The sequence below is a fragment of the Dermochelys coriacea genome, chromosome 10, assembly GCF_009764565.3.
Source record: "Dermochelys coriacea isolate rDerCor1 chromosome 10, rDerCor1.pri.v4, whole genome shotgun sequence".
NCBI classification, from domain to species: Eukaryota; Metazoa; Chordata; order Testudines; family Dermochelyidae; genus Dermochelys; species Dermochelys coriacea.
The window spans coordinates 3,325,916-3,803,429 of NC_050077.1; the positions used below are offsets into that span (position 1 = coordinate 3,325,916).

The 477,514-nt window shown below is 51.1% G+C and overlaps 3 protein-coding genes, 3 long non-coding RNA genes and 2 other non-coding genes across 16 annotated transcripts; 5 read left to right on the forward strand and 3 right to left on the reverse strand.

Annotated features, from left to right (window-relative positions):
• Positions 1-1,385: 1,385 nt before the first annotated feature.
• On the forward strand, positions 1,386-163,436 carry CASKIN1 (CASK interacting protein 1). Of its 2 annotated transcripts, XM_043493694.1 has the most exons (21): positions 1,386-2,078; positions 103,004-103,055; positions 109,148-109,245; positions 110,135-110,280; positions 112,192-112,287; positions 113,173-113,303; positions 120,333-120,441; positions 121,555-121,663; positions 122,630-122,724; positions 123,748-123,865; positions 128,222-128,440; positions 138,090-138,197; positions 138,507-138,625; positions 139,714-139,801; positions 142,289-142,386; positions 145,013-145,123; positions 147,079-147,180; positions 148,143-148,281; positions 151,805-153,997; positions 155,531-155,924; positions 157,752-163,436. In XM_043493694.1, exons 1-21 carry the CDS (start codon positions 1,985-1,987, stop codon positions 157,846-157,848), a joined length of 4,716 nt encoding a protein of 1,571 aa, XP_043349629.1. In that variant the 5' UTR covers positions 1,386-1,984; the 3' UTR covers positions 157,849-163,436. The 2 variants fall into 2 exon arrangements, with proteins under 2 accessions (XP_043349629.1, XP_038276432.1); XM_038420504.2 differs by lacking the exon at positions 128,222-128,440 and having other exon boundaries at positions 1,390-2,078.
• A 6,094-nt stretch (positions 163,437-169,530) lies between these two features.
• TRAF7 (TNF receptor associated factor 7) lies at positions 169,531-215,860 on the reverse strand. Of its 7 annotated transcripts, none has more exons than XM_038417883.2 (21): positions 215,685-215,860; positions 195,520-195,638; positions 194,938-194,995; positions 193,277-193,368; positions 187,259-187,375; positions 185,241-185,333; positions 183,492-183,525; positions 181,981-182,164; positions 181,070-181,204; positions 179,762-179,979; positions 178,876-178,949; positions 177,528-177,576; positions 177,110-177,237; positions 175,353-175,435; positions 174,780-174,819; positions 173,918-174,034; positions 173,183-173,305; positions 172,234-172,353; positions 171,685-171,816; positions 170,756-170,875; positions 169,531-170,357 (listed from the first exon to the last, which is right to left on the reverse strand). In XM_038417883.2, the coding sequence occupies exons 2-21, from the start codon at positions 195,598-195,600 to the stop codon at positions 170,343-170,345; spliced, it is 2,013 nt and encodes a 670-aa protein (XP_038273811.1). In that variant the 5' UTR covers positions 195,601-195,638; positions 215,685-215,860; the 3' UTR covers positions 169,531-170,342. The 7 variants fall into 7 exon arrangements, with proteins under 7 accessions (XP_038273811.1, XP_043349144.1, XP_043349142.1 ...); XM_043493209.1 differs by lacking the exon at positions 215,685-215,860 and adding an exon at positions 210,480-210,551; XM_043493207.1 differs by lacking the exon at positions 215,685-215,860 and adding an exon at positions 208,208-210,419.
• A 415-nt stretch (positions 215,861-216,275) lies between these two features.
• On the forward strand, positions 216,276-217,633 carry LOC122455969. Its single transcript, XR_006274516.1, has 2 exons — positions 216,276-217,121; positions 217,439-217,633. It is a non-coding gene; the product is annotated as an uncharacterized LOC122455969 (long non-coding RNA).
• Positions 216,955-217,029, forward strand: LOC119863111. The gene has a single exon (XR_005295497.1). It is a non-coding gene; the product is annotated as a small nucleolar RNA SNORD60 (small nucleolar RNA).
• LOC119863110 lies at positions 217,203-217,288 on the forward strand. Its single transcript, XR_005295496.1, has one exon. It is a non-coding gene; the product is annotated as a small nucleolar RNA SNORD60 (small nucleolar RNA).
• Positions 217,634-219,677: 2,044 nt separating the features above from the next.
• On the reverse strand, positions 219,678-439,537 carry RAB26 (RAB26, member RAS oncogene family). 2 transcript variants are annotated; one of them, XM_038417887.2, is made up of 9 exons: positions 439,174-439,537; positions 433,042-433,152; positions 283,390-283,431; positions 278,970-279,036; positions 271,771-271,823; positions 228,748-228,813; positions 225,469-225,525; positions 224,792-224,868; positions 219,678-224,088 (listed from the first exon to the last, which is right to left on the reverse strand). In XM_038417887.2, the coding sequence occupies exons 1-9, from the start codon at positions 439,393-439,395 to the stop codon at positions 223,986-223,988; spliced, it is 798 nt and encodes a 265-aa protein (XP_038273815.1). In that variant the 5' UTR covers positions 439,396-439,537; the 3' UTR covers positions 219,678-223,985. The 2 variants fall into 2 exon arrangements, with proteins under 2 accessions (XP_038273815.1, XP_038273818.1); XM_038417890.2 differs by lacking the exon at positions 439,174-439,537 and adding an exon at positions 436,115-436,231.
• On the reverse strand, positions 352,216-362,925 carry LOC122455971. The gene is made up of 3 exons (XR_006274518.1): positions 362,912-362,925; positions 360,161-360,163; positions 352,216-352,383 (listed from the first exon to the last, which is right to left on the reverse strand). It is a non-coding gene; the product is annotated as an uncharacterized LOC122455971 (long non-coding RNA).
• Positions 391,870-410,829, forward strand: LOC122455970. The gene is made up of 3 exons (XR_006274517.1): positions 391,870-391,904; positions 393,822-393,834; positions 410,727-410,829. It is a non-coding gene; the product is annotated as an uncharacterized LOC122455970 (long non-coding RNA).
• Positions 439,538-477,514: the final 37,977 nt, after the last annotated feature.

A 477,514-nucleotide genomic window follows, 5' to 3' on the forward strand; every position in this document is an offset into this window, starting at 1 on the left:
CCTGACTTGTAGCCCCTGGTCTACCTGTCGCATTCCACCCCTGTGCTCCCCCCACACAGAGATCTGTTCATGCCCCTCAATCCTCAATAAAAACACGACACCCAGTACAGACCATGAGGAGGAAGGGCTACCAGAGAAGAACCTTGTTAATGGGGAGCAGAGCCTTTCCAGTACCTGTAGTGCCCTCACCCCCACGCCACCCCCATCTTTGCTGCTAATTCAGATGCAATTGCATCGGACCCTGTGCTGATTTGGTCATGTGGACAAATGAAGCCCCCAGTAAACACCAGAGAAATAGAGGAGTTGTTTAAGTCACAGGCCAGTGTTGGCACAAGCACAAATGGCTAGAAACTGGCCATCAACAAGTTTAGGCTTGAAATTAGGCGAAGGTTTCTGACCATCAGAGGAGTGAAGTTCTGGAACAGCCTTCCAAGGGGAGCAGTGGGGACAAAATCCTAACTGGCTTCAAGACTAAGCTTGATAAATTTATGGAGGGGATGGTGTGATGGGACTGCCTACAATGGCACGTGGCCCATCTGCGACTTCTATTAGCAAATATCTCCAAAGGCCGGAGACAGGACACTAGATGGGGAGGGCTTTGAGTTACGCCAGAGAATTCTTTCCCAGGTGTCTGACTGGTGGGTCTCACCCACATGCTCAGGATTGCCCTATTTGGGATGGAGAAGGGATTTCCCTCCAGGTGAGATTGGCAGAGACCCTGGGGTTTTTTCACTTTCCTCCGCAGCATGGGGCATGGGTCACTTGCTGGTTTGAACTAGAGTAAACGATGGATTCTCAGTAGCAAAGTCTTTAAATGAAGATTTGAGGACTTCAGTAACTCAGCCAGAGGTCGGGGTCTATTACAGGAGTGGGTGAGGTTCTGTGCCCTGCAATGTGCAGCAGGTCAGACTAGATGATCACAATGGTCCCTTCTGGCCTTAAAGCCTCTGAGTCTAGCCAGAGGCGGGGGGCTGCACCTGGGCTTCCATGGCCCGCTGAGCCAGGAGGAGCCGAGATTGCTCTGTGGGGTCTTCCCCAGGCTTAGCTTGAAACACCCTAGGTGAGGAGGCTCTTCCCCTACTCTGGGGACCCTGCCCGGCAGCCAGAGGGCACCCCCCGGCCGGCAGCCAGGCACTGCTCCTTGCCGAGCAGTAGCAGCCCTGCTGGGGCACACTCCGGGGGCCCAGCCAAGGACCGGGGCTGCAGGAACCTGTAAGGAACAGCCAGTCCCTGCCCCCGGCCCCCCACCCATGTATCCACGTCCCGTTTCCTAGGCTCACCCCACTCCAGGCGCCCCATTCAATAACCCCTCCCCCACCCCCCACGCAGCTACCGACCGACCCGCCCCTGTCACCAGCCCTTAGCCAGCCGCGGGGATTCAGGTGCCCTGCCAGGGATCGGTCCGTGCGCCCCAGGGGCTGCCCGGGGACTCGCCGGCGGAGCGCGCCCCGGGTCCGGGCCGGGAGAGCTCTGCCCTGCCCGGGGGCCGGCCCCGGCCTCCCCGCCCCCTGCCCGGCGCGCCGGGGAGGGGGGGAGCCGAGCAGCCCGTGCACCGGGGCTTCCCAGGCGGCTGCCCGGCTTGGCAGGGAGGAGCCGCCTTCCGGAGGCACCGGAGAGCCAGTGAGCGGCGCGCTTGCGGCGGCGAGCCCCAGCCATGGAGGAGCCGGCGCGGCGCAGGGGGGCAGCAGCCCTGCAAAGGCGGCGGCGCCGCTAGCGGGGAGCAGCCGCGCCCCCCCCCGCCGCCGCCGCCGCCGCCCCCCCTCCCGCCCGGGCTGCGGCCCCGGGCGCTCCTGCAGCGGATGCATCGCGGGCGCCGGCCCCCGTGCGCCCCCCGGCTCCCCCCTCGCCGCGCCCGGGCTCTGCGGCGCCAGGGCGTGTGAGCCGCCGCCGCCCCTCCCGGAGCAGGCTCGGGGCCCCGCGCCCCGGCCGGGGGATGCTCGGCCTCTGAGGGCGGCCCGCTGCCCGCCGCGCCCGGCCGCTCGCCATGGGCAAGGACCAGGAGCTGATGCAGGCGGTGAAGGCGGAGGACGTGGGCACGGTGCAGAAGCTGCTGCAGCGGCCCAAGCCCGGCAAAGCCAGTGAGTGGCCCCGCGCGGCACCCCCGGGGCGGGGAGGGAGGAGGATTGTGGGGCAGGCTGGGCCGGATGGGGGGGGCTGTGCACCCCCCCAGGGGAACTCAGAGGGCGGGGAGCACCCCCCTCCCCGGCCTGCCCGGTCTGGGGAGCAGCCCCCCGGGCTCGGGTGGCCCCTGGGTCTGTAGAGGCTCGTTGGAATTTGCTCCTCAATGAAGCGAGGTGCAGGGGGAGGGGGAGCCGGCGGGTATCTGTGCCCTGCTTCTTCCTGCCTGGGCGCCCAGCTGAGCTTGCAAGCCGGAGCTGTCAGGCTGGAGCGGGGTGCAGGGAGGGGAAAGCAGGCGCTCAGCTCTCCATCCGGCTGGGATGGGGGTGGTGGTGGTGGTGCTCCTTGCAACAGTGATTAAATCCCAGAGGCGCCCTCTCGCTCCGCGGCTGCCTGTTCCCTGGGGTCACTCTGTTGCCAGTGCAGTAGCGTGGCCGTGGGGTTGCATTCACCCCGGCCTTTTCCCGAGCCACTCGCCTGCCTTGCACACCCAGGATGATAGGATCCTTTATTTGATTGCAATTGGCTTCTGGGGCAGCTGGGCTTGGGGACTACTGCCCTGCAGGGCCCCCTCATCTGAGAAACCCAGCCCTGAGTGGCACTGCAGCTGGGTTTTGCCCAACATGGACTCGGGCATTCCTAAGCGCCTGGGAGCGGTGCTTAGAACTGTAGCCAAGTGCACAGGATACGCACCGTGGAAAATAATTCAGTGCTACTCGCCCAGTCACCCCCCTCCCCATCTATCCTCTGCCTCGTGTACACACACCCTTCGGCACGCCAGGCTCGCATCCAGCGGGTGGGAGCGAGATGCAGCAGGAGACGAGGGTGTTTCTTTCATGCTTTACCCCCTGAGCAAGCAGCCCCTTGGGCCCCCAGGTTCAAGCTGTAGCCCAGCCCAGTCCAGCAGAGCAATGGGGCGGCTCTAACGTTTCAGGCAGCAATGGTATCAATAATGTAACAGCAGTGGTTTAGTGTTGGAGTGGAATTAATTGAGGGTGGGGGGAGTTTGAAGTGAAAAGGGGAAAAATGAACCTTGAGCCTTTCTGCAAAGGAACAGATCTTTGAGAGGGGGCTGATTGCAATAGGCTCCAGGCCGAGCAGGGCCCAGAGTTTGGGGAATCTCTGAATTGGGTTAGTGTTTATGAAAGTGAGGGATGCAGCCCTGGCTGGGAGCCAGGCAGATGCTGTGTGGCCGTCACCCTGCACCAGTCCTGACCACAACAACCTGCTCTAGTCTGTAGCGCAGAGCTCTGGCAATGCCCCTCAGTCCTGAGCAGCAACCCCACTGATGTCTTCTTAATCCTGACATCCCCATCCCTAGCTATAGCTTTGCCAGTCCTGCCTTGCTGCTCCAGCCCTGCCCCCTGCAGCTCTGCCATCGCACCTCAGACCTGACCTGCGGTTTGCCCTGTCTAATCCAATCCGGCCCCTTGCGAGCAGCAGTTATTTATGCCATAGCTCTGTGGTGCAGACAAACACCCTCAGGGAGTTAAGCTGAGCCCCCCCCCTCCATTTGACTGGTGACCAAAGAAAACCCTCTTTTGATTGTTTCCCAAGATGGAGCTGCAGGAGGGTGGTGGGTCAGGAATGTTGGGTGCCTTTCCGAGTTGGACACCTGGGGCCAGGTTTTAAGAGGTGCAGATTCTCTGTTGCTCCCATGGTTTTCAGCACGAGCTCTGTGCATGTGAAAACCAGGCCCATGGTGCATGCTGAATGAGCATGTCCTTATTTTATGAGGAACAAGACCTCCCTAGTGGAATGGGGCGAGCGTCAGGTTTGCATTCGGCTTTAACTCCCTGAGCCGGCAGGTTCAAATCCCAACAGGTTCAGCTTGGAACTTCACTCTCAGCAGCTAACTATGTATGGGTCTTTCAGAAGCTTGAAATGATACCCCCCCCCCCAAAGAGCTCAATGCATTTCATTTAAAAAAAGAGAAGGTCAAGGGGTGGCTTGATCACAGTCTGTAAGTACCTACACTGGGAACAAATATTTAATACTAGGCTCTTCAGTCTAGTAGAGGAAAGCATAACACAGTCCAATCGCTGGAAGTCGAAGCTAGAGAGATTCAGATTGGAAATAACACGTAAATTTTGTGGATTCTCCATCACTGACAATTTTTAAATCAAGAGTGGATGATTTTCTAAAAGATCTGTCCTAGGAATTATTGTGGGGACATTCTCTGGCTTATGCTATACAGGGGGGGTCAGACTGGAGGATCGCAGTGTTCCCATTTGGCCTTGGAAGCCAGGACTCTCTAAACAGGGACTTGTCCCCAGTCTTCACTGAGTGGGACATGTCCTGGTGCCTGTCAGTGTTGGAGGTGGAGTCACGTGGCAGGGTGCGGTTCTGCCGGGCTGGCCAGGGAATGCACGATTTGCTTGGCTGGGCAGACTAAGCCATTGAACCTCACATGGTCGTAAGTTTGATGAACACTTGACACACTCTGAACTAGCGCTGAGGTGTCAGCCCACAGGTCCAACGGCTTTTGATTAGATTCGGTGACGGAATAAATGACTTCATGGAGCCTGGAGTGTAGAGGTGAATTTGGTCCTGGTGCATGTTACATAGCGGCCAGATGATGAGCGCTATGAACCTCTGCAGCTCATTCTGTCTCAGCACCGTCTACTGTATTCACCACCATGTATAGTGCAGCTATTTCTTCCCTTGAACTAAACTAGCTACCGTGACTCTCCATATAGGTGTAGTTATGAAATACTCAAACCTTATTGGTTCCTTCTCTGCTTCTTAATGGCAGAGAGCAGTTATCTTCTATAACTGCACTCCTGGCTGTGCCTTGTTTATAAAGTGCGCAGAGTAACTCTCCTTGGTTTGGTGGTTCTTTTTAATGCGTGTGTAGCCTAAAGATAACACCTGTTTAAACAATAAAAGAGTGTCATTGTGTTCTTACTGCTCCGTGAATCCATCTCCGCTGGGATTGTTAACTGGATCACCGAATTGATTGGAGCTGTTACTCAGTAAGAGGGTGTCACTGGGATTCCTTTTCAGTGTCATTAAATGTGCCCCCCAGGTGCCTTTTTGGACATAATATTACTCAACTCATTCCCTCGCAGGGGCGAGGGCCCAGGCATATTAACTTGGGTCCTCAAGGGTTAAATAGACACTCTCAGGTCAATCTTGGTGTCCAAATTTAGAAGGTTTCAGAGTAGCAGCCGTGTTAGTCTGTATTTGCAAAAAGAAAAGGAGTACTTGTGGCACCTTAGTGACTGACAAATTTATTCTCTAAGGTGCCACAAGTACTCCTTTTCTTTTTGCAAAATTTAGAAGGGTTGTTACAAAATCCAAGGCCAGCAGGAATGTTTTGGGATTGTTTGAAATTCCAATGGATAGCATGTTGTTCACAAATCGACCCTCCTGATGTTGTGTGTGCAATCCAGACATTGCAGAATTGATTGGAAACAAGAGTGAAACTAACCAGCCTGGTTTCGTTGCCCCGCCTGGGAGAACTGCAGAAAGTAAATAAATGAGACAGAATGAAAAGTACATTTGATTTTTTAAAAACAATTTTGTTGTGATCATCTGTGAGGTGGCGAGGGAGGTGGAAGAGGCAGTCATGTGTTTTTCAATATGCTTTCTCGCCTGAAAGGGTCTCTTGAAGTAGGAGCTGCCAAGACATGTGCCTGTGTTTGTTTACTATACTGTATAAACTCGCAGGATCTTGAAATTGTTCTGCCAAAATCTCAGCCTGAAGGGATGCTCTGATTTGCGGCGTAATGGTAAGAGTGAAATAGTTTTGATTGAGCCAGTAGCAGAGACCGATGCTTGTTCTTGTTTGGTTGAGATGATACCCTCCTGCGCTGGGGGGGGGGGAGAAGGTTTGACTTCACAGCACTGTTTGATGGGGAACGGGGGGGTCTCAATAGAGGGAGACTGTAACAAATGTGAGATATTACAGCATTGTCTCATGTCAAATACTCTACAGCTCCCATCACTCTAGGGGTCAAGCAAGATGGATCTTTTCCTATGGCAGTGTTTAATTTGGTTCACTCTTCGACCTGCACAAACTCTGTTTCAGTGCACGGGGAGGCAGATTGTGTAGACTGCATAGAGCCCCCGGCATACATTGTTATCTCCTAAAGTCTTTTCCCTTCTCTCTGTGCTGCTGTCCGTGTAGTTGATTGTGGCGAGCGGTCACCCGCAGATGTGCTGGAGCAGGAATAGCTTTTCCATTATGGGATCTCCTGATTTTTAGCACTGCAGATTGCTGGTGCAGCAGGCTGGCTTGGCAGAGCGAGCCACGCTGGAAATCGAGGCTCGAGACGCTTTTCAGGGAAACACATATGCAAATTGCAGATTTACTGTAAGCCACTAACATGCAGCTAGTATTCACCAGAGCCGGAGTGCAGGAAATTGATTCCCATTTCAGATGCTGAGATTTCGTGTGCTTTGCACAAGCAACAGGCATAGAGGGACAGATCCTAAAGCCCCTGATAATGGTCAGAGGCTTTTGGGGCTTTCCTCGTGAAAGCCGGGTGTGAGGAATGAGCCAGTGCTGGGACATGTATGATTGTTCCTGTTTCATATCTCGTTAGCAGCATTGAGACAGGGTGAGTTGGCTCTGCTATGCAACTGGCAACAGGGAGCTAACTCCTGCCTCAGGTCTGGGGCAGCCCCTGCCCACGCAGGTAGAAGAAACCGGGGTAATGAAGCATTGCTCCTCCTTGAGGCATCAGGAAGCCCTGGCCTTCTGTTAAACACAAGTGAGAATGAGTGCAGGGAGCAGCTAAGCCAGGAGCCTCATGCCAGGTTACAAGCTGCTATTGTGGTAGCACTAAGGAACACGGACCACAACCCCATTGTGCTAGGTGCTGTACAAACACAGAACAACAAAGACAGTCTCTCCCCATTGTACTCAGTTTCTTCTGTTGCACCCATCACTGTGCTATCATAGAATCATAGGGCTAGAAGGGACCACCAGGGTAATGTAGTCTAACCCCCTGCCAAGATACAGGATTTGTTGTGTCTAAACCATCCAGGACAGATGCTATCCAGCCTCCTTTGGAAAACCTCCAGTGAAGGAGCTTCCACGACCTCCTGAGGTGTCTGTTCTATTGGCCGACTGTTCTTACAGTTAGGGAGTTTTTCCTGAGATTTAATTTAAATTTGCTGTGCTGTAGTTTGAATCCATTGACTCTTGTCTTGCCCTCTGTGGCAAGAGAGAACAACTTTTCTCCATCCTTTTTATGGCAGCCTTTCAAGTATCTGAAGACCACTATCATATCCCCTCTTAATCTCCTCTTTTCAAACTAACCATACTCTGGCTGTGACACCAAAAGAACCTTTGCGTTTTCTGCTTGTGTGAAGCCGTGTGGGTTTTGTAAGAAATCTGTTTAACTCCCAGCCCTTACAGTCAGTGCCTGGGAGCAGAGCCCCGACTGTGTAATATTCTTGCTGTCAGACCATGCTGGCTGACTCTGCTCCTTTAATTGTCTTAAAGCTGCTAGCAATCTCTTTAAAGCTTCCCCAAGCAGCTTAAGCGTGATATCACTAACGGGAGCAGCCCAGGCTGTATCAGGAGCAAGTGAGATGGGCATTATTATTATTATCGTTGGTGCTTCAAATGTAGGCCCCATGTTGGCATTTCGGCAGTCCGCCCACTGAGCCCCGTGGAGAGCTATGAGCTGATAGGCAAGCGATCAGGTGAGTAAGGCCTTGCGTTTCTGCAAGCGATGGCATCTGGCAGAGAGCTGGTTGGGGTAAGAGCTGATGGGACGTCCCGAGGGGGAATTCATCATGCGACATGGGCATGCTGGAGTTGGGAGAAAGCTTTGCCGCTGGTCATGCCAAACAAGATTTGTCATACAAACAAATCCCAATAGGTGGGAACTCCCTTTTCTTCCTGCCCGCTCCCCTCCTGAGAGCGGGTTGCTAGTTGCGCCTAGTTTTCATGGAGTGGAGCAAGGTGTAGCTGCTGCATCAGGATGCAGCGGTGCATTGTGGGTTATGTAGTCTCCGCAGACCGCACTTTGTGCTAAAGAATTCCTCTGCTTGTATCCTCTTGCTCTGGCCACCGCTGGCTGCTGCTGCTAACTTTGTTGTCGCCCGTTCAATAACCGCTCTGACTTGTATGTGACTTTAAACTACATCCTGGGGAGGGAGGGCACCGCCCGTGAGCAGTCATGCTTGCCACGGAAAGCGGAGCGCAGAATTATCCCTCTGCGTGGGCGCTCGCCGGGTGAGTTTATATCTTGTAAGATGGAGACAGTATTTCCTAACTGCTCTGGTAAAAGGCATTTCATCCACCAAACGGAATAATTCATGAAGGCTTATAAATATACAAATTTACATCCAGCCCTCCCCTTCCCTGTGGGACCCAGATCACTGATAAATATGGCGCTTACATCCTGCAAGACTGCACTTCCCCAGCAGAACCCGTAGTAGGGAGGGGACAGGAGGGATGCTCCCCTTGCAGGGAGAGGAAAGCACATGCATTTGCCTTTTGGAGCTGGTAGCTGCTGGTGGATAGGGGAGGGAAATAGGCAATGGAATAGCAATATAGTAATGCTACTAGTGCCTGGGGTGCTTTTTTACTGTGTTTTGTGTGGCTTGGTTCTTTTACCTGCACCATTCCCGCTGCAACAGTGGTTTCTCTTCTGGAACCTAAACGCTTCTCCTGGGCCACGCGTGAGACAGCAGGAGAGACCCTCTCTTGGGAATCGGACCTATCCTTGCAGCCCTTCAGCTGGAAATGGGTTTCTTCTGGCAGGGCATCTCGACAGGTCTAAGGACTAGCAATGGCAGGGGATATGTAGCTTTCCACCTCCTGCGACACTGGCTCCGATCTGGACCAGGGCGAGAGGAGCAGAAAGTGACTCCCCCTCTGATGGCTGTTTGGCCCTATGTGAAATGAGTTACTGGGTCTCAGTCCAGGTGCGGCAGGTGTTCACTTGACAGGAGCCCCTCATGCAGTTGGCACTGATGATTGATGAGCTCTGGGGAGCAAGAAGCAGTTCACACCATTAGCCGGAGTCCTTCCAGGGGAGAGTAAAGCCGCCTTAGGCCCGATCCAAGGTCAGTGGGAGTCTCTCTGCTGGCAGGGGGCAGTGTGTGGGGAAGGGAGCCTGCCACAGTACCAGCTGGGCTTTGCCTGGTCCGTGCACGGAGACGCTCCTTCCGTTTAAAGTGAAACTCTGCAGAGGATGAGCCCCTAGTTTGCTCCAGAAAGTTCCCACGCTGTGAGAGGGGCTCAGTGCATGTACCTGACCAGGTAACACAGCATGAAAGACCATCCTGTGCCAGTTCATAAAAGCCGCTTCCTCTTAGCTGGGGGCACCTGTATGTCCTCAAACCTCCTAGCAGCAGCACCTCCAGGCCAGTCCTGAAGTGGGGATAGGTCTTGCATTGCAGCTCCCTTCCAAACTGAGGCAGATTCCAGAGCCCGGGTCCCTCCACTGTGACCTCCCTGTCCCTGGTTTGCTCAGGATTCGGTCCATGGACTGCATTTTGCCTGCTGTGATGCGCCACAGGGAGAGAGGGGGAGTGCTGCTAGCCAGGACCCAAGTCATCAAGTCTCTAGCCCAGCCCACCCCTTGTATCGCAGGTGGGGTACCAGTCTCTGCCTGTCTACCCAGCAGTCAGGAGGGGGGATTGCAGCACGTGTAGACAGAGCCGCTAGCTTTGCTCAAGCTGGCTCAGGTACCTAGAGCAATGAAGCTGCGGCAGTATGCGTGATCGCATCAGGTGGTGGCCCGAGCACATACCCAGGGTCCTGGGTGGGCTTGAATTCAGGGGCCCTGTGTCACCACCCATGTTGCTGTGGCTTCCCTGCCTGTTTTAGTGAGCTGGCTAGATCAGAGCTAGCTTGGGTGTGTGTACACGTGTTGCAATCACACCTGCGCAGTGCGGTGCAGACATGCCCTCGATGCTCACAGAGACAGTCCTGAGTGGTGATCGGAGAGCAGTGCTCTGTTCAGCCAATGAGGTGCTCCCAAAGGACCCTAGCAGCCCTCACCAGGTGGCCACCCCCAGCGTTCAAATCCTCTCCTGCGGGCAAACACGCACAGCTGGCGTTTCCATGGCAATGCCCAGCTGTGTGTTGGAGTAAGGCTCTGACCCCTCACTGATTCTTTCTCTTCCTGTATTTTTTTTAAATATGCCCAAATCCTCCTCTGCTAAAAACTCAGCCCTCCAGTTTCTCAGTCATGGAGTGTCCTGTATTTTTGAAGAGACCAGACCGGTCACCTGGTAGATATCCATGCCCCTGACTATGCATTTAATCAGGTCCACAGGCAAACAGCCAATTAGTGGATGGCTGATCCTATGTGCAGCTGGTACTTACCCAGTCCGAGACATGTGGCTTCCCACCAGACTTCCCGAGTTCTGAAGCTGGAGGTAAATTATATGCCGGTTCATGTTTTCCATAAGCCACTTGTGTGCTCAGCGAGGGGTTCTTTGAGTGAAGCAATCCTTGTATTGCAGCCCCAAGATAACTGGAGATACATACACATGCTTTCTCTTCAGTCTGTTGATCTCAGTGGTAAGCCCCGCCCTCACCAGTAGCATCTTTCTGCTGGAAGAATGGGGGTTTCCAGTTCTCTTGTGCAAAGTCAGGAGATAGCGATGGTCTTGCCACCCAAGCTTGTGAATGGATCTTGGCTTGTCTAGCTCCCTGCGGGATGCCTCTCACCCACCTCTGCTGGCCAGAGTCAGGGTAAGCCTTTGCTCGACTTCTGATGACTCATGTCAACAGGTTGCTGAGGATTCACTCTCCCGGGTTGACTTTCTGTTCAGTGTTGAAATGAGAGCCCTTTGGGCAGCCTGGAGCACAGGTGCATTTCTTATTTTTGTGGGGATAGCACCAAGGAGCCCCAGGCACGGGCCAGGGCCCTGATGCTAGGGGCCGTACAACCCCAGAACCAAGAGATGGTCTCTGCCACAGGGAATTGAGACTGGAGAAGAGTGGTGGGAGGGAGCCTGTCACTGGGTGTCCCCAGCGTGCTGCACTGCCTGGCCTGTTTGTTGGTCTCTTAGTCACAAATGCGCAATAGGTTGTTATCTTGTCACCATGTGGGTGTTTGTTCTTCATTTCCCAGCTACGTGAGAGTACACTGCAGGCTTAGAGCAGTCCTCACCCTGGCTGACCCTCGGAGCTTGTCCCGTTCCTCCCACTTACTGAACCACTTTCTCATTAGCCCAGCAATGGCCACCCAGAGTCAGGAATCCCCAGCAGAGACTGGGTTTGGCTTCAGTGAAGCCGGCACTCCTCCCAGTGCTTGCAGTGACCGCAGTGCTACTGACCCAGAACCGCATTGCTCCGGTTAGTCAAAGCCAAGCTGGCCAAAGCACTGGAGACCGCAGCTGTAGGGACCAGTCCTGCACTGGTCCCTGGGAGATGGGGTGAGATCACCGGAGAGGGCCGGGTGGCTTGCTACATGTGATTGTTACCACGAGCACCTTGCTGTCGTTAATGTGTTTATCCACCAATGCCTCTGTGGTAGGGCAGGACCATTGTCCCTCCAGGGGTCCCTGAAGCACAGGCCTGAGAAAGTGACTTGCCTGGTGCCACAGAGGGAGGGAGCGTACCCCTGAGCCAGAATTGAACCCAGATTCTGCTGAGTATCAGCCTAGTGCCCACCCTCCCTGCCCTAAGGTGACCACTCCTCTGTGCATTCGCCTGCTGAGGTTGCTCCATAAATAACCCGCTGGTAGGGTCTCTAAGTGGAAGAGAGGGGTGCACGGCAAGGAGCTGTGATGGGGGGAAGCAGCTTGGGGGCCTGTGCGAGAGTCAACTTTACCACGTGATCCCCTATTCCACAGCCCCCTCTCAGCTGGCCCCCGCTCCAGCTTCGGCAGGGCCTTGGCCTTGCGGCTCCCCTACTATTGCCGGAGAAAGGCCCTTTACTTCTGTGCTGCTCCTCCTCCCCAGGCCATGGAAGAGCTGTGCATGGGAGCTGTGATAAGTTGGTGGCCGAGGGAGATCTCTCTCCGTAAAGCAGTCCAGGGCCGGCTCAGTGTCCCGCATCCTCCGAGACTCGCAGGTAGTTGGACTTGGCAGTTGGAGCCGCGCACGGATCTTGAGCAAGCGAGCGAGTGAGGGCGGGCGGGCGGGCGGGCGGGGGAGGCGTTGTGCCACTGGAGGAAACGTAAATAGTGTAGTAGGTGCGAGCTAATGTTATTCCAAAGGAGGCTGCCAAGCATGAGCTGCCTGCACTGTGAACGTGCATCCTCGCTCTGTTTCCACTGGGTCCCAGCCCAGAGAAAACCAGCCCCATCCCTTCCCCTCGCTGCTCACCCCAACCCTTCACATTCTTCGGGGCTAATTTCCCATCTGCAGAGAGACCCTCTTCTGTTTTTACAGGGAAGATTTGATAGTTTTGTATCTGGATAATGTCCTTTTCGTAAGGGGTTTAATAAATCAGATTTTAAAAAATCCCTTCGTGAATGAACATGGGTTGCCATGGTGACCCGGGGCCCAGTTTAGCGTGCAGAGTGAAATACTTTAGTTCAGCGACGCGTCTGGGGCATGGCGAACGGCTGGTGAACGCAGGGCGTAATTCCCCAGCATCCAGAGTGAATTAGATTGTCTGAAAGGTACGCGGACGGAGACTCGAGCGCTTGGCAGCAAGTTGTTTTTCCTCCCCTCTAAATCAACTTATCAGATAATTGCAGTGACTTGGCAGTTTTACGTAAACACTCATCACTTCTGCTCCCTGTCTTTGCACCTCAGCATCAGGAGAAAAGAGAGAGGATTTCCGCTGCCCTGGCCAAGGGCTGTACGTGTGACAGGGATGTAGGCCACCCAGGAAGTGCCAGCTCGGGTTATTTTGCATGTCAGATGATGTTTAGCTAGAGTGTTGCTGCTGTTGTCTCTTTGCACCCCCTCCATATCCAGTTCCCAAAAGTCCTCGGCTCTTAGCTATTGTGAGGAACACAAGATTCTGCCTGGTTCTGCCCAAATAAGGAAAAGGGCTGAAGGGGTCAATGGAAAACTCCACTTACTGGAGTCTGTGGCTTTGCTAAGGAAACTTGTTGCTCACGGATAATTGGCACTATATTATCCAAATTGGCACTATATTGGCAAACAAACTGACTTCTGAGGGACAGCCTGGCTAGTTGGCCGGGCCGGCTGGTTGCCTGATTTGAAAACCCAAAGCCATTTCTGATGGTCACAGGCTTTTGGCTGGTGCCCAGCACATCCCGACTGCTTCAGGAGGAAGGAGTCTCCGCAGGGAACACACATATTCGAAGGGGTTGTACTTAAGTCCCTTGTACCTAATTTCTGTCTGCCCAGAGCTGCTGTGTCATGAACTGACTAGCTCCAGAGTTTGTGCTTTGTGTAACGAGCCAAGGGCAGTTCAAGCCAGCGTCTCTTTCCAAGACACGTTCATGTGTGTGTTATTTTTGTGGGGAAGCCTGTGCTCCTGACTGCTGAGAGCAGCCGTGCTGTTGTGTGCATGTCCAGGGCAGGTGCATGTCAGCCCCTCGTTAACTGTGCAGGCCCCAGGCCTTCAGTGCGTGCTGGGGGTGACTGGCACCTGTGCAGCCAAAATCTTAACAACCGATTCCCTATAAAAAGTTCTGATTTAAGGGATGTGCCCAAGTATGTATTTTTTGTACCAACAGGTTTACCATATGTCCGTATTTTGGCCTTCACAACATCCCCTGGCAACGAGTTCCCCAGTTGATTGTGCGTTATGTGAAGAAATACTTCCTTATGTTTGTTTTAAACCCGCTGCCTATTAATTTGATGAAGTGATCCCTAGTTCTTGTGTTATGTCAAAGGGTAAATATCACTTCCTGATTTATTTCCTCCACACCAGTCATGATTTTATAGACCTCTATCAGATCCCCCCTTTAGTCATCTCTTTTCCAAGCTGAACTGTTTTAGTCTTTTTAATCTCTCCTCAGATGGAAGCTGTTCCATACCCCTAATCATTTTGTTGCCCTTCTCTGTATCTTTTCCAATTCTAATATGTCTTTTTTGAGCTGGGGCAACCGTATCTGCACACAGTATTCAAGGTGCAGGCATACTATGGATTTATATAGTGGCATTATGATATTTTCTGTCTTATTATCCCTATCTCTATCTCTTTCCTAATGTGCATTATTCTGCATTTATCAACCTTGAATTTCATCTGCCATTTTGTTGCCCAATCGCCCAGTTTTGTGAGATCCTTTTATAACTCTTTGCAGTCTGCCTGGGGCTTAACTATCCTGAGTAATTTTGTACTGCCTGCAAAGTTTGCTACCTCACTGTTCACCCCTTTTCCCAGATCATTTGTGAGCATGTTGAACAGCACAGATCCCAGTACAGATCCTTGGGGAACCCCGCTATTTACCTCTCCATTGTGAAAACTTGGAAGGATGCGGAATCCTCCATGCTCATTGGTCGGCGGCAAGCACTTGTACGTGACAAGGAAAGATAGGCTAACTCTGCCCTGGTCTATGCATCTTTGTCTTCTGCAGTGGAGGTTAACGGGAAATATGACCTCAAAAGGAGCGAGCATAGTCCCGAGTATGGGACTTGGAGCCAGGATTCCTGGGTTCTTTTGTGGCTCTGTGGCTGATTGGTGTGACCTTGGACCAGGTCCCTGCCACAGCGTTCTCAGAGCAGGCCCCTTCCTCCATGTAGAGTGTTCAGAGATAGCATCTTCCTTGGAGGAAGGCTCTGTTTTGAAATATGTCATGTTCTATCTCTCTGGTGAGAGCTCCTCTCCTTTGTGGCTGGCAGTTAATTCTAGGTTTCTTGCCTGCATTTGATCACATTAATAATCTCCTCTGATAACAGTATTTAATAAAACCAGGCTAATGTGGCATAGATAAGAAATGTCAGATGTTTTATAGTTCAATTTTCATGCTGTAGAAGGCCGGGCACCAGCAAATCCAGCCGTGGCGTGGTACGCACAGAGCGTGCTGGGGTGAGAGGGTGCAGTAAAACCACTAGGGACCGTCCAAGGGTATTGTTCCTACGGATAAACTTTCTCTTATTTGCCCCGTAAAGCTGCTAGCACCCTGCAGGTGCTGGAAATGAATGATAGAAAGCACCTCTCTTAACTGCTGAGGGCACCCAGCAATAGGACACGCAGCAGATCTCATCTAAAAGGACGTTAATGAGGCTCCTCAACCCACCCTAGAGAGAGAAAATAAACCCCCACTCCCGTCTCAGTCACAGGGATTCCAGACTTCTCTCCAGCACGGCTGACCAGGAAAGCACAGCACCAATGCGCGGGCCCAAGGTGGGCTCCTGCTATCGTAGTGCCGAGGCTAGTGACTGTCTGCAGGGTTGGCAATAAAAAACGTCTGACCCACGAGAGGAACTAAGTGATGCATTCATGTTCTCGCCATGGCGGTATTGGGGAGCCATCATAGAACAGCGAGGTACCAGCCTGTCTCTAGGGACCTGATTCAAAATTGACAGAGGGGTCTTTCCAGGGGGATTGATTTCTATTTGAAAACCCTGCATCCACTCCTGGGCATTTCCGTGCTAGAAAGATGTCACGTCAACAAGCCACAGGGAATTTGGAGAAGAGTGACGAAAGTGAGGAACGAGCTGGTGGGATTGACTCCTGCGGAGAGAGTAGTAGACACTCACAAGGGTCCCTTTGGTTTTATAATCTGTGATAGTTTAGTGTCCCTAGCCTGGCCAGTTAATGTCTGGTGGGAGCCGATGATCATTGGGTTACAAAGATGCCTTCCCTCCCCTGGCAGGTGTTGTGTGATGACTGCAAACGGCAAACACTGAAAACAGGTAGAGATGCAGAACGGGGCTTCTAGATTTGATTGGCTATCTGCTTCCTAATCCGCTTCTAAGGGCTGGCTGGGATGAAGGGTGTAAACACCATGGGTGGGGGAAGGGATAAAACTGAACAGAGTGAATTTAGGAAATGTCTCCAGCAGTGCGATCGATCTCTGAGTACTAAATGCCCTTCCAGGGAGAGGCCAGGTGTGGCCATGTGCTGCGCTGAGCAGTCTTGCCCTGCCAGTCGACTAGCTCAGTAGATAACCCAGAAGCTCATTTCCATCTCTCCCGCCTGCGAGTGCGGTGGGCTGGCTGCGTCCAGGCTGCATGCTGTTTGTCAGAAGGATGCTGCTCAGCTCGCTGCTGTACTTAATGATGTGTCAACGTTTCGCTTATAAACCTCTTTGTGGGGTTTATAACCTGACTGTGAAGTCTTGTTCCAAGATGGAGCTTGGCAGGCTGGGAACACTCCTGCATGCCAAGTTCCATTCTGGCCAGGAATTATTGCTCAGCCTGGGGTGACATGTATTTATTTTACAGTTTTTGCTTCTCTATTTGGCTGTTCTGAAGTTGTAAACACAAACCCTCTGCTCCCCTCCAGCATTTTTCCCCGCTGCAGCCCCAGCCAGTGCTGGGAATCAGAATGTGGGCAAGGGCTGGCTAGCCTTTCCTGGTCCATCAGCACGAGTGGTTCGCCGTGAGTCTAGTGCTGGTGAAAGGCGCTTGAGTGCCAGCCCTTGACACTGGAGCCCTTTAGTTATTCCCAGAACCAAGGATGGGCCAGGACCAAAGCCCAGGGTCTGAGCAAAACTGACCTTTGGGGGATTCCCAATCCCAGCCACCTGCTAGTTCTGTAACAAACTGAACTAAAGAACTGGATCTTGCAAAATCTAGGTTCAAATATTGCAGATGGGCCCCATCTCTTCATCACACAGGTGCAGCAAGGACTGCCTCCCGAATTGCCCCTGCCAGGGTTTCTCTTGTTAGGGGCAGCAAGTTCAGTCTCCATGGGCCTTCAGATCTCGGCCTCTTTGCTGAGATTGCCAATGAGGGGTCCCACTAGCTAGGAACTTACATGACTCCCGTCACACGACCTGAGCATCTCCTGGTGGTGTCTCTGATGGCCACCGAGAAGAGGAGTGAGACTTCCCAGCTTGTTGCACATAGGTCTATCAAAGCGCCAGCTTTGTTCTTTCACTGCGGCTGGACCAGCAGCCTGCAGGTGATGGGCTTTGCTTGGCGTTACTGACTGTCTGAACAGACACTGTCCATGAGCATTTTAAGAATGAAATACATCTAGTTTGGATTAGCATTCTTGAAGCACGTTTCCTAATACCTTTGCTGCTGAGTCCAAAACTGGCAGTACCTGGTCTGCAGCAGCTATCCTTGCGCTCGGTAACAGCTCTCGTCCCACCCTGTGTTTGGATGCTGAGTCCAGTGTTATTCCTGCTGACCTGGGAAACCTGGGTTGTTATCCCCCAAGTCCTTCTGAGCAACCCTAGGGGATCTTTAAGTGGTGTTTGGAAACCGACAGGAGGGAGCACAGATTGCTGACGAGAGGTCAGAGTGCTTCCCAGTAACACTGCAACAGCGCTGGGTATGTGCTGGGATCCTGAGGCTTCATTTGAGCTGGTGCCCTTCTGGCCCAGAGGAGACCCTGCCACTAACCAAGCCTAGGCCTGTGCGTTCTGCGATCAGTCTGATCCTGCCAGGCAGATCGGAGTGATGGTCCGGGGCCGTTCTTGGGTAACTGGGCAGGTTCAGAAGGGTCTCTGCTGATGCAGGCCTGGTAGGTGAGCAGCAGGTGTTTGGAAAGTTGCTCAGGCAAACATTTAATAGGCCAGAGTGACTTTGGGGAATACAATTTGCCTGAATTGATATTAACCCGGAACAACTCCAGTTTCTACCCTAAAGATGCCTCCTGTGTACTGCTCGTTTTGAAAGGCTCCTGGAACCCCTTCAGCAGGAGCAATTGCTGCCTCTGCCGGAGGGGTGAACGTAGAGGGACTCTGCCATCTTAAGAATCCTGCACCTACAGACAAGTTTCCATTGTTGGTGTCCCAGGACCAGGGTGGAACGAAGAGGGAATTTCACTGGAGGCTCCGCTCTGAATGTCCAATCTCCACTTCTCGCTCAGGTTTTATTGCAGGGGTTCGGGATGAACCCAGTTCAACACCAGTTTGCCCAGAGTGTCTAGCGCCATATAGCAGCTGTGCTGCCCCTGGCTCCCTGCTGGTTTAGGAGGAGGATGGTGATTTTTAATATTTGGATTGTCGTAGCATCTCCAGGCCTCAGTCTGAGGCTGGGCTCTTCAGCGCTAGGTGCTGTACGCATGTACAACAGAAGGCACTTACAAGCCAGCTGTATGATGAGGAGACAGGTGGTTACAGAGTGGAGAGCACAACGGAACTGCAAGCAGTGGTCACCGCGGCCCAGCTGACTAGCTGCTGTTGAGTGTTCTGTAAGCGTGGCCGCAGGGGGAAATTTTAAGATACAGTGCCGGAACATTGTCTACACTAAGGCTTGCACCAATGCAGCCGGGCAGGTGGGATCTTTTTGGTGTAGTTCCGACCCAGGTACAGGCATGAGTAATGTCTGCTTTGCTAAGGGGTTGAGCCCAAATAGCCTCAGTGACACCTTGTTAGGTCCCAGGTGGGAGTGCCTCCCTGGGCTTCTGAACCCTGGCTGGGAATGAACTCCCCAAGCCCCAGACTGTTAGCTGGCTCAGCAGGGCCTCCTCTTCAGGACCCAGGACAGGTGCAGCAGGGTCTTGGGCTCATCTGCAGGGGCTCCATATGCCCCCTTGCACCTACTGGGTTGCTAAATCCACCTGAGAGGATGGAAAAAGAAATCCGATGCCGTTTGCCGTGAATGCAGCTGCTTGCTATTTGGTTCTCACTCCTCTTGGGAATGAGGACTGGTCAGTTTAATTTTCTCCTTGTGGCCAGCCTCTCTTCCTGCTTCCCTTGCATTAGCACAAGGCTGTTTTACTTGGGATTCATGTTTAACCCTTCCCTTTCCAGCTACAGGGGAAGCTTAAAATAGAAAACCTGGTTTGATTAACACTTGGGGTGGGGGTGGAAATCATGAGAACATTTTCAACCCTCTGGGCTGTGTAAAACCCTTCCTCTTTGTTTTCACCAAACCTAATCCTGACAATCTCCCTTTAAAGAGACTTGAACTTGGGCCTCCGAATTTAGATGTTGTGGAAAAACAAACTGAGCCCAGTAGAAAGAAAAGGAGGACTTGTGGCACCTTAGAGACTAACAAATTTATTTGAGCATAAGCTTTCGTGAGCTACAGCTCACTTCATCGGATGCATTTCCAGTAGAAATGTGTCCACCACAATTTTCTTTAAAATGCCCCCAACCAACTGCTGGGTTTGCAGTCCCAACGCTGCATCTGGCAAAAGCTGGATGTGAAAGTTGTCACAGGTCAAAGTGAAAGTGCCCAAGGAAATGGCTCAGACGCTCTGCTGGGCCGAGCACATGGGAATTCTCTCAGTCCAACTTGTGTGTTTCCTGCTCTGACTGAGTTGTCAGTGTCCTCCAAGTCAATGAACTGTCAATCCTTGAGCTTAAATGTCTTCCAGACTAAAGCCCTGGGTGGAGCAGCCAGTGGAAATGCCCATGGGGACTTTGGCCCTCAGTCCTGGGCTCCTCACCTCCTCGCCATCATTCCATCGTTCCAGTCCATATTCACACCTGCCTTGGGTGCCGTCTTGCCCCACTCGGCACATGGTTTAAACGCGGCCTGTCCCTTTCCGGAGCTCAGCTGGGTCGCTCCATGCTGAGCCAGCCAGGCTGTTAAGCGTTAGCCATGTTACCAAAGACAGCGGTGAAGTAAGCACTTCTCCCACATCCTTGGCTGAAAGCCCCCCCCTTCCTTGGCAGGTGTGGGGAGAGCACCCCCTCCTTGCCCCTCTGGCTAAACGTGCCCATAGAGATCTGGGGGCACAGTAGGCAGTGCGGGGGCAGGGGAAGAGATTCAATGACTCAGGAGTGAATGCCAGGGCTGCTGGAGGCTTCCCTGGGGTGGGGGTTCTGCATGGATCTGAAGTGGTAACTCCCAGGCCCCCCCCCACTGCCTCTTCCCTCTCGCCTGTGTCTCTTTCCCTTTGAGCACCTGAGAAACGGCCCAGAAGCTCGGCTTGCTGGCTGTCCTGTGTCCTGTGAGGGGCCCTCTGGGACACATGATGCAGGGGTTGCTCTGGCAGATCAAGGCCTTGGGTACCCAGTGAAGATGGTTTAGTCGCCGTAGACACGTGAACAGAGAGTGATGCCTGCAGCCATTTGAACACACTCATGGACGTGCAGCGTGTGCAAATTTTTCCTTGAGGCATCAGCTGGAGCGGGGGCGGGGGGCTGAGCTAATGGAGGGCAAATCCATTCGTATCGAAAGACGTGTGCCTTGGGGAGATGATGGTGTAATGGCTAGAGCCAGGGGCTAGGAACCGGGACTCCTGTCTCAGCTTCCCAAACACAGAAAGAACTCCAGCAATGTAAACCAGATACGCTTTGCATTTTCCAGAGCAGCCCTGGTGGTTTCTTGGACGGCTGAGCAGGGGCCTGGTTTGGATTTTTCCTGTCATGTGCGGAGCGAAGGGCCCCTGGGGACGTTTGGTTTGATTGACGTCCCTCCAAAAAGGCAGCAAGAATCACAGCCGACGAGGAGACCTCCCCCATCCTCAAGTTTGGTGATTGCTGGCCGTTTTATCTCCAGGCTGCCTGTTCCATGATCTCAGATGCCTTAGTCATCCAGAGGTCTGGCTGTGCTCTGTGCTAGGGTGGGCCCCGGGCCTTTACTCTCTCTGCATCCTTGTGGTGCTCTGTACGGATGTTGATCATCATCATCCCGATTCTGCTTGTGGTTTCTAACGATCCTGTGGCATTTTTGCAGGAGTAGGGAATAGTAACCTCGGAATGCTGGCTGAACTCAAAGTCATTTCTTTCCCTAAGTAACTCCCCCTGGTTAGTTTCAATTGAATACAGGATTCCTGGCATCCTGGCATAAGCAGCTGGGTGGTGCTGCTGTGGTTTGCCGAGTAGCCACTGCGTTTTTAGCGGTGGATGAAGGGATCCCTGCAGTGACAGTCTGCGCAGCTCTTTGGGGTCCCTTCGACTGCCATCGGTAGTAGTTGTATGCCACCACTGCCCTCTGCTGGACTAAATTAAAACTGCTCAGCCATGTGTCATAAGGCCTATACAGTTAGCTGCTGATGTGTAGCAACATAAGGATTGCCAGATGGGATCAGACCTGAGGTCCATCAGGCCATTCTGCAGCAGTGGCCGGCACCAGATGCTGCAGAAGAAAAAGGCTTAAGGACGCTGACGTGAGCTCTGAAGCACAAGGTTTAATATCCCTTCACACTGATTCACATTAACTGTAACGATTCTGCTTACTCCTGTTATCCACATCAGCGTCCCATCCCTCTTGAGACCTTGCGTCAGTCTCAGCCTCAGGGACCGAAATTCAGCCGGGTTCTCCTGCAGCTCAGGCAGGAGGACTGGACCTGTGCCCTGGCCATTGCTGTGGGGTTCCGCATGACTGCAACATCCATATGGTGATGCCTGTGAAGTCCCAGGTGGTTGTGTTGCCACAGCCTGTATTCATGATGGCAAAGACCTGCCAGGAGCAGCTCCATCCTGAGCTGGGCCCAGCGCACCTCCTGCCGACACAGCGTGGGGGAGAAGTGCTTCTGGCTTCCCCGGGCAGAAAGGCAGGGTGTCTTGACTGTTGAGCGAATTGGATGTCGTCACGGCATCTCTGTCTATGAAGTGGGTGCTGTGTGAGGGGAGGGGTCTCAGCTTAGTTAAGTTAAATCCATCTCTGTTAGAGGGTGCCTACCCCATACAGGTGGTGAAAGGGTTAATGTGGCTGGGCAAGGCCAATTCACACACCTGGCTGCACCTGGAGGGTGGGCCAGGCTTAAAGATGAAGCCCAGCTGGGAAAGACTGTGAGTGATGACGGGAAAGGGAGGAAGGGGGGCTGGCACAGACGGGGGCTTGGAAAGGAGCGATGGGGCTTGACTGTGGAGGGTCGAGGAGGATGCCCAGTGGGAGAATTGGCCCTGGAATCCTCTCCTGAGTGGGGAAGTCTGGCTGGAGGCCATGGAGCAGGCTCTGGTGGTGAGGAGCCCTGATAAAGGGCAGGATCTGGAGTTCCTAGGAGGTGTCAGTGGAGGGATGAAGCAAGGGGAGCCTCAGAGGGCAGAAATTGGTTTAAATCTGTACTTTTAGTTTAGGGTTCTGTTGGGGGATACCAGGGGGAGCCCTGTGAGTCTGGCCCTGGGAGAGGGTGAACCGGCAAAGGCTCTGGGAGAGCCCTGCTAACAGGCTGTACCAGGGAGAAATCCAGGAAGGCAACAGCAAGGAGTCTGCAGGCCCAGACTTTGGCTGCTGTTATGGGCTCCCTGGACTGGAATCCAGAGTAGCGGGAGGGCCTGGGTTCCCCGACCAGCCTCCCTCTGCTGAGGTGGCATGAGGCCCCTGAGAACGGGACATGGTCAATTGGGAGCCCTGAGAGACAGGTATGGAGACCAGAGTCAGAGCCAAAGACCTTTTGTGAGGACTCTTTCTGGTGGACTTTGTTCCTCCGAAAGCAGTGGAAATAAATGGTGAGCGGGCTGGAGGACCATCGGGGCCTGGAGTGACAGTCAGCAGAGAGTGCTAGGGAGGAGGAGAGCCTACTATGCCATAAGGGGATGTGTGAGTGACAGTCTCCTTAATCTGTTCTCTGTCTGCAGAACTTAGCGGTGGCACTGGGAGGGCCAAGCGTGGAGGGGAGGGGACAAAAGCCATTTCCACAACACCAGGGTTCTGCCCAGGGTGGTACTGCCCGTTTCCCTGCAATCACTCAAGTTTGTGTCTGTAGCTGTTGGAGGGTCTCTGCTGCAGGTCACTATGAAGGCAGCAGGTTCTGGTGTCTCATTCTCAGGCTGTTGGGGGCAGCACACTCAGTTCCTGGGCGTGGGGGCTGGCAGGCAGCCGCTTACATGGCTCGCTTGAGCCCTTTGGCCAACCTGGAAGGGGAACAGATGGCCTGGGGAGGCCTGGGTGAAGAGGAGATATCTGGTGCTGAAGGGAGCAGGTGAGTCTGGCCTTTTCAGGGTCTGGAATTCGGGGTTGGGGGGTGGGAAATGGGATCCTGCACAATAAAAAGCGGATTGTGGAAGCCAAGATTCACTTTAGTCAGCTGGACACTTGCTATGAATCATGGAGATGCAGGGCTGGAGGGGACCTCAATGCGTCATGCAGTCCCTCCCACGTACGGAGGCAGGATGAAGTGTAGACCTAGAGACCATCCCTGGGAATCTCCGGGTAGTGGGCGTGAGTGTGTCTTGTAAAGCTCTTCCTCCAGTTGCTAGTGTTACTGGATGGGTCAGTGTCAGTCTCTGATTCTGGTTGGTTTCACTTTCCCATTCCTGCCTGAGCTCATTGTTGCTGCATTGGTGTTCCCAGGGGAAAGGGTCAAATCAAGCCCCTGCCCCATCCTGTTTTTTTTTTTTTTATGGTGGCTTGAACCCTTTGAATCTACCTGGCAGTGCCCTGTGCAGTGAGCAAGGGGCTGTCTCCACCCGCCCTCTTCCTGAGCTCTCTGTTCAGCCCATCTCCCTGTTCTCTGCTCTCTGTTCAGAGGTGAGATTGATTTGCCTGTTGTTGAAGGTTCTTACAAACCCAGCTCTGCACCCACTTCCCCATGCCAGGAAACTAAAGGTGCCTTTCACAAGTGTTTTAAAAGCCATTGGGAGAGCATTAAGAGCTAATTTGCTAATATTTAATGGTTGATCTATATTACGGCTGGCTTGGATCCGGTGTGCAAAAAAGGATTACAAATCAAAGCTGCTCTTTCTCTCTGCGTAGGAAGTGTGCTGTGTATTTGGTCTGCTCACAAAGATACGATGCTGTTCAATCCAGCAGCATATGGAAGTGCTGCAGTCAGCGTAGTTCCGTTCACAATTGCATGCCCTGGGTGGATGAGAGGACCCATGGGACGCGGGGAGGTCAATGGAGTGTGTTAATTCTCTTCTACATACAGTGTGTTGCAATGTCTGCTAAATGCACACAAGAGGGGGGGAAGGATGGTCTTGTGGTTAAAACACTGGCTCAGGCGACGGGACTCCTAGGTTCTGTCCCCAGATTTTCCGTGTGACCTTGGGCAAGTCACTTACAGCCTGATCCTGTGGGGATTAAATACTGGGAGCTCTGGAGCCAGACTACCTGCCGGATCAGGCTTCAAACTCTTCAGGCTCCGTTCCTCAGTTTCTCCAGGACAATGATGCGCTCCTACCTCCTTCATTCTTTGATGTTTGTAAAGTGCTGTGAGATCCTATGACACAAAGTGTTCTCTGGGCAAAGCATTGCTATTGCTTATTGTATCCCAGAAAGGAAGGTCAGTAGTTCACACTGTGACAATCCTTAGGCACCTCTATTGCGGTCATCAAGTAGCATTCCTCTACCACCCAAGTCCCCTTTTACACTGAAATATCTCCTGGTTACCCCTCCTCCAGGCTCCAAATCCACTCTCGGGGGTTTATTCACTATCTCTTCATGGCAGAGGGAGACAGAATGGCCAGCGAGTCCCTCGCCCAATGCGGGAGTGATATGGGTATGGATTTTGCTGTACATCTCTGAATGAAAGGGATCTTTAAAGCAGTAATGAAATGTTAATAGTATTTTCAAACTCGGCTATGAAAGAGAAAATGATCTTTTTAAAGCCAGCCTCTGCATTGACAGAAGCAATCAGGCTGAAAAATTAGAGTCTACGGTCCCCAGAGCACCAGCCTCCTCGCTTCTGCACTGAAATGCCTCAATAATAAGGTCACATTCAGCCTGCCACCACATGCGTATCGCTAACCTCCCATGAATACCGTGGCATGAAAGCTTTCTGCTGCTGTTCCAGGGGAAGGAATAGGCTACGGAGTGTGTGTGCATCACTGCCCTCTTGTGGATGGAATGAGAGTCACAACTATGTGTCATATGCCCCATACCACCAACGCATATGAGAGATTTTCTGTTGCCTCCAGTGGTAGGAGCCTGTGCTTTGGGAGCAACAGGATTTGGATTCTATCCCTGTTAACACCAGGACCCCCCTGTGCTGGTTTGGAGATGCTGGGGGTGCTGGGTGACAGGCTTTGCAGCAGATAGGCTCAGAGCTGATGGGGGTGTCTACACTGGGCCTGCTGTCTGGGATTCACCTACAGAGTGGCCTGGCTGGGTGAATCCAGAGCTGCTTGCGGCAGGGCTGAGGAGTTTGGGTACCTGGAAAGGGGGTTGTAACCCTGTTGCTTAGATATCACCTGCCTACTGTCCTATGGTGACTGGCAACTTATAGTAACCTCAGCTAGACAGGGGGGTATCCTTCTCCCCCCCCCCCTCCACTCCCCAGTGGTGTGAAATCCAGAATAGCTCTTTGGGAACCTGTCCATCTGGGGCTTCAGGCCCAGCTTTCTCTTCCTTTCCCTAGCTCCAAGGAGCCCATCGTCTGTGGCCTATTTCCCTGTGTCCTTGCTCCTTCCTGGCAGGGCTGGGGCTCTGACACCTATCCCTAAATCCCTGACCACTGCTGCTGGCCAAGGGATGTTGGGTTTAGCCTTCGTTTACTGACTCATTGGGAGGGGGTGCTAGAGAGAGGTGGTGCGCAGCAGACCTGGTGTGTGAGACCTGAGTGGCTGGTTCTCAGAGCTGCCTCAGCAAAAAGCCAGAGGAAAATGTTTGCATAACATTTACATAGAGACATCTTCATGCATATTAAAGTCCATGCCCCTCTCCAGCACCCCCTGAATCCGCCAGGGCTTAGGTCCTGCGGTGGTGGGCCCTGGAGAAAACCCCGAGACTAAGAGAGTCCCCTGACCCCTCCCTCCCCTGCAGTCCATCAGTTCTCCCCATGGCCATTAACACACACTCTCCCGTCTCTTCAATCCCATTTCCCCACCTCTTCCCAGCCAGGTTCCCGTTCCCACCCACCCCTTTTCAAAACTTAGTCGCACTCCAGCCAGCTGCCTCGTGACCCCATCTCCTGAGCTGATCCGTCCCAGCTAAGGGAACTGTGTCTGGGCCATGTGGATGGGAGTTGCAGAGCGGGGCGGGCGCCCTGGTTGTGCACCCTGTGGCTGGTGTGGGAGCTCCTCGCTCCTAGCAGACGATTGCTGGATTTTTTTAAGGCTTCCCTTTCCCCCCCTTTTAAATTGCATTTTAATGTGATGGGTCATGAGCTGCTGCCAAGCGGCTGCTCGCTCTGCTGTGCCATGTGCTCCCAGCAACTGTTCCTCCTGCCTCTCCAGTACCGGGCCTGCCCTCGCAGCAGTAAGCTCGCTGAGCGGCCGCATGCCTGCCCGGGCAGAGGGGACACTGGACTGAGGACTGGGGGGATTTCAGCAGTGCAGACTGTGGGTGGCGCTCTGGGCCAGAGACCTACCCTTGCCCGCCCTCCCTCCCTAACTCCCTTGTGGCAGAGGCTCTGCAGCTGGAAGCCCCCTCCAGGCTTGTCTTCCATTTCCCCCCCGGCTTGGGGGGCTCAGGCTATCAGGCCTGCAAGTGGGGAGGGTCCCAGAGCCTGGGCTCCAGCCCGAGTCCCAGTGCCAACCACAATTAAAGAGCCCTGCAAGGGTGAGCCAGCTGACATGGGCCAGCCATGGGTGTTTACTGTGTAGACGTACCCTGCGGGGCCGGACGAGGGCTGCTCCAGGAGATGCCCCGGATGGAGGTGAAGTGGGATGGTTGCCCTGATGCATAGTAGCTGCGTCCCACCTGGAAGAACGGCTTGATTGTGTGCCCAGCCCCTTTGGCAGGTAAGTTCGGATCAGCCAGCAGTGAATTCCATCTGCAAATGACCCGGGGCTGATACTGCAGGGTGCCCAGGCATCGCCCACCATTGCTAAGCTGCAGTTGCCGGTTTGGCACCTGTAGGGGAAGCTGTCTGCGTCCCTTGCTGGCAGGGGCATCACAACAGCAGCAAGGGAATGGCCAGCCGGAGGCTGAGGCTGGCTGTCCCCCAGAGCTCGGCGCAAAGAGCGAGCGGCTGGTGCGTGCAGGCTTGCAGGGGGTGGGACGGGTGCTTTGCCAGCGCATTCTCCTTGTCACTCCTGAGCAAGGTTGCTGCTGGCATTCCTGGTGCCAGGCCAGATGATTTGAACAGATATTTCAGGTGGCTGCGTAGTTGGTGTGAGAGCCCTTGTGCATTGCGGGGCCACGGTGCAGGGAGGCGCTGGGGCTGTGTGACTTGGTGCGTGTTCGCTCTGCATCTCCCCTGGGGGGCCTCATGCACGCAGTATAGCAGGTACGAGGCCCGTTTCCTCTCCTCCACTCCCTTTGTCCCCCCACAGGCCCTGTGTCAGGGTGGCCCTCTGGGCGAGAAGGAGCGTGGGCATGGTTCCCTTCTGAGCGCGGCACCTCACCATGGGGTGGTACGTTCCCTCCTGGAGCCCTCCAGCGCCAAGGATGGCTAGAGATGGAGCATTGCATGCTGGGTTTTCTCATCTCTGGGCTCTTTGGCTGGGATGGAGTGTGCTGGGACCCGGGTGCCAGCACCGAATGCTCTAGGCCATGTGTGCTGGCTGCGTCTGCAGCAGTCTCGGCAAGGGGGCAGTCGCAGCCCATCACCCTGATTCCTGTCACCAGCCAGCATCCCTGTTATCTGGGTGGCTGTGTCCGGTACTCTGCTTTGTGTCCCTGTTTGTCTCCTCTTATCGCAGTATCAGACTAGTTAGTGTTCCCAGGACAGGCCCTTGATTAGGGGAGCAGGCGGGAAGCGGGGCTTAGGAAGAGTGTGGGCTGGTGTAGCTGTTATCTCCCCCAGGCAGCTAGAGGATGGGGGGCGGGAGGGAGGTGAGTTTTGTCTTTGCTTGTGTCCAATCAGGTTCAGAATTGTTCCTCAAGCCTTTGAGCCTGGAGACAGAGAGAATGGCTACTGTGGAGCAGTCTCCATTCTCAGCGTGCAGGGGAAGGGGAGGGATGTGAAGAAGGGCTGCCGAGAGGGAGCCCCTTTCCATGCCCCATTGCATGCAGAGGGCCACGTTGGGAGATCTCTCCCTGCATGGCTCTCTGGAGACTCCTCCAGGATCAAGGACCATGGGCCAGCGTATTGGGTGCTAGCTCCAGTCTAAAGCATGGGCTCTCTCATCTGGTATTCTAGTCTGACACTGGAACTCACTGGCTGTTTTTGGGTCAAGATGTCTCTTCGGTTCTGTTCTGTTCTCTGGAGGCTCTTATCCTACCCGTGTTGCTACCGTGTCTGAGCGCCTGCCAGTCGTGCGTTAGTGATGTGACTAACATCTGTCACGTGTGGTTTGTTCTCTCTCATCCTCTGACCAGGGGGCGAATTCTGTGTGCAGCAGAGTGATTTGCTTTGGTAGGAGTCTTCTGTGTGTACGCTGCTGTGTGTATATGCTGCCGAAGGCAGGGCCAAGATGTACAAGTGGCACTTGGAGGGGGAGGTGAAGGATGGTCTGGGGGAGTTCGTTCCACAGCCTGGGACCTGCCCCTGAGGAAATCTGGTCTCCCACACAAATGTAGCTGTCGACCAAAGTCTTCAGCCCAGAGCTTTAGGTTCTTTTAGATACCCTGGGCCCTGGTTGTGGAGCGCCTTGAAGATAACGCCTGAGACCTTGCACTGGATTCAGTTCTTTGGGAGAGAGCGGAGGAGAGGTGTGACGTATTGCAGTAGCCTGTGGTACTGAGGAGCTGCCCTGCAGGGTTCTGTACGGTATTCTCCATCTGTAATATTGTAATGAATTGGCCAGTGTGTCTTCCTCACCACTGCTGTCTACTGGATGGGGTCAGAACTACTCACCTGTGTGTGTTAGAGGCCCCATACTGCTAAACGCTAGTGGAGATTCTTCTTGAACCTGAGTGGTAGGAGTCCAGCCTTGTGGAGCAGGAGGAACCGTGCTCTGAGCCCCACTGTTGCTGTGATATCCCATGTAGCTACAGCGTGCAATATAGGGTGACACCTGTGAAGTTCCTAGTTAATCCAGCTTTTGCATTTATCCAGCACTACTTCTGTCCAAGTGCTTTGGAGACTGATACCTGCTGCGTGTAGGGAGAATGACTGACCCGGGGGGGGGTAGAACTTAGCAGCTGCTCAGTAACTTACCCAGTGATGCTGCCCCATGTTTCAAGGCATTCCCATGTGTCTCTGTGAGTCCAAAGACCTAACTAGCCTAGCAGTAGTTGATCTCGGCCTCTGTGCCTTTAAGAGAGGCTGCCTTCCCCAGTCCATGGCTCTGTGCAGCTGTGGCCTGGGGCCCGGTCTCCCATTTCAGTAGCAATGGGCATGGAGTGGAGCAGCTGATGAGTTCCAGATGAGGATGTTAGGAGCTTGGCTAGGAGCTGCCTTCCTCCTACTCCTAAATGATTCAGAAATAGATTTTGGTTTTTGTACTTTGGTGTTCGAGCTGTTTGACAAAATTAAGCAGCTGCCCTCTCTGCTCCTGCATTGCAGTTTCCTGTTTTCAGTGTGTATTCCTCAAAGGGTTCTGCACGATTCATCAGCAGCTATTCTCAGATCTGTCTCATTTCCAGGGATATCAAATCCTGGGATGGTTTCAGACAAAAATAATGTGGACTAAGCAATTACATGGACAGCTCTACAGCAGGAATTCAGGCAATCTGTTCTGCGGAACACCATGCAATCCTACTCTATTTTCCTGCAATTAATACTGAGCTGGAAACCAGTGAGGCTGCCTTACTGGAACCAGTAGTCAGAGCTTTGCTGTTCACAGAGAACCCTAATTAGCTCTTAAATGGACGAACGATACCCAGAGCTAATTAGGTGCTTATGATCCATCAGGCTCCCAGTGCTTTGAGCCTGTCCCATTGCATTGTCGTTATGTGTCACCGCTGCCTGGGAGTCATTTATTTCTAATGTCCTGGCCCAACTCCAACTCGAGTAATTACATCCTGTCAAATTTCCCCAGCAGTTTCTAGTAATTCTGAGATTCCTCTTCACTTCCTGTGGAGTTGTTGGGGGCTGTTAAACACCTGCTGTACTCTACCCAAGAGGCTGCTGCATTTCAGAGGTGGGTTTAGCAAGGTGATGAGCAAAAGGAGACAGGATGGAAGTGTATACGATAACTAATGATATAGAGAAGGCAAATTGGGTGCGTCTGTTTACCCTCTTTTTATTATACAATAAAAGGGGATATCTTGAGGAAATTGAAAGGTGACAAATTTAAAACTGATAATGGGGCCCTGGTCTGTGACCAGGGCTCCTAGGAGCCACAGCAATGCTTCCTTTTATAATTGGTATATTTATTTATTTTTATACAAATCATAATTAACCTGTGGAACTCACTGCCACAATATGTATTGGAGGCCAGGACCTCTGGAAAGACTGGACATGGATATGGATAATGAGAATGTCCACAACTACATTTTTTAGAAAGGATTGAGAGCCCTGAGTCAGGGGTGAGGGGCTGAATATCTCTCAAACTAGGGCCCAGAAGGGAGGTTTCAGTTGGGAACACTAAGTATGTGGTGTGTGTGATTACCCCTGAGGCGCGGAAGTAGGAGAAACTTGAGGCAGCTGAGTGTCTGACAAGGCATCAGACTTACCCCATCTTACCCCATCAGTAGTGGGGCTACTGCTCCTGCCAGCCTTTGCCAGTTTGCATGCAGCTTGCTGGAGCCACCCATTACTAGGGTTTCATCAGACTTCACGGCCTCTTCGAGTTGCCTCAGAACCCTTCTCATGGGCAGGAGCTGGGGTGTGTTTAACTGGACAGCTCCAGAATGGGCATCCCTCTGCTCAAGACGAGACCCAAAGGGAAGGCTCCATGCAGCCGAAGGTCCATTGCCGCTCCGGAGGGCTCGCCCCAGCTTCCGCGTCTCCCTGCTGCACGCACGATCTGGGCCTGCCTAGCGCAGCCTTGAGCCCTTGTCCTCAGAGCACGCGCCCCTGAGAAGACGGCGGCTACAGATGGGCTGGGCCTTGCCATGCTCTTTGACAAGCCCATGTCCTGAACACATGCAATTCATGCGTGTTGGGCTGGGGGGCAGAGAAAGCCCAGTTCTTAGTCTGGTCTCTCTGCCGGTGGGAGTCTGAGGCCCATGGGGCAGTTAACATTCTCGTTCTGGTTGCTTTTTGGCTGCCTTCAGTTGAGCTCCTGGGGCCAGCTGGGGGGCACAGATCTGGCTGGCTGTGATGCCCAGGGCATAGGCTGGGCATGAGGAGCCCTGGGGGTGCTCCCCCTCGACCCTGGGACCAAGTTGTTCACAGCTTCCCTGATGGGCTCGCTTGGGCTCTAAACTGCCGGTGACTGAGCTCTAGGCCAGACAGCCAGGACAGCGGGGCTATTTGCTGACTACATAGCATGGTCCGCTTGGACTTCGGGGGCTGAGGCTCTTCAAGGGACCACAGGGAGAATGCTGCAGGGTTGGGTGTGGCGTTCGTAGGGCAGGGAGGAGTAGAGCCTGTTTGCATTGCTAACCCGTAGTGCTGCTGAGGGTCAGGACCTGCTGTTGAGGCACCGGCCCCCGGTGCAGTACTGAGTTTGGCTGTCTTTCCCTGGGGTTTGTTTTAAATCTCGCAAGATGGAGCTCAGGCCAGAGATGCTAGTGCTGACCCCGTCTAGGCCTCACTCTTCCCGGTTACGCTGGGCCCAGGGATATCCTTTGTCCCTGGTGGGGGCAGATTTATCCACATGTCCCTCTGCATGCACCTTGCGATAATCCAGCCTGCCCAGTCTCTCACCCAGTCTCTTCCTGGCCCAGACCGCGTCACCCGACCCACGCAGCGACAGTGCCAGGTGCCCCTGCTGACGTACTGCTGCTGTATTGGCTGTAGTCATTGGGATTGGTGTACCTTGGTGGTTGCAGGCTGGATAATGATGGATCATTTGTGCTAGTTATATTCCAGCGGGCTGACACAATGCGGCGTGTAACAAGGGCTTGATCACAGGATCAGCAATGCAGAACTTGCCTGTTGCCATGGAGTTGGCTGCTAGTTTGGACACTACATTGTAATGTTCATCCCTCCTCTCGGCGGACACCGTTCACTCAAGGCAGATGAAGAACTGATTCCCCCCCCCCCCCGGCGCCATGTAGTTAGATGCTCTAACCTTGAAATATTTCATTTTTCCTGCCTTCCCCCCCCCCCAATAAGTGCAACTAGTGGAGCGTCTTCCGTGCTTTGGTTCTGCAAAGATGGGACTCACGCTGGTCACATATTCCTTCCGCCGGACTGCAGAGCTAAATGAGCAAAGACCTCTCATCCTGGGGGGAAATCAACCTGCAGTGAAACCTGTCCTGCCTGTTTTTTTAAATACTCTTGAAGCAGGTGTTTAGCTGTGCGTCCCTGGCTGTAGTGACTGGTGTGACCCAGAGGGCAGGATAACAGCCCCGTGCAGCCCCACAACATCCTGGGTATGGGAGCCAGTCATGCTGGCCACCCTGCTCTGAGCTGGGACCCGGGCTGGGCTGTGGTATGGATGAGAATCCTTCTCCAAGGAAAACCCAGGTGCAGGAGGAAGTGATGGGGGCAGCCCTGCCTCTGGGCCAGTGCCGAAGCCTGGTGCTAGGGGGCGCTTTTTTCAGGTCGGGGCCTTGACTTTACCAAGGACGATTCCATGACCCTTTTGGCACCAATCACGGGTGTTAACTCAGTCTTGTTCAAATTCCACTCTGATTAAATTGTCCCCGTGAAGCCACCCCCTTCCATCCAACCCCCCCAGCTCCGAGCTTTGATTGGATACATTATTCTTTTTCACTTCCTGCCTTACCTGTAGCATAATGTTGCTGTGTGCAACTAAACAACAACTATGTTCCAGCCCAAAGGTGGCTGCATTTCAGCAGTGGGTGAAGCAACTAACATATTGATATCAGTTAGTGAAATACTGTGGGACCTCTTGAGATGAAAGGTGCTATAGAAACTTAAGATCATGCTCCCTGTTCAGTCCCCGGTGCAATGTCCTGTGTAGCTGAATGCTGTTTGAAGTCGGATAAGGGCCTTTGGGTGCTATGGAGCCCGGGGAGATCTCTCGGGAGAGGAGAAGTGCATTTTTGCCCATGCACCGAAACGTTCTCCTGCAAATTCGAAAGAGACTCTTGTGAGCTTCCCCTGCCGTGGGGCGAGATCTGTGCCTCATGGCAGCACATCACAGGGCCCCTGTACACAATGAGGCTTCTGTTCCCAGTTCGGCAGGGAGATCCCCTTCATCTCTGGGCTTTGAATTACAAATAGGTTCTGTAATTGCTCGCTCTCTCTCGGTCCCTGGGAGCCGAGCCCTGCCCATGTTCCTCCCCTCCTGTGCATGGGGCTGCGACACTGGCATCTTGGCTGTTCTGTCTAGCCAGGCACCGAGCCGTGTGGTTTGCGCTGACTGCTGTGTGGAACGATGGCTGCTGTCCCGTAACTCGACAGGCACAGCTTGTCCTGGGATCGCTCAGCTAGGCGTCCAGGGCACTTGTAACTTTGTTTGGTAGCGTCTGAGCGCTGCTCCCTTCTCCTTGCTTGCTGCCGTCAATCCAAGTCAGATGTTTGCTGCTAGCAGGCCCGCTGTGCCGGAGGAATGGCTCAGCACAGGAGCCTGGAGTGGCGGCGGTGAACTCCAGCTGCTGGGAGTGGCTACCATCTTGGGTCAGTGCCAATCAGTGGGAAGCCAAGGCCCGAGTCTTCCTCCCGTTACTGGACCTCGCCCGTATGGAGCAGTGATGCGGGGTTGGTGGCTTCCCTGCTGATGGAGGCAATAGGAAAGGGAAGGTAGCTTAAATGGGGCTAAATTCTCCACCAGTGACTAAAGTGGCGTTACACCTGGAGACAGCTTAGCCCAGCTGAGTAGAGGACAGTGAAAGAGGCTCTGCGAACTGGCCGGAGAGGGTTGTTTTATGCGAGGGGGTGTAGCTATATGCCAGGCTGGGCTGGGGCAGGGAGAGAGGGTGCTCCAGGTCTGGGGATTGACCTGACTTCCCAGGGGAGGACGACGTCAACAACCCCGCTCCATCAGAGACCTGGGGGCTCTAACCCACCTGGGCTCTTGCACGTCCTTCTGGGGGGCCGCAGGACACTTCTCTGTTGCTGCCTACCAGTCAGGCTATTGGGACTAGCAGGGTGTAGAAAGGGGCAATTTCTCCTGGGTAGCTTTTATTGCCTTTAGCATCAACCTGGTGCAGCTAAAAAGAGAGAGAGTGTGTGTGTGTGTGTGTGTGTGTGTCTCTGAGGCAGGGACCTGAGTTCTCGGGTTTCTCTGTTCTGTAAAAGGCCACTAGATACTCATGACTTAATCTCACTGGAATTGGACGACGAAGGGTTTAGCAGGGAAGGCTCCTGGCTCATGCTCTCGAAGGAGGCTGAACTCAGGGGAAGCAGACGAAGGTGACCTTGGCAGCCCCTGGGTGGGGGAAGGGCAGGAGTGCTGTAGCACTGGGAAGGATGTGGGCTTCCCCCAGAGCAGTGCCTGCACAAGGGCCTGTGGGTATCCCAGCGGGGACTGGAGGGCTGCCTGGTGTGCGGGTGCTGGACGCAGTCACGTTGGTGATGAAGACGCACCCAACAGCCTGGATCCTCCAGGATCTGCAGAATTGGACTGGAGCTCTGTGGCGGCTCCTTGATACCGGCTTTCTCAGGGGTGGGGAGGGAGCTGGAGGCTCTGCTGAGTGTTTGCTAGTTTGAGTGATTTCCCCTCACCCCCGCAGTCAGCGTTGGGCTGAGTTGCCTCCAAGGACCAGCCGGGCGCTGCAGGATGCGATGCTGGTGACTCCCTCCCTGAGTACCCCAGCAGGGCAGCACATCCCTCGGGGCATCGGGACAGAACCGAGTGCCCCCGTGTGGCACTGGGTGGCAGGAGCTGGTGGTGGGCCCGTCTTTCAGAGGGAATGATAAACTGAAGCCCTGGCCACTTGTGGTCAGTAGGAAGCATGGTGCCCTGCTTACCTGCCAGTTTCCCCTCCCTGCCCTAGACTGTTGTGTAGCATTGCTGTGTGCTGTTAAAACAACTACAACTGCCACATCCCGGCCCAGAGGTGTCCGCACCTTGTGGCTGACAGAATCCTTTACCTACCTCATGGCGGCGCTGGGGGGCTTCCACAGGTAAATGTGGGTAATGAGCTCTGAAAGCTTCGGGCTGGTGCCGCTTCCCTGAGAGCGTCTCTAAAGAATGAGTTAAAGTGGGGAGTCAGAGAGAGAGAGACGCCCTCCCACCCCCATCTCTTTCCTTTCTGCTCTTTTCCCTTTTATGCTGCGCGACTCCTTTCCAGCTGCTGTGATTACTGGAAATTACCTGTTTAATTTAGCCCCAGAGCTGTGAACATAGAGTTTCAATTAAGACTCCGTGAAATGGCACCAGTGTGAATTTCCACCCAGACGAAGGTGGGTGTTTTGCTGATGAGAGGCCTGTTGAAGCTATGCTGGCTGTGTTGTGCCCTGGGCTGTGTGTGGACCAGCTCAGCCCTGCTGCTAGCTCAGGGAAGATCCGCAGGATGTAACTGGCAGCTCGGGGCGGAGCAGGTCAGCCCCAGATCTGCTGTCGCTCCAGTTGCACTAGGGGCCTAGCACGGGCGCTCCTCTCTCTCCTTCAATTACAGGTCCCCAGGGTCATGAAAGGGAGCTCAAAGAGCTTCCCCGTTCACACCCTCACGTCCTGGAAGGGCAAAGAGACAGCGGAGAGGGTCCAAGATCCTGGTGTATGTGTGCTAGCCCTTGTGCTGCATTGCTCCAGAGCAAGCAGCATGGGAACCCTGACCCTTTTAATGCTGCTAAACCAGGATATGCAGGAGTAGAAGTGGGGGTGGGGGAGTGGGTACCTAGTGGAATCTGCCCTGCCCCTGCAGCAAGGACTCTGGAAGTTGGGCCTGAGTTCTAGGAGACTTTCCACACACTCACCTTCATTACTGGCAAAAAGAAAAGGAGTACTTGTGGCACCTTAGAGACTAACAAATTACTGGCTTCCCCAGACCTCTGTTCTATTCAGGCCCTTATGCTGTGCCCATCACCATGGCACCTGGTGCCTTCACTGCCCCATCAGCGTGGGCACCCAGAGGCTGCAGTGGTCGGCAAGGTTCTGTGGCTGTCACGTGTGAGAGGGGCCCTGGCTTGCTCAGTGTCCTGGGCAGCGCCACAGGCATTCGCTGCCTCCTCCACAGTGACCTGTTTGGGAGGGTTCACATGGTTCCGCTCTCCCCGCCAGGAACCATGAACAAAGCCCTTAGCTCCTCTGGGAGTGATGTGCCCTCCCTCCCATAGCAGCTGTCCCGATCAGATCTGGGTCGGGCTGGTGGAGCCATGCCCTGACTTAGCTCTGCCTTTCCCCCTCCCCAGGCCCTGTACCCCCCTCCCCCCAATCCACAGCCTGCCCTGCCTTCTGCATCATCCACAAGCCTGCGGGAGGCCAGACTCTTTCCCTGCTACCCTCCCTCCTTCCCAGGGGGATGCACTGAGCACCTGGCCAGTCCTGAGTGTGCATCCTTTGGACGATACTGCCGAAGCCGAGGGCCTAGCTGCAGTGCCTTTGTTAATGATGCCATGGCTGTCTCCTGAAAGCAAGGGTTTGCCGCACCCCACCCCTCCTTATACTGTTCTGCAATGCTGTGCTTGGCTGTCATGCCTCACCCCAGAGGTGGCTGCATTTGGGGACTGGTGCCGTAGCAGTGAGCTGTGACTGGTCGTCTCCCTCTCTGGGTGTGATGGGTTTCTGGGCAGCTGGTAAAAACCTGGTCAGGAATTTTCTAAACAGCCTGAACTCATAATTCAGCCTCCTCATCTCTGTGCCCTTCCCATCCCAGCCAGCGATGCTGTGCTCGGTGTGGTGAATAACGCTTGTTCGTAAGGGAGGCTGCTCTGACCCCGATCTGCGTGGCAGTGCCGGTTTGGAGAGCTGTCTTTGTCCTGGGAGCCCTGGGGGGAGGCCCTGTGTTTGCTCTCTGTCCCCTCTGTTCAGAGGCACTGGGATCTGTACGGTGCAAAGGCAGATGTGTTGTAAACCCGATGCCCAGACCCTCCATACCATCCCATGGTGGAGAGTTCTTGCGGAGCGCAGAGAACCTTGACGATCCCTGTCTGGGCTGTGCGTCTTCCTGAGCCTGCCTGGACCCTGCTGATACCATGGTCTCCTCCACCTCTGCCTCTTCAGGAGCCAATGGGGGCAGGGGAGCGGGCGGGTGACCACCACAACCAGGCAGCTCTGGCCTGGAGGACTCGTAGCCAGGGAAACGGCTACTACGCAGGCCAAGATAGACGACCACCTGCCATAGCTGTGTGTGCAACAGGCAGAGTTGTGCTGGCTTACCTGGCTCCTGTCCTGTAGGTGTGCCCCGGAGAATGTTTTTGCTGCCACCTCTGTGGAGACGCTGGGTCTGAGTCACCCGGAGGGCTGTCCCGTTTTGGAGGAGTTTCCAGGGTGCAGGATATCCTGGGTGTGCTGCAGTGTTCAGCTGGCTTCTGTGCATTGTGCGTGGCGACGCTGCAATGGAAGTGGGTCTTGTGTGTTACTGCAGAGCCTGCTTTTCCCCATGCGGGCAGCACGCATGCTTGTCGGGTAGCAAGCTCTGTCTGCACCCATGTGGCTGGCTTTCCCTGATTCCGCTCATGCACACGAAGCTGCAGAGGGTTTTGGAGGAATTCTGTGCAGGCCAGGCACATAACTGGGCAAATAATTCAACCAGTTGTTTGGGGATTTTTGCAGCTACCTTCCTTCTCCAAAATCTACTCCTCCAGATCCACAGTGTGTCAAACTGCCCAGTCCAGCACCCTGAAACCAGCTGGTTCTCCAGCCACCTGGTGCTAACACATCTCAGCTCTGTAGATGGAAGGTGTAAAGCTGAGATGTGGTGTTCAATAACAAACAGGCTGGGAGCCCAGTGTCGTGGGGAGGGCAGGGAAAGGCGTGAGAAACCTCAGTCATTTATCCCTGTTTCACTGGGTTTGTGGCTGAGCCCTTTCCTGAGTAACAGCCTGTCTGAGCCAGCTGGGAACCTCCTGGGTACCGTGCTGGTGTTACTGGTATGGAGTGTCCCTTGCACCCACTGCCTGGAAACACATCGCCGTGAGAGTCCTGGGCCGGAAGCATGCGTCTGCCTAGAGTGCATGATGTGGGCTCAGGGCTCCTGGGTTGTGCTCCATGGACTTGGGGTGAGCCAGGTGCTGTAGCAGTGCCCTGTATTTGCAGGGTGCAGAGGGATGGGAGTAGGTGGGGTCTGCAGAGAGCAATCGCTATGTCTTCCTATCTGCTCCTCATCACACCTTTTGGACTCCATGGGCACTTCAGGTTTCAGAGTAGCAGCCGTGTTAGTCTGTATTCGCAAAAAGAAAAGGAGTACTTGTAGCACCTTAGAGACTAACAAATTTATTTGAGCATAAGCTTCATGAAAGCTTCTGCTCAAATAAATTTGTTAGTCTCTAAGGTGCCACAAGTACTCCTTTTCTTCATGGGCACTTCGGGGCTGCTGCACCAGGGGACAGTGAATGAGTGCCGGGTTTTGCTGGTTAACCCTGCTGTCTCAAAGAGCATGTATACGCTGCAATGAGACACCTGTGCCTGGCCTGTGCCAACTGCCTTGGGCTAAGGAGCTGTTTAATTGCAAGTTCTGGGACCCTCCCATCTCGCAGGGTCCAAGGCCAAACGTCTACACCACAATGAAACAGTCCCGTAGCATGTGCACCGCGAGCCCGAGTCAGTGGGCACGGGCCAGCCACAGGTTTTTAATTGCAGTGTAGACCGATCCAAAGGGGCAGAGCCATTTCCCAGGAGATGCCACGCTTCCAGATGAGTGCAATTAGGGGCACTGACAATATTGGTAACCCTAGCACTTAGGTCCTGCCGTTTCCACCTTGCTGGGGATTTCTCTGCAGGATGTGTGGCCCGGACCAGTTTGAAGTAGCTCAGCTGCCTGGGGGCAGGGATCTGAGGCTTGGATTCAAGGCCTACAGCAGGGGCAGCGCATGCTAAGCACTTGGGGTGGGCGGGGGAGAAGAAAGGTCATGGTCCTCTGGCTTCCTTCCATCCTGCCTAGAACTGAGTGTGAATCTGTCCAGCTGGGATCTTTGTGGGGGAGGTAATCCAGAGAATAACCTATACTGTAATAAGATGACTAGTGCTGTGTCACCACTGCCCTCTACGGGATTGAATCAGAGCAGCTAAGCTGTGTGTCATAGGCCCCACACTGCTAACAGCTCATGGAAATTCTCTTTCTAGCTCAGTGTTACCGGCCTGTGCTTTCTGGAGCAGGAGGATCTGAGTTCTAGCCCTGCAGTCACTGTGTAGACAAGCAGCATTAAGGAGCTGCTGCTGTCAGGCGTTGTGTTCCCCAAATATAGGTTTGGTGGAAGGAGTGTGGGGGAACAGAAAACCGATAATAAACAGGGAGTATACCTGGAAAGACTGGGAAGTTGACTTTGGATTCAAACCTTCCCCCTACAGTGCTGGAGTCCAGATACCACCCTGATGGGCTGGGGCAATGAGCACCAGGCAGCAAAACGTGTCAGGCCTAGAGTCGCTGTCTCAGCTGAGCTGTGTGCGAAAGCAAGAAACTACCTGCCTGGCAAAGCACAATGGATTTGTAAAAGCTCTTCCTGTTTGAATAGTGTGGAGTGTCGTTGTCGGTTATACCAGGCTGAGCCTTCGCGGGTTTGAGTCTCCTCTTTGCTCTGCATCTCCTCTGGTTTCAAACACAGACATTTCTTTTCTTTGAGTGCCCCTCTCACTGCTCTCTGTCTTTACAGCCTGTTCTTAGCAGCAGCGCTGTGCGGTTGATTGTATTAGGATGAGTCACGTAAAGATCTAAAAAAGCAAACCAGGCCTTGTGTTATTCAAGGGTCACTGGGTTTGCAAGGAGCCCAGGGCAGCAGGGATTCTCTTGCCTGCTGGAACTTCATCTCTTGTAACTTGAAACGAAGTCTCTAGCAGTGCCCATGAAAGGGCACTTCCAGTGACCTGGCTATGAGAGACACTCTGTGCTGTGACACCACTAGAGAAAGGGGAAACGAATCAGATTGTGGCTGGGGATTGGAGATACTCCAGTGCAGATGGGAAAGACACAGAAATCATGAGGGATACGTTGGGTGAGGTGGGGGGCATCATGAAGGTGCCATTTCTGGGGGCACCCTCTGCTGGTACAGATAGGGGGAGATTTGGTACAGAGAGGGCTGGCTGGGTCCAACACTGCTAATGCGGGAGAGAGCTCTTCACCTCCCTGCCAGCTTCATATCCTCCTTGCCTGGGGCACTTGTCAACTAGGCTGGGCAAAACGCTTGGGAACAGCCCCCCGCTGGTGCTGGAGAGAAGGGCTAAGTGCTTATGGGCTCTCCGAGCCCTCTCCCTGGGCTGGTGAGATCCAGTGGCGGGGACAGAGATTGCACGGAGCTGAGCTTTCTGTGGCATTGCTCTAAGTGACACTTAACTTCACTGCTTGACTGAGAACTCACGGACATGTTTTAATCTCCCAGAAATCACACAGGAAACAAGATGCCGGAGAAGAGCTGTGTGTTCCCCGGGGTCCTGCGGGGATAGAAAGAGGTCGGTGTTAGCACCCCGTGAAACCTTGATTAGATGGCTAAGATACTAGGCAACCCAGCCTCCCTGTCCCTGAGTGGCTGGTGGGGTGGCAGAGAGAGGAGGTGGGTGTTCAGCCTCATTTGGGAGCTGGCATCTCAGGCCAGTGCTCACTCTTCATGGAGACGCTGCCCCAGAGCCCACCCGTCTGTCTAGTCCCAGGATGAGAAGCCCAGGAGACACGATCTGTCACCAGTGAAGGAGGCAGCACATGTGGCACTGGGCCCCACAGGTTGCCCCAGAGTCATACTGGCTGTCTCAGTCCTGGCAGGGAGACCCAATAAAACAGCATGAGCAGCAGGAGAGAGACAGGAGCAGCAGGCAGAGTGGAGCGTGCCCTCGGGGTGCAGTGGGCCTCACCGGGGAAAAGGGGGCCATGGGGTACATCTTGGGGTTGTGTATGTGTGCACAGCCAGTTGCCACAGGATGTGTCCAGGGGATGCATGTGGCCAGTTGCCATATGGCATGTGCCCCAGCTGTGAGGCTCTGCGCCAAAAGCTGGGTATCTACGGTCCTGGGGGTGACTGGCCACACAGCGGGCAGGGGGTGGAGATCAGCAAGGGAAGGGCTGAGCTGTGTCTGTCTGAGAACCCTGCCTGGGGGCACTGCATCTCTGCGGCTCCGGCCCTGCCGGGGCTGGGTGCCCGCAGAGCAGGGTCCGGGCTCCACCCTTGCTCCTTGGGCCCTGGCAGAAGCTCAGTGGGGCTTGCTGTGTCTTGTGGCTGGTCTCCAGGCTGCTGTGGGACGCAGGAGCTGCTGCCTGGGGAAGCTGGCTTGGCTGTTCCCCTTCCTCTGGGTGGAGGTAGGCGCTGTGAGCCAGGCAGCCTGGCCATCTTCCCCTGGGCGCCAGATGCTGGTGGGAAGCAGTGGCGTCGTCAGAGCTGGTGACAGCCAGACTCCCCTCCCAGGGCTTTGGAGCCAGGGCTGGCAGCACGGTACATTCCCGAGATGGCTGATCATTTCCAACCCAGGGCAGGCCTGACGGCTGGGCACCTGGGCATCTCCCGGTCTCCAGCCAGAGCCCTGTGAGTCCACGGCTGGGGAGGGGAGGAACCTCATGCAGCCCGGAGGGGAAACGCATGAGGCTTGGAGCAGGTGGCTGGTGGCTTTGTGGTACGCGTCCCGGCCCCCGCCATGCCCAGCGCCCAGGATGCAACCTTCCTTCCGCGTCTCCAACGAGTTCTCCAGAAACGGCTGCCGAGTGGTCGTATGTGAATGGAAAGAGCTTTGTAGCAAAGCTGCTGAGCACTCCGGCTAATGCATAAGGCGGGAACGCATGCCTCCCCGGGAGCTGAAAGCGGGTGCTCGCAGGAGAAGCAGGCTGACTCCGGTGCTCTGAGACAGCCAGGGGTCAAACAGGTGACACAACATCTAGGACGCGGCCGCCCGGAGCGCTGCAGAGTCACACCCGAGGCTTGCTCATGCCCTTGGTCTCACTGAGCCGCCCAGCTGTACCCTGGGATAACAGCCCCGCCTAGCTCCTGGGGGCTGCGGGATCAACACCTTGTCATTGGGGACCTGCGCAGTCACTGGGGACCTGCTCCGACCTTGGCCGGAGCCCAGGCTCTGCTTGGCGGCTTGGTCCCACGTGAGCTACCAGTGCATCCAATCTGGACAGTGCCACAGCGATTGCAGAGAAGATGGTAATGGCTTAGCTGCCGCCTGCTATGCGGGCATGGGCCACCCTGCGGCCAGAGGTTCCCTCCTGCCAACCCACTGCCCTGCTGGGTGTCCCCAGCCACCTGCGTTCCCAAATGTCCCGCGGCTCAGGAGCGGACCTGCCAGGGCTGTCTCACCTCTTTTGTAGCCTTGCACCTCTGTCGATCTCTCCCTTCCAGTCAGACCAAGTTACCCTAGCTACCCCCCTCCCTTTTGGGGGAGGAATCAAAGTACTGTATCGATGAGCACCTCCTGTCCCAGTGAGTCTTGGAGGGCCCTGGGGCCAGTGGGGCAGATGGAAGCCCGGGGTACTCCAGGAAGGCTGCAGCGGCGATGTCTCTGTTCAGCTCCGGGATTTGCTTTTGCTGTTCTTTGTTTGTTGTATTGGTATGAGAAGAGATGCCCCCGGCCCCTCCCCCTGGGTCACTGGGCACAGCACCATCCCTCTCCGGGCCCTCGGGAGAGCTCTGGGGCAGTGGCTCTGAGCTAGCTGCTCCCCTTGCTGGGAGCAAATGCAGCCTGATGTGCTTTCTGCCCCTCCTGCCATCCTAGGCTGGCTGGTGGCTCTGCCCAGCCCTGCCCCGAGGGGTGTAGAGCCCAGCTCTGCAGCTGTGTGTCCTGTGGGGTGTGTTCTCCCTGCGACACTGCCTGGCACTGCTCACTCCAGAGTCATAAAACCTTCCTAATGAGCTTCTCCATGTGCCCGCCCATCCTCCTCTCTCAGTAACCCCCCTCCCCTGCAGAGCTCTGTCCAGTTGCTAATGCTGCTAGGGGCTCGTGTCCAGGACCCATGGGGTGGGTCACTGCCCGGTGGCACCCTTTGGCACTATGGCTAAGCCAGCATGGAGCTGACGCTCCCCTGGTTACCAGCTGTCACTAACTGTGGGCACCTGTGCCCAGTGGGCTGAGGGGAGGTGAGATCTAGGACTCCTGGGTCCCATTTCTGGCTCTTGGACTCTCTGTGGGACTCTGGGATGCTCGAAATGAGGCACAAAGTGTCTTGAGTTGGGCCCCCCAAAGCGGCGAATGCTTCTGTGGGTTCCGGGCCCCCGTGTCTGGCACTGAGATCCTTGTGTCCTGGCTGTGGGGTGAAGCAGAGGGAGGGGAGGGTGAGTGGCTCCTCAGATGGTGTCTGGGGAGGATGGCAGTTCACGTTGCAGGCTCAGCGGCTGCCCCTGGAGATGTTCGCAGAGCCAACCCCCCCCCACCTCAGGCAGCCTCCTGCCTGTGACCATGGGGCCTGGCCCCGAGAGGCACGCTCTTCAGTGGGCATTGTGGGCACTCGCTCGCCATCTCTCTGGATCCGGCCCTCGCATGCCACGGTGCAGCGCTCCTCTGGCTGATTTGGGCTGCCCCGTGGCAGAGGAAGGGCCTGGAAGGAGGCGTCATCCTGCTGCTCGGGGGCTGCGCAGTCGGGAGCTGGGTAAGAACTGAAACCAAGAATCAAACCTGTGGCAGGACTTGGCATGGGAGCCGAGCAGGTGACATGGCCTGTCCCAGGCCCTTGTTCTGCTTGGCTTCGGTGGAGCTGAGGCCTCGTCGGGAGGCTGTGTAAGGTGCAAGCCCCAGAGAGGGGTTGTGGTGGTGCCCAGGGACCCCAGTTGTGCGACACGAGCACCTGGGCAGACACAGCCCGTGGCTCGAAGCGCTCAAGGCCTAGATCGGAGACAAGCTGCCACGAGTGCAGGGAGCTCACGAGGTCGCTGAGTTCACCTGGCTAGCGCCGGGCTCTGATGGCAGCTCTAAACCCTTTGGTTAATGCTAACGCCATCCCTCCAGGAGCTGCCCGCCCGGCCGGCGCTAGCTGGCCTGTGTCCTGCAGGTGCTGCAGCAGGGAGTTGTGGACCGGGCCTGCCGGATCCGTGGTGTGGGGCTGGCTGTGAGAGAAGCAGGCACTATGGGGTGGATCCCCGACATAAGAGATGATGATGGCTAGTGAGGGGCCCCGTCGTGAAGGCACTGGGGGTGTATGATGTTATTGACTTGAACTGGGACTGTATAGAACATTGTTGCAACCAAGGTCCTGTAATGGCACCAAATCTTGTATAAAGGGAGTCAAATAAGGTGTCTAAGTCAAGGTTAGGGTTTGCTGGTTAGGATTATGTTGTCTGTATATGTGTATCATTTTTGTAGTTAAAGTTATGAATATTGGCTCTATACTGTCTGTAGTTCAAACTTATGCTATGCGTCTGGGTGACACCCCAGACAAGTTGGTGTCAGCTCTGCCTAGCCTGCTTGATGGCCCATTAAGGACCATCAGCTACACACCTGACCCATTGAGAGGGCAGATACACCTGGTGACTCAGCAAAGTAGGCAGGGACTTGCCCATGTGACTCCAAACTCCATTTTGCTATAATTTTCCTCAGTAAGAACAAAGAGGGGTTCTTATACCAGGAAAAGACAATAAAAGGCTGATGCCTCATCTCCATCCGTCTTCAATCCTGCTTCTGACCTCTGGAGGAACTTTGCTATAAACAGAAGCGCTAAACAAAGGACTGAATGACCCATCCCAGCTGTGGATGTTCTGCAGAGACTTAGAATCATAGAATATCAGGGTTGGAAGGGACCTCAGGAGATCATCTAGTCCAACCCCCTGCTCAAAGCAGGACCAATCCCCAATTTTTGCCCCAAATGGCCCCCTCAGGGATTGAACTCACAACCCTGGGCTTAGCAAGCTAATGCTCAAACCACTGAGCTATCCCTCCCCCTTGATTTGAACCTGCAGTTTATTCCATCACTGCTGCAAGCCTGAACCAAGAACTTTGCCATTCCTGTATGTCATTGATTCCATTTAACCAATTCTAGCTCTCATCTATATTTCTTTCCTTTTATGAATAAACCTTTAGACTTTAGATTCTAAAGGATTGGCAACCGCGTGATTTGTGGGTAAGATCTGATTTGTATATTGACCTGGGTCTGGGGCTTGGTCCTTTGGGATTGAGGGAACCTTTTTTCTTTTACTGGGGTATTGGTTTTCATAACCATTTGTCCCCATAACGAGTGGCACTGGTGGTGATACTGGGAAATTGGAGTGTCTAAGGGAATTGCTTGTGTGACTTGTGGTTAGCCAGTGGGGTAAAACTAAAGTCCTCTCAGTCTGGCTGGTTTGGTTTGCCTTGGTGTGCAAAGAAACCCCAGCCTTGGGCTGTAACTGCCCTGCTTGAAGCAATTTGTCCTGAATTGGCACTCACAGTTGGGTCCCGCCAGAACCAGCATCGTTACAGGGGGGCATGGAGGTGAGGCCCAGACGTTCACAGTAATGATGGTGGCTGTTTCTCGTGAAGCATGTTTGATCAGTAGCTCAGTGTGTCTGTACGTACTGACCCTCCCAGCACCCCGGGAGGCAGGGCAGCGCTGTTGTCCCCAGGGTACAGCTGGGGATCGGAGGCGCGAGGAGGCATAGTAACTTGCCTGGGATCACCCAGGAATTCCATGGCGGAGCAGGGAATTGAACCCTAGTCTCGGCTTCTGCACTAGCTTCTGGCCCAACCTTCCTCTCACGTGGGTTTGGGGTGGTAGGTGGGAGCCAGAGGGGAATTTCAAGGGGGGGGAGGAGGCCATCCCAGTGGTGGGTATGGTGCTTTAGTGCTTGCTGCCACGAAGCCGCCTGATGGTGCCACGTGTGGGGCAAAGGCAGTGGCTGTGATATGCAGGGAGCTGCGCTGGGCTGGGGAGAGCTGCTCCAAGTGCTGCTGAGACAGGGGAGCAGCTGATTCCCCAAGGGACATCACCTCCTCCTGTTCCCTGGGGGCCCCCTCTGTCCGAGGGAGGGAATAGGCTCCATGTGGGTAGGATCCCTGTTAGTGTGGACCTAGCCTGGGGGCGGAGAGGTGCAGTCCAGACAGCCTTTGGGCAGGTGAAGGGGGGTGTCCCTGCATCGTGCGTGAGGACGGTTTGGCTGGGTTAGTGGAGATGACTCTCCTAGGGTCTCGTTACCGCTGTGCTGCTCCAGCCCATGCTCTGCATGTGACCCTGGGCCCAGGAGGTGCCTGAGGCCACTGGCCTGGCCCCTGGCTGTTTTACTGACTCCAGCCACCCCTGCCCAGCTTCCGGCATCACTGTGTACGTTCCCTGGGCTTCTGAGATGAAGAGCCCTGCAAGAGTCCTGCCTCCGGGTGGGTGGAGGGGAGGGAGCCGTCCTGGCAGTCCCCACTGGCCCTGCCAGTTAGGGTTCTGTGTGCATGGCTCGGGTGGCTCGGCCATCTCCAAAGGGTCATGCGTGTACTCCACCGGCCCTGTGACCCAAGGCGCTGCATTCCCCCTGCCCCCCTTCCCCGGGGCCGTGTGGGGAGCTGCACACGGTGCCACAGCACTGGCCAGGCCCAAGCATGATGTAGCTGGGGCAAAGATACTGATCGGTTCAGACATGCTTCAGAGCCGCTGCAGCAGGCGAGTTCTGGGTTGGGGGAGGTCGAGTGAGGACAAGGCTCGGGGGGGGGGGGGGGCAGTGCCTGCAGCAGACATGTGAATCAGATGCTGTGGTGCCGAGGGACTGAGGGCAGAGCTGCCCTCTCGCCCCGTGTGGAACGTGCTTTGGGAGCCTGGCTGAGCTGCAGCCTCTGCAGGAGACCCGGGGGGTTGAGACTCTTCCTGAGCAGCGTGGTACCCAGTTCTGCTCCACTTCCAGCCGCCCCGAGTGCTGGGGCAGGCAGCTCCCGAGCTCATCCCGCAGGGCATTTGTGCATGCGGTGCCTGGAGCACTGGGTCTGCGTATTTACTGTAGACACCAGGGGCCAGAATCGAAAGGCAAACCCTGGCTCACTGGGCTACCCCAGCTCCTTTGAGCCCCGCAGCTCTTCCTTGGATGCAGTGCCGGGAGCTTGGCTGGGGAGGCCCCCCCTGGCAGCACGCAGGGACTGAAGGCTGCACCTTGCACGCCAGTGTGTGGACCACGGTCGCCCTTCCTTTCGTTTGAGGCAAAATGCAGAGACGCTACAAGTCCCAGCGTGCAAAGGGGCCAGCTGGCGGGATCAAGGGAAGCATTGCATGCTGGGACGTGTAGTCTGCATGTGCCACTTGGCCACCCCAGCTTTATAAGCCAATGAATGGACCTGTGTCCTGGTGTTTTTTTACAGTGGGTGGGGGTGGATTTAAAGCAACGCTGAGTTTAGCCTCCCCCCCCCATTGCACCTACCTTCACCAGGGACCTGGGGAGAAAGACTGGGGAACCCAGTACCCCGGTCACCTCCAGCATCTACATCGTGTGGTTGCTCTTACTCTTCTTGCCTTGAATTTTCATGACCTGTTGAGCAAGGGGGCCAATGCTGGTGCCCAAGTCAAGCAGTGCACGTGAGCCCTGGCTGGCACAGGGCCCTCCACGCTGTATCTGTGGGGAGGGAGCCCCACCACCAGATCCACCAGTGATGGGCACCTCAGTGGCTCTTTGGGAACCTCGGGAGAGAGGCCAGGAACTGAATGGGTCATGGGGCGTGAGCTGCCCTCCAGCCTGTGTTGGTGGGTTCCCTGCTGGGACGGGATTGAGACGCTGGCTGGAGGTAGCGGGGTTGCAGCCCTTCCAGGGACTGGGTCGAGGCTTTGGGTCCAGTCTCAGGGCATTGATCCAGCACCTTTTTGCTGGCGCTAAATTTAATCAGGAATAATCCAAATGCCCACTGGCCTTCAGCCAAACCTGTCCCTTGAGATGACCTCCTCCCACCCCCACGCGAGGCTCCCTGTGGGGAGGGGAGAGGCAGTGGTAGATGGCGGCTGCTTTTCTTGGGGCAGGCAGGGCTGCAGCTCTGGGGGCAGACGAACACGGTGACTAAGCGAAGGCAGCAGAAGAATTTGCAAGCGTGAGTCTGACGCTTGTTCGGCCCAGAGACAAGCTGCAAGCATCTGGTCCCTATCCTTATTCTGACCATCTGTCTCGCTCTCCTTTTGTATTAAACATATGACCATCTCAGCTGTGGCCCTGCAGCGTTTTTCTGTTGTGCACTAGGAGACGGCGTGGGCTGTCAGGAAGGCTGAAGCGTCTCTGTAGCGGGCAGGACATCACAAGACAGCTCCTCCACCTGCCGCATCTGTCTAGGCCATGCAGGATGAGCCCGGATTCTGGTAGCACTGCACCTTTTTAACGCTCCATTTCCCACCTCTGCAACCTGTCCTCTCCCCAACTGCTTGCCTGCAGCGCCTCCCTCTGGCAGGAGATGTAAACCGCATTGACAGCCATCTGAATCGGTGGCGAGTTTGGGGGTAAGGAATTTCCTCTTCCCTCCACCATCCCCCGGCTTCACACCTCCCCGAGTCAATATGCAGTGCTGAAGGGAAGCACTTTCCTTCTGTCTCTTGATTTTTAAAAGGTTTTTTTAAATACAAAGGAGTTCTCTGATTTCCTAAAGGCCCAGTTAAGATGCTTCATCTGATCCCCGGGGGCCAAGCTCGCTCTGCATATTGCTGCTACCAGGCGTGAGGGGAAGATTGATTTTGAAGTCGCTTGGAAAGACTCAAACAGAGGCTCAGAGGTCCAGATCAATCTGTGTTGGGGATGAAAGCAGCATTGCCAGGCACAGCTGGCTGCCTGCCCTCTCCTGCAGCTCTGCAGACGCTGAGCTGGGGGCGGGGTGGATAAAAATCAGTGGGATTTTTTAAAAAAAATCAGATTTTTAAAATTTTCATTATTTAAAAAGAAACTTATGATTTACAAATCAGCCTGCTTAAAATCAAACCTGAATTTAATACACAATATGTTAAGGCCTAAACGTCTTATAATTGCTTAAAACATTTAAAATTAGAAAATGAATATGCTGAATCCATGATCCTCTAGCAAGAATTTTAGTTCAAGGCTGCTCTTCTGTGTCCAGAAAGAAGTTTTCCCCCGATTATACGGCCTGACCTCAAAAGTTTGAATATGGCCCAATATCTAGTGTAAAGGCGCTAATGAGTTGTAACTCTGCATGTTTTAGTTGTAGCCACCAGTGGGAATGCACCTTTCTTGAGAAAAGAACCAAAGTACAAATAGAAAAGGTGGTTCAAATTGATTATTTTAATCGTGGCTTTCCACTGGGTGATTTAAATGAATCGACCCTGGCTGTGGGGCAGGTGCCTTGTCTATTTAGATGATTGGCCGTGTTTCTGCGTCGCTCTCAGCAGATGGGGAGGGAGGAGAAATGTCTCTGGGATGGGGACGTATATCCTGGGCTGAGCTGGAAGGGAAGTTGGGAATTCTCTCTGGGGGCTGCTGCTGTAAGCGTCTGATTCATGCTGCATGTGTCTGTGGGTTGTCAGAGCCAAGTGTCAGGGGAGGGAAGCGGGGCTGGCATCCCCTCACCTCACTTAGTTATTGTTCATGTTGCGTTTGAAGGGGGCAGTACCAGAATTAGATGAAAGAGACACCAGAGGGCCCTAACCCCAAACACAGCTCCTGCAGCAGTGAGACCCTGAGACGGTAAAGGGCATTCTCTGTGCTCTCCCCTGTCTGCTGCTGCTCCCATCTGGTGCCAGGGCAGCCCATACTAGTTGTCTCTGCCATGCTCGTAGCCTGTGGAGGGCCTGCTAGCTCCTGGCCAGTGTGCTGGTGACTTGCATTCTAGCCCCTCGCATTACCAGGTGCTTCTCAGGAATGCTGTATTCGTAGGGATCATTTCACCCATCACTGACTTTTATCCACCCAGTGTCTGCAGAGGGGAAGCGAGAGCTGGAGCGGGAGAGGGCAAGCAGCCAGCTGTGCCCAGCAATGCCACTCCCTTCCCAGCCATGGACTGAGCTGGATCTCTGGGCTTGCCACCTCTAGGGTGGAATTTGGCAGTTGGTTAGTAATGCACAACAGTTTAGGATGGGAAGGGAGGGATTTTTCTACATGTTACTGCAACTGCAGAGAGCCAAGCTGTAAATGTGCCTCTAATGTGCCTCTGTTGGAATTTCAGGAGGATGCTGGGGCTAATGTCCCCTCTCCCTGTGAAACGTGTCTTGGGATTGAATGATAAGTATCAGGATTTATGTCTTATCTGCAAGACAGCAAATCCCTCTGCCGTCACTGCTGGGAGAAGTGACTTTCTGCGGACATACACAGGATCCTCATGGAGCCGAGAGGGGGGGCTTCCTGACTTCTAATCCTAATTGTGCCACTTGGGGCCTTGGTGAAGTTTTTCCCCTTTGAGTTGCCTCAGTTTCCCCACCTGTGAGCAGTAGCCTCTCTCCAGGAGCATTAAGGGCTCATCGGTTAGTGCTTGTGCTGCCTTTTGAAGGCAGCGGGTACCGTAGAAGTGATAAGCATTAGTGTTTCTTCTGAGCCCTCCCCCAAGCCCGTTCACTGGACAGGCCAGCCCAGCCCAGCCCTTGCTTAGCTTGGGAGCTGCACTGGGAGAGGTGCCCTGGGGGCTGGGAGTTGCCTCCTCTGTGCTGGCAGCATCAGTGATGTGGTGTCTAGCTCTTTAACTGAAGCACACATGGGAGTTGGTCAGAGTTTTAGATGGCCCATGACCCATTCCCCACGGTGTGTCCTGGCCCGCCTGGCTCTGCCAGAGACATGCAGGGCTGCTGCAGCCCCTTTCCCGCCAGAGCATCTCAAGTGAGGCCATGAGGAGATGCAGCTGCCTCGAGCGCCAGTTGAAAGGGCAAACAGAACTGCCAGGCAGCCCACTCATTGTGCACAGCCTGGCCCGCGAGATGCCATCTGTCTGCTGTATAGCCAGGGGGAGGGACTCTGGCCCCAAAAGCCACAGTCCTGTCCCACCTGGGCTCACATTCCAGAGCTTCACCCCTGCAGAGACCCACAGAGAGCTGACTCCGTGCCCATAATGCAGCCACCTGCTCCCTGGCTGAGGGTCAGCTCGTGGGGAGGGTGGGTCTAGAGGATCTTCCATTTCCTCCACATAGCTCTCAGGGCCCTCCCTTCCACCAAGGGACTCCTGGCAGGCAGGACCCCAGGCGCTGCACATGGCGCTGTCACCCAGGGCAGGTCAGCAAAGCTCTGGGCCTCAGCTTCCCGTTCTTTTGTTCTCTGCACTCTCCTCACTGCTCCTGCTAGCAGGCTAGCTTCAGCCAAGCTACCATGGCTCTGGCTACTCACACTGGGAACAACCCCTCCAGCTGCAGCGTAGATGTCCCCTAAGTGATGTGCCCAAGGCCAGGCAGGATGTCTGTGGCAGAGCAGGGAACTGAACCCTAGTCTGCCGAGTCATAGGCCAGTGCCCGGACCACTGGGCCACGCTGCCTCTAGGGCTGTCCCACTGCCCTGCCTCCTGGGGAAGAGCAGCCAATTAGAGCACTTCTTAGAGGAGGGAGAGGGAGCAGAGCCTAGCAGCTCAGGACTCCCCCCTTCCCTTGGTGAGCCATGGATCAGTCTGCTCCCCCCAAAACCCGTTAGCAATAAGTCAGTTTGCTCCCTGATCCTCACCCCTCCCCTCCTTGCAACATCTGCTCTGGGAGGAGGCCCTGGAGCTGCAAGAGGAGCACAGGTATATGGGGACAGAATTTGTGGGGATTGCATCCTGTTAGTGGGCTGGGGGAGGGGCAGAATCAGTCTGGGGCTCAGGGGGGGGCACAATTAATTGCTGGGCCACGAGGTTGGGGGGCAGAGGACAAACATCGCATTGGGGGTTTGGGAAGAAGCTGGAAGTGTGGCGCCAAATCACAGAGTAGTGCAGTGAGCAGTGGCACTGCAAACCCTGGGGAAAACACACAGGAACCTTTGCATCTCTCCTCAGCGGGTATGGTGCCAGCGCGGTGACGCTCAGCTGCTGCTGTGCAGTCTGGTTGCCCTCTGTCGATTGTGACCAGAGTGAGACGACTGACCCGGGCAAGCCAGCTCGAGGACAAAGCCACTGCGGCTGATCTTCACTCTTACCAGTGCTGGAGCTTCAAAAGAAAAGAATTTAGCCAGGAAATAATTTAGAGTTAAAATGGCCTCTCTCTTTCCAGTCACCCTTAACTCTGCCCTGTCAGACAGCACGGCCTAGTGGAGAGGGAAGTATTGCACAAGGCCTTTTCTTAGGTTGGTTTCACTGCACACACTCGGTGCAGAGAGGCTTAGTGAGCAGGTTATGCTGTGATTTTTCTTTGTAGAGATTTAATGTTATTAGCCGAAAGCTGAAGCTCACTGGAACCAATGTTCCAGAACAACCTTCCTATAGCAAATGTCATTAATATTTTAGATTTGATTGTGATCCAGTAACCGTTGGTCCTGAGCATTAAGTAGAGACTGAGGACGACCTTGGGATTAACCCATTGGCTTGGGACTCAGGAGGTCTGGGTCGGTTCCCAGCTCTGCCTCAGAGTCCTTGGGGGTAACTGAGGCAAACAGCTGTGAAAGGGGGATCACAATTTCCTCTCTGCTGCCCTGTCTATCTTGTGTATTCAGTCTGCAAGCTCCTGGGCAGGAGCTGTCTCTTGCTGTGCGTGTGTGCGCACGTGTGTGTGTGTATGTGTACATTTGCAAACACCTAAAAGATAATAAGGTGATAAGTAACAGCATGGATTTGTCAAGAACAAATCATGTTAAACCAACATAATAGCTTTCTTTGACAGGGTAACAAGCCTTATACATATAAAATGATGGGGTCTAGATTAACTGTTACCACTCAAGAAAGGGATCTTGAAGTCATTGTGGAGAGTTCTCTGAAAACATCCACTCAGTGAGCAGCGGCCGTCAAAAAAGTGAACAGAATGCTGGGAATCATTAAGAAAGGGACAGATAATAGGACAGAAAATATCATGTTGCCTCTATATAAATCCATGGTATGCCCACATCTTGAATACTGCGTGCAGATGTGGTCGCCCCATCTCAAAAAAGATGTATTGGAATTGGAAAAGGTTCAGAAAGGGTCAACAAAAATGATTCGGGGTCTGGAACAGCTTCCGTATGAGGAGAGATTAGTAAGACTGGGACTTTTCAGCTTGGAAAAGAGACGGCTAAGGGGGGATACGACTGAGGTCTATAAAATCATGACTGGGGTGGAGAAAGTAGATAAGGAAGTGTTATTTACTCTTTCTCATAACACAAGAACTAGGGGTCACCAAATGAAATTAATGGGGAGCAAGTTTAAAATAAACAAAAGGAAGTATTTCTTCACACAACGCACAGTCAACCTGTGGAACTCTTTGCCAGAGGATGTTGTGAAGGCCAAGACCATAACAGGGTTCAAAAAAGAACAAGATAAGTTCATGGAGGATAGGTCCATCAATGGCTATCAGCCAGGATGGGCAGGGATGGTGTCCCTAGCCTCTGTTTGCCAGAAGCTGGGAATGAGCAACAGGGGATGGATCACATGATGATTCCCTGTTCTGTTCATTCGCTCTGCGGCACCTGACCCTGGCCACTGTCGGAAGACAGGATACTGGGCCAAGTGGACCCTTGGTCTGACCCAATAGGGCTGTTCTTATGTTCTTATAGATGGGGGAAGCGGTAGATGTGGTATAGCTTGGCTTTAGTAAGGCTTTTGATGCTGTCTTGCATGACCTTCTCATAAACAAACTAGGGAAATACAATCTAGATGGAGCTATTATAAGCGGGGTTGTGCATAATTGTTTGGAAAACTGTTCACAGAGTGTAGTTATCAGTGGTTCACAGTCGAGCTGGAAGGGCATATTGGGTGGGGTCCTGCAGGGATCAGTTCTGGTCTGGTTCTGTTCAATGTCTTCATCAGTGATTTAGATAATGCCATAGACAGTACATTTATAAAGTTTGCAGATGATACCAAACTGGGAGGGGTTGCAAATGCTTTGGAGGGTAGGATTAAAATTCAAAATGATCTGGACAAACTGGAGAAATGGTCTGAAGTAAGTAGGGTGACATACAATAAGGACAAATGCAAAGTACTCCACTTAGGAAGGAACAATCAGTTGCATACACGCACAATGGGAAACGACTGCCTAGGAAGGAATACTGTGGAAAGAGATCTGGGGGTCATAGTGGACCACAAGCTAAATTGCAAAAAGCTGTTGCAAAAAGCGAACATCATTCTGGGATGTATTAGCAGGAGTGTTGTAAGCAAGACACGAGAAGTAATTCTTCCGCTCTACTCTGTCTTGAATAGGCCTCAACTGGAGTATTGTGTTCAGTTCTGGGTGCCACATTTCAAGAAAGATGTGAACAAATTGGAGAAAGTCCAGAGAAGAGCAACAAAAATGATTAAAGGTCTAGAACACATGACCTGTGAGGGAAGATTGAAAAAACTGGATTTGTTTAGTCTGGAGAAGAGAAGACTGAGAGGGGACATGATAACAGTTTTCAAGTACATAAAAGGTTGTTACAAGGAGGAGAGAGAAAAATTATTCTCCTTAAGCTCTGAGGATAGGACAAGAAGCAAGGGGCTTAAATTGCAGTGAGGATGCTTTAGGTTGGACTATTAGGAAAAATTCCTAACTGTCAGGGTGGTTAAACTCTAGAATAAATTGTCAAGGGAGGTTGTGGAATCTCCCTCAGTGGAGATTTTTAAGAGTAGGTTAGACAAACACGTGTCGGGGTGATCTAGGTAATCCTTGGTCTTGCCATGAGTGCCATAACCTCTCGAGGTCCCTTCCAGTCATACGTTTCTATGTACCCAGTACCTGGTGTGATGTGGCCCCAATCTGGCTTGGCGCATCCACTGTAATACAAATTATAACATGGTCTTGGCTCGGGGAGTCCAGCAAAGTAGGTTCTCCAGCATTTTGTAAGTGTGTTGTTTTTTCATGGTGGTTTAAAGGCAAACTGGGCTTATGGTGGAAACTCTGTTTCAGCCTTAGCAATGGAGTAGCTGCTCCCTCTCCATAGCACAGGTGCAAAGTATCCTTTGTTGGGCTACCCAGGGCAGGGTGGAGCATCAACTGACAGGGGGGTCTTTGGGGCAAGGCTGGGTGCCCGGTTCCCCTATAGGAGAACTCAGGGGTTGCTCATTAGGCCTGTTCCTCTTTTCCTGTCTGGCAATGAGGGTCAGGCCTTGCAGAACAGAGGGAGAAACGTCCTTATGCGTGGGTAGCAACATGCCGGCCGATCTGTGCCTGCTGTCTGTGCTAGGGGAAGGCTGTGGGTTTATCCCCCTATGGGATCGAGCCCTTGGAGGTTTCTCCAGCCTTTTGCCGTCAGCAAATGTGAAGTTCCATTATTAATGTGCTTCTGCAGCATCTGACAAGCTTCCCAGTGCATTATTTATACAGGCTGAATTGATCATAAGATGATAATGGCTTTATTAGCATCTTAACGGAGTGTGGGGCTGGTTACTTGACATGACCTTGGCTGTAGAAATACAAGCGTTTCCCTGTTTTACAAGCGGTAGGAACTGCTCCCAGCCTTGGCAAGGCCTCTGCCTCCATGCGATATCTGCCGCCTGCCTCCCTACCCTGATCGAGTATCAGGCACATTCCCGCCCCCTGGCTCGGAAATCCATCTGCCCCCATGCGCGGGCTGACAAGCACTGTCTGTCTGTCTGTCTGTCTGAGGCCTCGTGGGGTTTGTCTGGAGTGTTGCTGGCACGAAGGATGCGGAACTGGCAGATGGAGCAGTAGCACCTGCAAAAGGATCTTTGCAAGGCAGAGTGATAAATGGGTCTGTTGTTTTCTAATCGTGTGCTGCAGGTTCTGACGCTCGGTTACTGGGCATTGTGGCCACCTTTTGGTTGTGGGGGCTTTGAATATTAAAGGAATTGGCACCTGAAATTGCAAGCCCATAAGCAAGAATTTTTAATGAATCTGTAAACTCAGGAGTTGTACCATATGATTGGAGAATTGCTAATATAGTTCCTATTTTTAAGAAAGGGAAAAAAAGTGATCCGGGTAACTAAAGGCCTGTTAGTTTGACATCTGTAGTATGCAAGGTCCTGGAAAAAATTTTGAAGGAGAAAATAGTTAAGGACATTGAAGTCAATGGTAAATGGGACAACATACAACATGGTTTTACAAAAGGTAGATCGTGCTTAACCAACCTGATCTCCTTTTTTGAAAAAGTAACAGATCTTTTAGACAAAGGAAACGCAGTGGATCTAATTTACCTAGATTTCAGTAAGGCATTTGATACCGTGCCACATGGGGAATTATTAGTTAAATTGGAAAAAATGGGGATCAATATGAACATCAAAAGGTGGATAAGGAATTGGTTAAAGGGGAGACTACAACGGGTCCTATGAAAGGCGAACTGTCAGGCTGGAGGGAGGTTACCAGTGGAGTTCCTCAGGGATCAGTTTTGGGACCAATCTTATTTAATCTTTTTATTCCGGACCTCGGCACAAAAAGTGGGAGTGTGCTAATAAAGTTTGCAGATGATACAAAGCTGGGAGTTATTGCTAATTCAGAGAAGGATCGGGATATTATACAGGAGGATCTGGATGACCTTGTAAACTGGAGTAAAAGTAATAGGGTGAAATTTAATAGTGAGAAGTGTAAGGTTATGCATTTAGGGATTAATAATAAGAATTTTAGTTATAAGCTGGGGACGCATCAATTAGAAGTAACGGAAGAGGATAAGGACCTTGGAGTATTGGTTGATCATAGGATGACTCTGAGCTGCCAATGTGATATGGCTGTGAAAAAAGCTAATGCCGTTTTGGGATGCATCAGGAGAGGCATTTCCAGTAGGGATAAGGAGGTTTTAGTACCATTATACAAGGCACTGGTGAGACCTCACCTAGAATACTGTGTGCAGTTCTGGTCTCCCATGTTTAAAAAGGATGAATTCAAACTGGAACAGGTACATAGAAGGGCTACTAGGATGATCCGAGGAATGGAAAACTTGTCTTATGAAAGGAGACTCAAGGAGCTTGGCTTGTTTAGCCTAACTAAAAGAAGGTTGAGGGGAGATATGATTGCTCTCTATAAATATATCAAAGGGATAAAAAACAGGAGAGGGAGATGAATTATTTCAGCTCAGCACCAATGTGGACCCAAGAACAAATGGGTATAAACTGGCCACCAGGAAGTTTAGACTTGAAATTAGACGAAGGTTGCTAACCATCAGAGGAGTGAAGTTTTGGAATAGCCTTCCAAGGGAAGCAGTGGGGGCAAAAGATCTATCTGGCTTTAAGATTAAACTCGATAAGTTTTATGGAGGAGACGGTATGATGGGATAATGTGATTTTGGTAATTAATTGATCTTTAAATATTCATGGTAAATAGGCCTAATCCCCTGAGATGGGATATTAGATGGGTGGGATCTGAGTTACTCAGGAAAGAATTTTCTGTAGTATCTGGCTGGTGAATCTTGCCCATATGCTCAGGATTTAGCTGATCGCCATATTTGGGGTTGGGAAGGAATTTTCCTCCAGGGCAGATTGGAGAGGCCCTGGAGGTTTTTCGCCTTCCTCTGTAGCATGGGGCACGGGTCACTTGAGGGAGGCTTCTCTGCTCCTTGAAGTCTTTAAACCATGATTTGAGGACTTTAATAGCTCAGACATGGGTGAGGTTTTTCGTAGGAGAGGGTGGGTGAGATTCTGTGGCCTGCGTTGTGCAGGAGGTCGAACTAGATGATCAGAATGGTCCCTTCTGACCTTAGTATCTATGAATCTATGAAAGGCCCCAGTTGTACGTTGTAACTTTGCGTTTGTATGGCTGCCAAAGTAGCTGTTCATGACTATTGACTAGACGTTGGTGCAGAGGATGGGGAGCTAGGACTCCTGGGTTCTTTTCCCAGCTGTCCTATGTATTCTGCCACTGGGCGATGCGGGGCCCATAGGCTGTGTACCCAACTGCCCACTGGCATACGCCACCTGATCTGGATGGGTGGTATCCATACTGGCCTGACCTGCTGCCAGAATCCAAGGAGCCCCCATGTCCTGCCCTGTTTGTTCTCTGGCACGCTGGCCCTGGGCTTTATAGTCGGTTTGTTTGCAAGTGAGTCACCTGCCAAGACAAAGGTTTGAGGGAACATCCCTCCCTGGATTGGAAGCCGGGTTTCTTGCTCTCCCTCTTCCTCAGATGAGATCAGCCAGTTGTTTGAACAAGCGAGCTGTGGCTTTTGGGCTTGGTATGCAGCTGGCTTACAGTGAGGGGAATGGGAGCCATGGCCGTGAGGCGGGAGAGTATATTGCAACCCTCCCATTTTTAACTGGGCTCAAAGTTGGCTGTGAGCTAAAACCTCCTCTGGCTTTTCCAGCTGAGATGGGGAAGCTGCTGCTCCCAGGAACAAGGGGACGAGGTAGCTGATTAGAGCCAAGCAGAAGCTGTGCAAACTCCTACACATGTCCCGCTAATGCACCATAGCCCTGATACACAGCACCCCCTGCCAGGCGCAGCCTGGCCTCCCCGCACGCTAAGCCTAATTGCAGCCCCTCTCCCCATGCCCGCTATTTGATCCAGCTCTCCCAGCCCCCACCCTCCATCCCTTCTCCTCTCTTCCGGGGGGACTGTGAACCTGGCTGACCGGCAGTGGGTTAATGTATTAAAATGAGCGCAGATTAATCCCCAGAGTGAGAGGTGACAGCACCTGAATGTTCCCCTTCAGTCTGCTTCAGGGGCTGCCGTCACCGTGGGACCTAGGAGCCAGCTCTCCCGGCCCCCAGGGGTGCAGAGACCAGGGATGGGGCGCCTGGTGTGGGGCCTGGCTTGGGGTGGGTGCTAAGGAGGCCTGTGTTTCTATTCCATCTCCTCAGTGCTGTGGCTGGCTAGAGGGGGTCTCTCTCTGCCCCACGAGCCACAGCCCGAGAGGGAGGTTGGGGAGGAAGAGGAAGGTTTCCTGGCTGCATGAGCCCAGCCTGGCCTGGGGCCCAGGGCCATGTGCTGCTGAGATCCCTGCTCTGGGAGCCCTGCAGCCCCATCTTGCTGCCAGCCCTGGTGGGGAAGGCTCTTCCCAGTTACTAATGACACCTAGGAAGACTGACAGGTCGGGGTAATAAGCTGAGCTGTTACATAAGCGCTTGGAGCCCAGCTGTCTCTGTGCAGCACCTTGTCTTTATCCATCAGCCTTCCGCGATGAAGTGTTAATACCAAGCCTGAATCCTATTCATTAAAGCCAGCCCCACATGTAAGGGTCTCTGCAGCTGCCGCTGGCGACGGTCTCTCTGCAGTCACTCCCCCCCCCCACACCCCCGCAGCCCATGTAAGGAAGAGGGAATCTGCTTGGGGCTGTCCCCTGTCCTTGGAACTCCTGGAGGGTCAGGGCCTCAAGGTCAGAGCACGAGACCCTTGTGCTGTAGTGCGGCACTGCAAGGTAAAGTTCCGACCTGGGCATGGCACCGTACCCCGGGGCTGCCAGGTCAGATCACACCTGACGTCCATCTGGCCCAGTGGCCTGTCTGATAGTGCCCAGCACCAGGGGCTTTGTTGGAAAGGTGCAAGAGCTCCACAGAAGGCTGATGTGGGATAATCTTCCCCCAGGGAGCCTCCTTCCAGCCCTAATAGATATTGGTGGAGCCCCAGAGCATGAGGGTTTCTATATTATCCAAACAAGTGTCCAATGTATCTTCTAACCTTGCTAAGTTCTTGGCTTCAACCACATCATGTGGCAGTGAGTTCCACTGACTGCTTATGTGTCGTGTGAAAATCTGTTTTCTTTGATCAGTTTTGAATTGGCCATCTCCCAGTTTCACTGAGTGTCCTTGTGTTGGGAGCCAGGCACAAAGGAAGTGCTTGGCCCATCTTCTCTGAACTGTTCACTCGTTGGTGTACGTTGGGGCTGACTTGTGAAGGGTGGGACCCCGCGCAAGGCTGGTAGGCCCTTTGCCCTCGGCTGCTGTGTCTCCCCTTCAGGAGCCTTCCTGCTGCGTTGGCAGCTCTCCTGCAGCATGTTTCTGGGAGCTGCCAGGCTCATGCTCTTCTTTTAACCTGCCTTTGATCAGCCCAGGAAGCTGGACTGGAAAATATCATTGTACTGTTAACGGCATTTGATAAGGCTCCGCTAATGCAACAAAAGCTTTCAGCGCTGGTTATTTGTGAGCTGCTCATCAGCCGGAATATAATTAAGAGCAGCTATTTCTGACACTTCCTTTATCTGCCAATTCACAGCATTTGCTGTTATGAAACCTCCCCTCATCCAATGAAATATGCACTTCATTTCCTTCATAAAAATATTCCTCGCTAACATCCCGTGGGCGTCGGGAACCAAAACACAGCGTGTGGCGGGAGGAAGGCAGGAGCTGCTGGCGTAATGGGATGTTTCAGATCCGTGCTCCCGTGCCAGCCTGCGGAGGTGGCGATGGTGGTTCTGCAAAATGCGCCTATGGCCGTTGCCTAATGAACGGGTATCCAAACACACCACTGCCCCCTGCTGGCAGTCTTGGCCAAGGCCTGCCAGGCTTAAGGTGACCAGGTGTCTGGTTTTCGACCGGAACACCTGGTCTAAAAGGGATCCTGGCAGCTCCGGTCAGCACTCTGGTCAGCTCCAGTTGGAGGTGCCACGCAGCAGGGCTGGCAGGCTCCCTGCTAGTTTCCGTGCTGTGCGACTCCTGGGAAGCAGCCAGCATGTCCCCCCTCCAGTTCCTACTTGTAGGGGCAGCCAGGGGGCTCTGCGTGCTGCCCCTGCCCTAAATGCTGGCCCCGCAGCTCCCGCAGGGGCGGTGCCTGTGGAGGGGGCAGCGCGCAGAGCTGCCTGGCTGTGCCTCTGTGTCGGAGCCAGAGGTGGGACATGCCACTGCTTCTGGGAGCTGCTTGAGGTGGGAGCTGGCTGGAGCCTGCACCTCTGCCCCCCTCCCAGGCCTCAACCCCATGCCCCAGCCCTGATTCCCCTCCTGCCCTCAAAAGCCTACACCCCCAGCCAGAGCCTGCACCCCTACCCTCTGCCTCAGCGCAGAGTCCCCTCCCACACTCTGAACTCCTAATTTCTGGCCCAACCCCGGAGCCTGCACCGCCAGCCAGATCCCTCACCCCTGCCCGCACCCCAGCCCCGTGAGCCAGCCCTGTGAAAATGAGCAAGTGAGGGTGGGGAGAGCGAGCGACGGAGGGAGTAGGGGATGGAGTGAGCGGGGACGAGGCCCTGGATAAGGGGCAGGGTCTCAGAGGAGGGGCGGGGCAGGGATGGGGCAAAGGGTGTTTGGTTTTGTGCCAGTAGAAAGTTGGCAACCCTAGGTGGGCTCTGTAGGCTCAGGGCCCTTCACACCTGCAAAGGATTTTCTTTCAACACCCCACAAAGCTCCCCCCCGTGACGAGCCCCAGGGAGTCAGTTCCCTGTGAGAACAGGCCTTTCTTGCGCCGGGAGCGGGCAGATGCCTTTGGGTTCCCCCGCCAGTGCTGGCTGCGCCCTAGAGCACCTGTGCCTCGTGCTTCGCACAGCCCAGCGTTAACAGGCCCAAAGGCTCCGCCTGTCCTGGTCTGGGGTCTGCGCTGCCACTGGGGCAGCTATCTGCGTAGCCCGGTCTTCCCAGCCCATTGCTCCCACTCACTGTGGCTTTACGGATGCCCTAGAAGGCGAAGGGACACAGCGTCGCCAGGGACAGGACCCAGGAGTCCTGGCTCCCGTTTCCCGGGCTCCCTCCTTTGTAACCGATTTGCATGAGCAGAGCTGGGGAAGGTGACAGCCACTGCTGCCAGTGAGGGGCTAGTTCCACGGAGATTTACGGGCAGCTCAGCTCAGGTGTCCGAGGGGGCCAAGCACTAGCCACACCTGGCTCCGAACGTGTCTCTCTGTGTGGGGGGCTCGATTCTCAACTGAGTCAATGGATGCTGGGGCGTGCTTCCCTGGCCTCCCTTGCCTGCTCGTCTTTCCCTGGCTGGGCTCCCTGGTGGGACGCACTGACATCCAGTCTATTCCAGAGGGGGTCCCCTCAGGTTTTGTTCCCCGGGGTGCTTGCAAATCTCTAAGCCCAGCATGGCTGGGAAATCCGCAGCTCCATAGGGAGAGCCCGTCTCTTCTCCCCCCCCCCCGCCCCCGACACCCACCCACCATCGGGCCTGGGGCTGGCGATCTCATGGCTTGAGCCTCTTTCAGAGCCCTAATACCAGCTCCCTGACTGTCCTGTTTGGCATTGCAGGAGCAGGGCTGCGTAGCGGGGGGAAGGGAGGGGACACGAGGCAGGCCCTGCACCAGATGAGGGGTGATTTGGCGTGGCGGTTCTGAGGGCATGTGCCCACACCGCTCGCCCCTTGCTGTGCGCTGGCTGATAGATGTTCTGAGCTAACCGGAGAGGGCTGAGTGCTGTTGACCCGTGGGGTAGCGTGGTATCGACTGGCTTCTCAGAGCAATGTAATTATGAAAGCAACTTAACAATCGTTAGCCTAGTCTTGACACGCTATTGGTGATTGCTGTTGACCCCACAAATGCAGCTTGAGCAGCAATCAGCTCCCGCCCCCCACAGCAGCTGGGGCTTAAAGAAGGCCCAGAGACCTTTCTCCTGGTGCTAGCTATAGCAATGGGGGAGGAGGGGTCTCTGCAGGGGGGCAGTTGTGTCCGTACGTCTGGCTTTCTCCACGCAAATCCAGGCCGCCAAGCCAGACTGGTCCCTGTTGGCCAGTCAGAGAGCTTCACGGCATTGATTAATGGGAGCACAGACTCACCAGCACAGATGGTCCTTGGGGGGCAGCGAGAGGGGGCCATTGCTCATCGGAGGGTTGGGAGAGCCGGTGAGGTATGGCTGGAGCAGGAAGTCAGGACTCCGGGGTTCTATTTCCCACTCTGCCAGGGCTGTGCTGGGTGCCTTGGGGTCCAGATTTTCCCAAGTGCCCAGTGCCTTTGGCAGGGGTTCGGGGCAGCAGGTTACGCTGTGCAGTGCAGGGTGAGCAGCCTGGCACCTCGCATTGCTCTGGAAATGTCCATGAACTCCCTCCAACTGGTAAAAGCGGCCAGGGGCTCAGCACCGAGGAGCCTTCTGATCCCCCTGGCTCTTCCCCGCTGAGCACACGCCGAGGGGAGCTAGCAGATGGAAGCTCAGCTGCTGGAGCGATCTCTGACTGGTTCATGCCCTTATAACAACCCAGCATTAAGGAGTAGGTCTAAGAGACCAGGTGAGGGCGGAATGCTTCGTTTAAAGACCTTGTTGAAGTGGAGCCCAGTGGCCCCCTCTGCACTGGATCCATAGAGGGTGTGGCCCTACTTCAGCCCTTAGCTACAGCGCCTGCCACGGGGACATGTGCTTTTAGCTCTGGAGGGCCCCCGCTCAGTTCTGTCCCCGGTAGCAGCCATCACCTGGCATCCTCCCTGATCCTATGTTTCTGGGGCGAAGTCTATCCTCTCTGGGCTGCTGGCAGAACAGCTGCTGCTGCTGTCCAAACACTGATGGCGGTTGGGGCTGAAGTCTGCACCCCTGCCAGAGCAGGGGGCCACTGGGGTCTCAGTAATGTGGCCCTGTTGCAGGGAAGGTTCCCTGCATCTTTAACAAGCCAGAGTGGAACTTCCCTCTCTCTCCATGTCGCTCGCTCCCACTCTCCATGACCCGCTGGTACAGCAAGACTGCCGTGAATGAGTCTGACGCCCAAGGGTGCAATCAAATGGACAGTCCTGGTGACGGAGTTTGGGGACCCACTTTGAGATCCCGCCAAGGGCCCTGATTTTCAGAAAATGCTGAATCGGGCCCTCTGATGTATTAGATGGGGAGCCCCAAAACAGGAGACATTCTAGTCGCCCTTGGAAACCTGGGCCCCTATATTTTAACCCTTCCCTCCCCCTCGCTCTTCCCCCATCTCATATCACCTGAACTAATGAGAACTGAAAAAGCCTTCAAACGTCTGTCGGTTTCACCCGTGACTCTCCTGCAGTGGTAGGTCCCAAATGTTGGAATGGGCACCAGCTGTCCAGGAGTCCAATCCTAGGAAGTGGTGAGGTTTGATAACACCTGCTGTTAGGTCCCTTAGGGGCCCTGCCTACCTGGGATTGTTCCTTTAAGAGTCTCCCTCTTATAAACAGCCAACAGCAAGCAAGATAAATAGATGGTTTAGTTGAGTGGGGGGCAGGGGGAGGAAGGGAATTGTTTTTCCCCAGATGAATGTTGATTTAGTTGAAGTTGAAACCATCTGCTGTGCTCTGCTCTGCTCAGAAGCTGGTTCCCTGACAATTAGCACTAGCGGCCCTCCCTCCCTGTGCGATGGACCGGGATCGGTAACTGTAACGTGCACGGGAAGCAAAATGCAATGCTGGGTGCAGAGTCTGAGGGCTCCAGCACTGCAGTGATGGGGACAGGGCTGCGGGTCAGCTCGGAGGCTGTCTCATCACTTTCAGCCCCATCTGCAGCACTTTCACAGACTCTCCCAGGCGTGGGTGGGATCAATAGCTGCTTCATCAGGATGAGCTTGGTAGATCAGTGGAGAGGGGCAGAAAATCCTCTGGAGACCCAGGGACTGGGATTGATCTCTGCTGGCTCTCACCTTCCCTGCAAATGCAAAACCCTTGATTAGTGGATTTTTCTCATAGACATTAATGGGCATTTCGTGGCCCGACAGCTGATTTATGAGAAGCAACCGTCCTTAGCGCTTCTTACACAAAGGCCTGTCTTTTGCTCTGCCTTTGCTATTGTTTGGGGCACCAGTCCTCACCGGGACTCAGTCGCTGGGCGCTTGGCTGGTGCCGGTGGCGTGAGAGGCGTGGTGGAGAGGAGCCCTGGGTGAAGTGGTGCTGGTGCTGGCTCCTGCGCTGAAGCTGACGCAAATGACCTGTGTTCAAGGGCAGATGCGCGGTGCCCATCATGGGGCTAGTGGTCGGCCATGGAGATGTGGCTTGGCTCCGGGGGGGCAGCATGATGCTCTGTGTGGCCTGCGCCTTCATTGCTCAGAATAAGGGGGAGTCTGAAGTACAGAGGGCAGAATGAGAACAACTGTGTACAAAGCTGCTCCCCACAGCAACTAACCCCAGGGTGCCAGGCGCGGCACCCGGCAGGGACAAACGTTGAACAGGTGTGTAACTCCTCCTCCGCAGGACGCTCTGATGGCAGGTGCTTGGAGCCCATGTGAGAGCAGCTCTCAGTAACCACAGTGATTGGGGTGGGATCGGTAGGGTCTGATTGTCAGGGGTGCTGAGCAGCTTTCTGACTGGGGAAGCAGGTGCTCAGCCCTCCTGAAAGTCAGGCCCTGGCTGTTTTTATTCAAGCTTTGGTGGTTTGCTCAGTGCTGTACGAGACAGAGGGTGAGACGGTCCCTGCCTTGAGGAGCTTCCAATCAAAGTGCCGGAGCTGCCTAGGCAGTGGCAAAGCGTGGTGACCCCATCTGGCGCTGCTGTGCCCATGCTTCCGTATGGTGGTGGGTCAGCCCCACGCTGGACCTTCCCATCCAGGCTTGTGTGTTGTGTTGAGTAGGAGCGCCCCCAGTCTCGCTCAGTGCACAGCACAATAAATGCAGCGTACAAAGGAATTGTTCCCCAATCCAGAGCAGCTGGCACATGCCCTCCTCCCCCTGCCCTGCACACAACTGTTACAGTTGTGCCCAGTGCAGCACAGCTGGCCCGAGCTGCTCCCTTTGGCTCCTTCCCGTGGTCATGAGATCTGTGCATAGAGAACGCTTCGCACAGCTGCAGAGGAGCTGGAAGGCTTAAAGCATGTAGTGTTTTCATGTCTGGCCCTCTGCTCGCAAGGCCCATGTTCTGGTCTAACTTGGACCCACCAGTTAGTGAATTACTCTGGCTTGCTGTGTCCTTCAGCTGGATCAAAGGTTCTGGGTAGAAGGAACTTGGACAACTAAGAGACTTTGTCCTTATTCAAGTACTGGCCATCTGGTGCTCTCCTGGGCTGTGAGGGGAACTGTTATTTTACTTTCCATCTGGTGCTTCAGTTGCACAAAATGAATTTGTAATTTTAATCTTTTACCCAGGCAATTTCATGCATCTACATCTCTTGCTTAATGTGCCCTCTTGCAAACCGTGGCCCCACTGATCCCAGCACCTTTAGAGATGATGCCCAGGGACTGGGTGCTTCTGCTTGGCCAGAGCTTCAGACACAAAACTCACATTCGGCTTGTCTCTGTGTTTAGTTTCCCTTCTCAATATAATCCCAACTGGCTGGAGTGAGGAGCATCTGCTGGGAGCGGGGGGGGGGGGTTGGGAATCCACCTGAGTGTGACATTATGTCGTGGGCTGACAGACGTCCGCTCTCATCTTGTTGGGAAGGCGCTGGGAGTTGCTCGTGGTGGCTGGATCCCCTGTTTGGGAGGATAGCGAAGGAAGCCAGTGTTGTCTGAGCTGTGTCTTGCAGGAGATGCCAGAGTTGCCCATTACCCTCCAGCCCAAGGGACACATTCTAGACTTAGTGGGAGTCCAGGGCCGTGCAGCTGTGTGTGAAGAACCTCCCTAGGTGACAACTGGGCAGAGTAGCCATTAGAAGAGCACGTTCCGGCCCCTGCAGTGAGATGTTCTGATTCAAATCTCCAATCTCGGGAGCCACCCGTAGGTTTGAATGTGAGCGAAGGCGTTTTTGACAGTAGTAATTGGGATTGGATCTCTCGGTAAGTGTTTATGCCCACCAGACTCTGTTTATCATTGCTGTCTCTAGCAGTTGTCTGTCTCTCTTGCACATGTACACTAATCTCAGAGTGGGGTGGGGAAGAGCGTTACCCAGAGCAGGGTGGGACTTTTTCCTTCCCTTCACTGGAGCTGTTCATTTCTCTCGCTTCCTATTTAACCCTGCCAGGCCTTTGGGACGATGGGTTGGGAAAGAAGCCCTAGTGAAGTCTAATAAAGCATTGTACTCTGTGTGTGCCTGCGCACATGTACAAGTGGCTATCCTGGGGCCGTGTGTGTGAGTGGCTATCCCAGCTCGGGGGTCGGTAGGTGGTTGAAAGTGGCCCTATCAGTGCATGTGCACAATATATTGGGACAGCCCAGGTGGGTTGCAGAGCAGTTTGTAGTGCCCCGTGCCTGGTGCTGGCCAGGGTGCGCATGGTGTGTTCAGCCTCCATTCTGGACGTAAAAGGTCCCTTCCCTGGTCTAAGGCAGTGTTGAGTCGTCAGGGTTGGCCACTAGGGGAGCCACGGAGCAGTGGGAAGTGTGCGCGCTGTGCCCCCCATCCCTGGGAGTCCTCGGGGGCTCTCGGGGTTCCCCTCGCTGGCCGGGAGTGGGTCTCGAGGCAGCTGTTGGGCAGTTTGGGACAGGAAGAGAGGATTGCCATGTCCTGCTGGAACGGAGGGCGTCCGTATGAGCCTTTGGCCAGGATCCCGGGCTCACACCTCTGTAGAGACCAGGGTGTCAGCATCTCTGGGTTTCAGAGTAGCAGCCAAGTTAGTCTGTATCCGCAAAAAGAACAGGAGGACTTGTGGCACCTTAGAGACTAACAAATTTATTTGAGCGTAAGCTTTCGTGGGCTACAGCTCACTGCATCAGATGCATTCTCTGGGGTCTCGTCTGTCCCAGCTCCAGGCTGGGCACGGACTGGTGTGGGGAGAACTGGTCCCATCGCTCTCTTGGGGATGGAGACTGAAAAGCGGCTCTAGTTGGTACAAAGGCTTCTTCCCTTGTAGGATGCCTAGGATTTGCATGGCTACCGTAGCTCTGTGGGGCCCTCGGTTACCTGGCGCTGGGCCCGGATGTGGTGATTTACCCCCTTCTCTTTTCGAATGGCCTCTGGGATCTCAAGGGAGTGACCCCGGTGGCCTGGGCCCTCCAGTGGCTGCATATGGCCGTGGGAATCTGGGGCCAGCAGCATCTGGGTTCCCCAGGGAACTCTCATGAAAGTTGGCAGTACGGTGCCTGTCTCTTTACCAATTAACAAGGCTCCATAAAAACAGGCTGGACCCGAGGCTGGACTCTGGCTTCCGAGAGGAGGTGGCACCCAGGCCTGATTCCCAGCCATGCACAGGCTGGTGCTGAAGTAACTGATCTCACCCTTGCTTGGTGCTCAGCGCAGGGCCTAGCATGTCGGGCAGCAGCTGGCAGAGTGGGCTGGAGGTCGCAGTGTGCGCTCTCCCTCTCCCTTCCTCTTCTGCTGTCTCTCTGAGCAGCAGGTGGGGGCATGAGGGGGACTGGGTGGCTCCAGGAGTCGGTCTCCTCTGGGTGCCCAGCTCCGGGGTGATGGAGTGATGGCCTGCGAGGAAGGAGTTGATTTCACTGATAGGCATTTCTGGGGTGCTCCTGGTGGGCGGTGACGCCCTGGAGAACTGGAGCCCTGGTCCGGGTCAAAGGAGATGGGTGCCCCACGATGGGCCCTGCTTGCTGGTAGTCACAATAGAGAGGCCAAGCAGGAGACTGATCTGTGCCCCAGCCCAGGCCCTTATTATTTGTGTTCTGGGAGCCTGAATCTCAGACCAGGCTCCCGCGGTGCTAGGCACTGTACAAACAGAACTGATAGATGGCCCCTGTCTCAGAGCGCTTATAGCGCTGCTTCTCTGGGCAGAGCTGCCAGCCTAGCCCCTCAGTGGGCCCCTGCATCGCAGGGGCGAATCCTGCTCACGTTCTCTCTCCCTGGCCTGCAGCTGGCTGAAAAAGGGGCCCTGCAGGGACAGGAGGAGGGCAGCGGCTGGGAAGGGAAGCCCTGCCTGCAGCAGAGTTTTGAGCTGAACTGCTGGGAAATGTCCCTGAGTGCTTTGGGCCCCATGCGCAGGTTGGGGAGCAGCTGGAGCTGGCCCGAACTGAGAAGCTGCCTGTCCCCAGCTGGGCTTTCAGCTGGGCTGCAAGGTATGAGGGTGTTGCGGCTCCTCCGTGGAGGTGAAGTGTGGCCTGGTGTTCGCAGGTCCCAGGGCTCCTACTGGGCAGGTTTTGAACCAGTGACCTTGCTGCAAAAGGCTGTGTGGCCAGTTATGTCCCGACTGAGCTAGCCAGAGGCCTGCTTTAGAAACCCAGCAAGCCATCTGGATCCTTGTGCACCACCAGCCTGATTGCACGCTGTGCCATAGCTGGGAAGAGGCCATCCCTGAGGGACAGGGTAGGAAGCCGGGCCTAGAACGTGCGGCTCCAGGGGTAGCAGGGCTGGCCGTCCCTTCCCACAGGGACGTTGTTGCATCCCAGCGTGTGAGCTGTGTCCAGGTCTGCTGAGACCCTGGGGCTTGCAGGCTGGGCTGGGTGCTGCAGGGCAGAGCTGTGCTCTTAGCCTCCGGCTGCTGGGCGGGAGGGGCAGTGCGGGCTGGTCAGGCGGCTGCAAGGCGCAGTGCTAGGGAACATGTCGTAACGCCTGGCTGGACAGAGCACTGGAGGATGTGCCTTACTGGGCGATGCGGGTGGACCTGAGAGTCTTCCTTCCCAGGGCGGGGGTGGGGGGGGCTGTGCTGCTGAGGGTGATACAGACAAAGGCGATAAAGCTGAGGTCTCACCACGCACGGGTCTAAGGCTCCCTGGCGTTTTATTTCACTTGGGACTTGAGGGGCGGGAGCCCTGGAATCCTGGCCACATCCCAACTGGAAATTAGGCGCCATCTCCCTAAAATGACTCCTGCAGTTTCAGTCTATGCATCAGGTCCTCTAAACTGGTGCCTATTGCTATTGGTTTTAAAAAACGCTGCTGAACGGTTGCTGTGCACTGTTAAGCAGCTACCATGTTCCACCCCAGCAGTGGCTGTATTTCAGTGATGGGTGAAAAGATCCCTTTACAGTGCTTATAACTCTGAGGCCTTTTGGTAGACTTGCAAGCTGTTCAAATTACACAGGGTCATCATGGAGGAATCTTTTTGCCACCTGGTTACAGCAGAAGTACAGACTTCCCCAGTCCCCTGCCAGCAGGGACATTTCTAGGGATCGGGTAACCTCCTCCTGGACAGTAGAGTCAGAGAAGGTAGGACAGACGCAAGGTGAAACAGGGAGAAAAAACTGCAGACTCTTAACAAGCTGTTCTGTGGTCAGCTGGCTCTAGCGTGGTTCTTGTGACCACACTCTTGGGAAGAACTCAGGGGCAGCTGCTGGATACGAAGCATCTGGGGCGAAGAGATGGTCTCCGGGTGAATAAAAGACTCTGTTCTGAAAATTAAAGGGGTGAAGCATCTGCACAGTGGATCTGCCCTGATCCAGGAGCGCTGGAACAAAGTGTATAGTGGGGGTGCTGAGTGCCATTGAACCAAACTATAAACTCTGTATATGATGGAAACCACTTCAGGCCAGGGGGTGCGGCAGCCCCCCTCACTCCAGCACCCATGCCCTGATCGTGCATCCCAGCATGGCTCCGGCCGGCCGGGACCCAGGGTTGTTTGGTTCATATTCTCATGCTCTCTTAACCTGCAGCTTTGCTAATGGAGTGTTTTTTCTGGGGGGGCTGAGCTGGGGGCTGCCCCTCTGGGCATTCCAGTCCCACCGCCTGTTGCCAGTGACCCAGCGCTGCTCCCAGCCCAGGGCTGTGAAAGGAGTTCAGTTCTCAGTCCTTCTCCTAGCAGGCCGGTGTCCACACGACACAAGCCACCAGCCCAGTGTTGCACTCTCCAGGGAGACCAAGGACTGCTGTCTGCAGCAGAAGAGAGCAGCACAAAATACGACCGGCAGCTCCTCTGCAGCCAGAGCTCCCCAAGCCAGGAGAACTACCCATGGCTGGGGAGCTGATATAGGTACCGTCATTAACGGGCAATTGCTGCGCAGCCCGGTGGCTCCTCCCAGCCATGTCGGGAGGCTCTGGCTGAGCGGGCAGCTCGGAGGCCTGTGAACTCGAAGGCGAGAGGAATCGGCCCCAGGTGAAGCTGTAGCAAAGGCCTGTGGATTTTCAAGCAGCAGCTTTTGGTCTTGGACCCCAGGAGCTCTCTTGCTGTACTAGGGCATTATTGCCTCTTTCCAGGCTTCCAGGCACCAGTGGGCAAGAGTTTTGCTCCGGCTGGACTCTCCCGTGGAGCGAGGCTGGGGACATGCATGCAACAGGTCTGGGCAACCAGCCCTGAGCTCTGGGGCTCTTTGCACGCATCAGCACCGCCCTGAGCAGGTGGCCTGCAGGTGCAAGGCACTCTGGCACACACTCTGCTGTGTGTAAGTAACCTGCCCTCCATGCTGCTGAGAGACAGTAAATCGCTTCAGCTTCCCGAACTCTCCCTCACCAGGTCTCACTTTCTGATGCCTGCCTGGGCTTTGGGCTGGATTTGGGTCTCAGCGCAAACGGGCCCCCACATGGGGACATGCAGAATACTCATCAGCTTGTACCTAGGCCAGAATCCAAAGCCCCACTCCTTTGCCCCCAAAACTGCCCTTCCTCTGGCTCCAGAGCATGTGAGCTCCAGCATGGCCCTGCCGGTGCTAAGGGGATGGCGCACGGGGGAGGTACAGTGCTGGGCAGATGTCTCTCATGCAGAGGGGCTGGGGAGCAGCAATAGCGTGGTCTGGGGAGTGGGGGGCCTATGCCTTTGGATACCAAGGAAGTGACCAAGAAAACAGAACTCCAGAATAAAGAGCTACATCAGTATGTGGAGGGAAGCTAGTTTGGCTAGCGGCCTTCCCGGCTCTGGTAGATACGGATGTTCAGGCCTGTGTTTGGATCCCTGCTGTTGTCATAGCGAAGCTCCCAGCACCGTCTGAGCAATGGGAAGGATCCCGCACCAGTCGCAGCTGGGTTAGCTGTAACCCCGCCAACGCTAGCGGCCGCCTGCCGTCCCCCTCGGAACAGCCACGGGACTGCTTGTGATGACTCCTGACTGTTCTGAGCGGTGGCATATGCTGCGTTGTCAGCATGTGGGCGCAGCAGAGGGCTCGGAGTGATCTCCTTCACATGTCTTTAATTAACAGCAGTAAGAAGAGGCAGGGTACACAGTGTCTCTGGGTAATTAGCCAGAGAGCAGCAGCAGGAGGCTGCTCGTTAGCGCCAGTCCCCCCTTCCAGAACAGTTAGCTGTGCTGCACTAGCCATGCTGTTAATTCCCTTTGCAGTGTGTATTCTTAATTAGTCCAGTGAGTAGCTCCCCTCATCTGACGGTCTCCTCATTAATCACAGGGAATTTTGTTCTCGTTTCAGTCCCGCTAATGAGCTCCTGTTTTCTTGGGAAGCGTGTGCATGTGGGGGAGCAACACCCCATGTCCAGTCTCTTGCTGCTGGCATGCAGGCGGAGATGGCCCGGTAGCTTGTGTAGTACAGTGATTGCATCTCCTTTGGGTGCCCTGAGAAGCAGTGAGAGCCACCAGCTCGCCTTGTATTGCAAGGTCTGCCAACGCTTGTCAGGTCCATGTGTATGTCTGGTTTAGTCCTGTTTCCTGCTGCTCAGAGCCCTGCCTCCACCAGTCATTGGCAATCTCCCTGGCCCCAGACGCGCTTCCAAAGTCCCACCCGGGGGCAGTGGCCCAGCTTTGGGGAGCAGTGGCCCCGGTTCTTAGGCGCTGCTGTGGTGTGTGGGGGAGCAGAATGGGGGCAGCTCTGGGGCGTCCGTGCCGTCGCGGGCTGGGATCACAGCAGCATGGGAGCTGGCTGCTGCTGCATCATTCCCTCCTGTGCGAAATCTGACCATGTTATAGGCTGTAAGGCCCCTCTTCCAGTCCCTGTTTTCACTGCAGAGTTACCCTGGTCTTTTATCCCGGCATTCCCCTAGCCCTGCTCCCGCGCACAGACACGCAACCCACCAATCGGCTGCCATTTTCACTGAGGTTGGTAACCTGCTTGCTTTGCTAGACCCTCCTGTGTTGATAGTCCTCCAACACCTTCCTTCCCACAATCCCTTCTCCCCTGGGACTCCATAGAACCCAGACAAATCCCTTGTGGCTGCAGAGAGTGGCTGGGTACGGTCACAGCATGGTGGTGCCATCGGGAGAGTGGCGGCATGCAGGGATCTTGCAGCGCATCCCTTGCTGGTGGTGGTTGGCAGACCCCTGCATTGCTCCTTGCCTCAGTCCCCAGGGTGGATCTGTGTTGTCCTCCTGGCTCAGAGGTTGGGGAGCCCATACACCGGAGCCGGGGAATTCGCTGGCGGCAGTTTGCTGGCAGGCACCTATACAGCCTTTTCCTCAAAGCGAGGATGGCTGGTTCAATGTCAGTGTTTCTCACTGCCTGGCATGCAGGTGTGATTCTGCTGGTTAGTGAAATGCCAAGGGCTGGTGTGAAGGGGAGGAGACTTGCATGGTAAAGAGCGTCAGATGCTGCTGTGTGCGAAGGATGGGCTGGCAAAACGGGGTCTCGCTGGAGATGGGGGCCAGGGATGCGTTGGAGAATCAGCTGCTGCGGTCCAGGAGGAGTTGCCCCCCCACATACACACACTGCGGGTGCGTGGGGCATGCCGGACACAGGGTGCTGCGCTGGACTAGCTGGGTGTGTTCTGTTCGGGCAGCGAGGGAAGGGTCACTCCAGCTGGAGGCCTCACGGGGGTTTAAGAACAAGCCAGGCGAGGTTACTGCGCTGGCCCTCTGCAGCTGCTGGCTGCTGTTTGTGCACATGGCAGGCAGGGCACTGCCTCTGCAGACCCCATCCCTGCCCTAGCTATGGTGTGACCTGGCTTGGATCTCCCTGCTGTCGGTGAGCCTGCAGTGCCCGAGGCCGCCAGCCTGGCTGGCCGGATCCCGAGAAGGCGTCATGCCTTCCACGTATTGCTCATTCTGATGAACCGACCCGCCGCCCATCGCCACGGTGCTGGCTTGGTGGCGTCTCGGACCTCCCGGCCCAGCCCCTCCTCCTGGGCGAGTGAAGGAGACACCGGGGCTTGCAAAGGGAGCAGCATTTTACTTGTTGTTGTTCCCCCTCCACCCCCCACACACACCTGGGGCTGCTTTAACAGGCCGGAGGCTCTTGGCTCGATGTAAATCTCCAGCTCCAGCCAGGGCACGGGGGGGTGGCATCTTCGGCCAAAATCAGCCGTTCCTCGCTCCTCTGATCTTCGTACAGCGAGCGTCAAGGGAGACCTCGCCGCCCCGGTGGAGCGGGCACCCCAGGCTGCCAGGGCTGTGCAGGGCTCAGCCTCGGCATGCTGCCCCAGCACTTGGTCCAGCCATGCTGGGGTGGGCGATAAATACCAGGGTGCAGTGCTGGGGGGAGGGATATGGAGAGTCCTGAATCCAGCAGCAGGCGTCTCCAGAATGCAGGAGCCGGTTCTCCTTGGAAACCCTGCGACAGACAATTGGCTCTGGGATTTCAGTGGAATCAGGTCACTCGAGTCTCTGCCAGAATCCAGCTGCGCTGCTGTCTCTGGCGGGCAAACCTGTCACACCGCAACACTGTGTTAACCCCTCTGCCGCCAGGCTGGCCCGAGCACTAGGAGCTCAGCTGGGAGAGGAGATGAGACCTGAGAGCTGGGGAGGGATGAGTGGATGGGAGTCAGGATGGTGTGAGGATGAATCTGGAGATGGCGGGTAGGTGCGGAGCATCTAACAACGCTGCTTTCAAGGTGCAGGGAACAGCTGGGGACACCCCTGGGCATTGGCAACAGGTCACCTCTAGGCTCGGGCCCCGATCGTGCAGCCTGATCCGTGTGGGGGGAGCCTTACGGCTCCATGCCAGCCCAGGGGCTCCCCCTTCCACTTCCCCTGGAGCAGAATCCAGTGCACTTCATCTGGCCAGCTCCGCCTTGCTTGCTGTAGGGAGCAGCGGGTGTGAGTCTGTTTGTGGGCTGGGGGACAGGGCCTGGGCTCTGTTTTCCTTCCAAACAACTCTTGATATGAGCCTTTGTTAAGCTCCATGAAGTGTGGCCCAGCAGCCCAGTGTAATAAGGGGGTTTGTTAACCACTGATGAGCTACCTGCTGCAGGCTCCCAGTGGAGCTCCCTCTCTGCCTTTCTTGTCCCCGCTCGCATATGTGGTGATATGGGGGATTCGCCGCAGCGGCTGTGCTCTCATAGGCCTCTTTATCCGCTGGGAGCAGGGCCAGGTGCCATGGTGTAGGATTTAAACACCGTTGAAGCCCACATTAGTCGTAACCCCAGAATTAGCGCTGCTTAGGAAAGGGAGACAGGAAATCAGCTTGTACCTCCAGCGGGGAGAGTGGAGGACCATGTCCCCCCAATCCCAGCCTCCTTTAAAGGCTTCATCAAAAGCCTTTTTATTCTTCAGCCCTCTTCCTTCCTTCCCCCCATCCAAATAAATACACAATTCAATCCCTTGTCATTGTGTGAGGTGTGTTCTGGTCGTGCCAGCCAGCTGAGATCATGGCTCGTTCCGCCAGCCACTGCACGTAGGGAGGGAGAGTCCCTGCCCCAGCGGCCTTACACTTCAGCTGGAGAAGCCAAAGGAAGGATGATAAGCCCTGCTGACTCTCCAAGAGGTGAAGTGACTTGCCCAAGGTCGCCCAGGAAGGCTGTGTCAGAGCTGTGGATTGAACCCACATGTGGGCCTGGTGGGGTATCCTCTGTTCCACAGCTATGCTACTGGTGTCAGCCATCATCCCCTTCCCTGGTGCCTTTCTCGGCACACAACTGCCTTTCCCCCACCCCTGAAAATGGCCATGGGAAATCCATCACGGCAGGTGTCTTTCTGTGCAGGCCATGGGTCCCTGTGATGGAAATGTTACAAGGTCTGCTCTGCTGCTAACGAGCTTTGCTCTCGGTCACTTTGGGAAGAGTGGGGGGCACATTACAAAGGCAAACAATGAATCCATTCTCTTCCATGGGTGATGGGTGTGTGTCTTCTGTCTGTCCAGAGGGCTCTGTGCTGCTTACCAATCACTCAGCTGGGAGTGCATGTGTTGTGTCTATATAGCATTTGTTTATTATGATCTATAGATAGGCCCTGTAATGCCCTGGTGTGACGCTTCCCTTAGTATTGGCTGCTTTGCTTGCTGGTGTTGAAGTGTGATGAGCGGATGATGCGGGGCGTTCCTCTCTGAGCCCTGGGAACGCCTCTCTCCCATCCTGTCTCTTAGCCGCTCTGCAGCTCCTTAGAGAGGTGTTTGGTTGTAGAAGTGAGTTTAGCATCATTTTCCTGGTGCTGTTTGTCTGTCTGTCTTGTGTCCCTCTGTCTGTAAGGCCAAGTCAACACCCTGTGATCCTGTCTTCTACTCACTGGTCGGGGAGTTCCACACTATAAAATTGTGGCCTCCCAACGCACCAGAAAGCTGTGCTGGCGGTTTCTGAAGGGTGTTTCGGACTCCTTAGTGGTGCAATGACCCAGCACCCAGCTCCCTGCGCTGTGGGGAAGTTCTGAGCTGTACCCGAACACGGCTGCGCTGCCCGTGCCATATGCCTGCTGCAGACTTGCTACGGCCGTGGCCCCCAGAGCCCTCACTCTGTCCTGGCAGGGAAGCACTCTGCAGCTCTGCTGGTTGCTAGAGCGCTGTGATCGTTTCCACCTGCTGCTGGGGGCTCTGAGCTGAGAGCCACGCTGCCTAAGCAGGCGAAGCTGGAGCGACTTCCAGGGGCCCTGGCCCAGAAGGCGACAGGCCCTTCAGTCAGTGACTGACGTTCCGTGCTGGCTTAAAGAGAACAAACCAACCTGCAGCCACTCATCTAGCCCCCGCCTTCGTCTGGCTGCAGAAACCTGAACTCAGGGCTCTGCATCTCCCCAGCTGTAAGCCACAGACACCTAAAGCAGAGCGGGGAAGCTGTGACTGCTTCGGCTCTGGCGTAGGGATCAGAGGACAGCAGGCAACACCCCCCCCACCATCCCCCAGACAAACCTATGGCCAACACTCACTATTCTGTATCAGTGTTATTAGGTTTCAGAGGCAACACCTCCAATGGAATAAAGACCAGTGCACGCCTCTCTGAGATGAATCCTTGCTGTGAGCCTGCTGGAGCAAACTAAGTGACAGCAAGTGTGACTGTGGCCCCTTGTTTCTGTGGGTCTGGCTGCAGTGTGGTTCCCAGTCCTGTTTGGAAGGTTTAGTTGTGGTTCTGTCTGGCCCCTGCTGAGAGCTGGCCTCCAGCCAGTGAGCTTCCCATCATAGAGCATGCATAGAGCAGGGTGCAAGGGAACTACAGATCCCCACCGTGCTGTGACCATCTGTGCACTTGGCCACATGGTAGTCAGGCTGTAGCGCTCCCAAGCCAGCCAGCCCTTCCACCTGTAACCTAGCTGTTGAGGCTGAAAGAAGCTTTCTTGAGGCAAGGTGATTAATGAGTGTGTGAGCTCTGTCCGAGATGGACACATGCTGCTGCCTAGCCGAGCACACACAGGATTTCAGCTAAAAACATGAGACCAGATATGTGGCTGTCAGAGGCCAGAAATGATCCTCTGCTGGTGTTCAAGTGACCGTATTGCCGTGCGATAATGGAGGAGGCTGAACAAACACTGTGGCCCCCCCAGCTTTAACGTGAGCAAGCCAATCAGCCAGTTACGTCATTTTAAAGCATTGAGCCTGGCTTTCCATTACACGCAGACAGCTGATCGTAGGGCAGGCGAGACGAGACCTCACCACGCTGCTAGCTTCATCAGGAACCTTCATGGGTGGTACTGGGTGGGGAGACATCCAGGCCACCAGCACCGGTCAAGGGGATTTTCAGACAGACCCATCAGCTCGGGTGAAAGGGGCCAGGTACTCTGCGCTGTGGGGAAATCTGTGAGGGCAGGCGATGGCCAGCTGCCAACGCAAGCTCCACGCATGACTCGGGGGAGATGGGGTACGCCGAGGAGATGTCAATCCTGGATGATGCTGTAGGGGATGGTGTTGCAGATACTGGGGAGGGCTGAGCAGTAATATCCAGGGAGCTGGACAGGTATGGAACGTGGTCAGGAACCAACAGACTCGCTCAGACTCAGTTTAGGACGTTGCAAGCTCTGTGCATTGGGGGCGGGGCAGGAGGAACTAACCGGGAACACAGATATTCCATGGGCTGGAGAAATCTGGGGAATTGCAACAGCTGGTGGAGACCGGGGGCAGCCAGTCCAAAGTCATTTTTGCAGCCAAGGTTGTCGCTGCGACTTGGGGCTGCGCTCCAGGTCCCACAGCTAGGGAGCAGCATGGAGGTCAAGGGGGTGCTGATCCCACTTCACTGGGGTTGAGTTTAACCCTGTGGTCCATTCAGATCTTGGGCTCTCTGCGGGGAGGGGGCTGGGGGTTAATGAACACCTGCTCCTGGGAACTAAACTGGCTGTGTCCCTCCGGCTACGTCTACGCAGGGATAAAAGTGTGCGGCTGGCCTGAGTGTGCTGACTCGAGTTCAGACTCCAGGGCTGAAAAACCGCTGTATAGGTTCTCGGACTTGGGCTGGAACCCAGGCTCTGGGACCCTGTGAGAGTGGAGGGTCCCAGAGCTCAGGCTCCAGCCCCAGCATGAGCATCTACACTGTGATTTTTAGCCCCACAGCCTGAGCCCGCTGTGGCTTTTATCCCTGTGTGAGCGAACCTTTAACGCCCAGCAGATGGTGTGCCATTATCGACATAATCTGGGACCATATAGATTATGGTTGCAAACAAGGTCTTGTAGTGGCACCAAATCTTGTATAAAGAGGGTCAAATGAGGTGTCTAAGACAAGGTTATGGTTTGCTGGTTAGGATTATGCTATCTGAATATGTGTATCATTTTTGTAGTTGAAGTTATGAATATTGGCTCTATACTGTCTGTAGTTCAAACTTATGCTATACTTCTGGGTGACACCCCAGACAAGTTGGTGTCAGCTCTGCCTAGCCTGCTTGATGGCCCATTAAGGACTGTCAGCTACACAACTGACCCATTGAGAGAAGGCAGACACGCCTTGGGACTCAGCCAGGTAGGCAGGGACATGCCTATGGACAGAACTCTGAGGTGTTTCCAGGCCATGGGATGGACAGCTCGTCTTTGGGACAAAGAAAGAAAGAGACCACATGGCAAGAGACTATAAAAAGCTGCTGCAGCTCCTCCTTCTTGTCTTCAATCCTGCTTCTTACCTCTGGAGGAAGCTTTGAACCAAGGACTGATGACCCATCCCAGCTGTGGATGTTCTCCAGAGACTTGATTTGAACTTGCAGTTTATTCTACCAATGCTGCAAGCCTGAACCAAGAACTTTGCCATTACTGACAGGTTTCAGAGTAGCAGCCGTGTTAGTCTGTATTCGCAAAAAGAAAAGGAGTACTTGTGGCACCTTAGAGACTAACAAATTTATTAGAGCATAAGCTTTCCTGAGCTACAGCTCACTTAAATGCATCCGATGAAGTGAGCTGTAGCTCAGGAAAGCTTATGCTCTAATAAATTTGTTAGTCTCTAAGGTGCCACATGTACTCCTTTTCTTTTTGCCATTACTGTATGTAATTCATTCCATTTAACCAATTCCAGCTCTCATATATATTTTTTCCTTTTATGAATAAACCTCTAGATTTTAGATTCTAAAGGATTGGCAACAGCGTGATTTGTGGGTAAGGTCTGATTTGTATATTGACCTGGGTCTGGGGCTTGGTCCTTTGGGATCGAGAAAACCTTTTTTCTTTTACGGGGGTATTGGTTTTCATAACCATTTGTCCCCATAACACGGGGCACTGGTGGTGATACTGGGAAACTGGAGTGTCTAAGGGAATTACTTGTGTGACTTGTGGTTAGCCAGTGGGGTAAAACCAAAGTCTTCTCTGTTTGGCTGGTTTGGTTTGCCTTGGTGTGCAAAGAAACCCCAGCCTTGGGCTGTAACTGCCCTGCTTGAAACAATTTGTCCTGAATTGGCACTCACAGTTGGGTCTTGCCAGAACCAGCATCGTTACAGACGGTGACAGCCTTGGGTCACTACGAAGCCGGTCTGGATTTGAACTGGTGACTTAGACTCTCCCCCCTCTCCCTGCATAGGAGCCAGCCTGGCCCTGAGTGAACAGTGACCATATCAAATGCATAGCATAGCAGGCCGGGGCAAAAACCTGCAGTGCACAAGAGCAGCATCCCAGTAAGCATAATGATGAGCCACCTTGCCAGTCATTAACGATCCTGAGAGGTGGGCAATGGCAGAGCCCCATTGGCTCCGCTCTACGCCCGTTTTCTGCCATCAAGCCCAGGCCAGTCAAAAGACCCCAGAAAGGGGCTGGAACACCCCCTTCCATGGGGAGAGGATCCTCCAGCTCGCTGCGGCACACTGTTCCTGATCATCAGCCAAAATGTTCCCTTCTCAATTTCAGACCATCACATCTGGAAATCCCGAAGTAATGCCCCTTAGAAGGGGGCCAGTGGGCCTTCTGCAGAAGCACCACCTGACACTTGAGCTGCGCTAGTGAAGTAATGAGACCCTCTGCTGCAGCCCTGTGCTTAGAACAAAGGCAGAATCAACTGTTGATTCTCCAGGGAACTGACATCCCTGATTTGGTTTGAAAAAAGCCACTTTGGGTTTTAAATGGGGGATAATTAGTAGCTGCTGGTTGGAAATTAAATCCAGTGCATAATAATCTATTACTCGCTGTCACCCTGGTGGGTTTTTTTTCTTTTAAAGCATTAATTGTTATTAGTCATTTTGTGTTTGATGAGATCAGGTAGCAGAGTGTGGCTCATTGTTCAGCCGCAGAAACATGGCTTCATTCATTCACCAGCAGCACATCAGAGGCAGGTCTGTCAGATTTGCAAAGTGCCCAATGAATAATTCCAGTGGCAATTGCTAAACAGGACTATTTTTAGGTGCTCTCCTAAATGCTGGCTGGTGGCAGCAGGGGAAAGACACTATATGTTTAGGCAGCATCTATCGCTCCTAAAGGACCATGCAATGACGTAGTTCAGCAGACCTCAGTGCCGTGTAGACAGCGCTAGGTGGACGGAAGAATCCTTCTGTTCAGTTACCGTCTCCCAGGGAGGTGGATTTCCTACCCCAGGGGTTCTCAAACTCTTTTTTGCTGGGGTCCACTTCGAAAATATTTCAGGTGTGACACCCCCTCCCCCCATACCATGCCACCCTTACTTCTGTTCTGCTCCCGGGAAAATACGGACATATGGTAACCCTGTTGGTACAAAAAATACATACTGGGGCACATCCCTTAAATCAGAACTTTTTATAGGGAACTGGTTGTTAAGATTTTGGCAGCTCATCACTGGGCTGAGGTGCTGCTCGTGGCGCTGAGTTCAAGCCCCGCAAGTGAGGGTCCCCATCGCTTTATAAAGGAGAATGGGAAATAATTCACCCGTATTCTGAAGGGTAGGAAATTGGTGGGGATTTCTCATTACTTCGCAGATAGTCCCAGCCCAGCATTGCAAACCTTCTGAGAGTCTCGTCTGATGCTGGTGTGGGCCGGTGCGGGTATAGCCTGGGCAGACAGCTCTGTCTCGGGCGATGCCAGTCCTCGGGCTGCCTCTCTCACTGTGAAGTCTGAGACAGTACTGTTTGGAAATCTAGGCACGGCCCTGATGCCAGCGTGGGCAGGGCTGGTGGTGAGCAGTCTGCACTGTTCGGGTGCTCACTCCTGGGCTGGGGAAGTAAAGGATGTTGCCCCAGAGGCAGTTGCTAGGGGAAAGGGGGGGCGTGGGGCTGCGCGACAGCACCCCCTGTTGTCAGAGGAAGGGGGATTGCTGGTGGGGCTTGCAGCTCGGTTTGGAAGAGGGGAAGCTGTGGTAGGAGACGGTAGCAGGGACCTGGAGGAGCCCCGGGGATGGGGGTGGGAGGGGCAAGGGAGAGGTAGCTGGACCAAACTCCTGTCCCTAGGTCAGAGTGGAAGACTAGAGAACTGTGCCCATGTTGGGTGCCAACGTTCAGGAATCGTTGCCAGCCTGGCTCTTTGCCAATCACATGCTGACGATGGCATTGTCGCAGGCAAGCTCTGCCCTTCTCATGGGACCAGCTAAATGGAGCCGGGGGGCGGCTTTGGGGGCATCTCTGTGGGTAGTGAAAGGCAGCATTATTCTCAGCCCTGAGCCATGGCCAGGGCCCCCAAAGGACCAGCGTGGCCCCATCACGTGGAGCTGGCCCCAACCAACGAGCAGCTTGCTGGCTGTCAGCAGCGGAGGTGACATCTCTTTAGGAGCCGGGGGAGTGGCTGGGGGGCTGCAGCAGGAACAGATCCCCCTTGCCCCATGGCCAGGCACAGCCCAGGGGGCTTAGCAAAGCACAGGGAAGCTGCTGTCTCGGGGCAGGGGCCATGGGAGGTGGGTTCGAGCCCAGGGCTGCTGGGGTAGCATTCCTGCTCTGTCTGTGACTCGGGGCTCTCTGCGCCTCTGCAGTGGGGATGACACCCCTGCCAGGGACGGCCTACAGGGAATTCATGGATATCTGTACGTGGCTCTGAGATCCTAGTGCTGTGTGGCCTCGATGCTCCAGCCCCATCCCTTGGGATGTTCAGTACTAGGCTGATAGCCTGCAGGCATGCTCCTGGCGCTGGGGAGAGGGGCAGGGCGATCTCTCAGAGATCATTCCTGGCCTGGCCCAGAGCTGGTTAGTCATTTGGTCAACTCCCTGGTGAGCCCATGGCACTGGGGCGAGGCAGGCTGTGCTCCATGTCCCTGGCTGCTTGGTCACCTTGTGCCCCGGGGGGATGGGGCAGTGAGCATGGCAGTTTATTGCAAGGCATCACAGGCCTTGATCCCGCTGTGATTCGCTGTCCTGTGAACGTCCCACAGAGCTACTGCCCACCCAACCCCTAGAGCTGGGGCTTTTCCTGCAGCTCCTATGTTTCAAATGCAAACCTAACCCAGCCAGTTCTTCTGCTGGCTTGTTGGTGGGGGGATCGGCTGTGGTGTCCCCAAAAGGAGAAGGATCCAGCAGCATCATCTGCTACCGCTCTGTGTCTAAGCAGATCGCAGTGCAGCGCTTGGGGCTTAGATCTCCAGGCTGCTGCTACGGGAACAAGAGATGCTAATGTGAATGCAGCAAAGCCCATTGACAGATTGTAGATAGCTCTGATCCCTGCAAATCACTAAATCCAGTTAGCCCCTTAAAGGAAAGGAGCCTTTTTCTTTTGAGCCACCTACTAGCAGGACGGTGCTGCTGGGAGCCGACTGCTCCAAAGGTGGCTGACCAGACCTGCTCCTTTTAGCCATGCAGAGTAGGGGGTACGTGGGGCTGGGCAGACCCCTGGGGGATCTTGGGTAACGGAGGACGCTGGGCAGGCCTCTGGGGGACTCTGGGTAATGGGATGTGGCATGGGGTTGGGCAGGGCCCTGGGGAGTTCTGGGTCTGTGAGCTGTGTGGAAGCTGTGAGTTCAGAGCTGTCCATCCTTCGGAGACCCACAGCACCGGCATGGTGGCAGTGCCGGTGGGTGATCCCTGAGGACCGAGTGGGAGTTCCCAGGGCCTGGGGGAGTGCTGCAGAACATGTGCCCCTGCCAAGGGACACCATGTTTGCATTGCACGCGGCCTGCCAGGTTCCTGAATCCAGACACCCTTGCTGAGCTGGACTCCTGGGGCAGACCGTGCTCCAGGGCCCTTGTTGCTGTACACAGGGTGCTGCTCTAACGAGCTCCCGCTGGGGCTGGGGCACCTGCAGCGTCTCTGTGTGTCCAGTGAAAACACACTCTGGGCTCTGGCAGGAGGCAGGTTTTGTTCCTGCTGGGAAGCAGCAGTTTTGTTGCAGATGCTGTGAAATGTCTGTCTGGCCGGAGCCTGTGGAAGGAACAGGAGCGAACGCTAAGGTTCCACCTGCCCGAGAGGGGGCAGAGTGGCCGCAGGCTCTGTGTGAATTCTCCTGTTCCCCGGCGTTTAATTACAGGGCCGTCCTTGGGCAAAGCCACATGCAGCAGGTTGTGCCTTGGTCACCGGCTGAGCTCCCGCAAGCACATGGATTAGGGACAGCTCCCCTGTTCTTGCCTGGCTAGCTGGCTGTGAGTTTATTATGAACCCAGAGCGCGGGGGACGTTCCCATGGGGTTGGCCTGTGCTGGCAGCTTGGATTTCTCTGCACGTGTGTGTTGTTCCCTTTAAACCTCTCGGCGGGACCGGCTGGCTCTGGAAATGGGAACAGAGTCTGGAGTGTCTCTGAATTCTCTACAGGCCAGTGGTGACCCCAAGTTCCCTGCCCTAATGGCCATCAGTCCTAGAGTGATGTGAGTTGGGCACGTCTCAGGACAGGCGCTTGGGAATGCTTGTCCACGTCACACCCATAAATCCCAGCATCACCAGGGCAATTAATTCTTGCTCTGGGTGTCACAGTCTCAGGAGAGAGGCTGAAGACTGACTGGGCCATGGAAACCTTATGTCCCTCTTGCTTCTGGAGTGTGTGAGGGGGTGTCCAGCTCAATACTGAGGTGCGCTGGCTGGGGATGGGTGACGGAAACCTGTGTTGGTCCTGTGGATACAGGCTTGCTGTAGCTCACGAAAGCTTATGCTCTAATAAATTTGTTAGTCTCTAAGGTGCCACAAGTACTCCTTTTCTTTTTAGGCTTCCTTCAGTGTGGGGCTGTCAGTCCAGCCCCTTTCACCATCCCTGCAGTGACTCCAGCTCTGGGCTGGCCCAGGGGGCATGCACTGATTGCGGGCAGGTTCGGGCAGACATTCCCTTCCAGGACTGTGCAATAGGAGAGGTTTCTGCCCCCTCCCTAGTATTTGGTTAGAAGTGGGGTGCTCAGTCCCGGGGCCATTGGTCTGCTCCTGTTTGGAGTTGGAATATTCCCACTTGGCCAACATGAGGGCATTGCCTGGGGGCATGGCTGCTGCGTCCGACTCAGATCTCCAGCACTCGCCTTCTCAGCTGTGCTGCTAATTTGTTGCTGACGTACTTTGTTAATATGTTAAACAAACAGAGGGCTCCATGTGGGCTCAGTTCAGAGGAAGGTTAATCTCCCCCGCCCCTACACCTTTGTGATACATTCTCTTCCTGCCCGATCTGATTCCATGGTGAAGAAGCAATTGTGTCTGATGTGCTCCAGGTACAGACCAAGGAGCAGGTACCTGGCAGAGCGCTGTGCCGTCGGGTGACAGGGGAGCTGTCCCACCATCCCCAGAGCTGGGGGTCCCAGCTCCCCATGAGTGTCGCTTTGCTGCTATTTCAGGCCTTTCCCAGTAATTACCCAGCTTGTGTCTCTAGACAGTGGTTCTCCACCAGAGGTATGTGTACCTCTGGGGGTAGGCAGAGGTCTTCCAGGGGGTACATCAACTCATCTAGATATTTGCCTAGTTTTACAGCAGGCTACATAAAAAGCACTAGTAAAGTCAGTACAAACTAAAATTTCATACAGACAAAGACTTGTTTATACGGCTCTATATAGTAAATACAGTGTTTATATTCCAGTTGATTTATTGTATAATTGCATGATAAAAATGAGAAAGTCAGCAATTTTTCAGTAAGAGTGTGCTGTGACACTTTTGTATTTTTATGTCTGATTGTGTAGGCAAGTAGTTTTTAAGTGACGTGAAATTTGGGGGTACACAAGATAAATCATAGAATAATTGAATATCAGGGTTGGAAGGGACCTCAGGAGGTCATCCAGTCCAACCCCCTGCTCAGAGCAGGACCAATCCCCAACTAAATCGTCCCAGCCAGGGCTTTGTCAAGCCTGACCTTAAAAATCCCTAAGGAAGGAGATTCCACCACCTCCCTAGGTAACCCATTCCAGTGCTTCACCACCACCCTCCTAGTGAAAAAGTTTTTCCTAATATCCAACCTAAACCTCCCCCACTGCAACTTGAGACCATTACTCCTCGTTCTGTCGTCTGCTACCACTGAGAACAGTCTAGATCCATCCTCTTTGGAACCCCCTTTCAGGTAGTTGAAAGCAGCTATCAAATCCCCCCTCATTCTTCTCTTCTGCAGACTAAACAATCCCAGTTCCCTCAGCCTCTCCTCATAAGTCATATGCTCCAGCCCCCAATAATTTTTGTTGCCCTCCGCTGGACTCTTTCCAATTTTTCCACATCCTTCTTGTAGTGTTGGGCCCAAAACTGGACACAGTACTCCAGAAGAGGCCACACTAATGCTGAATAGAGGGGAATGATCACGTCCCTCGATCTGCTGGCAATGCCCCTACTTATACAGCCCAAAATGCCATTAGCCTTCTTGGCAACAAGGGCACACTGTTGACTCATATCCAGCTTCTTGTCTACGGTAACCCCTAGGTCCTTTTCTGCAGAACTGCTGCTTAGCCATTCGGTCCCTAGTCTGTAGCGGTGCATGGGATTCTTCCATCCTAAGTGCAGGACTCTGCACTTGTCCTTGCTGAACCTCATCAGATTTCTTTTGGCCCAATCCTCTAATTTATTTAGGTCCCCCAGTATCCTATCTCTACCATCCAGCGTATCTGCCACTCCTCCCACTTTAGTGTCATCTGCAAATCAGACTCCTGAAAGGGGTACTGTAGTTTGGAAAGGTTGAGAGCCACTGAGCTAAACAGACAAGGCATGCTCCAGGTGTCGCTAGCAAGTATCCTTGTGCTCCTGCTGCCTGCATCTCCTAAGAGCAGAAAAACACCCGTCTCTAACTGTCTGGGATGCCCTCTGCTGTGACAGCGGGCGCTCTCTCTCGTGCATTCACGTCTCAGCAGGGGAAAGGAAGAGGGCTCCATCTCCCTGGTTTGGAATGAGACGTGTGTGTAATCTCTGGGCTTAACAGGGCAGGGCGCTGGCTTTGCCCCCTGATGGATCCCTGGCATTACGGGTCTCTTCAGCAGCACACCAAATGGCCTGTGATGTTAGCCTCTCTGCGGCTGCATGGCTGAGTGGGTCTGGGATGGACGGGAGCGAGTCTCGCTGAACGTGGCCCCCCCCATTCACCCAGCAACCAGGTCCCATTGACTCAGGTTGGCATACTGTGGGGAATATCCCCCATCCACTGCCACCCCGGCTCCCACCCAATCCTACTGCAGTGCCAGCCTGAAACAGCGCCGCGCAGAGCGCAGCTGTCCCTGCTGATTTCTAGGGAGGCGTTGGGCTGGTCACAACCCCCAGCCGGGAACATTCGGGCTTTAGAAGCGTCGGTCTCTGGGCCTGCCTGCTTGGACCTTCGCGGCTGACCTGTGAAGCTGTTTTGTATGCAGATGGTACTGTCACATGTGCCAGCTGTCCTTCCCTACCAGGGCCGGCTTTTGGCATTCCTCCAGGGTTCAGTGTGCACCGAGCAGCTCTAATTAAGCTCAAGCTTGTTTGGAGTATTTCAGACTCCAAGTTCGTTTGTTGGCGAGTCTCTGATGCCGTGGTGAGATGCCAGTAGAGGACAATGGGATCCCTGGGTCTGGTGAACATTCCCTTGGGAGGCAGTTGATTGCGTGCTGGTGCTAAAGCCTTGTTCAGCTCAGTGAGGCGAGGTCACGCATGCTGCGGGGAACGCCCTGGCTCTGTTTGCCAGGATCTGCTGGAGGCACTGGGACCGAGTCCATTGCTAGCCAGCGAGCGGCTCGGTGGTATGGAGGCACAGCTGTCCGGGCTTCCTCCCCACTGCTCCCACGAGGCCGTTGCAGCCTCTCCCTTGTGACTGCGATAGGTGCTGGTGCCAGTGACTGGGGCTGTGTTTACCTGTCCGCTGACCTGCACATAAACCTCCCAGCCCAGCGTGTTAGCCACCGGTGGCACACCGGGCTGCCATGCTTGTCAGTCCTTACTCACAGGGGCTGGTCAAAGGTACCAGAATCCTCTCGATTCTCCGGCCCTCTCCCAACATGAGCGGCTGCCCCAGTGCACAGGGCACTGAGCCACATCAGAAACCGGACACCTGGCAACCCTATGGCTAGCTAGAGTCATTAAAGGTCACATGGTCCTTGCAAGAGCCAGGGTGGTGATGCAGCTGTCCTGGCTGGGCTCCAGCCTGCCTGATGCTCTGCTTCCCCACAGACCTTCTCCCGTTTCAATGGGATGCTGGAACCTTCACAGCATTTCGGGGCAGGAAGCTATTTTGCTCTGCACGTCCCTTGCACCTCAGAGGTGGCTGTGTTTCAGGGGCCTGGGGGAAGTGACTCCTGGGTATGTGGTTTTACCCCAGATTTCTCTGGCTGAAAGGTGCTCTGGAAGGATGGGCGAGCAGCCTGCAGCCCTGCTGTACAATAAAAAGGAAGGGGATCCTCTGGAGGGGATATGATGGGGGCCGTTTGTGTTCTGGCAGCCCTCGCAGCATGCTGGGCTGGGTGCTGTTTGCACAGAGAGGGAGGCACGGCCAGCCCCAAGATGCTCGTGCTGTTGGAAGGCGAGCAGTGTGGAGGGTGTGGGGAGAAGGAGATCATCTGAATCTCCAGAGCTGTGATACACCCTGTGCACAGGACACGGGCTTTCTGTTGCGTTTTGGAAGTGAGCAGCTCTGCTGACCCCGATCCGCGAGGGACTAGCCCCTGCCGGCTGGCCTGAGACGTGATTGCATTAGCTGTTTGCTTCCTCCTTTGCTCTTGTTTAATGTCATCACAGTGACAAGCCGGTGGATCGAATTAAATCTGGCTGCTGCGCGGCTGCAAGGCTCGGTGGTGCATGCCGGGGAGGGACCGGGCAGGCTGGCAGGGGGACTCGCTCCCCTGACGAGGGCTGCGTGAGGCAGGCCGCATGGTGAGCTGCTGTGATGTATGCAGCAGAAGCTCCTTTCGACCACAGGCAGAGCGCAGCAGATCCCTGGAAGGGGAGTGTGTGTGGCAGGACATCGTGGGAACTGTGTCTTTCCGTGCTCCCATGCGCTGCTGGGAAAGGCAGGGAATCAGTGTCAGCCCCTCGCTCCCTGGCACTGGCATTTTCCATCCGCACTTTGTGCCAGCCATGGCTCTCAGATGGGTCCCCGAACGTATTCGTAGTGAAGCCCCAAGCCCCGCATCCTGCTGCCCCGCAGGGGAGGTCGGTCAGGGCTGCGGTCTCTGCCCAGCAGGGGAAGTGCGGGCACAGACAAGGTGAGCGCCATGGGCTCTGCGCCAGCAAAGCGCACCCAGATGTGGTTTGCGCTAAATTTGTGAGTGGCCCTGATGGCCTCAGTGAGCCTGCTAGCGAAGTGTGCGCTCAAGCGCGCTGCCGGATCAAGGGGTTCGCCCAGTGAGCCAGTGGCGAAGCAAGCATCAAACCTGCTCTAAGCAGAGACGCCCTTCCTCCTGGAGCGAAGCGACATTCTCTGCGCCTCGGGGCCTTCCTGTCGGTTTGGCCAGTGCAGCCCCGTGTGGCATATAACTGAATACTCCCCGCGGGTGTGGCGACGGAGGAACAGCTGGATTAGATGACACGCTCTCACGGCTTTGGACGTTTTTCCTTTCTTTTTGCCCATTTTCAGGTCTTCCCTTCTGCCGGGTCTGAAGTGAGCAGCTTCCAGGCCCCAAATCGCATTCTGCACCCAGCCTGTCAGGAAGATTGATCGCTGCTCTTCACGTCTAACTACGTTTTCTGGTCTTGATTAACTGATTTCTCATGTGGTCTTGGCAGATATTGCTCTGCTCACGGCTGGCGTGGGCACGTGCGAACAGCAAATGGCTTTGGAGAACGTCCCTTGCATGCAGGCCCTAGTGGCAGATGCACATGCAGGGGCCGAAGTCTTTTTAAACAACCAAAGATCCCCCCCAAGGGTTCAAGGCTAAGGCCCTGGGTGCTGCCAGTGGGCCTATGGACTGCTGGGCCCAGGACCGCCTGGGCATAGGATTGGAGGGTCTAGCTTTGCAGATCTCCTGGCAGGAGAGGGGTTGTACAGGCCCTGTGGAAGCGCATGGTCCGGTGGCTGGTGCACTGGCTTGGTATTCAGTGTTCTACTTCCTGCTCTGCCACTCATCTGCTGTACATCCTTGGGCAAGCCTTGGTTTGCCCCGCTCTGTGCCTCGGTTCCCCCTCCCACCCTTTGTTTCCATTGTGAGGTCTATGGAGCAGGGACTGCTTCTGACTGTGTGTGCGCGTAGTGGGGCCCAGATCTCAGCGGCTTGGTGCTGTGGTTGCAGGAGTAAGATATTGATTTTCTAGCACTGGGTTCAGATCCAGGAAGCTTCCCCCTTTCTCCAAGATCCATCCGTCTCCTCGGACGGTTTCCCAGCCACTGTTCTTTTCCCCAGCTAGGTATATTTTTTTCCTCGGAGGTTTAAAATAGATCTTTGAAGTGGAACGAAAATGCTTTATTTAGAGTTAGTCTGAGATCCCAGACTAGGCCTGCGAGTTCTAGGAACCCTCTGGATTGATTTCAGTGGGAGCAGGGCCAAGCCCGATAGGCAGAAAAGCCCTAGACCTCCTGTAGTCTCTGGGGTGGGTTGCTCTAGAGGGAGCCCTCTCCCCTCTTGGTCATGCATGCTCACTTGTTGCCCCAGCATGGTAGAAGGGGCTGTATGTTGTGGGGGTTGCTATGCGCTAGTTCAGGTGCCCTGGTCCCATCCCAGCTCTGTAACGCTGTGTTCTGCCTCCCTCACGTCACGGTCTGCAGCAGGACTGTATGCTCTTACCCAGCTGTTGCAGGCCACCCCAGAGGTGGCTGCATTTCAGCAATGGGTGAGGCAATCCCTCTGGGCACCTCATTCCAAGAGGGTGGGCTCTCTGTAAGCTCTCGGAGACCCTCTGTGGAAAGTCACTAGAGCCGTGCCCAGGACAATTCCCCTGTTTGCTGCCTTCGAGACCAGCCCTGAGCAGAGATGGCTGCCGAAAGGACGGCTTGCTGAGCAGTGACTAGAGCCCCAAGGGGGGCACAGAGTATTCAACAAAGAGAAGGGGGACAGGGTATGTCGGCAGCCTGGCTGGCCCTCAAGGGGAGGGGAGCTCTCACTGCAGAAAAGGCCAGCACCGCCCCAGGTGGGTGGAAGAGGCAGAAGGCCCAGCTATAGGCTGTGTCTGGCAGCCTTGCTGAGACTGTACTGTCTGCACCCTGGGGTCCCTCCTCAAAGGCTGCCCAGGGTTCTGTGTTGGGCACCGAGATGGGCCCTGGGGAGTAGTGAGGAGAGACAGCAGCAGGCTGGTGTGTGAAGGGGATTGCACAGCCTGGGCTGGAAGATACTGGGACCTGCTGCTGGAGCCTGGTGGGGATCGGGGGGGGTGGAGGGAGTGGGCTTCGCTTCCTGCAGAAACCAGTGTAGCTCCACTTGCTTCCTGTTACCGCTTGGGCTCCTGGCACAGTGCCAGCGTGGTGCTAGGCGTTGCCCAGTCTGGGTGCCCCTGGGTTATTTGTGGGTGGATGGGCTCCAGTTTCTGGTGGAATGAGAAGGAAATTAACTGAAAGAGGGAGGCAGTGCAGCCTACATGATAGAGCACTGGACTGAGACTCAGGAGACCTGGGTCTATTCAGTTCTGCCAGTGGCTGGCTGGGAGCACCATCCTGCTCTGTGCCTCAGTTTCCCCTGCTGTACAATGTGGGTAATGATACGACCCTGATGCTGGAACAGGCTAGATAAGAGCTGCCTACTCTTGTATGATTGCAGAGCGGAGGCCAGGGAACTGAGCTGAGGAACAGACAGCCTGCTGGGGGGGGTGCTCCGAGGTGCTTTAGAGCCAGTGCTGGGGAGGGGGCAGGCAGAAGGTCTCCCGCCTCCCAGAGATGTCCCCTCCCCAGCGCTGGGCTCTCTAACCATGGCGGCCCAGCCTTCGCTGTCTGGCGCGCAGTGACTCCTGGCTCTGTCTGCCCGTGGTGCCTTGTGCGGGGTGGGTCGTTAGCCTGGCAGCGCTGGTTGTTCCCTCTCTGCAGCCCCGTGTAGCGTTGTCTTGTCGATAGCCCCGAGACAGGCGGCTGAGCCGGAGCCCTCCCCCGGGTCTCCTCCCCGCTTGGGAACCTCTGCCTGGGCCCAGAGCCACAACGCCCTGGTCCTTGCCAGCAGCAGCAGCCTCTGCTTTGCCTCATCCCTGCAAGACAGCCCTGGCGTTGCCATGGTAATCGCCAGATGTGCGCGTGTAGCACTTCTGGCTCTGGGAAGATGCTCCTTGTAAAGAGCGGTTTCACCCGCCCTCCCCTTGCTCTGCCGGATGCCGTGAGTCACTGCCTGGCGGGGTGCTGGCTGGCGTCTGCTCTTAGGCAGGCAACCTGTGAGATTGCCGTGGGGCTGGGGGGGCCCAGTGCTGGGGTGTGGCCCCTTTGCCTTGGTGGCCGAGGTCACCCTGCTGGCCTGGCCCAGCTTCGTTACCAGTAATGATGATGAACACCAAGAGAGTGGGCACTCAGCTCAAGCGGATGTGGGGCAGGGCAGGGGTGTTATCCCTCTGTTACCGGTGGGGAGACTGGACAAGAGCCTGCTCCCAGCCGTGTGCCTTAGCCTCCTTTGAGAGCTAGGCGCAGAGACCCCAGCGGTGTCGGCTCAGGGGCTCCCTTCTTCCAAGGTGGTGGCTAATGTGAGTCACGGGGGGGTTGTTCAGGGAGGACTTTCAAAAACCGAGGTCCTGTCTTGTCCTCCAGGGCCAGTGAGCCCTGTGTCTCTGCCTAGCAATCAGGGTTTGCCCCGCCGTCCCGGCCAGCGTTTCCCCTCCATGTGCAGCCATTGAGCTGATGTCCGTGCCCCCCCCCAGGGGTGCTGTAGTCTGTGGGTGTGGTGGGGCCCTCCGGAAGGGAAGGCCCTAAGTACCTGTGAGATCTGGTTATCTGGCTGCTCTGGGGCACACGGCTCAACCCTGCGATAGCAGCCCAGATGTTCGGTCTTGCCAGACCAGCAGCTCGGTCGTTGCCAGGGGACTCTGGGGACACATCACAAATGAGCAAGGAGCCTGAGTCATGGAGGGATCCGGGGAGCCGACCCACCTCCCACAGCGCTAGGGGAGCAAGGTTCAGTGACGTGCCCAGAGGCACGCAGGCCATCTGAAGCAAAGCTGGTGGTTAGAGCAGGGTTGGACAAACATCCGGTCCCTACTCCAGCACCTCCTGCCCGTGCCGAAGGGCAAAGGTGTCAAAGAATGGGTTTGTAATTCAAACCCAGATGGCTCTGTTTGCGTTGGCCCTGCGCCTTTGTGCTGTGGCTTCCCCTGCTCCCATGCTGTGGCTGTGCCAGGGCTGGGATGAATATCCCTTTAATTGAAAGCCTTAGCTGTATTAGTGAGTAAATCTTATGTAAATCTTACAAAATCTGTCATAATTTTGGTAATTGGATTGATTCCCAGTGTTTTATTTTCTCTGCTGTTTAGCGGGAGGAAAGTCCCACCCTCTGCCAGGCACAATTTGGGTTTTGAGCACAGCCAGGCTCCACTTAGCATTCTGCTAACGCAGCAGGAATGGTAGTGACTCCGGGTGTGGGCCGCCCTGCCAAACCCAGTGGCCTCGGGGGAGCAAGGAGGCCTCTGCACAGCCAGAGTGAGAGCCAACCCCGAAGGAGAACAAGCCCTGCCTCAAAACCAACTGCGGTTCTGTCACTGGCTTGAAAACCACTTTGCCAATGTGTTGCTGTGTGCGGTTAAACAGCAGCCATGTTCCACTCCAGAGGTGGCTGCCATCCAGTGGTGGGCGTAGGGATTCTGTAGCTTGTAAAGCACACTGGGCTTTGTTGGGATCAAAGGTGCTATCAAAGCAGTGTGGTCCAGTGGCCATTCTACTCCTGGCTCTGCAAAACCTTCATTCTCAGTCTCTCTCTCTTTAAGGTTGGGATAATATTTACCTGTCTTCGAAAAGCCCTTTGGGAGGCTCAAAGCAGTTGGGTGCAGCATCTACAAATCAACTGGTTACTCATGTGCATTTCGACGTCAGACGGCGGTGGGTTGATCAGAGGCAGGGTGTGCTCTCTAGCAGAGAAGGGGGTGGGATTCTTAGAGGGACTTTATGGGTTCTCTGACACTGTGGTCAAGTGGCCCTGCCTGGAGCACCCTCCTGCATCTGGCCGCAGCGTGAAAGGCACACTTGCCTCAGCTTCCCCCCTTCTGAGTCCTCATGCTCCCTGGCCCTCTCGCTGTGCCCCTGGGTCCTGCTGTCCAGTCAGTGGGTGAGCTTCTCCGCTGGTCCTCTGCCTGCAGCCCTCTCTAGCTCTTGGTCCTGGCTTTCTGGCTTGGGGACTCCAGCCAGCAAACCCCTCTTGTTGCTCTCTTGTGTTCAGGCTTCTCTCCGGTCCCAAACATCTCCTAGCCAATGTTTCCCTATTCCCAGGGTGGGCCTGCGGCGAACGTCCTGTTCTCTACAGCTTTCCCCAGAGACAGCCTCCCCCAGTCTCCAGACTTTTCCTGACTGCCTGTCTCTCACTGCTGCTGCTGCTTTATGGCGAAGCAGACTCATCTACTGAGTCCGTAACCACCACTTACTAAATTCCTCATGCATTCATGGCACTACACTGCACTCCCTGCTCTAGCTCCTTAAAAAAAACATAGTCGAGCTTTTTTAATGATCCCCCCTCGTTCCCAGTCCTCTCAGTAACTCCCTCCTCGTACAGTCTGTCAGCCGAATGCATCTAACTGCTTCATAAAGGGCCTGTCTTTCCTGGGAATATTCCCTGCATTCTCATGCCAGGTGATCAGCTGTTTCTTTACCCTTACAGGTGTTCCCCACCCCAACTCTGTGTCTCTTCAATAAACACAAAGTATTATTCAAACCATGGTGACCAGTTATTCTAAATACAAGTACCTCATTACCCTCTAGTTTGGGGCACACTTCATAGAATGTTCTTCCGCGTTTCTCCATGGCCCACAATTCATGCCATTTCTCTTTCAATCCCTGTTAACTAAACTTTGAAATTCCTGCTTACTCAAAGGAATCTTTATCTCAGTTTCTCCATGTTTTAAAATGTTCGCTTCTCATCCGCCATTTCATTTCCAGGTGGCCCAGCCGGTGCTGGAATCCATGCTAGTGTTATGTTCGCACCTGCGCATGCTAACTCTGTTGCCAAAAACAATATTTGATTTATTAGATCACTCTGGCTTTCTGTTATACCCCTTTTACTTGCCAGCAGTATACCTGATGATGAATCCAAGACGAGAACAGCTGTGGTAGGCCATATGTCCCATATCCAGTTTAACACCAACGTGATTTCCACCCATTCACCAGTTAGCATGGCTGCAAAATTAGATATTCTTTTAGACTTCTTAACTCCAGTCTCAGGGGTGAAAAGGCTGATCCCACTCTACCTTTTTTTCCCCATCTTTAGATCTGTCAGAATATATGGTGCAATGATGACTCCATTTACCATATATAAACTCATAAACTTTATCTTAAATTGGTCCAATAAAAGATATGACCTCCTCCACCCGGTCTCTTTAACCCTTATCTGTCACATAGGATGACTCTGTCTTTCCCTTTACTTTATTCTACAGTTCTAAATCCACATCCAGAAAGAGGATGTGCCAGGTATAAATTACAGCCCAGAACTATTGATGTTAATATCTGAGATTTTCCTTTTCGCTTCAGTCTTTTACCCGCATTTTAACCCAAGGAGCATGAGGGAGTTTATTGTGTTGGCCTACATTCCTGCTGCACAATTCCCAACATTTCTCATATATTTGTCCACAGTTCGTGTCTGCCATGTTTCCCTTGAGTTTAACCCAAAATGCCAGACCGAACCGTGCCACTCTTAAGCTGATAGGCATTTCTCAGACAGCTACCTGAGTTACACCCAGCGGTATCATAACAATGTACCACATGCAATTTGTAATGCTCGGGTCTTGAATTGATTCAAACTTCTAAAGCCCTGATATGGATGCAGAATTAAAGGCTTGACGCTCGTAATCTACGCCTGATTTTATTAAGGCTCTATACAGCATCGTCAGTACTTTCTTATCTTCTCCCTGGTTAATCCCAGCAATGCTTGTAAATAGATTAAGCCTACCCTTACATTTGTGTGTAAAACTTTCCTGTGTGACCCTTCCAAGTAAGTTTATTATCAAACAGTGTGCCCAGAAATTTAAAACTGTTAATGACATGCACCTGTTCGCCATAAAGATCTGAATTACATTCATCTTTCATCTTGCTTCTAGTGAAGCTCATTCCCTTTGGTTAGCAGTTGAAAATTGAAATCCCCAAACATCTCCCCATTCCCACCCCACCTCTCACTGCGTCTCTTCCAGATCTTTTATGGTGTCCAGGTGCTGCCCTTCTGTCACGGAGTCCCCAGGCGATGCTCTGGAACTGCTCTCTACGAAGCCAGTCAGGACTCTGGGGAAGTCTCCTCTTTGGGAGCAGCCTGTCTTCAGGACACACAGCTCACACAACTTCCCCCTTCCTGGGTCTGACCTTGGAGCATTCAGCATCCTCTGCCCCTCCGTGCGCTTCCCACGTGACTTCACCCAGGCAGGATCCTCGGAAAACCAGAGGATCCTGCACCCCAACTTCGCAGTCAGACGTGACTCTCAGCCAGCAGGTTTATAAGACGACAGGAGGTTTATTAGATGACAGGAACATGGTCTAACACAGAGCTTGTAGGTGCAGAGAACAGGACCCCTCAGCTGGGTCCATTTTGGGGGCAGTGAGCCAGACAACCACATCTGCACTTCACTCCATGTCCCCAGTCAGCCCCAAACTGACTCTTTCCAGCCCCCCCCCCGGCCTTTGTCCCTTTCCAGGGCCAGGAGGTCATCTGATTCCTTTGTTCTCCAACCTTTTAGCTCTCATCTTGCAGGGGGGAAGGTCCAGGCCATCAGTTGCCAGGAAACAGGGTATCGGCCATTCTCTGTGTCCAGACCCCTGCACACACCTGCCTCTAGGGCTCTGCAATGATCATACACCCTTATCCCACCACCTAGATACTTAAGAACTGCTTAGGGGAAACTGAGGCACCCCCACACTATTCAGAGGAAACATTAAGAATAGTCCTGCTTTGTCACATCTTCCTTCTTAACTAACCCCACTGGGAGCCCCTGCTCTGGTGCAGGGGAGTTGGACCTGCTTTAACCACGGGCCAGGAACCCTGTGACGGCCATGCATCCATTACAGCCACTGGTTTTAACTTAATTGCTCTGAGGGTACCAAATTCTTCACTGTTGCTTCCATTTATCCTGTCTCCTGCCTCTCTGCCTGCTCAAGGAGTCTCTTAATTCTTCATTGTCAATTTCAGCTGCATTCTGGTATCTCCTGAAAAACAGACACAGCTGTTAGGAACATAAGAATTCCTGTACCGGAACAGAGCAATGGTCCGTACGCTCCAGCCTCTTTCCTCTCTGCCAGCACAGGCTGATGGGCTATCTACTCAGAAACCACTGTCAAATGAAAAAAGATAAGGAGTACTTTTTGTAGCTCACAAAAGCTTATGCTCAAATAAATTTGTTAGTCTCTAAGGTGCCACAAGTCCTCCTTTTCTTTTTGCGGATACAGACTAACACGGCTGCTACTCTGAAAATTCTCCAATGGTGGCCAATTCCTGATGCTTCCGAGGAAGGATAAAAATCCCCCAGTCCAGCTTATTGTGCAATCCTGCACTAGGCTGGAGATCGCTTCCTGTACTTAGCTGTTGATCATCTTCACCCTGTAGTATGAGGAGTGAGCTATTAAAATTTGTACCCTACTTAGTGTGTTACAGATGCTGATCTTATCAATATAAATATCTAAACCTACTTGCCTCAATAGTATTATGTAGCAGAGAGTTCTGCAGGCTAATCACAGATTTTGTTCAGTGATAATATGCTTTATCCAGCTTTGTACTTGTCACTTTTCAAGGCTGTTGTGTTCTCCCTGTTCTGCGTGTTAATGGATGTTGTAAATAAGAGCCCAGCTGGCTTCACTATTTACTGCATACACCACTTTGTCAGGAACCCACTTAGTTTGGAACTCTGTTTAACTGCAATGTCTCCCAGGGAACTGGTTTCAGCGTGATAGCCATGTTAGTCTGTATCAGCAGAAAGAACGAAGAGTATTTGTGGCACCTTAGAGACTAACATATTTATTTGGGCATAAGCTTTCGTGGGCTAAAACCCACAAATAAATTTGTTAGTCTCTAAGGTGCCCCAAGTACTCCTCGTTGTGTTTCCCAGGCAACTGTTAGCCCAACCACAGGGAACCCCACTGAACTCTGTTTGGACCGGACAGCATCAGCAGACATTCTCCTTAGGTAGTGCCACGGGACTAAGTGACTTATAACCGAGTGTGACGTAGGTGTGAAACTCTCCAAGTTTTTGTCTTTTAATACAGAATTTGCCAAAACCACACAAAAAGAAGAAGAAACGAAGATGAAGGAGAGCAAGCCGCCTTTGTGTTAATTTCCCTTGGCTCCAGACTCTCTTGTATGTGCTTTTTCAGCCTGAATTTAGTTTTTAAAGTCACTTCTTCTCCAAGTCAGAACAGACACTTTAGTGCAGATGCTGGGCTGCCTGCCAAGACATCCAGTTCAAAGGGTTCCTCTCTGCCCCTCTTTGATATTTCCTCCAGTGCTGGAGAGCCTTGAGATCTGGGGCCTCAGACCCTAGGAGACCCTCCGTCAGCAGCAGAGATGGTTGCCTGCACCCAGAACGGTGGAGATGCACCCTTGCCCTACAGGTGCAGGGTATGTGGGGGGTTGTCGCCAGTCATCTGCTGAGAGGTGCTCCAGTATCTGGGGCTGGGCAAAACATTAGTGGATTGAGGACCAGGAGAGACATGACCTCTCTTGCTGCTTGTCCCCTGGCTCCTGGGTGGGACGGTGCTGGCTGCAGGGAGCTCTCACAGCCATCTAGGCACATGATGGGCTTGTAGGGCCTAGGTGGGTACTGCGGGAGAGGGTGTCCCCAGGCGAGCCCCTTGCCTTGTGTGACATTATTGACATGAACTGGGACTGTATAGATCATTGTTGCAATCAAGGTCCTGTAGTGGCACCAAAGCTTGTATAAAGGGGGTCAAATAAGGTGTCTAAGACAAGGTTATGGTTTGCTGGTTATGATTATGCTGTCTGTATGCATGTATCATTTTTGTATTTAAAGTTATAAGTATTGGCTCTATACTGTCTGTGGTTCAAACTTATGCTATGCTTCTGGGTGACGCTCCAGACAAGTTGGTATCAGCTCTGCCTATCCTGCTTGATGGCCCATTAAGGACCATCAGCTATACAACTGACCCACTGAGAGAAGAAAAAAGAAAAGGAGTACTTGTGGCACCTTAGAGACTAACAAATTTATTAGAGCATAAGCTTTCATGAGCTACAGCTCACTTCATCGGATGCAGTTCACGAAAATCATTTTCCACTGAATGCATCCGATGAAGTGAGCTGTAGCTCACGAAAGCTTATGCTCAAATAAATTTGTTAGTCTCTAAGGTGCCGCAAGTACTCCTTTTCTTTTTGCAAATACAGACTAACTCGGCTACTACTCTAAAAAGCTCCTGCAGCTCCTCCATCTTGTTTTCAATCCTGCTTCATACCTCTGGAAAGACTTTACTACAAACTGAAGCGCTAAACAAAGGAATGAATGGCCCATCCCAGCTGTCGATGTTCTCCAGAGACTTGTTTTGAACCTGCAGTTTATTCTATCACTTCTGCAAGCCTGAACCAAGAACTTTGCCATTCCTGTATGTAGTTGATTCCATTTAACCAATTCCAGCTCTCATCTATAGCTTTTTCCTTTTATGAATAAACCTTTAGATTTTAGATTCTAAAGGATTGGCAACAGTGTGATTTGTGGGTAAGATCTGATTTGTATATTGACCTGGGTCTGGGGCTTGGTCCTTTGGGATCGAGAGAACCCTTTTTCTTTTATGGGGGTATTGGTTTTCATAACCATTTGTCCCCATAGCGCGTAGCACTGGTGGTGATACTGGGAAACTGGAGTGTCTAAGGGAATTGCTTGTGTGACTTTTGGTTAACCAGTTAATCTCTGTCTGGTGGGTTTAGTTTGCCTTGGTGTGCAAAGGAACCTCAGTCTTGGGCTGTAACTGCCCTGCTTTAAACAATTTGTCCTGAATTGGCACTCTCAGTTGGGTCCCACCAGAACCAGCATTGTTACACCTTGCTTAGCCTGTTGCCTTGCTCAGTGCTTGGCAGCTGGGATGCAGGGAGCCGCTCACCTTTGGGATGCAGCCAGCAGTGTGCTGCCAACTTTCCAGCCTGGTGTAAAAACAGCTCCACTTAGCGCCAGCCTCCCTGCGGCTGCCTTGTTTCCAGCTGGAATAAAGGGTGGCACTGGGGAGAGGTGCACCGCTACCTGCAGAAGGGGCCGTGTGTCTTCTCAGCCGGCAGGAGCAGGGGCTGGGTGCTGCTGAAGGGGGAGCAATCGCTGAGCGCCTGCAAAGGCTGTGGCTCTGGAGAAGCAGGAAGGAGCTGTCCCAGGCAGTCACTGTGTCCTGGGGAGAGCAGGGGGCTTGGCTTCGGCTCAGACACAGACAGGTTGGGCAGGGCATGCACTCTCGGGTCGGGCAGGACCCAGCTGTTGGCTGTGTTCTGTTCACAGGGGAGCGTTCGTCGCTAGAGCCGAATGATGCTGGACTGGAGAGAGTGCTGGGGGTACTCTGACGTAGGGAACTGTCCTGCCCTAGTGGGGGTGAGGCTTGCCCAGATGTGAGGCCCCCGGTGGCAGGAGGAGTGTGGCAGAAGCTGCAGTGATCTGTGTTGTTCGCACAGGGCTCTGGCTTGTGCCACAGTGGGAGAGGCTGGGGACTGCGGATGGTTGGGTGGCGGCAGTGTCATTGCTCCGGCTGAGCAGGTGGTTGCCTCACTGGATCCATTTAGCCCTTCCGGGATGAGTGCCTGGCCGGGGCAGGCCTCTTTAGCTCTCTGAGCACGTGGCCCAGTTTACTGTTGCTCCCTGATAGGTGACTCTCCCGCTCTGGGGTTCCAAGCTGCTGGGAATCTCTCTGTGGAGAAGGCTGGGTGTGTGTAGGGACATCTCCCCCCACTCGCCCCCCCCAGGTATAACAGTAATGTCCAAAAAGAAAAGGAGTACTTGTGGCACCTTAGAGACTAACAAATTTATTAGAGCATAAGCTTTCGTGAGCTACAGCTCACTTCATCGGAATGCATCCGATGAAGTGAGCTGTAGCTCACGAAAGCTTATGCTCTAATAAATTTGTTAGTCTCTAAGGTGCCACAAGTACTCCTTTTCTTTTTGCGAATACAGACTAACACGGCTGCTACTCTGAAACCAGTAATGTCCAGCTACATTTCCCCACCCCGATCTGTCACTGCTTCTTACCCTTGTTCTGGAGCTATAAACCTCGTGTCTAGCATCTCTCTGAAGTCCTTTGCAGGCGAGAGCCCTGGAGCCGGGCTGCTGGGGGCTCTGTCTCTCCTTGGAGAGATGATGCATTGTGTCCCCGTTGCACTTTGGTGATGTTTCAGACCATAAGCTGGATGGCCTGACATGGTACCTGGCCCACTGCGGGCTGCTATGGACCGCACATCCCCTGGCACTGGATCGCAGCGTGAAAGGTCTTACCACCACTGCCCTGGCATGGCTGCGTGTAGCCTTCCGTCCCGAGGAGCTGCTGCCAAGACTGCGTCCCCCAGTGGGAACGCATAAAGCAATACCTCTGTTACCAAACTGGAATCAGGGACAGTGCAGAGGGGAGGCCAGGGAGGTCAGCACTGGCTGAGAAGACCAGAAGGAGGCAGGATTTCAGGGCTCGGCAGTCGTTCTGATGCTTGGGAGTATTTCTCGCTCCTTTTCTGCCTGAGCTGCAGGCCTCAGGGCGGCTGTGGCTCTGTCCAAGGAGATGCTTTCTCAGACGTATGTGGATTTCCTGGGGATTTCATCTGTGCGACGGGCTCTGATACTGGGGAGATGAATGCGCGTGTCAGCCAGGACCCTTTATTTGTTGACGGCCCTCGGGAGGAGGTGGGTCGGGCCTCTGGGTATAGGAAATGAGAGAGGGTTAGCAGATGTGGCGCTCTAAAGCGAAGAGACGCAGATGCAGATCATGGGCTGGGAAAGGTTTGGTAATGGCGGGAAGCGAGTGTCCAATTGAGGCAGAAGAGGATTGCCAGGTCATTTGCCTGGCTAGGGCAGCATCACACCTACTGCTGAGCTGGGTCACAGACTTAGGTAGGGCTGCTTCCCAAGCCACTGCACCCAGTGTGTGTGAGGGGCAGCCGCCTTCCAGAGAATGGGTCAATCGTGGGCATTAAGCACATGTTCCCGAAAACATGTGATTTTAAAAAATACCAAGTTTGGGGTTCTTGTTTTTTCTGGGCATTGAGCCTTTAGGGCTCATGTTTTCTGGCTTCCTTGGTGACCATGCCAGAAACGTAACTTCTGTTGTTGTTAATAATTAAAGCTGAAATTCTGTCAAAATAACATGACTCCAGGAGCTGGGTTTGTAAGAAAGAAACACCGTATACCATGAGAGAATCCCAAGAGCTGGCAATGCTGTGTCTCACCCAGAGATAGTTGTATTTCAGGGGAGGATGAAGTTAGAAATTCCTGGTGGCATGTGGCAGGGAAGGTGCTTTGGTCTCCTCCCCAGAGATGTAAGGGGCTGTGATACACGTATCCCGGCCAGGCATGTGCCAAGGTGAGACCCTGAGCGACAATGGTGCCGGCAGAAACCCTCAGTGCAGATGCAGTTATGCCGGTGGAGCTGAGCTGTTACCAGTACAACTTATTTCTCCAGGGCAGGGAGGGGTGAGGAGGCTGAAATACACAATGCCAGCGAAAGCCCCGCTTTGCTGGTATAGCTGAGCCTGGCTAAGAGCGCTTTGCAGGTACCGTGCTGCCTGGCAGGACAGGTGGACCGGCAACACCTTCCAGGTGCAGCCTGCTATAAGTACCACTGCTCTTGGGCCGGCCTGTTCACAACAGACCTGATTGGAGAAGGAGCAAAGAGGTTCGCTGGAGACCCTTTCAAAGCAGGGCAGCTGCCCCCGCACGCTCGCACTAAGCAGCAGCCTGGGCAGGAGGAGGATTGAGGCCTCTATCTTCCATGTGCAGAGCAGCCTCGTCCGCCCGGGGGCCCCATCCCTGAGCTCACGGAGCTGATACGTTAGAGCTGGGATTCTCCACTGCGGCCTGGGGCAGTATGCTGCAGTGCAGGCAAGGGCTGGGCTCTTCGCCATCATGTCATCTGACCCTGGTTAAAACACCATTGCCATGTCGGGTGGAGAACCCTCAGCGTGTCTCGCTCCTCATCCCAGCACCGCTGGCAGCGTGGCCACCCCTGGCCCTGGAAACGGAGCCCCTGTGGCACCCATCACAGATTTGTGTGCCTCTTATTTTATGTGGGTTTAACCCCCTTTTCTAAACCCTAACTCTGCAAAGCATTTCTGGGTGGGACCCCATGCCATGCGATGGGATTATTCATGGGGGCCTGTGCTTTGCCGAGGCCTTGGTCTCCCTCTGCTCTTTCCTGGGCTGGAGGAGACGTGGCTGCAGTGGGAAAGGAAGGGTCTGACAGGATCTCTGCTTCCATTTGGTGGCCCAGCGCGAAATCCTGCCAGCTGTCAACTGCGTGGGCCCCGGCTTGCTGCCTGGGAACCGTGACGTTGTCGGAGCAGGGGGTGATGCCCAGCCAGCCCTCTGGGCGGTGATGTCTGTAACGTCCCCTCCTGTCCCCAGTTCCCTGTGCCCTGACGTGAAGGAAATGGACACTGTAGAATGTGCAGGCCTGAGCCAGAGCCCACAGAAGTCTGGCTGGCTTAGAGGCCTGAGCTATGGCGCTTCTCTCTGGTGAGGTGCTGATTCGAATCCTGCCCAGGCTGGTGGCACACGGCAGATGAACTGGGCGTCTCAGCCCAGTTCCTGGTGGCAAAGTGCCCACATCCCGAAATCCGTGTCCCTCCCTGTTCCCCCCACAGCTGGCCGTAGCTGGGCCCTTTGCTGGGATTCTCTGAATGGGCCATGAAGTGAATGAGCTCCTGTCCCATCCCAGAGTGGGGTACAAGGCAGGATCGAGTCTCTCCTGCTGCTTTCAGGGCTGTCCCCATTCCGTGGTTCTGCAGGGGCCCTTAAAGTAGCATAAAACAGCGTTTACAAGCAAGGAACAAAGTACCATTTATCAGAGCTTGGGTGAACGTCCCTGTTTGTCACTTGTTTAATGCTTGCTTTCTCTCTCCCCCCAGAGCTCCTCGGCTCGGCAAAGAGAGTCAATGTCAACTTCCAAGACACTGATGGGTAAGTATATGCAACCTGCATGCCTCGGTGACCAGCTGAGTGTGTGAATGGGGGTGCTTGCCACTTGGATACCAGTAGAAGAAGAGCATCTTGGGCATCTGAGAGCCCTCCAAGCTCCATGAGGACATTGGGCTGCCCTGTAAATGAATTGCTGTCTATGGTCCATTGGCACTTGCCTTTTCCCCCTGGTTTACGAGGGCCTCTTCTTCTTTTGGCCAGCCCAGCTCTGAGATGTCTCAGAGTTCGGGAGAAGGAAGAGACTCCGTCTGGTTCTGCAGCGTCCCCTCCCCACGCGCTGAGCACCCCCAGTGTTCTCTCTTCGGCGCTCTCTGCCCAGCTGCTTTGCTTTCATGAGCTGCTCTGGGAAGTGGGGTTGCTAATTGCTGCAATTGAGCAGCCAGGGGGAAAAACTAGTTTCTAAAACCTCTAGTTTCCATGTTACCCCCAGACAGACTCCTCTAGCTGGCACTGTGTCCCCTGAGTTTTCGGTGGACAGCAGAGGGGAGCGCTGCCTGCCCTGGGGAATGCAGGGTGCGGGGCCTTGTATCTAATGGGCCTCAGTGGAATGGCCACATCATTCGTGCCAAATCAGTTTTGCAGACACCAGTGGAATGGAAAGCCAGGCTTGGCTCCAGTCCCATGGGCTGGATTTAATGCTCTGCCAGGTTTCCCTCAGACCTGGCCTGCACAGGATGCCGAGAAGTCACTGGCTACAATTACATTCTCTCCCTTTGAAGCCAGCGCTGCCTAAACTGCTCTTGAAACCAGCCCCTGGACGCTGGCTGGCTCCAAAGCCCTGGGCTAGAACAAGCTGCAGTTCCACAAGTTAGGGCTGCCTCCCGTGGGGACCCCACCTGGGCTAGATGCTACCCTCACCTGGGAAGACGCAGCCTCCATCCCCAAAAGCTTAGTCTGAAAACAGACTAGAGCCCAGGTGTTCTGTCCCCACTCCTCCGCGCTCCCCTCTAGGCCGGGCTTCCTCCGAGGTAGGTTCCAGATTAAAGGGTCCCTGTAAATAATGGCGCAAACCCGCCTGGCCTTGCAGTCGGTCCGAGGCTTCCTAGACCACCTGCACAGTCACCAGTAACTCCATCAGAAAGGGACCGGGGATATTTTGTAGGCAGGGGTCTGTGTTCTACCCCCAGCCTTCAGTGACCCAGCTAGCAGGAGGATGCTTGGCCCCAGATGTTAGAGGCATCCAGCTGGAAAGGGGGAGTGCAGAGCTTGGGCCAGGCTGGGCCCCTGGGTGATTGCGCCAGGCTGGCTTGCAGGCGCTCTGGACCTGTGGGCGTGGGGAGGAGAGACTCTCCCTCGCGCTCCTGGCTCGGTCTCCTTACGCTGTAGAACAAACATGGCTCCTGTTGCTCTGGGCCCGGCTGTTCCCGCTCGGAGCAGTGGCTGAGTGGCTGCGGGGACAGAGAGACGCCTCCACAGGACACCGATTCCTTTCGATTAGCAGCTTCTGGCCTGGCTCTGTTTGAGCCCCGACTCACACTGGAGCTGGATCCTCAGCCACATCGCGCAGCGTAGACAGTGCCAGGCAGCATCACAGGCTGCAGTGTGCACACACATGGTCCTAGGCAGCGCTGCTGGGCAGGGGCATGTAAATCCAGAGGCTCAAAGGCCCGTGCTCAGGGCTGTCTGTTGCCCAGTTCTCTCCTCGCAGCAGAATCTTCCAGTCCCCTGCTCTCTGCAGCATCAGTAGCAGCCTGGACTCTGCTTCCTCCCCCATATACCTCTCCGAGATCACAGTGCTCTGTCGGGGCAGAGGACGCGGGGGGAGGTGGCACCAGGTGGCTCTCCAGGCCTGGGGCAGCAGCATGGGCTGGGGAACTGGAGCCCTGGGGGGTGGGCAGCCCTTTCCAAAATTACCTTTCAGAGCTTTTTCTTTTTCTTCCCTAGAAACAAAATCAGAGGCACACAGCCCCAGACAGCCCCACGGCACAGAGAGACACGCTCACCCCATCCCCAAAGCTCTACAGGCCGGCTCGAGCTGGGATCTCCCGCGTGCTTTAGGGAAATGCCCCAAGCCTTCCTGCAGTGAGCTCCCTGGGGACAAACGTTAGTTTCTGCATGAGTCTGGGCTTCATGCAGACAGCACAGAGCTCATGGCCATGGCTGTTGCCCATTTCCCCCAGCCCGGTGGGCCAGCCCCAGCCCTGAAAGATGGCCAGCACGTGGCTCAGGAAGGCAGGTGTGCCCTGACAGCAGCAGCAGAGAAGCTAGTACATCGGGTTTTTCTCTCATCCCTTGGAGCTGAACGGATGCAATCTGTTCTGCCTTTGCCAGGTAACTCCTAACCCTTTGAGAGCTGCGCACACAGGTTTGCCTGGAGCAGGCAGGGCCAACAAAGACACTGGGGAGCTGGAGATGAACAGAAAATGAATAGCTGCAAAAGCCTCCCGGCTTCTTTACTTCCCCCCACTCCCGCCTGTGACAGTGCGCTCTGCTGGCAGGAACGGCCATGGGCTGGCTCCCTGGGGGCTGCATGACCTAGCGGGGCTTTCCCACCCTGCCGTGCTCTGGATCAGAAGCCGACAGCAGAGAGGCAGGAGAGATGAGAGCCTTGCTGGGGAAGGAGCAGGCTGGCTGCAGCATCCAGCAGTGCAGACAAATGAGCCGGCTCTGTGTGGGGAGGTGCTGCAGCCTGCTGGAGGGGTGGCAGGGCAGGGAGGGCACTGAGGCAGACCTGAGCCCAGCTGCAGTGCTGGGGGGCGTGGGCAGGCACCGCCGGAGAACTAAATCAGGGAGCTGGGTAGGTTCCAGGCAGGGGTTCCCATTGAGTTGCTCACTTTGGTTCCTATTGATTCCCTTCGCCTCTTCCTAGTGATTGGCCCCCCTAGGGCAGTCTGCTGTGGCTGGGCAAAAGCTGGGCTGGCCATGGGGAGCACAGCGCCTGTCTCCCATGTAAATGACGCGGCCAGGGGTTGCTGTCTGGGTCTCTCGGGGCCTCTGGATTATTAGTACTACAGGCCCCTCGGTGGGTCGCCAGTAGCGGGGGATTGAACCCCTGAGCCTCTCTGTTCCAGCCCCCAGAGAAGCCAGAGCGCCCCACAGTGTTCATGTGGTCACGGATCCTGGCTGACTCCCACTCTCTGTGCCCTGCGCTGTGCTTTGCTCGCTGTCTGGTCAGAGGAGCCAGAAGCTCAGGTGCTGGGTAGCTCTCCAGAAGGATTCAGACAGAAGGGGCCCCCCATCGGGGCCATGGGATCCCCCAGGCACACCCAGACCCTGGGCTTGGCTGGGGTTGGAGGCAGATCTGAATGCCATCCTATGCTGCAGTGAATGGGCAGGGAGGTTTGGCCAGGCCCCTCAAGGCGGTTCTCCCGCAAGCAGCCCCGGGCATTCAGGGCAGCTGCTGTAGGGATACGTAGAGGCAGGCACCCAAGGAGAGCTCCGTCCCCAGGGCTCTCCCCCAGCGGCTGGTCTGCTGGGCTGGCAGCAGGAGGTGAATGGGAAACGTCACGTCCAGCTCGCTCATCGCACCATTGTCACTGCTGTGTCCGAGCGCCTGCCGCGCTCCCTGCTAACGGGCCGGTGCGCGGGTCAGTCTGCAGGCTGGGGCAGGGTCTGGCTTGCGATTCAGCCTGGAGGTTTGAGATCGCCCCTTTGCTGTAATGCACAGCAGAGAGGAGTGGGATTCTCCTAGAAAGGACCATTGTCCAGTGGTTAGAGCCAGGGCTGGGTGTCAGGACTCCTGGGTTCTTTCCCAGCTCTCCAGCACACTGGCTGTGTGACCCTAGGCAGATCACAACACCGGACGTCAGTTTTGCCAGCTGTGAAATGGAGGTGACGGTACTGCCCGGCTGCAGTTGAGTTCTTGTCTGCCAGCACTATCGGGCAGTACTGCCCTGCTCCTTCCTGTGGCGGGCCCGCCTCGCTCAAAGCTGCCCTGCTCTGCGACGCTCCCGAGCTCGCAGGATTAGCGCCCGCGCTCCTTGCAGAAGTTACAGGCATTTTCATTAAAAATGAACTCAAAAGCCAGCCAGGCTGGATTAGGTGGGATGCTCCGGGGGAGGAGGGAGAGACACCTCCAGAGGAGAATGGGAACGTCGGCCCTGCCCACTTGCTGGGGGCCCCCGGCTTTCCCCTGCATGGCATGAGCCCGTTAGCTCCCAGCAGACAGTAGCTTCCTGCTGCAGTGGGGCTGGGCTGCAGGAGAACGAAGGCCCCATGGTGGAGGTTTCCTAGGGAGCAGGGTGGGAGTGGCTGCCATCTCTGGGGGGGTGTATCTGGAATCATGCAGCTGAGCACGGTCACTGTTGGGACCCCGCTATTCCTGCCGTAGGGGCGCCCGTGTTGCTGGTTACAGCCCAGTTCTGTGGTGCCCGCACTCCCTGCTCCATAGCTCTGCAGGGGGACCGTAGGGAGAATAGACTCAGTAAGGGAAGGCTAGAGGGGGCCCGTATGTTCAGAACGGCTCTAGATCTCCCCCAGCGATTCCTGCTTTGAACTCAGAACTTCTGAGCGAGTAGATCCCACAGAGAGAGACCAACGTCCCGTCTTGATTGAGAGATGGAGCCGCCCCCTCTCCCCCCGAAGCGTTCCAGTGGCTAACCTCACTGTTAAAATTGTAAAAAGAAAAGGAGTACTTGTGGCACCTTAGAGACTAACAAATTTATTTGAGCATAAGCTTTCGTGAGCTACAGCTCACTTCGTCGGATGCATTTGGTGGAAAAAACGGGAGATTTTTTCCACCAAATGCATCCGATGAAGTGAGCTGTAGCTCACGAAAACTTATGTGCAAATAAATTTGTTAGTCTCTAAGGTGCCACAAGTACTGCTTTTCTTTTTGCAAATACAGACTAACACGGCTGCTACTCTGAAACCTGTTAAAATTGTGTGCCGTAGACAGTGGTAAGGAGAGAGCGAGCTGGAGGGGTTATTGCCCTCTGGGTGGTGATGGACAATGGTTCCCCCTGACACCCCGCTCCAGCGAGCAGCACCCCGGGGCAGGGGTGCAGCCGTCTACCCAGACCCCTCCTCCCGGGTAAGGGGCTTTGCGCGGTGGGACGCAGGCAGCCGGAGAACATTGTAGTGACGCAGAGGATTCTGGGTTGTTCACAGAAGCAAGTAGGTCAGCGCCTGTCCTGCTTTCTCCCGATGAGCCTGGAAGGGCAGGGCTGAGCAGCGCCTTGCCCGTGTTCCCTTGCAGCCTGGATTGCTCGGCTCAGTGTCCGGCTGCCCCACACACAACCCAGCACATCTGGTCTCGTAGCTGGAGAGCTGCAGGGCTAAGTGGCTGGAGCAAAAGGTCTGAGACCCAGGAAAGGTCCTGGCTGATTGGTTTCATTTCAGTAGCAGCTAGAGGCCAGGCAACATGGGTCCTCCATTGTGCTGGGTGCAGCATGCACACACAGCCCCTGCCCCGATGGTCCAAACAGGCAAAGGGTGAGAGGGAAACTGAGGCACTGAGTACTGAAGGGCTTTGCCCAAGGTCACCCAGCAGGCTGGTGCTTGGAAGAGAACCCAGGCCCCCTAGATCCCAGTCCAGTGCTCTGTGCACTAGGCTGCACTGCTTTTCAGTCCCATTGGGTTCTTGGTCCAAGACATATGGTCACATACAGGTCTGGCTGGAGAATTGGGTGCCGATCTGGAGGGGGGAGAGGGAAGAGTTTAGTTAAAAAGCAGATTCCCTGCCCTGTGGTGGCAGCGATTCCCTGGGTCACTGACTGCCTGGACCTGCCTGCCCCCAGGAAACCTGGACCCCCCAGGGTCTCCCCAGCAACCCAGCGCTGCCTTCCAGCTGACCTATGCTGTGGATGGTCTCCCCAGGCGGGGCCTTGCTTCTGTAACCCAGGGGGAAATCTCCATCAAGTCCAGCACCAAAGAGCGAACCCCACATCTCCCTCTCTGTGTATCCAGCCCTTGTTGTAGGCCTGGGCTGTGGGTGGTTCCTGCTGCGCCCTCTGCCATGTTCTCCTGCGATCCGTGGGGAAGGGGCTGACTGCGAGGGTGGTGGGGTCCCCAGACCCTCAGAAACATCCTCTTGGCGCTAATGAGCTACCTGTGCCCGAGGTGCTGGGCCCCTCCTGCCCTAGCTGGGACCCTGGGGTGGGGTCACGGCCTCACCCTGTGCCTTGTCTCCCCAGGTTCTCGGCCCTGCACCACGCCGCTCTCAATGGGAACACAGAGCTCATCTCACTGCTGCTGGAGGCTCAGGCTGCTGTGGACATCAAGGACAATAAAGGCAAGTGCCAGGGTCCCTGCCGGGGGCTGGGAGATCAGGGTGACCCCAGTGAGCTCCGTAACTGGCCAGGTCACAGCAGTGGTGCCTGGGCCGTGCCCATCCGGCTGCTCCCAGCAGGGGCTCTAGGCTCTCCATGCTGCCAGCCTGATGCCCCAGAACAGGGCAGCCCGCGGGCTGGAGGAACCCCACCGCTGGGGCTGGTAGGGAGCTCTGGGCTCGTCCGGTGCCAGCGCCCTCACCCCCAGCACATGGGTCGTATGCCGGGAAGCCTGACTCTGCCTTGGCTGTGAGCAGTTCCCGGGCTCCCCGCAGCAACTTTAGACACCCCCAGCCCTACAGGGGGTACTGCCTAGAACCTGTCTCTTCAGCCACCCCCATCCTGCCCCTCTTACCCTGCCCCCGGAGAGTAAGGGAGTGGGTGGGGGCTGGAGGCATTTGACCTGGCAGGTGCCCCCATGCAGCCTCTGTTATTATACGCACCCGTCACTGCATGAGGCCTCGCAGGATCAAGGCCAGAACCAGGGCGGGCATCGACACGCTGCAGGGGGCTGCGATGGGCAAGCAACTCCTGGAGCTGGGGGAGGTGAGATCCCACTGGGCCCCGGCCAGCTGCCCCTCCTGCGCTTGGCCCCCTCCTCTCCCTGCCGTATCAACCCCCCAGCGGGTCACTTCCACTCCTGGCCCTGGCCCGCTGCGGGTTGAACGGGAGCAGTGCAGATCCCGGGGCCACGCCACGCCTTCGGGGACAGCCGCTCTGTCGGCTCCACCCTGGATAGGGCTGCAGGTGGGAGGCACCCACTCAGCCAGGCCTTCTGTGCGGGCTGTGGCTGGCTTGATGGCTGGGGGGGCACCTCTTGCTCAGCCGGCCATTCCCCTTCCGCCCCTGCAGGGATGCGGCCCCTGCACTATGCTGCCTGGCAAGGCAAGAAGGAGCCCATGAAAATGGTGCTGAAAGCCGGGTCGTCCGTGAACGTCCAGTCGGACGAGGGGCAGATCCCCCTGCACCTGGCGGCGCAGCACGGGCACTATGACGTGGTAAGGGGGGCTGGGCTCGCTGACCACCCCTGCGGGCCTGGTCCTCTGCCTCCGCGAGGTGGGAGCTGTGCGCTGGGTCAGGACCGGGTGGGCTGGCACTGGCCGGGCGTGCTGATGGCGGGGTCAACCGGCAGCAGCTCCGCAGCATGGGGGAAGCTGAGGGTGTGGGAGGATGGGGAGCATCTTGGCAGGGGACCCTGCGCCTGGGGGCTGGCCAAGACCATGTGCTCAGCTGCCCGTCCCTGAGCCAACTTTCTTCCCTGGGGCATTCTGAGCGCTGGCCAGCGGGCCGGGCGGCCGCGTTGCTGGGCCCTGCCCAGGCTCCTGCTCACGTGGGCAGTAGGCGCTGGCTGGCTGGCGCTCTGTGTGTCCTTCCATACCAAGGGGCAGAAGGGGTGTGCCCCTGTCAGAGGGCAGGGGACTGAAGGGTGAGTTGGGATTGCTGCTGGGGCTGGAGGCCTGGCCACGTGTATCACAGCTGGTCACCCATCGGTGAGCTTGGTTGGTCTCATTCTCGTCCTGGCAGGACATTTCTCCCTATCACAGAATCACCCTTCAATTTGGCATAACTGGCATTCCAAGTCTGGGATAGCAGGGGGCTGTGGGGCAGAATTGAGGGCACGGGCAGAGCTGTGTGGGGGCCCAGGGCTGGGCTAGCAGGGGGCTGTGGGTCGGGAGTGAGGGGCACTGGCAGAGCTGTGTGGGGGCCCAGGGCTGGGCTAGCAGGGGGCTGTGGGTCGGGAGTGAGGGGCACTGGCAGAGCTGTGTGGGGGCCCAGGGCTGGGCTAGCAGGGGGCTGTCGGTCGGAAGTGAGGGGCACTGTCAGAGCTGTGTGGGGCCCAGGGCTGGGCTAGCAGGGGGCTGTGGGTTGGGAGTGAGGGGCACTGGGAGAGCCACGTGGGGGCCCAGGGCTGGGCTAGCAGGGGGCTGTGGGTCGGGAGTGAGGGGCACTGGCAGAGCTGTGTGGGGCCCAGGGCTGGGCTAGCAGGGGGCTGTGGGTTGGGAGTTAGGGGCACTGGCAGAGCCACGTGGGGGCCCAGGGCTGGGCTAGCAGGGGGCTGTGGGTCGGGAGTGAGGGGCACTGGCAGAGCTGTGTGGGGCCCAGGGCTGGGCTAGCAGGGGGCTGTGGGTTGGGAGTTAGGGGCACTGGCAGAGCCACGTGGGGGCCCAGGGCTGGGCTAGCAGGGGGCTGTGGGTCGGGAGTGAGAGGCACTGGCAGAGCTGTGTGGGGCCCAGGGCTGGGCTAGCAGGGGGCTGTGGGTCGGGAGTGAGGGGCACTGGCAGAGCTGTGTGGGGGCCCAGGGCTGGGCTAGCAGGGGGCTGTCGGTCGGAAGTGAGGGGCACTGTCAGAGCTGTGTGGGGCCCAGGGCTGGGCTAGCAGGGGGCTGTGGGTTGGGAGTGAGGGGCACTGGGAGAGCCACGTGGGGGCCCAGGGCTGGGCTAGCAGGGGGCTGTGGGTCGGGAGTGAGGGGCACTGGCAGAGCTGTGTGGGGCCCAGGGCTGGGCTAGCAGGGGGCTGTGGGTTGGGAGTTAGGGGCACTGGCAGAGCCACGTGGGGGCCCAGGGCTGGGCTAGCAGGGGGCTGTGGGTCGGGAGTGAGAGGCACTGGCAGAGCTGTGTGGGGCCCAGGGCTGGGCTAGCAGGGGGCTGTGGGTCGGGAGTGAGGGGCACTGGCAGAGCTGTTTGGGGGCCCAGGGCTGGGCTAGCAGGGGGCTGCGGGCAGGGATTGGGGGGCACCGGCCAAGCCAGTGTCAGAGTGCAGTCTCCAGCTGGCAGCCTGGGATGGACTGGTTTCTGCCCTGGCTGAAGCTGCCCTGATGCCCCTGTCCCCAGGGGTGGGCTGGGCTTTGTGTGCTGTGCCAGCTCTGCGGGGCGTCGTGCTGACCTCTGCCCTCTCTGTCGGCCCCGCAGTCGGAGATGCTGCTCCAGCACCAGTCCAATCCGTGCATCATGGACAATTGCGGGAAGACGCCCCTGGACTTGGCCTGCGAGTTTGGCCGAGTCGGGGTAAGTCCATCCAGATGCTTGAGCCCCCTTTCGACGACGCAGGCAGCAGCACCAGTGGAACCAGCTGCAGGGCTCAGCTGGTCTGGCAACCCCCTCCCTGGGCAGGGCTGGGGTTACGTGTGTGTGCGGAGCTTCGCCCTGCCCCTGCCCGGGATCCCACTCCACTCCCGGGATCCTGCTCTCACTTCCAGCAGGGGAAATCTGGATTCACTCCCCAACTGCCCTGGAGTCTCACTGGGGAGACGCAGGGCAGGATCCAGTGTCCCTCCTGCTCCACATGGGCTGAGACTGAGAAAATATTCCCTTGCATTCCCGCAGCCGGCATGTAGCGCCCGGGGCGGGGGGCACAGGGAGCTGGGGGCTGGGACGACCTCAGAGAGCCACGGGAGGTGAGTTGCTCTATTGCTGCTGGCTCCCAAAGGCAGGACGGAGCGCAGTGTGTCCCGGGAGCTGCAGGGCTGCTCCCCTGGCAGGAGCAGCATTCGGTTGGGGGCAGTGGGCCAGGCCGCCTGGCAAAAAGCCCCGGGGGCTCAGAAGAAACGGGGGGTAGTTTGATGCTTTACAAACCTTCCTGCCTGGGCTCTCCTGGCCAGTGCAGAACGTTCTCCGGCTCGCTGAAAAACTCCAGCCTGTCCGCGGTCAGCAGCCCACCCGTAAACGGCTGCCCTGTCCTGGTGGTCCGGCGCGGGCCCTGCCCCGGGGATCCGGTTCAAGGTGTCTCCGCGCCCCAAGGGTCTGTGGATGTGTCTGGTGCCGGGGTGGGTGGCCCAGCCCATGCTCTCTGCACCGTGCTCTCTGCACCGTCCCGCCCACGGGCTGGGATCTGCCTCTCCAGGGGAGCCGAGCCGTCCCTAAAACGTGTCTCTTCTGCCCCTGGCGCCCCAGGTGGTCCAGTTGCTGTTGAGCAGCAACATGTGCACAGCCCTGCTGGAGCCCAAGCCGGGAGACACGACCGACCCCAACGGCACCAGCCCCCTGCACCTGGCAGCCAAGAACGGGCACATTGACATCATCAGGTGAGCGCCAGCCCTGCCGGGCGGAGGGCCCTGCTGCCGCCCGGGGGCATGATGGGGGGAGGGGCTCCTGGAGAGAGATGCCCCCTTGGCAGCTGGCGACTTCAGGCTCTGGCCCTGGCTAGTTCCTGGTCTGATGGGGCTGGCGGTGTTTGGTTGTGGTGCCCTGTCCTCGCGTGCTCTGCGCTGAACCCAAGTGCCTGGTCGCTGCCCCCTCCTGTCCCTTTGGGCACACCCCTCCTCTGGCAGGATTCAGGCGCCTGGCGTGTGCGCAGGCAAATGGGGTACGAGTCGCCCATCCCAGCGGGCAGTGGCAGGCAAGAGCTCTGGGGGGCTGCGTGCATGGACGATGCTCACTTTGCCTTGGCTGCAGTGACAGGAGACAAGGTTCATGACAGGAGGACCCCCTAAGCTGGGCTCTTACGTGCAGCTGCGCCCCCAAGGCCAGGCCCTCCTAGTGCCAGGGGCTGGGTCACTGCATGTCCTCCCCTGCTGAGCTGAGTGCTCTGGTCCCAGGGGGTCTGCCACGCGCGGGCGTCTGAACCCAGGGCTGCAGCTCCCAGCACCCTGGCAGGTTGGTGGGAGGGCGCTGCCTGTCTGGGTCCTAGTCCGGGGATCCTGGCTGCCAGATGGCGTCTGCAGCCCCCCAGGCAAGAAGGACTGGGGAGGCTGCCCCTGGCTGCGAGGTGGGGCCATGCAGGTGGCAGGGCTGGCAGTGATGTACCACATGGGCCCAGTGGTGGTGGAGCGGCAGGGAGGGCCCAGAGCGATCCCGTGGCAGTTTCTGCAGATGAGGGGTTAGCCCCAGGCCCTGCCCAGACCTAGCTGGTTCAGTGGCAGTGGCAGGGTGAGGGTCCAAAGCCCAAGAACACACAGTCCTGGCCTCGGGGCTCGTGGATCGAGCTCGCTGGCAGCTCACCTTGAAGGTCCGTGCTAGCAGCTTGGTCGGCTTGGCCTCCTTACGCGCCGTGTGCACTTGGGGGCCGGGTGCAGGTTTCTCATTGAACCAGTGCCACCTGCTGGAGAAGCTGCGAGAGAGGTGCCTGGTAGTGTGACGAGGGGCTGGGGGATGCGTCCCTGATGCCCAGCACCCCCCAAAGTGCTGGTGCCATGCGCCAGCCTTGGGCTCTAGGTGCTTCCAGCTCATTGCAATCCCAGAGCACAGGCTGCTAGGTCACTGGCCCGCCGGAGCGCTCCCAGGGCTCATGGCAGGGCGTGTGGCAAACCAGCCCCAAGGGAGCCAGCTGTGAATGGGTGGGCCCCATGCCAAGGGTGCCAGGCAGCTAGCAGCTACCACCCCGCTAGCAGAGGAGATGCTTGGGCTGCGGGAGCGGCGTTTGGTCCCATGCCCAGGGCTGCGGTGGTGGGAGGAAGGCTCGCTGCCCGCCCCTGCTTTTGCCGCCGTGGCAGGGAGCAGAGCAGGAGCTGCGTGCCTGTGGGCACCAGGAGTGCCGCTGCTGCTCCCACGGCCCGTGGCCTGTTAGAGCAAGGCCAGGCCCCCAGCCAGGTCCCCGCCTCTCAGAGCCTCCCAGCCCCTGCAGCTCCCTGCCACCTGCACTCACAGGGTGTCCGAGAACAGCCTCTTAGCCCCAAAATCTGCCACTTGCAAATCCTCCGTGAGACTCATGGAGGCGGCTGCCCTGGGGGGTTCCCCCCTCCCCCAGTGCTACTCTCACTGCAGGGGCTGCTGGGCCCCTCCCCCAGGCCAGGCTGGGCATACAAGTGGGGAAACCTCTAACCACACCTGCATGCCAAGTGGGGTTTCCCCTCCCTGCTCCCCACTCCAGCATCCTGCTAGCCCAGAGGGGCTGGCCAGAGCTCTCTTTGGAGCCCGTTTCTACCCTGGCTTCGACAGGGTGCCAGAGAGTGACACCCAGGGCCTCCCCTTGTGGGGTCTCTCCAGGAGGGGGGACTGAGCAGGGGTCTGTGTCTCGGGCGCCCCCAGGTGGCCCAGCGTTCATGCTGCTGTTTCGCACTGAGATGCTAGAAAGGGAATATCTGCACGGGGAAGGTGACGGGCAGAGCTACTCCGGACTAGCTACTATGTGGAAACTCTATTCCAGAAGAGAAGTGGAGTAATTCTCGGAAGCGGAGTAATTCTTCCAGAATAAAAGTGATTGGGGAGTCACTCGGGGATGGATTTGCTGGTCAATTCCCTCATGTAGACGAGGCCTTAGGGATGGATTGTCCTCCCCCTTCCTCTGCTCTCTGCCCCTTGGGTTCTGAATCTGGACTTCTGGGTCCCTGGGCAAACGGCGGGGGCCTCTGGACCCCTCTCCCCACCCACCCTGCCCATCTCATGCTCTCAGGCTCCCGACAGGATTTTCTCCTTTGCTGAAAGCAAAATATTTTTCTTCTGAATTCTTTCTGGTTTTCATCAAAAACCTGGAACTGAAAACACCTGGGTGCACTTGCCAAACCCTGACCCTCGTTTCCATTTTTTTTAATTAAAACCTGAAAACATTTGACAGGTAGAGATTTTGCCCCCAAAGATGTCCAGTTTGCCAGGAATTTGCCACAACCCCAGGGCCTCTCCCATGGTCGCCAGCCAGCCAGGGGCAGAGCTGGGAGCTGGCTTCCCTTGTGCACGTCAGACACACGGGTGCAGGGGCTGGACCAAGAGCCTAGTGGGAGCCGAGAGAATCGGGCCAACGTTCTGCATGGCCTGGGAGCCAGGACAACTGGGCTCCGCGCCCAGCTCTGCCATTCACCTGCTGGTGCTCAGGTTGGATCTGAGCGGTCCGGCTGTGTCGCATGCTGGCAGCTGTTGTGTCTCTGGGCTGCAGCACCATCTCCAGCTGTGAGTGGCTGCAATACCGTGCTCCGGCTGGCAAAGGGCTGCTGCCCGCATGTGACCCAAGATGGCCCTGGTGCGGGGAGAGACCTGCTAGGCTGGGGTCATGAATCTGTGAAGGGCTGGCAATGGGATGAAGGACCCCCTCCGTCTTCCCCCTCGGGTAGCAGAGTGAGGGCAAGGCCTCTCCTGGCTGCTGGATTCATTTAGCAAATTGCCTGTGGCTTGACACCCTCTAATCAGGGTTTAGGTCTCAGCGGGAAGCGCCGGAGCGTGGTGGCTAATCTCTGAACCTGGCAGCAGCTGTCGTGCTGGATCTGACTCTTGACCTCATCGGTGGTAATGCCGAGCTCCCCACCCTCCTGGGCATCTCTGGATGGCATTCGCCTGCAGAGGTGCAGTGCAGCTCATGCTGCCAGGCTGGGGGGGGCAAGCAGCTGGCAGCGTCCTCCGGAGAGAGTTTCTTTCACTCTGAGGCCTGGCCTGACCCTCTTCCTTTGCCTGCTCTACAGAGATCACGGACTGGTGCTCGCCAGCTCCACAGGCTGGGCAGCTCATTGAAAACCCACTCTAGCAAACTCGTGCCCCTTGCTGGTCCCTGGGTGGAGCCCTAACTCCCGCACCTGGGGGCTGTGTACAGCCTGCTGCCAGCCGGGGCTGTTGGAGGGGAAAGGGCAGCGTCTGTGGCACATGGGTGCAGGTCTGGGGGAGAGCTGGTCCAACCAGGCCATGGGACGGGGGAGATGTCCTGAGTCCATGGCTTAGCTGGAGCTGTGCTCACCCCTCCCCAAGGGCACCAGCAGCAGCCTCCGGCATCGAATCCCGTCGGGGCTTTGGTGCAGCCTGGTGCCCAGGCTTTGCAAAAGCACTTCAGCACCCCGCTCCTGGACAGCACAGGGGGGAGACAGCCCAAGTACCTCAGCAGGTCTGACCCCTGCTGCCAGTCGGGGGGTGGGCCAAGACCTAAGGGAGGCCAGCTGTGTCCCGCCTTCGCTCCACCACTGGCTCTTCTGGGGCGGGCGACGAAATGGCTCCCCCAGCAGCGACATGGCACTTTGAAAAGCTGTGCCCTCCCGCCCTCCCGCCCCGGGCTGCTGGTAGAGTTAAGTCAGTGCCACCCCCCCCCCATGGGATCTCCCTGTTCTAGGGTGGAGCTGTCCCAGGCCTTGTTTCGGGGCCCCAGATATGGCCTGTGTTCTGCTGCACAAAGGGGGGCCGGCCCACATGGAGGGCTACAAAACAGGAGTGTACGCCGTCGGGGCTGCTCGTCGAGTTACTGCTGAGGGGGACAAATCTGGTAAACGTTGTCCCAGGAACCTTCTCCTCCCCTGGGCTACTGCATACAGACGGCCACACTGGGTCAGGCCAATGGTCCATCTAGCCCAGTGTCCTGTCTCCAACAGTGGCCAATGCCAGGTGCCCCAGAGGGAATGAACAGAACAGGGCAATTACTGACTGATCCATCCCCTGTTGTCTACTCCCAGCTTCTGGCAGGTTTAGGGACACCTGGTGCATGGGGTTGTGTCCCTGACCATCTTGGCTAATAGTCATTGATGGATCTATTCTCCATGAACGTGTCTAATTACTGTTTCAACCCAGTTATACTTTGGCCTTCACAGCATCCCCTGGCAAGGAGTTCAACAGGTTGGTGCGTTATGTGAAGAAGCACTTCCTTCTGTTGGTTTTAAACCCGCTGCCTGTTAATTTCATGGGGTGCCCCCTGGTTCATGTGTTACGGGAAGGGGTAAATAACTCCCTTCCTCCCTGCCAGCCCCTTCCATCGCTTCAATGGCAGAGCTCTCCGGCCCTTTGCTTGCTGCGTCTCGCTCACTGTAGCGAGGCTGCTCCTTTTCCCATGCTGGATGTTCTTGTGTCTCCAGCATATCGAGCCTGGATTCCGTATACGTTTCTCTAGCGTCCTCTGCTAAAGCCAGCAGCCCGAGGGTGGCTGGAGCTCGGGGGTCCTGGCTAGCCAGGAGCGTTCTCCAAGGGAAGAACAATGGGTTTCTCTCCCTGGCATCTTCGCAAACTCTTCCCTGGAGCTCAGAGAGTCATGCTGGGCTGATGGCATAGCCGGGATGAGGTCCTGTCACTGAATTTTAGCCTCTGGACCACCCGGGCATCCTGCAGGGTTCTTGTTGGGGAGGAGAGGAGTGAGCTGGGGCTGGAGCTGGGCCTGTGGGTGGTTTTGCTCAATAATCCAGCTGCTGTGGCATAGAGTTGAAGGCTGGAAAGGAGCATTGCTCATCTCGTCTGAACCTCGCCCGGGCCCGAGAATGTCACCAGTTACTCCGGCACCGAGCCCAAGAGCTTGGGTTTGACTAAAGCATCTCCCAGGCTCGATTTGAAGCCCTCGTGGAATGGACAATCCACCAGGTCCCTGGGCAGCTCGTTCTGCCCTCCCTGGAGACAAGTCGTGCCTTATTTTGAGCTGGAATTTGTCCGGCTTCAGCTTCCAGGCACTGGCTCTTGTTCTGCCTGTCTCTGCTGGGTCCTGGAGCCCCTTAGCACCCCTAGCATCTCCCCACCAAGGGCCCGACCTAGACGATGTAATAAGTCACTTGGTCTGGTTTTCCCAAGCTGGACAGGCTGAGCTGTTTGTCTCTCTCGGCTGTTTTCTCCAGCCCTTGAAAAACTTTTGGGTCTCTTCTCCTTATCCTCCCCTGTCATTCTTCGCCCCCTTTAAAACGCGGCCCCCAGGACTCATGCTGCACGAGCCAGGTTGGAGTCTGGCTCCCTGCTTCCCGACAGGAGGGGCTGGGCGCAGCATGTGTGGGTTTCTGCCGTCGGAACGTACAAACGGTTGCATGGGGTCAGACCGATGGCCCAGCCAGCCCCGTGTCCTGTCTTCTGACAGAGGCCGGTGCCAGGAACCTCAGAGGGAGTGACCAGAACAGGGCGAGGATCACATGGGCCAGTCCTGGCGTCTGGCAGCCGATGTGACGCGGAGCACGTGCAGGGAGCCAGGCTGGTCGGAGGGCTGGGGGCGGGTGCCTGCCCCTGGCAGCGCTGGCATGACCAACTGCCCCAGGAAGTGTGTGTGTGTTGCGCTGGCCTGTGTGGGCCTGGGAGGAAGGTGACAAGGGACCCGACCTGGGAGAACTGGCATTGTGGGCCTGATCCTGTGATGTTCTGGGCACGCTCTGCTCCCACTGAGCGCAGGGCCGTGCCCACTGCTGCACTGACTGTCTGCCCTCTGCAGGCTGGCCCCGTGGCTCAGCACTGCCCCTCCTGGCCCCTCCTTCGTGATGGTTCATGGCCAGGCGGGAGGGCCAGGCAGTGTCTTCGAAGTGGCAGAAGTGGCACCCTGTGGGGGTGGTGCCCAGGTGGGATCCGGCAGTGGGTGCTGCTCTGCCCAGGTGGCTAAGGCATGCGGGGCCGGGCAGTGCAGATGAGACGGGACCCCCCCAGCTCCTTGGCTTCGCACCTCACAGCCACCCGCCTGTAGCAGTAGCTCGTGGCAGTTCCGTAACCTCTGCCAGGTTTTCTCCCACCTGCTGCAGTTGCGGCCGGGATGGAGGCAGCTGCCTCTCTGTTCACCCCCATCCCCTGTCCTTTGCTCCCCCGGGCCCTGCAGTATGGAGGGGGAGGGCTGGAGTCACACGCTCGTCTCCCGGGCCCATCAGCAATCCCATACGTGTCTGTGGGTGGGGGCGCCGGGTGGGGAGCTGCGGTTATGTCCCAGCTGGCTGGTGGGGGTGTGGAGTGGGGGGAACAGAGCGCAGGTGACCCACTGCATGCCTCATGGGTACGGCAGGGGCTGAGTCCCTCCGAGCTGGGTCCCGCCCAATGTGGGCACCAGTGGGACCAGCGCAGCAAGTCTCCTGCTTCGGCAACTCAAGGGAAAAACACCCACGAGAGGGGCTGGGGTGCGGGATGAAATTGCCACAGAATCTGGCATAAACAGCAGCTCCTGCCCTGGATCTGTGGGTCAGAATTGAGGGGCAGCACCAGAGCTGGGGGGCAGGGCAGGGCTGGCAGAGGGCTGGGGGTCAGGAGTGAGGGGCACCGGTAAAGCTGTTGCAGGGGGGAACCCAGGGCAGGGCTGGCAGGGGGCTGCGGGTCGGAATTGAGGGGCAGCGCCAGAGCTGCGGGGCAGGGCAGGGCTGGGCGGGCAGAGGGCTGCGGGTCAGGAGTGAGGGATGCCAGGATAGCTGCATGTGGGGAGCTTGCACCCGCCTGCCCCTGTTCTTCCCCCAGCCCGCATCACTAACCCCTGTTTGACGCGGTCTTGGCAGGCTCCTGCTGCAGGCTGGCATCGACATCAACCGGCAAACCAAGGCGGGCACAGCCCTGCACGAGGCAGCCCTGTGCGGCAAGACGGACGTGGTGCGCCTCCTGCTGGACGTAAGGGCCCCTGTGTCATGCTGCATGTGTCGGGGGGGGGGCGGGGGAGCTGCTGAATGGGGCAGGGGAGCTCTCCTGTCTTGGGGTAGCAGGGCTGGCGTCGGAACAGGACATGGTCCGTTCCCCATGGACGGCTCTGTTGGCAGGATCAGGGCAGGAGAGGGCCCCTTCCAGTGCAGGAGGGTCTCAGCCTGGCTTGCCAAGGGGCCATGAAATGAGCGTCCCCCTGCCCAGCTGCCCCCGATGTCCTTGGGGCGCTGGGCCATGCCGAGTGGCGTGGCTGAGTCATTCATGGAGCCCACCCTCCTGGGGGCGCTCTGTTGGGGGAAGGCGGTAGAAGGAAGCAGGTGACTGACAGCTCGGCCCCAGGGCGGCTCGGCTGTGCCAGGGCTCGGGCACTACTGGCTGTCGTGTTTGCTCACCCCCTGCCCCAGTTACCCAGCCAGCGCGGCAGCTCTGCCCCCTGCCCCGGCTCTACCAGCAGGAGCCCCTTGCTCTGGACTTGGGGGCTCTGCTGCTGCCCGATGCACTGCAGCGGGGGGCCGCTGAGAGGAGGGAGTGAATGGGAAAGAGGGGGGCCAAGAGAGAGAGTCCAGTATGCAAACCCGCTCAGCCTCTGTCGCGTCCAGGGGGCGTCCCTGCAGAAGTGGGGCCCTCCTGGGCTCTCCTCCCCCCGTGGGCAGAGCCAAGAGTGGGGCGTGGACTCACCCTGGACTGCAGGGGAAGGGAGGGTCTGACTCATACTGGCTTTGTGACCCCCGCAGTCCCCTATAACCAGCCCGCCCCCAATCACCCCGTGGGTGTCACGCTGGTTCCTGCAGTGCACATGCTGCCCATGTAGTGGGCACTGGCCAGTGCTTGCCCAATGCCAGACTTCCATTGAGCTCCCGTGATACAGCTGGCTGGGTGGTGCTAGCCTAGGGGGGCCGTTTGCTGAGCCCACGCGCGGCTCACGAGGCCGAGAGCGTGTGGGCATCTGTCCGAGTGGGAGTCGCTAGTCTCGCTGTGGCACCCCTGAGCTGCCGGCAGGCTGGGTGTGGCGGCTGTGGCCAGTGGCGGGGGCAGCTCTGTGGCCAGCCTGGAGCTTCCCCCATCGGTCTCTCCGTATTTCAGAGCGGGATCAACGCCCACATCCGGAACACCTACAGCCAGACGGCGCTAGACATCGTCCACCAGTTCACTGCCACCCAAGCCAGCAAGGAGATCAAGCAGATGCTGCGGGGTACGGGGGGTTCCCTCCAGGGGCAGGTGCTGTGGGTGCCTGGGGTCCGCTCACATCCCACCAGGGTGGGGGAGCAGCGCGCTCCACTGGCTGCCATCCGTGCTGATGGGAGCAAAGCCCCGGCCTGCCCTGCTGTTGCCAAGGGCAGGGCGGTGACTCCCAGCCGGCTCTGAGCTGCTCTGCCACCCTGGGGTGGGAGGTGAGTTCTGGGCTCACGCCGCGGCCCCTCATGCTCCACTCCGGCTGAGGCGTTTAACACTCAGGAGGCGAAGTCGCGGCTCCTCTGCACCAGGAAGGGGATTTGTGGCCTAGTGTCTGGCCAGCCCAGGCAGAGCCGCATGCAGGGAGCTCCCGGCCACCTGATGGGCTTGGTGCTTGGACTCTGACCCACCTATGAAGGTCGAGTGTATCAACTCAAGAGCTGCTTGGGGCACATGCATAGGGCTGTTAGCCCTGGTGCCCTGGCCTAACTCCTGCTCCAGAACTGTCATGTCCTTTATCACTGTCCTCAGCCATTCAGCGGTATTGCTGTTAAACAGCTGCCACGTTTTCCCCCAGAGGTGGCTGCCTGTCAGTTGCTGATGCCTCAGTTCTGATTCTGATTCAAAGGGCTGTGGGCTCCCGGGCAGGGGCTCTGTACCAGATGTGGACCGGGCACTGAGCTCGCGTGGACACCCACTGTGTTCATCTTAGGATCCTGTAATGCTCTGCCGGGCCTGGCTGAGGTTCGGCTACGCACGGTGCCTCTTCGTGGCTGAACAGGATAGTCCGGTCTAGTGCTGCATTCAGGTTCTGGTTGGCGCGGCTCATTGCTGAAGTGGGTGCTCTCCCTTCGCTGCTCTAGCTACAGGGGACTCCTGTCCCCTGTTACTCGCCAGGGAGCCCAGAGCTCTTGCTGGGGGGTGGGGGAGAGAGGTTACTTTGTGGAGCTTTCTCTCCGACGCTTCCCTCCTGCTCTCTTGGCAGATGCCTCGGCGGCGCTGCAGGTCAGGGCCGTTAAAGATTATTGCAACAACTACGACCTGACCAGCCTGAACGTGAAAGCCGGGGACGTCATCACTGTGAGTTGCTTGCAGAGCCGGGCATGGTGCGGGCGCGGTCAGTGCTGGCAGCGGCGGGCCAGGCTAGGGCTGAGTTCACGGCCCCCATGACCCAAGTCCCCTCCCTCCAGCAGCCTGCCCTTCAGCCCCCCTCTGCTCACGGGGAGGGAGGATCCTACTGCCCCTTAGTGCCCCAAGCCAGAGCCCTTCGCTGGCCCCAAGCTGCCCGGGCAGCTGCTGGCACACTCGCATTGGTGAGCTCAGGCTGCAGTTGGGCCGGGGGTGGTGGGATCAATGCCGAGGAGGGTAGCAAGAGCCCGGTCGGAGAAGACAGGACTAGCTGGGATGGGAAAGGACTAAAGAAGCCTTTGCCCGCGTAGCGAGGGGCTGGGCAGGGAGGCAGAGGCGCTTCGGCCACACCCAGCGCTTGCAGAGATGGGAGCAGCCTGTCCCCATGTTGGGGGGATGGGGCTGCCACCCAAGCCCGTGGGCTGGCAGGAGACTTGCCCCCCTCGTCTGAGTCGTCGGTCACTGAGTTCGGTCCTTTACGCGTTCTTGGTCACTTTCAGAGTCGTGCCTGGGCAGAGGTGGACACGGGCTGCCCCTTCTGCCTGCCCCTCTAGTCCTGCCACCTGGCCAGCGCCAGGCCGTTCCCTACGGTCCCTGCCCCCCCCACCTGGCCAGTGCTGGGCTGTTCCCTACGGTCTCTGCCCCCCCCACCTGGCCAGCACCGGATTATTCCCTATGGTCCCTGCCCCCCCCACCACCTGCCCAGCGCCGGCCATTCCCTACGGTCCCTGCCCCACCCCCCAACCTGGCCAGTACTGGGCCATTCCCTATGGTCCCTCCCAGTGCCACTGCCCCCTTGCTGCCGAGATGGGTGCAGCAGATCACCGGCCGCCAACCCGGGGTATCAGCCCTCGCTGGCAGGAGCTTGGAGCAGGATGTTGCCCCCTTCTCTTCCGCCGGCTGGTTCCCGTCCCCACGGCCGTGCCCCAGTCCCGCCAGCGAGCGCCCCCCTCTCCGGGCCTTTCTGTTGTGCAGGTTCTGGAGCAGCACGCGGACGGCAGGTGGAAGGGCTGTATCCATGACAACCGGACCGGCAATGACCGCGTGGGCTATTTCCCGTCCAGCCTCGTGGAAGCGATCAGCAAGCGCACAGGCAAAGACCCTTCCCTCCCCAACCTCCGCCCGGCGCACGTCAGGCCCTGCCGCCTCCGCACCCAGCACCCGGGCACCGGGCCTGGGCTGGGTCTCCCCGGATGGGCCTGCGAGCCCCACGGGTATCGTGGGAGGGTACAAGGGGCACTGCTAGATGCCGCCAGGAGCAGGGACCCTGCGAGTGCGAGCCCTGCTCTGACCCCCAGCTGAGATGGGAGCGCGGGGCCAGGTTCCTCCAGGGCTTCGGCCGTGGCCAAGGTCCCACGTGGTGTGGCCTGGGGCCTGCGGGGAGAGGCGTGGCTTCGATGGTGGGCATGGCTGGCTGGGAAAGGGGCATGGCCAGAGCTGACTGCGCAGCTCCCAGCTGGCAGAGCTCCTATGGGACGGGAATTCACCCCTCCCTGCACCGCTGCTCTGAATCTGGCCCTGGATTTCTGTTCTTAGTAGCCCATCTGCCCTCCCCTCACCCAGGGCCTTGCTCCTTTCCACAGCAGCTGGTTGTAGCACCACCCACTGAGGACCGGAGCTGCTGGAGCTGCCAAGGGGCCACGATCCTGTTCCCGTGCAAACCCTGCAGGGGAGCAGTGACCGGCTGGCTTGTGGCAACCTGCCCTCGGGGGACGGGAGGCTATGCAGGCCAACCAGCCCGAAAGCTCAGCACATGTTCAGCGCTGCAGCCGGCCATGGGGGCACGCAGTGCCCACCCTCGTGCTGGCCTGGCACCCACTGCCATCCGGGCTGGGCCCTGCGGCCCTTTGCTCTCTCCCTGCCGGCAGAGATCAGCTCTCATGGGCTGCGCCGGCAGCGGAGGGGATCTCCCCTCTGTGCCATATGCCCTCCATGGGCCTGGGCGTGGCTCTTTGGGGCGCGATGCCAGGGGCTTGCCTGCGAGGTGGAGCGGGGTTGGGTGCGGGGGGTGGGGGAGGTTTCTGCGCTGGAGCGTGTCTCGTTCTAGCTGGGGCGGCTCTGGGGTTCTGACCCTGCTCCTAGAGAGCGCTTGGTGGGGGGGCAGGGCAGGGCAGATGGGGGGAGAGCACCCAGTGGGGTTTGGCGGGGTGGGGCAGGCTGGGAGAGCACCTGGGGGGGGGAGTGGATGCCTGGGCAGCTGGTAGAAGCCACATGCTAGCTGGGTGCAGAGAGGGTCTGCTGGGGAGGGGCTGGAAGAGCTTCTCCTGCACACCCCCCGCTGGCCAACCCGTGGCATGGCTCTGGAGTGACTCCCAGCTTTTCCTAGGTGGGGAGCCCACGCCCTGTGATGGGGTACACCCCGCAGGGGGCGAGAGCAGCTCCCTGGCCATGCCCAGGTGCACCCCAGGGCTGTGTGGACACCAGTTGCTCAGCGAGCTGGCTGCCCAGGCAGTGGGGTTTCTGGCTGTGGTTCCTATGTGTCTCATGCCCATAGGATCGGGGGGTCTACGGCAGAGCCCCTGCTTCGCACAGGCCAGTTTTCACCATTCACCAGCTCCCCCCAGACCAGGGTCCTGACCGGTCTGCGGCGTCACCTGTTGGGAGAGGTTTTTGCGGCTCCTGGGTCTGCGGAGGAAGCTGGCTCCGGGCTCGGGCAGCAGGGGCTGCGTCGGGGTGAAAACAAGCATGTCGGAAGAGGTCAGCTCAGACCTTGGAGACCTGCCAGAGCCCAGAGATCCTCCCCTTCCCACGCTCTGTTGTGGAAGGCTGTTGTGCTCTGGAAGGTGGCTCTAAGAATGGGGTGTTGTGGTCACCTTGGCCTCAGGGGTGTCAGATCCGACTCGCTCAGCTAACAAATCGAGACGCTTTCCCCCGTGCCAGCCCTGTTAACCCGCCCTGGGGCCCTCATTCTCCCCTGCCTTCCACCTTTTGTCCTCTTTTCCACCTGGGTCACCTGAGTGCAAGGCGGGGAGGGGGAGGAAGCGCAGCCCTGGGGGGTGAGCTGGAGCCGTTCCCTCTTGTGCATTGCCGGCAGAGTCAAGTCCTGACTGGCTGCACCAGGGCCAACCTGGGCAAGGCAATGGGGCCGCGCGGGATTCCTAAGGTAGGGGCTGCAGTGCTGCAGAGCTGGCACTGCAGACCTCTGTCCTTGGGGATGAGGTGCACTGCGGGCACAGCCTGGCATGGCGCTCAGATCCCAGGCTCTTTGCAGGGCTGACGGCTAGAAAAGCCACCTCCTGATTTGTAACCTGAAAACCTCTGCCCTGGAGTCCTGGGAGACCAAGCGCGTGGTGCTGCCGACTCCGCGTCGCTGTTCAGAGAGCCACACTTGAAAGCCCAAGGAACGGGCAGGGAGCGATTCAGCCAGGGCTGTCCCGTGGATCGCGGCATGCCTTTGGCTGAGCTGCGGTGACGTGGCGCGTTAGCTGAGGAGCCGCTGGACGACAGGCTCTGCACCGTCCTGGTAGCAGGATCCAAGGACTGCTGCGGGGAGTAGGCCCGGGTTCAGCCCAGTGACACGGTCACGGGGGTGGCGTCTAGCGACGCGGTGACTGGATCCCATCTGCTGTCGAGTTCTAACCTGGCTCCGCAGTCACTGTGGGGTCTTAGCCCAGCTGGCAGTCATGGGGCATGCCCAGGGGGTGGCAGCCTTCACGTTAGAGCTGAAATGAGCCAGACCTGAGTAACCTTTCACTCTTTGGGCATCTGAAGAGAGGAAGGCAGGGAGAGGCTCTGTTATGGGGCGATTTTTCCAACACTGGCTGATGGCACCAGGGCACAGAAATGCACCGAAGGAACATGTGGGGGAGGGATAGCTCAGTGGTTTGAGCCTTGGCCTACTAAACCCAGGGTTGTGAGTTCAACCCTTGAGGGGGCCATTTAGGGGATCGGGGCAAAACTTGAGGATTGGTCCTGCTTTGAGCAGGGGGTTGGACTAGATGAGCTCCTGAGGTCCCTTCCAACCTGGATATGCTATGAACAGAGTTGTGCCAGAGCTGTGGTTATCACTGCAGATCAGGGAGACCAGGAGATTTGTCTTTAGTTTGGCAAGCTGCAGAAAGTAGGCGGGTTCCTCAAAGTAATGAGACCCCCCCAGCCATGGCTCAGGGGCTGTTTCCCTGGTGGAGACGCAGATCCGTCCTGTTCTTGGAGAGCTGTGGGTGTTTTTCATTTGGCACTGCAAGGAAAGTAATCCCGTTAGCTGTAAATCTTCGGCCTCTCGCCGTTCCATTCTGGGCTCTGAGCCTTGGTGCCAGCCAGGGCCTTGGAGTGGCAGCTGCCAGGGTCCTACGGTAGACCTTGGGGGTTGCATGTTTGCAGTGAGGTCGAGGCCTCAGTGCTGCATGCAGTGCTGGGGCCTTCATGCCCCTCTGATCAAAGCGCCCTCTCTGTCCTCCAGGTGCCTCCCCTGGCTTTGACAAAAGAGGCAAATGGGGCCCCTCCCCAGCACACCTGGAGCACCAAGACCTACTCCCAAAGGATGGAAAACACACCAGCTTCAATGGCTGGCCCAGGGAACCAGGTGTCAGGAGGCCAGGGGCTGGGGTGTTTGTGCAGGGAGCAGAGGAGGGACAGTTCTTCCTGGGGTGTGAATAGGGGGGACATAATCAGGTGGCTTTTGCTGGACCCAGAGTGTGCATCGGGCTGTGACGGGCCAGGTTGCTGCCTACTTGTGCGGGATCTGGAGTCTCGTTTCCAGAGCTACGTGTAGAGCTGAGTGCTGGACGGCTCACGCTTCTTAATCCTGGATGTTATTCTAGCAGTGGGAAGCCAGCTTGCGGCTCCTGCACCTGCCCCAGTCGCTGGCTGTGCCTGGGTGTACCCAGCGGAGGGGCAGGTTGTGTGTGTGCAAGCCCCTTGTCCCATGGTGATGGCTGTGTCCCGCTCTGGAGGGTGGGTTGGTGTCACTCCCAGGGACAGTGCTGGGGTCAGCGTGAGCGATTTGCCACCCCAGCTCTGGCTGGGAAGTGCCACTGGGAGTCCACACACTGCTGCCCCCCACTGGTTGCAGGGTCACGCATGCGTCAAGGGGAAGTTGAGGGTCCCCCTGAGCCTCGGGCCCTGATGGCGCTCGTTGCCTGTCCTGTAGCTGAGGGGCAGAGTGCTTGGCACAGCAGGTTCTGGTCTCCGCCAGCTAGCAACCGTGTGGTCCAGGCACTGCTGCTCCATTTGGGTTTGGAGAGAGGCTGCCTGGAGTTCTGTGGCCTGTTGGTTTCCAGCCAGCCGGCACCGGGGAGGCTCTCATAGCAGGGAGCTGGAATCTGCCCTCTGGGGTTGGGTCCAGTCCCCGCAGCCCAGAGGGGCTGGATTCCCGAGGGGTCCGGGTGCGATGCGGTGCTCCTTCCTGGCTTGGTTTTGCTTTCGTTTTGGCCAGTTGGTTTTGGTGGCTTTATGTGTCTCTTGATTATTTGCTTCTTTTTCATTTTGTCTCTTGTTATGTTTTTATTAGCAGGTCTGTGGGGCGCAGTCACCATTCCCCACCACTACCAAAAGATCCCGCTCCCAGCTCCCAGGGCGACTGTGCTTAACGGTGACTCCTCGTCCCATCTGTTCCATTTCTTGCCTCCACCTCCACCTCCTCCACCACATTCCCATCTGCCTCTTTTCAGTTCCTTTGGCTATCACAGGCTCCCCCATAGCACTGCAGAGGAGCTGCCTTATGGACCAGGTAGTTCACCGCTCGCTTCATGGGTTTTCATTTGGTTTGTGTTTCTTTTTTGGGTTGCCTTCCCCTCCCCCTTGGTTTGCTTTGGTGCGTGTGTGAGTGGGGGTGTCTGCCCAACCCCCTCCTTTCCTTTCCAGAGCGGCTGTGGCATGAGAGTGGCATGATGGATCTCTTATGGTCACTCCCTGCCCAGGTCAGGGGGGTGTCCCGAATGGTCCTTCGGGCTGCAGAACTCCCTAGCGGGAGGGTGGCTGCCATCCCCGGTCACCGCCCTCGGCCCATTCAGTGGGCGCTCTGCCCTATAAAGAATCCTGACATGCTTCTGCAGGCAGGGCCAGAGAGGGGGCATCCCTGCAGAATGCTCTCCTCATTCGGTCTCCACCAGGCGCCAAACCCCAGTCTTGCAATGGGTGGTCGAAGTGCCATGGTGGGAAACAGCACTCTGTAGCCAGCTGGAGGCTACTGGTACAGTTGAGGTCTTAGGTGCAGCTGCTGTGGTTCCCTGCCAAGCTGCTGCCCAGATGCAGCAGGGTCACGGGGAGTTGTTTCATGGAGAGGGCCCTGAGGCACAGGGGGTCCTGGGCAGGGCTGATGTTCTGAGCCCGTTTGATGCCACAACAACCAAGCAGGTGGGGCTGTCCTCTGCCGTGGGTCCACTGGCTCAGTGGGACCAGCTGAGTGTAGGTGTGTGGATCCCAATTTGTTCCTTGCTGGTTCGACTCTCTGCCTCCTTTCCTCCCCTCTGCTGCCAGGCAGCCTAGCACTGTGGCACAATACCGCAGCAGCTCCCCGGTACATGCAGTGCCAGCCACTCATCTGAATGCCAGACAGGCAGTCCCTCGACTAGACAGCATCGGTGTGTGTCGCGGGCTGCCTAACACAGCAAATGCTTGGGCTCCTGGAGCTTCTCCTAATTAAGAGCCATGCTAAACATTTAAAGTGCTTATCTAATTACAACCAAAACCATTGAGCCCTGGAGATGTCTACATTGCAGCCGTTGGGCCTGGTGTGCCATCCTCCTGCTCCTTGTGCCAAACCAGTGTCAGACATTGCCCGTCTGTTCTGCACCCACCTTGCACTGGGGTGTAAGGAACACACGAGGGGCCTGGCAGTGGAGAATCGGGCCCATCGTCAGCAAGAATCGGCCCCAAGGTGCAGAACTTGTAACTGTCAAAGGTGTTGCGGAAGCCAAGTTCTAAACATGATGTTATGGCTGAAAACAAAACAAAGATTGGTTCAAACCGTTGTTTTCAGTGCCGGGAAGCCAAAGGCACCAGCCCTGGGCTAGCTCAGCAGGAGAGCCAGGTGGTGAAGCTGACCGTCCGCTTTCATGGCCCTGGCTGAGGGAAGCGCCCAGAGTCACGGAAACTCATGAGGAGAGGGACGTACACATGGGGGGCTGTTCTGACCCTTTGGGCTGGAGCAATCTGCAGGGTCACTAGTGACCCGGGGAGGGAATGGGGAGTTCTCTGCTGACAGTCTGCCCTGAGAGACAAGAATAAATGGGCACTACGGCTAACCCCTACTGTTAAAAATCCAGAGGCAGGTCCCCCAAATCACTGGATTGGCTTGCAATTGAGAAATTGAACAATGCTGATAATTAATGTGGGAGTTCTTTGCTTTCTTTGCTTCAGAGGCCTCGGGGCACACTCAGGTCACATTTCCAGGCTTTTCTCTGCAACCACAAGGGCTATGAGAAAAGCGGAAGCTGAGACTCTCCCAGAATCCCGTGACTCCAGGAGCTGGGGCTTTAAGATAGACACCAAATACTGCAAGAGTTGGCTCACTGCAAGCATGTGATAATGTCACAGGGCCCGCATTGCTGCTCTGAGACCATTGTCATGCTCTTCCTGAGCTGCACAGTTCCCCGCTCTCCACATTGCTGCCAGGACAGCATGTGTGGGGACTCGCCCAGCAATGTCCTTGCTGCACTGTAGGGTGCATGGCAGCGGACATGGCAGCAGTAAAGGGAAAGCCAACTGGACTGTGGGATCTCTCCTTGTGTACCAATGGCCTCACCTCAGTCCCTGGAAAAATCATGGAGCAGGTCCTCAAAGAATCAATCCTGAAGCACTTAGAGGAGAGGAAAGTGATCAGGAACAGTCAGCATGGATTCACCAAGGGAAGGTCATGCCTGACTAATCTAATCGCCTTTTATGATGAGATTACTGGTTCTGTGGATGAAGGGAAAGCAGTGGATGTATTGTTTCTTGACTTTAGCAAAGCTTTTGACACGGTCTCCCACAGCATTCTTGTCAGCAAGTTAAGGAAGTATGGGCTGGATGAATGCACTATAAGGTGGGTAGAAAGCTGGCTAGATTGTCGGGCTCAACGGGTAGTGATCAATGGCTCCATGTCTAGTTGGCAGCCGGTGTCAAGTGGAGTGCCCCAGGGGTCGGTCCTGGGGCCCGTTTTGTTCAATATCTTCATAAATGATCTGGAGGATGGTGTGGATTGCACTCTCAGCAAATTTGCGGATGATACTAAACTGGGAGGAGTGGTAGATACGCTGGAGGGGAGGGATAGGATACAGAAGGACCTAGACAAATTGGAGGATTGGGCCAAAAGAAATCTAATGAGGTTCAATAAGGATAAGTGCAGGACCCTGCACTTAGGATGGAGAATCCAATGCACCGCTACAGACTAGGGACCGAATGGCTCGGCAGCAGTTCTGCGGAAAAGGACCTAGGGGTGACAGTGGACGAGAAGCTGGATATGAGTCAGCAGTGTGCCCTTGTTGCCAAGAAGGCCAATGGCATTTTGGGATGTATAAGTAGGGGCATAGCGAGCAGATCGAGGGACGTGATCGTTCCCCTCTATTCGACACTGGTGAGGCCTCATCTGGAGTACTGTGTCCAGTTTTGGGCCCCACACTACAGGAAGGATGTGGATAAATTGGAAAGAGTACAACGAAGGGCAACGAAAATGATTAGGGGTCTAGAGCACATGACTTATGAGGAGAGGCTGAGGGAGCTGGGATTGTTTAGTCTGCAGAAGAGAAGAATGAGGGGGGATTTGATAGCTGCTTTCAACTACCTGAAAGGGGGTTTCAAAGAGGATGGCTCTAGACTGTTCTCAATGGTAGCAGATGACAGAACGAGGAGTAATGGTCTCAAGTTGCAATGGGGGAGGTTTAGATTGGATATTAGGAAAAACTTTTTCACTAAGAGGGTGGTGAAACACTGGAATGCGTTACCTAGGGAGGTGGTAGAATCTCCTTCCTTAGAGGTTTTTAAGGTCAGGCTTGACAAAGCCCTGGCTGGGATGATTTAACTGGGACTTGGTCCTGCTTTGAGCAGGGGGTTGGACTAGATGACCTTCTGGGGTCCCTTCCAACCCTGATATTCTATGATTCTATGATTCTATGGGCTGCTAGTTCTTTTTTTCAGAGAGCCTTCAAGTGAATGTTTGAACAGCGAAGCAGGAAGCAACTCTCGACAGTCTCTGGTGAAGTAATTTGAGACATAAGGGGCCCGAGACTGGGGAGGTGGGGTGCAAAGGTGACCAGAAACATATCTTGATACTCTTCTGATCTGGAGCCGGCTTGGTACCCACTTAGAGCAGCATTGACTTGGGCTAGTTGGGCCCAAGTAGCTGCAGCGGCGGATTGGCGTGGCACTGGGAGGTCCCGGGCAGTGAGGATGTGGGGTGGTGGGAGAGCCGTCAGTGCTGCACTGGAGAAGTTCCCCTGGGGCCAGACAGGCTGGTGGGAGCTGTGGGCAGCAGGGTAAGGCTGTGGAGCATTTGGCTGGTGTGCTCAGGAGTTGGATCTGGGTTTGCCTCTTATGTCAATTGCCGCCAGGTCTGTGGCTATCTTGGGAGGATTCCGGTACTTAGTATGTGTATCACCGTAGCGCCTAGAGCCCCCGTCACAGACCAGGGCCCCGCTGTGCCCGGCGCTGTACAGACCCAGAACACAAGGCTCCAGCTGCCCTGTATGCATCACCTAGTGCTGGGAGCCTGGGCACGCTGGCTAAGTGGGGCTGGCTCTTGCATGGGAGGCTCCGGGCAGTAGATTCCCCTTTCCCCTTAGGCAGGCAGTGCTGGGCTGCTGGAGGTGCTCCCTGGGGTTTGGAGGTGCTCCCCGAAAGCTGTGCTGGTGAGCACTAATCCCGCTCCAGTGCATTGGTCTCTTCTGCAGAGCGAAATTCCCCCAGGGCTGGTGGCTCTTGCTTCTCTGTGCAAGCTGGGCCATGCCTTTGTGTCCACTGCACGGAGGCTGCCCGGTGGTCATGGCTGCAGCGAGCTGGCTGTGTACCTGTGACCCTGCAGATGGTGAGGAGAGGAAATGGAGACCCCTAACTTCAAGTTGAAATGGTAGGAGCAGTTCTAGGCAGGCATGTGTCATTTCCCCCGCTGGAGAGTGCCCGGGGCATGAGTCTAGCACCTGTGCCATGGGATCTTTGATACACACGGAGGGTCTACACCTCATTTTGATGTCTCCTTAAAGTAGCTATTCCAGCAGAAGAGTGCCCCCTAGTGCCATGCCAGGGCACCACCATGCAAGCGGGGAAGCTCGGGACGGGGACGGCTTGTTAGATCCTCTCCCTGCCGCTCTCGGGGATGTTCCCTGCTGTGTGCTCCCTGCTGCTGTGCCAGGCCGGGTTGCCCAGCCGGGTTAGCTGTGGCTGAACCTAGCAGAGCTCCTTTTATCCCCATGTTCGGCACTGGGGCCACCGCGGCTGGAATCCCGTGGCCAGTTCTGGAGGCCACAGTTCAAGGAGGCGGCTGATGAATTGGAGAGGGCTCCAAGAAGAGCCACGGGAATGTTTAAAGGATTAGAAAACCTGCCTTCTAGGGATAGACTCCAGGAGCTCTATCTAGCTTAGCAAAGGGAGGGTTAAGGGGTGACTTGATTACAGTCTCTAAGCACCTACTGGGGGAAAGGATATTTAATATCGAGGCCCAGCCACCGCTCACTGCTCATGGTTCATTTCCTCTCCTCGCTGGATGTCTCACTGATCTGCCCCCCCCATCCCGTCATCTCAACCGTGCCTGATGTGCAGATATGGTGCGTGCTCCAGGGTGGCAGGGATGCTGGCAGCTGTTGGTGCCTTACGTATCATGTCTCTGGCCAGTGCTGAGATGACTCCAGAAATTACCCTCTGGTTGAACATTAACCCACAGAGAGCTCCAGGACCGAATGTGCCCAGGGAATGGGGGTGACGTGTCTGCTCTGTGCGCGGAGGATGTCTGTCAGTCCGTCACTGAATTCACTGGGGAAGAACCGAGGCACGGAGGCTGCGATGCTGCTTAGTATGGAGGGAGGAAATGCAGAAAGGCCTCGCCATAAAATAATGTGGAGGAAAGGTCAATGTGCCAAACCTTAGCTGGGTGGGTGCATGTCTAGGGGGCTGCCTGTCATTTCCCCTCTGTTTAATCTCAGGCAGATTGCACTTCCCTCTTCGCCGTCTCCTTCCACTGGGCATTACTCCGCACTGCTGGCCTGCCTGAGTGCTGATGAAGTCCTGGCTAATGCAGAGCAGACAAGTTCCATCTTGTGGTCCTCTCTTTTCAGCCCTTGCAGTGGCTTTATCACCCTGCACAATCTGCCCTGCACTGCAGCCTGTGCGCAAACTGAAGCGGTTTAATGCATACAGATAGCATCTGCAGTGACACCAGCAACGATGAAATGCACAAGGGCTCTGCCGCTGGGGTCAGGCAGGAAACTTCCCCCCGGGCTGAGCTGCCAATTTGATTGCTTCTAGTCTCATGCAGTTAGTCCATGGGTCTGGCAGAGCCCTGTCTGTGGCTATAGCCAGCCACAGTTGGGTTTTCCAGGTCCTGGGCATTCCAAGAAGCAGGCTATCAGGCCACTGACCCCATCTGGAAACGAATGACAGTGGTGTTTGTTCCTTTCAGAGGGCTAATAGAGACAGGAGCAGATGAAAGGTTTAAATTCTGGTGCATCAGCATCATACCTGTGGGTCTCTTAACAAACCTTCCCCCTCCCCGTGGGAACTGGCAGTCTCTCTCCAGCTGGTTTAGAGCATTGCCAGGCCAGGGGCATGCTGAGTAATCTCCAGTTTTCTCCATTTCCTTTTTCAACCAGCTTTTCTGTTTCTCTTTCAGGTGCGAGGAAAGAGTTTGCTGAGCCACTTCCCTTTAACTCTGGTTTTCCTGGCGCGGGGGTTGGCAGGGGGATAAGAAATGCGTGTTTGTTGACAGGAATCTCCAGGGAAATGGCAGCATTGAGTCTTTGTGCAGTTGGGTTGAGTTGTTTCTCTGGTGCAATCTGCAAACCCCTCGTTGTGTGGCCCTGCATGCGGGGAAATGGCTCTGCCTGTTTTAACCCTCTTGGGAGCCGTACGCCTCCTGCACAGGGCTGCTTTCCTCAGTGGCGGAGCACGCCCCCAGCATGACCCACTTTGAAACTCCTTCAAATCCAGCGGAAATTCCCTGCGCCAGTGTGAGCCATTTGTTAAATCTCTTCGCTCGCTGCTGAGAGATCTGTTTGCAGACCCCAAGAGGGGCTTACTTTACATAACACAGGTGGGCTCCCCTCTCCCGGCTCTCCAGCAAACATCACAGCGTGGGGCCCAGAGCTGGGCGCTTTGACATCATCTGTGCGCAGAGAGCCGTCTTCCCTTCCGCTCCCTCAGACCAGGGCTAGAGGCAAGGGGGGGTTTCCAGGCTAAGACCATGGAACTGCCGAGCGAGTCGCCGACTGGGCCTTGGAAAGCACAGAGAGTGACTCCTCAGGTGAAATAAACACAGGTCTCAGGGAAGGCCAGCTGATGAGGAACTTGGGGCCTTGTGTTGTCACTTCCCAGTGGCTCCTAGGCCCGTGTTTTCCCAGGCATTCCCCAAGGGCTGGATTCAGCTTCCCCTATGTGCATGGGCATGTGCCTGCCTCCATGGGCGGTCCATGTGTAACACTGACAGACCCCGGGCTTCGGGATCGAACCGGGCACCTCTGGAGCTTAGTGCATAAGTCTCTACTGCGTGAGCTAAAAGCCTCCTGCTGTTAGCTAGGGCTGTAGAGCAGACTCATTTAACTCTCTCTTTAAGTGGTCTCAGTGCCACTAGAGGGGACAGACCCCCCCACCCCTCCGATGGCGTGTGAGTTGCACCTGCAGTCAGGGAGGGGCTGCTTCATGTGAGTCGGGGGGGCAGCACTGAGGTTCCTGGGTCATGACTTGCTGCGCTTATTCAGAGCCCATCCCGGGGGACCGGGGCCTTGCTGCCCTGGCCAACCACAAGCAGGGTCCAGCCCCCCTTTACTTTGGGGGCACTGGCATCCCATCCCCTAGGCAAAGTCAAGCAGATCAGAGCATTGGGAGGAGCGCTGGCAGCTGGCCTGCAGAGATGTCCCGGCTGGCACCCTCCCTCAGCCCATTGCAGTTGCCCTCCGAGCCGCCGTATGGGGAATTCTCAAGTCTTGAGGCTCCCCGGGCAGGCGTCGGGCTCGCTCAGTGCTCGGGGGCCGCCAGGGCAATGGGCTTTGCTGCCATTCACTGACCACCCTGCGCTCTGTGGTGGAGGGGCCAGGCCCCAGCAGGGCTCCCCAGCTCCTCTCCAAGGCCTCTCCCAGTGGTGCTGATCTGCACCCCGAGAGCACGCAGGGCTCAGCTCCACCAGTGCAAATAGCGGCTCCGCCCCTCTAGGCAAAGTGTGTGAGGGTCAGTGCAGCCCCCTGCCGAGCCTGGAGCCCCCAGTGCAGACCAAGCCTGGCCCAGGGGGAGGGGGCAAGGTCTGTAGCAAGGTTCCCAATTCTGGAAAGGGTCTGTTCGTCCCCGAGCCACGGCCCGGCCCGCTGGCTATGTGCTAGTCAGCTTACAGTTCGCGAGAGACTCCAGCCTTCAATGTCTGTCTCTCTCCCGTCTCCTTGCCGTGCCAGGAGGCTGGCTTGGTGAGACCATTAAGCTCCGTCGTCCCCGCAGCGATGCTGAGCTGCCTTCTCCCAAATCTGACCTGGCAGCAACTTCCCACCAGCTGTGGGGGGGACACGGGCCCTGGCTCCGGGGTGACCGGTGAATGTCCGAGGGTGGGGAGAGTCCTACTTCCGCAAGTGTTTGCTGTTCTGGGGGTGGGGGGGCAGGGAGCCAGGCTAGGGCTGGGCCATGTCAGCCCCCGTTTGTCTGGCCGAGGGGTCGCTGCAGGACTGCGGCTGGTGAATTCTAGCACGGTGGCTCGTGGTGGGACAGAGCTCTCGGGTCCCTTGTAGCCCATTCACCCAGCTAGCGTCATTCCCAGTTCCAAATGTCTGTGCCCCCCTCCCCTGAACATATGTTGTGGGGCTGGCAGTGGCAGCTGCCCCGTGGCTGAGAACCGGGAATGAAACATTCTGGAACAGGCACGGTCCAGGAGGTGCCCGCCTTGGGTCTGACTCCTGCTACTCAGCCTAGACTGCCCTTCATCCACTGCTCCTCCTCCTCTCCCCATGTAAAAACGCTGCCCGGGGCACCGTCAGCACCTTTCCCATGGCCCGTCTCCAACACCTCCAGAGTGTAGCCTGAGAGCCAGTGCCGGGGCTGTGTGCAGCCCCATTGCAGCCAGCTGCACCACGCCGTGCTCACCACAGCCCCGGGGAACCCCCTCCTCCATGCGGTTCTCCCTCGTGCACCCCTGGGGCTGAGCTCAGAGTGGGGCCCACCGGTGACTGAGGAAATAACCACTGGGAGTGTAGACTCAGCAGTGGTTTACCAGCTGCCCATCTGTTCGGCACGCGCCTGCCTGCTATTATTGGCTGAGTCTCGTCTTGTACCCCTTGCTGAGTGAAGGGTTAGCTTTACCGGGGGGCTGTTGCATGTGGATAGCTCCCAAGGGGCCCTTACAAATGTGTTCCCTGTGTATTGGCCAAGGTGTGATGGAGGGTCTAGTACCCGCTCGGCTGCCGGGGCTGGGCGCACTCTCCCTAAGCAACGGACTTAAAATAACCAGAGAGGCTGGTTGCCGTGCTGTTCTGTGCGAGTCCCGGGGACGCCTGCCCTCTGGTCGGCAGGGAGGACACCAGTGCTGTGGGGTGGGGAGAGGAGCTGTTGCAGTCCACGTTGTGTCTTCCAATGCAGTGGGTCCCAGCTGCCCTGGAACTTCATGCCAAGGCCACATCTCCTCCCTGCGACAGTGATGCCCATGGGTGCAGTGCCTGGCATTGCCTAGGCTGGGAGGCTGCCCCCAGGGGGCCAGTGGGGTTGGTCAGCAGAAGGGGGCAGAGGGGTGGTGCAGTGGTTCCGTGCTATGCCCAGCCAGACTCCTTTGGTCACCACAGTGATGCCAGCCTGAGATTGGCAAAGAGTCCTGTGGCACTGTATAGACTAACAGACGTATTGGAGCACAAGCTTTCGTGGGTGAATACCCACTTCGTCAGATGCATGTAGTGGAAATTCCCAGAGGCAGGGATAACTATGCAAGCAAGAATCAGGCGAGGGATAAGGAGGTTAGTCCGATCCGGGGGGATGAGGCCCTCTTCTAGCAGTTGAGGTGTGAATGCTGAGGGAGGAGAAACTGCTTTGTTTCTCCTCCCTTGGGGTTCACACCTCAACTGCTAGAAGAGGGCCTCATCCTCCCTGATCGGACTAACCTTGTTACCCCAGCCTGATTCTTGCTTGCATAGTTATCCCTGCCTCCCGGGTGCACGTCTGGGTGAGACTGCCCTGGTCCCCGCTGCTACACCCCTTCTCACCGCCACTCTCTCCGCTCTGCTCCGAAGGTTCCCGAGGGTCTGACAGCCCGTCGCATCTGTCGCCGTCGCAGGGCGGATCGGCTGCCATTCCAGCTCCCGTGGAAGAGATCTGGGTGCTGCGCAAACCCTTTGCAGGTACAGCCACCTTTGCATCAGTCTGTGCGTACGTGGGCTCGTCACTGGATCCCGCGTCCTGGGAACCGCTTCTTTAGCCCCACGCTGATGGCTCCTGCTGCCTGGTGGCAGGCTGGTGTTCCCCTGGACTCGCCTGGGGTGGGGCTCGTCAGCGGGCTGATCCGTGCTGACGGGAGGCTCCGAAACACTGGCGTGAAGCTGCTGCTGGGGCCTCCAAGCCAGGCTGCACCCAGCAGCACGGGGTCTCCGCGGCGTGCGGAGAAGTGCCCTGCCATCGCCCGCCACCTAACTCTCCCTCCCCGTCGGCAGGTGGGGACCGCAGCAGCCTGGGAAGCACGGGGAGCGTGGCCAGTGCCCGGAGCTCGGGGAGCGGGCAGAGTACGGGCAGTGGCAGCCATGCCCTGCATGCCGGCTCCGAAGGGGTCAAGGTAAGGGCAGCTGGGTTTGCGGAGGCAGCAGGTAACCCTTGGCCCCTGTCTCCCCAGGGAGCCGGCAGCGGAGTGAGGTGATCTCCCGTCCTCCCCTGTCATGGAGACGCTCTCAGCGTATGCACCTGATGTAAGGAGACCAGCCAGTCCTGCCCCAGGTGCCAGATGGCCCAGAGCGCTCCAGCCCTCTGGCCCACCCCTGTGCTCTGCTCCATGTACGCGAGGCACATTCCTGCCCTTCGCTCAGTCAGGCCTGCCTGGGGCTGCTTTCTCCTGCCCTCCGCCCGCTGCTGGGCTGCTGTGTTGGGGTCCCCCAGCCCAGCGGGGGGTGGGATGACAGGGCAGACGCTAAGCTCTGCGTGTCCATTGGTCCCCACCGCTCTGCTGCAGCCCACTCTGGGCCTGGGGGTCAGGCGCAGCTCCGTCGGCTGCAGCCCTCCCCTAACGGGCTTTGGGCACTCCAGCGCCATCCTGGCTCTCCACCCCACTGGCCTGCCTGGGGCGGGACCGGCAGACCCTGCCCTTCTCTGAGGCTGTCCACTGGGAGTGGCACCAGGGCTGACTTTGGGAGTAGGAGATCCATCCTTTGCGGGCTGCTCTGTCCTTCCCTCCCCTGCACCTCCTCCATGGGGCAGAGGGTCTCCAGGCTGCTGCTGCAGCTGGCTGGGCTCTGCTGCCCCTACTCAGTCACACGGCCCCTGGCTCCAGACGCCTGCCCTCCGCCCGGTGCTCTGGAACCATTAGGCCAGGGGGCCATGCTCTGTGCCTCTTCCTGGCTAATCAGGCCGAGGGGAGGCCCCACCATTTCCCATGGCTGCGGGGGGCTGGGGCTAGGTGTGCATGAGGCTGGAACTGGGGTGTCCGGATGGAACTGCAGCTCCTGCCATCCCTTGCTGGAGGCGAAGGACCATCTGTGCTGTGAGCTGTGTTCTCACGCACTCCCTGCTGCATCCAAAATCCACTGCGCCCCTCCCTGCCCGCCCGCGCCTCCGGCTCAGGCTGCCGCAGCGTTAGCAACACAGTCTCTGGCTCCTGACAGCCCCCCTACCCTTCCCCATTTTTTACCCTTGGTGGTGTATTTTTTTCAGCTGCTGGCGACGGTCCTGTCCCAGAAGGCATCGGTGCAAGAGTCTGTGGTGGATGATGGGCCGGCCAAGAACCTGGAGGCTCCTGCAGGTGCGTGGCTGGCGGTTGCCTGGCCGCTCGGAGCAGGGCTGACCCTTGGTACCTGCGAGGGCTTGGCGTTGATTTTTTTGCTCCTGTTGCCCAAGAGGAAAGCGCGTGGGTAAAATGATGCTTTCGCCTTTCTGCTGCTGCCAGGCCTTCTCCTGCTTCGGTTAGTCGGGGGCCGGGGGGGCCGGGGAGGGCAAGCGTGTGTCCTGGTGTGTGCTCCACCTCCAGGCTGTTGGCCTGGCCATGCTCCAGGCCAACCGAGGGAGCGAGGTGCTGCCCGCGGCCTGCAGGCTTGGCGCTGCTGCCAGGGCCGTCTGTTGATCGCTGGTCCCTGCGTGCCAAGCAGCATTGTGTGTGGTGTGTGTGTATGACTGGTGTGTGTGCGTGCATGATTGAGGTGCGTTTGTGATTGGTGTGTGGGGGGGTGTGTCCGTGTGGGGTTGGGGGTGGGGTGTGTGTATGATTAGGGTGTGCGTGTGTGTGTGTGTGTGTGTGTGTGTGTGTGTGTGTGTGTGTATGTGTGGGGTGTGTGTGCATGTGGGTTGGGTGTTGGGGAGGTGCATGGTTGGGATGTGCATTTTTGTGTGATTGGTGGCTGTGTGCCATATGGTTGATGTATGTGTGTGCGATTGGTGTGTAGGGTGTATGTGCATGCATGGGGGGGTTGTGGTATGTGGGATGTGTGTATGGTTGGTGTATATGTGTGGAAGGCGGTGTGGGGGGAATGGGGGTTGCATGTGTGGGGGGGTTTGAGGTGTGTGTGGTTGGGGGGGTGTGGTTGATTGGTGTGTGTCTATACGATTGGTGTGGATGGGGGGGTTGGGGTGTGTGTAGGGAGTGGAGGAGTTGGGGTGTGTGTGTGGTTGGGGTATGGGTATGGGGGTGGTTGGGTATGTGCGTGTGTAGTTGGGGTATGTGTGTATGGTGTGTGCGTGTGTATAGTTGGGGTGAGGGGTGGTTGGTGTGTGTGTGTGTGGTGGGGGGGATGATTGGTGGGTGCGGGTGGGGGGGTTGCTGCTTACCTCCATGCTGGTTGCATCCATTTTACCAGCCCAATTGCAAAGTGCTTAACTTGGCCTGCAGCCTCCCCGGGGCTGGGAACTCGGCCCAGCCGGCAGCATTGTGTCGAACAGCTCGAGCCGGGAAGGCACAAACGCCTGTCACTAAACCCTGAGAATGAGCGGTGTGAGTTCTCAGCCGGGCCCCAGGAGCCAGTCACTTAGCCAGGCTCCCATGGCTAGCTGCTGGCAGGCAGGGGGAAGGGAGAGCAGCCCTAAGCCGAATGCCGTAATCCCTGTGGGTCCGAGCCGCTCCCTCCTCTGGACCTGGAGCTCGCCGCTGAGGAAAGAACTAGGCTGGGTGTGCTGAGCAGAGGGCCCAGCGGGGCACCGCCATGGTGATGGGGCTGGAGAAGGGCTGGTTTCCAGTCGGAACGTCCTGGCCTTTGCACTCTGGTCCAGGGCCAGTGTCCAAAAAGCAGCGTCAGGCCCGGGGCCATTCTAGGTCTGATACACCACTATCCCCAGAGTGGAAGGCGGGTGCACTGCACCCGTGGCAGGCCGGCACCCTGGCGTTTGTAGGGTTAATGTCTCGTCCTGACATGCCCTAGGACAGTGACAAAAAGTGGCACACGATGTTAAACCACCGTGTGATTGGTGAATAACTTCGATTGGTTCATAATTCAATCCGGAGGCTTTTACTGTGTTATTAACCAATTGCAGTGGGTAAAATACTAATGCTTGGGCAGTCACTCTGCTGTGAGAATCTGGAGCAGCGGAGTGAGTGGAACACGGAATTCACACGGCTGTGGCTCTTCTGGGAATGTTGGTGGCTACTTCGGCTCCTGCCCCACTGAGGTCTGAGCAAGGCTGCCCTAGGATGTGGGACAGGAAATAGAGCGGTGGGTTCTCCTGACCACGTCGTGCTGTTCCACTTGAGTCCTGATGGCTGCCTCACTGAAAGCTAAACAGGCTACACACCGCTGGTGCGTCGCAGCCCAAGGGGCTAGGGATGCCAGCGCCCCAGTGACAGGAAGCGGGCCCGAGGCCTCCTAAGAGACACAGCCTCGGCGTGCATGCAGACATCCCTAACAAAGTTCAGAGGAGGGTGGGTTTAAACAGAAAAGCCGCACTCTGCTCTCTCTCTCTAGATCTCCCGATTCGTGGGGGGATCTCGAAGCACCCCATAGACATGAATGGGCTATACAGAAAAGGCACCCATTGGTGAAATGCAGCCACTGCTGGGGAGGAGCTTGCCAGCAACACTGGACAACAATTTAGGACAAGTGAGAGAGAAAGTGTTCCTCATCCAGTTGGACCTACAGGGGAACTGGGCCACCCGTGCTGCCCTGGGGCCAGGACTCCCAGGGTAACACCCCAGACAGAAGTGCCGTGGGGTCTTTAATGTCTACATCCTGCAAGGCCTCCGCAGGGCCTGCCAGTGCAGCGTTCCCAGCTGCTCTGACCACTCCCTTTGCCTGCTTTGCAACAGGTTCTTCTCGGACTCAGAGCCTGGCCAGCTCTCCCTACGCCGGGCAGCCACCCGCTGAGCAGCAGCTGAAGAAGATAGAGCCAATGTCAGAAGGGAAGGTAAGAAGGCGGGAGCCACGTGGCAGCTGATTGAATCCAGCCGGCAGAGGGAACGGGCCTTTAAAAAGAGGCAGCGCCCATCTGCCAGGCTTGCTCGGTGCGAGGGAAAGGACTGGCAGCCCAGGGTCACAGCTCAGCTCGCCCTGGCCCCGTCCAGCAATGATGGGCCGGCTTGTCCTGGCTCAGAGGCAGCTCGATTTTAGCGATCAATCATCCCTTTTCCGGCGAGTGGGGGAGAGAGCTGCCCCCTGCCCTCCGAGTAGGGCGCTGAGGCACTCGCTCCGTCCCACCGCCTGCGTAGGGTGGCCAACTTTCTAATCGCACAAACCTGAACAGCCTTGCCCAGCTCCTGCCCGCCCCTTTCCCAAGGCCCTGCCCCTCCCCGCCCCTTCTCTGAGGCCACACCCCCGCTCACTGCATCCCCCCTCCCTCTATCACTCGCTCTCCCCCACCCTCACTCACTTTGACTGGGCTGGACGGGGTTGGGGTGTGTGCGGGGTGCGGGCGGCGCTTACCTTAGGCGGCTCCTGGAAGCGACCGGCATGTCCAGCTCCTAGGCTGAGAGGTGGCCAGGTGGCTCTGTGTCCTGTCCCTGCCTGCAGGTGCCTCCCCCGCAGCTCCCATTGGCTGCAGTTCCCTGCCAATGGGAGCTGCAGAGTCGGTATTCAGGGCGGGGGCAGAGCGCAGAGACCCCCCTGGCCGCCCTCGCTCATACTGGACATGCCGGTCGCTTCCGGGAGCCGTGCGGAGCCAGGGCAGGTAGGGAGCCTGCCTTAGCCCCACTGCCTGCAGGGGGTGCTGCGTTGAGGGAGTTCTACCCCCTGGGATTCTCCTTAAGTTTCTGAGGTAGGGCCTGTACTTGCCCAGCGTTCGCCTCCTCCCTTTTCCTGGAGACAGGGCCGTCTCTCTGCAGCCCACGCCCAGGACCGTGGCCGGAGCTGGGGAACGGTGCAGCGGGAGCTAATGAAGGCTGCAGAAAGCCGAGGTCCCGGGGGCCGCTCCTGCTGCCTTCTCCCCACTTGAGTTCACATGTGGTTTGGTGGCTGCCCAGATGCTGTTTGGGTGTTGCAGGAGAGTGGCTTGTTGTTGACGCTCACTTGGGAGTTATTTATTATTAAAGGCAGTGGCTCCCCCGTCCCAGTCCTGCACGCTGCCCTGCACAGGTGACCCCACTGAGGTCAGGGGTCACTACGCAGATCCATGCAGCGTGGCCAACCCCGAAATTACACAGATCATGAGATTGCAAAATGATATTGTGTTGGGGTCTGTCGTCTGATTCCCTCCCCCCCCCGCTGCCACCCCCAGGGGGTGTGGGGCGGTCGCAGGACTGCCCCCTCTCCCAGGTGTATCCAATGCCGGGATATGGCTCTCTCTGGGGAGTCCAACTCAGATCAAATCACACAGACCTTCATCAATCGCCGCGTGGGGGTGCGGAGATCCCAGCTTCTCCCCAGCCCCACATTCTCATTCATTATGTGCCCAGCCCCACATCTGCCCTTTCTCCAGCCCAGCAATTCTGCTCCCCAATCCCTACCTCTGCCCCTTTGGCAGCTCGAGAGGTTCTGGTGTTGCGGGGAGGGGGGCAGTTGGACCCATTGCTCACAGCGCAGGGGGCTCTGGAGAGGAAGTGGGCCCTCGGTGCTGTTGCCCTGCGAGCAGCTGTCAGTGAGGGAGTGCAGGTGGGGACAGGGCTGGCTCTGCGCGGGGCAGGGGGACGCCATGTGCTGACTGCGTTTCCGCGCTCCGGAGCCCGAGCTTGCAGCACGTTGGGCTCCGTTGTCTGCAGCCCTCGGCTCAGCCGTCACATCTCGGCAGCGGCATGGCGGGGTCCCCTCCTCGGAACAACCGTTCCGGCGCCCAGGGCGAGAGTCGCACGTTGGCTGAGCACCTCAGACAGCTTCCCTCATTGTGCTGCCACCTGCGGTTCACAGCTTCCCGGTGCGGCGGGGCGCTGCCAGCTGCAAACGAACAGGCTGCCAGGAGCCTGGTGCGACGGGGTGCAGAGAGCGCGTGGGCGGGCAGGGACCTCGGGCGCGCTGGGGAATTGCAGGGTTCTGAAGGGCCTCTCCATGCTGGGCTGATTGAGAGGGAGGAAATGTTGCTCGGTCTGTCTCCCTAGGGGGGTGATTCTCGGGGCTGGTGACGGGGTAAATGTATCGCCTGCCTCCTGCTGTGGGGCCCCAGGGCAGAAGGGGACCATCTGGCAAATCTCCTACAGGCTCCTTCATGTCCCAGGGAGTTCCCCAGGCTCCTGCCCCTCTTCCATATGGGAGAAGCTGGGGTTAGGCACCTGTCACAGACTCAGCCGGGAGGTTCTTTCCCTGCTAAATCCTGCAGGTGGCTGGGCTCTTGCCTCTCCTACCCGTGAGGGTTACGGCCAGGAGCTTCTGGGCTTTGCCTGACTGCAGCTCCCTCTCCCCCAACTGCTGGGTCTAGGGGGGCAGCCCCTGGGGTGGTGGAGTGGGGCCAATCCCCGACTGCTTGGGGCTAGGGAGGACTCTCCTCCCTGTACGAGGATTGGCTGGGTGCAGCCTGGGTTGGCACTGACTGCGCATGCTGCTGTGTCCATGGCACAGCCCGGGCTCGCTTGGCAGCACCAGTGACCCCCGTTCTGTCTCACCCCCAGAGCTCTGAGGCCGTGTACCAGTGGCTCTGCAAGTTCCAGCTGCAGCTGTACGCGGCCAACTTCATTAATGCCGGGTACGACATCCCCACCATCAGCCGGATGACCCCAGAGGTAAGGATGGCCGGGAGCCGGGGGTGAGCTGAAGGGCGAGGGCCCCGATCTTGCTCCCTTGAGCTCTCCTGGCAATGGCATGGGATCGGGCCCAGATAGCACGCATACCCCCCTTAGGTGAAGGGTGGAGGAGGGGCTGCAGGACGGGCTGGGAGGCCCCTGCCTTGAGCTGCCGTGGCTCTGTGATGTGGGGTGGGATTTGGGGCCTGGATCGAACGGCGAGTCGCGGTGCTCATGGGCAGCATGCCCAGCTTTGCTGGCTCCCAGCCTTCTAGACGGTAAAAGGGAAAGGGGATCATTCCAGACCCAGCTGAGTGGTACCGGGGGCTGGGAGCTGTGTGGGGGCTGGGGCAGGTGCGGCACTCATGGGCAAATCCAGGCTGAGCTACCATCTTTGCAGATGAGTTAAGATCCCCTCTTGGGGGTTTAGCCCCCCAGAGCTGCTTGGACAGGCCCATGTCTCTCCCCTTCCCCTCTCTGCACACACCTGTGGCTGGGCGGGGAGCTGAAGTGTGGGGAGTGCTGGGAGGGGCCAAGGGTGGCTCTGCATGGGGGGCTGGTGCTCCGACCCAACCCCCTGGGGTAGCCCTGCTGCAGCAGCATTACCAGCACCTGGCGAGCCCTGGGGCTGGGGGCTGGGTGGTCACAGAATCCATGGGTGCTGGGCGCTCTCACAGGGGATGCTCCTGGCCTCTCTGAGATGCTGAGTTCCCACAGCTCACGCTGGGGTTCATCGCAGCCCAGCGGCGTCCCACTGAGCTCGGAGCAGCACCCAGTGGGGCTTGTCCCAAGCTGCCGGGCGCCAGGCTGGGGTGCCCGTGAGCTGCTGGCGCGGTGGGCAGGGACTGGCCCTGAGGACAGCTCTGAGCAGCTGGGCCCAAGCTCCATCCTAAGGCTCCCAGCCCCGCCATACTCCCTGAGCAGCCTGGTGATGTGGCATGGCACATGGCAGGGCTGCTCCAGCTGCAGCTCTGGGGGCTTTTTCCCTTTCTCACCAGAACCGGGGGCATGATCCCAGTGGGGTGACTGGGCAGGGACCCCTCAGCCTGCTCTGAGAACACGGGGGTGAGGGAACTAGTCCCTTCTCCCCTGGTCTCCAGACCTAGAGCAGCTTTAGAGAGGCTGACGGTGTGTGTCCTGGCTCCAAAGGACGGCTGAACTCTGCCCTTCCAGCCGGAGTCCGCTGGCGTGTGGTGTGTGAGGGGCACAGCATCACCTCCCCAAGCTCACAGCCTCCCTGTTGGGGGAATGCCACAGGACCCAATTCATTCATTCCTAGCAGTGCAACTGCCTCTTGTGGGTGGGGCCCCTCTGCGCTGGGTGTGGTGTGTGTATGCACACACACACACACACACACACACACGCAATCTCTGCCCTGCAGAGCGTGCCCTTGGCTTTGCGAAGCCAGAGCCTTCCTTCGCACTAGGAGAATGCCATTTGGATTTGTTTCTCATCTCCACGGAGAAGCTCAATGTTTATTGTGGAGCACTTTTTCATTTGTATTGATTTTAAGTTTTCGCAGTTGGGGGGGACTATTGGGTCGGGGGTCAGGCAATGAGGGAGGAGCTCACACCATAATTATTGAATGACGATAGCTGTTGAGACTCAAAAAGTTAAAACTTTGTCACTGTTAAAATGCCGACATGTCTCATGTCCACATGCACAAAGTCATTAGCCTCGCACTCTGACGAGTTCTCAAGCCACATTGTTCTCACTTCTCCTGTCTGCCGCTCTCCATGGGGGTCACTGGAAGTATTTTTGTGGGTTTGGGTGTACAGTGAAATCGCCATTTACCGATAAAAACCTCACCCTTCCAAGCCTGCTCCCACACCCCTTGTAACGGAGAGGTGGCCTGCAGCGGCTGACAGCTTGCGATCTTCCGTGGGGGCTGCCAGTGCTGCGTGGCTAGGCCCTGCTTGTGCAGTGAAGGTGACGGGTGTCTTTCTGTGCCCTAGGACCTCACAGCTATTGGCGTGACGAAACCTGGACACAGGAAGAAGATCACCTCGGAGATCAACAGCCTGAATATCCCCGAGTGGCTTCCGGAGTACAAGCCGGTAAGGCTCCCGCAGCTCTCCCCGGTAATGGACCTTGGAACGCTCCCTGCCTGTCAGCTTTGCCCTATTGGCAGGATTCCCTATGAGGCATGGGGTCACCAGGCTAACCCCCCCGGGGTGTAGCTAGGCCTCGCCTCTCCTACCCTGGGATGGCCTGTAGCTCTTTAACTGCTGGAGATAGGTGAAGCCCTGGACCCCATCTTCTTGCCATGTGGGGATTAGCCCCCATGTTGCAGCCTGTTTTGTTTGGGACAGCGTCCCAGTGCAGCGCGAGAAGGGCCCTCTCCTGGCGCATTTGGAGGTTTCAGTCCTCTCCCAGAGAGCAGTGAATGCTGTCCACCCAAGAGAAGAGCTCTGCCTGGATCTCCCCTGAGCTCTGAGCACAGGTCTGGGTGCCCTGTCCTGGAGGGGACCCCGGGAAATGGTTCCGGAGTACTGGGTTGATTGGGATGCCAAGGGAATTTAGGCAGTCTGAGGAAACCCCCTCTTGGTGAGACTTCCATTGTTGTGCAGTCCTCTCCCATGGGAAGGGGTGGGAGCCCCTGAACTAGACTGAACAACGTGCTGGAGAACAGAGCCCGGGCAGCGTCCTGCAGCGAGGATGAGCTAGTTGGGCCCAATTCGCTGCTGTCATGTGCCTTTGGCTCAGGGTATCCTGCGAAGCCAGGGGCCCGATTCGCCACTGCCTGGCACCTTGGGCGCGGTTCCCAGCAGGGCAAGGAGGGTGCACAGACCTGAATGCTGGCATGTGGTGCTGGTGCACACAGATGCACAGGAGACTCGGGCCCCAGGGGCAGGAACGTCATTGGGTAGATTGTAAAGCTCTCGGCTGCATTAACCTCGGGGGAAGGGAGGGGCATTAATACCAGGCCATGGCATAGGTGTTACCCCCACGCAGTCTCTTTAAATGGTGTTGGGTCAGGGCTAAAGCACTGTTCTCCCTTTGCCTCCTGCCTCTGTAGGCCAACCTGGCTCTCTGGCTCTCTATGATCGGCCTGGCCCAGTACTACAAAGTGCTGGTGGAGAACGGCTACGAGAACATCGACTTCATCACGGACATCACGTGGGAGGATCTGCAGGAGATCGGGATCACGAAGCTGGGTAACGCGGGGCCGGGCATTGGCACGGGGCAGCGCCTGCTGCATATGGTGGCGGGTCTTCATGGCATCCTCCTGGCCAGGAGGCGAAAGCGGCACAGCTGTAATGCCCGTGGGCACCGACAGACTGTGCAATGCACCATGGGCAGACGCCACTCTGCCACTGGCTGTAAAGGGACATTAATGGCGCACCCTCAGCTCCCATTGACTGTGTCTGGGCTCAGCACTGTACAGGGAACATGCCCACATCTCAGTCCTGAGGCCCCCCCTCACTCAGCTCTGCCCAGGCTGTCCTGGGCAGCCCCACATCTGTCGTGTTCCGGTCCTGCCCACTGCACACTGCTCAGTTCTGATCCACAGCCCCTTGTGATCCCAAAGCTGGGCTCCCGCCTCACAGCTCTGCTGGTGCCCTGCAGCTCCCTGCCTGCTACTCCCGTCCTAGGCCTCTGTCTTGGTCAGAGCCTTTGTCCCAGGGACATGCCCAGCAATGTACTGGGCATTTGGGACTGGATGGGCCGTCTCGGCCTGATGGCACCTGTGACAGGGCAGGTCTGCCATGATGTCAGCACTGCCCTGGGATGGAAGGCTCCCTGAGGTGGAGAGGGAATTCTCATGCCAGAAGCTAGGCTCAGAGGATACCGTGGCACCCTGGGGTGCACCAAGGCCTCGCCTCTCCCACCCTGTGCTGTGCTCTGTTAACCCCTGGTGTGCTGTACCTTGCTTCTCACCCAAAGCCTTCAGCGTCCAAAGCAGGACCAGGCTATCTATTAGACCAGCTGCAGGGCTCACAGCACCTTCTCGCTTGGCTATGTAAGGACGTTCCCTAGCTTTGGTGTCCTCCCAAGCGCTGTCTTCAGACCTCCTGGGGGCCTTGTGCTTCACTGCTCCTGGTGCCTGCTACAAGTGCCATGAATCAAGAACGGCCTGCAGCTGCAGTGACATGCAGGAATCACCCGTCTCATTGGGGTTACCTTGGCAGCCTGACATTTCTGAAAGCGGTGACTGATTCCTTCCCTGCCCCAACTGCCCGCGTCTGCGAGAAGTGCCCGGTCAGAACACAAATGCCCTGTGAAGACCGGGGGTGGTGGATGTTATTGCAGCATATGTGCTGTGCCTCCAGGGCACTTGGAGAATTGGGCCCATTGCTGCAGAGGGAGGAACAGACAGGTGCCCTTGTATCTTGGTTACCACACGCATCCTGTCGACTTGGCTGACATCCCAGTGCAGCATGGGCACAATTCCATTGAAGTCAGCGAAGCTGCTCCTGGAGGGAACTTGGCCCAGAGCTGTGTAGCCATGTATTTACACCGCTATCGTCATGCTGGTCAATTTCCCCATGTAGACATGCCCCAGATTGTACACTGCTGGCTCCTAGATAACGCACAAGCCACGCCATGTGAGCTCCCAATGCGATGTCATGGCCAAACGGGCTGTTGTGATGCTTGACTGGAGAAACGTGGGAGCAGTGAGTAGGAACAGGGAGGTGATTTTACCCCGTGTGCGGCATTGGTGGGACTGATCTTGGCATGCTGAGGCTAGGTTGGGTGTCCCCAGTTTAAAAAAGGGTGTTAACCATTTGGAGAGGGGGCCGAAAAAAGCCACAAAACTGATTGGTGTGGTGGAGAGAATGCCGGACAGTGAGAGACTCAAAGAGCTCGATCTCTAGCTTACAGCAGGATGGTCAAGAGGTGACTTGGTTATAGTGTCAGCTCAGTGTCTTCACAGGGAGAATATATTGGCTGCCAAGGGGCCTTCAATTTAGCAGAGAAAGGCAGAGCAAGGACCAGTGGCCGAAAGCCAGGCAACTTCCCATTAGAAATAAGGCACAGTGAGGGTGATAAACCAGTGGCGCAAACGACCTAGGGAAGTGGTGAGTTCTCTAGTGTTAAAGATGACATTAAAGCCACCGGTGTAGAGATCAGGTGCAGTTGGTTGTTAATGGAAATCGGCGGTGGGTTAAGTCCCTGAGTCAATCTCCAGGTTTTTGACATATTCATGCAAGTAACCTCAGGTTTAGGAAAGAGGGTAGCGATGCCGTCTGGAGTGAGCGCGGTCTCTGGTCATGGCCGGCTCTAGGACGGATCGCTACGCTTTGCACCCGCGTGGTGATGGGACGGCCGAGGCCAAGAACGAACAACCTGAGCAAGGCAGCCGAGGTGCATTTGTGGTTGAGGAGAGATGACGGGGGCCTCTTGCGGTGGGAATGGCTTGAGCGGAGGAGAGATCAGGATTCATAATGGCGAATAGCACTTGGGGCACGTAAAGGAGCAATGCCTGCTCCCAGGAGACAGTGTGCTTGTGTTGCTCCCGGAGATTTGAGAGGCCAGCTAATGGCTGCTCTGTAAGCTCAGAGGGGAGCTAGAAAACCCATCAGCCTCCCCTCCTGCTGGGAGAGATTCTCCTGTCAAGGGCCCTTGTGGTTGGCTGACTCCCTGCTCACCAGAACCGCCAGTTGCTTTAGTTAAGGGGTTGTTGCTTCATCCCAGGTCTCCCCCTGCCTAGCCACTGGGTGATGCGCAGTCATTCCCAGCAGGAATATTACCCACGAAGCCAGGAAACAAACAAAATGGTTAAAGGGCTGGAAGTGTTGGCTCAAATCCAGCCCTGGGGTCAGGGTCAGTGGAAACCAGCTGCTGCAGGACCTAGGAGGGGCAGCCTGGCTTCCAGGAGAACCTCTGCGCTGTGCTGACCGAAACAGGTTGCTGGGAGGGTAGGATTGCAAAGGAGCTTAAAGGAGTTGGGCGCACAGGCCTAAATCAGTAGGACTGATGTGTCTAACTCCCTGAGGCTCCTTTGAGAACCCCTCCCTGCAGCAGAGCGTGGCTGTGCCTGAGGACTGGAAAGGGGAAGGGCGAGACCCCGGAAAGGACGGGCATGTCTGTGCAGAACAGGAAGAGCCAGAGCTGGGATAGCTAAGGCTAACTCAGCTGTTGGCAGGGACATTAAACCTCCTGCTTCAGGGCTTTAGCCAAACACCGCCTGTTAGAATCCAGGATGAGACCTAGAGTGGGGGGCAGGTTATCCCACATCCACTCCTGCAGGGGGTCCCTGCACCTTGTTCTGGAGCAGCAAGACACAGGATCCTGGGGGAGATGGACCGTGGGTCTGATTTACTGTGGCAGTCCCTAGGTTCCTGTGAAATCATTTCCGGTTTCACGATAAGAAGTCCTTCATTGGGGGCCATCTAGGTCAAATCCTGCATTCATGTCACCAGTGTAACTCCAGAGAACTCGGCTGACACCAGTCAGGGCCCCCCAATGTGTCTCTAACTTGGAAGTCTCCTTTTAGTTAAAACACCCTAAAATACACAGCCCCGGTTAAATTGCAAAGGCCCCACCGATGCTTGGTGGGAGACGAGCGCTCAGTCAGGGTGTGGGCATGGTTGGGTTGGGCTGAGACAGCCGTCCCGGAGCAATGAGTGTCACTATCCACGGGCCAGCACCAGGGTCTCTGGGTTTGCTGGTGAGATGAGTCGCTCCTCGTTGGTTAACGCCCCCTTGTGCCATGTGTTCCCTCCCCCCTTGCAGGCCACCAGAAGAAGCTGATGCTGGCGGTGAAGAAGCTGGCTGAAATCCAGAAGGCCGAGTACATCAAGTACGAGTCGGGGACCCTGAAGAAGAAGGCGCCTCAGTCTTTGGATGTGCTGGCCATCGAGTCCCCCCAGCAGGAGAGTGCCGAGTGCCAGTCTCCCAAGATGACCACCTTCCAGGACAGCGAGCTGAGCAATGAGCTGCAGGTGGCCCTCACGGGTACGGGTGAGGCACCCGAGGGCCAGGAGAAGCAGGCGAACCACGTGGCACATATCCGGGACGGGGCAGGCTACCGGGGTCCCCCTTCCAGGCACGTGCATGAGAACAACCTGAGCGGCCGGGCGAAGCACATAAGCAGCTCCCAGGAGCTGCTGGGGGACGGGCCCAAGGGGCCGAGCGCAGCCATGTCCAAGAGCCAGGAGTACCTGATGGAGGAGGTGAGGGAGGGGCCTTCCAGCATGCCCAAGGAGGTCAGGCCTGTGCGGCATGGGCACACCGTCAAGAGAGCCAGCGTGCCCCCGGTGCCAGGCAAGCCCAGGCAGTCATTCCCCCCGGCCGGAGGGCGCTTCACCCCACCACAGACGCCCACCAAGCCGCGGCCGTCCTCGCCCCAGAAACTCATCGTGCCCCACGCCACGGCCAAGGTCAAGCCCACGCCGCAGCTCCTCCAGCAGGCCGACCGCCCCATGTCGCCCAGGTCCCTGCCTCAGTCTCCCACCCACAGGGGCTTTGCCTACGTCATGCCACAGCCCGTGGAGGGCGAAGGCCTCGCCGGGCACCCACCGGGCCCCGTGGCACAAGGAGTCCCAGTCCTGCCAGTCTCAGTGCCCGTGCTCTGCCTGCCGCCGCAGAGTGGGGAAGCAGAGGAGGAGCTGGGCAGGCCGAAGAAGCGCGCGCACAGCCTGAACCGCTACGCCATGTCTGACAGCGAGCAGGAGCGGGACGAGCTGCTGGTGCCGGACGCCGGGCCCTACGCCACGGTGCAGCGGCGGGTGGGCAGGAGCCATTCAGTGCGGGCGCAGTCGGGCGGGGACAAGAACGTCAACCGCAGCCAGTCCTTTGCCGTCAGGCCCAAGAAGAAGGGGCCTCCCCCGCCACCACCCAAGCGCTCCAGCTCCGCCATCTCCAGCACCAACATGGCCGACGACTTCACCAAGGAGGGGGAAGGGGACGTGCCCGGCGGGGAGGATGGGAAGGCACAGGAGAGTTACCGGGAGCAACGGCGCGCGAGTGACTTTGGGGGCAGCGTGGACACGGGCAGCGCGGGTAGCGTCAAGAGCATCGCGGCCATGCTGGAGATGTCCTCTATTGGCGGGGGCGCCCGTGGCTTGGCCCTGCAGAAGCCTCTCGCAGGAGGAGGAGGGAAGGGACCCGAAGGCTACTACCTGCACCCTGCTGGCACCATGCACCTGGCCAGCCCGGAGCTTTCCCGCGTGGCTGCCGTCCTGGCCACTGTGAAGCACAAAGACGCCATAGGCCTGGACGGGGAGGTGGTGAACCGGCGCAGGACCATCAGCGGCCCCGTGACCGGCCTCATCGCGGCCGCCCGCAGGGAGCGCTCCGACAGCGTCAGGTCGGACACGGGCAAGGACGGCGGCCCGGTGGAGCGGCTGCGGGCAGAGCACGGGGGCTCCCCCCAGAACAGCTCAGCCGAGAACATCCCCTTCGCCGAGGAGGGGAACCTGACCATCAAGCAGCGGCCCCGGCAGATGGGGCTGGCCAAGGGCGAGGCAGGGGAGGGGCTGTCACCTGCTCACCGGCACGGGGACCTGGCTAAGGTGGAGGCCAGCGCCACACTCAAGAGGAGGATCCGGGCCAAACAGAGCCAGCAGGACAGCGTCAAGTTCATCCTGACCGAGTCGGACACGGTCAAGCGACGGCCCAAGTCCAAAGACAAGGAGCAGGGGCTGGAGCCGGCCCCCCTCTCCGTCTACCAGAACGGCACCGGCACAATCAAGCGGAGGCCGGCGTCTGAGATGAGCGGTGCAGAGACACCCCCGCAGGGCCCTGCCGCAGGCGACAGGCAGGACAGGCTGGAGCATGCGCCGCAGGCTGTGGGTGGGGAGCCCAAAAAGCCCTTCAAGCCGCCAGTCTCTCCCAAGCCCGTGTTAACCCCACAAGCACAGAAGGTCCCCGGGCCGCCCACACCCACTTCCAAAAAGGCGCTGATCCCCAGCCCCGGCAGCCCAGGTACGTGGCGTCCTGCCGAGGGGGCTGGCAGGAGTCCGGAAGGACGCAGGCTCTGCTCCCCCGGCCCTCAGCTCTGCTCCTGAGAGCCCACAAGCTAAGCGGGGTCAGAGTCGGTTCGCTCTAGCCTGGGAGAGCGCTAAGGCAAACCCCAGGTGGTGCAGGCGCAGGGCCCTGCCTCGTGGTCCGTACAGCAGCACTGGAGTGCGAGGGGATGGGAGGCTCTGTGCCAGCCAAGCGTCTGCTGAGAGTGTTTCGGGTTTAATCCCCTTGGCCTGCGTCAGGTAGCTCCGCAGCCCATCTGCATCTCTGCCAGTTCTCCCAGCACCAGGCCGGGCTCACTCCACACGGCTTGACGAGGGGCAATCCTCGTGGCTGGCGCTGAGGGGAAGCCTTTCCTCACGGCGGCTGGCAGCGGGGACAGGACGTCTTCTTTGCCCCCGCCTGCCTTCCTGCTGCCCGGTGGAGCCTCTCTGGGCCTCCCTCTGAGGCGTGAGCCTGTGTTTGGTGAGCGCTGCCCCACAGTGATGTGGCAGGAGCACTGTGGGGCAGAGCGGGACCCCTTCAGCTGGGGAAGAACAGCGAGAGATCGACTACATTCCAGCTGTGCCCGTTGTTGTTTATGGCTTGGATTGTGGTAGCACCCTGGCCCCGCGGTGCCGGGTGCTGTAGAGATGGAACAAAAGACAGTCCCTGCCCCAGAGAGCTTCCAGTCTCACTTGCATCCTTCCTCCAGCCAGCCTCTTTTGGATGCAGTGTCTTCCCCCCCCAATCCTGCCCAGCTGGGCCGGGTCCCGAGTCATGGCCAGCAGCTGCTGTGCATCACCCCATTTGGGTGAGTGGGGAAGTGAAAAGACCCCTCTGGGAACAGCTGCTGAAATTCTGGGCAGCGTTAGGCGGCTTGTCCCAGCAATCAACCAGGCCCCATAATTCCTAATGCTCTTGGGAGCGGGGTGGGACATTCACTGGAGTCCACGGCAAAGTCCTAGGGGGGCACGGACGGGGACCAACTGTAGGAGCTCTGGAGCTAGGAGTACAAGCCTTTGTGGCAGTGGTGGGCAACCTGTGGCCCGTGGGCCGCACGCAGCCTGTCAGGGTAATCCACTGGCGAGCTGCCAGACAGTTTGTCTACATTTGCACGGCCAGCCACCCACAGCTCCCAGTGGCCACCCCCCAGCTGAGTCAGGGTGGCTCTGCCGCTGGCTGCCTGCTTCTTGAGCTGGATTGTATTGAAAATTCATTAGCCCATGAAGTGGCTGGGTTCTATATTGATTGAGGTTAATTGTGGGGCGGGCCAGCCTTAAGCAGGGGCCCAGGACTCCTGGGTTCTATTCTGGGTTCTGCTGCTGACTGGGGAAGCCTCCCAAAGGTCTGATGCTGGCTCCCATTATTGTGCCCCCGCACAGGGCAGGGGCGACCCCCCTCACCCAGCCCCTCTCACCCAGAACAGGGGTGACACCCCCCAATCCCAGCCTCCCCATATTAACAGCAATGACTATGACCCTCACAGCCCCTCTCCTCTCTTCTCTCCTGCAGAGGTGAAGCGAGTCCACGGCACCGCACCCCTGGTGTCGCCCAAGCCCCCACCGCCCCCGACGGCACCCAAGCCCCCCAAACCTCACGCCGCCATCCAGTCAGTGAGCGCGGGCTCCACGCCCACCCCATCCCCTGCCAAGCAGCTCACCACGACGATCAAGCCTTCAAGCACACCGCCTTCGCTCTGCTCGAGCCCCGCCAAGCCCTTATCGCCCGGCGGGCAGCCCCAGCAGGTGCCCGTCAAGCCGCCGCGCTCCTCCATCGCCGGGCCCTCGACGGAGAGCGCCAGCCCTGAGATGGCACACCAGAAGCTGGAGGAGACCAGCGCCTCGCTGGCGGCGGCCCTGCAGGCTGTGGAGCAGAAGATCAAGCAGGAGGATGGGCAGGCAGTAGAGTAAGGATCCCGCTCCCTCTTGCGCATGCACATGGGGCTGTGCCTTTTTTGTGAGGGGCGCCAACCTTTGGGACTCACTGCTGCTGGACAGTGTCGGGCAGGGCAAATAGGAAAAGAGTCGTGGGTGCAAGGGCTGTTGCTTCTCATGCTTCAGGGATACGGTACTCCCTGTTAGTGTCAGGCGGGGCTGTTTGCTGAGCCAGGCTAGCTCCATTGGAAAAAGCCCCTTCTCACCTATTGTAGACAAGGCTCAGATGTCCCCATTCCTGCGGGTCTCCCTGTGAGTCTGGTCTCTGCTGGGTCAGTCTTTCTAAGTTTCTCAGGGCAGGGGCTCCCTTCTACAGGGCCCGTGTGATGGCACTTAGTGCAGACAACCTTAATTCAGGTACCACCAGTGCTTAGCTTTGCAGGCCTTCATGTGCTTGTAAAGGGGGGGGGTTACGTAATTTCCCTAGGTTTTAAAAACCATATTGACCCTCCATAAGGATCATCAGCAGGGCTTGGTCAGGTAAGCTAACAAATAACCGGTAGCAGTAGAAGGCTGTTATCTTCTACGTGGCCCTGCTCCCAGAAGGGGTGGGGATGCGCCCTCTGCCAGTGGGTTTCACAGCTGATTGCTAGGCCGTGAAGGAATAGTGAGACGCAGGGCACGTGCACCTAGGGAAGTGATAGCGCAATAAGGTGGGGTGTGAATTCAGAGCCCTGCAGTTATACCGCTATAACTCCATGGGTGGGGGCTCTTATTCTGGTGCAAGAGGACCTATTTCCAGTTTAGCTTATGTTGCTCAGGAAATGATTTAAACTAAGCTGAGAAAACCTACTCTTAGGATCAGCCAAGCAGAGTCACTGGGAGGGTGGAAAAGTCCAAGTCCCTGTGAAGACAGCTCTAGGTCGACCTAGCTACGGCCTCTCGGGGAGGTGGAGCCTCCCATCGGTCTATGCTGAAGCACTGCAGTGGCACAGCTGTAGGGTTTCTAGTGTCGACAAGCCCTTGTACTGGAACAGGGTGGGTTATTCCAGGATAACTGTCGGGGCTTAGCTGTACCTGTAGAGTTATACTGGTATAACTGGAAAATCTCCCATGCCGACAAGCCTGCAGGACGGCTGGGGTCAGTTCCAGGTTCTTTAAGGACGTGTGCGTTAATAGATACAAACTGTCCTGCTCCTGCCCCCCTCCCCAGGTTACCCCCCTTTCAGCTTTTGAAGGACAATGCTTCTAGGGGCTGCTCCATGGCCCCCTCCTCATGGAGCTGGTTGAGACCTTCCCCAACGAGGGGGGCCCAGCTAGGAGGGGAGACAGAACCCAGCTCTGCCTTGTGGCTCCAGCCCCTTGTTCCCCCCAGGAAGGAGGCTCAGTTCTGAAGGGGACCCAAGGGGAGCTGGAAGAGGGACACAGACTTGGGGAGGGGCAGGGGTCAGTATTGGGGGGTTCTTGGGGAGATCCAGGCTTGAGGGGGCCCTTATGGAGGAGAATTGGGGTGGGACACAGCCACAGGGGGCATGGGGTGAAACCCTGTCTTGAGAGGCACCCTGGGTGGGATGAGGAGTGTTTGGGGAGCAGAATTGTACAGATGGGGGACAGGAGGGAAGTTACCGGGCCAGGGCCGGGGGGGTGGAGGGGCTTGCTGGGCTCTGAGGGCCTGTGTCCCCTCCCCGCAGTTTGGGTGGAAAGTTACTCCATTGCTCAGTGTGACACCCCTCCCGCCCCCACATGCCTGCTACCCCTGCCCTCCGGGCGAGACCCACATTAGCCACGGGCCGGGGGCGGTCCTGTGGGGTGCAGCCCCCCCCCGCAGCGATGCTAACGGACGCTTTCTGCACCCGCAGCACCGCCGCGGAAGCGAAGAGCACAGTCAGCATTCTGGACGACATCGGCAGCATGTTCGACGACCTGGCCGACCAGCTGGACGCCATGCTGGAATGAGGCCCAAGGAGAACCCCAGCTAACCTCAGGATTTACCGTGGGTACAAGGGCACAAGGATCCACTGACTCCCAGCCCCCCTCCCTGCCCCTTGTACAGCCTGTCCCCCCTCGGCGAACAGCCCATCCTTCGGGGTTTGCACAAAGAAGAAAAGATTACCTCAGGATTGTGCTCACACAGACCGCGGCCCGCGGCGCTCGGGGCAGGCTTTTGGCGGGAGTGGGTATGCAGAAGCAAAAAAACAAAAAGCCCTGTTATGTTTTATTTCCTACCTAAGTAGCAAGCGACCGTGGGATAAAGGCGCCCGTAATGCCGTCTACACCCAACTGCCAGCCCGAGAACCCAGTGGGGTGGGGCTCGTCCCCTGACTCGCCTCTCCGGGCCAAACCCGAAATCCCAGTGAGAACGGTTCTGATCCGGTTGTGCCGTTTAGCTGAACTTCCACCTTTTTAGTTTGAACCGATCGTCCTCTCTCTCTCTGGACGCCCAGATGTGACAGTTCTGTGTGTAGCCAAACGTGGCCCAAATCAGTATTGATCCATCTGCTTTCCTCCCCATTCGGTTTGGGTTAGACTCTCGTTCTGGTGACGCCCTGTTGCTATCGTTTCTCACCCGAGCACTGCCATTATCGCGTGTGCCGCCATCTGCGTTCCCGTGCCCCCGTCTGCTGATGTTGGGAGATGCTAGGAGTGGTGGGCCGGGGCCGCCCGCTGTGGTGCCAGGGTGGGTGCTTGCCCGCTGGCGTTCGATTAGCTGCATGCTTTGTTTTATTCGGAAGGTGTTTGTTTGTTCTTTCCTGGTGCTGAGAAGCTGTGACCGTGAGACGTTGTTCTGGTGACAAGTCCGGTTTGACCAATTAGCTCTTTCATTTAAAAATTTTTTTTTTCTGTGTTCTGGTTACTTTGGGGGCCGTCTTGCCGCGGAAGCAGCGCTCTGTGCCATGAGAAAGCTTTGTAGGTTTGCATGCTCGAGACAGTGTTATGACAAGAAAAGAAAAATATAGCAAATAGCCTCCTCCCTCCCCAATGCCGCTCCCTGCTGGGGGGCTGTTCCTGGTGGCTGCCCGAGGAGGCGGTTCCTGGGGGGCTTTCGCTGCACAGAGAGGGCTGTTGGAAATCTGAGCACAGCCCCATCACATTGCCCCTTTCTCCACTCACAACCGCTTGGCTTCCAAAGACTTTGTCCTTGACTTGAACTATTCAGCCTTTGATATCCGTCCTCACCCTGCTTCTCTGTGGGAGCGACAGCCAGTCCCAGGCTCGCTGGCTGTCGGGGGCCTGGTTGTGCTCTGTGAAAGCCCCTGGCAGTGGGCTGGGGGCCTCGGAGGGCGGATTCCATGGAAAGGGATGCCTGCGTGTGTTTGGCCCCAACAGGGTGGTATCCCCGGAGCAGTGGGGCTGTGGGGGATTTGGTGCCATTGGGGATCTGGGGCTCACCCTTTGGGGACAGTGTGAGCTGGGCTGTGGAGGGGGTGAGCAGTGGTGGGGCTCTCAGCCAGGAGCAGCCGGAACATTGTGCTCGGGCGGGGGGGGGAACCTTCCACAGATGCTGCTTGAGGGCAGGGGCTGGGAGGGAAGGGGCTCTGATGGCAGGAGCCTAGGGGCTTGTCAGCTCTCTGAGGGCCATGGGTGCCAGGCTGTGGGTATTCAGAGGCAGGCTCTACCCATGCAGGGCTGGGGCATCAGCAAACCATGGGCCAGGCTGACTCCCATTTCACTGCTCCGTCCCCCACCACTTGTCCCCTCAGAACACTGCAGCAACCACAGCGGCCAAGAGCCCCGCCCTGAACAGACCCCCCCAGGCCTGCACTGCAGACCCCAAAGAGCCCAAGCTCCTGGGGGCTTTGCTGCTGTTAGAGGAGCATTGCCTAGTGAGCGGCGCACAGGGCATCCATCTCTAGCAAGGCGCTGTGTCAGCCTGGTCCCAGACTGCCATGGGGGGTGAGGGGCTTCAAGAGGGATACGAGAGGGTGGCTCTGTGGGGTCTGCTGGGGGCAGCAGCAGCCAACTCAGCGATGGCAAAGGGAAGCCAGCCTGAGGCACCTCCGCCTTAGAGACACGGACAGCCTGAGCCAGGCCATGGGGCCCCCAGCGCTCTGCCCCGTGGGTTCTGCTGGTGGGGTGCGGCCCGTGCGAGGCAGGCGACCACCGCGGCCAGATCCGGGGGAGCTGCGTGGCGAGGAGGGGGTATGGGGCTGCAGCCCTGGGGTGGGACACCCCTCATATGAGCACAATACAGGAGTCCCTAGTGTTGGATTCCCAAGTGGCCGGTCAGGCCTCACTGCTCCAGTGCTGCTCCTCCTACCCCCCACTGGGCCAGAGGGCACTGCTGGGGCAGCGCTAATGCCCCTGGAGCAGAGGGAGCTCAGGGAGCAAATCCCTTTCCTTGTCCCAGTCAGTCCAGCAGCATTTCCTGGTACCCCTCTGTTACGTGGGGCTCACTCGGTCCCCCACCCTGCGCCCCAGCCCTGCCTTCCCTCAGGGAGACCAGCTTGTGTCAGAGCATGATCTTGGAGAGCCGCAGTAGCTAACACGCGTATAACCCCGTAGCACACAGCACGGGCAGCTTAGCCTCACGTCAGCTGCTCATGGCTGAGCCCTGCTGGAATGACAGGCATGACAGACAGCTCCTCCCTGGGCCGCTGACTGATGGAGCAAGGCGCTGCACCCTGCTGGTTAATCCCACTGCTCCAGGCTGTGTTCTGAACACCCCGCCGTCCTTGGGGAGCCGAGCCCCGGGAGGGAGCAGCACTCCCTAGAAATGTGCTGCCAGCTTCCAGTCCAGGCCCATGGGCGTGCCTGACTGGCTCCAGCCAGGCTTCTGCTAGCCCAGTGTCCCTTCTCAGAGAGGGGCCAGTTCCAGATGCAGCGATGTGGATGTAAGAATGCCGCAATGGCAGATGTTGGATAATTCCCCTCAGTTCTCATTAGGCCTCCTGGTCTCTTAGGGCTTGTCTGCAGGGCACCCCTGTGCCTTTGCCAGGGGTGTGAATTGTAGAGATGAAATTAATAGGCAGCAGGTTTAATAGAAACAGAAGGATGTATTTCTTCACACAATGCACAGTTAACCTGTGGAACTCATTGCCAGGGGGTGGGTGAAGACAAAGTATAACTGGGTTCAAAAAAGTATTAGATCAGTTCATGGAGGATTGGTCCTTCAATGGCTGGACAGCAGGGGATGGATCACTCTGAGCCATCTGGTGCCGGTCACTGCCGGAAGACAGGACACTGGGCTGGATGGACCATTGGTCTGACCCAGCGTGGCCGTTATGTTACGATTCACTATGTACCTTTTAGTTCATGCCGGCGGGTCTACATGGGGCAATTAGAGTGCTCAACCATTCACACGCCTCGGGCTTGCACCGCAGTGCCATGGAGACAAGCCCTACCCATCAGCATTTGGCTACAGCTCTGAAGCAGGAGAGTTAATGTCCCTGCCCATATGTGTGTTGCCATTAGTTATGCTAACTCCGGCTCTGCTAGATCCCCCTAGAAATGTCCAGTCCCTTTTCAGTCTCCAAGGGGCTGGTGAGCCGAGTGCTGTGATGCTGGCTCAAGGGCCTGGGGCATGTCTGAGAAATCCCAAATTGCTCATCAGTTTCTAAAGCCTCGATGTCCTGCCCCATTTCTGTAACCTGGCTCCCTCCTCCCTGCCCCTTGCTGTGTCTGAACAAGCAGGGGTGACGCCCGGACCAGAATTAACAGCTGTGGGGCTGTTCGTTGGGCTTAAGCTGAGGTTGGCCAACAGGGACAAGGCCGAGCAGCTGATGTATTGTCAGGGCTTTTCCTCCAAGCTCTTGACAGACCAGCATTTCCCATCTACAAGGGCTCCAGTTACAAGGCCTCCCATCCTGCAGCCTGTACCCAGGTCGGTAGCTATTCCTTGCAGGCCTGGGCCCATGGATGTCAGTGGGGCCATGTGTGAGTGAGTGGGCTGGGATTGGCTTCCCTGCTTCTTGCAAGTGTCAGCGATTTCTCCCGCCACATCCCGATATAGCTGCTCCTTTGTCAAACCAATGACCTTGGGGACCCAAAATCGGGCTAGAGGAATTCAGACCAGCCCGTGGGTTCAGCTCCTTCATTTCTGGCTTGAGCCTCCTGGTCCAAGAGGCTTATTAGCTACCTCTATATCCCGGTAGGTTTCTTACATGCGCTGAGCTCATTGCAGAGGACAGAGGGCCTTAGCCGAAGCAAGCAGAGCAGTGGTGGGCATGGCTGAGCGAGGCCTGTATTTAGGACAATGCCCTGCTGCAGTGAAGTGTTATGAACTTTAGTTGGGGAACAAAAACTCTTTCTGTGGAGGATGATAAGGGATGAAGAAATAATAAGCTATATAAAGAAGTATTAATTTATTGGGAAAAAAAGATTTAAGACAGATATTTTCCCCCAGAAATTAAAAAAAGGAATAAACTTTAACAAATATATATTTAAAATATTAAAAATAGTGTCAATTATATAATAAAAGTTTTAAAAAAATCAAGAGAACTGGATTTTAGCTTGAGAAAATCTATTAGATTACAATAAGCTCTATGTCTTTGTGGCAAGATCATATTAAGAGTAGCACAAGCATAAGATACCTTTTATCTCCGTAGAAGGTCTGTGCAAACAGCTTTTGGTTTGTTTTTCTGTTGGAATTCAGTGTTCTTCCTTTATTTTTACACAGTTTAAGAAACTCAAAGGATGTGCCTTGTTTCATGAAGGTTTTTGTTAACTCTGATCTGGAGGTTGTTTTATTTTTCTTAGGTGTCTTCAGGGTTGTTTTTTTATTTTTTTTTAATGTGTGTGAATGTATGTGTGTGTGTGTGTGTGCGCGCGCGCGCGTATTCTCGAGAATACACAGCTGTATATTCATGTATAAACAGGATTTGGAGTCTGGTTTATCGCTTGAATTCTGATGAATGCATTTTGCTTGTGGTTTCAAAACAACATGTTGCTGTAATTTTTTTCTGAGAAGTACAAACTGCTTTCTCTCTCTCTCTCTCTCTCTCCTCCATTGTGTTTGCTGACCCAGATGTGTTTGGCACAACTTTGAAATTTCTTTAAAAAAAAAAAAAAGCCTAGAACTATCTGTTGTAAAGAAAAAAAATGTATCTTAAAAAAAATTCATGAAGCTCTCCATGATGGATATATACATATATATATATTTTTTATGATTAAGTTATGGAATCTGTATTGTATTCCCATTCTGTCAAAGCTATGCATCTTGGTGCTTTTCCCTGCTCTTCTGTGCTTCGGTTCCACCTATATTATTCTGACTATTCTGAATATTAAATGGCTCGTGGTGCTTTGAAGACGTTTGCTCCTATAAAAAGTCTGGCAACAAATATTTAAAGGAAAAAACCCAACCTTATCAACCTTAATTGTAAAAGAGACAAATGTTATTTTTATTGTTGGGAATTAACACCAACCAAAAAAATTCCATGGTACAGACAATTCCTAAAGCACCAGGTTGTACAGTGTGTGTATATGTCCTTCTGGTCCCCTGCGATGGACTGACTCATACTGTAATTTTTTGTCAGGCATGTGGCAGTGGTATGCTTGACTGACTGCATTTACTGCCATCGGCTCTCAATAAATGTCAGAAAACTCAAGGTGGGTGCCGCACTTGTTTCGCTAGGCCTGGCTGGTGTAGTTAATGGGCGTGTGGCCAGAAAGGGGCATGGATGTTCTGCTACAACCCTGGCAGAAGTGGCTGTGGCGTGGAGGAGCAGGTGTACCTAACCCACCCAGGAGCATAGGGGTGGCCAAGTAGCACGGAAAGCTGGAGCAGCCACCTGTGGACCTGGGGACTGACATGAGGTCAGCACACTGCGGGACAATTACACCAAACCTTCCCTGCTTGCTTCGCAGCTGCTGGGCCTCCTAGGGCCCCAGGGTGTGAAATCCCCAGCCCAGCTGCTGCCTAGCGCAGTTTGAGCACCCAGAATGGTGGCACCTTTTGCAAATTGGCAAATTAGGATGAAAATGGAACTTCCTTAAGCAGAGCTGCAAGAGCTGGTCCTGTAGCTTGGGGGCTTGGTGCAGAGCGCCTGGCCCCTGGCTGCACTATATTCACCATTGGCGTTCCTAGGGTTTGAAGTGTTGGCCTGGCCCAGACGAGGTAAATTTCTTTGGCACGGGGTAAGGGAGCTGGAACTGACTTTATACCCTTTTCCACGGCTCTGGCTCCAGCAGAACACTTTAAGGCTTTTAATGCTAAACTTGACCCTTTTCAGAGTAGCAGCCGTGTTAGTCTGTATCCGCAAAAAGAAAAGGAGGACTTGTGGCACCTTAGAGACTAACAAATTTATTTGAGCATAAGCTTTCGTAAGCTACAACTCGCTTCATTGGATGCATGTAGTGGAAAATACAGAGGGGAGATTTTATATACACAGAGAACATGAAACAATGGGTGTTACCATACAGACTGTAACAAGAGTGATCAGGTAAGGTGAGCTATTACCAGCAGGAGAGAAAAAAAAAAAACCCTTTTGTAGTGATGATCAAGGTGGGCCATTTCCAGAAGTTGATAAGAACGTGTGAGGAACAGTTGGGGGGGGGGATAGTTTTACTTTTTGTAATGACACATCCACTCCCAGTCTTAATTCAAGCGTAATTTAATGGTGTCCAGTTTGCAAATTAATTCCAATTCAGTAGTTTCTTGTTGGAGTCTGTTTTTGAAGTTTTTTTGTTGAAGAATAGCACTTTTAAGTCTGTAATCGAGTGACCAGAGAGATGGAAGTGTTCTCCGACTGGTTTTTGAATGTTATAATTCTTGACGTCTGATTTGTGTCCATTTATTCTTTTACATAGAGACTGTCCAGTTTGACCAATGTATATGGCAGAGGGGCATTGCTGGCACATGATGGCATGTATTACATTGGTTGATACGCAGGTGAACGAGCCTCTGATAGTGTGGCTGATGTGATTAGGCCCTATGATGGTGTCCAATCCCCTGGCCTGAGCCCTGTGCTGCACCTTAAACCCCTCCTGCACCCCACCCCCCCTGCCCTGAGCCTCCCCCTCGACCCCAACCCCTTGTCCTAAGCCCCTTCCTGCACACACACCCCCCACTTGACCCTGTTACTCTTAAAAAATCTCCCTGATTGAAACCATGGGTGAAAAAAATGATCAAAAGGCAGGCTGGTGTCGACCAGGTCACGCCTTGTTACCGGAGAGAGCAAAGCAAGCGATGCTCCTTGTGTTCGCCTCTTAAGGACGCCTGTGTTATAGCAGCAGCTGTGTCCCCTGGCATTTAATTCAAGTGTTGTATTAAAGCAGGGGTGGGCAAACTACGGCCCGCGAGCCAGATCCTGCCTGTCAGGGCTTTAGATCTGGCCCACGGGATTGCTGTGGCCAATGGGAGCTTCAGGGGAGGTACCCACAGGCGAGGGCAGAGCCCTCTGGCCCCACCTCACATCCCCCAGGGTCCACAGGGACGTGGCGCCTGCCACTTCCAGGTGCAGCGCGGGCCCAAGGCAGCAAGCCTTAGCCTCACTGCGCACCACTGCCACCCCAGAACCACTCCGCATAAGCGGCGCCAGGCCGGAGCCTGCACCCCGAACCCCTCCTGCACCCCAATCCCCTGCCACACTCTGCACAATCCTGCACCCCAATCCCCTGCCCTGAGCCCTGTGCTGCACCTCGAACCCCTCCTGCACCCTACCCCCTTCCCTTAGCCCCCCCCGCACTCTGCACCCCCCTCCTCCACCCCACCCCCCTGCCCTGAGCCCCCTCATACACCCCACACCTCTCCTGCACCCCAATCCCTTGTCCTGAGCCTCTTCCTGCACACCGCACTCTCTCCCACACCCCAACCCCCTGCCCCAGCCCTACATTCATGGCCCTGCGTGCAATTTCCCCAGCCAGATGTGGCCCTCAGGCCAAAAAGTTTGCCCACCTCTGTTGTAGGCAGTCTGGGCGGGAGATGGGACTGCTCTATGGATGGGAACAGGGGATGTCAAATATATAACTCCAGCCTGTGCACGGCCAAGGGACCAGCCTGCAGGTCCAGGGGCCTTCTCCACCTGAAGAAGAAGGTGCTGGCTGTTTGGGCCCAGACCCCTTCCTGCTGCTCAGCAGCAGTCTCTGTGCAGCTGCTGTAGCTCAGGGCCTGAGCTGGGGCTCAGAGGAGGGGCCCCATGACAGCTGGAGCAGGAGCTGGGCTCCTTCTGGGCCCGGCACTCACATTAGGCATGTGCGGGGAGGCAAAAAGCGGAAACTGCCAGAGGCAGAGTAAAGAGAGGGATGGGGTAGAACACCCCTCTAGTCCATGGGGGGGGGTCCTAAAGTGAGGCACTGGTGCTACCCTCCTTGGGCAGTAAGGCATCCCCCATGGACTGGAGGGGCAGGGGCCCTACTTCTAGCCTCAACATACCACAGAATGAGAGTGTGTGTGGGGGGGTGGGGGGGTGTTTTCTGCAGCTTCAGGGTTGCCAGGAGTCCGGTTTTTGACCGGAACACCTGGTCAAAAAGGAACCCTGGTGGCTCTGGACAGCACCACTGATCAGGCCATTAAAACTCCGGTTGTTGGCGCAGGGGGGGCTAAGGCAGGCTCTCTGCACGGCGCCTGGGAAGACAGGCAGCAGCCAGCATCTCTGTGGCAGAGGGAGAAGGGTCAGGGGGGGCTCCATGTGCTGTCCCCACTCCAAGCACAGGCTCTACAGCTCCCATTGGCTGCGGTTCCCAGCCAATGGGAGCTGCGGGGCAGTGCCTGCCAGCAAGGTCAGCAGGTGGAGCACCCTGGACATGCTGCTGACTAGGAGCCGGCCATGCCGGCTGCTGCCTGCCTTCCCAGGAGCCACCTGAGGTAAGCATTACCCAGAGCCCCAACCCCCCTCCCCAGCAGCATCCCACATGCTGAACCCCCCCCCAGCTTGGAGCCCCCTCCTGCACCCCTAGACAGAGCCAACACCCCAACCCCAGGCCTGACTACCATCCCACACTCTGAACCCTTCAGCCCCCCATCCCAGCCTGCAGCCATCACCTCCCCCCCTTCCCCCCGCAGCCTCCTGCCCCAGCCCAGTGAAAGTGAGTGAGGGTGGGGGAGAGCATGGGGGGGGGAGAGGGGAGTGGAGTGAATGGGGGCGGGGCCTTGGGGAAGGGGGCGGGGCTAGGGTGCTCAGTCTTCTATTAGAAAGTTGCCACCCCTAGCAAGCGTATGTAAGGGGGCCTGTTGACCCCTTACTAAAACTCAGCGGGGTTTTGGGTTGGCTAGCACCCAGTACCAAAAGAATGGGCAAGAGTCAATGAGAAATCAGGCCCCACCTGAGATTGACAGGCTCCCAGAGCCAATGAGGAGAAGCCAACATGCTAGGTCAGCCTGATTGACAAGGCAGCCTGGTCAATGAGCGGGGGGTCAGGAGGGCGCATCCTCCCTGGGAGCTGGGGCTGCCTGGGGCAGAGCTAAGGGGAGAGCCGGGGCCTGGGGAGCAGCACGGCTGGGGCTGGAGAGCATGAGGGGGACCCAGGGCAGGCCAGACTTGGGGGGAATCGTAACCCCAATAGGGCAGGCATGATGCTGGGAAGAAGGGTCCTAAGAGTGTGTTGTCAGCCCCAGAGCAAGCATCCGACCCGCAGCGCAGCACAGCCAGGGCCTGGGACGGTGAGGGCCAGACTGGGGGCCCAGTGACAGCAGGGTGTGATGTCCCCGTGCCAGGCAGTGGGCGGGTGATGTGTTTTACTTCACCCATTCCCATTTGTCCCCTTGTTTTTTTAATTGGCTGCTGGTTAAGGAATTGTCTTTGCTTTGAACTAGATGTAATCATCAGTGGCTCAGGCAAGAGTCTGGTGTGAAGAAAGTGCCCTTGAGTGGGGACACCCTAACCCCTGGCCAAAGTGACCATGATAAGATTGGGGGGGTCCAGGACTCCTGGGCCAGCCTTGGCAGGGTTATGAGCACTCTGCCAGACAGGGAGGCCTCGAGCTCCGGCAGGCCTCTGATAAAGGCAGTGGGAGCGAGGAGTCACGGCCTTTCGCTAGCCCACTTCACCGGGGTAGTGTATAAACCAGGAACGTGCCCCACAGGCCCCTGCTTACACTTAGCTTAGGCAGCCAGCGAAGGTGGTGGTGGAGTTTAAGCAGCGTGGGACAACCACCTTTTCGCTGCCTCATGTCAGCCCAGGGGGCTGAGCCCTGTGCACTTGGGTAATGGCGCTGCCACAACCAGAGCAGTTTAAGCTGCGTGACGGTTCCTCAGCGCCCCCGGGAGGCTGTGGTATTAGTGGCCTGCTCTTCAGTGCCAGCAGGTGTGAGGGAATGTCTCTTTAGGTGAGCGTTACTGTCTATGGTACAAATGAAATATTTAGTCTGAAATGCTTTCAAACAGGGGGGGTTAGTGAGCCCCCCCACCTCTGGTGAAGCCCGGGGAACCCAGACAGTGGGGCACCCCTTTTTGTGTAACTGCCCCGTTTGGGCCCTTACCCAGGGTTAAGGCAAAGCCTGTTGGCCAGGGTGGAAGGTGCACAAGCTGGGCCAGGCTCCCTCCAGGTCTGTTCTGTTTCCAAACCCCGCGGTGCCGGTGGTGGCAGGGGCAGGGAATGAGCCACTGGAACAAGAAGCTGTTTCATGCGCTGCTCTGCTACCAGAGGTCAGTGCCTCCCTGTGCAGCTTTTGGCTTGGACCCTCCTTACCTATGGGTATAACCCACCCATGCTGACCCAGTCTGCTCGGAACGCTTCACTGGGGCAAGCCTAGTTCTGGGGCCACAGCTGCTGAAGGCCCCAGAAGAAGCTGCAGTGCTCAGCCCATGGGATCCACCCCCTCTCCTTGCTTACAAATATACCAAGGCCTTTCTTCATCAGCCCCCAACTACCAGTGGGTGTAGTTCTAGTCATGGTAGGAGACACTTTCCCATGGCTTTTGCCCTAAGCTAAGAGGCAAATACACAGTGTTCTAACCCCCTTGGGCCACAACCACCTTAAAGCTCTGTTGATACCGGTTTCGCCAGGGCCCTCGCAGCCATGATGCGGCTTTAGCTCTCTAGTGCCAGGGATTATACCAAGGGGAGGTAATGAGGGGAGACAGGGATTCGCTTGGACTACACACGCCAAGGCTAGTGAGCCAGCTACTGCCAGTTACTCCATTCCTGCTGGCTTACTTTGCTGCCAGTAGCCGATCGGTGCCTTGGCTCAGAGACACCACCTGATTCTCACCCACTACATGGCCCTGAGCCACTTCAGCTCGCTGCCGCAGTTATCGAGTGTACGGATGGGAAAGCTCCAATCCCAATGGGCGAAGAATTTTTCAAGAAACCACTTCACCCCCCCCGGTGCCACACCATTCACTTCTCATAGCTCTTGTCTTACCTTATGTCTACACTGCAAAGAAAAACCCCTGGCTGGCGTCTGCCAGCTGGCTCACACTGTGGGGCTGTTTCATTGCTATGCCGAATGTGGGGCTCAGGCTGCAGCCCCAGCTCTGTGAGCCTCGCAGGGTCCCAGAGCCCAGGATCCAGTGAAGCCCAGAAGTCTACACAGCAATGAAACAGCCCTTAGCTGACTCGGGCTCATGGGGCTCAGGCCAGCTGCAAGTGTCTAGCGGCTGTGTAGATATACCCCTAGTGGCCTCCCACACCTGCTGTGCCTGGCGCAGGGACGAGCTCCCCTGCCCAGGTGTGCGGGGTTGGGAAGTGCGTGCCCGTGGAAGGCCAGGCAGGTGGCAGCTGGCCCTTCCCCAGCAAGCCCCACCCAGTAACTCACACGTGCCTGGAACAACTTTCCACTTTTATTGTCAATGAAGAAATAATCCAATTATATTACAATCTTAAAAACCGTAGAAAATGTGAGTAAAAATGCAACAGAGGCTTTTTCTCTTTAATGTGGAGACTGTAATTACAGGGAGGGTGAACCAATGCGCTTGTGTTACTTGATCAGAGAACTAGCTTGTGGTGTAAAAATCGTACCTGGCTACACAAGGAAGATTCCTCCTCAAAGGCCAAACAACAGCATGCTATCGTCTGGGCAGTCAAATTAAATACGAGAGAGACAGAGAGGGGCCCGTGCGAACCCGAGCAGAGGACAAGGCTGAAGCTCCATTCTGTTTGCAAAGTGACCTCGCTCCTGGTTCTTTGCTTCCTTGACAGGCTCCGCTGTGACCAGCTGAGTTGTGCTGTCCCATTGCCGCCTGGCGTCGCACACCAACTGCACCATGCTTGGCCCGAACGGCCCAGCCAGCATGGGTCAGGCTCTGCTGTGGTGACACTACACTCACAAACCCCTGCCCGGTGCTGTGTGCAGTACAGAGAACAGCAGTGACCCACCGGCCCTGGCAGCAGGCCAGGTCTTCCATTAAATACATGGGACATGGCTGACTTCTGGGGTGTCCCTGGGCGATGGCAGATCGGAGGGACTAGCAATGCTGAGGGCGCAGTTGCTGTGGCTGATGGAAGGCAGCAGGTGGTGTTGGTGAGCAGAGGGGCAGCAGCAGCTATTTCAGAGTGGTGTCAGTCATCCAACAGGCTGGCAGAGGAGAAGGAGATTTTGGTAGCTTGGGGTGCAGGATTCGTGCAGCTGTTGCCATTAGCACGTCCAGACCTGTGGGGGCAGGGAGGGACGGGTGAACAAGGATCCAGGTCAGTCAAGGGAACACAGCTGGTTCCTTCCACTCCCTCCCCCAAAATGCTCTTCTCAAAGCTAAGCCCATAGCAATCCCTGCTGGCCAGCCGGGGCCTGTTCTGCTCCCCGACCCCAGCTGCCGTCCTAGTGAGCCAGGAGGAAAAGGAAGCTCTTGGCCTGTCCAGGAACCCCAGAGAGCGGACACATTGTGGGCAACAGCTGCTCTCCCCAAACCGCACCCCCCACAGGGCAGGGCTCAGGGAGTGGGCTCACGAGGATAATCTCAGCTGGTAATTCTACCCCTCCACCCAGATCAAGCTGCTGGGTTCTCCCCCATGGGGAGGAAGCTGCAGTGGGAAAGCTCAGGGGCGACCGACCTTAACAGTGCTGTCCACAGCGCCGGAGAAGAGGCGGCCCCTGGAGACCGCGAGCGCCGTCACACTGCCCTGGTGCCGCAGCAGTGTCTGAGTGCAAATCATGTTGTCCATGCTCCACACCTGGAAGCACATGCAAGGATGGGTGAATGTGAAGCCGGGGACCGCAAGGCATGTCTTCCCAGGCACCAAGGGGGCTCAGAGGAGAGGGCTCTGGCCACGAAGGGAAGGAAACAACCTGGGGGTGCGAACGACCCGGAGAATTCTCCGCCCCCAGCCTAGAGGCCTCCCTTGCCCTTTGGGGACCTATGTTACTCTCCCAGGGACTTGGGTTAGTTATGGGAGCTGGGCCTGGGGCACTGAACTGAGACAGTGTGTCTGTGCGTCACCATGTCCCGGCAGTCTGGGTATGGACATGGTTCCAGCATCACAACATCTGCCTACCTCTCACGCCTTCAGTTCAGCGGCACAGTGCCCCACAGCCGGGTACTAACCCCAGCTCTCCCAAGTCCCAGGCCAGAGCCAGACTAGGCCGTACTGAACAGGTTCTGCGAGGCTCTGCACTGTGGCATCACTAGTCACTGTCATTGGTAACAGCAGCGCTCTGCAGCCTTGTTTGGGGGCTTTCCAAACATTAAGACACTGCAGCTGCTCCCATCACACAGGGCCGCACCTAGCCCCGTTTTCCAGCTGAAGGGACTGAGGAACACACAGCGGAGTGGCCCAAGACCCCTCACTCCCAGTCCCCTCCTTACCTGACACTGAGAACCTCAAAGCAACGGAGTGCTATAAGACCCATGGCTGCAGGTGGGGAGGGAAGGGTGTGAGGTCTACGTGGGGACTAGCCTCCCAACGCTGCTTCCCCCTCAGCCACGTGAGCTGCAACTCAGGAGCCTCTCCCCCTGGCTAGGCAAGGCCACGGCAGCACGTACCCTAAGAGAGCGATCGTACGATGCGCTGAAGACTTTGGTTTGGTCTGGCGTGGAGATGACGGCCAGGGCATACACCGTCCCCACATGCCCGGTCAGCGTGCGCACCTGCTCCTTAGACTCGATATCCCAGACCTGAACGAGGAGAATAGGAGAGAGAGACGGCTCAGCGTGACGAGGTGCCACAGCCAGCTGACAAGGGTGCAGAGCAGGAGAAAGCTAGGCCAGCGTCCGGGCTTACAGGCACCGGAACTGCACTCAGAGAAGGTAACAGCACCCTCTGACTGCCTGGCACCCCCAGCACTGAGAGGGTGGGTCTCAGGTCAGCCCCTAGGGAATGGGAAAGCACACTGCCTGGATAGCCTCAATGGAGTCCATCTCTCATCCCCCAGGGGGGCTCCGTCAGCCCGCTGGGCAGGAGGGAGGTGGGCCTGTTGGCACAGCAGATGCTGGGGATATCCCGGGCATGGCTAGCCATGCTGTGCCCCTATGCTGCAGGGAGGGACGGCAGGGCTGCACCTCCGGCCCCGTTGCCGGACTCCGTGTTCTTACATGGATGAGGTTCTCGTAGGTGCCGCACACAATGTGATGGTTGGTCACGGCGATGGAGTACACGCTGCCCCCTGACGTCTGCAGCACATGGACACACTCCAGGTTCCGGATGTCCCAGATCTGAAACAATCCCCGCCCAGGTCAGCCTCACCCCAGTGCAGCAGCCCAGGTTCAAGAGGAACGCGCAATCCCCAGAGTGATACACTGGATTCCTCTCAGTGCGTAGCTGGTGGTGCCTTTCCAGACCGGCTGGAGGGCCCGTTGGGGCCAGTGGCTCTGAACCAGGCAGGGCCAATGGGTCAGCAACAGGTGGAAAGGCTCTTGGCCAAGTTCCTATTGAGGCATGAACTGCACCACTCCCACAGGCAGCAAAATACAGAGCTGGGCCCAGCAGAACCAGGCTCGAGCCTGGTTCTGTCCCAGGAAGGGAAGGGGAGGTGGCCCCAATGTTACAGGATGGGAGAGGGTGCTACAACAGAGCCGGGCAGGAGCAGTGGGTGCCGGGCACAATGTACCCAAACTTTCCAACACAGTCCAGACACCAGCTGCTAAGTTAACAAGCAGGGACTGGGCCAACAAACACAGGACTCTTACAGGAACCAAATTCTGATTGATGGTGTTTCTGCAGCCCAGACACTGCCCCTCTTCTCTTATCAGCAGGCTTGTCAGTGCAGGAGAATGGACAATAATGTACCAGCAGCTGGAGAAGGGCCAGAGCTACATGGCAGCGTTTGTCTTAGCTAATGTCAAACAGCAGCTGCAGCAGTGTGGACCTGCCAAACTCTGATATTACTGCAAAGATGGGAACCTACCGGCCACAATCGCCTGAGTAAACTCCAATGTGCCAGTGACGCAACAGCTGTGAAAGCACGCTGCAGAGTGCTCCTGGCTGCCGTTGGTTTTGCCCAGATAGGAAGTTAGGGCTCTTGCATGCCATCAGTGTATTTACCTTGATTGTTTGGTAAGACCCACTGTACAGATAGTTTTGAGAGGCCACAAGTGCTCGCACCCAGTGATTGAGACCTGTCAATTCCTTTTTCAGCTTGAGTTCGGTGCCCACGATGTCCCAGACCTGTGGCAGGTGCACACACATACACAGGGATTGGAAAGGGACGTGATGGGTCAGCTTGCACACTGCTAAAAAGCAGGGCCATTGTGGTCAGAAAGACCAGTCCAAATGGCTACAACTAACTCTGCAGGGCTGCTGCCTGCACGAAATCCACCTCTGTGCAGAGAGACAACACAAGGTCCCCAAAGAGGGTGGAAGTGGGGCCTCGATCCCATACTGGCCCTGGCATGTGGGGGGGAGAAATGAGAGCGGTGGTGTCAGACACCCAAAACCAGAGGCACCTGAAATCACTGCTCCCTTGTGGCGATCTTGACCCTGATCCCAGCCCCCTGCTGTAAGCACATGGTACAAGTACACACCAACTACAAACTTGCCCCCAGCCTCCAATTTTTAGGGGTCAACAAAAACAAAGAAGGCTCTTCAGGCAGCTGTTCCAGAATCTGCTTGCAGCCTCGGCAGCAGGAAGCACTAGCCGTCCTTCCTAGTGTCTGCTCCCCCTAAGCTCACACTGCAACGCTAACCAGACCACGTGCCGACATACGCACACAGGGCCAAAAGAGCCTTTTGGCCCCAAATGGCCACCCAACCCCAGCAGGTGCCTTCTCAGCCCCCTACCTTAATGGCTTTAAGGGAGCCACTGAACAGCATGTTGTGTGAGGAGACCAAAGTGCAAACAGGATTGTCATGTGCTCGGATCGTGTTCACCTTCTGCAAGGTCTGAATATCCCAGACCTCAAAAAGGAAGACAAAATTAGTTAGGGATTGGCCTGCTCTGGAAACCCCCTGCAGTCTTCCTCTCTCACCTACCTGCCCTGGAAATACCCCCCAGCAGGAAAACACAGCAAGGGCAGCTGTGACACAGGAACTATTCTGCTGAGTGGGTGATAAAGGGCAGCTGTGCCCAGAGGATCTAGGCCTCTCTTTATAGCCCCTCTCTGATGGGCGTAAAGTTTGGCTGGAGGGCTCCTGTGTGGGACTCTCATCCCAGACACTAACACAGCCTCTTGCTAATCAGCCAGAAGAAGTGGTGAGCATTCAGTGGCTGGGTGCCACACTCCCAGCCCTGGCTGGCCACAGAAGCTGGAGGCCTGGTCCCTCATGTGGCAGGCCAGAGCCTTCCCAGGAAGCCACTGCTGGATTAAAACTTGTCACTTATTCCAAGCTACGTATGGTCATCCCTGAGCCAGTCCAATGCCCTGGCCTCCCACTCCCTGCACTGAGGGGTCTAGTCAAGTCTAGGACACTTGAAAGACACAAACACCCACCTTTTATTATTATAAAACCCAAACAAATTCATCCCTGGGATGGGGAAACCATACGCAAGGGATTCAGTTGTTCTCTTGCTCTCTCAGGCCATTCCCAGCCAAGAGGACATTTGAGGTGCTGCTTTTCACAGGCTGTTGTGCTCTAGCAGCCAGGGTCCACCCTGTAACCTCCCATGTGCTGACTTGTAGCCAGAGTGGCCCCACATACTCACAATGATGGTGCAGTCAGCAGAGCCGCTGTAGAGCTTGTTCCTGTAATGTCATAAGAAAATGAAAGGGCGTCAGCAAGGGAGAGCCACCTGTGGGATTCCAGCTGTCCCTAGGGCTCTGCTCACAGGATACAAAGGTCAGAAACAGGATTCTCGCACCTTTCAGATCCTCCTGGCCCCACCCCTGCCTGCTCAGACAAAAGGAGCCGGTGCGACACTCTCTGCCCCCATCCCCGTCCTCAAACAAAACACTAGGCTCATCATCTCCCAGACGGCAGGGCTGGTGTGGCTGTGGTGAGCAGGCGTTGGGACGAAGGGGCTTTTCACTCCAATGACCTGGCCCATTTGTCCCTCTGGCTTATTAAAAGGGGAGATCTGGGATTCTGGCCCTTCCAATCCACATGTGTGTAAAAGCCTGGTGCATGTGCTCACGTCAGAATGAGGAAGGAAATTAATATCTTAGTTCCTCTTCTTATAATTCACTAATTAGGAGAGGCCAGAGGACAGACCACAAGTCTCTCGTCGCAATTCCCCATTTCCCCTGCCAGCGGCACAAAAATCATCCGCTCCACTCACCCCTGAATGCAGAGAGCTAGGACAATTCCATCGTGGCCCTCCAAGGTCTTTTGGCACTTGTATGTGGTGCAGGTATCCCACACCTAACAGGAAAGAGAAGTTAGCAGGAGATCACATGCCTGCACTAGAGAGCAGCTGGGGATCAGAACAGGAAGTCAGCTGAGCCAGGAGAGCACGGAAATCAGTCAGCTGTTTCCTGTGGCATCTGTGCACCCGTTTTCCTGTCTGACCGGCAGAGATGAGCACATCTAGGAAAGGAAACTTCACAAGCAGGGTCACGCTGAATTTCCAAGGGACACCAAACACTGAAATGCAGCCACAGCAGTTCCACAACGCTGGGGCAGACAACAAACTTTCCTAAAAACCGTAATAAGAAAATGCCAGGCAATTTCAGCTGGGGGACCCTGATGGAATCAGGCAAACACACGGGTGGTGAGGGCTAGTCACTGCAGAGCTAGCTTTTCCTGCTTCTTTTCTCATCACTCCCAGTGTTTGAGCATGAAGAATTTGTGTTCCCCATTATCATTCCTGCTGCATGGGGATTTCAGCTGCCGAATATTACATGCTATTTGTACAAGTGATCTAAAAACTAACCCTACAGCAACAGCTTTCCATGCTGGGAGAGCAGGACACAGGCAGAGAGAAGAGGGAGGTTCCTGCTAACCAAGATTGGGCCTGCTTTTCTAACCCGGCCTCCCTGTTTAGCTACCCCACCATGCCTGTATGTTGGCATTTGTGGCTCCAGCCAATGGAAACCAGGTTTAACCAGGTTCCTTTATCTCAGAATTTAAAGTGTTGGGAGAAAAATGCAGACAAATGGAACACTAGGAGTTATGCTTTGCCAGCCTCAGATCTTTAAGCACTTGCCATTTCCCATGCACTAAGGCTTCCAATGCCCCTCGGCCACAGGTCGTTAAGAATTATTACTCCCAGCGTATGGATGGGTAAATGAGGCCCAGATAGATGACCCGGCCAATTGCCATTGGTGCTGAATACACACAGCATTCACTGATGTCAACAGGAGCAGAGAGAGCTCAGCTCCCCTGGGGAGAAAATCCAGCCAACGAGGCCTCAAGTGACTTGCCCCAAATCTGAGCATCAGCGGCTCAAGCAGGATTGGAACCCAGAAGTCATGGCTCCCAGCCCTTGAATAAATAAACCAAAAAGAACCAAGATTAAACCACAACCGTCTCCGTTTGTGTAGGGTTTATAGGCACCCCGTTTTCTAGTAATCAGTGAAATACACAATTCCCAGAGCTTTGCTGACATCCATCCATTAGTCAATCATCGTGACACTGGTGGCTGGCCAGGATAACATTTGAAATTATTGTTTTGGTGGGACTGTCAGTTTGCTCTATTCAAAAGCAGGACAAGGGAAAGTAAACAATGTCTGTAAAATGGGCACATTTCGTAGGGAAAAGTTGGTTTGTTTTTCAGCGTCTAAAAGGGCTTTAGCCACCATGGAAAATAAAGAATTAGCAGCTAAAATGCTGAGATTGGGACAAGGTGTAAACAAGAGCAGCAGGAGCAAGATCAGGATCAGATTTTCATACGGAGCTCTGAAGCCTGTATTTCTCTCCTGAGATGAGACTCGGTGGTCTGGCGTCTTCCTGCCAATAACTGAACAATGCTTCCGGCCCAGGTGTAACTGGGAAGAGCCATTTCAGCTCCAACCTGGTGCCAGGCAGGTAAACTCAGAGCCCATCGGAGGAGTGGGTGGTCCTGTCTAATGCATGCACATGCTGCGAGGCTCTTACCTTAATGGTTTTGTCTGAGGAACCACTGAAAAGCAAGTCTCCTATGGAGTAAACACACAGACACCAGACAGGGCCTTGGTGCCCGACAAAGGTCCCCTTGCATTTGAAGATCTGCTGAGGATCGTATGCTGTGGAGTGAGAAGAGGCAGGAGACGGTTAGGGGAACTATGATGCTAAGCCCCGCCAACACAGAACTGGCCATGGAATTCAGAGGGGAGGGCTGTACTGAGCCCTCTAGTGACCGACAATAGCTGGAGTGTTACACTAGCCTGAAATGCATTATGGGAAATACACTGAGTCAGCTGATGTTTGCCGACACAACACGTTACTGCTCCAAAAGGGATCTGCTGAGAAATCCTAACAACAAGCCTAACGTTCTGGGGCAAGCCGAGGGAGAGAGCATCAAGCGTGTACTCACATCCTAAGATGCCCATGTTGAGGCGGGCGTTGATGTGGGACAGTTCATCCTGAAAAACAAACCAAGCAGGGTTAGGAGCAGAGCAACTGAAACCAATCCAGAGTCCTGGCACTGGCAGGTGCTCCGCTAGGCTTCCCACAGAGTCTGAGCCACTGCTTTAATACCTCCCCTACAAACGCTGAGAACTCAAGCCAGCATCCTCCTGACTGAGGACAGGAGCGCCAAGCACTGCCCACCCAGGGGGTTCGTTCTCTGGCCAGAGGAAAGTGGAGGTCTGGAAGCACCTTCCTTATAGCCATGCATGTTGTCTCTGCAGAGGTGAGCAGACATCTGCTTTCACGCTCCTGTGGGTACAGGGCTCAGCCTGGGTCTCCCCAGGATCAGGATATGGATATGGACACTCATACACCTTTCAAAATACATGATCCTTCCTCCTCCTAAAACCAACACCGGGCAGAGCCAGGCAGTCATGAGGAGCTACTCATTCTGTGGTGCTTTCGAAATCCGCTTTGCTTGAAAATATTGCAGGGGTCACTCGACAAAGTTCTGTAGGGCCCAGATCTTGCTATCTCCCACAGAGCTGGCTGGATCTGTGTCAGTCAGGACTAGTGCTCTCTGCATTCAGCCATGAGGAGCATGCACAGAGCTGGGGTGTGTGCTGCTGGCGGGACATGTCCCACCTGAACCCTGGCTGGAAGGCGATCCTATCAATGCTCTGAGAAGCACCAGAAAGGGCTGCCAAGGGCCTGCTACATGCTAGTTCTAGACAGTGATTATGGCTCTGCACAATTCTCCTGCCAGTGATAAGAGAGAACTGCGGTAAAGACCCAAAGAACCAGCCACGCTTGTGGCAGGCCCTGGGCCGATCCCTGGCTGCAAAGAAAGGCCCAGGAGTGCTAGGGTTCTGGGCAAAGCCCTGGCTACTTGCAATAAGTGTCCTGCTGGCAGCAGCCCAGGGGTCCTGCACCACAGCCTGACTCTGGCCTGCAGAGGGGCTGAGCCACACCAAGGCTTCCAAGCCAATTCCAAGGGCTTCTGCAGGCAGCTGGGCTGCCCACCGGGGCCAGATTCCAGCTGTGCTCTGGAGCCCTTTGCACCTGGCACACACAGGGATCCCTGCCTGGCTATGACAAAAACAAAACTGGGGGCGAACAGAGCCAATGCGGAGGGTATTGGATCTTGGCCATTTTGAACCCCTAACCCGGGTCTCCTCCGCCCAAGGGAAGAGAAGCTTTACAGGTATATGCTGTTAACCCTTTCTTCATCAGAATCCCCTGCCAATCAGAACCACTGCTGAATACAATGGACAGGCTCTTCCACGCCGCCCTTTATCCTGCAAAGGACTCACATTTAGCATGGAGGCATCCCTGCGGAACTCCATCAGGTCCTCGCTCAGCTTGCTTTGGTTCTCATCCAGCACATCTAGGGCGACAGAATGGCAGGTCCGTCAACCCCAGGGCCGCCTGACCAGGAAACTCACTCACTGTCACAGGGTATTTGCACAGATATGGGTTGTTTGTGTTACATTTGTCGTGACCCTGGAAATACTGCAGTTACCTTACTGAAGGCTGGGGCTGAACTAACAGAAATATAAACACCCTGGTTAATTGGGCCCCAGGTGCAGGGTTCAGCCCTGACTCCCTTTTGTGTCTTTGGCTGACATTCACTAACCAGCAGGAACATCACTTCTTTGTTCTGGGGTATAAAAAGCAAGGCTTGTAGATGTTTCTCTAGCTGAGCCTCTTCCTTACCCCTTTGGAGTTACTCCACGATGGGAAAGAATCTTCCAGGCATGATTGTACTGTGAGTATTTGGGCCAATGCTTACAATTGTGTTGCTGTTAGGATATAAAGTGTGTGTGTGTGTGTGCGCGCCTGTTCTGATATTTGGATGTAATTAAGACCCAGTGGTCTTTGGACTAATAAAGGAACACTTGTGTGGAAGCTGAATCGTGGTAAACCTTAATAAGGGACTTTAAAATTCTCAAGGGAAATTATTTCCAGCATAAGAGCTGACAGATCAGGCCCCAACCCTGCAGACCCAAGAAATCCAGGTAGCTCCAAAGATCAGCTGAATTTTGGTTGTTCAGCCAAAGGGAATCCCTGACTCTCCTGAGGTTTGCCCACAGCTAGTTTTCACTATGTTGTGAATGGAAAGTTTAAACACTTGACAAATGTGACCACCTAGCTGTAAAGCCCTGAGGGAGGAGCCATGCCCTTGGCCTGGAGACTCACCAAACTTGAGCTCCAGGTTCTTCTCCAACTGGTCAATCTTCTCTGAGAGCTTGCCCAGCATTGAGCGCAGGAAGGCGATTTCTTGGTCCTTCTGAGCCATTGCCACCTGCATCTCGTGGAAGCGGTCATCTGTCTGCTGCAGGAACTCCTTCAGCCCCTCAAACTTACACATCTCCAAGTGAGTCTCGTAGGTGTCTTGATTTCCTATGAACGTACACCTGGAGGGAAGGGGGAGAGATGGAGGCTGGAGCCAGGCTCTGTTGGGAGGGCCTAGTGCTCACTGGCTCCTGGGCTGGGCATTTAGACAGCTACAGGGCGAAGGCTCTTGCGCCCCACTCCCCTCTGGAGGGATCTCTGGTGCTGCAGGGCTTCCACTAAGGGCTGAGGTGCCCAAAGGCCAGTCGTGGCTGCAGCCACCCTACCCCTGTAACCACAGGAGAAGGCTGAGACTGAGCACTGCACCTGGGGCTGCTGGGGACTTGCCCAAGTAGGCTTTTGCGATCCGTCTCTCCAGGAAGTTCCAAGAACAAGCAGATCCCAGGCAGGATCCAAAGTATTATGTCAGTGCATGTGCCCTGCAAAGGCCCTGTCCAGATGCCGTTAAAGTCAAGGGGCAAGCTCCAGCTGGCACAATGGGTGCTGGCTTGGGCCTCACGCTTGCACCCAGGCTTCTGGCAAATTGCCGAGGCTGGTCTGTGCATTGCAACTGTTCTACCAGATCCACGCTCTGCAGTCATACATCAGGGGATGGCCCCACGATGGGGAGTCTCCTCATACAATAGTCACCTTCCAGCAGAGCAGTAGAATCTATTCCTCCACTTCTGGCACTGGGTCCTAGCCATGCCTGTGCCCTCAGGCCTTCTGTCCTGCAGGCTGGGCACTTCCCAGATGAGGAAACCTTCCTGTCCAGGGATTCCAGCACACAGAGCAGCGGCCTCAGCTGCACTTTCATTATCCTTGTATCAGTTTTGCCCTGGACAGATCCTGGCACGCTCTCTAGCAGGCTCTCCCGCTGAAGTCTCATCAGAACACTCCCGAACGGCCAGCAGTGGTCACACTTGAGCAGCATGTGCTATGCTCGCCTGTGGGGGAGCTCAACGTGCTCCCTTCTGCAGACCTTCTTGGCCTCGGAGAGTGAGGTCAAGCCCCAGATTCGGTCTCAGGGCCCTGCCCAGCACTGGGCAGAGCTGCCACTAGCCCAAGAACCCGGTGTCTGAAAGACAGCCCAGAAATGGAGTCAAACCACCCCTAGCAGCGAGGGGCCCAGCCAGCTCTCCCAGTGCCAGTCCCTGGAGCCCCACAGCTTACCCGTATTTGGAATGAGGGCACTTGATGTGTTCGCACTCTTTGAGATGCGCCTCCAGGTTCATTTTCAAGAGAGGTGGGCAGCTGGGGTTATTGGGACAGCGAACTGGTCTGTAATCACAGCTGCTTTCGTGATCTCTGTGCACACCGGGAAAGGCACAAAGAAGAGAAAATCACCAACATGCAGAGAGGATGGGAAATGATATGGCTTGACAGGGACTGGAGCAAAGCAGCCCTTACGAGAACTCCGGCTAATCAAAACCTTCCCCATTTCTAGATACACACTTGTTCAGATGCTGGAAGCTATCTTTGAACCTCTGTTTAACCATACGGCTGCAATTGGTAGAGGATATACAGGCCACATATATGTGGCCAGCACCAACTTCTCCAATTGCAACCGTCCTTCCACAGACGGATGAAATGGCAGCTGATCAACAGCACCCAACAGCTGAGGACATGAAGCAAATTAAATGCTATTGGGGCAGGGGGCGGATTAGGGAGGCAGGATGGGAATTCCTCAAAAGGGAATCGAGGTAGGATAGTGGGTTTAATGCCCCATCTCTTGGAGATCCTGTGGTCCTTGTCACAGGTGGCCAGAGCCGCAGTTTTATATCTCAGCTGAAAGGCATCACATTCAGCAGTACAACATCCCTGTGCAGGGCCGGCTGGGTCAGTTCTGACTCTGACGGGCAGCACCCGCTACTGCAACACAGCGCCCCCTAGCGCCTCACTAAGACAGAGGCGAGGGCGTCCCCTCCTGCACCCACCCCATGCCCCGCAGCACAGGGCTGGACAGAAGGACCATGGGAGCAGAACTGCTGCAAGGAGCCATATAACGTTGCAAACACAGAGCAATAAACTGGCAACAGAGGCCCCGCCCCGGAGAGTTCATCCTCTGGTCACAAGGCACTTACTTCCGGGCGCTCAGTTTAATGGTAAAGGGGCATCCGTGGGGGTCCACCTCGAAGGCAGCGGGCTTGCTGCTGGCGGCGGGCCGGCAGCCATATTTACAGTGAATGAACAGCTCCCCTATCTGCTCGGCCACAGCAATATTGTTAACAACCACAGTCAGCTTGGCATTGTCCACTGGGCACTTCTCTGAGAGGGAGTGGGGAGGGGAGGGGAGAGAGAGGTGTTCGTTAAGACACTCCAAGTGCAGAGGGGCACCTGGGCCTCGGAGGGCCTGTTTTCAGTGGTGTTTGTGCAAGTTCTTTTCTCTAAGGCCTCATCTATGCTGAGAGTTAGCCCTGATTTCAGCCCTCAGAGCCAGCTCCTGGAACAGCTGCATCAGTGCAAGCCTCTAATGTCCACAGGGGAAACCTCTAGTGTAGCCATTTGCACCAGTGCCGTTTCCTTAAGTGTCAAGCAGGCGTCGGCTGCACCAGTGCCAGTCATGCAGCCTGGGGCATGGCTGGTTGTGATCACCACTAACCCCAGGCATGAGGGAGAGAGGGAGAGATCTGCAAAGAGCCCCAGGACTCCGGAGCACAAATCCCAGTTATTTGGGGGGCAGAGGGAGAAGTGCTGTTCCAAAGTCACTGAGTCAACAGAGCCTTAAACCCAACTGATTTGTGCTAGGCATCTTTCCCACCTCAGCTCCAGGCACCTCTCTGCTGTCTCAGCGGGCAGAGGTGGCGGGGTGGGGGTGGGAAGTTTTTCTCTTTCTGTGTGCAGAGAATACAAACATCTGCACCTCAGCTCCGATGAAAAGGGAACAGATGCTTTTCCACACCCTGCTCTGGTGTCTTTGTTAACTGGACAGACCCCAGAGCAAAGAGCCAAAATCACACCTATGAAGCCTCCTGCTTCAGAGCCCTGGCGTGGGAAGGAGCGGACGAGGACAAGGCGAGGTTACAGGGAACAATCAGTAGATAATTGAGGGGAGCCTTCTCACTTGAAAGCCAAACATCTTTAGGCAGAATGAGCTGCTGTTTACTCAACCCCTTGGGGAGCCTTCCCTGGACAGGAAAGCCCAGCAATCAGCATGGCTGGGCCTTGGGCTGGAACAGTGCCTTTCATGTTCATGTGCCAAGCAAAGAGAAAGATGGGTTTTAATAGCATGGTGTGCAAAAGAGAGAGGTACTGGCTACTCCATCTCAGCAGCCAAATGACTTAGAGCCTTTCCTAGCTTACTGAATCGGAGTTTATTGAAGAAAAGAGGCTACATGTTGCTCAACTTTTGGATTGACTGGAAATCAGCGGCTGGAAGAGCTGGCATGAGCAGGGTGCAGGGAGGAAAGGAGACAAGTTGGGTGCGGTAATCTCTCTTATTGGACCAACTTCTGTGGTGAGAGACAAGCTTTTGAGCCCCAGAAGTTGGTCCAGTAAAAGACAGAGAATCTCAGGGTTGGGAGGGACCTCAAGAGGTCATCTAGTCCAACCCCTTGCTCAAAGCAGTACTGCACAAGGATGGTCCAGTACTTACCAGATGTTAAGGCACATCTTCTGCAAAATGTGTGCTGTGGAGGCAAAGAGGAACAGCACTGTCAGACTCCCCAATAATCCTTGGCTGTCAGAACCCTGTGAATTGTAGGCCACAGCAGATATGCCCCTTGTTCTGTACCATAACATGCCCCTATGACCACCCAGACACATACCATGAGCAATGAAGCTGTTTGAAAACAGCCATATAGTTCAAGCAGCCAAAAAAACAACAACACCAGGGGCCTGATCCTCAGAGGTACTGAGCACCTGCAGTGAATCCAGTAGGACTTGCTCTGCACCTCTCTGAATCCTCTGGGCTGATTTCTCTAACCACAAAGACCAACCTGGGTTTCTCTGCTACCCACCCCCATTATAATACAGAAATTACATAAGTAACAATTTATGAAAGAAGCATCCAAAGGTGAATAATACAGTTTAGCCTTTTCCCCCTTGGACCATGCTATTTGGCAAATTGTCTGCATACATTCCACCCACCCTGAGAGCTTTTAGGTCTGTCCAAAGCACAGCTGTGCAGATAGAAGAATGGAAAGGTGGCTTGTAACCAGCTATGTTAAATGCTTTATAAACTGGTAAACCACAGTATCTACATTTCTCCTCAGGCAACAGAAACCTGCAGTAACTAAAGCAACCGACTCACTCTCAGGCTAAAGCTAACAGACAGAACAAGAGAAAGACGAACAGTGCAGCAGTTCACAGGATTCTAATCTGACTCCGTAGGTTCTCTGTAGTCTGCGACAAGGCCACAACTTGGCATCGTCACTTGAGAATTTGCAAGTTATTATTACAGCAATACATTATCTGCAACTCTGCTGCGGCCTCCCTTTCCTGCCTCATACAGCTGCGTGCTCCCTCCAGAGCTGCCAAACAAGAGCTGCAAATGAAACCAGTCGGTTTCCTGCTGCCAAGGGTTATTTTCCATATTAACCAGTAAATCTCAGAGTCTACATGAAAGGTTGCTGGCTGGAACAGTCACAGGGGTATTGTGTACAGAGAGGCAGGCTTTCTGACTGGCTGAAAAGGAACAAGCTTCAAATAACGAGAAATAGCACCATTACCTTAATAATCATCCTGCCTTGTGCTTACCACAAAGACATATTCCTTTTGCAGGTGGCGAAGAAGCAGAAATAATATACAGCTACCATTAAAATACTAATAAAACGGAGTATATAGAAGTAATTAATAATACTTTGCACTTCCACTGTGCCCTTCATCTGAGGGTCTTAGAAACTTTTAAAAGCATTAACTAAATTAAGCCTCACGCCACACTTAGTAGATAGGGAACAGTCTATCCATCACTAAAATGCAGGCACCTCTGGAGTGGAACGCAGCAGAATGCAGAAACGCTGCACAGCAAAGCTCTTCAGGACTGGAATCGAAGGGTTACAAACCCAACTGAAATAAGACTGGAACATGCAATATGAAAAGTGCCATGGGATCTTTAACCATCTTTAATCTCATTTGACAGACAGCACGGCTGGCAGCACAGTGCCCCCTACCACCTCAGTGGGGCACTGGCCTAGAATAGACTCTAAGGTGACAAAGCCACCTACTAATCCTCAACACCTTTCATGGAGCACCCTGGGTTTTCCTGGCAGGTCTCCCCTTATCTAAGCACAGACCCAGGTTGGCTTGCAAGATCTAATGGTCACCAATCGAGGCGGCATAGCTGCTAGCCACATTGTTAATTCACAAAGCCCATGGCAGTGATGTGGAAAGAGGATTTCCTTACCCCACAGGTTGTGATGACTGGATCTTTAAACACACTACAACACAACTGGCAGCAGAGTTTCACTGATGGCTGTTCGGCAAACACCAAGGGCTCCTGAATACAAAGAAAGAACAAGGGTGAAGTCAAGAGGTTCTCTACAAGTCAAATGCAACCATCTTCCTGCACTGCAGGGAGCAGAGAGTAAGGAAGCAGCTAGTACAGTAAGAGTTTTGAGGCCACGTCTGCACTACAAAATTAAGTCAACCTAACTTAGGCTGGCATACAGATACTGCAGTAATTACATCGCTCCTGGGTGTTTACACATTGTTCCTTGTGTTGGTGGTGCACGGCTTCCCCAGAAGAGCTTGTATCCATTGTACTGTCAGAGTGGAGCATTATGAGGTGACTCCTGAAAGCCAGTAACAGTCGATGTAAGTAACACAGTGTCTATACTGACACCGCATTGACATTGACTGACTCTGTGCTGCTTGGGGAGGTGGAGTTATTAAGTCTGCATAGCGGGGAGGTTACATCAGTGGAGCGACATTTCAGTGTAGACACTTCCGTGGTTCGGTGGATGTAAACTGCCTTGCGTACACCTAACTCTGTAGTGTAGACCAGACCTCGGTCTGCTACTGCGGCTGTGATGCCAACCACCACCAATGCAGTCCCAAGGCTACTAAGGAGACAAGAAAACAAAGCTTCCCTTCCTAACCAACTGCCAGGGCTGCCAGGACTCAACTTGCCTTAGCTCCAGCTGAAGTTTAATTTCGATAGACCAGCTTTGGGGGTTGAGCCTAGAAATGGCCGGCGGCCCTTACCCACCACTCCATTCACTGAGAACCAGGGGTACTTGGCATCTGGCAAGATAAGAGCCCTAGTGGGGTCAGCTAGTTTAAACTGAAGTCAGTGGAGCTGTGCCCGTTTAGCCCAGCGGAGAATTTGACTCCTAGTTTACAAGACTGGCTGAGTCCCTAGGAACTGCTCTGCTCGGCAGGAGTACCTTGCCAAGTCATGGCCATACTGAAGCAGCAAGTGAAGCTTAAACCTGCCGGGTAAAAAGGCCTCTGAATGATTGATTTGAAGCCTGGCATTCAAAAGTGATTTAGAAACAAGATGTACGTCCCCCTGTGTATCTGAGATGTCCTAAAGGAAAGATCTCTCTGCCTCATGCAATCCCTGGGATTTTCTTCTGTCACTATGGGCCAGGAGCTCTGCTTTCGTTTTCCAGTTAGACTGGAAGCTCAGGGCTCAGAAGCAGTATTCCCTAGCTGTATGGAGCACACCCTCCAAGCTCAAAGCAGACCCAGGGATAAGTCTTTATTAACATTTCAGATCAGTCACTCAAGATTCAATATATATCGCTCCAAGCCTGAACTCCCCATGGATTGTGGTAAGGATGAGACACTCTCACGTTTGCCCAACGCTTGAACCAGACGTGGCCTGGCCTGGGGGATGTTTAAGTCTGGATGCAGTCTCTGTGACACAGGCTCGGCTCTTGTTAACGCTTTTAAGAGTAAGGCCCTGATCCTGTATGAAACTCCAAACAGGTAGATCCCCGTTCCCAAGTGGAGCTGCAGTGAAATCAATGGGACTCTGCGTAGAGCTAACTGCAGGACTGGGGCCTAAGACAGTGATGACCTACTGACACTGCCACCCGCAGATAGAATGATATCATAGACCTTTCCCCTCCGTAGCACCTTTCATCACGATTAGGTTCTCCAAGCACTTCACAGATGTTAATCAGTGAAACCTCATGGCTCTCCAGTCAGGATTATCACCACCTCCATTTTATGATTGGGCAAACTAAGGCACAGGGAGATGAGGTGACTTGCCCAAGATGACAGAGCAAGTCAGTGGCAGAGTTGGGATTGGAACCCAGGAGTCCTGACTGCCAATCTTCTGACCAACCCAACATTCCCTCCAAACAAGGGCTCTTCCATTTGAAGGCCATATGACACACTGCAAGTTACACAAAGAAGCTGTTTTGACACTGAACGTCCTTGTTTTGCTTCTAAAGAAGACATCAAAATACCTACTGGTTCCTCCTCTTCCTCGTGGAGCGAGAACGTCGAGCGCAAGGACATGTTGGACTCAGAGTGTAACGAGCGAACGGAGATGGCGGAGTCGGAACGGCGTGGGGTGCTGATCGGAGGCTTCCACATTAAAGACAGAAAACAACCCAGTTATTACAAGTAACCCCACCTCTCCATGGAACTTCCAACTCCCATACTTCTCCGTGCAACTTAGCGGTTCCAGGGGCCCACATGCTCTGCCAAATTTTCCTGCACGCCAGATTGCTTGGCCTAGCCAAGTGTAAAACAGGACTGAAGTAGTAGGTATCTAATCACCAACACAATACGGGTCACCTAACTCCCGCACCAAGTTTGGTGACAGTAGTCATTCAGGCCCCATGTACACCAATACATTAAAATGCAACGGTTCATTTGTGCAGTTACTTACTGTGTGTCCCTGTAGTGCAGGAGCTAAGAATGAATCCTTTGCAGAAAGCTTAGTAAATCTGCCCCCGAGACAGCTCCCAGGCGCTGCAGTTTCTATAATCTCTGCAGTAGCACTTGTTGTTTCACTGCTATCTAGCTTCTGCCAAATTGCTTTGCGTAAGTGTGGAGACTTCCTCCAATTCAATTCAAGAACAGCCGGGCTTTGTTGCTTCCTGTTTGGGAGGGGAGAGCTAACTGGGCTTTGCATGCACCAATCAAGGAGGTTGCTCTGGCTGCAGGGCTCTTTGGGATTGGCTTTGCAGGGGATGTTGCCACTGGAATATTAACCATCAGCATGGCCCTTAGTGTTTCCAATTCAGTGTTAAAGCAACAATGGAGAAAACTTTTTAGCCTAGCAAGGGGGAGGGGGAATGAACAGCCTGTAGTACATCCATTGCTGGGCATCTTGGAACAAGAGTGATACTGACAAACTGGAAAGAGTTTCGAGAGGAGCAACAAAAACCTGCAGGGAGCAGGAGGGATGGACTGATGAAGAAAAGACTGAAAGTGTTATGCATGCAAACTAGGGAAATCTGGTCTAGGCAAAATTACTATAAAGTGGGTGCACAACGGGTTGAAAGACGGTTCTCAAAGAGCAGTTATCAATGGTTAGCTGTCAGACTGCAAAGACCTATCTAGAGTTGTTCTCCCAGGGGTCTGGTACTATTCAACATTTTCATTAATGACTTGGATAATGAAGTGGAGAGTATGCTCACAAAATCTGCAGATGACACCAAGCTGGGAGGGGTTGCAAGCACTTTGGATAACAGATTTAGAATTCAAAATGAGTGTTACAAATCAGAGAACTGGTCGGAAATTAACAAGATAAAATTTAATAAAGACAAGTGCAAAGTACTACACTTAGGAAGGAAAAATCAACCGCACAACTACAAAATGGGGAATAACTGGTTAGGCAGTAGAACTGTGGAAGAGGATCTGGGGGTTATAGTGGACAAATTACATGAGTCAACTACGTGATTCAGCTGTGAAAAAGGCTAATATCATTCTGGGATGTATTAACAGGAGTGTCATATGTACGCTATGGGAGGTAATTGTCCTAGTCTACTTTGCACTGGTGAGACCCCAGCTGCGTACTGTGTCCAGTTCTGGGCACCACTATTTAGGAAAGATGTGGTCAAATTGGAGAGAGTCCAGAAGAGAGCAACAAAATTGCTAAAAGTTTAGTAAACCTGACCTGTGAGGAAAGATTACAATAACTGGGAATGTTTAGTCTTGAGAAAAGACGACTGAGGGAGGACTTGATAATGGTCTTCAAATCTGGTAAGGGCTGTTATAAAGAATGATCGATTGCTCTCCCTGACAGGTAGGTAACAGGCTTAATCTGCAGCAAGGGAGATTTCGGTTAGCTATTAGGAAAACCTTTTAAACTTTCAGGGTAGTTAAGCTCTGGTCTAGGCTTCCAAGGGAGGTTGTGGATTCCCCATCACTAGAGGTTTTTAAAAATAGGCTGGATAAACACTTGTCAGGGATGATTTAGGTTACTTGGTCCTGCCCCTGCACAGGGGGCTGGATTAGATGACCTCTCGAGGCCCCTTCCCTACCTTGGCTCAACAATGACTGAGAAGGGACAACCAGAGGTTGCACAAAGGCTGATGCTACAAGCCCTTACTCACGTGAGTAACCCCAACAAGCATTTTCACGTCAGGGTTTACAGGCCCAGGACAGACAGGAATGGGTTAAGAGAAGCCTTAACGAGTGTACGACCGGAAACTAAGTAGGAGAAAATTTAGGCAAAGCATCAGGGAACATCTCTGCCAGCAAGATGTAGCAGGCTGTAAAATGGGCTCCCCAAGGGAAGTGCAGGGAAAACCAATGGCTTTGGGATTTTTGAAGTAAAGTGGCCAAGCCACACCACCACCTACTGCAGGATGGGGACAAGTCTGAACTGGACCAAAGAAGATGAGCAAGTAGGACCAAGTGGTCTTCTGCTTTTACCGTCTCCAGAGCGTAATGACACTAGAATTCGAGTTTGTATCATTACTGCACCTGCTTAAAAGCCAAAGCTTAGAGTTCTTTTTAATAGAGTAGGCAAATGTATTGTTAGGTAAATATATAAACCCAATGCTGAGTGGTTCCAATGAGTTAAATCAGTTTTATGCACTCAGCCATGAATGTGCTACTGGTGGGAAGATAATAAAAAGTTATTAAACAAAGAAAGTCACTGCAGGAGCTTGACCTCAGTAGTCAACACACGCTAGAAGGGGCAGTTCTGTCAACAACGCTACTCTGCACGTGTCTGAGATTTAGATAGGTGTAGCTAGAATATACCTGCACGGATTTATTGGGGGAAGGAGGCACATGGGGTAATTAGGTAGGGAAATGAAGTTTTCCTAGCAGAAGACTCAGGGCTGAGTTCTGGGAGGCTCAGCAGTAGTGTAAATGGAAATGACAAGGAATCAATGTGTTAACTTAGAATTTTTGAAAGGAAAACGACAGTGACAAAATCGGATGTCTGGGGAGGTGACCCCCTCAAGGTAAATATCGCCCTCGGTTTTGCCGATACAAAAGCATGGAGGCAGCATGCAGCCGCAGACAGGAGACCTAGGCTTTATTCCCTGCTGCCCCACCCGGGCAGGTTCCTCTTCCTCCCTTGCTCTTGGCTATTCAGATGTAAGCACCTTGGGGCAGAAATGTCTTTCACTACATGTGTGAGCAGCACAGAGCGCAATGGGGCTGGGCTCCAGTGCGGCCTTGAGCCATTATTGCAATAAAACTAAAACAACTCAGGGCCCAGGGCAACAGAAGAGCTTCATGTGCCACACAACAAGAATGTCTGTCTCCTGGATGCACATGGACACAGATCTACACAGAGCAAGGCTTTAATGAGTAGGCTGATGACCACTAGGGACTGCCTGGCCCAGGGGCTTGGTGACCAGCTGCCCATCAGCAGTGACGATTTGGCACATATTGGTTCTCCCAGGGTATTGAGAGGGAAGAGGTCTGTTAGCAGAGCTGCTGTTTAGTCTCTCCCTCCTCAGCCAAGGTTGGGTTGTTTCACACCAGATCCTTCAAAATTCTGTCCATTCCATCTTCAGATAACGCAAGCGATGGGGCTTCCATAACTTTCCTTGGTGGAGAATTAACAACCTAGCGCATTTCACAGGCATTATTCCGCCCTCACAACCCCGACTGAACAGAATGAGAGCTGAGAATCCATATCCAAGGGCAGAAACAGGGCCACCATTGTCAAGCGTTTCCTCATACTCAGCGTTAGCCATTAGCATTTACACTAAGGCCACTTCACACTGTGCTGGGAAGATGGTACATTTCGCACACTGCTAGAGCAGCGTAGAGCAGCCATCGTGTAAATGAAAACCAGGCCCACAGCTTGTACCCTCGTCACGTTCCCGCAGGGCCCAACAAGGATAGGACCATGCTGTGCAGGTTTCCGAACAGCCTTTGGTCACCACCCAGTAGGGCAACCAGCAGCACTCGCCCCGCATGAAGACAGCACTTGGCTACTTTTGGTTTCGTTACCAGCAATTAAAAGAAAATTATCCTATTCCCAAGAGAGCTCGGGTTTGCCTCCAGCTGCCTGTGTGATGGGTGACGAGACTCTGGCACCTTCTGGGGAAGGGAAAGGAAGCTTTTCCCAAGGGTTAGCGAGAGTCAGTCTGGGATTTCAGGCAATCATGGCTTCGCAGTTCTCCTTGTCCAGAGCTCTTCACCAACTGGGTGGCTTCCTGTGTTCGTTATGATTATTGCTATTTTTGCTAACTGATGTGTAGCACTGTAGGAAAGACGCGTTGCACATTTTGGTGGGGACAGCTCTTACAAGAGATCTATTTTGTTTTTGATTGGAGTTTGGAGCCCTACATGCAAGGGGACCTAGGCAACTTACTCCCTTAGTCTCCTCTGAAAATCCCAGCTGGGATCTTTTTCCTTTGTCTATATTGTTAGGATTTTATAGCACTAGATGTTAGAGGAATGTGTCAAATCAATGCTCGGAACATAGGATTCAAGAGCAGGGCAGTGTAGCAGGCATAATGGACCAGATCCAGGGAGCCAGTGGAGCCATACAGATTTAACCCAGATGAGGATCTGGCCTCATATTAATAACAATTCTCTTATATGTTTTTTTTAACTGAATGACAAGACGGTGTGGAGGTTTTCACAAAAGCATCACAGCCCTTGACACAACAATGGAGGGGAAGGTTTAGGGGCCTGATCTTGCAAATTGCTGAGCAGTCTGGCCCCAATCCAGCACAATATTGAAGCATGTGCTTAACTTTAAGGGATTACTCTCATGCTCAAAGTTAAGCATGTGCTTTGCACTTTGGGGGAACAGCACCAGCATCTTCAGCATCTTGAACGATCAAGCCCTACATCCCTCCCATAACTATCTGCATTGAAATTAAGAATCATAAAATCGCAGGACTGGCAGGGACCTCAAGAGTTCATCTAGCCCAGTCCCCTGCACTCATGGCAGGACTAAGTCTACTCAGACTAAGATGGGTGTTTTATTTGTTTGTTTCAAAAAGCCCTCAATCTAAGTTAGATTTAACTGCTCCGTAACCACACTGCTCTCAAACCCTGTGCTAACATCTGATCCTTGAGGAGGGAAGTTACTCAGAGATGTGTGTGTGACGAATCAGTTAGCCAGATACAAACAAGCAGGTGTCCTTTTGCGAGGCTATCTGGACACTCGGGAATGTTTTGCTTTAAAAACTTCACACTGGGTCATCCGTGGCTGGGGTAGAACCCACTGCCTCCAGCGGACGGGGTGAATATGAAGCACAGCCCTTTGGCACAATCATAGCCTGTCTAGCTTGGATTCTGGTTCCAGATTTTCATTCTCTGGTGAGGGGCCCCCCTCTAGAGGTGCAAATAGGAAAAGACTCTGTGGAAGTAGCCACTTATCTAACTGGTGCTGCTGGTGCCATTGAAAAGGGGCCTGGTTCAGACTGGCAGGCCTCAACTGTGACCCCAAACCCTTAGATAAACAGTTTTGTTTCAAGCCCTTCTCCACCCTGGGTAACAAGTGACACTTGGGGCAGAATGTTCCCACACAGGAGCTGCTGCATGTGCACAAGTAGATCTGTGGGCTTTGCAGCTGATCTACATAGACATTCAGCGGGCACAACTCCGGCACCTGCTTTTGAAAATGAGGCCCATCGCCTCCAAAGCTAAGGCTGCAGTCTGAAGAGTCCCACGCATACATCTAACCCCAGCTACAAACTGCTAGAGCTTGACAGACACATGGCCTCGCGGTCTGAGCACCAGACAGGGGCATCCACGAACGCGGAGGTCTAATCCTGACTCTGATATCGACCATCAGCGAGCACTGCCACCTCTCTGCCTGCCAAACAGGGACAGCGATACTTACCTGCCCTTTCACAGGTCCCTGTCGCACCATTCTGTATCTCCAGTAAACCAGGCAAAGACCAGACAGGTCTAGCTGTGCTACTGTCCTGTCCAGGAACTGCACATGCCCTGATCGAGACTTGCTTGGCAGAGTGCTCTCAAAAGGGATAATCAAGACAACGCGCTTCCCTGCGAGTGGGATCAGAAAGGTCACTCCCGTGAAATACGTACCATGCCATCGTCCTCATCTCGCGGGGAGTAGGTGAGCGTGCTGGATGAGGATGGAGTCCTACGGTGCTGCTTAAAGGTATTGGTCCCATCAGCTTTAAAGCAAAAGAAACATTTCAGGTTTTTCGCGGCACCTTTAACGAGCGAGGGCTCTTGCGAACGCTGCTGCAAACTCAGGAGAAGCGAAAGAAAAGGAATAGGGATTTCCCCTCTCTCCCCTGGAGGCCCCAAGAAGGGCAGTGCAATCAATACCTTATCACCAATACTTCCTTGAGGGGAGCTGGCCCAGCAAGAAAGAGAAACAGACATTCCACTAGAGCTATAGACTTAAAATAGTCTTAAAAGTCTTAAAATTTACCCTCTTGTAAATTGTTTATATCAGGGGAGGTCTGGATATTCCTTGGGCGCCAGGGAAGGCTGCTATACCCAAAGTGGAGACGTTCATATAAAGATCAGCTTGGTACGAATTTACACTAAGGTTGTAAATGTAACTACTCAAAAGTCTGGAAATGTGACAGGTACAGTGGCAAGTGTGACTTTACTCCGCCCCTTTGTGAGTATGCATTATAACGTGAGTGTTCCTTTTACTATGTCATTTGCGCCTGTAGGAGAGTCTTAGCTTTGCTAAAGCAAAACCAATGTTGTCAAGGCAAGCAAAGCCACTGGTCCTCTGTGAGGTCTATGTTCATGCCCTGCTTCTACCCCGTTTGGCTGGAGCCCTGTGAGGTGGGGTGTACCTTTTAAGGGATAGTCTGGCGCTTACAGGCAAGACAGCATGGGAGCAATCAAGGAGCACCCTGCCCTGCAGTGATGCTGGGCTATTTAAACAGGAAAAGGGAAGCTGAGCACTCAGGGGACCAGAAGTCATGTTGGATGCTGTGGGTTGCAGGCCCCTGGACACCAGCCTGGCCTAGACTTTTGTTCGCTGATGGTAAGTTTGGTTGCTCTGTCTCAAGGCTCTAAGATAAGGGCCTTACACCCTCCAGCAAGCTGCTCCTTCCCTGACTTGATGCCCAAGGAAAAGGGAGAAAGCCTGCCTGCTTCCCAGAGCAGTAAGAGAATTCTGTCAGCTGGGGTAGGTTTGAGGGTCTTCTTAAAGGGGACTTTTGGTTGGGGTGGTTGTGGACTCCCTTTCTTTGATCCTGTGCACTTTATTTTTTTAAATGAAGAAAAAAGGGCAAGGATTTATTTGTTCTTAAATGGGAAAAGTGAAGTCCCCCCCCCTTGCTGAAATCAAAACAATTTGAGAGGATTTTGCTCAACCTGTCCAAAATAATTCATATTTGGGCAGAGAGCAAGATGGAAAGTATCCACCCTAACAGCAGGCGCTTGGGAGGGTCACAAGGAGGGGACTGTAACTGGAACAGGGGAGAGAACGGACACTGCTGTGCAGTCCTGGGCAGAGCAGGGGCTCCCCCGCACCACCGTGAAGTATGACTGATTGGAATGCATTTCCACGGACACTTATCTCTGTCCTGCCTGGTGATCAGAGCCCTAGAATAAGCTGGGCTGGGACCGCATGTGACTTGTTGCTTGTCCCTCAGTGAACGCGCAGTGACTAGCTTTGGTTCACTTCAATCTGTGCAGCGAAGGAAGAATTCAATCGGAGCAGCAAGTCGCCCTTCCGGCAAGGCTGCAGTGCTCCAGGGCAGCGAGATGCTCACCTTTCGTGATGGTGGTCACAGCGGAATAGGCAGGCCCAAAAGTTGTTTCCATTCTCGTCTGAAAGGAAGGCAGAATTAATGTCACCATGTGTCGACCTGTGGAACTCCTTGCCTGAGGAGGTTGTGAAGGCTAGGACTATAACAGGGTTTAAAAGAGAACTGGATAAATTCATGGAGGTTAAGTTAATTAATGGCTATTAGCCAGGATGGGTAAGGAATGGATTCCCTAGCCTCTGTTTGTCAGAGGGTGGAGATGGATGGCAGGAGAGAGATCACTTGATCATTACCTGTTAGGTTCACTCCCTCTGGGGCACCTGGCATTTGTCACTGTTGAAAGACAGGATACTGGGCTGGATGGACCTTTGGTCTGACCCAGTTTGGCCATTCTTATGTTCTTATATTGATCGGGCACAGACTGGGGATTACTACTCAGCCAAGGTTGGTAAAATACACAAGAAGATTGCTAAGATTTTATTTGTGGAGATCACAGCCCCAAGGGCCAAATTTAAGGGTGTAAGAGGCCAGAAATACTTCTCCTCTTCCCCCCTTCCACCAATTTCTCGCCCCTGCTCTGCTCCTTACTCCGTTAGTGTTCTCAGACGTAGTGATGTTTGCTGCGCCACTGGAGAAGCGATTGTAGCGAGCGCTCTTGTTTGAGCTCATAATCTAGGCCAGCATTTATTAGTCATGGGAAGTTTGCTCTGGAGGAAGAACAAAAAGTTGGAGGGTTGGTTATTTTTGCAGGGGCAGAGGAGATCAGAAGAACGTCCCTCGTAACCCATGAATCACCTTCTGACATTATACTGTCCACACATGGCTACACTACATTCAGGCTTTCAAGAGCGACTGATGAACACAGGTCTCTAACTTAAGATGCCTTAAAGGAGTCAGAGCTCTTTTCAGAGGGTGGATGCTCAGCCCTTTCTCAAAACCAGATCTCTTCAAAGGTGTCAAGTTGGTCACCCAAAAACTGAGAGGCCCCAAATCATTAGCCATTTCTAAAAACGTAGCTTCAATGCTTTAGGGGCAAACAGACAGCTCTGAACTCAGAAGTCTGCCCTGGTGAGACAGCGTCCCACCAGTGACAATACACAGGAGTCTCTTTAAAGTGTAAGATCCATGATGCAGCACAGCTCACTCGTGACTGAGAAGAGGTGCTCTCTCTGCAGGGATTAGTTATTGTTCTCTTCCCTTCCTGGTCCTCGCTTCTTCCATAGTTCCATTAGTCCTCTTTCTCTCCCTCCTTCCCAAATTGACACCCACTTGCTACTCTCCCCTAATGCAGATCCTTTGCCGCTTTCCCCTTCTCTCCTCCAGCCTCTACCCTACATATGTAGCTATCATGATGGGATGGTGTAATCTGAAATGGATCCCAAATAATTACCTGGTTATCCACATGGAAATGGCACTCCGAGGAGTTTGTACAAGGCTGAGAGATCTAGACCAGTGGTTCTTAAACTTCTGTACTGGTGACCCCTTTCACACAGCAAGCCTGCAAGCGCGCCCCCCGCACCTTATGAATTAAAAACTCTCTTTTTTATATTTAACACTATTATAAATGCTGGAGTGAAGCAGGGTTTGGGGTGGAGGCTGACAGCTCACGACCCCCCAGGTCATAACCTCGCTATCCCCTCAGGGGTCACGACCCCCAGTTTGAGAACCCGATTTAGAGCTACTTGGATAAATGGCTTGAGCATGAGAGAGAATTCTATTTTCCATTTCCCAAAATGCTTTCCAAGACTCTGTACAAACAGCGCCCCAGAAATGCAGCCACCTCTAGGGTGGAGAGTGGCAGCAAGTATATAGGAGGGTGCACAACAGCAGAAGGGAAAATTTTGCCACAGGTACCAGGGCAAACCTGATCTTAGAAAAGCAGTAGGGGGACTTCTGCACCCCTAGAGAACAAGCAGGACCTCAGGCTTTAAAGCTACATCTGAAGGAGACTCGCACAGTGAAGCGTACACACTGGGCTGAGCAGACCCTGCTAGGATTGGTCCCAGAGGGTCCACATTCACTCTAACGTCGAGGCTTAGACCTCTGTGACACACTGGACCTTAAAGTAGTGCCCTGTAACCCCCACATTCATCATTCATACATGGTTGTGATATTTCATGCAAAGCATGCCATGTAAGATATTATAGGAAAGGTCATGATCTGCTGAAACCCATGGTTCTGTCAAAAATATGTATATTGTTTGTGTGCATGAAGTCATGAGATTTTGCAGTATGGTTGTTAGTGAAATATGTTGTGAGTTTGGGAGTTGCCCGCTGCTAGTTCTCCAGTGACCATGACAAAGGAGGTGACCAACACTGGGGCAGGCGCAGAATGATCATCACACCAGTCACTGACCAGCAGGGGAACAAGGGATTTACAATTCAAGGACAGTTATGCAAGCAGCTCACCAGGGGGGATTGTTCAACTGTGACTCAGCATGGCCCACCAGGACATGTCTGGGCTAGTACTTTCCAGATACACGGACTGAGCGTATAAAATAAGGGACAGTGGCACCATGCGATTACCTTTCTCCTCCCTCACCTACAGCGAAAGCAACAAAAACACTGGGAAGGCAAAGACTTTGAACTGAGGAGATGGTCCCAGGCTTAAATGGGAAGCCTGTGTATTAAGGACTGTAACCTACCAGTAACATCCAGTGGGGTGAGAAAAACTACTTGATCCAAATACTGGTTAGTCAAATAAGGTTTAGGATTTAGACTGATTTAAGGGTGGCAATTTTGCAACAGAAAAGCTTCAAAAACAGACTCCAACAAGAAACTGCTGAGCTTGAATTAATATGCAAACTAGATACTATTCTTGGGTTTGAATGGAGACTGGGAGTGGCTGGGTCATTGCACATATTGAATCTATTTCCCCTAAGTTAAGTATCCTCACACCTTCTTGTCAACTGTCTAAATGGGCCATCTTGATTATCACTACAAAAGTTTTTTTCTCCTGCTGATAATAGCTCATCTTAACTAATTAGCCTCTCACAGTTTGTATGGCAAGTTCCAACTTATCTGTATGTATGTATGTATATATATATATCTTCTTATTATATGTTCCATTCTATGCATCCGATGAAGTGGGCTGTAGCCCACGAAAGCTTATGCTCTAATAAATTTGTTAGTCTCTAAGGTGCCATAAGTCCTCCTGTTCTTTTTACCTTTTATTGTCTTTGGTAACTATCTCTGACCTTTTATACCTGCCACTTATAATAACTGAAAAATCTATCTTTGTGTAGCTAATACACTTATTGTAACGTTTTCTCTTAACCAGGGAGTTTGTCTGAAGAGCGTGGGGAATCTGCTCAGGTTACAAAGGCTGGTGCATGTCCACTTTCCTTTGATGAAGTTGTGAGCTAGTTAATAAACTTGCCCTGCTCCAAAGGAGGACTTGGGAGGCTTGCTGGTGTTTCCTTGTGTATGGTTCACGAGAGCATTCACACACCTTAGCTGGGTGTGTCTCTGCATGCTGGTGACTGAGTGATCACAATGCCTGGAGGGGTTTGCTGCTTGGCACTGGCAAAGCATTGTGGGAGACAGCCCAGGCTGGAGAGTTAAGGGGTTATTTCCAGCGTGATCCGAGCCGCATGGCAGACGACACCAGGAAAGAAACCTTTATTCAATTCAACCTTTATTTGTGATTCCTGGATCTCGCTCGCAGTTCCAGCTCCTTTAGGACAGGAAGCTGCCAGACCCCTGTTCCCTTATTCAGCTGGTTAAGCTATTTCACTAGGTTCAGGTTTGCAAAGCTGCACAATTGCCCACAAACAATCATTGAAAATTCCGAGTTTGCTTTCTTTAGGGTTGGCTGAAGCCCGATCCTGTTTGAACACATTTGCTGGCATGGAACCAATTCATTGTTTTAGCAAATTTCATGGTAAAAAGAGAATGTTACAAAGGTACTTATCCATCTTTTTAATATCATTATTTCTGACAGGTTTGACACAAACAAACCCTTTGGGAGCTTATAACTCACAGCAGTGCCCACATGGTTTTGGCTCGATAGTACACAATCACCAGGCTTTTTAATGTAGGGCTGGAGTCCTGGTTTGTTACTGTAAGGTCAGCCAGGAGTCCTGGGTCCTGATCCGGGGACGAGACTTTTGTGAGCAGGTCCTGATGCTCAGATGCATGCCTACTGACTTCAGTGGACTCCATGTGGGCGTGGTTCTCACCCTGCACACATCAGTCCTTGGCTTATAACAGTAAGGCAGCTCATGTGGGTTTTTGTTTAAACAGCAAAGCCCAGCCACCAGACACTGAGCTGTTTATTTGGCGGGTTCCGGGCCCCATGTAAAGAAAAGCATGACACTTTTGGTGACAGAGATGGGGAGAGGGTGGAGCAAATTAAGAGGGAGTCCTCCCTAGCTGTTATTTCTGAGCCTGCTATTCAGACCGATCACAATGATATTGAATCTCCTCACCTAAAGTAATGCAGCATTTCCTCTCTCAGCCTAGGGGAGGCGACATCTTCCAGGTGAAAGGGTGCCAGGCTCTCCACACCCACAATCTTGCAGTACAAACAGGCACACCAAGTCGCTACAAGGCCCCATCCCAAATTCTGTTCAAAACAACTAACAACTGTCTGGTGTGAACAGACTCATGTTAAATGCATGTCATGAACTGGGTGCCTCAGGCCATTGGGAATGAGATGCAGAGCCTGCCATCTCTAGCTCACCAGTTCAGATTCAGACCAGGGCTTGTGGAGAACTTTAGTCACCCATCTGATGGCTATTCGGAGGCTTCCCAGACTACAGAGAAAACCCTGCAGTATTGTACGTTAATTGCTCCAATGATGGAAACTTCAATGTGTGGGCCCACTACAGCGCAATACCATGGAACACCCATAGGGGTCATCACTCAGTCCAGTTTTACATGACAGCAATCTCAGGAGAGCAGACAAGGATTCACAGGGCCCAGGAGACAGAGCTCCCCTCTTGAGCTTCCCCTTCTGCGTCAAGGCTGAGGCACTTTGGGGATGGACAATGCAGGGAAGGTTGCATTCCTGTATCTGTCCGGTGGATAAAGAGGGGACAGCTGAATTTGAAAGGCAAGATGCTTGTACAAGGCATAGTTATCCTTTGGTACTCGCTGCCACTGGATAACAGAGTCCAAGAGCTTAAGAGGATTCAATGCAGGATCAGAGATTTGTACAGGGAAGAACATCTCCAGGTCAACTAGAGAGGACAAAAATAATTAAACTAAACAGGGAGCCAAACCCTCCTATTTCAGGGCACGAGCCAAAACTAACAGAGGTCAGATAGGGAGAAACATCTGCTCTGGCCAGCTATTGCCTATTTGGCCAGCACAGTGTTTCTGGTCCATTTTACTCCCAAGCAGCTGGCACTAACCACTGAAGATGAGACTAGACTAGACAGACCCCTACCCTGGCAGCTCCTTCCATTCAGGACTTCAGTTTCCAGGGCTCTAAATGCGGTCTCTGCACTACGTCAATTTAAGCTCTTTGGGGCAGGAGCTGTCTTTGTGCTGAGTTTGTACAGCACTGGCTCAATGGAGCACTGCCTCGTGGGCTACCACAACACACCCAACAACCTAGTCTAAATTTGCACTTACAGATTTCTCTACGCGACCGAGACTATACTGGCAAAGGTATGTCCCCATAGCTACACCGGCATAACTGTGCAGTGCAGAGGCTATCTGCACCAGCGGTAAGGGTTTCCCATCGGTGCAGGAACACCGTCACTCCGAATGATTCTTCGGTAACACAGCTGCATCTAAGCTTGGGGTTAAGTTGGCATAACTGAGTCAGTCGGGGGCTGGTTTCTTCACACCCCTCACCTAGGTAGCTGTTGCATCCTAACTGTTAAGTGTAGATCAGGCCTTACAAGCATGACAATCGTGCCGGGCCATGTTTAAATTAAACATTCTGCTAGTGAGCCAAAAGGACACCACTCAGCCCTGCCTGACAGGACACACTGTACAGTTTTTAGGTTCCATGTTGCAAAACTGTCCAATATTCACAGTACAATAGATCAGTCCTGGGAAAAGAATTGTTCCCTAGAACTAAACTTTTGGAACAGGCTGTGGTTTAAGAAAGCAAGAAACCGGAGACTGTTTTAAAAAGTCATTGTGGGATAATATTTTCCATTTCTTTGAAAGCAGTGCGCTGGCCACTTTCAAATGCCACATCCCGTAGGAGATGTTAAGAGTTACTGGAGTGGTCTCACGAACAGCACAGCGCTGCTTCAATCCAGAGATGAGCAGAGTCTCACGCGGTGCTGCACACCACCAAGAGCCTGGCAATTGGTCGTGAGTATCTCTGTACAGTTCAAAGAATGGGAAAAAATAATATGGGCTTGTGGTTAAGGCACTGGGCTGGGACTCAGTAGACCAGAGTTCAATTCCCAGCTCTGCTACCGACTCTCTGTGTGCCCTTGGGCAAACCACTGATTCTCTCTGGCCAGTCTGCTCAGAATCCTTCTCCCAGAGTTCACAATCTCTTCCTATGTAGCTGTACAGTGCCTAGCACGATGGGGCCTCTGGTGCTACTGTATTAATAACTCCTAATGCAAACGCATGTCTCCTCCCCATTGCCCAGGCCAGGATACCGCTGTGCCCATTTCCAACCGTTCCCAGCCCCACTGGCAGCCAGGGTGCCAGCGCTTATGCAGACAGCCGAGCACCCCATGTGATTTAGGTTCAGCTCAGCTGCGTTTGTGCTGCCCCCCACCCCCGAGTTCCAGTGCACTGCACGAGCCCCAGCACAGAGGGCAAGGATTCAGTGGGCAATTGTTTGGCAGGAGTGGTTAAGGGGGAGCTGGGTAGGGGCTCGGGCACCCAGGAAGTGCAGGAGTTGGTGTGGTATTTTGGCAAGCAGGAAGCAGTTGAGATTCTTGCTGTTGGGGAGGGGATGTTTCTCCTTTCCCCCATCCTTTAGGGCAGGAGCAGAGGGGACTTAAATTTGGGGGAAAGCGGTTGAACTCGTGATTCCCCACCCTAGAAAACCTTGGCAGCATCTACCTGCTCCCTGCCCTCTCCCTCCGTTCCAGTGCCCATCATTTCATCCAGCAGCAGGGGAGCAGCACTCCTGCTTGAGGTTCCTCCCACAGTGAGCGGAGCTAAAAGAGCTGACATTTAATGTGTTCTCGTTAGGCTCACAGTGAACAAATACCCCCCTGAGATGAAGAGAAGCAAATTGCCTCCTTGGGGAATGTTTCAGGCTGCGTGCAGACTCAGGCAGAATCCATTTCATTCTCTCTCCCTTGGAAGGGTTTCTTTGCAACCATACGGGATGGAGACTTCACAAGGGAAGCTCTGGTGTGGGGCACAGGGATGGACTAGTCAAAGGAAGGACAATTAGAGGCAAATTGTGCAGTCGTGTAATTGCAAGACACGTGGGGCCCTGGTTCCCTGTCCTCTCCAGATGGGAGTGTGTAACTGTTGAATCATCAAGGGAACTGAGCAGGTACATCAAGGATGGGGAAAGTACACACCCTCTTGGGGGCTGATCCAAAGCCCATTCAAATGGACGGAAAGATACCATTGGCTTCAGTGGCCTTTAGATCCAACCCTAAATAAGGGAACGTTGGCCAGAAGACTGGGATTTTCCACTCTTCTTTCTAAACATCTCCTTGGCTGAGCAGCCCCCCGAGCTAGGCAGATGGGAGTCGGCTTCAGGTCTTCCCTGAACAGCAAACCAGCAGAATGCAAGCAATGGGCAGGATGCTGAGTGGAATATCGACTACTTACAGAACAGCAGCAGCCACAACTCAGATTTATATTTATATCTATATCATCTTTCATCCCAGACTACGTTAACCACCATACCTAGGAATCACTTCACCGAGTCCTGAAATGCAGCCACCTCGAAAAAGCAGCCACCTTATAGAACAGTTGCCAGACTGAAAATGAAGAATATCCCAGCCAATGACACCAGAGGAATTCCAGGGAGGCCAAATGTCAAAGACTCAAGCTGGAATTTGCTTAGGCCACTAGGGTTAGCACCTTTCGACTCTTGCAAAAATTATCATGGGATCTTAGATGGCCACAAGTGGCAGGACTTTGATTTTACATCCGAAAGCCACATCCTCCTCACGCCAAGCAGGGACAGTGAATCAACTCTAGCCCAGAAGGAAGAGCACCCTTTGATGAATCTGCCGCACTTCCCTACAGCACGCTGGATTTTCTTTCAACTTCCCCCCTCCAAGCACAGTTGAGGAGGACAAAAATTGCATCCTGAGGTGAAGGGGCCAGCTGCCCCAAGGTCGTATTAATGCCATGATGTAGTCTGTGTTATACACAATACGTGCACACCGTGATCCCAAAGGAAGCCTTTAGAATAAAAGATGTACAAGGAATAACAACATCCTTGGGACTGCAACGTCCTTCTCAGCTGCTTAGAAAAGCAAGTGGCCTTAGGTGTCCGCTCAAGCAGCCCCCCGCAGATCTCCACAGAGAAGGCCCTAGAGTCCTGATTTTTGGAGACCCTCGCTGAGTTTTCCAACCCAGGATTTTATAGGGTCATCTCCCACAGGGGCAGGGGGTATCCAACCAACTGCTGCAGGGAAAGGGACATCTCCATTTTGCACCAGAAAGCCAAGCAAGCATCAACAGTTCACATGGCCAGGGGCCACAGCTAGAGGCAAAGGCCTTGGGGTCATACCTTAGGAAAGGGACAGGCCTGGGAGGACAGCTATCCAGCCTGATCAGATCCAGCTGTCTGTAGAGCTCCTCTGCCATGCAGCTTATTTCTAAAAGCAGCTTCCCTGTTTTAGCCAAGAGAAAATCAAAAAGAGGAAGCAATCGGGCCAGCCTTTCACTAAATCACATGACTGACCGTAAGCAGCTGCAGTGACGGAGGTGGGCTGGATTCAAGTACTCACACTGAACTTTTAGGTCCCAGAATTCCTGTGTAAGTGACCCAGCCAAAAAATCTGGGGCTGGCTGACAGCTCACAGGGACTGCGACCCTCTCTCCGCAGAGTCAGTAGCAATGGGAATTTCCCACACTGCCCTTCCCAAGCCAAGATGCCTCAACCATGTTCTCTATGTATATAAATCTCCCCACTGTATTTTCCACCGAATGCATCCGATGAAGTGAGCTGTAGCTCACGAAAGCTTATGCTCAAATAAATTTGTTAGTCTCTCAGGTGCCACAAGTCCTCCTGTTCTTCCTGCTCAGGAGGAGCACCTCTGCATAAGAGGGGAGCGTGTTCCCTATGGCCAGTCTAGCCTTTAGCCTCTCTCATGCACTTGCCTACAAGGCAGCGGGAACGGGGAACCTGCTCGTTTCCAGGGATGTCCCTCTTTTTGGTCCTAGAGCTCCCCAAAAACTGGGCATCCTCTCCCTTTCACTTGTACCTCTTTACAACAGAAATAGACGCAGGAAGGCCAAGTCTAGGAAGAGCCATTTACCCAAGAGAAGGAATCTCCCAGTATTTCCATCCTCCTGCTTGAATACAGTTCTGTTTCTCTTTCTGGGTCTACATCCCAACTTGTGTTCCATGTTTGGGCCATAGGAGGCTGAGAGGCGTGATGGGTTTTGTGATGTGGATACTTTCACTGGGGTGGGACAGAAACCCTCCAATGCATTTCCTTAGATACAGAATTGCACCTAAGAAGAAGGACCTGGTTGATGGGAAACCTCATACTGCAAAACATCTGGTATTTGCCAAGGAATGTGCAACTACCTCCCAATTTTATGTGCTGAATGGTCCATACAGTCCAGTTAAGAAGCCTCATATGAGTATCTTTCTTCCTCCCCCCTCCCAGCTTCAGTGGAGTTGTCTCTAATGCTACGCAATGCTGCTGCAATTGTTGCGCTGCTGAAATGATACCAAGGAGGGCTGTTTGCTAGAGAACACAGCCAGTGTATGGATGAGGATGGACGGGGGGCGGGCGGGTGTGTGTATGTGTGTGTCCCCTCTTACTGTATCTCGTGTGAGCCCCTGAGGCATAGAATTTCTTTAGTTCATAGCATGTATTTTAATGACAAAATCATAAACTTCTACAAGTCTGTACTGGAGGGTTACACATTCTTTAGCTTATTTGCACAGCACCTAGGAAAGAATATTACAAGGCCGAGAGAGGGCAACAAAGTGAAATAAATGGTGAGCTGGTCCAACAGTCGAGCACGCTGGGCCAAATGCAGATGGAAAGGGAAGGACGTGTTTGGAGTGGGGGACGAGATGATGGGGAATCGGTAACTACATCTCCCAGGTTCTGTCACATTTCTTCATACCCAGAATTCTTCCCTGAGTCAGTTTTTGGGTGGTCAGTTAATCCACACAGAATCTGCCGTCATGGGTTGAGCTTTCTCCACTTTGCCAAGCTGCAATAAGAATGGGCTGACTATGTTTTACTTCCAGGCCAAAAAACGTTGTCTGATGGAAAGCTGAAAAGCTACCTTCTGTTAAGAACTGGCTCTTGGATTCAAGGGAGGGCATCCCTCTAGAAAGGCTGGTTACCAAGCAGGAGGCCAGCTTTGTGGATTTTGAACATCTCTGGAGATATCACACCTTCTCCACTTGATAAAGAATTCCGGATACCCGAAGACAGAGTCACACGTCAGGGCTCAGGAGAGCCTTCGCTCTCTCTCTCAGCCATTACCTGTGTGCATGTGACAGAGACAGCCCTAGAAATTGCAAGTCTATGCACAGAACACAGAGACAGTGCAGCCATCAGCAGTGCGAGCCTCCTTCCACTGTAAGTGGATCACAACTTCTGTCCTGGAGGGGACTCGGTCTCTCTACGACTGTGTTCAGGCTATATGGTTTATTTAATCCTTGACTGGTGCAAAAGCAGGCAAGGACAGCCTTGTGGCTAAGGCACAAAGGAGACCAGATTCATGGGTTCTACTCCTGGCTCTGCTGCAGTCTCATTAGGCGACCTTGGGAAAGTCACCTCACCTTTCTGGGTCTCAGTGTCTCCATGTGTAAATGGGGATAACAATACCCACCTCAAAGGGCTGTGAAGCTGAATTAATAGATTGTTAAGCCCAGAAGAGACCATTATGATGATCTAGTCTGACCTGTCCAACACAGGCCAGAGAATTCACCAAGTGATTCCTGCAGCAGCCTGTGACTTCTGGTTGAGCTACTGCAAGTCTTTTAGAGAGGTCTAGAAAGTGCGTTGAGATCAACCAACAGACTGCGCTTGAGAAATGCAAAATATTGTTAAAAGAGGTACAATAAAAGGGGCCCCAGTTACTACCATGCAGGACGACAGGCTTTGTAGCATTGATCTCTGTTCTTCAGGAACAGAATCAGCCTTTCTAGTCTGTGTGTGTTCTTTTGCTGGGCTCAGACATCATGCTTCTTCTCCGAGTCCCTCTGAAGTGGTTTTCCCCTTCTAGAAAATAGTCAGCTTTAGTTATGGACAAACTATTTGCAATATTTTGTTTTAAAAACTGAATCAATAACTTGTACACATTCTTACAACTGGATCAAAAATAATTTTCAGGGGGATAAAGCATCTAGTTTTTCCTTAGATCACATCACAGCTTAGATCAGAGGTCAAAGGTCACAATCAATCTTGCAGCATTGAAAACAAGAACTATGCTTCACAATGCTTTCCCCGACTTAATTTTAGGAAACTTGGGGGGAAAAAGCTTCCCCTAGGAATCCACACCAACCTCAGTCCTGGTGGTATTGTATATGTGCGCAAGAAATACACATCTGAAACAAAGCACAGCTGCCTACTCTGGGCAGAATGTCAGAATTTGCTGATCAACCCAGAAGTAGTGATAACAACCCCAGGAACTTACTGTACAAACACAGACCCTGATCTCAGCCCCTACACTTCTCACCTCCCCAGCTCCCACAATTCATACACAGGCTCCTCAAATATTCTGTGGCAGAGGAATTTGCCTGTGAAAAAGCAGCAGCTGAACAGAAGCTAATCTGTCCTCAATCAATCCAACCTTTGGTGTTTGACTCACATTGGTTGCAGTGGATTTAAAAGCCATCTTTCACTTGAATTGTGAAGAAATTTAAACACCACCAAATACCCAGTGGTAAAGTTTAATAAGTGATCAAAGAAATCCCTGTCAATATCAAGGGAACTGTTGCCAAGTGGTAGAAAACCTGCCTCATCCTCGACTCTAAAAGCAGCACATTGCATTCTGCCTTCTTAAAACTCACCCCAATTGTATGACTATTTCTTCTTTACCTCCTGTCCTAAACTGTTGCGTACTGCCGTTGTCCGCTGTTAAACAGCCACTATGTTCCATCCTAATGGTGGCTGCATTCCTCTGGCAGGGTCCAGCAATTCCATTTAAAGAAATCTACGGGGATTCTCTGGCTGAAAGGCATTCTGAGAAACACAAGCCATAATCCTACCCAAACATATGTAGCATCCATTTTTTTTTAAACCGCTTTGAAATTGGATGACTTGCTTTACCCATGTTCTGGGTGCAACTGGTTTGCTTTAAAGACTCATCTGAAATATGCCCACCATTGTCCCCTTACTAGAAGTGTCACAAAAGCAATGAGAAGAGAAAAATGTCAGTGCGTTTCAGTTGTCTGCTCATATTACTACATCTCCCTGAACTTTGCTGCTTAAAACAGAAACAATCAATCAGATACAATGAAAGCCAACCAACCCTACTGCTAGAGAAACTTTCAACTGGCATCAGAGCAAAGGAAATACAGACTACTGATCGCAGGGATTGCAAAAGATAGCCATGAATGGACCTAGGAACCCCGTGCACTTTGACACTTGAAAACAGACCCTTGATTCCTTCAGATAAATTTGTGACAATGGTGATTTCCAAATGTAAGCGCAGAAATTCAGAAGCAGCTTTTAGATCGAAAATGTACCAACTCCCATACTAATAAAACACTCAAATGTTTCCTTTAAATAACACAGAGCACTTTACAATGGAGTGGCAGTTTTAAGAGTAGCTGACATATAAGACCTCTTTAGTTAGCATTTGTGACAGCATTTGGAAATGTAGAGTCCCCCGATCACTGCACAGGAAAGGGTTAATGATGCATCAAGCTGACCTTATATACCAGCACATTAAGATATCGTAAGGTATTGCAATTAGGTGCAGGTGAAGGGTAACAGCCACTTCCAAACAGAACTTGAATTTTAGCTCCATTCAGCTTCCTTACTCAGCTTTGCATACAGCTATGAACAGGCATAATACTTCCCTCACCTGTCATTGATTTCTAAAAAACAAGAGCCAACTTCCGACTGTGCTTCAAACAGAAACTCTGCTGACATGCACAGGACACTCCTTTCACAGGGCTTTACCTTGTGCGAAATTCACTCGGGCTATTCGAGCTGGAAGCAAGAAGCAAAGCTCACCAAGTGGCTCCCAGGACAAAGCGCTCCAGCTCCAGGCAGACTTTTACTCTTTCAAAATGTCTCTTCCACTATCTGTGTGCGTGTCTGTGTGTATCGCTGGCTCTTAAGTGATGTAAACAGAAAGGCATGCAGAGAAGTGGGTGATATGTAAATTCAGATGGAAAAATCCCACAGCTCAGCCAATCCCAACTCTCCATTTTGGCTTCGATTTAGACTAGCAAGGAAAACCCTCCCCGCACAAGGATTTACTCTGGCCTGACAAACCTCCCAGGAGAGCTTAGTACATATACAGTGCTCGCTCCAGAGGGATGTTAGAACTGGGCCAAAGAAGGGCAGAAATTCTTAAACTATTCATAGCGTTTAGCAGTTTAATAAACGGCAGCTCACGGTTTGCAGACCTGCCCAGGGACGCTGGGGTGACTGGAATTGTTGTGATCACAAACAACCCTGTTACTGAGCGGAGAGCCTGTCTGAAGAGCTACCATAGCTGGCATAGATCAGGAGACAGCTCACTATAGTTACAAGCCTGTGAAACCTGCTCCAATGAGAAGAATCTGGTCGTAGGATTTTAGGTTTGCCCCTGCTGCAGCCAGTGATCTCCAAGGGGAAACACACATGGCCCTTTCTCCATTGCTTTCAAATCAAACCCCTATTTATGTTTTCTCCTAGCTCCTAAGAGTCACTGTTGACTCAGCTGAAGCTCAAGAGAAGCTGCGTTAAGGGGAAGAGGACAGTTTGCACCATCCAAAATGAACCAAAACTCTGTCAGTGACATTTGGACTAACACGTGTTTTTTGGCTTTGTTTTTTAAATTGGTGGTGGGATTTTCAGATGTGCCCTGCACTGGCCTAATTCTGCTCCCATTTCAATCAATGGGAATTTTACCCTGGACTTCAGTGGGAGCTGAGCTAGGCCCCAGTGCAGGGCCCATTTGAAAATTCCTCCCTCAAATCTTCGAATGCAGCACTGAGACCCCCAACGCCACAGTGATGGGACTGTACCAGTTTGGGAAACCGAGCAGGCCCGGATCCGTTGCCCAAAGAGAACAAAGTGACACCAGAGTGTGTGGGAAGCAGCGTAAAAGGGTGAAAAGCAAGCAGGATTTTAAAATGTTGCTTGTTTTCATAATCGAAGGGTACAGAAGTAAGACTGGGAAGGATCTTCTCCCCTGCGTCCTTCAGATGACACGGATGGAGGAGGTGTGTTTGTCTGACCGGGGCCATAAGCAGTCTGAAAGACTAACATTACCACAATGGAAGATTTATAGATTTTAAAACCAGAAGGGACTGTTAAGATCAAACATAATAAAAAAGGGCTTGATCCTGAGGGTACTGGGCACCCACAGCACACCCTAAAGTCAACTGGAAGTTGCAAGATCCTCAGCACCACTCAGAATCAGTCCCAAGTAAACATATTCACTTCACAATTCCCCTCCAGCTCATCACATGACACAGCTTCCCGCAGAGCAGGTCCTACCCTTATTGGGAGTTGCACAATCAAGAACAACAAACTGAACGGAACAACCTCCCAGATCTCTTGCTTCTGTGTTTCTCACCCTGGCAGCACGAATGCAGCTTTGAGGGCCGTGCAGGCGTTAATACAGGTACTACTGTTACCTAACACCACTACATCTCTTCGGCTTCCTTTCTGGAGTTATTTTCACTCACTGAACGCTTACACCTACCCTTTTGTGCATCAGTTTGGCCTTGGTTGCCCAACACCACTTAGGAATATTTCACCAGAGAGAAACTAATCTTTACCTTTTCCTAGCTACACCTTGCTGAGGCATTTTATTTGCAGTGGAGCAAGATCAGCCACAGTGCAGAGCACTCCAAAAAACAAATCCAGCACTTTCCAGATTGTCATGTTTGAGTTTACTGTGGCATTTCTCAGTCTGACTCTGGGAAATAGTGCAGTAAGCTCCACCCACACTGCATGGGAGTGAAGGCACTGGGATTGGAGAGCTGGGATCAATTTCCTCTGCCACCAACTTCCCAGGTGTCCTTGGGCAAGTCACTTCATCTTTCTGGGCCTCAGTTCCTCACTATCAAATACCAAGCCCTTTCTCCCATCTTGTCCATTTAGGTTCTAAACTCTCTGGGGCAGGGCCCGGTTCTTACTATATACATGTGCAGCACTTAGCAAATGGAGCCCCATTTTCAGTTGGGGCCTCTAGCCACTACGGTAATACAATGAATAATGATAACTGCGGATTTCTTGAAGTGGTAACTGCTGAATGTGTTCCAAAGAGCTGACTGCATAATGCACTCACCTCAGTGCTTCTCCAGTGATGAGCACGGTACAGCTACAGATAGGTTAAACAACTGTAATGGGATGGACTGGTAAGGAAAGGGTTAATCCCTCTCTGCCCAGATCTTTGCCTTCACTGCAGGGATTCGCAAAAAGAAAAGCAGTACTTGTGGCACCTTAGAGACTAACAAATTTATTAGAGCATAAGTTTTCGTGAGCTACAGCTCACTTCATCGGATGCATCCGATGAAGTGAGCTGTAGCTCACGAAAGCTTATGCTCTAATAAATTTGTTAGTCTCTAAGGTGCCACAAATACTGCTTTTTTTTTTTGCGAATACAGACTAACACGGCTGCTACTCTGAAAACTGCAGGGATTGTTACTGAGCAGAATAGGGCTGGGCTACAATGGAGCAAACTTCTTTTCTGGGGAGTGTCTGGACTCGGACTCCGACAATGTGGAGCCCTTCAGACTGTGCCCAGTGAGCCTTGGCTGCAAGGAACCTTTTGCCTCCCTTTCTCAGAACTCCAAAGGTGCCAGATGTCCCTCCTCCCACCATATCCCCTGACTGTCACAGAGCGCCATGGTCTGCTCCAAAACCCGGCAGAGTTCCTGCTGGGGAGAGACTGGGCAGATGAAGTCCCAGGGAGCCACACAGAGGAACCTGTAACAAAGAGATTCTTTAGCAAGTTACTGTATGCGGCTGCAATCTCCTATTTAAAGAAAGTGTATCCAGGCTTCTGCTCCTGGCAGCTCGCATAATAGCAACCTTGGCATGTTCCAAGAGCTGCACAAATGCTAACTAATGGGAACAAAACTCCCAGCTCTTGCCAGTGGGTGAAGGAACCCTCTGTTGCGATTTGCTAAGAGTGGATTTTAATAGCAATTAATTTGACAATGTAGGAACTTGGAGCTGAATTTATTTTTAAATGTTCAAGCTTGTCCCAGTTGCTGACACCTACATCAGTGAGCCCTTCATGCGTTGGCTAGATTCAGCTGCCCCTACATTCCTGAAGAGTTCATCTTCTTCTGACTGGGAGAGTGACAAGGCTGGACAAATGGGAGAGCAACATGTATGCAAAAGAGATTTGGGGGCATAAGATTTAAACTGAAGCTTGTAAGTGACAAGTGTTGACTAGTGCAGAAATTATATCAGGTAGACCTGGTGCAGGAAGCAATGTCTTGCAACCCGCACTTCCTCGATTCCCTGCAGAATCCTACAAGGCCCTGCCTGAAACCAGCACCATTTCTCAGCTCTCTCTGCTATAAGCAGCATTACGAACATAGTCAGCATGTCAACAAAGCATCCACAACCCAGCCTTCTATATTCCTGGGTAACCCTTAAAGCCATAAGTCACAACTGTTTGATTAGCTACATTCAGCTTTTCCCAGAGAGCTTGGGTTCAAAATCTTCAAAATTGGGTGTGGAAAGTTAGGCCCGAAATCGACACATTCCAGCACCTAACCAAGTGTCAACATTTTCAGAGGTGTCAAGATCCCGCAGTGCCAGCTGAAGTCAACATGGACCCTTCATTGGGGGCCAATGGCTCACTTTCTATTTCAGACATTACAACAGCTGCTAGGTCCAGAATGGTTTTCCTCTGTGAGGAGTGCGGCCTATCATAGGTTTTACTGCAGGTTTACAGGTTTTACAGCCGATTTACCAGATACTTACTCCTGTTATCACATACCTACTTCAGCATGCCTACTGCAGACAGATTCGTGTCTGAACCAATGCCCATTGTAGTAAATGGGAGGTTCTCCATTGACTTCAATGGATATCAATCAGGCCCTGGATAGATTTTATTTGTACATGCATTTTTTATCCTTATTCAGAAAATTGCACTGTTAACCCCTTCACACTCATGGCAGGTAGATATCTATATACAAGAATTATTTAAAATCCCTAGCCAACTGAACAACCCTATGCATTTATGTATGTAAATATAAATGTATGAATATAAATATTCATTGTCATACATATGGATACAAATCAATTCCTCGCCTACGTGGCCATGCATGCACAGAGAGGAAAGTAGTTAACACATATTTCCATTCCTTCATCTCACCTGATGCACGAGAGAGATTTTGGCAGATCTGTGCCTCTGGGCAGTAATATCCATATGGGGCCAAGAAACTCCAAGAAAATCTCTCTACATTCTTCTGCTGGGGAGAAATTGCAGAACAAAGCAAGGATCCTGCAGGGACACAGGTCTTTGGGCGTAGAGTCTTTGTGTGTCCCCCTCACCATTACCTGGCAACACAACCCAGTCCTCAGCTAGTGCTTACCCTTAGGAGTTTCAGTGGGAAACTCTCCAGAGCCAGTGGGGAGGGGAAGAAGGGCAATGCACAGTCTCTCTGACCTACCCACTTCCCTCAGACAGACGGCCATCCAGAGAAGCAGGTAGGGATGCTGCCATGGAGATGGCTGACCTGCTTTCCCCCATTCTGCATGGCAAGAGTAATCACAGCACTGTCTGGCCCTCACCCACTTATACAGCCCTTCCATCCCAGAGCGCATAGCAAATGTAACCAAATGATCCTCCAGCTCGACAAAGAGATTGCTCACCCAGCAGCCATTCTATGCTGAAATGCAAAGGTACTTACTACTAATGCTAATCAGATTAGGAGAGAGGTGAATTAAAACTGCACAGGGACTTTAAGGAGAAAAACTGAAATTACCAGAGCAGAAAGAAAGGATTTGGTACCATTTTCAAAGTTCAGAAAATACATTAATGCCACACAAGAGTTCTTTGCAGTGTAGTTAATCTTCACAGGAAGAACACAGTAACTTGCTCTTTACTTGTTACATGTGCATCAACAGCTGTTGAGGTCTACACTGATCTTTCCTTTCATGTCTATCAGCATACAGCAGACAGGTTCTCGATTAGTGACTTACAATGGGATCCCAGCATGAAGGCAAGCTGAATTGAAAGAGAGCCCATACTTCATAGCTCCACAGAACAAAAAAGATCGGTGGGTTGAAATCTGATCAAGTAGGAAAAAATGGCTCTGGTAACATGCACGGCAACTAGACATTGGCATGAAAATCAAGCGGAATTGAAGAGGTGATCTGAGATGAAAGATTCAAAGAGCAATTTTCCACTCTGCCCCAAAGAGGAAGATCTGTAACCAAAATATCCTTGAGGCAATTGCAGAATCTTACTATTAAATGCATACTGAGAGACAAGTAATGGGAAAGCTAAGGGCACAAACCTGAAGGAAATGTGATCATTGAGGTGATCAAGAGAAATAGAGGACAATCAGCAGCACATGCCCCAGGGGCAGGACATGCAACACAATTAGCCAATATTCATTTGAAATGTACTGTATGATAAAGAAATACATAAAATAGCACCTAGCAGAGAGAAAGTATTGAGATAAGAGATAGGGAGAGCGAGATGCAGTCAAGACTTATTGAGGCCTATGTCCCATAAGGAGACAGGAGACCTGGCTCTATTGTGCACTGGACAGTCACACATCCCCTATTGGGATTTAACAAATGATTTAACTTTTAATAAAAGACAAGGAAACAGCCACCAAGAGAGCCCTGTGCATAGCTTTATCCAGTGGCCAACTGCAGCACTCAGCACCTCCACACAGCTGTCAGTCAGTTAACTAAACACAGGTGCAGCATAGAACAGCTGTTGCAATAATGTGTCAGGCTTGTCATTCCCCCGGCAAGGCTAACCAATAGGAGTGCAACAACTCACAGCATCCGATGAAGTGAGCTGTAGCTCAGGAAAGCTTATGCTCTAATAAATTTGTTAGTCTCTAAGGTGCCACAAGTCCTCCTTTTCTTTTTGCGAATACAGACTAACATGGCTGCTACTCTGAAACAACTCACAGTGTAACCCCCGTGCATAGAGGCCAACAGCCTCTTAACCCTTGAGGTGCTGAGTATCTACCAGGAGCTCCCGCAGCAGACCCTGCACCGAGCAGCAAGTCCGGCCGCCACCATGCGGGGGAGATCAAACTCCACCCCTGTTGCAGCGCTGGGAACAGATGACACCAGTGCCCCTGTCACACAACCAGCCACAGCCTTTCCCCACCCCCAACAGATCCCATCCCTATTCTCCTCACCTGCAGCCTGCCCCACACCCCCTCCCCAGGTCTCCCCCCACAGCCCCCCCTCCCCAGACCCTTCACCCCTAGATGCCTCCCCATGCCCCTCCCCCCACCTTCCCCATAACTCCCCCTTGTGATCCAGCCCCCAAACCTATAGCTCCCCCTTGTGATGCAGCCCCCCCACAGCCCCTCCCCCCACCCTACAGCTCCCCCTTGTGATCTAGCCCCCCACAGCCCCTCCCTCCCACCCTATAGCTCCCCCTCGTGATCTAGCCCCCCACAGCCCCTCCCCCACCCTACAGCTCCCCCTCGTGATCCAGCCCCCCACATCCCCTCCCCCACCCTACAGCTCCCCCACGTGATCCAGCCCCCCACAGCCCCTCCCCCACCCTACAGCTCCCCCTCGTGATCCAGCCCCCCACAGCCCCTCCCCCACCCTACAGCTCCCCCTCGTGATCCAGCCCCCCACAGCCCCTCCCCCACCCTACAGCTCCCCCACGTGATCCAGCCCCCCACAGCCTTCCCTCCCACCCTACAGCTCCCCCTCGTGATCTAGCCCCCCACAGCCTTCCCTCCCACCCTACAGCTCCCCCTCGTGATCTAGCCCCCCACAGCCCTCCCTCCCTCCCACCCTACAGCTCCCCCTCGTGATCCAGCCCCCCACATCCCCTCCCCCACCCTACAGCTCCCCCACGTGATCCAGCCCCCACAGCCCCTCCCCCACCCTACAGCTCCCCCACGTGATCCAGCCCCCCACAGCCCCTCCCCCACCCTACAGCTCCCCCTCGTGATCCAGCCCCCCACATCCCCTCCCCCACCCTACAGCTCCCCCACGTGATCCAGCCCCCCACAGCCCCTCCCCCACCCTACAGCTCCCCCTCGTGATCCAGCCCCCCACAGCCTTCCCTCCCACCCTACAGCTCCCCCTCGTGATCCAGCCCCCCACAGCCTTCCCTCCCACCCTACAGCTCCCCCTCGTGATCTAGCCCCCCACAGCCCTCCCTCCCTCCCACCCTACAGCTCCCCCTCGTGATCCAGCCCCCCACAGCCCCTCCCCCTCCATTCCCCGGCCCTCACCCAAGGGCTCCCCAGCCTCAGGGCCGGGACCCCCATCCATCCCCGCGGGCCCCGGCCCCTTAGATCCCTGGCCCCGCACTCACCTGGCGGCGGCGGCGGCCCGACCGCGGCTGGACGGTACCGGCCCATAGTGATCTCCTGCCCCTCCGCCTCCTCCAGCTGCTGCCCCGGCGCTTGGTGTGCTTGCCTAGCCAGGCCGGAAGCGCAGGTCCCAGGGCTCCTTGGGAGCTGTAGTCCCTCATCGCCAGCCCCCAACCCACTCGCCAGAGAACCCCGTGGCTCACGGACTACAAACCCCAGCAGCCCTAGGCCGCCTTGCCCTGAGTGGTGCTCATCGGCTCACTCTATGCCGCAATCCATATCACTATTGGCCACTAGTGTACGTCCCTCAAAGCTCCTGCCCAATCGCACGGCTAAAAACGAGTCTCTGGTAGGACTGGGGCGTGGGGGGAGCAGCTACCAATTAGAGCCGGAGGAGGCGGGGCTTTTCCGAAACGAGTATTTGTGAGTGGCTGTGCGGGAGGAGGGAGCCTGCCCAATGGCGGCGCGGCGGGGGCGTCTATAAAAGTCGCGGTAGGGGGCGGGCACCTTTTTTCCGCGCGGAGGTGGCCGAGGTGAGGGCGGCTCGTAGGCGCGCTCCGTGCTGAGGGAGGGGCCCGGGCCCGGCCCCGGCCCCGGCCCCGGCGGGGGGGCTGCGCGCGCTGCTGGCCGGGGGCTGCCTGCGGGGAGGGGGTTAGACCCGGGGCCGCTAACACGCTCTCCAGCTCTAGTGCGGACGGGCCGGTGGCGGCTGTAAGCCGTGTTAGCTGGGCGGGGCCGTGCCCCCACCCCAGCGGGCACGTGTTAGACGCCTCCTGCCTTGGGCTGTAGTGTGAGCAAGGCAGGCTGGTGGCTTCACACGTGCTGGCTGGGCAGGTCTACACTTGGAGCGGAGGGCAGGGCTTGAGTCCCCTGCTCGTGTAGACTGAGCTCAGTGCACGTATATCTGTAAACTGGAAAACGAAAAGGACTTCTGGCCCCTTAGAGACCAACCAATTTATCTGAGCATAAGCTTTCCTGAGCTACAGCTCACTTCCCCGGATGCAAACTGGGAATCACATTCTCCCCCCCCCCCCCTCGCCCCATGCCAAGTGTGGACCTAAGCTGCATGGCCAGCTAACATGTTACAGCTGTCCTGCGTATGCTCTGTTTAAAACTTGTTCGCTGTCGTGGCTTTAATGCACCTGTTTTTTCTAGTATATACTTAACCTTGGGGTCTGCTATTGACACGCTCTTGCCCAAGTTAAAGGTTGGACAAGCTGCTGTTGTGGAAGCTGCTGCATTAACCGTTGCAATATGTGTCCTGCCAAGGGTAGCCTGTGATGAGCTTTGTTTGACACCTCGTATGACACCTAAGCCGAGCTTGATTACACTTCATGCCTGAGGCTGCACCTTTGTACTTGTAGCTGTCATTACTTGTTTGAGATGTATTAACTGGTGTCTTTTTAGGTTGCTCGATGGTCTGGTCAACACAAGTAGAGGTGAGTCTAGACCAGTGATTGTTGTTAAAATGAGGCCATGAACTCTGCATGTTTCAGCTGGGCCAGCAAACCCTAAACTTGAGCCAATGATGAGTGACTTTATTTCTGATACCTTGTCTGAAAACTGTACCTGCAGTATTTGATTATGGTTTTTGTGGCTGTGGCTCAGACTAGTTTTAAATCTTGTTGAAGTAAAGGTGAAAATTCTGACAAGGACTGGAATAGAGAAGTTTGTAATCTATGCAGGGGGAAGTCAGTTTGCTACTTGTCTTACTATGTATTTACTGGTTGAGTGTAATGCTGCTGTCTCTTTGTAGGAATGAAATGGACCAGAAGAGCAGCTCACTTCCATTGTTGGCATCAAAAGGACTGTAAATCTCATTAATTCAAATGCACAGGCTGTAATTTGGATTTACTTTAAAGCACTTGTTACCTGTTATGCATTTTTGAATGAAATGTGAAAAGTATATTGTATGAGTGAAATGTAAGTCTTATTAAACAGAGTGAAACAACTTGCTGTACTTTTAATGTGAGACTTGCCTATTCACATAACATGCCAAATGTTCACTCCTGAGTGAAGGTTGTTTGTGCAGATGGAACTTTCTGGAGTGCTAGTCTAAACTGCCATAAAACTCAGTACTGTTTCAAGGGCAGGGTGCATTTCTTTGGCTTTATCTTTACAAATAACCTTTTATTTAATATGCTTATTGGAAGAGCCTGTGGTGCGGGAGCAGGAGAAGAATATGCTGTTAAAATGTGTGGAGGGAAGAATCATTTTATCTGGAAAAGATGATCCTTAATTCCATGCTGCTCTATAGCATGTAGCTTTGGCCCAAGGTTCAATAATCCTTAGCCTTTTTCTGGTGAGGTGGGAAGATTTATCCCCATTTAAAGTAACAGCTAAAGCTAACAATTCTTCTGTTTTCAAAGATGGTCTTGGACTTTGGTAGAGATAGTCCAAATGAGAAACCCCATCTTAATAACAAGCTTGATAACACATTCTGGCCAGATGTTTAATCTAATTCTACCCTAGTTGATGCAATGAGGAATTTTTTAGTTTACTGCTCTGGGCTTCAGTAATGGATAGAGAAGTCAGTCACTTTTTTTTTTTTTTTAGCCCAATGATGAAAGAAAGCTGTCTTGATATTTGGAAAAAAACTAAGCTGCAAAGAAAGTCAGATTATATTGAATAATGGCAAATTTGTGACAATACCAAACAACTTGTTTTAGTCAAGGAGAATCTAAGAATGGCCTCTGAGCTGGATTCACTTAATTTTCAATACTGAGTATGGAACTCAAATTTTCATAGCATTAGATACTTTGTCAAATGTTTAAGTCATTAGTGTGTATATTTGATGGTATCCTGAACATAGTATCCATTGGATAGGTCAGGACCTCCAGTATAAAAGCTCTATTCTTTGAAGCAGTTTGGCAGTAGTTGTGCAAAATGCAGTGCTTTTCACAGCCTTCCTTGGTGGAAGGTATGACAATGTAGGCTCTAGAGGGAGAGAGAGCAGATTAGTCTATTCACATCACAGGTTAAGATGAACTGTATCAGTCTGTTACTAGCAGGATTTAATAGTAAATTCACTACAGTTAACTTGTTGAGGTGTATCTTCAAAGAAAAGTGTGGAAGGGTTAAACCTTTGATTTAACTTGCCTTGGAATTATGCAGAAAACTCCTGTTTTTTTAGATACCTACCATAAAGTTGAAGTTATATTGGCCTAGCCTAGAGCAGTAGACAATGTAGATGTTCTGAGTAGAAAAGTACAGGAGTGAACATTGGACTCTGCCTAGAGTAAATTTGGGGAGCAGGTGGGAGATCTGAAATGTAGTTTACTTGGTGAATCTGTTCCTGCCTGGGTAGGTATGTGATCTTTCTCCCTGGTGCAATTCAATCCAGCAGTGCAGTCAATTTAAATTAGAAAAGGTTCAGAAAAGAGCAAGTAAAATGATTAGGGGTTTGAATGGGTCCCATATGAGGAGAGAGTAAAGAGGCTAGGACTTTTCAGCTTGGAAAAGAGACGGGGGGGGGGGAATATGATAGCGGTCTATAAAAATCATGAGTGGTGTGGAGAAACTGAACAAGGAAAAGTTATTTACTTGTTCCCATAATATAAGAACTAGGGGCCATCAAATGAAATTAATGGGCAGCAGGTTTGAAACAAATGGAAGTTCTTCACATCGCACAGAGTCGACCTGTGGAACTCCTTGCCTGAGGAGGTTGTGAAGGCTAGGACTATAATAGGGTTTAAAAGAGAACTTGATTATTACCTGTTAGGTTCACTTCCCTCTGGAGCACCTGGCATTGGCCGCTATTGGTAGACAGGATACTGGGTTGGCTGGACCTTTGGTTTGACCCAGTATGGCCATTCTTGTGTGTGTTCTCTATGATGGAAGTAATTGAAAGATCAGAAATTGTAGTACAGGTGCTTCCTACAGTAATGGAATGGGTTTTTTGTGGGTTGGGTAACTAAACAGCTGATGGTGTTGGGTTTTATTTTTGTTTCTACTTAGCTCTATTTTGAAACCAAGATACCACTGTAAAGACAGGCTCATTTAAAAAAAATTTATTAAGAGGAACAGAACATTAAAAACTGTAAAACAACTGACAGCAAGTTTTTAGTGCACACAACACTGAGTTCTTAGGCATGTTTATGATTAAATGTACTGAATAATTCTTCCTCGCTTGGTGGCAGTAAAATCCCATGTAAAAATAGATGCCAAGAACTTATACAAGTCCCAGGAGGTGCTGCAGTAGAGTCTAGGTTAGTTTTGAGAAATAGACTGCAGAAGTCAAGCAGCAGAAAGAGGGCTTTAATCAAGTGCAGTGGGATATTTAGTCTTATTTTTAAAGTCTAGGCTTCTAACCAGAAAAATATCAGTTATTTGATACTGGCTGTCAATTTCTGCTATTAAAACAATCAGTGTTTGCTTCACACGGGGGAAATTTAATTGGGGAGGAAGGCAGGAAAGCACACTGCAGTGACATTGACATTTTTTACTCAAATATCTGATTTTAAATAGTTCTATTCCTACTGGCAGATTTTAAAGAATGGAGATGGGGGTTCTTTTCAGGTTTATTAAAGACAGCAAATCTCAAAGGATTATGCTGTGCTAGAAGAATGGCAACAATCTACCAGAACTTTAGGATTAAGTATACTGGTGAGTTTTCCAGAAGGATTTTGCAATTAGCGGTCACTGTTTGTTTGGCATCTCCATACAGTGAATGAGGCTGGTGTCTTGCAGTGGGGGCTCACCATATGCTTCTCCGTACTGAGAAAGTTCAGGTGCTGTTAGACCACTGAAAACTAGTTTTAAAAGCAGAATCTATCAATTTTCAGTTTATGGGTGATTTCACTACATTAGGTACTGAAGGAATGGCCTAAGTTCACTAGTGCTGGGTTCTGACAACTTCCGGGTCAGTGGCAGGCAGGGGGAAGTACTTCCTTTAGGTGCCACATAGAGGCACCAGACCCAAGGAGAGGAGCAGAAAGCTCCATGAAGTCCTTGAAGGACTTTGCTTTGCAGATCAAAAGGAGAAGTGTGTGCTCCAGAGGCCAGATCCAGACTGTCATTGCCCAAATGAACAGTAGTGATGCTCTAATGTCCCCATGTATATTTCTGCTAGGTCCTCTCCTAGCTCTAGACAACTACCTCTGCCTAAAAAGAAAAGGAGGACTTGTGGCACCTTAGACTATCAAATTTATTTGAGCATAAGCTTTCATGAGCTTCAGCTTGTGGCACCTTAGACTAAAATTTATTTGAGCACAAGTCCTCCTTTTCTTTCTGTGGATATAGACTAACATGGCTGCTACTCTGAAACCTACCTCTGCCTAGGAGTTCTGCAAACACTGTAGTGACTCAGAATATTGGTGCACAGTCAGTAGCAGCAGAGTCAATAATAGGAATGCCACTTTTCTCCATTAATATTTTCAGCCAAAGAGGTAATGTGCAGCCTAATAAGAGAAGGAGGACTTGTGGCACCTTAGAGACTAACAAATTTATTTGAGCATAAGCTTTCGTGAGCTACAGCTCACTTCATCAGATGCATTTGGTGCACCCAATGCATCCGATGAAATGAGCTGTAGCTCATGCTCAAATAAATCTGTTAGTCTCTAAGGTGCCACAAGTCCTCCTTTTCTTTTTGTGAATACAGATTAACACAGCTGCTACTCTGAAACCATTCTAATAAGAGGGAATGAGGCTGGCTAAGAAAAAACCTATTTGCCAGCTGGGCAGGCAGGACAGCTGCTGATGTTAGCAAAGCTCACCTGCACACTAATGCCCTTGTCCAGACTTCTCTCCAACTCTTGTTCTGCCTTTGCTGCTGCTAAGCTTGAAAAAAGTGAAAATATCCAAAATTGGGTGATTTTAAGGTGGATAGTTCTGTGGTCTAATGCGAGACTCTTGGTTATTGCAACACATGGCTACCTTTACACAGAGCAAGTAGCTTATGATTAAAAGGTAGCTTCTTGTGAGGAAACAATGTATGTGCTGTATTTACTCACACAAAATAGTTTCTCTGGAGAATAGGCAAGAGATCTTAAACTATCTTTGCACTGCTGAACAAATGCCACTTAAAACATGCTGTCCACTTGCTATCTTTTTTAAAAAAAAAAAAGTGTTCCCTGCCTGTGGCTTCTGTGATCTATCAGACAAGTTTGCTGAATCCAGTGCAGTAGTTGCACTTCACTGGGCCCTGCTACATGGCACACTAGCTGCATGGAGACAATCTGCATGATGCATTTCGTTATCTGCAAACACTTGCAGAGCAGCATACTGAGTCCTATCCAATAGCATGCCTGGTGGGGTCAGTTATTTATAGCGGAGAGTTGGGATTTATCAGCATCTCCCTCTTCAGGCCAAGGTTCACATGTTACCTGCTGCAGTGCTGGATAGCTGTCCAAAGATTATCAAAACTTTTTTGGTAAATTTTGTTTTGAAGAAAAAAATGGTTTTTGGTTTATGAAAATAATGTTTACAGGTTAAGCAAAAATCTGAAAATGAATGAGAAATTTAAGGAAAAATTTCCAGGGGAAAATAATTGCCATGTTTTGACAAGGCCTGGGTTGCAGCTTTTCTTTTTACGACTCTTCCTTGCCCTTACGTGGCTACTAAAAATGCATCAGACTGACCTCAGAGTATCTGCAATTCTTTATACAACGCTCACCATTAAAGTAGTTCATTGTGGAAAAGTGACTTTCTCTGCAGCCTGAGACCATTGCTTCAGTGGCTGTGCCTGGATCCTGTGTTCCTTTCAAACTCCAAGCTCCCATTGGCAGGAGCAAGGTTTAGGTGGGGATTGAATGTAGCATCCCAACTTAACTTGGGTCAGCTGAACAGAACAAGGGGCTTGATTTTAATGAGCTAAGTGATCCCCAACTGGTTTGCAACTGGTGGGGGTTTGATTTGCTGATTAAAAAACTATTTATTTCACAATTAAAGTGGTATTGGGAAATTCAGTGCAATTAACCCTGATAGTCATAAATATGAAATTTGCAACTATCTGCAGTTAAAAATCCCCTTTTGGCAACAATGTCTCTGAACTCTCCCAAACATTGCATTTAGAAGTACATTACAAAAATAAGTGCTAAAAGACAAAGGGGCGGGGGATTCCAATGAACAGTGCTGGCAAAGGGCTTTTAACAAACCTGTACAGTTAAAACCTATAGCATTCTCCTTGGTTTTCTTTAGCTGAAAGCAAGTTCTATCCCAAAAGAGTTTTAAAGAAATCAAAGCAGCATTGCAGTCTGAAAACACTATCACCCACATTAAGATAGTTAGAATAAGCTGCAATACAGTGCGGGTTTTTACTTACTCAGAATAGTAGAAACAGCAATAATGGAGAGCAAAAGCCTTTATCAAACATGTAAACAATCAGGGTTTCTCTGTACAACAGGTACGTTTGCAGGAGCTTACTCAAAACAAGACAGCTAAGCTCTTGTCTTTTGCAGGGCAGAGCAGGCGAAGCCTCTAGCAAGGAATATATGTTTCACAACATGGTAAAATTGACGTATGTAACAAGGGAGAGACTACAAAAATGTTTGCCTTGAAAACGAGATCTTTCTTGGGCATGTATATAGATCTATAATACACACAAAATGTACCCTGGGCCAAAATGTTTTCATAATTGAATCCCGAGTAGGAAAAGAAAAATGGAATAGAGCGGGGTAGCCTAGAAACAGAGTTATGAGTGGGGGAAAGTTTCCCTCAGTCATATAATAATACTGAGCACTTCTATAGAGCCTTTTGAACATTAATCCTCACAGTGCCCTCTATTGCTGGGTAAGTATTGTCATGCCCATTTTACAGGTGGGGAAACCGAGGCACAAGGCGGTCAAATGACTTGCCCAAGGCCACAGAGGGAGTAAGGATCAAGAGTCACCATGATAACAGGAGTTCTTGATGTCTAGATGGGTGTGTGGACCAATACCAAACTCCTCTTTGGACATGTTAGAGAAAGACTGCATCAAACCCATGTCAGGATTAGCAACTGTTAGCTCACAGGAATGGACAGGTCCCCAGTGACTGATGTGGAACAGACATTTTTGTCCCCCTGGGAGGAACTTGGAAGTTTTACACCCCATCTGAAGCGATCACAGCATGTAATTAACGAATACTACTACAATGGGGCATTGGGCCGCAGTGCCTGGAATGAAGTGGCTACACCAGAGCCAGCGTCGGGGCTGCCAGGAAAGAGCCTTTTCTTCTGCTCCTTTCACTCCACATCTCAGTTCATCTTTATGAGAATACACAGACAATGAACACACATGCACATACTGTCCACGAGGAGGGAGTGTGGCACATGAACACTTGGCTTGAGTCTCTATACAGCTGCCCTGGCTGCTGGAGCCTGCGCTTTAGAATCTGCAGCATCCTGAGCTTCTGACTTCCTTCTTCACGTAGTCATGAAGCTTGAATTTGGGCTCATTGGGCAGCTTCATGGACCTGTGTTTCAGCTCCCTGCAGGGGAGACAGACATGAGGTTATCGCTTTGCCTGTTAAAAGGAACCCCCGGGAGCAAATCACAGGCAAGAAAAGCCTTTATCAATGCCGTCTTCATCGCAGTGCCGTGGGCCATGGCTCATTCTCAAGCTAAGCCGGGCTGGGCTGGGCTGGGTACTTGGGCTGTGGTTCAGGAAAGTGTCTCTACTCAGGAAAGCATTTAAGCACATGGTTAAAGTCGCACTGAAGTTACGTTTCAGACGTCAAGTTAAACACGTTTAAGTGCTTTCCTAAATCAAAGCCTTGGATGCAAGACAATGCAAGAAAAAGCCTTAGAATCAACTCATCTTGCTCCTTAGATACAATTGGTACCAAAAATTAATGGAATTCAGAGTCAACTTCAATGGTTTTTATGGCCATTTCTCAGAACTTTCCCCCGCGTATACAAAAGAGAAACAAATCCCAGAGGCTGGTTTAAAGATGGGGGCTGTGATTATTTCTTGGTGGCAGAAGAGGGCTGGGGTGAAGCTAGCTGACCCACGCCGTACCATGGCATGCTAAGATAGAGGATAATGCCATGGCAGTGGCAGGCTGTAGTTTCTGTTTCATTGTTGAATGTTCTGTGAACTCGTTTTGTGTCAGTAAGGGAAGGGAGCGGAGAAGTGGGAGCGGTGCAGATTGCATTCCAACAGGAGAGGCAGCAGTAGGACAGTTAACTTACTTTGCAATGGCCGTAAAGGCCAAGTCGACATTCAAGCCGCTTTTTGCGCTGGTCTCCATAAAGGGCACTCCGTACTCCTGCAAGACAAGACCCGTCTCAGTACGAGACCCATCAGTGGTCCAGGACAGGCCACGGGTTCATGCTGTCTGCTTGGTACAAGAGAGCCCAGCTCCAGAAACAATCCCTAACAAACCCATCTGACTCCAGATGTGCAAAGTGACAGAGGCTTTGGAACCTGACTCTGCCAGAGAATGGTCTTGAGGGGAACATGGCATTTAGGGGAAATCCTGGGAGGACAGGAGGGTTTGCTAGGAAAAATATCAGGGGGGGGAGGGTTATTCTGCCAAGCACTGAAAACAGCAGCGAGGTGGTGAAGCAAGGGCAGCGTGAGGGGTGAGAAGGGGCTGGGAAAGCACAAGGAGAGGCAGAGAGCGGGAGAAGGGAGAGGAGAGAGAGGGGAAAGAAACACAAGAAATGAAAAAGCCCGGCCATGCAAGGCAGCACTGCGTAGGCTCCTTCCCACTACAAACTGGCCCCTGCACCAGCCTTCAGCCCTGGGGACTCATTGTTTAGCGGATGTAACCTCACAGCTTAACCGTAAATGCAACTTTCCCAAGCAAGTGCAAGGAGCAGCTAATTTATCTGGGTGAAGTCTTGGGCTGCGAGGACACACGTACCTTGGCTAATTTCTCTCCGTCTTCCCTTTTTACCACTCTGTCCTGGGTCGAATCCACCTAGCAGTGATAACAACAAAGAGCAGTTTGCCCTGGATCAGCAGAGCAATGTCAGGCAACGCTAAGGAGCGCGCGCTGACAAGGGCATGAACAGTGAAATCGCTCAACACCCCCGCCCCCCGCAGCGTCACCAGGAAAGCACATTTCACTTCACTGACTTTTCTCCCATACATGTGTTGGGGAGGCCAGCTGGAGTTGTTGGAGCCGAGAGAGCACAAGGAGGGCCGAGGCTGTGATTTCTGTGCCATGATTGGTTGCTCTATGAAGGGGCACATGGTCTAATGCTCAGAGCAAGAGAGAGAATTGAGGCTCCTGGGTTCCATCCACGGCTCTGTCATTAACTTGGCCTTGAACAAATCCTCTTAGCTACTCTGTGCCTCAATGTCCCGTCTGTAACACGGAGAGACGAATACTTCCCGGTCTCGCAGGGGGGATGGGAGACAGCATTAACTTATGCCTGTTGAATGCAGTGAGATCCTTGAATGACGGCGCCATAGCAGGGCAGAAAGACTAGAATTATCGGGTTGGAGAACTAAGTAATGAATCGACGCACATGGGGCTTCAGCCCCGGAGAGAAATTAAAGCCACACTTGTCCAAGGAGTCTCCTGCAGTGAATGGATGGAGTGGCAGGGCTGCCCTAAACCGATTCAACAGGGAAACAAGCGCACATCTGATGTTTGATCCCTATCCAGTAAAGATACAATCAATCCAGGTCAACCGCTGGGTCACTGCTCTGTAGATAAAGGGGAAGGAACCATGCGCGGGGGTAAGGGGTGGAGAGCAATGTACCCTGAGGGTGTGGAAGAGTAGGCTGGAGTAGAAATTAAATTCAGCGAGTTCCAGACAGGGTCACCAAGGCATTCACTTCAAAGAAGTTCCTAGAGACACCCTGGAATGAACAAGAGAGGCCCTTCAATAGACCACTGGTCCATGCACACCCAGGCAGATGCAGGCAGGTCCTGATCAGACTCATCATCCAGCTGCTGGTACGATGCAATAAACAAGAAGTGTTTGTAATTCGCTTAGGTTAGCGGAAACAACCAGCACTGTGATGGAGTTGGCCTCTCGTTTCTGGCAGCAGCCCCCTCCCTGGTAACGGGAACGGAAAGGCTAAAGTGGGATTTGTAAGTATGATCTGAATGAAGACAAGAACGATTCTTTTAATTCCTGAAGCTTTGCTTCCAATTTACTATTCCTGGGAAGGCTTCTGTAATGTTCTTGCAAATCAGCTCTTATGACACTAAGGAGGGAACAGTCTCAGGCCAACAAAATTGGAGTCTGGTATCAGAGAAGAATGTGACATGCGTGCCTGGCTCTGGCTAGCACAGCTCCCGCTCTCAAACCCGGGGAGCAAACCCAGGGGAGCAGCCAGAGAAACATCAGGCTGCTTGGATCCACAGGGCACCTGGCCTTACTGGGAGATGCCCAGGTTGAGGATACAGCTGGTTGGGATCCATGCTAGTTCACAAGTGAGTTGGGTTCAGCCCTTTGACTCCTGGCCGGGCGGCTGACCACAGTTTAGGTGTCCCAATATTTATCACTAAAGAGAGAGAAGGCAAGGATATGTCCGTCCGGATCTCCGCTGCTCAGGAGGGAAAGCAAGTGCTGAACCAACCGTCAGAGAAGCATGATCACTGATCCCCACAGGCAGGGACTGACATATAGCCAGACTCTACGGACACCTCTTCATTCCTCCCACTAGGACCTGTTTTATAGACTAGGGAAGAAACTCAGTAAAGCAGGTCTCCAAACAGGCCTGCGTGTTCCATAATGAACATGCCCCTGTTCCTCCGCAGCCTATCCATGGATTTCTCTCATTTCATAGGCACGCAAGAATCAAACACTGGCCAAGTAATAACGCACAGACCCAACCTGGGCTACCTCTAGAAAAGAGGACATTAAGGGAGGACATCTATCGTGATCTTCAGATACTTGAAAGGCTGCCATAAAAAAGATGGAGAAAAGTTGTTCTCTCTTGCCACAGAGGGCAGGGCAAGAGGCAATGTGTTCAAACTACAGTATTTAGATTAAATCTCAGAAAAAACTCCCTAACTGTAAGAACAGTCGGCCAATGGAGCAGACGCCTTTGGAGGACGTGGAAGCTCCTTCTCTGGAGGTTTTCAAAAGGAGGCTGAAGCCATCTGTCTTGGAAGGTTTACGCACAACAAATCCTGCATCTTCGCAGGGGGTTAGACTATGGTTCTATGAGGTTTAGGATTCTAAACTTAGGTCAAGTAGCTACATTGCTCAGGGCTGTGAAGAATTTTGCACCCTGTGCGATGTAATAAGGTCAACCTCACCTCACTGTAGACAGAATTAGGTCAATGGAAGAATTCTTCCATTGACCAGGGGGTGGATTTAATACAGCGATGGAAACACCCCTCTGTCACTGTAGTAAGGGCCTGCACTACAGTGGCGTACAGGGGCTTGCAGCCCACATTCCCCCCACTGTGGAAGCCAGCAAAATCTGTTAGTGGATTGGGCCCAGTGTCTGCAAAGTGCCTCAAGATCCTTGTAGCAAAGAGGTGATAGATGCCCTAAGCATCACTAACTCTGTACAGTAGGGTCTGGGCAGGCTGACATCAGGCAACGATGTAACAAAGTGAAGAAACAGGAGTTTCCCCCAAGCAGTATCACACACCCCAATTTCGCAAACCAGCTGAGTCAGAGGAACAGGGCTCTGCCAACACAGACCTCCCCAGACACAGGACACCACCCACCTCCATGTCGGTAACTGCTGCCCCACCCCAGGGTCACTCACGCAGCTGGTAATTTGGATACTCAGAAAGGGAGCCCAGATCACTGGTAAGGGTCAGGCCCTTGGACCAGCAAATGCCACAGCACAGTGAGGGCAGGGCATTTAGCCCAGTCTGCATCCCCCCATAACCTAATTCTCCCGATTACATTTGCTAAGAGATCTTGCTGAGGGCCCAGCAGCACCGGAAGCCTCCTGGGGAGGTTCCCCAGCTCTGAGTGATGCCTGTTTCACGGAGTGTAAGGAACAAAGCGGATTTCCTGCTAGCTCGAGGTGGAGGCATCCTTGGGCTCCCAAGAGCCCACAACATTTCATGCCAATGTTAGGCTTTGAAAATACGTCTGCAGATGGCTAATGCCCACTACTGCGGAGCTCCCATAGGCGGGGGGCGTCCTGGATCTGATTGGCAATGAGACAGTGTGACTGCCTGGAAACTAGCTTGGCTTCGTGGCTGGGTCCAACTCACCTTATTTCCCAGGAGCATGAGGACCACATCTTGCTGTGCGTATTCATGGATCTCGGTCAGCCACGCCTAGGAGGGAAACAGAACAGAGGCAATGGGTAGAGACAATTCCGGACAGAGGAGCTCCGAGAGGGAGCAGGCCGCAGTGGGGCCAGTTCACAAAGCTACCCGCTTCCCAGGCCTGCCACCCGGGGGACACGCTCAGTCCTGGCGGTGGGAGACGTCTGATCCATTCACTTCATACACGTGCTACCTGATTGCCGTGTTTTGCTATTCACATGACTGTGGCCTTTCCTCTAAGATCAAATACAGCATCCCTTTAACATCTTAGCGGGGGACCTGCAGGGAGACAGACTCAGTCCCCTATAGCGCATGCATTTCCTAAAGCCATGATGAACGAGGCTAAACAACGTACTGGAAGAAATTTGGGCAAGTCTCAGCATCTTCCTCTGCCCTCAGTGATGTAACAGTCATGTGGAGCTGAGCACCCCCTGGCGTGCAGTCTCTGATTTAAAGGGACAGGACAGCTGGGGAACTGATTAAATCGTTACAGGAAAAAGATTTCTGGCTGCGAGGACACGTATCAACAAGGGCACGTTGTTGTTGCTCGGAGAGCGGCTCTTTGACTGCAGACACCAGGAACGCTAACAAGACAGACCTTGCTGGGCCCTGCCATTAAGGCTCAGGGCTGCCGAGAGCAGGGACACACTCAGCACACTTACCCTGCGGGGCGGGGAGGCTGGGTTGAGGGGGAGGGTATCTAGGAACAATTTTCATAGAATCATAGGACTGGAAGGGACCTCGAGAGGTCATCTAGTCCAGGCCCCTGCACTTGTGGCTAAGTATTATCTAGACCATCCCTGACAGGTGTTTGTCTAACCTGCTCTTAAAAATCCCCAATGACGGAGATTCCACAACCTCCCTGGGCAATTTATTCCAGGGCTTAACCCCCTGACAATTAGGAAGTTTTTCTTAATGTCCAATCTAAACCGCCCTTGCTGCAATTTAAGCCCATTGCTTCTTGGCCTGTCCTCAGAGGTAAAGAAGAACAATTTTTCTCCCTCTGCCTTGTAACAACCTTTTATGTACTTGAAAACTGCTATCATGTCCCCTCTCAGTCTTCTCCTCTCCAGACTAAACAAACCCAATTTTTTCAATCGTCCCTCCTAGGTCATGTTTTCTAGACCTTTAATTATTTTTGTTGCTCTTCTCTGGACTTTCTCCAATTTGTCCACATCTTTCCTGAAATGTGGTGCCCAGATCTGAACACAAGACTCCAGTTGAGGCCATATCAGCATGGAGTAGAGCTGAAGAATTACTTCTCGTGTCTTGCTTACAACACTCCTACTTATACATCCCAGAATGATGTTCGGTTTTTTTCCCAACAGTGTTACACTGTTGACTCATATTTAGCTTGTGGTCCACTATGACCCCCAGATCCCTTTCGTCAGTACTCCTTCCTAGTCATTCATTTCCCATTTTCTATGTGTGCAACTGATTGTTCCTTCCTAAGTGGAGTACTTTGCATTTGTCCTTATTGAATTTCATCCTATTTACTTCAGACCATTTCTCCAGTTTATCCAGATCATTTTGAATTTTAATCCTATCCTCCAAAGCACTTGCAACCCCTCCCAGCTTGGTATCATCTGCAAACTTTATAAATGTACTGTCTATGGTATTATCTAAATCAATGATGAAGATATTGAACAGAACTGGACCCAGAACAGATACCTGCGGGACCCCACTTGATATGTCCTTCCAGCATGACTGTGAACCACTGATAACTATGCTCTGTGAACGGTTTTCCAACCAGTTAGGCACCCTCCCTTATAATAGCTCCATCTAGGTTGCATTTCTATCAATAACCCATGGAGGCAGAGGCTTTGGGGTTGGTTTGTTTAAGAGGTGAAATGAGTGATTGGAGCAAGATTCCAAATACTTTCGCATCCAGAGGATTTGCAGGGGGAAATGGCAGAGCTCATACAACCTGCCTGCAATGCAGCCAGCGTCCCATTACAGGTAATGGCCCTTGGGAGAGGGCTTGCAAAGAGCAGCTGCCTCCTCCCTCTTAGGGATACAGAGGGCAGCCCTCACCCTCCTCCCCAGGTGCCTCTCCTCCTCTGCATGCTGACTAGATATGGCAACAGAAGCAGGGGGCACAGGTGCTGAAACTAGGGGTCTGCTGCACCCCCTGGCGGGAAGTAGTACTAACAACCCAAATATATGGTTTCCGCCTTCAGCACCTGCACTGTAAAAATCGTCCCAGCACCTCTGGGAGTGGGTCATAGAGCTCCTTCCATCCCAGGCACCCCAAGTGCCGCGCCTGCCTCTGCCAGTGTTACCTACGGGTCAGGCAGGAACCGAGCACAGGCACCTGCTATCTAAGTACTTCTGTTGCCCTCATCACCATCCTGTTTGACTTGTCCAAGATCTCACACGCACCGGCAGCATCACAGCCAGGAACAGAACCCTGGAGTCCTGATTCACAAGCCCCTGTGCTGACTACTGGGCAACTGTGCCTTCAGACAGCCGGCCCGGGCAGGCCAGGACTCATACATCTCTCCATGTCATGGTCTCTCTCAGCTCTGTACCAGGCAAAGTCTCTCTATGACCTTTGCTCGAAACTCTGTTCAGGAGAGGGCACAGCAGCTGGGCTGGATTCCCGATGGCTGCTGATTCCCAGCGGAGTGGGGCACTTCACTGATGTATTAACAGACCCTACTAAAGATTAGTGAACACAGTCTCTGGAAGGTTGTTCCTACTCTGGGTACAGCCCTAAAGCCAAGACGACTGCTTAACATAAGAACGGCCATACTGGGTCAGACCAAAGGTCCATCTAGCCCAGTATCCTGTCCTCTGACAGTGGTCGATGGCAGGTGCCCCAGAGGGAATGAACAGAACGGGATCATCAAGTAATCCATTCCCTGACACCCAGTTCCAGCTTCTGGCAAACAGAGGCTAGGGACACCATCCCTGCCCATCCTGGCTAATAGCCATTGATGGACCTATGCTTCTCTGCTCTGCTTTTCTGAGCCTCCCTCTGATGCAGTCTAATAACAGTCACTCAGAACTAGGGGCCTCTGTAGCCACTTAACAAGAACTTTAAAACTAAATTGATCAATTTCTGCCTTGAAAGGCCATTTGAGTCACATGCTTATTACCCTGCTGTTCTTCCTGTGCTTTTTTTAAAGGCTGAAATTAATGTCGTGTCCAAGAATACATTCGATAACCAGGTTTTATCTCACTTCCCTCTGAAGGGCTGGGCTGGAATTAGAGTCATTCTCCTTCCAAGAAGGGGCCTATCATCAGATTTTTTGTTTTCCTTGAGGAGTTAGTGTTTTTGACCATCTTGACTTCTTATCAGTACTGCCTAGCCTAGCTTTCCAGCTCTGAGTCAAGCGTTTTGAGGGAAGAGCTCCGGATGGTTCTCCGATGGCATTAAAGGCCAATGGTGCACTAGGAAATATGTGGAGAAATAAGAAACAACAACAGTCCTGTCCTGATGGGGGCTGGACCTGCAGCCCCCCCTTAGTTGACCAAGAGCAGAAATGACCAACAGGAGCTGGTTGTTCTGTTTTCATGGCTGACATTCAGATTTAAAAAGAAAAAAAAAATCATGAAAATGCTTCAGTTTCTAGGAGGTTATTACAGAAATTTTAAAAATAATGTAGATGTTAGTCCCTCGACCAACTCACCAGTATTCAAGGGACACCCAGTTCTCGTTACAATCATGAATCAATAAGGATGTAGCGTAACAGGAGCTGAGCAGCAGAAACCTACTCACCCATTGAGCTCAGTGAGCGTACTCAGGTGAGTAAAGTGTGCAGGATCAAGACCATAGTGAGAAAACAATATTGAAATGGGACGTTTGTCCAAAACGATCAGATTTTTCTCTAAAAGCACTAAGTCAGGGAAGGCTCTGTGTGGATCAGACATGCCATGCAGCAGCACTGCCTTCGCTAGCCTCAGTAGACAGTAGTTGTCTTGGTTGATTCATCCAACGAAGTGGGTTTTAGCCCATAGAAGCTGGGAATGGGATGCAGCAAGCTCCTCCTTTGCCAATCCCTCTCCTTGGGACTTCCCATGGGCTCCTCACTACACGCTGCAGCCTCAGTGGGCCGGCCAAGGAGCGACTGGACCACGGCGATGGAATTCTCTTCCCCTGCCATGCACGGCCGAGACCCGCTGGCAGGGAGCTGGGGGGAGACACTCAGCGTGTTATTGCCCATGCTGTGGCGACAATGAATCCTTCATTGTCATTCAGGGGGGTTGGGGCGGGGGGGGTGGGAGGGGTGAGAATGCAGCTCCTTTCACTAGCACAAATTCACTCCCTTGGGCCCTGCTATTTGTACACTCAAGGTCTAGAGTCCAGCAGCGTTTTTAATGAATTGATTAATTGCCCTGGTGGGAAGAGAAAGGCCCGGTATTCATCGGAGCCCAGCCAACACGCTCCCCGAGCTGCACAATGACAGGCAGGAGAGGAACGGATGGGAAACTGATGCCACGCTTGTCTGAATTGGACAGCCTCATTATCACCAGGGTCAGGGTGTGACCCAGAGAGACTGGCTGACAGGAACAGTTAGAGAGTGTGACTCAAATGCAAAGGCAGATACATCAGGTTGTCAGCTGCCAAGTCGACAACACACAGCATGAGCGATGACCCCATGACATGGGGGGAGACAGCACAAGGCAAGGTGCCATTAAATGCAACACTGACTCCCTTTCTCAGAGAGATGGTCACTGAGTTTTGTTAGTGCAAAACTGTATATAAACACAAGTATCTGCTAAAGTCATCGTGCACTGAACCCAGCAATGCACACAGCGACCATGCTGCTTACGGCAGCTGTTCTCAAGCTGTGCCACTACTGGCAACTTATTAGAAATCCACTGATTACAGTGACAGAGGAGGGGCACCAAGGACTGCTGAGCTTTGGAGGAGGTACACAAGGCCTGAAAGTCTGAGAATCGCTGATTTAAGGGATTGGGCCAAGGCATAATTCAGTGTCAAGGAACATTTTAAAAGGTGACAGGGAATGCCAAGTGATTAACTCTCTGAGAGCTCCTGAATCAACAGTCTTTCATTAGAACACAACAATTTAAGGACAAAAATATTATTTAGAGTCAGTGCCAATTTCCCTGGCTATAAATGGGCTGCGTGTGTGGATGATAAACGTTGGGGAACCAGTGAATCGGTGGATTCCAGTGCTGGAGAGGGTGCAGAATTACGCTGAGTTCCACACAATGGATTATTCCGAGGAGGGATTTAGTCATGCCTGTCAAGCTCCTTTGCATGCGGAGCTTGGTTTTACTACCCCCCAGCAATCAATTTGCCACCTCCACCAAAAAGGTTTTTTCTCAAGTATTCAGCACAATCGGTGGCTGCTGTTGGCTGAGAGGACAGCAGCTTTTCAGGGGGAGTCTCAGGGTTTGGCTGCAGCGCATTAGGCTGAGAGCGAATGGGGGACTTGAATAGAATAATTAAAATTGTAGCCAGCTGTGGGCTCGACAATGCAGCCCAGAGTCTATTCTGTGGCTGGTCAGCCACCACAGGGCAGAGTTTATGAAGACCACAGGTGTGGACAATACGTCCCACAGTCTTTGTAGCCAGGTAGCAGACGCGGGAGAGGTACTGAGATCTTGGGGTCTTCCCAGCAACCTTTAGACTCACGCCAGCATCCTCTCTCTTCTCTGGCCTATGTTATGCAGGCTTAATGGTACCTTCTGGCCTTAATTAAAATTTCTGGATGAGTCCACAATGGACCCAGCCGAAAGCCAAGTCTGTAGCCTTTTGGGGAATAGACTCCAATGAAGCAGGCCCAACCTACTCAGCAGAAATGTCCTGGAGCTGGGCTGGAGACAGGGTCTTTCCCCTGGGGGGGTGAAGAGCAGAATGAAAAGCTGCTGCCCCAAAATTGGTTTCTCCGGCCCAACAGCTATGGGAGTGAACTGCAGCTGGATTGCACCTTCTGTAGCCTGCTTTGTAGTGATGTGAAGTTACCATGTTTGGAAAACTATATGGGAGCAAAAGTCTTTCCCCCCACATCACTGACTCGACAGCAAAGCTGCTGCGGAGGGAGACAAGCTAACAGAAGTCACTGCTTGGCAAGTGCATTACTTCTAAGCAGGAAGTGGGGGCTTTAACCGTTAACAGCGCAGAACTGTTCTGGGTCCATTACTTTATGATCAGCAACAGAGCTCGTGGCACTTGACCAAACCTGTCTGAAGGCAAGGTCCCCTCCCCAGGAGCGTCCATTCCCCAACCCCGACAACCGAGGGGCCGGGCGGCTGGGTTGCCCTACGGCCGCAAAGAGAAAACAAGCGGCTCGTAGGAGGCAGTGCTAGAGCAGCGGGGTTTAAAGGAGGGCGCTTGGCACGCGGGCACTAGAAGGGCAGCGTTGGCTCCATGTGGACAAGCTGGAAAACTCCAGGACGAGCCTGTGATAGTGATGAGACTCAGCTCACCTGTATATTCCCAATAGGCTGTGCAAGCCAAGGGGCCCAGGAGACAGGCAAGTACCATTAGCCCCATTTTGCAAGTGAGATCACAGAGACTAGGTAAAGTGGGAACGCAGGCAGGGGAGATGGAATTCACTGGGCTGACGTTTTACCAGGAACCCCCCTATTCTGCCACTAAAGGCCGCAGGAGCTGAGCCGCAGCAGTGTTACAGAAGCAAGCCAAAGAAAGCAGGCTACTGAGAGACTCCACCGTCTCCAGGACATTAACTGCGGCCGGGGCAAGTCGTTGCAAAACGGCTCTAACAAACTTGCTGCTCCATGTTGCTTTCAGGCTGGCTGCACAATGTTGTCGCTACACTATGCTCCTACTCAACGAGCGCAAGGAAAATCCTGCATGGGAGCTAAACATGTATTGCTTTTAATGGATGTGTCACTTCCAATCAGAGCTTTCCAGGGGAGGGTAGGATAAACATTTCATTCCAAGCGCTGGGAAGAGAGAGGCCAAACCGCTGTGCCCAATTTGTCATGACAGAAGGGGCCTTGATGCGTCTAGCAAAGCTAGCAGCGAGTGTTAACACGTTGTTCTAGGAAACCTGAAGGAAGAGCAAAGGTTAGCGTGCATTTGCTGGAGGTGGGAATCCTTCCACTTGGGAGGAACCTGCAGGAGAAGAGCAAACAAACTGGTACAAAAAGATTTCCTTGGCTTGGATTTTTCTTGTTCCTTTCAGATTAAATGGAATTCACACTACAGGCAAGCTTTTCAGATCAGAGAGTGGAATTTTGCACAAAGCGATGGTTCTGAGCCAGGAAACGACTGAGAGCGAAACAAAGGAGATTTCGACAAAACACGCCAAGCCTGCCCCTTTCACCCAGCTCTGCTTAGCAGAAAAAGGGTGAATATCTTGAAGAATAATAAGATTTGTCAGTGTTTCCACGGTGCTTTTCATCCTTAATGTGCTTTCCGGGCCTAACTGGATTTATTAACTTAATTAGCATAGCTAACATGCCTGTAGGACAAAAGGATGCAGGGAAGATTCACCTGTAATACGGGGCTGTGGAGGGATTACCTATTTTCAAAGGTAACCCACTTAGCCAGAGTGTGATAGCTGGGAAACATGTACTGTGCCTCCCTCTGAGATGGGCAAACAGATTACAGCCCCTGTCCAGCAAAGCACTTGTGTAACTTTAAGCATGTGACAGGTCCTATTGAAGTCAATGGACAAGCACTTTGCTGATCAGGGCCTTTATCAGAAGCAGGTGGAAGGGACACCTGGTCCCGTTGTTAGGGTGCTAGCCTGGGCCATGGCAGATCCAGGTTCAACACTGGCCACAGCCTTCCTGTGGGGCCTTGCACAAGTCTACTGAGACGCCAGTGATGTAAAATGTAACGTGACGTGACAATTTGGTTGGAACAGTCCTGTTTTTACACATGGCAGCCAGGCGTCCTCCTCCTTGGACCCCTGAAATGTCCTAGGTGGGGGGTCATTTAATCAATTACAACATTTGGCTGGGGGTGGGTTCTTTTTTTTTTTTAAATGATAACTACAAGATGTCCGATCAAGACACGCCGCTTCACACAGGAGAACAGCGCCTTGCTCTGTGATTGCCAGGAGCAGGCCAGTGGAAAGAGAAGTGCTCAATGTGATGAGGGGCATCTGGAGTGGAGAGAAAACATAAATGATTTACACTGGAAGCACTTTGGGGTCAGGACCACCTACTCCTCTGTTGTGGCTGGCCCCTAGGCTCTACCGTGATGCCCAGGATTGGGAAGAATGAGCACAGACACTCGGAGCTGGTCTTCTTAATGGGAATGTTAACGATGCTTGTTCAGTGTTTCATTCAGACACTCAGGGTACGTCTACACTGCAAAAGACGACCCACTGCAGTGAGTCTCTGAGTCCACATCCACTGACTCGGGCTCATGGGGCTCGGGCTGCTGGGCTAACACCACCATCTCCTCAAGCACATCGGTGGGAGAATAGCCACGGGACACAAGCTCCCCAAATCTAGTTGTTTTATGCTTAGGCACCTCCTTAAAAGGGCTGGCTCTAGAGTCAGCCATCACCCCCTCGCAATGGAAGGGAAGGGAGTTCTGAATACCTGGAAGCGGTTCGGCTGGATCCCACCCAGCAATACTTGAGGAAAACAAGGAACCTGACTTACAAAAGGTTTTGTCAGCTTTCAAAGCTGTAAATAAAGAACTAACAAGATAAAAACACCTGACCGCCTCACTGAGAAGGCTGGCATTATCAAGGGAGTCTCTGGAATATTTCTCCCAGATATTACAGAAGCCAAAGCGTGTCAGAGATGTGCAGGGCCGCTCAAAATAAATAACACTCCTCGCTAGTTCGAAGAGACGGCACTCCCAGATCGAAGGGCGAGATCAAGCTGTGGGGAAGAACACGACCCACATTTCTTTTTTAAAACCATGAATATTGAGGATCTGGGGATTTTAGAAAACAAAAACCTGGGAAACAGCAAAGGTGCAAACTCCGCCTTTGGGGCCTTTGCTACTGAGGGCGGGGAGCTTAGTTATGGCCAAGCAGGAGAGGACAGGACAGTGGGGAAGGTGCAGGGATGGCTTTTCCCCTCTGTTTGTGTCTGTTGTTAGAGCTGAAGATCTCCCTCACTGAGGTAGGTGCTCCGTCAGGGGGCCGATCTAGACCCCACCCCACCCACTCCCAGTCCAGTAAATGGGGGTGGGGTGACAATGCACCCCAGACAGTGGCAGTGCAACCACCAATGGCCAGGACCTGGGTATCGTGTCCCATCCAGAAGCCTGCACTGCATCCCACACACCCAGCCATCATGCAGGGCTTTGAACTAGATCACACAGCCCAAGGAGATGCTAATGCCTGTGTGTGCTCCCTCACCACATCCCCTCCGAGGTTAGAGATCCCTCACCCAAATCTACTGTGCTCTCATAACACAGCCGCACTTGCAGGCCACTTCCTACACAGCGTCTCCCCGGGCCAGTCACTGATCTGGTTTTGAATGGGCCTTAGAAACCCACATTCACAAGCAAACCAGGCGAATGGACAATTTAATGAGGGTAGGAAACACTGCCACTAATCACTGGTTCCTCCTTATTTCCTGTGTGTAATAACGTCTTTAATTAGGGCCATTAGCCTGAATGCGATTTCATTTCGACAGTCTCAGCGTGAGATGGGCCATCGATTCTCTTATTAATTTTTTATGTTTCCCCCCTCCCTCGCTTTTGTCAAGAGAAAAGGTGAGCAATGAGTAGATCTGAAAAGGAAATTAAACAAGGGATAGCGCTGCACCAAATGGCTTAGGGGATACTGGCACTTTACTCCTCTGGGAGAAAGGGTAGCCCAGTGGCTAGAACGCCAACCCCGAATCCTGCTTGATTGAATCCAGATCCTGCTCAATCTCTGTGACTTTTAGAGACCGTGAAGCACTCTGAAATCTATGGATAAAAAGCTCTATATAGGAGTTAGGTGTTGTTTTAGGTAACAGGTTTTAATCCAACCCAGCTCAGCAGTAAAGTGAAGCTGCTCCAGGCTGGTGGCCTTTCTGTGGCATGAGTTGTTGGGTCTCAGTCCATTTCATCATAGCTAGGTACCAAAAATCATCCAAACCACCACAGCAAGTGGCAGCCTGAGAAGAGAGAGGCCCAACATAGTTCTCGCTTTTTGGGCAGCAATGGGAAAAATCCAGCCACAACCCATCATCAAGAGCAAGACGCAAACTGGGCACACTGAGCCCTTCTACAAAGCCTCTTCACACACTTCATTACGCTCAGCTCTGAAGCGAGCCTCTTCCCCAAGAGCTGAGTCAATCGCAAAGAAGTGAACAGCTCCCACAGGCCTCTCTTATCGTTAGCTTTCATTCAAGATTTATGCATGGACGTAAGCTCATTTCTCCGTCTTCCCGCCTTTCCGGTACCAACCCATCGCTGCTGTTACAGGGCACTGACTGGTTAGAAAAAGGGAGTGCAAAAGAGGGAAGTTAAATGATTCTCCAATCTCCTCTTGCATTGACGTCTGGTTGTGATTTCACAGAACTACACTGGCAATCACGCCGCCTCTCTGAACAGTGATGTGCAAACGGCAGGGCTGCTTTCCTTGGAGGGTTTTCACAGGTCTTTGCACTATTTTTGCTTCGTGTGCAAATAAAAAGGACCCGGGGTAATTAAAAAATTTCCTCCCCTTCCATTGGAATTCCCTTAGGAAAGAGTCTGCCTATGCTCAACGCTAAGGAGGATGCGCTGTCCGTACAACTAGATCCAAACTAGCTCCTGGGAGCACAGGTGCTGAATCCATGGGTACACTGGGGCTCAAGCACCTACTGAAAAAAATGGGGGTGCTTAGCACCCCCAGGGCTGGATTAATCTTTTGTGGGCCCCAGTGCCTGGACCGTGGCCCTGCCCCCTACTCCGCCCTGACGCCCCCTCCATTCAACCGCTTCCCCCCCCCCCCGCCCTGAGGCCGTGTCCACCGCTTGCATGAGAAGCGGGTGGAGAGGGGCACCCACCGGCAAAAACCGAAGTCAGACCCTGTGCCTGGGAGTTCTCCCCTCTAGTCTCCTGGCCCCTGCTTACTCGCAGTTCAGGTTACGAGCGGCATGAGGACACTGAAACCATCTTTTGGAGGAGACGCAAAATGTAGGCCCTGATCGTTAACAATTCCGCGCCTCTCTCTCAGAGCTGGGCTGCTAACCGGGGGGTCCCGCCCAGATTCAAACAAAACTGTTCCTTTTTTTGTTGAAAAATGTCAAAGGCTGAAAGTTCCCCCTCCCAACTCCACTCCTTACACTCCCAGCGCCATTTCCACTGGCCAGGGTGTTCGTGTCTTCCTGCTCTAACCTGCACATACAACTGTAGCGTCCCACCCCAGAGGTGGCTGCACTTCATTAGCGACAGGAGCGAACGCTCACCTACCCCACAGGGTTTCAAGGGAGGCTTAATGAAGGTTCGTGAAGTGTTTCGATTTCCTTGGATGAAAGACGCTAGAGAAGCATAAATAGCTCCAGCTGCTGCCACCTCAGGAAATGGAACAAAGTAAGTGACAGTACTGGAAATGCATCCGATGAAGTGAGCTGTAGCTCACGAAAGCTTATGCTCTAATAAATTTGTTAGTCTCTAAGGTGCCACAAGTACTCCTTTTCTTTTTACTGGAAATGAGAAGTAAATGCACCCAGACCTGGCACCGGCTTGGAGACTGCATCATGCAGCAGGTGAAATGCCAATGGCTGATGATTGCATCTCTGACCAGAGCCAGCTCCTTAGACAGCACCATGAGGGCCCCCTCTGTCATGGGCCAGCTACTCTCCTGGATTCCCTCCTCAGAGGAGCAAGGCCGCAGGCCCGTCCAGAGCCATCCGGGGTCACTGAAGAGCACATGGCTCTGCTAGCTCCTGATACTGTTTGTTCTGCTGCATCCATGGGGCCTTTTCAGGAGGGCAGCACTAAGGCCAGGCCTCGCAGCAAGAACTGACGGATCAAAGAGAAGCGATTCCTGCCCTCTGAAGCTGGGGGAGAGGCTGGGAGGGGCTGTGCGGCGGCTGGCCAGGGAGATGATGTATAACCTTCATTGCAAACACTGTCTGCCCCTTTATCCTGGTGAAGACAAGGCCAAAGACCACCCCAGCACGGGCATCTCCTTTGCCTTTTACCGACAGCCTCAGAAGAGGCTCCCCAGCCGCAGGGGATGCGTGAGACCTGGAGGTGGGGCACAAGGCAGGGCTCAGGGCTGCCTGTGCTGAGGAGCAGTTTGGACGGAGCTGTGTGGGTACGGGACGTGCCTGGGGGCGCCGAGCGAGAACACAGATAAACCCGCCCTCCTCAGAGCGCAAAGACGCATGCGACCAGCCAAGCCGGCCGTGGCCGGGGGCTGCCTGGAAGACAGAAATGAACCCTGGGTCATTCTCAATCGAACGCTTGGAGTGCGGTCAGCCAGAAACTTCCAGCAGGGAGTGCAGGGGGAGAGGGTAGGCTGCCCCCAGCAGGGAGGGAGGGAGGGAGGGAAAGGACGCGCTGCCCCCCAGGCAGGGAGGAGCAGGCTGTCCCCGGCAGGGTGGTGGGGCGTCTCAGCACGTACACCAACCCAAGGTGATGACCCAGCAGCACGGGAACGCTGGACCCAGGGCCTCGCCCCCCAAAGCCCCTGTTGCATGTTCAGCTCTCTTGGCTGTGACATCCAAGGCAGGGCACTGGGATTCCCACCCCTTGCCTTGCTGAGGGTGAGCCATGTGTCTCACACCGGGGACCCGGGACGCTTTGCTGGCAGGCTGCACAGTAACACTGAGGAACAAGTTTCAGAGTAGCAGCCGTGTTAGTCCGTATTCGCAAAAAGAAAAGGAGGACTTGTGGCACCTTAGAGACTAACTTAGAGACTGAAGAACAAGCAGTGGACAGGCCAGGGGCGCATGAAGAGGAGCGGGGGGCTGGGAGCGCGTCTTTCCCCACTGGCCCACAGAACAAACGTGCTGGTGAACCCGGGATCGAGGAATTCACACTGCTTGCCGTTCATGGGTCTCTGGCCACCACTTAGAAACCAAGCCCAGGCTGTTCTGCGGGGATGTCGGTGAATTCTGGCTGCTTTCCAAAAGAGTGCTCCCCTGTGTCCTGAGACAAAGTTTCCCAGCGTGCTGTTCTCCCACCCCAGAAGTGGCTGCATTTCAGAGGTGCTGAGCGTATGCTGTGAAGAAGGCGCTTTGGGAAGAACAGTGCCGCGAAGGGCTCTGGGAGACGTAGCTGGAAGGTGCCGAAGCCAGCACTTGCCTCCTCCCTCCACGGGGCGGGCAAATCACACCCCTCAGACGGGGGGAGAGGAGGGGGATCGTGCTCATGCCCCTCTGACGCCACAACTGGAGTGTCAGCGGCGAATCTATTTTTAAATGGACCCTGTCAGCGGCATGCTGAGGCGGAGAATACGGTGAGGCCTAAACCCCTAGACACACCAAGGCGCCGGCAGATGCTGTTTGCAAACACTTGTCAAGAAGCGAAGAGAGGATGGAAACTAGGGAACACTCGAGTGCCTCCGTCCCTATCGCAGCCTCCCGCTGTGCCCCCCCGAAGGCGGCACGGCGACTTGGGCCACTGGCCGCCCGCTCAGCAAAGCGTGAGAGGCTCATCTCTAATTCACCACGCGGCAGGCTTTACAAGCCAGCTGTGGGAACGTTTTGTTCCGACCAGGGATGCCAGCGAGAGCACAGGCTGTGAAATCAGCAGCACGAGCAGTAGAGCACATGGGGCACAGGAACGTGCCGACTAAGGAGGAGGCACCAATGCTCCATCACCGGGCACTCAAGACCAGCTGGTGGGCCTGGCATCTGCTCCTCCACAAGGAGCGCCAGGCTCCCAAGTCGTCTGTTCAGGTGCCCTGTCCCCTTCTCGCAGGGAACAGGCCCCTCTCCATGCCCAGACACTCGCTAATGCTACTTGGTGGCAAACCTGCCAGCCTCAGCCTAGCCCAGACGCAGGCTTTGAGGAGGTTTCTCAGGGTGTTTGCCACAGCCAAGACTGTCAGTGCTGCAAGTGCCAGCTTATGGGGGGTCCTGCCTAGAGTGGGGAGAGCATAGAGAGATGGGCCCTGTGCAGCGGGGCTGGATCCCCAAGCCCGTAGAAGTTGGGGAGAGGTTACTTTCCTGCTTTAAAGCAACAAAACTAAAGCTTGAGGCTCTTCTTCGCTTCTCAAATAGGAGAGAAAAACCAGATTGTTGCAGGGAGAGGGGTCAGCCAGGAGCAAAATCTGCCCTACAGAGCCAGGCTGCAGGTGCTCCGGGAGCTGAATGGGCACATTTTACAAAAGTAAAAAGACACAAACTGTGTGTGGCCCACAACTGGGGTGCGGAGGGCGCAGGGCTGGGGAGAAGGGCAGTGGCAGAGCTGGGGCCGTTAGGTAAGAAATAGCAAGGGGTGCTGCAGATCAGGTGTGAGATCCAACAGCTGAGCTGTGAGCTGGGGGAGCCAGGGCTAGAACAGCAGAGGGGCTGCAGGTCGGGTTTGAGGAGTGTCGGGAGAGGTGTGTGTTTGGGGGAGGTTTGTGCGGTGTCTGCACCCAGTGCCTGGCTCTCGTACTGATTCGCATTAAATTCACTCAGACGTTTGCTGAAATTCAAATTACTTGAACACTGGGATACCTAGACACAGCAGGGAAAACCTGACCAAACCCCTCTCAGAAAGTGATTGTTTTAAATAGTAAAGACTTTGAACAAGCTGGAGGGTTCTTAGCGAGAAGTGAAATTGACATGGGAAATGTAAGTTCATTATTTTAACCAAGTCACCAACTGACCCCGATTCAACCCTGCTCTGACCACGATCCAACCCATCTCCACATGGCAGCTCTTTGTCTGGCCTTGGAGAAGAACGGAAAGTCCCACCGTTCACTGAGCTGGTCCATTGTTACTGGTATACATGTATTACTGGTCCGGTAGAGTTTGTGGGATACTAGTACCATGCTTTGTCGACTATAAACCTGGCCGGGTGCTCTCGTTCCTTAACAGATCTTGTGGTCATTGGGTGGTTCGCTCGAGCTCTGCTGTGCCAGCTGTCTGCGGAGGGCTGGGGCGGCACACAGAGGGAACACACACACACAACCAAACATCCATCAACGTCTAACCACAACACCGAGAGCCCTGAAAGGAGGAAAGGAGCACATGGGTCTCTGAGGGTGTCCAGCTGCAGTAGCGAGCACTGCCCCCCGCACGGCCCCTGCTATGGACACAGCTGAATGGATTGAGGGGACATTCCCACCCCCACTGTTCATTCTCTCCAGGTCCAACTTGCCCTGTTCATGCTTTGCCACCTGTGTGCACAAAAAGCTCCTGTCCACTGTCTCTTCTGGATGCTCCAGGAGGCGGAACTGGTCTCCTGGTAGTACTGGACTGAGTAAGGCTGGTGCAATTCAGACTGGGGCTTAAGCCGAGCCAGACAGATGTTGGTGCGCGAATCAGCCAGATACCTGCCAGCAGGAGCTGCTCCAGGAAGAATTGGAGACATCACCGACATAACGGAGCCTTTTCTGCTGCCCCCTGGGCACATCAAGCAGCAGGTTCCTGGCACCTTTGCACTGACCTCTCAGGTGCCATGATGCTCGGAGCTCCATTCATGCACTGGGACAGCAGGTAGGGAGGCAGGTTTCTCCGGGTGAGTGCAGCCAGCAGCGTTCCTGTTTATTACTTCACCCCCAGCAGAGGGACGCACGAATTCGCTGCAGCAATAAAGGACCAACAAGAGACTGCGAGAGGGAAGCCGCTGGAAGAGTGAGGAACTTCTGCCAGCGAGGCAGAGGAGAAATACGACAGGGATACACTGCAAGGGGCAAAAAGAAAAGGAGTACTTGTGGCACCTTAGAGACTAACAAATTTATTAGAGCATAAGCTTTCGTGAGCTACAGCTCACTTCATCGGATGCATTTGGTGGAAAAAACAGAGGAGAGATTTATATACACACACACAGAGAACATGAAACAATGGGTTTATCATACACACTGTAAGGAGAGTGATCACTTAAGATAAGCCATCACAAGCGGGAGGGGGGGGGGAAGGAGGAAAACCTTTCATGGTGACAAGCAGGTAGGCTAATTCCAGCAGTTAACAAGAATATCAGAGGAACAGTGGGGGGGGGGAAGGGAGAAATACCATGGGGAAGTCATTACACAAAGTAAAACTATTTCCCCATGGTATTTCTCCCTTCCCCCCCCCCCCACTGTTCCTCTGATATTCTTGTTAACTGCTGGAATTAGCCTACCTTGCTTGTCACCATGAAAGGTTTTCCTCCTTCCCCCCCCCCCCCCCTGCTGCTGGTGATGGCTTATCTTAAGTGATCACTCTCCTTACAGTGTGTATGATAAACCCATTGTTTCATGTTCTCTGTATGTGTGTATATAAATCTCTCCTCTGCTTTTTCCACCAAATGCATCCGATGAAGTGAGCTGTAGCTCACGAAAGCTTATGCTCTAATAAATTTGTTAGTCTCTAAGGTGCCACAAATACTCCTTTTCTTTTTAAGAATATCAGAGGAACAGTGGGGGGTGGGGTGGGAGGGAGAAATACCATGGGGAAATAGTTTTACTTTGTGTAATGACTCATCCATTCCCAGTCTCTATTCAAGCCTAAGTTAATTGTATCCAGTTTGCAAATTAATTCCAATTCAGCAGTCTCTCGTTGGAGTCTGTTTTTGAAGCTTTTTTGTTGAAGTATAGCCACTCTTAGGTCTGTGATCGAGTGACCAGAGAGATTGAAGTGTTCTCCAACTGGTTTTTGAATGTTATAATTCTTGACGTCTGATTTGTGTCCATTCATTCTTTTACGTAGAGACTGTCCAGTTTGGCCAATGTACATGGCAGAGGGGCATTGCTGGCACATGATGGCATATATCACATTGGTAGATGCGCAGGTGAACGAGCCTCTGATAGTGTGGCTGATGTGATTAGGCCCTATGATGGTGTCCCCTGAATAGATATGTGGACACAGTTGGCAACGGGCTTTGTTGCAAGGATAGGTTCCTGGGTTAGTGGTTCTGTTGTGTGGTGTGTGGTTGCTGGTGAGTATTTGCTTCAGATTGGGGGGCTGTCTGTAAGCAAGGACTGGTCTGTCTCCCAAGATCTGTGAGAGTGATGGGTCATCCTTCAGGATGGGTTGTAGATCCTTGATGATGCGTTGGAGAGGTTTTAGTTGGGGGCTGAAGGTGATGGCTAGTGGCGTTCTGTTGTTTTCTTTGTTGGGCCTGTCCTGTAGTTCTGGGTACTCTTCTGGCTCTGTCAATCTGTCAAACTACAAGGGGCAGAGGCGGATAACGGACTAATTAACATCATGGATTGTCGGTGCGGCCAAAGGTGGCGCATGCCACTTGGCCTGGGGTTACCTCCCCTATCAGAGGAGGGCCAGCACAGCCGGCCGGATCCGGAGCAGCACTCACACGTGTAGAGGTGTAGATCTTTCCCTGGCTCCTTTGATTTCTATGTGAACGAAAGAGTGCCAGAGGCCCAGGAGAGGGCACTGCCATGGGATCCAGGGGCTCTGAGACTTTCCAGTTCCACTCACTGCTGCCCAATCCACCCAGGGGCCGAGCAAGAGCTTCAGCGCCATGGAGCAAGAGCTGCTTACTAGCTGGATACGACATTTGCATTTCATACTTCCATTGCTCAAGGAGCTTGTACACCCTGTTCTTTCTCCACTGCCCCTTTCTTTTCACCTCCCCCTCCTGCTGCAGCTCAGCCTCTCCCCTTCCCATCTCTGGCAGCCCTTCCTGACCCTGTACAAGCTGCAGCTCAACAGAGTTTCTCGTCCATCACTCCACTATCCTGGCTTTGAAGGGCCAACTGATTAGCTGCTACCTCCAGATAGTGGCTTCCCCTTGCCTGCCAAATCCAGCGCAAAGATTTAAACAACTGCTCCCCCATTAAAAGCAGAATATCGGAGAAGGTTGGTCACGTGAGCCAAAAGGCTAGAGGCCTGAGAGGTGGGGCTGGGTGGGCAGAAGGGATGGTGATGGTTCCACATCACCTGTTGAAATCCAGCCCAGTTTGGCAGCAGCTGTGAGCAGACACCAGCAGAGTGCTGTGTGGAGACATGCATGACATGCACTGGGTGTATTGCAGGCCAGCTCCTGGGGGCTAGGGGTGCACATCACCAAGACCACTAACACCACCTCTGCCTGGCTGGCAGTTGTAGCAAAGAAGCCAGGACCGAATGAGCCGTGGTGCCCGGCCCGAGTGGTGCTATCTGCCCTAGCGTCATTGCTGCCAGGTTGCTCAGGGGTTGCACAATTGCAGTGAAGCGTGCGGGAAGCTTACACAATAGTTGCCAGTGCCCAGCCTGTTTGGTGGATGCAGAGAGGGTGTTAGACCCCACAGGTGACAGTCCAACCCCTTCTTCCATCACCAAAATGTTAATATAAAAGAAAGCAGTCCCCAGCGCATCGTTCAAACTGCCACCCAAATGGCAAGTTACAAACTAAACCCTAGCTCAAGAAAAATGAGAAGGCTAAAAAATCCCAAGGCAGATTAATTTCCTGCCAAAGCGCTCTCTCATTCATTACGATCTCCATCTGGTGACCTCTATGATGTTGCCGCGTGAGCCCCAGTTAATTGGAACAATTAGACGATAATCATGTGCATGAATCTAATTTGACCATTGATTTTCCCAGGGACATTCACTTGGCTGCCGGCAACGAAGGAACATGAAGCAAATGCAAGGGAGAGAAAAATATGAGAGCCCCTACGGCCCCCATGCAGTTGTAGCTAAAGAGAAACCCAGTGACATGTAAATTTCAAACACCTGCCAACAGAGGAGTGCAGGCAGCATCCCCGTATTTACAGAGAAAGTAAAGAGGTGCATAACCAGGATTGCACTGCAGTATTCATGAGACAATGACAGTCTTTGAGATTTACTAGCAACTGTCTCCCCCAGCTCCTGGCATAGATCATATGCACTCTGGCTAAGATGTGTAGAGAGGCGGCCAACTATTCTAGAGAGGAGTGGAACCCGAAATCTTCTACAGCAGTTGCCACAAGACAGCGTGTGCTGCCCAAGTCTGCCCGACCGGCTGCCTTCCCATCAGCAGACACAGCAACGTTGTTACTAGACAAGGGTCCTCATCGTCCCGTATCAGTTCGGCTAGAAAACTCACCTTCAGTCATCCAGCCAGCAAAACGAAGAGTTAAGATGGGTAATTGTGAAGAGTGGAGTTGCAGGCTCATTTCTCAAGTCAATAAAAGCCCTTTACAATAGCCCTCAAGGAGTCGTATTCAATAAACTAGGCAGAGCCACAGCAAACCATTTAAAGACAGAATGGTTTTATTTATCAAGCTCCTCAGAGAGAGTTATCTCACGTCCTTTTAAATGTCACTCTGGAGCTGGAACGGATAATGAAACCCCTGAATGGGGAGCAGAGACAACAGCAACATCACCTGTTGGGAAGCAAACTAGGAGCCAATAATGGCTAAGCAGGTGCCAGTTGAGAGCGCTGCTATGGATATATCAATCCTAGCTCAACGAGGAGAAACCCGACTTAGCTCTTCTAACTCACACACTGATAAAAGGGAGGAAGGATGTTTTAACAGATAAGGCACTGGACTGGAACTCGGGATCTGGGGTTCAGGAGGGGTAACTATCAGAATTTGTTAAACAAGAACATTAAAAAATTGATTTCATTTGAATCATGATTTAAAACTTAGATCAATGTTTTATTTCCACGTTTCTAGCTCTTTACTCTTCACATTTTATAGCCTTCAATTGCTAAGCAGATGTGTTGTACTTGCTTAGTTAGTTTTCTAATTGCTAGTAGAATTTCAGATCACAAAGATTTTTTCAAGTAAGAAATTTCACACGTAAAATGCTCATCTAATGCTGAAAAAGACACATCCTGGGTCTCAACAGTACCCTCACTGTGAAAACACCACAAACACCAACACCTCATCAATAAGCAAATAGCCCCTAATACATCTGCAACCAACCCTACCTTCCAATACACTGACCTTCCACAAATTCACACAGCCGCAATGCTCCAACCAGACACTACTCTCCAACAGCTTTGCCACTTGGAGGCAATGGGAGCTGTGCTCCCAAGTCACTGCTTTTGAAGATCCACCATTAGGTGCCTAAATAGGGGGTAGGAGCCTACTTTGAGCCTCCCATTTCTGAAAATGTTGCCCAGCATGTATAAAAAGTTCACAATCACGTCCGTGTATGGAATTCTGAATAGCATTGCTTCCATGTTACCGCTGCAATTTTGCTTCGAAATGACAAAGATATGGAGCCACTAAGGGAAAAGTTTTCAATAAAAACACAATTTAGCCCCTGATGCTTCAAACAGTGCTTCCAGGAGAGTTCAGTCAGGCAGCTTCTTATGTGTTTGCTGGATCAGGGCCTTCATTCTCCTTATTTTGTTTTTTGCTGTAACGAGTTTTGTAATATTCAGAGAAGATCCCACGCCAGCAGTGGCATTTAAAAAACCAACATTCATAATTCAGCTCATTGGGACTTTTAATCTGAAGTTACAGTAGCACAAATTTTCAAAGTCATTTTATGACGTCTCAGCCTGATGATTGATTTAAATCATTATTTAATTGCCTTGATTTAAAATTGCCCCATGCTGTCTGGGTCCAATCCCAGCTCTGCCACAGGCTCCATCTCTCTGGGTCTCAGTCCCCAATCTGGCACAGGTTCTAGAGGCCAGATCAGACCATCTGGTGTTACCCCTGCACAACCCAGGGGTGTAAATTAGAAGTAAGCTCAGACTCAGGCTCTGCTTTACCCATCAGCCTCCTGTCACACCCCTCCCTCCACCCCCTTCAGGGTGTAATTACAGTCTTCAGTGCAAGCTGCATCGCCTCACTGCTTATGGCAGCTTACCTCACGCTTCCAGCTCTACAGACAACGGCCTGTAGAGATGGCTGCATCTCAGTCACGAATCCCTCCATTCAGGAGGAGAAACAGAAGCCATCTGCTAAAAAATACCCTCGAGGAAACTGGGAGACTGCAGCTTGACATACAATGGGATTGTCTCATAAGGGCACTCTGCAGGTCCTTAGGGGTTACAGTTCACTGGGGCCGGGAATATTAACAGTGTTTCAGTCAGCCACAGATGATTGAAGGCAATGTTTTCACAGAAGTAAAATAGCCGAGCGCGATCATCTCCTCAGAGACGTACACAATGTACTTCCACATCTGGAACATTAGCAATTATGTCCTATTTATTCAGGTCTAATGCCTCCTGCTTAGTGGGGCCTCGTAAAACTGTCTGACTGTATTTATTGAAATGGCTGTGGGATAGCTCACCTCTCCAGCGGCGAGTGCTGCCAGCCGCTGCGAAAGGAACAGCCCCGAATGCTCCCAGTGTGCTCACCCAGACTGGGGAACTCCGCCGTGTCCTCTCTGCAGCTAGGAAACTGCACCACAGAGTGAATGAGCCAGGCCCAGCCAGGCGTCCTGACTAGGGTCACTCAGTGCTCACTGCACTGCAGCTGCCCCCAGGCCCGTGGAAGGGAGAGCAGGCAGTGGTCTCATGGTCCGTTCAGCCCTTGAGCTCTCTGCTGGGGCTGTCAGCAACGTGCCCGGTCATGGCCATGCATGGCAGTGGTTGTATCTGCAATAAGACCAGAGAGAGACCCACAACTGACGCTGATGCGTATTTTTGACTCTCCCTGGCTTCTCATGGCACCTACTGTTGGGGTATCTGCATGTCTCCATGGGCGGTTCTGCTTCTCAGGGCCAGCTCTGCAGGTCTCTTATCCCAGGACATGATCTTGCTGGGGCAACAGCAAAAGCACCATTGTGTGAGATGTTTGAAACTGGCCTGGATAAAATACTGCAGGGAGCACTCACTCCTGCATTGCTTGAAGGTGTGGGTAAAATGGGCTTTTTTAGTTCTAATTAGTGAGATGCTCTATCCATTACAGGGACCTCTCCTGGCTGGGAATTGAGCCAGTGACCTGCAAATCCCAAAGCAGCATGTAAACGAAGCTAAAGATCTGCCCTCAGTAGTGGTAACCTCTCTGCCCTCTGTTCAGGCCCTTCAAATGCACAAGAATGGAACCATTGCCATGAATTGAAGCCAAATGAAGGCTGGTCTTCCTGAAATTCTTTGGCGCCCAGGAAGTAATCATGGACCTGAAATGTGCCTTGCACAGCTGACAGACCTATGGAGTTCGCTCTATTTAGCGTATCAAAGAGATGGTTAAGAGGCGACTTGATTGTGGTCTGGAAGTGCTTATATGATGAGCAGATCTCTGATAGCAGATTGCTCTTTAATCTAGCAGCCAGAGGCAGAATGAGACCTGACGGCTGGAAGCTGAAGCTAGACCAATTCAGACTGGAGCTGGGGTGCACATTTTCAACACTGAGGGTAATTATCTTCAGAGCAATTGACCCAGTGGGATCTCCATCACTTGGGGTCGTTAAATCAAGGCCGATGGCTCTTTGTGAAAGATCCACTCTAGCTTAAGCACAAGTTATTGGATTTACACAGAAATCAGTGGGGGAAGTTCTCCAGCTTGTATTATACAGGTCAGGCCAGATGAGCCGAATGCCCCTTCTGGCCTTTAAAGCCACCAATGTATAATAGTTTTGCTTCAGACTAGCCACTTAACGCCTCACTTAAGACACTGTTTTGTTAGCAAATACTAGTGTGCAGAGAGGCAGGCAGACAGGAGAGACAAGCGATCTGCAAAGAACCAAGGCTCTTGCTTTCACATGCCACTGCTGCGTTCTGCGCCGCTCCGCAGAGAGGAACATGCTACCAGGTGCAATCTGCTGTTGTCCTCTCTAGCGATTTTAATGTGAGCGCCTCTTTCTGCACGGGTGTAGTTCAGCACTTCCATTAGAAAGCTCCGAAAGGGATTCACATGTCTGGTGTAAATCTTTTTTTGCTCTGGACTGAAACTCCGTTTATGGTAAGGTCTTGCCCAGGGAACACTGTCAAGTGGTCATTTCACATGGGCACACACAACTGGTTCACTGGAGCTGGCCATCTGTTCGCTCATGGGAAGTGTGAAGGGTTCCCTAGGAAAAGGAGCTTTCCATTAGTTTTAAAAAGGACATTGGCAAGAGTCTGGTTTGAGCCAAACGGAGTTTTGTACTGAGGGGCAGAAGAAGATGCAATCAGTGGAGAGATGAAGATGACGAAGCTGGTTCCCATGCCAGAGTGCTGACACCGGCACAACCGCCCAAGCAACTTTGATACATAGCAATGCCCATGGCTGGGTAACTCTAGGCTCTCAGGAGAGTAGGAATTTCATCAGTGCCAAGTGCCTGCCAGCTTTACAAAATGGGAGCTGGCCCGGGGCAGCATGATGCTAGAAAGCAAGGCTGGACTAGTGGTGAAGCACTGGAAGGGGACTCTCTGTATGGTTCCAGACAAGTCACAAGTCAGCAGAGCAACTAAGAATGTGGCAAAGTCCATCCCTTGCTTATAAAGCACGCGCTCAAATCCTTCGCTGAGCTGAGGCCTCTGTGCTCCAGATCCTGTCTGTGAAACGGGGATCTAATACACCCCTTCTTCTACTGCTTTTTTGTCTTGCTCATTTGGACTGTAAGCTCGTGAGGGCAGTGGCGGTCTCCTGCTTGGGTACGTCTACGCTACGGGCACTCTGGCAGCACAGCGTCTGCGTCATGGTAGTGGAGACACTTGCTGCAGGGAGGGAATAGGTTTTTCCCATCGCTGTAGTAACCCCATGCTCTCAAGAGGCGGTAGCTAGGGTGACAGAATAATTCTTCCATCGACCTAGCAGTGGCTGCACTGTGGCGTAGCTCAGCCCAACGACAATCTCCTTTTTCACATCCCTTAGTGATGCAGATCAGTCGACTGAAGTTTTAGGTGTAGACCAGGCCTACGCTACTGGATACAAATACTAACCATGGGTGTATGGTGAAGGAGCCCAACATACCAGGATGCCTTGGGCTGTCCGTGATGGGGTGCAGCTGGGCTTTCTATACTGCTCCCACCATCTGGTCTGGAAGGGCTCTTAGCTTTTCCCCTTTCATCATGGCAACATTTTAAAACACAAGCTTTAGCACAGGGTCAGACTTTGGGTTTGTCACAATCCAGCCAGTCACCCCACTCTTTCAGCTGGGCTCTTTCGGTTTTATTTTGCCACCCCTGGTTGTAAATGCTGCGATTGACCGTTTGTAGCAAAGTGACAACGGATGACTGTGGGGTCAAGAAATAAGACAATTGCATTTCTCAAAGAGGCAGAGACTTCAATGAGTTTAATCAGGAAACTCTTAGGAGCTGCAAAGCTACACATTACAGTTTGTTCCTCGAGTTACTGGAGGCGTCACAGGAGCCCAGATTAACAAATCGTACAATTTCCGCTTCAAAAATATCACCCGCAAATGCCTCAACTATTCGGATTTATCCTAATCCAGTAAAGAAAAAGTCACAAGCTGGCCGTGAAGGTTGAAATCAGGATTATTTCTGCGGGGCTGACTCACACTTAGCTTAATTCCTAAAGAGAAGAAGCGACTCTTTGTTCTAATGTTTAAACCAAGAATTAGCTCAGATTTTGTACTGCTATCTAAACTCCTTTCCTCCTGCTGAATCTGAAAACCCTTTTTATGCTGTCTGTTGGAGTCACGCCCCCTCCAAATGCAGCCACCTCAGAAGGGACGGCAGTGGCTGTTTAGGCACCGCACAGCAACACTGGGGAAGGAAGGGAGGAAAGCAATATTCAGCTGAGGAATGGAACAAGTTGCCCAAGTTAACAGTAACATCCGTATTCTTAACAGACAGGCCCCGGATCTTGAATGGCCACACAGAGCTGGCACTTCAGTTTCATGGAGTTTCTGACAGACAGCACAGCGTGGGGTTGCCAGTTTGGGTTGGATGTATTCCTGGAGGTTTTGTCACATGACAAAGATTAATCTTTAATTCCTGGAGACTCCAGTACAATCCTGGAGGGTTGGCAGCCCTACCATCATGCGCTGTAGCACCATGCGGGGCAGCACTGATCCAGGGGAAAGCACCCCCTACCGGGTCAGCTCCTGAAAGCCCTGGATTTCCATTTGGAAGTCTCCAAATCTTGGCTCCATCTGCCTCTCCCGGCTCAGCAGGGCAGTTTTGAGCAGCCTCAAGTGGGGTGGCTATGGGTGTAATTTGGACAGGACTTTCCTCACCCCCGTCTCTCCCCCCGAGACCCCACCCACGAGCCTCTCTCTTCCCTGCTAACAGTGTAGAGGCCAATGTACTCCCCGATTGCTCTTCAGCCATCCCCGAAATCAAACTGCACAAACTAACCCAAAACTTGCCGCCTTAAAGGCTCATCGGAGAGAAAACACAGCCCTCCTCTGTTCCATTAGCACTCACAATTAGGAAAAAAAAATAAAAGCCTGTTTGGAAAATCAAACAAATAAATGTGCTTCACTGGGGTTGCTAAGCAAATATCAGCTGCTCCGGCTCCAAGGCCATGTCTGCTATGAATAAGCAAACACCGTACTGCTAGCAATACCTGCAGCAGCTGGGAAACCAAACAGCGCAAGGAGCAGGAGAGATCGTTTACTGGTCAGAGTGACATGCCAGGGCCAGCGTGGGAAGGAACGATGGTCAATGCATCAGGCATTGGAGGGTGGAGGCAGAGGTGGATGAAACCCCAAGGTTAAACAACAGCTGCAGCAGGACGCAACACACTGCACCCTGCTGAGGCAGGAATGGTTCCCAGATTACCCCAGCAGCCTACTGGAAATGCAAAGCCAGCCCCCAGAGAGATGCCCAGCCCCCGGTATTTCACTGACCCATGTCGGCTGGAGTTTTGTTGGGAAAGTTGGATGCCTAAAAAACTCCCAAAATTTAGATAAAATGTAGTCAGGTCCCCAGGGGTCACCTGGATTTTACCTCAAATCTGGATAACTGGTAGGCTTGGAAGGGTAGGATTTTTCTTGGTAAATGCTGATAAATGTTGATTTCATCGTATGCCCCCAAACTGACTTTTTTTTTCAGTAAAGGAAATGTACAGATAGGCAGAGTAAAAACAATGCTGCTTGAGACCTTATTACAGTTTGATTTCAGGTTCAAATTTTGACATACGATGTTGACTGTGTTTTAACTGTTATAAAGCTGAAACTTTCTGAATCTCAGTGGCTACTGTCATTAAATTATTATTTGTCTGACCCCCCCCTCATTTCTCACAACTGTGAAAATGTAAATAGATAAAACATTTAAAAATGTGCAAATCCCCTCATTTAAATCAATAAAATTGAACAATTGCTAAAAATAAACATGACCATTGTCCATTATAAAAAGCAGTAAGAATTGAATAGTGCCAAGACTAATGGTCTGTGAGCTGCTGCAGATTGTGCCCCTGAGGGTAGCAGGTTTTTCCCCACTGTTACCTATCCTGATCCCTTCCCCACATGAGTAACGTTTACTAGTATCACTGACTTCAGGCACTCCTCCCATGAGTAGGGACTGTACCTATCATCAGTGTCCATGGCGCCAGCTCATCCAAGGAATATTGGTGTTATTTAAACAACAGACTCCAAAGAAGTGCAGAGCTGTGAGGATCTGATGCGTCTCCTGAGGATTAGAGGAGCCTTCCCATTGACAGGTTTCAGAGTAGCAGCCGTGTTAGTCTGTATTCGCAAAAAGAAAAGGAGTACTTGTGGCACCTTAGAGACTAACAAATTTATTAGAGCATAAGCTTTCGTGAGCTACAGCTCACTTGCATCTGATGAAGTGAGCTGTAGCTCACGAAAACTTATGATCTAATAAATTTGTTAGTCTCTAAGGTGCCACAAGTACTCCTTTTCTTTTTCCCATTGACAGCTGCCCTTAATTCCCTGAAGCATCCAGTAGAAAACCGAGGTAGCTCTGTTTTGTAGTGATAAAAATTTAACATACAAAGAGGTGGCAGATTCCCAAGTGGCTTTCTCTTGCTTCTCCTGGCCATGGCTGCCCTGCAATGCACAGTGGCAGCTCCTCACTAGGGCCGTTACAGACACCCAGCGGCCTTCGCTCACCAGGGGCAAGTGTCACACACTGAGTGGCTGCTAGTGTATTGGGCAGAAATCCTGCCAGGGCTCATCTAGACAAAGTGTAACCTTGTGACACAGAGGCTCACTCTTCAGCCGCTCTCTTCAGTCCTGACATACTCAGTGCATCTCACACACTGTTGTCATGCTGTAGACCCAAACGGTGGCATGTAATATCTCTCCGGAGAGCTAATAACTCATTGATCATTAACATTCCTGCATGATGTAGCCATGATTAACCTACAAAGAATTATCCAGAAGTGCTGAAAATATGCGACTAAACTGGGTTTAAACCAGGCATGTCAGGGGAACCCGATAAAGGTTTTTCCAGACAAAAGAAAGGGGCCAGCACCTCAAGCCAGGTGTGGCCAAAGACAGTGGCTATTTGTTTGTACAGGAGACTGCAGGAAGACTGCTTGCCTTGTAAAAATCACAAGCAGGGGAAAGACCTGCATAGCATATACACCAGCCAGCATGGCATCTAAGCCCATCAGGGGACTGTATCAAGTGATACACCTCCAAGGAATACATTTCCAAGGTTTACTGGGCTACAAAGAAAGCATGAGAGAAGCCTTAAGTTACCCTTCACCTGAGGAGTCAAAGAAACCAAGTGCTTTAAGCTGCATGCACTGAGTCCTGGCTAAAGAACAGGCCAGCCATGTTGGAAGAAAGACTGGAGGAAAAAAACTTCTTTGAACAAAAGGCTCTAGTTAAGTTGAATTTAGTCTAGAAGTGGATGTTTATGTCTCTTTGTTTGTAACCATTTCTATCCTGATTCCTTATCCTTGGTATCACCTAAACCTCTGTCCCTTTGGGCTTGCGTTTCACTTCTACCATAGAGCAACTAAATACTTTGCTTGGAGCGGGGGTTTTGTCAACCCCAGTTAAGTTAATCAGCTGTCGTGTACTGTCTCTCTAAAGGATGTAACTCGAACGTTACACAGGTGAGCCTGATCAGGTTTGCGGGTACTACAGAAGAGGGGCTGAGCATGGCGGAGAAAGACATGCTGGGGGGAGAACTAGGGGGCTGTTGGTGTCGCCCCGTGAGGAGTAACCCGCTGGTGGACGCCAGGGTGATGTCACTGTGCTGTACACAGGCTATTGGTGTCAGGACTCTGAGCCCAAGCTGCACCCAGCAGAGACATCCAGGATCACAGAGCAGGCAGTGACACAACCCCTTCCTGGCCCAGAGCAGCATCACAGGATGACAAAGCTATTGCACTTCTGAGCTGGTCAGGAGAGGAGTAGAGAGAGGACATCTGGAGAGCGCAGAGCAACACTGCTTCCTAATAGGATCCATGCCAGGTGTTGCTGGGGCCCCCGCAGAGACAACAGGAGCCACTATACAGCGAAAGCCTTGCCCAGATGGTCAGTCCTGTGCCGTCAAAGCCTGCCTACTGCCTGCGTCCTCCTCCCTTCCGGGTCTGCAGAGTCCTGGGATTCCTGCAGATACACACCACTTGTGTATGTGGCCATGCTTGTGCGCCAGGGGCTGCCCTGCCTGGGGATGTGCAGGCAGCCAAGAGCCCTGCCAGCCGCCTGTCGTGAGACATGGTTTGTTTGCAGCTGTTCTGCTCAGAGGAGCAGGATAAGCTGGGGGCCCTGATTAGCATCTCCTGGCTTCGAGGGCCATTCCCAAGATGCAATCCTTGCTCCCCTTATCTTGGCTGGAGCAGGAAGGATTTCAAGGGGAAGCTTTCATGATCTCAGGCTTCTCTCTTTGCCCTGCTGCTAAATACAAATGGCGCTCACAGGCTGGTGGCATTGCAGGGACCAGAGGCATGTCACGGTTATTACCGAGACAGCACTACAGACATGCAGGGTGCAGCAAGAGTGTAATTTCAATCGAGGGGAGCTTACTGGATAACAATGTGCTGGCCTCACTGGCTTTTCCTGCACTGGACTTCTTTACCTCCAGTTACTTGCTTACGAATCCCCAACCTACAACACTGGTGGCCTGCCAAGGGCAAAGAACAGGTGTTTGGTGAGCGTCCACACTAGCTTTTACAAATGTTTGAGCCATCTCAGCATCAGCTGGCAAACAATGGACTGGGGCTTGTCTGCACTAGAAGGTGTTTGCTGGTACAATCCCACCGGAATAGCTGTAGCCGCAAACCCTGCTAGTGGAGATGCAGCTTAAACTGGAAAGGCTGCTTTTGCTAGTACAGCTTAAACCAGTCTCTCAAACAAAACAAGCTATAATCAGCAAAAGCAGTTTTCTGATAGTGAAACAGCATCAACACGAGGGCTTTCGCCAGCACAGCTAAGTTCCTTTGGGGGAGGTGGATTCCTGCACACTGCTAACTGATAGAGCTATGCTGGCCAAACTTTTAAGTGTAAACCAGACCTAGCAAAAAAAATATCTAGGGGCGCGCCACAGGGAAGAGACGAGTGGTCCCTGTACCATGGAATCCTGTCTCCAGCAGCAGACAAAACCCGATCCGGGGGAAGACATGACCCCTTACTCTGAAGTAACGCACATACGACACTAAGGCAAAAGGTGCACTCTTAGCTAGAGCTAGCTAACTCCGGGTAAAACCCTTGGGAAGACAAGGCAGTTGGCAGTTTTCACATGAGTTAGCAGGTGGAGTGACGATGGACACGCCTGCACTGAGCAGTTACCTGCAGTTATCGGTGCTCTAGCTACTTCTCTCAGGGCAGCCCCGCTCAAGTGAGAGCAGCCACCCTGCGAGATAACCTTGGAGTTGCTGCGGCCACACCGAGGTGCTGTGAGCCCTTTAAACCGCTCTGTGAATTGTGGGAGAACTTGTCTGTCCTTTCTGGGCACATGGGTGGAATTGTGGGAAGGAGCTGGACGACTAGCAGCGCTTGAGTGGAGCTATCCTGCGTCCACACTACATAGTGGGTGTGTTAGCAGACGACAAGTTGTGCTAACTGGAGCTTTAGCCTGTCCCCCAATGGGCCAGGAACTTGAAATAGGAGCACCACCACGCTTGAGGGAAAGGCTGGCTGGTATATGTGGAGCAGCAACATTTGAGTTAACTCTGCAGCCTCGTGTCGGGAACGAATTCCTGCCACCGAGCCAGGGACTAGTTAGCTCAGTCTCCAGGCCGGCTCATGAACCCAGAGGAGCTACAACAGAATCGCCTGATTGACTGACCCGCCCAACTGGCTTCGGGGAGCCAGCCGACGTTATCTGAAGCCCAGCAGCAGCAGGCTGGTGGCTCAGTGCTTCTGCCCACAGCCGCGATCGCTCCTGTTCCCACTTTTCCTTGCCCTGTTCCAGTCTTGCTCCTATGCTGGGTTCCTGACTGGCTCTGATCCTCCGACTGCTCGACTCACGAAGCCAGACTGCCACGCCCCAGTCGCGGGCACCCTAAGCTTTAACTCACCTTGCTAACCTACGTGAACACAACGAGCTGCCTTGTCTTCAGTGTGATTTTACCGTGAGGTGTCTCCCATGAGGTAAGAACATACCATTCCCCCCAGCCATTGACGACAAGGCCCCAGGGGAAAGGAGAAGCATTCCCTCCTGACCCCAGCTGGTTATCACCTCCCCCTCGAAGCATGAGGACTGATTCTCATGGCAATGGGAACTATGCCCAGCCATGGAAGGCAGGAAACATCCCTCCTCTCATAGGGGCTCCCAGCGACCTCCCTCTCCCCCAGGGAGCTTTTATTCAGCTCACCTTCCTGCTCTCCTGCCATCCGGAGGATCAAGTTGGCAGCAGCTCTCCCCTTCTGCCTCTGAGGGACAGGTCACAGAACCACTAAGGGCTTCATATTTCCATCATGCTCAGGGATTTTGCAATCATGAACGGGCCTGAATTTCTCTGGACTTCAAATCCACATGGGTGAAATAAACCTGCTCAAGTGGCACCTCACAACACTGCAAGTCACCAAAAACACAACAGTGGGGCCCACAAGAGAGTGCAATGGGCTTCATCAGCAGCTGCTTTTGTTTGCAGCTTCAAATCTTGCCAATCAGGATGATGTGGCGGCAGTGGACAATAAATGAGACATATGTTCACAGCCTCACCCATAAAGCTGGCTGCAGTAGATTACCATGGACATGTTTCCCAGCCTGTGTTGTAATTACACAGAGCAGAAATTAGCTGCTCAAGTTAACCTGTCACCCCCTTTCACTCACTGCCGAGAGAAGATGTTAATAGTCAGCCCTCGAACATCTTCATAAATATAAACACTTGGAGCGAGATACAGTCAGGATTAACTGTATATATTTAAATGACCAGAGCTCATGTTATAGTAACACCTTCTTTTCTAGTATATTTTTGGTTAATAATTGAAAATACATTTAAAGCCCTAAACCAGTATTTCCCCACCCAGCGTCAGGAGGCACAAAATATTAGCCGGGGGGTTGGGTAGACCTCTCAATTGTTGTGTAGAATCTCAGCTTTGATTAAAAAAATAAGTCTAGTTAATTTGGTTGCAAAGAAAAACTTAAAAAAATGTGACCTCTGTGAAAATGATACTGGGATGTCTGAGTTTGCAGAGAGCCTGAAACAATAGCTGAGAAGTATGAACTGCCCATTTCCTCTCAATGGGTGCTAACCCCAATGCTTTAGAGTGTCAACAATTAACTATTTCCTCAAACCTCATAATGAAGGAGAGGAAGTGTTCTATCATAATGGCAGGAGTCAGCAAACGGTGATGGTGCTGTTATAAACAATACAGTGCAGGAGTGAAGAGGGACACAATTGGTGTCATTTTCCTGCAGGGAGATACAGTTTGCAAAGATTTGCCCTAAATTGTGGGATTAACAGCATCCCTTTAACCAGAATAAAGAAAACACAAATGCCTTTGCCTGCTAGAGAAGAATCTGTTTTCTCCTTGCTGCATGTCTGTGACGAATATTCATGAGTGAGATGCTGGCACATCCAGGGCGGGTTGCGAGATTAGTTAGTGCTTCACAGCCCTCCAAAGATGGACAGCACTGGACAAACGCTGAGTGGTGATACGGTTATTGTTACAGCACAACCCAACACCACAAAACGAGAGTGAGGCCTGCTCAGAACTGTCACACTTCAAATTTAAGCACCCCTAGATAATGCTTTTGTTTGGGCCGGGTTGCAATTTCTCCATGCTAATTAAATGCCAATTAATGGCTTCAAATAGCAGTGTTCAGAGGGGGCAGGTTTGTAACTGAATATAAGACTGGACCCTTCCTGACCTCCTGAGGTCCCTTCCAACCCCGATACTCTATGATTCGTGCTGATCAGCAGGTGTGCAACAGCCACTGGCGGTGAAACAGCCACCACTTAGTGCAACCAAATTCTTCCTCCCTGCACAAACCTCCAGCCAAATGAGGTTTTGCACACACGGCTTGTTTGATCGAGCCACGAGGATGGATTGGGGGGGGGGAGAGGAAGGCTCAGCACAGAATCCTCCCCTCTAGGTCAATTCCCCAGCAGGACACCCTCCACCACACACACACAGCAACTCATCCCCGCCCCCACTACAGGGGATGGAGCCTCTGCAGAGCAAAGCTTCACAGCACATAGATTCACAGACTCACCTACCGGGGCCTTCTCTGGCTTGCCTCCCTGCACAGCTGCACAACCACATGGTTCTGGTGCCTTCCAGGCCAATGCAAACCGATCTCGGAGAGGAGGATCTGGGCTATGGATATGGCATTTCAGGCCCTGATCCTGGGTCAGGATCCAACATTGGAGCCCCTCACAACATGCGAGTTCCTAGTGACTTTGAAACCCTTGGATTCCAGATGAAAGTTTGATGCTACAAGGTAAAATTTCCCTCTGGCAACAACATTGAAACAAAAGCACCCTCCAGGAGACCAGCAGGGACCACATGCAGCCCACTAAAACATACCCCAGGCACAAGGGAAATTCAGTCTTTCAAATTCCTCCCCCAAACACTAATATGTAATTACCTATTAGGAGCCTGATCCTGCAAACACCGACACACAGAAGCAGTCTGCCAGCATTGCCAGTTCTTGTTAGTATATTGCAAAGGTTTCACACTGTTTGGTATTTTTCTTAAAGCTCCAGCTCCCAGAGTCCTGTGATTATGTGAGAATCTCAACTTTCATTTAAAAAAAAGTTTCTAGCTCTTGTAGTTGAAAAGAAAAGCTTGAAAACATGAACTCCAAAGGCTAAAAAAACAGAAAGAAAATAAGAACCCATCAGTTTATTTTTTTTATTACTTTGTTTAATCTTAAGCCAACCTCATGATTTTCTAAGGCCTGACTCATGATTTTTGAATGTTTGGGACAGGCAATACTGCAAATGTCAACATCCCTTCTTTGAGAATGACAGTGGATCTGCCCTTGTATTGTGCGGTGAATTAAAATGGATCACAAAAGAGCACATTACAGAGTGCCCAGACATACTAACAAGTAATGACCCCCAAACCTCAACACTGACACCTCCAAATCCCAACACGGGAAGTGCCAGAGACTGCATATAATCCATATAATCGGGACTTTGCTATTTCTATTGATTTTATGATGATGGGCAGCCGGGTAAACCCTAGTTGTTGCTCACTGATAACCTGTGATTAAAGGATAGAGGGTGAAAGGCCACATGGCCAGCTGAACTCTAAGTGCTGAGAAACGTAAACTGTCAGGGAAGAGAGCAGTTCTGAAACTGCTGCTCTGAGAAATACCTGCAACAGCAATCAGTCTGCAGGGAGGTCAGAGCTTGTAAGAAAGGAAGAAAAGTCTCTGGTAAACCATTCTTCTTGGGACTAATTACATAATCTTCTCAGGTGGTCTTGCTAGAGGTGCTTTCTAATCCCCATCCTCTTTTCTTCCCTTTTACCAGCAATGGAAAAGGGTTTATTGCTCTGTTTTATGGCAAGGAATTCAGAGAGCTGATGTATACACATATCAAACTTCAGTCCAGCATGTGATAAATCTTAAGACTCCTGTATAGCTACCTGTAATCAGGATTAGCAAATCTGCAAAAGCTTCAGAGCCTTCTCTTGTCCCTTGAGAGGCAAGAATAAAGCAACTGACACCATGGAGCAGACCAAGGGTCCCTCTAGTCTCCTGTTGTACAGAATTAGATCATTGATCCCTCGGATGTGTTAACAGCCTCCTGCAGAACTGGAGCAGAATACCGGCCTGGCGCATAGGGTACCCTGCCACATCAGAGCATATCAAATCTCCAGGTAGTGTAGAATCCTGTCTCTGACAGTGGAAAATGCTGGATTCTTCAAAGGATGGTGAACAAAAAAAATCATTATAATCCAATATTGTGCTGAACTGTGCCATGCTACAGTGCATCAGAAAGGGATGTTTTCCCTGATCCCAGCACGAGGCTACGCAAGCTGAGGAACACAAAGTAAATAAGACTGAAGATGAAAGAGAGACACCCCATGTATTTCTGTTTATTTTTCTCAACTTAACTGTGACGCTACGCCCCATAGTCTTCATAGAGATCTGGTTATATATGATATGATTATGGCATAACTAAGATGAGTTTTTTGCAAGATAGGGCATGTGAGATCTCATTGGAAAGGTGATGATTCACTGAATATGATTATCATATTTGTATGCATGTATCATTCTGGTATCTGAAGTTAGGAATATTGTCTTTGCATCTATTACAAATGTGTTTACACCTGGAGAACGCCCACTAGACAGAATGCAATCAGTCTGGATGGCCGGTTGGGAAGGGCCAATAGGGAAAACAATAGGTCTTTGAAGATGTTAATCATCTCCCACCAGGAAGTCTTCCTGGGGACACTACAAACAGCTTCTGAGTTATGGCTGGAGGGTCATGTGACCAAATCACCTGGTGCTGGACTCCATGATAATACTGGTATTTTTCCACTAACCAGGGGTGGGAACCACACTGGGAGAAAAAGGGTTCCCACCCTATGCAAAACCTATTTAAGGCAGGGGAGTGACATTGTCATGGCTGGTTCTTCATTGACTCCCCACTCAAAAAAGAGGACTGCTGGAAACCTGAGAACTAAAAGACTGGACTAGGGGAGAAGGGCTGAGCCCAGGCTAAAGGGTGTCTGGCCTGTGAAAAGGAATATCTGGAATTTTAACCTGCCTTCAAGACTCTCTGCAATCCACCTAAAACAACATTTAGGGTGAGAATTTGCTACTTCTAACCAGTTTCTTTAGTATATTAAGCTTAGTTTGCATGTTTGTTTTATTTGCTAGGTAATCTGCTTTGATCTGTTTGCTATCCCTTATAATCACTTAGAATCTATCCTTTTGTACTTAATAAACTTGCTTTTGTTTTGTCTAAAACCAGTGTGTGTGGAAATCACAACTTGGGGCAGAAAGCTGTGTATCTCTCTCTCCACATTGAGGGAGGGGGGTGAATTTCATGAGCTTACGCTGTACAGGTCCCTGTGCAGCGCAAGATGGCACAATTTTGGGTTTGCCCACTAGAGGGGGGTGTGCACTTGGGTACTGAGCAATTCCTTAGCTGAGCCTTCCCATGCAGAGCTGATCTCCGCATCTGGGTATACAGCTGCAGCTGGGTGTGTCCCTACCTGTGTGCGTGCTGGTAAAGTGCAGTCTGAAGCCTGGGGAACAGCTTGGCTGGCTTGCCTCAGCAATATAGTGTAAAGGGAGCCCGGGAAGGTGGGCCAGGCAGGCTCACTGGTACCCCAGTTCCAAGTGGCACCCTGGGGGTGGGGGGAATGACCCGTCACATAACAACCACCAAACTGAATAAAAAACAACAACAAACGTTTTTAAAGAACAAGGGCAAAATTAGCCAAGGGCTAGAATTCAGGATCTATGCAAAAAAACCCCAATTTCTGGAATAAGACGTGAACCGCTCTTTTAAAATAAAGTTTGGAGCAAACCTTTGGATTGAAACATTCCCCTACAGCACTGGGGACGCAAATCGGAGCAGCATTGTGCTAGCGCAGGAGGAACCAGTCAGTAAATCTGGGGATACATGGGGAACTGGCCTGCATTAGCTGGGGAAAATGGGAAGCCCTCTCTAAGGAGAGGTTTAAACTTTTGGCCGTTTTAACAAGCAAAGGCGGTTCTAGGAATAGGGGGGTCCAGGGTGGGGAAGCACTTTTTCTTTGGCATGATTTTCATCTTGACCGTGCTGTTTAAAAAGAAAAAAGGAAAAAGAAACCTTCTATCTTTAACTCCTTCACTGTCAGATTACGCAATGATCCCAGCTATGTGTTTTAGGAGTGGGTATGGGCATTCTAGAGAAAGGAATCCACTGAGACACTCAAAAGGTACGAATGGCAAAGATCTGCCTTTCCCAATGTTGTTGGCCCAGGATGTGGGCACCATCCATTTATATTTGCTACCCAAAAGCACAAGCATTGCACAGTCAGCCCAGAGTGGAAGCATGGCAGGGAAGTGTGGCCGTGACATTTAAAGTTAATAGGTAGGAAAGGCAAGGACAGCCAACCAACCAGCAAAAGAGCCTCTCAGAGATGCTATTCAGTCATTACATTTTCATTCTGGAGTGGACAAATATTTAAGTCAGCAGATGACTATTTTATATGTTTATGTTAATAAGGAGAGAGCCATAATTAACAGCCCCTTTGACAAGCATCGAAAGTTACTAACAAACAGCACAGCCACATGGTGCCAAAATATTTTCATCATGAAATGCCAGCACTTCGTCACTGCGCCGCCGGGCCTCAGGGCCCAGTAGGACCGAGGGAGGCGGGGAAAGGCAGTGTGCATTTCAGAGGAGCTCTCCTATGGTGGGTAAGATTGTGCCCAACCCAGCACCCATTCAGGGTCTAGCTGCTAGACCTATCACCTGTCCAGCCCCACTTTCTGCTCAAGTCTGGGGCTGTGAGCGCCAGCCCCTAAGAGGGCAGAGACTGTGGCCCTGTTGTCTCTCCTTGCTAGTCAGCAGAGCTGGTCCCATTTGGGTGTGTGTCTGTTAGAGTAACACTCAAAATGTGCATCCTGGTTTCGGAGGATAACAGCTTACTACCGCTCCCTGCCAAAGGAGTTACTTCCTAAGTTCAAACGGCAAAGGCTGTGTTTTGGTGCTGAAGGTCTGGGGTTCATGTCCTGCGGAGGGATCATGATGGGGGATGGGGTGATCCATATGCTCACTGTATTCTGTTCAACCAGCGCTGCAGGGAGGGCACACACTTTGGCACCCTATGGGCTGCGGGCTCTGAGAGCCTGTCACAGCCCAGCCCTGTCCTTTGTCTTTTAAACTAACTGGGCCAATTCCATTCCCGGACAAATGCCACTGGGTTCAACCAAATTCCCCCAGGGATGGATTTGGCTGCCTTGCATTGTTTTTCCTCATGGTTCCATGCTGAGCGGGGGTCACGAGGGACAAGAAGCCTGAAATCTGTGTGCGTTAGTCACAGGAATGACTGACCCACAGCACCCCCATGAGCCCTGGCTCCAGGGGCCACTCAGTGCAGTGGAGCAGGGGGCTGGGGCAGCATCAGGAGTTATGAATATGGGGCTGAGCCAGGCTAGTCTCAACCTGCAGCAGGAGCCCCAGAGTGCCAAACAGACCAGGAACCTGGGATGTTTAAAAACCACTGCCATTCGCTGTTAACGAGGTGCAGGCTGTGGGGACTGAGCAGGGAGCAGGCACACGGAGCAGTGCCAGAGGGAGCCACTTCCAGGGGAGCAAGTGTCTGCAGATTTTCCATGGTATTTAATGCCCCAAGGAGCCACCCGCGGATAAGCCTGGCAAAGCCAGGGGACAGAGACGCACACAGGCCCTCTCTCATCTGGTCGACTCTGAGAGCATGGCAGGCAACGGCGACTGAACCCATGGCAGGGGAGAACGCAGCACCGCTCAGTCCCACATCCCCTGCTGGGAAGATCCGACAGACAGAAAGCCCAGCTGAGCACTCCTGCCTCTCTAGCTAGCCTGGCACAGTGGGGTGAGCTGGGTGTGTGCCAATGGGGCTGGCTTGGAACCGCCCAGGGCTGTGAACTGAACCAGGGAGCTCAGCTTTGAATTCTCTCCCCAGAGCAGCTCCCGCACCCCGGGGGAACGGGCTGGAGGCAGGATGACCTGCTGGTCCGACTGCTGCACCTGGAGACCTCCTTGCCCCTCGTTTGAGTGCACAGCAACGGCCAAGCCCTTGCACTGCCCCAGCTCCCCTTTGACACAGGCTGAAGTGACACCATGTGCTCTGTGCGCCGCGCAGGGCTCCAGATGCCAAGTGCAGGGGAAACCTCTTCATCTCTGGAGTTGAAAGGCCACAAGGAAAGCTTTAAGTGGGGTCTGGTTAGACCCTGCTCTGCCTGTTCTTTTCCTCTTTCATCTCATCACCCCCTGCTCCTGCTAGAGACATCAGCACGCAGGGGAGCTCTGGGAAAGGGGTGGGACTGACCTCCCTGGAGCCGGGAACCTTTTGCTGACCCAGCAGGTACAGCAAAGGCAGCAGCAGGGAGCAATTTTTCCTTCTCTGTCCCCAGCCCAGACCTGATCTGCAGAGCCAGGAGCTCAGTCTCCAGAGCCTGTTCGGTTCCTGGCTTCTTGGCCATAATGGGGGCAGGGAGAGGGTAAGGGGGACCAATTAGTGCCAGTTGAAGTGGTGCTGCTGTAGGCTTCTACCTGCTAACAGCGGGTCTGAGCCCCCACCAGTTCGTTTCACATGTGCCATCTACCGTGCAGGCATCCGGAGATACGTTTGGCAGGGTGAGACGCTGACCTGAAGGGACCTCAATTCCAACATGACAGGGCTGGTGTCATGCCAAGGCCGACAGATTTACCCCACTTGTGAGCTCAGCTGGGAAAAGGGAAGTGTAAGAAGCCGTATAAAAGGTCGCAATAACCTACGACGACGACGACAACACACGTCAATGGGAAAAGGCACGAAACGCGAGAAAGGAAAACTGAATTCGTCCAAACAAAGAGGCCAAAAATGAATCAATCAGAATTGGTGTCAAAATTAGGCCTAACTGGGGGACACAATCCCGAGGGGGTGGTCTATTCCATCCCTCCACTCCCACTCCCTTCGTGGCTCATTATAGAAAGAGACTGTGGGGGGGGAAAGCTTCCCTTGGGGTTTTGCTGCAGTCGGCCCTTCACTGAGTGTGTGCAACCAGCTGCTCCTCCGGGTCTGATCCACGCCACCCGTCAGGCTGCGAATCCGGCATTTGATCAACATCCCAATGAGGATTATCCGCAGGAAGAAAACCAGGAGGCAGGAGCCTGCCTGGCCCATGTTTCTGATCTGACGCCAGAAGACGAAATCCCAGGGAAACACTGGGAGGGGTGGGGGAACTCAGCTGGTGTAGGGTGGCTGGGAGAACATGGCAAGGGCTGACTTATGCTACAGGTCTCACTTTGAGGCTGTTTTCAGAGTAGCAGCCGTGTTAGTCTGTATTCGCAAAAAGAAAAGGAGGACTTGTGGCACCTTAGAGACTAACAAATTTATTTGAGCATAAGCTTTCGTGAGCTACAGCATCCAATGAAGTGAGCTGTAGCTCACGAAAGCTTATGCTCAAATAAATTTGTTAGTCTCTAAGGTGCCACAAGTCCTCCTTTTCACTTTGAGGCTAACTCCAAAGGGGGATGAAAGCAGAGGGAGAGGATACGAAGGGCTGGGAAATGAATGCCACGTTTGAGAAGGTACTTGAGGTCAGGGGCTGCATTTCAATAGGTTCCGTGTTACTCTATGCTATGCCAGAGGGCAGGTGGATCCCTGGCTCCTTATCTGGGCAGGGCTGCTTTTGGAGCATACGACTGGCTCAGTCAAGCATGGGCACCACTTGGGAATAAGGCTGTTTGCGCCAAAGGAAAATGTCCTGAGAGTGACCAGCCCCATGCTATGCAGAGCGCAAGATTCCCCGGGGGCGATTCCTGCAGCCGGGTCTGAACCGTGCAGTATAGAAACAATCATGCGGGCTGGAGGTGCCTCATGCTACCTGCTTAAGACATAAGTTTGGGACTGTGACCAGATGCAGCATGGATGAGCCCTGGCAGAAGAGCGAAGGGAGTCAGACAGCAAACATGCCGAAGCCTGGAGGGCTCGGTCCAGTTCACCAACTACTAAATAAACCCACTCCCATTGACCAAAAGTGCTTCGCCCTCTGCCAGACGGGTGGAAAACACTTTACGGACAGCTCCCATTGGCAACAGCTGGAGCTGCTGATGCTCAGCACCGTGTGAAAATCAGGGGCTGGGTGTCTGAGTTCGCCCCCCCAAACCAAAGCTCCCAGGGTTCGAGGACACTATGGGGAAGGCTGGCCTGTGGGATTTGCTCACAGCCCTGCAGGGCGTCCATGGCAGAGCCCAGATCTCCAGATCCCCAAGCGGCAAAGGGAGGCTTCTGCACGAGCAGTGACCCTGTCAGCGAGCAATTTCCATTTCCCCAGGAAGGAACCCCAAGGCTCGTTCAGACCCGAGTCGTGGCTCCCCCAGCATGGAGCCAGCATAAGGTCTAAGTGGGAGAGAGGACACTTACTTCCAAAGCAAATCACTCCGCCAGCCCCACTGGAATTACAGACCCAAAGATCCTCTATTTAGCTTTCCATTTACTTCTCTGCTAAATTGCTGCCCTCACCACGTGGCACTTTCCTGGATTGGTAACAGCCACTTTCTGGGGGCCTCTCACTCCCCCTTCCTGCAAACCTCCTCCTGCATCCAGGGGCTTTGCAAGTACAGCTGCGTGACCGAGAGCCATCCTAGGAACCTCTCCCCTCTAGGGGCCTGCAAAGAGCTCAGCCACAAGGAGTAGGCCCAGGATGGGAGAAATGGCACCCTCCTCTCCCAACCCACCTGGTGCCCAGGCTACCTGAGCACTCAGGCCGCGTCCACTCCCTGTGGGCCCAGTTTCAGCCAGCGCCGGCGTTAGGGGTTAGCAAGTAGGGCAACTGCCCGGGACCCCATGCCACATTGGCCCCACAAAGCTAAGGTGCTCTGTGGGGCTCGGGCTTCAGCCCCAGGCAGCGGGGTTCGGCCTTCAGCTTTCTACTCTGGGCCCCAGCGAGTCTAACGCCGGCCCTGGTTTCAGCAGATGCTCACTGGGCACAGAACCATGGGTCCTGGCTGTGTTGTGCAGATGCGGGGAGCAGGATAGAGCTGTAGAGACACACAGGCACCTCAGAATATCTCGGGGCAGGGTCCCCACTGGCCAGCCTCCCTCCGAGCAGAAGCACTTCTGAGCCTGGCACAACTGCTCAGGGGGCAGGGCTGGGCCTCAGGTTTGGCAATGGGTCCATCTATACAATTCCCTTTGCCCGACTGAACCCTAGATGGTCCCTATAAACAAAAGACAGTGCTCTGCAAGGAGGGCCCCAAACAGAGGTGCCTCTCCCACACAATGCAGGGTTTGGTGCCACCACCCTTGGATACCATAGCACCATTCCTGGCAAGGGCCAGGCAACGGACCTTGCACCAAGAAGGGACAAATTCTGCAGCATGAAATCCCTGAGGAGCAATGGGAGAGAGAGAACATACCAGCTGCATGGCCCTGGGGGGAAGGCTAGAGCTCGGCTCCTGCAGTTTAACAGCATGCAAAGATATTCCTGGACCTGCCAGAGGAGTCTGGGGAGCCTTGCTGGTACTGAAGGGATGGAGGCAGGGTTAAACTCATGCTCGTGTGGGGAATTCTGGCAACAAGCTGGGATGCTTTGGCCCAATACATACATGCTCATGCAGCCACCAGATGGCAACCTCACAGACACATAGCAGGGCTCTCTCATCCCAAATGGTGCCAGCTGCCCATTCACTCAGCCTCATTACATGATGGAAAACAAACTGAGTCACCATCAAGTCAAGCCTGGAATTCACACAGGGCCTAACCCGGAGATGTCAGGATATGCCCTGAGCAAGGTGGATCACTTGATGATGACCTGTTCTGTTCATGGTCTCTGGGGCACCTGGCATTGACCACTGTTGGAAGACAGGATACTGGGCTGGATGGGCCTTTGTAAAGGAGAAGATACGTGGTGCGGTGTAGTTGCTGTGCGCGATGGGGGAATTGCAGTCAGAACTCTACAACTCGGGCCCTTGGCTGCATGCAGCCCTCTTTTGGTGCAGGGAAGATGGGGAAGGGGTAAGAGCAAGACCTACTTTAATCCTCTGTCATCTCCTTACAATCTCAGGAGGCACAAGGTGATTGGATAAAGATAGTAACATCACCAGGAGCCAAGCACCTCAATATTATGTGAGCTTTGGATACTCCTGGCCTTTAATGTGACACACTAAACTCAGTGCTTGTAAATGGAAAGGCCTGGGAGACTTAGTTTGCCCAGTTGGGATTCTACATTGTTTTGCCGTCAGCCCGCTTGGAGCGTCCATCCAATGCCGCCGACCATGGAGGACACGACCCGCCAGGGAAGCGAGAGACAGGAATCAGATGCCACCACGGTCGCTACTTCCCAGTGCTTCTTCCAAGCAGAGTCTCAATTTCACCAAGCCAAAATTCCCCCGCCTGGCCAATGAGGAGGAGAGACTCAGAGGCTTTAAGGCCAGAAGGCACCGTTGTGATCATCTAGTCCGACCTCCTGCACATCGCAGGTCATAGAACCTCACCCACCCACTCCTGTAATAGGCCCCTAACCTCTGGCTGAGTTACTGACATCCTCAAATCATGGTTTAAAGATTTCAAGTTGCAGAGAATCCGTCATTTACACTAGTTCAAACTTGCAAGCAACCTGTGCCCCATGCTGCAGAGGAAGGCGAAAATCCCCCACAGTCTCGGCCAATCTGACCTGGGGGAAAATTCCTTCCTGACCCCAAATATGGTGATCAGTTAAACCCTGAGCATGTGGGCAAGACCCACCAGACACACACCTGGGAAAGAATTCTCTGTGGTAACTCAGAGCCCTCCCCACCTAGCGTCATACTCTGCTGCAGAAGAAATGGAACCAGTTCTAGTTTCAGCAGTCAGGGGATAGTGGGGGATGCTTTATGGGCTTTTTAAACAGTTCTCACATAAGAGGCCAAAAACTTAGTGGACTTGAAAATGCTCTAATCAGAAAGATCCATCATGAACACAAAACATAGGCTCCTGTAGCGTAGCGTAACGTAGAGCAGTTCATCTACGTTACAGCAAGGAGTGAAGTGTGTTTGTGCATCTCCCCCACTCCCCACCCGGTGTGTGAGCATAACACAGATGTGTGAAATACTTGTAGTGAAACATGAATCCACCCATCATTTGAGTTTTTCTGTACTGTATTACAAATGCAAAACAGGTCCTCTTTTCACGAACACGAATCACATTCCACATGGGACCTGACCGTGTCCAACTTACTTGGATGTTGTCAAACGATGCTCTATTTGTAACATCATACAGCAGTAACAAAGCTGTGGAGAGAGGAAAAGACACAGTTAATGCAGGGAATTGCTTGCTGAATGGTCACAGGGGTTTTGTTTGTTTGTTTTGCCTTTTACAGCAAGAGGTTTTCAGGATGATGAAACTGAATGCTGAGAAATGCAAAGTAATGCACAGTAGAAAACATAAGCCCAACTGTACATGCAAAATAATTGGTCTATAGTTAGCCGTTATCACTCAACAAAGACCTTGGAGTCATCATGGCTAGCTCTCTGAAAACATCTGTTCAACGAGCAGACCGTCAAAAGAGCGACCAGAATGTTGGGAACCATTAAGAAAGGGAGAGAGAAGAAGACATAAAATATCATAATGCCACTATACAAATCCATAGCATGCCCACGCATTTAATACTGTGGGCAGTTTTGGTCACTCCAGCTAAAATATATATTAGAATTGGAAAAAGTAAAGAGAATGGCAACAAAAATGATCGGGGAATGGAACAGCTTCCATGTGAGGAGAGATTAATAAAACTGGGACTTTTCATCTTAGAAAACAAACAACTAAGGGGGGATATGACAGAGGTCTGTAAATTATCACCGGCGTGGAGAAAACAGAGAAGGACGTGTTATTTACCCCTTCACATAACACAAGAACCGGAGTCACCCAATGAAATAAGGCTTAAATAAGGCAGCAGGTTTAAAACAAACACAAGGAAGCATTTCCTCACACCACACACAGTCAATCTGGAACTCATTGCCAGGAGATGTTGTAAAGGCCAAAAGTATAACTGGGTTCAAAAAAGCATTAGAGAAGTTCATGGAGGATAGGTCCAACAATGGCTATTAGCCAAGATGGTCAGGGACGCTCTGGGTGTCCCTAAACCTCCAACTGCCACAAAATGGGACTGGACAACAGGTGATGGGACGCTCAATAATTGCCCTGTTCTGTTCATTCCTTCTGAAGCATCTGGCACTGGCCACTGTCAGAAGACAGGACACTGGGCTAGATGGACCACTGATCTGACCCAGTGTGGCAATTTTTACATTCTTAGGTTCATGCAAAGAGACAAAAGCTTTGTACTTGTAGTATGTGTTTTACTGAAATCATTAGTATCTCTCACAATGGGTTAGGAAATCATGAAGGCACCCTCCATAGAACAGCCTTCTTTCTGTAGATTTAAGTCCATAGTAGGAGCTTTCTCAGCTATGCAAAACTTGCATGGGAATTGCACCAGTCTCCAGAGAGCCTGGGACACCCAGCAGCAAGTGCCAGGACAAGCAGCATTCTGAACTCTCCCTGCCACAGCACTGCCTGGGGGAAGACACTGAAGATGCAGCTTGTCCTTTTAAGGAGATATTAACACCCCAGGTGCAGTATGCAAGCTCCCCCCTCGCTGGTTGAGGAGGCAGCTGGGGACTGGGAAAGCAACTGGCAATTTTAGATAACTGTCATTGACAATAAAGTAGCACCCGAGGCCCCATTGTGCTGGGCACAGGAATGTGCCTACGATCCAGGAAAGTCAGAGTCCAGAAAGAAATGACCAAAATCTTGGCAAGGACGATGAACAGAGATGACACATCTGCATAGCGCCTTCACAGACTGGTCTACAACACCTTGGGCCTGATTCTCACGTGTACTCCTTCATGACTGCCCGACGGGGACCAAGGGGCCTTCGTGTGAATGAGAAATCGGGCCCTTTCTATAGGTAATATTCAGTTGTAAATGACACAGGGCAAGAACGGGAACTTCCCAGGCATCTCATTCAGGAGCCAAGCGTCCTGTGCTTTATCACAGTGGTTTACGCAAGTGCCTCTCTCGCCTGGTCGGTAACCTCTTCCCATGATGCTCCTCTGTCGCTCAGGGAGAATCTTACAGGAACAGCTCAGGCTAGGGGCAGAAGGGCCGTCTCCCTCTTTCATGTATCACATGAAACAACTGGAAGAACGCACAACACAAGGGAAAAAATAGCAGAGGCCAAACTACTACTACCCCCTGGGGGAGACCCCAAATGGACAAGCCTGCTCCAGCACAATGCACCAGTCAGAGTGGTGTGCTATATGTCCGGGGGCTTGGTACCTCAGTGTGCCAAAGACGAGAAAGGACTGGATGACAGGGGAGAATGAGAATGCAACAGCGAGCCTTTAATGGCTAAACACTGGTTTGAATCCTGGCCAGGTTGGTGGTGAATGATCAAAACCCACCCCTAGCTAATGGCTGTTCAGTGGCTTATGTTTGCATATTACAATTGGCAACAACTGGTCCCTTGAAGGGGGACTCAGCAAGAAGTGCCAGGGACCAACTTTGGCGATGGAGATTGTCCTCTCGGATGGGGCCCCCTCCAGGGTCACATGGGGGTACAAGGGCAGTGCAGTGTGGGGGAGTCTTACATTGCTGCTGCATCTGCAGGTAGAGAATTCAGCTACCAGGGGTCTCAATTCAGCAACCTTCACAAGCCCTAGAGGCCTGCTCCAACTCCCATTTCAGGTAGGAGAGCTTTGTCTGGCGCAGGATCGAGGCCTTTCAGGCAATTCCACGCCCCTCCCTGCAGACTGCGTTCTGAGTGCCTGGCTTAATCACATATTCTGTCTTAAACGAATATGGAATTAAAATGCAACCTCCAGAGTTCCACTTGCTTTTGCATTTTAACATCAGCCTCGCAGATAAAAAAAATAAATCAGCGGTCAGCCGGGGGCAGGGGGACCCGCCCTGACACTCCCCTGTCCCTGTTCTCTATTGCAGTGCGCTGCTCCATTCCCTCTCAGAGAGGAACAAGAAAACTCCCCCTTGCCCCCTGAAAAGTGAAACTCAAACCCTGTCTCTCCATCACTCCCCTCCCACCCCCAATTCCCCCAGTCCTCCCTGGCACCCAAACAAGGGGATGTACGAGAACATTAGCTCTAGGGCTAGTCGCCAGCCAGTCGTCCCCTTGCTGCCACTGCCCTACCACATCTACAGATGCTGCAGATAGGTGCGCCTAGAATCACACTGGGGCCACAAAGTCTGGATGAAGATCCCAACTTCAGCAAAGTCCAGGACCGCTTGGGTGCAGGGGGTTTGGTTGAGATACTGACTACAGGGCTGGTAAACTGCTGGGAAGCATCCCCTAAAACTAACCTACAAAGTGCCCAAGTACAACATGCCCGACGTACAAAGGACACCGTGTCTTACGAAAGAAATCAATTCTCTGAAAGGACGGTGAGCTGCCGTTCTTTCTCCAGCATTGTTCATGGGTACATGTAATATTGGCTTGAGACTGCTCAGGGAGCCAAAGCTTTACATCCCAGTTCCTCTAAAAGTCTATGCTTTATTTCTGTGACTGAGAATAAAATAGTTACAGTAAATTGGAATAAATGAATAAAAACCCGTGTAAGTCACTAACTCACGATTCCGAATTTCACACAAAGTAACAGCAAAGGTTCTCCTAACACACTGGCTATCATCACAACAAAGCAACTATAACATTATCCCCTATCTGGCTGCACTCAGAATCATTCACAGTGAAATAGTGACACCCAAAAGCCAAATCCTTACTCAAGACAGACTGATGGGGAGTTTTGCCAAGAAAAGACCACCCGCATGCCAACAAAGCACCAGAACCACAGGTACATGATATGCCAAGGCCAGGATGATGCTCGGGATATTAGCTTGGCATGTTCCTTGCAATGCACCGTGATTTTTGCAGGTCTTCCATTGGCTACATGTGATCCTTGCCCTTTCACCAGCATGGGGCCCTCTGCACATGAGTAAGCTTAATTCCCGAGACCATCTCCCGAGAGTACTCTCATTCTGTCGAACAGGACAAAGGCGCTGACTAAATGTGGACTGTTTAGAAGTCAGACGGGTTGCTCAGTGGGGGAAGGTTAATCTTCATTTCACAGAAGGAAAGCATCTGTAGATATCACTGGGTTGCAAAGGAAGAGTTCCAGTTTGCTGTGATCAATGCACTTAAAGCCAGCTGGCTTTTCCTCCAAAGAAAGCACGCCTGAGATATCACCTAACAGTCAGAGGCACTGAGATAAACTAAGCACACAGCCTGCAGGTACACCGGCTTGGGGATGTGAACTTGTCTGCTCTCTCAATCCAAGCGGTCAGCCATGTTCAGAATGTGGGCGGAAGACCCGCAAGGAAAATAGCAGGAACCGTAAGAAATGGTGTTGGTGGCTCAGTAAATAAAAGATTTGTGGGTTGTGGTGGAGAATCAGCTGAACAAGGGTCGCCAGTGCGATGTTGTGGCCAAAAGAGCGAACGTGGGAATCTCGAGTAGGAGCAGAGAGGTTATTTTGCTTCTGCATTTGGCACTGGTGCGACTGCTGCTGGAATACTCTGTCCAGTTCTGGTGCCCACAATTCAAGAAGGAGATCGATGAACTGGAGAGGGTTCAGAGAAGAGTCATGAGAATAATTAGAAAACATGTCTTATAGTGATAGACTCCAGGGGCTCAATTGATCTAGTTTAACAAAGAGAAGGTTAAGGGGTGATTTGATCACAGTCTATAAATACCTACACAGGGAACACACATTTAATAATGGGCTCTGCAGTCTAGCAGTGAAAAGACATGATCTAAAGACTGCAAGCTGAAGATACACAAATTCAGACTGGAAATAAGGCCTAAATTTTTAACAGTGAGAGTAATTAACCACTGGAACAATTTACCCAAGGTCATGGTGGAGTCTTGATCACCAACAATTTTGAAACCGAGATTGGAGTTTTCGAACAGATTTGCTGTAGGAATTATTTTGGGGCAGTTCTCTGGCCTGTGTTACCCAGGAGGTCAGATTAGAGGATCATAATGGTCCCTTCTGGCTTTAGAACCTATGAATCTTTGCCCCAAGTTGGTACTGAGCCGTTGCCCCAGCAGAGCACTCTTGGGGGCTCGGTCTTACCTTTTGCACACAGCTCAGGGCTTAACTATTTGTGGTTAGAGATGGTCAAAGTTTTCCCATGGAAAAATGGGGGTTCATTGAAAAAAATCAGCCTTTTTTTTGAGAGAGAGGGAGAGAGAGAGAGAGAGAGAGATTTCAAAGGGAAACTTTGAAATTAAACATAGTTTGGAATTGAATTTTTTTTAAAAAACAAAAACTTTGGAAGTTTTAGGCTTTTGTTTTCTCCTCTCCGTTTTTTGGTTTTTCACCTTTCAGTGTGATACAATGAGTGCTGGCGATAGCTAGGGCTTTCCTCCTCCCCTCCTGTTTCCCATTTTTCAGTCAGATTTTTCAAAGATTTCTCCATCTTTGGAAATGTTACAGAGTGGAAAAAGAAAAAGAAAAGAAAAGGAAAAAGGGGTGAAGAAAATACTACGCATCATTCCCTGTATTGCATTCACTGGCAACCGAAGAAAACAAGAACTGGGAAGAAAAAGGAAAACGTCAAATTTTCAATTTTTTCAGAATTTCTTAATGACAAAAGTTGTTTCATTTTGAAATTTTCCTGTGAAACACTGAAAAATTTCAAACCAATATTCTGCCTGAGATGGTGTATGTGAAAAATACGATTTTTTTTTTAGACATCCTCTGACAAGAGAGCCCAGGGTACTGCCCAAATTCCCACTTGGGTGATTCCATTTTCCTGTCTTAGATCCCTCTGCAAAGACCTGGGATTCTCCTTCATTTCCTCCCTGAAATTTTGAGCAACAGCTGCATTCTCCCCAGCCTCCCCGAAGATTCCTGCATATACCGTTTGTCAAGCACTCTTGGGTCATCCTCAAGGAAAGGAGCTGCATAAATGTCTGTCATTATTACAGCTCATTTCACTTGGAGCTACAAGAACCTGCTGTTCAGTAATCATTTCCCAGGTGGGACCCACCAGTGTCTCATCTTCTCTTGACAGATCTATGGCACTTCCGTTCACTTTGACTGGAGCTCCCTGGGCAGAACCGGAAGAGAAGAGGTTGGCCTGGAGATGGCTTAACTGAGGGGTGCGGATGCTCTGGCAGAGGAAACTCAAAGGGAGAGCGTACCAAATCATTAGAGCTCCTTCCAGCTCTGTCCCTATTGGCCGTTTGTTACCGCAGAGATTTCGTCACTACAGAATGGTAGGAGATCTGGCTTCTGAGACCTACAGGCAGGATCTAGGGGGGTGGCTTGAAGGAATAACAGCAGCTGAATGCCTGGCTTCCCTCATATATGGGGTTTACTGTTCTGTTCAATGGCTTTCAGCACCCCAACTCTACAATTGTTCCACCAGCCCTGCCCACAGCTGTTAAACACCCACTCGGGTTGGGCCAGACCCCCATTGGCAAAGGGTGGGTTCTGAGCGTGAAAGACAAAATCTTGCATGGGGGCTGCACTGGAGTCTTTCCAAGGACCAATCATTCCATTCACATGAGGAGCAAGCTAAACCTGGCACAGGTGAGAATGAGCCCAGCTCCCTTAAAGGGTCAGTTCCCCCTGACAGCCTTCAACAGAACCTTGCCAATTTCCATCAGCAGAGGATCTTAAATGTGAAACTAACCAGTCTATGTTCCTTGCCCCAGAGAAGGGCAGCCAGGGCTTGAGCCCACACCGTAGATTTCCTCGCTGACTCCAACAGAGGCAGGATGAGGCCGAAAATGAATCAATTTCATCTTTTAAAATTCTTTCCATTTAAAAATCACCTGCATTTCTGGTACTAATGCTAGGAATGAAGGGTGTTTTCAGGTGCTAACAGTGTCTTCTTTCAATAACAGCTCCGTAAAATAGTGTGGTGTGGGAGGGGTGACATTTGCTCAGTTACTGAGGAGCTCGATAATATAGAGGAGATCATTTTAAATCTTCCTGGGAGATTTTTTTTTTTAAAATGATGGACTCCCTTCCTGCCATGCTGTGCCCAGGATGACCAGATGTCCTGGTTTTATAGGGACAGTCCTGATATTTGGGGTTTTGTCTTATATAGGTGTCGATTACCCCCCCTATCCCCTGTTCCCAGTTTTTCACACTTGCTATCTGGTCACCTTAGCTGTGCACCAGACACACCAGCAGCAGGCTGGGGCAAAGAAACCAGGAGAGGAAAGTGACGCTAACACAGAGCTGACTAGACTTTCTGCCCAGCCTGAGCAAGGAGAACAAACTCAAACAGCAGTAACAGGGACCCGCAAGGAGCATGACGCTCTGTGTGGATCCATGATCCCGGGAGCCCTTAACACTGTCCCTTTAAACTCTATTTGGCCCCCCTAGAAAAAGGGAGCGCAGAGAAGCTCTTACCATGGGCATCTCGGTAATAGGCGTGAGTGACGCTGCGGAACCTCTCCTGCCCCGCGGTGTCCCAGATCTGAAAAGGGCAAATACAGGGCACCATCAGACACAATGCAAGATGCTTAAACCAGCCCAGGCTGCTCTGGGAGCTGGAAGGATACACTGGGATCCTTTGTTTTCCTTTTAAAGATGTTTAATTTCTTTTAAGTTTAAAATGAATGAAGGGGGAGGGGCTAGCTAGAGCTGCTCCAAGGACTCCAGAGAAGCAATGGAATGAGGATTTTGGAAGCCTCCTGCTTAGTCACACGTTGAAAGGGACCTGCAGTCTCCAAATCATCCCTGCACCAATGTGCTATCAAGATGGCAGCTTCTGATTGGATTGCTAATTATTGTTTTAATTCTACTATAAAGTTACCCCTTTTGACTCAAGTGGATACCCAAAAATGTTGGGGTCCTGTGGGTTGATCCAGTTAGAAATTATGACTGCACAGCCTTTGTAAAGAAACAGGTTTGCATCAAAAGAAGCACCTGATTCAAAGTCCTGTTTCTTTGAACCCAGCAGGAATCAAGCAACAGGAGGTCATGTCTTTGCTCATCGCTCCCAGCCTCTTTCAGACAACACTCTGCCCAAAAGCGCTCTCCCGGCTTTTTACAGTGCCACACTCCCAGTGTGACTGCTCTTGGCTTTTCTGCCCCTTATCTCTCAGCTTCTCTGGTCTTTCTGATGCTTTCTCAGACACACGCGCCTTCACAAAACAATAGCCAGTGAACCCCCTTTGCCGAAGTGCCTTGCTGTGGGTGGTGACATGGGCCCGTGTATGCGGTGGCGGTTGTTACTGTTTCAGCTACAGGTAACTTCATTGTCTTTTACCACTCTATTCAATGAAGGGCTGAGGTCACAGCCAACCCATAATAGTATGGAAGCCACCTTTTCACAGATTTGCTCTTTGTGCTTAGTGATCAGAATCTCTTTCCTTTCAGCCCACCTGTGAGCTGGCCCAGCCAAGGGGTTGTGTATGCAATTACACCACAAAGCCTTTGCAAATCTAGCCAGTTAGTTCTATTTGTTATTACTTCTTTGCTAGGTGTTGGCCACAGGCAGGTTCTGGTTCACTCATGCTGTCACCACAAGCTACTCCTTCCATGTCTCCATCCCGCCAAGAGAAGCACCATGGAAAATGGTCCACTCAGCGCCTGATGGCTTCATATCCTGACATGCCACGTACCGCAGGCTGAAGTGACTCAGAGCTGGGAGTTCAGCAGTCTGCTCACATGTGAGCAACACCAGCTGTCAGAGCGATGGAGGGAACATTGCGGGTTTCAGCAACGATGGGAGAAAAATTAAGACCCAACCAGATATTCTTTTGGAAAATAAATATAAAATCCAGTGACAATGCGCACTCCTGAGAAAATGACTTTAACGTTTCATTTCAACAACAATTCATGGTCTGATCTATTCACACATGATTAATTTGCAACAGGGGGATGTTTGTAGGGCTAAGAATAGAAAAAGTGACAAGTGCAATAAATATTTAAGAGGCGCGTCACCATTCTTCAGCATCTCTGAATACCGAAATGATGGCTTTTGACAAATGGCCTACAATGCCTCCTTAATCGAAAATCCATTTGCTGAATGGATGTGTGGGGACCTACTAATTGAATTTATCAGTTTTTAATGCAGTGTTGTGTTTGCACAGAAACACCCAATCCTATTGGGGGAAAAGGAGAGTTCATGTTATTAGTTAGCTTCCGGCAACGAGGTCACAGAAGACAGCCAGATCTTGTGGCATTACAGCAGCTCAGATTCTTTTGGAACTGAAGATGTTGAGTTGAGATAACATGGGGCCGGGATGGATCAGGGGACTGGGTAACAGTGTCTTTCACCATGGAGTCTTTGACTTCAAGGGTCTTGTCTGCACCAGGAATTAACTTGGATTTCAGCCATCATAATGCACTGCCATTGCAGACAAGGAAAGACATGATTTAGACCAGTGGAACCCTGGTGTCTATTCTGTTCTATATAGGTTCTTATACCCAAAGCTTATCACCATAATATCTGAGCATCTTCCAGTAGTGTATTAAGCAACATGTTTGTTCTCTCATCTTCTCCCTGGGGGAGAAGTGGGTACAATGGAGTGTCTTGTTTTGGTAGAGTTTTAAGATATGGGTTTTTGTTTTTAAATATACACGTTCAAGTAGGGATGGCCCCCAGCAGTTTTAGTTGTGGCTTTCCTTGTCTGCATGGGTGCAATTAAATCAGCAGCTGAAATCAAGGCTAATGCCAAGTATATACAAGATCCAAGTAACTGATTTGAATCGGGGCTGAGTCCAATCAGAATTTATTCTCACCCAGTGGTGGTTCAGTTGCCAATGTGGAAAGAGTTGCTGGGTTTAGACCAGTGTCCCCAGCAGAAGAATAACCAGCAGGGAGGTCAAGGAGTCAATGGACCATGGAGACTAGCCTCCCCTCCCTTCCCCAAGTGACCCCTCACCATGAGGCTTGAGGGGCATTGGCGGAGAAGGCAGGGGAAGCTTGCACTGTGGCCAGCTATGCTGTACTTGTTTAATGGTGCACAGAGGCCTGTCTCCAGAGATGCCTCTCAGCAACGCCGAAAAAATTTCCCACTAAAGCTATTATAAAGACAAAGAAACAGGTAAATAGTCACAGAGGAACTAATGCAAAATCAAAACTGCCAAAGCTATTCCGCCAACTGCTGCTCCCCAGCGTGTGGCTGATGCTTTGTTTGGTGTTAGATATTGCTGATTTCATTACCCTGCTGCACATGTTCGAAAGTCACTTGCAGACGGGAGAGAGCACTCTGGTACGTTCCTTACATCTCTTGCAAAACTCCAGATTCCCTGGGGAGACCATACACTGGGGAACCGTGTTAAGAAAGCCCAACAGATATGAAAGCCAACCTTGCTGGGAATTCTTCAGCCTGAGCAGATCTGAATTCAGCTCCATTACATGTGTTCAGAGGTCTGTATTGTCTTGCTCCACCAGCGTACTTGTGATTGTTTGATGGTCTCCTAGCCTATGCTGTGATGGCAACAGTGGAGGTGGGGGATCCCTTTTTAAACAGCAGAGGTCTAACTAGCCCCAAGTAGAGTGGTACCAACACCTCCTACTGGATATGAGTCAGCAGTGTCCTGGATATGAGTCAGCAGTGTGCCCTTGTTGCCAAGAAGGCCAATGGCATTTTGGGTTGTATAAGTAGGGGCATAGCGAGCAGATCGAGGGACGTGATCGTTCCCCTCTATTCGACACTGGTGAGGCCTCATCTGGAGTACTGTGTCCAGTTTTGGGCCCCACACTACAGGAAGGATGTGGATAAATTGGAAAGAGTACAACGAAGGGCAACGAAAATGATTAGGGGTCTAGAGCACATGACTTATGAGGAGAGGCTGAGGGAGCTGGGATTGTTTAGTCTGGAGAAGAGAAGAATGAGGGGGGATTTGATAGCTGCTTTCAACTACCTGAAAGGGGGTTTCAAAGAGGATGGCTCTAGACTGTTCTCAATGGTAGCAGATGACAGAACGAGGAGTAATGGTCTCAAGTTGCAATGGGGGAGGTTTAGATTGGATATTAGGAAAAACTTTTTCACTAAGAGGGTGGTGAAACACTGGAATGCGTTACCTAGGGAGGTGGTAGAATCTCCTTCCTTAGAGGTTTTTAAGGTCAGGCTTGACAAAGCCCTAGCTGGGATGATTTAACTGGGACTTGGTCCTGCTTTGAGCAGGGGGTTGGACTAGATGACCTTCTGGGGTCCCTTCCAACCCTGATATTCTATGATTCTATGATTCTATGATTCCTGTGACTTGCATGCTATGCTTCTGTTAATACAACCTAAAAATGAATTTGCTTTTTTTGCAACAGCATTGCATTGCCGACTCATGTTGAAGCTCTGATCCACCACAGCTCCTAGATCCTTCTCAGCAGTGCTGCTGCCAAGCCAGTTATCCCCCATTCTGTATTTGTGCATTAGGTTTTTCTTCCCTCAGTGCAGGACCTTACATTTGTCTTTGTTGAATTTCATTTTGCTGTCTATAGCCCAGTTCTCCAATATATCAAGATCCCTCTGAATTTTAGCTCTATCCTCAAAGTGCTGGCCAAACCCCCAGTTTAGTGTCATCTGCAAATGTGATCAGTGTGCTCTCTAGTCCTACATCCAGGTCATTAATAAAGAAGGTAAACAACCTAAACAAGCTATCCTTTAAAACTAAACCCAATCCAAACCAACGTGTCAGTTCTTTCTCTCTTTTTTTTTTTTTGGGAAGTGCAGAAAGGTTTCATGAAGCCCTTGATCAACTGTGGGTATTGATAGGGTGCTAGGTACCATAGCCAGCAGCACTAAGCCCCACAGCAAACAAGCTGACATGGACGAGTGCAGGTTCATGCAGAGCTGACGAATGTGGGTCAGGGGCTTACCTGCAGCTTTACCTTCACTGCATCCACATTTAAGACTTTATTCTGAAAGAGAAAATAAAAGAATGATGAGAACTCTGTACAAAACAGATTTAGACAAAGTTACAACAGCAAATGGATTTGCCCCATCTTGTTTTGTTGCACTGACATTTTATTAGTTTGTATGGAACCGGCCAAAAAATACTTAAGATTTTCCTAGGTAACTGTCACACTTCCATATTGTATTGATTAAGAACAACAGCCTTTCAGTTATGCAGCCCCTTTCATCCAAAGCACTTTACCAGCTAATGCCTGGAGAGAGATCACTGCAGCTAGTGCTGGGGAAAAACACAGCAATGGTTTAGCAGTGTACATCAACCCCACACAGTAATGTAGTGAGAACTTTAGGTAGGCAGAATGTAATTGTTCAGAGTGGAAGTTAGCAGGGCACTGGGGTTACTGACCCTTATGAAGGCAGTCAGCAGACTGAAAGACTGTTCCTGCCAGCACATTCTGGGAGTTGAGTTCTGAGTTCTCAGTCACTGGCACATTGCTCTCACACCTCTGCTTCCCCATCTACAAAGGGGAGATCATAACAAACTTCTTCACAGGAGGGTTTAAGTCATTACACATGCTTTGTGCGCTAGAGAACACACACTAGAGGGCATTCAAAGCACCACCAGCAAATGGGTCTGCATTACACCAGCTTTCAGCCAACACAGGGCTGTCAGATTTGATCCTCAATAAAAGTCCTTGCGGCCACAACAGGAAGGTTTTCTTCCATTCCTGGTAAGCTTGCTAGTTCTGACCTCTGGGATCCTGCCCCAGCACTGCCCTACAGCACAGTCCATGGTGTTAATGCACAATATTAAACTGAAAGCTATAAACAAGGTCACGATCGTCAGAAGCGGCATGTCCTTTGCTGGGGTGTCGCACCAGGGGAAGATACAGAGGTGTGTCAATTTAGCTGCCTGAAGTGGGCATGAATGAGATGTCTCAGAGAAAACACTCCATAAGCACAGGCACCTTCAGGTGTCTGGTCATGGGAGAGACTGGCGTGACCTTGTCACACCTGCAGCCGTGATGTCCTGGTGACATCTGAAGAGCAGTGTCAATCACAAGTCTCCCCCCAAGTCATGGGCCAGGAATCCAAAAACTTCAGCACCTGCCTTTAAAGAATGGGAGAGGTTGGACGGCTAGTCCCAAACGCTATGCCTGCACGGACATCCTGGAGCTGACCTCCTCCCTGTCCTACAGAACAGGGACGCTCTCTCCGTGCCCAAAGAAGGGGCACGGTGGTGCCTTGGCAATGGATGCATTAGAAACTTGTCAGTAGAACAAGCCCATGTGTTTAATATGTAGGTGGGGTCCTCGGAGTCTACAGAGCCTAGCATGCCATGTGGCTTGGCTGCTCAAATTAAGACTGCACTGCACGCTGGGTTTTGGAGTCTCTGCGGGTCACCACCTTGGCAGTTAAGATGACAGTAGGTGCAGAGTGCACTGTGCAGCTATGGGCTGCTTATAATCTATATTGGGGCTGCATAGACAGTGCTAGGCCCTGCTCCCTCTCTCACTGCCTTGGGAGTGTTCTCATCCACACTGTGCATTGCAGGCAGACACGGCCTCCATCTTCCTCTGCCTCTGAGCGATATTTGCAAAAAACAACCCTTCAAACGCTGACTCGTCCAGCCCTGCTCAGAATGTGCCTCTGCAGGGCAAGAGCCTGGCAGGAGCTCATCAGCACTTCCCCCAGGGAACAGACCCATTTTAGGAGCTATTCCAAAGTCATGTCCAGCTCCCAGCGTAGGGAGGTCTCTCCGTTACGATTAGGAAACCCAATAGACGTGTCAGAAGCGACACAGACACACTTGGAGTATTCGTACTGCAAAAGGAGAATAAATAAGAAATATGATAGTTTTCAACCTGGGTGCTGACCCAAATCCAGGCACTTTCTTTCCTATGGATGCACCGGAGAGGAAACCAACCCCAGCTCAGTCCCAGTCTTGGGCACCTACAGACAAACCCAACCAGTCTATTGGCAGCCGCTAACGCAGACGGGCAGGTTGTTGAGACAGATTAATTCTGACCATCCCCTTTGAAGAAGCTTTGCAGCAGGACGCAAGCGCCTCTCCCAGGGGATGTCCCCTAGGAGCAGGCACTTTGCACCACCCGCAGGAAAACCGTAACATTCACAGCAAACCAAGTGCGACTCCAGCTGCAGCTTCCCTGACCTCAAGTTAGCTGAAATCCAGTGGGAGCCGGGGGCTCTGCAGCTCTGGAGAGGCTCCCCAGGAATGCTGGGATGGCAGTTGTCTGAAGTACGACCGCATGCAGCAGCTCGGCCTTAACCGTGCCGCTGTTGCGCCCCAAATAAAATGTTGTTTCGATGGGCTCAGAGGCTCCATTTCCAACCTGCCCATTTGGTCCCACTCTCTAGGGCTATGGAAATTAACTGATGATTTCCTCCCTGACAGCCCTTCTCAAAGCTGCCACAACCCCCCTGTGACCAGAGATACCAATGCCGCCAGGCTTTGCACATCTTGAGGGGCAGTATCTGGCAGGCAGAGGACACTGGAGTGGGTGCAAATCAGGAGCGATGTCAATAGAGTATAGCGATGTAAAGGAGGTCAGAGCCAGCCCGCTGGCTTGAGGGGCTGCAGGGTTGGCCTGACCTCGCTCTTGGAAAGTTCTCAGCGAGGTATGGATGGACTGTCAGCTCTCCACCCTCCCCTCGACTGTGGGTTGGGGGAAGTTGGTAAATCCTACGGCCCTTCAGATGGCTCTTTACCACAAGCACTGCAGAGAGAGAGAGACTATTTTTAAGTGATTCCCCATCCTTATTTGCATAAGGAGTCTGCAGGGGCTTATAAATGGGAGCCCAGGTTTCACTGCTGAAGGCTGTGACACAAAATCTACTACAGACCTGTCTACCTAGAGCTATCTACTCTTTATTTGCACTGAGCTAGTGTCTACAGGCCCCAGCCCCGTTGGACTAGGTGCTGCACAAACATTTTACAAACAAGACTTGTGTTCCTACAATTCTCTTTTACTCGTGCTGCCCTTGTGTATACGCATCTCCAGCTCCTCTCAAAATGACCCCCACCTGGTGGGACAATGCTAGAGAAAGTCTGCACATAAGTTTAGTTACTCCCTTCAAGGGGCAGGGCCCATCCCAGAGTTTTAAAAATCCCACCTTCAAACCGAAGCCCTCCAAAGACCACACTAGTGTGTGTGTTTCTGGGTGTCACTGCACCAGGGACTGGCAGACAGGCCAAACCCAGAGGATCATTTGTGTCTAATGCCCACAAGGGGGATTCTGACAGGTCCTCATCCGATTCTTTTCCAAAAATGATGGATATATTGGGAGGCATGGAGGTCTGAATACAAATGAGAAAGCATTCCTTTGTATCCATCTCCTACATCTATCAGAGCTCTTAAAAACTAGCAATTGCCATTTCAGAACAGCCAGATGGTCCAGCTAGCCTGCAATCTCCCCGAGTTTTACCAGACTGACACCTGCTAGCTCAAAATCCCAGACCCTTTTGCACTAGCCTGGTATCTCACTTTCCATTGTGCCAGAACAGACCAATGGTCCAGCTAGCCCAGGAACCTGCATCCAACAGTGGTCAATGACAAATGCTTTGGAGAACAATATAAAACATCTAAAACGCACTGAACTGTGCACCATATGGGGGAAGGAATTTCTCCCTAATTCCAGTTGCCGATCAATTTATGCCCTGAAGCAGGAGGATGGGGAGTCCTGGTAACTGCTCTCCTAGCTGCAGGTGTTATTTTTTATTCATAAGTATATTCATTCATTCATTCAGGCGCATGTTTAAAAAACTTTCTATGTTATATAAAATCACCCGTGGAAACAATTTATATTGTGGTGCAACTAGAAAATCATTTTCAAATGTCAATGTCTATGGCAAGGTGCACATATTTGGCTATTTAAAATCCAGCATCACTGGTGCTAACTTACACTATTGCACGTAGCTCTGACTGGAGGACCTCTGGCAATAAATTAATGAGCTACAATATGCTGTGTTAATGGCTTTAAAAAGATACAGCTAATTACTTACAAATATCCAGTTAGTAACAACCCCTAGAAACATAAAAATCACTTCTTTTCCTGCCAATTTTGCTTCTTTTTCAAACAGAGACGCTCTCTCTCTCTTTCTCTCTCTCACACACACACACACACACACACATACACACACACACACATTCACTCACTCTCCTTTTTGTTCATTTTGTCTGTGTTTTAGATGATTGGACAATAAAAATCAATACGAAAACGAGCTGAAGCGGTCAGACTTTCTGCATTGTCCCTCCATACTGCCCTTGTCCGGGATAGAACTTTAAGGAGATGAAGGATGGGCCAGAGATTATGGTGCTAGATTGGGAATCAAAAGACCTGGGTGACTTGGGACAAGACAGGAACTCTACCCTGTCCCCCAAAGAGGATGGAGAGAACTGCACAGCCTCCCAGGGGTGCAGGGAGGACTAATATACTGACGATTGTGAGGTTTGCAGATGCTCTGGTACCCAAAGTAGATAAACATGCCGAGCTGAGGGTGGATCGGAATTGCTTCTGGCTGTGTTATATCTGCACTGATGAGCAGCTGTTCCACTCTCCTCCTGACGTGCAGGTTAGTGACTCCTTCCCAACCTCCCCTTAAACAAACATTATTGCTGCGTGCTACAGCAGATGGGCTGCATTACTGCTATCCATTTTTTCTGATGCATCCTAGCAATTAACGAGCCTCTAACACTCCTATTTCCTTTTTATGGCAGTCCCTGCTGCTTCCACGCTGAGCCCTGCTGATCAACCAAATCAACAAACCCATAACAACTTTATCTCCACATCTAAACTGCTTGGTGGGAAGACACAGCAATGTGGGCTGCTCACGCGAGCCCAGCGGTGCCGTTCTGCTGCTCTCCTGGCTGCTACGCAGCTGCAAGACAAACTGTAGAGTGCCTGCTACGGTCAGATCACCTCTTCTGCACAGGGAGATGGCGAGGGCGAAAACTCCCCATTAGAGGCCTGACGGTTACGAAGAGGGAGTATATCTAGTGGTTTGAGCAGGGAACTGGGAGCTAGGACACCTGCTTCTAGCTCCATCTCTGCATCTGACTCACTGGGGAAAGTCACCACCTCCCCAGCACTCAGTCTGTAAAGTGCTTTGAGATCCCCAGGGCGAGGGGGTGACAGAAGGTGAGAGGTGAAGATGACCGGAGGCGACTGGCTGAGTCCCAAGTACCGTCTCATGTATGACTGGAAAGAGCCTCTTTCAGAAGCAAAACGGATGCTCTCCCTTCTGGCTGACTGCGGGGATGGGCCAGGGAGCACCCCAAGCCCTGCTCTACATCCCTCCCTTGCTTGGCTGGCATTCCCCTTGGCCCTGCTCCCTTCCCACACTGCCCCCACTGCCTCCGTGTTGGGAAGGAAGCACCAGCCTCTGCACTCCTGCCCCAGCTGTTCGGAGAGGTCAATTAGACACTTTCAAGTAGCCGAGAGCCCTGCAGCATCTGTGACTTGCTCGGCACTGAGAGTGGGGAGACAAGCAGAAAAGATAGGAGCATCTCGGAGGTGCGGGGTGGCTGCACAGAGACCAGTGCCTAGACTTCAGAGCCCTTCTGAGCAGCTTTCAGAGTAGCAGCCGTGTTAGTCTGTATTCGCAAAAAGAAAAGGAGGACTTGTGGCACCTTAGAGACTAACACATTTATTTGAGCATAAGCTTTCGTGAGCTACAGCTCACTTCATCGGATGCATTTGGTGGAGTGTGTGTATATCAATCTCCCCTCTGTATTTTCCACCAAATGCATCCGATGAAGTGAGCTGTAGCTCACGAAAGCTTATGCTCAAATAAATGTGTTAGTCTCTAAGGTGCCACAAGTACTCCTTTTCCTTCTGAGCAGCTCGTCCAAGACGGAAACAACCTCAGGGCAGATCCTAGTTCGAAATGGATGAGATTATCAAGTAAAATCCACAGACTAACCAGTGAGAAGCAGAGCTGGTGGAAAAAGTGATTTGGATAAACACAGCATGGCTGGTTTGCTCCGCTGTTATTACTCAGTGCTTTGGGGAGCGTTCAGCCAGACCATGGTCCAAAGAAGGATTCATCTCAGATGGGCGCTCGTTAGTCACTATTGAGCCTTCATTATTCTCCTGATTAAAGAGAACGAGTCAGAACCAAGGAGCAGAACATCCTATGTACAAATTACCTATGTCATGGAGGTAATCAACCACACTATGAAAAATATTACTACCTAAGAGAGAATCTCCTTCAGTATCCAGAACTGAATCCAGAAAAACTTGTTCAGAATATCTTTGTCACCACAGTATGCCTCTGCACTGATCTGTCACCTTAAAATCCCATTGGGCCTGCAGAAAAGCGGGCGGGGGGGCAGGAGGGGAGATATCTTCTTGTTGAAAAATTGGATCGAATCGGCAAAGAGCTACAAGAACAATTCAAACCGCAGATGACTGCAAAGCTCAATCTATGTAGTTTATCCACGAGACAGCTAAGAGGTGACTAGATCACAGACCATAAGTACCTACATGGGGAGAAGATTTAGCAGAAAGTTCTTTAATGTAGCAGACACAGGCTGAGCGAGATCAAAGGGCTGGAAACTGAAGCAAAAAATTCAGACTAGAAATAAAGCACAATTTTTTGACAGTGAAGGTAATTAACTACTGGAATGACTTTCCAAGAGCTGGTGTGGACTTTCTGTCCATTGAAATCTCTAAATCATGAATGGGATTTTTTTTTTTGGTAAAGTTCCATCTAACTCAACCAGAAGTTATGGGGTTGATGGGTGAAATTCTATGCCTGGGGCATGCAGGAGGGCATTAAATTATCATAATGGTCCCTTTATGGCCTTGGCCGCTATGAACAAATGAATCTATAATGAAAACCCGACAGTTGGAGCCAAAGGTTAGAACAGTCCATAGACTGAGATTTGTCGACAGATTTTATTTAAATTTATAATAAAAACATGCAAAACCCCCACATCTCTATTACTCTGGGCACCTTTGACTGCTAGCAGAGCACCTAAAAGCCACCCAATTGCACTAGGCACTGAAAAACAAACACACAGCAAGAGACAGCCCCTGCCCCGAAAAGCTTACATTCCAAAAAGACAAGACAAACAGAGGATCAGGAGGGGAAACTGAGGCACAAAGGGGACAGTCACACAGCATGTCAGTGGCAGAGACAGGAATTTAAACCAGGACTACCAAGTCCCAGCCCAGTGCACTATCCAGTGGACCAAAGCCAGCAGCTTTTCTACATCTACCACCAGTCTCCAAAAGGACAAAGCTCCCTTCCTCCCCCAAAAAAGGAGTCAGCTTTTGTCCTGCATAGAGGTTACATACAGCAATTTACATAGCATGCCCCCAAGGTCAACAAACCAGGGCTAGCTCAGTCCAAGAGGAGAAATAGGATCCAAAGTGGAGGGTGTTGGTGGATAGCATCCTGCGAGTACCCTCTTTTTAAAACTGATTCATAAGGCCAGAAGGGACCACCGTGACCATCTATGCCATTATGGAAAGTAGGAACAGTTTGCAAATTAGAAAAACAGGGTGAACCTCAGCTCCAGTGAGACACGGGTTTGATTTTTAAAAAATTCTCTCCTTGTTAATAATATAAGGCATCAGCTGTGTCTTGACAGTGCCCCTTCTAACAGTCACCCTCGCTCCACAGCAATCTGCTAGCATATGGTTCCCCTTGAAAAGGTGGCACTTCGCTCTCCAGCTGCAACATGGGCCACAGAGACAGGAGGGAGTCAGATGACAAGTTTCCCATTTAAATTGTGAATCTGCAGCCTCCTTTATTGGGGTGGGCAAAGGGCCCCATAAGCCGGCTTCATACACAGTACCCCGCAGGAATTCGATTTCAACCCTGCATGCGTTTAGAGAGCACGGTGGATGGGGAGGAGACAGCTGCCTCAGTGAAAAGCTCTCTGGAAGAGTCTATTCCGTGCCCCGCGATGGCTGGAGGCCAAGTTCACTCATTTCTCAGAGAAGGTGTTTTCTCTCTGTGTGTTTGTAATATAATTGGCTGGTAACAATTTTCTGTCGGCTAAAGCAATCACACACCACTCGGCAAATTAACTGACTCCCGTAACAATGGTTTTCTGGATGGATTGCAAGGCTGGACCATAATCCTGAGCCTTGTGTTGTTCCGATAAACAAGCAGAGGCGTTGGCTGCATGTTGGCGGAGGACATACAGATGTTCCAGGTGCTGGCACAGCTCTTCAACAAATGCCCTCTGGCAACAGCAGGCTGCCTGCCAGGGAAGAAGAGCAGGTCCAGGAATCACGCAGCACCATGTGCGAGGCCTTGCAAGCCCGTCGGCATTTTGTCATGCAAGAACCCTGGATGGACGAACACACCGTGGGCCTGTCCCCCAGCTTCCAAGGGAGCAGAGCTACTGTTACTTGTCACTCCCCACACCACATACATACTGGGCACCACCACCCTGCCCAGCCCCAGGAGCAGAAAGGCAATTCGTGGAGGTGCAGTGTGGTCTAGTGGCCTGGGCTAGAGTCAGGACATCTGGATTCCATTCCTAACTCTGTGACACTGGGCAAGTCCCTTCCTCTCTCTGGGCCTCAGTTTCCCCTCTTACCCTTTGCAGGGCTTGTCTGCAGAAGGTGAATTTTGTTGGGCAGGGTCTGTCTCACTGAGAACATGTGCGGTGCCCGATCTTGGCCAGAGCTTTTTGTTAGCCTTACCATAATGGCACAGGGTCGCTGGCCATGAGGGGCTCAGGCACCCAGCCCACCTGGGGAAGATGAGCCGACCCAGACCCACCAGTGAGTAGCTAATACCTGGGCGGCAGTTAGTCCGGGAACCCCTGGGCCTAACAAAGGCTTAGGAGGTGCAGCCAGGAAGCCCAGAATAGGGGAATCGCTGAGGAGTGAGTCTCCTCAGGGAGACGGGTCGGCTACTCCCAGCCATGTCTCCCTGGCAAGCAGAGGCTGACGGCAAGAGATGCAGGCCCAGAGCCAGCGTTCCCAGGCAAGGGACCGTAGCAGCCCAGGAGAATGAATTGGGCACGGCCCCTCCTGGGGAGGTGCCGGGGACTGGCTCAGCAAAGAGCCACGCACTGTCGGGGAAGACTGGTGTCCGGCCCAATGCCCAGCAAAGGCTCAGCATTCAGCCTGCGAGGGCTCCGGGGTGAGACGAGAGGCTGATTAATCCAGAGGTGGAGAGTTGGCAGTGGAGTAGTTGACTGACACTTTTGTTTATGTTTTGGTGTTATCCTTTCCTGATAAATAAATGAGACCTCCTGAAGAGGGCGCTCTTGAATACTAGAAAGGCCAGCTTTGACTTGTTTATACCCCAGGTGAAGGGAAACTGAGGCAGGGGCTCACCTGCAGCACCATGCCAGACGGGCATGTCCGGCTGACCTGCATGCCACTGCAAGTAACAATAGTAGCAGTGACTCCCATCCTCCTGATGCTTGTTTGTGCCCCCCCATTGAGAGCCCCTGGACTAAGGAGAACGACAGCATCTCAGCTCCCGTAGCTTGCCGGTTAGCGTTAGCTTGGCCGTGCCAATGCCCATCTGGGAGCTATACCGCAGCTGGAGGAATTTCTATTGTCTCACTTTGCCTCGCTCAAGTCACATGCATCATTTTTGTAAGCCGTACACCATGGTTCAAGCGTGTAGTTAATCCTAGCTCACTACTCCACACCAGCTTCAGCAGCAGCAGGGAGGCCGCTATCATCCACACAATTAAAAAGGCCCCTCAGGGCAGGCAGGAGCCAGTAGGATGCTCTAGTGTGTGAGCTACACAGGGATCCCAACGAACACCCATGGGGGGGGCGCGTCAAGGGGCAGCACGCTGCTAAGGCAGACCTGGCCTTCCGTGGTGCTGAGAGCGGCTGGGTATGCCACAGAGAGCTAATGGGAGCTGGGAAAGGCAGGTCAAAGGGAACCTGGAGAGACTGAGACTGTGGAGCCTCGTTAGCGAGTTCTCTGCTGAACGGAGCCTTACACTACACTAAAGCCTTCTCCGAAAGGAACTAAACTGGGAGATTCAATTCCACTCTCCCTGCTGGCCTGGAACCAAGCTGGTATTAATTACAGATGCCTTGATGGGAAAGCCAAAGAAGTGGTAATTAAACATCAGTGTGCTGAGGTGTTGCAGGACTAAACACATTTTAGTTTAAATTGATTGCCGGTGCTACCCTAGACCTGTGGGTCCAGACAGCAGGGCCAGCAAGAGGGCGAGCATCCCCCAGGGCATCCCTGCCAACCTTGCCTGTAACTTTGGACCTTCATGGGGGTGGGAGAGCACTTTGGTCCTTGGTCTCCCTGCTGAGACTGACAACAAAGCAGCCAGTGAGCAATGTATTTGTAGGACAAGGGCTGCTGCATGCTAGGAACTTCACTGACACCAACTATGTGTTACGTACAGGGCCTGCCAAGCCATCCGCAGCTGTGATGGCTTTCGGGGGAGGCTGTCAGGGTTATAGGAGCTGGGTGCCATGTGCTGCCTTTGACAATCCTGCTCCGTTCATGGCCTGGGGCCAAAGATGAAGTTCTCTGCAGGACATAATGGAACCATGCAGTCCCCCGGAATAATGTTTTCAGGCAACAGTGACCAGCATGCAAATGAGTCCTTATTGCTCCAAGCAGCTCTCCTCCTCTGGGGGCAATGGTTTGCTGATTGCCGATTCAGGGTCGCTCATGTGGGAGGACTTCCTCCGTACAGTAGAAAGAGCAGCCATGTGAGGTGCAGCCCATCCAGCCAGCCACCTTACCCTTCAATTTGCCTCACAACTTTTGAAGTTTTATCAGTTTAAAAGGCTCAAATTAATCCCAACAGCTTCTGCTTGTGGTGAATGGGTCCGCAACTGCAGGAAGATTAAATATTATTTGTTATGAAGTTATATATTTCATGCATCGGGTTTATGGGACTCTGCACTGCGTATATTGGCATCACAGAACAACATGTGCAAGGCTGTATGTAACTTCCCAGCAACTCCTGGCTCTAATCATGTAAACTGGTTTGCTCTCATATGACGCACAGAATAAATGTATTCGTTTGGCAAAGAAACCAGTCCCTCAAACTCCTGTACTGTGTCTTTGGCACAGGGTGATTTCACCGTAGATTTGCTGTATTCAAGTCCAAGTGAGATTCACAACCCCACAATGCCAAACTTCTCAGGGAAACTTCTCTCTTGGAGAACAAGCAGCTGTCTGGTTGCACTCATTACTCTACAGTTGTCTAACTCTCTGCCTCTTATTGACAATCCCCCACAAAAGCACTAGCCAGGAGGGAATCTTGCAAGAGTTCTCAGGCAGCTGTCCTCAGGGGTTCTCTTAAAGTAGAAATTAGACTCCTGACTGTCCAAAGTCACTTGTACATCAGGGTCATAGGCAATGTTCTCTTTAATTCTTGGCAGGCCGTGTACGCAAAAAATTTCTTTTGTGCAAATTGTTGTGCTTCTGTGCAAATTGTTGTGCATGTTGTGTTTCGCCGTGTGCGCGGGGTTTAGGATCTCTGTGCGCGCACACACGGGCACAGCGGTCATGGGTGCTGATTCTCCCACATGAACAAAGGAATCAGAATATGGACCAGTGGCCTAGCTAGTCTGGTATCCTGGTTCTGGTAGTGGCCAGTACCAGACGTTGCATGGGAAGATACCAGAACTGGGCAAAGACGGCTTTGCAGGGCTAGATGTTCAGAGGAGCTCAGCATTCAGCAGGCTCCAATGCTAAGCCCTTTTGAGAATCTGGCCCATAATGGACAATTATGGAGTAATCTGCCGACAGCGGAAGTTTCTTCCTATCCTCAGGCAGTGAGTGGTTGGCTCATGCCCCAAAGGAGAAGGGTTTATATACCTGCTATATATTTCTATCCTAACCGAAGTAACTGTGCACGTTCTCACCCATTTAAATAGCCCTTTTCCAAATCTTATTAAGATCTTGAGGGTTTGGATCTCAGAATTCTTATAACCATTGTCAGTGGAGTTTATAAATATTTATTGATTTTCCTTTGTTAGTGGCTTCCCACTCCATGCATCAGTTACCCCGATGTAGTATTTTGGTACTTGTGGCTTCATGTCTTCGTGAAAGGCAAGAAGTGGAGAAGTGCATGAAAATGAAAACAATCCTAACTCACCTCCGGCACACCTATGCTGACTTCAGCGAGTCACATAAGGACTGGACATGGTCCCAAAAGTGCACCCAACGTGTCTGAGCTTCAGAAGACGCCCAGGGCTTGACTTAGAATCTTGGGTTGAAAGTTCAGGTCTATGATGAAGCATCATCTAGTAGTTAGCACAGCAGACTTGTAACCAGGATTCCAGGAACATGTCCCAAACTTTGCCACTGGCTCCTTGTGCCCCCCAGCATGTCCCATAATGACAATGAACCTCCATTTCAACACCTTTGAAATAGGGATTGGAAATATTTACCTACCTCACATGGGAGCTGTGAGCACTTACTCGACTAAAGCCTGTGAAGCACTTTGAGAACTTTGGATGAAACATGCTCTAAAGAGAGGAAAATTATTTATCCAAAACAAGTTTGCTTCCCACTGGGACATTAGATGCAGCAGGTTATGGAAAAGAAAGTTCAATTTTTATTTCCTGATGAATATCCCCAGACAAGATCCTAAATTTATTCATGGACTTAGCCAAGCATGTGTAACTTCCTGGATTCACTTTTGTTTTTCAAAGCCAAACTTCCTGTGACTGCAACAAACAATTCCTTGCATCTTTCCATTACACTAGGAGTCTCCTCAGGGAGAAGGATAAAAGCATTTCTCTTTCTATCTCTCTTCGAGGGCAGGTAACTTTTATTTACCATGGAACTCTTTTCAGATATGCCTTGATCGCCACATGGAACCAGCCTTTAGTTGTGCAGACATGGCACACACACACACAAAAGTCAAGTCACTTAAGGAAGCTAATAAACTCTAGTCCTATATGGTAAAAATCAGCTTAACCATGTTTACTGCTCCCCAGAGCAACTACGTGATCATACTTTTTTTGCTCTTATCTTCTCCCTGGCTTTCTGTCTGCTCGCCTTAGCTTACATTGACAATCCTTTGGGGGCAGGGACCTTGGACTAGATTCTCAGCTGATCACGGAAGCCTAGGGCTAGAAGGAGCCTCAAGAGGTCATCCAGTCCCCCCACCGTGCTGAGGCTGGTAACAAAGAAGCAGATCACGTTGACTTCAGTTTGCTTGCTTGGGGAAGGTTTATGGGGAGACACCTCCAGCACATGGAATTCCACCACCCAAAGGGGCTAGGCAAGACTTTTCATTCTGAAATTGTATTTCATTTCCCAGACTTGCCTCTGTTTTTCTCTTACCTATATTGTGGGAGTGTCTAGCAGCTCCAGCTGAGATGGGGTCCTCATCGTGCTGGGTGCTGTACATAGGGAGAGATGGTCCCTCTAACCCCAAAGGGCTTACACTGTAAATAAACTAGACAGGCCCAGTGGGGGGAGGGAATACAGGCACAGATGGGGAAAAGACTTGCCCAGCAGGTCAGTAGCAGAGCTGGGAACAGAACCCAGGATTCCTAACTTCCAAGCCAGCAGCCTATCCACTAGGCCAGACTGCCTTTCCTCCTGTTCTTCCTCAAGGAGTCTCTGCAGTTGCAAAGGTGGCTGTAATAAATCCAAGCTACACAGGCCATAAAGCACCCTTTTCCCCTTATTTAAAAAAAAAAAATTATCTGCCCTGTCACAGCCTCTCCAATGAACTGTGAACAGCAAATAACCTGCCACGTTAAGTGGCCAGCGGTGCTCGTTATTAACTGATTGCTGGGATTCACTTCAGCCTGTCGTGTGCGGAAGGCCAGGGCAACACTCAACTGTGAGCCGGGGAAGGCTACCAAACCTCAGCCGTTCGGACTGATTTCTTCTTCCCAACGCAGGACCAAAGCAAGGCTCCCCCAGGCACCCAGTGGGGGGTGCACTCTCTAGGTTGGTACGTGTGGCTGAAAGCAAAAGGTCAACTAGTAGAAGCAAGTGGCCTCTGCACTGCAAAGAGAAAAATCACACAAACTCCAAGCTCATGTACCTACAGCTGGCCAGTGCAGAAGGCTTCCAGCTCTGCAGAAGAGACTGAGGCCTGATCTATTCTTAAAAGTTAGGTTGACATAGCTACAGCACTCCGGGGTATGAAAACTCCACACCCCCTCAGCACCATAGCTATGCCCAGTGCAGATGCAGCTAGGTTGACGGAAGAATGTTTCCATCAACCTAGCAACCATCGCTCAGGGAGGCGGAGTTCCTACGGCAACGGGAAAAATGCCTTCCATTACTGTAGCCTGTGTCTACACTACAGGGTTACAGTGGCATAGCTCCTGCTGCCATTCTGGACCTACTAATGTGGCAGGCTAAAACATATCAGACATCTGAGCCTCCCAGATTCTGGTGGATAACCAGGGAGCTAAATTGAATTCACTGTGGTTACTGAGGGGATCAAAAATCTAGTCCCAACGTCTGCATACTGAATGTTCACGCAGCTCTCTTTGAAACAAACTGCCAGGACTTGAATAAAAGTGTACCAGGAGCTGCTGCTCTTGCTGAGTTTGCCCAGGTGGGTTCAAGTTTCAGCATCTGACTGAATTGTCTCTTCTAACCCAAGTCCATGTGGGAATTCATTACTGTGCACACCAGATGTCTGACTCTCCCATTCCCCATCAGGGTGCGGCGCGGGGCTCAAGAGATGTTCTGCAACGCCATTAGTGTCGACTGGATGACCACACATAAACAGCCTTGGAAACCAAAAATGGCATCTCTGTTTGTCTTTGTGTAATCCAGGGAGAACCTTTCCCTAACACCGAGCACCAGGCAAAGGACCCTGTGACCACAAGACTTATTTTCAACCAGGCCAGTTGCTTTGCACTCAGTAAACTGGAACTTGGATCTGACAGCAGACAATCACGGCAGCTGGAGCTTATTACATTCTGGACGTGCACTAAACCATACTAGAGTCTCTGTGGGGCATGGTCAGTGTGCTGATGTCGAGCAAGCACACAAGGAAGCCAGGGAGAGAAAAGGTAAACCTAGAGCAGGTTAAGTACTGTAAAAACGCGCTTGCTAATATTTGTTTGACTTCTAAGTATTCGATTCGACTGTATTTCTGTATCTTGCCGTTTGTGATCATTCACGCGAATGGTTTCCTTTGGCACAAATGGGTCGGAACTGATTTCTCTTCACATGAGCTCACGTGGAAGGAAGAATATTTGCTAGTCTCACATTCAAAACATGTTCCAGTCACCCAATCAGGAAGTAGCAACGATACCATGTGATTTAAGTTACCGATCACACAAAGAGTAGTTGAAGTGAGCAGCTGGGGAATAACCCACAGTCTGTCCATCCATCAGTTATGGAAAACTCGTGAGAATGCCCTTTAGGAAAAATTGGATTGGCTGACTCTCTTGTTTTTTTTAAATTGAGGTCACAGACATAGTAGAATTAAATCACTGCAAGTCACCTACAATATCTATGGAGTAAGCCTGGAGTCAATGAAAAGCTTTAGATTTGATAGGGGAGATCAAGTGATTTTTAACTTTTTTCATTTTAAATTCTCTGCTCCAACAACTTCTCTACCTGTGTTCTAATTATTTAGACACACACACAGACACAGACACACAGAGCTTTTCTTTCTTTCCTCCTGTTCATATTAGTTTTCTTTAATTATTTGTTTTACAGCAGCATTAGCGAGCCCAGCCAAGATATGGACCCACTAGGCTAAGAAGCATAAAGCAGCCAGAAGGAAGTTAGTGGGGTTTCTGGCATATCCCACTTACAGGGCTGAGTGAAGGGGTTCAGGAAAAAAAACAGACTAGAGCTAAACCCAAGCTTTTGTTTATAATTTGGAAAGGTTCAGGTAAGTTGAGTCCCCAGCTCATGCTCTTCCCTCCCCACTTCCCTTCCTGAGGTCTCCAGCCACTGCTGAAGTCCATTTCATTGTCACATTGGATCTAAGCAAGCTGGGCTGGGCCAGATGTTCTCTGCATACAACAGGAGCTCTGGGTTCACCCAGGGCTGGTGGGAATAGAGCAGAAGTATTGCATTCCGGGGCACCTTTAAACCCAAGAAATTTTAGAAACTGAAAGATGTAAAACAGAGAGCTCAAGAGCTGGAGAGAGTGAAAGATCCCAACCCACAGATGTGACTTCAGCAAAGCTGGAGTCAAGGAGAGATCTGGGATGCAAGGGAGAGAAGACTGAAAGGGGGAGGATGTGGCTGAATTTGGAAGAGAGGGTGGGGAGGGAATCTTCAAGGGGTTGGGTTAAGTTTCAAATAAGCATCCAGTGTGAAATCCTGGCCCCAAATAAGTCAAAGGCAAGACTCCCATTGACTTCTCTGGGGCCAGGATCTCACTCCCTATCTCCAAGGCTTATCCAAACACTCACACATCCTCATCTTATTGACAGGAGAGAGAGGATGGGAGGGTCTATTCTGAACTGGTCCCTTTTTGGACTGACCAGCCATGTGACATGCTAAATGTAGCTCTCTAAAGATTGAGCAAACAAACAAAAAATTCTAAACATTAAAAAGCCCCAAGGGAAAGAGCCAAGAAGAAATTAATTTACCCACTACAGCCACTGAAATTAGTAGCAGTAACAATTAGGGTGTCATTAAAAAAAACTCTAAGCAATCGCGAAGCACCATTTCTGGGTTGGAAAAAGTTTATATAACACGCGAGTGGCCAGGAACACATCTTGGGTTCGAGGACAGCTGAAAAACCAACGTACGTCAGTTTGTCCACAGAAATCAGTCTTGTCTGGTTGTTCTTTCTGACTAAATATTGCAAGAGCAGCTGGTCAGTTCCATGCATGCTAATGCTCCACCTTCTAAGGTTGCAATTTAAACACAAACCCACAAGAGCCAGCACTTCAAGGTATCTTATTACTGCTCTGATGGAGTTGCTTTTACATTTAGGCACAATCCTGAATACAGAAGGGAAAGAGACAAAGGACCCTAAACCCGCACTGGCATAACCCTGCTGACTTCAAACAGATTCCCCCCAGATGGAACCGGCTCAAGGAACCAGCCTAATCACACAGGACTTGATGGTTCTGCATAGCAATTTAATGCTGCATTAGTGACATGATTTAAACGTTGTTTGTTCAGCGTGAGGTGAGGGGCGCTCTCCCCCCCAGAGACAGGATGGCAGCCCCATTGCTTGGGTTGGGTAACAATGGATAATGCACTAAGGGAATAAAACAGATGAGTAATGTAGGGAACGGTACTTCCCTGGCTGGGGGCCTGAACCAAACCCCACTGACCTCTGAGCTTTAGAGCAAGCTCTAGAAGTCAGTAGGTTTTTTCTCCCAGCTCTAACATCTCTAGTTAGGATTTTCAAAGGGGCCCCCCAATCACCAGTGAATATACTTGGGATTTGGGTACCTAACTTCTGGAGGCTCCTTTAAGGAGCCCAGCTGCTGATTCTAGGACTATAAAAACAACAGGTGAATTTGTGTCAGCTCTAACCTAAGGATGTCAGAGAGCTTTACACACACAACTTTAATAAGCCTCAATCCCACTAGGAGGTAGATAAATAAGCTGTAATCCCCATTGTACAGATGGGCAGAGACCCAGTGAGAGTCAGTGACTTGCCCAAGGTAGCACGGCAAACTAATTGTAAAGTTGGGACAAGCTCTGGTTGGGAACAGAACCCAGGAGTCCTGACTGCCTAGCCCATGCACTAGCGTCCCGAGTTAGGAAACGGAGATCTTGTGATACGTTTTTCATGCAATAATTGGGTTTGTAAAGGAGGCTGAATTAGGCTGGTGTGGCTTCACCAGTGTGAGGGTTGGCATTTAATGAACAACTTGAGTAATATATTCTACCTAGGCCTCCAAAAGTCCCCCTGGGGAATATGCCTGCACCTGCAGGGGACTCCACGGGAATGGAATAGTGAGGGGTTCACGGATAATGAATCTTAGCCACCCAGCTCTAGTCAGGCAACACCATACACTGGAGCAATAAGCTGAACCCCTGGGAACCTAGGGGCACTGTCAGCCCCCCAGAAACTGCTCATCCTGTCATTTTCCATAAGGGGAATAGAATGAAAAGTTCATGTGTTTCAAACGGTGACCAGAACTGGTGCAGAGGGTCAGGACAGATGTCTATACACGGTGTGAAATGCTTTAAATGTGAAGCATTCCCCCTAGGTACTGTGGGCTTCAGGCTGCTGAACCGCAGCACGTGAAGCTGACCAGTTAGAAACCATCATATATTGTCTCCATCTGGGAGCCCAGCGGTCAAGCCTCGGATCGGAGTAATCCTCTCGGTTCTGAGCAAGCCTTTACAGACATCCCACAGTCATCTCGCTGCCGATCACACGATATATGGCTAATGAGTACACTGCTCCTGCCAGGCAAGGAAACCCATGGGGGCAGACGGAGCTGGTTGGAGGGTTTCTACAGGACATAAGGTAAGGCATTGTTTTGTACTTGCTCCAAACATGAAAGGGCTCTTTGTTCTCCTTCCTTCTCTTTTTCTCCTTATGTTGGATTTTTATTCCACCCCCAGCTTCTCCCTCTTTTTCTATTACATGGTCTATGAAGACTATCTGAATCCCAGGATGTATCCATGTTGTAATGGTGAACTGCAAAGCAAAAAAACCCATTCCCCTATTTTGCCCTTCCCTGCTCCTCTAGGCTTCATGGAGACTCCTGTATTTGTTGAAGTGTTTCCCCATGTTTCAGCACATTAATATGATCAGGTCTCTCCCTCTGTCCCTCTTAGCTGGAGGATCTTGGCAAGAGCTCTGGAAGACTTGAATTGTGATGTTACAGGAGGCACTGCCCTGAGCTGTAGCTTTCCCTATCCCTAATTGAGAAGAGGAGGGATGCTGAAAAAACCTATCTGATGATTGGGATTGGTGGGAGGAGCCTACCAAAGCATCAGAAGGCTCGCCCCCTGCGTAGAACGCGGGGCCACACAACTCAGACATCAAAGTAAGAGGGACCAAAAAAAAAATGAATAGGGACTGAGCTACAGGGTCAAAGCCAGAGAACCAGGAGGGAGTATGACTAGAGAACCCTAGACAAGGCCCACTGCTCTGAGGAGTCCAGGAATCAGTGCGAATGCAGGCACTGACCCGGGAGTGGAAAAAGGCCCCAGTTACAGCGAATCCCCCCTCTTGTGTCCTCCCCTTGAACGGATGGATGGCTCTCTTTGTCAGGGCCAAGAGGAAGCCTCACGACTTTGTGAAGCCACGGATAACACAGCCTAAGAATCAGCAGCCCCTCTGCTATGGGACCCAGAAATAGATCCCTCTGTGCTCTCAGCCTGTGTACACCTTTCATCCTGCAGGGTGTCCTGGCAGACTTCACAAATGTGGGGTTTTATTCATAGGTGCTGGAACTAGGGGGGCCGGGGGTACTATCGCACACCCTGGTTTGATGGGGTTTCCTTCATAGACAAGGTTTACAATTTGGTTCAATGGCTCTCAGCACCCCCACTACACACACCATTCCAGCACCCCTGGTTCTATTAATTTGCCTTCTAGTTTTTGAGCCTTTGGGGATCAAGTTTTTGAATTGTTCTTCCCAACCATGAGGGCTAGAAACGTACCTTTTAAAAAATGAAAGCAGAGAGTCTCGTGTAACCTCAGGACTCGAGGAACTGGGGTTTTAATGAAAAAAAACACCAAATATCACCAGACTCGCAATAAAATCCAGAGAGCTGGCAATGCTGAACGCTATGGTTAGCGAAGCACAGGGCTGCTTGTGTTTATTCTTGATACAGCTCAGTAAATTATACTTACCCCAATTGCTTATTAAGCATAGCATTTTGGTTCCTGGCAGTTTGCCAATGCAGATCTGCACACCCCTGCCCTGGATTGCTCATTGTGCTTTTCTGATCTGTAGTCTCTCTTTCTTTCTCTGCATTTTACATACATATGAATAAAACAGCAATTAAAATAACCTATCATTGCTGGGAAACATCTTGCAGGCCAAGGAAAAGACTGCACGTTTTCCACGTCTCCTACACAGAAAAGTCACCCTAACCCATGATGAGTGGAGAGAGACAGTGAACAACAGATACCCTGGCACCCCAGCATTGGGCATTTAATGCCATTCCCCTCAGAACATGACCCGGTAGGGTAATTTAATTGTTAATTAGAGCAGAAGTGGTGTCTTATCTTCTGTTTCAAACACACCTGCGCAGAAAAACGAGAGAAAGGATTGGGAGCGGAAGACTTAGAAGGAGTGAATGAGAGAGCTATATTTATACAGTCTACTAAAGAAGACACAGGGGAGTATGTTCACAGTTTATAAATACCTTCAAAACGTGGCTATCTGAATGAGGGAAGAGAATGATTCACAGTCTCGGAAGCTGATTAAAATAGGAGCTCTGGCCTGAAGCTAAAAAGGAAGGAAAAGCTTGGGGGAGATATTGGGAGAAAGTTTTGAACCCTATTAAAGCAAAAGGAACCAGTTCCCAAGGGAGATGTTCCCCACAGGGCTGGCACAGCAGGGCTGATACGGTGAGATGTTAGTGTGGCGGATGGTGTAGCATCAGGACTCCTGCGATCATTCAAGTGGTTTACTTAGATCCTACTGTATCATTGAACCTATGAACTTGTATTGTCCTGTGAGTTTCTTCCAGATATTAGTGGTGCCTGGGGGATTGCAGAGAAATTGTTCCATGCTGTCCTACACGGATGTGTTCCCTTCTCAGGAATCAGAGTGGGGAAAGGGCTTCATGATGGGTCAGTATAGTTTGCCAGGCAGGGGCAGCATGCCTGCAGCTGGAGGAGCTGGTCTCAGGAAACCACTCATGGGTCAGAGGTAACAACAGCTTTACTGAACCTTCGAACTCATAAACAATGTTGCTACACATTATGCATTGGAAGATGGTGATCTGTATATTAACTACCTGCCTGTATACAATATTTCTTCTATACATACTCCCCTAACCCTGTACAAGACACGGCCCAGGCTCCAAGGTATTTATAGTCTAAAGAGATGGAAAATACAGGGTGAATGTGAGGAAGGTTCTGTTATCTGAAAGCAGGGTGAAACAGTGATTTATTTATTCTAAATATATTACTGATGGGGGACAGTGGTGCTACTGACGCAGGTTCGCATTGCAGGCTGCACAGGGACAAGAGCTGATGGTTTCCCCTCAGACTTGCCTATAAGCAGGAAAGGTTACATCCAAATGCCAAAGTGCATTTTGGGAGAGCTGCTTATACATGGGACAGTTTTGAAAATAGCCCCTGGGGCTGGGGTCTCAGATGAGCAGCAATTCTCTCGTTTTCCTCTGAGTGCCACAAGACAAGGCAGGGTATGAGAGGTAGTTTATCAGAGAGGGAAACTAAGGGTACACAGATCAGCTGCTGTCTGCTTGGGATAGTGTTGCCACTACTGCAAACATGTGGATGCCAGGTGTACCTTGGAGATTTCCCTGGGAGAGAGGCTTACCTATCCATGGGACCAAGCCCCTATATCGCAGTGACTGTCTGTAATTCCTACAGTGTGGCCACCCACACCTTTAGCACAGAGCGTCCAGGCACCACCCAGCATGCAATGCTCCGCCTTGAGCCAAGGGGCCACTGCTGAGAGCCTGACCCACAGGTTCAAGTTCGAGTGAGCTGTAACAGGTTCTGGGGTCTCTTCTCTTTTTGCAAATGGCATGAGGTCTGCAGATTCCTGCAAAGTTGCCAGTGCTGCTCTCAGTCCAGTTAGGCAACGTTTGGATGGCTCGGCTCTCCTGAGAGAGTTGGTGCCATCCTTATCCAGCTCCCCGCTCTTTCCTGCTGTTCTCTTCGGGGAAGGACAGACAAGAGAGCAGGGCCAGAGTCTGCGCTGGAGATTTTCAAAGCCGACTAGGGAATTTAAACACAATTCCCATTGAAACGTGTGGGAGGTGAGCGCCTGGGTCCTTTAGGCTGCTCTGAATACCTCAGCCTGCGGGCTGAGTAGAACAAAGAGGAACACGTGCCAGACGTGGGCAGCTACAAGGACGTCTCACATTGTTCTTTAGACACAGATACAAACAAAGCTCTTCTGACGGCTGCCGCCTGGACGTTCGCGGTCTGCACCAGACCCCTCGGCATTCACAATCACATTCAGTCTGGCGGAGACGACCCGGGCCAGTGGGGAGTGATGGGGGAGGAGGGCAGAGAGAGGGCAGCCGGCTTCAGCAGCGTTACTGAGCATGCTCCGTCAGTCTGTTATCTGTACTAACCAAACAGCACAGCGGGGACGGGGGCACGTGACCCTGCATGCCCCCCTCCCACGCATTGCCTCTGAAGTCAGGGCTAGTTAATCAGCCAGAACCTGAAATATAGGTGAACCAATCCAAGAAGAGACCGTACGGGCTGCGCAAGCCATTCAGGAGTTGCCAAAGTGCAGGATACCGACAAGTATCAGTCGGGGCGGGGTAAGACCCGCTAGGATAGGGTTATATGTCTTTGGGGGCTGGGGCCATGTCCATTCGTCATTACTGTCCATCCCTGATGTGGTAGCAGGTCACTGGGCAGCACGACGCCATCTGTCTCTCTTTTCCCAGGGTCAGGCACATTGGGATAGGACCTGGTTAAAGGCCTTTCAGATCAGGACCAGGACCCTGACTTATACGTAGGAGCGATGAGGAGATAAGAGTGGAGAGTGTGGCGGCACGGGCATGATGTGCTCTTAGCGGCCACTTTCTGCTCAGGATGCAGGCCGGGATGTGTTGTGCACAGTGATTAATCTGACTGCTTAAACCGGACTTGCATCACTGCAGGGTCATCACATCTCACTGCTGCAGAAGAGGTTTCTATGCAAATGCTAAAGAGCAATTTTAGAGAGGATGGGGGCGGTTCTGTACGGATGATCATGGGCATTCTTCAAGACGTAACAGGCTAAAATGAAGGAGAAGGCCAAGTTCCCAGAAGCAAGAGCAACACAACAATGGAACATCAATGGGAGAGTGTGGGAGCAGGGCCAGCTCTACTAGTTTTGCCGCCCCAAGCACTGAAAAAACCTGCCGCCGCCGAATTGCCACCGCGGCCAGCAAGAGAGAGAGAAGCTGCTGCTGAATTGCCGCCACGGCCAGAGGAACAGAGAAGCTGTCATCGAATTGCTGCCACTGCAGAAACTCTGCCGCCCCTTTCCGATGCTGCCCCAAGCACCTGCTTGGAATGCCGGGGCCTGGAGCTGGCCCTGTGTGGGAGGCCCTTCCAGTGATGAGCGTGCAAAAGTGACATCGGGGGAAAATGCCACGCACTAGGGCTGCAAGGACCAGTCCTTTGGCTCAGCTCCTCATCTCCTAAATATCAGTTAATCCTTTTTTGCCAGAATGCTGATTCCCCCCTCCCCTGGTTTCTTCGGGAAACTCCCCTCTAAGATGGCTGGTTGGAGAAGCGTGTTTCCCAACGTTCTAAAAGTCCCATGGATATTAAAAGCAAGCAGGGCTCCGCTTCCTTTCCCATCACACACAATGCACAGCAACAAGACGGGCTCCTCAGCACAAAATTAACATCAGAGCTTTCTCTCGATTACTAAGATGTGCTTGAAACAAAACAAAAACCAAAAAAAGAGGCAGATATTATTAACAGGCCTTTTTCTTTAGATTCCCTGCAACGGCCAAGCCAGCTAGTGAGAAGTGGTCAGCAATAAATCCTACGGTGTCTGTCTGGGATAAGCACTTCCAACTATAAAACCCAAGAGCTAAGCAACCATTTTTAAGAGTGGTCGCTGATTTTAACTGCGTAACTCCAAACCCCTCAGGCTTGATTTTCAAAGGCTGCCTCTCCAGTTGACATAAGAGCACCCTGGAAATTAGACTCAAGGTATCTTCAGCTGGACACCTAAAAATGGAAGCACCACAAAGCCAGAAACTGCATTTTAAAATGCAGGCTCAAACCGTGTAACTCCGTGAAAGCCAATCCTGCTGCCCGTACCCATGCCTTACTGTGAATATAGGGTTCTGTCAATATAAGGGAGGAAAAACTGAGCCCTTTGCAGACTAGAACGCTGAGAAATCTGCTACAAGAAAAGCTTCGACATCAGAAGAGGGAGTAGTGCTTTTATATCTCCCTAACTAGACTGTTTCTTATTTTACTTTCAACTTTTACATGGAAATGGAAAGCAACAGAATGGTTGCAACTTTGGTCTCTAAGAGACAGCCCTTTCTCCTTCCTGGAAATGTACATGAATTTAGTGCAGTCCAAAAGCGTTTGAGCATATCAGCCCTGGAGAATGACATCCTCCAAGGTTTGGACTATAACTGGAGGCAGCATCAGTGCAAGCTTCCCTGCCCCACCCTTTCCACATCTCATTTCTCACCCTCCTGTAGGGGTGGAAAGGAAATTCCCTCTCCATTAGCCTCCCAGAATGATACTAGCAGAAGATGCAAATTAATTCCCACTGCACTGATGGTTCCTGGCATTCTGAACCTCTGACTCACTGAGCACAGGACAGATCCCCACCAAGGCCATTTCACACAGGCCGCTGAAGCTACATGAGGCGACAGCCATGTTCAGTCCCTGCCCTGAGCTGCACTTCAACCAGTGACCTATTGTATGTGTAAAATATTCTGCATCCCATTTGCCATCTGCAGAGCTTCCAGGGCCCCCACAATGTTCCGCAAGCTGAAGGGAAAATGAACGCTCCCCCAGTGTGAGAGCAGAAAGACGAGTCAATTGTGTCACAGGCATGGCTTGATTAGCAAGTTGGTTTCTTTGTTCTGCATTAAAAATAATGTATCCTGGGTAATCAGCTTTCCTTTGTGTTCCCATGAACTCACTATAGCAGTTTGTCTTCACCAAGCCCTGCGCAGATGTTCCTATCTGCAAACATTTCCTGATGAAAATCTCAGATGCTCCCTTAAACTCTGCTGCCTGCAGCGTCAAGCCAGAATAAATACCATCTCAAGCCGTTACCACATCCATCGTATGAGATCATGATTAATTTATCATGCCTTGAGATTTCTAAGGGGAAAAAACCCAACTTTCAGCCAAATATGAACAAGAAACATCACACACACACACACACACGGTGCAGCTGTGATGCCTATACAGGCATCACATCAAACCAAGAGAAACCAAGGGTCCGCAAGAAACAGAAACTCAATCCTTCCTATGTTAGCTAGTTAAATTCAGCTTTGTTCCCAGTATAGAGAGATACTTCACTGCATTAGAAAAATTAATGGTACTGTTGAAATGAGGATGATAAATTAAGTGTGCAGTGGTGGAGAAGGGGAGAAAATGATGCTTAGAAAAAAAATGGAGACAGATATGGAGGGGCCAGTGGGGGCTCATGAAACGGCATGCAGGAGTTTGGGACACTAGAAACACCGGACTCTCTCCCATGAGCCCTTGTGATTCCCAGCAGCCCCAGACTCTCAGATAAACACTCGGCCAGACAGAGGAGCTTCGTGTTCGCAGGACAGGTAGGGTGTACTGAAGAAACACAGGCCACTCATTTGGCTTCTCTTAAGAAATGGTCGCCTTCCATTTAAACACAGAGGAAAATTCCAAGGTGCCAGAGGAAAAGATAGCACTTTCATCAGCCTACAAAGCACATGCTCCTCATTAGTAGCTCTCCCATATCTCTGCCATCAGCCAGATTAAAGAGGCACAGTGCAAGCTACAGCATCAGCCGCAACAATGCACAATCTTCGGTCTGTTTCTAGCTAGTGAGTGCACAGCAATCCTCTGGATCCCAGTTCAGATCGAATTTACTTGTACAGCACTTAGATACTAGAGCAATGGGGAGCTACAGAAAACCTGAAGTAGATACCAGAGTCCATGTGCTCAGAGATAGGCAGGCAGGAGGTTAGAGAACACACCGATTACCCAGCTAGGCAAAGCAGGGATGCAGCCGTTAGAGTAAGGAAATGCGTGTTAGGGCTCCTGTGTTCTGTTCCCAGCTCTGCAGCTGTAGGCACTCAATACATTCTTAAATCTCTCCTATGCTTCACTCATCCCTGCCTTGCAGTGGTGCTGTGGAAGCCACTTTTCCAGAGCTCAGGATTTTCCCCGTTATTACCACCTGCACATGCATCGGAGCCGTGGGGCCATCTGAGTGCAGACTCCAGAGGCTAGCAAGGATTTAAATGCACTGAGGAGGCCGGCTGGCGGGCAGGAGACGGAACATGTGGCAAAGTCAGAAAGTTGGCAGCAGAGAGGCCATGCCTTCCCACCACCCAAAGCTGCAGAACAAAGGTTCCAAGCCAGCAATCAAACCCGCATAGGTCAGCGCTATCAGATCTGACTGCAGGGACAGCTCCAAAATGATGGGTTTCCATTATCAATAGAGATTTGACCCTTCCCCATCCAGAAAAAGGAGCCAAGACAGCTCAAACCCCAGCAAGATTCCCTCCAAGTTACCTGAAGTACCTTTCAAAAGACTAACTCTGTGGCTGACCAAATCGAGCGAGTTTTTTGCTGGCATGCAGGCAGTGACGGGGCTGAGGCTTTGTCTCTGAGGAGGTAAGAAAAATGACTCTGCTCAGATTAAATGCAGGTGGGTGGCTTGAATTACTAATAATGAGCAGAGTTTCGGAGAACACAGAAGGCACAAATAACCCCCCTGACAAGTCTGAGTTCCCCAAAGATGCAAAATGTTGACTTTAAACCACCTAGTGTCTAGGACCAGGGCAGACAGATCCAGTTATGCCAAGTGTTCTCCCATCTCCTACAGGACAAAGTACAATCATGATGTATTTTACTTCTAAATGCCTTTTCTCATGAATCACAAAAGAGGTCTTGCACCAAAGTCAACTAAACAGCCACCAGTGCAGGCAGCCAAGCGTCAGGCCGCACCGGGCACTTTCCATTGATTAAAAATGGAATAAATTCAAGGACAAAGTCACACGAAACGGTTCCAATCCCAGCATTTTCTGCACGAATTCATTAAAGTCAACAAGAGAGACCTGCCTTTGGCTGGAGCAAAGCAGGCCTTTCAAACCTGCTTCCAAAGGCTGCTGCTTGTTTGCACGTGAGCCATCGGGCTTCACTGTGCTCGGGTGCCTCAAGGTAGCCAAACAAAGAAATATCCCATCCAATTGACTGAGGAAGCTGTCCCACCTCCAGAGGACTCATCAGCAGAGAATTCATTCCGGCTGGCCACAAAGCCCTAAAAATTGCTCCCCCTCCCTCCCTGACACGTACCTAGCAGTTGTAATTTTCCAACGTTTCCCAGGGCTTTGGACACCCAAAATTAAGTGCCAATTGGGCACCCACATCCCAATCTCAGCCCAGGACTCATCTCTACCACCAATGCCTGACCGTGCCTTGACAGGTTTCAGAGTAGCAGCCGTGTTATTCTGTATTCGCAAAAAGAAAAGGAGTACTTGTGGCACCTTAGAGACTAACAAATTTATTTGAGCATAAGCTCACCTGCGCATCTACCAATGTGATATATGCCATCATGTGCCAGCAATGCCCCTCTGCCATGTACATTGGCCAAACTGGACAGTCTCTACGTAAAAGAATGAATGGACACAAATCAGACGTCAAGAATTATAACATTCAAAAACCAGTCGGAGAACACTTCAATCTCTCTGGTTACTCGATTACAGACCTGAGGGTGGCTATCCTTCAACAAAAAAACTTCAAAAACAGACTCTAACAAGAGACTGCTGAATTGGAATTAATTTGCAAACTGGATACAATTAACTTAGGCTTGAATAGAGACTGGGAATGGATGAGTCATAACACAAAGTAAAACTATTTCCCCATGGTATTTCTCCCCTCCACCCCACCCCCCACTGTTCCTCAGATGTTCTTGTTAACTGCTGGAAATGGCCTACCTTGCTTGTCACCATGAAAGGTTTTCCTCCTTTCCCCCCGCTGCTGCTGGTGATGGCTCATCTTAACTGATCACTCTCCTTACAGTGTGTATGATAAAACCCATCGTTTCATGTTCTCTGTGTGTGTATATCAATCTCCCCACTGTATTTTCCACCAAATGCATCCGATGAAGTGAGCTGTAGCTCACGAAAGCTTATGCTCAAATAAATTTGTTAGTCTCTAAGGTGCCACAAGTACTCCTTTTCTTTTTAGGTGCCAAGAGTTAGTTGCTGACAGACCGCAATGAGTTGGTAGATCAAAATATTTAAAGGGGACAGACACTGGTCAAGGAGCGTAGGGCCAAACACATCTAATCTGTCCAGGAACATCCTCCAGAGATGTGTGTTCTTAGTGTACCACTGAGCCACGAAATTAGACCAGCAAAGAACAGCACAAAACAAAGCTGTCATCCCCATGAGCGCTGCAGCTCCAGTACTCTGCTCCAGAGGAGACAGGCAGCAGAGGAAGCGAAAGTTAAAGCTTATGACTAGGGCAGGGCCTGGCTTCACTGAGCCCATGAACAATGCTGGGGACAACACAATGCTCAGTTCAGAGGAGGAGTGGAGGAAATTGATTGACCACAGCACAAAACCGGTAGGAAAACCCTGGCAAGCTATTTAATAAAGGCCAGCCCAGCTGTGCTTTGACTGGGTAAGGAGCCTCAGTTATTCCAGATCTGAACCCCCCTAAGAGAGGAAGAAATACAGGCAGTCCAGTCCATCTGGAGTATTGCTTCCAGTTTTGGGCCCCCCACTACAGAAAGGATGTGGACAAATTGGAGAGAGTCCAGCGGAGGGCAACGAAAATGATTAGGGGGCTGGGGCACATGACTTATGAGGAGAGGCTGAGGGAACTGGGCTTGTTTAGTCTGCAGAAGAGAAGAGTGAGGGGGGATTTGATAGAAGCCTTCAACTACCTGAAGGGGGTTCCAAAGAGGATGGAGCTCGGCTGTTCTCAGTGGTGGCAGATGACAGAACAAGGAGCAATGGTCTCAAGTTGCAGTGGGGGAGGTCTAGGTTGGATATTAGGAAACACTATTTCGCAATGAGGGTGGTGAAGCTCTGGAATGGGTTACCTAGGGAGGTGGTGGAATCTCCATCCTTAGAGGTTTTTAAGGCCTAGCTTGACAAAGCCCTGGTTGGGATGATTTAATTGGGGTTGGTCCTATATTGAACAGGGGCTTGGACTAGATGACCCAGGTCTCTTCCAACCCTAATCTTCTATGAGTCTACGGTGGCCTTTGCCAAAATCTCCCCTTCTTATGTGTACATGTTGATTGCTGCCTCAATCCCCAAGGTGGCTGCGTTTCAGGGGGAGTAAATGTAGGTAGCTCATTAAGTGCTCGGGATGAAACACACACAGTGTGTCTATGTATGAAACACTCCCAGGAAGAGAGGGCTCAATTTCTCACCCTGAGCTGCTCAGAGAATCATTCAATGGGAGGGTTGTGGTGGTTTGTTAACCCAATACATGATAAGCTTCCTAGCTTTGGGATTTCATCAACACCTAACGAGTTTTACAGATTGGTCTGTTTATATTTCACGCTCATGAATTCTGGGAATAAGCACAAACACGCACGCACACAAAACTCCCATCCTATCTTAGTACATATATTTTAAGAAGTTTTTGATTTTAAAATTACAACGTTTATGGCAATTTTGTATCTGTAGAGCGATTTGAACGCTAACAACCCTACGCACATTTCAAATTCATTTGGATTCAAGTTTTTACCCAAACCATTGTTTATTTTAAAATCCTTTACAGGAAAGACCAATCAGCAGCAAATTTGTTGTCTGGATCCATAAGGATTTTTTTTTTTTTAAATTTGCACTACTACAAGAGATAGTTGTACAGAGCCTATAAATTGTATTTAATGAATAACTGTGCCCCTAATATGCAAAAACCAATGGCCCAGCTAAGGTGGCCTAAAGCAGTCACAGTCCCAGTAGAATCGGAAGCAGACTGCTTACAATCTAGCACAGCTACTTACAGACGAACATGCAGTTTCCAGGCAAGAATGGTCTCTCTCCCTGCAAATCATTACCCTGCTAAATCCGTTCCAGCCGGTATTCTCTTTTTCATTACTTTAGGCATTGCAACAATAACGCAAAAGATAGACAGATCTGTAACGAAGCAAAGCCACAGCTATGAACATATTACAAAGGACGGCTGATTCCAGCTAAATATTCCACAAACCTAATTGCTCGATGAAGAGAAGAAAATCTCTATTGGCACTTGGACATCATTGCTCAGAAAAGGGATGCTTGCTGCTGTCTATACCATTATTTTTTCCTGAGCACAGCAGAAGCCTCTCTAGGCAGCTGCAACCTTCTTGCTTCTGGACCTCTATTCAGCATCAGAGAAGGACCCCCATATGAGCCAGGTGCCAGGGAAGGGGGCAGCTCTGGGCATTGGCATCTTTTACATCAGAGGCTCAGGTGTTCAACTCCAGCCTAGTTTGGAAGCAGCCTAAAATGATCATCATCTGATGGCTGTTTGTGGCCTGTGCAAAATGTTCTGGCTGTCTCAGGCCAGTGCCAAGGAGGCAGATGGCTCTCTCATAAAGCCATCAGCACAAGGGGGCCCTTTGCTGTCAGTCTCAACTGAGAGGCCCTCACTGAGTTTACAAAGAGGCCAGACTCCCCTCCTCATCCCTAGAGGAGGGTCTTACTGCCAGGGAGGGCAGAGGCACGTTTGCAGACAGCTTGCATTGCGGTTGCTGCTCAAGATGCAGGTGACCTGTGGACAAAGAATTTCACTCTCTCGGGCCATCATATAGTGCTGAGGGAGGCGTGGGGGAGGGGGCGTCAAACCTGCTTTGCTAGGCAGGGCTGTGGACGAATCTTACTCTTCGTCCCCAAATCGAATGCTTCCTGCTCACTCTTCTCCATTCAGCAGTGACACAAACTTTGCAAAAAGAGACAAAGGAATAAACAAAAGGAGGCCCAAGTTTGAGCGGGCCAACATGACAGGGACCCTGCAGCTAGTGTGACCAGTCACACCAGCAAGTGTGAAAGATCAGGACAGGGGGTGGGGAGGTAATAGGTGTCCATATAAGGCAAAGCCCCGAATATCACAACTGTTCCTATAAACATCCGGACATCTGGTCAACCTTACCTGTAGCTGCACTGCACAGTCTGAACCATCACGGACTCACTGACATTGGGGGAGGTGACACACTTGGTCTTACCTACATCCATCTCCTCTGACAGCAGTTTCACTAATCCCAGAGGGTCTCTCTGAGGCCTGGATTCAGCATGTGTTTGAGTGCTTTGCTGAACTGGGGCCTAACTCCTCCTATGTAAGTCTCAGAGGTAACCTTTTCTTTGTCAGCTGATCCATCCCATCCCACCTGGCTCTGTCAAATGTACAGCGCATGCATTTCCCCTGGGAAATAAAGGGCATAACACCTGTCACTCTCTGCAGCTCTAATTCAGCATGCTATACCTGTGGCTACACATTAGCTGCCAACTTGCTGCTGTTATCACAGATGGAACAGACCCCAAGGATAAGCCCCTCCAAGCCCCCAAGAGTGAGCCCTGTCATCTGTGCACTTGCTGACGTTACAGGGAAAAAATGGCCTGCTCATTTGCTCACCGCATGGCTGCCTGGCTGGACGGCACGCAGCCTAAAGCAATGGCTGTCCCCAGGCTCTGCCAAATGAGAATGGGGGTCACAGGCCAGCTGCATGGGTCAGCCAGCATCCACTTTATTCAAGCCACCACCTGAGTTGAGCTCCCCCCACTTTTTAAAAAAGAATATCAAAATCTTTAATGTATTTACCCTCTCAACACACCCCGAGGCAGGGCTGTGCTTCTGTCCCCACTGTGCACATGGGGGACTGAGGTGCAGAGAGGCTACGTGACTTGCCCAATGGCACACAGGAAATCAGTGCCAGAGTAAGGACTTGAACTCGGGTCTCCTAGGCTAGTGCCCTAACTATTGGTCCATACTTCCTCTCGTTCCATCTTGGCAGTACAAAGCAGTGGGCTACGGAGAAAATTCTCTTTCATGCCTCGGGGTCCCTTCGGGTCTAGGCAAAGGCCCTGGGCCGGGGGCAGCACTTTTCAAAACACACACACTTCTTCTGCTGCATTATTTACTCCTTATTCACTTCCTCTGCTCCATTCATGATTTTATAAACCTCTGTCACATCTCCTCCGAGTCATCTCTTTTCCAAGCTGAACAGTGACTCCTGCTTCCAGCCCATAACTCTCTTGGGCAGATCTTTTAGAGAGATGTCCAATCAAAGGCTCTGCTCACCAGCAGAAGCTGGGAAGTCTGTCCCTGTATTGAAGTTTGTGCGTTCTCAGGAATAAACTCCCCTCTCCACAAACTCCCAGCAAAAGAAAGTTATTGATTTCATGCAGCCCGGAGTCAGACTCAAACCACCTCCCAGGTGAGAGGCAGAACCCAAACCAAACATCACCTCTCGCTGCTGTCGATGGAGGTTATCCAATCCTACGAACACAGGATTGTTGTGATATCCAAGTATGGAATGTATCAGCAGAAGATGGTTCTGAACAAGGCAAGGCAGCTATCAGTGAGACATAGGTCTTTGTTCCTTGATGCCCACTCACTAATCTTATCCACTTACACCTTCATCACACCATCCCTCATAATTCAAGAATCAATGTACTAACAACCGCAAGAGCGATACAGCACATTTAATGTCAGTGATTGGATATCTGCACTCACTGCTATTAAATGGGCCTAACTATATAATTCTGAGTGCTGCGGGGAAGTTGAGCCAGGCATACTGATTGTGTGAGCGAGGGTAGCTTTTGCAATGACTCAGTCAGTCGCACAGTGAAGTTGATTATATGTTCCAGAGGTCTGGTTTTCTTTCTGCCAGCTGACAGCAGCAGGAGATTGGTGCTTGGCAGAAACACACTGCAGGTTGGGATATATTTTTTTGTTTGCATTTAAAAATAACAGATTTTAAAAACACAACTGTTAGGAACAATTCTCATCATCTCCAGACTCCAAGGGATGCAAAAAGAATTTTATTTTTTTTTAAGTGTTTTTCTGGAGTGGCTGTAATAACAAAGTCACAAATTTCCTCCATATTGCAAGGGCCTTTAAACAATATTCCCCCTATTAACAGAGTTACTTTCATATGGTGGCTGTGAAGGCTATTGGTTTTAAATGCAAACACCAGGGTTTGCACCGAGGAGCGGGAAGAGGAGCTCTTCTGTTTATGCTTTAAAGGGTTTTTGGATAGGGGCTATGGGCAACACCAAACATTTCAGGCTCAGTCCTGTTCCCACCTCCCGTTTCTCACTGTGCACACCCCTGCCTGTTCACTTTCAGTTTTGCTGCTGTGGGATACTGGTAGATCCCCTCTGGACCAGCCTGTACCATCACCAACACAGAAACTGACCATCTCCAGATTGCGGTCAAACATACCAGGCCCCAGGTTTGGGAACATGGTTAAGTATTCTGAATTGGGAAATTCTCTAATCACTTTCCGTTCTAGCCATTTGGTGAGTACTTGTAGCAATACAAGGTATAAAATCTTCAGAGAGAAATGCAATGCTCAAGTTGAGAGTTTCCCTTTAAACACGGTTATTGGTATTTTAACATTTAAAAAGAAAAATATCCCCAAAGATCTTTTTAGGAAAGTGCATTTATCTGGAACAAAGCTGGTAAGTGTTTGAATAATTGACTCTTGCATTCAAATGTAAAAAGCACATGGCCTCAGGGCAACTGCCTGGATATTAATTAGCCGACTTTTCAGTGTTTACAGGGTTTTCACTTTTATGGGAAGTTTTGCGAGACATGCAAGCAATACAAGACAAGGTGCAGAGGGTGCTCGGATGCAACAAGTACCACTTGTTGATGGCAGAAAATCATTGGCAGTATGAAAGGGACGCATTTTCCATACGTTTCCAGACAGTGATATCTGCCTTGCCAATTGGTTTCTCCTGTTCTTAGTAAACAAAACAACAGCAGCAGCTGCGTGGTATACGCTGGCAAATTCCCCCACCTGTACAAATTCACCCACCTGCGGGATCATCAGCCATTACTTTAGTCTGTCTCTTTAGATTGTCAACTCTTAGGGCACGGGTTGTCTCTTCCTGTGTGCCTCCTACAGGGCCTAGAAGGCAGAGCCCTGAGTCCAACAGGGGCTATTGTAACAAATAAAAACAGCAGCAGCAGCCTTGTTCATCTAGTGTTTTCAGACTGCAGTGAAGATAGGGCAGCAACTGTAGATGAGTGTTATCTGTAGAGAAGGGGAAACTGAGGCACATAGTAAAAGACAATCCCTTGCAGCCTCATTTCAAGGTCAAGGCCTACACTGAGAGCGAGGAAAGGAATGAATGTCTCCTGTCCCCCAGTTCTAATCCCTGGACATGCCTCCCAACTCCCTGAAGCCTATAATTCCTAGTTGCAAGTATATGCAGCTAATCCAGCATTCCTATTGGTTCAACAACTCCTGACAACCCAGGCAGTCTCTTGATAGGCCATTTTATTTCATCATTCCTGCAACAGGACAAATCTCGCTCACCAGCACCAGTGCAACGCAACTGAGTTACTCCATCACCCAGCTGCCGTGTAAGCGAGAGGGGGATCTGACTCTCAGGGCATGGAGCTACCTACAACAAATTCCCACTGTGCTATAGGAAAGGCCATTTGCATATTTAAACTGTAAATCACACACTTGTTTCCTGGAGAAAAGACTTCCTGTCAGTTTAACTCTGGCTCCGTCCTCACTTGGACAAAATGCAGGGAGATGCACTGAGTCAAAACTACTGAAATTAAGGAGACATTTCTGAAGCAACTGGATCTAAATTACAGGCAGCCTCTGGTGTAGGTATATGGCTGAGATGAGTCAATGTCTCCACTGCACACCTGCTCTTCCCAAAAGTGATAAATATACCTCCTCTGAACACCATTTTACCTTCTGGGCATTACAGAGCAGACACCGAGACCAGAATTAATTGTACTGAACCTCAGAGATCAGGCCCCTCCCAGGGAGCTGGACTCCTGGAGGAGCAAAGAGGCAACCACCCGGGCAATATGCACAGTTTTTTGCCTCTATTGCAAACAGGAAGGCATCCGATGAAGTGAGCTGTAGCTCACGAAAGCTTATGCTCTAATAAATTTGTTAGTCTCTAAGGTGCCACAAGTACTCCTTTTCTTTTTGCGAATACAGACTAACACGGCTGCTACTCTGAAACCTAGTCTAGACAGACTCTTTTTCTAGCCGTTCCCTCTAACTGGCTTTGAGAGTTTGTTTTTATTACCATAGCTATCCCTTAATGAAGTTGCGGAGTGAATTTTTCTGATAGAGGAAACACTTTATGAAAACACATATTAAAAAAGTCATTAGGAACAGTGAGAAGATTATTGTGTGTGATGCCCCGTCCCCCACCATGCATTTGTCTCATCTATGTAGATTGGAAGCCCTATGGGGCAAGGACCACGTACGACTCTGGTTTTGTATAGGGTCTCCCACTTGGTTGGTCCTGGTACGCTGCCATAATAAACAGGTTAGTGCTGTGTAAATAAATATCAGACAGCCGTGAAGCAAACTTCACTATAAAATCTCACAGCTAAAAACAAAATCTGAAGACACTCAGCGGAAAGATCACAGGGGGTGTTCTGACCTAGCAAGCTTGGAAGAAACAAGCGTGAATTATTTATGTTTTTACACTAATAAATGAGAAATGTAATACTAATCATCAAATCAACACCCTTTGCACTTCCTTGGTGCCTTCCCTCTGGAGATCTCACAGCATCCTATGGACATGAATTAATTCACCCTCAGAGCGCTGCTGTGAGCCAGGCAGTATTCCCTCGACGCAGATGGGGAACTGAGGCAGCGAGAAGTGATGGAACTGGCAGCAGAGCTAGCAGTGGAAGTCATGTCTCAACTTCCAATCCTGTCCGGCAATCAGCTTTTCAAACAGAATTGTCACAAGAGACGGGAGAGTGAAGACCGTTTGGGTGGCTTGAGCTCACCCATCGTCAGGATAGCTGGCCCATTCAGGCAGGCACTGCATTCGACGGCCTGCTGCAAGCTGCAGTGCTCCACATTGATTTCTACGGAAGGCTGGTTGTGTTTCCATCCCCTTGCCTGCCTGGCCACAGATCACCAATAATAGAAACACAAGGGAACCGAGATAAAACCACCTGTGTCTTTGTTGTGAGGATACACATACAAGCGTTGCCCCAGGAGGTTGTATTGTTGCAGGGAAGCTGGAGCAAGTGATGAGCAAAAGTCACGTGGTTGGTGACTTGGGCAGAGGAGATGGAGTTAAACATGCATCATGCACAGACATCAGCAAGCAAACCAGATCGGCAGTGAGAAACAGGCCAACAAGAACTCGGAGACAAATAGGAAAGGGAGGACTATCTGTTATAGCCCAGGGTCTGTCCACTAACCAGTGCAGCCCTAACATGTCACATCACAACAGGAGAGCCCACAGCACTTGATAGGATGTGAGTTCAGGTAATCCACTGGGGAGTCGCCCTGTCAAAGCCAGAACTGGTAGGAAAACTCTAAAGAAAGTACAAGCGAGGAAGCTGTCCATCTGTCACAGATCGCACCAGGATAGCAGGCAGCTCAGCACCTCCCCAGCTGAAAAGCTGTGATTTCTCCTGTCTGTATGCCATGTCGCTGTAGCGCTTCTGTCGGCCAGGCAGCTTATTTCGGCCAAGCCATCAAGAATCTAAAGTGTGCGGGGAAGGTTGTATTGACTTTGCATCTCGTCTCTCTCATGGCACATGAGTAAGACTTGGAAGGCTATAAAAGTGATGCTCTGGGCCATTTTCATACCCTCTAACAAGTCACTGGGCCTGCACTCTACACTGCAATACAGATCACTCAGTCAATGCAGCCAACAGCTTCCTCTCCAAGGAAGAGGAACTAGGGAGGAACCAACAATGTACCTGTACCTTTCACCCATGACTCAGACACTGGCAGCTCCTTCCTAGTGCATTGCAGAAATTATCTGTGCAGGTCAGGGAGGCATATTTTGCATGACACGTTTCCTATGACTACAGGGCACTGGGAAGAACCCTTCGATGCTTTCCATCCTCGGTGCCTCTAGAGACACGCTGGGATCATGCCAGATGTTCTTAGGGGAACTCAAAAATAAATGGCAAGTGGAAATTACTGACTGCAGCTGGTGGAAAGTATTTGAAGTACGAGGAAAAGCGTGACTGGCACCAATCAACACGTACGCTAGAAAAATCTACCTTGTGCCTCACAAGTATTCGGGGGAAAGTGCAGGGCTGCTCTCAAGGTGGATACGTGCGTCAGGCTAAGGTGCTGCTCTGCTAGTGTAAACTAAGTCTGCCCATTGCCCCCCCCACCTCCTCCAACTCACATGATCGTCTTTGCAGACAGGGCTTTAAATTGGACATTCCTTAATCAGCAACTAGATTTTGATGCCCTTCTTTTCCCCGCCTCCTTCCCCTCCAGGGCTCAGAGCTCCTGTTGCTCCCAGCACATACCCCACAACAGGCCTACTCTACGGTGAAAAAACCGCACGCAGCAGAAAAAAATGAATGGGTCCCAGAAGAGACCCTTATGTAAGGGGAAAGCGCTTTCAGAAGAGGACCTGGGCTAAGTAGGCTTGGTACTGAGACCATAAAGTATCAGACACTCAAAAATCTGCAGCCAACAAGCCCTGCCAACCTCTGTGCTCTGCTGCTCAATCAATCATATTTATCACTTGAGAAATGAAACAACGACTCAGAGTCCACGGCCTGTTCAATCACTTTCCGACTGAACCAGTCAAAGGATAAACACTCCGGGGACGTTTCCATGATGGGAACAAACAGGACGGAGTGATGCCCCTTCTGAGAAGTGGTTTGCACCAGGTTTTCATTTAGGAGAAGGAACCAATGACAGGCGCTCTCCCCTCTCCCCTACTCCCCATAGTTAACGAAGAGCTGTCAAAAAGTCAGCATCTTCCTAACCAAAGCACTGGCACCTATCAGACCTCAATTCAATGCGAGAGCTGAGTGCTAACTTCATAGGAGAGCTCCCACTGCTCCTGCTAGTTGGGAAAAGGAGTCCTCTGGCTGGAGTTAATTCCATTCCAGTAAGTACTGTGTCTGGGAGACACAAAATCAAATCCGACATGTGCGTTTCACTCCGGTGACAATTCCAATTTCACCCAGCATCGCTTTTTTGCTTTCTTCGTTATTCAGTCTTGGTGGGTGAATGTGCCCAATATTCCATCTGGGATGGCTCTGGTTACTTCAGAGCCTGCTATCCGAGGGTGCTTGGGATCCAGGGAAGTTTATAACTGAAGCAATAGAGTTACGGGTATGCTAATATTCTCCAGAGATGGACCTGGTACAAGATCAATAAAACTAGGGTGGGCAGGAAAGTGAAGGTAGCAACGGGGGAGGAAGGACAGGTTTGTGGTTACGGCACCGCACGGGGACTCAGGAGATCTGGGCTCAATTCCCAGCTCTGTGATAAATTCCCTGTCTCCCCTTGGGCAAGTCGCATCATCTTCCTGTGCCTGAAATGGGGCAAAGAGCCCTTCCTCAGCTTGCAGGGGTGTTGGAAGCTACTGACATGTGTGAAGTGTTCAGACAGACACTTGTGCGGGGTGGGGGGGAGGGGAGGGCCACATAAATCTCTAGGTAATTAAATATTTATCATCCCCAAAGATCCCAATTTTTTTCTAAACTGTATCCCTGGGAATTACTCCACCCTCCCCTGAAATACAGCCATGGGAAAGCATACCCAACACAACAGGTTCGGACTGGGCGTGAACATGCTGCATCCAGACAGTAATTTCAGGCAGTCTAAAACCAGAATTCCTCAAATTGTAATTTGATCGGATAAATGCAGAGACTTCTTTGGTTCTCTTGAGAATCTTCTCTCATCCCTGTTCAAAGCAAGCATGAGCTCAGAAACTGTTCCCCAGCAGGCCCGTCACTCCAGCAGAGAAGCTGGACAGATTTCCGCCTGGTTTAAATGAGCAGGTCTAAATCAGGAAAAGTAAAATTTCTTCTACAGCGCTTCACTAACTCTGCCTCCTGGAATGGAGCTGGGGAGCAGCCATCAGCCCAGCTGAGGAGAAGGCAGCAGGACATATGTGCAAAATTGTGGCATTGTTAATTAATCACCTAGAGACTAACCAGGATCAGCCTCTCAGGCCACGTGAGCAGTGAGCCCATTAGCCATTGTCACTGACAGGATGGCTCCAGGCAAAAAGGTAAACCAAGATGAGCAAGTGGGACAATTTGCAAGACAAACCGGATGGCCTCCAACTCTTCCCTCGTCTTCACTCTCCGTTTCAAATCCATTTCCATGGGCACCACAGTGTCCATCTTAACAACAATACTCGGAGCTCATCTAGCATCTGGAAATCTACGGCAGGGCAAGTTTCCAGAAGAGTTGAAGCCTCCAAATGCCAGGTGGTGTTAGAGTCATTGGTGCAGGAAGACAGCAGTGGGGAACCTGCCCTCTCACAGTCCCCCACCCCCCTTTCAAAACTTATTAGCGTTAAGCGTAACAGCTGTGGCTAGTCCGGTTCTCTGGAGCAGGGGACTTACCAGGCCGATGCCAGCAGTCAGCTGCTCCCACAGCTCTCCTACTCCTTTGAGTCCATCTCAGAGCTCAAACTGCCCTCAATGTCCCAGCTGGCTGGGTTCTGAGCCACATGCTCCCCGCACGTGACCCCTGGACTCACCCCCTTCACCTGGGGAGTGCGGGGGTAGCCCTGGCAAGGTGAGCCTCAGCCCAAACTCTCTTAACAGGCCAGCACAGCCTGTGACTTTGTCCATGGAATGGTCCAATCCCTCTCCAAACTGATGAGTTCTTGGCCATCATGCGCCTTATTCTGGAGGTGGGGACTTAGAAATTGGCCCTAAAGCCTGTTGTACAATAGGAGGCCTGACAGATACGGCCATTGATCTGTAGGTCTCTGGTTTGAATCCATCCCCAGATCAGTGGTGATCAAACGCCACTCCCATTTGCTGGCTTTTCAGCAGAGCTTTGGTGTCCCAGGAGACGCCGAGATCAGACAAACGCTTTGCCTGTCCAGCTCGGTGTCAGGAGCTTTTCATGATTTCAGCAAGAGATTTGATACAATACAGCTTGCTGAGCACCAGTCTAGCAGAGTGCTGTTCTTTGGCTCCTCTAAAGCACAGGCCACTTCCAGCTGGAAGAGAGACAAGCTCTCTGTCCTAGAGCCTGCTCTCCAAGGACGGGCCATCAATTTAATAACCGCACACAACGTAATTCCAGACCGAGAAGGGTGCAGGGGGATAAATTGGGGGCTGGGAGAGAATCTCGACCAAGAGACACCATACAAATCAAGATGATTGAAACTGGCAAGGGAAAGCATGTTCTCTAAGCAACTCTGTGCTGCAGACACAGATCGGCGCTGGTGGAGCACACAGCTCTCTGGGCTGTGCTAGAAACCTCAATATTCACAAAAAATGAATTACTGAAATAAACTGCCACAAAGCTAGAACGACAAGGATAATTACTCCAGCTCGGGAGCGGCAAGTGATTTAGGGCTGCTAAACACAGGGACTTACTGTTTTATGTTAAAAAAGAAAACTAAGCATGACACAAATCCCCCTCTCCAGCCCCCAGAAAAATTTAACCCATATCCAAAGGGAATGCCTCCAAAATCTAAAATACCCCCCCCCCCCCCGACACCTAAATTCATGATACTTCTTTCATCAGAATCATGTCTCGTTCCTGGAGTCCAAATCTCCTGTGTCAGGTTCACCCCAATTTAAAGTTTCACTGTTTGACTCAAGATACTAGGAGACTAGCATCAAAATTCACCGAATCTTTAAATTCCCAAGATGACATAAACAGAGATAATCCAAAAGCCAGGGGCTGGTTTCCCCATCTATATCTATATATATATATATCAGAAGGATCAATTTCCCATTGACTTTTGAGCAAGTGACCCCCAACCAATGTCGATAGGAGTTTTGTGCATTTAACAAAAAGGGAAGATTAGAGCCATAGGTTTTTTCAAACCATTTTCTGCAGCTAAGAGCAATAAAACAACTTCATCCCTAGTGGAGTTCCACTGAATTCAATGGAGTGACACCAGGGATGGATGTTTTCTGATGCCGTTCTCCTAGGATGGAATTCACCCTGTGCAAAGGGCCTACGCACACAAAGTTCCACTTAAGCCCTATTTTGAAGGCAAAAGAAGCACATAAGCTCTGTGCAGGCCCCCTGAAGGGGGGTGAATTGCAGCCCAAGGAGTAAGCCTAGATTTGTAAAGAAAAAGTCTGGGATTGCAAAATCTGTTTGCTCTCAAAAAGTGGATATTCTAGCATCACATAAGCCAGTGAGCTTCAGGGGAGAAGGAGACAATGCAATTTATCTCACTTAACTAAGCTAATATGCAGATGTAATGGCCTGTTAAAAATTAATAAAAAATATAAGAATATTACAGTTCACAAGATGGCTGAACAAAAACTGCTATCCAAACGCACTGGCATGATTGCAAATACAAGCTTCGATTGCTTGAACATTTAATTCATCACTGAGAGACACGAGTCAGCAGAATTTAGTGCATTCCTGTCTATCTCAACGGGACAAATAGGACAGACACGTACTGCAGAGACCAGTGGGAAAGCATCTGTCCACAATCAGGAGATGGGAGTTACAAGTGTGGCAACATACCTATTGCAGCATTTGTCTTCCAGAGATGCTTAATTAAAAGGAAAGTGAGGAGTGTTAGGATTTACGGTAATTACCACTGACCTACATTGCACAGAGAAAAAAAAAAATACTGAAATCTAATTATAATCCTAAAGAACAATGAGCAACGCGTGATCCTATTGCCACTGGACCATGACGTGAAAAATTAGACCCTCTGGGCTTTTAGTGTTAAGTATATTGGAGTTTTAGGACTAATATTTGCAGACTCTTATTTTACTGCGGTCACCCTGGGTTTACTTGCCATGTGGCAGCAACAGGCATCCAGACTGAGCACCCCACCCCTACACCCCATAGACTGTGTCCTCATCCCAGTTATTAGGTGCTCCCCTAGGCAGTATTATGACTGTGGCCCACAGTTATGACGACTCATTATTTGTATTAGCCTGGAGCCCCCAACAGAGATCAGGGTCCCATTGCACTAGATGCTATGCATATGCATAGTAAGAGACAACCCCTACCCTGAACAGCTTCCAGTCTTAATAGACAAGACAGACAAAAAGGGCTGTCCATAAATTACATCTCACATTTTTTGGTGATTTTCAAGATCCACCTGCCTCCTTGGAACACTGAAACCAACACGCAAAATTATGGAGCCACCCACTAGTATGTTATGTAATTTATGGATAGCCCCACAGGTAGGAAAGGAAATGGAGGCGGGGGGGTCACTTGCCAAGGTCACCCAGCTGTTTAATGACAGAGCGAGAAACAGAACCAAGATTTCCTGAGGTCCAGTCCAGGGCCCCAACCCCTAGACCACACTGTCGCTCAGTGAAGCACCTTCTGGGAAAGGCCCTTTAAGGCCTTGCCTGCACACTGGAATTGCACCAGTTAAACTAAAACTGGTTTAAGAACTGATTTTGTTAAAGAGATGTAAGCCCTCAGGGATGCACTTGTATCTCCTTCAAACTGGTTAGAGCTGTCTAGCCTGGAAATTTACCAGTGCAAACTAAACCAACATAAACCAGGGTTAAATCAATTTAAGAATAACATCATGGAATCTGAAATCAGTTTACCTAAATCAGGTTAAAATCAGCATAACTGTGTATGTGCACAGACCAAATTTCCCAACCACGGCCTTCTGGCCTGAGAATCCCAAGTGAGACAGGTGTTAGGCCACCTTTCCTCACTGCCTATCCCTAGAGATTAAAGGAAACATTTTTGTTGAAGCTCCCAAACCAGAGACCACCGCCACATTGGCTGTAGAAAAACAAGACTGATTGAGAACAGGGTTAAAAATCATACTAAAACCAAAGAAACAATAAGCAGCCTGCATAACACGTCATCTGTCACTCTGCAAAGAGTCATTCAGAGCAGTATGATCCATGTCGTTACAGGGAAGAAGGAAAATATGCCTGGCAGCATACCAGACAATGCCCCTTCCCTCCAGGTAAGTGTTCCCTGCAGACGTGATTGGCATCTGTCAGACTCCAGCTTTCTTTGATTTGCCTAGGTTATCACCATACCAGACGCCTCCTGCCAAGGTGTGTGCTCAGTGGTGATATCTCCACAGAGCAAATCCTTACAGCCTGCCTGCCTCTCCTGTTTTCACTATGGTGAGCTCTGCCCTGGGGTAAGCAGGGCTGGATTCCTGTTTTTCCCTCTGTCCCTTTGACATCTCAGTTCCCCTATAAGCATCTCCACCTTCCTAGTGCCATCTGCTCTGTGCTCTATCCTAATGACTACGCTTTTGTACATTGCCAGGTCTGACCAGAAGTTTCAGCCCAAATCCAGACCCCAGTCTGCCCTGCTATAGGTCTAATGGGACTCTAGATCATAAATGAGCTCCGGAGAGATTGACGTTCACATGCCACAGAGAGGAAATGTTAACCTGCCTTTGGAGGAGATGATAGAAGTCTGCACCAGTCATATACGGGGGCCCTTTGTACTGGTGTCTTGAGTACCATGAGAAAGCAACAAAGACGTCTCTCCACCCTCTGAAAGGCCAGTCTCATTGCCCAGCCAGCAGGATAAAAGATTCTCCACTGAAACCAAAATTACAAAGGGGAATCCTAGCAGATCATTCATAATAGCCCATCCTCCTGGCCAGTGCAGGAGTGATCCCTACAGTGCATCTTCTAGTGCTTTGCCTGGGTCAGCTTCAGAGTGACTCTGGGGATGGACTTGTACTGCTGCCTTTGGGAGATGATGGCTCTCAAAGCTGGGTGATGTGGCCTCACCTGTCTGGCAGAGAAAGCACTGAAGGGATGGGTTAGATTTGATTTCACTGCTGTTAACCTCACAGAACTTGAACAAGGAAGAGCACCGCCACCAAGACTGGGAAAACCCCACCCGAGATGATTAGCAGCTTGGAGAAGAGTTTGTATCAGCTCTCCGAGTGCAGTGAAATAAAAGCATTAAAGTCTCAAGCCATGAAATGGTATTTGGGTGCAATAAATAGAGGCACCTTATAAGGAAAAATACTGCAGTGCTCTCCAGTGCTGGACAAGAGGTAGGATCTGTGTGCTCTGACTACAATACCGTGGTGCTCTCCAGTGCCGGACAAGAGGCTGGGTACGCGCGCTTGACTGTACAGTACCACAGCTGGTGTTTTCAGTAAGGGGAGACCAGTCAGCCTGCATGTGGTGTGACTTTGCTTTTAAGCATTGCTAGATTAGGCACCGCATCGTTAATCAGCTGTCACCTTCAGCGGAAGAGACCGAGGGGCCTCTCTGTGCAGACTCAGCTCCGGCAAAGGGACCCCTTCCCCTCCCTCTCTGTCCCCCACACATCTGCCGGGAGGTCCACCCAGTCTACGGCCCCTGCCGGGAGCCCTTTCCCCACTTGCTGTTTTCTTTCATTTGCTACATCAGAGCCGGGTGGGGTGAAGTCAATGGAAGCTTTGCCATTGACATCAGGGGGGCCTGGATTACACCCTGGTGCTTTAGGTTCCTGGGTTTCCCATTCCAACAGTGCAGCTCCGTTTCTCTAGAGGGGTGTTACTGTGGGCCCTGGATCCAGAATTGTGCCCCAGCTGGGAACACACAGGGATTGTGGACTCTGCCAACCATGTCTAAAGCCGGTGGTAGCACCATTCCCTGTCCTTTATAACTAGCATTGCTCATCTTAGTTCTGACATTAAGATCTGTATGTAGAGTGGGCTAGTAATCTGGGCTTGGGGTCCTGGCAACTGACGTGGCGTGAGAGCTAATGCCACTTCATTATCAAGGCGGTTGCTTTTTAATCTAAACTGCCTTCAAACAACTTCTCAGGCACAATCCCTCATGGCTTAATGGGTAATAAGACTTTGTTTTCTCTCCCTCTTCTCCGTACATTCCCTAAGAAGCCCAGAGCCCCTTCTGCAGACAGAATTCTCAGTCACATTGGCAAAATGACATTTCAGAATGAAAATCCAGAGAGGCTGCATCTAAAATTGAAGCAGCTTTGCAAATGATTTCTAAAGCAATCACATCACTCTTTCATTCTTCTTTCATTCCTGGCGCCCCCTCCTTCCTCCGTTAACAACTATTTCACCTCTCACTACTGGGAATAGTTTACTTTCTCATTTCTCCTCCCCCACTGCCTTGGGCACCAGGGGGACTCACACTGGGTGGTCTCCTAGAATATTGACTGGTGAAACCAAGCTGGTCCGGCTACAGCAGTGTGGCCTCTGCCAGATGAACAGCAACAGGACAGGATGGCAATGGGACTCTTGGTCAATAGGTCCAGTTCAGAGCAAACTGGAGCACAGAGTGACTCAGGCTCTCAGATGAGGGCCAGTCATGTGCCAAGAGAAGGGGGAGGGACACAAAGCCTTTCACCGCTACTGGTTCCAGTGCAGCCCAGGGCAAGAGTGGACTCTCACAACACTGCAGAGTGACACAAGGACCCGTTGCAGTGTCACGGCGCACATGGAGTCACAAAGACTGCCTGCTGCATGGGAGTTCTTGAATTCCTTCCAGACGGTATAGCAGGATACAGACAATCCTGTAAATGCCAGCTCCTGTGCCAATCTGGACAGGCAGGCAGAAACACCCCCTGGCCAAGAAGAGAGACTGGAAGGGAGGGATGGAGCACTCGCAGGGTGGGGTGGAACGACTGTGGGCTTCCAGGACTCACCAAGATCCCATTCCCATGCTGCTGAGACCACACAGACGTGGAAATTAGAGGAGAGGGTCATGCTAGAAGTACTGGCAAATCGCAGTCACAGGTTGGACTCAGCAGCTGCAGGTCAATAATGCATATTTTGTTAAGCACTTCCTGACAACAAAGTCCTATACAGGTGCCCCTTCCCCAGCACGGTCATTTGTGGTACTCTTGCTCCTTTATTTTATGGACATTATGATTAAGTTGGGGATGTTCGAGGGTGTGCCATGAATGGAAGAAGCCAGACCAGAAAGCTCATCATGGAGCCATGTAGTAGAGTCTCATCCTGGTGCCACTCAGAAGCCAAGGCAGTGGAGAGGATCCTGGCCTACTGGTCCATGTAGCTTTAATGGCACCAAAGTTCTGAAATGCCAAGGTGGCAGCCAGGCCTGCTCAGCAGTGAGTGACATGATACAAGTGCCCCTCCACAATCCAAGCACTGATCTCTGCTAGCACTCCTGCAGATGCCAGCCCCCCAAAATGAAGACATGTTCGGGCTCCACACCTGCCAAAGCTGGCATAGGGGTGCTGTCTCTACACTGCTTGCAGAGTGCGCTTCTCTCTGGAGATCCCAGAAGAGACTCCAGCAATCCTTTCTGCAACATGAACCCACCATGTGCCCATGCCTCAGCTTGTGCAGAAGCCAGGAGCTAGCCCCAAACACCCTTTTGGTGCATCTGTTTCTGCAACTCTCCTGGTAAGCAGGTATTTCCATTTAGAAGAGGGGAAAAAAGCCCAGAACATCTGCAGACCGTCTGAGCTGAGATTCTTGCAAGACATGAAGACTCTGCTCTATTGAGGGGAGACCAGGACATTTCCACAGATGGATCACAATGCAAAGGGAGCCACGCACTCCTCTGAAACTGGTATGTGGGACGGACAACCAGGCAGCGTCATCTAGTGATCAGTACAGGCAATTGGGCTATCAGGACTCCTGCATTATACCCTCAGTTCTGCCACTTACGCTAACTCCGTGATTTTCAATCTGTGGTCTGTGGACCCCCAGGGGTTCACAGACTATGTCTAAGATTTCCAAAGGGGTCCACACCTTCATTCAAAAATTTTTTTAGAGGTCTGCAAATGAAAAAATGTTGAAAACCCACTGCTCCAACTAATGCGTGATCACACAGCCCCTCTGTGCTTGAGCTTCCTCATTTGAAGACTAGGTACAGCATCCCCTACCTAGCTCAGGTGGGAGTCGTGTGACTTGACTAACTTTCATAAATAACGAGAGCATCGAATAAAGTAGTTTTTATTTTTGTTAACATGGGTGACAGAGATGCTCTTGCTTAGCTGATCATTGAAGATGATTTATAACATGGACGCTGCATTCTGGGGCAAAAAACAATTTCTCCACTTGATTAAACCTGTAAAAGCTTCCGTTATCTAGCCCCGGTAACCAGACAAGCAGCATTATTTTCTACCTTTCTTCTACAAAAGTTAATTCCATGCTCAAGTAAGCCTCAAAAAGGCACAGCTGGCCTTTAACAGGTTTTAAGGTTCCACAGATAAAGCAGATGTGTTTAGAACATATTGAAACATGAAATGTCCTGTAGATACTGCAGCTCTTGGATGCATTTTAGGATACACTTTTAATCTTATGTAGCTCTAGTACAACAACAGAGGTATTTTTCAAGACCGGCCACCTGCTATGTAATAGTTTGCAGCAGAAATTATCCAAGAATCTTCACTATTTATCTTCTTCAACTGCAATTTTATGACAGAGGTTTTACTGTAACATTTTATTGAGTTTCTGAAAATCTTTCTGTACTTTTTAAGCATGAATTATAATACAGTGGCCTGAGCACCTTAATAGGGGGAATGAGGAGCCTTATAAATTGAACAATTACTATGGTGTTTGGAGAAATAAAATCAGAACCTCGCAGATGCAGAAAAAAATGAAATTACTGGGTCCAAATGCTCCTCATTTAGGGGCAGCATCATCAAAACACGGCTTTTAAAATAGCTGCGTGGTTACAAAGTGTATCACAATCTGATATTAATGACTTCACCAAATGAGCTGGGTGTGGAGGGTTCCCTCACATGATTGAGCAGGAGGCTCAGAGGAATGGGCTGGGAGGTTTGGGAAATGCAAAAGACAGGTGCCAGTTAAACCTGGCTGCTTTCCTAGGCTCGGGTCCTGCACAGGAATCCATAGACAGAATTCACTGAGAATCCCTGAGGCTCCCTTTGCAGGCCTGGGACCTTGATCATCTGGTGCCTCCCTAAAACAGAGGTAAACGAAAGCATAACTTTTACCACAACCAGGGGTTTTCGGTGGGGGGGGGGGGGAGTGAAATTTACTGGGCACTAGCTGCCGAGAATGTTGCTGCCATTATTACAGTGGGCAGAATAGAAACAGAGCCCAAAATAGCTTGCTGCAGGTTTATGAAATAGAGAAAAATCAGTCCCAGCCCCATCCTAGAGCATGTTGTTTTCAATGTTGTTGTGGTTGGCACCCTGTCTAGCTGTGACTGCAAAGCCACAGACAAGTGTCTGGGGCAAAATTGGACAAGTTATTCAATGGGACTGGAAAGAGAAGGCTACTTTCAGATGCTACTTTAAGGGTCTTCATATTAGACATTGTTTGAAGGAAAATGACCAGAGCCAACAGTTGAAAAAGTGACCAGTGCTTTTGGTTGCCCAATTTGAGATGCCTTAAAGAGGCCTGATATTTGGAAGGTGAGTGCTCAGCACTTTCTGAGGATCAGGTCCCCTTTGTGTGTCCCAAGTTGGCTACCCCAGAATGAAGACATCTAAAATCACTGGCCACTTCTGAAAACGTAGCCCCGGGCGCTTTCTAGACCTCTTGGTCTCTGGCTCCTGGGAAGAAAATCCCAGAGCATGTATATATAATCCAGCCTGAGTGTCGCCAACTACCCAGCCCTGATCCGTCAGGGTCAGCCATCATGTTTACACATGTTGGGGTAGGGTTGGTGTGAGGCAGGGATTGGGCTCCTGTAGGAATGTGGATGAGCAAATATGCCACATAACTCTGACCAACTTGCTAGACTTCCAGCCACTGCAGAGCTGAAGAACTCCACTCCCCATCTCTGATTCCCTGGATGACGGCTCAGCCAAGCCACGCCCTGTTCTGTATGATTAAGATGCGGGTTATCATCATACTACACATACGCACTTGAAAACATGCAATTTCCCTATTTGTGAACATGCTGAACATGGATTTCTTCCCACCTGGGAATCCATTCAAATTCATAAGCTCTTGCTAAGTGTTGATTAGCACCTGGGACCCCTATATTGACAACCCTTGGAGCATTTTGCTCCCCCAACTCACGGGACACAGCTGAATTTTAGGAAATTTGCAAAGGTGAGAATTAGCAAAGAAAATTGCTCATTACTCAAGCATTTGCATGGAATACAGCAAGCAGATATACACATCTTGTCGAACACACGTATTTCATAATGAGACTTTTTAAAAAACATCCAAGCGTCTAACATCTAATCAGTAAATTTTTACAGGTGCCACTACGACTGTGTTTACGGAGATGATACACGCAGCTCTTGAGCTGAGTTTCAGACTCAGTTACGATTAACATGCAGATCTCCCAGCACACCCATATCCCGCCAGCTTCAATCTTCCAGAAACACAGAGTCATGGTCAGACTATCAAGAGCAGAGACAACATGGCCCTGAATTCTCTTCATGCAAAGTGGCTGGGTCTGGGGAAAAGTTCCAAAGACTTTTTTTTTTTAATTATTATTATTCATGCAAACTGCCACTACCAGAGAAACTGAACTCCCCAGGCAGTAGAATTTCTTTAAAACTTTTTTTTGCAAGACCGTTTGAAACACCATTGCTTTTGGGTTTTGTAGATCCACACACATCAGCATAACTGCAGCTAGACAATCTGCACATGCTGACTGGAGCGGGTAAGGAGTTTGCATGCTTATATATTTGGGTCAAGATCTGGCCCTGCCTTTTACAGAAGGCTTTGCCAAGCAATGCTTGTGGGAGCCATCCATTCCCTCCTCACCCTCCTCTCTGGATGCGCACCCTAGATGTGGGGCTCGCAGATGCACAAAGCCCCAGACAATTGCTGGATGCCTTTCGAGAGGCCGTTTTGCATTGCGGAACCACACTCCCAGAATACTCTGCTCTGCCGCAATGTCTCAGCATTTCTAAGGAGTGAGAGAGGCTGGGGCAGTAACTCGGGAGGATTTCTACCCAACTGAAGGCAGCAAACACTTTGGTGTTTTGCGCAGTGGAGTTGTTAAGCTGTGGGAAGAATATTCAAAGTACCCCTTTAGATTTGCAAAACCCTCCCTGGAATTGCAGTCCCACCCATCCTGCTCCTTTGAAATGCTGGGATGTCAAAGCAGAGAGCACTCTGGGAAAAGATGGGCCATTGAACATCATCTGCAGTGGTACTGGAAAGAAACAAGCTAGGTTTGGGAGTTGGGGGTGGAGGGAAATGGATGCTGGATTCCATACAGTGCTAAGTTATTTTCATTGACTTTAAAATTGAATTCCTACATGAAACGAAATGAAGGAACCTCTCAGGATACCAGGCCGTTCACAGCTATTGCACGAGGAGTAACCTCAGACTTATTAACCTGCTGGAATGCCCACGTGCCATGCATTTTTATACCAGCCCATGCCTCTGTTCCTGTTTAGGGTGGACGCACACAGTTTCCAGTTTCTGCCCTCAGGCACACAGTTGCTTTGATCAATGCTGCAGGCTGAGACGCAATATCCGAGATGCATGCTACGGTACACACAGCACAACAGACTGGCGGAGATCCCAAATCAGAAACAGAACATCAGCCTAGTTTGGATGATTAGTCTTGTTTGTATTAGGGTAGCTCTCAGTGATCAACTGGCTAGCTAGGAGCTGTACAAACAGAGTCAGAGAGTCCCTGACCCAAAGAGCTTACAATGTAAATAGACAAGACAGACATAGATGGGAAAAGAGATAGAACATTCACAACGCTGGGCAGCAAACAGTATGGTAGTGTGTGACCCAAAAACCCCTCACTGCCAGCTGGCCAGGGGGTTACAGGAATGCCCCGATTCTGGTAGGTACAGACCGGTTCACTAAAGAACGTCACGTGAAGTCACATGAATGTCATGTGAGGTCTCATATGACAGCCAAGGTCACTAATACCATTGTGAGATGTATGTGTAAGGGGACTGCTGCCCCCTTACTAACAGTCAGTGGGGGTGTTTTGGTTGGCTAGCTCCCAGTACTAAAAGGGGGAAGGGTCGATGGGGAATCAGGACCCTGAGACTGACAGTCCCCAGGAACAATGGGGAGAGGTCAATGCTCCAGGTCAGCCTGAATGTCAGGGCGGGCAGGCTAATCAGGGAGTCAGGAGGCCAGGGAGGTCTCGTCCTCAGTGTGAGCTGGAATTGCCTGGGTCAGACAGAGTGGGGCCGAGCTAAGGAGAAAGCAGGGGCCCAAGCTGAGCTGGGGAGCAGAGCTGGGTCAGATCCAGAGGGACCAGTAAAGCAGCCCAGAGAGAGCAGACCCTGTCCTGGGAGCAGAGCTGCAGCCCCAAATCCAGAGGCACAAGCCAGAGAGAGCAGACCTGCCCTGGGAGCAGAGCTGCTGCAACCAGAGCCAGAGGGGCCAGAAAAGCAGCCCAGGAAGCAGGTCAGTGCTGGGAGCAGAGTCACAGAAGCAGCCTGCAGAGCAGACCTGTCCTGGGAGCAGAGCTGCAGCAACCAGAGCCAGAGGGGCCAGAAAAGCAGCCCAGGGAGCTGGAGGCAGAGCAGCAGAGACCGAGTGGTGGGGCTGGGGCTGGAGCAGTCCGGAGCTGGGTGCGGTGAGCAGCTGGGAAGACCGAGGGGGACCCTGGGCAGCAGGCCCAGCACAGGGAGACGCCTCAGCCAAGGGGCTCTGCAGGCCAGGCTTGGATCTAACCCCAATAGGGCGGGGGCAACACTGGGCAGAAGGGTCCTACCACTTAGAGCCTGAGAGCGTGTGGCCACCACCAGAGCAAGTGTCCGACCCACGGCATCCCTGCAGCACAGCCAGGGCCTGAGAAGGCGGCCTGGGACCTACAAGGAGCAGACTGTGAACGGCCCTGACGTTCCAGAGACACTGTTTGTGATGTTCCCTGCCACAGAGCGGGGTGATGTTTCCTTTAACCTTTCCCATTTTTCCTTATTCTTTTTAAAATTAATTGTTGATTAAATAACTTGCATTTGCTTTAACTTGTATGTAATGGTCAGTGGGTTAGAGAAGTGCCCAGTGCAGAGAGAGCCCCCCGGAGTGGGGACACCCTAGCCCCTGTCCTAGGTGACCACAGCAGGGTTGGGGGTCGAGCCCCCCAGGAATCCTGGGCCCAGCCTTGTTGGGGTTACGAGGACTCTGCCAGACAGGAGAGTGGAAGGGGAGTCCTCAAGGGCAGGGAGGCCACTGGGTAAAGGAAGTGGGAGCGAGGACTCAGATCCTTTCGCTAGCCCACTTCACCGGGGTAGTGCAGAAGCCAGGAAAGTTCCCCACAAGAGCGGGACTATTCCCCCGCTTACGTATGTATAGATCCTATGTAAGGAGTTATGTATACGTCTGCATGGACAGAGGGGATCCCTGCCGAGCGCGCTCCCTTCCACGAAGTGGATCCATATCCCAAGAACACCAGCGGTGCTGTACTTAGACTGCAGGGGGTGGGAGCACGCTAGGGAATCGGCTCCTCCTGCTGGACAATCAGTGTCACGGTATGGAAAGCAGTCAGTTAAAAAAAACCCCGCACATCCCATTCTCCCAGCAAGTTGTGGGGAAGAGATCATCAACAGAGCAGCAGTGTCTGGCCCACCGTGCCACAGCCAAGGAACTGTTCCCCTTCCCCGGCCCACCACAGCAGCCCCTGTGTGTCCCCACTTCACCCCAAAGATGTATACTTTGGAACCAGCTTCTACTGAAGGAACCCAACAATTCCTTTGGTGCTGAGCAGCTCCAATTCCCATCACAACTGCCAGACAATTTTTAAATGTTGTTCTCCAAGATTTAGTTTTAAGGGTTTTAATTGGCTAATCTAACTCTACAAATCCACAAAATAATCACATTCGCAATAAACCAAACTCAGTGCAATATATAGCACTGGTACCTGCATATACAGTGCCTAAAGACCCCACTAACAGGTGCTTTAGAGTGACAGATACATGTAGATTACTCTTTATATAACCAAATCTGCCTCTCATGAAAGATGTAAGAAACGACAGCACAGAAGACCCAGAATTCAGGGCTCTGGATCTTTTCACAGTTTTTCACACATTAGCTCATTAATTAAAGCCTTAAAAATTAAATCGGATACACGGATTAACTCAGCTCATAATTAAATTGACAAATCAAAAGCTTCTAAGAAAAACTCATTCAGGCGCCAACAAAAAATCAGATCTGGCTTCACAACAAATCTGAAGACTGCCAGTTAAATTAGAATACCAAGCCTTGTTCGTTAACTCTATTACGGCTCCAGCATCTCTCTTTAATCAAACATATGTTCAGCATTATGTTCCAGGTAACTCTATGGCCTGAGCCTTGTGTATAGCCATTGTCCAAGCTATTGCCAATTAAATTCCATCAAATGCAAAAAAAAAAAAAAATTATGTTCATGCAATAAGTTGGTTGACGTTTTTCATGAGCCAGGGTCAGGAAGTTCCGGCGCCCTTGCACATATGAAGTATTTTATGGTCCTGGATATGCTCTTACCTTTGATGCCTTAATAGACATGCATGACATGGGAGCTCAACACTGAATTTTCGGATTTCTGTGCACATTAAATCATCCTATTTTTATTCCATTTGCATTCGGCTGCGCGGGCATTTCTAGTTTCTGAAAATGAGAGCTGCTGCTGTAGGTGCTGGCTCAGAACACAGGTGACAACATGCAGTCCAGCATTTCGAAGTGCTCTGGCTTGGGGGGGAGGGTTGAAAAGCCGATATGAGGGAAATAGACCCACAGCTCATGGACATTGCAAACTCCTCTTTTCTGTGTGCGAGCGGATGATGGCATGCTCTGGTGATGGGGCCCACAGAGAGACCACAGAATCAGCTAGGACTGCTCACTAACAGTGTCCTCCTGTAACTATAATGGGAGAAAGCTGTGTGGAGGAGCTCCCCATGCACCGTGCTATTTACCCAGCAACTGTCTGCAGACGCAGCTTCTTCACAGACTGTGGGTTGCACCCAAAGTTTGCAGCACCAGGGTGCTGTGCACCCCCCGACACTGAAATGCTGTCATCTGCTGGGCATCTTCTGCCCCTTCTCCTACTCTTGAGGATGGCATCAGAAGAGAGACTTTACGGGAGACGTGGCTGCCTGAGGTACAAGGACACTCATGAGCTATGAGCAAGATCCTCAATCATCTCCATGATTTCCTGGCTCATAAGAACAGGGTGAACAGAAGGAAAACACAGCAAATAGAAACCCAGAGTTTATCCGGGGATGATTGATTTCACTTTCAGAGTAGAGCCAGGACAACAGGGGAAGAAGGAAGTTAGCACAACCACTGTACATCTGCTATTGCCATTAGCATGGCAGCGCCTTGTCCACGAGAACTGGGGCAGTCAGCCGAAAAGTTGGGGGCAAGGGGAGTCATCGTGGCTGTTGTGCTGCATCAATTTCGGATGAAGCAGGGAAAATGCCAGCTTTCATGACTCTGCTTTTAAGCCCTCGAGTATCCTGAATGTAAGGGGACTGTTGCCCCCTTACTAACATTCTGTGGGGGTGTTTTGGTTGGCTAGCTCCCAGTACTAAAAGAGGAAGGGTTGATGGGAAATCAGGACCCTGAGACTGACAGTCCCCAGGAACAATGGGGAGAGGCCAATGCTCCAGGTCAGCCTGAATGACAGGGCGGGCAGGCTAATCAGGGAGTCAGGAGGCCGGGGGGTCCCCATCCTCTGTGTGAGCTGGAATTGCCTGGGTCAAACAAAGTGGGGCTGAGCTAAGGAAAAAGCAGGGGCCCAAGCTGAGCCAGGGAGCAGAGCCGGGCCAGACCCAGAGGGGGCCAGAAAAGCAGGTCAGAGCTGGGAGCAGGCAGGGAAAGTAGATCCTGTGCTGGGAGCAGAGCTGCAGCCCCAGAGCCAGGTGTGGTGAGCAGCTGGGGCCAGCCAAGGGGGGACCTTGGGCAAAGGGCCCAGCGGAGAAAGACACCCCCAGCCACGGATCCTTGCAGGCCAGACTAGGAGGGGGATCTTAACCCGACGGGGACTGACAGTGGGAAGAAGGGTCCCACCACCCAAACCTCAGAGGAGCATGGCCACCACCATTGCAAGCGTCCAACCCGCAGCATCCCTGCAGCACAGCCAGGGCCTGAGAAGAAGGCCGGGGAGTTATAAGGAACAGACTGTGAACTGTCCAGAGACACTGTCTGTGATGTTCCCTGCCACAGAGCGGGGTGACATGTTTTCCTTTAACCTTTCCTATTTTTCCTTATTCTTTTTTTAAATTAAATTGTTAAACAACTTGTACTTGCTTTAAATTTGTATAAAATGATAAGTGGGTCAGAGAAGTGCGCAGTGCAGAGAGAGTACCCCGGAGTGGGGACACCCTAGCCCCTGTCCTAGGTGACCACAGCAGGGTTGAGGGTCGAGCCCCCCAGGAATCCTGGGCCCAGCCTTGTTGGGGTTACGAGGACTCTGCCAGACAGGAGAGTGGAAGGGAGTCCTCAAGGGCAGGGAGGCCACTGGGTAAAGGAAGTGGGAGCGAGGACTCAGATCCTTTCGCTAGCCCACTTCACTGGGGTAGTGCAGAAGCCAGGAAAGTTCCCCACAAGAGCGGGACCATTCCCCCGCTTACATACATCTGTGTTGGCAGCTTGTTAATGAATGAAAATGGGGGTGCGTTTTGCAAGACCCCAGAAGGACAAAACACGAAAAGATGCATGAACGGCGTATGTGAGAGAGCCTAAGGAGGGTTGGGGCAGCTGCTGAGCTAATGACTGGTAACAATAGTGCTCTCTGCCAGAGGTAATGGCACAGTATTCTATCTATCTGTTTGCAAACCTCATTACTACTGCAACTTTGTGTGTGCACTAGATTTGGGGATTTTTGCGGGACGGGGCTGTTCTGTTTTGCAGGCAAAACTACACAGAAGCATTGTCCAAGAGCAATGCAGAAGGTGAAATTATTATCATTGTTTGTTATTTGTATTGCGGCGTCACCTAGGAGCCCCAGTCATGGACCAAGACTCCAGCATGCTAGGCGCTGTTCACAGAACAGACCATCCTTGCCCCAAAAAGCCTGTACCCTAAGTACCCTCCTTTAATATTAATGTCCTTCAGGAGGAGTGTCTCTTGCACACGCAAGAGAACTTGGGCAAAGGGGCAGTGTTCCAAAGGGTGAATCATCTCTCACCAGTCGGCAGAAGCCAAGACTGCCAATGGAGAGTCCACATGCTCAGCTAACAGTTAAGATTAATTTTGCTTTAATGTTCTAGCTCAAAGCACATGACAGCACCAGGCTGCTGGGGTGACTTAGCATGTGCTGAAACTAATTCATTTATATGGAGACAATTTATTTAACATGAAACGTATTAAAGCAATCAGTGATCCAGTAAGATCTAATAGCCATTTTTAAGCAATTGGATTGAGTTCCTTCTCCTGGTTCTCCATTGAAGCACATTGAAGTTGTAGACACAGCAGATATTAATGACTCTAGATGAAAAGCCAGGAGACTCTTTGTAATTTACAGATGCCTTCCCCCATCTACTGTCATTGATCTAGCACGCTCAAGAAGGGGCTGCTGCAGTTTATGTGCAAACCGAGAACATGACTGCTCCTGCTGTCCCGTAGCATTAGTGGAGCAGATTCACGGGGGACACCCAAGCACGTTCACAACCCTGGAAAATACACGGCTAATGCTTCTAGACAACAAGAAAAAGTCTTCCAATACCAACCCAGGTGGAAAACAACAGCATGTCGAGCATCGGCCTCATTCACTTTCCCGAGAGCACATAACCGCTAGTGAGAGCATCAACCCCCAGGCAGAGCAATCCCATCGGAAACACCGACTCTCAGATCTCCAGGGCGACCTGAAACGGTGCTGAACTGAGACAGGACACACAGGGGAAGAACACGTGAATTTGCTAGTCTGCCACTGCCAGTTTCTCTCCGAGAGCGTGCAAATGGAATGGGACAATTGCTCCTGGTCTCTGAAAGGGATGCAGCCACAACTGATTCTGATACTCGAAGGCCAGATCATAAGCAGCCACTGCATAAAGAGGGGCTAAGCATCTGTGCCTCTCCTGACAGAACAGGGAGGCCAGGCCCTGGCCCTGCACTATCTGCCAGCAAAGCCTTGTTAGCCACAGAGAGAAGCACATGTTACACCCCAGGAAAGGGGACATAGCAGCAACCCCACCCACGCTATGCCAGGGTTATTGGAACAGGTGCACAGATTAAATCCAGGGGACTTTCGCAACCATGTTTAAGGCACGATCCATTCTTTACATTGGGGGAGAGGAGGGAAGAGTAATAGACCAGCCTTGTTCCCACTATATCAATGCTCAAGTCAGGCAGCCCAGATCCAACCCTGCAGAGAGTTCGCACTGCAGTTCCCGTAACATGTATATTTTGTTTGTTGGCATTTCACGTGTGTACGGATTGGAGTGCAAGGAAGCGAGGGACGGGTTGCTTTTCTGATCACAGAGTCCTTGGAGGAGATGACAAAGTGAAAAACCTTTACCGCTAGTTTGCAGCATGCGAGTCTGTGTTGGAGGAACCCTCACGCTGTGCGGAGTTCACTTTTGGAGTCAGGATGACATTGTTTGCACCAGGACAGCTGCAACACGTGTGGCTTCCTGGAGAAACCACTCAACTCTTGGGGACAGGATCCTTCTAAGTCTTGGTACAGTTCCTAGCACACAAGGACCCCAATCCTGACCGGGGCTCTGTAAGCTATGGTTATATAAATATTAAACAACATTAACAACAGATCAAGCTGAGCTGAAGACCTTGCCCCAGGCAGGGGTACCAATCAATACAGTCAGTGCCGGTAAAATGCTTGCGACAGCAACCGCCTGCACTGGGTGCCACTACACAGGTCCCATAAAGAACAAGACGTTCCATCTAGCTAGGTGTTTAAACCACATTTGTATTTGTGGTATCTGAGCACCTTCTGAAGGCAGTTTGCTGCTGCACCTTTTCACCTCGTGTTGACAAAAGGCAGATTGTACAGGAGAAGATGGTATTTTCTATTGTGGATCTCCTCTTAGACTGTTCCAGAGAGAAACTTACCGTGGAAATGCATGCAGCAAGTGTTGACATGGAAATTCCCCTAAAATGGCTTCTTTTAAGTTAATACCAGAATGGGCTATTGGGGTCATCTGGCAAGCCCCCCAAAGGAGAGGATTCTGCACAAAACCTGCTTGCTAAAAATCCTGAAGAAGTTTTCCATTACCCAGACCCTCCCTCTCCCCCTCGCAGTGTGTTGATATTCACACCTCAATATCCTGCCCAATTTTATTTAAATACGAAAAGCAAGCTGGTCCGACCCAGAGGCAGACCAATCTCTCTGCCAAATTCCAGATCCTAAAATCAAACCCTGCTTTGTTAGAACCGCGTAACCCATGTGGTTTATACTACTGCAACTGACTTTATTTGGCACAAAAAAGGGCGAGAACACTGGAGAGGAGACAAGGGCTCTAGCCGGATACTCTGGCTCTGCACACATGCAGAGGGTAGGGCAGCTCAGAGTGAAGGCCCTAAAAACATTCAGAAATAGGGTGCAGAGTAGCAGCCGTGTTAGTCTGTATTCGCAAAAAGAAAAGGAGTAAAGTGGTGGAAAAGTTTTTTTTCCACCAAATGCATCCGATGAAGTGAGCTGTAGCTCACGAAAGCTTATGCTCTAATAAATTTGTTAGTCTCTAAGGTGCCACGGGTACTCCTTTTCTTTTTGAGAAATAGGGTGTTAAGCTGTATGGGAAGTTTTTATTGTGGGCAATCCACCTGGCAGTCCACACACTCAGCCACCCGCCAAGAGCTAAGCCAATCAGAGCGTGAATGTGGGGCGGGGGGGGGGCGGTTATAAGTATAGGAGTTATAGACAGCGGTGGACTTAGCTGTTGATTAAGGCAAGACCACAAGATGTGTGTGCTATGAGAGCGGGGTCCCACTCCCTGTACCATGTCGGATACAGGTTAGTGCTATTCCTCAGTTAGGATAATGTCTCATCCAGTCAAAAACCAGTCGGAGAACACTTCAATCTCTTTGGTCACTCGATTACAGACCTAAAAATGGCAATTCTTCAACAAAAAAAACTACAGAAACAGACTCCAACGAGAGACTGCTGAATTGGAATTAATTTGCAAACTGGATACAATTCACTTAGGCTTGAATAGAGACTGGGAGTGGATGGGTCATTACACAAAGTAAAACTATTTCCCCATGTTTATTTCCCATCCCCCACATTCCTCACACATTCTTGTCAACTGCTGGAAATGGCCCACCTTGATTATCACTACAAAAGGTTCCCCCCTCCCCACTCCCGCTCTCCTGCTGGTAATAGCTCACCTTCAGTGATCAGTTTCAGAGTAGCAGCCGTGTTAGCCTGTATTTGCAAAAAGAAAAGGAGTACTTGTGGCACCTTAGAGACTAAAATTTATTTGAGCATAAGCTTTCGTGAGCTATAGCCAATGAAGTGAGCTATAGCTCACGAAAGCTTATGCTCAAATCAATTTGTTAGTCTCTAAGGTGCCACAAGTCCTCCTTTTCTTTTTGCGGATTCAGACTAACATGGTTGCTACTCTGAAACCTGCCTAACACCCTTTGTTTCAAAACTATTCACAGTATTCCAAATACTATTTACAATATTTTATGCTATTTATAATATCTTCTGTGTGCATTAAATGCATGTTTGGCCTGGAAACAGTATGGTGCTCTCTCTTTGAAGTTGACTGGAACTGTTAGCACCTGTTTATCAGGGTTTTACATACAATAGCCCTGACGTTTAACTTTCTGGAGTAATGCCTTCAGAAAAGCCCTCACCGAGGTGTAGGAAGAAAAGGAGTGAAAGGGAATTATCTGAAATATTGCCCCAAGCCCGGTCCCCACTGCTATCTCAGGGCACAGCATGTCCTCTGAGCATTCCTCCTTAAAATAAAAGCAATTCAAGAGCCAACCACGTTATTCTCAACAGTGTGGAGAAAAATCAAGTCAGGAGAGTGCTCTCTTTTCTAAACTGACCAGTCCTAGTCTTTTTAATCTCTCCCCATAGGGAAGTGGTTCCATGCCCCCGTCATCTTTATTGCCCTTCTCTGCATCTTTTCCACTTCTAATATATATTCTCTGAGATGGGGGAAGCAGAACTGCACGCAGCTTTCCATGCGTGGGTGTACCATGGGTTTATATAGTGGCTTTATGGTATTTTCTGTCTTAGTATCCATCCCTTTCCTCATGGTTCCTAACATTGTTAGCCTCTCTTTTTTTTTTTTTTTTTGGCCTGCAGCTGCACATTGAGCAGGTGTTTTCAGAGAACTAGATATGATGATTCCAAGATCTCTCTCTCGAGTGGTAACAGCTAATTTAGACCCCATTATTTTATGTGCATAGCTGGGATTATGTTTTCCAGTGTGCATTATTTTACATTTATCAACATTGAATTTCATCTGCCATTCTCTTGTCCAGTCACCCACTTTTGTGAGATCCCTTTTGTAACTCTTCACAGTCCGCTTTGGACTTAACTATACTTGAGTAATTTTGTACCGTCTGCAAACTTTGACACCTTACTGTTTACTCTTTTCCAGATCATTTATGAATATGCTGAACAGCCCTGGTCCCAGTACAGATCCTTGGGGGACCCTGCTATTTGCCTCTCCCCACCATGAAAACTGACCATTTATTCCTACCCTTCATTTCCTATCTTTTAACCAGCTACTGATCCATGAGACAACCTTCCCTCTTATCCCATGACTGCTTACTTTGCTTAAGAACCGTTGGTGTGGGACCTTGTCAAAGGTTTTCTGAAAGTTCAAGCATACTATATCCACTGGATCACTCGTCTGCCTGTTTGTTGACACCCCCAAAGAATTCTAATAGATTGATGAGGCCCTCCTGCTTCTGATGTACTTTAATAAAGTTGGGTTTTGGGGGAGGGGAAGGTCTTTTTTGTGTGTGCTGTTTGTGTCTCTTAAGCTAGTTGCTCTTCACATTCTTTTTTGGCCTGCCTAACTGTACTTTTACACTTGATTTGTCAGAGTTTATGCTCCTCTCTATTTTCCATGGTAGAATCTGACTTCCAATTTTTAAAGGATGCCTTCTTGCCTCTAACCACCTCTTTTACTGTGCTGTTTAGCTAGGGTGGGGTTTTGTTTGGTTTTTTTTTTGGTCCTCTGACTTTTTTTTTTTCATTTGGGGTATACATTTAATTTGAACATCTCCAATAGTGCTTTAAAAAAGTTTCCATGCAGTTTGCAGACATATCGCTCGTGCGACTGTTCTTTTTAATTTCCATTTAACTGGCCTCCTCGTTATTGTGTAGTTCCCCTTTTTGAAGTTAAATGCTACTGTTCTGGGTTTCTTTGGTATTTTCCCCCCTACAAGGATGTTAAGTTTAATTACATTATGGTTGCTATTACTAAGTGGTTGAGCTATATTCAGCTCTTGGACCAGATCCAGTGTACCACTTAGGACTAAATCAATAAGCCTTCTCTGCACAATGACCACCACTCTATCTTTGCAAGGTGTATTCTACTACCCACCTTGCTATTCTAGCTTCTGTATCTGGCATCTGGACTTTCCCCCGCAATAACTTGGTCCTGGGTTGAATAATCCTGAAATAGTCTCCCTCTTCAGAGGTCTATCTTTGAGCTGCCGTTTGACATCTAACATCCCCTCCAGGTTCCTAACCAGCATTTGGGAATAACCAGTTGAAGAGCCTGCCCTGTGGAGAATCCAACCTGATGACCCAAGTGCATGCTGGGACAGAGTTTTGGGAGTTCAGAAAGCACAGTGTGGATACCCATGCAGAGCAGACAGCCAGTAAAGCTTACAGCGTAATTATATACTTAATTTTGGAGACTCCATGCTACCAGTAACCTGGGGAACAAGCAAAAAGACACTCAGTATCTTCCTATCTGTGCTCCCCATCCTGATGAAGTCCTACACCAAATCAAGTCAATGGCAAAATTCCTATTGACTTCAATTCGATCCAACAACTCCCAAGCCAGAGAAAACCATAGGGAGGAAAGAGCGGAAGGCGAGGAGTTTGCTAGTCTGGGCTCTTGCAATGGCTATGTCCTTTCACCCTGATTGGAGCTATATAATAAGCAGAATCACAAATCCCTTCACTAACCCCGATGCCACTTTAATACTTGGTACAAGGAAGAAATAAATCCCACATGAGCTTTTTCCCAATCTTGCATGTTGAGCTGAGGTTTCAAAGGGACTCGGGTAAGTCTGGCCTGCCTTAGAGAGCACAAAAATATTAGCCAAGAGCTACCTCAGATGAAAGAAACATTAAACAAACAACCATCCCCCCGCCCAACGGTCAATGTACCCCAATCTGACAAATAGATCCCTAGAAAATACAAGGGGCCTTTCACTGAGAAATCATTCCTGGACATTGGATTGTATGCAGTAGGCCCCTCCAGGGTCATCTTAAAGAGTTGTACACGTTTATCAAGCTGGTGGTGAGCAGGGTTTGCAATATGCGGTGCTTCTCTCAAGAGGAGATTGCTGGTCTGCAGAATTATTACAGGAATGTCTGGTTAGGAAGGCAAAATAAAGACAGAAGAATGTGCCAGTTTCCTTCCTGACACAGGTGTACAGTTTGCTCAGCGTTCTCTTTAATTAATGACCCAAAATCCATTTATGCTGAAAGCCCAGGGGTATTGCAAACCTCATTTAAAAAAGTGTCCCACAGGCAGTATTGATTCTTAGTGTAATACCTGTCTTTCAGTTATCTAGCACAAACTGTTCCATCACATAGAAAAACACTCATTCTCTTTTGGAAGGAAAAGGCCACACTAAGCCAGGCGGGCTGCCAAATCCTCTCTGATTGGCAAGGCACCAGGCTTGCTTTGTAGCCCAGACGATGTCATATAGAATGTGTAAATTTGGGGACTGACTCATTTGAGCTGGAGCTCTACACTGGGAACAAATGAGATGCACAAGGCCAGATCATTACCTGGAGGAATGGAGCAGAGCTCCACTCACTTCAGTTGAGATGCACCAATTACCAGCCGTGAGGATCTGGCCTGTAAAACTCCATTTGCGCATCTGTCCCAGCATTTGGCCTTTCTACTCGAGACTGCCAACTGCGCGGGGGTTTAGTCACAACATGATCATCTGTTTCAGCAGAACACGTGCACCAACTCGTTTCACAGAGGCCACCAAACGATGGGGAGATGCGAAGACAGCTCAAGGAGCCTCAAAGACATCCAGTGTTAAAACTAGTGACCATGCTGGTGGAGAGGGGGTAAGTGGCTGGGTACCTCACTTCCAGTTCTTTGAGTCCATTCAGTTCCTTTCGCATGCCCCCCCACGTTAGGGAAAGAAGACTTACTGCACAGTAGATGCTGATTCACAATCTGGCTGGGGATTGGCAGATCTGAATGTGCTAGACTTGCCATCTGCAATTAGTAAATACTAGGTGTAAAAAGGGACTGAAATATGCGAGAGAGAGAGAGAGAGAGGAGGGAACACAGCAAGGTAGAAAATGGCCAAAATGTCAGACATTAAATATGTATCATTAAAACAGGAAACTGACAGGGTTTTTTTGTCTAATCCTCCAATGCTGAATTATTTACAGCATCTATGTGGAAACCTGGCATGCTGGTACAGCGCGGAGTGTGTGACAACAACTCAACATGAACATATGGTCGCCTTCGAGGTTCTCCCCTGCTTGCAGTTGGCCTGTCTGCGCAGAGCAGCCAGTGATCTGTGCCCAGAATCATAGACTTTAAGGTCAGAAGGGACCATTATGATAGTCTAATCTGACCTCCTGCACAACGCAGGCCAGAGAATCTCACCCACCCACTCCTGTAACAAACCTCTCACTTATGTCTGAGCTATTGAAGTCCTCAAATCGTGGTTTAAAGACTTCGAGGTAAAGAGAATCCTCCAGCAAGTGACTGGTGCCCCACGCTGCAGAGGGAGGCGAAAAACCCCCAGGGCCTCTGCCAATCTGCCCTGGAGGAAAATTTCTTCCCGACCCCAAATATGGCGATCAGCTGAACCCTGAGCATGTGGGCAAGATTCACCAGCCAGATACTCAGGAAAGAATTCTCTGTAGTAACTCAGATCCCACCCCATCTAACATCCCATCTCAGGCCATTAGGTATATCTACTGCTAATAGTTGAAGATCAATTAATTGCCAAAGTTAGGCTATCCCATCATACCATCCCTTTCATAAACTTATCAAACTTAGTCTTGAAGCCAGATATGTCTTTTGCCCCCACTGCTTCCCTTGGAAGGCTATTCCAAAACTTCTCTCCTCTGATGGTTAGAAACCTTCGTCTAATTTCAAGTCGAAACTTCCTGGTGGCCAGTTTATACCCATTTGTTCTTGTGTCCACATTGGTACTGAGCTTAAAGAATTCTTCTCCCTCCATGGTATTTATCCCTCCGTTATATTTATAGATGGCAATCATATCTCCCCTCAGCCTTCTTTTGGTTAGGCTAAACAAGCCAAGCTCCGAGTCTCCTTTCATAAGATTTTCATAGTACCTCCCTGCCAACGAGCTGTAGCACACGCCGGAATACACTGGATATAGGGTTGCCAACTTTCTAATCAAACAAAACCGAACAACCCTGCCCTGCCTCTTCCCTGCCCCTTCTCCGAGGCCCCACGCCTTCTCCGAGGCCCCATCCGCTGCTTGCTCCATCCCCCCCCCGTCGCTCACTCTCCCCCACCCTCACTCACTTTCACCAGGTTGGGGATGAGGGGTTTGGGGTGAGGGAGAGGGCTCCAGGCTGGGGCAGGAGGTTGGGCTGCAGGGGATATGGGCTCTGGGCTGGGGGGATATGGGGTCCAGCTGGAGGTATGGACTCTGGGGTGGGCTAGGGATGAGGGCTTTGGGGTGCAGGAGGGTGCTCCAGGCTGGGGCCGAGGGGTTCAGGCTGGGGCCGAGGGGTTCAGAGGGGGTGTGGGCTCCGGGATGGGGCCAGTGATGAGGGGTTTAGGGTGCAGGAGGGGACTGTGGGCAGGGTACGGGCTCCTGGAGGGAGTTGGGGTGCAGGAGGGGATGCCTGACTGGGGCAGGGGTGTGGGGTCCCAGCAGCCCTTATCGCGGCTCCCGGAAGTGGCCACCAAGTCCCTGCAGCCCCTAGGCACATGAGTGGCTAGGGTAGCTCAACGCGCTGCCCTCACACACGCAGGGGCAACCCCCATAGCTCCTATTGGTCACAGCTCCCAGCCAATGGGACCTGCGGAGCCTGCACGAGGGCAGGGGCAGCGCGTGGACCCTTCCTGGCCCCCCCATGCGCCATGGGGCCGCAGTGACCTGGCAGCCACTTCTGGGAGCCGCGTGGAGCCAGGAGCTTAGCCCTGGGCTCCCGCTGTGCTGCCGACAAGACTTTTAACAGCCCGGTCAGTGGCACTGACTGGAGCCACCAGGGTCCCTTTTCAACTGGACGTTCTTGTCGAAAACCGGACGCTTGGTGGCCCTAGCTGGATAGAGGAGAAGGTCTTGTGGCTAGAACAGAACCCGCCAGATCCCAAACCTAGGGCTTTGCTCAGAGAGTCAGAGGAGCAGAAGAAACATGGTGAGCTGAGTCAGACTCAGTTCACACCTCCAATCCCTCCTCACCCCCCAGATTCTCAAGCGGGCAGCTGCACCCAGCGCTCTAGCGACTGAAACCAGAGTCACCGCACGAGCAGTTCCACAGGCTCATGTCGCTGCAACCTCGAACACAGCCCACAGCAAGCTGAAGGGTCCATCCCCGGTGATGGACAGCGGGCGACATTTCCGTCGCCACGCTCTCTGGCCTGGGCCTCGTCATCACTTGCATTTCATCTGCAAAGCGTTCCCCGCATGGTCTAGCAGACCGGAGACTGAACGAGACTCAAGGCCTGAATTCTAACCTTAACTCTGCTCACCTGCGGAATCTAATCCCCTCGCACCCTTTGCCTGCCTGGTCTATTTAGACTGAGCTCTTAGTGCCTGCATGTCCCTCACACAGCACCAGGGGGTGCCCGATACCACGTGGGGCCCGTAGACACTACCATTGTACAAAGGACCTCTGACTGTCGGCCTGTCATCGGATGCAAACATCCAGCCAAATACGAAGCAAGGAAATCAAGCGGCCTGGTTATTCGTTTGCTCTCACCCCGACACCGCTGCCTGGTCAGGTGTCATTCTCCCTGGCTTTTCAAGAGACACCAGCTAATTGTTCGGTCAAGGCAGACACCTGGACTAGGACGCAGGTTCAAGGATAATAGATCTGTTTTGCCTTGCTCAGACATCTGGGGATGTGCAGCAAATAAGCCTTGTACATGTGCTACCCTGGCAGTGCTGGAGCTTCGGATAAGAAGGCAACAGAACTAAAGGGGCCATCGGCAAAACACTCCCACAAAACAAACAAAGCATCCTGGGAAAGGAGATAGGAAGGAAGTAGAAGAGTCAAATCCCTTTTGTTTAAACCTTTGCCCAACTTGCATGAAGTGGAGGCAGCCAACAATGACCCAAACCACTTCTCCTCGATTTACATCCCTCCATTGACTTGCTCCACCCAGCCCCATAGTCCTTGTCTGTCCCTGTTCCCCTCCCCTCTAGCCCTTTGTACAGAGTATGCCTATACTGCAGTCAGAGGTGTGAATGCAGCCGGGAGAGACACATGAGAGGTGGCTTTATTCTAGCTAGCTCAAACAACAATGGCAGCAATGCAGCTCCCTACCTTGATGAGCTTAATCTAATTCAGACAGCTACAGTACACAGGGGGACAGATCCATAAGCAAGAGGCCAGAGCACTGGAGACAGCAGGGAGATCAGCCCCCGGAGGGCTCGTGAGAGAAGCAAAGGAGGAGAAGACGCATGAACAAAGCATGATGCTATGAGGAGAACGGTAGTGGGAGGGCGCGGGAGACGGACGGAACCTGTGGGGAGAGGGTCTGCAGGGGCAGCAGGAGACAGCAAGAGCAGTGACTGGGGCTGGCGAGGCTGCGGATAGCTGTGATCACATGGAGGAGGCGCATATAAACCTGATGCAGAAGGGGATTCGTGGGCCACCGATAGCAACAGGAAAGGGTCAGGGCTGCAGGAGAGAAGAGGTGTTCTGCAACAGCTACAACGGAGTCACATGCTTCCCATCAGTTTGGACACCCTGCCCAGAATCACCTGGGTCTCCGGTTACAGGTTTGCAACAGCAGCAGTTAGCGAAGAATAAAACTAGACATCTCCATGTGTGATTTGATCCTGGTGCTCTCTACTGAGCTGCAGCAATAAACCCCCTTAACTGAGTGTTCTGCTGAGAGCAGAATTTGAATGTATAGTTTGTCGGCTAGCCATAGGAACTAGCCAGTTTCTAAGGCTAGACTGAACCCCTAGACAGGCAATCGAAATGATGCCCTGTGCATTCCACAGAATACATACATCAGGGAACCTTTTCTACCCCATAAGCAGTGTTTAAAACATACATAAAATGTATAAAGGCCCCTAGTTTGCAATTCATCAAGCTGAATACCTCAATCAATTGGCCTGGGATTTCAAGCACTTTTTAGCAAGCTAACAGCTTCCCCGGTAATACCACAGATATCGAAGGCTTCCAAATCCACCCTGGAAGGTTTCTGTTTGTTTTTCCTCAAGCCGCTGTGTATACGGAGCCTTGACTAATGCACCAGTGACAAGAGAGGCAAGCGTTCTGCAAGGCTAGCTTTTGGATCCACTGTCTCCCTACCACGTGCACACAGCCCTTCTTTACACTCTGCGCCGTGACCGTGCTATCCATCCATCGCCCCTTTGCGCACGTTCAAAATTCCTCCTATTCCACTCTGAGATTTCAAAGTCATGTCATTTGTAAAGTCACCGTGGCAGCAATACCCACTTGCTGCTTATTTGGTCCTGCTGAATAGGATGATCAATGTCCTGTGCTCTTAACGACAGCATATCCGACTGCATCCCGGAAAGGTGGCCTCTTCCCTCAGCCACCTTAAGCAGCACTTCACTTGGTGCCGCAGTGCTCCTGCTGCAGTGATCGGGAAAGAGCATTAGCCAGAGGCCTTGGCGATTGAGATGGTTTTAACTAGGGTAAAACTCTCCGAATGACCATTTGTGGGCTCAGTGATGACGTTTCCTGTTGGTTCTGGGACATCTGCTTGCTCTTGGGGACAGCATTTGGCCGACTCCCTGATCAGAGGCATACTGACCCGTGAGTTTCCATAGCCAAAATTCTCCTCCTCTTAGGGGCTGCTCCTGGAGAAAAGAAACTTTTAAAAAAGGGGAGAGAACAGGGTGCTTAGAGATATCAGCCACAGAGTGTAGATACACGGGAAACATGCCACGAGCCAGAGAGCATAACAGCACCATTAGGCACTCAGCAATCACCTCCCAAGATCACCCATGTAACCCAGTTTGGCACAAACCACCAGAAAGCCAAAGAAGGAAGGTGTCCTTAAGGAGAACAATGAGACGGATACAGCAGGAAAGCATCAAACCCACTAATACAACATTGCAGCCTGATTTTCACCCTGCCATTCTCCTCTGTGCCTTCCTTTGGGTACAGGAACGATTAATAATTGAGCTGCAAAGAGCCAAAAAGCATCACCTCACCAGGAGCAGAAAGCTGACACAAGAGAGAGAGCAGGACCCAAGCTAGCACCATGTAGATTAATGGACTAAAGAATTGTTTCTTTCAGTCACTTGCATCACACCCAGTATGAAGTCTTGATCAGAAGCCTGACCCAGGAACTGATGAAGTACATTTGGCCTTAAAGCAAAGAGCAGTCCCCATGGTTGTTCGAGAGACTCTCTGGGTAGGCAGGAGTGGATTTAGAACATATGAATTCATGCTAAGAAGAATGGAACAGACTAGCAGGAAGCAGGGACTTTATAAGGAAACTGAATGGTTTGAATCAAAATTCATTCAGCAAAATAATTCATACACGAGAATGAGCATTTAATGTAGGAAGTGAGCCAGAAGAATGGACAGAGGCTTGAGTTCAGACTGTATAAAACAATGCTATAGCAAATGGAGCATGTGCAGCAAGAAGTAGTGTTGGGGGCCAACTGCTGGAATTATTAATAATATTGGAAATTATTAATATGGGAAACCACCAGACACCAGTTTAGCCATCAATTCCTTTATTAAATCTAAAAGCCAAATGGTGTACAATTGCCCTAAACATGCCTAAAAAGCCTAAATAATAAGCAATTTACTACATCCAAACTCTAAAAAAAACATTTATAAGCATTCGATGAAGATACTTATGAACAGGCTAAACTCAGAGGTGCTTAGACCCCTGTTGGTCAGCTCCCACCTGCTCAGGCCGGTATGAGCAATGAAACCTTTAAGAGTTTACTTTTTATGCCCTTTAACAAACAGGTGATGTCATTGCCTATTACTGACTTCAGCTAAAAACTAACGCTCAGACAGTTCGCCCTTTTTTCCTGTATCCAGACAAGATTTACAACCTCCCTTCTCCCCAAGGCTTATCCTCCCTGTCTCTTCACCTCCTTCTGGCTAACCAACAGTTTTTCCTTTGCACCTGGGTTTACATAGGAGAAAATACTGGTATATGGGGTGGCAAGCGCCATATTGATTCATTTTAAGACAGATTCTTTGTCTTATTTAAAACCATCTGCAGTCATCCCTATCAGTCAGGGGCCTTTTCAGAAACTTTCCCTTATTTCATTGGTTATTCTGTGAACCAGACATCCTCCCTACTCCATTCCTTCTGGCCCTACAGCTCAACGTCCAAGGCCTTCCTTCTGCTAGCTAGCCAGGGCCTTTCTCTACAAAACATATATTTCCTTAACCAAACCCTAATTATTTAATTTCATATTTATCCTACGGCAACAGTCTTATGGAATATAAAAAAACAGGAATTCAGTTACAAAGAGAGACTAAGCAACCTCCCTTCCAGAAGGACATCAGGTCTAGTCCACCTTCCAGGACATCTGATGTTTAAAGAACACTCCCCAAGCACTGGAGATGGGACCACCTACGTATACACACGTTCTCCTCAGAGGAAACTGTGCACTCCCCAGACAGGCAGATAGTGACTTTTGTTTGGCTGACTGAGGGCATATTGGCATTTACTCATTCTCCTTGGCTATATTATTTAAAAAAAACACACAAAACCAAGATGCTAAGAGTCTTTTTAAAAGCATGCTGGCCATTCAAACAAACAGAGATTGTGCAACTGTAAATAATGACAAATATTGCGGATTTGTATGCCTGTCTGTTCTTCACTGGCGGGACTGTTTTGTTTTTATCTCCTCTGTAAACTTCCCTAGCTTTTTTTCCCCCATCAAAAATGGCATGCATTGGCACTGGTACTCCATTTCTCTGGGGATAAGCCTTTTAGCAGAAATCTTGCCGAGCCTTTGGGGGAAATAAAACGGCAGTTACTTGGGTTTGCAGTCATGGCTTAATTTTTAAACCACAAGACTGTTAAACAAACGATACAAGTGCTGCATGCAAACTCTTGGGCTTATGTGAAAAATACCAAGCTCCCTGATAAAGGCTTTAGGGAGCTCACATATGGCCTCCTTGCAGATATCTGGATTTTCTTCAAGGAATCCAAGCAGGTGGCAACTAATATAACAAAAGACGTGGGGTAGGGAAGGGCAGGCTCAATGCGGCAACCACATAAAAACATTTATATCTTCATTGCAAAGTTAACATGGATGCTACCCCAACCCCTGTCCTGTCACCCACTCATAAACTTCTGACTGAGGGTGATCGTGCTTTCAACCCAGGCTAGCTGGCTCAACTGGAGGTACAGGCTATGGCTGGGGTGCAGGGAATCCACCCACTTTGCAGTGAGGACGCAGGCTCCAAACCACTCACGTGCTGACAGTACAGGAGAGTCCTGCCATTGTATCAAGGGGGGAAGGAACAGGAAAGACAATTTTAAGGGGGAGGGGCATGGAGACAAAGGAAGAGCACATGTCCTTCGTCCACTCCAATGGCTATACCTGTGATCAGTGGGTGGTGTTACTACATTGCCCAATCCACAGGAGCTTAGAAAGGCCAAGAATGGCCAGTGCTTGGAATGGACATCTCAAAGCTAGTTCTGTACAACCAGCAGACATTGTCCTCACAACTTGAGGACACTTTTAAAAAGTATGTGGTCATCGGTCTAATGCCCCCATCTGCTTCATACATGCTGAGCGACAGTGGGGTAAATGTAGAATTAAAGGCTGCATTGGAATGCCCACGCACAGAGTTACGGGTGCACATGCAACCTTGTTTCTGGAATTTTTACAAGCTTAAGACATTAAGACGTTGCAAGATATTCGCGTGCCAGATGCGCTAAAGATTCATATGTCGCTTGATGCTTCAACTACCATTCCAGAGGACATGCTGCCATACTGATGATGGATTCTGCTCAATAACAATCCAAAGTAGCGTGGACCGACGCATGTTCATTTTCATCATCTGAGTCATATGTCACTAGCGGAAGGTTGGTTTTCTTTTTTGGTGGTTCGGGTTACGTGTTTCCGCATTGGAGTGTTGCTCTTTTAAGACTTCTGAAAGCATGCTCCACACCTCGGACCCCTCAGATTTTGGAAGGCACTTCAGATTCTTAAACCTTGGGTCGAGTGCTGTAGCTAGCTTTAGAAATCTCATCTTGGTACCTTCTTTGTATTTTGTCAAATCTGCAGTGAAAGTGTTCTTAAAATGAACAACATGTGCTGGGTCATCATCCGAGACGGCTAGAACATGAAATATATGGCAGAATGCGGGTAAAACAGCAGCAGACATACAATTCTCCCCCAAGAAGTTCAGTCACAAATTTAACACATTGTTTTTTTAAATGAGCATCATCAATGTGGAAGCAAGTCCCCTGGAATGGTGGCCAGAGCATGAAGGGGCATATGAATGTTTAGCATAACTGGAACGTAAATACCTTGCAATGCCGATTACAAAAGTGCCATGCGAATGCCTGTTCTCACTTTCTGGTGATACTGAAAATGAGAAGAGGGCAGCATTATCTTCTGTAAATGGAAACAGAACTTGTTTGTCTGAGAAATTGGCTGAACAAGAAGTAGGACTGAGTGGACTTGTAGGCTCTGAAGTTTTACATTGTTTTGTTTTTGAGTGCAGTTATGTAACAAACAAAAAAAATCTACATTTGTAAGTTACATTTTCATGATCAAGAGATTGGTGCACTACACTACTTGTATGAGGTGAACTGAAAAAGATTATTTCTTTTGTTTATCATTTTTACAGTGCAAATATTCATAATAAAAATAATGTACACTGATTTCAATTACAACACAGAATACAGTACATATGAAAATGTAGAAAAATATCCAAAATATTTAATAAATTTCAATTGGTATTCTATTGTTTAATAGTGAGATTAAAACTGCGATCGCGATTAATTTTTTTGAGTTAATTGCGTGAGTTAACTGCGATTAAATCGACAGCCCTAATATATATGTATAGTACAATGACAGATTCCCACTGCATACTGGTGATGCTCTCAGCTCACATATAAATGAGATCATTTCCCACATTTTTCCAATAAACTTTCAGCAGGGAGAAGTGAAATGACAGACAGCGCTCCAGAGCGGGTGGACGATATGCAGCGGTGGCAGAATTTGATTTTTTTTTTTTTAAAGGATTTCAAGTGATATCTATGTTTCTTTTTAAGAATTGTTTTCAGTTTTTATTTAAATTTTCACAGTTGCACAAAATCATGGTGGGAGTCAGGCAATGGAGGTCAGACAATAACTATTTAATAGCAGTAAGTGTTGGAAAAAAGTGAAAAAGTGAAAGTTTTATAACTGTTAAAACACAAACGGTCAGTATCACGTGTCAAAATGCACAAAGTCAATAGCCTGAAACCAAACTCGAGTAAGTTTGCAAGCAGCATTTTTCTTACTTTGCCTCGCTGTACATTTCAGTGATTACTGATGGAAATACTTTCTTCCCTTTGTGTATGGTGAAATTGACGTTTACAGACATTTACCAATAAAAAGCTAATCCGTCCAAGCCCACTTATATGCAGACACAGCTTTGTTCTTGGGAGGCTCAGCCTAGCGATAATCCTAACAGGCCTCTGAAAACGGGAAAGCGTGGAAGCTCCCAAGGAGCCAACAGAGTTAAAGAGCAACATTTGAAAGTCAGAACATAGTTGGGAGAACTCAAGAGAGAGTAGGGGACAATCCTGCATTGGCTAGTGGATCAACGAGGTCTTCCCCAGCGCGAATGTCTATGGAGTCTATTCATGAAGCCCAAAAGAGAGGTCTGAACAACCACGAGAATCAGGACAATGCACCTTCCACAGACAGTAGATGTGCAAGAGAAAGCAATGCACACTGCAAGGAACTCGCCGGGAGATGTTCTACAGAACAGCACACAAGAGATCCCGACCATTATGCTTGCAAAGGAAACGCAGACCCAGGTGTCAGTCCCAGTGCATGCCTAACTTCACAGGAAATAAAGGATGTGGGCATAAGACTAGATAGAACTACACAAGCCTCCCCAAAAGACCCAATACAAATAAACTGCATGGGTCACAAACTGACAGCTTTATAGGTACAACTGGACTCTATAAAATGCCTTTGTCACTGCGAGATCTACAGCACCTGCCCCCTTGCCAATATTCTTACTTTGAAAACAGCCATTTTCAAAACCTTCCTACTGGCTTGACAAAGCCCTGGCTGGGATGATTTAGTTGGGGTTGATCCTGCTTTGAGTAGGGGATTGGACTAGATGACCTCCTGAGGTCTCTTCCAACCTTAATCTTCTATGATTCTATGCAGGGAGAAAAGGAGTAAAGAACAAATAGGACAGCCTTATAGCACCTGGCAAGCATCAGTGACTGGTATTTGCAGCACTCAAAATCTAGGGAAAACAAGTAGGTCTGTTAGTCTTTATAAAGAGACATATATGCTGCATTAAAGCAACATTAATAACTCCCAGGACCATGAGCCCTGTCCAAGATAAAAGTCAATTCTCTTGTTAGGCTGGATAGATTAAGATATTAGTGAATTATCTTCTTCTATTCCCATCTGTCTATGTATAAACGGGTTCTCTGGCACCAGATATGGAATCGCTTGTTATTGATGGGTTAGAAGTAAGCGGATCTGTTCAGGATCTTATTTTTTTTAAATAAAGTCATACTCAGCTCCTCTCTAAATCCCACTACAGGTCTCACCCAGCAGCCTGTGCAGCTCTTCAGCTGAGTTTGGTGCAAGAAAGGGTGGGAAAAAAGGAATAATAAACCTTCTAAGAGTCCCAGCGCTTATCGCTGGTGAAATATTTCCATTTCCAGTATGAATTGCTCTGTTTAATGAGTTCACCAGCACCACTGGGAAACGCCAAGTGCAGTTTGGTGGGAACATTGTCGGTCCTGATGAAGGGAATGGGCCATCTAAACTAATGCAGACATAAGAGCATTTTTGTAAACCGCAGTGCTTTGAAGTTTGCAAGAGCTCTGCCCACCCCCAGCCCAGCCCAGCACTAAGCCCTCGTCTACACTTAAAATGGAGATTGACCTAGCTAGGTCGCTCAGGGGTGTCACAAATTCAAACTCCACAGGGCTGGAATTAAGTCAACCTAATCCCGGAGTAGATGCAGCTAGGTCGATGGAAGAATTCTTCTGTCAACCTAGCTCAGGGAAGTGGAATACCTATAGCCATGGAAAAACTGTCTCTCTGTCGCTGTAGGGAGTGGCTACATCATGGGCACTCTGTGCCACAGACATGCCCTAAGCAGGAGTTGTGCAATGTTTTCCGGCTGGTTTGTTTAAAGGGCCACCAGCCATATTAATGTGACCAGTAGAGCCCTGATCCTGCAAGGATCCTCGCATGTGCTTGGCTTTATGCATGAGAGTAGCCGCGCTGGTGGGGAAGTATGTATGGAGAAGTGTGTACGTCTTTGCAGCTCTGGGGCTTACGTTTCGGGCTGGGGGGAAATGCAATGGACTGTGTTATGCAGGAGGTCAGACTAGAATCTATCAACCTGTTTTTCAGCAGCAAGCTACCGGGGCATCCAGAGGCCCCAGTGGAGAGAATGGCCCCACGGAGCTAGGTGCTAAAAACATACACTGAGTTAAAAAGCAAGAGTTTGCAAAAGTAGTATAAAGGAGTGAGGCTATTTCCAGGCTGAGGGGGATTTTTAGTTAGAGGTATTAACACAGGTTGGACAGCCCCCTCTCCTAGCCCCCCTCCCCACACTCCCACCTGGGGGGCAGGTAACAGATTCAAGAAGGAAGATTCTGCAAAGTTCTCTCCCATTCTTAACCTAACGAACAATGCTCTATAAGGCCCTGATCCTTAAATGGCGACACACATGCTTAACTTTTCAAAAGTGGGCAACCCCATTGACTTGCTTAACTCTTTGCAGGATCGGAACTTAAAATATAGACATTTGGGATTTTTTTTAAAAATCTATCTGTATCTGCTCCCAAAGGGCTCTCCCCCTGCACCTGAAAATCAGCAACAGACACCTCCCCTCACCAGAGATGGAGAACATGACATGGCTCACTGCAGCTTCACTGGCTCTAGCTGCCTTATTCACTCATGAAATCTTTTATTTGCTTTACACCAGAGAAGATGTGTTCCTAAAAGAGGCAGCCTTGGAAACGGGAGGGGGGGGGAAGTTTGTGTTGATTGTTGCCAATACAAAGAATAAATAATTCAGAGATCTACATATTTATTTTCCTCATCAAGGACACGTTGTCATGAGAGCCAGAGCAAGGAGCTTTACAGCGTATTTATTCTGATCTGATTTTTCAGTTACCATACACACAGTGTTTATCAATGCTACATAAAAGAAAACAAAATAGGTCATAAATTAATGTGATGTAGTGAATCATTTACTAGCCCTGTAGGGGAAATAAAATCTTGTACTGTTTGTATGATTAACATCCCCCCCACCAAAAAAAAATACAATCTTTCAGAATTTCCCAGAATTATTCTTCCACTTTTAATACCTTCACTAGGCAAATGACAGCTGCTAGGATTGGAAATGAAGATGAGATGGAAGTGCTAATGCGGGGAATTGGGCGCTCTGTCTTTCAATTAGAAAGGGTTTTCATCTCATATTAGAATCCATAACCTGCTTCACAGTTCATTTGCCTTATGGCATCTATTTACTTTCCTCCTTGGAAGATCTTGTAAACATGCAATTGATACCGAACGAGCTACACGTGTTGTTGCTTCATCAGTTACACTGACAATGCGGTTGGTGCTGTACAAGGCACACAGGGACATCTTCTCTAGTTCACTCCATCGACACTGACCTCTTGGGGTGGGGAGACTTGGATCTTTCCATAGCAGGATCTCAAAGTGCGTTTGGCAAATACTACAAGTTCAGCCTCTCAGTCCCCTGTGAGGGAAGATCGACATTATCCCAAGGTCACAGATGGGGAAGACAGAGGCCCAGAGGAGTTAGGTGGCTTACCCAAAATCACACATGAAGACCCAGGAATAGAAACCTGGTCTCCCAGCTCACAGTCCCACCTGCAGGGTGCTCAGATCACAATAGCATAGCATGCTGGGCCTTGTTCTCTCCATAGGCCACAGATCTCTGATGAAGAAGAGGGTGGCTGCAGCTGAGTCATTATAGTTGGTGCTTATCTTAAAGCCCAAGCTCCTGAAGTCATGTGATGATGGGAGAATCTCCGCTTTCAAGCTTTTAGCCTTCATGGTTGTGGGGCAAAACCTTAAAAACATGGCCCCCTAAAGACTCAAAAGCCAAAAAGAGTAAGTAATGAACTCAGAAAGTATTATGTTACCGAAATCTCATGGGTTTTAAGCCAATCTCATGATTGGGAAAGCGGGGGGGGGGGGGGATGCTGACAATTTTTGACCACCACTGAAGCTGGTGAGCCACGTGTCCTGCAGACCATGCTTCAGCAATCCTCAGATATGGCCAAAGAGTTCAACATCCGCATGAGTGACCCAAAGCACGAATGCAGACAGCAGAAATCCTAATGATTTTACTCTCTGGTCCTCGCAGCTGCGCTGGCCTATGGAAGGCTACATTTGTTTTTAAATTTGGGCCTCAATAACATACCAAAGCGTCTTAACGCACGAGGAAAGACCCATGACTAGTAGGGACTTACAGAATTATCAGGGCTCCATATCCTTAATAGAGGATGATTTTTAAAAGTATCCAAATTCCCTACACACTTGGTGGAGTTTGATTAGAGCAGGAGTTTGGGTGAAAGCACTTTCTGCCCAGGCAGACAACGTCTCTTCATTAAGGCACTTCCATTTCCTCCACTCCAACAGCAACTCTGGACTGCCGCACTAACTGAGCGTTTGACACCTTGAAGTTCTCTGAGCAAATAACGCTGGCAACGGCGGGTCACTCGGCTATGTGGTGCCGCTGACCCCCCTTTCTTTCTGGTCTCTGGAGTTGGTATGATTCATTCACCTGGGACCACAGGGGTTAACTTACAGGGTGTTGAGAGAATGCTCCACCTCTGGATTCAGTTTCCGTCCCCCAGCTGGCTCTTGATGCAATGGAACAAGCTATGGCTCCTGCTCCACGAACTTAGACAGGTGAGCATTTCACTAAGGCCTATCCGTCCATTGAAACATCTGTCTAAGAAGAAAAGCCCCCCTCCCCCCCCGGCGAGCCCAGGGATGGCCTTAATAAATACATGGCTTAGTGCTTAGAGCATGAGGCTGGGCAACAGGACTTCTGAGTTCCATCTAGTCGTCTGTTCCTCCTCTAATTATTTGTGACCCAGGACGGGCGACACTCCATCTGTCATAACTGATCAGACCAGCTCTACTGATTCCCGTGGAGAGCACCCAAGAGGCTACACAAAGGTTCACCCTCTACCAACCAACCAAGGAGCTGCAGGAGGAAGGAAACCACATGCCTAGAAAGCGCGTCTGATGGGCACCAGGAACAAACAAGGTATAATTATCTATTGCCAGTGGCATTCCTAGTCCATTTGGCATGGTGACGAATCCTAACAAGGCAGGGAACATGAACTCCCCAAACAGATCATTCGGTTAGCCACAGAGATGTCAAAAGAAAACGCAGAAAAGCTGTTTTTAAGAGCATGGTGCTGGGTGCTTGAGGAGCTAGCAGCAACATCTGTACACCAGAAAAAACAGGGATCTGAAACCTGCCGTCCTACCCTCTCCAACCACACCCCCATTCTCTGATCATTCCTAGGCAGCCTCAGAAAGTTTTCATAACACATTTCAAAGATAAATGAGATCGAATGGGATGTCAGAGAAGCAGACAATCCATAACTACCCATGGCAGGGTGTCACGCCCCTTCTTCTAAAGCACCAGAGTCTGGCTGGCATCAGAGACAGGATACTGGAGTGGATGGACCATTGGTTTCATCTGGGATGGCATTGGCAAGGCCTATGTTCCTATAAAAACAGCACAACACAGTTATAATCCCGTTTTCTTTGTCGTGTGAGGAGATCTGGGGGACTGAAGCAGGGTTTGGCTCATCTATACGATGACAGACATCAGTGTACCTGAAAGTGACGCTTGGACTGTTTTCGCATCCGGATTGTTTACAACGTACACATTGTTTTCGGAGTTCATATGAAGTCTTGCTGAGCTCACACCAGAAAAAGCAGGCGATTGACTGGGTTGGCCAAAAGAAAGGAGCCAGCAAGCAGCAGCCTACTGTGGGAAGCCTCAGGCTCAGTGGATCTGCTCCACAGAGTTTTGGTTTGTTCTACAGCTCCAAAGCTGGTCCGTTTCTTGGCTCAGCACTCAAGTACGTGAGGAGCTTTCAGGCACTGGAGGCAATTAGCACGGATTAGTTTTTCATGGGGCCATGCGAGTTCCCTGCAAGTCATTTTCCATTTGGCCTGCTGCAGTCAGAAACTGATTAAAAATATTATTCAGAGCTCCAAAGCCAGCCATTTGGGAAGAAAGTCACACGGCCTGGAAGTGATCTCCATTATAGCAGCATTGCTCCACTGAATTCAATGGAGTCACTCCTCATTGACGCAGATGCCACAGAACATGGAATCCAGCTCTCAAAGCCGACCATCTGAGACCTACACGGTCACCAGTGTGGGTGTAATCAACCAGACCTGCAATCACAACTGCGTCAAACCAAGCTGCTGCCTGACTGCACCTGCATGTGAGTAGTTAGCTATCTAAATGGGTGCAATTGTGCCTACAATTTTGGAGGTCAGGCTGACTCCAGCTAAAAATCAAGGTTTGAATAGCTAGAAAACGATGGTTTCCAGCAATCAGAGCAAATTCTCTGAACAGACTGCAGTTTGGAAAGCAACCCTCTTACAGAACACCTTTCATCCCTAAGAAATCCTAAAGCACTTTAACAAAATTACTATATGGCAGCATATGAAGTATTATATAGATATGCTTGACACTCACACAACATTACTTCACCCGCCACTGAAATGCAGAAGGCTCTGAAGTGAGCTCACGAAAGCTTATGTTCTAATAAATTTGTTAGTCTCTAAGGTGCCACAAGTACTCCTTTTCTTTTAGTTAAACACAGGAAGCAAAGAGCTCTATGCCAAGTGAATCTACAAGAGGGAGAATTTAGAGAAGCAGAAAATTAAGGATACTGAAACAGGTCCAAGCAGATATTTTCCTGTATTCTGCGTAAGTTCCTGAAGAGAGTTCAATCAAAACGTTGTGAACGATATATAATGTATCATCTCGGTATACCAAATGTATCACTGGGCTCCTGATCCATCTCTAAGACATCCAGAAATATTTCAGCCAAAGATCGTTAGAGTTTTAGCTAGATCAGTCATGAGACAACATAAGCCTAACTCCAGTTGAGGGGCTAGTGTGGCGGCTAAGGGAAAGCCACCAACAAGTAAGAGACTGTTGTCCATCTAAAATGAAATGCTTATTTGGAGCATGCTTTCCTATGTCTAAGCTTGTTTGAGCTTTCACCTAATCATCAAACTACAGACACTGTGTTCTGCTGCTGATTACTAAATCCACCACAAAGCACTTTAGACAGTTCACAAGATGCACAGACGGCACAATAGAGTTTGTGTTCTCCATACCATTTACACTTTAGATCTATGTCCACAACAGAGGAGCAAGCCCCAAATAAAACTCAGACAGATCTCTGGGTAAACCCAGAATATTAGAAAGAGTTCCTGTGTCTTGGGCTTAGCGCACAAAGCTACGGAGGCTGAAATTCAATACCAGTGCCTGATTATACAGAAAAGAAAAGGCCTGAAAATATGAATTCTCATGAATGCTAATGCTGAGCACAGTGCACTATCAAATGTCAAGATATATTTTAATTAAAGTGCTGCCTTTGATCTTTTAGAACTTCCCCCCCTTCCCAGTAAACTGCGTCTCACCTGTGTTTATAGCACAATAGGAGCAAATTCTTTATTGGGTTACAGAATTACTGAAAAGCTCCCTAAAAAACTAGCTCCCTCTCCCCCCCCCTTTTGAAATAGCAACTGAAAAAGAAAAAATATGTAAGAGAAAAAAACGTGTCTCTCTGCCACACACTGAAGAGCTAGCAGGGGATACCGGGCTACCAAATAGCATAGTCCAGGCCCCACATGGGTTTTTGGAAACAAGGGAAATCTGCTAGAGGACAGCCTGGCATATGTAAAAGACCTGGTGCTATGCACAATCTTGTTTTCTTGCTTAACTAGATTTCAGTCATGGAACAACAGGTCTGCAAATCCATTCCTCTTCGTGAAATGAGCTTTGCAAATTCTAACAGACTTGCAACTGCGACTTCCCAGTGGTTTTGCCGTTATGTGGATTTTGTGCTGACTGTCTATTTCTGGGATCTGGCTCTGTTGGAAACAAAATTAAAATGTGGCCCCTTTGCACCTGGCCATAGACAGCTCGCACCCCAACTCGTGACATGTATCCACAGCTGACAGCATGTGGTGCCACAGGAATGAGCAGACTTGTGAGGAATGATAATTGAATTCCAAATAATTCAGTGATTACTAGAGCTGATTACAGAAGTTTTAGACACTCTCATGCATGGATTGAGCTCAAGACAATGACCAGCTGACACCACAGGATACTTACCCCATAAAGGACACCAGTTCTTTGCCTCCAAGCAGGACCGAGTGAGCTCAACTGAGCCTGAAGATACAAGCGACCGCGTTCAGTTGTGCAGCTTGCCATGATCTTGGGAGGTTGAAGGAAAAACAAGGAGAGAGAAACCAAGTGATGGAGATAATTTTAAAAAGAGGTCTGCGGGATGTCCAGGCTACTGATGGGACTTGCCTTTCCACTGCTTAGCGAGAGCTGTAACAGTCCTGCTCTAGCTGCTAGGATCTGAGTGAATCAAGAGGGGCAATGCATCGCACACCCATGACATCACGTAAAGGAGAAGCAGCCCTACCCTCTGCTTAACTGAGATATAAAACCTCCAAAACAGATACCCAAGTTTCCTTATTCACTTGCACTAGGATCTAAATCCAGAATCTACAACCACCCTGTTCTGTCAGCAGCAACCAGAGGCAACCCAATGCAACTCAGCAGAAGACTCTGCTCAGAAGAGGACCACATCAAATGTGAGCAAGAGCACATTTTACAGGACATCATTGGCCAGAGCTGACAGAGTGCAACGAGCCAACGGTGGAGTTGGACCACCTTTGTGGAAGAACATGGCAGCTGTTGAATACAACAGGACAGGAAATAAAGAGCCACCCGTAAGCCATGGACACTGAAGGGGGTTAGATACATAGAATTAGCAGCGCACAGGAGTCAACATCCCAACCCTGGATTCTTCAGTGGCTCCAAACAGTCAAAGGTCCTTACATCTCCCCGGACACGGTACACGCCAAATGAGTGCCTGTCCCTCCATATTTCATCACAACAGGCTCTCTCACAAAGGTACTGCCAGCTGGATTTCCTGGCTTTTGGGAGAGTTCGTTATGTACCCACACCAACCAAACTGAAAACCAAACCATTCATCTACCAGCTGCTGCAGAACCAGGCCGTGTCACAACCCGATGGTGGCCGGACGAGAGACAGCTCCGGAGCCAGGAGGGACAAGAAGGAGTGTTCTTAAGACCAGACTGTCCTGTCCCTGCTGGGCTCGCTCCCGACACCCAGCACAGCGGGTGCTCCCAACCTATTCTTGTGTGCTTATTTTTGGCATCTCTGAAAACCTCAGAGGCAATTAACAGCCATAATCCTGTCTATCAGGCAGCTGAGCGCTGACAGTCAGATAGAAAAGCTCCAGCTGCTCATAAATAAAAGGGGAGAGGAGTTTTTTCTGACTTTGCGAGGTAGGGCAGACCCAGCTGTTCCGTAGGAGGCAGTGGCAGGCGCTCCGAGCACCTGAGCGCCACAGAGCATCAGTCCTCCCTTGGCAGGCTCATCTCCTCCCCTCACAATATTTAATGAACAAGAGTTTTCATTCACAAGACTTTTTTTTAACCCTTCCCTGCCTCACTGCAGGCTCGAGGGAGGGTCAAAAGTGATGTCTCCTGGGCTCCCCCTTGGGGAGAGGATGGGCACCTCATTCACCTCGTACATCCATCCCTCATGGGCGGCTGTTCTGCGGAATGATGCCGGAGACTGAGGTGTGGCACTCGGGCTGCATCATGGACAGGGGACGAGGCCGTCCAACGTCCACCGCCTGCTGGAGACCGAGCTCCCCGCAGCCACACTCCTGGGAGGGGAAGCAGTCTTTAGACCCCTGAACAAAGGAAGCGTCGGCTCCTATGCACCCACACAGCTAATGCTGTGGCATAGTCGAACAAAGGAACAAAACCCAGCCCGTCTGCTTCTTCAGAGGGCTCAGGCACTCTCAAGCCATTCCTCAGTGAGCAGCACACAATGTCCCATGCTCTAGGTCTGCTGTGTTCATAGCAGCACACTAACTGGGCTGGGCTCCTCTCTTTGAGGGGCCCGCCAAGCCCCACAGGGTGCAGCAGGTTGGGGAGATTGTGACCACTGCAACTCTTTAACCCCCTCTTGACTTGGGGGAGAGATTAATAAGACTGGGACTTTTCAGCTTGGCAAAGAGACAACCAAGGGGGGATATGATAGAAGTCTATAAAATCATGACGGGTGTGGAGAAAGTGGATAAGGAAGTGTATTTACTCCTTCTCATTACACAAGAACTAGGCATCACCAAATGAAATTAATAGGCAGCACGTTTAAAACAAACAGAAGGAAGTATTTCTTCACACAATGCACAGTCAACCTGTGGAACTCCTTGCCAGAGGATGCTGTGAAGGCCAAGACTATAACAGGGTTCAAAAAAGAGCTAGATAAGTTCATGGAGGATACGTCCATCAATGCTATTAGCAAGGATGGATAGGGATGGTGTCCCTAACCTGATTGCCAGAAGCTGAGAATGGGCAACAGGGAATGAATCACTTGATGTTTCCCTCTTCTGTTCATTCTCTATGGGGCATCTGGCATTGGCCACTGTCAGAAGACAGGACACTGGACTAGATGGACCTTTGGTCTGACCCAGTTTGGCTGTTCTTATGTTCCTTTAATTATCCAATTTCAGCTGCAAGCTTTTGTTTGCCCGGAGAGCTGGGGTGTCCTCAAGCTGCACAAAGCCCCGGCTGGTGAAGCTTTTCTTTTAAAAATAAATAAATAAATGATATTTATAAATTATAAAGGAGGCAGTGTGGTCTAGTGAGTAGAGCATTAGACAGACTCAGGAGACCTGGGTTCCATTCCCAGCTCTGCCACTGGTCTTCTGGGTGACCTTGGCAGAGTCTCTTCATCTCACTGCCTCGGTTTCTCCATTTGTAAAATGGAGATAAATGAGACTGACCTCCTTTGTAAGGCCCTTTGAGATCGACTGATGAAAAGCATCATGCAAGAGCTAGATATTGTTATTTATCATAATAAAGTTCTAATTGCAGGGTTTGTTTTGATCTTGCCAGTCGCTCCAGTTTGTGCCCAAGATGCTAATCCAGCACCTCAACGTGCCCTCCAAAATGTACAATGCTAAAAACATCCTGTACTCGCTTTTGACTTTCAAGAGATGTTGCCTGAACAATCCCAAACCAGTCAATCATTTTGAAAGGAACGTGGCAGATACCAAGTCAGTTTCAGCTATGAATCATGAGAGCCTTTGATGTCAAGACTGTGTTAAAAGTTTTTCTTTAAAACAAACAATGATGGGTTTTAGGCCCCGAGCCTCAGGTATCTGTGCAGCGCCCCAGTAACTGCAATGGGGTTCCACACGAATGAATCGGATTACGGGAACAGCTTTAATTTGTGACAATTATGGGGATCTTTTCTGTAAGCAAGCCTAATCCTAGTGTTGATTCCCACGGAAGCTGAGCACCTAACCCCTTCTCCTCCCAACACCCTGTGAGGCAGGGCATCACTATTATTCCTACTTTACACATGGGGAACCAATGCACACAGAGTCTAAATGAACTGCTCCAGGTCAGACAGGGAATCTAAAGCAGAGTAGGGAACTGAACCCAGGCCTCCCAACTACTTCCCTAAGCCCTGGGCCACTGATACACACAAGGCAACAGGAACAGCATGGGGAGCTGCAGTGCTCACTAACCAACTACAGCACTGCTGAAAGGGTCATTACTACTCCACAGGAGGTGCAACATCTAGACTGGCAGCCCTGGATACAAGTTCCTGCCCCTACACTAATAAACACCCACTGCTGTATAGGGAAGCGCCCATCTAGCATTTACAAGTAACAACTGATTAATAACATTGCTAACGAGTTAACAGCTCAAGTATCTCAGCTTTACGCTGGCTAAAGGCTTACTAACGGCCAGTGAAGATTGGTGAGGTTCCCGTAGCAATGCCTGTGTTGTTAATATTTCTGAAATGGGATTACTAAAGGTAAAATCTGCAGCCCGGAGATCTCGTAAGGTACGTCTACACTGTGACGAAACCCCCATGGCTGGCCTGCGTCAGCTGCCTCTGGCTGCGGGGCTCTAAAATTGCCATGTAGGGACAAGAGTCCCAGAGCCTAGGTGCCAGCCCAAGCCTGAACATCCACACAGCAATTTTATAGATCCATAGTCTGATCCCCCATGAGCCTGAGTCAGCTGACACGGGCCAGTTGTGGTTGTTTTATTGCAGTGTAGACATACCTGTAACAGCTTGGCAATGACACAATCTGTCACCCCAGGCCACCAGTCTGAGTCTTGTCGAAGTGACTGAAAGTCATTACTTTTTCCATGCCTGTTCAGTGGCCAGCACGAAGCGACTTGAGCGGCGTCTGTCTGGTCCCCAGCAGACACTACACAAGCCACCATCCCAATGGAGATTGTAGGTAGCCAAGGACTGAGAAGCTATGGAGACTGAACTCACTGGTTGAGGTGGTTCTCCCTGGTCAGCATTAGGTAGGGTGGATTAAAAAAAAAAAAATCAATGATTTTTTCAAAATAAAATAAATGAATAAAAATCAGATTTAAAAAAAAAATTAAAGTAAGTACAGCAAAAGCTGTTTTATCCAGCACTTCACCAACCGGAAAACTCCCTAAACCGGCATTTCTGATCTTCATTGAAATTCTGGTTTATAGTCCGGTTGGCGCGGGGCCGGCAGGGGACTGAGGCGTGGGAGGGGGTGCGGAGCGCAGGCTCTGGGAGGGGGCTCGAGGCAGAGGTTCCCAGCCAATGGGAGCTGCGGCACCCCAAGTCCCCTCCCACACCCCAACCCCCAGCCCCGCACCCAAACTCCCTCCCTCTGAGTTAACCAGCATTTTTCACTTACCGACACTCCCCATTCCCCCAACATGCCGGATAAAACTGCTTTTACTGTACTTGGTTTTGTTTGTTTAAGAATAATCCTATTTGAAATTATGACAACTTCTATTAAGACCTGAACTTACTATATCTATTAAAATAATATAAATTATTTTTTTAAATTATATTAAGCAATAGATGTTCACGGACGAGTTTTAAAGAAACAAACCACTGAGCTGGTGGAAGTCATTGGCTGAGCACTGGGAACCAGAGTCTGTTGAAGTGCTAAAGCAGCTTTTGACAGCAATAGCCTCTTCCACGGCTACAGAGAGATTATTTTCTTTTTTTCAATTTATTCAACTAATTCAGTTCAAGGACTAGTTCATTCAAAATTAAGAAATCGATTGGGAGTTGAAAAAGCAGAAAAGCTTGTTTTCCTCTTTCAATCCATGAATGAAAACTAGATGGGAGAGGATGAGCTCTACTAATTCTAAAATTTTGAAGGACATTGTTTCAAATCACAAGGAGTTCAATTCACTAACTATAGTTAATGCTTCCTTTGTTTCATAAATCAGTTATGTTGACCAATATACGCTAGCTAGCACACGTTATACAGATAATATGTATTATCTGTGCCATATATATTACACATTAAGCACAAATATTTAAGCATAAATATAGCTGTTATATAGCCCAGATTAGCCTATGTCTTTATTTTAATCCTGTTCACTTATGCTACATATCCCATAATGCCTTGAATTAGCTGATGTAAGTTTTGGCTTAAGTACATAGGAAAATTGTCAGTATCAGGACATATGACTATTTTATCATAGCAACAGAAAGGGAGTTACCCTCACAAGCCAATCTACCCTGGTACAGATCTAGGAGGTGCCTGCATGCCCCTTAGTATACGAAATGTACGTGTTCAGAAAAAAGATAAGGGTACACCATGGTACCAGAAAAAACAGGTAAAAAGCTAATTGGTTAATTCAAGTTTCAGATGACATGTATAGTACCTTTTACTGGCAAACAAGTGGGGAATAAAGAGAACTTTAGGGGTGTAATTTTGGGAACACACCTTCTGTGTAAGGTGAACAGAATATTGATGCATGAGACAGCTTCCCGGAGACTGGTATTCTACAGAACCTCTCTCCTGTACTATGTTATTTTTGGCTTGAGCAATAAACCTGACTGACATTGGTTATTTTGCCTCTTGAATATATTTCATAACAACCCAAAGTGTGGTCAAGCAATTAACTATACTATTTATCTCCAGTTTTAAAAGCAAATCATGTTTTGATAAACTTTGATAATTTTTTCTTCTGTATCCCACATATTTAAAGTTGTTTTATTTAACTGATAGAATTAAATTGCTCTTTTGTGCATTTTAATTGAATTTTAATTTAATTCAAGTAGAGCCTGGTAAAAACGAAAAATTATCTAGTAAATAAAAAGTGCACCTTTCTCCATTTTCTAACACAAATATGTAAAAATTAAGAATTGGAATAATGCAAGTTAAGCAATATAATAGTTTAAATAAACGTATATAGATATAGCGTATCCTTCTCATTAGCAAAAAGAAGCACCAAATCAAGTGTAAGGCTATATTTAATTGCAAATCAACATGTTTTAATGGTTACCAACCAATGAGAATCAACCTTTCCTTAGGAAAACAGCTAAAAAGTACAAAGGCAAAACAAGACTAAAATCAATTATTTAAATCAAGGTTTCCCGCTTGTTAATTTAAATTGGTAATTTCCCATTTAGATTTAAATCAATCCACCCTAACATTAGAGAGGTTATACTGCTCCTGCCTATTGTGTACCTGTTCTGTGCACATTAAAAGACTTCAGTCTCCAGAGCTGAAACTCTGGCATCTTTGACCTGTTCTATATATTTATAGATAGGTAAAAGCTGCACTACTTAGGTGAAGCAACAGGTTTGATTCATATCAGATCCAATCACCTAGGTGCACACACCACATGTAGCATCGCAAAACTAAACACATCTGTGTTCCTCCAGGTGATTTTCTTTTTTTTACGGGCTGCTCTAAGCCACCCTTCGCCAGCCCTCGCGAGGAGATGCTCTACCACGTTCTTAAACAGCTCTTCCAAGTCGCCATAAAGTATCCCTTTTGGAGCCAGTACCTGCCAAAGTAAAATGAGGAAGATGGTTGGAAGAGAGCGCGGAGCAGGGTTTCTAAGTGTGTGTAAATCAGGAGAGCAGCTAATTACCTCACTTCTGCATTCACCAAAGCCAGCTCCCTTCCACAGATGACACACATGAGGATAAAGAAAAGGAGTACTTGTGGCACTTTAGAGACTAACAAATTTATTTGAGCATGAAAGCTTATGCTCAAATAAATTTGTTAGTCTCTAAGGTGCCACAAGTACTCCTTTTCTTTTTGCAGATACAGATTAACATGGCTGCTACTCTGACACATGAGGATAAATAGGGTGGTGAGAGACAGTCCTTGAAAGAAACAGTGTAATTACAATTAAATAAAAGCTAACAGTTCATTCTCCCAAGCAGCCAGGTGAGGCTCCATTGCGTCAGTTGCATCAAATCTTCGGCCAGGCAAGCCCAACTGGACAGCAGAGGTGAGCGGGCGAGGCAGACAAGCCTTGGGGGGAAATTAAATGACAAAATCCTTCCATTGTTTCTTTTAGAAGGGGAAATGCAGCAGGGCATCGTCAAGCAGCTTCGGTCCCGAGTGTAGATTCCTTGACAGGTGGGGGGCAGAGAGGGGCTCCAAACCCCAATACAAATGGAGACATTTTCAAAGATTTAAAAATACATCTGACCTGGTCTTGGATTTTAAATCTTTCCCTACACTGATAGAAACCTAACCAAACAACATTGTTGCTAGGGATCCAGAGAGTGAAATGGCCACACAATTAGGTAGAAAGAAAAGGAGTACTTGTGGCACCTTAGAGACTAACAAATTTATTAGAGCATAAGCTTTCGTGAGCTACAGCTCACTTCATCGGATGCATTTGGTGGAATTTTTTCCACCAAATGCATCCGATGAAGTGAGCTGTAGCTCACGAAAGCTTATGCTCTAATAAATTTGTTAGTCTCTAAGGTGCCACAAGTACTCCTTTTCTTTTTACAATAAAATAAGTGGCCTATAACATACTGTTATGTTGAAAGGTTCGACTGGCTGCCATCAGGTGAGTCTTTGACCCAAAGACAACCGCGGGCCTCAGAACTGAAGTCAACAGCTGCACTGAGCACTCTTCCAAAAGAGCCAAGTTCCTTTATGTAGCAGAGAACGCTACAAACAACACAAGGAGTGGCCAAGGCACATGACAGGTCAAGACTAAATTGTGTGGGCTGAAGGGTTTACCAGATTGCAAACCCAGGAGTTAGGTGACTGGTTTTGCTGCCTGGGTGTGTTAAGAGGCAGAAAAGCCAGGAGAAGCAGCTGTGAGGACGACCTTGAGAGAAAGCAGCGAGATAGGGCTTCTTGGGCACAGGACTTATCGGAGCAGCAGACATGGGGCTCTCTGAGAAAGGAAACTGCCTGCTACAGTTTGTTTCTACTCTGTTCATGGAAACAGGACCATCTACACACACACACGAACAAGATAGCACCAAAGACCGGACCAGACTGGTATCTCTGATTTCTCATCTTCGCAGACACAACCCTGCGAGACTCTGAATATTGGCAAATCGCTTGGGCCAAAAGGGGCAACTGTTCTTTAGGAGAGAATTGATAATGCTGGGTCAAGTTTCAGGATGCAGTGAAGAAAACTATACCCCCCCCGCACCTCTCTGACTCCCCCTTCACCATCCCTCAACACTTCTGATGGGTCCAATTGTGAACGCTATAAAGCTAAATTTTTTAAGCCACTTGACCTCACTATTCTTCAGGAGAAGAGAGCACATAATTTTACTTAATCTACACATTAGTGCTTCCTGGAGCAAGGAAAAGTTATTTTAAGCATTCTCAAACACTTTCCATTTTAATTCATGCACATTTATAAATACTGTATAATAATGTATTTCAAAAAGGTTTTAGGTTGTAATTATTAAAGATAAGCCTCAACCAAAATCCCAAAGCAAGCACTCCCAATCTTGGATGTTTGAAATCAGCATCCAAGCCTTCCTCAATCTGGGGATGTGTGATCTGGGGGTTTAGGGCCATTGAGTAGTTATACAGCTGGGTTTGAACGCACTCTGTAAAAATCCATGATTCATCCCGCTATGAAAACGGTACACTGCACACCCACATTGTAGTGTGACCTCTCTCAGTCTAAATTCAGCTGCTTGTCACAAGCTAAATTAAGCATATTAGGTGCTGATCTCGAGATGGGCTGCACGCAGTAATGTGTCCCCAACGCCCCACCAGGAGCTCTTCCGGGGAGTTGTCTCTCCTCAACTTTCTGTGCCCATTTCTCTTCCCCAATCTGAGTTCAACATAAAAGAACTTCATAAAAACAAACAAACACTGAGCTAACTGACAAATAAAACATTCACTCTTGGTTTCAGAGTAGCAGCCGTGTTAGTCTGTATTCGCAAAAAGAAAAGGAGTACTTGTGGCACCTTAGAGACTAACAAATGTATTTGAACGTAAGCATTCGTGAGCTACAGCTCACTTCATCGGATGAAGTGAGCTGTAGCTCACGAACGCTTACGTTCAAATACATTTGTTAGTCTCTAAGGTGCCACAAGTACTCCTTTTCTATTCACTCTTGGGTGTTTCACTGCAAAGCAAAAAAACAGAGACCTCAGCAGAATCCCCAGTTAAGCTATCATCATAAGAGCACAGCATGATGAAGTGGGCAGAGCATAGGTTTGGGAGTCAGGATCTTCCAAGGAGCCTGGCTTGTTTAGCCTAACAGGAAGGCTGAGGGGAGATATGATTACTCTCTATAAATACATTAGAAGGGTAAATGCCAGGGAGGGGGTGGAATTACATACATTAAGGGCCAGCGTTGGCACAAGCACAAATTTCTATAAATTGGCCACAACAAGTATAGACTTGAACTTAGGTGAAGGTTTCTGACCATCAGAGGAGTGAAGTTCTGGAACACTGTTCAAGGGGAGTAATGAGGGCAAAATCCTAACTGGCTTCAAGACTGAGCTTGATAAATTTATGGAGGGGATGGTGTGATGGGACTGCCTACAATGGCATGTGGCCCATCTGCGACTGCTATTAGCAAATATCTCCAAGGGCCAGAGAGATGACACTAGATGGGGAGGGCTTTGAGTTACGCCAGAGAATTCTTTCCCAGGTGTCTGACTGGTGGGTCTCACTCACATGCTCAGGGTGGAACTGGTTGCCCTATTTGAGGTTGGGAGGGAATTTCCCCCCAGATCAGATTAGAAGAGACCCGGGGGGGGGGGGGGGTAATTGCCTTCCTCTGCAGCGTGGGGCATGGGTCACTCGCTGGTTTGAACCAGTGTAAATGGTGGAAATCCCCAAAATTTCTGCTGCCCCAAATCCAAATTCTCTATAACAAAAAGTCTTTAAATGAAGATTTGAGGACTTCAGTAACTCAGCTAGAGGTCAGGGGTCTATTACAGGAGTGGGTTGGTGAGGTTCTGTGGCTTCCTTCCGGTTTTGAAGTCTACCAGTTTGGTCACTCTGACACTGACTCGCTGTGCAACTTTGGGCAAGTCACTCGGCATTTCCGTCTTGGTTTCTCTGCACACAATACAGGGGGTATTACACTCTTAGAGGGGGTCTGTGACAATGAGCAATTCTATAAATAGTTTTCAGAGTAGCAGCCATGTTAGTCTGTATTCGCAAAAAGAAAAGGAGGACTTGTGGCACCTTAGAGACTAACAAATTTATTTGAGCATAAGCTGTCGTGAGCTACAGCTCACTTCATTCTATAAATAGTATAATTCAACCCAATACCTGTTTCCCATTCCCTTGGTTTTAAGAAAAGAGAAATCTACCTTGGGACTGAAACAAGCAGCAAGAAACACCTGAAAGCAGACTGGCTGAGGCCAGAGGTAACTCCCCAGAGGAAGCACTGATCACTGGAGAAACCGTACCCTGAGAAACAAAATTCAGACAGTCATGCGGGAATCTCAGCTCAAAAGCTGCCAGCACAGTTGTTCCTCAGCAGATTCTTTTAGGCAAAACACTCCTGCTGATAAGGAAATAAGGAAATATATCCCTGCAGAATAGGAGCTGTATCCAGCACTCCCAAGCCATCATCTACCAGTGCTAGAAACACACCAGTGAACAGGACGGACACAGAATGGTCTCCTGACTCGGCTGTCAGATGGGAACTCGCTCTAGCACTTGGCGCTTCCATCCTGAATCCAAGAATCTCAAAGGGCTTGAAGATCAGCATCCTCATGGAGATACACACACATTAGACATTTCTTGGGGTGGGGAACTGAGGCAGGCACAGGGTAGGGGCTCTGGGCCTGATCCTAATACTCATGAGCCCCAATGAAGTCAATCAGGCCCCTTTACTTCTGCAAATCAATTTCCTGGGCATCCACTGCTGAGCACCAAATTACTCAGTAATTTGGAGTCCAGCATCCAGTCCACTGTCTATCCCAAGCCCCTGCATGCAAAGTAAGGAAGAAAGAGGTGAGAACTAAACAGGCATGGAGAAAAAAGAAAGACCCAAAGAGGGAGGACTCATGATCTTTGCAAAGACCCTCATCCCCACTCAGATTGTGCCTGGCTTTGAGGCTCTGCAATCACAAACCTTAGTCAGATTTTCAAGAGTTTTGCTAAATCAGTGCTGGGTTTTCAATCCCCTGTTCCTCCTCGTCAAATAACTTTGGCTTCCGGCCAAGAGGAAAAGGCATCCCAGCCTTTTCGGCATCATCCTTCCCCCATTCTAGCCTTCACAGGGCAACACCTTACCTCTCCTATCTAGCAGCAGGTTTACACCAGGCTGCCTCCGGCAATCTGCTGCCCCAAATCCACGAAAGGGCCTTCTAGGAAGCAGAATGCTGGCCACCTTGCTGAACTGGGGCAAAGACCCACAAGTGCATGGGTGCAGGCCTGTAGCTAGGGCTCTCCAGGGTAAAAGAGCCCAAGAGGGCCTGATTCTCAGTCCCCTGCTCTAACCATGTCACAACGCAGCCAGCTTTCCAGCATTTCACTCCACAAGCAACGTCAGCAAACTGCAAGTGGTGAGAGACGAAGGCCGGGCAGGCAGGTACACAGAGCGAGGTGGAGGGAGGAATAGCAGGATGCCAGCTCTGCCCTCCCTCGGTTCTGAAGGGTGAGAGGAGACGCCCCGCAGCACCTCGGTCTCTCTGCTCAATACCACGCTGCTCCGAGGCAGTGTCAGACCGTGCGCCTTGGCATCGAAAGGAAAATGAAAAATCCCACTCATCTGAAACTTGCACTGCATGATCTCTGGCTGGGAAACGATTTTCTTCAATCAGTTTTCAGAAATCATTGACTCATTTAAGTTACAAGTCTGAAAAGCCCACGCCAGAAGCATAATGCTTTCCGACACCTTCAAATTGCTCACGCGGTCTCTCTCTCTCTCTTCCCCCTCACATCCCCCCGAGCCAGGCACATCCTCAGCAGATATAAAATCTGCAGAACTCCACTGACTTTAATGGAGCTGATTTACACCAGCTGAGAATCTAACCCACTCGAAGCCAAACCCATCCAGGCATTAGATCACGTATTCCAATATTAAAAGATCCATCACAGCAGCAACATCGTTAGAAAACTAATGTCGTAGTGCAGAGGCCGAGCCGTAAGTCATAGTGGGTAATTTAAAAGTGGTACTGAGCTGACCCAGATGCTTGCCTAGAGCAGGGTGGCCAAGGGCAAGGCACTGGACTGGAATGAGAAGACCTGGATTCTATCCGAGGTTCTGCCACTGAACTGCTGGGTCAGTCACTTCTCTATCGCTCTCTTTCCCCTCCCACCCTTCGTCTTGTCTATTTCTATCACAAGCTGTTTCGGACAGGAACCTTCTCTGACTATACCAAGCACACGGGGACAGCTCGCATACTAAAATGAAGAGAGTGATTAGCAAAGGTCAAGCAGTCTAACCCCAGCGATAGAGCCCAGCACCTGGCAGGACTATCCCTGCCTGCGAGGCCCTGTAGCAATGCAGTAGCCAGCTGCAACCACCAATCTGACAGCTAACACGAAGGGCAGACATACAGGCGCGACGTGCTGCAGGTCCAGCTCCTTGCAGCTGGGGGGTTTCTCGAAGAGCAAGGCGTGAGGCCAATGCTTCCAAGCTTCACGTGTCACCTCTGTCGGGCTCCGGTTCTCACTCAGCAGCTCTTCGGGGGCTTCTGGCGCCCAGGCCCCTGGAGAGCCGAGCAGTGCTGATGCAACGGAGATGGAGAGCTGTGTACAGCCTGTGTGTGGCTGGCTCCCCCGGGGATTGAATACATGCCTTCAGTTCAATAGGGCTAGGACTGAGTGTAAGGCCATAGAGCAGAACGCTGGGCCTGTCACAAACCCTGCATCTCTGTCCAAGGGGAAGCCAGCTCTGTGCTCTGCGTGCCCCTGCCAGGACCTCTTGGGGAGTCAGCTGGGATTGAACAGCGCTGTCAGATCTAACAGCATGAGCAAGGCCATTCCCTCCCCTCCCACAAGCCCAATGGGTACGTCTATACTGCAGTGTAAGCTCTGGTTCAAACTCAGACTCAAGCCTAACTCCCCCTTCTGTCGAACACACAAATCTCGCTAACCCAGGGCTCAGACCCACAGTACGTGGACCCCATGGGGGTGAAGGGTCCAAGCCTGAGTCAAGCCAGGATCCAGGGTTCAAGCCCTATCGCTTTGCAGTGTAGCTGCAGCCCCACTGGACTCGTGCTCTGGGAGTTCGCCGCAAACATCCCACAATCCCACGGGCCAACTTCCTTTGTTCTCTGGACAGTCAAGTTTGGTGGACAGTCCAGTTTTCCCATGCTGCACCAGGAACAAAGGGTGGAGCGCCAATATTTTGGGAGGGATGGGGGTGGCTGGACTCAGGCCCGCATAATGCAGCGTAGACGCTGCAGCCCCAGGCTGGGGCCCAGGGTTCGACAATTCCACACCTGGGGTTACAAAGGAATGTATACGCTCACGCCCTAGATTAGAGGACCCAGGGTCTGCTAAGTCGAGTGTGACTGGCCCTGGACATACACTGCGGTGTAGACTGACACAACGATACCGGCAACGGGGGCTTCTGCAGCAGGGAGTGTGCGAGGATTAGAAGAAGATAAGGCAGTGTCGTGCTTTACATAAAAATGCCAGTGCCAGAAGCAGGCAGGGCACTGCCACAGCCCTACCGGGACATGTTCAAACTGTCCCTCTCTGCCCCCACGGCAGTCATCGGAGAACACACGATAGACTTGCTGGTGCTGCCTGGGCCAGGGTCACCTGCTGCATACCTCCCGCTGCCTCTAGGAGATATCCTGGGGGCACATTGCCACCTCGCTGCACAGCGCCCAGGGCCACCTCCTTCCCCATCTCCTTTGAGGCTGGCAGAGCAACAAGTCCTTCCTGGGAGACGAAGAGCGCTCTTGTGCTGCGTGTGGGATGGCAGCTCTACTCCCAGACAACACGCACAGAGCAGCCCCCAGCCCCTCCGCGGGGGCCACGGTTTGCAGCGAACGGGGCTAAACAACAAAGGGGTCTGTAGGAGCGACAGCAGGAGGGGTCAGCTCAGGGACTGGAACCAGAGCCAACGGCCATGTCCCCGTTCAAATCCAGGCCAGTATGGCGCAAACACTGTTTTCTGGTGGCTGAGCTGACGCAGGGACCCCAGGGGAACGGCCCGGCTGTTTCAGTCCAGTTCCTAGTGGACAGGTGTCCGCATCACTTGAAAAGCAAACCGACCTCCACAGCTAGCATGCCTGGTTCCCCTTACAGTCAGTCCCCGGAGAAAGACAAGGGCCCAACTCTCCTGTAGAGACACAACAGCTCCTGGATGCTGACAGGTGACCCCAGCAGGTCAGGGTTGAGGCACTCTGAACAGTGCGGGGGATGCTGGCCTGAGGGCCACCTGTGCTGTGCCTGCCCCACGGATCATCCGGCGTGCAAATTGGGGAGGAAGTGGCATAGCTCCTCCCTGCCCAAAACAGCAGCAGTGAGGGGGTGGGTGGGACAGACCCCGAAGCGTCCCCCATCCCAAGCCTAGCTGACACCTTTCCGTAGAAAGGGCAAAAAAAAATAATGGCGGCGATGAGAGGACTAGAGAAACAACCTCTCTCCAGGAAGCTGTTTCTCGGGACCATGGAGGAGGCATTTAAGAACATAGGAAGCATCACGGCCTAGGGGATAGAGCACAAGACTGGTGCTCAGGAGACTTGGGTTCTATTTCCAGCTTGGGCACATCACTTCCCTGATTTGTGCCTCAGTTTTCCCCACCTATAAAATGGGGGTAATGACACTGACCTACTTTGCAAGGCACTTGGCGTTCTATTGATGACAAGCATTAGATCAGAGCTTGGAAATATTCTTCTTCTTCTTCTTCTTCTTCATTTACACAAGCCACATGAGTAAGACAGCAAAAAGAGGGGAGGTCAGCATAGGTGCTCTCACTGTGCCCTATCCTGTAAGCAGGGCAGCATTCCCAGCCTCCAGCTGCCATGGAGCATCCTAACCGACTCCAGTCGAGACCTCACTGCTCATTACCCATTAACCAGTGAGCACGTCTGCCGAGAACAGCAAAGGTTTCCACCCCGGGGCGATCCACTAAGAGCTACTCAGGCTTCTGCCACGGGGAGAGTTTGACTTTTGGAGCCATGGAAGGCTCTCCCCATTACATGCTAGAGATGTCCCCAGGCACAGACCCCACGTTCCCTATTGTTGTTTGTGTACAGTAGGGCCTAGTAGCCCCAAATGAAAAGCCATTGTGTGCGGGGCACTGCACACCGCACAGACCTTGCCCTGCAAAGCTCACAACCTAGAGAAGTCAGGCAAAGGGCAAGAGAGGAAACAGGCCTAGAGAGGAAACACAGGCCCAGAAAGAGGATGGAGCTCACACAGAAGGAGTCCATGGCACAGCCAGGAACTGAAACCGGATCCCCAGGGGTCCATGCATTAACCCCAGACCATCAGAGTTCCAGGCAGGGACTGTGTTTGTCCAAGGAGGGGACCCCACAGGGAAAGCCACTGTACAAGTTCCCTGGAGCATAAACTTCTCTTCATTATTCATCTGGCCAGGGAGCAATTCCTTTTCTCCCTTTGACTTTGTTTCCATTGGAGGGAGTGGCACCACAGCAAGGCACTTTGAGCTCAGCGAACCTAGTGAGATTTCTAACAGAACAGGGAGAGAACCCCGTGAAATGCTCACACCCAACGCTTGGCATCTCCATTCAATTCCACAAGCCGCAGCCTACCAGGCCAGAGACGATTCCTTCCTGGTAGTTTGCCACAGGAGCTTCTTTCCCCTCTCAGCTGCAGCCCCATCGTGCAGAGACACGAACCCCGGGGAGCACTAACAAAGGAGGGGGTGTTGCGGAATGAACTACAGCTTAGAGTCACAGCAAGGGACTAGGAGGCAGGACTCCTGGGTTCTATTACTGGCTCTACCAGGGACTCCCCAGGCAGGCTTGGGCAAGTCACTTAATGACTTAAGACGTTGGAACCTGGCACTGAGTAATATCTTCCTCCACGACAAGTCCCATTCAGTCAGATACTACCCAACGTGAGCAAACAAAGAAGAATCTCCCACTAGAATGGGAGTCACTTCTGTGCCATGTGGGGGTGAAGAGGCTTGAAGGATCTCATGGTCTGAGCTCCTCCAGAGGACAGGCTCTAGGACCTGATGTGCAGAGCATTATCTGCTGGGTCTGGGCAGAACAGCCAGGCAAAAGGAACCTGTAATCAGGGGGGGTGTTTATCGGCCAGGGCCAGTGAAAGCAGGATAGCTGGGGAATTCACAACGCAGGAAGCAATTTGCAAAGCTTTAGTACCTTAGGAGCTCATTTTAGTTCAACCCCAAATATTTCACCGGTAAAATGTGTGGACCATCCCTGCACCCACTCATGTCCTGGAGTGGTTGTACAGTACCATGCCTCAGTTTCCCTTTTAAACCCACAACTGACTGCGCTCTCCCCTTGTATTGGGCCAATCACTATGCCTGCATTCCCCGCTGTATGGGAGAGGCTGGCTTCCTTACAAGCCTGGGAATTATTGGCCTCGCCAAATTGGTCTTTAGCCCTTGGTTCTGGGCTCCCTTGACTGTTCAAATGGCTACAAACCGACAGGAGGAAAGCAGGACTTTCAGATGGGGCTTTCTAGCCAGCCATGACTCCCAGGGCTTGCCATCGGCAGTCTCCCTGCCTCAGGGAGCTCTGGAGAAGCCTGTCCCTTCCTGAAGCTTTCCCTGCACTTCCCCTCAAGGAAGCCACTTGCTGGCTTATATAAATCACTTACTCCCTTCCCAGCTGGGACTGATAATTACCAGGGCTGGCTGGCCGCAGGCCCCTGACCCTGAAAGGAGTAAAACACCCTGTGACGTGCCCCCAAAGACTGCTACATAATAATGATGAAACGCTGAGTAACTGGAAATCTGTAACAAGGGGACGGACCCCAACGCTAGACCAGGGCACGAATGCAAGTGGAATTAGCCGAAGAGCAGGTCGATCATTTCTCTTTCTTAAAAAATAATAATAAATAATAAATAATAATAATAATAATAATAAAAAGAAAAGGGAAACATTTAAAAAGAAAACCAGACCTGGCAGAGCCTCACTAACTATGCCTTTAGCTCTGCAAAAGGGTGCATGTTAGACGAGCTTTTCACTTAGAGCAACTCTATTAAAGAGCCTGTTACTGAGAGGGGAAGGTAGCTCGGTGGTTTCCATAGAGACATTGGCGTAAGCAATGCTGGAAAAGCAAAAGCCTCCATTTCCCAAATGTGTCACTTGGGCATATGATCATGGCGGCTTGCCGGGGAGGGGGGGACGAGGGGGACGACAACATGCGCACACACAAGACACTCAGACAAAGATTTCAAAAAGGTGCAAAGCTCCGGGTCTGCTGGAACTGGCTGGTGTCTGGTTCAACGAACGCAAGCAGGAATCTTTTACCTCCATTTAGGTGCTGGCGGGGAGGGGTTGCTTGGATTGTTTTTTTAATTTGGTGCCCTCCCAGCTAAGCACTTGATTCCACAGTAGGGCTGGTCCTTACTGCCATTAAAGAAAGTCCATTTCCCACCTGCTGGATGGCACATGCTCGGGTCTATTCATACCCATGACCTGCATTAGCACCAACACAAGTTGAAGGTAGAAGAGGGATTCTTTGCATTAGCCTGTGAGAGAGAAATAGTCAAGTCCACAACTTGGTAATAATCAGCAGTGCCTGCAAGCCTCTGTTTTAAAGGCAGCCATTGACTGGAAGGGACACAGGCCAGTCATCAACTCAGGGCAAGGGAAGGCGAATCTTCAGAGATCTATTCCCAGGCCCCGGTCCTGCTACTGAGTCACTCATGACCCTGGGCAAGTCACTTCACCTCTCCCTCTCACCTTCATTTTTAGAAAGGAGCTAACTTACCTACCCCAGCCACTGCTGGCAGGCTTAGTAGCTGCAGAACAGTAAGAATCTCAGTTGGTAGGTGCTGTGCTACTGAAAAATGTCATCGTGCATCTGCAAATACTACAGGAGTCACATCCGAGTTAAAACTCAGTGTGGCGTGGCTCATGGGGCAAGGGGTGGACCTAGAAGACTGAATTTCATAAGAAAACAGGTGTACAGAAGAGAAATTCAGGAGTTGGTCTCTCGCTCCTCAGGCCACTAGAGTCTGGGCACCTCCCCAAGGAGGGAGTACCTCTCAATCTGCGACACCCCCCGCAGACAGCATTACAGAACAGAAGAAACCATCAGCCCTCTAGGGCAGGTGTTTCTGAACCTTTCTGATACCAGAGACCAGCTTGCTGCCCTCCTAAACTGCATCAGGGAGACCTCAAGGACCAGTGCCAGCCGAGGACCGGTCACTGAGAAACATTGCCCTAGGGAATTATGGAGCCACCAACATAGAGGGAAAGCAGAAGTGGCTCAGACTTAAAGCCAAGCACCAGGATGGGCAATAATGAGATATCAGGCCAGGGCCAAACTACCATCCAAGCTGGGTCAAGTCCAGGAGAGGTAAGAGGTAAGTATGAATGGGGTCCCGGTCAGAGAGCACTCTCTCTATTGTACAGCACTTTTCTTGCATGCTCTGTTTAATAAGGAGAGTCCCAGACTGAACAAGCCTCTCCCACCCCGGGGAGGTACATGAGGAGAGGCAGGTGGCTAACCACACATTCGAGCTCTCATTTTCCAAGAGAGTCCACCTCCCTGCTTTCCATTTCCAACCAGTTCCACTTCTTAACAACCCAACTACCTTGTTCACCGGAGACGCTCCACTGTGAACAAATGTTACAGTAGTAAAAGTTCCCTGCCAGTCATAGATCTACAACTCCGCTTGCACGCAGTAAGCGTTCGTGTAGATATGCAGGACTCATGATGAGTCAAGAGCCCTCTAGGATTTGGCCTCTAATAGGCAAGGATACAGACCAAGCTGAGAGTAAACATCACAGACCACTGCCACGTCATCCCTTTAGCTCCCGGAAGGAGCTGGCTTTAATACTGTGCCAGATTTTGAGCAATCAAGAAAGGTTTGGATTGCTGGATCAGTTCTTTGTTGGGATAGAAACTAGTGGCCATAGACTCTGGACACTCTGTGCATGTTGTAAATAAAACGACATTAGGACAGTCATGCTTATTAAGGCTTTGAACAATGATGGATAAAACAGCAAGGGTTGCTCCAAAGTTTACGTACACCTCAGCCCTCCAGTCAGATTGCTCAGACATACAAAATCCATCCCCAGCTGTTGTGCTCCTGAAGTTTCTTTGCTGGGACATGTGGTTGGGTGTCACTCCCTTAGAGTAGCTATGGGGCAGTTTTCCAAGAAGCTTAGGGGACATACTGATAATGCTCGGCACCCACAACTGGGACTAGACAATCAAAAGGGCTCACGCTAGATGGTTGAAAAACGATTTTATACTTCCTGGAAATTTGAGATTGAAATCATTCATTTTGGCCTAGGTTTTCCAACAAAAAATTTCAAATATTTCAGCAGAAATTCAAATACCAAAAAATTACACTCAAAAACCAAAATTTCAGCTTTTGGACACTGGCTTTTTCAACAACAAATTGAAATTTTCTGACAAGAGAAAATTTTTGCAAAAATATTTGAATAGTTGAAGACCCAACTTTCCATACGAAAACCGTTTCAATGGAAAAAAGCTTTCAGCCAGCCCAACTCAGCCCCTAGCGTGGTAATTCCTAGAAACCTGCCCCCAATTTTGGGTGCTGAATCCTTTTAAAACTCCTGGCCTATGCTTCTCTCTAGATTAAACTGAAGGTAATAACTTTTTTTTTTATGTATTACATTCAAAACTGACATCCACATTTGAGCTAATAAATAAGCCAGTGAGGTGAAGTAAGTAAATCCATTTATTCACGTCTGGATATCAGTGACATCGGAGCAGAATTTTCAGAAGCCTTCACAATCCATTGCTAACTTTGAGCACTCAGCAACTGACTTTCCAGTGATCTGCCCTACATCATCCATCTATTTCCTTGCTGGTCATCCCCTACCAGGATGTCCCTCCACCATTCCTTCCATAATCATCGGTGCCGACTCTGTGGGTACTTCGGGGCTCAAGCAGCCATGGAAAAAAAATACGGGGGTACTCAGCATCCACCAGCCACAGCTATAGGGCGGGGCACCAGGGCTGGCCGGTGATCAGCTATTCGGCACCTGGCGGGAGGCAGCTGGGGAGGGAAGAGAGAAGCAAATGGCAGGGGGGTGGCGGGGGAGTCTCGGGGGTGGCGGTGGAGGGGAGGCAGGAAGAAGTGAGGTGAGGGTTGGGCCTCGGGAGAAGGGGTGGAGTGGGAGCAGGGCCTCGGAGCGTGGGTGGGGCCTTGGGGTGCATCGGGGGTGGAACACCCACCAGGAAAAATAAAAGTCAGCACCTGTGTCCATAATAAACTTTCTAAAGGTTATTTCCATCTGTATGCCAAATGTGACCAAAGTACATAAAAGTTTGCATCTGCTCATTTCCAAGACCAGGGTCTGCTGCTTTCCAATAATACTTCTAACATAGGCATTCAGCTTTTTTCCCCATTCAGGAGATACACAAGAGTCTTCACCAGCACCACATTCCAAAAGCTTCAATCTTGTCAGCAGCATTAACTTCCCACAATTCACTTTCGTACATTTCGAGATGCAACAGTTTCCCCATGCTTTCTCTAAGGAAGGCCATGCCTGAGCAAGCCATCCCTAGTCTTTGGATTTCTTTGGAGCAGCCTCCTTGGTTGGAGATAGATAGATAGATAGATAGATAGATAGATAGATAGATAGATAGATAGATATGATCCCAGATAATAAATTCACCTACTGCTTCTACAGCTTGTCCATGAATCACGATGTGCGCTTGCATTCTGTTTTTGTTAGCCATTTCAACGTACATGCATTCTCTTTTTGTCGCTTTCAGGACTAGCCCACATTGCTCTCACTGACTGTTTTTACAGACTCCAGCATTTATTGCTTTGTATTGGGGGCTGTAGCACAGAGCGTCGTGTCAATGAGGAAGCAATTATTTAATACGCCCACTCAAGTTCCTTAAGCAATAAGTCACTCACCCAACTGATGGAGAAACAAGGCACCCGAGACATCCTCCATTTCAATTCCTTATTCTGTTCTCCCTTTGCCAGTTTGCTACAGTATTCCCCACCCCACTCCCCAGCCTTGTATCTCTGCAGATTTTGCAAGGTCTGAGGAGACCCGAATCGCCATTTAAAGGCTAAGGAACACCAGGTTCCTGCCTGCATTTAACAGTGTTTGGGGAGATTTCTTTTCCACTGTAGGCCTCACCATTTGCTGTAGCTTTCAAGGAATATTGCAATCCTTCAGGACAATGATTTGGTGCTTATCTGGGACTAAAGCTACTTCATGTCCCTGTTAGACAGACAAAGCTGGGTGAATCATACTCTTCCTTTGGAGATCAGTTAGAGGGGGTGACTACTGGCAGCTTCGCCTCTCTCCAAGCTGAAGATGTGCAGTGGCAAATAAGGGAATCTGGAGAGTTACTGCCTCGCCTCTGTCCTCAACTACCGAGCAGCTACAGTGTTGGTAACTGAGATGATATTCGGTAACTAGTCTCCAACTCCGGATCAGATCACAGGACCTGCTCGCACTCAGGTCAATGGCAAAACCTCACTGTCCCCATTGGTACAAGATCAACCCCTTATGCTTTAACAGAACCATGTTCTGGAACCTGAGTGAATCCCCTACTCTATGTCCTAGGCAGGATAAGATTGTTCCCTACAGGACGGGTTTATGCACATGCGTGGATGTGCTGTATGATCAGATTTCCAGGCCCTCCAGGTTTTCAGTAAAGGAGCTGCTAATTTGCTCTGGATTGTCTCTGGAATGGAATAAGAGAGAGAATGATCTTGTTGTCAAGGCACCGGACTGGGACCCAGCAGATCTTGTTCAAGTCCCACTTCTGCCACTGGTTTTCTGTGCGACTCTGGGAAAGTCACTTAGTCTCCCTGGCCCAGATCCTCACAGGTGTTTAGGCACCTAACTCCTAATCATTTCAGCGGATGTTAGGCACTTGAATACCTTTGAGGACTTGTGCCTCTCTTCCCCATCTGTAAAACAGAGACTGCTACATCCCTTCTCCCTCCTTTGCCGGCCTTGGCTACTTAGATTGCCAGCTCTTTGCTGCAGGGAATGTCTTTCACTCTGTGTTGGTTCCATGCCTAGCACAATGCGCCCGTGATATCAGCGAGGCCTCTTGGCACTAACCTAATACTGCAGCTACCAATTCGCTCAGGAGAGCCGGATACACTGGATATGAAAGGCTGGCTTTTTAATATCCAAGATGCATAGCGGTCGCTGTACTACCCTCATCCTTTTAGAAAGCAATCGGTACCACGGGAACCGACAACAGTCGGCAGCATTTATGCAGCCTTCTACATCTGAGCCCGTGCACACCCTGACACCCAGCACCACTCTGGAGTGGATATTACTCTCAGTTTGCAGATGCGGAGAAGTTAGGATGTTTCCACAAGGTCACCGAGAAAGTTACTGGCAGGGCCATGGGGACAGCTTGGTTGTTCCTGGCTCCCCGGCAATAGACTATGCAGCCTCCTAATCCAATATCATACAGAACCTGTCCAAAAACCAAGGCATCCATCTAATGCCTTTTAAAAGCCGAGCACTAAAGAAATAACACAGCATGAGCCTGAGTCAAAAAGAACATGGTGTCCCAGAGCCATCTGAGAAGAGCCTCAGCACCAGGTCCTGGCTGGAAGCTTGGACAGGCAGTGAATTGCAATCTCACTCTGCACAAGTTAGCAGAACATGCAGTAATTGCAGAATAGGCCAATAGGTGGCCATTAATGGACAGCCCTTTCCCCTCCCACCAACACAGCAGCAGCTGAATATTTCAGGACATAAAGATGGGCACATTAACAGAGACAGAGCCAGGAAAGCCAGGCGCAAAACCTCAATTCTTGCAGCCTTATTGAAGGGGGCAGGGGAAAGACCCACAGGAAAGTAAGATGCTGGTGAAGGAATATTTCCCGTCATCCAATGAGAGGCGGGGCACTGTGCGCCCAATGCTGCTCACAATATGCAAGGAGGTGGGGAGGAAGCCGTCCCTACCGCCATGATGGTGCTGGGACAATATAGCCAGGATCCCTCACTGAAACCCCTCACCAGGTGACAAGTAACACCCATACCGAGCCCTTGTCATCAATAGATCTCAAAGCACTTCACCTTCTACGAACACGATTTTTTTCCCCACACCATCCCTGTGCGGCAGGACCATTGGACAGCTGTAGAACTGAGGCACGAGGAGGCTGCCCACGGTCGCACAGGATTTCTGTGACAGCACATGGAAGACCTGGGTTCAATTCTAAGTACTAGGCTAGTGCCCTCACCACTGAGCTGACACACTCCTATGTTCCCCTCCCATTTCATGGTGCTCAGAAGCCCGAATGCCAGAGAAACCCACCCCCACCCTCCTCTCTGTAGTCAGCTGCAACAGAAGTCCTGCTCCACCTCACTGGCCCAGGAACCCTGTGCTGCAATGCATCCTGGGGAATGCAATCCTCTTCCAAACCACCCAGCAGTCTTCTGCTTTAAAGGGCTATTTCCCTCCACCCCTCCAAAAACACAACTTGCATCATTTTTAGAGTCCTGGAGACAAAGCTTCTGCAGGTAAATAAGCACTTGATCTTTAAACTCACCATTACCATAGAAACCAGTGGTACCATATGTAGCTAGCTCAGAAAGAGCATGGATGCTACAGCTGGGCAAAAACATGCAAGACACTGGCAGCCCTGGCAGTCTATGGACAGAGTTTGAATGCATGCAAGTGTGTATTTTAAAGGAAGAGAAAGATTTTTCATAGGCACTCACTATTCCAGCTCCAGACTAGAACTGCATACTGATTACACACCTTTCCATTTGCTCTGCTAACATTCAATATTATCTATGTAGGACACTCCAATAGCCCGATGAATGGGACATTCACCAGGTGATTATTTCAATCTCTCAGGGCCTTCTCCTGACCTTTTGCAGATTCACACAGTAAAAGAGCAGAAAGAAAAGGAGCGCTTGTGGCACCTTAGAGACCAAATAAATTTGTTAGTCTCTAAGGTGCCACAAGTCCTCCTTTTCTTTTTGCGAATACAGACTAACACGACTACTACTCTGAAACCTGTCATTATGCAAGGCACTAAAAGAGCAGAGTGATTTTTTGACTGTCACATGGTGTTTAACATTGTCATGGAAAGAACAACAAGAGACCATGTGGAACAGGTGGGCAACTTCCAACCTCCTCTCTCTGGTGGGCTTGCTTCCCTCCATGACACCTTCGCAGATAATGACAAACCCACTGCAGCTCCTGCCGAAACACACTGTGTGCATCTGCTCTATGAGTAGCATTACACCAAGGACTACAGCGCACACAGTCCCCAAAGCTCTGGAGACAGAGGCGTCTTATGAATTATGGGGAGAGAGAGAGAGATGGTGGGAATGGGAAGTCACCAGAAACATACACGCGATCAACAAATTAGAGTTTCCTCTGGTTAGAGACACCCCAGGCTCATTAAGGCTGTTGCCTCCCTAGTTTGCGTGCTTTGCAAGCGATTTTAGTACACAATTTCGAGGGGGCAGTGGGCATATGTCTCACCCTGATCCTGGAACATTTGAGGCCATATTGTTTTGTCATCAAGTTTGAGTGTCTGATCTTTTCACCTAGGCACTAGATGTCCCAAGGTCCAGATGCCCGTCTAGATCATTAGGCGTGGCGTGCAGTTACAGGCAGTCTAGCTAGAGATGGGCAAATCCAGGTATTTTGTTTCTGTCGCAAAGCAATGTAAGTTGCAAATGCTGTGCTGCAAACTCCAAGCGGCACAAACCCATGGGAAAAACTGCAAGTCCAATCACGCAGGTCTCCTTCGGGCAGAAATCCCATTAAGTTAAGGAACGTGGGACTGACTCTCACCCTCAGATGGTCAGGAAGGAGCTGTAGGCCGGTTATCTCACCATTTTATCCTTCTTTAAAAAAAAAAAAAAACCAAATGTGAAATAAGTGGCTGCAATTCAGTTGCTTTCAGGGGGAAGTATTGCTAGTGTCTCACTTTATGGAAAAAAATCCTCCTCTTTGTGATCCGGTGGCACGTCCTTTGGTAATTGAATGCTTCAATCACATTTAGTTGGAGCATCCTCCACAGACAGCGCTTTGCTGGTTCCATGCTCCCCATCAGGTCTCTCCGTAGCGCTGAGTTGCGTTAAAGGGGGAACTCTCACCTTAGGACAAATGTGGGGAAAGCTACCTGTTGTGGGCAAGGAGGCCAGCAGTGGCCATGGCAGGAGGATAGCCACATATGGCCTGCAAACAGTGGCCATGCAGACAGGCCTGAGCAAGACTACAGGGTGCCATACGTAAGAACCAGACTCTAGCCAGGAGAGCGACTGGCTGCTGTGCAGCACCTCCGGGAAAGAGGGGGACTGGAGCAAGCATTCACAGCACCAGGCAGAGTCACACTCCTGTAGGGGAGGGCGCGTAACGGATGGGTTGGGAGCTGGGGTGCGTGGGGTTAAACCGATACTTGCACTGTTTCTTTGTGGCAGTCCCAGCAATGCAGTCTTTGTAATTCATCACTCAGCACCGGAAGGTGAGAGCCTTAAGGACTTAGCACAGTGAGCGACTATAGCGTCTGCCTCTGGAGCACGTGGCCAGGGAAGCGGTATCCCCCCGGGACACCCTCAGCCGGCTCGGTTACAGTATTCAGAAGCAAGTATTGGAGGCTAGAGTCCACCTGGCAGCCCAGCTGCTCCATCATGCTCTGCAGCCATAAACCCTGTGCTAATCCAGACTAAAGGCACTGTCCCAGCAGGCTCTCACCAGAGGAGGTGATGGGCTGGGAATTCCAGGGCCCTGCCTACAGCATTAGTGAGCAAGCTCAGGAAGGAAAGGGTGAGCACCCATCTCTGTCCCTTTGTCCCCCCCAGTCCAGAGCCGTCCATTTGGAAAGTCCCTCCTCTTTGCTGCTGTGGGTTTTCTGCTCATCCTTCAAGTTTAATACGAGTGAAATGAGCCATTTCGGATTCTAGGGCATGGATCCCCTTTACTGAGACTCATTGATACAGGAGCTCCGGGACCATTCTCTAGCCCCTACTGTGCAAGGATCTTTAAGCACCTTACAGACATTAATGAGTTAAATCTCAACGGCTGTAGGAAGAAGGAACCATCATACCATTTTTACAGAGGGGAGAGAAGAGGGGTTGAAATAAAGCACAAAGCAGTTAAGTGATGTGCCCATGGTCATGCAGCGAGCAAGTCCCAGTGCCCTGCTCTGAACACTAGCCCACCCTGCCGGTCCTGTGTAGTGAAGGTTACCGCACAAGGCTGAGTATGAAAGATGCACCTCAGGCAAGAATAAGACTCAGACAGGAATAATAAGATGACCTATAGTCGCATGTGCAGACCCTTGCTTCGGAGAAGTGTTAGCGTCATCTGGAGCATTGTGGGTCTCCAACAGCGATATCCGAGGGCCACACCAGAGTGAGCCCTGCATGAGACACAGGCATGACGCCCTGCCCTACATGGAAGCCATGACTAGCGTGTCTGCTGCTGGAGTCCCCTCAGAACAACACACTCATCGGGCTGGCACCTGTAACAATTTGCTCCTCGCAACGATCCTTTAACATCCCGCAGTCAGACTGCGGGGTCACCCCACTGAAATCTAGAAAGCCACGGAGGAAGGAATCGGCACGGATGGTAACTCTAGACATAATTCAGGGATGCAAACACATGCACCACAGATGTGGCCAGACGGTGTCACGTCCAAGTCCTGTGGTATCAAAGTGCATGAAGAGGCAAAAAAAACCCAAAAAAACAAAAACAAAAAAAATTCTCAGCCCAGTTGCCCTGAAAGAGCCTGCGGTAAGAGAAAGGAGAGGTAGGCCCATGTCAGACTGAGGTTCCCAGTTAGCAGCAGTACCCTACGGTGCACAGATCTACACAGTGCCTATGCCCCGAGCCCCAGGGAGAGACAAGCAATTGTACTGGGCTTTATTTCTGTAGCTGAAACCACAAGGGCAGGAGCTATTTTAACGGCCACTGTGAGATGCGTCACTCAGATGCAGTGCTTGGTACAGGGAATTTTCTGGGTCCTTTCTCCACACTGCACCCAGCTTGCCATGTTAATTATTTATGGTAAGTTTTTGCAGCACCTTTTCCTGGTATTAGGGAGCTTCAGGTGTCAACCAACACCAAACTGAATATTACACTAGGAACCAATTATCTACTGCTCTCTGGGGGATTCATTAGAGCAGAGGTGGGCAAACTACAGTTCTGCCCGGTCCCTGAGCTCCTGGCTCGGGAGGCTCGCCCCCGGCCCCTCCCCTGCTGCTCTGGGCAGGCTGCGAGCTCCTGAGGCAACAGAGCTGAAGAGACAGACCTGACCCGGGGCTCTGCGCTGCACGGTGCATGGCTGGCTCCAGCCAGGCGGCACGGCTGCCTGTCCTGGTGCAACCGCGCCGCCAGCCACCGGTGCTCCAGACAGTGCGGTGAGGGGTAAGGAGCGGGGAAGGGAGGTTGGATAGAGGGCAGGGGAGTTTGGCGGGTGGTCAGGAGCTAGGGGTGTGGATAGGGGTCGGGGCAGTCAGAGGGTGGGGAACAGGGGAGTTGAATGCGGGCAGGGGTTCTGGGGACAGTCAGGGAGAAGGGGTGGTTGGATAGGACAGGGGTCCCAGGGGGGTGGGGGGACAGTCAGGATGGAGAGGAGGGGTTGGATGGGGCAGCAGGGGGCAGTCAGGGGCGGGGGGGGTCCGGGGGCGGTCAGGGGACAGAGAGCTGGGTGGATAGGGCAGGAGTCCTGGGGGGGATGTCAGGGGGCGAGAAGCGGGGGGATGGGGGCCAGACCACGCCTGGCTGTTTGAGGAGGCACAGCCTCCCCTAACCGGCCCTTCATACAATTTCTGAAACCCGATGCGGCCCTCAGGCCAAAAAGTTTATCCGCCCCTGCATTAGAGTCACTCATGGGCTACTATGAGGGATCTGGCAGAATTTCCAGTGCAAAACTTTGGGTCTCAGAGATCAACCCCCCCCCTGCACAGGGGACATCAGCATGGCCTATCCAGCTATATGGAGTTAAGAAGTGTCCCCATCTCTCTCCTCCCTCTCCTGGTTTTACATCCCTGCGCCACAAGATCCCAGCACTGCCCTAAAGCTAACAGAGGTCTGGATTACTTGTGGCACCTTGGAGACTAACAAATTTATTAGAGCATAAGCTTCCGTGAGCTAGCTGTAGCTCACGAAAGCTTATGCTCTAATAAATTTGTTAGTCTCCAAGGTGCCACAAGTACTCCTTGTCTTTTTGCGAATACAGACTAACACAGCTGCTACTCTGAAAAGAGGTCTGGATGTGACTTCCTCTGGAGTCAGTTGGGACCACTCCAAGTGACTTCCCAGGTGTGTGTGTGTGGGGGGGGGGGTTGTCTGATGCTACCCTTCCGGAGGCTGAGCTCTACTGCTTCCTCCACCTACTCCCAGCTCCAGGGAGAGACCAAAAATTCAGCCTCCAGGCTAGCCACTGAACCAGAGAACAGACACTGAAGCTTGGCCCAAGGAAGTGCAATTGCTGTCGTTACCTGAGAGCAACGGGGCTCAGGCAGGATCAGCTATCTCAAGAGACTCATTTATTTAGATACCTGCTGACGTCAGGTGGAGGGTAATTAACAAGCGGTAATGAAGTAAGACAGCAGCAAAAGTAGGAAGAGAAATCAGGAGTCCAGACTCCCACGCCCCCGATTGAACCACTCCACCACACGCCATCCCCAAAGGAGCACAGAAGCCAGTAGCACATCACCCCATCTCTCGTCTAAGCAGACGACTCTGCCCAATCCTTTGCCGGTTAACGCCACCATGGGTTTCTGCAGAGACGACATCGATAAGGGTGGGATTCACGTACTACGAAGACAAGACGTTGGAATCTTGGGCCCAAATTCAATCATGCAAAAGCTGGTGCTTCTGCTCTGATCTCAGTGCAAGTCCACCTCTCTCACTGCAGGGACGAATTCGTCTGGGCGGCTTTATCTTCGCATTGAATTTGCACTTCCTCTCATTGACGAGGGATTTCAGACGAGTCTGTGAAACAGGCAGGGGTACTCCATAAAGCATTCTGAGGGCACTGGGAACATTTTAAAATGAATGCTTTCCTTTCCATTTGCCAACACAAATGCTTGCAACAGAAATAAATCTCAACGCACTTGAGAACAGGCGAGAGAACACTCACGAGGTAATGGCGTCCGGAATGGCCGTCAAGGCAACAGACCCAGGCTGATGGACTGCGTGCTCTTCCCGGGCCTGCTGCTGAGGCGTGTAAACATAAAGATGCAATAAATCAATGTCCACAATTACAAGGTGGTCTGATAGAGCCACGTCCTGGAACATAATTTCCTTAGACACTGCACTCGGCAATAAAAAGGGTCTTTATTTCTAAGTATAATACCAGAGACTTCCCCTTGACTTGCTGCTAAAAGCCTGAGTGGATTCGTTATAGCTTTGGTAATGTATCGGGGAGAAGGCTCAAGTACAAATATTGAAGGCAGCTTCGCGAACATTGCCCAGAGATCTCATTTATCTGAGTCAGGGCCCAATCCTGCAAACCTTCCCGAGGGGCTGGAGCATGTGTTTCCGGTCACAGGCACATAAAGTTCAACGGGGTTTGGGTCACTTCCTCCGTGGGGCCCACACCCTGCACTACGCAAAACAGCCAGCAGGGAGGGGTCGTGGGATGGGGACTTTAGTTAGGAAGCTGATAGAGCTAGGGGCTCTCATTTCGGGTGGGGGGGGGTGTTGTTTTGGGCCGATGGAGGAAAGATAGTCACAAAGGCTCGTGCTGGCTAAAGCTGGAGTTTCAATTAGAGCTGGGTGAAAACTGGAAAAATAATTAAAAAATAATCCATGACTGGTCAGTCCAGTTTTTAAATTAATTTGCTTCAATCCTATTCACGCCCAATTTTAATCAAACCCATTTCACACGCGGAGGAGCTTAACTTGGTGTTTTAGGGCAAATAAATGATTTAAATGGATTTTCACTGAACTTATTCCATTAAATATTCACATCATTATTTAAACTCAATCTGGATCAGTGTGTTTTATTTGCAGTAAAACGTTCTCCATTCCTGAACACATGGGCAGATTCACATGTCCGCTCCCGGGGCCCGACCCCTTGGGATGTCACTGCCTCCGAGTTCTGTGGGAGGAGCTTCCCCGGGGGGAGGGGCCTCAACCAGACACCGAAGCCAGGTTCACCCATCGAGGTTTTGCCACTCGAGCTATCTAGACTAGGAGTGTGGTTTTTATGACATAGAGCCGCCATCAAAAGCAGTGGGGTAGACTCCGTTATACCGGCAAAGGGCTTTTGCCAAGCTAGTTCCCCGGGCAGCAGGAGGTTTGCTTGTCATGTCAGTACCTTCAATAAAACCGTGGGTGTTTTGTGGAAGGAAAGTGAGTTAAACACAAACTGCCACAAGGAGAGAGTCAGTCTTTTCTTCACATGTTCCAGGGCTGCTATTATAACCTCAGCTCACAGATACCTGGCTGCACTTGGGAGGAGGAAAATCACGCCTTGCAGATGGGGCACCAGGCTGCTATTTACGAAGAGCTGGCACCCCCTCTGTGCCGTTCACCTTGTGCTGCAGTGATGCCATGGCGCAGGACAGACAAAAAGCATTTTAGAGCCGCACTCTCCCTGAGCTGGAAGGCGGAAGTCACGTGGCATCCAGTTCTATGTATGGCCAAGGCCAATATCTGCCTAACCAGCAGCTCTGCTGTGCACTTTGGCAATGCTGAGGATGGGCTTACATCACAAGCCCATGCAAAGCAGGTAGCCTAGGATTTACAACATACTCGTTTTATTCCACTCGTCCTGCCACGAACAGGGCAAGCCTTGCTTACACAGGGACAAGAGGCTATTGGTTTAGCCTGAGGAGGTCACAGGCTAACAGGGAAATCTGGAAAATGTAACCTAATCCATGTTCCAGTAGGCTGGGAATGCTCCCAAACAAGACCAAGGTGGGTTTGGTTTTCTTTCCATGGAAGTGAAATACAACAATGAAGTGAGGCAGTGTGGTTTAGTAGATAGCGCTCTCAACTGGGAGTCAGGAGACATGAGTACTATTCCTAGCTCTGCCACTGGCCTGCTGGGTGACTTTAGGCACATCACTTCCCCACCCCGTGCCTCAGTTTCCTCATAGTTTCTAATGGGGATAGGGACACTGACCTCCTTTGTAAAGCGCTTTGACATCTATGATAAAAGCACTCTCTAAGAGCTAGGGACTAATTATACCAGAATATGACCAGCCCATCACAACAGAATAAAACAAACAACAGAGGCTAACATTTTCAAAAGCATTGCAGTGACTTAAGAACCTAAACCCCTTGGGATATGGGTAAAATTGTCAAAAGCACCTAGACACACTCTATGGCCTTCATCCCTGGGCCTCAAAGTGCTTAACAAATAAGTATTCCCCGCCCAACCCCGGGGGTCCGATAACGTGACACTAGTCTGATAGATGCGCAGCACACCCAGAGAGGGTGAGGCTCACAATCCTAAACAGTGGGGACTGATTCGGGATGTCTCGCATTTTGGAAGCCCCGCGGGAGCTTCGCTGTCTGCTCTTTGAAGAAGCTCAGCATGGGAGACTTGATATGAAGCCAGCAGGAGCTGCAAGTACTCAGCACCTCTGAAAACATTAGACCCAAAGGTTAATGGTAGGTCTGAACTAGTGTCAATGGTGGATTCTCTGTAACAAAGCCTTTAAACAAGGATTTGAGGACGTCAGTAACTCAGCCAGAGGTTAGGGGTCTATTACAGCTGTCGGTGGGCCAAGTTCTGTGGCCTGTGATGCGCAGGAGATCAGACTAGATGATCATGATGGTCCCTTCTGACCTTCAAGTCTATGAGTCTCAATCTGGGCACCCAAGGTCAGTGGCCACTTCAGGCAATTTGGCTGTAAATTGGTTGCTGCAAGCTGCAATGTAAGCCAGTGGCAGAGCGGAGAACGGAATCTAGGAGCCCTGACTCCAGATCCCTGCTCTACATTCTTTCACAGCTAGGGACAAGATCCCAGAGTCCAGATTCCTGCTTTAACTGCCATCAAAGAAATGACATGGAAAAGCAAACTGTTGCTTTGTTTCTCTAACCAGGGAACCTTTTAGGGCAATTGCATTTTGTGGACTTCCTATTATTGGTTCTATTATTGAGCTAAGAGCTGTACAAAGGCAGAACAGCTGCCTCGGTGCTAAACATCTGCCTGTACAGTTTACAAACTGTACAAAACACACAACTCTTTAAACACTGCCCCATCAGACCCCACGAGGAATTTAAACTCTTAATTATTCAAGCAGTGCAGCAACTTTCAGAGGAACCACCATTTAAAATACCAAACATTTAAAAGAATCATCCCAGCTCAAATTCCAGCCCTCCCTTCACAGGTTAGCGCAGCTGAAATGCAGGCGCTATAGAATATAGGCTCTCAACATCCCTGCAGACTATTTCGCAGAAATTTAAAACTTTTTAAAGCACATCGCTCTTTGGGGCACTCCCTTGCAAGCAAGTTTAATTGGTTAACACAAGGAGCACGCTGGTAGATCAGAAAGGTTTGGAGAAGCAAGGAAGTGATTTAGAATACACAGTGGATCAATCCCTTGCGGAGAAAGAAGAAACCCTGAGCAGCAACAATGTAATATTTCTCAGGCTTAAGGCACAGTCTGCAGTTCCTGCCTGCATCCATATTTTAATATTCCCTTCTCTCCCCCTGCTGATAATTCCCAGCTCAGATGTAACTGATCATCTGTTTTCTTTAAGAAAACGTAAAACTCAGTTGCATTTGCTGGGTCGCATCCAAACACAGTCACCCCTGTAATTCTATAAGGCACAATGGGCATCTTAAAAAGACAAACATCATGACTGCATCATCTAATGTTCGTCTTCCCTAAGGCACAGCTATAAACACAGAGGAATTATGCAGATACTTCTGGGGTGGAGGACTATAGCTAACTGCTGAGCTGTGGGATATTCAAGGATCTTTGGAAGCTCTCTCTGCTCTGTGGGGATGTAAGATTTAAGGCCTCATTTGAAAGACTGACACACAAGTAAACTGCAGGCATTAAACTAATCTAACCTTGAAAGGTTGAAGGGACAAGCCGACCCTGCTAAGATTAGAACCTGTGGGTAAATCTCCATACGTTCCATTAGACCTCTCAGCCTGACCTCCTGCATCATCCCAGTCAGCAAGGGGTTGGGAAAAAGCAATCAGATGTTAGTTTGTAGCAGTTGAGACTAGTTTTGTAATGGAATCATACATGTTAGATCCTTTAGGTCCTCCAGACTAACTCCCAGTCAGTGCAGGGCTGTGATGGACAGCATCATTTATAGTGTCCCCGTCCTCCCCCACCCCAACCTAGTAGAATGAGAGAGACCCAAGAGTGAAATGGATCAGCTGGATTCCTACAGGGAAGCTAAAAATGAAACATTTGAGCTGCTGCCTAGGACGACGATGCTGTGTCACCCAGTGGATAGACTCTGTATTGGCGGTGTCGCAGCTCTCACCTTGGCTCTCTGGCCCAAGCCCAGCATCATCTCCCTCTGTACTGTGAAATAGCTTCAATGAGGAGTAAAATGTCTGTGTACAGTGGCCAATTCTCAAAGCTCCTCTTGGCCCCAGGCCAGCTCCCATTATAACTTAGATCCAAGAGCCTGAAAACGTCAGGTTAAGGAATTAAGCGGTTTCCGTCCCAGACACGGAAGCCGAGCTGAAACAGAGAAACCTGCTTTTTCCACGCCTAAAAATAAACAGGTTTCAAGTGACTGTTTAATGTGCCCCCAAGTTAGCAAATTCTCGGTGCCCCATTTGAATGCTGGGCAGAGCAAGAGGCCCTTGAAATAGGTATTTGTAACAAAGAAAAACAGTATTTTTCTCTTGCAACATTAAATTTCTCTCCATTTACTTGGTCTGCTCCTCCCGTACCGATCCCCCCTTTCCCCCATAGGGTAAGGAGGCAGGTGGAACTGGAGCTCTCTGGCCAAAGGGGCCCAACCCCTCAGCTTCCAAAGTGGAACTAGAGGCCCATCTATCTGGGGGTAGCTGGACTGGTGCAGCTACACCATTGCAAACCCCCAGAGTGAAGTGCTGCACAGATGTGGGTGGAAACCCTATCTGATGGCAGTGCTGGGAGTGAGCATATATGCTGGGAGTTAACATGACACAGTGACATCTGGTACATACAGCCCCAGTACAAATAGAATCATAGACTATCAGGGTTGGAAGGGACCTCAGGAGGTCACCTAGTCCAACCCCCTGCTCAAAGCACGACCAATCCCCAACTAAATCATCCCAGCCAGGGCTTTGTCGAGCCTGACCTTAAAAACCTCTAAGGAAGGAGATTCCACCGTCTCCCTAGGTAACCCATTCTAATGCTTCACCACCCTCCTAGTGAAATAGTTTTCCCTAATATCCAACCTAAACCTTCCCCACTGCAACTTGAAATCATTACCTCTTTGTTCTATCATCTGCTACCACTGAGAACAGTCTAGATCCATCCTCTTTGGAACCCCCTTTCAGGTAGTTGAAAGCAGCTATCAAATCCCCCCTCATTCTTCTCTTCCGCAGACTAAACAATCCCAGTTCCCTCAGCCTGTCCTCATAAGTCATGTGCTCCAGCCCCCTAATCATTTTTGTTGCCCTCCGCTAGACTCTTTCCAATTTGTCCACATCCTTCTTGTAGTGTGCGGCCCAAAACTGGACACATTACTCCAGATGAGGCCTCACCAATGCTGAGCAGAGGGGAATGATCACATCCCTCAATCTGCTGGCAATGCCCCTACTTATACAGTCCAAAATGCCGTTAGCCTTCTTGGCAACAAGGGCACACTGTTGACTCATATCCAGCTTCTCGTCCACTGTAACCCCTAGGTCCTTTTCTGCAGAACTGCTGCCTAGCCGCTCGGTCCCTAGTCTGTAGCAGTGTATGGGATTCTTCCGTCCTAAGTGCAGGACTCTGCACTTGTCCTTGTTGAACCTCATCAGATTTCTTTTGGCCCAATCCTCTAATTTGTCTAGGTCCCTCTGTATCCTATCCCTACCCTCCAGCGTATCTATCTCTCCTCCCAGTTTAGTGTCACCTGCAAACTTGCTGAGGGTGCAATCCATGCCATCCTCCAGATCATTAATGAAGATATTGAACAAAACCAGCCTGAGGACCGACCCTTGGGGCACTCTGCTTGATAATGGGTGCCAACTAGACATGGAGCCATTGATCACTAACGGTTGAGCTGGCTTTCTATCCACCTTATAGTCCAATCATCAAGCCCATACTACTTTAACTTTCTGGCAAGAATACTGTGGGAGACTGTATCAAAAGTTTTGCTAAAGTCAAGGAATAACACGTCCACTGCTTTCCCCTCATCCACAGAGCCAGTTATCTCGTCATAGAAGGAAATTAGGTTAGTCAGGCATGACTTGCCCTTGGTGAATCCATGCTAACTGTTCCTGATCACTTTCCTCTCCTCTAAGTGCTTCAAAATTGATTCCTTGAGGACCTGCTCCATGATTTTTCCAGGGACTGAGGTGAGGCTGACTGGCCTGTAGTTCCCCGGATCCTCCTTCTTCCCTTTTTTAAAAGATGGGCACTACATTAGTCTTTTTCCAGTCATCTGGGACTTCCCCCGATCGCCATGAGTTTTCAGAGATAATGGCCAATGGCTCTGCAATCACATCTGCCAACTCCTTTAGCACCCTCGGATGCAGCGCATCTGGCCTCTTGGACTTGTGCTCATCCAGCTTTTCTGGACAGGCCCCAAAAGAATTCCATTAGCTTAATCTGTCTTGCAAAAGTGACTTTAAGCATACCACTAGAATTTCAAACAACTAATATTTTACCTTGAGGACATGAACGACTCAGAGGGCTCCAGCTACTGGCTGCAGTCAACAGTCCGGCAACAGGGCAGGTCGAAGAAGCTGAATGCAGGATCTCAGAGAACAGAAATCGGCCAGTAAGAACCAACATTGCCCTCGAAGAAGAGGGCTCAGGCCTGGTGTGCAGATCCCACCCAGATGGCTTGTGAGATACAGTATGAAAGGAGGGAAAGCCACAGCACAGAGAAGTTTAGAGTCAGAGATTTTAAGGTCAGAGGGGACTATCAGATCATTTGAAGTACATCTACCCAGCAGTGGGAGGTCTGGTTCCCAGATGACGTAGACATAGACATGCTAGCGGCTCTGGCGCTAGTCTGCTAACCATAGCACTCTACGAATAGCTTGAGCTAGCCAGCTGAGTCCACACCAGAGGGGGTTGGGCAGGATTGCACTTGACACACTGGTATTTTGAACACACTTGCTCAGGCAGAGGTACGCATGAAGGTCTACATGGGCTGGGAGTCACAGCACCCCGCTGCTGTGCAGACGTACCCCTACTCTGACCTCCTGCCGAACACAGACTGTTAAATTTCATGCAGTTACCCGTCCTGCGCCCAATAGTGTGTGTTTAACTTCCAGAAAGGCATCCTGTCTGGATCTGAAGGCATCAAAAGATGGACAATCCACCACGTGCCTGAGCTGTTTGTGCCAATGGTTAATCACCCTCACAGTTAACAATTTGTGCCTTTTTGCTAATAGGAATTTATCTGGCTTCTGCTTCCAGCCGCTGGTTCATGTTCTGCCTTTCTCTGTGAGGCTGAGGGAGAGAGCCAAGCACAGAATGCAGCACTGAAGGAGGCCAGGTGGCATAGCGCAGGCGGGCCCACGCTACATCCTTGCACTCATCGAAGAGATGCCAGACATGGGCTGCTCTGGAGGTGGGGCTCTGAGCAGCTGGTGTTCTGGAGAAGAAGAGGAGGGTCCCCCCCAAGCCAGTGACTGATGCTCTAGCTACCTCTGTACATTACTGGTGAAAGAGGGTGTGACACAGAGGCCCATTGGTGCCAGTCAGTGTTCTTTACAAGCAACTGTCTGACAAACTCACTACACCTAACACACCACTCTCATGGCATTTATTCATGAAGGGTAGCATGTGAGGTCTCTACTGAAAGCTTGTAACTTATCAATACTCATAATCATTGTGAAGTGTGTGTGTGTACGGGTACTATTTAAGAAATAAAGTACTCTACTGAAAACTACGTCATCATTGTGGAGTAAAAGTTAGTCATTGCTACCAGGCAATCGTATGTGTCTGTGATGGCCCATTTGAGTGGGAGGGAGTTGTCATGCTTCTCTGGTCAGCCGGTGATGTGATGCAAAGTTCTATTGCCTGCCCTTGCCTCATCCCACACTGGTCAATGGAAAACCATCAAAAGACTATTGCGAACAATCAAAACCAGTTGGAGGTAAGAAGAAACATTAAACCAGACAGGGGATTAGAAGACAAAAGATTGTTTCAGTCTGTCACAGGGTAGAGAGATGATCTGCATCCATTCACTGGGGGAACATCTTGTGGAGCAGGAGTGTTTTCAAGAAAGGTTGGATCCTGGTTCCTGTGAACCCAGGCAGCCCTTCAACAGACTGCACTGGGGTGGGGGGTGGGATCCACTTTATTAGAGGGAAAGGTAATTAATAAGCGTAGGTCCTAGTTCACATTTTATGATTTTGCTTTCAATTGTAACCATTTGTTTTCACCACTCTCCCTTGTTTCTAGTGGACTCTTTATTCTCTCTTAAATTAACCTTTTGTTTTATTATAAGCACGTGGAACTGCTGTGTGTTAGGGAAGTGGTGATTTAAGGTACAACCGGTGAAACTAGGATACACTGCTCATATGGAGGCAGAGGACCTGGGATTCCTGTGAGTAGCTAGTGCCAGGGGATGGATATCCCAGAGGAACGATTCAAAGGAACTCAGGGAATGGAACAGGGTATCCCTATTGTTAACCTGCAAGGCAAAGACAGGGCAGGCGTAGCCCAGAGGTGAGTGCTTGAGTGGCTGACAGGCTGGTGATATCAGGGAGCTGACACCCGGTTACCAACGGCAAGTCTATGTCTTGCTGGAGGCAGGACGGGTTACAAGGTGACACCCAGACTTGTCTCCCCCAAGAACTGTCACAGGGCCTGACCTACGAGTACAGAATCCATGGACCCAACACTCAAGAGAAATGGCAGCAACCTGACTGTAGCAGCCTTCCCACCAGAGCCACATTACCCAGACTACAGCAGAAGAGATCATGGAGCGGCAGAAAATGCCAAGGAGTTTAGGTTCAGCCAATCAGCTCAGCAGCTGCGTCCTCCATGATATTTATACCATACATCCAGATCAGAGCAGGACCCAACACGATGGCACATCGACCCTGCTGGTGAGCAGGCTTTAAGACCTTATGTAAAGAGCTTTCATTTGCAAGTCTATGACACACTAGGGAAGAATAAATAAAAGTTTAAAGCCCAGCAAGACTGAATATAAAATAGAGTTCTTACATAGAAGCCACATGGCACCACCATCGAAATGGAGAAGTGAAATATGTTTCAGAGATTACTGTTTCTCCAGTTAGTATACGGGGGATGAATGCTTCCCTCTCTGACCATCTGTACAAGTTCACTGATTACATCAGAGCTGCATCCGGGCATAAAGTCAGTGCAGGATTCAATCCAGGAGGTCTGAGCAAGAGGGGAACTCAAGAAGAGCAAGACGAAATGTGCGACATTCGCTAGGGAAGGGAAAGCTACCCAGCAAGTTAGATCTCAGGCTTCAGAATGTAAAAATGTTGTTTAATAGGCCAAGAAGGAACCCAAATCTCCAATCAACCCCAGTGCATCATCCCACAATTTGTTAGAAGCCCATTTCCACTAATGCTTCTATCAGACCATGGGAAAGAAATATATAGCAAATCTTAAGTTCCTAGACACCCGAACATGCACACACACAGAGAATCATCTAGTAACAACTGTAGGACCAATATACAGATGAAATACTGGAGTGTGTGCTACAGGGACAAATCCTGCATTGGTTGTGGGTTGGACCATCTGCCCCAATGAGTCATGAGGGATGCAATTTCTCTTCTCTGTCCAGCACACGGAACTGGCTAACCTCAAGGACTAGATATTCCAGGCATCGTCAGCAAGATGAAATGTAGCATGCAGATTCCAGGGTCTGTCTTGAACGTTTGCCCCAGGGTGGGAGACAGAGGCACTACAAGCCCCATTCTGCAGCATGCTGAGCAGCCTCCCCTCCCCCGGCTAGCGAAGGAGGCCACTCAGCATCTCTTGGGTTCGGCCATTAGGAATGGCCACGTCCCAAATACGCAGAACGGTGCCACAGGGGGTCAGTAAAGAAGTTACTGCTTTCTGCACCCTTGTGGGCTGGCATTCATGAGTTGCAAAGTGGAAGAGAGGATCAGGCTAGTGCTCAGCAGAGAAAGCACTAAACAGCAATTAAGAAAATAATCAGCACCAGCAAATTAACTTTGCTATTCTCAGTAGGCAGCACACGCTCACACACGTGCCGTATTTTCTCCTTTTTATATTTTCCTGTTTAGTTTCCATCACGTTGTTTGAAAAGTCATTGCAAGGATGGGGACCAATCTTAGAGCTTTAATGAGCACATCAGTCAACAGTTAGATAGCCCTATGCACAATATTATCTGTAAATCCCACTGAAATGATCTAATTTGGTTTCCTAAATATTCCCATCCCTTTCATTTTTGACTGGGTTTTGCTAGCAGCTTCTGAGTCGTTTTTAAAAAATGCTCAATGCACTAACTCTGAAATTCCTCCAGGGCCCAAGACAATCAGCGATTGAGGCCTTCCATCCTGTCGCAAAGTTAATTATACCTTTTATTCAAGATCACTTAGGACAAGGCCGTTTCAGAGGGACATTTCTCAAGACTACCACATTCAGACAAAACTGCACCACAGAATACGCTGTCATGTCTAAAACCAGCTGGCCTAGAAATTAGAGCCCAGTAATTTAGCACTTCATAAGCACCTTAGGTAACATCCTGGCCTCGTTAAAGTTATTAAAAGCTCTGCTGATGACTGCAATGCCGCCAAGATTTCAAGCCCAAGATTGAATAGTGAATGCGTTCTGCCCATTATCTTTGAGATACACAAACAGGGTTCATGTATGGGTAGGGTCCTATCAAATTCACGGCCACGAAAAACGCATGATGGACCGTGCTTTTACCCTATATTATACTGATTTCAAGGGAGAAACTAGTATTTTTCAAATTGGGGGTCCTGACCCAAAAGGGAGTTGCAGGGGGTCACAAGGTTATTTATAGGGGGTCGCGGTATTGCCACCCTTACTTCTGTGCTGATTTCAGAGCTGTGTGGCCAGAGAGTGGCGGCTGCTGGCCAGGCACCCAGCTCTGAAGGCAGCACCCCGCCAGCAGCAGCGCAGAAGTAAGAGTAGCGGTACCGCAACACCTTCCCCCCCGCCACACACACACACACACACACACACACACACACACTAACCTTGCAATGCCCTCCACCCCCAACTCCTTTTTGGGTCAGGACCCCCTGCAATTACAACACCCTGAAATTTCAGGTTTAAATACTGAAATCATGAAATTTTCAATTTTTAAAATCTTAAGACTGTGAAATTGACCAAAACAGACTGAATTTGATAGGGCCCTATATATGGGCTCCCAATGTGCTCCATGCAATCACCTCACTGAGTTCCACGGACAGGAGGCCTGGGGTAGCCTGCTTCAAGTCGACCAAGTCAATTATTATTCTGGGAGGTTTCTACTTCAACGTTTCACTAGCGTATGACTGGGAGCTAAGGACTGGCTAGTCTTTTAGCCAGCACATAACCACCTTAATCAGGCTTCACTTCATGACGTGACCAGACTTGGGTCTTCGGTTGCCTTTGCCAGCTGGGCACAGGCCTTTAATGTTTGCCATTCTTAGTAAGATTAAAACATGGACCATCTTTAAAATAAACAGAAGCCAAGAGAATGTTAATACAGATAATCCCCTGGCAATCCCATGCACCGATACACTTGGGTTTTGGCAGGATGATAGGGGTTCCTCTTCCTTTTTCTCCCCTGCTTGATTTGCTCAGTTTGCAAAGTAATGCATTCTACAAAATGCACAATAAAAAACCCTGTGGTTTGCCACTCTTAGTAAAGCCCACGCATCAGCAAGCCAAGGTGACAGCTATGTTCCATCCCATGAGAGCAACTCTGAAAAAACATTCCGCGTCCCCAAAAGGTAGGTTTTGGGACAGTATACCATGGTCACCATGCACTTGCTGGAAGCATCTTACAAGTGCACATCAAACCCAGATTGTCCCAATGTCTAGCCACCTTGTATCTAATTCACCCTGGGTTTGGTTTCTTAGTTACGCAGAGATTTCTCCACATTTTGTGACTTAGTTATTTCAAATGTGCATTGATGTGACCGTATCTATCCCATTCAATCAGATAGAAGAGAACGCAATTTGGTTTCCTATAGCACTCAGCGTATGAATAATTCAAAGTGCCACACAGAGTGGTGAGTCGCAGACTGTGTGTGATTTTATGCAGGCTGATATGCCAAATGTTCTCTTTGAGACCCCCACTGCCAGTTTGTTTTCTAAGACTGGACAACCCGGTGGACTCAGGAATGGGATGTGGATCTTTTTTAATTTCCTGGACAGTGATTTATGTCTTAGTCAGCCTGGGATTAGCCAAAATTAAGTCTCCATGAGCAGATGACTCCTGGGACGAGCGGGATTGCTTTCAGACCCATTCCTCTCAGAATGGCCACGAGTCTAGTATCTCAGCTGGAAATGTTTCAGCAAGGAAGCCAAGGACTAAATGGGCCACGGAGATTCAATCTTAGAGGGGAGCCCTCTAGGACCGGCTCACTGGGTGGGGCAACGTGACTCTGCCTGTGGTTCCATGGCTTTTGGGGAAAGAGAAGGCACCGGCCCCAGGGCTGCCAGGCCAGGATCACTCTTGCCAGCCGGCAAGAACAACTTGTGCATTTTATTACTTTGGGGACATTAATTCAAGTCCTTTTTGGCCGAGTCAGGAGGTGAGTTGGTTGCCCACTAGGACTTCGGGGAGATTACAGGCAGCACTTACGCACTGGCAAGTTATCGGCAAGCTGCAGAATTAGGGCACATCCCAAAGCTTTCTCCAAACGTTCTCCAAATGCAAAACGCCAAAGAGACATGAATAAAATCCTATCAGATGAGAACAAGGGAGGGAGCAGCCCTCCGCTCTCAGCATCACTTGGCAACTGAGCCCCTGCATGCAAATGAAGGGTTTTGGTATTCATGTGAGGGGGAGCTGTGTCCCAGCAGCTGCAAATAAAGCAGGAGCTCGGCCTTCCCGAGGGAGAAGGATTCTTGTTCACCCCTTGAGAGCCCCTCATGGGGAGCTGGAAAATGGAAGCCGAGGCAGCTAAAGACGCTGTTGTCTTAACAGTCAGAACTTCAGGAAATATTCCCCTGTGTTTCCACTAGCACCTTCACTCATTCCAAGGGAAAGCTTAAAAAGATCCAGTCACTTTCCATTGTCAGGCTGGTAGTGCATTGCTCTTCTCTGGGCAAGGGAAACAAAGGATTGTTCAGTTATACATCCTAGGCCTCACGGAGTAGAGGACCCCAAAGGCTGCAGTGGCCGGGTTGCAAACATGGCAGCCAACTTCATTTGTTCTTAAGCAAACTACACAAATTATGTTGAACTGGTGTGCTCGCAAAGGTGGGCTAACTGAAAAAACATTCCCAAAACATGAGAGAGACTTTAACTGGGGAGCAGGCTTGTGGTCCCTGTGATCCCTGGGCAGCAGAGTTCAAAAATGCAGCCAGAGCAGATATTACTCTCTGAGATTGTTGCCGGAGGACTGGTCGTTGCTGGGTCCACAGGCATTGTGCTGGTAGAACTGTGTCGGCGGAGGGTTTATGTCACTCAGAGAACTGGTGCGACTTCACTGGCAACACTTCAAGGCTTTGTTGGCAGGCCTCAAAATTGAGCGTGGACACAATGCAAGGCCAAGCTGACAGCGAACTTGGAGGAGGTCTCCCATTTAAGCACTGAGTAGCCCCAGCCCTGCTTAGCTTGGAAGTTGTGAGGCTAGGTTTGAAAGGCCCCAGACTGTGACAAACAGGGGGGTGTTCTTTGGGGATTACTAATACCATGACTGGACCTGGCACCACCATGGTGTGCCTGTATCTCATCCTGAGAGTCAGTCCAGGAAGCACAGTCCCTCACCTAGGGAGACAGAAGGAGGCCCCTTTCAACCCTTGCCTAATGGCTTACACTTAAAAGGTCATTAAGAAACAATGCCAGAGCGAGGTGCCTTAGGGTACGGCTACACTGCAAAACAAAAACCAAATCAACCAACCTGCAGCGAGACTCAGAGCCTGCGTCAACTGACTCGGGCTAGCGCTAAAGGGCTTAACGTAGCAGTGCAGACATCCGCCTTGGCTGGAGCTTGGGTGCCAAGACCCTCTCCCCAACAGCAGGTCTCAGAGCCTGAGTGGGAACATTCACACTGCTATTTTTAGTCCCACAGCACAAGCCTGAGTCAGTTGACCTGAGCTCCAAGACTTGGTGCCGGGGCATTTTTTTCTTCTTCTGAGTGGACGTACCCTTAATGATCCTGCCTGCTCTCACGCAGAGTGCCCAAACCTATCTGCGCCCTCAGATTGAGAGCCCCAGACATAAGAGGATCTGGACTTTTAGTCTGGGAGCAAGTTCATGGGTTCATTAATATCATGACAAAAGCAGCCTTTGGTGATGAAATAGCCGAAGAGTCAGTCAAATGGATACTTTGGGTTGTGACTTGTATGATGCCTTCAAAACCTAAAGAATTATCCAAGGGTCCATCAGTCTGTGGGCTCCAATCAAGAAGAACAGACTAACACTGTGCTCAAATGCAAAGTCAGTCAGTCAGAGTGCAGGTGGCAGGTGCTGTTACAGAGCTAACGGCAGACAGGTCATTGTTTGGTCATCGCCTGGTTGCGTCCAGATCTCGGTGTGATATTGATCTACGTGAGACTATAGGAAAGTATGAGCTCCCTGTGGTACCATGATAAATGTTCAAACACAACGGAACAATGCATGAGACACAGATGTTCTAGGGCTCTCAGAGACACTACCCAGGACTTCTGCAAGACTCTGGTTGTGTGTCTGCTGTTGGGGAACAGAATCACTAACAGCATCCCTCGGAGATGTGTTCCTATGACCCAGACCATTAAAAGCCGCCACAATGCCAGGTTTCCACACCCTTTTTGGATGAGACGCTACTGGAAAGATCAAATTATTTTACTGGAAGGCATTTGATTCAGCCTCCAAAAACTCTACCCGCTCTAAAAGTGCTCAGAATGGCTGAGACAGTCACCGGTGAGGTCATAAATGCACTGGCGGCATTCAGACCCTAAATTTACCATTTGAAGACCAACATTACGACACTTTCAGATACACATTAGTGGAAGCTTTCCAAGAAGCAGACAAATGGAGAAAAATTGCCACCAGCAAGGGGTGCCTTTATTCCTGCAATCATCAAGCAACGGAATGGTTCTGGGACGATCGAGCATATCCAAAACTACCCTCCCCTATTGGGCATGGATGGGTCTTTAAGGATGGACTGATCACATAAGTTGTGTGTGAGATACCATAGGCTCCTGAATCAACCCTTCAGCTAATTGAATGTTCATGTGCAAAGATCACCCTGCCAATGTTTGGCCAGCACCATCTGCTTTGTTTGGAGATGTGCAAGTGCAGCATGGACGAGGATCAACATGATGCATTAAGCAGCAGGGCCCTAGACAGAGACGACCCTGGTGATGACTTTGTTGAATTAATGTTTTCAGTCCCACATGTCAAGGCTAACGTCCCTACGATCAACCACGATCAGTGTACGCAATGCAGTGTACGCAGCCCTGTGTCAAAGTAGAATTAAAAAGACATTGATTTTTCAACGTTTTCCCAAATATAGCTATGTAGTCATTCATAATGGTACATGTTTTGTACCACTGTGTTTGTGGGAGAAAGGGTTTTCAAATGATCCCCAAACTCAACCCATTTCCAATGACACTGTAATTATCAAAACTAGAGGACTTGGAGCTGGTAACCAGAGGGGCAGGGGGAATGAGATCCCGCCCCCATCCCCACACTGCAGAAGATGACACCTCTGAAATGGATTCTATGGATTTTTATGAATCAAATGCCACCTCCCTGGCCTTTCAATCACTACTTTGCTCACAGAAGGAGATTTTACTACATTGTGCTCCCAGACCATTTGCTAGGAGAATGTAAATTGCTTCTGTTCTGCTCCAGAGGAAAGCCTCTCTTACTTAGCTCATGGAGAAGCGCAAGAATAGAGGAGACTGAGGTCTGGTCTACAGTACGTGGTTATTTCAGAATTAGCAGAGTTACTTCGAAGATTCCATTCATGTGACCAAACCAGTTTTTTTTTATTTAAAAAGGGCTCTTTAATCCGATTTCTGTACTCCACTTCGAAAAGTGGAGTAGCACTAAAATCGAGATCGCAGTTCTGGGTTACAGGTACTGTGGATGCAGTTTGACGTTATTGGCCTCCAGGAGCTATCCCAGAATGCTCCCTTGTGACTGCTCTGGACAACACTCTCAACTCCAATGCGCTAGCCAGGTAGGCAGTAAAAGCCCTGGGAACTTCTGAATTTCCTGTTTGGTCACCATCAGCACAGGCGACCATGCAGAGTCCCCCATCACAAGAGACCACGCAGTCCCGGATTTGCAGACGAGCTCCAGCATGGTCCGAACGGGAGGTACTGGATCTCATTGCATGTGGGGGAGACGAATCTGTTATGGCAGAACTACATTCCAAAAAAAAAATACATACGCTAAAATCTCCAGGGCCATGACGGAAAGAGGCTACTCCAGGACACAGAGCAGTGTCATACAAAAACCAAGGAGCTCAGGGAAGCATACCAAAAAGCCAGGGAGGCGAACAGGCACTCTGTGTCACAGCCCCATACATGCCGCTTGTACCATGAGCTGCATGCAATTATGGGGGGTGAAGCCACCACTACCCCACCACTGTCCGTGGACGTCTGCAAGCGAGGAGTAGCATGGAGTGAGGAGGATGAGTTTTTGGAGAACGAAGAGGAGGAGGAGAGGAGGACAGTGCACAGGTGGTACATGGGGAATCCGTTTCCCCACAGCCAGGAACTATTCTTAACGCTGGAGCCCACAGCCTCCCCCCACTCCCAAGGCGGGCTCCTGGACCTTGAGCCTGGAGAAGGCATTTATGGTGAGTGAGAGCTTGATCGGAGCCATGTGGTGGGGGTGTGGGGAAACCCATCCATGCTAGGCTGTTCGCATTTAGTTTAAAGGGCTCGCTCATCCCTGCTCAGAGCCTCATCAGAGCCACGCGGTGGGGGTGAGGGGGGGGGCGAGGAAAGGTGTTGTGCGAAGCGATCATCCCAGAGAGCCTGGCAGTTTGAAAGCATTGGAATGAATGCAGAAGAAGCACAACCCCGCGTGCCCCTAGGGCTTACCATGGCTGCCTGCAAGCTGAATTTTGTTGCCTGGCTGCATGTGATGGCTTACTCACACCAAGTGTCCGGCACTTCAGTATAAGAGGCAAAATGAGACCTTGTACAGAAAGAACATGTGCTATGTACTATGAATTGCCTGTTTCACTGAGAAAGAGTGTCCCCTTTATTCTCTAAAATGTATCTTAAAATACGACCCTCCCTTTTTCTCCTCCTGCAGGTGCAAATGTTTCAACACGACCCCTATCTACTCCGTTCCAGAGGCTGGTCAGACTAGAAGGTGGAAAAAACGAACTCGGGATGACATGTTCACCGAGCTCATGAAGTCCTCCTACACCGATAGGGCCCAGTTGAATGCGTGGAGGCAAACAATTGCAGAGTTGCGTAAAGCGTTACATGAATACGAAGAGAGGAGAGACGTGCGTGACGAGAGCAGGCAAGATGCTATGGTCAAGCTCATGGGAGAGCAAACTGACATGCTCCGCTGTATGGTGGATCTAATGCAGGAAAGGCAGCAAGACCACAGACTGTCGCTGCAGCCCCTGTATAACCACCCTCCCTCCTCCCCAAGTTCCATAGCCTCCTCACCCAGACGCCCAAGAAAACAGGAGAGGGGTGGCTATGGGGACCCACACAGTCAACCCCAGAGGATTGCACAAGCAGCAGAAAGCTGGCATATCTGAAATTTTGATTTGGTTTCTGGATTTGTCCTTCCCTCCGCCTCCAACCCCCTAACCCAATACCCCTGATTCCTCCATCTAGCTTCTGATTTCTCTCAATATTTGGTGCAACAAATAAAGAATGTTTTTTAAACAATTGTGATTTTCTTATATGAGAGAGAGAGAGAGAGAGAGAGAGAGAGAGAGAGAGCGGGTAACTTTAAGAGAAGCAAACACAACTGTCACACCGTAGCCTGGCCAGTCATGAAACTTCACTCTTCTAATCGCCCTGTTGTCTGCCTGTGTGAAACTGGCCGCCAACCGAGTTGCCTCAACATCCGACCCCGCCATAAACATCTCCCCCTTACTCTCACAGATTTTGTGGAGCACACAACAAGTAGCAATTACAATTGGAATATTTGTCGTGCTGAGATCTAACCTAGTCAGTACACTGCACCAGTGTGCTTTCAAAGATCCAAATGCACATTCTACCACCATACTGCACTTGCTCAGCCTATAGTTGAACTGCTCCTTACTACTGTCTAGGGTGCCTGTATACAGCTTCATGAGCCATGGCATTAAGGGGTAGGCTGGGTCCCCGAAGACAATTAGGCATTTCAACATCCCCAACTGTTATTTTCTGGTCTGGGAAGTAAGTACTTTCGTGCAGCTGTTCAAACAGACCAGAGTTCCTGAAGATGCAAGCGTCATGTACCTTTCCCGGCCATCCCACACTGATGTCAGTGAAACATCCCTTGTGATCCACTAGTGCTTGCAGCACCATGGAAAAGTACCCTTTGTGATTTATGTACCGGCCGCCCTGGTGTTCCGGGGCCAAGATAGGGATATTCGTTCCATCTATCACCCCGCCGCAGTTAGGGGACCCCAGTGCATTTAAGCCATCCACAATGGTCTGCACATTTCCCAAAGTCACTACCCTTGATAGCAGCAGCTCAGTGATTGCATTGGCTATTTGCAGCCCACACAGTAAATTTGCCCACTCCAAACTGATTCCCGACTGACCGGTAGCTGTCGGGCATTGCAAGCTTCCACAGGGCTATGGCCACTCGCTTCTCAACTGTGAGGGTTGCTCTCATTTTGGTGTCTTTGCGCTTCAGGGCAGGGGACAGCAAGTCACAAAGTTCCATGAAAGTGGCCCTACGCATACAAAAGTTTTGCAGCCACTGGGAATCATCCCATACCTGCAACACTATGCGGTCCCACCAGTCTGTGCGTGTTTCCCAGGCCCAGAATCAGCATTCCACGGCATGAACCTGGCCCACCACCACCATGATCTCCCAATCGCCACATGCCGTGCTTCTAGGAACGTCTGTGTCCATGTCCTCATCAGTATAGTAATCACGCTGTCGTCGCTTCCTCACCTGGTTTTGCAGGTACTGCACATCCTGCAGAATAATACGCAAGGTATTTACAATGGTCAAAACTGCAGTGGAGATCTGAGCGGGCTCCATGGCTATGGTGCCTGCACGGGTTATCCTGGAAAAAGGACGCGAAATGTAGGAGAGCAGAGTGGCAGCGGAAGAGGTGCTGTTCGGTTCACAATAGCAGAAAAAAGGCGGGAAATGGTTGTCTTCTGTAGCTTTCACGGAGGCGGGAGCCCAAGACAGACAACATGGAGAAGCTCGGTATCGTGGCAAGAGTGGGAGAGCAGAGTTGGCGGCGGAAGCTGCGTTGCTCGGTTCACGATGGCTGAGCAGAGTTGGCAGCAGAAGCGTTCGATAAGGAAGAGAGAGTCGATACTAGAGATTACGAGAGGAAATGCGAGGTGGATTCATAGTAGCAGGAGAGCAGCGGTGCACCGTGTGCTGAAAGCAGTATGGTGCCTAGACGCCAAAAAGGCGCGAAACGATTGTCTGCCGTAGCTTTCACAAAGGGAGGAGCGACTGACGACACACACCCAGAAACTCCCGCGAGAATGTTTTTGCCCCATCATGCACCGGGAGCTTAACCCAGAATTCCAATGGGTGGCAGGGACTGCGGGAACTGTGGGATAATTACCCACAGTGCACCGCTCCGACATTCGATGCTAGCCTCAGTACTGTGAATGCACTCCGCCGAATTCACGTGCTTTAGTGGGGACACAGAAGACCGAATGTATAAAATCACTTCCGAAAATTCAAATAGAATAAATTCAAAATAATTTCGTACTGTAGATGTACCCTAACTATGCATGCAGGCTTGGCTGTGGCTTTAAAAGCCTCTCTCTCTCTCTCTCTCTCTCACATTGCTCCAACTGTTAAATAAAACAGTTTGGCTGAAGGAGGCCATTGGTCACTATCTCACTGCTCTCAGGTTTCCAAAGAAGGAAAAAATGCAGATGCTGAAATGCAGGTCTGGTCTACATGACAGACCTATACTGATATAACTCAGTCGCTCAAGGGGGTGGATTTTTCACACCCCTGAGTGATGTCGTAATACCAACCTTAGCACTGTCTACTCAGGGGGTTATGTCACCAGGAGAGCTTCTCCAGCAAACAGAGCTACTGCCTCTAAGGGAGGTGGATTAACTACGCCAATGGGAGAAGATTTCCCCTGTCGGCCTAGAGCCGTCTTTATTAAAGCAGCACAGCAGCGCAGCTGTATCAGTACCGATGCAGTGTTTTAAGTGTAGATTTGCCCCCACCCAGACCTGCAGGGTGCAAATGGCTGCTGTGCACAGGGTAATGCCCCCAGGCTCTGGTCAGAGTGGAAGAGCGGAGAGCTCTCTCCTTGAGACAAGTAAGAGCAAGAGGCTGAACCAATGAAGGGATTTACTCAGAAAGACCAGGTGAGAGAGGTGCAGCTAGCCCCATAACCCTGACACAGCCCTTGGAGAGAATCAAACAACATTCACTGCAGATCAGTGTCACCTGCCATTGAAATGTACAAGTTCTGCTCAATGTGGAGAATTTATATTAATGGGTGGACCCACTCTGGAGCTGCTCATTCATCTGCCAACACTGTCCCGTCCCTTTATCCCAGGTAAATCCAGGCTCTGGCTAGCTGATGCGAGGTCAGTAATCCTAGTCTGCACGGCCTGTGTGCTTGGAATAAACACTACCATCCTCCTCGCAATGCTAGCCTCTCTCTGATACAGCCAGCCATCCACACAGCATCGGCAATTTTGCTGAGGAAAGGTACATACCTTTTTTTCCCTCCCAAATCAATAAAAGTCACATCAAATACAGCTTCCTTTGGCTCTAGGAAGGAGAAGGGGCAGTGAAAATCAACAGTCCTTACAGCTCAGGGTGATAAGCAATTGCTTTTATTTATGGTGTACAGCAACAGTTCCCTTGCAAAAGCCAAGGCGAAAGCAAAGAGCTGCTCTCATTTTGAATTCAACTTACCAGCCCCCGAGAAGCCTGCTTAATAGGATTCAGTGTTGTGCACACGGAGAGACATCACAGCTCACGTATCTCAGAGCTACAGACATTGCCCAGGTGCCACAATACACGCAGGCAGGAGAGCTTCCCATGCAAACTAGTTAAAATTCACAGGACTCTCCACTGTAAAAGCTGGAGAAGAGATCAATTCAATGGGAATTATTATTCATTATTATTCATTATTACTCCATTTTTTCTGGGCATATTAAGGCCGTGCCACAAAAGCCAGGGTACAGCATCCAGTCTGACACCCATCAGGCTTCACTCAAGTCATTGCAAAGTCCTAAGGCAGCTAAAGTCACCAAGCTTGGCTGTTCAGGACACTGGGCAGGGTCCTTTCAGGGCAGGAGCTCCTTTGGGAAATAGCACCTCTATCCAACAGCTGAAGTCTCTGCTGACACTTTACTTGAAAGGAGGAACATGGATTCTTGGGCCAAGGCTGGCTACAGAAAGTCAACTGGCATCTATACAAGCTGTCCTGGGTATACGTGTGGGAATGCTCCAGGAGGAAGTCAGAGAGGCCCAGAGTGGAACAGCAAGGGTGCATCTTTTGGGAAAGAAACAAGGCCCGGTGGCATGAGCCCAGGACTGGGAGTCAGGATCACCAGCTCTCAATTCTGAGTTTGATGCTGATTCCGTCTGTAGCCCTGGACCATGCACTTCACTGCATTCCCGATCTTCCATATGCAAAATGGGTATTGGATACAGGGGGGTGCCATTGACATAGGGTTTTGAAGTGAAATGTATTATTACAACATGAGCTCACACTGGCCACCCCAGTGCTCTCATCACAGCTACATTCTCCCACAGAACCAAAAAGAGAACCAGGACATGTCTGGTTCACAAAAAACATTTTAAGAGGATGCAGGGGACAGCGTTCAGTTACAGAGCTCAGAAAAACAAGGGCTTCCAAAAAGCTCTGCTCTCAAATTCGGCCAGGAGAGCACCACCTTCTTGACTCAGAACACCGATTAATATGGAAAGCAACTCCTCTGCTAAGGCAAGGAAACAGGCAAGCTCCTTATCACTTCCATCACAATGCAAGGTCCAAGAAGAAAAGAAATGCAGCTTTTTTAAAAAAAGGTCCAGTTACAAAAAATCTTAATTTGCACAACTTGGCAAATGCATGAGAAAAACACAAAGGTGTAAGCTTCTAATTAGCACCGAGATTCACACGGAGAATCAAGATACAATTTCTGAAGAGCCTCATGATCCAGGAGCCAACAGTTGAAAGACCGGTTAAGTGAGATGCTAGTGTTCTTGATTAAGCCACTTGGATGAACAGAAAGAAAAGGAGTACTTGTGGCACCTTAGAGACTAACAAATTTATTAGAGCATAAGCTTTCGTGAGCTACAGCTCAATGCATCCGACGAAGTGAGCTGTAGCTCACGAAAGCTTATGCTCTAATAAATTTGTTAGTCTCTAAGGTGCCACAAGTACTCCTTTTCTTTTTGCAAATACAGACTAACACGGCTGCTACTCTGAAACCTTGGATGAACAGAGGATCTGACAGAACAATGGAAAGCCAAATTAGAAAGTTTGCATCACTCTCATCAGCTAAAAAGGAATAAACTTGGGAATTAACTGGCCCTTTGGCTTTATGGCTTTGGTATGATGTTCTTTCTCCAGCTGGCTGTGAAAATGAAATAGAACTACAGCGAACCATGGAGTTTTCATTTCAATCAGGGTTTTCAGTGTGTTCTTGTAATTACGCCATGACACTGCTTGCACAGTGTCACTCTGTGGTGCAGGACTCCTGCCTCTGATTTACAACTAAGCACTTAAATTTCATCTTCTCAGAACTCTTAATCATCAGGACAAAGGCTCGCTCTGCTCAGAATATTAAGTGACCCGTGAAGGTCGCCAGCTTGACAACACTGGAGGTCAGAGTCTTATTTAGACACAGAACAGGTACAGCCCTGGCAGTGGCACTACCAGCCCATTGCCCCATCAGTGTAAGCCAAGACTGATTGGAAGATGCCTCGTGTCTAGGGATGAGGAGAGGTTATTTCCTTTGCCCAGCCAGTCTTTGGGCTCTGCAGACGACACCAATCATTGACATTTCTGAGAGCTTTTAAGGACGCACTATGCACCTCTACGCTATGAAGAGAGAACCTGCCACCCAACCCATGCAATTTGCATAGACCCACAAACAGCTGAGAGATGGTCACGCCCTCCTATTACCGCTGAAAGGGAAAAGACAGTATTGCTATGAACCCTACCAAGCCAATCACATCCCTTCAAAAGGGGGAATTTGGACATAAATACGACAGCCAGAAATCCAGGAGCTTCAGAGAAGTTCAAGATAAACAGGCAAGCCGCAGCAGGGTGTGCGCACTGGGGGAGAGCGTGAACAGGTGCAGCCCTCCCTTCAGAGTGTCATGTGACAGAGATGGTGGGATGGGATCACAGAGGAACAGAACAAAACACCCGATCCGACAAGAACTGGGGGAGAAGGAAGCACTACAGACAGGCTTTGCACAGAGAAATGGCAGTCAGCTCTGAATCAAAGAGCTCTAAATATTCCCAAGCAAAGCTGGAAATCCTGAGCGGAAACCCTTTCTACAGCTCTGGAGTTCCAAACTTCAGAGTGAAAATCACAAAGGCAGAGAAATGCCTAAGACAGAGGAAGAAACTGACTCCTGCCTTGGAAACTGGGCAGGGAAACCAGGCTAGGGATGCGCCCAAGTGGAAAGGCACAGAGTCAATCATTTCCCCCAAGGCTGGGGGTCTGGTGTGAGCTTTTATGGGAGGAGAGTTAGGATCAAGTTGTTTTGCAAGTTTTGGGGGGAAATGCCGCTGGAATCTCAGGACGCTCTTCCCCCTTGAGTCAAATTAGAAACAGAACAAACAGTGGAGCAAGGCATCTCTGAAAGCGATGCGTCTAACTAAAATGAGGCAAATTGGAAGAAGATAATCTGTTTAAAACACTCCCAAACAAATGAAGGTTTAGAAAATAGATGGACACAATAGCCTTTGGGCTGGAGGCACCAGGGTCTCTAGATGGAGGGCGGAGTACCCAGAGGTTTTCTGGAAGATGGTTACCAACCATTTCAGATGCAACAGGTAAGTACGGGGCCATTCAAATCAACAGAGCATACAAAATCTTATCCCAGAGACCACTAGAGTACAAACAACCTCGGACAGTGATTGTTAAGCTTCATAATTAGAGAAAGTGTCATTGTTGCAAGCAGCGGGAAAAGGGAAAATTGAATTTCAATTAGAGCTGGGTGAAAACTGGAAAAATAATTTAAAAACCCTTGACCGGTCAGTTCCAGTTTTAAAATTAATTGCTTCAATCCTATTCAGGATCGTCATATTCACGTCTTCAGAATATTCTAGTGAACAGGTTTTTCAGGCCAGAATGTCTATGGAAACAGCAGATTTTAAGCCAGTATTGGACGGTAGGCAGAGAGGGTGAAAATCAGCTCTGTGCAAAGCACTAGCACAATATCCAGGCACAACTTAAGCCTTCCAATTTGGCCTTCAGTGGTGCGTAGGCCTCATGCTAGCCTTCTGCACAAAGGAGAATTTCATCCCAGAACGCAAATGTTATATCCACTTCCTGCACGGATCCCACTGCAGACTCGATTCCAGGAGTCAGGTTAAACCCACCAGAGAACAGAACGCGCACACACAGCTCAGACTGCGAATACTCGGAACAACCAAGCAACATTCCAACGACTATTAAAACATTTGCGGGGGCGAGGGGGAGGGGAAGAAGAGAGATCGTAATCCGCTCATGGACAATTTACAGAGGGGAAAAAGGGGGGAGATGTAGGGGTGGAGGACACCTATTGACTAAGCAATTAATTGAAAATATTCACCTCAGCTCCAATTTAAACTGCGGGATTTTGTTTTGCCTCCACAATTCCTCACCAGCAGTTACAATGAGAAAGAGTCCAGCATGTACACATTTTAAATGGGGGGCTTGGTGTAGGATTTTGTCAGTCATAGGATGAGCAACAGAGCCAATAGGATTTTTCCAAATCCATGATTTGCCCCCTATAGTATTGTTAGGTGGGAGGTTCCATGGATCTTATCAAGTGCGTCTGGATCTATCAAGCTGTTGGGTTTGCTAGCCACCTTCCACAAACGAGGGATCTAGTAAACGCCCCTTTGGTTAGTGATAGCTGAAAAAATGGAAGCTACCACCCGCAGACAAGACAATGCTAATGCAAGAGCTGGAGATTGATTTGGTTGCACCTGCGTGTCAGAGGCAGAAGCAGCCAGAAAGTTGGTGGAAAGCAGCAGAAAGTCAGGAGATAAGAAGAGAAGCATTTATAGCATGACTCAGAGAAAGCCAAGAGACAGCTTTTTGGTCACAGTGGTAGCTGGAAAGGCAGGCTTGGAAATGTACATAAGGAAACTGCCCCCTCTTTCAGGGAAACAGAACTTTGTACATTCTTTGTAAGTAAACAGGAGTGCACCACAGAAATACCTGACACCATCACCAATTTCTCCTCCTAGCAGAAACAACCGGCAAGACCCCCAAAATTAGCTAAATGCTTGAGCTAAAAAAGAGGAAACAGTAGATTCAACTATGGAAAGAGTTAATTTCTTTTTAAAGAGACACCAGTGGATGAACTAGAATACAAGATAGGAGGCCTATCCTTTGAAAGGAAACCAAGAAAATAGCATAGGAATTTGGACAGACATTTCTGTCACTTAATGAAAGTCAATGGCATATATAAAAACCACTGGGTCTTGTAGTTTCAAGTGATCAGGCTAAAAACATGCAACCTTCTGCTCTGGATATGTTTCAGATGCAGCTCTACCATTTGCAATAGTGATGGGTAAAAGGTCAAAGGGTCAGTTTTCATAAGCCCCCGACCAAACACCTTGGTCTGGCTACCCCATGAGTGCACAGAGCCTTGGAGAGTTCTGGCACTTCCTCACCTAAAAGGGGAAGATCGCAGTCTTTTCTGAGGGACTCAAAATGTTCCCATCATAAAATCAGCTTAAAAAGAAAAGATGCAGAAATAATTTCTATCCCCAAACTAAAAATTAATGGACACAGTTCGATGCATTTTTTGAAAAATGGAATCCTTGCCAGGCCACTCGTATTTCTACATCACCACAGCTTTACTGCGCACCATACATTTAAAGTAAAAGGAATATTGTTCTCAGAGACTATTAAAAAACCTAAAACCTGAGAAAGGGGCTGTGTACATGACAGAATGATGAAAAACTAATAGAGACGACAATGCCAGATTAATTTTAAATGGGTTTCTATTCATTTAGATTTGTTCAGTCCTACATAAACCATTACAAATAGCTTTGCGGAGACCTAATGGTTTAACATTCTTGAAAATTAATAGCCTACCCTCTGGCAGGTTGGGACCACTAGACCATAGCTCCATAGCTCATCCTCTTTGGGAGGAGAGAGGATCATGCCTCTCTTTCAATGTAGCGTTGAAATCAGATGCCAGAGAGGGCCTTGGATGCTGCATGAAAACTGTTACAGGCAGATACCTGGGTCCATGGAAGTACCTTGGACAGATCACTCATCATTAGAGAAAAAAGAAAAGGAGTACTTGTGGCACCTTAGAGACTAACAAATTTATTAGAGCATAAGCTTTCGTGAGCTACAGCTCAATGCATCCGATGAAGTGAGCTGTAGCTCACGAAAGCTTATGCTCTAATAAATTTGTTAGTCTCTAAGGTGCCACAAGTACTCCTTTTCTTTTTGCGAATACAGACTAACACGGCTGCTACTCTGAAACCTGTCATCATTAGAGAGAAGCAGAAGGGACTTCGCAGACTGTCCATTCTGTTGGTGAGCTGCTGCTCTGGCCAGGGTGAGCTGTAGAAGACAACACCATGGGTACGTTTGTAGGGCTGTGCATGCCAGATGGAGACAAAAACAAACTGTTTATTCATAGTGTTTTATCAAGCAGAGAGATGCAATCTGGCACATGCACAGTGAGGACAGGGCTGTACGATTCAGCATAGGAACTGCAGGTCTCCGGTGCTTACTAGACGGGCCCTGAGTCTCTGCTCTCCTGCTGGGATGGTGGGGGGCACTGCTTCAGAGCGGAGCAGTTCTGCACAGCTGTTCCTCTGCTCTTGGTGCGTCTTGCACCTCTTCTCCGTGGTACAGAGGCGGCAATCAGGAGGACTGGCTGGGAAGCGACGGCAGCACAGAGACACCAAGCTAGACTAGGCCTTTCTTGCATTGCCACAGCACTGGGCGCTCACTTTTCAAAGAGAGGCAAGACTCAAAGGTCCCGTTGTGGCCTCTGCTGGATGTATTCAGACCCACTCCAGCGTTTGGGTGATCGTGTCATCCGCTAAGGGCCGGGCTGCAGAGTGGGCATAAGCCTGAATTGTACAGATACCTAGAGGAGGAGATTTTAGTTACATGCCAGTGGGGTATTCCTGTAATTTTGGAACAACCGGTCCCAGACTTTGCTCCCCTGTATGCAGTTGAGTTGACTGCTGTGATAGCTGTATGTACAAGTGGGTCAGGCCTGGATTTTTTTACAGGAGCGGCCAAACTTACTGACCCTCTGAGCCGCATACAACAATCTTCAGAAGTTGGGGAGCCCCAGTAGGCACGTCCCATGGGGCTGGAGCCCTGAGGCCCCCCTCCCTGCTGGGCAGAAGCCAGAGGCAACACAGCGGGGGGGCACATGGGGTCACATGCCCCTGCATATTTTTGCCAGGGTTTGCTAGCCCCCTCTCGATCACATGGTGCCGCCAGGCCCCGGCCCTGCACGGCAGCAGCTGGGGCCGACCCTGGGGAGAGGCAGCGGCAAACAGCTGGGAGCTGCAGGGAGAGCTGCTGACTTTACTGCTGCCTCTGGAGCTAAAGCAGCGGCCCCTCCCTGCAGCTCCCAGCTGTTCACCGCTGCCTCTCCCCAGGGCACTAATACTTGGGAGTAGCAGGGGGGGCCACTGAGGGCAAGGGGAGGCATGTATGGGGGGCTGTGACTCAAGCGGTTGGCAGGAGGCCAATTCTCAGCAGGTACGAGTCGTCCCTGGCAGAAGCCCCACCGCAGGGTAGAAGCCTTGAGCGTCTTTGCCCCTAGTCTGCTAGGCAGAGATTGGGCGGGGACACATGACAGCGGGCTCCAGGAGCTGCACTTAAAGAGCCACATGTGGCTCACGAGCCGCGGTTTGGCCACCCCTGGATTATTGCAATCCAAAGCGATGCAGAATTCCCCAGAAACCAGAGCGTCTTAACCATCCCCGGTACTGCAGCCCCACGATACAGCCGCATGGCTTAGGCAGACCTGCCACCTTTGCTTGGAATTCTCTAGCCGTTGAGGGTACAACCAAACCTTCAGCAGACCTTTGGTCTTTGGGACCTTAGTGGAGGCCAGCAGTTAGACCAGGTGCTCTGCATCATGGGGATTCATGTTTTCTTCCCAACTGCCCATGACCCCAGCTGTGACCTTGGGTAAGTCACCTACCCTCTTGTGCCTCAAGTTTCCCCATCTGTGCAATGAAAAAGAGACAGTACTTATCTCTCAGGTTGGCGAGTGGCTTAATTCTGTAAAGAGTTTTAGAGTCTCCGCAGAAGCAGCAACATTTTATGTTTGCAGCTGAATCTCAAGATACTTTAAAACAGCCTTACCAGGATGGGAAATATTTATTAATTTCCCTTTTCATTAAACAGCGACAGCCCAGCATTTGTCAGTATAGAGTTCCTTAATTATAACTTATTGAAAACAACATATAGTTAATTTAGTTTATTCAGAAAATTTGATGCCAAATCCCTAGATTACACAAAGAGTTGTGATGTGACGGTTTTGTTATTAGACAAAACACAAATTAAAAAACCATATCCACTCATGCAGCAAAAACCTCACATCTTATCAAGTGACAGCCTCATCAGCCCTGCGATGCAAACTGTAAGATGTACAATTACACGGCTGCTGCGGATAAGACAGTCTTCTGGCTGTATATCTCCATGTCCAAAAACCATTAGTTCTTTTCAAAATCCATAATACATTTCAGCAGAGTTACATAGTTTTCTTTGTATTGTATCTCCACATGACTACTCAATATACACTGCATACACTGATATGCTGGAGAAGTGAGTTAACCATAATTTGATTGTCTACTGGTATTAGAAAATGCAGACGGCATTGCAATGAATAATTCACAGGACTTTAGTATCAAAAGTCAGTGTTCTAGGCATTGCATTGGGTAGTAAAACAGTCTATTTTAAAAATAAAATATTGAGCAATTACTTTCAGCAAACCGAGTCCACAACTTTAAACATGGTTTTACAAAGCCAGCTGTAATTCAGCAGATATATAAAACTCATTCACCTGCTCTGCCCCTAAAGTCTACTGTATCTGCAGGTAGCACAATCCCGGGTATTTCCGCAGAGATTTCGAACCATTTCCTTTATCTCTTATCCTAGGCACTGTACCAGAAAAAGACAAATACTAGAAAGATATCGTTCATACACCTGCTTACTAGCAACTCGAAAGGAACATTGATCTCATGGAAATCCTCCAAGAAATAGAAGAAATCTGAGGAACTACTGAAAAGAATCCTGTGGGGGAAAGGGGAAAAGAATCAGAAGTTGTCAGAAGAAAAGTGCGTGTTTTCTACAGAATGAATCTAAATGCTCTGTGCTATATCTAGGTATTAAGGACACTAAAAAGCTGACAAGGACATATTTTTGCTTGGTTTGGATCACAGGCACAGCGAGTACCTAACACTTCTATCTACACTTGGGACAAGATTCTCCCAAGTTTTGAGCTCCTGCCTACCAAAAAAAGAAAAGGAAGGAGCAGACAGGCACAGCAAGAAAGGCGTTATAGGACGGTAGCAGATAAAGAACAGGTCATTGATTTATTATAGTGTCACAATCAGTATTCAGCTGGATATATCAGCCATCATAGCAATGTGAAAAACAGGCCCAAAAGCTACGGTTACAGCGATGCAAAAGGAGTGACATCATGCTATTAATGGTGCGATATACGATATGCGATATACCAAGTCCATACTGTTAGTTCAGCTAGTCAAGCACCAAAACAGCTGATTCACAGATAAAGCACCAATTTCAACATGCTACGGTTCACAGGGCTATCAGCTGTTCAGGAGACTGCTACGTAGTTGTGAAAAGTTTCAGAGTAGCAGCCGTGTTAGTCTGTATTCGCAAAAAGAAAAGGAGTACTTGTGGCACTTAGAGACTAACAAATTTATTAGAGCATAAGCTTTCGTGAGCTACAGCTTCACAAATCCCAGGTTTACAACATTTAACACCAGTGTCTGAATATTCAAACCAGCAACTCATAACTTGTGCTGCTGTTTAAAAAAAAAAAAGGGGGGGAAGGCTCAATCAGGGAGTAGACACAAAACCGTGCGAGTTCAAGAACCAATCTCACAACAAGAAACATGAATTTGAAACAGTCCAGACCCTGGAGAGTCCTTATGAACAACAAATACCCCTGCAGAACTCAGGAATAGTCCATGAGTGACCGTAGTCCATCATGGGTTAGCCATTCATGACAATTATGTTTGGAAATGAGAAGCGTGACCATTTGTCATCCCATTCATCTGAAAACACTCACAGTCCTCACTGATCCATCTCTAATCCCGAGGGAATGGATTTTGTTAGGAAGGGAACTGTGAAAGTTAGAGACCACTGCATGAAAATTCTTCAGGTCAATGGCAGCGAGTAGATATTTACGTTACGGCCGTGCTCACAGGATCCAATTGATTTACTTTTAAAACAAGCCAAATGTGGAGTCTTCCTTATTAGTGACCCAGATCAAAGTTCCAATATAATGAGTCCACCTATTCCTTGGCTAGTTTATCCAGCTTGATTAGCAGCTCAAAGTCACATGCCCAGATTCAGGAAAGAACCTGAACATATGTTTAACTTTAAGCACATGATCCACTTCAGGCCCACCTGGATGTGGGGAAGGAAAGAGGGCAATTGCCCAGGGGCCCATGCAGTTTAAGAGCCTGGGGGCCCCTGGCCACCGCCACCACAGCAGAGCTAAGGCAGGCTTCCTGCCCACCCTCACTCTGCACCGCTCTCAGAAGGGGCCAGAATGGAATTGCTGTCAGCGAGCCTGATCCACTTCACCGAAGTCAATAGGACATAAAAACATGCTCAAGAACTTTCATGAACCAGGGACTTAAAAGTAATACACACGCACACTAATGTCCTAATGTCTTCAAATCGGTTGTAATTAACCGAAGCCAAAAAAATGATGTTCTCTCTGTTCTAGTTGAAGTGACATAACTTCCTTCAAGTTTAAGAATCAACTTTGCATGAAGTTTAAAAAAAATATATAAAGTAAAACCACAGCCAGCTCTGCTTCCAAGAAAACAACTCAGGGGATCTCTGATGAGGTTATTTACAAGAAATGCATTATTTTAAATATCGATTGCACAAAGAGCAGGTTTGCTCCCCCCACAGAGCAATTCTCAGGACAGATGCAGCCTAAGCACTGGCCCTTTTCTTTTAAAGCCCTCACTAATTTACAGATGGGCTCAGAAACTGCAGCTCTGCGTGCGAGAGCAAAAACAGGGGTGTGTTTGATTTCAGGCATTAGTTTTTAAATAAAGAATGAACAGACTTTAAAAGGCACATGCTCCAAAGCAGGAAAGTTCTGCCGATCTCAAATAAATTCTCTTTCCCTGGACTTAAGGCTGCATCATGCCTAGTGGGGGGAGGCTAAAAAGAGGAAAATCTCTCAAGATGCCATCATGTTCACACAGCATCAGGAGACGTGAACAGTTCGGGGACAGACAATGGGACTCCGAGTCTCTTTCATCCTTAGGCCAATGGCTCAAATCCAGCTGAGGTGAGGAAGTGTCTGAAGGTTGTTCCTCTGGTGGCCAACAGGACATGAGTCGTCCTGCAAGTCCAGAACTGGGGGACACGTGCTGCCCATGACAACTGACCGCCTCTCAGCGGAAAGGCCAGCCTCTTCATGCATTGCATCTCAGTGGCCCTTCAAGGCTAGCCCTGGCCCATTGGTATTGGTGATGCCATTGGAGTTTTCACTGGCCCTCCCCAGGTCTACCCATCTGTGGGGTGGGGAGGGAAGGGACTCCACCCCCCAGGGCCGTCAGTCTGGCACATTCCACTGGAGCTAACCTCATTCAACAGTGCAAACACAGAGGAAAAACACATGCAGTCCCTCAAGCCAGGCGAGCACAAAGTGTGGTGTTCCCCTCCCCCTCTTCGCAGCAAACCCCCAGCAAATGTGCCTCCTTTGGGTGGGGCTGTCCTAAAGGAGGTTGTGCAGAGACACCCTGGCTGCACAGAAGACAGGACCCTCTGACTGCTCCCCACTAGGACACGGCCTTCACCGTTTAACACATCTCTTTGTTGGACTGAGTGGGGGCTTTCCTCGAACTAGAATCAGGGTTCTCCATGGAGGTGCATCCTTACGCACAAGAACCCCCACACCTGAATTCATCCATGGCATAATCCCACTGGCATCAACTGCGCATAGCCCCAATTATTTACCCCTCCGTGTAGCGGAGAGTAGAATGCAGCACAACACATTTCCCCCTGGCCCAGTTCTCTCATCCTTACATAGATACATAGATATTAAGGTCAGAAGGGACCATTATGATCATCTAGTCTGACCTCCTGCACAATGCAGGCCACAGAATCTCACCCACGCACTCCTGCAATAAATCTCTCACCTATGTCTGAGCTATTGAAGTCCTCAAATCATGGTTTAAAGACTTCAAGGAGCAGAGAATCCTCCAGCAAGTGACCCGTGCCCCATGCTACAGAGGAAGGCAAAAAACCTCCAGGACCTCTTCCAGTCTGCCCTGAAGGAAAATTCCTTCCCGACCCCAAATGTGGTGATCAGCTGAACCTTGAACATATGGGCAAGACTCACCAGCTAGACATCCAGGAAAGAATTCTCGGTAGTAACTCAGATCCCACCCCATCTAAACATCCCATCACAGGCCATCATCCCTCCATGGTCACATTTTCTTCTGGAGTGTTAGCATTCTGAACCATTCTTGGCCTAACTCATGGAGATACTCAGCAACTCAGTGCACAGGGACTTTGAGAGGCAGGGAGAGGTGAGCTAGGGGGTTATGACACAAGCCATTCTCCCCTTTGGACCAGGAGTGCACTGGATACAGCAGCTACTGCAATTGTCATTGAAAAGCCTGGATATTTGGGGAGGATACCCTCCCCTGGTCCAGGGTTACATTCCAGCCACTCAGGCTGCACTTTGGGGTCCAGGATCATAGTAAATGCTTCCACAACATGTGCATATTCCTGCCTACTTTGGTAAAATGGTTCCCTTCCTGACACATTTCACATTTCTTCCATATGAACTACATTACCCTCTCTCATGCACTGCACATAGACACTGTACCAAAATGTACATGGGCTTTTTTTTGGCATCACATAATGTCTAACTCAGTTACGGGGGCAGGTTGGCGAAATGTATATAGCATTAGTGGGTTGGGTCTTCAGCTGGTACATAGAGGCCCAGCTCCATTGAAGCAAACTAAAATATGCTGGTTTATTTACACTAGCTGTATCACAAAGAATTTGTCTGACATGTCAGTGAGATACTTCAAAATAAAGTTGCTTTTCAGCTGCTTCGTTGAAAGACAGACTGGCCGGACCCAGACATATACGTGAAGCAGCCACAGTCCTGACTCCACATTAAAGAAATGGCAGCAAATCTGCAGCGGAGAGAAAGCTTTGAACATCTAAGCCTGCCCAGAATGGGATTTCAAAGGGAAAACCACTGAACTTTCCTAGGGCTGTTATCTGGAAACATTACACAGCCTGGATTGAGGCTGCTTTCAACACCCAAGTGCAGCAAGCCAACAGCCGCATGCATGGAAAGCGGCTGACAGCAGGTTCTGCCAGGGAAAAATCAAACACCAGCTGTGGCTATAAACGACAACTGGGTGAATACCGAAAAATACATTATTTGAATGTAGACAGATGTTTGCAAATAAACACCCACCTATTTGTCCTGACTGGATCTACGACCCCATGTATGTTCCATAGCCATTCAGCCGAATAGTTTTTTCCTTTTCTTCACCGCTTTCTTCTTTCCCCTGCTTCCTTACACACTTTGGATCTGTCTGGAATACAACCACAGGTGTGAGCGGAGCTCGTGCAGACATACCCAAGCTGGCTTTAACCTACATAGCTCAGATACCAGAACAGCAAAGTCTCCCAATTAATTACCCAGGGCTCCAGATGCTTTTGCACAGCCCGTATGGAAGCCCATCCTGCCAGAGCTTCACTGCTCCGGTATCCAAGCTAGCTAGATTAAAGCTAGTTCAGCTACGTCTACGCAAACTGCAGTCACTCCCTGAAGTGTAGACTTACCCCTAGGTTCTACTTTACTGAGTGCCACAATCACTAAATTGCTGAGCTAGTGAAAAAGTATCTGATTTTTTTTTTATTGACAAATTTTCAAAAATTCTGCAAGCTGTGGAAGGGGAATTTAGATAGCTTTTTTTTTTTTTTTTTTTTTTGCAAATTCTTCCCCCTGATTTTTTGCCCATCTGTAGAAGGGGTTGACTGTCAGAATCGGAAGGGTGTTTCTAGTTTTGAAACAAAAAAGAAGCATGAATGACTTCTGGCCGGATTCAACAAACCCGAAGAGTCAATGCAACGTACATTTCGTTTCTCTGTAACTACTACACAGTTCTACGGCTCAGTCCTTGTGTCTGGGCACCGTACACAAAAAGCCACATCTCCCAATCATGGTCCTTTTCCTACATCTGCAGCCCCCTGTTCAGTCATCCCCCACCCTGAAATACTGGAACTAGAGATGCAGCAGCACCCCCTGGCTTGAAGTATAGGGCCCATCCAGGGATTACAGTTCTGTTCAACCGCTTTCAGCACACCCACTATAAAAATTGTTCCAGCACCCCTCCCTGCACCTTCCCACCCTGCTCCTCTCTTGGCTTCCTCCCAAACCACCCTCCCTTCCTTCCAGGCACAGTGCAAAACCTGGGAAATGATTACATTAAGGGAAAGCCTCGTGCATCAGCATGGAGACATCGTCCAGAAGCATTTAGGAAGCCATCTTTTTGACTGCTCTCCTCTTTTAAAAAAAAAAAGGAGGGAACGGAAAAATCTAATCAGGAAACAGCAATGATAACATTTGGCTTCAGTGACCAATCACACCCCACATATTCAGAGCCATGGTTAAACCAAATAACCCGTAGGCTGGAGCATGTTTGCACAAAGTTTGTACAGTTACAACGAACAGGTTCATAGTCATCAGCATGAGTTCATGCATCATTCACAGGCAGGAGGAGAGGGTGAAAGTCAAACCGATTATTCGCTAGGAACAGGTCCCCTAGCTCACCTATAAGGAGTGTCAGGAACTTGGGATGGTGGGTTCAGTTCGCTCTGAAGGAGGACACTGACGTAGTTCTGCCCCTACTGGACCTGTGTGGGTATGGAACTGGGGAAGAATTTGGAGCTAATCCCAGGGTACTTTTCTGTTCCATGCGGAGTGTTAGACAAGCACGGACCAGAAATATCGGACCATTGTCCTCCTCCAGACAAGTGACACCAAAATCCTTGGCTAGTGGTCTGCTTACTTCGTGCCTTTCTCCACTGGCCACTCACAGGCCCAATGAATCACCCAAGGCTTGGTCTAGACACAAACTTGTACCAGGTTAATTAAAGGTGTGTTCTTAAACCAAGTTAGCTAAACCAGTGCATGCCCTTGTGTGGACACCCTTGAAACCTGTTTTTTTAATGGTTTCTGTTGACTGGAAGAATGCGTGCAGCAAAGGCCCAAGACACACACACAATCTCTGAAGAGCCCAACACAAGACTCAATGTACAACACCAAAATATGATTCACATGAGAGATTGGAAATGCTTCCTCCCTTCCGGATTCCTTCCTCTAGTGCAGAGGACTGCCTACAACCCCAGCTTTGTGAATCTTCATTACTGGGGTAAATCATTCAACAATAAGAGCAAGGGAAGGACACAAAATCCATGTGGAATGGAGGAAATTTTGTGACCAAAACAAGTATCATCCCTTAAAAAGAGACACATTGGAGGGGCATGGACAGACCTTCTAGTCTGCAAGATATCCCCAAAAGGCAGCAGCTTTGTGCCTCCCGCATACAAGAGGGAGGAGAACACGGGCATCCCCTCTTTTGTCTCCCTAGGTTACTGGATCAACACCAGCTGTGGTTATAAACCACAACTGGATGAAAACCTTAGGTCAGTTTTTCTTGGAACGTTCATGGAGCCAAACTCCACTAAATGGCTGCTCTTGGGCATTTACTCTCTCATAAAAAGCTGGTTTCACAGCCTTGTGTTCTCCTCTCTCTGGACTGCTGTCCCTTAAATAAAACATGAAATGATACAAACAGGTCGTTTTGGAGACAGGCAGGGCCCTAATGGCAAGAGGCTGCCATCCTGGGGGCTGCCCTGAGAAATGGCAGTACAAATCTCTAACGCCGAAGAGAATTACTCACCTCTTCATGCTGGAAGGGTGTCCAGCCTTCAGGAGCTCGATCCCAGCTCACCAGCAGCGTGGCATGGTCACCCCTAAAGAACAAGCCCTTCACAGCTGAGAGAATTGCCAATTAGAAACATGGGGTGTTTGGAAAGAATCTATCACCACCTGTCTGGGCCGCAACTGGATCCCTTGCTGGAAATCCCAAATGCTGAGCAGGCCAGGGAGGTGGAACTCCCTTGCTCCCTGAATTGGTCACGTCCAGGTAAGAGCAGACCCATCATGGCATCTGGGGGTTGTCTGAAGCGTGTGCTGTGGCTGTCCGTGGTTTAACTGTTCAGCAGATAAACTGAGGTCTCCAGCCTCCGGGGCGGTCATCAGCACTAAATGTACACCAAACGATTATGCTTAAAGAGAAATATTTTCTCTGGCTGACTGTTTGGAAAGTTGGACCTGTGCGGTGGCACGTTTAAAGGGCTCCTTGAAATTTAGCAGCAAGGCTGAGTTAGTCGGGGGTGCCCGAGGTGTCAGTTCTCGGCCCTGAATGGGAAGAATGCAGCTGAGGAGCTGGCATACGCCACGCCAATGCACCAGGGAGCCAAGGGGGTTTGAAATGCCGAGAGAATGCTGGAAACATGCAACTCAACAACACAAGGTTGCCATAAGCAACGACGCAGGATCTGCTGCAACATGCTCTCCAGCTCCAGCTCACCAAAGCGAGCTTCCCGCGCTGCCATCAGCTGTTTTCTCAGTCTGCTGGGTTCTTGTTTATTTCTGTTTAATATTCAGGTAAACGCTATGTCTGATGCTAATGTGGGGAGACGAATCCATATCATTCCCTCATTATTCCCATTCATATCCAGGCTCTGTGGACATGACAGGTTTGGAATACCGATGGGCTCAGGGAGGGTCTCTTCGGCGGAGCTGCTCATGCAGCAGGTTTGTTTACAGGCTCCAGAGTTGGGGCTGCAGGAGAGCGAAGTATCCCAGTTCCATCCGCGTGCTGGGTGTCTCGCGGATAACGAGGAGATGTGTGCATTGAGAAGTGAAAGCGCTACCAGCCACCTTTCCGAGGCAGGCTCCTTTCCCAGCCCCTCCAGCCTTGAAAGACTCCTTATTCATGCTCACCTGCACTATGCGCTGGAGCAGTTCCCGTAATCATTTGCTCCCAATAATACAATGATATGCCAGTTACTCTCAACCTTTCCATACCGGGGTCCCCCAGAGCCTCCCTTCAACTCCATGTAGCAGGCTCCAGCTAGGACTCCCCTCCCCTTTAGCAACCTGGGAAAGGCAGGTGGTTGTGAACCCCCAATTTCAAACCCAAGGGATACCCACTATAAAAAAGGAGGCCTTCTTTAATATCATGGATTGGCAACAGGTTCCTGGACAATATGCAGTATCTCATATTGATATAGTACTTCTCATCCCGATCGATACATACCTACCTTATAAATGCAAGCACCTCTGGGGAGAAAAGTAGCAGCTGTTTAAAGGCCAGTAAGGTCTAAAAATAATCATCATACTATTAAGAGAATGGAATTGCTTCCCCTCTCTTACCTCATACCACCTTAGATTACTAAACCTGAAAGAATGTTACACAGCTAATTAACTAGGCACTATTTATGCTGCATCTTTACTTTTTGCATTTCTCAGCTCAGACAAAGAAAATAGATGGACAGTCACAGTCAATTTCCACTAATTTTTCCTTCCATGCACTAGCACAATGCTGCAGAGTTCTGGTTACAAAGGGAATTTTCTGTTTGCAAAAATAGTTTCCATTTAAGTTTTTTTTGTTTTGTTTTGTTTTTTAATATTGATAGAAATATTTTGATTGGCTTTCTGTTTTTCTTTTTAAAAAAGCTTATAATATAAAACCTAAATCTGGGGACAACTTGCACTTATCTGTGTCCATTGAACAGTACATGACTTCCTGGAGTGTGGCTACTGTATTAAATTAAAACAACAGGCGGAATGCAGGCACATAGAATGTAGTTACCCAAGACACTATCAGAAATTTGTGAATAAAGGATGCTTTGTGGCCGTTTAATAACCATGCGTGATCAGGACCTCTGTTTCAGAACTTCTATGAACTGACCAGCACTTGTGCTGCTCAGAACTGTGCTAGGACTCGGGGTCACACAGGCTTGGAGGAACAAGTATCCCGTGTCAGCAACATCACTTCCAGCAGTGCCCTGGCCTGCTTTGCTGGTGGGTCCCCATGTCATGGGACCAGGCTTGACTCTACTTTGCTTTTGAGATCAGCCTAAAGTGGTGTGGCTGCTGCAGAGTAACACACACTGTAAAAAGAAAAGGAGGACTTGTGGCACCTTAGAGACTAACAAATTTATTTGAGCATAAGCTTTCGTGAGCTACAGCTCACTTCATCGGTACTCCTTTTCTTTTTGCGAATACAGACTAACATGGCTGCTACTCTGAAACCTGTCATTATGCAACAACTATAAGGCAGACAAACAAGACACACTTTCAGATGCTGCTTCTTATGCATCAGGGAGCCCTTCCCACAGCTCGGGGGTTGATGCACTGCACATACGCCAGGCCTATCTGAAAAGGAAGCACTGCCCTCAAGCAGACTTTGAAAAAGAACCGTGGGCAGGGTGGAGATTAAACAAAACATTCCCTCTGCCAGTATTTTCCTGTGTCCCATTCAGTGCTTAATTTGTAATGGAAGACGTGCTGGAGCTCAAGCAATTAGGAGCAGGGCTCAAGCAATATTTTTTACATTCATAACTGATGCAGGAAGCTCAGAGGTGCTGGGGCTATAGACTGCCAAGCCCAGAGGTGCCGGGGCTCAGCCCAGGCACAAATCAAGCACTGCTCCCATTGTTAACATCGTAGGTATCTGGGTCTGAATGAAGCTCTCTCCTACCCGCTGAGCTGCGCAAAGCACGTGTGTGTAACCCTGATGGTGCTTTAGCAGCAGTTGTGTGGAGGAAATCTTCATCACCCTGAGAGCTCTGAGATTGGCATTTGCCACTCACAAATAGTTGAATACAGGAAGGCGTGGGGGGGAACACCACAAAAAAGCAACATTGTATAAAGCTGTTCAATAGCACCTTACCCTGAAGTCAATTCCAACTGTCGAAATGAAGCTGCCGGCCAGGAAAGCGCCATCTTTAAACCGCACCAGAAGGCAGGTTTTGCCAACCCCAGAGTCACCAACCAACATCACCTACAACAAAAAAAAAAAACAAGCACGATGCAAAGTTAGATATTATTTTTAAAAGGAGGAGGAGGGTTTTCCTTAAGGGAAACCTAACTACTGAGATTGGTTCCAGCACCGTAGGCCCCACTGAAGTTAAAGGGATTATTCATGCACTTGAAGTTAGACACATGCCTGTGTTTGCAGGCTTAGGGCTACAGTTAGATTCACAATTACTCAAGGCCAGGAGTGGGAACAAGTTTTCTACTTTAAAAAAAAATTATTAAAAAGAATCACTTGTCTGAGATTGAAGAGACACCCCCTTGGTGTCTGACTTTGACCAAAGGAAGAAAATCCCCAGTACAGATTGTTACAACATCCACAAATCTGCCTTGCAATGGCCAAATGCTGCTGTTCACATGACGCTTACAGCAGATAACTTCAGGACCCTGGCACAAGACAGTATGTTATAAACGTCAATCACTTTCATTAGACAGAGGTACTCTGAGAGCTTCTGTTCTCCCCCTCTCATAACACAAAAATAAGGAGATATAAGAACAGCCATACTGGGTCAGACCAAAGGTCCATCTAGCCCAGTATCCTGTCTTCCAACAGCAGCCACTGCCAGGTGCCCCAAAGGGAATGAACAGAAGAGGGAATCATCAAGTGATCCATTCAATCAAATAGAATGGTGGTAAATGCAAAACTGATGAGTGACTACTTTTTTCTACCCACCATGTAATTGGACTTTGGGACTCATTGCCACCTGCTAAGGCCAAGAATTCAGCAAGATTCCAAAAGGGACTGGTGATAGTTTGACAAGTTAATCCTTCCAAAATTTTTGTTAGCGACATTAAACCTCATAGTTCAGGATTTAAACCAAACTCGGACTTTTAGAGACCAGGATGACACCTAATATGGGTGGCAGATTATCCCATATCCGCTACTGTGAGGTTCTTCCACCTTCCTCTGAAGCATCTGGCACTGGCCACTCTTGGAGACAGGATACGGGTGTAGATGGACCTTGGGTCTGATCCACTATGGCAATTTCTACATTACATGCAAGTCACTGGGACTGCAAGAGGAGTAAGGGTAACAGAATCTAGCCCTTAGTTATTCTGGGTGTAATAAATGTAGGTTATTTAACCAGACATCCTGTGTAACCAGGCAATTTTTAAAATACACATTAATAACCCTTGATAGACCCTCAGGACACTCTTATGAAGTACAGCCAGTATGTACAGTTTGAGGATGTTGTCCTCAAGCCTAGATGCTACACACCATTAACAGGAGCATGTGCACAAGTAATGGAGCCGAAAGCTTCTGAAGATCTGGGCCACGTCTCCGTTTTACAGAGAGGGAAATGGTAACAGTCGCACCCAGGTCTCATTCACGGCAGTGGAGCAGGATGCAGCCCAGAGAAGTCAGTGGCCTAATTTTAAGTGTGCTGAGTACCTGCAGCTTCCATTAGCTTCCCTGGGATTTGTGGATGCCCAGAACCTCTGCAGGCCAGCTCCAAAGCCTGCTGAAGTGAGCAGAGTGACTAGCTTTGATTTCAGTGGGTTTTGAATCAGGCCCCAACAGACTTATTGAGGATCACTCAGTGGGGACACTAACGAAGATGGGACTAGAAACCATGGGTGCAATTCCAGCAGCAAAACTCCCATTGACTTCAACGGGGCCAGGATTTCATCCTGCCCGTTCTGTGCCTGAGCATCAGCCCATCCTCCACCCCGCTCTTATTATTTAGGGTGTAAATCGTAACAGTACCCAAAAGCATTATGCTCAAAAATCTGATACACGCGCACTCCCCACCCCCAATGTTATACACATTATAACCTTAAAACCAGAGCTTGTCAACCCAGCCAGGCAGCAGATGGCTTCCCTTACAAAGATTAGCTCTCCGCAAATCAGTCTCACTCGGGGTCGTGTAACAAACAATCGTGTCTCTGGGGCTAAGATAGCTGCTTGCATAGCAGGAGGGAGTTCTGTCCTGGGTTTCTGGCAAGAGGGCCAGTTCCAAGTTTATTTCTCAGCTCCAGACTTGGAATTCTTAGTCTGCCCAAGTGCAGGACATTTAGCGGGATCAGCAAAGTCCCCACTGGGCTGTTACGCACAACAAAAGGTAAAGCAGGACAAATCTCACTTGCACCAGTCCCACTCATGAACTGGGAACAGGACAGGACAGTGGCTAATCTTTATAGGTTCATAGACACCGACTCTCTAGCAAGGCACTTGGATTTGGACAGAGGGATTAAGTTTCTCATTATCTTGGGCAGCTGCCAGAATGCGAGATGGGGAAGGTCCTAGGAGTCAGATTCTGATCTCAGGTTATATGCTGACATCACTCTATTGACCTGAAGTCAATCCCGCTGTACACTAGTGTATTAGAGATCAGAGTGTCACCTCTGCCTTGTTCTTCTGTACACAGCAATGATCTCTGGTGAGGACTAGAGCCCACTGGTGACTGGGAATAAGAGTCGTACAAATCAGCTCTTTATGAGCTGTGGGGCCATTCGTCTCTGTCACTCGTTCAAAAACAAAGCCAGACCAAATTCAGCCAGAGGCTGGTGGCTCCTGCTGGCAGCTCTTTGGCTTATTTGAAACATCTTGGTGTTTTCTGTCCAGTTCCTAATGGAGCAGGTGTCCCAGTCAGGAAAAACCATGGCAGTGGACGCTCCCTGGCCCCCTTGCTGGCCATCTCAGTGGAGGCCAAGGACGGGATGGGTCAGAGAGACTGACCGCGAGAGAGGAGCCTGGCAAGCTAGGGCCAAGGCAGGGAAGCTTGAGCAGCTGTCACCTCTGCTGCACCATTTCTGGAGAGGAAACAGAACCGTTAATGCTCCAGGGTTGTGGATGTGTCAGGAGCATTGAATTCACTTCTGCCAAAGGCAATGATGTGTCACGCCACACACTGAATTTCAATCACATCCTGGCCATGCGGGGTGCCAAAGGCACCAAGTCTCTTTATACACTGCGCCAAGATTCATACCTTGCTGCAACAAGCACTGGCTTCCACACAGCTTGATCCTCAACGCCAGAGGGAACTGGGTTAAAGGCAAGGCTCAGAGCAAGCTGGGACACTGAATTCAGATTCAGGCCAAACAAAACCAGAGCACTCCAAGGTGGGCACACAGAGGGCCCTGTGATAGCACTGGAACGGACACTTAGATCCATTGGTGATAGGTGCCCTAGAAAGACGGAAGAGACACAGAACAAGCTAAAGGTACAAACTAATGAAATTCCATCGGCAACAGGCAGAATCAGCACATTGCAGCTGGTTAGAGAAACACTGTCATCTTGGTTTAGAAGCCAAGTTTCGATGCTGTTAAGGGGGAACGAAAGAGTTCCAATACCTGATTGCAACAGAAAGCTTTGCATTCGTCATTTTAAAAGGTCAATAGAAAAGGAGGATTTTTAAGGGGGGTGGAAAGCGATTTGCATTAAAACCACCAGCTGTATCCCTGTCACTTGTGCGGAGACTCAGAGGGGGAAACTGACCAGCCTAATTTCACTGCTGCAGCCCAGTGATGAAGACTCCGAAATGAGGATGTTTCGGGATGTAGAGGGGAGATTATCTGAACAGTGCTCCTTCCCAGTATGGTTTTCAGAGAACTGCTCTCCCACAAGCACAGAGAGGAACTGTATCTGGAGTAGCAGTCTGCACAAAGGACTGTGGGCAGGTTTTTGGTTCTCTCTTTGTACAGCACTGAGAGCACAATGACCGGGGACAAGAGGCACCACTGCCATGCAGAGAATACTAACAGATCACTTCTAGAACTCTAGAGGCAAAGGAAGAGCAACTATTGTACATGGGGGACACTGACTTTTTAAAGTTCCAATGAAAGCTACCAAGATACAAGATCACAAAGGGTAACACTGCACCCCTTAATGCCCATGTTCCTTACAGCCTAAATTGACCATACATCTTGTTACCAGGCTGTTAAGTCATGAACATCTTCAGCTCTTTCTTTTCAACCACATTTTTCAGACCCATCACTGGGTGGATTGGGGTGGGGGGGCCAGGAGAGGTTGCAGAAGAATGGAGCCTAGTAGGGTACCACTCTGGGAATTGCCTAACAGGGAAAGGGAGGACATGCTCCTGATCCACCTGTGCCAGCCAGGGGGGATTGCTGTACACTCTAGCATAGATATCCAGGGTAAAATGAAGTGTAGGTGAAAAACAAAGGAAAATCTCTGCCCTGCAGGGCTCACCGCAGCCAGGGTTCCGTGCCTGGTAGGGGAACTTTTCCTGGAGCCCTGTAGGGGGAAGTCATAGCAGTAGCAGGACAGGCAAGCTAGGTGCCAGGGGATAGGTTTGGGGGTGGGTTGTTTGGGGGGGGGGAGAGACGCGAAGATCTGCCCTTACCCTCTTCACTAACTCCCTTTCCCCCTGGCTCCAGGAAGACCCTCCTCTGTACCCAGCCCAACTCCCCCCTTGCCCAGCGGCTGCAAAGGTGCAGCTCCATGGCTCTCTGATCCGAGCTCCCAAGCTCTATTCCGCCCACAGAGTGAAGCTGCAGGGCTCGGTCCCAGCCTCGCCTTCCCACCCGGCTCCGACCCTGCCCACCCTCTCTGGGAACAAAGTTTGCACGGAGACTCGCGGCTGGGGAGGACCAGGAGGAGCGAGGGAGCTGCTGTTCCCCGTGCGGATCCCCTCCCTTTCCCCAAGCCTCCCCTGACCCATCGCCAGGGGCCAGCTTGTTCTGCCTGACGGTGGGGGGGGATCGGGGGGGGTTTCATTTAACCTGTCCAGCCACCCCGCCCCCAGCGGTAACCCGCTCCCATTCCCCCTTGGACATGGTTCCCCCCCTTCTCTGCAGCCACAGCCCGACCCGCCACCCCGACTCTCTGCACCTTGCACCCTACTCCCGGACGGGCCCAAGTGCACGACGCCCTGGGATAACACCCCCCTGTCCGGCACCCCGAGCCGGCACCCAGCGCAGGGCTCTCTCCCGAGGCTGTGCCGTGCGCCAGGACACCCTGGCGTCGGGCTGCAGCCTGCTCCCGAACCCCGCTGGCCTCTCCTGGTCTCTGGGGCTGCCGGCTCATTCCTCTAGCCTCCCCCTGCGCCCCCAAGCAGCCCGCGCCAACCAACGCCAGCTCCCTGCGCCCCACATGGTGCAGACACCTGCCCTTAAAACTTGGGGGGCGGCCTGGTCCCCGAGCTCAGCTCTCCCGTGGGCCTGAGCGCTAAGTTCTGGAGGCCAAACTCCCCCTCTCCCCCGATATACACACATCGCTCTGGGATCCTCCAACCCCTCGGGTCTGCGACCCCCGCTGGAGCCTGTGAGCGCCTGGGCATTCCCCGCAGCAGCGGCTCCGTGGACTCCGGGCTACCCTCCCCAGTCCCGGGCTCGGTGCGCCCCTCCCAGCGCCCCGGGCTCTGTGCGCCCCTGCCCGGTACCCTGATCCCCTCCAAGCAAACTAGCCCTCCCCACAAACCCTGCGGTCTGTGCGCCCTGGCGCAGCGGCCCCCTCCCCGGCCCCGGGCTCCGTGCGCCCCTGCCCGGCCCCCTCGTCCCCTACCCGGCCCCGGCCCCCGTGCGCCCCAGTCCCCTGCCCGGCCCCGGGCTCTGTGCGCCCCTCCCGACACCCTGGTCCCCACCCCGGCCCCAGGCTCCGTGCGCCCCTCCCCAGCCCCAGGCCCCTCCCGGGCTCCGTGCGCCCCTCCCCAGCCCCGGGCTCCCCTGCCCGACACCCTGGTCCCCCCCCGGGCCCCGGGCTCCTCGCGCCCCTCCCCGGCACCCTGGTCCCCTCCCGGGCTCCGTACGCCCCTCCCCGGCCCCGGGCTCCGTGCGCCCCTGCCCGGCCCCCTCGTCCCCTACCCGGCTCCGGCCCCGGCCCCCGTACGCCCCAGTCCCCTCCCCGGCCCCGGGCTCCGTGCGCCCCTCCCCAGCCCCGGTCCCCTCCCGGGCTCCGGGCTCCGTGCGCCCCTCCCCAGCCCCGGGCTCCCCTGCCCGACGCCCCGGTCCCCTCCCGGGCTCCGTGCGCCCCTGCCCGGCGCTCCAGGGTCCAGCCCTGGGGTCGGTGCCCGGGTGCTGCCCTTACCTTGAAGGCCACGTCGTAGAACTCCCCGCTGCTGCTCAGGGAGGGCCGGCTGGGCAGCACCGCCCCGTTGAGGGGCAGCGCCGGGTTGGGGCGGCTGCTGCCCCCCTTGGCTCTGGCCGCCGCGCCGCCGGCTTGGCCGCTCTCCTTGGCGGGGGGCAGCGCGGAGGAGGGCGGGGAGCCGCTGCTGCTCCCCTTGCTCTTGAGGCTCTTTTTCCTGGACATGCCTCCGGCTGGGCAGGGGCCGGCGGGAGCGGGGCGCTCAGCGCGCAGCCTGGGCCAGCCGCCTGCAGGGGAGCGGGCGCAGCATCCCGGCCCCGGCCCCACCGCGCCGTGCCCGGCGCGTCCCCCGGCCGCCTCGCTGCCCCAGCTGGCTCCGGGCAGCCTCCCGCTGACGGGCACCTCCGGCAGCCACTGGGAGCGCCCGAGCCCAGCCAGGCAGCCAATGGCAGCCGGGCAGGGGCGGGGACCCGCCGCGGGGCAGGGAGAGGGGCGGCTGCGCGCGGGCCCGCCCTTGCCCCGGGTCCGCCTGCGCGCGGGGCGCCAGAAGCTACCGCGCGCCTGGCTGCGCTTCACGCCGCTGCCCCTCGGAGAGGGAAATGCCCCTGGCCCGGGCTCCCCCCCTGGGGGCGCAGGGCAGCCTTTGCACCCCCCACCCCCCCCGAGAGCCGCGCGGCCTGCCTTTGCGCGCCCACCCTCCCCAGGCAGCCGGGCACGCTGCATGAACTCTCCCAGGGAGCAGGGGCATGATCCATTGACGAGCTCCCCCACCCCCCGGAAAACAATGCAGAGCATGGCATGATCCTCGCCCCGCGCCCAGAAAGTAACACGGATCCCCTTCCAATAGAGCCTGCACACGCACACACCCCCCGGGAGCAGAGCATCCTGCATTGACTTCCACCCCCCCCCCCCCCCCAGCGTGCAATACAGATTGCCTTTATCCCCCCACCTCCCAGGAATGCATGTAACACCCCACCCCAGCACGCACACGTGGGTCCTTCCACACGGGGGGCTTGCATTAAAAACCATCCCGAGGAAACAATCCGTCCCTAGCTAATGTCGCTCCTAAAGCCAACTCCAGTAGTTGTGAGACAACAGCAAGGCCGCTAGGGAGGCTGTGGGTGTCTGGAGACCCGGGGCTGGGATCGGTCTACCCGGGGTGGGGGCCCGCAGATGAAAGCAGCCCGGAATCGAGAGGGCCAGAGTGTCTCGGTCTCCAAAGGGAGCAGCTGTGTTCGTTTTACGGTTACAATCCAACAGGCAAAGGACGCTGCTTGCAGGGCCGGGTCCGACGGACGGATCGAGAGTCGGATGGGATGGGAGCGGCGGTCGGGTTTGCAATTGCCAGGCGATCCGCAGCCTGCTTTGAGATCCGTTTCGCTTCACGTTGGCACTTGCCTCCTGCAGGCAGGCGCTGGGATGTAAATGCCTCCGGCTCTAGGACTGGAGACAGGGCTGGGATGAACAGACTGGGGCAGGAGCCCTTCTGTACTGATTCCCTGAGGGGATTTTAGGACCAAGCAGGGACCGGGTGCAGTATATCACCCAGGAAGGGGGAGGAAACGTCCCAGAGCAGGCTGGAACTGGGGCTAGCAGGCCATCCTCACTGTCCATAAATGAAACCTTCTATGAATATTGGTGGAGGAGAGGCCATTCTTGCTCCAGGGCCAATAATTATTTGGGGTGACATTTCCTTTTCAAATGGCAACCTGCCTGATCTCCAGGGTGCCCTGGGTGACTGATTATTACCTATAAAGTTTTGTTTCTCTCACTCTCTCCTTTCGACAGTGCAAATGAACTATCAGCTGAAGAACTCAAAGTGGGCTCTGCTGAAGCGAGTGTGTGCAGCTCTCCTGACACATTTCCAGCCCTTGGAAAAGAGGCTGTTGGCACAGTCAGTCACACCGCACGTTCCCATGGCTGGACAGACAAGGATAATGCAAATAAGCAACAGAGCTTCCATTGGTGCCAGATCAGGTCACCAGGGGCTTATGGGTCAAGGGCAACAATGGGAGGCAGGTGAACGGGGTTTTAGTGCCAGTTACTGCTTCGTCACACTGCCACTACAAGCTGTAGGGAGCTTCCACCCCAGCTGGCCCATGGGGATGCTACTCCCCACTCCGCTCCCCCACCCAGCCGTTTCAGACCCAGTGCAGCATGAAGCAGCAGGAGCAATGATTCTATGCTGCAGGCATCAAGTGGAGAAGGGACAGAAAGCACTGAGGAGCAAGGCCAGAGGCAGGGATCATGTCCTATGTTTCAGAGATCTGTGTGCAAGCCATCACCCTGGTGGGCTAAGATTCTTAAAGAGAGGGGCAGGAAAGCATCCCATTTCAAAGGGAAAATAATGCAATGTCATGTTAATACATACAAATCCTTAGACAGTACACAGCACAGTTCACCTTTAAAGCATTTTGAGCCTGAGCCCAGAAATCATACCTGAGTAATCCTCGCTCACAGTCTCACTGAACTCAAATGAATTGTGTGAGCAAAGGGTTGCAGGATCAGGCCCTTTAACACTCATAACACCTTAGGAGGAAAATCATTGTAATACCATCAGGGAACTGAAAATTAGGCCATTTAGCCAAGGCCACAAAGGAGGCCATGAGAGAGCTGGGGGATGAGAAATCAGATGTTCCTGGTTCCCAGGCCTGTGATCAGACCAATAGACTACATCCCTTCCCAGCCTGGAAGGTAGGACACAGGACAGCTGCGCACATCGGTAGGAATTAGTGGCACCAGCAGCCCATGGAGAAAAGTGGTCTAGAGCCTCATCTCTGTAATATCTATGTGGTCTAGGCCCCAGCAAGTACCTGTTCCCATTTTCTCAGCTGCAGTAGATGAAAATGTAAATCTACCAGGCTGGCTTCACAAGCTTAAATAACCAAAGATAGCGGATTCTCACAGTCACATCAGATGAACACTCCTGCAACTGGAGCAGTGAGTTAGCAAGAGCAGCAGTGGTGGAACCATTGAAGCCGTGTCATAAATATAAAGGGAAGGGTAAACACCTTTAAAATCCCTCCTAGCCAGAGGAAAAACCCTTTCACCTGTAAAGGGTTAAGAAGCCAGGATAAGCTCGCTGGCACCTGACCAATGAGGAGACAAGATACTTTCAAAAGCTGGGGGAAGGGAGAAACAAAGCCTCTCGGTCTGTGTGATGCTTTTGCCGGGGACAGAACAGGAATGGAGTCTTAGAACTTGGTAAGTAATCTAGCTAGAGATGCGTTAGATTCTGATTTCTTTAAATGGCTGAGAAAATAAGCTGTGCTGAATGGAATGGATATTCCTGTTTTTGTGTCTTTTTGTAACTTAAGGTTTTGCCTAGAGGGATTCTCTATGTTTTTAATCTGATTACCCTGTAAGGTATTTACCATCCTGATTTTACAGCGGTGATTCTTTTACTTTTCCTTCAATTAAAATTCTTCTTTTAAGATCCTGATTGCTTTTTCATTGTTCTTAAGATCTAAGGGTTTGGGTCTGTGGTCACCTATGCAAATTGGTGAGGATTTTTATCAAACCTTCCCCAGGAAGGGGGGGGTAACATTTGGGAGAATTTTTTGAGGGGGAAAGATGTTTCCAAATGGACTAATAATAATAATCCTAATAATAATATCGGTTAGATGTTTGGTGGTGGCAGCAATGAAGTCCAAGGGCAAAAGGAAAAATAGTTTGTACCTTGGGGAAGTTTTAACCTAAGCTGGTAAAAGTAAGCTCAGGAGGTTTTCATGCAGGTCCCCACATCTGTACCCTAGAGTTCAGAGTGGGGAAGGAACCTTGACAACCATCTTATGTTTTACTCTTGTCTTTTTCCCTTACCGGAGATGGGGAGCTCCAGAGCCGGGGTGGCTTTGTTTCAGACTTCCCACATCCGGAGCCCAGACCTGAGGCTCATAACCCAGGAGCAGCCTAACTGCATTACTGGCTACCCCAGCCATGTAACAGATCACCTGGAACTTTTCCTAGAAGCCATTATTGCAAGCATAGATCAAACAGGGATTGGTAAAGTTGTAAAGACATGAGAGCAGATTGCTGGGAGCTTTCAAAGAGTTCCTTCAATCATTCTTGGTCTTGCTAGATGACAAAGACCTATGACAAAATTGACCATCTGTAATTAACTAGTTGTGTGTGCTGGACGGTCCATTCTTTTAGCATAAGTGAAGCATTCTGTTCAAGAAAAATCTTGGGGGGAAATGCAACTCAATCTTCCAGGCTAGGGGGATGCATATGCTGGACCTCAGCAGAGTTGCCAGATGTTTCATCATCGTAGCATGTTACGATAGCCTTCACTTCTATGTCACTGGATCAAATCCAGCTTAGTTCAGGAAAACTCATGCCACCTTTCTAGGGTAACAGGAGAGGAAACAATCAACAAATATGCTGTAATAAAGATGAATCTGAAGAAGAAATTTCACCCATCTTCCTGGAAAGACTTTAAATGCAGATTGTGTGTGTGTGCGTGTGGGGGGAATCACATTTCTGTCTGAAAATGTTGTACGTCCGACAGTTACAAGTAACAGCTAAGATGACTACAACTGAAATAAGTTAGGGGAGAAGTGGGGGTGGGGAGAAGATAGTCACTAAAAATAGATCAAGGGACCAAACACATGCTTAAAGTTATGGTGTGCCTTAGTACCTTGGTGAATCCGGGCCATAGGAACAGGCAGGCTGTGGAGTGGGGCCAATAGTATTGTTGGCAACAGCAGCTATTTGCCATCTCCAATATGACACCCCGGCAAGTAGATTTTTCAGTTGGTGTATTTACTTATTCTGATGACTTCTCAGATATGAACCTTTGAGGACTGTTATATTCTAGATTATTGAAATCTCTTTAAAATCAAAGCACTGAGGCTTGGTACATGAATATGAGCTAATTTGATTGCCCACATTGCATTAATATCCACTCAGCACTATCACATTCCCAAAGTCCTATCCAGCATGCACTGGGCTCAGCATAAGACATGGATGAAGTATATTCTTTTGTTGTTCCAAAGTCCTGGTCAGAAATCTGGAGGGGATAACCCCAGGACATTAAAATATCATAAAACCCAACTCCTATTGTTTTGCAACATACACTTTATTTAAAGCGGGGCTGCTTAAATAGGTATCTCACCTCATCAGCTCCATCATGTCCAAGTCCATGCGTATGCTCCTTAACAAAAGAGCAACCAGAAATCAAAGTTGTTCTGTTTGTTAGCACGTGATGCAAATTAATTATGGCATGTGCTCTTTCATAATAGAGTGGAGTCCCACTGGCTTTCCTCTGACAGCATATAATACTTCTCAATCATCCCACACCCTCAGTCTGGATCCCAGATTGCCCAATATCCCTCTGCAGAGCCCTGTCCCACTGTTTGGTTACTTACCTTATTTCCATAACTTTGCATAACAATAGTAACAAACCCAATGTACTTTTAAGGCCTGAGCCCACTGAAGGGACTGGAACACCTCCCATGGACTACAGTGGGCTTTGGATTGGGCCCTCAAAAGCAGCTTTCAGCTGCACATAGAACTGTATATTGGCCCCTTTGGGGGCTTTTCCTTTCGTTTCAAAGGGGCGTCCCACATTTGGTATTTTTGCCTTTGCCAGGCTGAGGTGCAGCAATGTCCCCTCAAATGTAAGGCAGGGCACAGCCAAAATGCCTTTGTAAAAGGCAGGATTTTAGGCAAGTGAGAGAGCAGGGCAACAGCAGCTCCCAAGAAAAGATTTTGAGTAGTCCAACATGCCTGCTTCATCTCCTGACCAGCACAGAGGCATATTGCATTGTGAGGGTGCCCCCTTGAGGCCAACTGCACATAACAATAATAGTATTGAGTGTACCGGCGAAGTCTCTCATGTGAGCTAAAATATTCATTGGATCCTTTATTAAACAGTTAATTAGCAAGGGCCACCTGCTTCATGCATGGCATTCCATCACTTCTGACACAAATGGGTAGCTACTCATTTTCAGCAGAGACGTGCACCGGATAGAGAGCTGCTGATTAATACTTTGGGATCTGGACAACTGTTCTGTCCACACACAAGCACAAACAAAAGGATTTTAAATCCAGTTGTTTCCCTTAAGGTGTATAATTCTCCACATACCCATTCTTCTGAGCTATGGCCACATGCATGTGTGGAAAAAGAGAACCAATCTCCTTCCTTCCTCCACTGTGATGTGATTTCCAGCCCAGATGTTGCAGTGTGGTTCTTCCAAGCTGGGTAACTTCAAGGACAATCTATTCCCATCAAACATCTGTACATGGCATTGGCTGTACTGTCTTGAGAAGTATTTGTTTTCTTAATCGCTGGCCAAGGCACCAAAGGTAACTGTAACTGCATTCACTGTAAGCATAACACAGACTTCTCCGATAACACACTTCAGTCCTGCTCTGGGGCTCACTTCTCGTCCTTAATTCTCACACTGCTTTGCTAATGGCCTACTCTCACTTTGCTATTCCAGGCCCAGGCCCATCCCCCATCCTCTCAGACTCTACCCCCCTTCGCCCCCAACCTCATTCTAACCTGCAGCCCCCCTTATTATTCCAGTCCTGGCTCTTCTGTACAATCCCGACCTTCAGCACCACTTGCTACTGAAGTCTGGGGCAATCTCTCTCGCTTTTCCTTTTCCTAAGCTTGGAACTAGTGGCCGAGAGGTCAGAAGGTCCATATCCCATCCTGCAAGCCCAGAGCAAGTCAGTCCTGCACCACTTGTTTCACACAAGAATTAAAGGTTTTACTGTCACATTCTTTGTTATTGTCAAATGTAGTCTCTAGAAGTGAGCAATTCGCCTCTTAGAAAATACCCATCAGTCACCCAACTGTCTGTATTACCCTGCATTTCTACATGCTCTCCTATATAGCCTCACATGACCTGATCCTGCAAGCCAGGCTCCCATGAGTCAATGGGTCTCGCGGTGCTGGGCTCTTAGTGATCCAAAGCCCACTGAAGTCAATGCAGACTTTCCACTAGCTGCAGTAGGCTTTGGATCAGCCCAGTAAGCCTTTGGCAGCACCTACGCGCTAGAGTTTCTGGAGAGCGTTTCACATGGAGAAATGATGCTACATGCTAGCCCCACCTTCAAACAAATGCCTTACAAAAAGAAACCCGGGCCCCTTTCTATGCAGTAGAGTATTTGCTGGCTGTAAAAAACCCGATACCTTTTCACAGCTGACCTCTCTACAGAGAGAGTTCAGCTCTCCAGGTAATTCATTGTTTATACACCTTGTTGCAACATGCCACAAACGCTGCCAAGAGCCCACACACCCACTGAATGCAATTCCTGACTCCAGTTTTCCTCTCGCTGCTCCCTTCTGATTTCCTTTCTATAAGCTCTGGTGCAATTCTTGGAACCACAAAATCTTGTACTTGCTGACAATGCTCATAGGCTGCATTTTCCAAGTTCAGTTTCACGTCCGTAAAAATCTGGGAGGGATTTTGTGGGTTTTACAAATCCATCCCATTACATCCTTTGCATTTTGGGGCAGGCCAGAAGCTTTGCACAGAACCGAGCTAGTAACTGGCGGCAGCAAGCTGCTAACATGACTGCAAGCTCATTTGCTGAGGAATCACTGAAAATTTAATTTCCTCTGACATTACAAGGGGCTTGGATGTGTCAGCAGGTACCATGTGAATTCATTTGTTAAACCTGAAGGTGGAAGGGGAATTTAATTCCTCCAAAGGGGCTGAATGACACAACTTCCTTTTGATCACATGAGTGCGGAGATTAGACCCTGGAGTCACAGAAGTTAGAGTTGGGAAAGAGAGCAAACCAGACCATCCCCCTCGACAACATAAGCCAGCGCCCAGCCCTACCACCTCTAGTGCTCTGCCCAGTCTAACTGCACATGTCCCGTTCACCCCTTCCCTTGGGATCCTATTCTGCTACAGTCTTAGGGCCAAATGCATCCCTGGCTCCAATGGAATTAGATCAGGGATAAATATAGCCAAATACAGCCCATTGTCAGGAATCTTTCCCGCTAACCAGCCTGTTCTTGATTTCATCCCATTGCTCCTATTTCCATATGTCATTTGATAGGCAGCGAGCATGGCTAGAACTGGGACTTAGGACACCTGGGTTATATTCTCAGCTCGGCCCCACACTTACTTTGTGACACTGGCCAGTCAATTAACTTCTTTGCGTCTTACCATCCCCATCTGTGAAAAGGGGATAATGGTTTTACCTGCCATTGTGAATGGCTTTGAGAGCTATTAGGCTTGTCATTCAGAGAAGTGCCAAGAACGAAACCCTTGGAACATTCTGTAGTGAACAGGCTCTCTTCCTTCTGGCAATTAGTAGCAATTGAATTGAAACTTTCTAGCCAAAATGTAAGAGAAGGGTTAGAAGGCTGCCCTGAGCTGCAGGACTTAAAGTCATGAAGTCAATGGGAGCTATGTGGGAGCTAAGTCACTTAGGCACTTTTGTAAGGCCCACTGGGCTCCTCTGCATCTTTAGGTTCCCCAATACATTTGTAAATGTAGGCCTTGATCTATGCATCAGTCACTTAGGTTCAGCTTTGCAAAGGAGCCCATTGAAATTTAGTGAGAGCTGGGACTGGGTGCCTTTGGAATCCCAGCCTGAAAAGAGTTTGCAAATAAAAGCTAATTTTATAACCTGGCTCTCACAAAGCAACAGTCAGAGTGAACTCTGCTGGCCTACCCGGTGCATCCTCCCCTAGTGAGCGGTGATTAAGATGAATTGGGAGAGCTTTCATAAATCAAAATCAAGGTCTGTAAGACAAGCAAGTGCATTGAGTCTGCCAGGAGGATGAGAGCGCTAAGTCATAATCCACAAGGAACACATTCTTCTCATGCAGCAATTTTTTAAATGGTGCCTTGAAATATATGTGCATGTCTAGGGGTATATATATGCACAGAGATGTGTGTAAGGAGAGTGCATAGCACTGCATATGCATGAAAACATGTATTTAGCAGGGTGCTTGTGCACAGAGGTAAGGTGGGGAAGGGGGTTTGTTTTCTAGCACTGTGGCAACTATACAAAGTTCTTTGTCTCTTTCTCCTTGGAAATACAGCAGCCCACACAGTTCTGAGCTGCCGTTATACTTTTCCATTTATTGTTCCTCCCTCTTTCCATCCCACTTCTCACTTACCTTTAACACTTCAATCTCATTTCCTTTGTCAGTGTCACTCTGGTTTTTCATTGAAATTCCTCAAACATCATCTCGTCAAGCGCAACCCATCAATTATTTTCAGGCAGGAACTGACTGTTTTCTTTTTGCAGCTGTGAATGTTTAAATTCCAACATTGTGCTGGAAGATCTGTTCTATTTATTCCCTTTCCTATTTTGTCAGGTCAGTCCAAGCCTCCTTCCTTTGACTCTTTATTTTAGTTTCTGTCTCCCTCATACACACAGAGTCCCTGTGTTTTGGATCTTAGGGTCCTGGCTTATTTCTATCATCAGTCTTGAAAGGCAGCTTCTCTCTACAAGCTCCCCCCTTACCACTTTGTCCTTAACAGTATCTGCCGCATTATCTTTGGACCACAGATATGTGGATAATCACAGGGGTTTAGTGAACACCTCAGACTACTTGGGGTGGAAAGCAGAGGGGGCTTGATTGCCAAGTCTTCCTTTCCTGGCATTTAAACACATATTTTGTTTGCAAGGCAAATTCTAGTTTAAAAAAGCAACAACATGTTTGTGTAGCCAAGGAGAAAGAGTTTTCAGCTCTGCTGAGCACCTGCAGCTCCAGCTGACTTCACTTGGAGCTGAGGGTGCTCGGTACCTGCTGAGAATCAGGTCTATGGTGTTAATACAGAACCACGCCATAGCTGGCTGGTGCAGGTGGCCGCTTGAGATGGAGGATGCAGACTGGCTTCTCTCAGCAGGATTCTCCTGCCCACCAACTCATTGTGTTTCATTACGCTCTGCTCTACTTTCACTCTATTCCCCCCGCCCCGGTCTCCTCCCTTTACTATTTCTCGCCTGCTGTACACAGAATCCAAGCCCAGAATGTCAACCCACCGACTTCCAGTTGAGTTCACCCGCCCCTAATCTTGTGTTTCCAGGGTTAGATTTTTTTTCCCCAGGCTTGAGTCTGGATGTTTTCGTTACCCCTTTGCCATCTGCTCTGACCATGGCTGTAGAGCACATGGGGCACACCCAGCTGAGCATTAAACCAACACTCCTGTTCGGAGAATTATTCAGTTCTCTTTGGGTAGCTTTTGAAATGAGTCACTGGGTCCTCCAGCCTCTTCCCTGGTGCTCTGCATCCCATGACAGTGGCCAGCCGAGAGGAACGAGTTGGCAGCAGAAGTTCCTTTTCTCCAAGAATTTATCAAGAAATCATTTCCATATATCACAAGGGGAAGGGATCTCTCCCACCCCCCAGTCCCTTTTATCCTAAAGAATCATGATGTGGATGAAAAGATCAGCTGTGATTGGAAAGGAAAGCCCTTGGGCCCATGTTGTCACTGGATTCCTCAAAGATGCTCCCTAGCTCTGAATTCCAGCCAGGGCTCCCTGGATAAGAAATATTGTACTGACCTTGCATTAGGGTTGGGGTGTTAATTTTTAAAATTCCTTTTTAGTCTCTGTTCTTTTACAAAAAAAAAAAAGGAGTACTTGTGGCACCTTAGAGACTAACAAATTTATTAGAGCATAAGCTTTCGTGAGCTACAGCTCACTTCATCGGTAGCTCACGAAAGCTTATGCTCTAATAAATTTGTTAGTCTCTAAGGTGCCACAAGTACTCCTTTTCTTTTTGCGAATACAGACTAACACGGCTGCTACTCTGAAACCTGTTCTTCTACAGACTCACCCCTTCCTCTGAGAGCGAGGGATTGATGAAAACGTGTCTTCTGCCCTTTTCCCTTCACACTGAGTTCAAAGAGTTTTGAAGCAAAAGCTGATCCACAATCTTTCCTGAGACTCAAACCCTGAATCGTGAGGGTCAGAAATGTTTCTATTCCCCCTGTAACAGGGGAGCTGGCTCTTAAGGAAACCAGGCGCAGCACTCCTCTTCCAGTCCCGGTGTGTCCTAGTTTGATATATGAGGAGGGCAGGGCTGCCCGACGAGTTTATAAATGAGAGGCAGCCCAAAGGCAAAGAAGAATTCGGAACTTCGGAGCGAGTGCGGAGCAGAGGTGGCATGAGAACTACAGGGAGCGGATGCCCCTGAAGGAGGGAGCAGGGAGAGTTCCCTGGTGAGCAGGAGAGCCAGATCACCCTGGTGAAAGCAGGAAGGCAGTCGGGAAGGTCCCCTACAAACTTCCTCAGGTGGGAGAGGATGGACAGCTGAGAGCAGCATAGGGACATGCATGCGGCTCTCTGAGCCAGAGAGCTGAAGCTGGAGGGCCAGAGAGGGCTGAAGGCTGGGGGACAATGGACGGATGTGCCGGCTGATAAAAATTACAGAAATTTCGGGCTGGAAAAGGTCTGAAGAGGTTATCTAGTACATTCCCCTCAAGCCAAGGCAGGACCACGGAGACCTGATATCTCCAGCTGAGAGCTAGAACCAGACCTCAGGTTTCAGAGTAGCAGCCGTGTTAGTCTGTATTCGCAAAAAGAAAAGGAGTACTTGTGGCACCTTAGAGACTAACAAATTTATTAGAGCATAAGCTTTCGTGAGCTACAGCTCACTTCATCGGATGCATTTTCCGATGAAGTGAGCTGTAGCTCACGAAAGCTTATGCTCTAATAAATTTGTTAGTCTCTAAGGTGCCACAAGAACCAGACCTGAGGACGAAACAGGCCAGAGAAATATCCCAGCTAGAAGGGCTGGGGTAAGGGATGGCGAGAGATCCTGCAACCATACCGGAGAGCTGGGGCGTGGAGAGAGAGACCGGAGCTGTGTTTGGTGTTTCAATGGACTGATGGGACTTGAAAGACTGGACGTACCATTTGGACTGTGCTGGGGAATTCTGGGTTATAATTGTGGGGAATCCACAACCAATGAACCTTGCAAAGGGTTATTATATGAGGAAAGCTTGCATGGAGTTCCTGGGGACTCCGGAAGGAGGGGAAACTGAGTTAGGTGTACCCGTTGTGCTGTGGCCTGTTTCAGGAGCATGCTTTGCCGCAGGAGAGAGCCCCAGCAAGGGGCTGCCTTCTCACATATGACAGAGGCTGTGGGCAGGCAATCAGCCCCTGGGAGAAGAGGATCAGTCAGCGTGTGCCTGGAAGAGGGAAACCAAGGCGCGAGGCACTTGCAGGGCCAACCTGAGGCCACAAGTGGGAGTCCAAGAGACAGCCACCCTATGACACCTTCTATTTTTCACAAAAATCCTGATTGAATAGTGCATTTGGTAAATCCTGCACAGGGCATAACACTTACTGCACTGAAAACACTGCAAGAATACTGTGGAGTTGTTCATGTGTATATGTATACATAACACGAACACAGACACATGTCTACTGAATATAATCACAGCTGCTCAACATTGTGTCATGTGCCCTATACTGCCAACAATTAAAGGAGATTCTCCTTCAGCTCAGTTTAGTGGCTGGGTTTTCTGATCAGAAGGAGCTGAGTTCTAGCCAAACTGTCAAAGTTCCATGCTGCTATGGCACAAAGTGCAGCAACAGCCATGAAGTCCTATCATAGATGACCACAGCATTTGTTCCAATCTAAATGCATAATTCCCTAAGGGTGCAGGGAATGATGCTGCAGAGGGAGTTTTGTGTTTTTGACACAGGAAAACAAACTAGCCACAAGGCAAAGGCTAAAGTAACTTCTACCAACAGCTCTGAGGTAAGGGCTTTCTGAAACGGCTGCAAGGTCAAGCCAAGAAAAGATAACTGCTAAACTCTGAGTAAGCGCAACTGAGTTAGTCACCAGTTAAGGAGAGCTGATAGGGATGAGATATAATTGAGTTTCCTCCTTAAAATCCAGGGTAAGAGATAAATATTTTACATTCTCAGCCCTTAATATTTAATAGCTGGTTGTAACATGTGGCGTGCCTCTAGTTTTTAGTCCTTGTAGCTAAGGAGTTTCATCTCTGGCGGGCTTTAGGATGCACAGCACCTTATGGGCTCCTTAGTAGGTCACCTAGATTCCACACTGAGATTCTCCTCTTGTCATTTAGGCAGGGAAAATGAAAACATTAGCAACTAAGTGCTGCTGAGATTCTGCACTGGCAAGACTTGTGCATCCTTAGTACCTATCACTGATACAGTGATCAGGCACACAGCAGCAGATAAGAGGTGAAATGTCCCAAACAAATAAGCCCTGAGGTCCCGAACCCAACTGCTCACAGTCCAAGGACATTATCCAAAGATCACTGAAGTCAGTGGAAAGAATGCCATGTATATTGCTTGCCCTGAGATTACTTCTCTGGAGGATAAGTCTGAAATCTACCCACAGTCTCAGGAAGCCAATAGTAACAGAGCTTGGTATTAATCAAACAACACCCCTATCCCTCTTCCCCTCCAATGCACGACAGCAGAGCCCATCCTTTCTCCTGCAAATCTCCTTTTCCACCCCTGCTCTGGTGGGTATGCTCACTCCTTCCAATGCATCATCACTCTCCAGGCGTCCCAAGTACAATGGAATCTGCTGAATTAGCACGTTCCCAGATGCCGGGCTTCCTCTTAAACAGGAGGTGGTTTCTCTATTTTTGCAGTCCCCGTACTGGCTGTTCATTCCTTTGGCTACACTATAAGTCACTGTTACTCTATTGGTTTCCCAAAATTGTTCCTCCGAGCAGCACAGATAAGGTGCTGCATTAGCAGTGGTCAGCAAAGTCAGGATATTAGTACCTTAGCCATTTAATGGAATGGACATGAGCGAGCACTCGAGGAATACAATATTACAGATGGCTCAGTCCTGCAAGGTGCCACGTGCCCTCCACACTTCTTGACTTTCATGGGGGCAAAGAGCGCTCAACACCTCTCGGAAGCATCCAGCACCTGGCAGGATTGGGCCCATAGCAACTTTCATCAGAGCACCTTAAAAATGCTTCTAATATCAATACTTAACACTTACCAGTGGTCTTGTGGTTATAGCAGTGGGACTCTGGAGGTCTTGGTTCAATTCCATTCTCTGCCACAGATTTATTTTGTGACCATGGGCAACTTCCTTTTCTGCTTTTAAATCTCATACTCCAAATTTCTTTCCCTTATTACAGCTTTCTGAAACAGCTGCAAGGTCAAGCCAAGAAAAGACAACTGCTAAACTCTGAATAAGCACAGCTGAGTTAGTTGCCAGTTAAGGAGAGCTGATAGAGATGAGATATAATTGAGTTTCTGCCTTAAAACCCAGGGTAAGAGAGAAATATTTTACATTCTCAGCCTTTATTATCTTCTTTCTCCAGTCAATTGTCTGACTTGTCTAGTTAGATTGCGAGCTCTTCAGGGCGGGGACTCTTGTACTGTGTGTATGTACAGCGCCTAGCACAATGGAGCCCTGAACTCAGTTGGGATTGGTAGGTGCTACTGTAATACAAAATACAGCCATTGATTAATCTTCACAATACACCAGTGTGGCAGGTATTACTGGCCTATTCCTCACTTTATAACTGGGGAAATTGGGCAGAGTGGCGACATAACTTGCCCAAGGCAACACAGTGGGTCAGTGTCAGGAGCAGATTAGAAATCAGGAGCTCCTGGCTCCCAGTCCTATGCTCGGACCACACCTCCCAAAGCTCCTGCAATAATACAGAACAAATTGGCAAGACTCCCGCCAGCCTGAAATTTTTGACTTTTTACTGATTTCTTTTCAAAAGAAAACCGTTCCATTGTACTTCAGTATGTGCCATGTTCTGAGAGGTGCTGCCCCCTATGGGTGGGAGGTTGTGCAAACAGCATTTCCCCACAGTCGTCTTCCAAACAACGTAGCTCCTGGCCTGGTCTCCCTACCCTCCCATTCCTTGTGCTCTCCTCAACGAAGACTGCTAATCATGCCAGACTGTAACGGGGCCAGGATTAGATGGAGGCCAGCAAACTAATTTTGCTCATGAACAGAGACAAAAGTGAGTCAAAGTTTCCATCAGTGAGAAGCTAGCACATAAAACCTCTACAGCACTTAGCCTTCACATCTACTCTGTTCCAATACACCTCAACTTTTATGACCTAAGAGATCCAAAAATGTAATAAGGGAAAGAGATTTGGAGTATGAGATTTTAAAAGGTCTTTAAAATGTGTCATTTTTAATATTGGCTGCTGGGGAAGTGGAAAACTGACACCATTCAGCTTCCTGAATGCAAGGGGCTGGAGTTATTTTCTGGCGAGTTGGGGCATTTTCAATGCTTTTCCCCATGTGTCTCGGTGGCACCAAGCGTTACATAAATAACTGTAGCTTAAAATTGTCGGGAGACTTTTGGTAGCAAGATATAGCCACCTTTCATAATGGAGAAGGATTAAAGTGTGGATGCAGTTACAAAAACGGCTGGAAAATGTCACCTTGGTGTTTCATATTTATCGGCAAGTCAGCCACTTCCATCTCAAATCTATCCACCAAAGTCAAACCGAGCCCCTTTGAACAGCAGCTCTGGCAGCTCGGGCGCATATCACTCAAATCACGTGAGTAGTCTCACTGAAGTCAATGCATGGAACTTGTTATGTGCTTAAAAAGTGATGCATGTGCTTAAGTGCTTTGCCGGGTCAAGGCCATAGGCTGGCAATATACAAGGCAGAAGGGATCATGGCCGCTGTCACAGGCCAAGCACACTCTGTCCCTGCTTTGGGGCAGGGAAAGGAGCATTATAGCCCCACAGCTGAGTCCACCTGACCATCCTCAGCCTCACGGCAGTGGGGTCTACTGGCCAGAGTCAACAGGGCTGCCCTCCCTCATGGGGCAGTGTGGCCCAATGGTCAAAGGGGATGGGCCACCATGCAAGGTGGGGGGGCTGGGGTAGGGTACCCAGGCCCTCCCTACTCCACTGGGTAGGCCCTGTCAGCGGCGAGTGTATTAACCACTGCGTCAGCAGACATCGGACTGAAACACGCTGACTTAGCTCCTGGTCCTATGACCGGATCACTGGCTAGTCCTCCTGGGCTACTTCCTAGCCTGTCTTCCCACGGCATGGTCCACCAGCCTCCTGGGTCTCTGGCCTGTGAAGCTTCTGAGGGTTCCAACACCTCCTGGGTGTCTGCAGGTAGCCGGGTAACTGCCCAGGTCTCAGCGGGCTTGGCCTCTACTCCTGCCTGGGGCTCTGGCAGCTCCCAGGCAAGAGCCTGGAACATGCATCCTCCCTCCTGACTGAGCTGGGCTGCTCCCTTTTAGCCGGAGACTCTAGTTGGAGCATGCCCAGCAGGGGCGAGGGGGCATGGTTTCCTCTGCTCAGACCATGGGGTTAACCCCTCCTTGTCCCGCGTGGGGTAAGGACACCCTGTCACAGCCGCCTCTTGCCCAGCTCTCTGCAGTGCTAACTGGAGCAAAAACTTGATTTGACTCCTGCCAAATACCTGTTCAGAGCTTGAGGCGGCAAGGCTCTGTGCCGCTCTTGGAAGCGCTGAGCTCCTGCAGCTCCCATTGCCCATGTGCTTGTGAGTACTTAGCCTTTCCGCTGTAGCGCTGGGAAATTCAAAGGAGTCTCCAGTACTCCGGTACCCACACCCTGCTGGAATTCAAGGCCATTTAGGGACCTAACTCCCTTTGCAAGGCCCAGGCCAAAGCACTTCCCTGACAGTTGGCCCTGGCCATAGAGATGCATGGTGTTTTTTTTTTTTTTTAAAGCAAAAACAAATTATTGAACCAATATCAACTTAAAAACAAACAAAGAGTTTCAGACCCAAGAGTCCCCCACCAAAAATCCAGGCCTTGTAAGCTGGTACCCATGGAGACCAAAGCTATCTCTGGTACATATGGCTCCAGTACTATAGCATCTGAGCACCTCCCAACCTTTACTAAATTTATCCTGATAGCATCCGCTGTGAGGCAGGGCAGTGCTCTCATCCCCACAGCACATCTGGGAAACTGAGGCACAGAAGGACTCAAGGTATGTCTACACAGCAAAGGAAAAACCATGGCATCAAGTCTCAAGAGCCCAGCTCAATTGACTCGGGGGGATAGGGTCAAGGGGCTCTGAAACCTGGGGACAGGGAAGTGACTCAGAGCCTGGGTGGATGGCAGCACAAGAAGGAAAATTTACACTGCTCTTTTGAGGTCTGTGACCTGCGCCCCGCATGCCCAAGTCAGTTGACCCAGGCTCTGAGACTTGGTTCTCTTTGCAGTATAGACATACCCTAAGTGGCTTGTCCAAAGTTACCCAGAAACTCTGTCAGAGTATGGAATTGAATCAAGGTCTCTCATCCTAGCATCCTAACCACTGGTCTATCCTTCCCCTACTGAGCTCAGCTGCAGAGATAGTACATAGGGTGACCAGACAGCTAGTGTGAAAAATCGGGACTGGAGGTGTGGGGTAATAGGCGCCTATATAAGACAAACCCCCAAATATTGGGACTGTCCCTATAAAGTTGGGACATTTGGTTACGCTAGTAGTATATGGGATGAGACAGGCTCGGGCTAAATTGACTGTAAGCCACACAGAAAGATAGCTCAGTGAAGATAGCTACTTAATGAACAGAGACGGTCAAAATAAAAGCAAACAGCGTGTACAAGGAATGAAATAGACAATACCGAGATTGTTAGCGGGCCATAACATAATTAATCTGGAGTGCTGTGTTTTGTTCCAGACTTCCACTCTCAAAAAATAAAAATAAAAAGATATGGCAGAAGCAGAATGGGCCCGGAGAGAGGTGAGGAAAGTGCTCACAGTCCTGGAAAGACTGCCATATGAGGGGAGATTCCACAGAGCAGACTGTTAGGGTTAGACAGCAATGTACAATTCAGCAAAGCATGTGCTTAAAGTTAAGCATGCACTTGGCTGAATCAGCATCTAAAGGGATCAGAGGGGACATGCTAGATGTATGCAGAATAATGAATGCTATTGAGACAGTAGCTAGAAAGATAGGGCGCTCCTATTTACCCTCCTAATACCAGAACAAGGGGATAGCCAATGAGAATAAAAAAGGTCAACACATCTGAAACTGCACAGAAAACACAAATCTGGAGATATCATTGGGCCCAAGAGCTTACCAGGAGCCAATAAAGGATTAGACATTTATCTGGCTGAGATCATCCACGGTTACATAATGCACTTAGCATACCTTGGGGCCATGTAAAATAATAAGTGATGGTAATAAGCCTGAATAAAAATTTATAAGTGTTATAAAGCCTAATGTTTCAGTGCACAAAGCAGCCACTAACTGCAGGGGACTAGGCGAAACTTCCACTAATGGCAGGTTATTACACAACTGTCCTTTATTTTGGGGTTTTCTGCATCTTCCTCTGAAGAATCTGATGCAGGCCACTATCAGAGACAGAAGCATGGGCTCAATGAACCCCTGATCTGGTGGCAATTCCTATGTAGGACAATGCAAATCTGGCTAGCCAGTAACCTGCACAGTATGGTTAGCACCAAAGTGCTAATGCACAAACCGTTTTGAATCATCCTTTCCGCTAGCAAATGGATGATCTGCATTTCCGAATGAGGTGGGAGAGCCAGTATCTAAGTGCTGGGCTTGGTCAGCAATTCATCAGAGTCCGGAGCAATCACTTGGCAACAGGTCAATGATTACTCATTGGCAGCCTTTCTCCTAATAATATTTATAAGTCCCAAGATCAGCTGGGACTTGGAGTTACCAGGGATGGTTCTCTGAAAACTTCAGCTCAATGAGCATCGGCCATTAAAATGTTAGGAACTTTTAGGAAAAGGATAGAAAATAGGACAGAAATATCTTCTAACGGTCCCATATAAATCCATGGTGCACCCACACCTTGAATATTGTGTCCAGTTCTGATCCCCCCATCTCAAAAAGAACATAGTGGAACTAAAAAAGGTTCAGAGAAGGGCAACAAGGATGATCGGGGTATTGAGCAGCTTCTGTACAAGAAGAGACTAAAAAGATTAGGGCTTTTCAGCTTGGCAAAGAGATGACTAAGGGGGGATATGACAGAGGTCTATAAAATCATGACTGTTGTGGGGAAAGCAAATAGAGAAGTACTGTTTTCCCTTTCTCACGATACCAAAACCAGAGGCCACCCAATGAAATGAACAGGGAACGGTTAATACAAGCAAGAGGAAGTACTTTTTCATGGGGTGTTGTAATGGCCAAAAGTATAACCGGCTTAAAAAAAAAACAACTTAGATAAGTTTATGGAGGATAGATCCATCAATGGCTATTATTCAATAGTCAGGGATGTAGCCCTATGCCCAGGGTAGCCCTAAATCTCTGACTGCCAGGAGAGGAAGACAGGAGTGGATCATTCCATCTGGCCTGTTCTGTACATTCCCCTTGAAGCTCTGATGCTGGCCACTGGGCTAGATGGACCACTGGTTTGACCTAGTATGACGGTTCTTATGTTCTTAATTGCTTCCTTCTTTCTGCTCCTCTCCCTGCATTGCACTGCATCTTCTCATGCCATCTGTAACTTTTATGAGAGCTGGCCTGCAGGCAGCTGGTATTGATTCAGTTAATTCAAATCCAGAGCTTGAAGATGCTGTTTGGTTTTTTTGTTTGTTTGCTTTTTTAGTGCTTGTTATTGTTTTCCAGGACAATTCTAATTTCCCTTCTTGGCAAAACTCTAATATAGGTGTGGGCAATTGACTATTCTGTGCTTTAGGGGACCATTATTTAATTGACTGGACAGCCCCACAGATACACGAATTTAAAGACGCCGTTGACTTGAAATCTAGCCAGTTTTGATAAATTAGTTCAAAGCACTTCCAGGTTCTCCTCATGCCCCTGAGCCTTTCTGCCAATGTCTGTAGTCTTACAATTAAAATATTTCCCAGTTTCTAAAATCTTTCTTTTCTCCCTTGTTGCTGGCACCCCCACAACCTTACGCAAAGCTAATGAATGGCCCAGTCCTGCAAACACCTAGGCATACAGATAATTTTACTTGTGCGAGTCACCCTATTGAAATCAGAGGCACTAATCACACGAGAAAAGTTATTTCCATGTGTCAGTGATCGCAAGGTTGGGGCCTAAGGAAGCCATGAAACCAGCTCTATACAAAGCAAACAGCTGTTGACTAGCAACTTCTCAGAGCCGGCTTTTACAATGGAGACTTTTTGTCTTGGACACCACATACCCCCATCCAAGCCCCAGTCCTGGCTTTTCAAGGAGATCTTTACGCTTCCGCTCTGGAAGTGCCTCCTCACCCTTTCTTGGCTGCCTGCAGCATTCCAGGGTCTCACGCTCTGTCAGCGTGGAGGGGGGTTTCGATCCAGCTTCTGAGCCCTGGGCTTTTTTGAGCAACGGAGTCAGTGCCTCTACCTCCTTTCTGATGCTACCCCTAGCATCCAGGGTCACATTCTGCTGCCTCGTCATCTAGAGCACAGAAGGGTGGAGGTATGTGAAGAATCAATTATGGCCACTTTCTTTTTCAAAGATTAGAACTGAGCTCCAGCCTTTGTGTGGTTCCAGATCTCCCAGAGGAGACTCCAGTCTTCTCATGTGATGCCATCAATGCTGGAACTGAGACAGCCCATGTATTGTGCCAGCGACTGCTTTACCTGAACTCCCTGGAATATAATTAAATTCCAGCCCTTGATGCCCATTCTACTATATCGCTTTCCAGTCCCCCAACATGGCAGGATCCAGAGCAGTGAGGCTGTGACAGGATGCTCAGACACCAAAGCCCGTGCCAGCCATGGGAGCAAGGCCCTGATCGGAGGTGTGTGAAATATCCACAGCAGAATGCAAACCCTCATTGCAAACTTGGCCCCGGAGTCCGGCTCTGTGGCCGCATTGCTTAGGAGTGTGCATGTGCCTGACAGATAAAAGGGCCCAGGTTCGGAGCCACGCCAGGCCCATTCCCGAAGCGAGACGGTGGTTTCCTCATCAAAGGGAGGCAAACAGTCCCCTTTTTTTTTTTTTTTTTAAGTTTTCAAATGCAAAAATAGCCACAAATGGATACAAAACAAAGTGAGGGGAGGGGAGACTGCGAAAATTGCACAAACCAGCAAGAATTGGTGTGGGGGGGATTCAAACCCGTGAATCCCAAGATTGCTGTCATACATCTTTTCCAACACTTCGCGAGAGATGGCCAAGATTAGGGTTAAGCTTTGCTTCCCACCCACCTTCAGGTAGGATTTTATACTAGGTGCTATTCAGCACAAGAACAAAGGCAGGTCAGGTTGTGGCCTGTTGGAGGATGAGTGGGGTGGGACAGGGGTGAGGGGGAGAGCTTCCATCCATGGAGCACCTGTCCTGGGAATAAACAGAGATCTCAGGCTCACAGTGGCACCTTTCACCAGCATTGCAAAAATGAAACTAATCACTGAGAACCGTTTTAAAATGAAGGAAACAAATACTAACCACCTGAATGTTAAGTTGTACTGCGACTTTGTCATCACTATAGTAACTAACCTGGAGAGCACAGCAACAATTCAGGAAAAGCTGTCTCACTAGCAAGCTGGGGTGCTGCAATTGCGGCTTGCTACACCAGAATTGATCATGCTGTTGTCACCTTGTCTCCCTCTGGCGGTTTGTAACATCCACCTCCATGCCTCTCCTCATATACTTCAGCTGTAAGCTCTCTGGGTCAGGGATTGTCTTTCATAGAACCAGAGAACCCTAGGTTAGAATGGACTGCAAGGGTCATCTAGTCTAACCCCCTGCCAAGATGCAGGATTTGTGTTAAACCCTCCCAGACAGATGCTGTCCAGCCTCCTTTGGAAAACCTCCAGTGAAGGAGCTTCCACCACCTCCTGAGGTGTCTGTTCTATTGGCCGACTGTTCTTACAGTTAGGGAGTTTTTCCTGAGATTTAATTTAAATTTGCTGTGCTGTAGTTTGAACCCATTGACTCTTGTCTTGCCCTCTGTGGCAAGAGAGAACAACTTTCCTCCATCCTTTTTATGGCAGCCTTTCAAGTATCTGAAGACCACTATCATATCCCCCCTTAATCTCCTCTTTTCAAACTAAACACACCCTGTTCCTTCAGCCTTTGCTCATATGGCTGCATTCCACCCCTTTGATCATCTTCGTCACTCACCTCTGGACCCTGTCCAGTTTCTCCACCTCCTTTCTATACCTCGGTGACCCAAACTGGACACAGTCCTCCAGCGGAGGCCTGACCGGCGCCGAGTAGAGTGGTACCATCACCTCCCATGACTTGCATGCTATGCCTCTGTTTAACGCAACCTAAAAATGCATTTGCTTTGTTTGCAGCAGCATCGCATTGCGGGCTCATGCTGAAGCTGTGATCCACCGCGACTTTCTCATTGCTTGTGTGTAGAGCACTTACCACACAGCGATGCCCTGGGACACGACCACTGACCGCATGCCACTAAATGCATTAATCAGCATTAGATGAGGCCAGGTTCTGTTGCCCTTATTCAGGTTGATTCTTCAGCCAGCACCGCTACAATCAATGAGACAGTGTGCGGAGGAAGGTGCAGCTCCAGGTGGCAGCACTGGCACGGTCTCACCCCTACTCTTTATGTTGTGGCAGTGTCCAGAGGCCCCAGTCAGACACCGCACTGGGCACTGTCTGGACACAAAGACGATACCGTCCTTAACCTCTAGAGTCCACTATCCAAGTTCATCATCTAAACCCATCTCTAGGCTTTTCCAGCAAGACCAGAAAGACGAAAACCACTCGGACGCACCATCCGTCCGTCTTACAACCACCCTGGCCCAGCTCCTGATGCAGCGCCACTGAAGTCTGTGTTGTTCAGCTGATTTACATCAGCTGAGGATCGGATGCAGTCACCGGCCCATCTGTCTTTGATAGCTCCACCCTTCCGAGCGCCTCTTTCCATCTGGGAGAAAGGACAGCAGCCTAAGCCAGGTTCCTAGCCTGTGGCCAATGCCACCTTTCCTGTCAGACATTCTAAGCCAGGCAAGGCTAGTCCTAGGCAATATTTAGTTGGAAGACACCTTCCCTCCTGCCCCCCACCACCACCTCACCTTCCCAGGGAAAAGCAGGACGCAGTAGGAAGGGGCATGCCCAATATCCAGCAAATGCACTTTTCCTTTGGATTCCATCAGGTTGCTCAGGCGCCCTGCATGGATGGAGGGGCTGTCTTTCAGATGAGGTCTTTGTGGCCATTAGTGATCACATGGCACCTTCCACAATAATAAAGGATGTTAGCCTGGTGTCCTTGCCAAATTTCACCTTGGTTAATTGCATTCGGTCTCCCTACATTCCCCCAGCCGTGTCCATTGCTTGGGGACTCTTCACCACCTGCCCGACACTGCTTTGTAATGTGGCAGTGTGAACAGCTGCTTTGTTCTACCCCAGAGATGGCTGCACTAGAGCATGGGGATGGGGGGTGAACTGGTTCCTGCGTACACCATTTGTAATAATAATAAATAATAATAATTCCTAGCTCTCATATAGTGTTTTTCATTCACAGATCTCTTAAGCACTTTACATCTGCAAAATGGGGAAACAGAGGCACAGAGAAGCAAAACAACTGCCCAAGGTCACAGCTGAGAACCCAGGTCTCCTTACTTCCAGTCTGGTACTCTATCCACTAGGCCACACTGCAGCCCTGTAGGAGGAGAGGAACTTCTGCAGAGGTAGCTGACACTGTTCTAATGTTTTTTGATGTGCCAAGTAAAAGTGTATCCTGCAGTCTACCATTAAAGAGAATAAATCAGAACATCAATTGTGGATGGATCTAAATGATTCAGTGAAGGCAACTTTCTCCTGCATGCATGCAGTGACAACTGTATTTATAGCGATTCAAAAATAAAACCCCTCTGTGTAGGGGGATGACATGTGCTTATTGAGCTAGCAGCACATTAGACAAGATTATCCCCTAAGGAGATCAACCTGTATAATGAGCTACCTTTCCAGTGCCAGCTGATCTTCTGCCACGGTTGTCAAATGGGGGGATAGAAGATAAAAATTTGGCATCTAACTCTTTCCATATGCACTCATTATTCATACACAGCGAGAGGGGAATGGGAGCAGTTTTATAATGGTACAGTGTGTGCCACATCACCACGTTTGTGCTGTCCCTTCTCTGTGGCGAAGCTGGGCTTGAAGGAGCTGACTTCTTCCCAATGCTGCAAGGAGGCAGCCATCTGCTGATGGGGGGGCCGTATCCCACCCTAGGCCCAGCTGGGACAACACCAAGGGAAGTCTGGGGACCTCCTGACTCAGGAGCCTGGCAATGGGATAAGGAGCCATTTATGTCCTGAACGTGACCCAGTTCAGCGGCAGTTGTATGGAGTCAGCGGCCGACAGCTTTGGGGAGCCGATGTGACGTGAGCGAGTGATCTCGGTCTAGTTCTGCCTCACACTCAGCAGTGCTGGGATTAGTACCCTTGGGGGTAGCCGCATCAGAAGCCAAAGTCTGCATGGGCCATGGAGCGTCCTGCCCCCAGAGGTGGTCCCTCCAGTTCAGGATGAAGCACTTATCCGGGTAGGGTATCCTCTGCTGCTTCCCGCCCTGTGCCAGTTTCAGGAGAGGAGTCCTGTATCCAAAACCTGCAGGAACAAGGGCTGCAATTGTGAGGATGCCGATATGAAAAGATCAAACGTGAGACAACATCCCCACTGACCTCCAGGCAAGGAATACCTTCCCCCTTCCCAGTCACCAAGCCAACCCTTCCCTCATTCAAATCCCGTCTGAAGACTTACTTCTTCACTGGTGCCCACCATGATAATATACCGAGAAATACACGGAACGCACAAAAGCCCACTCATCCCCTCAGAACATGCTGGGTTTTCAGATTCCTTCCTTTGGACTCTGAAGGTACGTCCAGACTGCAATAAAACACACGCAGCTGGCCCATGTCAGCCGACTCCGGTTCACAGGGCTTGGGCTGCAAGGTTATAAATTGCAGTTTAGATGTTCAGACCTGGGCTCTGAGACCCCATGTGGGGGGAGCTTCTCAGAGCTCAGGCTCCATAGCCAAGGGTCTGTCTACACTGCAGTATAAACCCAGAGTTAGTAGAACTCAAGTTAGCAGACCCTGGGTCTGCTAACCTAGGGCTTGAGCATCTACACTCACTTGTAACCCCAGGTGTGGAATTGTTAAACCCTTGATCCCAGCCTGGGGCTCCAGCGTCTAAACTGCATTCTGCGGGCCTGAGTCCAGCCACCCCATACCAGACTTCCCAGTGCCCTTCCAAAATGTGGCCCTTTGTTTGTGGTGCAGTGTTGGAAAACTAGACTGTCAAGAGGACAAAGGAAGTCAGCCCGCGGGATTGTGGGATACTTTTGGCTGACTCCCAGAGCACAAGTCAAGTGGGGCTGGGCCTACACTGCAAAGCAATAGGGCTTGAACCCTGGATCCTGGCTTGACTCAGGCTCGAATCCTCCACCCTCACGTGGTCCTGGGACCCTGGGTCCAGGCCCTGGGGTAGCACGATTTCTGTGTAGACAAAAGGGGGCTTAGGCTTATTAAGCCTGTGTTCGAACCCTGGGCTCACCTTGCAGTGAAGACATACCCTGAGTCCTTCAGAGCAGGGGCTGTCTCCATTTGGTCTCATATACAGCACTGAACATACCATCAGTGCCTAATTGATAACTGAAGCCTTTGATTCCTTCAAGTCATATGGCTTCTCTAGGCGTCCTTAGGGAAGGGCTAAATGCTCCTCTTTACAGCAGCAGACAGTCCTAGTTTGTGTGAGAGGAGCCTTTAAAGAATCTGCTCTGAGCTCCCTCTGTCCTCTACTTGTGCTCAGACTCCCAGGGGAGTCTAGGCCCTTAGGCTCAAGGTAGGCTTAGTCAATATCCCACCTGGTCCAGTCAGGACTGGACCATGCAGGTTAGCTAGGGAAAGCCATGCGAGGGAGCAAGGAGTGTTGTCAGAGTAACAACTTCCTTAGGACTGAAAAAAATCCAGCCTATTTCCAGGCACTGCACACACTCCCCTCTAAATGACAAGAATGAGGTCTGTCATGGCTGTCTGACCTGGAGAACAGCAAATAGCGTCTCATCTCATCAGAACCGTCTTCCCTTCTCTGGTTCCCTGAAGGAGCAACCCTTGCCTTGAGCGCTCTCCACAGCAAGAGAGATGTTACTCTAGCTCATGCATGGGCATTGACGGGTGAGCTGCGGGTCCCCTGTGATCTGACTTCAAGCTCAAGAGTGCAGCTTTGGGAGGTGATCTCGGAGACTAATCTCACTGGAGCCACTAATGCAAGAAATCTCCAGAGCTCTCCCAGCCAGTCAGATCAGTGTGCAGCCACCATCCTTTTGAAAGCAAGAGAAACAGTGTTTAACCACAAGCCAAATCCTGAAGCCCTTGCTAAGCTTTCAACCAGGCCTTGTTGACTTCAGTCAAGAGTTTGCCTGGGTAAAGCCTGAGTCACACCTGATTGAAGGGCCTCAAAGAGTTGGCCATGAAGCAACTGACAAGGAGCTTGTCAACACCTGAAATGCTACATGGCATAGGGCAATGGAGAATCCGGCCCACAGTGTTCAAAGCCTGGGCGTGAAACCTGAGTGAAAACAGAGTGAGACCTTCAGAAGCCCACCACGTGTGAATTAACAACAGAAATTGAGATGCCAGCCAGTAAAGCTGGAGGACCACAAAGCAATTTATCACCAATAGTTGACGAAGCCTCATGACATCACTGGAGGAAGGTATTACCATCTGCATTGGACAGACAGGCAATTGAGATCTAAAGGTTAAGGCCCAAATTGGACTCTGATTTTAAATGTCCAACTTTAGACACGGAGGTGTTGAATATTGGGTCCCCCAACACTGAGGCATCAGTTAGAGGCTGCTTTTGAAAATTCAAATTTAAATGACTTGCTCCCAGCCCAGGTCACATTCAGCAACACAGCCAGAAATAGAACTCAGGAGTCCTGACGTCCAGACCTGAGCGCCAAAGACTGGAGCATGTTTTGGACTGCTCAAAATACTGTAGCCAGGGAAACTATCAAAGACAACTTGTTTGCTTTAAAAAGGTTGTTTGGTGAATAGAAACTAGAACATGAACAATTAGTTACTGAGTATAAAAAGATATCACCTGAAACGGCTAAATGCCCATATCCTTTTTGCATTCATATGACATAAAAGTGATTTAAAATAATTGCTATGAATAAATTCCCTTCCTGAGCTTCTGAAGCCTTGTGCAGAAATAATTCAGACACAGCCAAATGTTCCTACAGGGGCTTGCAAGGGGGTTATGGAATTAACCCTGACTAGAGCATCTGAAAAGTCAACACTGAAATTCAACCACTCCCTCTGCCAGCTGGAGTTTAACTTCATGCACCATGGAAGGAACAGATAGTGTGCTGCTGGAGTTGCCTTTCCTGTAATGTTTCAATAAAAGTGGATTTTACCAATGTTAGGGGAAAGATCTGGTGCATAAAAAAAGCATGTCATACCAGCATTCCAATGACTGCATGTCCAGGGGCAACCCAAGGCATTTTTTGCTCTTTAAGGGGTCAATCCAGCTTCCTCTGAAGTCAATGAGACTTGAACTCCTATGGGAGCCTTTCCATTAACTTCAACAGAAGTTAGATTGTGCCCTAAAGTCCCATATAATTTGGGTCCCAACTACCAGAGAGACCAGCTCTCTTCCCATGCACCATTACGTGAGATGAGATCATCTATACCCCCATGCTAGTCGTCCGTAGATTTGAACATCTGCAGGGCTCCAGACAGAGCAATCTCAGCTGAGGATCTTTGACTTTGGAATTGGTTTCCTCAGTTTGTCCAATGGAGAGAGAGTCTGTTGACCTCCAGGGCACGGTGTGAAATCCTTTGCCCTCTCAGTCTGATGGTGGGGAACCCGTGGTCAATCTTCAGTGAGTGCTGTGAAAATGCCAATGCAGCATCTAAGCACTGATCATGATCTATTAGAGCTGCGTGGCATTGTCCATAATAAACTTAATAATGATTTCTTCACTTCTCCTAGAATATTTCGCCTTCCTCTGTAGCATGGGGCACGGGTCACTTGCTGGAGGATTCTCTGCTCCTTGAAGTCTTTAAACCACGATTTGAGGACTTCAATAGCTCAGACATAGGTGAGAGGTTTTTTTTTGTTTGTTTGTTTGTTTTTTTTGCAGGAGTGGGTGGGTGAGATTCTGTGGCCTGCGTTGTGCAGGAGGTCGGACTAGATGATCATATTGGTCCCTTCTGACCTTAATGTCTATGAATCTATGAATTAGAAGCTCTGTGGGTGTGCACACGCGTGCACAGTCGTATTTCTGTGACTTCAGTTGTGGGGCAGAAGCTCAGGGCCTCTTTCCTCTCCCACGTGACGTAATGTATGTTGTGTGTAACAGCGATAGCTGGGGTCGGGACTCCTCCTTTTCTACTAGACCCAGAACTCCCACTTTGCAGTGGTTTGTAGCTAGGGTGACCAGATGTCCCGATTTTATAGGGACAGTCCCGATTTTGGGGTCTTTTTCTTCTATAGGCTCCTATTACCCCCCACCCCATCCCGATTTTTCACATTTGCTGTCTGGTCAGCCTATTTGTAGCATTTGCAGGATTGAGGGAGACAACTGGGACCCAGGCTTTTAGACAAGGGTTTAGAACAGTCAATCAATTAAGTACTAGAGGGCGCTGTCCATTCATAAACTGCACAATGGCCGGTCACCGGCCAAGCTGTGAACAGTGAGTTGAAAGGAGCGTGTGTGTAGGGGAAGGCCTCCCTTAAGGTTCCAGGGGACAAGAGGCTTTCGCTGCTTTTTAGTTTGTTTCATGTGTTCACCCAAACTGTGATCTGAGTGAGCAGACCCTACCAATGTTCACCAGGAAGAATCTCTTCTTGTTTCCCAAGGAACAAAGTCAGTCTTCACTAATGCACGAGGCTGTACAGTTACACTTGGTGCATCTGGTGCCCAGCTCCTAGAGTGGCCCCATCATGTGCCCAACAACATGGTCGCTTTTGTGCATCCTGCACATTACTGCGGATCAGGCTCAGACTTGGACCCTTATGGGTCTAGGTGCAGCTGCTTTACCAAGTGGAAGGCTGAACCCTTAGGAACTGTGCCATAAACTTATCCCTTGTCCCCTCTGTCGCCATGTCTTGCTTATGAGACTGCAGATCATCACATCATCCTGCTGCAATGCAGCATTGCAACCCGACAGCCTTCATTGTGCAACAGGACAGCACTGCATGTCTAGATTCACCTGGGGATATTTTAACATCCTGCCCAGGCTGTGTGTATCACAGTGTGTACTATTGTACAACAAAGCTGTGCTGTCATGTCACAACACGTCATCCTGACGCGATGCGATGTTTGCCGTTCCTTGACATCTCAGGGCACTTTTCTCTCACCTTTGCATGCAGATCTGGGTGATACCCCCTAGCAACCGTGGGGTAACCACAGCAGCTCTCTGAATGACGAGGTTACAATTTGGGTCTGCCCCTTTGGAATGGAAGAAAGATGAGAGCTAGGGTGCTTTCTTTGAAGGGATGGGTCATCTATTGTACCCTTAGGGATCTCCTCTCTGGCCTCATGTATCAATTCTCCCTTATGCGTATGCAGATTTCTCTGCAGCTCGCTTGTGTGAACCATACCAACCAACCTCTATTGAAGTCAATGGAAAAGCTCCCTTTGATTTAAATGGTGCAGGATCAGGGTCACAGACCACAGTGAGGCAAAGCTAATGAGCAGACACGAGGCATTAGAAAATCAGTTCTGCTTCTTGAATATGATAAGTCCACTCTTAGTAGACAAATAAGAGCAAAATGACAAACACTTTGATTAACTATTTCAGAGTAGCAGCCGTGTTAGTCTGTATCCGCAAAAAGAACAGGAGGACTTTTGGCACCTTTAGAGACTATAAAATTTATTTGAGCATAAGCTTTTGTGAGCTACAGCTCACTTCATCGGATGCATGCAGTGGAAAATACAGTAGGAAGATTTTATATACACAGAGGACATGAAACAATGGGTGTTACCATACACACTATAACAAGAGTGATCAGGTAAGGTGAGCTATTAACAGCAGGAGAGAAAAAAAACCTTTTGTAGTGATAATTAAGATGGGCCATTTCCAGCAGTTGACAAGAACGTCTGAGGAGTAATAACAGTCAACAGGTTGAGTGAGCTGTGGGCTGGCTCCTAATAAAGATGACTCCTGCAGTTCCAAGAGCAATATTTGCTGGCCTTGTTATTATTTCCCCAGTTGTCCTGATTTGGGGAAGCACTGCTCCAAATGAGAGGACACTGGCTTATGACACCCTACAAAAATAGCCACTTCAGCATAAACAGCCACTGAATGAAGGCTGCCTGCTTTATACTTGTTTACAAATGAGAGGATAGGCAGGTGCTAGATTTTTCTCCCTTTCTGGGACTGAAGTCTTAAATTTGTTATTACCAACCCCAAGTATTGAATAAAATCATGAGTCAGATTCCCTTAAAAAAGAAATCGACAGATTGGCATAACAATCACGAACCATTTGGGGTGCTTTTTACTGGCCCCCTTATTTGGAGCCTTTACGGGTCACGTTCTCTATCTCTTCTCTGCAATCACACAAGCTAAAAACGAAAGCTGTGATTCTCAGCTAATAACCCGATTCCAACATTTGGGCCTTTAACAACAAATTTCATGAGACTTGTGATAAAATCATTAGAGTTGGCAATCTGGTAAATTTCAAGCCATGTGACCATCATCAAATAACTCACTCTCCAACTCTGGGAGGCATCACATAAAAGCAGAAAAAGATGCGCATTGTATTTGTGATAAAAGTGATTACGTTTTACATGTCATCTCTCTGTTACTGTATTAAGGTTATTTATTTTCTTTCACAGCTGAAGCATCTGTTCTAGGGTATGCATTCTTTATTAATAGAGAAACATTTTGTGAAATGCCAGGAGAAACAGCTTCTGCAATATAAACAGCACCACTGCCCTCTACTGGATGGAAAAAGAAATGCTCAACTGGGTGTCATATGCCCTCACTACCCAGGAGAGTCTGAGTGCTAGAGACTATGGGAGCAGAAGGATTCTGGGTTGTAGCCATGCTGTCACTGTGAAGTTATGACCAGTCATGATGTTCATCTCACCAGATGTTAATTTATTTTGTTTAAACAGTGTTGAGAAATTCACAATTTGTTGGGGGTGAGGAGATAGAAAAATCCCCTTTCCCATGTCCACCCTGGCAGTAAATAGGCAATAACATCCCAGCCCCAAAAAGCATTTTTCTCCTTCATACTTTTCTGTGCTTTGCATTGTCATTTGTTGAATATATTCTGACTCGGAAATGAGACCTTCCTATAATATCAAAACTAATAAATCAATGTGAACAAAAAGAAAAGGAGTACTTGTGGCACCGCACATCCTCCTTTTCTTTTTGTGGATAAGAACAAACATGGCTGCTACTCTGAAACCTGTCAATATGAACAGTTATCCTCTTGAAACTTTTGTGAGCCTCCCTATATATCTGCCCATGCCCCTGATTAATTCTTTGTTTAAAATCCTCATATTTGCCTGGCAAGCCCATCATTTGGGGGAAACCTTTAGCTCCATTATAGCTTCATCGGCTGGGTCACATTAGCAAACTATCTGATCTGTTAATAATGATACAGTCCTTCCATACAGGAATTTGTTTTCCTTGCTGATATCTGAAAGCAGAGACAGTGAACATATGGATGTTAAAGCAGGAAGGTTGGAGAAAGGAAATATTTACAACTGGGGAAAACAGAGATAAATAGTTTGCAGTCAAATAAGAAAGTAGTAAACACTGTGCTATGTATGGCCCAATTCATCATGCAATTAGCACTGATGGATGCTGTGTATTTCGGCAGAATTTGTGCCAAAAGGCACAAATATTTTCACAAAGTAAATTTAACATACATTAAATATCCTACCAAGAAGTGACACTGGGTGCCATGACATTAGTTAAGGTTTGTACAGTGCTTTAGACATGGTAAGCCAGCATCTCAGTTGATGTCAATTGGCATTGCACTGGTTTCAGTGGGATAATGCATGTGCTTAAATGCCTCGCTGGAGTGCAGGCAGAGTTCAGCATTTTACAGGATCGCGCCCTAAGTGTCTCAACAGGCAGATTAGATAGATAGATAGATAGATAGATAAATAGATTATAGAAGTAACATAGTGTAAATGGCCCTGGCTTGAGGACAGACTGACACACACACACACACACACACTCTAATGCAGGGGTGGGCAAACTTTTTGGCCCGAAGGCCACATCTGGGTATGGAAATTGTATGGTGGGCCATGAATGCTCACGAAATTGGGGGTTGGGGTGCAGGAGGGGGTGAGGGTTCTGGGGTTCCTGGCCAATGGGAGCTGCGGGGGCTGCACTTGGGGTGGGGGCAGTGTGCGGAGGGGGGATGTGCCACTGCTTCTGGGAGCTGAGCAGAGCGGGGCAAGCCCTCGACCACACTCCCTGGCGGGAGCTCAAGGATCAGATTAAAATGTCTGAAGGGCCAGATGTGGCCCCCGGCCGTAGTTTGCCCATCCCCGCTCTAATGCCAGCCCCAACGGTTCAAAGATCATGAGTCTTCCCCACCCTCCGCCCCCCAAAAATCATGAGATAAAACACACAGCGGTTATTTTTATTTGCCTTCTGGTTTTTTTTAAGCTATTGAGAGTTGCATTTTCAAGTTTTTCTCTATAAGGAAGAGGCACTAGACACTTATTTTTTTAAATGACACCTGAAATTCGGAGGCAGTCACATGACTCCAGGAGCTGGAGCTTTAAGACAGATACAAAACAGCATGGGACTTGTGATAAAATCATGAGTTGGCAACAAAACTGCGCACAGAGACTCAAGAAACCTGAAGCTGGGATCATTTACCTACTCCCATAGCTAGAGAGAAACAACCATTTTAGGCGAGTTTAGTCCTGGAGAAAGGTAAACCCTGAAATCTCCCCCCCTGCAATTTATCCCCTGGATCAATGCAGCTTAGATCCCACTAGTACTCTGAGTACCATCCTGGACAATTGCTTTGTCTGCCTGCTCTTTACACTGGTCAGATGCTTGTAGCGCATTTCTCTCCTCCCACCCCCGCTTTTGTTGTGATTTTCTCTTGACAGCGGCCAGGCAGACTCCCTGAGCGACTGACTGGGCCCCATCCCTTGCTAATCAGCTCCTGACACTTCTGATGAAGTGCCTGCTGCGTAAGGCGACTACAGGCAAGTGTCAGCTTTCACGCCGCCTGACGGACAGACCAGTGCAGAGGGACGGAGAAAGCTCACAGCTGGCCTGATGATTCAAAGCCCACTACAGCCAGAGGAAAGATTCCAACTGACTTCAGTGGGCTTGGGATCAGCGTCACTCAGCTTTCAGGCCCCTTCTCCCTTGGATCGAGAAAGTGCTCTTTCACGACCCACCTGCGGATCTGCTGCCAGCCCCACCTGTTCAGTGGGGATACAGTTCTCGACCTCACAGCAGGGTTGGGAGGATCCTTTAGTTTGCATCTGTAAAGCGCTTGAAAGGCCCCACTCCAGCAGAGCACATGAGCAATCTCATGGACGTCAATGGGGCCATTCCCACATTCGACCCTTTGTGTGGCAGTCACTGGCTCGTTGGTGCTCTCATGTGAATTATTTACTATACAATAGGGAGGACAATAAAAACCCATGGAATCCCTCCAACCAAGAGAGACTGTAGGCCAGATACTACCGTCCTTATCTAGTAAAAAATCCCATTGCAAGACTTGTCTCAATAAGGAGTCGGAAGCAGGGCCAATCACACAAGGAGCTGAGAGTCCTGGACTTCCACTGAGTCATCAAACCTCCACTGATCTCAGTGGCACCAATCTTACAGTAGGGATTTCAGAATTTGCCTCTGTGGACATAGCTGGCAGGACAAAAGTCTGCCACCCTACAGAGTAATATATATCTATCTGTGCCTCTTGAAATGACTGAGGGAGCCCCTCTCTTCACAGGAAAAGGATTCTGTCACCCACAGTAGATGTTCTTGGATGCCACAGAAGTGTTCACAGACACTCCAAATGGAGCTGTGGCCCCTCTGACTTAGTTCCAGAAGCTTCGCAATCTCTTGGAGGTCCCTAAGAGTTTCGATCTCATTTAGTCGAGCAAACTCTTTCCAGGTTTGATTTGAAGCCATTTAGCAAATGCTTTGCATCAGAACAGATTCAGGGCTTGAGCCCTCGTGACATTCCAACGAGTTTGAACCCAGCTGTCTCATGCATGATTTTTGTTCTGAACTTGCAGCAAGACTCAGTTTGGTTGGGTTCAGGCAAGTCTTTGTGGTGTTTGGTGAAACCAGAAGTGGGGCAAGTGGCCACAAATCATGTCACTTGCCCCCTGGTGCCCTCTCCCAGTGAACACACCTGCAACAACAATCAGCAGTCTCAGACTATTTTCAGTTCTCTAGACAAGAGCCAGCCGTGATGAGAAGACGGCAGCTGCAGATGCAATTCCAGTTAATTGCTGTTGGTTTGAAAGTAGAGACTGAACTCCAAGCAAAGCTGATTTTGTCTCTGGGGAAATTTAGAGGAAGACTTGAATCAGAACCCCAGATCTAGAGCAGTCCCCTCACTCTGGGGAAAGTCTGAATTTGAACCCAGATCCAAAAAGAGCACCTTGGGCCTATATCCTATTAGATTTCTCCTGTCCCATCACAGTGACCAAGGTAATCTCCATTCCCCAAATATTAAAGGAATTGGCACATTAAATTGCAAGCCCAATAGCAAAGATTTTTAATGAATCAGTAAATTTGGGGATTGTACCCTATGGCTGGAGAATTGCCTACAACTCTATTGTGACAGGTGATGCCCCACTCCGGGGTGCCAACTGATGTATTAGGGTACTACTGAGCCAGCCTATTCCACCCGCCTGGGCTCCCTTACACTGCCCTGCTAAGCCAGGCTCTCAAGTCTCCTCCGGCACACACAAGGTAGGGGCACACCCAGCTGCAGAAAGACACAGACACCGAGATCAGCTCTGCAGGGGAAGACTCAGCTAGGGACTTGCCCAGCACTCAAGTGCACTCCCCCTCTGGAGTGTAAACCCAAAATTGTATAGTGTTGCACTGCACAGAGAAATGTACACCATAAACTAATGCAATTCGCCTCCTCCCTTAATATGGAGGAAGATATGCACAGCTTTCTGTTCCACAGTTCAGAATTCCACAAACTGGTTTTAGAATAAACAAAAACAAGTTGATTAACTACAAAAGGTAGATTCTAAGTGATTATAAGGGATAGCAAACATCAAAGCAGATTACCCAGCAAATAAAACAAAAACCGCAATATAAGCTTAAAACACAAAAGAAACTGGTTACAAGTGGTAATTTCTCACCCTAAAAGTTGTTTTAGGCATTTCCTTCACATGCCAGACACCCTTTCCAGCCTGGGCTCAGCTCTTCTTCCACCTTTTGTCTTTGTTTCTTAGATGTTTCCAGCAGTCATCCTGGGTGGGGATTCAGTGAAGAATGAACCAAGATTAATTTACTTCCCCACCTTAAATAGGATTTACATATGATGGGAATCCTTTGTGTCCCAGTTTGATCCCCACCCCCTATTAGTGGAAAAATACTAGTAGCCCAAGATGGAATCCAGTACCAGAAGATATGATCACATGACCCTGCAGTGTCAAAGCAGCCAGGAGTCAAAGATTGTTTGCAACATCCCAGGAAGCTTCTCAGGAAGGTGGGAGATTAGCATCTTCAAAGTCCTATTGTTCCCCTAATGGCCCATCCATTCCATTTTGTCTGGTGGGGCATTTTCCCAGATATAAACACAGTTGTAATATGTACATAGACAATATTCCCAACTTCAGATACAAAAATGATACATGCATACAAATAGGATAATCATAGTCAGTACATCATAATCTTTCCAATGATACCTCACATGATCCATCTTGCATAAAACTTATCTTAGTTATGCTATATTCATATCATGATTGGGGACTGGAACACATGACTTACGAAGAGAGGCTGAGGGAACTGGGATTGTTTAGTCTGTGGAAGAGAAGAATGAGGGGGGATTTGATAGCTGCTTTCAACTACCTGAAAGGGGGTTCCAAAGAGGATGGAGCTAGACTGTTCTCAATGGTGGCAGATGACAGAACAAGCAGCAATGGTCTCAAGTTGCAGTGGGGGAGGTTTAGGTTGGATATTAGGAAAAACTTTTTCACTAGGAGGGTGGTGAAACACTGGAATGGGTTACCTAGGGAGATGGTGGAATCTCCTTCCTTTGAAGTTTTTAAGGTCAGGCTTGACAAAGCCCTGGCTGGGATGATTTAGTTGGGGATTGGTCCTGCTTTGAGCAGGGGGTTGGACTAAATACCTCCTGAGGTCCCTTCCAACCCTGATATTCTATGATTCTATAACAATATCTCTATGAAGAATATGGGGCATAGTGTCATACCTATATTTAAGACAGGGGGAAAAAAGTGATCCAGGAAATTACAGGCCCGTTAGTTTGACCTCAATTGTTGGCAAGGTCTTGGAACAAATTTTGAAAGAGAAAGTAGTTTAGAACATAGAGGTAAAATACAACATGATTTTACATAAGGCAGATCATGCCAGACCAACCTGATCTCTTTCTTTAAGAAGATAATTGAGTTTTTAGATAAAGGAAATGCAGTAGATCGAATCAGTGGATTTCAGTAAGGCATTTGATACGGTTCCATAAGGAAAATTATTATTTAAATTGGAGAAAATTAACATAAGAACTGAAAGGTGGATAAGGAACTGGTTAAAACGGAGACTACAACAGGTCATACTGAACTGTCAGGCTGGAGGAAGGTTACTAGTGGAGTTCTTCAGGGATTAATCTTGGGACCAATCTTATTTAACATTTTCATCCATGACCTTTGCACAAAAAGTGGGAGTGTGCTAATAAAATCTGCAGATGACACAAAGTTAGGAGGTATTGCCAATAGGGAGGACTGGAATGTCAGGAAAGAAGCTCTGGAGGACCTTGAAAACTGGAGTAATAGAAGTGGGATGAAATTTAACAGTACAAAGTGCAAGGTCATGTACTTAGGGACTAACAACAAGAATTTTTGCTATATGCTTGGGACGTATCAATTGGAAGCAACAGAGGAGAAAGAGCAGAATGTATTGGTTGATCATAGGATGACTATGAGCCACCAAGATGATGCAGCTGTGAAAAAGGCTAATGCAATCCTAGAATGCATCAGGCGAGGCATTTCCAGTAGAGCTAGGGAAGTGTTAGTTCCATTATATAAGGCACTGGTGAGACCTCATCTGGAATACTGTGTGCAGTTCTGGTCTCCCATGTTTAAGAAAGATGAATTCAAACTGGAACAGGTACGTAGAAGGGCTACTAGGATGATTAGAGGAATGAAATACCTATCTTACGAGAGGAGACTTAAGGAGCTTGGCTTATTTAGCCTAAACAAATGAAGGCTGAGGGGAGATATGATTGCTCTCTATAAATACATCAGAGAAATAAATACCAGGGCGGGAGTTATTTAAGCTAAGCACCAGTGTTGACACAAGAACAAATGGATATGAGCTGGCCATCAATAAGTTTAGGCTTGAAATTAGATGAAGGTTTCTAGCCATTAGAGGAGTGAAGTTCTTGCACACTGTCCAAGGGGAGCAGTGGGGGCAAAAGACCTAACTGGCTTCAAGACTGAGCTTGATAAGTTTATGGAGGGGACGGTGTGATGGGACTGCCTACAATGGCATGTGGCCCATCCACAACTGCTATTAGCAAATACCCCCAACAGTTGGAGAAGGGGCACTAGACGGGGAGGGCTCTGAGTTACTACAGAATTCTTTCCCAGGTGTCTGGCTCAAGGGCCGACATGCTCAGGGTCCAACTGATTGCCATTTGGGGTTGGGAAGGAATTTTTCCCCAGGTCAGATTGGCTGAGACCCTGGGAGCTTTTCACCTTCCTCTCACCTTGGGGCACAGGTCACTTGCTGGTTTGAACTAGTGTAAATGGTGGATTCTCTGTAACTTTTAAGTTTTTCAGTCAAGCTTTGAGGGTGTCAGTATCTCAACCAGAGGTTAGGGGCCTATTACAGGAGTGGGTGGGTGAGGTTCTGCAGCCTGCAATGTGCAGGAGGTCAGACAAGATGATCACAATGGTCCCTTCTGGCCTTAAAGTCTATGAGACCTCTTCACCTCCAACATCTCTAGGTCTGTGATTCTGCAGTTCCCTTCCTGCACTTCCTACAGAGACTGCTGTCTGCCCTCCCTGCTGCCCCATCAGGCCTGCACATGCTACTTGTGTTCCGAAGCATTGTGCCCCTGTGGAAGACACCACAGATACTTGCTAAGTCTCCTCTTTCTTTTCCAGGGTCAGGCAGGCTTCCTCAGGTTGTGAGCTAGTGCCATGTGCTGACCTCTCTCAGAGACTACAACAAACAAACACATTTGTTATGTTTACAGTGAGAAATCCCTGCTGGGCTAGACTGGGAATAAGGATTCCAGTTTCCAGAGTGAGCGCTCTGGCACGGAACAAGAAGAGCTGTTCCAGTAGCTAGAGTTTCCTTCTCTGCGTTACGCAGGCTTTCTTATATCCTGTCGGACTCTGACACCTAGAACT

Bases quoted from the DNA above. Each gene is read 5' to 3' on its own strand.
- TRAF7 (XM_038417882.2), bottom strand. From the start codon at position 187,928: ATGCAAAGCCCAGTTAGCTCTCCCCTCCCAAACAGGAAGCAACAAAGC. The intron at 177,238-177,527 runs GTGAGTACACGC...CTCACTCCACAG, and splicing joins CAACATGGGCATCTTAGGAT to CATACGATCCTCAGCAGATC. The intron at 171,817-172,233 runs GTAAGAACACGG...CTCCTCGTTCAG, and splicing joins CCTACGAGAACCTCATCCAT to GTCTGGGATATCGAGTCTAA.
- CASKIN1 (XM_043493694.1), top strand. From the start codon at position 1,985: ATGGGCAAGGACCAGGAGCTGATGCAGGCGGTGAAGGCGGAGGACGTG. The intron at 103,056-109,147 runs GTAAGTATATGC...TTGTCTCCCCAG, and splicing joins AACTTCCAAGACACTGATGG to GTTCTCGGCCCTGCACCACG. The intron at 142,387-145,012 runs GTAAGAAGGCGG...TCTCACCCCCAG, and splicing joins AGCCAATGTCAGAAGGGAAG to AGCTCTGAGGCCGTGTACCA.
- RAB26 (XM_038417887.2), bottom strand. From the start codon at position 439,395: ATGTCCAGGAAAAAGAGCCTCAAGAGCAAGGGGAGCAGCAGCGGCTCC. The intron at 283,432-433,041 runs GTAAGGTGCTAT...TTTCTCTTTCAG, and splicing joins CAGTTGGAATTGACTTCAGG to AATAAAGTCTTAAATGTGGA. The intron at 271,824-278,969 runs GTAAGAGCTTCT...CTCTCTCCACAG, and splicing joins CTATTACCGAGATGCCCATG to CTTTGTTACTGCTGTATGAT.